This window comes from Schistocerca cancellata, chromosome 7 (genome assembly GCF_023864275.1).
Source record: "Schistocerca cancellata isolate TAMUIC-IGC-003103 chromosome 7, iqSchCanc2.1, whole genome shotgun sequence".
Classification (NCBI taxonomy): domain Eukaryota; kingdom Metazoa; phylum Arthropoda; class Insecta; order Orthoptera; family Acrididae; genus Schistocerca; species Schistocerca cancellata.
In genome coordinates this window covers 344240126-344816841 of record NC_064632.1, presented here as the reverse complement: position 1 = coordinate 344816841, position 576716 = coordinate 344240126, and the positions used below count along the sequence as shown (strand labels likewise).

General features: G+C 41.6%; 4 protein-coding genes and 1 long non-coding RNA gene across 5 annotated transcripts; 2 read left to right on the top strand and 3 right to left on the bottom strand.

The window, feature by feature from the left end:
- The first annotated feature begins 17022 nt into the window (after positions 1-17022).
- On the top strand, positions 17023-74928 carry LOC126092763 (odorant receptor Or2-like). The gene is made up of 6 exons (XM_049908490.1): positions 17023-17358; positions 28975-29423; positions 36760-36859; positions 53895-53999; positions 65479-65640; positions 74866-74928. Exons 1-6 carry the CDS (start codon positions 17023-17025, stop codon positions 74926-74928), a joined length of 1215 nt encoding a protein of 404 aa, XP_049764447.1.
- A 55487-nt stretch (positions 74929-130415) lies between these two features.
- Positions 130416-156679, top strand: LOC126092762 (odorant receptor Or2-like). The gene is made up of 6 exons (XM_049908489.1): positions 130416-130763; positions 137864-138354; positions 142633-142732; positions 143433-143537; positions 149698-149859; positions 156623-156679. The coding sequence occupies exons 1-6, from the start codon at positions 130416-130418 to the stop codon at positions 156677-156679; spliced, it is 1263 nt and encodes a 420-aa protein (XP_049764446.1).
- Positions 156680-182389: 25710 nt separating this feature from the next.
- LOC126092465 (uncharacterized) lies at positions 182390-198722 on the bottom strand. The gene is made up of 2 exons (XR_007521338.1): positions 198573-198722; positions 182390-184281 (listed from the first exon to the last, which is right to left on the bottom strand). It is a non-coding gene; the product is annotated as an uncharacterized LOC126092465 (long non-coding RNA).
- Positions 198723-211623: 12901 nt separating this feature from the next.
- On the bottom strand, positions 211624-256755 carry LOC126092761 (probable cytochrome P450 9f2). Its single transcript, XM_049908488.1, has 7 exons — positions 256661-256755; positions 253920-254108; positions 252379-252512; positions 241699-241906; positions 233671-233813; positions 221454-221666; positions 211624-211634 (listed from the first exon to the last, which is right to left on the bottom strand). Exons 1-7 carry the CDS (start codon positions 256753-256755, stop codon positions 211624-211626), a joined length of 993 nt encoding a protein of 330 aa, XP_049764445.1.
- A 66711-nt stretch (positions 256756-323466) lies between these two features.
- On the bottom strand, positions 323467-576396 carry LOC126091918 (xanthine dehydrogenase). Its single transcript, XM_049907235.1, has 28 exons — positions 576268-576396; positions 442059-442116; positions 438578-438674; positions 433141-433376; positions 415267-415544; positions 412527-412668; positions 412174-412341; positions 398988-399064; positions 393038-393131; positions 392422-392534; positions 377592-377776; positions 371273-371386; positions 370980-371118; positions 370823-370898; positions 367204-367424; positions 363618-363740; positions 362371-362595; positions 356879-357012; positions 344828-345002; positions 343524-343715; positions 343220-343365; positions 338201-338378; positions 329534-329662; positions 325583-325710; positions 325363-325477; positions 324470-324724; positions 324026-324193; positions 323467-323784 (listed from the first exon to the last, which is right to left on the bottom strand). The coding sequence occupies exons 1-28, from the start codon at positions 576313-576315 to the stop codon at positions 323734-323736; spliced, it is 4065 nt and encodes a 1354-aa protein (XP_049763192.1). The 5' UTR covers positions 576316-576396; the 3' UTR covers positions 323467-323733.
- Positions 576397-576716: the final 320 nt, after the last annotated feature.

The window sequence follows — 576716 nt, the reverse complement described above, 5'->3', positions numbered from 1 at the left end:
TGCAAGCCGTTACCACCAAGAGTATTAACAAAATGATGTCATGGTATGTTAGAACAATAACGTCACTAATAGAACACCTTCAGAAGTTAGACACTAAAAGAATATACACTACTGGCCATTAAATTGGCTACACCAAGAAGAAATGCAGATGATAAACGGGTATTCATTCGACAAATATGTTATACTAGAACTGACATGTGATTACATTTTCACGCAATTTGGGTGCATAGTTCCTGAGAAATCAGTACCCAGAACAACCACCTCTGGCCGTAATAACGGCCTTGATACGTCTGGGCATTGAGTCAAACAGAGCTTGGATGGCGTGTACAGGTAAAGCTGCCAATGCAGCTTCAACACGATACCACAGTTCATCACGAGTAGTGACTGGTGTATTGTGACGAACCAGTTGCTCGGCCACCATTGACCAGACGTTTTCAATTGGTCAGAGATTTGGAGAATGTACTGGCTAGGGCAGCAGTCGAACATTTTCTGTATCCAAAAAGGACCGTACAGGACCTGCAACATGCGGTCGTGCATTAACCTGCTGAAATGTAGGTTTTCGCAGGGATCGAATGAAGGTTAGAGCCACGGGTCGTAACACATCTGAAATGTAACGTCCACTGTTCAAAGTGCCGCCAATCCGAACAAGAGGTGACCGAGGCGTGTAACCAGTGGCACCCCCTTCCATCACGCCAGGTGATACGCCAGTATGGCGATGACGAATACATGCTTCCAATGTGCGTTCACCGCGATGTCGCCAAACACGGATGCGACCATCATGAGGCTGTAAACAGAACCTGTATTCATCCGAAAAAATGACGTTTTGCCATTCGTGCACCCAGGTTTGTCGTTGAGTACACCATCGAAGGCGCTCCTGTCTGTGATGTGGTGTCAAGGGTAATCGCAGCCATGGTCTCCGAGCTGCAAACGTCGTCGAACTGTTCGTGCAGATGGTTGTTGTCTTGCAAACGTCCCCATCTGTTGACTCAGGGATCGAGACGTGGCTGCACGATACGTTACAGCCATGCGGACAAGATGCCTTTCATCTCGACTGCTAGTAATACGAGGCCGTTGGGATCCAGCACGGCGTTCCGTATTACCCTCCTGAACCCACCGATGCCATATTCTGCTAACAGACATTGGATCTCGACCAACGCGAGCAGCAGTGTCGCGATACGATAAACCGCAATCGCGATAGGCTACAATCCGACCTTTATCAAAGTCGGAAACGTGATGGTACGCATTTCTCCTCCTTATACGAGGCATCACAACAACGTTTCACCAGGCAATGCCGGTCAACTGCTGTTTGTGTATGAGAAATCGGTTGGAAACTTTCATTATGTCAGCACGTTGTAGGTGGTGCCACCGGCGCCAACCTTGTTTGAATGCTCTGAAAAGCTAATCACTTGCATCACACAGCATCTTCTTCCTGTCGGTTAAATTTCGCGTCTGTAGCACGTCGTCTTCGTGGTGTAGCAATTTTAATGGCCAGTCGTGTATAATGCTTGTAAACAGTAAGCAACATAGCCACTAGTGGACAGGAGAGGAAGAATAAATTTCATTAAAAACAAACTAAAAAATTGCTATTTTGTATTGCATGTATTCGTCTCGTCGCAGCTCTCCAGATAGGGTAGTCACAAACAACTGCTGCTAGCACCGGCCGAGGGGAAGCATCGGCAGACACCTCCCAAAGAGAACCAAAGGTCCAGAGGCAGCTTGAACTAACTCACTGATCGCGGAAGTATGTGAGACGGGTAACGATCGAGGTAGCAGGTTCAACTCTGGCAGCAATAAGGCTAACGCAGAGGATGCGATAACTATCGAATCCTTGAGCAGATGTGGAAGCTGTCTGCATTACCAGCTCTAATTGCTAAACATGTTTTCAGAAATTAATCGTTATTAATATTCTACATCTAGAAAAGTTCTTCTGTACAGTAAACTTTTTTTATATACTGGAAAGAAACTCATCCAGCTGACAGGTTCAGTGTCGCACTCTTCAAACGCACCTACCAGTAGCTGTAAGAGAAGAGTCCCAGTTTACTTAGCTGCACAAGTCACAAGTCGAGCTTCATTTTTCGCTCGCCAGCGGACCTATGCTGGCGTACAGATAAATTACGAACAAATAAACAGTGCAAGTGATCTTGTCTTGTAGGCTGGAGAAGCTTTGATGCTTATATTCATTAATTTCTAGGTGTTTTATTTCGTTGAAATTCGTTGAAATAACATACATCGATCTCCACAGAAATGTAATTTTATGGTAACCAACTGTTTGGTGAATGGCTTTGTTAGCTACACTGCAGTGATGGTAGTATAGTTGAATTGCCAGTTTTTATTTTATAGTGGCGTGATTCTGCTAGTTGCGTGATTCTGTCGGAATTAAATGTTATATGCCTTTCAGAACGTCTGCCTACTAATGGATTTGCCATTATTGTGTTCCAGTATAGGTGTCTTTGCGTGTAATCTGGTAAGGAGGTTTCTTCCGAATGTTTGCGATTATTAGGAATCTTCTCTAGTTACATACTATGCGGTTTTTAAGTCTCAAGATATCGTTGCTAACATCCTAATGTAACCTATATTCTATACTGTTATATTCCCTTACAGTCTTTAGCATTCTCAGTGAGTGTGGAGGTGGATATTCTGGAAACCCTTTGACGCTCATATACATTAACATTTTGGTGTTTATTTCGTTAATCAACTATCCACTTCCTCACATCCAAAAGATTTGCGTACAGATCGCTGTAAATAGGAAACTTAGCAGAAGTTTTAGTACGCTAGGGAACAAAAAAATAAATATTCTCGAACATAATCTGTTATTAAATTTTGCATATACATTTAAACACAGAAAATAACTTTCTCTATTTTTTGTGTATTTTCAATTACATCCAACTTAATTTTTAATTTACAATTAAGATCAACATTAGAATCATCCAATTCATTCTCCACCCCGTAATTTGACAAATACAAAGAAACTATGTTCTCCAATTCTAATGTGTATCTATGTTTTTGGCTGCAAAATATCTCCTATATGACTTTAACAGCTAGTTCCATTCCTTCTTGCAATTTTCCTAGCCGAGGACATTTGCGGATTTTAATTTTACCTCTTATTTCCTGCCTAAAGTATTGTTAAAGCATTGCAAATCTACCGGGGTTTACACTGATAGCTTTCCCATATAACACTCATATGGAATTTCCGAAGAGAACTTTTCTGAACAAGTGCCCATGAAATGTTCTTATTCCACGACTTCCTTACTTTAAAAACGACTCCTGTGTTACAAGATGCACAGTGTCCAATGTGCCACATTAACGTACATTTCTTAAAGATGTAAAGTGGATGGTCTGTTTCAAAACTCTTTCGTTATAAACAATTCTCAGCGAGTATGGAGATGGAACGCTGGAAACGCTCTGACGTCCACATGCGTTAGTATCTTGGTGTTTATTCCGTTATCCAACTACCAACTTCCCCAGTTATTCGAAAGATATACAATGGATTATCGTAAATAGGAAATGTTTTATGATTTTTCGCAAACTAATAATATTCATGTACACGCAAAAATCTCTCTCTTGACGTTTTTTATGTAATTTTGGTAACATCCAACTTAATTTTGAATGTTCTCACATAACCAGAGAAATTAATTTCTACCAAAAACCCTCAAAGAGAATACAAATATGACTACTTTTCTAAATGTATTTAAAAATTAATGTAATATGATCTCTGACATATGGTGTAGACAGTCCCCAACACATCGAAACATACTACTTGGAAGTGGAAATCATACTGAGTAGGTATCATGTAGCTGATAAATAATTCAAGTTTAAGCTTTTACGGCTCTTGCCTTTTCCATCGACTTATTGCCAGTAGTATAATGGGACAGCAACACATACTGTTACGTGTTTCTATCGGATAGGCAACTTGTAATGACGAGTGAACTCTCATGATACTCATCTTCACGTTACTCGTACTTTCTCACCATTACAGCAATATCATCTTACGTCTTCAGGGCAGGTCACCATTATTTCTGCTGCACTAGTATACAGATATTGCCTTACAATTACTCCCAGCCGCAGGAGCGCAGACAGGAGTGCAAGGCTGTGTAACAGAAGGTGCTGGTTTCGATTCCACGTCAATCAGTCTTATTGTCTGTATCTGTCAGTTCTCTGTCTTGCTGAGATATCAGTTTTCGATTGCAGTTCACGAGATGGAAAGTAATGACATCCGATATTCTTTCTCCACACATCATTTAGCCCGAAGGCCAATTTTTTTTATACAGATTGTCGATATTAGATTTCATAACGTCTTCCCATCAGTCAACCGCGCACGAAAGAAACTTTTCGATTAACTTGCAACCGCTAACGAGCGCCGAACAACTGTGCCCATGCTATTTGGAGTATGTTAAAATTTGATTTCCAGTATCCTCTAATTCCGTCACATCCGAATCATGAACATATCTGGGAGGAAGTAATGAGTAATATAGTGCCCATAGTGCACTCATTCCGATTTTTTCAACAATAAGCTCTTCCACTATACACAATGCCTCTATTCCAGCAGTCGTTACTACTGACGAAATTTTGACATGGTAAAGTGAAGCTTAAATCGCAGCTATATTGCATCCTTGCGCAACAAAGTAGAACATACTGCAAATTCAAGTATTTTCGACGACTGTGACACTACACACAGGTATTATTGTCTAACTAATGTTCTGATGACAGCTTAACAGCTTAAAATAGCGTATCACTATGTAACCTACCATTCACCCATACATCTTCCCATCCATGCTTGGAATGTATTTAGCACTGCAATATAATCAGTGATCAGAATGCGTACCACCAGCATATATAAAATTGTCCATACCAGTAGCAGGAAACTCTGGGGAGGTCGAGCTGCTGCTAGTGCATAACCGCAAGTAAACAAGTTACATAATATTGTTTGAAATGTCAGCTCAGCAAGAATCTGACCCCAGTAAGTTGGTTGACAAATAGCTTAACTGATGTCCGTGTCGCCTACCACTATACACTAAAGCAAATGGTCATTAGGAACCACTCTCTCTCCATCCACATCCTATACTGCTACGTATAGAAGCCATAGTTATCCTTCAGTGGTTCTACTTTATAAACTGAAAGAAGCCTACAGATGAACTAGATCGTCCTCCAAGACGAACGAACTTTGGATATACAGTATATCTGAATGTACACTCCTGGAAATGGAAAAAAGAACACATTGACACCGGTGTGTCAGACCCACCATACTTGCTCCGGACACTGCGAGAGGGCTGTACAAGCAATGATCACACGCACGGCACAGCGGACACACCAGGAACCGCGGTGTTGGCCGTCGAATGGCGCTAGCTGCGCAGCATTTGTGCACCGCCGCCGTCAGTGTCAGCCAGTTTGCCGTGGCATACGGAGCTCCATCGCAGTCTTTAACACTGGTAGCATGCCACGACAGCGTGGACGTGAACCGTATGTGCAGTTGACGGACTTTGAGCGAGGGCGTATAGTGGGCATGCGGGAGGCCGGGTGGACGTACCGCCGAATTGCTCAACACGTGGGGCGTGAGGTCTCCACAGTACATCGATGTTGTCGCCAGTGGTCGGCGGAAGGTGCACGTGCCCGTCGACCTGGGACCGGACCGGAGCGACGCACGGATGCACGCCAAGACCGTGGGATCCTACGCAGTGCCGTAGGGGACCGCACCGCCACTTCCCAGCAAATTAGGGACACTGTTGCTCCTGGGGTATCGGCGAGGACCATTCGCAACCGTCTCCATGAAGCTGGGCTACGGTCCCGCACACCGTTAGGCCGTCTTCCGCTCACGCTCCAACATCGTGCAGCCCGTCTCCAGTGGTGTCGCGACAGGCGTGAATGGAGGGACGAATGGAGACGTGTCGTCTTCAGCGATGAGAGTCGCTTCTGCCTTGGTGCCAATGATGGTCGTATGCGTGTTTGGCGCCGTGCAGGTGAGCGCCACAATCAGGACTGCATACGACCGAGGCACACAGGGCCAACACCCGGCATCATGGTGTGGGGAGCGATCTCCTACACTGGCCGTACACCACTGGTGATCGTCGAGGGGACACTGAATAATGCACGGTACATCCAAACCGTCATCGAACCCATCGTTCTACCATTCCTAGACCGGCAAGGGAACTTGCTGTTCCAACAGGACAATGCACGTCCGCATGTATCCCGTGCCACCCAACGTGCTCTAGAAGGTGTAAGTCAACTACCCTGGCCAGCAAGATCTCCGGATCTGTCCCCCATTGAGCATGTTTGGGACTGGATGAAGCGTCGTCTCACGCGGTCTGCACGTCCAGCACGAACGCTGGTCCAACTGAGGCGCCAGGTGGAAATGGCATGGCAAGCCGTTCCACAGGACTACATCCAGCATCTCTACGATCGCCTCCATGGGAGAATAGCAGCCTGCATTGCTGCGAAAGGTGGATATACACTGTACTAGTGCCGACATTGTGCATGCTCTGTTGCCTGTGTCTATGTGCCTGTGGTTCTGTCAGTGTGATCATGTGATGTATCTGACCCCAGGAATGTGTCAATAAAGTTTCCCCTTCCTGGGACAATGAATTCACGGTGTTCTTATTTCAATTTCCAGGAGTGTATTATGGAGAGAAATGTCCTGGACTGACAAAATATATTTCTCCAGCTAGTATTACTGTGTGTGATGATACTGCCTCCTGCCATCAACCGATGTTCCACAAAAAAACTATGGTCTTCTTCTACGTTATATGCATCACACACTGATTTTGAAACAATTTATTCGTGATGAATAGTCAGTCCTACTGCAGATCAATGAAATCGGATTCGTAATATGCAATACGACTGTCAAAATCGCTGACTGACAATACCTCTCACCGTTACCAAACGTTCTCTTATATCTGTTATACACGTCCTGAATTTGAGATACAATTTCCTTACTGTGAGCAGCCAGTACAGTAGTAGCTCAGAAGTCTATGTGAACGACAGTTCCCAGTGCACTGAGAAACAAGACGATATCCTTGACAATCTTACCCCTGCTGACATCTCCATATGTTTCAACGCTCCACTAAAGACATTGTGGGGCTGAATCTCCATTGAACGCGAACAGCAGTGTTTATTGTCAATTGACACATGCAACATTGAGACATGTGTGAATAAAATAGCAATGTGTCCTCTAACACCACCCATTTCGGCAATATCCTCGGTACCACACACGCACGTTTCTTAAGCACGTTAAAAATGTACCTGTCAGAAACTTCGGCACCAATCCAACCGCGACGCTCCTCTAGTGCCTGAGTGTTAGGCAACCCCTTCGATTGCCTTAGGTGCAGTTTGCCTACCTTCAAGCTCTAGAGCAGCCTCGCAGCTTAATTGTTGTCCAAGGTCCTGATAGATACCGCACAATAACCCTGGGTTCGGTGTGGGGTGGCGGTGGGAGGTGGGTGGACTGCTGTAGCCTGTTGTGGGGTTGTGAACCACTGAGGCCTACGGCGGGACGAAGCCTCTCCGTCGTTTCAAAGTGCCCGGTTTAATTCACACGCACCTTACAGACTGAATGTGCAATAGATTTCGCAGATCACGACAGGCACACATTTTGAACAAAACTCTGTGCGTTTCTAAGTTTATTTGTCGATAGTTATTACTATGTTTGTGCTAATAACGAAAATTAATTAAAAATAGTAAGTAGTCAAATAACCTGAAATTCACTAAAACTATATGCAAAAACACATTGTTTTTTTAAATTATGTTACCACTAAAATGTCATATAAATTAAATAATATGACCACTGATGAATGAAATGTAGATTAAAAGTTATGTTTGAGCGGGAGTCGAACCGTGGCGTTATACACGTTTGTCTTACGTAGCGCCAAGGGCTAACTCCAGCAACTACGCACATACACATAAGCTACATAACACACGCGTAAAACTTCTCTTGCTAGTTTCTCGGAACTGCCAGAGTAGTGCACTTTACTACTTCCACATTATGCAGTTTTAATGGCCTGCTGAAGGAGTGCTAAGTCTGAAGTAAATATGTGATCCCTAGGTCGTGACCTCCCCTTGTAAGTGGCATGCCAACAGCTACTTACGCACCTGGTTTTTCTGGCAGATATACTCTCCTAGCCTACTTGATTATTAACTATAGTAACCATAGTCGCCATGATGACATCATGGTCACCAAACTCTGTCTCTTTACTGGTTCAAAATGGCTCTGAGCACTATGGGCCTCAACTTCTGAGGTCATTAGTCCCATAGAACTTAGAACTAGTTAAACCTAACTAACCTAAGGACATCACACACATCCATGCCCGAGGCAGGATTCAAACCTGTGACCGTAGCGGTCTCGCGGTTCCAGACTGGAGCGCCTAGAACCGCTCGACCACTTCGGCCGGCGCCGTCGATACGGGCGAGCCTGTTTGTAGCTACGAAGTCTCGTATTTCCACTGCATGTGGGCTGTCCAACCAGCAGCTCAAGACAGTTTCCGGAAATATGATCAAATATACTTCGTGCGACTGTCCGTCTGCACCCCATAGACGCGACGGACAACACTCGCATGATTAAAGTTGCATCCAACTAATATTACATGTTCTGGGTATCTCCACACTACTGACTGTAGACTTTCTTTGAATCAGGTGGCCAGTAGAAACGTCTAATAATTAATTTAATTTCGCCTATATCTGTAAAAGCGACCAGATAACTTCAATGTAACACTCAAATTCGACCTCAATAGAGACAATATTTTTGTCAGCTGCAGTGAACACTTCCCCTCCCAGGGGCGATTCTAGAAGTCGGTCAAGGGCGGGGAGCTAATGGTTTAACAAAAAGAGAGTTGGGGTCCTCCACCGACAAATTGGTAAAATTTGGTATTGCTTAAAGTAGTTTTTGGTAACTGTTCAGGAAAAAACGTGTCTACAGAATGTGTGTGCCCGGGAAAATAATACGATTTGACCCCCCAGATGTCCGGCGATTTCGAAGTGTTTGTCTGTGGTCAGCAATTTAAGTGTTGGTAGGCACATCCGGCATATTTATCTTTCTTGATTATTGTAAGTGCACTCGTACATTAATATACATCCAGTGTATATTAATAAATAATAAGACGCCCATCTTAAGTTAAATGATATTTATTGATTTACATAGTAAGGTATTTGCCGCTCTTATTCTTTTGTTAAAATGTGTTTGAAATACATTGCACCCCATATAACTATATAATTATAAAGAAATGATTGAATCTGTTGAAGTAATATATTCGCTGATTTCTCAAGTCATTTTATCCAGTGTAATATGATACTCCATTGGGAGTAGACCGGCAGTACACCCGTGGATATTTTGATTATCAAATACGCCGAGAGAAACTCAAGAATCACAGCATAAATATTACTTAACTTGGTTCTGGATGCTATTTACAATTGACAATCTGAAGTTCCTTTGGTAATGGTACGTTAATCTTATTCTCACATATATCTCTGATACGTGACAAAAGTGTCTATACAATTATCTTCATGGCTATATACTGGAATATGGTAATCTTATTAGGTGCAGACTGAAACTTGACTATAGACTGGTACAGACAAATGTAGAACTCGTACAGACTGGTACAGACTAATGTAGATTGGTACAGACTGGTGCAGACGAATGCAGACTCACTAATCGGAGGTCTGTACACTCGTTATAATACGTCGCGCGTTCATGTATCACTGCGCAAGTGTGATCCATGAGGAGAAACGTTTCTACGTTAGCAGCAATCTCATTGGCTGCTTCAGTTGGGAGGAGCACACCACAGAACTGCAGAAACGCCTTAACAAATCTGTATTTGCAATTCGAGTGTTAGCAGACATAGGCGACATAAAAATGAAAAAGCTTGCATACTTTGCCTACTTTCATTCCCTAATGTCATATGGTATAATATTTTCGGGTAACTCTTCAAGTCAAACAAAAGTTTTCAAAGTCCAAAAGCGTGTAATATGTATTATCTGTGGAGTAAATTTTAATTTTGTTTGTGAAACAGCTGTCACTGCTACTTAAACTGTGAATTACACTCATCAATATTTTCCTCTCAAACTGTTGAATAATTTCAAATGCGTTTTTAATGGAGGTAAATTAAACACCAATGTCACAAAAAGTAGTCAGCCGGCATTCAGTTTTCTGATTTAAAAAGATGGTGGTGGTGGTTAGTGTTTAACGTCCCGTCGACAACGAGGTCATTAGAGACGGAGCGCAAGCTCCGGTGAGGGAAGGATTGGGAAGGAAAGCGGCCGTGCTCTTTCAAAGGAACCATCCCGGAAAACCTAAATCAGGATGGCCGGAGAGGGGATTGAACCGCCGTCCTCCCGAATGCGAGTCCAGTGTGCTAACCACTGCACCACCTCGCTCGGTGATTTAAAAAGAAAAAGAAATAATGTCTCATAGTGTTGGACTGTGAAACGGACGAGCTGAGTTCAGAAGTCCAGCGTGCCATTTATTTATTTTTTATTTTTGTAATATTATGAACCGTCCGTCAGGTTATTTTTATAAGAAACTGACCGACAGAAGGTGATTGGAGCAGGAACGACCGTTGGTTGGTCGTTCCGTCGGTCGTCTCATTGGGCGACGTGTATTTGGTCTTTTGACCGTTTCTGGGCCTCGTCAGTTGGTCATCTTGCCAGACGTGGGTCGGTTCTCTCGTTGGGCAGAGATGTTGGGTGGCTAATGGGCAAGTGTTCCCTCTGCATGGTTGGGTCCGAGCCAGTGTGCCTGGGTCGCCGTGTCTCCAAGTTCCGGACGTGCAGTTGAGTCGGGATGGAGCTGCAGTGAAGTCCGGACAGCCAATACTCGCCCGACCGCTGCAGACGCACATGCACTGTCCGACGGAAGGAGGCTTGAGCGGGGACGACCTTGGTTGGTCGTTCGGTCGGTCCTCTCATTGGACGACGTGTATTTGGTCGCCGACGGCTTATGGGTTCTGTGTGTGTCTGCACTTGTGATTCGTCCTTGTTGTTCCACAGTGATTGCTTTTAGGATTGTTCGAGTTCTTGTGGAAGTGTTTCCATGCAACTATGTCTAGCTTGTGTGATTTCGACTGAGCAGTTATATTAATGCTGCCTGCGCACTGGAGTTGTCAGTCGGTTGGTTGGAACAGAGTCCGGCACGGCGTGTAGTTCGGCAGCCTTTGGTGTTGTTCATATTTTTGAGTGGTTATTGCGCCTTGGCTGTATTTTGACGCCAATACTTGAAGACTTAAGGCTGCTGGTATCTTCGTCCTCGCTGGCATTTGCCGTTGTCGTGCCCCTGGTCGGGCGGAAGAGAATTGATTAGGTGGTTGGTCGGTCTTTCAGCCATCCCTGGGTCGGGTTGGCATCCGATTATTTAATCTCACATTTGGCTGCCTGTCTCACCTAACTTTTCGATAGAGTTACTTCCTCATGCCGACCCTTGGAACACTTCTGAGCACCAGTGTTATGTTGGTTTTAGATTGTTATTTTCTTTTAGTCTGAAGTACTGTGCAAGACCATCAGCCGTCTATTAGCTTAGTTTGTTTTAATTTTAAAATAAGGCCTTCAGACGACTTAAGCTAAGTTTTCAATATTTATTTGTTTAAAACTATTTTAAAAAAGAGGTTTGCTCCATTTGAAATCTTTGTTATATAGGCCTTAAGCCTTTATTTGTTCAATTTACAGTATGTGGCCTTCAGCCGAGCTTTTACGTTAAATCTTTTTAAGATAAGGCCTTCAGCCGTCTTAAATTAAAACTTTGAAAATTCTTGTTTGTAATAATTTTGTTTAAAAAGAAAGAGGAATTTTGTTCTATTGAAAAGGCCTTAAGCCTTGAGTTGTTCTATGTTCAGTATGTGGCCTTTACCCGAGCTTTTACGTGAAACATTTTTAATTTAGGTCTTCAGCCAAGTGTATTCGTTAAAGCAATTTTAATAACTTGTGTTTGGGCTATCAGCCGTATTGTTTTGAGTCCTTTTAAGGGCGTGTGTGATTAAGTGTTTTTAGGATAATAAAGTTTGTATATTTTGTGCAACTGACAGTAACTCATTTTGGCCCCTTTCCACAACCATAACCTGATCTGCTCTGTCCTGCGTAACCAGATTTCACATACTTTTTGCAGGTCTGCTTAGAAGAGGAGCCAAAGTATTTAGCTGATAGTACCGCAATGATCTGTGACACATACGAAGAGACCAAGAGAGTCCTCACAGCACGCCATGACGATAAAAACAGAATTATACTCACCTGAATTATTTAGAAGCTATTTAAACCCATACTCTCTGCGAGTCCATAACCGCTTCTTCCTACATTTAACGACCGTAACCGCCGGATCCAAGCTTTGCGCGCACTCAGCGAAGACGTAAATGCAATGGTCGTGTACCAGCACCAAAAATTCTCAGAACTTTTCCTAATTATATCTGCCGACGCTGGCTTATTCGTGTCAAGCAAACCGGTCTTTCAGAAGTCAACGTACTTCAGTTGATGGAATTTATAGGAACGGAAATAGACACAGCACTTGTTTCACAGAAGATCCGCTGTGACTGTAAAACGTTAACTTCCACTCCCACGGCTGCAGCCCTTCACGTACTCCCTAATCAGAAAAAACATTAGCCAAGGCAATAAAAATTACGTTCCATTTTGCATCTTTAGCAAAGAAAATGGCCATTGGCTCCAAGAATGTAACAAAATTACTGACGTCACCGAACGAAAACAGACACTGGAAGCAGTAAAATACATTTTTTATGTCCAAAAAGAGTACATAAAACGTCAGATTGTGTGAAGGAGGGTACAGCATTTTCTGGTGACTGTAAAAAGCCGCATAACAAATCGATATGCGTCGAAAATACGACGTGTAGGACCCGAGCAGCACAAAGCAACGTCACTTCTGTTAGTAAAATAGACGCAACTACGCCTACCTTCGCATTCTCGCAAACAGCCCAAGTGCTCTACTGACGCAACAATTTCAGAATTCTGGTACTTTGATGGAACTTCTTGTTTATTTTGAAGGTTAATAAAATTTTTAAAAATTGTAAAAATTGTTTATTGCGGGTTACTTCAACTTTAAATCATGTCCAACAACACAGAGCTGATAATAAAGTTTAAAATATTAATCAGTGTCGTCAAATTGAGAAAAAAAGTCGTATTATTTACAGTTTTCCACGGAACACTTATTTACTTCCGGCAGAACACCAATGTTTCGGGGCACACAATTAGAGAAACTCTGTGCTAGACAACGGAAGCTAAGCAGTGTTTGTAGCAGTCTCATTAACAGAAGATCTGAAACTACTTGCCTTTGATCAATGATAGTTACGTAGTGCTTGCACGTCCGATACTCTTACTATCTCTTCACGACAGGGTAACCTTGTCAATTTCCAAATCAGAGGAGTGTGGACTAATTCTATGACTTACATCTGCGCCTATGAATGTGACCGCTGCTTCACGCCATAGGCCAGAGTAAAACATGATATTAAGAATATGGCACCTGTTCACGCACTGAAGGTATCTGATCCACAGGCAGATTGTCAAGAAGATATGCCCATCGAGATTCTAACTGGTAGTAATCAATGCTGGAAGATTGTCACCGATCGTCTACCGATATGCGTTTCTAAAACCACTGTTCTGTTTCGCAGCATATTCGGTTTGATCCTCAGGGGGAGCAGACCTGCAGTCTGTGGGAATTCAACTGTTTTTAAGTGTGTACTTCAGGCTCACATGCACGCAGACGCTGAATTATTACCAATCTGGAATCTAGAGACAATTGATGAAACTGCGCTCTTGATACAGTAAAGACCAATAAAAATTCTCTCACTCTTCAAGAATCCCAAGCAACTTCCTTGTGCTTCATCATCGAAGAATCTTTCGTCGACCTAAAGAACAAAATATTATTCTACATTCTACTGACTGACTCAACACAGAGAGCAGATATCGCAATTTATGTAAAAGACTTCTTAGCAATGATTCCTTAAGGGACACTTACAGCCGTCTTACGTTGGACTACATTACAAAGAAGCATGTATAGCTCCCTTCCCCTAGAAAACCATTTAACACTATTTTTACCTTACGAGTCAGGCAGTTCAGAAGGTGAAACTTGGTAAAATAGAGCATGTTCTCACGATATCAACGCACCCTCTCTCAACAATACCTTGGAGGCGGTACTAAATCTTCTTCTAGAAATACTCCATTGTTATGGTTCCGAATGCATCCAGTGGCTATTATTAGCGGTATCACGCGAAAATTCCTGCAACTTGCCTTACACGAGGACGACAGAAACTTGACAAGATTTCTTTGACCCAACGTTTTTCGAGCTAGTCAAGGAAACTACCATACCACGAACGAAGTAACGACTTCGTTTCACTAGACTTCCATACTGCCTTACAAACAGTCCTTTCTTACTCTCGGAAACGTTGAAAGAAGACGCTCGTAGACATGAGACTGCATTTCCTGTCGCCTCACAGGTACTAGCCAACAATATTAATGGCCGGCCAAAGTGACCGAGCGGTTCTAGGCGCTACAGTCTGGAACCGTGCGATAGCTACGGTCGCAGGTTCGAATCCTGCCTCGGGCATGGATGTGTGTGATGTCCCTAGGTTAGTTAGGTTTAAGTAGTTCTAAGTTCTAGGGGACTGATGACCTCAGAAGTTAAGTCCCATAGTAATCAGAGCCATTTGAACCACTTTGAACAATGTTAATGAGTTCGTATTTGGAGCAGATGACGACAGTGAAGCTGTCGATGTATTACCAGCTAACGACCCTCATGACACTATCGAACTTTCAATTAGCGAAAGGGTCACTACTTCAGATCAATTTCAAAGAGATGGAGGACGGAAGGGCGAGAGATTACTACAGATACTCAAGATTTAGGCGTACGTGTATTGGAACACGGCAACTGACAGCTTCTACATTACGTATGATGTCACACAGAATAATTACCTAACGAACCTACCACCGAAAGGAAACTATTACAGATTGTAGCTAAATTTTGCGACCGGCTAGGACTATTCTCTGCTGTGTCAATCATAGCAAAACTATTATTCCAAGAAATGTGGTGTAGGGAAACTGACTGGAATGAACTGCAAATCTACGATCTCGTAACACGATGTACTACTTGAGTGCCCACTTCACCTTCACTGTCTTGCGTTCGTATCCTGCGATGGATATCAACTACTAAAAATCGCGATGTTCAGATTCACGTATTTTCTGATGCTTCGGGATCTACATCCTCAGGGTTTTACACGGAAACACAATGATTCGTTTAGCCTGTAGCAAGAACAGATTTGCCCTGTCAAAAAGATAACGCTGTCACGTCTCGAATTTCTAGGTACATTTATGGGAGAACTATTATTATGATATTTCTGTACAGCTGCATGGTACGATATTACTCACGCAGTGTTGTGGACAGACGCTACAGTGACCTTAGACTCGATATACAGTGCTGATAATCGGTGAAAGACCTTCATCTGTAACAGAGCGACAGAAATTCAAACATACTACTTTTCTACATAGTTTCCATTTAAATTAAGGCACTTATCGTGGCGATGGACGAGCTTGGAAATTCCTTCGTCGTAAAATTCGGCCGCCTGCGCCTTCAACCACGTAATGACTGTCTTTTGGGACAGAAAAGGTGTGATTTTTGTGGATTTCCTGGAAAGAGGCACTACAATAAACTCTCAAAGGTATTGTCAAACTCTGCACAACCTCAGAAGAGCAATACAAAACAAGAGCAGGGGAAAGTTGGGCTCAAAGATCTTGCTGATTCACGACAACGCCCGGGCCCACACGGCAAATGCCACTCGTGAAGTTCTCGAATCTTTTAAGTGGGAGTTGTTTCCTCATTCGCCGTACAGTCGCGACCTGGCACCGAGCGACTTCCACTTATTCCCAGCAACGAAGAAGTGGTTGGCTATGCAGCGTTTTGATGACGACGCACAGCTTCAAGAAGTAACCACGTGCTTGAAGGCGCAGGCGGCCGAATTTTATCATGCAAGATCATGATGACTCCAAGAGAACAAAACAATTGAAGCACCCCCTCCCACACCTGCAGATCGAATGAGACCATCCAAGCCTCTCAATGTCACTTGCAGATCCTCTACGTCAACATAGGCGTGAGTACAGTCATGGCCTATATAACACCATTCACATGCGCAACAAGAGGCTCAGTACAGGTTAAACGCTGTTCCATTATGAATAACGTCACATTTTTTATGCTTCTAAAGAGATTTGCTAGTAGAAGTGGATTGTCGTACCATCTACACAAACAACGCGAAAGCCTTTCAAGTCGCCAACACACAATTATCGGAACCATGGAATTTACGAAGTTGCAGTATACTCAAAGTCTAATCTTCTGGAGATGACATAGAACTGCTCACTCTGGTAGACTTTCTGGTCGGTGAAGGACTATTAAATGTGTCAACTGTACCAGAACCTACCACCACACACAATCTTGTGTTCCAGTCGCGTATGGTTCGCGGAAAAAACGACTGCCGGAAAGCCTCCGTGCACGCTCTAATCCCTCTAATTTTACATTCGTGAGCTCCTCGGGAGGTATAAGTATGGGGAAGCAATATATTCGATACCTCACCCAGAAACGCACCCTGTCGAAACCTGGACAGCAAGCTACACCGCGATGCAGAGCGCCTCTCTTGCAGAGTCTGCCACTTGAGTTTGCTAAACATCTCCGTAGCGCTATCACGCTTACCAAATAACGCTGTGACGAAACGCGCCGCTCTTCTTTGGATCTTCTCTATCTCCTCTGTCAACCCGACCAGGTACGGATCCCACACATGATCATTCCACTTCAAATCGTTCCGCACGCATACTCCCAGATATTTGCAGAAGTAACTGCTACTAGTGTTTGTTCCGCTATCATATAATCATACAATAAAGGATCCTTCTTGGAATGGGAGGGAACGTTACGGTGGGAAGCATCGGAATGATGAAAGAAATTAAAACTTTTTGACCATCCTTGTACGTTAAGGTAGTCTAACAAAGAATTTGGAAAATCACAAAAATTTACAAGCGAATGATGCTTGTAGAACTCTCGTTCTGTATGCGTAGTGCACCCTGGATTCCATGGCAGCAGCTCCTCCAGCGAGCGCGTCGGTGGCGGCGGTAGAAGCGGCCAGCGACCTGGGCTACCTGCTGAAGCCGCTCCACTGGGCGGCCATTATGAGGCACCCGCGCAGCCCCGGTGGCTCCGATCTCCTCTTCCGACTGTGCACACTCGTCTTCGCGACCGTCTGCTTCACCTTCTTCTGCTCTCAGATTGTCGTGATGTGCCGCGAGGGCACCGCGGACCTGGACGTCTTCACGCTGGCGCTCAGTGTGGCTGACACCACCGCCATCTGGCTCGTCCGCCTGCTACACATCGCTGTGCGCGAGCGCGACTTCCAAAGGCTCGCTCTTCAGGTCAGTATCGGAACAATGTATGGGCAAGACCAGTCATTCTCAAAAACATTTGGTACTGGACACGTGTTTGGCATAAGTTATTGTACTGCAAACCGTATTTAGGATTTTCATGGTTTCCATATGTTGCTACGTTGACTGTACAGAAAAAATGCAGCAATATAATGGAGAGGAGAAAAAGTGATCCTTCACAGGTTGACAGTATATCTAACGTTATTTCTGTAACTAAAAATCAAGCAAATTTAGAAATAACTTGGTAGCAAAATGTTCAAATGTGTGTGAAATCTTGTGGGGCTTAATTGCCAAGGTCATCAGCCCCTAAGCTTACACACTACTTAACCTAAATTATCCTAATGACAAACACACACACACATGCCCGAGGGAGGATTCTAACCTCCGCCGGGACCAGCCGCGCAGTCCATGACTGCAGCGGCCCAGACCGCTCGGCTAATCCCGCGCGGCGAACTTGGTAGCAGGAGCCCATTTATCAGTCTTACGCTGCATCCCCTTTGGCCTGGATGGATGCACTTTTCGGTTGGGAAGGTTGCCATAAAGATGTACGCTCTCCTGAGGCAAGTTCACCCACAACTATTGCTACTTGTCGTTCATATCCTAGATATTGGCACAGGGACATCTAAGCTGATCCCGTAGATTTTCTATCGGGAGCTTTTCCGTTTATCGACCTGGCGGCAGTATCACCTCAACATCACACAAACAATTCACAGAGTCACGTGCCAAGTGCCGGACGAGCATTTTCCTGCTTGACAACGGCACCACGATACTCTTGCATGAGAGATAAGACATACTACACCTACAGACCAACAAAGCATGGTATTTGACAGAAAGAACACATAGAAAATGTTGTGGGGAAGGCTAACCAAAGGCTGCGTTTTATTGGCAGGACACTTAGAAAATGTAACAGACATACTAAGGAGACTGCCCACACTACGCTTGTCCGTCCTCTTTTAGAATACTGCTGTTCTGTGCGGGATCCTTACCAGGTAGGACTGACGGAGTACATCAAAAAAGTTCAAAGAAAAGCAGCACGTTTTGTATTATCGCAAAATATGGGAGAGAGTCACAGAAATGATACAGCATTTGGACTGGAAATCATTAAAAGAAAGGCGTTTTTCCTTGCGACGGAATCTTCTCACGGAATTCCAATCACCAACTTTCTCCTCCGAATGCGAAAATATTTCGTTAACACCGACCTACATAAGGCGGAACGATCACCACGATAAAATAAGAGAAATCAGAGCTCGTACGGAAAGATATAGGTGTTCATTCTTTCCGTGCGCTATACGACATTGGAATAATACAGAATTGTGAAGATGGTTCGATGAACCCTCAACCAGGCACTTAAATGTGATTTGCAGATATCCATGTAAATGTAGATATAGATGTAGAAGCATCTTGCAGTATTATTAGCGCCAAAACTGGGTCATTGCGAACATTGTGGTGTAAACTCGCGGACATTTGTTGAAACGCTCAAGAAAATGATAATAGGTCGATACGACGTAATGGTTAGTCTGAACATGGTGTCACTTTTTGCGAGAGAACCACTAGAAGAGGCGCTGCATCTTTTGGACCAGCGGTTTCCGGCAAGACGTTTTGCCAGCAGCAGAAAAAGTTATAACGGGAGTAGAATTCGTTATAAATAGGAAGGTAGGGCAGAGAGGATGTTACTGTGAACAGTTCAGTGATAGGGTTATTCTTATCAGAATCGACAGCAAACCAACACCAACAACGATAGTTCAGGTATACATGCCGACGTCGCAAGCTGAAAACGAAGAGATAGAGAAAATATATGAGGATATTGAAAGGGTAATACAATACGCAAAGGGAGATGAAAATCTAATAGTCATGGGGGGACTGGAAAACAGCTTTGTAGGAAGGATCGGAAGAAAAGGTTACAGGATTATACGCTTGGGACAACGAATGACAGAGGAGAAAGACTAATTGAGTTCCGTAATAAATTTCAGCCAGTAATAGCGAATACTCTGTTCAAGAATGACGAGAGGCGAAGGTGTACTTGGAAAAGGCCGGATGATACCCGGTAAGATTTCAGTTAGATTACATCATGGTCAGATTCCGAAATCAGATTCTGGATTGTAAGGCGTACCCAGGAGCAAATATAGGCTCAGATAACAATATAGTAATGATGAATAGTAGGCTAAAGTTTAAGACATTAGTCAGGAAGAATCAATACGCGAAGAAGTGGGATACGGAAGTACTAAAGAATGACGAGATATGCTTGAAGTTCTCTAAGGCTGCAGATACAGCAATAAAGCATAGTCCAGCAGGCAGTACATTTGAAGAGGAATGGACATATTTTAAAAAAAAAGCAGTAACAGAAGCTGGAAAGAAAAACATAGGTACAAAGAAGGTAACTGCAAAGAAACCATAGGTAACAGAAGAAAAACCTCAGCTGATCCATGAAGAAAGGAAGAACAAAACTGTTGAGGGAAATTCAGGAATACAGAAATACAAGTCGCTGAGGGATGTAATAAATAACAAGTGCAGGGAAGCTAAGACGAAATGGCTGGATGAAGAATGTGAAAAAGTCCAAAACGAAATGACAGTTAGAAGGACGACTAAGCATACAGGAAAGTCAAAACAACCCTCAGTGAAATTAAAAGCAAGGGTGGCAACATTAACAGTGCAGCCGCAATTCCATTGTTAAATGCAGAGTATAGAGTGGATAGGTGGAAAGAGTACATTGAAGGGCTTTATGAAGGGGAAGATTTGTCTGATGTGATAGAAGAAGAAACAGGATTTTGTAGAGATAGGGGATCCAGTATTAAAATTTAAGAGTGGTTTGACGACTTAAGATCAAATAAGGAAGAAGGGATAGATAACATTCCATCATAATTTCTAAAATCATTGGGGGATGCGACAACAAAACGGCTATTCACGTTGGTATGTAGAATTCATGAGTCTGGCAATATACTGTCTCACTTTTGGAAAAATATCGTCCATAGAATTCCGAAGACTACTAGAGCTGACAGGTGCGAGAATTAACCCCCAATCAACTTAACAGCTCAAGCATCAAAGTCACATACAAAAATAATCACAGAAGAATGGAAAAGAAAACTGAATATGTGTTACATGACGAACAGTTTGGCTTTAGGAAAGGTAAAGGCACCAGGGAGGTGCGGCGGCGCGGTTCTTTCCGTCCCTTTACGACGGACCTGCACCTACCTGTGAACATTGTCTCAGAAGATCATCAGTAAGAAAGCCGAGTGAAACTTACTGTACTTCGACGTGAACCAGGCTTCAATTTACGTCACTAATCTACGTTTCGGCAGAAAGTTTTCACACAAATGAAAGGTTGGAAATTTTGTCCTCAATTAATATATTCTGAAACGTAGGTGAACAAGTATCACTGCCAAGCCCTTGATAATCTTAACACAGTCACTCATAATCCCTTTCACTCACGTTAGCAAGTTTATGGTGTTGCATTTCCCGAAAACGTAATAGCTACAAAAATACTGATTGTTTTTGATTGATAATGCTCGCCAAATATTAAGTCTGTCGGTACCAAATGCAGTCACAGTTCTTAGCCACCGACCTGCTCAATACGCCACAGTCACTCATAATCCCTTTCACTCACGTTAGCAAGTTTATGGTGTTGCATTTCCCGAAAACGTAATAGCTACAAAAATACTGATTGTTTTTGATTGATAATGCTCGCCAAATATTAAGTCTGTCGGTACCAAATGCAGTCACAGTTCTTAGCCACCGACCTGCTCAATACGCCACAGTCACTCATAATCCCTTTCACTCACGTTAGCAAGTTTATGGTGTTGCATTTCCCGAAAACGTAATAGCTACAAAAATACTGATTGTTTTTGATTGATAATGCTCGCCAAATATTAAGTCTGTCGGTACCAAATGCAGTCACAGTTCTTAGCCACCGACCTGCTCAATACGCCACAGTCACTCATAATCCCTTTCACTCACGTTAGCAAGTTTATGGTGTTGCATTTCCCGAAAACGTAATAGCTACAAAAATACTGATTGTTTTTGATTGATAATGCTCGTCAAATATTAAGTCTGTCGGTACCAAATGCAGTCACAGTTCTTAGCCACCGACCTGCTCAATACGCCACGCGGAATATATGTCTTTTCTCGTCACAAAATTCACTTAAAAGTTCCAAAATTTCTACACACCTATCGGAATTATTATGCCGTCACTTTACAACACTTTTGATGTATGAAACACTGCTAGATCCGGCAACTTCTCATTTCCATCGGAACTACTTCTACACACGTCCGAACTATTTCATGTCTAGGCTCCCACTCTTCCCTAGAATACTCTGTCTTCTCTACCAGCAGAGAAAGGCGCGTGAAGAATATTGCTTTACCATTGGTCAGTTTACTCAACAGCCAATAGCAAACAAACATTCTCCCGCATCAATCCGCGCTTTTCATCAATAACCAATCGCAAAATAGTAAATCTAAAGACTGCACGTTTTACTGACGTAATTATCTAATATACTGAAGTCTTGTTTACGCATAAAGTTATTTAATATTGTTGTTTATGCCTGAATTAACTTTCCCTTTACCATAAACTTGCTTTACAAATCTATTCTACAAAAATCCCCTTTGTCCACATCCATACTTCTTTGAAATATTCCCACACTAAATCCCACTACATAACTCGTTAAACAATTATCTTCATATTAACCTTAAACCACACTCACGCATCGTTCATACTGCTAACACACATTTATAACATTTTACATACACGAAAAGACATAATAACACTTTATGAAAATACTAGAACAGTTTATGAAAAACATTCTATTACTTTAGTGCACTCTAATGGGCACAACGAAACTAAATCAGTCCCATATCCAATACTGTCCTCTATCGGCTGATACATAAACTACGTGCGCTTCCAATCTCGCGTCACCACCTGTCACTACCCAGCTCTGAGACACATCTCCCACTTAACCACCTCCAAGGCAAGATCGGTATACGGCGCTACGCCTCAGAGGCAATACTGACGTTGCTGCTGGTAATGGAAACAAAACTAAAGAAAAATCAAGACACGTTCATAGGATTTGTTGACCTACAAAAAGCGTTCGACGTTGTAAAATGGTGCAAGATGTTCGAAATTCTGAGGAAAATAGAGGTAAGCTATAGGGAGAGACGGGTAATGTACAACATGTACAAGAACCAAGAAGGAATAATAAGAGTGGACGACCAAGAACGAAATGCTCGGATTAAAAAGGATGTAAGATAGGGATGTAGTCTTTCGCCCCTACTGTTTAACATCGAAGAAGCAATTAAGGAAATAAAATAAAGGTTCAGGAGTGGAATTAAAATTCAAGGTGAATGGGTATCAATGATACGATTCGCTGACGACATGGCTATCCCTAGTGAAAGTGAAGAAGAAATACATGATCTGATGAATGGAATGGACAGTCTAATGAGTACAAAATATAGACTGAGAGTAAATCTAAGAAAGACGAAAGCATGAGAAGTAGCAGAAATGAAATCAGCGAAAAACTTAACTTTAGGATTGATGGTCACGAAGTAAATGAAGTTAAAGAATTCTGCTACCTAGCCAGCAAAATAACCAATGACGGACGGAGCAAAGAGGAGAGAGAGGTCTACTAGTATCAGACATAGTTCTTGATTTGAGGAAGAAATTTCTGCGTTATATGTTTGGAGCACAGCACTGTATGGCAGTGAAACATGGACTGTGAGAAAACCGGAACAGAAGAGAATCGAGGCATTTGAGATGTGGTGCTACAGACGGATGTTGAAAATTAGGTGGACTGATAGGGTAAGGAATGAGGAGGTTCTGCGCAGAATCGGAGAGGAAAGGAATATGTGGAAAAAACTGAAAACTAGAAGGGACAGGATGATAGCACATCTGTTAAGACATCAGGGACTGGCTTCCATGGTACTAGAGGGAGCTGTAGAGGGTAAAAACTGTAGAGGAGAACAGAGATTGGAATAAATTCAGGAGATACTTGAGGACGCAGGTTACAAGTGCTATTCTGAGATGAAGACGTTGGCACAGGAGAGAAAGTCGTGGCGGGTCGCATCAAACCAGTCAGAAGACTGATGACTCAAAAAAAAGAAAAGGTGGGCGAGCTGATTGCACAAACAATGGGGCTAAGAGGAATGCGATACTATTTTCAAAAGACTCTGGTACCATTCTTCCTACAAAATATTGTCCACTTCAGGTAACGGTGAGACCGGTAGTTAACGATCATGCACTCTTCTCTCCAAAGTAGACTCCAAAGGTCCAATAATACTGAGATGTGGGACTGTGGTGGCATGGGGACATGCAACAACTCACCTTGTGCACACAAAACCAGTCCTGGATGAACCGAACTGTATGAAGAGGGGCGCTATAGTCTTGGAACACAGTATCACCATTCGGGAACAAACACTGTAGCACACGGTGGGACTGTGGTGGCATGTGGACATGCAGCAACTCATCTTGTGCACACAAAACCAGTCCTGTATGAACCGAACTGTATGAAGAGGGGCGCTATAGTCTTGGAACACAGTATCACCATTCGGGAACAAACACTGTAGCACACGGTGGACTTAACCAGCCAATAAGATCACACAACTCTCGCAGTAATGCGACCTTGCACATTAACCGTGCTACTCGTAGAATACAACGATATGGCTGCCCAGAACATCACCGAACTCTCGCCATTTTTCACTCTTGAGCTGTAAGCTCTGACAGAAGTAGGAAACAGTCTGGAATAAAACTCATCCGACAAAATTACTTTCTTCCGTGTCTCTATAGTGCAGGTTTCATGGTTTGGGCACCACGTTTTCATGTTACGGGCATTTTCCTTATTGCTGTGTGTTTCTGGAATTCCATTTCGCCATGCAATTCCCTCCTAATGGAACTGTCTTCGTGTTGTTTTGGTGCTGACAGCGTTAGCAAGTGCGACATTCAGTTCTGCAGTCGTTTTTGTAGCTGTTATTCTCTTATGTTTCGTCACCATCCTCTTCAATGACCGCCTGTCAAGATCTCTCGACACACACCCTTCATCCGCACAGCGACGTAGCGGATGATGTTTCTTCGCTTGCTCTGTATGTGGTACAAATCTTCGATAAATGTCTCTTGAGACAGCAAACACTTCGGCTACGTTGATTACGGAATTACTCACCATACGAGCGCCAACAATTTGCCCACGTTTGAATTCACTTAACACCGACACAATGTATTCACAATTACACAACACATTATTCCGGTCATGACTGACACTTGCAACGTATTGAGGACATTGGAAAGGTGATGTTCGTGGTCAAATACAATAGAGCAACCTGCAGGCTTGGATATCATCTGTATATATGTTCAAACACACATTTCTCGTTGTATTTCTATATTTTTGTCCACTTCCTGTATTTCCAGTATCTTACTTACTTGGTAAATAGGTATATGCAACATTTATTTTCAGAATGGTTCAAATGGCTCTGAGCACTATGGGACTTAACATCTGAGGTCATCAGTCCCCTAGACTTAGACTACTGAAACCTAACGAACCTAAGGACATCACACACATCCATGCTCGAGGCAGGAGTCGAACCTGCGACCGTAGCAGCAGCGCGGTTCCGGATTGAAGCACCTAGAACCGTTCGGCCACAACGGCCGGCCAACATTTATTGCGATACTTCTCTGCTTATAGTAAAGTAATGTATACACTCAGTTTTTTACTTTGTTTTTAGACTGAACACTATAAACTTTGATCAAAAATAGTGGGTACATGGGAAAGAAGTGTTCAAATGACATGAAAAATTAAACGGTAAGTATGGAATATCAAAACGGCCGCTCTGTCTCTAGCAACGAATATGTCAGCAATAGTTACTGCATATACTTCACACCACATTAACAGTACGTTACATTAAATAGAGAGAGTTTCATAGAATTACAGCAACATGTTCTCAGTATACACTGATCGAAAAAAAATTGCGATGTCAAAAAAAAAAAAATTGCGTAAAATAATGAAATTTCCGGAATACATTTGTATAGGAACCGTATTTAGGTGATTAACATTGCAAGATCACAGGTAAATATAAGCGCGAGATAAGCCATTGCAAATGTGGAATGCTGGTACGTTAATACCGGTATAACCGCCAGAATGTTGAATGCAAACGTGCATGCGTTGTGGTAACATAATACAGGGACAGTTAATGTTGATTGTGGGTGACACTGAAATTGTCGTCCGATGATGTCCCATATGTACCCGACTGGAGACAGACCTGACAATCTACCTGACCAAGGCAACAACTCGACACTCTGTAGAGCATGTTGGGTCACAACATCGACATATCATCTAGCGTTATCCTCTTGGAAACACCCACTGGAATGCTGCTCATGAGTGGTAACACCAGACTGACGCACAAATTTGCAGTCAGGGTGCGTGGGAAAAGCACGAGAGCGTTCCTGCTGCCATACAAAATCACACTCAGACCATAACTTCAGGTGTAGGTCCAGTGTGTCCAGGCTACAAACAGGCTGGTTGCAGGCGCCTCGTTCTAACCAACACACGGCACTCACTGGCAACGAGACAGAATCCATTTTCATCACCCTGCCCTATGAGTGCTCGCCTGACAGCACTAAAGTCGTAAATGGCGGTGGTCTGGGTAGGTGAAATGCACTAATCGGCGTCTGTCCTGGAAGTAACCGACCAGTAACAGTTCGGTGTTAGTATAGTGACCAAATTACTGCTGCAGAAGCAGTACGATACGTCAGAGCCATACGCTGAACACGATGGTGTTGCCTCTCGGTAGTGCCAGATGGCCGCCCGGAGCCCGTTCTTCTCGCAACCGTACATTCCTGTCACCATCGCTGCCAGCGATCATGGCTACATTCCTGCTAACTGTTTTTGCAACATCGCAGAAGGAACATCAGGCTTCTAGTAGTACACGACCTCGTTCAAACTCAGTAATTTGTTGATAATGGCGTTTTTGTCGTCCTAAAGGCATTCTTACCTAACATCAGTTCAACAGGTCCAGTCTCAAAGGTAACTAACGTTCACGACCGTTACATCGTGTATTTAAAACAACCTTGATTTTCATAGCGCCACACGTATGCGACTGGCACGAAATTTGAATAGACATTATCTTTCAGATATAGAGACACACCTATCAACCTTCGTTTACGTCGCACATCTCCTTGGTTTTGCGATTTTATTTTCCACCATTGTATATCAGAAGTGGGCACTAACTTTATCTAAGTGAACTGAAAAGGTAAGTAATTAATTCGAAGACAGACGCATTGTTTGGAAACTAACGCTTTACATCAATGAAGAAACATTTTTATTTCCCTAATGAAGAAACTTATTTTTATTCTACAACACCAATGAACATCATTTCATTATACAACAAGAAGTACGAAGTCACTTTTGTGATGTGCCTTTTAGTGTGCTCAGTTTTGCTGTCGGCTGTTTGTAATTAGGCTGATAACTGGTGAGCATAGTTCGTGAAAGTTTATTTAAATGTTCATAATTTAGTTCACATCCTTAACTTGAGAGTTGAGTACACTGATCCACACAAATAAATGTACCAAAAAACTGAGATCAGTCTCGTGACATATTGTTTTGTTACTGTTTTTCTTCTGGAGACCTCTTTCAAAATTCAGTGGTTGAAAAACCTCTTCCTTTCAGTCATTTTAGTCCCTCGTCCTGCCGAGGTTCCAATAATTCCAAGACTACAGTTGCTGAATCCTTTATAACTAAAATGAGTCAGACATCCCCACATCAACACTAAACTGATTCTCCATGACTGCAAATAAAGGATTTGAAGTGACAATGTATTTTGGTATCTGAGCTGATGTAATTGATAATTTGTAGAACTACTTGAGTATGAGAATAATGAAAATATTTAAATGCTGAATGATGTTTGTGGAAAATACAGTGGACAGGTGTGAAATCATATTGTGCATGTCGGCATCTGAAAGCCTCACAAGCACATTTTTTTATTACCTGCATTACACAGTGCACAGTTGGCAGCAATACTGGCGATATACCCGTTCGGCAAAAAACAACTTTATTACAGTACAATCCACGCATTATTTAACTTTACAATCTGGAGAAATACCATGCGGTACAATCAGGTATAAGTACACTTACACCAGGTCATTGGATACATACTGTTTCTTACAAGCAAGGATCTGGGTCTAAAATAAAAACAAGTTGTGCAATAATCTTCTTTATAAACTCTTTGCCTGTTTAAGGAACTGGATATAAATGGGGAGAAACTAACTTTATGGCACAACATGACTACGAGAAGAGATGTGTTGATAGGTCACATCTTCAAGCACGAAGAAACCCGTCGATTTAGTAATGGAAGGAAGTGAGTAGCGTAAAAACTCTAGAGGGAGACTAAGATCTGAATAGAGTAAGCTGTTAATGTAAGATGCTGTACGTACGTAGACATGGAGAGGCTATAGCACAGACTAGCGTGGGCAGCTTCGTCGAATCATTCTTCCTGTACTACAACACTGTGTAAGGTTTCTTCGCTTTTGCCATATTAAAAACCAGTTGCCGAATCAGTTTTCTTTGTAATCTTCCACATTATTCTGATCACTAAGTCTTTCTACCAGTGACGTAAATTTAGTTTTCCTTATATGGGAGCCAATAGGAAAGTGGAACTATTCTTATTAATATCTTGATGGAATACCAAATTACCGGGCTTGAAGTGTAATTCTGTCTCCTGACACAAAAGGCACATGTGTACATCGCGTCTCTCTTCTGAAGCGGAATGCTCTCCCCACTCTGCATTAGTTTATCCCGTTATTCGTATTTGTGCTTACAGACTGTTTACAAATATTATGTCGGCAGCAGTAATTACACTTTCAAATAACCATTGTTATTGCATGACAAACAACAAGTATATTACTATGAGAGTGAAACTTCCAGGCAGATTAAAACTGTGTGCCAGACCAAGACTCGAACTCGGGACCTTTGGCTTTCGCGGGCAAGTGCTCTAGCAACTGAACTACCCAAGCACGACTCACGACCCACCCTCACAGCTTTAATTCCGCCAGTACCTCGTCTCCTACCTTCCAAACTTCACAGAAGCTCTCCTGCATACCTTGCAGAACTAGCACTCCTGGAAGAAATGATATTGCGGAGACATGGCTTAGCCACAGCCTAGGGGATGTTTCCAGAATGAGATTTTCACTCTGCAGCGGAATGCAGAGCCCGCGAAAGGCAAAGGTCCCGAGTTCGAGTCTCGGTCTGGCACACAGTTTTAATCTGCCAGGAAGTTTCATATCAGCGCACACTCCGCTGCAGAGTGAAAATCTCATTATGGAAACTATGAGAGTGACTGATTAACTGAGTGCTAACAGCTGCATACAGCTTTATCAATACGAGAACCATGGACATAGTATTGCTAAGTGGAGAAGAGTGTCATTAGACTGAGGCAAGAGCCGCATTTTACTGAGGCAGGAGCCGCATTCGACTGAAGCTCGTGACCTACCTTGTGGTCATTTCTGTTAACCCTGGTCTCTATACCGTTCTTGTTGTGTTTCAAAAAAACTGCCATCAGTTTCGGCTAAATAGCCTTACAGTAATTAGTGTACAGAAGCTCTGGCAGGCAGTGGTTGACGCCGTACGTTGGCGCCGGCAGGTGGGCCAGGACTTCGCAGAGTTCCTGAGTGCGGACGACGTGCCGGTGCTGCTGGCGCGGGGCCGCACGGTGCGCCGCTTCACGCTGACCTACATCTCGCTCGGAGTGGCCTTCTCAGCTTGCTGGCTGGTCTCCCCCGTCAGCCCCGACGGTCTGCCCTTCATCCTGGCTCTGCCCTACGACGTGTCGACGACCTTGGGCTACACCGTCACGTGGGTCTACTGCACGGTGGACACCGTGCACGTCGTGGTGATGACCATGGTGTTCGATTCCTTCAACATCAGCCTCATCGCTCAGCTACGTATGCAACTTTCGCTGCTCAACAGGAAAATTGTCAGTCTCGGCAAAGAGAACTCCTCACGACCCTTGGACTCACTACAAAGTACTGACTACCGGGACGTTTATTACCAACTAGAGAAGTGCGTCCTACACCATCAAGCAATACTCAGGTAAGTCTATAAGCAAGTTGCATGCATGTTTTGATCGTTTATTCGTGTGTGTACTGGCTGATTCAAAATTCCTATCACAGGCTTTTAGGGCCTGTAGAAGGGATTTAGGAGGTGAAGTTTTCATAAGGAAGCCATGTCCGGATGTACCGTATGGATGTAAAATCACTTTGAGAACCGGATCATTTTCAAATCTCCCGATTCACGGTAATCACGGAGTAGAGGCATTGAGCTCTGATCTGTGTGTTGGTGGAGTACGTGGCAAGAGCTATGTCTCGAATGCTTGTCCTCGACTTCTCTTCTACTTGACAAAGTACGTCCTCTTCAAAGTCGAGAGTGCAGCATGTTCGTGGAGGACCACAACCAAACCTCCTAGTATCGAGAGTGTCAGTATCTAGTCGGACGAAGGTGTTATGTGGAGTACTAACTACAACTGCCACCGACGACGGAGCCCTTTTCTCAGCTTGTGGGCATACCGTGAAGTGGAAGATTTGAAAGTCATCCCATCTTCAAACTTATTTTATATCCAAAACGGGCAGTTCCCGACATGGGTTCCTTATCAAAACTTCAGCTACTGAGTCCCCTCTACAACCCCTAGAAGCTTGTAATAGGATCTTTCAATCAGTCCCTACATGGGAAAAGACGTGATGTATTGAACATCTGCATATAGTAACAAATAATCAGTGTTAAATTTCGACGAAGTGTGCCCTTTTTCTCATATTGTTACGCGATACTCGTACTTTGCTCTTTGCTGTAAGCTCATTACAAAGAAAAGATGCAGTCAAGGACGCATATTGCTTCTTGTGATAAGCTCATTGAGAAGAAAAGATGCAATCAAAGAAATAAAGAAAAAGTGTTCACATTATTCAAGACCAAAATTACACCTTAAGCATGACGATCGAAAACTAGCTACGCGTATCAGGGTGTCGTATGTGACAGGAGACGGAAAAAGAATATCAGTTTACGTCTAGAAATGTGTGTTCAATGCACAGTGGTTCATTTATTTCAGACCTTTGCGCTATATACCACAATAACATTAGTGTTCGCAACTTCAGATGTTCAAAGCGTCTCCACAAGGAACGTCACCCAACGGCGCTATAGAGTCGAACATGACGTGGCTGACGCCTGTCGCTGGACAACAAACGTTGAATGTAACGCTACAGGCCAGCAAGCAGTGTGGTGACAGGCAGCGGTGCGGCGTTAGGCGCCATCGAACGTCGTGTCAGGCTGACAGGCTCCCTGCGGAAAGGTCTGCTTGCGGTTCACTGTTTGCTGCCGAAGTTTTGGCCAAGCTGCCGAAGCTGGGCCCCATAACATTGAAGCTCAATATCTTGTCGAGTGACGTTTCTGGACAGGTCTTTCTATCCTCAATTTCTCACCCAAGACATTTGTTTGTTGGCATTGTTATGTTAAATCCTATGTGTGTGTGCGTGTGTGTATGTGTGTGTGTGTGTGTGTGTGTGTGTGTGTGTGTGTGTGTGTGATTCTAGTGGGGGATTTGTATGCATTAACGAGCCAAAGATGACATAGTATTCTTTTATGCTTGAAAGTTACACGATGTTCATATTAAGATAGTGATAGGGTCCTTTGCTTTCAAAATTTGTATCTTGATTTTTATGTAAAAAGGAAAGTGAGACATGTTGCTGTGTTTTAAAGCAACATGTAGCACTACAACAGATAGGGTAGAGCTGAAGAAAGAAGTTGGAATATATCCTACAAAAAACTGGGGGCTATTACTGTTGCCCTAAGACAAAGAGGTTAGCACAGGAGAAGAATTCGCGGCGAACATCATCGGAGCAGTCCATACGGACTCGCAAATTACAGACCAATGTCCTTAAAGTTGATATGCTGCAGAATTCTTGAGCACGTTCTGCGTTTGACTATAATAAATTTGCTTGCGAGAGAAAAGCTTCTGTACACAATTAACACCTATTTAGAAACCAACCCTCGTGTGTAAGTAAGCTAACCCTTTCCTCGCACGATACTTTGCGAAATATGGATGAAGGCAACAGGAAAATTCCAAATTCATGGATTTCCGGAAAGCGTTTAATACTTTCAACTCTGCGGAGCGTTAACGAAGGACCGAGCACACGTAATAGGCTCTCAGATACGTGAGTGCCTCGAAAACTTTTTTAGTAATAGAAACGACTACGTGGTCCTGAAGAGCGAGTGTTCATCACAGACAAGGGTATCATTATAATTCTCCCAGGAAAGTGTGTTCTCTACACACATAAACGATCTGACAGATAGGGGGAACAGAAATCTGCGACTGTGAAACTTCCCCTTGTATGTAAAGAATGACAGTGCTGCTGCCGGCCTTTGTGGCCGAGCGGTTCTAGGAGCTTCAGTCCGGAACTGCGCTGCTGCTACGGTCGCAGGTTCGACTCCCTCCTCGGGCATGTATGTGCGTGATGTCCTTAGGTTAGTTAGGTTTCAGTAGTTCTACGTCTAGGGGACTGATGACCTCAGATTTTAAGTCCCATAGTGCTCAGAGCCAATGACAGTGCTGGAAAAACTCTTATGTTATTTGATTTTCAAACAGCTGAGCAAATCTGAACGTACTCATACATTTCTCTCTTTACTTGTTCTCATCATCACAAAACTGTCACATAATATTTTTAGCGCAACGCAATCTGACTTTCAATAATCCCAAAAAAAGAATGGCCCTGACTAACAATAATCTATTCCTTTCATGAATCACTTACCTCACAAAAATCTTCGTTATTCGAACTACTGCAATACAGCGGGTGCCAATACTACCAGCAAAATAAAAAATTCTAACTACTGAAGGCACTATCTACTGATAGGCATAGTTAGCAAATGAAAGATTTCGATAGAGAACAAACAACGTATTTACTTTAATAGTGTTCAAAAGTCATTATATATATATATATATATATATATATATATATATATATATATATATATATATATATATATATACTTCGATAGAGAACAAACAACGTATTTACCTTAATAGTGTTCAAAAGTAATTACATTAACCTCTCAAAACTCTGGCATCTCTCTCCCCACCTCCACCACTGCTGGCGGCTTACCTCCAACTGCCCAAAGCTACCCGCTGTTAAAACCTGTTATCTTAAAATTCAGTATTAGTTTTGTACTGCCTGACACAGTCAAATCGATTAAATGTCCATCAGAACAATCATGTTTTTACTATTTTTTTTTGTGTATTTCACCTTTCAACCAAAATTTAAAGGGACTCGATCTGGAGAAATTGGTAGCGAAAAAGTGATCATTTTTCTGGTGATCCATCTTCCGGCAAAAAGTAAACACAAGAGACATATTGATCGTTCTGATTACGAGTAGTGTTGCCCATGTAAAAGCCCTCCGAAACGACCACAGAAGAGCTACAATCGGTGTTGTCAACGGAATCTGAAAGTCTAATGAAGTCGGAAGAGGGATTTGTGAAAATCATCTTTCGATTGAATCATTTGCCTTTCCTTTAGAACTGCTGCGAGTATTTGTTAGCATAAATTCTAAGGGCTATATTTTTACAACCAATAAAAATTGGACACATTTTGTACGGAATATTTGAATTCGTCTCACTCCCTAAACTATTTGCTGTTCCTCATTAAACACCTTACATATCTAGGAGTTGTTCTTCGAGGAAAATTTAATGTGCGAATTTATAATTCTTGCAAAGCACGCTGTTTCTTCTATCTGATGATGTACCAGTGATAGCGTGACAGGCTAGTTGATGATAAATGATGAATTGCTATGTCTCTTAGGTATTATCGTATGCTAATATCGTAAAATGACCCCTAAAAGGCGGTTACGGTAATGTGATACTGCTGCATCGTCAGCGTGTTCAATTTACTTAAACTACCTTCACTTTTATTTCTAATTCAGAGCCTCAGTCGAAAAATACTTGTACTACTTCGTACAGTCTTTGATTCTTAAGCTAATTATTATACCGACAGAGCTGACTATTGCTATGGACGAAATTTGTCTCCTTTTGTGTTCTTATTTTGGTTCTAAACATGACAGCTGATGCCAACTCATCATATTAGTGTTGATTACCGATCTAAGTTCATCGATAAATTTATACGTTATATTAACGTACGAGAATCTGACCTCACGGTGTCACACAATTCTGCACACCTATGTTGCACCAAAAATAGTCGGCAAGCATCACCAAATTTGAGAAAATAATGAGCAGCGATTATATTTCTCTCTGTCCTTAGAAGATTAATTTAAAACTGTCGACGATGGAGCGCTCCAGTCCATTCTCAAAACATCTCCCTTAATCCCTGGAACGTTGCCCACTCTGTTGGTAAGGCTGTGAATTATATAACGGGCTCACTGAATCACGTGTATCCGATATACCTCAATGGTTCCATTCACTTGAAGCTATGCCTCGTGATCTTTGAGAAGCTAATTCCGGTGATTAGTTCGGTATCCTATACACCAAGCACATAAGTAAATGCTTATAAAATCTACCACAACTGTATTCCTTTTAAATGAATATCTTCAGGTGACTTGCGGTTAAAAACGAGACATATCAGGCTTTAGCTAAAACATGCGCATAATACACTGAAGAGCAAAAGCAACTGCTACACCTGCCTTATAACGCGTGCGGTACCCGCGAGCACGCAGAAGTGCCGCGACACGACGTGGCATGGACTTGAATAACGTCTGAAGTAGTGCTGGAGGGAATTGACACCACGAATTCTGCTGGGCTGTCCATAAATCCGTAAGAGTACGAGGGCGTAGAGATTTCTGAACAGTATTTTGAAAGACATTCCAGATATGCTCAATAATGTTCATGACTGGGAAGTTTGGTGGCCAGTGGAAGTGTTTAAACTTAGAAGAGTGTTCCTGGAGCCACTGCTGGAATTGCCCAAGTCCTTCAGAATGCACAATGGACATGAATGAATGCAGGTGATCAGACAGGATGCTTACGTACCTGTCACCTGTTGGAGTCACATCTAGACGTACCTGAGGTCCCATATCACTCCAACTGCTCGTGCTCCATACCATTACAGAGCCTCCACCAGCTTGAACAGCCCCTGCTGACATGCAGGATCCATGGATTCATGAGGTTGTCTCCCGACCCGTACACGTCCATCCGCTCGATACAATCTGAAGCGAGACTTGTTCGACCAGACAACATGTTTCCAGTTATCAACAGTCCATTGTCGGTGTTGACGGGTTCAGGTGAAGCGTAAAGCTTTGTGTCGTGCAGTCATCAAGAGTACACGAGTAGATCTTCGACTCCGAAAGCCGATATCGATTATGTTTCGTTGAATGGTTCGCAGTCTGACAGTTGTTGATGGCCCAGCACTGAAATCTGCAGCAATTTGCGGAAGGGTTGCATTTCTGTCACACTGAACGATTCTCTTCAGTCTTCGTTGGTCCCGTTCTTGCAGGATCTTTTTCCGGCCGCAGTGATGTCGGAGGTATGATGTTTTATCGGATTCCTGATATTCTCGGTAAACTCGTGAAATGGTCGTACCGCTACCTCGGAGGTGCTGTATCTCATCGTTCGTGCGCCGACTATAACACCACGTTCAAACTCACTCAAATCTTGACAACTAGACATTGTAACAGCAGTAACCGATCTAACAACTGCGACAGACACTTGTCTTATATAGGCGTTGCCGACCGCAGTGTTGTATTCTGCCTGCTTTCATATCTCCGTATTCGAACACGACTGACTATACCAGTTTCTTTGGCGCTTCAGTGTATATGACATGTAACTCACGTCTGAAATTCACCAACAGTCTTTGTAACTAATTCCTCATATAATCGCAGAAATGCCTAAAGGGCATAAATAACTCTGAAAGGCACATTCTGGACACGACGAGGACACAATCACTTCACCGACTGCCTGGCACAAGGAAAACCAACAGTACGTTCAGGGAAAATAGCAACGTGCTGCGTCATACTGTACTCTGAAGATCATCTAAAGATGTTCATTTAGAATAAAACCTGTTACGATACAGTAAATGAACCTGAAATACAATTTTGGTGGCTTTTATTAACATTTCCGCTATTCATTTGTGAAAGCACAAAATGATCAAGATTATTAAGTTCAGGAATTGGTTCAAAAAATTGTTCAAATTGCTCTGAGCACTATGGGACTTAACTTCTGAGGTCATCAGTCCCCTAGAACTTAGAACTACTTAAACCTAACCAACCTAAGGATATCACACACATCCAAGCCCGAGGCAGGATTCGAACCTGCGACCGTAGCGGTCGCGCGGTTCCAGACTGCAGCGCCTAGAACCGCTCGGCCACTCCGGCCGGCTAAGTTCAGGAATTCTCGACTTTTCAGAGATGAGTCGGAATAACTAAATCATTTACAAATAGCCGACACAACAAACTAAGTCTGACATTTAAAGGGGAACAGGAACAGTAACATAGGTGTCGCGAACCATTCTTTATCTTTTCCCAGTGGTGGAGCAGAACTCTCTGAACCTCATAACTGACTATAGTACGATCCACGAACGATGGCGTTTCCCGCATGTCGAGGCACGGACAGGAATGGCATTGGTGACGATTCCAAGCGACAGTTGCAATACACACGTGCGCCTGCTTTCCGCGTGATGAAAGGACGTATCCTGCAAATTATGTCTCTCGATTGCTTATGCAGAATTTATCACTTATCAACGCCGTCAGCAATGGCAACTCGTAAAAAATGAAATATAAAATCACTAAACAGCTCGTTACGATCACTTAGAATGCTCACATTAGCTACATCATTCAGAGCAGAGCGCTCAGAACACTAGTGTACGCTGTTTGGCTGTCGGAGCACGCGTGCAGTAGGTGTGCATAACAAACCTAAACTCGACCGCCATCGTTCGTGTCTCCAACTATAGCATTCCTAGTTGTTGTACTTCAGGGATACATCGCGTTGAGCATGGTGGGAAATGTGCTTACACTAAATGCCACAGACCGTCTCCCTAGATGAAACGTAGACTTGTAGAAGACGCCTCGCAGTCCTTCTGCGACAAGAAGGTGGAATATCTTTTACAGATAGGGAGAAAGCATATATGACTTCATCTGTAATGATCTTCCCAGCGCAAAATTCTTTTGTCTCTGTAGAAAAAAAAAATGTGCTTGGATTAATTTGTATTTTGATAGTCTCTATCACAGAGCGAACATCTCTTGGGATCATTAAACAGTCGCAAATACAGTCACCGCAGAAAGAACCACTGAGCACCTGTAACAGTCAGATTTGATTCATGTCTGTTAACTGTAAGTCGAAAAATAACATTTGGCGTATTACAACTACATTTTTCTCTCATTTTCGCACTCTACAAGACTACTCGGTTGACATCTTACAGCGTGTCTCTTGGCTGCCGTGCGTTGACAGGAACGCGGACTTGCTGGAGAGGTGCCTAAGCGGAATGTTGCTGGGGCAGAGCATCTCCATCGGCTCCGTCGCCTGCTTCCAGATGTTCCAGGTCGCCCTGGTGAGTGACTGAATTCAGCCACCTCTGTGGCTTAAAGTTTCGGCGCTTACGCAAGAAATCACTGTTTTCTGGCATCTACAAATATAAATAAAAAATGAGAGCAATTCTTGATTACTGTTTTAAAGGGATTACAAAACTATGTAAAAATCACTTACGAAACGTTTGGTGAAAAGTAATGTCCATAGTATGTAATGAGACTATCCCATGCACTGAAAACATGCATTTAAAAACTTACACATCCAAATAATTCTTACAAGATCATAAAACAGTTTAAAGGGAATATATACCACTCAAAAACTTTTTGCACCGTTTCTGAAACAGAGGATTTCCCCTCCCCCCATTCTCCCTACTTCTGCCCCTTCCCCTCTCCCACACCTTCCCTCATACTCAGAATGATACTTTCACTCCCCCACTCCTTGGGCAGTCCTAGTGCAGACAAACGAGCTCCTTCTCCATCCACGATCCCCCTGGACAATTTTGTCACAGACAAAGATTTACCGCAGACCGCTACATCTAAATCTACATCTACATGGATACTCTGCAAATCACGTTTAAGTGGCTGGCAGAGGGTTCATTGAACCATCGTCAAAATTCTCTACTATTCCAATCTCGTTATCTGCAGATGGTGTGAGACATCACTAGGTGTTGATATCTGCATGCTCTGCATGAGCCATGAGGGTTTCCCTGCTTCACCGATCCACAAGCATCCACTGGCATTGGGCTGCCACTCTGTGTTATTTATAGGTCTTCTCCAGCATTACCAGAAGCAGTCGCTATAGATGTGCATTGATGATGTCTGCGGAGTAGATGAGGTATCACACATAACCGCATCTTGAAAATGTTTTCGATACAGTCAATATGACTCCAATTCGCAGCACCATCCAAGGACAATGCCTCAAATGGCAAGCCACTTGTCATTACAGACACTGTTCTGATGCCCAAGGCTCAATGCTAGTGGGAAGAGCCATGCCGCTAAGCTTCATAAAGCAAAACGGCAAACCAGCATCTCAAAGGCACTCAATCACAGCCTGACTTGTAGATGACCCACTTGCCAACGATAGCTATTAGGTGTTCAGCTGTATGTGGACACCAACGACCACATGGTAGGCTCTACCTGCCTGTAATGATGGAGTGTGAATTGACAAATAATAGTCAGAGTGAGCAGGTTAGGGCACCTCCTTGGAACAGACACACCTGGACCACAGACCTCACTGCAAGACCCATTCGGCGACTGTCTGAGTAGATGGGTCAGTATGTGTATGGGGACCTTAAGGCTATAGCTACCTCAGCCACTGGAAGTCTAGGATCCGTAGAGTACTTCAGGGGTTCATAGCTTTAGTCTTCATACGTTTCCAGTTGCTTGAGCTTGTAGTGAGCGAAGAAAGTGGTTCCAGTAGATTTTTCATTATTGTGTTTTCTTATTTTGTCTCTAAAAGTGAAGGCTTTAGACTGTTCACATTACAAAGCAGAAATCTGAATGTCCAGCGAAAGTAAAGTTGACTCAGACCATAGACGAAACGTGTTGCGTCAAATTTAGATCAACTCACAATGGTCACATACCACACTTAAGTCACTCTGGGCTGATTCAAACAGAAAGGAAATTATAGCTGCAGTATTACTTACAAAAAAACCTCGAAAATTCAGTTTTCTGATCCATGGCAGTGAGAGTATAACGTGAGAATATAACGCATATCTGACACCCAGCATTTAGAAGTTGTCAGAGTTCAGAAGTCTGCGTTTTAAAAAAAGGTGAAGTGAAATTGGTACATAATATTAAGGCAGAGGCTCAGTTTACATTTGATACACTTTTAGGCTGTACATTGGTGTGTTCAAAATGTTTTATATCTAGAGACAGACATCACAGATACAGTGACGGATTTAGCATTAAACTGCATTATGTGTTTTGCACAATTATTTACATGAGAAGTCATCACCAATTTTTAGAAACATTTAAAAGATTTAGCACAGAATGTTTTTCATTTTAACTGTAAGAATCCAAGCTCCAGGAAGAAGCTTGATTGAGCGTTATCATAGAAGTTAGGGAAAATGCTACACTAAGTGATACAATTTGAATGCTGAAGTGGTCTCAAAAAAGTCAGCAATATCGCTAACAGAGCATTGAGCCATGTAATAAACTAGAACCGATCACGAAATAAACGAAAAATATCGAAGTATCGATGAACTGAGAGTGGTTTATAGGCGACGCAAGATGGTGTCAGTTGCAAGGACGTTAAAATATAGATATGGCAGTGTGGGCAAGAACATCAATGTGGTTTTATGTAAGAACTTAAGATATGCATTGCTCTGTAGTGAGATTCGTAATGCTCCGTAGTGCATCGACAATGGAAGAAATAAATAAACACAATGCCTAATAATGCATGAATATACAACGAAGTTGAGTGAAAGGAAACAATATAATCGATTTTTACGAAAATCAGATTTTACATCGAATATTTGTTTTATTTTCCATTTTACAATAATCAAAGTCCATGTTATTAACAACTAGTGAACGCACCAATGCTTCGAAATTCCTAAATATGTATTGCACTTGTATATACCTTTTACACTCACTTGTCTCTGTCCATCTCCTCCTCCCCTTTTATTTCGCCACCTCCCCCCAGTCCCCCTCGACTCTGTCCATACACTATTTCCTCTCTCTCACCCCATCTCCTCTTTTCCACTCTTTCTGACCATTTCCTCCTTCTTCCTCTCTATGTCCATTTTCCCACCCTCTCTCTCTCTCTCTCTCTCTCCCTCCATCTCTCTCTCTCTCTCTCTCTCTCTCTCTCTCTCTCTGTTCCCTCTTCTCCCTTCTCTCTGTGAGCCTTGTTTATGCTTATTGGAAAACTAACATTGATTGGGAACTGAAGTCACATACAATGAATAGAGCCATTTTCTCCCCTTTGATCTCCATTTCATCTGATACCGCTCTGTTAGTGCATAATGATTTCACATCGAAATTTACAAGAATGTCACTTGAGGGTATCTTCACTATGCGTAAAATTTCTAAAAATTATTTCGAGTCTTTGACAAAAGCATTTGTTTTCCCAACTAGATGGGTCAGTTTTACAAATAAATGGTTTGCTAAAAAGTAAATTGTGGAGTTAATTCCACTCAATATCAGTCTCGGCGGACACCCTTCTTTGTATATCTTTGATAGCTCATACATTCTGAATGAGAGAGGTATTTAAGGCATTAGATACGTAATAACAGAACTATCCATTCTGAAATCTGGTAAGAGATATCTGACTTTACGAGCGACTCTGTTCGCAGGATAGCTTTTTAAGTTGCAGTACACAGCATCAGGTACTAGTTCTTCCATCTTCTTGTGGTATTCCGTAGCGTCCATAATAACTATAGTACTACCCTTATATGGTTTCGTTACCACACTGTTTTCGTCTGTGTTGAGGTCATTACGAGCTTTCCTTTCCTGTGCCGATATGTTGCTTTTGGGTGGTTTCTATTTTTCGTAGAATTCTCGGCATATCCTGTCTTACTTCTTTGGCCTGTACCTTCAGAAGAGAAAACAATGATGCTTCGACAGCGCTGATAGTTTCTTCAACGGGAAATGTCTTCGGTGTAGTTCCGAAATTCAAACATTTGCCCAGACCTGACATGGCTGCTTAGATTAGATTAGATTACATTTACTTTCATTCCAATTGACCCGTAGTGAGGAGGTCCTCCAGGATGTAGAACATGTCAGAAAAACAATAATACATGACAAATATTTACAACTGAAACAAATAAGATAATGTACCTTCCTCAGGTCCCAAGTGGAATGATCGTCGTTTTTTTAATGAACAGTGTATGAAAGAATTATTTTACAAACACTGATGCACTGAATTTAAAATTTAAAAAAAATTATTTATAAGGTAATAAACATGTAATAGAACTACTACAATACTTATTTACAATGAACACATTACTGCACTGAAATGGTGCAGAAGTTAGGTTGTACTTACGCACTTATTTACAATGAACACACTAATGCACTGAAATGGTGCAGAAATACACACACACAAATCAGTTGGTTCTACTGAGAAAGTCATCAATGGAGTAGAAGGAGTTGGCCACCAACAACTCCTTTAGGCTTCTCTTAAACTGAATTTCATTGGCAGTTAAGCTTTTTATGGCTGCTGGCAAGTTATTGAAACTGTGTGTTCCTGAATAATGCACACCTTTCTGTACAAGAGTGAGTGATTCTAAATCCTTGAGAAGATTATTCTTATTTTTACTATAGATTCCATGAATTGAGCTGTTGGTTTGAAAAAGTGATATATTTTAATGACAAATTTCATTAAGGAATAAATATATTGGGAAACAATAGTTAGAATCCCTAGTTCCCTAAACAGGCTTCCGCAGGATGTTCTTGAGTTCACACCATAAATTACTGCACGTTTTTGTGCCCAGAAAACTTTAGCTTGGGTTCATGAATTACCCCAAAAAATAATCCCATATGACATTATGGAATGAAAGTAAGCATAGTATGCCAACTTTCTCATTTTTATATCCCCTATGTCTGACACAATTCGCAGTGTAAATAGAGATTTTTTAAGACACTTCAGCAGTTCTGTGGTGTTGCTCCTTCCAGTTGAATTTATTATCAAGCTGTAATCCCAAGAATATAACACTGTCCACTTGTTCTATCTGCTTGTCATGGTATGTTAGGCATATAGTCATGGGACACCCCTTAAAAGTTCTGAACTGCATGTAGTGTGTCTTTTCAAAGTTTAGTGACAAAGAATTGGCTAGGAACCAGCGATTAATGTCCACAAATATTTTATTAGCTGATAGTTGTAAGACTACACTTGATTTGCTATTTATTACAATGTTTGTATCATTGGCCAACAAAATGAGCTAGACATCTGGTAATGTTACTGATGAAAGGTCATTGTTATACACAAGAAAATGTAAGGGCCCTAAAATGGAACCCCATATATAATTAGTTCCCAGTTGTATGATGCCTGATAGCTTAATACACGTCTCTTTCGTAATAACACCCTTTGTTTCCTGCCAGAGATATAAGATTTGAACCATTTTGCAGCATTTCCTGTTACACCATAATATTCTAATTTACTTAAAAGATATTGTGATTTACATAGTCAAATGCCTTTGACAGATCACAAAATAAATCCAGTTGCCTGCAATTTTTTGTCTAATGAATTAAGCACATTTTCACTATAAGTGTAGATAGCCTTCTCAATATCAGAACCCTTTAGAAATCCGAACTGCGTCTTTGACAGTCAGTTATTTGAGATAATATGATTATAAAGCCATTTGTTCATTACTTTTTCCAACATTTTTAGGAAAGCTGGCAAAAGTCAAAATGGATGGAAATTTCATGCTATCTCTTTATCTCCCTTCTTAAACAGTGGCTTAACTTCAGTATATTTTAACCATTCAGGAAATATTCCACTGAGAAACGACTGTTGACACAGATAGCTTAATATGTTAATTAACTCAGAATCACATTCCTTAATTAACTTTTTTGATATTTCATCATACCAACTAGATGTTTTTGATTTTAAAGATTTTATGATGGACATTATTCCTGCTGTGCTAGTGATGGTCAAATTCATATTATGGAAGTTACTTGAAATGTCTGGTCTGAGGTATTCTGTAGCAGCATCTACAGAACCTGACAACCCCATCTTTTCAGTAACAGTTATAAAATGTTTGTTAAAAAGTTCTGCAGCGCTATACACATCTGTCACCAATGTATCATATACTCTTAATGCTATCTGTCCCTCTTCATGTCTTCTTCTACTGCTCTCCTCCTTCACTGTATCCCATATTGTCTTTATTTTGTTATCTGATATGACTATCTTTTCCTTGTAATATATTTTCTTTGATGTTTGTATTACAGTCTTTAATATTTTGCAGTATTTCTCGTAACGTGCTATAGCATCAACATCAGAACTGTTTTGGATTGACAGATACAGTTTTCCTTCTGTTTTTCAAGATACCCCTATTCCTTGAGTAATCCATGGCTTCTTTGTAGACTTTGTTGTAATCTTGATTAGTTTTGGGGGAAAATAGTGTTCAAATAGGGTAAGCACTTTATTAGTCATCCATGGCTTCTTTGTAGACTTTGTTGTAACCTTGATTAGTTTTGGGGGAAAATAGTGTTCAAATAAGGTAAGCACTTCCAGAATGAGAAGTTAGGTAAGCACTTTATTAGTAAAAGTGTTATATTCTTCATTCATGCCATGATCACTGTAAATATTAGTCCAGTGAATGTCTCTGATGAGTGTCCTAAATAATCAATTTTTGGATTATTGATTACCCTCTTGAGCTAAGATTTAACAGATTTTATATCCTGTTCAGTATTAACGTTTAACAGAAGGAACTGCATGTCATGTCTGAGAGGCCAATGACTATTGGTTTTGTAATATAATTTTGTTCATTGGACTTTTCTATGAAGATATTATCAATGGCTGTTTGTGAGCAATTGGCTACCCTAGTGGAGAACTTTACAGTTGTAATTAAGTTGAATGATGCAGCATTTATTATTTTCATACCAGTGGTCAAAACCTCTGTCAGAAATCCATTAACGTCAGTTTTCTGAATATAACGTGAGAAAATATGATTTTGATTAATTCAGCTGTTATTTTATGCACTGTTTCATATTAACAATTAATGTAATTCCCCTGATTATATAGACTATTACTAGCTATCTCTGTACTTGTAATGTTAAAAAAATTTTCAATGTGAACATTCATGGTAACGAGAAATTACATATTCAGTTCACATATGCTTTAAGAGTTCCTAATAAAATACTGTTTCAGATTGTGTTTCAACATCGTTAAATAACTTTTCACCAGAATATAAAACCCCCCAAAGAGGGATAAGTAATCTGTTTTTACTTTTATTATTGTGGATGTGAAATAATTTTACTATTTTAAATTGAGGATTGTCCATAAAACAATGTTTATTGGCATTGAATAACACATGTGTGGGGAACTTAGACTTTTACCTATTTTCCTACATAATCTCCATTGAGATCAATGCATTTGTGCGTGCACTGTACCATCTTCTGTACGCCTGCATTGTAGAACTCTCCCGCTGCGCCAGAAAGGTAGCTTAAACTTCTTTTTTGAACCCCTCTCTGGTTATGAAATACACCCCATCCAGTAGTTTCTTCAATTCAGGGAAAGACAGAAGCCATTTGGGGCTATGCCTGGCCTGTATGATGGCTTTGTGACAATACAGATTTGTTGATGAGATTGGTTGTGACATGGGCGATGTGCAGACTATCGTTTTCCTTATGGAAACGCACTCCCCTCATGACCGTGTCTCTCCTCTTGATTTGGACCGCGCAGTGATCATTCTCCAACGTTTCGTAGTACCAGTCTACACTTATCGTTGTAACGGCAGGCAGGAATTTGCACAACAATAACATCTTCCAATGCCAAAACATGCTCGCCATTATATTGCTGGCAGACAGTGTTTGTTAAAACTTCCGTGTCTTCAATGATGCTGGATCTTTCCACTGACAGGATTCTTGTTTCGTTTCCGGTGCTGTGTAGTGGATCCAGATCTCGCCTCCAGTGGCAATAGAGTCCAAGAATATTTTTCCATCAGTTGTGTTGACTTAAGGAAATTCGCGGGCCGCTTCCACACGCTTCTGTAAGTATCCTCGGGACTCACTTTGCAGAAACCTTGGCATACCATAAATTATCTGTCAAAATTTCGTCAATGCTGGTCTTGCTGAGTATAGGTACCATCTGGCAGAGCTCCCGAACCGTTACCCTTCGATCTTCCAGCATTGCTATTTCCACTTTCGCAATCGTTTCGTCCAAAGCTGAAAGCTGTCCAGAACGAACGCCGTTCGTTAATGGACGTTTGCACGTCCATCTTTGAATTCTCTACATCATTTGCGCACATGTTGTACGCTCATACACGTTTCTCCATAGACTTCGCACAGTTGGGAATGAATGTCTACTGGCGCAGTCTTTTTTGCTCACAAAAAACTAATTACAGAGCGTAATTCACTCCTGACATGAGATGCAAGTGGTGGCTCCCTCTGTAACGGCTGCCAACCCAAGACCGAGCGGGAAATGGGAGAGGGAGAACCAAGCTACACGCCAGTGCTGCTGGATCTCCCGTAACAGCGTTGCTCGCGGTGCAGGTTCTTGGGAACCTTATTTTACGGGCAACTCTCGTATTTTCATGGTTATAAGTCTAGTTACTACCTCAGAGTATATTATGTATTACTATGCTGACGATTGGAATGGTAATACCGTAAAATAAGTAATACCGTAAAATAACATGCAACAAACGTCAAATTAGCTTGAAGAGCCTCTATCCTTGGCATGCAGATGATTAACATGCCAACAGAAATGCCCAAAGTAGGTAGCAGTAACCACATCTACAATATTTGTATGAGAACATTACATTACATTAATACTTGTTCCATAGAGCGTGGATACAACATTTCGTAATGATGTAGAATGTTTCAGTTTAACCTAAGTTTTCGTTACACTTCTTTTTACAGTTACTTCTTCATATATAAAAATTCATCTATTGAGTAGATGGAGTTGTCATTCAGAAATCCTTTTAATTGGTTTTTAAATGTTGGGCGGGTATCAGTCAGACTTCTCTGCTATTTGGGGAATGACAAAGATTTTTGTGGTAACATGATTCATCCCTTTCTGTACCAAAGTCAGATTTAACCCACAATAGCAAAGATCATCCTTTCTCCTAGTGTTGTGGCTTTGCACTTCACTGTTATTTTTGAACTGGGATGGGCTGTTAATAACAAATTTCACTAGTGAATATAGGTATTACGATGGTACTGTAAATATCCCGAATTCTTTAAACAGATGTCTGCAAGATAATCTTGGTTGGTCTCCAGCTATTATTCTGAATACGCGCTTTTGTGCAGTGAATACTTTTTCTCTTAATGATGAATTATCCCAAAACATGATGCCATATGAAAGCAGTGAATGAAAATAGGCATATTAGGATAATTTACTGATCACCAAAATTTGCAATAACTCTAATATCATAAGTAGCTGAACCTTACCGTTTCAGCAGATCATCAATGTGTTTCTCCCAATTCAATTTCTCATCAGTGACATACCCCGATATTTTGAATATTCTGCCTTAACAACAGACTTCTGTTCAAGTTCTATATTTATCAGTGGTGTTATGCCATTTATTGAACAGAATTGTACATACTGTGTTTTCTCAAAATTTAGTGAGACCATTTGCAGAGAAACACTTAATAGTTTTCTAAAAGATATTATTTACAATTTCCTCACCTAATTCTTGTTTGTTGGATGTCATTACTACACTTGTATCGTCAGCAAAAAGAACTACATTTCCATTGTCATGAATATAGAGTGGCAAGTCATTAACATATATTAAGGACAGTAACCTCCCCCCCCCCCCCAATGAAACATGGACCTTGCCGTTGGTGCGGAGGCTTGTGTGCCTCAACAATGCAGATAGCCGTACCATAGGTGCAACCACAACGAAGGGGTATCTGTTGAGAGGCCACACAAACGTGTGGTTCCTCAAGAGGGGCAGCAGCCTTTTCAGTAGTTGCAGGGGCAACAGTCTGGATGATTGACTGATCTGGCCTTGTAACACTAACAAAAATGGCCTTGCTGTTCTGATACTGCGAACGGCTGAAAGCAAGGGGAAACTACAGCCGTAATTATTCCCGAGGGCATGCAGCTTTACTGTATCATTAAATGATGATGGCGTCCTCTTCGGTAAAATATTCCGGAGGTAAACTAGTCCCCCATTCAGATCTCTGGGCAGGGACTACTCAACAGGACCTTGTTATCAGGAGAAAGAAAACTGGCGTTCTACGGATCGGAGCGTGGAATGTCAGATCCCTTAATCGGCCAGGTAGGTTAGAAAATTTAAAAAGGGCAATGGATAGGTTCAAGTTAGATAGCAGGAGGAACAAGACTTTTGGTCAGGTGAATACAGGGCTATAAATACAAAATCAAATAGGGGTAATGCAGGAGTTGGTTAAATAATGAATAAAAAAAATAGGAGTACGGGTAAGCTACTACAAACAGCATAGTGAACGCATTCTTGTGGTCAAGATAGACACGAAGTCCACGCCTACTACAGTAGTACAAGTTTATATGCCAACTAGCTCCGCAGATGATGAAGAAATTGATGAAATGTATGATGAGATAAAAGAAATTATTCTGGTAGTGAAGGGAGACGAGAATTTAATAGTCATGGATGACTGGAATTCGATAGTAGGAAAAGGAAGAGAAGGAAATCTGGTAGGTGAATATGGAATGGGAGTAAGAAATGAAAGAGGAAGCCGCCTGGTAGAATTTTGCTCAGAGCATAACTTACTCATAGCTAACACTTGGTTTAAGAATCTTGAAAGAAGGTTGTATACATGGAAGAAGCCTGTAGATACTGACAGGTTTCAGACAGATTATATACTGCTAAGACAGAAATTTAGGAACCAGGTTTTAAATTGTAAGACAGTTCCAGGGGCAGATGTGGACTCTGACCACAATCTATTGGTTATGAACTGTAGATTGAAACTCAAGAAACTGCAAAAAGGTGGGAATTTAAGGAGATGGGACCTGGATAAATTGAACGAACCAGAGGTTGTACAGAATTTCAGGGAGAGCGTAAAGGAACAGTTCACAGGAATGGGGGAAAGAAATACGGTAGAAGAAGAATGGGTAGCTTTGAGGGATGAAATAGTGAAGGCAGCAGAGAATCAAATAGGTAAAAAGACGAGGGCTAGTAGAAACCCTTGGGTAAATGTTGAAATATTGAATTTAATTGATGAAAGGTGAAAATATAAAAATGCAGTAAATGAAGCAGGCAAAAAGGAATACAAACGTCTCAAAAATGATATCGACAGGAAATGCAAAATGGCTAAGCAGGGATGGCTAGAGAACAGATGTAAGGATGTAGTGGCTTATCTCACTAGGGGTAAGATAGATACTGCCTACAGGAAAATTAAAGAGACCTTTGGAGAAAGGAGAACCACTTGCATGAATATCAAGAGCTTTGATGGAAACCCAGTTCTAAGCAAATAAGGGAAAGCAGAAAGGTGCAAGGAGTATATAGAGGGTCTATACAAGGGCGATGTACTTGAGGACAATATTATGGAAATGGAAGAGGATGTAGATGAAGATGAAATGAGAGATATGATATTGCGTGAAGAGTTTGACAGAGCACTGAAAGACCTGAGTCTAAACAAGGCCCCCGGAGTAGACAACATTCCATTAGAACTACTGACAGCCTTGGGAGAGCAAGTCCTCACAAAATTCTACCATCTGGCGAGCAAGATGTATGAGACAGGCGAAATACCCTCAGACTTCAAGAAAAATATAATAATTCCAATCCCAAAGAAAGCAGGTGTTAACAGATGTGAAAATTACCGAACTATCAGTTTAATAAGTCACAGCTGCAAAATACTAACGCAAATCCTTTAGACACGAATGGAAAAAATGATAGAAGCCGACCTCGGGGAAGATCAGTTTGGATTCCGTAGAAATACTGGAACACGTGAGGCAATACTGACCCTACGACTTATCTTAGAAGAAAGATTAAGGAAAGGCAAACCTACGTTTCTAGACTTTGTAGACTTAGACAAAGCTTTGGATTATGTTAATTGGAATACTCTCTTTCAAATTCTGAAGGTGGCAGGGGTAAAATACAGAGAGCGAAAGGCTATTTACAATTTGTACAGAAAGCAGATGCCAGTTATAATTGTCGAGGGACATGAAAGGGAAGCAGTGGTTGGGAAGGGAGTGAGACAGGGTTGTAGCCTATCCCCGATGTTATTCAATCTGTATATTGAGCAAGCAATAAACGAAACAAAAGAAAAGTTCGGAGTAGGTATTAAAATCCAAGGGTGAAGAAATAAAAACATTGAGGTTCGCCGATGACGTTGTAATTCTGTCAGAGACAGCAAAGGACTTGGAAGAGCAGTTGGACGGAATGGACAGTGTCTTGAAAGGAGGGTATAAGATGAACATCAACAAAAGCAATACGAGGATAATGGAATGTAGTCGAATTAAGTCAGGTGAAGCTGAGGGAATTGGATTAGGAAATGAGACACTTAAGGTAGTAAAGGAGTTTTGCTATTTGGGGTGCAAAATAACTGATGATGGTCGAAGTAGAGAGGATATAAAATGTAGACTGGCAATGGCAAGGAAAGCGTTTCTGAAGAAGAAAAATTTGTTAACATCGAGTATAGATTTAAATTTCAGGAAGTCGTTTCTGAAAGTATTCGTATGGCGTGTAGCCATGTATGGAAGTGAAACGTGGACGATAAATAGCTTAGACAAGAAGAGAATATAAGCTTTCGAATTGTGGTGCTACAGGAGAATGCTGAAGATTAGATGGATAGATCACATAACTAATGAGGAGGTATTGAATAGAACTGGGGAGAAGAGGAGTTTGTGGCACAACCTGACTAGAAGAAGGGATCGGTTGGTAGGACATGTTCTGAGACATCGAGGGATCACCAATTTAGTATTGGAGGGCCACGTGGAGGGTAAAAATCGTAGAGGAAGACCAAGAGATGAGTACACTGAGCAGATTCAGAGGTATGTAGGCTGCAGTAGGTACTGGGAGATGATTAGGCTTGCGCGGGATAGAGCAGCGTGGAGAGCTGCATCAGGCCAGTCTGAGGACTGAAGACCACAACAACAAGGACAATAAGGGAGCCAAGACTCTCACGCTTTGGCACACCATTCTTGATACTTCCCCAGTTAGAGGACTCTGCTCTTTGCAGACTGTCTGTACTGTCAATTTCAGCTTCGTGCATTCTTCCACTTAAATAAGACTTAAACCATTTTTGCACTGTCCCACTCATACCACAATACTTAAGCTTATCTAGAAGAATTTCATGATTCACACAGTCAAAAGCTTTTGAGAGATCACAAAATATCACAATGGGTGACGTTTGGTTATTCAGAGGGTTTAATATTTGATCACTGAAAGCATATATAGCATTTTCTGTTGAAAAGCCTTTCTGAAAAGCAGACTGACATTTTGTTAGTGCTTCAATATTAAGAATGTCTGAAGATATCTTCAATTCATTACTTTTTTAAGACTTTTGGATAAATCTGTCAGAAGTGAGAGTGGGCAGTAGTCATTAGCATCAGGCCTATCCCCTTTTCTATGCAGTGGTTTAACAATGGCATATTTTCGTCTATCTGGAAAAATGGCCTGTTTCAGTAATTTATTACATACATGACTGAGAATACTACTTATCTGTTGGGAAAAAGCTTTTAGTACTCTGTTAGAAATGTCATCAATACCATGTGAACTTTTACTTTTGAGTGAATTTATTATTTTCCTAATTTCAGTAGGCGAGGTTGGCTGAATGTCAGTTTTATCAAATTGCATTGGTATTGCCCCTTCCATATACAGCCTTGCATTTTGTAATGAGTAGCTGGATCCTATTTTCTCTAAAACACTAAAAATTGTTATTAAAAATATTTTCTACGTCTGACTTTTTGTTGTGTTTGATATAAATACAGTTTTCCTGTGCTCAGTTGTCCTGTTTCCCTTTAACAATATTCGAAACGTTTTAATTTTATTATCACCGGTACTAAGAGATAATGCAGAAACTTCTGGACTTTTTAACAACTTTTCTTTATCCAGTGCAGTAGTTTTTATAATGTTTGACTGTTTCTGAATCACTACTCCTTCTGTCTAAAGATACATTTCCCTTTTCTGTTTATAAGATATTTTTACTCCTTTAGTAATCCATGGTTTTTTAGATGGTTTCTTAGAATTAAGTTTCACTGTTTTTTTAGGGAAACTGTTTTCAAACATAATCACAAAGGTGTCATGAAATAAGTTAAATTTTAAATTAGCGTCAGTTTCCCTGTACACCTTATTCCAGTCTAACTGTTGCAAGCTTTCCCTATAATTTGCAACTTTTAAATCATTAACTGAATGCAATATATTGGAGGACTGTTTCATATTGCTGTATGGAGCTATGTCATATACTGAACCTAGCTGTGCATTATGATCAAGCAGACCATTCTTAACAGAAGAAGTTTTTATTTGATTAAATTTATCTTGGTCTATAAAAACATTATCTATCAGTGTTCTCCTTTCCTGTACCACCTGAATAGAAAACTCAATAACTAATATCAAATTGAAAGAACCAATTAATACTTCAAGATCAGGCTTTCTTTTGGACTCTTTGAGAAAATTTACATTGAAATCCTCACAAACAATTATTTGCTTCCCTTTGTCTGCCAGATAGCAGAACAAAGAATACGTTTTTCAAAAATAGCTGAAAATTTCCCAGTGGGGATCTGTACACAGCTAAAATTATAAAAGTACCGTTATTTAGTTTAATTTCATATGCACATGCTTCTATAAGTTGCTATTTTTTAGTTTCTAAATTTTTAATGTTATGATGAATTTTTAACATACATGGCAACTCCTCTCTCCATAGTGTCTCTATTTTCATGTGCTGGAAGCTTCTATCCACTTACATTTACCTTTTCCGTATCTCCAAGTATATGATGTTCAGACAGGCGTAGTACATCTATTCCACCATCAATTTCTAAATCTTCTAAACAAACAAGAAGCTCGTCTACTTCGTTTTTTAATCCCCTGATATTCTGATGCGATATACCAATATTATTTTTCGCTGATCTTTTCTGATAATCTTGTCACATACTAACATTATTTTTCACTGTGTTTTAATGAGAATCTTGTGACATTCTAACATTATTTTTCACTGTGTTTTTATGACAATCTTGTGACGTTTTAACATCTCTAGTACCTGCCTGCCTGAGCTTCTCATTAAGCTGAATTTCAGTCAGTGTTGAATCATTGGACACTGATCTTAGCCTATAAAAGAGGTACTCCCATGAGTTGCAGTACCCCCCTTAAAGATTTTGCTACCATCCCAACCAATTTACCCTTGCCTTTCTTACTGAGATGCGGGCCATACCTTGTGTAGTACTACCTACCAATAACATCAACAGGAAGCAAACCTACATCTGACCAAGTAGCCGCCTGGAACAGCTGATCTAGCTCCATATGGACCCGCCAGGCCGATCATACCGTATAAAAGCAAGAACCAAGCCAACATTTGTATTGTTCGTTGCAGATGTTATTTTTAACTGGTCACACTCAATAATGTAGCGTTGATTCCTGTCAGTACTGTTTCCTTCTCCACCCACTATCATAACATGACTCTGCCCTTTTAAACCCTTACACAATGATCCTACACCGTCTGTCACTTGGCTAAGCCGGCCGTGGTGGCCAAGCGGTTAAAGGCGCTCCAGTCTGGAACAGCGCGACCGCTACGGACGCAGGTTCGAATCCTGCCTCGGGCATGGATGTGTGTGATGTCCTTAGGTTAGTTAGGTTTAAGTAGTTCTAAGTTCTAGGGGACTGATGACCTTAGAAGTTAAGTCCCATAGTGCTCAGAGCCATTTGAACCATTTCACTTGGCTAAGACATTCAATGGACTTTAAAAAGAGCATTCATTGGTTTTAACTTTCTGAAATCCCATCTGAGTGTTTGTTATTTGTGAGAACATCGTGTAATGCCGTCTGTAAGAAAGGGAAACGTCTCCCAGTATGTGTCGGAGTCAGACAGCAGCACGACTGTGTGCTATTGAGTCTACAGTTTATTGAATCGCGAGTTTTCCGCTCACGTTGGTTGGGATGCTACTACTCTCTTGACAATGTGGAGAGGATGGGTTGAGAGAACCAAGCTCAATGCCATGTAGGATTTGAGGTGCTTCGCACCGTAAGGGCCCAAAGGACAGACATGACTATGCAGGATCGTCTCACCACGTGATGGACCTTGAGTCAGGAATTGGATATTTGCGATGCAAAACAAATATCCACACGGATAGTTTGGCAACATCTGCAGAACTATTGACTGTTGCTCTGGTGACCATTATTGCAGATTCCACCGATGCATAAGGGGAGAGTAGCACGTCGGCACTGTTTTGTTGAACGGCAACACTGTGTATTACAGTGGTTTTACATCATCTTTTCAGTAGAGTCCCATTTCTGTAGCGAACATGACGATGAACACATCCACGAATGGAGGCTGTCAGGAGAAAGAACATTGCCAGTTTAGTAATCGTCATATAAGCATAAAATACGATTTGATGTTATGGGATTCCGTTATGGATGGAATACGATTCGTATGTCGGTAACTGGGACAGCAGCAGCTACTTTTCGGACATATTAAGCGCAATGGCTGTGCCTTATATCTGAAGAGTCAGTACCTTTCAACAAGATAATGCAATAAGGCATGTTGTCTGAGCTGCTGTGAGGTTAGTCCAGCCCAACATTCGGTCCTCATCAACCACTGTGACTGATGGGCTCTGACGTAGAACGGAAGCGGCATCTGCCATCCGTAGCTCAGTTGGTTGCAATACATAACCGGGTTGGAGTCATGGCTGCTATCAGACCTAGCAGCTCAGTGTACTAAATTTCGCACACCTTATACAGACCAAAGTGTCTTATATATTCAATCTTCTTTCATCCTCCTTGTTATGTACGCACATTAAGTGAATTTTCCTTATTTCCTGTCGTTTCTGGTGTCGCAGTTTCAATGACCAGCAGTAAATATTTGTAGATGAGAGTTGTAAAAGGAAGGTTTTTTTTTTTTTTCAAACGTAATTATGTAGTTGCCGGCCGAGGTGGCCGAGCGGTTCTAGGCGCTACAGTCTGGAACCGCGCGACCGGTACGGTCGCAGGTTCGAATCCTGCCTCGGGCATGGATGTGGGTGATGTCCTTAGGTTAGTTCGGTTTAAGTAGTTCTAAGTTCTAGGGGACTGATGACCTCAGAAGTTAAGTCCCATCGTGCTCAGAGCCATTTGAACCATTTTTTTTTAATTATGTAGTTACCGGTGTGATTGGATTATCGTATGTCGTAACTGGGTGTTAGAATATCTAATAAAAGAAATCTTCAGTGGCTTATTGTTAATGTATAACTTGATTCGCTCTACATCTCTACAGGCCCTCACACAGATGAACTCTCATTTTCTGTTTATATCAGTTTTTTATCTGAGTTCTAACATCATTTCATTTACAGAGTGCGGATGGACTGCAACAGATTGGAAAATTCGGCTTCTACTTGTTCGCCATGCTTGCGGAGCTCTTCATTTACTGCTGGTTTGGGGACGACCTCATTACAGAAGTGAGTCGCCCATTTTTCTGTAGCTTAAATGCAATACCACGCAGTTTTACTTCGCAAGAAGTGTGTTTCAGTGAATATTTTGTTTGGTACTGAGAAATGCAGAACTGCTTGCAATAAAATGATAGCATCACAGTTTTACTTGGAAGGTTAAAGTTGTTTTAATTTTTCAGAAATGAAATTACAAGTTAGAAAATATCTGCTCATACGATTAAATGAGACAGGGACCAATTTTAAGACTCCACAACTGCAAATATCACAGGATTTTCTTTATCGTTTCCATGTATTTGGTGAAAATTGATTTGAATAATTTGTCTAACAGCCAACATCCAATTAACTGTTTTAAGATGTTATGAAGGTAAAAATCTGAGTTATAAATGCCATATGTGCTGTCTCATTGTTGCTGTTGTTGGCCTGTTGATACTTCTAGGGAGAGCTTCTGCTAATCTGGTTGTTAAATGTCTCAAGCAGCAATGCAGTGACGACTTTACAGAATATATACCCTTCGACTTTTTGGTTGCTTACCTATAGTTATTCAATCTGTATATTGAGCAAGCAGTAAAGGAAACAAAAGAAAAATTCAGAGTAGGTATTAAAATCCATGGAGAAGAAATAAAAACTTTGAGGTTCGCCGATGACATTGTAATTCTGTCAGAGACAGCAAAGGACTTGGAAGAGCAGTTGAATGGAATGGACAGTGTCTTGAAAGGAGGATATAAGATGAACATCAACAAAAGCAAAACGAGGATAATGGAATGTAGTCGAATTAAGTCGGGCGATGCTGATGGAATTAGATTAGGAAATGAGACACTTAAAGTAGTAAAGGAGTTTTGCTATTTTGGGAGCAAAATAACTGACGATGGTCGAAGTAGAGAGGATATAAAATGTAGACTGGCAATGGCAAGGAAAGCGTTTCTGAAGAAGAGAAATTTGTTAACATCGAGTATAGATTTAAGTGTCAGGAAGTCATTTCTGAAAGTATTTGTATGGAGTGTAGCCATGTATGGAAGTGAAACATGGACGATAAATAGTTTGGACAAGAAGAGAATAGAAGCTTTCGAAATGTGGTGCTACAGAAGAATGCTGAAGATAAGGTGGGTAGATCACGTAACTAATGAGGAGGTATTGAATAGGATTGGGGAGAAGAGAAGTTTGTGGCACAACTTGACTAGAAGAAGGGATCGGTTGGTAGGACATGTTCTGAGGCATCAAGGGATCACCAATTTAGTATTGGAGGGCAGCGTGGAGGGTAAAAATTGTAGAGGGAGACCAAGAGATGAATACACTAAGCAGATTCAGAAGGATGTAGGTTGCAGTAGGTACTGGGAGATGAAGAAGCTTGCACAGGATAGAGTAGCATGGAGAGCTGCATCAAACCAGTCTCAGGACTGAAGACCACAACAACAACCTATAGTGGCAGGAGCAAACACATAAAATCTTCATGTCAGTCCTCTCTCTTAAGCCATGCACATCCACGTCTCGTGGCCTCTCCAACCTCCCCCCCCCCCCCCCCCGTTCAACTCTCCACAAATGATAAACCAACTTTTTCGCATATTATTCGATCCGAGTTACATGCAGTTTCCTCTATCAGGCAGTTTAATGGGTATTATCGGCAAAAGATTATTTATACATTTACACGATGATACAGTGAGCAATATAGTGGAGAGGGGAACATTTTCGTGAGGGCAGGGCTGATCAGCAGCTGTCTGCGCAAGAGGAGGCTACTTGAACTTGGTTAAGCAGTAAATTTTTGTTTTAGAAGAAAATGAAATTGCAGCCAATGTGTTTTAGAGGTAATGGGCTGGAACTGTGACCTATATGTAATGATAATATGATATATTGAAACTGTAACCTATGTGTTGTCTTTATATAAATATAAACTATAATTGTAGCCTTGATGTGATGGAGCTATTATGGTGATGAAAAAGTAATTGTGACACACTGTTTAAATGGCTTGGAAACTCTATGATTAGTGTATTTCCAAGATAGGGATGTCGCTTAAGAAACAGTTGAAAAATGTGGCTGGAAGTACAAAATAATTTTTTGTTGGCTTAGAAACTCCCTAACTGCCCAGTTGCCAAGAAAGTGGCATATCTTAGGATAGGGAAGCTACGGAGAGAGGGGAAAGGCAAGGGGTAGGGTGGGGGAGAGGAGGGGGAGAGGAAGGTGGTGTGAAGTTGTCCTGCATTAGCCCCTTCTCTTATACATAGGCAACCCACCGGTCAAACATCAAATTTCAAAGTAGGTATTGCATTCTTACTACCTACCTTTCTTAGTAGTCGCAATAACTAAATGATTCATTATCAGAACATAATGCGATTTATATAGTGTGGTACTGAATTGTTGTAATAGTGTATGAGAAATGGAAAAGAAAACAGAGGATCTGTTACATGATGATCAGTTTGGTTGCAAGAGCCAGTTCTGACGTTGTGCTTGATAATTGAAGCAAGGCTGACAAGAAAATCAGGTCACATGCATAGGATTTGTCGACATGGGCATAATGTTCGAAAATTTAAAATAGGGCAAGATGTTCGAAATTCTGAGAAGAGGAGTAAGCTGCAAGGAAAGACCGGTCGTATACGATATGCAGGGTACAAGAACCAAGACGGAGTTACAAGATCGGAATACCAAAAACGAACTGCTCGGATTAAAAAGTGAGTAAGACATGGATGTAAGGACGGAGCCCGGATTTTGTTAAAGTGAGGGTCCTATTTGTTAAAGAGGCTCATATTTTTATTTATATTGAAAACACATTTTTATTTTTTCTTTGGTAAGTATAATATATTATATTCTTATGTATGAGAAATACCCAGATGAACAGTCATTTGGCAATATGATAACTTCATTCTATTGCCAAATGAATTAAAACTCTAATGTAATGTATTGCCTCTTTGCTAACAAAAAGCAGCTCAGTTTATTTACATACAGTTCACTGTAGCAGAACAGAAGAATCTTAATGCTGGACTGAATAACTTATAATGTTAAAGGGTTCGAACCTCTTTTGACAAAAGCTAGCTTACTCCTACTACAATCTTGTATTTAACTTTCCAACCTGTCTGAAAACAAGTCAGAATTCTTCAGCGCATCAAGACATCCCAGTCTAAAATTAAGTATTATGTCATTAAAACTCCTCAGTTTTCTTAAGTGACCAATAATATCTTATTAAATTATTATCTTAACAGTCAACTTGTGGCGTAAGACCCTTAACATCCGGCCGGGGTGGGCGAGCGGTTCTGGGCCTTACACTCTGGAACCGCGCTACCGCTACGATCGCAGGCTCGAATCCTGCCTCGGGCATGGATGTGCGTGATGTCCTTAGGTTAGTTAGGTTTAAGTAGTTCTAAGTTCTAGGGGACTGATGACCTCAGCAGTTAAGTCCCATAGTGCTCAGAGCCATTTGAACCTTAACATTGCTACGATATACATTTTGTCACGCACAGTCCTTCCTATTTTATAATTCTTCTTATATCTACATCTACATCATACTCCGAAAGCCACCTAATGGTGTGTGGCCGGGGGTACTTTCGGTGCCACTATCTGATACCTCCAACCCTGTTCCACTCACGTATAGTGCGTGGGAAGAATGATTGTCGGTAAGCCTCTGTGTTGACTCTAATTTCCTCGTGGTCAATACGCGAGATGTAAGCCGGGGGTGGGGTGGGGTGGGGGGGGGGAAGTAACATGTTGTCTGACTCCTCCTGAAAAGTGCTGCCCCGAAATTTCAACGATAAAATTCTTCGTGATGTACAACGCCTCTCTTGTAACGTCAGCCAGTGGAGTTTCTTTAGCATCTTCGTAACGCTCTCTCGCCAGCTAAACGATCCCGTGACGAAACGCGCCGCTCTTCGTTGGATCTTCTCTATCTCATCTATCAGTCCTACCTGATAGGGATCCCAGGTAAATGAACAATACTCAAGAATCGGGCGAACAAGCGCCTTATAAGCCACTTCTTTCGTGGATGAGTTATACTTCCATAAGGTTCTTCCGATGAATCTGAGTCTGGTGTCTGCTTTTCCCACTATCTGTTTCATATGGTCATTCCACTTAAGTGTCGCTCTGGATAGTTACACCTAGATATTTTACGGCAGACGCTGTCTCCAGCTATTTGTCATCAATAGTGTAGCTGTACTGTAGTGTATTTCTTTTCCTATGTATGCGCAATATGTTACATTTATTTACGTTCAGAGTCTGCACCATTCATCAATCCTCTGCCGGTCGTTCTGCAAATTCTTACTATCTTCTAGCATTGCTACTTTGGTATAAACAACTGCATCATCTCTGAATAGCCTTAAAGAGCATGCGATGTTTTCTACTGTATCGTATATATACACTCCTGGAAATGGAAAAAAGAACACATTGACACTGGTGTGTCAGACCCACCATACTTGCTCCGGACACTGCGAGAGGGCTGTACAAGCGATGATCACACGCACGGCACAGCGGACACACCAGGAACCGCGGTGTTGGCCGTCGAATGGCGCTAGCTGCGCAGCATTTGTGCACCGCCGCCGTCAGTGTCAGCCAGTTTGCCGTGGCATGCGGAGCTCCATCGCAGTCTTTAACACTGGTAGCATGCCGCGACAGCGTGGACGTGAACCGTATGTGCAGTTGACGGACTTTGAGCGAGGGCGTATAGTGGGCATGCGGGAGGCCGGTTGGACGTACCGCCGAATTGCTCAACACGTGGGGCGTGAGGTCTCCACAGTACATCGATGTTGTCGCCAGTGGTCGGCGGAAGGTGCCCGTGCCCGTCGACCTGGGACCGGACCGCAGCGACGCAAGGATGCACGCCAAGACCGTAGGATCCTACGCAGTGCCGTAGGGGACCGCACCGCCACTTCCCAGCAAATTAGGGACACTGTTGCTCCTGGGGTATCGGCGAGGACCATTCGCAACCGTCTCCATGAAGCTGGGCTACGGTCCCGCACACCGTTAGGCCGTCTTCCGCTCACGCCCCAACATCGTGCAGCCCGCCTCCAGCGGTGTCGCGACAGGCGTGAATGGAGGGACGAATGGAGACGTGTCGTCTTCAGCGATGAGAGTCGCTTCTGCCTTGGTGCCAATGATGGTCGTATGCGTGTTTGGCGCCGTGCAGGTGAGCGCCACAATCAGGACTGCATACGACCGAGGCACACAGGGCCAACACCCGGCATCATGGTGTGGGGAGCGATCTCCTACACTGGCCGTACACCACTGGTGATCGTCGAGGGGACACTGAATAGTGCACGGTACATCCAAACCGTCATCGAACCCATCGTTCTACCATTCCTAGACCGGCAAGGGAACTTGCTGTTCCAACAGGACAATGCACGTCCGCATGTATCCCGTGCCACCCAACGTGCTCTAGAAGGTGTAAGTCAACTACCCTGGCCAGCAAGATCTCCGGATCTGTCCCCCATTGAGCATGTTTGGGACTGGATGAAACGTCGTCTCACGCGGTCTGCACGTCCAGCACGAACGCTGGTCCAACTGAGGCGCCAGGTGGAAATGGCATGGCAAGCCGTTCCACAGGACTACATCCAGCATCTCTACGATCGTCTCCATGGGAGAATAGCAGCCTGCATTGCTGCGAAAGGTGGATATACACTGTACTAGTGCCGACATTGTGCATGCTCTGTTGCCTGTGTCTATGTGCCTGTGGTTCTGTCAGTGTGATCATGTGATGTATCTGACCCCAGGAATGTGTCAATGAAGTTTCCCCTTCCTGGGACAATGAATTCACGGTGTTCGTATTTCAATTTCCAGGAGTGTATATTGTAAGCAGCAACGGTTCTATCACACTTCCTTGTTCTACTGTGGGTATTACCTTTACATCTGTCGATTTAGTTCCGTTAAGAGCGACATTTTGAGTTCTACCTACTAGAAAGTCTTAAATCTAATCGCAGGTCTGCTCCGATACTCCGTAAACCAGTATTTTGTTCATTAAACGGCAATGCAGGACGGCGTCAAATGCCTTACTGAGATCCAGGAACACGGCATCAACCAGAGCGCCGCTGTCCACTGCGCTGTGGATCTCATGGAGGAAGAGAGCGAGCTGAGTTTCGCAGGATCTCTGCTTGCGGAATCAGTGTTGATTTTTATAGAGGAGATGGTCATTTTCCAAGAACGTCATAATTCTTGAGCATAAAACATGTTCCATAGTTCTACAACAGATTGACGTCAACGATGTAGGTCTATAATTGTGTGGATTGTCTTACGGCGTTCCTTAAAAACGGGAATTACCTGCGCTTTTTCCCGTCATTAGGTACCTTTCGTTGCTCAAGCGATCTACCATAAATTACTGCTAGAAGGGGAGCAAGTTCTTTCGCATAATCCTTGTAGAATCTTATAGGTATCTCATCTGGTCCTGAAGTCTTTCCACTACTAAGCGATTGCAGATGCTTTTCAGTTGCGCCATCGGTTATCTCAATATCTGCCATTTCGACGTTCGCACGACGATTGAAATGAGGGACAGTGTTACGATCTTCCGCGATGAAACAACTTCGAAAGACCGGATTCAATATTTCGGGATTATCTGTGTTATCTTCCGTTTCGGTGCCGCTGTGGCATGAATAGATGAGTTTGACCCACTTACTGATTTTGCATACGACCAAAATCTCTTAGGGTTTTTACAAAGGTCAGTTGACAACGCCTTACTTTCAAAGTGATTGAACTCTTCCTTATTGCTCTCCTTACGTTCATTTTCGCTTCGTTCAGCGTTTGTTTCACAGCTAGGTTTTTAGTTCTCTTCAATCTAAGATGAAGTGCTCTTCATTTACTTAGCGCTTTTCTGATACGGCTATTAAACCATGATTGATCTTTCCCATCCCTTAAAACCTTACTCGAAACATACTTGCCTAGAGAATATTGAACGATGCCTTTGAATTTTTTCCACTTGTTCCCCACATCTTCGTCCCCATCACCGAATATTTGATGCTGACTGCTGAAACATTCTGAAAGTTGTATACTGTCACCCTTGCTGAGCAAATATATCTTCCTAACTTTCTAAACATTCCTTGCAGGTCCGGTCGTCATAAATGCTGTCACAGCCTTATGATCACTGATACCTTCCTATACGTTAACTGATTCGATAAGTTCAGGTCTGTTTGTTGCCAGGAGATCTAAGACGTTACCCTCACGAGTTGGTTCTGTAACTATCTGCTAAAGGTAATTTTCGGACAAGACATGCAGAGCATTGCCTCACGATTCCCTGTCTCTGGCACCAGTTTTGATGGCATAACACGCCCAACAGCTGGCAAGTTGAAGTCACCCCCTATTACAACGGCATTATGATGAAGATTAGTAATGATAGTCTTCAAGTTCTGTCTGAAGCACTCTACAGCTATAGATCCTGACCCAGGTGGTCTATAAAAGCATCCGATCACCATTGTTGACCGTTCTTTGATACTCAATTTCACCCAGATTAATTCTCATTCTGAATCCGTGATTACCTCGCTAGACTTTATCGAATTTTTACTGCAACAAACACGCCGCCACAACTGGCGACTAACCTATCCTTACGATAAACATTCCAGTCTGAACGTAGGATTTCGTTGTCATTGACGTCTGGCTTCAACCAGCTTTCTGTTCCCAATGCTATCTTACCTTCAGTAAGCGATACTAATTCTGGGACCTTTCCTTGGATGCTCGTGTTGTTCACTAAAATCATATTAATCTTTTCTGTCTCTGATCTGCGAGAACCAAGATTATCTGAGGTCGCTGTGGCTGATTTAACAGGCAAATCGTCTTTGCTCCCAAGGGAGGGGTTCTCTAACCTAAAAAAGCCCCATGTGCACGCCAAACGTACTCCGATACCCTAGCAGCCGTTTCTGCTTGTAGTGCACGCCTGACCTATTAGGGGGAACCCTATAATTCTGCACCAGATAACATAGGTCGAGAAATTCGCTCCGATACCGTCGCAGAGCCGTCTGAGCCTCTGGTTTAGACCTACCACTGTGCCCCAAACCAGAGGATCGCGATCAACCCTGGGTAGATGCTACAAATGGACAGCTTAGCCTTCACCCCATGTTCGTTGCTAGTTGCCTTCACCAAATCAGCCAGTCGCCGAAAGGAGGCGAGGATGGCCTCAGAACCCAGGCGGCAGGCGTCATTCGTGCCGGCATGTGCCACTACATGCAGCCGGTTGCACCCAGTGGCTCGATAGCCATCTGCAAGGCCACCTCCACATCACGGATGTGACCTCCCGGCAAACATACCGAATTCACACTGAGAGCCTTTCCCGCCTTGCCTGCTATCTCCCTGAGGGGCTCCATCACCCGCCTAGCATTGAAGCTCCCAATGACTCGCAGATCCATCCTTTGCACTTGGCCGGACTGGGCAGGAAAATCGACCTCTGGCCCAACAGGAGAGGCATCCCGTGCTGGCTCGGAGTCATCATCAACACTGGGAAGCACTTCGTGCCTGTTGCTAAGACATAGGGAGCCAGCCGCACGGCCTGCTCAAAAAATGGTTCAAATGGCTCTGAGCACTATGGGACTTAACTGCTATGGTCATCAGTCCCCTAGAACTTAGAACGACTTAAACCTAACTAACCTAAGGACATCACACACATCCATGCCCGAGGCAGGATTCGAACCTGCGACCGTAGCGGTCGCGCGGTACCAGACTGTAGCGCCTAGAACCGCTCGGCCACAACGGCCGGCCGGCCTGCTCCCTCTTTCGCCTTCCGCCCAGTGACACGTGAACCCACCACTGTCTGCCACACACTCTGGAGTGAGGACGGACCGGTCAGATGTTGCGTATCGCAAGCCGCAGCGACGTCCAGGTCACCAGGGGATTCCAGTGGCACCAAAAGTGTTGCAGGTCTCGTCACTGACACCACCACGTCACCGCAACTTCGAGCATTAGCTAGAAGCTTGTCGACGGTAGTCAACGCAGCTTCCAGCTGTTTATGGACAGCAGCCAACTCTCCTTGTGTCCGCTCACAAAAAGCACAGTCCCTAGCCACATCGTAATACTTATAAAGTCTAAAATGGTGCTACTGAGCTTGAAAATATACCAAAGAATACCAGAGAAGAATAAAGTAACACTAAAAGTTGGTGTGCAGATTGTTCACTGTACTCTGAGACCGCAAGCTATTAAACAGAAATAAATTTCTCTACACGGAAAATTTACACATAGAAGCCATCCTACACAAGGATATTCACAAGAATGACGCAAAAATAAACACTACGATTAATTTTCTAACCACTAGTCTACACAGCAAAATACACACGTGCAGTTCACTTCTTTGCAGAAGCATGTGAACAAAATGCAAAGACTAAATTAATTTACAATTTATCACACAAGTGCTGCTGCTGCTCTGCTGCGCGTCCTCTCGGCTCGGCGGCTGCCGCTACACTGACATACTGCCGCGACATGAAAGTTACATTTAATAATGGTCTTGTTTGGTCGCACTTGATCGCTGTAGTTCAAGTCTCCACATTCTCAACGATACGTCGGTAACATACAAATGCCACAGCAATTCCTTGTCCACACGTCGGTGCTTACACACTCGCATCGGGATCGCGTTACGTTGCATATATGCCGCAGCAATGTCCTCAAATGGAAACTTTTTGATTGTCCCTTGTAGTATGTCCTGTTCAAGCCTCTTCGTCTCTGCATAACTGTTGCAACATACATCCACTTGCATATGCTTTCTCTACGCAAACTTGGTCCGCTTTTTAATATTTTTGCCCCCACACTCGTTTCCATTCCTGGATTTACTGTTCTTTGGTGCCTCACGATATGTCCTATTAAGCAGTCCCTTCTTTTAGTCAAGTTGTGCATAAATTTAGTTTTTCCCCAGTTCGATTCAGTGTCTCCTCATTACATATCCGATCTATCCACCTAACTATCAACATTCTTCTGTAGCACCCCCTTTCAAAAGCTTCTATTCTCTACTTCTCTGCATTACTTATAGTCAACGCTTTACTTCTTTACGAAGCTACACTCCAGACAAATACATTCAGAAAGTTTACTCACTTCTAGCATGCTGCACGGAGCGCTGGACTGTAGTGCGCAAACAGTATCTTGCACTTAGCCACTCATACAAACATTGAGGCCAGTGTACAAAAACTATGGTAGGACTTATGTGGATGGCTTGATAATGTACAACCGAAACTGGTCGTCGTTTATATAAAACAGTATTCTGTACTACTTTGACGTTGAACCGATAGACGTTAACAAATTTCTCTTTTAGAGAAATGCTTTCCTCTCTATAACGATTCTGCATTTCATATCCTCTCTGGACCATCATCAGTTATTTTGCTGCCCAAATAGCAAACCTGAGAGACTACTTTTAGTGTCTCACTGCAGTACAAATACAAAGAAAAATGGGGCTAGAAAGTAAAACAAAATGTAATTCCGCTGAAACCAACCATGGAAGGTCATGGATCCCGAATGTCAAATTACTCAGAAAATGTTCATAACAAATATCAGGAACTTTGTTGGTGAAGTTCGGTCCATTCTGTATCATTCTAATTCATCAGATACCACCCTCTTCACAGAACAGAAAGTTTTCCAAAGCTATTACTGATACATATCAGTGAATGGATACATGAGAAAAAAGTATTGCTTCCAATTTCCTTTCTTCATTTTTCTTTAAAAGCTTATGTCAAAGTTTGAAGTTTGCAGGGAACAATCTACCAACGGAGTCTCTGGACTGTCCTCAGAGAGTAAGCAAATACCTTTATGTGCCGCTATTCCTTTTCAAAGCGGTAGACTGAAGTCCTGAGACGTAGGCATGTTCAGATGACGCTCTTGGTAGACTGTCGTCAAGAAACCCCACAATTTCGGTTACTGGCACTGACAAAGGAACTTTAATGCGTTGGGGGGAGCGGGGGGGGTATATCAAAGTGGAATAACTGCAAAGTGAATGTTTCATTTTTGGATGCTTGTATTACCTGGAAACTGAAATTTCCCGCCTCCTCATTTAAATATAATTTGTATCGACGAGTAGAGTTAGAACAGTAGAGGGTTCCTGACTGAACTTTATGATGAGCCAATAGCAATTTACTATCAGGTAAGTGATATGTTGCGACACCTACAGTTTGAGTGCGGGCAATAATCGTATAATGGTGGATGTGATAATGTTCAGAATGCAATTTTCCCAATGTGATTCTGACCGTGAAACGGAGGACATACCAGTGCGTTATTTGTTTGTTTGTAATTGGAGCCGGCCGCTGTGGCAGAGAGGTTCTAGGCGCTTCAGTCCAGAACCGCGCTGCTGTTACAGTCGCAGCTTCGAATCCTGCCTCGAGCATGGATGTGAGTGACATCCTTAGGTTAGTTAGGTTTAAGTAGTTGTAAGTCTAGGGGACTGATGACCTCAGGTGTTAAGTCCCATAGTGCTTAGAACCATATGAACCAATTGTAATTGGAGACACATTACGCCCTATGTAGGTTCTTTCAGAGATATCGTGATTCATGATGTTTTCATGCGTGGTGCTGTCATGTATACAACAGTCGTCATTAGTTCAGTGGATCTGGTGGACTGTTGCAGAGCGAGAACCTGGCCCTGGCGGCGTACGATGCGGTCACGTCACTGCAGGGATGCCCCGTGTCCATCAAGAAGTCTCTGCTACTGTTGATGCACCGCGCGCAGAGACCTCTGCGTATCACTGCAGGAGGGTTCTTCCCCCTCTCCAGGGAGTCCTTCGTGGCGGTGAGGAGGCTCTTTCTGCATTTCTGGAACCTTGTGTGACTCATGCTGGTCATAGCTGCACTGATCATGGCGTACGAGTTTGAGAGACATTTTATAAAGAGGACAAGCAATTATAAATGGGTTGTGAGTAAGGAAGTTAGAGAGAAGCATATAAAGAAAATAAATATCATAGTTCACTATCGAATGCTAGGAACTCATATAAATGACCAAGCACTGAAAAAGAAAAAAAGACACAATGATAAAAAAACAAGTAATAATACATTTCGACCTATGAGAAGTAGAAAACTCTGCGAAACGTCTTCCACATCCTGGGGTAACGGCATACTACGGTTGGAACAAATGTAAATTTGAAACGAGGAAAAGATAGATGGTGTTCTTGAACTGCCAAACTGTTAAGAAACGTCCCTTAGGGCTCTTCTGATGATCATCAATGGACCGCAGCACTGGAATTGTTAGTGCTTTATCGATGGCCTTTAGGATGCGAGAGCTTATTATGATCATCTTTTGTGCAGTATAGATCCAATTAAGTCTGTTAGTAAAATCAAAGGTGAGCTGTTAAAGAAATTCCTACCCGAAATCGACGATGAGGTCTTAGCATTACGTGGGTGTGTTTTGAACCAGCACCACTCGCCACAAACACACAGAACACAAGGCTTAGAAAACAGAGAACACAAACTGGAAGACAATTAGGTGTAGCTACTAGCGATAGAGAGAGGTTATCAACAAGTCATTAACTGATGAGCAAATATCAGGTTGTGACAACATACCAGTAGTTGCATTTTAGAGGCAAACGTCTGAAGAAATTTCTTCTGAACTGCTCAATCTCGAACAAGTAAAACCTGACTTAAAAATTTGCTGTTGGTGAAAGTAGAAAACAGCCACTGCTTCGTTTTAGGGTCAAATTTTCTGGGATCAGTCAGCACACAGTGCGCTGAAGTTACCCTTTAATAAGGAAAATATAGTGCCCCATGTGCAGCATTCCAAAACAGAGCAATCTTGCGGAGCTTCTCAAAAACGCTAAAATTATATTTTAGATTGTAATTGCCATGGTATAGAAGAGAGTGATTTCAGCTGTGACAAGGATTCATCACTATAGTACAAAGTACTACATTTGTTGTGGGTAATATCGCACTGTTACCAGGTAGAGATTTTGACCTAAATTTCTCAGTGATGCCCAGTGCACAGGTAGCTGATAGAATAAATGAGAGCCACAAGAGGCATCTCCCATATCCCTCAGTGAATCTCCTCTGAGCTGCAAAAAAGATAAGAGTACATCTGAGACGTAAAATTGGGAAGTTATGGTTATATAGAAATAGACGGCGCGATATCTAGTACCTTAGAAGCTGAGAATAAGAATTTATGCATAGATTGTCCACAATCAAGAGAAGCCTACAGAACGATCGTGTGATAAACCTATTCTTACTTGAAATGACAATCAAGCAACTGTCATCAGTGACATTCTGCTGAAATTATTCAAAGTAGTAGAAATGACGATCAGTTCAGTAAATGCGTTGGTGCAGAAAAACTGTACGACTTATAAACATACTAAATAAATTAGATTTCCTATACAGGTGGTTCATTTTTGATGTGGGAACACCTCTGACGTAACTGAGTTTCAAGTCGTCGAAGCACTGTAATGACGTCACAATCCAAATCAAGGCTTTAGACAGAAGTTTAGTTCAGACCATCTAATCATCTTGATTTAAGAAGCCATTACGATAATACTGAGAATGCAGAAAAGCTATGACACGCTCAACTCCAAAGATAATGTAAGGTACCTTCAAGAGAAATACCACCAGCAGCTTATGTACCTCTAACGAAGGTTTTGCATGAAACCTGTAACTTACAAAATCCCATAGAAGGTGGAGTGTTTAATAACAGAATTATACTTGGTTATTAGCACAGACGTGAATCTGTTTCACTTATATTGGCCCACTAATGCCATCAACATCGCTTCTATGCACAAAGGTAAACTTTCATTAGAATGGAAGCTCAAGGGCACATGAGGGTATATTGAGTGAGCATAACACGCATTCCATCGATTACTTTCATTGCCTTTTCTAAATACTCCTCGTTGGAATAGCTTAAATTAAGAGAAGGGACGAAGTTAGAATCTATTCGAGGTATTAACAAGAGATGATGGGTCGATGAGTACAAATGATGGCCATTTATTGTTTCTTCAGATAATTCTACCATTATCAATAGAACACAAGTAAGAAGAATAATTTTAACTAATGGTCTCATTAGTAAAACAAGGCTATGAACGTAAGGGTATTATATAGGGACTACTATGTATGTAGTCTGCTTTATGTGCATTGTGGATAGGGGGAGGGGCGGAGGTACATTACAAGGACAACGGAAACCATTCACTCTAACTCTCGAAAACTGACATTTTAGGATTCAGTGATAGATTTACTAGGAATCTAGTAATGTCCAACTATTATAATCAAACCCACCGGAGGGAAAGCACGGGGAGTACAGACATGTTATCGGTTAGATATGGATATGATGAAAAAAATCTTGCATTCTATACATACAATATGGGGATAAAATTGTTACGGATGTCGGTAGTCGATAGGTCCGTAATTTTATGTGTGGCAATGTGAAGCATAGGATTCTTCAAAGGATACAAAATGTAGGACACGTGGCCGATTCTACTAGCCACAACTATGTTCACCATTGAGAGGAAATCCCTTAGCTCGGATATAATATTCCCAAAGAGACGGGCACGAAATAATTAAATCCTATCGCTGAAGACTAGGATACTTTCATTTATTCCGACTCAGGAAGAGCTTTGACTGATTTAAATGCCACGTAACGTGGATATCGACTGCGGGAGAAGACCAAATCGCGAATGAACACAATAAAATCACGTGAATTTCGAAAGAAAGGACTTTAAAAGTTTGATGAATGAACACTTATTTATTCCACACATGTTATAAAAGTAGTTGTATGTATGCATCTATGTCCACATCTCCCCTTAAACCACTGGATCGATTTCAACCAAACTTGGCACACGAATCGCTTACCGTCTGGAAAAACCACGGCAGGGCTAAGAACAACATACCTCTCCAAGGGGGTAGGAGTGAGAAAGGAACTTAGCTCACGACGCGCCAATAGCGAGGTTATATTCATACAGACTTTAAGAATGAGAGCACTTAGCGACTTAAAACAAACTTTACACATAATTTCAGGCCTTTGTAAGACTTCTTCTTGCTCACAAATCACCACAAAATGATAGAAGGAAAACGTTTATCGCTTAGCACAAAAGCATGTCGTACGACACACAGTCCAGGAGATATGACGTCATACTGAGACGCGTGCAGAACTACCGCATCATATATGACGTTTTAATTCACTACTTGTTTACTACTAACTCTGTCTGCAACACATTTCGCAGACGGTATCCGCATATATCACTGGATGTACTAGGATACTTACGTCATTGTACCACAAATAGTTGAGAAGGCATGACGTCATAAGCAATGAGCGCCATGAAAATGAAACTGCGGCTTGAAATTCCCTAAAGATGAAAGTGGAATGTGTGTATAAATATGTGTGAAACATGTTCATTATGTTTGGATGTGCTTATGCGGGCAAACCCACAGGGAAGAAGCTCCTCTTAAAACATCTGGCTCGACTTCATCAAAACTTGGTACACATATTGCTTACTATCTGTAAAGAAATGCTTGGGGTTGCGGTCGGGGGGGGGGGGGGGGGGGGGGTAACGATCAACCTAATATTGACGTGGGTGTGATAGCTTGAAGAAAGAAAGGGGGGACGGCGAGACGGACAGACAGAGAGGTGGAATGAGGAGATGGACATAAATAAGGGGCAGAAGGAGGTGCGTAGAGAGAGGCGGAGGAGCAAATGGGCTAAATCAGTAGCGTATTAAACGAAAATCTAATGGGAACTGTGCTGCCACCTAACACGTACCTCACTTTGAATAGCTTCCATTTTATATTTTTTGTCAGTGGCGTGATACTACACGTTTTCGAGTTTGTCATTCGATCTAATAGTTACCGTTTAGTGAAATATTCGTGTTGACTCTCTAAAAGGTCGTTCAGCGAATTATGTGACTCGGTATTGTCATTTGCGATTCCTAATATCTGTCGCTTAGCATTTCCAAGCATGCTTTTAATACCTGAATCACACCGAATATCCCTCTCTCATTGTTACAAAAAGCCTCTAGGGGAAAGAATGAGAGGGGGAATGCCTTCATTTATTATTCGATTATACCTTTAGACCCATTTACCATCCTCTAAACCTTCCTGAGTGATTGGATGGATGAATCAGTCTATTTTTAAAGTTTGGTGTGTAACTAGAAAATCAACACCAGCACGCATGCGTCATGCCAGTAGAGATGGGCAAAACTGTTCTTTTCAGAGATTGGATCAGAACTGTTCACTCCCTGAAATGAATTAGCTCTTTTTCATGACTCACCACGCATTTACAGTAGAAAATAAATGGAAGGCACATTGCCCTTTAAACTTGGTTTATTCCAGTACTATACCTGTATTTTGATCTTGAACACAGATAATGAGTAAGAATTTTGTATTGTTTATTGAAATTTCCACGATATGACAAAGTTTTTGATTACTGATTTATTTTGCACTATCGTGGTTTTTTGGGTGATCGGAAAATTTCGTAACTTGAGATTTACATTAACAATATATTTGGCTATAATGTATTAAAATTTCATTAACCTCATACAAATACATCGCAAGCCATATATTTTTAAAGTGAACGTTTCCTTCCGAAGACGCCTAAAATCGCAAAATATAAATTTGACTGTAAAACGAAAGTGCTGCATATAGCCTTACGCAGAATAAAACAAGTAAAATATTGGTGTATCACATTTTGCGATACATTTATCGGTTCGCTCGTAATTAAAGCGTAAATTCGAGTGTCCATAATAAAAATCCTATAGTAAGAGGAGTCATCAGGAACCTAATCTAATCAGTTTAAACAAATAAAAATAAAATAAAAACAATTGATGTATACATAACATAATAATGTAATATACATAGCGGTATTACTACGAAGAACAATATCCAGTAGGGACGAACTCCGATGCAGAGCGCTGAGTCGAGTAGGTCGAGCCGCGAGCTGTATTACTGCGTGAGCTGAGACCGCAGCGACCAGAGTGACACCTGAGTCGCTTTGCTCAACGCTCTGGCTAGAGTCGAGACGGTGGGGTGAGCGTTGAACGGGCGAGTTCCGAGGGTGGGGGGGAGCGGTGAACTCACCCGCTCCGAGACAAATCGTCCGTTCCCTTGCGAGCAGGTTGTTGCAAGTAGTTCCTATGTTATCCGCTAGGTGGCTCTCTGTCCTGTTGCTCGCATCAGCTGCCCAGAGGGCAGGACGTGCGACTGAAACGATCGCCGACAGAGTGCGACACTGCACGCGGCAGACGACGCACAGAGACAGCACGGCATATGTGAAACACAAAATCCAATGGAGCACTGCACAATGCAGGCAGCCAAGGTAGAAGCAGGGCAGAGGCCGGCGCTGGCTGTGTTGTGTGGCGTGCACTGTGCTCTGACCAGCAGAGGCGCTGCTGATATGCTCCGTCTCTCTCTCTCTCTCTCTCTCTCTCTCTCTCTCTGCCGTGGGAAACGTTTGGAGCTACCGTTCTTTTTTTCTGAATCACTGATTGTTCACTCCTTTGAAAGACTGAACTCTATCAATTAGTTCAAGAGCGGATCCCCCATCTCTACATGCCAGCATTACATTATTCCTGTAGTTGTGAGGCTAACGTAAAACGCACTTTCAGTGAAATTTTTCTTCTGTGTCTGTTTTATTTCTCCTTCGATCGCAAACATGGTGAAACAGACTGCCCAAAACTATCAGCAGGTATCCTGACAGTGATGGCCACCACAGACAAAAGGATAACACTTTACGCCAGTTCTCTTCGTTGTACTGAGGGGAACATATGTCAGGTATTTCATGATAGTTTGTCTACGTACTTTGTGGTCGACAGTTCTAGAAATGAAAAGTACTGAATATTTGCCATAACTCAGGGAGTGGGCACTTCTGCATATTTTTCCACAAATACACTCCGCAACCAAGTCAAGGACTGTGCGTGACAAAATGTATATCGAACCGATGTTAAGGGTCTTACGCCACAATTTGAAAACCTTCATGTTCTTCCAACATCTCTTCTCTCATTCTGTTGGTATGTGCACCAGGTACACGATATATGCAGTAAAACTGTTGTACAATTTACCTCAAAACCAGGTCACTAATTTCACCCACTTCATCAATTTTGTATATACAACGAGTTTATTTTTGGCGCAAAATCATTCTGTGCATGGCTCCAATTTACTTCACACACATTGCAATCAAAACTATGCAACTCGCACGGATGTGTGACGGCTGTAATAAGGATGCGACAATTTTTTTTTTTTGCTGTTTGGAGTCTTTAATAAATTAATTTGGTTTGTTATACTAAACGGAGATATAAATATAATAAAAACTGAACATGAGCTTACAAGTAAAGGAATGTTTTCCGTGTTTTCACAGAATTTCTTTTCAATAACTGTTAGCTTTATGATGGTGAGTCCCAGGCCACAATAAAATATGAGATGATATACAACGAAAATTGTACAGTCGAAAGTTCATTGACTGAAGATGAGTGAAAAGTAATGATTGTAATACATGAAAATACTGGCGAGATACATTTATTACATAAAAATGATATTAGTTTGAAACGTCCTAAGTACAAACCATACAGTCACTTCACATGTTGTCACTGAGAAATTCCCTCGGGACTTGGTTGGGTCCTATGTGCTGTGATACGGTATACCTCCGTATGGGTCAAAGGTCTATTGCAAATCGCACGAGAGTGAAAGCTGTTATCTGAAAGCGGCGGCAACTACAAGTAATGGGCAGAACAAAGTGCGCGTTGTCTTTGTAATTTTACAGGATGGTCAGAAACAATCTGAAAACCTTGTTAGGGTGTTGCAGGGTAGGTTCGCTGAGAAATAATTGTTTCGAAAAAAGTTCAATACGTAGTGCCGTTTCCGAGTTAATTAGCATTGCAGTTAGCCAATCAGGGCGTTGCAGGCGTAAATTCAAGTTGCCCGCCAGATACAATAATTACTTCGGTTGTTCTCATAGAGTTGATGATAGCGCAAGAGACCGCTCAGACTCTGGCTCTAGTTAGGTCCTTACGACCGTCCCATATCCAACTTTTGTATCGCTGTCTTGTCCAGTTTTAGAAAACCAAGCGAAGAACGCGTTTGACAACACTGCTCTTGTAGACTGCTTGAATTTTCGCGCTCGACGGCCTGGTTGGCTAATTTTGATGCAAATTAACTAGGAAGCAACTATATCTCAGCAAAACTCACACTGCAACATTCTTACAAGCTTTTCAGGTTGTTACTGACCACCCTGTCTGTGGCTTGTAAAAAGACAGAGGCAGGAAAATAGGATTTAACGTTTCATAGTATTCGTTTAAGAGGAAAAAGCTCGGATAAGGCATGGAGAAAGGAGGAAACTGGCCAGCTCATTCTTGGAGGAACTATCCGACTTTCTCCTTAATCGATTTCGCGAAAGTGGTTGTGAAAGTAAATCAAGATGGCTGAAAGTGAGTTTCAAATCCATTCCTTCTTCGAGCAGATTGAGAGTGCTAACCACTGCGTCATCTTTAATGGTGAATGGTTTGGTGCATTACACTGTGTTCTATCCGAGCCTTATCGTGTTGAGCGAGCTCATAGTAAAGCACAGACGGTCCAGATACATGTGCGTTACCATTCATTGTGACTTCGACCAAAACTGCGACGTTGAACGATCATCGTCTTCTGACAAATGCGTTACACTTGGTGGGTGCTGACTGCTCTGAAGAGAAGTAACAGTCGTGGCGCAAGACACGAATACGGGTTAAAGAACATTATTAAGAACTATGTCCCGCCTATTGCAATATGCAGTGGAACATCATAAACCGCGGTGGCTTTAGTATAATTACTGTGTTTCAATAAAAGTTCCATTTCTGTTAGTCTCACTGCAATTACTATAACTTCTGTGCTACACTGAGCAGTTCTTTCTATGTATGATCCAAGTTTCATCGAGCTATGTTACTTCGCTGTCACACATCAATTGGGTTCCTTTCGTCTTTAAGTTTTGCACATCTGTGTATTTCACTGTAACATTTCAGGGTACTTACACTGTACTGTCACAAATATTTGGCCGAATTTAACGTGTGTTGTTAAATGAACCACATGGCTTGAGCCTTCAGGTGCATAAGTCGGGTAACCTACTGGAAATGGACGGTTTTCAAATGAAAATTATTTTAGAGAAAATCTTTTATTCATTCAAAATCAAGGTAAACATCTTCAGTTTGGATTAAATGGCACTTATGAAAAATCTTGTCCTCCAAGCGGTGATCATTCTCTCGAACACAATTTTCAACTCTCTACTAGAAGTCAAAGGCGGTAGCCGTTCAGGCAGACCCCTTTAATGGCAGATTTCAAATCTATTAAGCTCTCAGGTTTGTTAATACAGACCCACTATTTTAGATAGCCCTAGGAGAGAAAATCCGAGTGGACGAGTCTGGCGAACTGATGGCCACGGCACAATGCTGAAATGAGAAATGAGACCTCCAGGGAAAAGTCCCTCACATCTGCCATAGCTTCGTTCTCAATGCGCGATGCCTCACCATCCTATTGAAAATAAATTCTTCTTTGCGCTTATCCGTCGTCTCCTCGTTCTGACAGAAGGAGTGTGTTTGGCATTTATACACACATCAGAAGTTAATTGTCACTATCAATCATGCCGTTCTTCTCAAAAGTCCGTTTCCTGTTGTTGCAAGGAAAAATTTAAGTCACAGTAGTTATTTCTATGTCCTTCTCGAGAAACTGTTATGTAATTTAAAATAATCTGATACAGTACATTATTATTCCACGCTTTTCACAATTGATCACTGAATTTAGTGTCATGTTACATGATCCTGTGAAGGTCAATAGAAAATAAAGCAAGATCAAACAATAAAGAACCTGCTTTTTCATTATATCAAAATTCTCTTACTGATATTACAAACAAAGACTAGGGATCAAACATCGTATTAAACAACTGAATTTTTCTTTCTTAGAATCTTCATACAGAAGTGATACTGATTGTACTAATGCAGATAAAAGATACTAAAAAGACATTACGTAAGAATTATTAAGAAACATATAACTAATTCTGGAAATTGCCTCTAATTATTCCTTTATTTCTTCGCAGGTCGTCAATGTATCATATTCATTCTTCGCCATTCTTCGGAATTTCAAGGATGAACAAGATTAGCCTAAATTTATCTCAATGCGCTGATGTGTTATAAAACTACGTCATGAATAACATTGATTAGTATTATGTCGTGAAGATCTGTATCCTTTCTCCTGAAATAAAATGTAATGTAAGAAAATCCTATATGTCCATATCGTGTCAAGTGAACAGCTCATTGACGGTATGAAATTAAAGCTACAAAAGATTGGGAACCTGCCCAAGCCACATTTCCAAAAGGAAGTGGCGGAACTACATATCAGTTCTACATATTGCACTACAATCCTCCCTGAATGTGTACAATATACCATTGAAAATGACATACGCAAAGGTTTCAGCGCAAATAGTATTAGTTACAACATTTCGTATAATATGTCTGCCACGTAGATGTCCTTGTAAGTCATCTCTGTTACCGCTAGAATAATTGCAGTGAGGTGTGACTATATTTTTCCCTCAGTTTAGGTTCCTTGCCACCAATTTTCGGACAGCATTGATGCCATCCTCCATCTCATCCCGTACTGCGTAGTTCAAATCAAAGATCATTGCATATCCATTGTCTTTCATCATCGCTTTCGCGCACCAGGAGTAAAGAGTGCGTCTCTCTTCTCATGAATGGTACTTGGCGTGAGGCGCGCTGTAGTGGAATTCGTTCAATGTTTCTAACCTCTCGTGAGAATAATGTACAGAAAACACAAAATCATGTAATACTTGTACTAAAAATTATCGTAGAGGAATTAGGAAGGTACAACACTCAAGACTTTCCTCTTATTCTCATGGGCATACAGTAACTTAGTATTGTCTTTGGTTTTGTTGCATGCTTCAGGTTGTGAGAGTTTTACTTAAATAACTTTCTTGGACAAAATTATCAAGCTATAATAAAAGGATCGTATATTTAAGGCTGTCTTACGTATTTCACTCTGAAAGCACATAAATTTTCATTAAACATCATATATGCTCAAAAGAATATAGGCAGAGAAACCATACATGGATCTGACAGAACAAGTATAACCATAAAAATAGCTATAAAGTCTTTTAACATAAAAGATATAGTTTTAAATCACGTTTTCATTTGTATTCGAACTGCCGGAAGACTTAGAGAACATTATAAAAACAATGACATTTCGTCAGTGGTTCAAATGGTTCAAATGGCTCTGAGCACTGTGGGACTTAACATCTGTGGTCATCAGTCCCCTAGAACTTAGAACTACTTAAACCTAACTAACCTAAGGACACCACACACATCCATTCCCGAGGCAGGATTCGAACCTGCGACCGTAGTAGTCGCGCGGTTCCGGACTGAGCGCCTGAACCGCTAGACCACCGCGGCCGGCTTTCCTCAGTGACCATGAATTCGGTGCTGATACTACATGCAATGCCACATAAGATCTTGCTATCGAGAAGGGGCTACAGTACATGTAGTACACTCCTTACTTTAATACCATGTCCCTTCAAAGGTAGACAGGAAAAAACAGCAGTCATTTTGAATTTGCAGATAAAAGAGAAATAGTTTACAACTACCAATATACGAATAGAAACCAACGTTTCTCTAAAATATGAAATTTAACACAAAAATAAACATCATTATTACGAGTAAATCTCAGCAAACTGTAAAATATATGAACAAGACTATTATTGTAGTCTAATGGTAAGAAATTGAAGAAATGTATGATGAGATAAAAGAAATTATTCAGGTAGTGAAGGGAGACGAAAATTTAATAGTCATGGGGTGACTGGAATTCGATAGTAGGAAAAGGGAGAGAAGGAAACATAGTAGGTGAATATGGATCGGGGGTAAGAAATAAAAGAGGAAGCCGCCTGGTAGGGTTTTGCACAGAGCATAACTTAATCATAGCTAACACTTGGTTCAAGAGTCATAAAAGAAGGTTGTATACATGGAAGAATCCTGGAGATACTGAAAGGTATCAGACAGATTCTGTAATGGTAAGACAGAGAATTAGGAAACAGGTTTTAAATTGTAAGACATTTCCAGGGGCAGATGTGGATTCTGACCACAATCTATTGGTTATGAACTGTAGATTAAAACTGAAGAAACTGCAAGAAGGTGGGAATTTAAGGAGATGGGACCTGGATAAACTGACCAAACCAGAGGTTGTACAGCGTTTCAGGGAGAGCATAAGGGAGCAATTGACAGGAATGGGGGAAAGAAATACAGTAGAAGAAGAATGGGTAGTTCTGAGGGATGAAGTAGTGAAGGCAGCAGCGGATCAAGTAGGTAAAAAGACGAGAGCTAGTAGAAACCCTTGGCTAACAGAAGAAATATTGAATTTAATTGATGAATGGAGAAAATATAAAAATGCAGTAAATGAAGCAGGCAAAAAGGAATACAAACGTCTCAAAAATGAGATCGACAGGTAGTGCAAAATGGCTAAGCAGGCATGGCTAGAGGACAAGTGTAAGGATGTAGAGGCTTATCTCACTAGGGGTAAGATAGCTACTGCCTACAGGAAAATTAAAGAGACCTTTGGAGAAAAGAGAGCCACTTGTATGAATATCAAGAGCTTTGATGGAAACCCAGTTCTAAGCAAAGAGGGGAAAGCAGAAAGGTGGAAGGAGTATACAGAGGGTCTATACAAGGGCGATGTACTTGAGGACAATATTATGGAAGTGGAAGAGGATGTAGATGAAGCTGAAATGGGAGATACAATACTGCGTGAAGAGTTTGACAGAACACTGAAAGACATGAGTCGAAATAAGACCCCGGGAGTAGACAAAATTCCATTAGAACTACTGACGGCCTTGGGAGAGCCAGTACTGACAAAACTCTACCATCTGGTGAGTAAGATGTATGAGACAGGCAAAATACCCTCAGACTTCAAGAAGAATATAATAATTCCAATCCCAAAGAAAGCAGGTGTTGACAGATGTGAAAATTACCGAACTATCAGTTTAATAAGTCACAGCTGCAAAATATTAACACGAATTATTTACAGACGAATGGAAAAACTGGTAGAAGCCGACCTCAGGGAAGATCAGTTTGGATTCCGTAAAAATACTGGAACACGTGAGGCAATACTGACCCTACGACTTATCTTAGAAGAAAGATTAAGGAAAGGCAAACCTACGTTTCTAGCATTTGTAGACTTAGAGAAAGCTTTTGACAATGTTGACTGGAATACTCTCTTTCAAATTCTAAAGGTGGCAGGGGTAAAATACAGGGAGCGAAAGACTATTTACAATTTGTACAGAAACCAGATGGCAGTTATAAGAGTCGAGGGGCACGAAAGGGAAGCAGTGGTTGGGAAGGGAGTGAGACAGGGTTGTAGCCTCTCCCCGATGTTATTCAATCTGTATACTGAGCAAGCAGTAAAGGAAACAAAAGAAAAATTTGGAGTAGGTATTAAAATCCAGGGAGAAGAAATAAAAACTTTGACGTTAGCCGATGACATTTTAATTCTGTCAGAGACAACAAAGGACATGAAAGAGCAGCTGAATGGAATGGACAGTGTCTTGAAAGGAGGATATAAGATGAACATCAACAAAAGCAAAACGAGGATAATGGAATGTAGCCGAATTAAATCGGGTGATGCTGAGGGAATTAGATTAGGAAATGAGACACTTAAAGTAGTAAGGGAGTTTTGCTATTTGGGTAGCAAAATGACTGATGATGGTAGAAGTATAGAGGATATAAAATGGAGACTGGCAATGGCAAGGAAAGCATTTCTCAAGAAGAGAAATTTGTTAACATCGAGTATAGATTTAAGTGTCAGGAAGTCGTTTCTGAAAGTATTTGTATGGAGTGTAGCCATGTATGGAAGTGAAACATGGACAATAAATAGTTTAGACAAGAAGAGAATAGAAGCTTTCGAAATGTGGTGCTACAGAAGATGTTGAAGATTAGGTGGGTAGATCACGTAACTAATGCGGAGGTATTGAATAGAATCGGGGAGAAGAGGAGTTTGTGGCACAACTTGACTATAAGAAGGGATCGGTTGGTAGAATATATTCTGAGGCATCAAGGGATCACCAATTTAGTATTGGAGGGCAGCGTGGAGGGTAAGAATCGTAGAGGGAGACCAAGAGATGAATACACAAAGCAGATTCAGAAGGATGTAGGTTACAGTAGGTACTGGGAGATGAAGGAGCTTGCACAGGATAGAGTAGCATGGAGAGCTGCATCAAACCAGTCTCAGGACTGAAGACGACAACAACAACGACAACAATGGTAAGAATGCCACAGCATTAAACCAAAATGTCAGGAACATTTTACGTAAACGAAAGAAAAAAATATGTTAATACATGTATTACACATCACATCAAAGGAAATTTATTTTGAGATAATTGTTTGGTTCTTGGTGGTACATCTAGTGGGTTGGTGCATAACGTCATAGCATTTTTCCGTATGGTTAATAAACGCAACATATATGTGCTGTGTCTATTTAATACTTAATCTTTACCTTATGGAAACAGTCATATAATCAGAAGATTGTGTCGTCATTTGATTTCAATAAATTTGTGAATTTGCACAACTTCTTAGATTTTGCTTTGTCTTGCAGCCTGTTACTGTATTGTATTTTGTGTTCTGTTATCAGTTGCTACATGCTCTTTATACCATTAATAATTAAAAAAGAAAAAGACATGAGGTGAAACACATTTGTAGAAAAGTGTTGATATGATATAAATTAAAAATAAAGAAATCTTTCACAGTTATTACGAAAACAAGAAATGGAAAACGGCTAAAATATTCAGCACCTGAATGCACTCAGCAATATAAAATAAGGACTTACAGCAAGAAGAGTAGCCAAAAAGTTAACATGTTCATTCTAATGTAGTGTCAACCTAGGCATAGGGTTCATAAAAGTCCTGTTGCAGTGTGGGTTATTTGGAGTACGTATGCGAAAAAGTACACAAAGCACTATACATACGTCAGACTTAATTTTCGGTTTCAGATTAACTAAGAATTTTTAAGTTTGAATCGCGGCATGCACTAAAATCTTCACATAAAGCAATGTATAATGTATCTCATCTTCAATAGGCAGCATCTTGTAACATTCTTTCATATATCGAACTATTGTTCCACAGCAAACCATTCATTACCAACTCATGTCATTGCAGACGTACATGTATTCTCAGTTTAAACCCAAAAACAACACAGACTGACTGATACTTACACCAATGTCCATACATCTCAATCAGTTCTAACTGTGCGTCTATTATAACAACACTGATCTTTGTGCAAATTACCTTGTCTCACATACACTGTGATATAAAACCTGGCCGCAGGCTAACCACCGCATGAAATAAGTCCGAGTCGTTCGCTTAAATGCCCAATAAAACTGACCGATCCTCAGAATTCTAAGTCCATACATCTGCACTAAATGGGAACTTGTAGGATGCGGAAGTGTCTGGAGGAAGTGTCGTCTTCAAATTGGATGGCTGCAGTGCTGTATCTACTCGTAGCCTAGTGTCGCGTAATGCGGAAACAAACTCGCGAATTTGAGTCCATTCCTTCTTTAATTTCGAAACCGTATTTCGGATGTCTGCTAAAGATATCAGCCTGATGGAATCTCAAAGATAATTTGCTTCAGTTTACAACCCACAAGTAAGAGCAAGACCTTCCTCAAACATTTTCGTGAAAGCGCTCACGCCTACATCAAAATCAGAATACTACATGCACGAGAATTGTTCAAAATGTTCAAATGTGTGTGAAATCTTATGGGACTTAACTGCTAAGGTCATCAGTCCCTAAGCTTACACATTACTTAACCTAAATTATCCTAAGGACAAACACACACATCCATGCCCGAGGGAGGACTCTAACCTCCGCCGGGACCAGCCACACAGTCTAAGACTACAGCGCCCCAGACCGCTCGACTAATCCCGCACGGCACACGAGAACTGACTCCGAGACACGAACAATTATACTGCTGAAAGATGACATCGCCGTCAGGGAAGACATCAAGCATGAAGGGATGCAGGTGGTTCCGAGCTAACAGCGTGTCTTCAATTACTACCACATGACCCACGCAAACGTCTCCCATAGCATAATACTGCTCCCACCAGCCCGCGCCCGTGGCGCGCTGCACCTTTCGAACCACCGTTCACGTCGATGACGACCATGGATCTAGTGTAGAAGAAATGTGTTACACCCGAAGAGTCGACACGTTTCCATTGATCGATAGGTGATAGTCACGTGCCCAAGGCAATCACAATTGACGATATCGTTGGGTCTACGTGTGAACAGAAGGGGTTAGGTGGATTTGGGGGAAGAGACCAAACAGCGAGGCCATCGGTCTCATGGGGGTGGGGAAGGGTGGGGAAGGAAGTCGGCCGTGCCCTTTCAAAGGAACCATCCCAGCATTTGCCCGAAGCGATTTAGGGAAATCACGGAAAACCTAAATCAGGATGGCCGGATGCGGGATTCAACCGTCGTCCTCCCGAATGCGAGTCCAGTGTGAACAGCAGGGGTTGGCCTGCTGCGGAGCTCCGTGTTCAATAATGTACGATGAACGGTGTGCTCCGAAACACTTGTGCGTGCACCAGCGTTGTGGAATTTCAGCAGAGATGCCACAAATCACCATCTATCCTACTTTACAGAACTATCCTACTCTTCACAGAACGAGTCTTGGACTCCAACATTTAGCGCTTAATGGTAGTTTCACTGTCCTTCTACCTCTTTCCATAGGTGCTGACGAGAGTTCAGGTGAACATTCGACCAGCTTCGCCGTTTTCGAGATACTCGTCCAAGGGGTTAGAGTAAAATTAATCTGTCCTTTGTCAAAGTCTCTTATCACAATGGATTTTCCCATTTTCAGCCCATATCTTCCACTTACATACTTTTGTTACCATGTCACGTGGCCGCAACGCCACCAGGTGGCATCCAGCATCGCGGTGGGCAATGGTAATAATATTTTGGCTTATTAGTGTATGAAAATGGATGTACACTACTGGCCATTAAAATTGCTACACCAAGAAGAAATGCAAATGATAAATGGGTATTCATTGGACTAATATATGATACTAGAAGTGACATGTGATTACATTATCACACAGTTTGGATGCATAGATCCTGAGAAATCAGTACCCAGAACAACCACCTCGGGCCGTAATAACGGCCTTGACACACCAGGGCATTGAGTCAGAGTTTGGATGGCGTGTACAGGTACAGTTGCCCATGCAGCTTCAACACCTTACCACGATTCATGAAGAGTAGTGACTGGCGTATTGTGACGAGCCAGTTGCTCGGCCACCATTGACCAGACGTTTTCAATTGTGAGAGATCTGGAGAATGTGCTGTCGAAGACAGCAGTGGAACATTTTCTGTATCCAGAAAGGCCCGTACAGGACCTGCATCATGCGGTCGTGCATTACCCTGTTCAAATGCAGGGTTTCGCAGGGAACGAATGAAGGGTAGAACCACGGGTCGTAACACATCTGAAATGTAACGTCCACTGTTCAAAGCGCCGTGAATGCGAACAAGAGGTGACCGAGACGTGTAACCAATGGAACCCCATACCATCACGCCGGGTGACACGCCAGTATGGAGATAAAAATACACGCTTCCAATGTGCGTTCACCGCGATGTCACCAAACACGGATGCGACCATCTTGATGCTGTAAACAGAACCTGGATTCATCCGAAAAAATGACGTTTTGCCAGTTCGTCGTTGAGTACACCATCGCAAACGCTCCTGCCTGTGATGCAGCGTCAAGGGCAACCGCAGCCATGGTCTCCGAGCTGATAGTCCATGCTGCCGCAAACGTCGTCGAGCTGTTCGTACAGATGGTTGTTGTCTTGCAAACGTCCCCACCTGTTGACTCAGGGATCGAGACGTGGCTGCACGATCCGTTCCAGCCATGCGGATAAGATGCCTGTCATCTCGACTGCTAGTGATACGAGGCCGTTGGGATCCAGCACGGCGTTCCGTATTACCCTCCTGAACCCAGCGATTCCATATTCTGCTAACAGTCCTTGGATCTCGACCAACGCGACCAGCAATGTCGCGATACGATAAACCGTAATCGCGATACGTTACAATCTGACCTTTATCGAAGTCGGAAACGTGATGGTACGCATGTCTCCTCCTTACACGAGGCACCACAACAACGTTTCACAAGACAACGCCGGTGAACTGCTGTTTGTGTATGAGAAATCGGTTGGAAACTTTCCTCACGTCAGCAAGTTGTAGGTGAATGCTCTGAAAAGCTAATCATTTGCATATCACAGCATCTTCGTCCAGTCGGTTAAATTTCGCGTCTGTAGCGCGTCATCTTCGTGGTGTAGCAATTTTAATGGCCATTAGTGTAGTATATGTGTATGTATGTATGTATGTTTCACATCTCCTCCTAAACCAATCGACCGATTTCAACCATCTTGGTACACATATCACTTACTGTCTGTAAAGAATCGCTATGGTGTAAGAAACATCCACCTATCAGAGGGGAAGGGGTAGGGGTGGAAAGGCAGTGTAGCACACGACGCACGAATGACACACTTCAGTCATCCACTACTTGAGAATGAGAGCACTTGGAGACCTGCAACAAACCTTACACACAACTTCAAACCTTTACGAAACTTCTCGCTGACGACCCCAAAAAACAATAAGAGGAAGGACGTTTAACGCTTACTATATTTTCGCTGTTCATGCAGTAGAACTACCGCACAAATCATGACGTTTTAATTTATTACTTCTTTACTACTAACGGTATTACCGACACATTTTTCAGTCAGTAATCACGTACACCATTGACTGTACCAGTGAAATTATATCATTATGCGGCACATGGTTCGTGAGATGTGACGTCATAAACACTGAGATGCGTGGAAAACTGTCGCATCATGCATGACATTTACATTTATTTCTTCGTTGCCACTAACTGTATTCGCAACACTTTACGCAAACAGTGTGTACATCTGCCTCTGAATGTACTTACACAAATGTACCATTGTTCGACACATAATTCAGGAGGTACAACGTCATAAACATTGAACTGCGTGAAAATTAAACTGCAAGGCGAAATTCGCTATAGGCGCAGATGAAATATATGTACAAATACGTGTGAAATATATTAAATGAATGTGAAATGTGTTTGACATGTGCATACGTGGACAATTCCAAGGGTAAAAACTTCAGCCTAAACCCCTGGGACGAATTTAACGAAATTTGGTACACACATTAGTTGCGATCTCGAAAGAAATGCTGTGGAGGGTAAGAACCACCAGTGTCCTACTGGGGTGAGCGCGATAGTGTGGAGAGAGAAGGGAGGAGGTGAACACAGATAGTGGGAGGCAGACAGCAAGAGCAGGGAGAGGTGTCCCTGTGGTCTAGGGGTCGCTTCTTTAGTAATCAACATCAGTTCTGAATGAAAATTATCGGCAGTGGCGGCCAAAAACTTCCGGCATAAGAAGTCACCCTCATTGAGCTAAAAGCCTTGTCAAAGACGGCAAGAGTGCGGAGGAGCAGACGGAGGTTAAGGGCACTCTCTCGCCCTTGGGGTGGGAAACTGCCCCTAAAGGCGGAGAAATGAGCAATGATCAATTACATGCGTATGATTTTGTTCTACAGTATTTTCATTGTGTTAACCAGTTTTCCGCTTACATAGCATCTTCAGACATTTATTAATTGTTGTCGCTAAAGAAGTTACACTGCCTGTAAACGATACTGGAAAAGAAGCTACACATGTGGACTGAAACCGAAACGTACAGTAAATAACATATTTGATAGTGTGGTGGTAATGCAACGTAAAAAGTAAAAAGTTGAACAGTAAATAAATATAAATGGAACAAAAAGGAAAAAAACTTCAACACAAAACTGCAACAGCAAGCAACGAAAGTTTGATGCTGTTGTTCTCATCAGAATCGACAGGAAATTAACACCGACAACGATAGTTCAGCTATACATGCGGACATCGCAAGCAGAAGATGAAGAGATACAGAAAGTATGTGAGGAAATTGAACGGGTAATTCATTACGTAAAGAGGGACGAAAATGCAGTAGTCATAGGGGATTGGAATGCAATAGTAGGGAATGATTAGAAGAAAGTGTTACAGGAAAATATGGGCTTGATACTAGGAATGAGAGAGGAGAAAGACTAATTGATTTCTGCAATAAATTTCAGCCAGTAATAGCGAATACTCTGTCCAAGAATCACAAGTGGGGGAGGTATACTTGGAAAAGGCTGGGAGATATGGGAAGATTTCAGTTACATTACGCAGGCAGAGATTCCGAAATCGAATATTGGATTGTATGATGCAGTGACGAAAGTTTAAGAGACTAGTAAGAAAGAATCGGAGTGCAAAGAAGTGGGATACGGAAGCACTGAGGAATGAAGATCTGGTACCGCGCGCCGCAGAATTTGAACCCATTGCCAGACGTCATGGACGTCGAAGACCCCTAGAGGTCTCTGCACCATCGCGCCGTAAGCTGTGGCGGCGCGCGCCTCCTGGCCCGCATTTAGTGTGAGGGCGCCACAGTGGAACACGTGGTTCCAGCGGCCAGTAGCGGCGCCCCCGATAGAGTATTTAAGCGCCTGCCTCTCGCTCAGCCAGATCCCCCCTCCCCCTCCAGCACATCTCTTGCAATATGACGATGACGCCGAATTCCTCGCCCTCGCCCCTACCCTCCAACGGTCCCAACGCCTTCTCCAGAATCACCTTGAACTTTTTGCCACGTGGTTTAACCAGTGGCTCCTCAAAATCAATTCTTCCAAGACCCAGGCAATCATCATAGGTCGTACCACTCGCTCCTTCCGGCTCCTGGATTTCTCCCTTACCGTCTGCGCCCGTCCTGTCCGCCTCTCCCCCACCCTCACCTACCTAGGCCTCACCATTGACCGTCACCTCATCTGGATCGCTCATCTTCGCTCCATCCAATCCAAAGCCCACAACTTCCTCCGACTCCACAAACTCCCCTCTGGCCGGACATGGGGGTTGCCATCCTCCACACCTACAAATCCTCAATCCGTCCCATCTTCTGTTATGCCAGTCCTGCCTAGATATCTGCCCCCCCCCCCAAATTCTATAAGTCCCTCCAGATCCTTGAGCGTCATGCACTCCGCCTGGCCTTCCGTATATGCCACCCGTCCCCCACGCGGATCCTCTATGACCTCATTCCTTTCCCCCATCTGCTCCTATTCCTCGAACATATCTGCATTACACCTCCCACTGCCTTGATCCCCCTCACCTACTGGTTGCTCCTCTCCTCTCCTCTCCCATCCCCGCCCCCTGCCACGTCTTCACTGTTGGGCCCCCCCAACCCTCCATCTCTACACCCTTCATCTTCTTTCGCAAGGTGGCTTCCATCAACTCCCTCCATTTATCCCTCCCCTATCAACTCTGATCCTCACCCCCCCTCCTTTCCTCCATCCTTTTCCTGGGCTCCCTCTCCCCCCCTTCCATCCTCTTTTTTCCCCACCTACCCTCTCTCTGCCATCCTTCTTTCCCCCGAGTCCTTTTGCATTTCCCTCCTCTGCCTTTTCCCATTCCCTCCCGCGTCTGCCCTGCCCCTCCGCCCCCCTTATGAGTCCTCTCCCTCCTTTGGTTTCCCCCCCTTTCGTTTTACCTCTCCTCCCTGCTTGTTTTCCCCCTCACCTGTCCAGGTCCACCCCCCCCCCCACCTGCCCTAGGCTATGGTGAGTCCTCTTTGTGCCGACATTTTAGTGCAGTGTTTACAGCGGTGTTCAGTGTTGTGTGTCTTTTCCGAAGTGTTGCGACCGGCCATCATACTGTCGCTGGGTGTGATTTTATATCTCTTGCGAACAGAAACCAGAGTGTCGCCTTGTTTTTTAATTGTCTGTCTACTATGTTACCGCCGGCGGAGTGGCCGTGCGGTTCTAGGCGCTACAGTCTGGAGCCGAGCGACCGCTACGGTCGCAGGTTCGAATCCTGCCTCGGGCATAGATGTGTGTGATGTCCTTAGGTTAGTTAGGTTTAATTAGTTCTAAGTTCAAGGCGAATAATGACCTCAGAAATTAAGTCGCATAGTGCTCAGAGCCATTTGAACCATTTACTATGTTACCTGTCTGCTTCCTGTGTATTTTATTCGCTTTGCCCACCCTTTGCTTTATGTTTTAACTTCCCAAAATTTTCCGCCGTTTTACAATTTAAGTTCCCGTTTTATCGCCTGCTTTATTGCTTCTTAACTTCTTCTTACGTTTTAAAAAGTCTGTAGGCTGCAGAGCAGCGTAATAAGCTGCTGCCAGCCCGCCTCCTTCGGAGGAAATCGAAATTCAATAATAAAAAAAAAAAAAGCTCAACCAGCGAGTCTAATCGTTGCGTGAGTCTCGACACGTCGCCTCTACAACAGACAGCGTGTTTATCGTTCTTTGTTTTCATTACTAGTGGACGCTTTGGATTCGTTTGGTTGTCTCTGTCACTCCGTTGTTTCTTGCGCGTTGTCGTTGTAAGGTCTCTCTCCATCGTCCGTCGTTGTTTCGTGTCCGTTCCTTCCGTTAGTTTGTTTGTTTGCGGGCCGCCCTCCGTTTGGTCCCGCCGCGTTTTCTCGACCACCCCGCGACCGTTCCGGGCGCGGTCACAACACAACAGAAGAGATACGCTTGAAGTTATCTGAGGCTACAGATACTGCAATAAGGAATATCTCAGTAGGCAGTTCAGTTGAACTAAAATGGACATCTCTGAAAAGGGAGATCACAGAAGTTGGAAAGAAAAACTTACGTCCAAAGAAGGTAACTGCAAAGAAACAACGGGTATCTGAAGAAATACTTCAACTGATCGAAGAAAGAAAGAATAACAAAAATAAGTCCTAAGTGCAGATAGGCTAAGGCAAAATGTGAAAAACTTGAAATAGAAATGATTGTCGGAAGACGGGCTCAGCATCTAGAAAAGTCAAAACAACCTTCAGTGAAATTAAAAGCAAGGTTGGGGACCTTAAGAGTGCAATGGGAATTCCACTTTAAAATTCTGAGGAGAGAGCAGATAGGTGGAAAGAGTGTATTGAAGGCCTCTGTGAGTGTGAAGATTTGTCTGATGGGACAGAAGAAGAAACAGGAGTCGATATAGAAGAGACTGGGGATCCAGTGTTAGTATCAGAATTTAAAAGAGTATTGGAAGTCTTAAGACCGAATAAGACAGAAGGGATGGATACCATTCCATCCGAATTTCTAATGTTATGGATGGAAGTGGCAGCAATACAACTATTCACATAGATGTGTAGAATTTACGAGTCTGGCAATTTACCATCTTCTTTTCGGGAAAACATCATCCACACAATTCCAAAGACTGCAAGACCCGACAAATACGAGAATTATCGCACAATCAGCTTAATAGCTCGTGAATCTAAATTGCTGACAATAATAACATACAGAAGAATAGAAAAGAAAACTGAGTATGTGTTAGATGACGACCAGTTTGGCTTTAGAAAAGCTAAAGGCACCAGATAGAAAATTTGACGTTGCCACTGAAACGGAAGTAAGGCTAAAGAAAAATCAAGTCACGTTCATAGGATTTGTCGACCTGAGGAAATAGTTCGATAATGTGAGGTGATTCAAGATATTCGAAATTCCGAGAAAAATGGTGGTAAGCTCCAGAGAAAGACGGGTAATATACAGTATGTACAAGAGCAAAGAGGCAATAAGAGTGGAAGACCAAGAACGAAGGGTCCGGAATAAGAAGGGTGGAAGACAGGGGTGTAGTATTTCGGTGGTGGTGGTTAGTGTTTAACGTCCCGTCGACAACGAGGTCATTAGAGACGGAGCGCAAGCTCGGGTTAGGGAAGGATTGGGAAGGAAATCGGCCGTGCCCTTTCAAAGGAACATCCCGCCATTTGCCTGAATCGATTTAGGGAAATCACGGAAAACCTAAATCAGGATGGACGGAGACGGGATTGAACCGTCGTCCTCCCGAATGTGAGTCCAGTGTAGTATTTCGCCCCTTTTGTTCAATCTATACATAGAAGAAGCAATTACGGAAATAAAAGAAAGGTTCAAAAGCAGAATTAAAATTCAAGGTGAAAGGATATCAATGATAAGACTAGCTGATGGCATTGCTGTCCTCACTGAAAGTGAAGAAGAACTACTCGATATGCTGAATAGAATGAACAGTCTAACGAGTACAGAACATAGATTGAGAGTAAACTGAAGAAAGAGGAAAACAACGAGAAGTGGCAGAAATGAGAACAGCAAGAAACTTAACATCAGGATTGGTAATCATGAAATATATGAAGTCAAGGAATTCTGTAACCTAGGCAACAAAATAACCTATGACAGTCGTAGCAAGGAGGATCAGAAGCAGAATAGCACTGGCAAAAATGGCATTCCTGGCCAAGAGAAGCCTACTAGGATCAAACATAGGCCTGAATTTGATGAAGAAATGTCTGAGAATGCAAGTTTATAGCACAGCATTGTATGGTAGTGAAACATGCATTTTGGGAAAACCGAACCAGAAGAGAATCGAAGCGTTTGAGATGTGGTGCTACAGAAGAAAGTTGAAAATTAGGTGAGACTGATAAGGTATGGAATCAGGTTCTTTTGAGAATCGCTGAGGAATGGAATATATGGAAAACACTGACAAGAAGAAGGGACAGGATGGTAGGAGACCTGTGTAGACATCACAGAATAACTTCCCCCGTACTAGCGAAGCCTGTAGAGGGTAAAAACTGTAGAGGAAGACAGAGATTGGAATACAGCCAACAAATAATTGAGGTTGCAAGTGCTGCTCCGAGATGAAGAGGTTGGCACAGGAGAGGAATTTGTGATGGGCCCCATCGAACCAGTCAAAAGACTGATGACTCAAAAAATGGGGGAAAAGTGGAGGAGGGGATAGGCAGAGGGGGAGGAGGAAGTAGACAGGGAGATGGTAGAGGAGGAGATGGACAAAGAAAGGAAAGTGATGGAGATGTATACAGACAGAGGGAGAAAGAGATCAGCAGAGAGAAGAGGAGAAGACGAATAGAGAGAGGAGGGAGGAGGAGACAGGCAGAGAGAGGATGGATGAGGAGATGGACAGAGAAAGGAAGGAGGTGAAAATGAACAAGGAGAGGGGGATTAGGAGATGACCAGAGAGTGGGGAGGAGGAGTTGGACAGAGGCGGAAGAGAAGAAGGACAAATGGAGGGTAAGGAGGAAGTGGAATTAGAGGGAGAGAAGCAGATGGGTAGAAAGGGAAGAAGCAGATGGACAGAGCGAGGGAGCAGCAGCAGATGTACAGAGAAAGGGGCAGGAGGAGATGGACAGAGAGCGGGGCGGAGCAGGTGGACATGGACGCGACGTGGAGGGGTTGGGCATTGAGAAGGTGAAGAACGAGACAGGCACAGATGGGGGAAAGGAGGACATGAACTAACAGAAGACTGTAATAAATACGTATCAGGGCAAAGCCGGGAACTCATCTGGTGTTGTTATAAAAAAAGACGTTTCTTTCATTATTCGAAAAAAGTAAATTTCGTTCGCTGCTCAATATTAGGATGTAAAATTTTTTGCTCCGCATTTCTTACACTAATTCACAATAAGGTCCACTTCTCTCATCGGCGTCATATGGAAATCTCGCAAATGACATTACGCCACCACTATTCCAACAACGTCACATTTAATTTACCTGTCAGTGCTTTGCGTTTGTCGACACGCATTTTCGATCGGGGAGCGGGAAGCGAGGGACAACCTTTGTTCTCATTATTTGTATATCATATTCCATCAACCACTCATTAATGCAATTCTGTTTCTCGAACACTTTCACGTTCACATGCGACACAGGTGAAATAACTGCGCTGGCGCTGTCTCCAATGGCAGACCAGCAAAGCCCGTACTGTGATAATGGTGATTTTTTACCAACCATTTCGCAGCAGCTAGAGCCGCCTGATAGTACAGTGTGAAACGTCCCCTTTGAACAATTTATACAAGACTGTGCTTAAACTGACACACAATATTTTTAGCGCAACGCAATCTGACTATCAAAGATCCCTGCAAAAGAATGGCCCTGAGTAACATTAAACTATACCTTTCACAAATAACTTACCTCACAAAAATCTTCATTACTCGAACTACTGCAATACAGCGAGCGCCACTACTGCCAGCTAAATAAAAGATTCAAACTACGGAAGTCACTAACTACTGATAGGGATAGTTAGCAAATGAAAGATTTTAATAGAGAACAAACACTGTATTTACCTTAATAATCATAATATATATAGCAGTTCAATTTCAAAACTTCCGCCATCTCTCTCCCCACATCCACCACTGCTGGCGGCTCACCTCCATGTAAGTAGGCTGTTTATGTTTTCTTTATGTAAGGAGGCTGTTTATGTTTTCTTATTGGCAACGTTACGTAGCGCTCTATATGAAAATCACTGGCTGTGCTGTGTGCAGTCTGTGGCTAGTTTGCATTGTTGTCTGCCATTGTATTGTTGGGCAGGTGGATGTTAACAGCGCATAGCGTTGGGCAGTTGGAGGTGAGCCGCCAGCAGTGGTGGATGTGGGGAGAGAGATGGCGGAAGTTTTGAAATTGAACTGCTATATATATTATGATTATTAAGGTAAATACAGTGTTTGTTCTCTATTAAAATCTTTCATTTGCTAACTATCCCTATCAGTAGTTAGTGACTTCCGTAGTTTGAATCTTTTATTTAGCTGGCAGTAGTGGCGCTCGCTGTATTGCAGTAGTTCGAGTAATGAAGATTTTTGTGTGGTAAGTTATTTGTGAAAGGTATAGTTCAATGTTAATCAGGGCTATTCTTTTGCAGAGATCTTTGATAGTCAGATTGCGTTGCGCTAAAAATATTGTGTGTCAGTTTAAGCACAGTCTTGTATAAATTGTTCAAAGGGGACATTTCAAGTGTTGTCCACTGTAGACTGAAATGACCAGAAGCAACCAAGCTACTTCGAGCACCGCCCAGCATCAGAAAAGTATGTTCCTTTGGAACAAATCGATTGTTTGTGGCGTGAAATCCTTAGCAATCAAACAAGACGTCGTACATGGTTCTGAAAAAGATAAGAAAACACAGCAATCGGCAACCTCTCAAACAAAATCAGATTCTCTTCCTCAGAATGAGAGAAATATTTTTCCCCCATAACCTGGAGTAATATGTCTGCCTCCAGCGCTCTTACCCTTGAAATCACTCATAATTAGTTCACAGTCGAGTAGTATCTTATCAGCATACTCCTCGGGAATCAATGAGATTATTTGAAAAAAATATATAATATAGAACAGTATTACGCAAACTCTCTTCAGAAGAATAAGTGTTTTCCCCTCCTTACTTGCACGCTATAATACTCAGCAAAATACTGATCAGTAGTGACTGCCAAGGCTACTTATGAACTCCAAAGTTCCAAGATGGCAGCCCTCCAACTACGTGATCAAGACGTCGAGAAGATTGCGAGACTTCCTGTTCATACGCAAAGCATTTAAGTTCTGATATACAGGTACCTTTATAGTGATGCTGATGGTATGTGCTAAGGGTCTTGTTAGTTAGAGTTGAGAAATTTTAAGCAAAGTTGACGACACCTTTGATTTTTGAGCTTTTGCAACGCGTTGTAGTTATACTTTATTGAATAATTTTACAAAGACCTTATTATTTCTGAAGGAGACAGTAAATTGCCGAAACTATCAAAGTAGCATACAATATCACCCTTCTTCTTGTAAGACACCCATTGTGAACCTGGTTCATTTTCCGTCTATCGGTTGACTATCACCTTTTCATATCTTTTAAGTGTTTTGGGTGACGAATCTGTCATAGAAACGCCTTGAAACTGTAGTATTTCCAGTTTTTAGCGTAATGTTCTAAGTCTGTATTAGTGAGGGCCCCTGTCGGAAGACTGTTTCAGGAATTTTTTCCGTCGAATACATACAAAGTCCACTCTTCCTATATTCTCCTAATTACAAGCCCTTCCCTTCACGAAGTGCTGCTACTCCCGTTGTATGATTGTGACTTTCCATATCCGCCAGTTGTTGGGCAGCCACCTTTGTGCAATAATTGCCTTAACAGTGCCTGCTGCTTCACCAGCTAATCCACCAGGAGCTGATAATGCAGAAAATTGATCTACTGAAAGTGCGAAAACTTGATCAGAATAAGATTTGTTCAACGATTAATAATATTATTGGGACGAAGTAAATAAACCTGTCCCCAGTTCTATGAAGGAGAAAAGGGTCGTTGAAAGTATTAACTGTAAGCTTTCTGAAGGTGACGCCATAATAACCAGGGTGGAAAAAGGGGGAACTATTGTGATCGTTGCAAAAGATGTCTATATTGCTAAAAGTCTAAAATTCTTTGAAGGTGACAATATTAAGAAAACAGATAAGGATGCAACGTCCGAAGCTCAGAAGAAATTGCTTAATCAGTCAAAAACCTGCAGTAAGATAGCATCACAAAGGTAGGTACAAGGGCTAAAAGTTATGAATACCCTGGCACCAACACTTAGGGCACGAACAAGGGTACATGAAAAAGGCTATCCGATACGCCCGGTGGTGGATGGTAGGAGCAGTCCTTTCTGTGAAGTAGCTGAAAAATATTTTACGTCTCTTAAAAATCATTATAAATTCTACAACCAATTTTCTATTAAAATAGTTTCGAACTTATCAAGAAAATTAGCCATGCACCAGTAACTGATGAAATGAAATTTGTTTCTCTGTGTATCGTCAACTTATTCACAAACATACCCGTTGAAAAAGCTGTGCAGGTAATTCAGCGTCATTTAATGGAACAAAACAAACTTTCTAAGAGAGAAATAGGTGGATTCATTTGACCACTTACTATAACTTCAAAATTTAACTACTTTAAATGTAATGGAGACACTTATTCAGAAAAGGGACAGCCTAAGTATGGGGAGGTCTATATCTGGAATGCTCTCTGATGCATTTATTAATTATCTACAAAACAGGTTCTTTACTCAAAATCCATCATGGGGCAACAAAATTGTATATTACCTTAGGTATGTAGACGATACGCTGCTGTTAATAAAGGGTAACGATGATGTCATCGACACTATAGTACCCATTTAATAACTTTCATCAAATGATTAAATTTACTTGTGAGGTTGGGACAAATAGATCTATTGCTTTTCTAGATCTGTCAGTTCGTAATGAAAATAGTAGGCACATATTTTGTATCTTTCGTAAAGAAACTTGTACCGACGGTACTCTGGACTTTACATCAAACCACTCAATTCAACAAAGAAGGCATTTTTCAATTATGCTGTCAGTCGGGTGTTCAAAATTCCGTTGTCAAAAGACGATGATGAAATGGCAATAATAAATAACTATCCACCTGACGTTGTATATTATATATAAAAACATAGGCAATAAAAACAAAAATAAGATGACCTCTTACAATAATATGGCTTCTAAAGAAAGTACTATGTTTGCTAGTTTACCTCACTAAGGAAAAATGAGTACAAGGATTGCAACTGTCTTTAGAAAGTAGAATGTGACAATGTCTTTTGGAACCAGAAATAACCTAGGATGTATTTTGCAACATACTGTAAGTACAAAGAATCGGTTTCATGCTTCTGGAGTTTATAAAATTGATTTCCAGGACTGTGGGGCCTGTTACGTTGGTCAAACGGGAAGGAGGCTGGAAATTAGGTTTGGCAACACGTCGTGTTGGACAAAGAAGATTCCACGGGGAAATGGTTGCTCATTTACTTACAATGAAACATAACCTGCTGTCTTTGACAACTAATGTGAGAATGCTGTGTAAGTGTGAGGAGGGCAGGTCCCTCGACCTCCTAGAAGAGCTAGAGATCTTTTTCCATCACAAAAATGTTAGCTGCAACCTGCTACATTATCGAATCATTATGAAAAATATGAAATTTGGAAACTTTTTGAAAACTGCTTGGTAGGAAGCAGTGAAGAATATGGCCCAGAACTTTTTCCATGTTACACTCGTTTAGATACATGTACATTGTTAACAACAGCAATTCAGTATATTGGTTTTATTTTACTTATAATTAATACCTGTTTGAAGTGGCACAGAGATTAGTACTGTCTACGTCCATAACGGAACGGCAAGTCACACCAACTATCCTGCTGACATTTGGTGCCATCTATTAACTATTTAGTAAATAAGAGGAACCACATACATCGACACGAAGATTAAGTAAAGAGAGTAATAGGACAAAAGATAATTTTTTTTAAATCAAATCAGTTCTAATAGTCACAGAGTACAACATATACCTGCTAGTGGTTTGTAAATATATTTTAAAATAATTTTTACCAATCCGACGTTACCTAGGTATTTTAAAGAATAACAAAAGAATTGGGTCACAAGAACTGAATGTAGAATTTTTTTACATATTCTATGTTTACTGCTAAATGTGGTAGTAAGTCAGAGAGAAACGTAAGTAATTTTAATTGTATTTTATTATGTGCTATTCTTATGCAAATTTCAAGTGTTTTGTTCGAATAAATATTACGTATTTCATATATATATATATATATATATATGAGTTCTCGGCAAAGCCTGCCTTCATTATACAGCGGTCTTGACTGAACTGTGAAAGAAGCCCAAACAACAGGGGACTGACGTACTATGACAGTTATTGAAACTATAAAATAGTGGTATATAATTTAATGTACAAGCAATATAGGTTATGCCACGAGTTGAAATTTTTTATACTATAGCCTAACTATGAACTTCTCGTGCTTTTTAGCATTGATAATGGTTGGGCACCAGCCGAAATCTAGATTTCCTTTAATAAAGCCTGAAAGGGAAGGACGACTGATTGTTGTGCTCCATAACTTTGAAAGATGGAAAATACTCCTCCTGTTTACGGGAATGGGTATTATACGCTCTCTGCAAAGAGATTTTCCTTTTGGAGCAGTTTGTGAATCAGTTTCACGAGCTGTTTTTGAGTCTGTTATGAGATTACTGTCTGGTTCCAGACACTTTACTTGGGACTGGTTTAAATATTCTGATCCTTTCATTCTCTGCATTCTTCTTTTGGTTCTCTTTTTCTATGGAGCATCATGATGAAATAGACACATTTTATCCACGCCAAACATATAACGAAATTCCGAAACAATTACAATGCTAATGTAATTATTCTTTTCACATCAAACGAATGTAAGCTGAAGGATGTATTCAGCCATCATATTAAGCCAAATATGACTTTTAATACATTCTTCAGATGTATAAATTATCATGGAGTAAAAATGCAAATTATTTCCTGGTTGATTTAAATAATGTGTGATACAGCATTTAATTTCGATAACTACATTTGTAATTGAGATCACTCGCTACATGTGCACAGTGGTACAATTTAGATGTTCGCTTGTGATTGCTTCAGTTGTGATTGAGCACTGCAGTTGGCAATACGTGGAATGGTCTGAGGTCAACTTTGAAAATGAAGTAAGGATGCTATGTTATTAATACGATACCGATATCAGGGAATAGTTAGCAACAGGTCAGTTTCATGAAGTAATCAGACCAAAAAGATTGTACTGAATACCATACAGGCAGTGGTAGGAATTATATCAACTGATGTAATTGACACAGGTGCTGTGGTAACCATTACAACTAATTTCTACATCAAAATACATGAGGTTACAAAGTTAGGTGCGTATAATGTACAGAAATGTAGAATCCTGGGCGCTATCGGCGTTAAATCGTGAAAGGTTAGGATCCAAGCACAGGTTGAAGTAAGATTAGAAAATAGAAAAATAAAATTCCGATTCTTAATTACAAATGGACAGATACTCGAGTGTATTTTGGACCTAGATGTATTATGCAAGAAGGACACAATAATCGACTTCTCTATGACTAAATGGTATTTGATTGTAGACAGCCAAAGAATCACAACAGATCTGCTGAAGAGAAGAGTAAACCATATCGAGTACTGCCAAGGGCTAAAATTAGAGTTAGTTAAAACCAAGATAGCAACCACGTATAGCATATTGACCAGAGTAATCAAATTGAAGATAGTGAGAACCAGATAGTGGTCAAAGTAATGGAGCCTTGAGTCATCACAACGAATGGAGTTTAAAAAATTATTATTAAAGCATGTGCACATATTTAGTAACAAAACTGGTATCATAAACACGTATCAGTACCATACGGAAGTCTGTATCCATGAGATATAGTGCTACAATACCTATTAAATCCCATGGTCTGAGAAATCAGAAGATAATAAGGAAATAAAACAGATGTTTGACTTGTATATCATAGAACCTTCTATTTCGTCCTATTGCAGTACACTGTTAACTATTACGGAACCTGGTGGAGATGTTCCTTTGGTTTTGGATGTTAGGGTAATCAACGAGGTATATCAGTCTTGTGTGAACTCGTCCAGAGAATCTGGAAAAACGATTAAGAAAATTTCTTTGGGTTAAATTCTTTACTAGTCTCCATTCACAAAGTTCTTACTGCCAAGTAAAACCTACTCAAGAATTTAGGAAGAACACTGCCTTTATTTCCAGTGGAAGAAGCTGACAGTTGTATGTACTGCTATTTATCTTAAAAGTTCAGGAGTATTTACTCCACCACAGATACTGTCTAGTACATGAACTGCTTGACCAATTTGGCTGTACTCATGTTATGATGATATACTAATAGGCACACACTTGGCAAGAACACATACTACTGTTAGAAAAAAAACACTACACAAATTCTCTGAGATAGAAGTGACAGAAAATTTGCAAAAGTCTAAATTCGACAGAGAGAAGTTTATGTTTCTTGGTCAGATTATCATCTCTACTGGAATAACAACTGACTGATAAGATTAATGCCATCAAAAAGTCTTGGCATTCTTGGGTTTCTGTTGATTTTTCCGTTGATTTCTACCCAACCAGCTTTTAAACAGTTCAAACTTGCTAAGGCTTTTGAGGAAAATGCACTATAGATTTGGACAATGATTGTGATAATGATTTTGTTACAGTAAGAGAGGCTCCAGTAAGTTCTGACATTCTGCACCATCCAGATATGAGTAAAGATTTCTGTTTAGTTACAGACACAACATTTTCTGGATTAGGAGGTTGGCTACTTGCCATACATGGGGAAGAGGGAAAATGAGAAATTCGAGTCATAAATTTTGCTATATGGAGAGGAGGGGTATTTTTTTAAATCTTCCAGTAACCCTCAAGTGGGCGTGACACTGCATAAAGTGTGCCAACCACAAATAAATTTGCTTTGCACAATTCCATTGTTGTTTCACAATTGCGAGCCCATACCTATTCTTTCACTGTTGCTACAGCTAACACATTTATAAACTGTGTCATACGTCCAAATAAGCAGAAATGATATAAAACAATCAGCTACCTGTATGAGAAAACATTTATGATCCATGCAAGAAAATGACCCAGTTACATGCTAGCAGCACAATCCCACACTGAGGCCATTGCCTACGAGATAATTAGTAATCATATAACTGGTTGCTGGTTGGCTGGGATCTGATGCAGTTGGCTGTTTAATGCTTCTACTGGGTTACTACTAAGGTAACACCTGTCCCTGGCTATAGAGTGATGTAATGAAACTTTATTTCCTTAATATTTAATTAACCAGTGCTGTAGCTCACATTATGTGAGTTAATTTTATAGTTGTTTAAATAAACTAGGATTAAACTGTAATTTTGATCATACATATTTACCTTGGTAACATAAAGACAACCATTCTCTAAATGTGTACGAAGTGCACTGAGTCCCCACTTGTGTTATGAAAAACAATGCTCCTGTTCGAGGGTTAACAGAGTTGCACTATTAGTGCCAACTTGAATTTTTTCAGTTGGAGACAAAAGTACTGCTCTGGATGATTGGTTGGAACAGGGAAAGAAGGCGATTCAAATTTTCCACTTATACTCTTGGACTACTTCCACCATATTGGTTTCATAGTACTGCACTACGTGACTGGCTGGACATAAGGAGTGGGAAGGGCGTCATGCGTGACATCACTGATAAATATGATTTAAACATGATGACGTCATTTTTCAAGGTCACCGGGAAACCAGGGCAGGACAAAAGTGGTGAGAATGCCAATACTGTAAGTAGGCTGTTTAGGTTTTTATGTTGGTAACGCCACGTAGCGCTCTGTATGAAAATCACTGACTGTGCTGTGTGCAGTCTGCGGCTGATTTGCATTGTTGGAATATTCGCTATTGTAGTGTTGGTCAGTTGATTGTGAACAGCACGTAGCGTTGCACAGTTGGAGGTGAGTCGCCAGCAGTGGTGGATGTGGGAAGAGAAATGGCAAAATTTTGACAGCAGATGATCTGGACGTGTGTACGTCAGAAAAACGAAATTTGTAAGACTGGATGTCATGAACTGATATATATATTATGACTTTTGAACACTATTAAGGTAAATACATTGTTTGCTCTCTATCAAAATCTTTAATTTGCTGCCGGCCGAAGTGGCTGTGCGGTTAAAGGCGCTGCAGTCTGGAACCGCAAGACCGCTACGGTCGCAGGTTCGAATCCTGCCTCGGGCATGGATGTTTGTGATGTCCTTAGGTTAGTTAGGTTTAACTAGTTCTAAGTTCTAGGGGACTAATGACCTCAGCAGTTGAGTCCCATAGTGCTCAGAGCCATTTTTTTTTAATTTGCTAACTATGCCTATCAGTAGTTAGTGCCTACAGTACGCGGAATCTTTTATTTAGCTGGCATTATTGGCGTTCGTTTTATTGCAGTAGTTTGAGTAACGAAGATTTTTGTGAGGTAAGTGATTCATGAAAGGTATAGATTATTGTTATTAGTCATGGCCATTTTTTGTAGTGATTATTGAAAGTCAGATTGCGTTACGGTAAAAATATTGTGTGTCAGTTTAGTGATGATCAGAATAAGTAAAGAGAGAAATTTCTGAGTATGTTCAGTTTTGCTCAGCTGTTTGAAAATCAAGTATGTAAGAGGTTTACCAGCACAGTAATTCAGAAATTTTTCTAAGGGATGTTCCAATACGTATAGCACTTTTGTGATAAGTGCTACATCTGACTGAACAGTCTTGCTTATTGTTCGAATGTGGCTATACAAAACAAACATTATTATTAGTGTCTTTCAACAGCGTGGTATTTACTTGATTAATTAGTCACATATCTTACTAAGCCTAAGCTAGATACTTAGAGATCATAGTGTATGGTCTGGATCATATTTTATTTGTTTACTCCCCTATCAAGGTGAAGTCGACAAGATACCATCACTAAAATCTAGGACGGCGTCCACCGACCTTAACATAATTCATTATTGTAAATAGTGTGGATCAGGTGGTGAATGCCACCTAAAGTTTTTGAATTTATTTCATATACAACGAAACTCCCCCCCCCCCCATGAACCATGGACCTTGCCGTTGGTGGGGAAACTTGCATGCCTCAGCGATACAGATAGCCGTACCGTAAGTGCAACCACAACGGAGGGGTATCTGTTGAGAGGCCAGACAAACGTGTGGTTCCTGAAGAGGGGCAGCAGCCTTTTCAGTAGTTGTAGGGGCAACAGTCTGGATGATTGACTGATCTGGCCTTGTAACACTAACCAAAATGGCCTTGCTGTGCTGGTACTGCGAACGACTGAAAGCAAGGGGAAACTACGGCCGTAATTTTTTCCCGATGGCATGCAGCTTTACTGTATGGTTAAATGATGATTCCGGAGATAAAATAGTCCCCCATTCGGATCTCCGGGCGGGGACTACTCAGGAGGATGTCGTTATCAGGAGAAAGAAAACTGGCATTCTATGGATCGGAGCATGGAATGTCAGATCCCTTAATCGGGCAGGTAGGTTAGAAAATTTAAAAAGGGTACGGATAGATTAAAGTTAGACATAGTGGAAATTAGTGAAGTTCGGTGGAAGGAGGAACAAGACTTCTGGTCAGGTGACTACAGGGTTATAAACACAAAATCAAAGAGGGGTAATGCAGGAGTAGGTTTAATAATGAATAGGGAAATAGGAATGCGGGTAAGCTACTACAAACAGCATAGTGATCGCATTATTGTGGGCAAGATAGATACGAAGCCCACGCCTACTACAGTAGTACAAGTTTATACGCCAACTAGCTCTGCAGATGACGAAGAAATTGAAGAAATGAATGATGAAACAAAAGAAATTATTCAGATTGTGAAGGGAGACGAAAATTGAGTAGTCATGGGTGACTGGAATTCGGCACTAGGAAAAGGGACAGAAGGGAATGTAGTAGGTGAATATGGATTGGGGGTAAGAAATAAAAGAGGAAGCCGCCTGGTAGAATTTTGCACAGAGCACAATTTAATCATAGCTAACACTTGGTTCAAGAATCATGAAAAGAAGGTTGTATACATGGAAGAAGCCTGGAGATACTGACAGGTTTCAGAATGTTTATATAGTGGTAAGACAGAGATTTAGGAACCAGGTTTTAAATTGTAAGACAATTCCAGGGGCAGATGTGGATTCTGACCACAATCTATTGGTTATGAACTGTAGATTAAAACTGAAGAAACTGCAAAAAGGTGAGAATTTAAGGAGACGGGACCTGGATAAATTGACTAAACCAGAGGTTGTACTGAGTTTCAGGGAGAGCAAAAGGGAACAATTGACAGGAATGGGGAATAGAAATACAGTAGAAGAAGAATGGGTACCTTTGAGGGATGAAGTAGTGAAGACAACAGAGGATCAAGTAGGTAAAAAGACGAGGGCTATTAGAAATCCTTGGGTGACAGAAGAAATACTGGATTTAATTGATGAAAGGAGAAAATATAAAAATGCAGTAAATCAAGCAGGCAAAAAGGAATACAAACGTCTCAAAAATGAGATTGACAGGAAGTGCAAAATGGCTAAGCAGGGATGGCTAGAGGACAAATGTAAGGATATAGAGGCTTATCTCACTAGGGGTAAGATAGATACAGCCTACAGAAAAATTAAAGAGACCTTCAGAGAAAAGAGAACCACTCGTATGAATATCAAAAGCTCAGATGGAAACCCAGTTCTAAGCAAAGAAGGGAAAGCAGAAAGGTGCAAGGAGTATATAGAGGGTCTATACAAAAGCGATGTACTTGAGGACAATTTTATGGAAATGGAAGAGGATGTAGACGAAGATGAAATGGGAGATACAATACTGCGTGAAGAGTTTGACAGAGCACTGAAAGACATGAGTCGAAATAAGGCCCCGGGAGTAGACAACATTCCATTAGAACTACTGACAGCCTTGGGAATGCCAGTCCTTACAAAACTCTGGTGAGCAAGATGTATGAAACAGGCGAAATACCCTCAGGCTTCGAGAAGAATATAATAAATCCAATCCCAAAGAAAACAGGTGTTGACAAATGTGAAAATTACCGAACTATCAGTTTTATAAGTCACGGCTGCAAAGTACTAACGCGGATTCTTTACAGACGAATGGAAAAACTGGTAGAGGCCGACCTTGGGGAAAATCAGTTTGGATTCCATAGAAATGTTGGGACACGTGAGGCAATACTGACCCTACGACTTATCTTAGAAGCTAGATTAAGAAAAGGCAAACCTACGTTTCTCGCATTTGTAGACTTAGAGAAAGCTTTCGACAATGTTGACTGGAATACGCTCTTTCAAATTCTGAAGGTGGCAGGGGTAAAATACAGGAAGCGAAAGGCTATTTACAATTTGTACAGAAACCAGATGGCCGTTATAAGAGTGGAGGTGCATGAAAGGGAAGCATTGGTTGGGAAGAGAGTGAGACAGGGTTGTAGTCTCTCCCCGATGTTATTCAATCTGTATACTGAGCAAGCAGTGAAGAAAACAAAAGAAAAATTCGGAGTAGGTATTAAAATCCATGGAGAAGAAATAAAAACTTTGAGGTTCGCCGATGACATTGTAATTCTGTCAGAGACAGCAAATGACTTGGAAGAGCAATTGAATGGAATGGGTAGTGTCTTGAAAGGAGGGTATAAGATGAACACCAACAAAAGCAAAACAAGGATAATGGAATGTAGTCAAATTAAGTCAGGTGATGCTGAGGGAATTAGATTAGGAAAGGAGACACTTAAAGTAGTAAAGGAATTTTGCTATTTGGGGAGCAAAATAACTGATGATGGTCGAAGTAGAGAGGATATAAAATGTAGACTGGCAATGGCAAGGAAAGCGTTTCTGAAGAACAGAAATTTGTTAACATTGAGTATAGATTTAAGTGTCAGGAAGTCATTTTTGAAAGTATTTGTATGGAGTGCAGCCATGTATGGAAGTGAAGCATGGACGATGAATAGTTTGGACAAGAAGAGAATAGCAGCTTTTGAAATGTGATGCTACAGAAGAATGCTGAAGATTAGATGGGTAGATCACATAACTAATGAAGAAGTATTGAATAGGATTGGGGAGAAGAGAAGTTTGTGGCACAACTTGACTAGAAGAAGGGATCAGTTGGTAGGACATGTGTCAAGGCATCAAGGGATCACCAATTTGGTATTGGAGGGCAGCGTGGAGGGTAAAAATCGTAGAGGGAGACCAAGAGATGAATACAGTAAGCAGATTCAGGAGGATGTAGGTTTCAGTAGGTACTGGGAGATGAAGAAGCTCGCACAGGATAGAGTAGGATGGAGAGCTACATCAAACCAGTCTCAGGACTGAAGACCACGACAACAACAATAAGAACAACAACAACAACGAAACTGAGGTCTTTGGAAACCAGCACAGTGTTTCATTCTTAGATAAAACTCATATGCATCAAAAAGGATTAGTAGAAGTACAGGCATTCTGGTGAATATAGCATCCAACAAATTTTAATTTTGTCCATGAGAAGTGAATATACTGTTATGTTCTAAATAATTTGTGTCAGAACAAATAAGTATATTCTATGGAGTTTGTTAAATCATAATAGTCTTCACAAAAACATAATTCATACCCATGGTATGAAAGAAAAGAAAATCTCTTCATTCATAGAAGACATGAGTTCAGTTTTACAAGAATCATGCACTTTCGTTAACGTATTGGAAAGAGAAACACATGTTGCTACATATGTTAGAATTGTTTGAGAAGTTTGCTCATTTTGGACTCTTGCTGTCAGTGTACGATCTTCTGTGTTGAGATGACATGAATTGGACCCGAGGTAGGAAGGAAGGACTAGATGATCCATTGTAGAAGAGTAGGGATCCAGTCAGTCAGACTGGTGGTCATGGGCTTCATGATAGGTTGATTTCAAGGAGATGCCTTGCATCTTGTCCAAGAGTATTAAATGAAACATTTGGACGTTTATATCAATAGCAAATTACGTAATACATTAGATTGTTCTGAAATAGACAGAAAATTCACACGAGAACACATACAAGTTGTTAATCATTCGAATATATTAAACAGGTCTGTGGTTCCATTAGGGACCTGTTTTTCTTTTCTTTTAGGTTTGTGGATCTGTTCTCTGTCCATCGACTAATATATCTTCTATCCTGATTTAATTATTGTCCACTATTCACGACATGTAGCTTAATAAATGTGATTGCCCACTACACACACTGGTTAAGTGTCATTGTAGGGTTAAGTCTAAAAATTGGTTCTGTACAGTATGAGTCAATAACGACTGCATGCTCAGTGTTCCATTCTGACAATTAGTACAGCGCAGACAGCACTGTCTGTTACAGTGAGCCTAGCCACCGTGGCTGTTTACTGTTCGCTTATAGTGGACAAGCACGCACTAGCTTATGTAAAAGAGTTTATCTAATTTTCTGGAGTTGAAGTCTCTGACTGGATCATGGAAGTGAACATATTTTATTACAAACTTGAAAAATGTGAGTGACAAATCGCAGCTTATTCACTTTGTAGTAGACTTGTCATCCATGTCATCATTTGCTAGTATCACTTAGTGGAGCGTCTTTAACTGTTCATTTTGGTAAAATTTAACACAAACAAGTTCTTAGCAGCAAACTCTAACATTTCTCATATTAGGTGAACACGCATTTTACTGTTGTCCTCATGGGTCGTAATTTCTCAAGATGCAGAGTATAGCCTGAAATAATTATATTGTACGCATGCATTTCATAGGAAACAAGAACTTCAATACACACTAAAGATGTACATTTATAAGAGTGTGACATTTTGCGTTGAAATTTCCAGATATATGCCATCACAAGTTTATTATACTAACTGAAGGTATAGGACTTCATTGTTGATTTTCACAGGTGTAAGTGTGTGTGTGTACCAAACTTACAGTAGGTCAGAGTACCAGAAGTAGACTCCAAATAACAAAAATTTCCTTGCTATGGACTAGTGTCAGTAGCACAACAGGTTGTTCAAAGCCCATAAAGCTGCCAATATTATGATCCCTACTCTATGAACACCAACATACATAAGCCTGGAAACTGTTCTTAGACTATAGACTTAAATTACCGTATATATAGACATATATACTGGCATGGAAAACAGTGAAGTGTTTACTTATCCTTCATAGCCCTTGTACATTCTCTTTTTTATTAGCTCTGATCATCATGAAGCTAGAATTCTCCTTTTTACTGCATGCCACTGTTTACTCATGGGGTACAGCTATTATATCATCTACACTATAAATACTCAGTCTCTTGGCTTTAGTGCACTGACATTTGAGTAAATGTCAACACTATCTCAGTTTAAAAAAAAGGCTGATTCTTAAAACAATTTGGAAATTTACATAGTAAGACGTGTTTAGTCACTACTAAGAACTAACTACAATACATTAACAATGATGGCTCAATAATCTTCCAGGCTAACATTTTACATATTTCTTGGGTAACAGTATCTTGCTTGGATCACAGGAGGGAGTAAAATGTACGACAATAAGTACTGTGAGAAATTACCTCAAGTGGTATTCGTAACCTTATATGATGCTTGGTTGTTCTGCTCATTCATCTACTATTTCAACTTGTTGCTGTGAACTAAGTTACTTGGATTCTGAGACTTTTTCCCTAATACGATCTTCACTAGAGTTCATATTCATGCAAGGAGATTGTTGACTGCTGATATGCAGCACTTTTGTTTTAATAAATTTGATATTCACATCTTGACTGTGCTTACCATGTTTGGCTTTTGTTTACAATAAATATACAGTAACAGTCTTTCCATCAATAGATAGGCAGCATTTTCCATTAGAGAGATGTAATATTGCCACCCATTCTCGTAATAATTCAATGAGAAGAACGCAATTCATCGTTAAACCTTCTATAGTTAAATACATTCATTTCCTAGGTTTATGGGCATCCATGATTGCACCTTGAGATTGCATGACTTACTATCAGCTGCACAGAAAATATCACAATTCTGAATTGGCAAGGTAAGCACTTTTGTAGTTTCACTAATTCTGTTGAATTTGACAGCAGAAACCACACAGGTAGTGTATAGTACAATCATGGCTGGAATGTTTTTCAATGCAGCATTAATAGCAGCCTGAACTCGATTTTCATGTTGTTCGTTAAACATATTAAGATCAGTACACACCTTGCCTTCTCAAGTTTGAGAAGGCAAGATGTGTACTGATCCATTCATCTGACAACACTCGATAGTTGCTGTTGCCCATAGAACTGTTTTCCCCTGCATAAATCCTCTAATGACTGGCATTTTTTCTAAATCTGTTCATGTCTTAGGGGAAACTGCTTTTATGGGTTTTATACAAATGACCAGGTATGTGGTCTTTTTATCATGTGAAAAGATTTGGAAATGCCTATTTTTGAGTAAAATTTCCTCCAACAGGACATATTACAAAGGGTTGGGGTTTTGGCTACCACAATCTACTTCGACTCTATGTAGCCTATAAAGCTGACTCCGCATATTGTAAATATCACCTGCACTTGTACCAAGGTGTCTCATGCACTATTTCTTTAACAATCGACAACTCCCTCCTCATATCATTTGTTTGTACAGCGACAGTGTTACGCTACTGAGGAGATCACTACCTAATGTAGTTTTAATTTGACACAATTCAGATAGAATTAGTTCCCCTGAAACATATCGCCCTGATGAGGTTCCAGAACTAACAACTTTTAACTAAGAGTCCATTTCTTAATTAATCTCTACATCTCTCTCAGATATCCATTCCGTAAATTCATAGGTAATGTTCTGGCTCTTGTTCTTTTAATTTTACGTCTTGTTTCGAGTTAACTGTCAACATATTTTTTAGGTTAGATTCTCCCGATCGTATTAAACGCGTTTCGGCTGTTAACTTTTTTGTAACATCAGGAATGCCATTCAGTTTCGTACTGAAAAGCGCCTAAGGAGACTCAAAGCTGTCCTGTTTGGACTGAGCGTCATCCACTTGTGTTGATAGAAAATTGGAATTTGTCTTCATCATTGCTTCTCTTCTTTTGTACAGTTCTACTAACGGTTCTACAGTGTTGCTATTTTGGGAATTATTTCCTTATTTTCAGTTTGTGATTTCATTTCGCTACCTGAAGAATCTACATTATCAGTTGTGCAACCACCAACTTTGCTGCCATCGACATTTGATTCATGATCACTGTTTCTTACAGATCCCACATTTATAATTTTTCCAATTTTTATCAATCCGCAGACGACTGAATTGGTTTAATAAATTTTGAAATACATTTTAAACAGCACTATACAAATAATATGCTGTAAAAACGTGATATTCTCTAAAAACGTGAATTTTCAACAAGAAATTATCAACATGCAAAACCAGGACAGTAGCACTATTCTATATTGCCTGCACTGTGCACAAAATCAAACATCTTGTTGATACTAAATTCACAAATAACGTAACTAATCAACAAATTTGCGTCATGGATTTGAGATAAATTATGGGCTGTGAACCATCTACCTCACTGAAAAAAAATATAACAAATTTACAAACCCTTTTTGAATTTTTAAAAGGTTCCTTTAATATAATTTGTTTATTTACTCGTTTATTCCTCATAGTGTTGTCGCATTATACAGTATACGTACATGGACACGAAAATGAATAATACGATTTATAATTATGTGGTAAAAAATTTGTATATATAGACAATTCAACAAATTTACATTTGCCCTGATAAATGGTCGCCACTTGAAGTGGATTCTTACATATTATTTGATTATGTTTAATGTTCCTGTGTATCATAAGGCTTAAACAAAAGCATCCACTATAAAGGTGGTAAAAAAGAGGAAAATGTAGTTTCTGTCATTTGCAATTGAAATCGTTGTAAATATTGATTATTTTTACCATAAATAAAATAAGGTTCATTCGATTTACAAACTTGAATGAAAATTAAATTCAGGCCACCATAGCCACTCAGTAGAACGAAAAGCAGTCCAAAATTGTAAATTTTACTTATTCACTTGATGAGTAGTTTCTGGCCGCGATCCATTTTCAAATCTTCGTAACATAGTCGAAAATGACATTACCAAAGATGTGAAAACCATATCAATAACGTGCAACGAAGAGTTACAGCGCGTACAGGTAACACATGCATCTTCGTAAATGTCATTTTCGACTATATTACCATTATTTTAAAATGGGTCTCGGTCCGAAACTAGTCATCAAGTGAATAAAAAAAAGTAAAATTTGTAACTATGGACAGTTACTCCAGCATGGTGAATGTTCGTCAACATGGCCAATGTTGGTTAATGGTGTCCTTGGTGAGAAATGACTGTGCACATAGTTAATGTTCATACAAAGTAGATCATTTTGTAAAAAGTTAGTCAGACTTCGAATTCAGGTGAAGGTTCGACTTTCCAAGAATAAAATAACTAACGATAAAGTTGTTCTGATACTCGACCATTATGACGCCAAGCAAGTTGCTTCCAACTTAATGTAAATGGGCAGAAATCACTTGGATTATGTTATTGAAACAGGAGAACTAAGAGATTGATCATTATACAAAATAAAACCAAGTTTAAAACATAATTGTCCAACTATTATTGGCCAAAATGATACAATAAATACTCCTACATCTGTCATGCTACTGTTACAAAGCGAAGAAGGAAAAAATTCTGTTTCACACTCTTCATAGCTAAAATACACTCCTGGAAATGGAAAAAAGAACACATTGACACCGGTGTGTCAGACCCACCATACTTGCTCCGGATACTGCGAGAGGGCTGTACAAGCAATGATCACACGCACGGCACAGCGGACACACCAGGAACCACGGTGTTGGCCGTCGAATGGCGCTAGCTGCGCAGCATTTGTGCACCGCCGCCGTCAGTGTCAGCCAGTTTGCCGTGGCATACGGAGCTCCATCGCAGTCTTTAACACTGGTAGCATGCCGCGACAGCGTGGACGTGAACCGTGAACCGTATGTGCAGTTGACGGACTTTGAGCGAGGGCGTATAGTGGGCATGCGGGAGGCCGGGTGGACGTACCGCCGAATTGCTCAACACGTGGGGCGTGAGGTCTCCACAGTACATCGATGTTGTCGCCAGTGGTCGGCGGAAGGTGCACGTGCCCGTCGACCTGGGACCGGACTGCAGCGACGCACGGATGCACGCCAAGACCGTAGGATCCTACGCAGTGCCGTAGGGGACCGCACCGCCACTTCCCAGCAAATTAGGGACACTGTTCCTCCTGGGGTATCGGAGAGGACCATTCGCAACCGTCTCCATGAAGCTGGGCTACGGTCCCGCACACCGTTAGGCCGTCTTCTGCTCATGCCCCAACATCGTGCAGCCCGCCTCCAGTGGTGTCGCGACAGGCGTGAATGGAGGGACGAATGGAGACGTGTCGTCTTCAGCGATGAGAGTCGCTTCTGCCTTGGTGCCAATGATGGTCGTATGCGTGTTTGGCGCCGTGCAGGTGAGCGCCACAATCAGGACTGCATACGACCGAGGCACACAGGGCCAACACCCGGCATCATGGTGTGGGGAGCGATCTCCTACACTGGCCGTACACCACTGGCGATCGTCGAGGGGACACTGAATAGTGCACGGTACATCCAAACCGTCATCGAACCCATCGTTCTACCATTCCTAGACCGGCAAGGGAACTTGCTGTTCCAACAGGACAATGCACGTCCGCATGTATCCCGTGCCACCCAACTTGCTCTAGAAGGTGTAAGTCAACTACCCTGGCCAGCAAGATCTCCGGATCTGTCCCCCATTGAGCATGTTTGGGACTGGATGAAGCGTCGTCTCACGCGGTCTGCACGTCCAGCACGAACGCTGGTCCAACTGAGGCGCCAGGTGGAAATGGCATGGCAAGCCGTTCCACAGGACTACATCCAGCATCTCTACGATCGTCTCCATGGGAGAATAGCAGCCTGCATTGCTGCGAAAGGTGGATATACACTGTACTAGTGCCGACATTGTGCATGCTCTGTTGCCTGTGTCTATGTGCCTGTGGTTCTGTCAGTGTGATCATGTGATGTATCTGACCCCAGGAATGTGTCAATAAAGTTTCCCCTTCCTGGGACAATGAATTCACGGTGTTCTTATTTCAATTTCCTGGAGTGTAGTTTCAACTTCGTAAAACGAAGATTAGCACCACATAGGGGGTTTACCAATGTCAATGTTCTGAAGACTTTTCTTTTTAATCAAATATCAATTATCTGAAGATGTTTCCTGTTAATAAGCATAATTAAAAGAAATAGATTTTTTACTATCCATGCAGTGTAGTTGGCATTATTCTACAAACATTTATATTGAAATAACATTAGGAACTATTACATAAGAGTCATAAGCATGAATATTACTTGATTTTATTATCATTATCTAGTCCCTTAACAACATTTAGTCAGACAGAAGAGTGGCCTTTGTCATTATATCAAAATATATGTTATAAATGTCTGCCTTTAATCCAACCCTAAAGTAGTACTAAAGAACCTAAGTGGTACTAACAGGTTGCACTAGTATTCTGTATGTTGCATCCTTTACAGATGAACTGCATTGCAAGTACAGATGAGTTAACAGGTAAATGGGGAAATGTTTGATAAATCTCATCCTCATGTGCACTTTATGCTGTATGTTAGCTAGCATATGTGATTTTGCAATGCAGCATGCTCAGTTACTAAGCTGAGTTAAGAGACTCAAAGGTACTGGGTGTCAGCCAGACAAGATATGTCTGAAAAAGCAAAAGGCTTAGTCAGAGAGTTTGCACTTACTGATGTCTGCCTCCCTGCCTTGTGACACTTGACTTGCATCATAGAACAATTTAGATATTGGAAAATAATTACTTTGATATTCTGTTGTACCTGACACCAGTATATGGTACAGATAGAACTTTGCAAGTACCAAACCGCTCTTTGCAAGTTCCAAACCGCTGCTTCATGTAATGTTTTGAATAAATACTTTGGAGCTTGGTGAAAAAAATTAAGAGCATTTGGAAACATTAGAGCAAGGTCAAAAATACTGCAAGTCACACCTTTTATGTAGTTTTTCGGATAAATATCTTTAAACACATAGCAAAAATAATAGAATTTGGATTCTTTTGAGCACACTGTAAAATACTTTTAGATGCTGCAAGTTACACACTTAATGCAATTTTTTTGATAAATAATTTTAAATATGAAGCAAAATAAATTTAAAACATTTGGTTAATTTTTAGCACTCTGTAAAGTACTTTGAAATACTGAAATTTACATCCTTTACATAATTGAAATACTGCAAGTTACATCCTTTAGGTAATTTCTGTGTGTAAACTCTTTTGAATATCTCACAGAACGATTAGAGCATTCAGATACTTTTGAGCACCCTTTAAAGTACTTAAAATTGTGCAAGTTACAACCATTTAGATAGTTTTTTGGGTAAATCCTTATGAAGATGCCACAAAAAACTCAAACCACTTGGATTCTTTTAAGCACTCTGTAACGTATTTTGAAATACTGCGAATTGCATCCTTTCTCGTAATTTTTTGTGTAAGGGCCGTTGACAAGGCGTAAAAATATCATAGTTTTTGGGTACTTTTGAGGACATACTTTGAAATATTCTGAAAATTATTTCCTTCATGCTATTTTTTGGATAAATACTACCGTGCTGCCATTGGCAGTAGAGGGTCAGAGGTTTACGAGGATATGGTCATGATTATGTAATTTATTCGTGGTCAAGGTCAAGAACAAACAGTGAAGGTCATTGCTCCTGCCCATGCATGTTGGCAACCCAAAGATCAGATTTGTCCAAGAATTCTTATTACCATTCTACTACTATTACAGCTTCACATTTCTTAATATATAATAGAATCTGGAGTATGTGATGCCGAAAATGAAATCCAGCATTTCCTTCCTCATAGTAAATTTATTTATCTCTTATTTATTCAACTGATTTGAGGTATAGGCTATCTGCCGTCCCATGCTATTAGATTAGATTAGATTATATAAGATTTACTTTCATTCCAATTGATCCGTAGTGAGGAGGTCCTACAGGATGTGGAACATGTCAGAAAAACAACAATACATGACAAATATTTACAACTAAAACAAATAAGCTTATGTACCATTCCACAGGTCCCAAGTGGAATGATCGTCATTTTTTTAATGAACACTAAGAGTCATTTTACAAATACTAATGCACTGAATTTAAAATAAAAAAATTTTTATTTATTTATAAGGTAATAAACATGTAATACAACTACTGTAATACTTATTTACAATGAACACATTACTGCACTGAAATGGTGCAGAAGTTAGATTATACTTACACACACACACACATACACATTTTCAATGAACACATTACTGCACTGAAATTGTGCAGAAGTTATGTTGTACTTATATACAAATCAGTTGGTTTTACTAAAAAATTCATCAATGGAGTAGAAGGAGTTGGCCACCAATAAATCCTTTAGGCTTCTCTCAAACTTTACAAAGGCTTTTTATGGCTGCTGGCAAGTTATTGAAAATGTGTGTTCCTGAATAATGCACACCTTTTAGTACAAGACTAAGTGACTTTAAATCCTTGTGAAGATTATTCTTATTTCTAGTATTGATTCCATGAATTGAGCTGTTGGTTTGAAAAAGTGATATATTTTTAATGACAAATTTCATTAAGGAATAAATATATTGGAAAGCAGTAGTTAGTATCCCTAGTTCCCTAAACAGACTTCTGCAGGATGTTCTTGAGTTCACACCACATATAATTCTTACTGCACGTTTTTGTGCCCAGAAAACTTTAGCTTGGCTTGATGATTTACCCCAAAAAATAATCCCATATGACATTATGAAATGAAAGTAAGCATAGTATGCCAACATTTTCATTTTTACATCCCCTATGTCTGACAAAATTCGCATTGCAAACTGAGATTTGTTAAGACGCTTCAGCAGTTCTATGGTGTGGTCCTCCCAGTTGAATTTATTATCAAGCTGTAATCCCAAGAATTTAACACTGTCCACTTCTTCTATCTTCTTGTCATCATATGTTAGACATATACTCTTGGGTCACCCCTTAGAAGTTCTGAACTGCATCTAGTGTGTTTTTTCAAAGTTTAGTGACAAAGAATTGGCTAGGAACCAGTGATTAATGTCCACAAATATTTTTTGGCTGATCTTTCTAAGACTACACTTGATTTGCTATTTATTGCAATGTTTGTATCATCGGCAAACAAAACAAACTTGGCATCTGGTAATGTTACTGATGAAAGGTCATTGATATACACAAGAAAAAGTAAGAGCCCCAAAATGGAACCTTGTGGGACCCCATATGTAATTAGTTCCCAGTTGTATGATGTCTGATAGCTTGATACATGTCTCTTTCCTAATAACACCCTTTGTTTCCTGCCACAGATATAAGATTTGAACCATTTTGCAGCATTTCCTGTTACACTATAATATTCTAGTTTACTTAAAAGGATATTGTGATTTACACAGTCAAATGCCTTTGACAGATCACAAAATATACCAGTTGCCTGCAATTTTTTGTCTAATGAATTAATCACATTTTCACTGTAAGTGTAGATAGCCTTCTCAATATCAGAACCTTTTAGAAATCCAAACTGTGACTTTGACAGTATGTTATTTGAGATAAGATGGTTATAAAGACGACTGTACATTACTTTTTCGGAAATTTTTGAGAATGCTGGCAACAGTGAAATTGGACAGAAATTTGATGCTATTTCTTTATCTCCCTTCTTAAACAGTGGCTTAAGTTCAGCACATTTCAGCCATTCAGGAAATATTCCACTGATAAACGACTGGTTACACAGATAGCTTAATATGTTACTTAGCTCAGAATCACATTCTTTAATTAACTTTGTTGATATGTCATCATACCCACTAGATGTTTCTGATTTTAAAGATTTTATGATGGACATTATTTCTGTTGGGGTAGTGAGGGTCAAATTCATATTATGGAAGTTACTTGAAATGTCTGGTCTAAGGTAATCCATAGCAGCATCTACCGAACCTGACAACCCCAACTTTTCAGTAACAGTTATAAAATGTTTGTTAAAAAGTTCTGCAGCACTATACACATCTGTCACCAATGTATCATTTACTCTTAATGCTATTTGTTCCTCTTCATGTCTGGTTCTACCGGTCTCCTCCTTCACTATATCCCATATTGTCTTTATTTTGCTATCTGATATGACTATCTTTTCCTTGTAATATATTTGTTTTGACATCCATATTACAGTCTTTAATATTTTACAGTATTTCTTATAATGTGCTATAGCATCAACATTGGAAATGTTTCGGATTGACAGATACAGTTTTCTTTTTGTTTTACAAGATACCCCTATTCCTCGAGTAATCCATGGCTTCTTTGTAGACTTTGCTCTAACCTTGGTAAGTTTTGGGGGAAAGCAGTGTTCGAATAAGGTAAGCACTTTATTAGCAAAAATGTCATATTTTTCATTCATGCCATGAGCACTATAAACATCAGTCCAGTGAATGTCTCTGAGGAGTGTCCTAAAATAATCAATTTTTGGCTTACTGATTACCCTCTTGAGCTCAGATTTAACAGATTTTATATCCTGTTCAGTATTAACATTTAACAGAAGGAACTGCATGTCATGGTCTGAGAGGCCATTGACTATTGGTTTTGTAATATAATTTTGTTCATTGGACTTTTCTATAAAGATATTATCAATGGCTGTTTGTGAGCAAGTGGCTATCCTAGTGGGGAGCTTTACTGTGGGAATTAAGTTGAATGATAGTGTTACTAACTCAAATAAGTTCTTATTGGGAGAGTCTTTAAGGAAATCTACATTGAAATCACCAGCAACCACTATTTCTTTGTTTTTGGTTGTTAAATGGGCTAGTACAGCTTCAAGGTGGTTTACAAACAGATTAAAGTTACCTGCAGGTGCTCGATATACACTTAATATTATGAAGGATTTTTTGTGAAAATCTAATTCTGTTGTACATGCTTCCATATGCTGTTCTAGGCAAAATTTATGAATGTCTATGTTCTTAAATTTATGACAGTTCCTGATGAATGTGGCAACTCTTCCTTTCTCCATTTCTGATCTACAAAAGTGAGATGCTAACCTACACCCTGTAACACTTAAAAGTTCTATACCAGTGGTCACATGATGTTCAGAGAGGCAGATTATGTCAGCTGGGTTTGAAGACTCTAATTCATCTATGCAGATAATTAATTCATTAATTTTATTTCTCAGTCCTCGAATATTCTGATGCAATAAAGATAGCTGACATTTCACATTGACTGAGTTAAAATTGGGTGGAGTTAAAATATCTGCTGACAGTTGAAAATTCTTAACCAATGGCTGTTTATGCTGATGTAATAAGCTGGAATTATGTTTTTTGATTTCTTTCTCAAACTGAAGGTTTGTCTCAGTTCTAACCTCACTTAAAATTTGCTTTCTTTCTGTCCTCCCTACCCTAAAAAAGGGTCTTTTCTGAATCCTATAACCACTGGTATTTTACCACTCATGACAGTGCCTCCCCCCTTTAACTTTCCTGCTATTTCCCCAGCCAATTTACCCTTCCCCTTCCTGTTGAGGTGAAGGCCATGCCTAGTATAATCCCACCTACTGAGAGAATCAACATGAACCACACCAATGTGTGACCCCACAGCTGACATGAGCAGCCGTTCCAGCTCCAAATTAACTCTCTTGACAGAAGAGTTCAAATGAGGTCGGTCATGGCGCCCAAGAACAGATACAAACTCAACACTAGTATGCTTCGATGCTGATGCAATCTTCGCTAGGTCACACTCTATACTGTACCCAGGATCTCTGTCAATACTGTTACCTGCCCCACCCACTATAACAACAGTGTCTTCCTTAGTGAAATCTTTGCAAAGTGATCCTATATCCTCTGTCACCTGCTCCAGACCAGCACTAGGTTTAAAAAAATTGGTGACCTGGTATTCTGCTCCTAGTTCATCCTGCTAAAGTTGGCCAACACCTCTTCCATGGGAACTACCTAACAACAACACTTTCTTTCTCTTTACTGATTTCCCTACATTCTTACTTTTCAATTTGATGCTGAAAGTTTGTTGTGCCCTGTCTACACCTGCAACTGCTTGAGGCTCACCAGCTTCTAACTGAAGCAACAGGTCAAATCTATTTTCCACATTCACCATAAAGCTGTCAGACAAAGTTCTAGGCCTGTTCCTCCTGTTGCCTGTTGCCACTTCCCACCTCTCTTTACCCTTCTCCCTCCTTAACCTGTCAAGATCTCCCCTGGCCTTGTCTAACTCAGCCTGAAGGGCGGCAATTTTCCCCTCCTGTTCTAGTATCTTCCTATCTCTACTACAAATCCTACAAAACCACTGGTGAGTCTCATTTACTTCCCCTATTCCCACACCACTACAGTCACCCACATGGAAAAAACTACAGCTCCCATCACACCAAAGCCCCGACCTAACAATTCTACGGTAAGTCAGGCACTTTTCACTCATGATAAACGTAATAGTTTATTAAGAATAAGTCAGTTAAATTACAGATAAACACGAAAATATGGTTCACAAATATGGCCTATACGCAACTGTGTGTAAACAAAAACAAAAGTGCAAAGTTTCTGAAACAACAACTTAAACTTTACGCTACTTTCCGGAAATGCTAGTTAAATAATGAAGAGGTACGCTAAGTTAAATTGCTGGAGATAGCAAGGAACAACTAAACGAAATTCTATAGATTTGCTGCAGCAGAACGTAAACAGAAAATACGACTGTACGGTCTTTTCGCGTTTTCTGCTATATTACGTAAAGAAAAATGAAACCTTTAGTGGTACACTTAAACGGCACACTAATACACTTATTTACCACGTAATCAGTACTAATGTATATGTTTTATAATCTAAAATGACTTATCTTTACGAGAACACCAAAACTCGCGCTTGTCGCCTGGCTGCAGGGCTGCTATATACCTCATGACTTAACACACATCCAAGGGCATGATTACTGGCATCACGAGGTAATATGAACTATTTCTTATAATACACTCCTGGAAATGGAAAAAAGAACACATTGACACCGGTGTGTCAGACCCACCATACTTGCTCCGGACACTGCGAGAGGGCTGTACAAGCAATGATCACACGCACGGCACAGCGGACACACCAGGAACCGCGGTGTTGGCCGTCGAATGGCGCTAGCTGCGCAGCATTTGTGCACCGCCGCCGTCTGTGTCAGCCAGTTTGCCGTGGCATACGGAGCTCCATCGCAGTCTTTAACACTGGTAGCATGCCGCGACAGCGTGGACGTGAACCGTATGTTAAGTTGACGGACTTTGAGCGAGGGCGTATAGTGGGCATGCGGGAGGCCGGGTGGACGTACCGCCGAATTGCTCAACATGTGGGGCGTGAGGTCTCCACAGTACATCGATGTTGTCGCCAGTGGTCGGCGGAAGGTGCACGTGCCCGTCGACCTGGGACTGGACCGCAGCGACGCACGGATGCACGCCAAGACCGTAGGATCCTACGCAGTGCCGTAGGGGACCGCACTGCCACTTCCCAGCAAATTAGGGACACTGTTGCTCCTGGGGTATCGGCGAGGACCATTCGCAACCGTCTCCATGAAGCTGGGCTACGGTCCCGCACACCGTTAGGCCGTCTTCCGCTCACGCCCCAACATCCTGCAGCCCGCCTCCAGTGGTGTTGCGACAGGCGTGAATGGAGGGACGAATGGAGACGTGTCGTCTTCAGCGATGAGAGTCGCTTCTGCCTTGGTGCCAATGATGGTCGTATGCGTGTTTGGCGCCGTGCAGGTGAGCGCCACAATCAGGACTGCATACGACCGAGGCACACAGGGCCAACACCCGGCATCATGGTGTGGGGAGCGATCTCCTACACTGGCCGTACACCACTGGTGATCGTCGAGGGGACACTGAATAGTGTACGGTACATCCAAACCGTCATCGAACCCATCGTTCTACCATTCCTAGACCGGCAAGGGAACTTGCTGTTCCAACAGGACAATGCACGTCCGCATGTATCCCGTGCCACCCAACGTGCTCTAGAAGGTGTAAGTCAACTACCCTGGCCAGCAAGATCTCCGGATCTGTCCCCCATTGAGCATGTTTGGGACTGGATGAAGCGTCGTCTCACGCGGTCTGCACGTCCAGCACGAACGCTGGTCCAACTGAGGCGCCAGGTGGAAATGGCATGGCAAGCCGTTCCACAGGACTACATCCAGCATCTCTACGATCGTCTCCATGGGAGAATAGCAGCCTGCATTGCTGCGAAAGGTGGATATACACTGTACTAGTGCCGACATTGTGCATGCTCTGTTGCCTGTGTCTATGTGCCTGTGGTTCTGTCAGTGTGATCATGTGATGTATCTGACCCCAGGAATGTGTCAATAAAGTTTCCCCTTCCTGGGACAATGAATTCACGGTGTTCTTATTTCAATTTCCAGGAGTGTATGAGAAAGGGAGCACTGGAATCAGTTGTCAATAATTGTTTCAATTTTTTCGAACATTTCTTCATACTCTGATGTCCGAAGGAATTTTAATGGTGGTGGTAGCAATGATGGTAGTAAGTTCCTGTGGGACCAAACTGCTGAGGTCATCGGTACCTAGGGTTACACACTATTGAATCTAACTTGAACTAACTTACGCTAAGGACAACACACACGCCACACAGGCCTGTGCCCAGGGAAGACTCGAGCCTCTGACGGGGGGAGCCACGCGAACCGTGGCAAGGCGCCCAGGACCGCACGGCTACCCCGCGCGACAGGAATTTTATACTTTTTTGAGTATGTGAGTGGCTTGACTCTGTTATTTCCATAAATTTCCAGATAAACTTTCCACAGTAATTTGTTAACCATAAAAAATGACTGTAATTCTCTCGCTCCTTATGAAGTATTAGAAAATCTTGTACTGGGTTCACTAACATAGGATCAGTCTGTACTTTGTGACAAGTGATCACATGTCCAAAGTATTGCACGACTTGTAACATGAAGTGACATGTCTCTATATTTGGCATCAGGTGTGCTACGTGTAACCTCTTCAATACTTCCCTTACCGTGGGACATGCTCCTCCATATCCTTCATGAAAACAGTTATATAGTCCAAACTTTTCATAAACTGCCTTGGTTTTAATCTTCACAAAACTCAAGCCAACAAGCTCTGAAATACAGGTGGCGCATTTTTTAACCCAGATGATATACGACAACACTAACAGTGTCATGAAGGGGCTGTACATGCATTTCTTGGCGGATCCTCCAGTGCTGTTTCTACCTGATGGGTAGCCACTCTGCAAATCCATGATAGACGAAAGGTTTACATTACCCAAAATTGTTTAAGGTTTCTTTATATTTGGAATTGGATACACATCTGTAATTATACAACTCTTATTATAGCTGTAGTCACAGCAAAATCAATAAGCTCTGGTAACAACCACACTTTTTTGGTACATTTAACTCTGGTGGCTCCAAGCACTAATTCCGTGCAAAATTATTGGCTAATGAACTACTACGTCACTGGTTGTATGCGACGAGCCAGACGATTTGGACTATGGTGCGCAGTTGACTTATTCCTAGTTGGGATTCTGTGTTCCCTTCCACGGTCGCTAGCAGGACCAATGAGCTTTCAACAGGCCCCCAAACTCTGATAAGAACTAGCTCATCGCTAATTTTTCTGTTTCATCTAAATCTTCCACTTTCTCCCACAATGCTATTTTACTGATGGTCTGGTTATGCTCAGGGTACGTTTACACTGCCATCTCGCTACTCGCTGCTTGCAGGCATGGCACGGTGATGATGACTCAGTCCCACCGAGTCTTAATGGCCCATTTAACCTGCAACATCACTGCTCGTTCTGCTGCTCACTACAAATCTCTCCAGGCGATGATTTCAAGCTGCTTCGTGTTTTGCACTGCTACCATCACCGCAGGGCCTGGAACTTGAGCTGTGATTGGCTGCTTCAAGGTGACTCCAGCAGTGCCGTATTTGACTGCTGTCCATTGCGCGTGCTTTCTCAGAACCTATATGCAGGGAGTTTTGTCTGTTGTGAGATGCGGAGACAATATAATAAACGGAAATTTTAAGCAGACACTTATTCTTATTTTTGCTATCAGGATAAAACATACAGTTCCATTTAGTCTTGGTTTCATTATGTTAATTTCCTAAAACAAATCCTACTCGAAAGAATTATGCACAGTTCTTTGAAACTAGAGATACGGCCGATCTAAATCATATTATCATTTACACCCTGTGGTACTACACTTTCCCACAGCTACAAAAGAGTATTACTCAGACTTAGACATAGAAACAATGAATGTAATTACATTTCTGCCACCTGCGTTTTTCATCTCCAACTAGAAAGAAATTAGGTATAATTACAGTCCATCCATAGCCAAGTATCATATTAGATTAATTTATTCTTCTAGTTCCATATACGAAATGCACATTCTACTAATTGTTGTATGTGGACAACAAACAATTTTTTGCCATTTATGACGTAAATTGGGTCCTATTGTAAAACAATAGCAGATGATTGTCCAGAATAGTAGGACGTCGCCGAGGTAAAACGTCGTATACATTTTGAGTTTTCTAGACATGTATCGTTAACATAACACGCGGGATCGGCTCTAGACTTGCAATGATCGCCTGTAATTCGTTTTTTTTTTCTATCGTGTAGTGTTTCACACTACTCTAATCCAAGCGGACTTCGTATGACTCAGATTGAGCACTGATGCCACTCAACAATTACCATTTACTTGTGAACGGAGACAGATACCGGTGTCACTACTATTTCAAAAACTTTATTGTACATTTATCAACATTTCACTCGCAAAGAATGAGTTACCAGCTATCAAACTTTTTCTCTACAAGATCAGTAAATCAAGTGCACATGGTTGGCAAATAGCGTCATTTCACCATGGTTGTTACGAAATACGAAAATGTAAACGGTTTATTAAGAAGCTAAAATGCTACACTAGATGAGCACCAAGATCAGATTTTTCAACCACATACTTTTTTTCAAAATCCATTGAGAAACTAGGCTTTTACTTTTTTCCACAAGGAAAATAAAGCTTCAAGGAACACTAGGTTCATAAAACGACGTGACGTAGTATTATATACCCCTATAGTTCTTACAATGTGAAACCAGGTAAACAAGATTAAACATGTCTTTAAGACGTAACTTACATCTTAAAGAGATGTCTTAATCTTGTTTATCTGCTTTGGACTGCCTTAACAGATATGACATAATAATGGTCTAACAACTTTCAGCATTGTACTTGAGAATGGCATAAGAGACGAAATCTAGATAGTACGAAAGATAAATGTAATAATACACACGCAAAAGACTGTTTACTCTTTTAAACGGTATTCATTGGCTGTGGCTCAACGTCATCGAAAACACTGTCGATTGTTTCTAGGTCTACTTTCCTGTGTTGTTCCTGCACGATTGTAGACTGATACCCTTTCAGCAGTTTCCCCGAAACCCTCTACCCTAAAAAATCTCCCGGTCTGCTTCAGACTGGCCTCACACCCGTGTCGCCGCTTGCTGTGTCTAGTGGATTCCTAACATATTAAGTGGAACCCGGAAACCCACCACCCTATGGCGCAATTCAAAGGAATCTGCATGCTACGCTGTCGCAGAACCTTCTCAGCCTCTGATTCAGATCCTACACTCGGACTCGGCCCTGTACCAAAAGACCATAGTCGGTTCTGTGGACGATGCTACAGATGGCGAACTCCGCCTTCATCTCACAATCAAGACTGACAGTCTTTACTACTTCAGCTAGCCACCCGAAACCGTAGAGAATCTCTTCCAGTCCAAAGCGACACACACTGTTATTTCGACATGAACCACCACCTGCAGCTGCACCATGCGCTCTTCATGGCATCCGGAAGCACCCTTCCACATCCGGAGTGACTCCTCCCAGTACTGACACAGATTGCTTCCCCTCCTTGGCAGTCATCTCCCTGGGGTCCCATTATGCGCCTAAGGTTGGAGCTACCTACTAGCAGTAAATCCACCCTCAGTGAATGCCCAGACGTTGCGAGCCGAGAGCTTCCCTCTGGAACAGGGTGAGCGACTTCATCTGGCTGAGGGACTTTGTCAACAACAGACAGCGCCCAAAACCTGTTCATCAGACGAATCGGCGTGGCCCTCTGATAGGCCCCTGGGAAACTTTTTCGCCGCTTGCATTTTCTTGGAGCGACCTCCCACTCGACCCCGAGAGATGGGTCAACTTAAGCGCGGCAATACCTGGAGCGGCCACAGTAGTGGACCAATAGCGGGACACGTCGGACGTACTGGGCATCCCCTGGTTTCCCACGTCTGTCCCCCCACAGTGAGGTCCATTGGCAACAACCTCAAGCGGCTTGATCAAAGTCAACACTGACTGGAGCTGTGCGTGAAGCGATACCAACCTAGCTCGCATCTGAACACAGCAATCACAGTCCCCATCCATGAAAAAGACCCCAGAACTATACACTACACCGTTATAAGAATGGAAGACTGTCAAATGTTCTTTATTCCAGTCTTTGATCACAATATGAATTCTTTAGACGATGACCGGTTTCAGTCCGTAATGACCATCCTCAGATCTTTTTTATACCATGTCCTAAAGTGAGTAAGAAAAAATTAAGAAACTAAACTAGTACAAACACAGATTACTGAAAATAAGTCGCTCCTGTATGAGCTTCTTAAATATAAATCGCAAATGAACAGTGTACTCGCCAATATCTGCATCAGGAACTTCAAGTGCTCGCTCACGGAAGGTCTGACCGACGCATTAAAATTATACAGAGATGTGCTCTTTCTGTACTGCGGCTGAAGAACATGATTCAGAATTTCGATTAATTAGTAATTTAGGAATTGCTGCTGGGAATGGCCGACTACGAATTGGACCGCAAATTGTTGAAGAAGTTACTCTTGTCATGGCTGAGAATGCTGGACGGAATGTGCGATCTTCAAGCAGTGCACGAGCTGTGTGTCCACCGTTCGAATAGTGCTACGAACAACTGTGAAATGGTATTTCTAGTGCAGTTCTAGGCTGTCGTAGATGCAAGTGGTCCTCACATTGAGCAACGTTTGTAACCCGAAGGGTAAACATGATAGGCAAGTAACAGATGTTACACACTCGTGGGTGAATTAATAAATGTTTCCTTCCGTTGTTTATTCGTTATTTCTCTTCCTCGTGAGCCTCTAAACGTTTCCAGAAAGTTTCACTGTCCTACGATCACTCATTTGTCATAAGAGCCCTCTCAAAAAACGAATGCGCAATTGTAACCACACTGTGTATCCATAGAAAGTCTTAAAAAGTTTCAGGTTTTTATAATCAGCTTTAGCACTGCAATAAATAAAATAAAGTCGTTTCACTGCACTGCACTTAAAATAAGTAAAGTAATGCCGTATCGGACTCTTGGCTGGGAAACCCCGAGTGGTAGCTTCAGACGCCGAGTTTCTGACGACGAGCACAATGGTCCCTTTAAGTGAGAAAGTTGTGTTTTCTGTGTGGTTCTCGAGTATAGGTGACTGTAATGTATGCTTATATAGTAAGGTGTTATGTTTGTGTTGTTGATGATGATGAGAGGAGGAAGAGGGTGGAAGCCTGAATCGGCACATAGCCTACTGCTCTCGGTTAGCACTAATTGGGCGTCCGAACTTAAAGGATCAGCATCAATAGTGTCATATTCTCTCACTTCATGAGACACTCCATAGAGTTTTCAAATGTAATGCAAGACATTGGAGCCAAGTATAGTGAAACAGGGGAGATTTACGCCATCACTTCTCCTGTTCTTGCCAGATAAATACTGGCAGTGAAAATTGAATCCACTACCAGTGTTCGAACCAGTTTATTTTTGAATCGAGTGCCACTGTGTGCGTTAGCAATTTCGGCTATGGAGGGGAGGGATTCCACTTAATTAAATGTGTATCTTTGACTTATTCCTACATACCAGAGACCACTCTCCGTGGGATCCATGGAACACAACTAACGTAACGTAATCTTATGTAATGTGATGCACCACGTCCTACTGTCGTACTAGTCTTGTTTTGATGAACCCAAAGCAACACGATATGCCAGACCATCTTTGTATGACTAGAGTCTTATCCACACCTACACACATACTCCACAATCCACTGTACGACGCGTGGCAAGGGGGGGGGGGGGGGGGGGGGGGTATCCTGTACCACTATGTCATTTCCTTCAGTGTTCCACTCGCAGACAGAGCGAGGAAAAAAACCACTGTCAATATGCCTCCATACGAGCCCTAATTTCTCGTCTCTTATCTTCGTGGACCTTAAGCGAAATGTATGTTGGCGGCAGTAGAATCGTTCTGCAATCAGTTTCAAATGCCCCCCTCAGGGATTCCCATTTGAGTTTCCGGATCATCTCTTAATACCCGCGTGTCGTTCGAACGTACCGGTAACAAATGTAACAAATCTAGCAGCAGCCTTATGAACCGTTTCGATGTTTTCCTCTAATCCGATCTGGTGCAGATCCCAAACATTCTAGCAGTGCTCAAGAATAGATCAAACTAGCCTCCTAAATGCAGTCTTCTTTGCAAATGAGTTACAGTTATTTAAAAATCTCCCAATAAACCGAAGTCGACCAATGCGATTACAAGCTTTTTCAGTGTATTCCAGTGGTGAACTCTTCTCGGGTGATCAGCCGAGTGGTGGCGTCGTCTCGTCGCAACTTCTCGATGAGTTTCGTACTCATCACCGTCACTTGAGGATGGGGGGTACGAAATTCATCGAAACGTTGCGACAAGACGACGCCAATACTCGGCTGATCACCCGAAGTCGAGCATTCGCCTTCCCTGCTACACTTCCCTCATGTTCTTCCAGTTAATATAGCTTTACAACGTTATGCCCTGATGTTTAAAAGGCTTGACTGTGTAAAGCAGGACACTACTAATGTTGTATACCAACATTACAGGTTAGTTTTTCCCATTCGTCCGCATTAACGTAAATTTTTCTGCATTTAGCGCTTGATGCCACACAAATCAGAAATTTTGTCTAAGTCACCTTCTGTGCTTCTTTAGTCACTCAACTTGGACACCTTGCCGCACATCATAGCACCATCAGCAAACAGCCGCAGAGTGCTGTCCAACCTCTCTGCCGGATCACTTATGTATATAGGCAGTAACAACGACGCTAACACACTACGCTGCTGCACTCCTGACGATACACTTGTCTCTGTTGAATACTTACCGTCGAGGACAAAATTCGGAGTTCTAAACAAATGTTCGAGCCATTCACATATCTGGGAACCTCTTCCACATGCTCGTAGCTTCGTTAGCAGTCTGCTGTGGGGCACTATGTCAATTGCCTTCCGGAAATCAATAAAATCGAATTTGTCTGTTGCCCTTCATCCATAGTTAGCATGATGTCATACGAGAACAGGGCAAGCTGAGTTTCACACGAGACCTTTTTCATTCGTGGACATAAACTTTTCAGTTTCTGAGAAATTTATTGTAGTATTATAACTGAGAATATGCTCTAGAATTCTGCAGCAGCGGAGTCAACAAGTCAAATTATATTAAAACACGATTTTACTCAGCATTGCGTAGAAGAAAAGGAAAAACGATACGCAGAGGACAAAAATTTATTTCGTACGTTGAGTGTTTGGTAAATGAGAGTGCACATATTACCTTTCGCCAGGTTTCGCATGCCGCTAAGTGACGCAAACAGCAGTCGCAGACACAACCTGGCCGGGGCAATCATCGAATGTAATGCTAACCTTCTTAACACATCCTACGTCCTCAGTTATTGACAGTAAAGCGTTGTTCGCTTGATGTTACACCGGTACGAATGAGAAGGAAACGTATATCTTCACACAACAGTGTTGCGTCCGAGTTCATTGGCATAACGTTGTTACTCACGGTTCAAGCTATCATCTCTGACAAGTGGTTGCTACTGGCATCATTACTACCGTATACTAATGAAGAAATATGAGGTCGTCACCATTCATAGTCAAGTATCGAATTTATGTGACGCAACACTTTCCTATACAAAATCCTGTGGTCAATAATCACTTTCAAACACCATATAAAAAGTGTGCTCAACATAAAATCTCGATTGACAGTCACTATATTCTTTTTCCTTGATTTCCGGAAAGCAGTATTCGAAGTTTTTCTTCTGCTCGTTTGGCCTCACCTCTTCTTTTGCTAGGTTCTTATTGCGACGTTATCTAGCAGTCATCTCACGTAACTATGAAACCAAGATTTTTGACTGAATACGCATTCTGGAACAATCTCGACTAGATCACGGAAGCCAATATCTTACACAGCCGGTGCGTGACGAACTGCCCTCCTACATGTCCACTTCTCTTTCTTCAGAGCTTGTAACCAGGGTAGAAGAGCGATATTAAAAGTGGTTGCTTAAAAAAAGTCTTCAAATCTCGGATAAGTAAATTTGTCGAGTAACTATACCATTAGCGGACACTGTGTGTTATGGAGGTTTTAAATGATAAAAATGCTGATTACTGTCTTCGCCGACCAGGTCTATAATGAAAAGAGGCGGTAACTATGAATGAATCTTTTGTAGATAGAATAATTACTACCCATAAATTATGAAAAGACTGCGAGGCGTGGTTTTTTGATGCTCGGAGCACGTTACGGAACGTGCTTCGTAATTCTGGAACAATTAAGGCTTCAAAGCATTACGACAGGTGCAACATTTAATAACAGGCGCTTAAATGATGTAGGAAATGTAAGGAACCGCACGCAATGAGAATTCAAAATAAATGCTCACGATTGCAACTGGTAAAGCATTCATATCCTTACGAAAATCCTCGAGGATACCAGTTGTTCCAGCGTCGGTGGCTAGGTGAGATGTTCCTGCTTTCAGAGGATATAGGACAATGAGTACGCAAAAAGTCTCATAATAAATCGATGTGGTCATTTAGAAACAAAAGCATTGTGTGTAATGTATGAAGGCAACGTTTTTCTACTCAGACTACAGTACTTCTTTTTATTAAGTCGTTTTTGTGACCCGTCATACACATAATCAATTTCAGCTTAAAGTGTTTTCATCTTCTAGTGTCAATATGAGCCTCATAAATCGTCAGCAAAATTAATTGCAACTTAGCATAACCATTACTCATCAAGCTTGACGTCCATTTTGACACCATTATATGCAAGCATTAGAAAATGGCTGGATGCACCGAAACTACGTAGGATATATTGTTATATTACTCCTTTTTTTTATATAGTAGCTCAATGGGCTCCTATACCTTTGCTGCCAGCACAGCTTCACCTGAAATTCTAGCCAAAGACCAAGTAAAGTGGTGGATGTTCTTTGTATCAGGCGTTCAGACGTTCTCAGTACTTTCACGAAGGCAGAGGCCATTGTACAGGTTCATATTAATGTGTAAATATTATCTTGGAAAATTAGACTCGCCTACATTATTGCCATGATGTTTACCACATTTCAGTAAATCACAGTCAATTCAGCTTTCAGTGCAGCAACACCCGAATTACCGTATCTACCTCTCGAAAATAATAAAGGGTTGGTATTAAGTTAAAAGCAAAAGGAAGCAGGAACGAGAGCCAAAACGAAGAGGGGAGGGATAAGTATGACACGATCAAAAAGAAACCTTGATAGATGTTGCAGTCTGAGAGAAAAAATGTTACCTTCTTTCGACAAATTTCTGGCTGTATTCAAAAATGGTTCAAATGGTTCTGAGCACTATGCGACGTAACTTCTGAGGTCATCAGTCGCCTAGGACTTAGAACTAATTAAACCTAACTAACCTAAGGACATCACACACATCCATGCCCGAGGCAAGATTCGAACCTGCGACCGTAGCGGTCGCTCGGCTCCAGACTGCAGCGCCCAGAACCGCACGGCCACTTCGGCCGGCTCTGGCTGTATTGTCCCGCATTTATATGATTTCTAATGCCTTTAATGTTGAGGTGCCATCGTCGAACAACAGATTACTTTGTGGAAAAAAGTATATTCGGTTGTTAAAAACTGCCAAAACACCTACGCATTGTCTTCGTACGGTTTGCAATATTGCCCCACAACAGTAATGCTTAAGCAATTCATTTCAATTATTTCAGTGCACAGCTATTACTTCGTGGTCAAAACTTCCTGTGATGCCAAAAATTTTCAGACAAGTTAATTTTAAAAACATTTATTGAATACTGTTTTGTACCCCAAAGAGCCTGACGCAACGTGAAACGTCGCAGATTTATGTCTCCAGAGAGAGTTGACAGACTTATGCAGTAATTTCTGCACTTGGAAAAGCCTTCAGTTAATGTTCTCACCCAGTCTCGCATAAGGTGATTGGAGATGTTAAAGGTGAAAGGTTAAAGGTCAAAGCATCAGGCACGTAACGGCATTCAAATGTGAAATCAATCTGTTGCTTTCGTGGGGGTGACGATACATGCAAACATGGAGTATTTTCGAACAAGTGACAGTTTTACAGCCGAAAGAATTTGGTTCAAACTGACTTATGCAGTGGACGACGATGCTCACGCGTACATACGCAATTTACGATCGCTGCTCCCCTATGCTTGTGCATTCCCCTTTGATGTATCCCTCACACCCTGATGGTCTGCTTCATGCTGAGGTCTGCTTAGCAGGATATCTGATTAAGGGAAAGTATGTACTGCGATTACCCAAAACAAAACAAATGCTAATGATTTCCAGCAATTCCTAAGCATTGCTGGGTTCGCTAGTTATTGATAAACGCGAAAGTTGCTTATGAATAATAGAAACATGTTTTAAAAAGATCTTCGAATCCATATTTAATATATTTTTGTTCTCCATGTTCTGATTTTTCGGATTTCTTTTTTTTTTGAGAAAATTGCGTTTTCTAACGGTATATGATGACTCTGTATTCTTTTTCCTATTTTTAATGCAAGATCACTCTGTTCCACATTACAAGTGAATAATTTTCGAATAATACCTGAATTAAACATTGATAATTTTAATTTTGCTATAAACACTGTCTATTTGTAACAGGAAGTGGTATAACTACGTAGAACAAATGTGTTCCATAGGCTACATCGCTTTATATCTCCTCACTTAATTTCTAGACGATTCACCGCTTCTCATTTGTATGGGAAACTAGTAAGACGTTAGTTGCATCCGTAAACAAAGCGACCGATATGAGGTGACGCCCGATAGGTATGCAACACACCTGACGTACAGGTAACGTGAGCCGACATCAATTGACCAAGGCTACTAGGAAAACTACCGTTGTTGTTGTTGTGGTCTTCAGTCCTGAGACTGGTTTGATGCAGCTCTCCATGCTACTCTATCCTGTGCAAGCTTCTTCATCTCCCAGTACCTACTGCAACCTACATCCTTCTGAATCTGCTTAGTGTACTCATCTCTTGGTCTCCACCTACGATTTTTACCCTCCACGCTGCCCTCCAATACTAAATTGGTGATCCCTTGATGCCTCAGAACATGTCCTACCAACCAATCCCTTCTTCTGGTCAAATTGTGCCACAAACTTCTCTTCTCCCCAATCCTGTTCAATACTTCCTCATTAGTTATGTGATCTACCCATCTAATCTTCAGCATTCTTCTGTAGCACCACATTTCAAAAGCTTCTATTCTCTTCTTGTCCCAACTATTTAGCGTCCATGTTTCACTTCCATACATGGCTACACTCCATACAAATACTTTCAGAAATGACTTCCTGACACTTAAATCTATACTCGATGTTAACAAATTTCTCTTCTTCAGAAACGCTTTCCTTGCCATTGCCAGTCTACATTTTATTTCCTCTCTACTCCGACCATCATCAGTTATTTTGCTCCCCAAATAGCAAAACTCCTTTACTGCTTTAAGTGTCTCATTTCCTAATCTAATTCCCTCAGCATCACCCGAGATAATTCGACTACATTCCATTATCCTTGTTTTGCTTTTGTTGATGTTCATCTTATATCCTCCCTTCAAGACACCATCCATTCCGTTCAACTGCTCTTCCAAGTCCTTTGCTGTCTCTGACAGTATCACAATGTCATCGGTGAACCTCAAAGTTTTTACTTCTTCTCCATGGATTTTAATACCTACTCGGAATTTTTCTTTTGTTTCCTTTACTGCTTGCTCAATATACAGATTGAATAACATTGGGGAGAGACTACAACCCTGTCTCACTCCCTTCCCAACCACTGCTTCCCTTTCATGTCCCTCGACTCTTATAACTGTCATCTGGTTTCTGTACAAATTGCAAATACCCTTTCGCTCCCTGTATTTTAGCCCTGTCACCTTTAGAATTTGAAAGAGAGTATTCCAGTGAACATTGTCAAAAGCTTTCTCTAAGTCTACAAATGCTAGAAAAGTAGGTTTGCCTTTCCTTAATCTTTCTTCTAAGATAAGTCGTAAGGTCAGTATTGCCTCACGTGTTCCAGTATTTCTACGGAATCCAAACTGATCTCCCCCGAGGTCGGCTTCTACTAGTTTTTCCATTCGTCTGTAATCTGTCCTTACTTACGATACTCTATGTTAGCCTACGGTAGTTCTACAACTGTAGCTGCAACGAATGCATGCAGCGTGTGTGCACGCGCGGCCGCATGGAGTCCGCAGGGACAGCTTCAGAGGGCAGCGGCGGCGACCTGGAGTACCTGCTGCGGCTGCTTCACTGGGCGGGCACGCTGCGCCACCCGCGAGCCGGCCTGTGGTCCAGCCGCGCCTTCTACGCCCGCAAAGCCTTAGTGATGGCTGCTGTGGTGCTGTTCCTCAGCTCCCACGCTGCGGTCATCGTGCTGGAAGGCACGGCAGACCTGGACCGCTTCACCCGCGCGCTCTGCTTCTTCAACACTTCCTTCATCTGGCTGCTCCGCCTCACACACGTCGCTGTGCGAGAGCGACGCTTCCACGCTATGGTGCTACAGGTCTGTTCGACAAACACCTCCGCCAGCGCTAGGCATCCCGTTATCAGTAATCTCACTTTGTTGTATTTCTATTTTATTTCACCCTTGTAGCCAATGAAGTTAGAACTAAAATAAGTTATGTTATATTCACATCCTACGTTGGTGTACAATGATAACCATTGTCTGCTTTATAATGACATGAACAAAAAATTAGTCACCATCACAAGACATCACGCTAATACCGTGTAGTTCTGAGACTAATCAAACCTTGCTAGTGACCTCAGTGTGGCAAGGAGAGCTTATAAGTTTCTTCACTTCAGATATTTTTTTTACATCAGTTAATTATTTACATGTTCCATAGACCATTTGAACTATTATTTTATCTAAATGATGTGGAACGAGTAAGTTTACAGGATATGAATACATGATTACTATTAGCATTAATGGACACTTTACTACTTTAGTCCAACTATGTTTAAAAACACGGTTTTTTCCTTTTTATTGGTTACCAGTTTTTAAGTAGAAATTCGTCAGTGGAATAGAAGGTGATGTCCAGGAGAGAACCACTGAAAGCTTTAATAATGGCTAATACAGTAATATTCCCTTTATTCTTGTATGTATGGGCATACTCGTTCTTCTCAAATTGTGATGGACGAGTTTCATTAGCGAACAAATGTTCTGTCACGGCACAGTTAAAATGCCTAGCTCCTTGAAGAGGTACCTACATGACATCAATGGGTGAACACCATATATTATTCTTACTGCTCGCTTTTGTACAATCAGTACTTTCTTTCTAAGTGATGAATTACCCAGAAAATTATTGCATAAGACATTATTGAGAGGAAATTGCAAAATATATCAGAAAGTTGATTCGTTTGTTTCTAGTATCGATAGTTATACAAAGAGCAAAAATAGCTGAACTTAATTTTCTGAGAAGCTCAGTAAAATTCTTCAAGTTTTCATCAATATGTACATCCAAAAATTGGAGCATGGTATTCTATTTAATGATTCCTGCTCATGTGCTTCATCAATTATTGGTGTGACTGTATTTGTTGTAATTTTTCTTCAAAATTTATTTGAGTTCATTTTCTGAGAATCGCTTTATGATTCTTAATAAAATATTATTTATCTTCTTCTCCCTTCCTTTCTCTCTAATAGGATTCATTATAACACTAGTATTATCTGCAAAAAATACCAATTCTGTTGTTGAATGTTAAGTGTAAGGTCATTGACATATATAAAGAACAGGAGTGGACCCAAAATTGAACCCTGTGGGACTCCCATTGTGATTCTTACCAGTCACTAAAATTTTGTACATTTCCAACATCGTTTAAATTATTCAGCACAATCTTTTGTGTTATGTTTGTTATGATTCAAACTAGTTGTGTGTAGAGCCATCAGTTGCATAAAATTTGAGTTTTTCCAAGAGAGTAACATGATTTACACAATCAAATGCCTTGAAATGATGACAAAAATAGCAACTGGCGATATTTTATTACTTAAGGCTTGTACTGTTTGGTGGGTGAATGTATAAATAGCATTCTCAGTTGAGCAGGAGAGATGACCATAATGCCCAGTGTGTGCATAACAGCCATTTGAATCTGTGAGTCCTTACAGTGCTGTGCTCATACAGATACTGCATGAAACGGTCTGTCGAATTCCCATCGGTTATGCATAGTCATTTGAAGGAGCCATGATATCTATTTGTCTCGCAGTTACGTTTTGTATGGTTTGGAAACCTTTGATCTAAAGTAACTTCTCACTTCATGTAATTATTATAATTTGCATAACTGAAATTATAAGGATGCAAGGATTCAGGAGAGGTAAGCGATTAATCACACACTCAGCAGAAAAGTTTTACAATTTATTTTGTTCAAACAATTTAGATAAATCTGGACAGAAACAATGTCAGTACCAGTCGTAACATTGCCTACATTTTATTGCAGATCAACAGCAACAGCTATCATCAGTGCATTACAGATAGTCATGTAGACTCAGCATATTTATAACAGCACATATTACATTATAAGTTTCACATATACAAGCATCAGTCAAAGTGCTGTCGGTTTGACTGATATGTGTTTTACATACCAAAGCTATATTCTGTTAGCTGGAATCTAGATCTGCAATAAAATATAGATGATATTACGACCATGCCGACCCTCATTCTAGCCTACTGAGAATGAAAGAACTTAGTGGCTTGCAACAAACTTTATACATAATTTCAATCCTTAACAGAACCTTTTCTTGTTGAGAACTCCAACATGATGCTAAAAGGAAAAATTTTATAGCTTACTACATTTTTGCTGCTCATTTCCGTATCAGGCATGATGACTTATCTCTGTACTGTATTTGTGACACATTTTCCAGACAGTTTTTGCATGTACTACTGAAGGTACTTGCAAAATTATATCACTGTATGAAGCATACTTCAGCATTTATAACATAAACGCTGAAATGTGTGGGAAACTGCCGCACAATGCACGTTTTCTAAATTTATTATTGCTAAAACGCTGAGCTAATTTCAATTAAATTCGGTAATGAGGTAGCTCGAACACTGAGGGAGAACAAAGGCTACGTTAGGAAGTGTGTAGTAGATGGAACTTACTGAGTTGAAGAATATCATATAAATTACAGAAAAATATTTACTTTTTGAAAGAGCTATTTGCTGTTTGACATTTGAACTTAATCACATTTGTGAAAATGCTTTTCTTGGTTGATATGTGTTATGTGGTATGATTCAAACTAATGAGCACAGTATTTATACAATCTTCAATATGTTTAATTCATATTTCCCTATTATTTGTTGCACAACATTCAAGTTGCATGATGTATAGCTACTTTGTGCACTATCTAGTATTTGAGAACGAGAGCAGTTAGTGACTTGCAACGATCTTTACACATAATTTCAAACTTTCAAGAAGCTTTTTCTCACTTACAACTCATATCAAATAATGAAAGGGAAAAAATTCATCGCTTACTGCATTATCGTTGTTCATACAGTAAAACTGTCGCATCAATCATCACGTCATTACCTCAAAATTTATTACTTCTTTGCTACTAACTCTACTAACAACACATTTAGCAAACAATATGCATATATGCCTCTGAATTCACCAACAAAATGATATCTTTGAGAGAGGGAGAGGAGGGGATGGACATAGGAGTAGCACAAGGAGATTGACAGAGTGTGGAGGATGGAGAAGATGGACAGAGAGAAGTCGAAGAAGAAATGGATAGAGAGGAGTAGTGGAATTGAGCAGAGAGAGGGGGGGTGGAGGAACAGACTACTAGAACTGAAATAAATACCTACCTGGGTAAAACTGGGTACTCAGCTTCGTCGCATACTTAGAAAATGCAACGAACAGAAGTCACTAAGTATAAGTTTATCCAGAAAGTTCTCGGAGTACAGAGACGACATTACAGGTAGGGTAGTGGCTTGGGCGTTGGCCAGCATTGTTACGGGGACTCACGAGGTAGCGCGTGAGCTCAACTGCCGAAACCGCGAGGGGCGCCAAGGTGTTAGTGGGGACCATATATGGTCACATTACAAGGCCCCAAAGGGCGGTGGCCGGAAGCGCGAACATGGAAGAAACGACGCAGTCTGCCTCACAGATAAAAGGTGGGGGCAGAGTAGGCCGCAGGAGAGTTCATTATAAGCAGCAGTCCAAGAGTGACGTGTGCGTAGGTCAGGCCCAGGGACTGGACTTCGCTCTGGCTCTGCTCGCGGTCATACTAAACTGCGTATCTCCCTCCATGGGATTTTGCATACTAGGAGTAGTGCACTTTCACGCAGGTGAGCAATTAAAGATTTTAGCTATTCAAATCTTGTCTTTGTTTGATTATTTCTTTCAGACTTCCATTTAGGCATTTACATGTTAGCTGACTGGAAGGACCTTCTCCAGTCTCCAGCGTGATTGTGCTGCTAGACCAATGGATGCTACAGCTTGTTGTTAAATATTACTGCTTCCTATAATTTTCCAACTATTTTTCTAATCCCATAATACCCATATATATCATGTAAGTAGTCAGTTAATGTATCAATATGCTGTTTTGGAAAATAAAACTTCCAAATCCGAATATATAATGATTTTCTCCTAACTACAACCTCTTGTGAATTATGTAACACTGTTTTATTTTTGGAAAATCATCAGTCTTCTAATACTTGTTTAATTTGTCCTAACTGACATTCTCATTCTATTCCCAAGAGTATCCACAAATATTCCTAATGAGTCATTCACCTTTCACTTCCTCTAAATAAAAGAATCTTACCTGAACCTGCTTGCACCCTATTTATCCCCTCCCCTATATCGAACAGACATTTTGGTTAAAGCATCTGCTGTTTTGTGGTCTTTACCTCTTATGTATCTTATCTCAGTATCAAATCATATAAAAACAAAGCCCACCTATCCAGTCTTGGATATTTCAGTCTACATTGTTGCAAGAAACTGAAAGCTTTATGAACAGAGTACACTATTGTTTTATGTCCCAACGAATACCACTCAGATTTTTGAAATTCATATACTATTGCCAGTGCTTCTAAGTATTATATATAATACTGTTCCTCATGTTCATTCAAATCTCTACTGGCAAAGGAAATTGTTTAATTAATTAATCCTTGGTCTGTTTCTACTAACTGAAACACACCAATCCCAGATCACAAAAACTTGAATCTGTACTCATGGAAAATTGATAAAGTGAAGTAGGGATGTTACAGTAAATTTCTGTTAATTATTTCACTTCTCAGTTTTGGAAGGTGTCATTACGTTCTTTATTCCAATTCCACATGATGCTTTTCTTCAACAAATTACTCAAACTCGGGTTGTAAACAGATTGATCAGTAACAAAATTCATAAAAATCCAATTAGTCCAAACATTGCCTCCAACTGTTTTTACTTTTAGGAACAAGTTATCACAAGGAGTGAGCAACAAGAACTTTAAACACTCTGCTCATTGAAAATCAGCATCCTTCCCTAAACTTGTAATTCTTCAGCACTCAACAACATTACAAGAAGATGGTTGGTTGATGTCACACGGTGGCTGACTGTACCTATCGTAAAACACACGTTCACTTCCTTGAGGTGGCCCAAAAATTGAGAGTGACTGTTTGCTTTGGGTGCTTTTTCGAACTTTGGCCGCAAGGAAAGCAGTTTACAGACGAAGTTCATACAACTTCTTCAAGGCCAATGTAACTGATTCCTTTGAAGCAGTTGTGGTAGGACCGCTCTGGGATGTTAAATTTACAGGGATTTTCAGCACTTAATACCATCTCCACCTGGCAGATATGTCCCTCGTGTGAAAGTTTTCAAGTTCCTACAAAGACTGTTCTAATGGCTATCACCATGTTGATGATAAGCAGTAACTTTCTAATACAATTAGGTTTCAACCTAAAAAATCAAGGAAAATATCATTCTATCTACACTACTGGATATTAAAATTGCTACACCACGAACATGACGTGCTAAAGACGCGAAATTTAACCCAAAGGAAGAAGATGCTGTGATATGCAAATGATTAGCTTTTCAGAACATTCACACAAGGTTAGCGCCGGTGGCGAGACCTACAACGAGCTGACATAAAGAAAGTTTCCAACCGATTTCTCATACACAAACAGCAGTTGACCGGCGTTGCCTGGTGAAACGTTGTTGTGATGCCTCGTGTAAGGAGGAGAAATGCGTACCATCACGTTTCCCACTTTGATAAAGGTCGGATTATAGCCTATCGCGATTGCGGTTTATCGTATTGCAACATTGCTGCTCGCGTTGGTTGAGATCCATGGCTGTTAGCAGAATATGGAATCGGTGGGTTCAGGAGGGTAATACGGAACGCCGTGCTGGATCCCAACGGCCTCGTATCACTAGCAGTCGAGATGCCAGGCATCTTATCCGCATGGCTGGAACGGATCGTGCAGCCACGTCTCGATCCCTTAGTCAACAGATGGGGACGTTTGCAAGACAACAACCATCTGCACTAACAGTTCGACGACGTTTGCAGCAGGATGGACTATCAGCTCGGAGACCACGGCTGCGGTTACCCTTGACGCTGCATCACAGTCAGGAGCGCCTCTGATGATGTACTCAGCGACGAACCTGGGTGCACGACTGGCAAAACGTAATTTTTACGGATGAATCCAGGTTCTGTTTACAGCATCATAATGGTCGCATCCGTGTCTGGTGACATCGCGGTAAAAGCACATTTGAAGCCTGTATTCGTCATCGCCATACTGGTGTACCACCCGGCGTGATGGTATGGGGTGCCCATTGGTTACATGTCTCGGTCACCTCTTGTTCGCATTGACGGCATTTTGAACAGTGAACGTTACACTTCAGATGTGTTACGACCCGTGGCTATGCCCTTCATTCGATCCCTACGAAACCCTACATTTCAGTAGGATAAAGCACGACCGCATGTTGCAGGTCCTGTACGGGCCTTTCTGGATACAGAAAATGTTCGACTGCTGCCCTGGCCAGCAAATTCTCCAGATCCCTCACGAACTGAAAACGTCTGGTCAATGGTGGCCGAACAACTGGCTCGTCACAATACGCCAGTCACTACTGGTATCGCTTTGAAGCTGCATGGGCAGCTGAACCTGTACACGCCATCCAAGCTCTGTTTGACTCAATGCCCAGGCGTATCAAGGCCGTTGTTGCGGCCAGAGGTGGTTGTTCTGGGTTCAGATTTCTCAGGATCTATGCAACCAATTTGCGTGAAAATGTAATCACATGTCAGTTCTAGTATAATATATTTGTCCAATGAATACCCGTTTATCATCTGCATTTCTTTTTGGTATAGCAATTTTAATGGCCAGTTGTGTATGTATCACTATTATCTGTTTATCATTTCTCAGCCGGCTTCACACCATACATTAAAATGATATGCAAATTTGTGCATTCATGAATTACAGATGTTTCTGAGTTAAATCTTTAACTTTGTGTGCTGCAGTTCCTTGAGTGTGTTACTTGACTTTTTATTGACAGCTCTTGAGGGTGTGGCATTACAATTCATTAAACTCTCTTTTTTTCAGCTTTCGGATAGTAAACGCAGTTGCAACAGAATGGTTTTAGTGATGAATCCCCCGCACAGTACTGACTCTAAATTTTTCTCATGTTCTCCGTGGACAGATGGGCAGCGACTTTGTAGAGTTCGTGACACGACGCGATGCTGCGTTGCTGAGCATGCGCGGTCGCTCGCTGCGGCGATTCGTGCTCGCCTACCTGTCGTTTGGCGCGGTGGCCGGCATCGGCTGGGACGTGTTCCCGCTGGTGCGCTACGGCGTGTGCAGCGAGGGGCTGCCCTTCTACATGGCGCTGCCCTACAGCGTCGACCAGCCACTTGCCTTCGCCGCCACGTGGCTCTTCTGCTTCTGCATAACAATGCACGTTGCCGTAATCACCATGGTATTCGACTCCTACAACGTCAGCCTCATGGCCCAGCTGCGCCAGCAGCTGAGTGTGCTGTCCGGCAACATCCGTACTCTGGCAGACGAGGGAGGTCGCGAGTTGTTGCCTGTCGCGTACTCCAGTCAGACCATGAAGTCGCCAACACATGTCAAAAGCAATCATTTACGTCATCGTCTGCGGAGCATCATTCGCCACCACCAAGCTATCATCAGGTAAGAACACAAGTTTGAATGGTGCAGTAGTAAAATAATGGATTTCTAGTAGTGTTAAATCTAGAGTATGCCTCCGGAATTGTGATCTGGAATAACGCAACCAAAATCCTAAAAACGTTAAAGAAGAGCAGAGACAGGAAAGCACAACAGCCACAGTGTCTGGCTCAATTCTGCAAACAACCAGCTGGTTATACACTACTGGCCATTAAAATTGCTACAGCACGAAGATGACGTGCGACAGACGCGAAATTTAACCGACAGGAAGAAGATGCTGTGATATGCAAATGATTAGCTTTTCAGAGCATTCATACAAGGTTGGTGTTCAATCCCGCGTCCAGCCATCCTGATTTAGGTTTTCCGTGATTTCCCTAAATCGCTCTAGGCAAATGCCGGGATGGTTCCTTTGAAAGGGCACGGCCGACTTCCTTCCCCGTCCTTCCCTAATGCGATGAGACTGATGACCTCGCTGTTTGGTCTCTTCCCCCACACAACTCAACCCCACAAGGTTGGCGCCGGTGGCGACACCTACAACGTGCCGATATGAGGAAAGTTTCCAACCGATTTCTCATACAAAAACAGCAGTTGACCGGCGTTGCCTGGTGAAACATTGATGTGATACCTCGTGTAAGGAGTAGAAATGTTTCCGACTTTGATAAAGGTCAGAGTGTAGCCTGACGCGATTGTGGTTTATCGTATCGCGACATTGCTGCTCGCGTTGGTCGAGATACTACGACTGCTAGCAGAATATGGAATCGGTGGGTTCAGGAGGGTAATACGGAACGCCGTGCTGGATCCCAACGGCCTCGTATCACTAGCAGTCGAGATGACAGGCATCTTATCCACATGGCTGTAACGGATCGTGCAGCCACGTCTCGATTCCTGTGTCAACGGATGAGGACGTTTGCAAGACAACAATCATCTGCACGAACAGTTCGACAACGTTTGCAGCAGCATGGACTATCAGCTCGGAGACCATGGCTGCGGTTACCCTTGACGCTGCATCACAGACAGGATCGCCTGCGATGGTGTACTCAACGACGAACCTGGGTGGACGAATGGCAAAACGTCATTTTTTCGGATGAATCCAGGTTCTGTTTACAGCATCGTGATGGTCGCATCCGCGTTTGGCGACATTGCGGTGAACGCACATTGGGAGCGTGTATTCGTCATCGCTATACTGGCGTATCACCCGGCGTGATGGTATGAGGTGCCATACACGTTTCGGTCACCTCTTGTTCGCATTGACGGCACTTTCAACAGTGGACGTTACATTTCAGATGTGTTACGACCCGTGGCTCTACCCTTCATTCGATCCCTGCGAAACCCTACATTTCAGCAGGATAATGTACGACCGCATGTTGCAGGTCCTGCACGGGCCTTTCTGGACACAGAAAATGTTTGACTGCTGCCCTTGCCAGCACATACTCCAGATATCTCACCAATTGAAAACGTCTGGTCAATGGTGGCCGAGCAACTGGCTCGTCACAAAACGCCAGTTACTACTCTTGATGAACTGTGGTATCGTGTTGAATCTGCATGGGCAGCTGTACCTGAACACGCAATCCAAGCCCTGTTTCACTCAATGCCCAGGCGTATCAAGGCCGTTATTGCGGACAGAGGTGGTTGTTCTGGGTACTGATTTCTCAGGATCTATGCGCCAAAATTGGGTGAAAATGTAACCACATGTCATTTCTAGTATAATATACACTCCTGGAAATGGAAAAAAGAACACATTGACACCGGTGTGTCAGACCCACCATACTTGCTCCGGACACTGCGAGAGGGCTGTACAAGCAATGATCACACGCACGGCACAGCGGACACACCAGGAACCGCGGTGTTGGCCGTCGAATGGCGCTAGCTGCGCAGCATTTGTGCACCGCCGCCGTCATTGTCAGCCAGTTTGCCGTGGCATACGGAGCTCCATCGCAGTCTTTAACACTGGTAGCATGCCGCGACAGCGTGGACGTGAACCGTATGTGCAGTTGACGGACTTTGAGCGAGGGCGTATAGTGGGCATGCGGGAGGCCGGGTGGACGTACCGCCGAATTGCTCAACACGTGGGGCGTGAGGTCTCCACAGTACATCGATGTTGTCGCCAGTGGTCGGCGGAAGGTGCACGTGCCCGTCGACCTGGGACCGGACCGCAGCGACGCACGGATGCACGCCAAGACCGTAGGATCCTACGCAGTGCCGTAGGGGACCGCACCGCCACTTCCCAGCAAATTAGGGACACTGTTGCTCCTGGGGTATCGGCGAAGACCATTCGCAACCGTCTCCATGAAGCTGGGCTACGGTCCCGTACACCGTTAGGCCATCTTCCGCTCACGGCCCAACATCGTGCAGCCCGCCTCCAGTGGTGTCGCGACAGGCGTGAATGGAGGACGAATGGAGACGTGTCGTCTTCAGCGATGAGAGTCGCTTCTGCCTTGTTGCCAATGATGGTCGTATGCGTGTTTGGCGCCGTGCAGGTGAGCGCCACAATCAGGACTGCATACGACCGAGGCACACAGGGCCAACACCCGGCATCATGGTGTGTGGAGCGATCTCCTACACTGGCCGTACACCACTGGTGATCGTCGAGGGGACACTGAATAGTGCACGGTACATCCAAACCGTCATCGAACCCATTCCTAGACCGGCAAGGGAACTTGCTGTTCCAACAGGACAATGCACGTCCGCATGTATCCCGTGCCACCCAACGTGCTCTAGAAGGTGTAAGTCAACTACCCTGGCCAGCAAGATCTCCGGATCTGTCCCCCATTGAGCATGTTTGGGACTGGATGAAGCGTCGTCTCACGCGGTCTGCACGTCCAGCACGAACGCTGGTCCAACTGAGGCGCCAGGTGGAAATGGCATGGCAAGCCGTTCCACAGGACTACAGCCAGCATCTCTACGATCGTCTCCATGGGAGAATAGCAGCCTGCATTGCTGCGAAAGGTGGATATACAGTGTACTAGTGCCGACATTGTGCATGCTCTGTTGCCTGTGTCTATGTGCCTGTGGTTCTGTCAGTGTGATCATGTGATGTATCTGACCCCAGGAATGTGTCAATAAAGTTTCCCCTTCCTGGGACAATGAATTCACGGTGTTCTTATTTCAATTTCCAGGAGTGTATTTGTCCCATGAATACCCGTTTGTCATCTGTATTTCTTCTTGGTGTAGCAATTTTAATGGCCAGTAGTGTATTTCTTTCCATACACACAATAGTATCCTCCTATTGTTCGAAATCAAACAATACAGTCAAATAGGTAATTGGTAGTTATGCTAATGCATTAACGTGCAACCAGTTTACACCGAAAAATATTAGATCCAATTTTGACCACCAGGTGCAAATCTGGCTGTGTTAATGCTAGAAAAGACACGTATAAATATATCCACATGCGGTCGTGCATTATCCTGCTGAAATGTAGGGTTTTGCGCGGATCGAATGAAGGGTAGAGCCATGGGCGTAACACATCTGCAAAGTAACGTCCACTGTTCAAAGTGCCGTCAATGCGAACAAGACATGACCGAGACGTGTAACCAATGGCACGCCATACCATCACGCCGGGTGATACGCCAGTATGGCGATGACGAATACACGCTTCCAATGTGCGTTCACCGCGATGTCGCCAAACACGGATGCGACCATCATCATGCAGTAAACATAACATGGATTCATCCGAAAAAATGACGTTTTGCCATTCGTGCACCCTGGTTCGTCGTCGAGTACACCATCGCACGCGCTCCTGTCTGTGATTCGTCGTTAAGGGTAACCGCAGCCATGGTCTCCGACCTGGTAGTCCATGCTGCTGCAAACGTCGTCGAACTGTTCGTGCAGATGATTGTTGTCTTGCAAACGTCCTCATCCGTTGACACAGGAATGGAGACGTGGCTGCACGATCCGTTACAGCCATGCGTGATGGTACGCATTTCTCCTCCTTACACGAGACATCACAACAACGTTTCACCAGGCAACGCCGGTCAACTGCTGTTTTTGTATGAGAAATCGGTAAGAAACTTTCCTCATGTCAGCACGTTGTAGGTGTCGCCACCGGCGCCAACCTTATGTGAATGCTCTGAAAAGCTAATCACTTGCATATCACAGCATCTTCTTCCTGTCGGTTAAATTTTGCGTCAGTAGCACGTCATCTTCGTGGTGTACCAATTTTAATAGCTAGTAGTGTATTTTCTTGCAATTGCGTTTTCTTCCTCTTTATGTTTTGTAATGTTGTTGTGGGCCTGCCATCTTTTTTTGATTTCTTAATGCACCCTCCTCTTCTTCTGTGTTTCCAGGAACGTTGAGTCGCTGGAGGAGTGCTTGGGAAGCATGCTGTTAGGGCAAAGCCTGTCCATCGGGGCCTCCATCTGCTTCCAGCTGTTCCAGGTTGCCACGGTGAGTCTCTTAAACGCCGCTACCATTTCCGTTGTCCTCAGCGACACATTCGAATTCTTTCGACTAATCTGGAGAATAAAATAACTTTCCAAACCCCTTTACACGCTAAATGATTATGGATCACTCTTAAATAAACATCGCCGTCTGTTTAACAAGAACGATGACATTTCCAATAAGTCTGTGCATTTCACTTATACAGATTTTCCTTCAATCGTTTCGACTTAGCAAAAGACACCCCATTGACACAGAGACTTCTTTTAGCTGCTAATCTTCAAAAAGCAAGCAGAGTTTTCCACATCATTCGCTGTAGAAACGGGTCTTTTAGAACCAGGCCAGCTGAGTGCCTTCATTTTGCAAATTCCAGACTAATTCCTTTGAATATTACTTTTATGTGATGTCCTGTACTTTTTCTGCCAATAAACAGTCACTGCTCACATCACAATTGTAAATCGAAATTTTGAATTCGGAGCCTAAAATCAGAGTGGACTTCAGAAAAGCGACAGCGCATATGAGGGACCTGGGGCGAACAGATTGGATGAAGAACGTGATAGAGCAACTCGCTGCTAGTTGAAAACGCGCATTCCTTGATTATAAACCCGTGAGGTCTGAACTGAGACAACATGAAATGCCGAGGAAAATAAGCCAGGTGTACTAAGAAACCTACTTTAACACTGCGCTGTGGGCCTGTTTTCCTTTTCAGAGTGCTGAGAGCCTGGCAGAGGCCGGCAAGTTCGGCTGCTACCTGTCCGTCATGCTGGCTCAGCTCTTCGTCTACTGCTGGTTCGGAGACGACCTCATCACAGAGGTGAGCTGCTACTGGACAGCCACGGTTAAACTGGCAACATGGGAAGAGAATAACAAAGAGAATATTACACGTGCCGGGATAGATCACGTAACTAGAGACTGACTGAACTGGAAACAGGGCAGGCCAGTGTGGCTGTGCGGTTCTAGGCGCTTCAGTCTGAAACCGCGAAACCGCTACGGTCGCAGGTTCGAATCCTGCCTCGGGCATGGTTGTGTGTGATGTCCTTAGGTTAGTTAGGTTTAAGTAGTTCTAAGTTCTAGGGGACTGATGACCTCAGGTGTTAAGTCCCATGGTGCTCAGAGCCGTTGGAACCATTTGAACTGGAAACAGGTGCCTAGTACGGTTTAAGCGTGTGAAAAGAAAAGCGTTTTAAAACGCTCGGGAGGAAAGGGGGTAGATATGCCGTACTAATATAAGCTAGCCTTTAGCACTGGTAACTGTACAACACTCCCTTGACACAGGAACGGAACTGGGTATTTAACGACCGTGTGCCTAAACCCACGTACCTGATCATTCCCGCGGCAGTTAATCTGCTGCTCTCTGCACTGCCTGCTACGATGTGTCCTGTAATAACTGTTGTCTAGCTGGAAGAGGAGCCACTCACACCAACAGTACCAAGTTGATCTGATAGAATCCACTGTATTCTGTTAAACACTAGCACAGGGTGGGGCTGCACTGTTCACAACTAACATTATTCCACAATGGACGTGATCAGTGTTTGTGCTCCAAGTACGTGTCCTTTGCGACGTATACGTTTGTTGTCTAAATTACGGCATCCAATGCAAAGACACGTTGCACTGAACACAAAATAATCACTGTCCAACGGATGTTTTATTAGTTGACGACTGGCACAGTTCTTCCAACAGTACGAATTCATTCAACAGCTTATAACAGGAGCGTGCGCGTTTCCGAATCGCGACGCGGATGCTCCATAAAATTTCGGGTAATTTCCAAGAATGATTGCCTATCAAAGTCGCAGGGTCCAAATGATACGTATCGATCGGGCGATTGTAAATCGATCGTGTGACTCTGGTGGCGGGTGTTATGATCAATTATTTGTGATCGTAATTTTTATCTGTTTTCCGTCGTTCCTTTAGTTGCTCTAAATTACATACCTCCGCGAGTTAGTTGTGAGATGCTTGGGAAACCAAATAATGAGTGGGATGTCTGGTGTTCCTGACGTTTCTTCGGCGGATTCTCATACATGGAAAAATCTGATTCCGTGCTTATACAGCACAAAAAATTGTTTGACTTTTTGTCGCAAATATGGAGTACTACCAGACGAGGAAGGGAGGGACTGTGTAGACTGTGGTGGTGCGAAGTGTGTAAAGCTTCATAAGAGGACCTTCAATCCTGAAATACCGTTACAGTTTCATTGAGGACAGTATCAGGAAGAATACGTGGTTCGATTCTTCCAAATTATCCGTCCACACCAGCGCAATTCTTCTATCTTGCTGGATTCGAGACTACACCTTGCAAGCAACAGCATCGGAAACTGACTTCTCTGCTAATACCGTGTGTGACAATTTCGGGTTTTGCAGACAAGTGTGTTATGTGGTACTGACAAATGACAGTGTACCAATTGATGGACCGAATAAAGTTGTGGGAGTGAACGAATCTCATATAGCTAGAAGGAAGAACCAGAGAGGACGACATTCAAAGAGTGAAATCGATCATATTTGGGTATTCGTTGGAATAGAAAGAGAGTCCCGGAAGTGTTTCATTTTGAGAGTATTGTCCAGAGACAAGGTCACTTTAGTGGGTCTGATAAAGCACTTCATACTGCCTGATACTAAAGTCATTACAGACGTATTTCAGTCCTACGAGACACTGAAAGCTGAAGGATTCGACCACGAGTTCGTCAACCACTCTGTAGAGTTCGTGTCTTCGCATGACCACAGTGTGCACACGCAGAACATCGAGCGGCTATGGAAATCTGTGAAATATTCCATTAAAAGAGAAGGGAGTCCAGGACAAAGAGACGAACTGTACTTGTTTCAGTACCTCTATTTCCACAACTTCCGTTTTCAGGGAAAAGTTAACGCATGGACACACTTCCAATATTCTTGCGTGATATTGCCAGAGTTTACCCATATTATGGCAAAAAGGGAATTTCCCTGTAGCGTACACATCACATGAACTTTCACATGACGACAACACCGATGACGAGTAAGGTAAGTCGTCTCCTTTGTAATTACAAGTATTTTTGTAACGTTCTTCTTTTATTGTTGCTGTAGTGACCACCGTAAACATACTCATAACACCCGCCACCAGAGTCGCATCAGCGACTTACAGTTACACGTTCGATATATATCGTATGGACCCCGCGACTTCGATAGGCAATTATTGTTGGAAATTGCCAAATTTCGGGTACTATATACAAACGAGAAGGTACCTGCGCTCGTGATATTCGGCCAGTCAAAACGATATATGTTTCTTTCACTTAGAACTTGCAGTTAGGATCATACCAGCCCACACTATTTTTCCGTAACCGTCGCGACGCGGTTGATTGTTGTTCTCCCGACACGACACACTAAACCTAGAAACATCGTCTTTTGGATAACCATTGATACTGCGTCGTGAACACCGAAATTAAACGCAAAACTTGTGCGGCAAACATGTTCAATTACTTAACCATAACTTGCAAGATATGGGCTGCAGCCACGGCATCGACACGACACTCCGCCCACGCTCCACGAAAGCTACGCCACGACGCTGCTCTCGGCAGAGAGGCGACTATCGATAGTCAACGATACAGTTCTATGCTTACAACGTTAGCCAGCCCGCTCCATAACGGACAACCACCGCTGGCAGAGAATTCGGAGCAAGGTCCAAGGGAAGCATATCTCTCGAAGACGTACAACGGGCTTTTAATAGGATGCCATTGAGATCATCCGCGGGTCACACCAGCACGCTCATGTCCGTGCAGTGTTCTTCGCTCCATTTGATACAATTCGGATGCGATGGTTTGGTGCATTAACTGTAGGATGCTGTAGCTGAACTCAAGGACACACATAGACTGAAAGGATGGTTCTCCATCATTCAACAGAAAGAGATGATGGAACACATATCAATGTTCACATTTCATCGCCCACAATTTTAGGTAATTCTTAATTTAAATGTTTCTCCTTGTGGCTATCACACGTGGTAAGGAATTGTTAAAAAAAAGAACATGTTTTGTACGAAACATTGACAGTGTTGCCTAAACGACAACCTTCGTTTCTTTACGAATATTGAGGACATCAGTTCTCCAATATAAATGAAAAGTTTGATTTGAAAAATAACATTTCATTTACTAACATTTATTGAGTTTGTAAGTAAAACACTTTTTAACAATGGCTACCTCGAACTATGCTCATATTAGTAGTGAAGATCAGTTAGCTTTCACACTAAAGTTTGACACTGCGGCATTGATTTCCCAATTGTATTACCACCTTTTAAAAGTTCGCAGCTCCCTTAATAACTGTTCGAGAAATAATATAGCTCGCCAATGGATGCTACTAGCTAAGTAGCGCATCCTCCGCGAAGAAATCGATTAATAATTCCGATTGCCCTACCATTCGGCTGAAAATTCCAAGACTCAATATTTTATCAATTTTTGCAAACTACCCATGTTTCTTATTGCGAATCGACTGCATACGACCGTCCCACGCTGAATCTGAACCTCGATTACTCTCGCTTAGATCAGTAGAGCGTTAAACGAAACAGCGAGGTAGCGCCTCCTGATATTCAAGGCGTGCTTAGCTTCGAATGTTCTAAAGAAATAGCGATAAGTAAGGCGTAAAATTTGATTACGTAATACCACTATCGACAGCAGTACCCCTTACACAGTTTAATAATGAAGGTTATAAAGGACCACTCTAATTGAATATCGTCGGCTATGCTTTTGGGGAACAACAATACAAAGGGAAGAAAGGGGAGATATACCAAAGGTAATGCTCACAGATCAAGTAACCAATCTAATTAAAAGAAGTGACAGCTGTTTAATGGTTTGGACAAGCTGCTCAGCATGAGGACTACCAAGAAATATAATAACGTGCTAAACGTCAAAACTGGGATACACCATATCCGCCGAGGAAAGAAGATGCCACAAACGATGGAAACAATAAATATATAGAAAGTTGAGTGGCACCAGAGAGAAAAAAAGTGGAAAAATGTGAAGAGAGCAAACGACTGAAGACGAAACTGAAGTCATTAGGCACATAACAATTGGCACAGACAATTGTGAAAAAAAGAGTGATGTTTTTATTGTGAAGATCTGTGAGATTGCCGTTGAGGCTGTTTAGTGCCATCTGTCGTTTTAGAATGCCTGTTCTTTCAGGTCCCAACAGCCTTCTGTAGCGTGTAGAAGTGACTGAGGTCAGAATGCTTCGTAGATAACATTGTTTCAGTGTCTGCAGATCATACTGTTGAAGGGCACTAAAAAAACCTAAGTCAGATGGATGCCACAGAAAGCTTCGTTCATTTGGCTGTCTGTAGAACGTAGAGTGCGCGGCGATGTTGTGCTTGCCACCAGCACCCAAAGAACTGTAAACATCGGTTTTTGCGCCGGCCGTTGTGGCCGAGCGGTTCTAGGCGTTTCAGTCTGGAACCGCGCGATCGCTACGGTTGCAGGTTCGAATCCTGCCTCGGGCATGGATGTGTGTGATGTCCTTAGGTTAGTTAGGTTTAAGTAGTTCTAAGTTCTAGGGGACTGATGACCTGAGATGTTAAATCCCATAGTCCTCAGAGCCATTTGAACCATCTCAACCTTTTTAAACATCGGTTTTATGAAACGGACCTGTGAGCCAAGAGTTTGCGTTGTGTGTGTGTGTGTGTGTGTGTGTGTTGTGTGTTACTCAGATCTGTAAAAAGTTCTACGAGTCCTCTTCACAAATGAATCCTGATTACCTCCAAGCAGTGACTGTCTCTGACTGCTGGGCAAGATAAGAACGACGACATTGTCCATGAAATGTTAACAAATGTGGGCGATACGAAAGTGTGATCGAATTGTGAACAAAAACCATGTTATAAAGCGAGCTCCCTTATTTATGCTTACTGCGTGGAGTAGTTCATCATTATTCGTAATTGTAATGTAGTTGGCTTTCCGAGTGGCACCCACGCATAGAGTGAACACGACGCGACACTTCAAAAATTCTCATCGCTATCAGAAGAGAGCAGCCGATTACATGGCTACGTAGCTGGAGCTATACAGGGACCGACTATCACACTCAGTGTGTCGATTCGGGAATAACTGCTATTTCCAGAGTCAACTGTGGTTGTTAACTGTGTGTGCATGACAGACGTCAATCACCACGTCGATCCACACAACAAAAATACCTAATCATCCGTATTATCTGAGTTCGTTAGCTACTACCTCACATCTCTCTTAAGCTTCTCACTCTTAAGCATCTCATACCTCAACTCTTGCCTCGTAAACTCACAGTACATAAGCACATTTCCATTGGTCGCTGCAAAGATCTAGGAAGATCAAGAGATATCTTAAGTGGAATGTACCACGACACATGCGTAATCTAACATCGTTTCTTGCAGAGGCGTAACACAGAAGCCTGCTTGCTGATTACGTGTACACACTTGTTTCAGTACAGCATTACGCTGTAGATCTGTACGTTTAGCCTATCTGCGTCGTCGTCAAGAGAGATGTGCTCACCTAGGATCCTCTTCCAAGCAGGTTCCGAGAGTTATGAGAAATTGTGCTGTCGAGCAGTGTCATTTCTCTCAGACCAGTATTTCTCATATTTCAATGTGGCCTAAAAAGCTTTTTTATAGCCATATCTTTCTAAATCATAATTCAGTAGTGTGGCCGTGATATAATATCGGAAAGCAATCTACGAAAGAAAGTTACAGAAGTGTAAGAACGAGAACTCTTCAACTTCAGCCACAGTTTTTGTTAATGCCAGGATTCCGATAGCCGATTAGAAGTCACAGGCTTGATGCTAGATGCTTTTGTGTTGAGTAATTTTATGTGTCACAGATGTTATCATTTCCTTACGCTGTTCCTATAGACATAATCCACTTCCGTCGAGTAATTCAGACTGAAAGTTAAATACAGTAGTGCAAATAAATCACTTTTCATTTTCAAACATGCATAAAACTAAAATTATGACGCTTCGCTATGAATTTTTTCACGTTATAGAAAATGTTCGCTATGCTTTCGCAGAGCGAGAAAGTCAGCGCGGCGGTCTACTCAACAGTGACGTCACTCGAGGGGTGCCCCGTGTCTCTGAAGCGGTCACTCCTGCTAATGATGACGCGTGCGCAGCGCCCACTCCATATTACGGCTGGCGGCTTCTTCGATCTGTCCAGGGAATCCTTTGTTAATGTAAGAAAGACTTTCTCTAACTCTCTCTCTCTCGCTCTTTCTCCCTCCCTCTCTCTCTCTCTCTCTCTCTCTCTCTCTCTCTCTCTCATTACATAAAGTCAAGTATGATTCTGGAGACACAGCCTTCTTCAGTAACACAGGAAATGTATTAGCAATTGCAAATATGAACTGCCATCAGCTGTATATTGTATTATAATGACGACAATGAAAGTTCGTGCCGCACCAACACTCGAACCCGGATTTAGAGGAGGAGGAAGAGATTAGTGTTTAACGTCCCGTGTACAAGGAGGTCATTAGAGACGGAGCACAAGCTCGGATTAGGGAAGGATGGGGGAGGAAATCGACCGTGCCCTTTCAAAGGAACCATCCCGGCATTTGCCTGAAATCATTTAGGGAAATCACAGGAATCCTAAATCAGCATGGCCGGAGATGGATTTGAGCTGTCGTCCTCCCGAATGCGAGTCCAGTGTGCTACCCACTGCGCCACCTCGCTCTGATCGTAACCGGATTTCCTGCTTTACGCAAGCGGTCACCTTAACATCTTCGGTTGTCTGTGCCCGAATCATTGTCAGATCCAAACTTCTCTATATCGCCGTCCATGTGTCACAACCTGCACTCACGCATTGCGTATATTTCCCCCAGGAAGGACAATTTATTGGGAGTCGAGGACCTAGTATTGCCAAAGAAATACCCGTCCGGAGGAACAGTGCACCGCACTTCTTCATAACACAGGCGCTGCTACGTGGTGTGATTGGAAAGTTTTAAGAATGGATTCGCTACTGCTTACTGGTTTGGCGGGCAATACACGGAGGGTGGGGAGTGAACCATTGCCTTGCCCTTGAACCCCCTCTGACAGGAAACTGCGTTTCCTTTATTCACTTCGTTGTGGCAACTGGTTGAGTGTTGGTCTGTTAGGGCTTGTTGCCGGATTCTGTCTGCGTGAAAATGGACGTAAAAACGGAGCAACGAGTTTGTGTGAAATTTTGTTTTAAAACCGGGAAATCAGTTTCTGAGACTTACAAACTATTACAAACAGCTTTCGGAGATAATTGTATGAGCCAGTCATATGTTTCTGTCTGGTTCAACAGATTTAAAAATGGCTGCGAATCATTTGAAGATGAACCACAGTCCTGCCGTCCTTACATCTCAAAAAACGAATTAAAATGTGAAAGTTCGCTACGTAGTGCGCTCTGATCGCAGACTTACAATTAGGGAGATGGCTGATGAACTTAATTTAAGTTTCTATGCAGTTCAGTCAATTTTAACTGAAGATAAGAACATGCGTCGAGTCCGCAAAATTCATTCCAAAAGTGTTGTCAAGTGACCAGGGACAATACCGACTTGAAGTGTGCCAAGAACTGATTAATCGGACTAAAAATGATCCAGATTTGTTAAATATGGTAATTACAAGTGACGAATCGTGGGTAATGGATAAGAACCTGAAACCAAAGTGCAGTCTTCGCAGTGGAAGACTCCAGGTTCACCACGACCGAAAAAAGCACGCAAAGTCGGTCGAAGGTGAAGACAATGTTGGTGATTTTTTTCGATTCTACCGGTATTGTGCATCATGAATTTACCCCTAGAGGACAGACACTTAACCAGGAATACTACAAATGTGTTCTTGAGCGTTTGTGCGAAAAGGTGCGGAAGAAAAGGCCTGCACTGTGGAAAGACAGGAGTTGGGTGCTACACCATGACAATGCTCCGGCTCATCGCGCCTTCTCCATCGTTGAATTTTTGACCAAATTCAAAATTCTTGTCCTTGCACTACCGCCATATTCCCCTGATTTGGCCCCTGCGGCCTTCTACCTGTTTTCTAAAGCGATTTGATTCGATTGAAGACATCCAGGCAAATAAGGAGAGCGTCCTTAACACACTACAGGAAAAAAATTTCCAGAAATGTTTCCAAAAGTGGAAACACCATTGGAGCCGGTGTGTTTAGTCAGAAAGGGACTATTTTGAAGGAGATGCGTCAAAGTAGCATGTAAGTACCACCACTGTACAATTACAAGCCCATTCTTAGAACTTTCCAGTCACACCTCGTATTCCGTATCATTCTTTAGTAAGACAATGAGCTACGCTGCTGGGTGAAATCTTTTCGCCTCTTTTTTTCAGCCTCGTTTTCTGAAGTTCGACCTGTTTGATCTGCAGAAGTAAAGAAAATTACTCATAGGCTGTTTGATAAGTTTTTCAGTGGGAAACGTTTTCCCAGCCAAAACGTGAACCGATGCTTAAATAGGCTTGCGAAGTTGATTGATTAGTTGGGAGGAATAATCTCTCATGAAAAGATATGTCCTCTTGAACTCTTCTTACGACACAGAGCTGCGTTTTCTGTGATGATACGGTTTTGGCTAATCGCCTATGGGGATTTCAAAGGCAATGAAAATTTTTAAGAGATTAAAAAATTATAAAGCAGTCGAAAGATTATCTCTAAAATATCTCTTAAACATAATGTCAAACGAAAAAGAAGTGAATCAGAAACATTAAAACACTATAGCAATTTATGCGAATGCCACATATTCCAGACGGTTGGAACAGTGACCAACACAATCAGAACAAATTATTTTCTTCACTCTACAGTCACACTTTTATTTTGTTTACTGTTTCGGTTCCAAATACCATCAGCACACCATACTCTGGCACGTAGTCGTAAAGCTTACTCAAGTAGGTGAATAGGCGATGGTTAATGTTCGAGCCAGTCAGTCCGAAATTAAGTGAAATAACGAACTTAAACCCTTTGTGAGGTGGTCAGACAGATCACGTTTTAAAATCTGCTTCGCTTTTACCTCATCACTGGGTATGAAACGGCATGTAAAATACCTGGCGTTGGGAAGCAACTGAAAAGTTGAAAACAAACAGGTCACCAGGTCCGGACGAAATTCGAATGAGGTTTTACAGATAGTACTCTTCGATATTTTTTCTTTCGCCACTAGCCATTACTTAGTATTAATTTATCGCGAATCTCACGCTCAGCGCAAAGTCCCAAGTGACCGGAAAATAGAGCACGTGACTCCCGTACATAAGAAGGGCAAAAGGACGAACCTGGTAAATTACACACCAATATCCTTAACGCCGGTTTGCTGCAGAAATTCTTGACCATGTTCTTAGTTCGAATATAATAAACTGCCTTGAGACAATAAAGCTTCTGTCCACAAACCAGCACGGATTCAAAAAGCATCCCTCGTACGAAACTCAGCTCCTGTGAACCATGGATGGAGAGCAATAGGCAGATTCCATATTCTTATATCTGCGGATAGCGTTTGACACAATGCCCTACTGCAGACTGTTAAAGAAGATTCTAACATGGGGAATAGGTTGTCAGATATGTGACTGGCTCGAAGACTTCTTAATAAAACCCAGTACGTTGGTCTAGAGTGCCAGACATCATCAGAGACAAGGGTATCGTGTGGAGTGCCGCAATGTAGTGTGACAGGACCTCTCTTATTTTCTGTATACATCAACGATCTGACGGTCATGGTGAGTAGAAATCTGCGACTGTATGGTGATGGTATTGTACAGTCGGCCAGAATCCTGAAAGCTTGGTCAAAATTTCAAACTCTGCTCCAATAAGGGGTAATAGGGTGTATGGCCTTTCTGATAACGATTTTAAAAACAATATAGAAAAAATCAAAATGACGGATCCAATATAATGAAAAAATCTGTAAAGAGTTAATGAAATGGACAAAGAATGTTTTCTGTGAACATTTATAACTTTAATGGTAAACGTTATTACAAAGCAGTCTTTATTACTGTCTTTGTTACAAAAACATATATTACGAGTAGTAACAAAAATTGAAAGTTTTGTACGTCTTCTTAATCTTATTCCTCTTGTGCTTCTTCCGTTTCAACTGCATTTCCTTCTTCATCTTCTTCCTCACCGACATTTGTATCTTCTTTATCATCCTCAGCTACGACTCCTCGTAATCGTCTGCAGCAGGTACAAAGAGGGCAACAGCTTCTGACGAATATGTTTGCACTTTCCTCGGAGATGGTTTCTGCAAAGAAGAAATGTAGGGAGCAGTTTCTGCCAGTAGTCTCCGGAAAATATTCTTCATATTTTTCAAGTGAGAAGACTTTCGGGCAAAGCTTAGTTGTTATTCTCTTATTAACTTGTTTGTTGATTTCTGCGCAATATCCAAAAGCCGGACGGTTGGTAAAATTAAGGAAATTACGTTTGTATTTTTTAATAGCTTATCGGCAATTTTATAGAGAAAAAACTGTATGATTATGTGCGTATATCTGTTTGACTCATGTTTTAGTAAACTTTTCAGTTCTATTTTCTCGTTGTAAGTAAAGGCATTTGTACCTGTCGCTTAAAAAATTGTTCAAAGCCCGAGGAGCTGGATTTTAAGAGTGATACGTGAAGATAATAGTTGGGGTACTTAAGGAGGGGGTGAGGTAGAAGGCGAAATGTCGTGGAACCGAAAACTTAGCTTCTTTTTCGCTCGCGTTTTACAACTTCTTTATTTGTATTCCTGTAAGAAGTCAATTAACAGAAACCAGTTGTTAATTAATTATTAAATAATGAAATTAATGTTCATGATTATGTACATGCCTTCTGGAATAGTGTCCATTTGAAAAAAATTGGTATGATTTCACTGAACAAAAATATTTCATCCGAACCACGCAGTGCTCTTCCAGATCGCCTAGCACGGCGCGCGGCTCACAAGTGGACGTCGCGTTGGGCCTGAAATTCAGCATTCGAGAGAAACAGCTGGAAGCTTCTAATAACGGAGTTCAATAGTCCCAGGCTTACTCAAGCCAAGCCATTAAACGAAACTTCTTAACTCCGAAATTTTATTTTGTATTTATCGCCAATTCTTCAGGATTCTGGCCTACTGTGCGCTGTAGTGTACGGGAAAGTGACATCGTTGAGTGTGAGGAATGGCATCTTGAGCAAAATGTAAAGCACCTAACCTTAATGCAGATGAGTGGAAAAAACAAACACGTAATATTCCAATCCAGTATTAGTGGTGTGCTCCTTGACACAGTCACGTAGGTTAAATATCAAGACATAATTCTGTAAAGCGATATGTAATGGAAAGAGTACCTAAGGTCGGTAATAAGATCATGTACAAAGGAGACGGTGTATAGAACACTTGCGCGGCCCATTCTTGAGCACTGCTCGAGTGTTTGAGATACCCACCATGTTGGATTAAAGGAAGACATCAGCACAGTTCAGAGGCGAGTTGCTAGATCTGTTACCGGTAGGTTCGATCAACACCCGAGTATTACGGAAATACTTCGTGAGCCCAAACACGCATAATTGGTGGTAAGACGACTTTCCTTTCGCGAAACGCTGATGAGGAAATTTAGAGAACTGAGATTTGCAGTTGACTGCAGAACTATTCTATTGCCGTGAAAGTAGATACCGGGTGAGGTCCGCGAAGACGAGAGAAGAGAAATTCCTACTCGATGAAAGCATATAGACGGTCGTGTAGCCTTCGCTCCATTTGCAAGTGGAACACGAAAGGAAATCGCTAGTAGTGGTACAAGGTATCATCAGCCATGCACCATATGTTTGTTAGTATGTAGATGCAGATGTGGAGGTAGATTTCATCTGAGACCGACTCCTTTCTCCAGAATAAAATGCACTCTGTTAAAATGTTGCGTGCTAAGAGGCGGCGCACACCACAAGTGTCACAGAACTAGCCAGAGCAAAAGTATACGTACCGAGATATTTACTTACTACCTCAGCTCCAAACACTCTAGTAGTGATTTAGAAGGCTCACGAAAGCCAGTCATCTGTTTCCACAACGAATATTCGTTTCTGTACAAACTACTACTAAGGCTCTGACCACCTAACTCCCTGTAATCCATTTCCAGCACCTATTTCGATTCTTTTTTTCTTTTTTTCCTTCTTTTTACTTTGGCTTCTCCAGCGTATGGATTATACTGAATACACCTCCTCCTCCCTCTCTCTGCATCCGCCTCTCCCTCCTTGTGTCTGTCTACCTCATCCTCCCACCTCTCTGTGTTCCTCCCCACTCACTTCAGCTCGTCTTCCCTCTCTTCTTCCCATTTCTCCCACCCCCTGGTTCTGACGATTTCTTCCTCCCCTTTTCTCTGCCCATATCATCCCCTCCCTCTGTCTTTTCATCTCTACCTCCCCCTCTTCCTTTTCCACCTGCCCATTACCCCTCTACACCTTCTACCACGCACATGTTCTCCTCCCGCCCTCTCTCTGTCCATTTCTTTCTGCACCTCACTCTGTCCATCACCTCCTCTATCCATCTCAACAGTCGCCAGCCATTTAATTGGCATGTGGAGCCCCTGCAATACAGTTCAATAAAGCAAGCCGATACTACTCCAACACTCATTCAGAGCAACCTACATGTTGGGGACCAGAAAACAGAGTCTTGCCCCTGACATGCATGGTGTCATGCAAAGCAGGTTGACTTGACAGGCAAGTACTGTTCCCACAGAACATTCCTGTCATGTGGAGCAGCCTCGATGTCAGGGGCTTGGAAAAACACGTTATTTCCTATATCTGCTCGAAATGAAGCTAGGCTGTTACAAGCGCCACAAATTTGATACTCGTGAGGCCTCATGTTTCTGTGCAAAATTTGGCTGAAATCAACCCAGAGATTTGGGAGGAGATCTGTGTCATACACACACACACACACACACACACACTGCTTTATATGTAATATGTATAACAGATTGAAAAATACTGAACCCCAAGAAGAAATGTGGTTGCATTTGATTATGATTAAAAATGTGCAAGTAAATGAATAACTGATTAATTTCTCTCTTTTTGCAGGTTTTAAATGTGTCTTACTCATTTTTTGCCATTCTTCGGAATTTCAAGGAAGAATAGAAGTGGATGACTTCTTGGTGCTGCATGTCTACCACTGCACTACATTCCAGAGTACGATTGCACTAGGAATGAGTCATTAATGTCTCCATGGCAAGATATAGTAAAATTTCGACAATTTTAAGATAAAATGTCTGACCTATGCCTATGTGTTCTAAAAAAATAATTTACGAACAAGGAAAGAGCATATGCAGTACTGTGGCTGTGAAAGAATAGCTAATTAAAAGCAGGATCAGAGATGTATCTATACAGGTATACTATGTCCCATACTGTTTCTCCAACTGGCAATGTCCAGAAGTGTTCTCCGAAAATACAAATCATTTAAAACCTGGATAGCACCATTTTAGTATCTTTTCATGAAATCTATCATCATAGCCTCCACAAAAAAACAGTAGTAAAGCAGGGTATCAATCAGGCAACCCTCCCATGGATCCTTGTTATCCTCTGGATGATTAAATTTTATATTTCATGGGGGGGGGGGGGAGGGGGGAGGGGGGGTATGTTCTTAACGATATGATATCCATCATAATTTGACTTACTCATGTTCAACAATGTTCAAATCCCAAAGTTGCACTCATAGTGTTGACAAGTGTAGTAACTGAGCACCACGATTATTTTAATAAAATATTGCCCTTAATTACCAATTCTCTGTAATCGGTGTTAAAAATTTTTCAATGGTTTTTGCTTTTTTGCGCATATTTTATGTAAAGGACAAAACTAAAGGAAGATCATTATTTAAGATTTGAAACTCACTAACTTCTTTACTGGGAACCAGGCCTTACATGGAATGAAGGAGAAACAAATGGGAGACGTGGAATCTACGACCATAAAGGCGTCACACATAAATATAACTATCGTAATCATTATTACTGTATTCGGATGAGATGTTTCATTCTCTGAAGATACCCCACAAAAAGAAGATCTGACAAAATTATTGTTGTAAAAGTGTGGGACAGATAGTTCACCATTCTATGTAACACATGTTGAGAAAGACCAAGTCTGATTGCATCCATAAAAAGCAAATAAGGAACTTTGATGAAACAGAATGTTAACTTGGAGACTTCTGTAAAGGCTTGCTATATTTTTATTTTGACTGTGCTTGGTTACAGTGGCCTTGTAATTTTCTTTTGCGCTTTATTGTATACACAGTTGTTTGTGGTAGTTTTTTAATTCATAAGTAAATGAAAAACTGTGTAATTATTTTGTCTCACTTCATATCCTTGCATGAACCGAGCGAGGTGGCGCAGTCGTTAGACACTGGACTCGCATTCGGGAGGACGACGGTTCAATCACGCGTCCGGCCATCCTGATTTAGGTTTTCCGTGATTTCCCTAAATCGCTCCAGGCAAATGCCGGGATGGTTCCTTTAAAAAGGGCACGGCCGACTTCCTTTCTCTTCCTTCCCTAATTCGATGAGACCGATGACCTCGCTGTCTGGTCTCCTTCCCCAAACAACGCAACGCAACCCCCTTGCATGAAATCTTACTTAGAATTCTCGGGAGGAATACGAACATATCAGTTCTTATACAAAAGTGCGTTACATAATTTTTTCTGTCATGTTCCACATTCTCAATGTTCTCCTCTGTATGGATCTGGAAAATAAACAGCGAATCTAATCCTGATCTAATCTTACTCAGGATCTAAAACAAACATATCTTGAGGTTCCCAGTCCGAAGCAACCTTCCAATTTGACGGTATTTCGGCGGTTTTCGTGTTGAATTCGCTTCTCATTTTACTTAAATAGCTCCTCATGAGGCCTCCTGAGGCTTAGGGATCGCTTTAGCAACTTTTCTCCGCAAAAAAATCCTAGGTGACTCAAGGCAATGAAACCTGAGGGACATGCACATTGGTAGTCAACAACACTAACCACTAGACTGCGAAAGCGTAACAAATTCTTAGATTATCAGTCAGGATAAAAGATCACAGATAATTTGATTCAGTTGGTAACTGTAATTTTCAAACAGCGAAACACTTTCTTCACTGTAGTTTGGCTCAGGCTCTAAATTTACGTTGCAGCTATGGAGTCTTCACTGCACATTGCCTTCGAGATACGCAGTCAGAATCTGCTTTCGCGGTCTACCTAAGGCATTTTTTTCCTAGCTCATCGACTATAGAAACTCAATTCCAGAATGAGATTTTCACTCTGCAGCGGAGTGTGCGCCGTTATGAAACTTCCTGGCAGATTAAAACTGTGTGATGGACCGAGACTAAAAACTCAGGGCATTTGCCTTTCGCGAGCAAGCGCCGTACCATCTGAGCTACCCAAGCACGAGTCACGACCCGTCGCCACAGCTTCGCAGAAGAGCTTCTGTGAAGTATGGAAGGTAGGAGACGAGGTTCTGGCAGAATTGAAGCTGTGGAGACGGGTCGTGAGTCGTGCTTGCGTAGCTCAGATGGTAGAGCTCTTGCCCGCGAAAGGCAAAGGCCCCTAGTTCGAGTCTCGGTCCGGCACACAGTTTTAATCTGCCAGGAAATTTCAGAAACTCAATTGTTTGCAACTTCCCCCATGAACCATATACATCACGGAGGAATTATTCGAATAGGAGGGAAAACGGTAGATGTGATGGACATGTATAGACAAACAAATGATCACAATTTCAGAAAAAATTGATTGTGTATTCAAGAGAAGGAAGTTCACAAGTTGAGCAGGACAGTAATGAGCTGGTTCACCTCTGGCCATTACGCAAGCAGATATTCGTCTTGGCACTGATTGATACAGTTCTTGGATGTCCTCCTGAAGGATATCGCAACGAATTCTGTCCATGTGGCGCGTTAGATTGTCAAAATCTCGAGCTGGTTGGAAGGCCCTGGCTATAATGCTCTACACTTTCTCAGTTGGGGAGAGATCCAGCTAGCTTGCTGACCAAGGTAGGGTTTGGCAAGCACAAAGACGAACAGTAGCAGCTCTCGCTGTGTACGCACTGACGCTATGTTGCTGAAATGTAAGCGCAGAAGGGCTTGCCATGACAGACAACAAACCAGGGTGTTGACTGTCGTAGACGTGCCGCAGTGCCGTGTGGGTGCCGCGGATCACAACCAAACGGGTCCTGCCATGAAATGAAATGCACCGCAGACCACCTGTTCTGGTTGTCGGTCTCTATAGTGGACGACAGTCAAGTTGATATGCAACCACTGTCCAGATCGTCTTCAGACACGTCTTCGCTAGTCATCGAATCTCAGTTCGGAGAGGGACTCGTCACTTAATACAGTTTTACTCCAGTTAATGAGGTTCCAAGTCGAATATATCGTATACCAGTGCAAACGAGCTTTTTGGTGTACAGAGCTCAATGGCAGTCGGCTTAAGGGGAGCCGTGAGCTAAGCCCCCTTTCTATGAGCCGCCTATTAATGGTCTTTGTGGTCACTGAAGCACCAGTTTGCGGGCTTTCAAATAATAAATGTGATGTGTTGTATGGCCCTCAACTACGTACCCTCTGACTCAGAGTTGAAATATTAAAAGTTCTGGCTGGTTTCGTTGTCTAGGGGCTGGGATACGTAGTTCCCGCATTGCAAACCAAATACTGCTGAGTCTACAGTATACAATATGAATATACACGTGAGTCGAATGGTCGAAGTTTCCTATCACTGGGCATCTGCGAATTTAGAATGTAAAATAGTAATTTATAAATGAAAGACTGCAATTAAATTAAATCTGCAGGTACTATTTTTAACGACATTAAATGATGAGTAGCCGGCCGCGGTGGTCTAGCGGTTCTGGCGCTACAGTCCGGAACCGCGGGACTGCTACGGTCGCAGGTTCGAATCCTGCCTCGGGCATGGGTGTGTGTGATGTCCTTAGGTTAGTTAGGTTTAAGTAGTTCTAAGTTCTAGAGGACTTATGACCTAAGATGTTGAGTCCCATAGCGCTCAGAGCCATTTGAATCATTTGAAATTATGAGTAAGATAGCAGAAGTACCTTTAAGAATGCCGTTTATTACTGCAAAGACTTACTGGAGTCGATGGTCCAGCAATTAAATAAAAGTTGAATAACAGGGAAACAATAGATTCCTACATCACGTAATTAGTTATGAACAAGACCATACCTCGCGAGATATTCACTTCTAAACGCATACTACGTCTTCAGTGCAGAAGCCACGGAAATCACACAAGAGCACAAGTCGGCACGAAATATTTCTATCTCTCGTGACCACGCGCAAACTTCTCCCCTCACCCAGTAGTTCCTGCCACAGACCGTCGCTGCTTCCCCTCTCGCACTTCCACTGTGTTGTCCAGCACCCTCTCTGCCCTGTGCTGTACTCCCCCACTTCCATCCAGTCTCCGCATCAAAGAGCGCCGTGATTGGCTAGAGCGCTCCCGCCATTCCTTCAAGCCAACGCACACTCACAAACATAATGAAACGCATTCGAAATACTGGATTTACATTCAAATAACTTGAAATTAAATAAATATTCCTACGGCTGGACCACAAACACGCTCTAACACAAATTATTAAATACATAAACAAGTAAGTCAACAAATATCAAAGGAACAGAACAGAAGTAAGCCAGTAGCCTAATTTCTCGGTGCTTTCTAAAACACAGTAAATAATTCAAAAATGGTTAAAATGGCTCTGAGCACTATGGGACTTAACATCTTAGGTCATTAGTCCCCTAGAACTTAGAACTACTTAAACCTAACTAACCTAAGGACATCACACACATCGATGCCCGAGGCAGGATTCGAACCTGCGACCGTAGCAGTCCCGCGGTTCCGGACTACAGCGCCTAGAACCGCACGGCCACCGAGGCTGGCCAGTAAATAATTTACCAATTTCTTCGTGAATAATTTATATCGGATATAAACAAAGACATAGATGAATAAATATATTTATAAGCGTGCTGCCACCGTCTTTTCGTGCAACTGTGGAGTACTTATGGCCTGACGCGATTAATAGTAATCGGCCACTTTGACCTCCAATAACTCATGTACTATTCAAGTTACATGCTTGTAATTAATACCAATTTAGGTTTACACTGCTAGGTTTCTGAAGACATGTCGATCGACAAAATCTGATGAAGCGTTTAAATTTTGGAAATTCGTTGCTGGATGCTACTTGTATAATTTATCGTCAGATACTAAACTTTAAACTAATAAAGATATTGAAAATCTGATTACACCATCAGAATCTTTGTGCAAATAATGGTAATGTATATATTTCTTTTTGAGGTATCATGATTCATCTGGCTACTATTAATTTCTGCATGAGCTGTGTAATGTCTGCCAGTATGGTTTCACGAAGTCCGCCATTTTGGCACTCTGCGGCATACAAATCCCCTTCATCGACACAAAGCCCATTCTGCGACACAAAGCCCATTCTGCGACACAGCGTTAACGTGGAATTCCCAGCCACATGGCCGGGTCGGCCTGGACCACATGCTCTTGCTCCGGCTAACGAACGGCAGCACGCGGTCGCTGACGAGCCCCGGCTTGTCGAGCAGCTCGTGTCGCCACGCCAACTCCGAACTTAGAATGTTTTCAGGGCGCCACAACTCGCCCGTTACCTCCCAAATTGACGTCGAATCGGTGATAGTGATGAATGTGGGGTTCTGAGTGCCTCTCTCACAGTTCCTCGGACCTCTCGTTCTTTCGTCTCTCTAGGTCGACCATTTACTTCTTGACGCTGTGTTCGACCATAGTCCGCCTATTCCTGCCAACATCGATGAACAGTGGCATCGCTCGTATTCAAATTTCGAGCGGTTCGCCGATTATTCCAATCGGCTTCATTGAGCCCAACTACACATCCTCTTTCAAATGCTGACATCAGTATATCTTATTCACGCTCCTGTCTGAGAGACATAGTTTCTGTCTATATACAGGGCTATTACAAATGATTGAAGCGATTTCATAAATTCACTATAGCTCCATTCATTGACATATGGTCACGACACACTACAGATACATAGAAAAACTCATAAAGTTTTGTTCGGCTGAAGCCGCACTTCAGGTTTCTGCCGCCAGAGCGCTCGAGAGCGCAGTGAGACAAAATCGCGACAGGAGCCGAGAAAGCGTATGTCGTGCTTGAAATGCACTCACATCAGTCAGTCATAACAGTGCAACGACACTTCAGGACGAAGTTCAACAAAGATCTACCAACTGCTAACTCCATTCGGCGATGGTATGCGCAGTTTAAAGCTTCTGGATGCCTCTGTAAGGGGAAATCAACGGGTCGGCCTGCAGTGAGCGAAGAAACGGTTGAACGCGTGCGGGCAAGTTTCACGCGTAGCCCGCGGAAGTCGACGAATAAAGCAAGCAGGGAGCTAAACGTACCACAGCCGACGGTTTGGAAAATCTTACGGAAAAGGCTAAAGCAGAAGCCTTACCGTTTACAATTGCTACAAGCCCTGACACCCGATGACAAAGTCAAACGCTTATAATTTTCGGCGCGGTTGCAACAGCTCATGGAAGAGGATGCGTTCAGCGCGAAACTTGTTTTCAGTGATGAAGCAACATTTTTTCTTAATGGTGAAGTGAACAGACACAATGTGCGAATCTGAGCGGTAGAGAATACTCACGCATTCGTGCAGCAAATTCGCAATTCACCAAAAGTTAACGTGTTTTGTGCAATCTCACGGTTTAAAGTTTACGGCCCCTTTTTCTTCTGCGAAAAGAACGTTACAGGACACGTGTATCTGGACATGCTGGAAAATTGGCTCATGCCACAACTGGAGACCGACAGCGCCGACTTCATCTTTCAACAGGATGGTGCTCCACCGCACTTCCATCATGATGTTCGGCATTTCTTAAACAGGAGATTGGAAAACCGATGGATCGGTCGTGGTGGAGATCATGATCAGCAATTCATGCCATGGCCTCCACACTCTCCCGACTTAACCCCATGCGATTTCTTTCTGTGGGGTTATGTGAAAGATTCAATGTTTAAACCACTTCTACCAAGAAACGTGCCAGAACTGCGAGCTCGCATCAACGATGCTTTCGAACTCATTGATGGGGACATGCTGCGCCGAGTGTGGGAGGAACTTGATTATCGGCTTGATGTCCGCCGAATCACTAAAGGGGCACATATCGAACATTTGTGAACGCGTAAAAAAACTTTTTGAGTTTTTGTATGTGTGTGCAAAGCATTGTGAAAATATCTCAAATAATAAAGTTATTGTAGAGCTGTGAAATCGCTTCAATCACTTGTAATAACCCTGTAACAGAGGTTGAAAATACATCTTCAGTTGTAAATTACTTTATTTTCACTCGACCGGTTTCGGACTGTTATAAGCCCATCTTCAAGTGTCGTAGTTGTGCTGTGGTCCCCGAGCGCCGCGTGTACCAGGCGCGGTGTGGGGCCTATGGGCGCTCATAGGCAGATTCTGACTGTGTATCTCGAAGGTAGACAACATAGCTGCAACGTAAATTTAGAGCCTGAGCCAAACTACAGTGACGAAAGTGTTCGGCTGTATAAAAATTACAGTTAACAACCGAATCAGTTTATCTGCGATGGACACTCATAGACAGCACACCGCGCCTGGTACACACGGCGCTCGGGGACCACAGCACAGCTACGACACCTGAGGATAGGCTTATAACAGTCCGAAACCGGTCGTGTGAAAATAAAGTAATTTACAACTGAAGAGGTATTTTCAACCTCTGCTATAATGTTCAGTTGCGGATGTTCTGCCAAAAGGATTGTTTCTGTCTGAGTACAAAGAATGAAATTCGTATTGACTTTATGGCCTGGTGTCTAAATCTCCCTGCTTAGTACCCCTGCGAGCTTCGCCGGCCGGAATGGCCACACCAGAGGAGAAAGAATTTGTAACGTGCAGCTATCACCTTTACACTGTCACGGAAGTGGGAATTCAAAGTATCAATCACTTTTTCGTAGCCGGCCGAGGTGGCCGAGCGGTTCTAGGCGCTAAAGTCTGGAACCGCGCGACCGCTACAGTCGCAGGTTCGAATCCTGCCTCGCGCATGGATGTGTGTGATGTCCTTAGGTTAGTTAGGATTAAGTAGTTCTAAGTTCTAGGAGACTGATGACCTCAGAAGTTAAGTCCCATAGTGCTCAGAGCCATTTTGAACCTGCCAGCTTCCTGGAGAAATTTCACAGCAGCGTCACACATTCATCCTCCACCTGCCACGGTTTACATTTTCATCACGTTCCTTCAGTACCTGTATGAATATCAATTTGTTATCAGTTGCATAACTCCTTCACATTGCGTTGTTTCTTTGTCTTAGAGTGATATCACACTGTATTCTTCGTGTGACAGAACTGGTGTGGAGGTGACCTGTGCGATTCCACTGTGATATTACTCGCTGATGTGACTCATCAGAATCACTGGGACAGGGCGAATAGGGAGTCCATGAATACCACTTTTAGATTTCAACAACTAGGATTTTACTAGACATTTAACAGTGTCTTCCTCACCTCTAATGTAACAGATGTTTATTTATTGTTAGAAACAGTGGCAGTAACTCTTAAGATTCACATCTTCGTAATGGTGCAAGCGTGTGGCGCCCTCCCACGTCGTCACCCTCGGGCTCGGCGACGTTTGAAGCAGCAAGGCGTCGACACTTGCGAAAAAAAAGGCCACACCTCAAAAGCTCACGTGAGCGTTAAGGTGAGTTTAATTCTGCTCATGTTCACTCATTTGACTCTACGACAGAGACATGATCGACTTTTGAGTGTCCACGCTTTCCACAGTCCGCAGTATATCTTAACAAACAAATAGATCTATCACTTTTTAACGAAGAGAATCACATAGAGGTAAGATTTAGGCGACATCTTTCGTGTCTGCAACAGCAGAGCAGGGCGCATCGCTTCGTTCGTGATTTGTTTTACGTGCTTCTAACGAGAAGCGACTTATTTTGATTGACTTGTATGCTTTTTGATTTAAATTCGTAAATGCATTGCCTGTTTACTTGGCAAGGTTACGCATTTTAATAACGGTCTAATGTACAGCTCCACTGTCTTTAGTATGGAAAGGGACTGTAATTGTTGTTTTCGGTTGTGAGCTGAGTTGGCGACCCTTGGCTTCTTCCAGGAAGTTCCGGCTTCGTTCAAGCAGCTTGAAGCCAGTGGGCGTCACTGTGTGTTGTGGGGGCGGCAGGGGGGGGGGGAGGTGGGGCGTGACGGGGCGATCCGAGGGACGTCAATCACATCCCACGGATCCCCCAATCGGTCCACTGCTGTGGCCGCCCCAGTTGCCGCCCGCGTTATGGTTCCTCATTACCCGTGGTCGACTGGGAGATCGTTTCAACGTGTATCAGACAGCGAAAAACTTTCCGTAGGGCCGATCGAAAGGCCTTCCCAGTTCGTCTGACAAACAGCTTTCAGGCGCCATCTGAGGCTGATAAAGATCCTGAGCTGAATGCAGTCACTTGCCCTGTTTCAGACCTGCAGGTCCTGCAAAATCTGGACATCCACACACTGGTAGTTGAGGGCTCCGAGGTTAGAAACGTAATGGGACCCCTTAAAGATATGACTACCGAGTGGAAGAAGTTCAGCGTGCACACTGTGTGCATACCACGGGAGGAAGGGCGGGCGGGTGGGGAGAGACATACCAGATGTGGAACGGATGTTTACCGACCCATGAAAAGCACTGGCTGGTGGCTCGTGTCGGTACTAATGATGTGTGTAGCTTTGGATCTGACGATTCTGTGGTTTTGTGCGGCTATCTGAAGTGCTAAAGACTTCCGCCCTTGCTTCATCATCAATGGGACTGATTATGGACGTTTGGTACAGAGTCGAGAGTTCAGCCAGAATCTGATGCTCAGACGGTTCTGCGATCGTGTAGGATGCAGACCCCTCGACTTGCGCCACAAGGAGGTGGGGTTTCGGATTCTACTTAATAGGTCAGGGGTCCATTACACACAGAAAGCGGGTACACGGGTATCCAGGGCTGTGTGGGGTGTAGTGATCGGTCTTTTATGTAGGAGGGTTTCGGGAAAGTACAGAAAAGACTTCAATCTTAATGAATGCATGCCAAACATAGGACAAGGATAGACCTAGCAACAATAGATATTGTAGTTCTAAATTATCGTAGCTGTGTTGGGAGACAACTAGAGCTCAAAGCGCCAACAGAAAGCACACTAGCTCAATTCGTTATAGTTATGAAAGCTGGCTAAATCTGTATTCGATGTTAACAAATTTCTCTTAACTACGCCTCCCTTGCCATTGTGAGTACGCATTTTATGTCTTCTCTAATACGGGCGTCATCAATCATTTTACTACCCAAATAGCAAAATTTACCTGCTATTTTTAGTGTCTCGTTTCCTAATCTAATTCCCTCAATATCGCCTGACAATTTGACTACATTCCATTATCCTTGTTTTGATTTTATTCATGCTCATATTATATCCTCCTTTCAAGAAACCGTTCATTCCATTCAACTGTTCTTCCAAGTCCTTTGCTGTCTCTGACAGATTGCAACATCTGGGATAGGTTACAATCCTGTCTCATTTCCTTCTCAACCAGTTCGTCCCTTTCATGCTTTTGAACTCTTATAACTACCGCCTAGTTTCTGTTCAAGTTGTAAGTAACCTTCCGCAACCTGTATTTTACACTTAATGAGCGTATGCCAATCGACATTATCAGCTTTATCTAGTGTACAAATGCTATAAACGTAGCTTTCCTTAACTTACGTTCTAAGAGAAGTCTTAGGTTCAGTATTGCTTCTCGTTTTCCTATATTTCTCCGGATTCCAAACTGATCTTCACTGAGCCGGCTACTGTGTTTCTTCCAACCTTCTGTAAGTAGTTATGTCAGTATTTCCTAACCATGATTTATTAAACATATAGTTCGGTAGTATTCACACCTGTCAACACTTGCCTTCTTTGGAATTGTAATAATTGCATTCTTCCTGAAGTCTGAGGGTATTTCATGTCACCTCTTACGCACCAGGTGGAATAGTTCTGCGAGGCTCGCTCTCCCAAAAATATCAATGGTTCTGACGTTATGGCGTCTACTCCAGGGTCTTTGTTTCGAATTAGGTTTTAGTCCTCTGTCAAATTCTTCTCGCAGTATCATATCTCCCATTTCACATTCATCTGCATCCTCTTCCCTTTCAGGTACACTTTCCTTGTGCAGCTCCTCTATATACTGCTTCCATCTTTGACCTTTCCCTTCTTTACTTGGAACGCGTTTTCCATTCTGAGTTCCTAATATTCATACAGCTACTTCTATTTTCTTCCAAGGCCTCTCTGAATTTCTTACAGGTGGTATCTGTCTTCCCTCTAGTTGTATACGTTTCTAATACAGATACGTCTCTTTTCTTCAAAGGCTTCTTTAAATTTCTTTCTTGTCCTCTTGTCATTTCTGCTTGGCTATTGTGCACTTTCTATCTGTCTTATATTTAGACCTGTGTAATCCCTTTGGCCTGCTACATTTGCTGCATTTCTGTTTTCTCTCTTTTGATCAATTAAGTTCAATATATCTGTGATATCCAAGGATTTCTACTAGTCCTTGTCTTTTTGCCTACTTCAGCCTCTCATGTCTTCACTATTTCGTCTCTCATTGTTACCCATTCGTCATCTACGGCGTTCCTTTCCCTTGCTATCGTCAATCATTGCCTAACAATCCCTAATTATTCCAACTCATCCGGGTCCCATTTCCTTAATTTCCTCCCTTTTTGCAATTACCTCAGTTTTAAACTACCGTTCATAACACGTCAGTTGTAGTAATAGCCCATGTGTGCCACTGGAAATATCTTAAAGTATAAAATCTGGTTCCGAAATCTCTATCTTACCATTACATAACCAATCTGAAATCTTAACAGTGTCTTCAGGTCTCTTCCACGTATACAACCTTTTTTCACGATTCTTAAAACCAACCTTCTTACACGATTCTTAAATCAAGTGCTACCGATTGCTAAGTTACGCTCTGTGCAAAATTCTACCATGCTACTTCCTCTTTCATTTCTCCCCCCCCCCCCCCAACCCATATTCTTCTATTTTTCCTTATCTTCCCTTTTCTACTGTCGAATTCCAGTCCCCCAACGCAATTACATTTTCTTCGCCCTTAATTATCAGCCTAGCTACTGTTGTGGATGTTGGGTTCGCATCTGTTTCGGCTAAGATGAGGCGTTCATTACAATGTTCATAGTAGCTTACCCGCATTCTTTTTTTCTTCTTCATTATTAGGCCTACTTCTGTATTACTCCTATTTTATTTTGGAATTATAACCCTCTACTCATCTGACCACAAGTCATGTCCCTCCTGCCACCGAATAGAGGAATAGATTTACTAAATGGGGAGTTAAAATTTATGCATAAATTCTTAATCAGGCTGCAATCTACACTCCTGGAAATAGAAAAAAGAACACATTGACACCGGTGTGTCAGACCCACCATACTTGCTCCGGACACTGCGAGAGGGCTGTACAAGCAATGATCACACGCACGGCACAGCGGACACACCAGGAACCGCGGTGTTGGCCGTCGAATGGCGCTAGCTGCGCAGCATTTGTGCACCGCCGCCGTCAGTGTCAGCCAGTTTGCCGTGGCATACGGAGCTCCATCGCAGTCTTTAACACTGGTAGCATGCTGCGACAGCGTGGACGTGAACCGTATGTGCAGTTGACGGACTTTGAGCGAGGGCGTATAGTGGGCATGCGGGAGGCCGGGTGGACGTACCGCCGAATTGCTCAACACGTGGGGCGTGAGGTCTCCACAGTACATCGATGTTGTCGCCAGTGGTCGGCGGAAGGTGCACGTGCCCGTCGACCTGGGACCGGACCGCAGCGACGCACGGATGCACGCCAAGACCGTAGGATCCTACGCAGTGCCGTAGGGGACCGCACCGCCACTTCCCAGCAAATTAGGGACACTGTTGCTTCTGGGGTATCGGCGAGGACCATTCGCAACCGTCTCCATGAAGCTGGGCTACGGTCCCGCACACCGTTAGGCCGTCTTCCGCTCACGCCCCAACATCGTGCAGCCCGCCTCCAGTGGTATCGCGACAGGCGTGAATGGAGGGACGAATGGAGACGTGTCGTCTTCAGCGATGAGAGTCGCTTCTGCCTTGGTGCCAATGATGGTCGTATGCGTGTTTGGCGCCGTGCAGGTGAGCGCCACAATCAGGACTGCATACGACCGAGGCACACAGGGCCAACACCCGGCATCATGGTGTGGGGAGCGATCTCCTACACTGGCCGTACACCACTGGTGATCGTCGAGGGGACACTGAATAGTGCACGGTACATCCAAACCGTCATCGAACCCATCGTTCTGCCATTCCTAGACCGGCAAGGGAACTTGCTGTTCCAACAGGACAATGCACGTCCGCATGTATCCCGTGCCACCCAACGTGCTCTAGAAGGTGTAAGTCAACTACCCTGGCCAGCAAGATCTCCGGATCTGTCCCCCATTGAGCATGTTTGGGACTGGATGAAGCGTCGTCTCACTCGGTCTGCACGTCCAGCACGAACGCTGGTCCAACTGAGGCGCCAGGTGGAAATGGCATGGCAAGCCATTCCACAGGACTACATCCAGCATCTCTACGATCGTCTCCATGGGAGAATAGCAGCATGCATTGCTGCGAAAGGTGGATATACACTGTACTAGTGCCGACATTGTGCATGCTCTGTTGCCTGTGTCTATGTGCCTGTGGTTCTGTCAGTGTGATCATGTGATGTATCTGACCCCAGGAATGTGTCAATAAAGTTTCCCCTTCCTGGGACAATTAATTCACGGTGTTCTTATTTCAATTTCCAGGAGTGTACTTCCGACGCAACAGTTCCAGAAAATCAGGCCGCAGGAAGGGACCTTCGCGTAATAATAATGTATTTGTAATAAGACAAATTATTAAAAAACGTTCTGATTTTGGCTTGGAAACACCTTAGCATTTATTGATTACGATAAATCCCCTATTAAGGTAAAAAGAACCTTTTTATGGAAAACATTAGAAATAAAAGGTCTTCCTAAACATCTTAATTCCACAAACACTCTATACGTAAATACGAAAATAGTTTTAAGTTCAAGTTCGAAAATTTCGGAAGAAATTTTAACAAACCAAGGCGACCGACGAGGGTGTACTGTACCATCCGCTTCGTTTAGTTTATATATTGACGGCCTAGTTATCAAGCTAAAGCTAAAATACAGCTAGGAATTAATTAGGATCATGCATATAACGAACTTTATTACATGTTGATGACAAGGCAGCTTTACAAGAAACAGAAAATAATTTACAAAGCGCAGTACATAGACTGAGTCAAAACGCAATATATTACAATTTAACGACATCTGCGAATAAAGTAAATATAATGGCTTTCAGAGGGAAGAATCCAGTCAGACAGAAAATAATAATAAATGAGAAAATTGTAGAAAAATTTTCCCCTTTAACTCCTAGGATGTGATGTTAGTGTCGACTACGAGAAAGATAATGAGAGGACGATTAATAAACTTCAAGCTATCTGCGAAACTGTTGCAAGAACTTTGGAAATACAGACAAGAAAGGAAACACAGATGAAATTCTATAAACTTATCGCTGTACCTACTCTTGTATGTGATTCCAAATCATGGACAATAACAAAAAAGAAAACAACACGTCTACAGGTAACGAGATACTCACGGGTATTAAATATGGAATGAAACAAGGAGAGCATATTTTAAAACATTTTCAATTAATAACAAGAAGGAAGAGAATTGAATGAAATGGAAGAATCATGTTGGTGGAATAATAGAAAATAGGTTACCAAAAAAAGAAAACAATGAATTATCGGCCTACTGGAAAGAGAGAACTGGGAAGACTCGCAATAGATGGATTGATGATAGAGGCCGGAACAAGTGACTGCAACACATAATTCTTGTAAGTAGATGATGATGACCGGTCCTTGAAGATGAGAATTAACACTTACGAGGCAGCCAATCAGGTGATTTTAGAGGACGGGGTAATGTATCAGGAGATGGGAGAGAGTTGGATGAGCTACAGAAAGTGGTAGTTACAGTGAGTAGAGGCTGGAAAGGCGTCGCAGCAGCAGTGAATGAGTACAGGTTTGGGCAAGCGTCACCCGCAAGACACACATAAACGTAAGACACTGATCCAGGTCAGCAGCACTAGATGAGTGCGGTTGAGTGGAAAATACTGAAGCATTCTATTGCATGGTTGCACGTAGTAACAGAGTAATGAATGATAGCTGACTGCAGAGAAGCGAGCTACTAAATGCGTTTCCAGTGCTGGATTGAGGCATCTTACCACAGGAGTGCATGTACTGAGAAAGAACTGAACAGCAGACTGTTCTGTAGGCCACTGGATAGCGGCGCACTTCCTTTTAAAAAAAGTTTCTTTCACTGAAGTAATTTTCATTGCGAAAACAGCCTACGAGGTGACAGTGATATGTCTGTGCGAAAAGGGGCGTTACTCCAGGTAAACAGTATCAGGGACTCATACGTATAAATGTTACAACTACAGTAACAACCACAAATGGCGATGCTGATACAACGATTTATTCATTAATACCTTAAGTGATCATTGTACAAAGAGTCCTTCTCTGCGCCAGTGAGCCGGCCGCTGTGGTGGAGCGGTTCTAGGCGCTTCAGTCCGGAACCACGCGGCTGCTACGGTCGCAGGTTCGAATCCTGCCTCGGGCATGGATGTGTGTGATGTCCTTAGGTAATTAAGTAGTTCTAATTCTAGGGGAATGATGACCTCAGTCCCATAGTGCTTAGAGCCATCTGAACCATTTTTTGCGCCAGTGAAGCTTTCTGAGACAGTTCAAGTTGGTGAATACAACTATATTATTCCCGAAGTAGACACTGCTCCGTAGCGAAGTCTTACTTTGTCGCTAGGCTGCTGTTTTCACGTCGAACTTGTTGTTGGCAAACTTGGCGATTCCTTCGGCGAAAATGATCGATGCTCCTCGGCAGGTGAGCTGCGATGGAACCGCTGACTTTGATGGAACTGGATCTGCCGGTTAAACCGCTGAATACGGCTTACACACTGGTTTGCGCAGTGATATGAAACCGTACACTGTTTGTTGCAATTGACTGCTGGCGTGCTACATAGCTTCTGTTATCTTAGCGACTTCTGTTATAAGCTGCTCGAAATGCTGGCTGTCTCTTTCCGCCTGGTAAGTAGGCTGCCCGTGCAACCTGCGTTGCATGAGGGAAGCCTCGTCTGTAGTGGATTTACGGCCAAGCGACTCGCTTTCGCACCATATCATTTGGGAAGGGAAACTGGTCAATTTTCAAAAAAGAATCCATATCCGAAAGATCACGACTTGGACACTGGAGAGCGCAGAAGTCTTAGATGTGTGTGCGATCCACGTTTCATCAATAACCCAACAAGACTAGCACATCGCGCTGTCTGTATTACAAACTGGCTTCGAACTGCGTACCTCCTACGTCAATGCAGAGTCTACATCGGTGGTGCTGAGCTTCACGCACGAGCCAACACGTGCGGTTTTCTTTGAAATGTTTCAATCGCTCCGTGGTCTCGAGCAATTAGGTCCTCCACTGACGTTACAGGTGTGCCATACGTATACACTCCATACTACCTCACAGAAAATAGTCGAGAGCGTTCAGATCTGGCGACCGTGCTGGCCACGGAACTGGTCTACCTCTGCCAGTCCATTGACTGGGACATGCGACTATGAAGTGATACCGCACATAGACATCAAAGTGTGCTGTAACTCTGTCGTGTAGCACCCACATGTCCACTCGAATATATAGTGGCACTACATCCAGTACATCAGGCAAAATAACTCTAATAAAAGCGAAGTACATCGGCCCTTTTAGTCTGTTTAGCAGTAGATATGGCCCAATGATATGGTCACCAATTTTCCCCGCCCAGATGTTAATACCAACCCTGTATTGGTGATCTTGGATTACTTGCACACGCGGATTTTCGTCCGGTGAAACATGCACATTGTGCAAGTTTAATATGCCGTCCCTAATAAACGTGTATTCATCGGTGAATAGCATGTATCTCGGAAATTGCGGCTGAAGTATGCACTGTTGTAAATACCACTGTAAAAACTGTAACGGTCGTGGGCAGTCCCGTAACGCCTGGACTTTCTGCAGGCGATATGGTTAGAGCAGCGTTCATGGACAACACACCACAAGTCACTTTTACCAGCGTACAGTGCCTATGCCACCTGCCGACTGCTGATGGTTGGGTCCCTTTAGGACATTTTCAGCACCTCATCCTACGAGCCGAGTGTAGACGATCCACATCACGTACCAGAGGACAAACAGTCGATTGGGGGTAGGATCGCAAGTACTCAGCGCAAAGTGTTACTCTTTTACTGTACAATTAACAAGCCTCAGGCAGAAAATACTTACGTGCAACTCTCTGGATTCTCGGAGGTGTCTCTTCATGGCCGCAAACGTGGAAAGATGTGGGGTACATCTGTTTGGAAAAAGTTCCGCATGCAATCTTGCAGCAGATCTTCCACTGCAGTCTGCTTTGATGTATGCAAACACTCTGTCGGTCATTTTCGCATCTGTTTACTGGTACATGCCACACTGCTGTCAACAACGTAACTGCAGTAGCAGCTACACAAGATCCGTAGTAATATGCGCGCAAGAGCCATGTGAAGGAGTGTAGAGCATTCACAGGAATGTTGTTAAGCTCAGTTCGTCCATCCACAGTGCACAGATGGCTACAGGGTCACCACCGTTCGTTATCAGACCTCGATCCTCTCCCGCTCCAAAGCTATGGGTATCTGGATATGGGTTCCTTCTTGAAAACCTATCAGTTTGCCTTCCCACAAAACATACTAAGCGTTGTTAGTGTTTTTTTGGGACATCCTGTATATGTATATTGTTAAGTCATTAAGTAGTATGTCTGTTCAAGTGTTCCATTCCCCGTAGTTAGTCTAAATGAGCGTTTTATTCTGTCGAAAATCGTGCAATGTATAGTTTTCTTGCAGTTCACTTATCAAGTGAAAGAGCTGAAAATCTTCACTGTTGAAGTAGTCAGAGAGCTGGACCCAGCATATGCAAACAAATGTGCTGTTGTGTACGGTATTTGTATCATGTAACAAGCTTATGTGAGCAATATGTATATGGATATGGCCTCTGGGCAAGGCGCAGTGTGTTTCTTAATATTTTAGCGGTGACAAGCGCTTCTAGTGTGCTGAGTTTTATCCACTTGACATCTTGTGCATGAGCTTCAGTGTAAAATGAACATGTTTTACTACCAAAAAAATGTTTAATGCCTGAAGATGACAGCCAATCTAAATGCGACAGTGGGATAGTGATCAACGTCACTGGTTGGATGTATACGCTGGAACTCCATGATCTCTTCCCGTTGATCGTGGACTTTTAACGCGTGTGAAGAACTCTAGAGACCTCTGTGCACCCATGTGAGGCCAAAGTGAATCAGGCTGTCTACAAATACCGTGACATACAAGCCGTCGAAGTGGTGTAATACGGAAAGGCTTTCATATGGCTTTACGCTTCGAGTCCTTTTTAACGCTTGACGCGTAGTAGAAGAAGCTAATCAACGAGTGAACTACTTACTTGTTGTCTTAATTGTATTCATTGCTCATTATGCGTCTTGGAGAGTATATTCGATCTTCAAGAGTACGTTAGACTAGTTTGAAATTCATTACTCGCTTCATCACCAGATGTGGAATAATGAGACCCTATAGACAAATTTTATCATAATTTGCACGAGAAACATTTCTTCTTCCATATTCAGTGCCAAATTGACACCTCATGGCGGTTTGTATAAAGATATGATCAATGAATATCATGAAGATGAAGATCAATATTTGAACGGCAATGTAATTAATAAAAGCCTCGACTAGTAGCAGTGAGATACATTAGAATTCAACACTGCTGAAAATTGTTTGCTTTAAGATTCACTTAGTTTATTTCAAAGCATCATTCTCCTCTTACACGCACACCTTTTTTTTTGTAATCTTAATATTTCGGAAGTTCTTTGTAATCGGAACTGTCATATTTCAGAATGTTCCAATCTCAAAATGCAATCCTACCAAAATACCAGTGTTACTATTTTGTAGCCCTAGCTTTTCTGTTTCCAAACATGAATGCCTTTACCAAAATAACATGTCACTTTACTAAATATCCAAATTATATAACGTAATTTTCCAATCTGTTCTTATCACGGCGTCTCCAGTTCGATTCCCATTAGAGTTGAGGATTTTCTCTGCCCAGGGACTGCGTGTTTGTGTTGTCCTCATCATTTCATCATCATCATCATTCGTGACAGTGGCTAGATTGGATTGTGTAAAAATTGGACTGTGTAAACTTTGGGACTTTGTACGGCCGCTGATGACTACGCCGTAGAGCGCCCCACAAACCAAACATGATCAGCATCATCACCAGCCAGTTCTTGGTGGGCTTTGAAAATCCCTGTTTAAGTTAAGACCTCTGCTTCACAAAACAGTATCCATAAATTTTGTCGATTTCTGAATCTACAGCTAATAATTAATCGACATAATTTCAATGCCTAACGTATTTGTGTGTGTTTTACATTAGCGGAGTTTCATGGCAGTATCTGAAATGTGAGAGTCCAATGTTTTCCCATTTTGTTATTTTTAAGCTACGCGCGTCGTTATATAGACGTCGCACCCAAATTCCAATCAGTCGATGATTAGTTAACCAGCACTGTTGCTATGTATGTTGTTAGGCTGTCTATAGTGAGTATCTAACATGTAATGTTCATTAGTCAGCCCATTCGTAAACAAAGTCAGTATGCTTTGTTATAATTCTACTTCTAAATACGTACAACCACTTATAATCCATGCAGCTCACCGACCTGTGTTACGAAATTGATATTAATAAATACAAGCAAGATGACATCGAAACCAAATTTAGCGTCATGAAATGGGAAGAGAATGAAAAAGTAAGCGCTAAAGTGTTAAGTACATTTATTCAATAACTGTTCACCACATCAAATAAGCTCAAGAGGAATATTAAAAAACGATATTCCACGAGACTTATGAGGCATCAAAAAGTCGCTAACGCTAAAATCTGCGCGTGAAAAATCACAAAACACAATCGTTGACCTGTCCCGAAGCTCTGCGCACACTTTTTGCAGACTAACGGCATGCAAAACTCAGAAAAACATAGGAGCACTATGGAGAAAATGAGATTCATAACAGAAACGACTGATTAAGGTAAAAGAAAGCACAGGAAAAAGTTAGTCGAGACGAACGCAGAGCTCACGACGTCATGGAGTGGGCAGAAGAAGATTTTAAATATATTTAATACGCTGTAGATGTGTGAGGACAATGCTCAAGAATATACAGTACTGTCATCAAAATCAGCAAGGATGCATTTATATCGACAGTGTACGGAAGTATGTTGTCAGTGATGAGTACTTTAATATTTGAAAGACATGTTGGTAATCATATCTGGAAGTGTGCGAAATTGAGGCTATATGTCTTTACCACATCGAATGGTTACTGACATGGAATTTCAAGTACGAATGCCCTGATGTTGCAAGAGGAATTCAGCCTCAGGGCCGAAGTATTCGCCCCGAAGCAGTAAGCTTCCACTATTCCAAATTCGGACAAAAGCACTATAATGCACCAAGACTATATGGCAATGGATCGCCCACGTCACTGAGAGTGTAGTGAAAGGCCTCAAAGTTTTGCCATAATGTAAATTTTGTTTGGTTATTTTTTTAAAAAAATACGCAAACTAGTGCCTTTGTTGTGGCTGAATTATTTATTATTGGCTTCCGTGTCACCTTTAGCGTATCTCAGTATGGTAATAGAATTTCATGATTCAAGTATTATATACTGGATCCGACAGAATTGTCAGATGGTTACCTCAACGTTAAGCCAGATTCGTGTTGACCACTGCAGGCAAGTGAAGTCTTAATTACATGTAATGGTCATACATTAACGGCAAAATTCAAGTAATGTGAATGTAAATGACAATAACCATCGGAAGTAGAATATCTGTACTGTGATTACCAATAATAAAAGATTCAATTTAGTAATTATTGTCATTCATGAAACATATTGTCAAGAGTGTTAATTATTTAGATTGTAATGTTGAACCTCAAAGTAATTGCACTGAAAAGGTAATTTGAAATAGGAAGCTGAACATTGTGAATTTCCATGAGACACAATGAATAGTAGTAAGTTGGTATAAGCAACATTTTGATTGTGTTGTACTGCTGGCCTTAGTGGCCTATGTGGTGCCATATTGTCTTTCGGCAAGGTCTAATAACGAAGTCTAAGGAAGAAAAATTATCACAAAATCAGAAAGATTTGCCAAGGATTTTTCGAGCTACAGAAAACGATAGTAAATATTGCAGGATCTCTATCGGCGAGGATTCTGTTTCAAATAGCACCTGAGGACTGATAGGCTTATAAAAATGACACGCTGATGAAGGGCGACCCATAGAGAGAGAAAATGGTTAACCCTCCTCCACTTGAGGCGAGAGTGGATGTTGTAGAAGAAAACACATCGACAGCAAGGCCGAAGGCCTGGAACTAGATGTAAAGTTGCAAAAAACATTAACATTGTCATAGCTGCATTTAATTTGGTAGTTCAATGACGGATACCTTGGCCATACGTATCGTTAAATATCAAACAGTGCAATAATCACGACGTGGAACACAGCGGATAAGGCGCCGCCCGCAATGCGCGCCGCACCTCATTAGATGGTTCCAGCGGCAGTTACTGAGGCTACATCTATGATGACCCCTACATCTCCCGATCCGACCCGATCCAGTCCGATGCAGACCAATTAGGTGACCCAATGTCGTTCCACGCCGTCCATTGTGAGTGCTTTTATTGTATCCGTATTTCCCCCGATCCGATTTAGAATGGTTATCTGCCCTGTGGTCGTTTTTGTGTTGGTTCCTGCTGGAGAAGAGCGTTCTCCTTAATCAGATACATAGAAGAAGGCGTGGGTGCAACAGTTTAATGAATATCTGGAGGAGAGTTTTGTGGAATCTGCAAGCATTTACAAAATTGCCGAGATAAATTCAAGGGCTTTCATCGTATGACTATAGAAAGTTTGACCACATTTTTGAAGGCAAATTATTCTGACTGAGGAGAAATCGTGTATGGGTTTCCCCACAGTTCAGTCTTAGGTCCACTATTGTTCCACACCTGTGCAAACGATCTTCTGTTTAATATACAAGAAGTAGATTTACCACTGTAATCAGCCAAGGCACACATCCAGAAACAGAAGTGATGGTAAGCAACGTTTTTAAAAGTATAACTGCCTGGTTTTCTGCGAATCGTCTCACTCTCTATTTTAAAAAGAAACAACATATTCAGTTCTGCACATCTAGGCTTATTATATCAACACATGGTGAAGAAATAGCAAATAGGAGGAAACTTGAAAATTCTTAGGATTCCGTATTAATGAGAATTGAAAATGGAAAAGGCACATTTTCGAGATCCTAAAACAATTTAGTTCAGCCACGTTTGTATTTAGAATCATCGCATATCTTTGGGAGACACAAATCAGGAAGTTGACATATTTTGCGTATTTTCATTCAGCAACATCATACAGAACAACATTCATTGGTCGAAAACGTGCTGTAAGAATAATATGTAGTGCTCACCCACGATCATCTTGTAGACATCTGTTTAAGGAGTGGGGCATTCTGACTACTGCTTCACAATACGTTTACTCCCTCATGAAGTTTGCTGTAAATAAACCACTGTAGTTCAAAAGGAGCAATGATGTATATAATTACAATACCAGAAGTAAAACGGCATTCATTACTACATTTCTGAAGGCTGTCTGTAGCACAAAAATGGTACACAATGCTGTAGTTCAAATCTTTGTTAACTAACCCAGTGGTATAAAATGTCTTTCAAACAGCAAAGCAAAAATTGAAAACAAACTGAAAAAGTTTCTCCTTGATATCGTTTTCTATTTCGTAGAATAATTTTTGTTATTGTAATGTATAAAAGGTGTTGGATAGCAATTGATAACTCACATCTGTATATATATATATATATATATATATATATATATATATATATATATATATATATATATATATATATATATTCAGCATGTAGCCATACTTGCAAATTAATTTGCAATTTGAATGTAAAATTACTTGTTCCACATCATAATGATTTATCATGCAAATAATCCATGAAATATTACACTAACTAACTAATTAACAAATAATATGACTGATTAGGGCAGGTTTAAGACTCAAGCAACACAAGTGGCTGCTTGAGGCGCCAAACGGAAAGGTGCGCCAAAGGAGTCCAAGTGCAAAAGTTTTATATAGAGGGAAAAACAATTAGACGCGAAAGCTGACATGGGTGAAAGTATACGACAATACTCGCAGAAACAAAAAAGGTTCGAGTAAACGAACCGTTTTGCAAGTTCATTGAGAATGTGTTGCTACAAGCTGCTACTGTGAAATAATGTTCTAATAGTACAAACGTATTAGAAATTTAACTTTTCGCTCTAATTGGCTGCAAGTTTCGCTCTAGTGCTAACTTAACAATAAATACAATACTACTTCAGCGTGTTACTTGACACAATTTACTGTTAAAAAAAGGAATTCCACATGTCGTACTCACATTTGGAAGCAATACTGGACTCGTCTCTATTGTGAGCTGAAAAATCTTTAAAACATACCCAGATCGAATCATAACTCTTAACAGCATTCTACAATTCGCAGTTCCAGTTCCACAGCTATATCAGTGGGAGTTCTGTACACTTCACTTTTGAGAAAACCCATACAGAAAAATCCAAAAGATTGAGGTCAGATGACCTTGGAAGCCAAAGGACAAGCTTTGTTTGACATATCCGTCTCGGACTGTGGTTGCATGTTAGATGCCATCTTATAACAGCAACAAAATATGCCTGTGCCCCATCACGCATGTACCACATTCTCTAATGTTGCACAGGGCAAGGCGGGCAAATAGATGAATTTTGAGACCAGTTAGACAGCTACTGAATCAGAAAGTTTACGATTCAGATACAATTCTGCTAACTAGGACAACATCTTACACAGAAATTAATGACACTCATAAACACACATTTATAATCTGTTATATAGAGTATAAATACATACATACATATATATGATGTATACTCATATGTCTGGTACCTCCTCGCAAACCAGTGGATCAATTTCAACCAAATGTAGCACAGAAACAGCAGGAGTCACAAGTATTAGCGCTATGGGCTTATAATCTCTGGTTCCAATGGGGGTGGAGATATGAGTAAAAGCTTTTTCTCCAGCGCCTGGGGTATAGGCTGCCCTGCAAGACAAGCGTGTTGTGTGGGAACAATATTGGCCTGCTAAATCAACATGGTTTGCATGTGGCAAGAAATGCTTTTCCAGGCCCCAACATGTATGCTGCTCTACATTACAGGAGTGTTGTGTTGGCCTGATATACTGACTTGCTTTTCTTGGCGTCCTATGTCTCAGGAGCAAATAAATGATTTTCAAGCACCTGGCATGTAGCCATACCTGCATGACAAGCGTGTTGTGTGAGTATTGTCCACCAGCTTTATTGTGATAAGCATAGCTGGAGACCAGTAGAGTTGGACAGAGGAGGGGATGGACAGAGTGAGGGGAGAAGGAAATCGGCAGAGCGAGAGAGAGGAGGAGGAAGAGATGAATGATGCATGTAGAAGGCATAGAAGGGCAGTAGGCAGATGGTAAGAGGAGTAGAAGGGCAGTGGGCATGTGGAAAGGAAGGCAGAGATGGAAAGGAATGGGCAGAAGTATATGGATGGAGGGAGGGGAGGAAGATATGGTCAGTGAGAGGAGATGGAGGAAATAGACAGAGGGGAGGAGGATATGAAGAAACAGAGAGAATGGGGAGACGGAGATAGATAGAGGTGGTAAGATCAGTTAGACAGACGAAGGAAGGACGAGGCACTCACAGAGAGGGGAGGAGAAGATGTGTTCTAGATATGTCAAACCTACACACAGGCAAAATCATTGGGAAAAGGTTAGTTATGTCCTAAATAACTTCTTACAGACCTGTGTTTATTGGAAGGTATTCGTTTCTCTTATCATATACTTTCACAGTGTCAGATGTCACTATTAACTGTGATCCATCTTATATGTATCAGGACAACAATAATTGTTTTTGAAGATATCAGATATTACCATCAGTGAAAATGAATTGTTATTTCTCTTAATATTTAAGAGTGGTATAAGATTTAGAAATTGATTTCTGTTACAGAGGAATGCCTATGCAGCTCTTACTTTAAAAGAAATAACAATTCACTCTACAGTAACTAGGCTATATTTTCACTCTAATATTGGTGTTATTAATAAAGGACTGTTAATAAGCAACTATGTATGAGCTAGAATAGTCTCTGCCATCGTTTTGTGCTGTTGGGCTCTGATATCAGAGAGGAAACAAACATGTCTGGTCGATAAACTCGTCGGTCTGACACTACACGTCATCAGACGTTGTTGGATAAGGTTTCCACTTCCTGTGTAAGCAGTTACATTTTAGTCTGGGTGTCTTTTTCTTCCTTCTGACATCAACGATCTTCGATCGACTTTGGATCGGACTGACAGAAATATGGCTCCAATGTAGATGTGTTCTCTTAAGTCTTGGAAGTTGACGAGCACAGCTCTAAACGTACATTTCAACACAGCGGTACTTAGCAGCCTCTTCTGTGATACAATGAATCCTTTTGCACTATGTGGCAGATACAGCGCCTCCCTTCTTCCTTTTAATTACTGTTTCCATTGTCACTTAGCCTTAAAAGTACCCAGCATGAAACAGTACCAATGAGTTGAGGACCAAGATAGAAGTGATGTTATGGGTAATATTCATACATACATATGTGATATAAATTTTGACCAAAAGAAAATATTACACTAACATCAGATATTAAAACAAAATTACTCTTATTCATTAGTAACAGAGTTACATTATTCTGCAACTGTTGATTTGGATCACACTCAGTCACGACTAAAATAAACACTTACTTTCACAATAAATTCAGAGTGTTTCACTCGTTTTGTCCACTTGCACACAGGGTATTTAAAAAGATGGAACATATTCCAACATAATGTAGTATTGATCGAAACTAGAAGAAAATTTCCATAATGATAGGTCAAGAAACCAATACCTGTTGGGATATGGACCAGTCTGTCGTCTCACTCCCAACTGTCTGACACATCCTTCAGCATTTACTTGCAGCGAATCATGCACTTTTTCAAATACTCATGGCTTCGTTTGGACTGCGTCATATTCATTGATCACATGCTCCTGAATCACACACGCGTTGTTGAAGGGTTGAGCGTACTACAATGCCTTTAAATGTGCCTGTAGTCAGAAATCCAGTCCAGTGGATGGAGAGGCCTTGGCATAGAACCTCTTTGACCATTCAGTGACCCATGAAAAATTGGTGTGACCTAATGTCGCAAACTGTAGTAAATAGGGAGATGCCCCATCGTTTACAAGTGATGGCATTGTAATTTACTACAATACGCACATGTGGTAAGTGCCAATCCTCGTCACTCACAGAGGTGAGGCCATCAGAATCACTTCAATATCAATCTATGGAAAGGAATTGTTGATGACAGATTCATAGGGCCACACGTGTTATCGAAGAGATCAACAGGTGCACCACCGATATTACCTGCGCTATTGGAGAGTAGAAAGACGAAAATTGTGGATTATGGACGATGGGGCGCCACTCCATTTTGTACAGATCGTTTGACAGTACATCACAGCAACGTTTGATGGGCAGCAGGCTGGTCAAAGAGGTCCGATAGAGTGGCCTCCCTCTTCACTAGATCTGAGTCCGCTGGATTTCTGGCTATGGAGACATTTAAAGACACTTGTGTATGCACAATCGATCAGCAGTGTGTATACATTATAGGAGCCTGTGATGCAATCTGAATGGAGCTAGGTGTTTTTGAAATAGTACATGATTCAATGTGATTGACTGCTGAAGGATGTGTCAGGACACATGGTTGCCAGATGGCTACAGCATCTACTTCTATGTAACGGACAGGTGGGAGTGGGAGATGTCCTGGCCCATATCGCAACAGGTGTTGGTTTCTGGGCATATGATTATGGAAACTTTTCTTTTTAGTTCTGATTATAGCACTTCCTGTAATAATATGTGACACTTTTCTTTTCAAGCACTTTGTACATGGTAACTTTCTCTTTCTTCAGACAATCTCTATAAGCTATAGGCAAGGTTAGGAACATGTATCATACTTTTATGACTGAATAAGAAGCCAAGAATCAGCTTTGTGTGGTGCTGTAGACCATTCACGAATAATACAGCATGAGCTAGTTAACATGGTGAGATACGTTGTGACAACTTTTCAAGTCCAGGTGCAGCAGCAGACGAAAGCGTTAATGAGTCTCACCACAATGAACTGGAACAACGACATCTAATCACTTGCTGCGGCTAGGGAGAGTACCGAGAGGCAATCTGCATGCAGTTAGAAGTGCGTCACGATCTAGATATCCACCACAGTCCAACTGCAAAACAAGCTGCCATCACTTCTCGTGATTGGGCAGTATCTCGGCATCCATAAGCAGGAGGTGGTGTAAGGTGCCGACACGGAGCTGCAGTACAGCAAATAGTAGTCACGTGTCGTGCCTGGGCAGGATGGTGACGCGAAGCCCGTGGGCAGCAGTGAGTGTGTGGTGGTGGGGGCTGAGCGCTACCGGCAGCACTGACTGTGGGCATGGCCGCAGCTCGAACCGACGCACCACACCCGCCACCGCAACTTTCACCAGCGACAGCGCGAACCGCATCCCTGCAACACACATACAGGTACACTGCCTTATTTGGAGAACACAGGAAGTTACCTTAGGCTATTAGAGCAATTTAAATGGGAACGTCACATCCTCTACACGCAGAAGAAATACCAGGTGATCAAAAAGTCAGCATAAATTTTAAAACTGAATAAATCACCGAATAATGTAGATAGAGAGGTAATAATTGACACACGTGCTTGGAATGACATGGGGTTTTATTAGAACCGAAAAAAAAATACAAAAGTTCAAAAAATGTCCGACAGATGGCGCTTCATCTGATCAGAATAGCAATAATTGGCATAAAAAAGTAAGACAAAGCAAAGATGATGTTCTTTACAGAAAATTCTCAATATGTCCACCATCATTCCTCAACAATAGCTGTAGTTGAGGAATAATGTTGTGAACAGCAGTGTAAAGCATGTCCGGAGTTATGGTGAGGCATTGGCGTCGGATGTTGTCTTTCAGCATCCCTAGAGCTGTTGGTCGATCACGATACACTTGCGACTCCAGGTAACCCCAAAGCCAATAATCGCACGGACTGAGGTCTGGGGACCTGGGAGGCCGAGAATGACGAAAGTGGCGGCTGAGCACGCGATCATCACCAAACGACGCGCGCAAGAGATCTTTCACGCATCTAGCAATATGGGGTGGAGCGCCATCCTGCATAAACATCGTACGTTCCAGCATGTGTTTATCAGCCAGGCTGCGATTCTGTAACATATCGGCGTACCTCTCACCCGTCACGGTAGCAGTTACAAAACCAGAATCAAGCATTTCCTCGAAGAAAAAAGGCCCGATAACGGTAAATGTGGTAAATCCAACCCATACCGTGACTTTCTCGTCGTGCAATGGTGTTTCCACGACAGTTCTAGGATTTTCGGTAGCCCAAATTCTGCAGTTGTGGGCGTTGACAGACCCTCGGAGCGTGAAATTAGCTTCGTCGGTCCACAACACATTACTCAACCAACCGTCATCTTCCGCCATCTTTTGTAACGCCCACACCGCAAATCCCCTCTGCTTGACTAAATCGCCAGGTAACAGTTCATGACGCCAATGGATTTTGTATGGATAGCATTGGAGGGTATGCCTAAGTGCCAACCAAACAGTAGTGTATGGAATGCCGGTGCGACGTGCGACTGCACGTGCGCTGACTTCCCCGTGCATAGACGAACCCGCTACAGTGTCCATTTCTTCCTGAACTGTCTCAGCAGCATGACGCCTTGTGCTCGGTCGGCCACTACGGGGTCTGTCGTCTAAACAACCCGTGGCTTCGAACTTCGAAATCATTCTCGCCATAGCTGCATTTGTCAACGGACCTTTACCCGTTCGAATCCTCTTCCTATGGCGATAGGATCGTAACGCTGAACTAGCACACTCCCCATTCTGATAATACAGCTTCACTAAAAACGCCTTTTCAGGTAACGTCAACATGCTGCGACTGCTGGTGCATTTGATTCTCTCTCTCTCATTACAGCTCCTTTTATACACGATTGTCATGCGCAGTCCCTGACGTTTTGCTGTCCAGCACTCGGACATTTTGTGAACTTTGTTTTTTTCGGTTCTAATAAAACCCCATGTCATTCCAAGCATGCGTGTCAATTGTTACATCTCTATCTACATTATTCCGTGGTTTATTAAGTTTTCAAATTTATACTGACTTTTTGATAACTCGGTACAATAGCTGTTCCTTGGGTGCCTAATGTATCCACTACTGTCCTTGCTCTATGTTAATGATCCATTGTTTTGCCTGAAACAGAGACAAAAATAGTCCTTCTTTTCCACATAATACAACTGGTCTCTATAAACGAGTTTGTTGTGAGGAAAACGTGTAACAGAAGACTTGTACTGCCAGAACTATAACGTTTTTTATTTGGTTAGTGTAACAACAACAGATGGCAAACGGAACATAAACACTTCTTGGGCGTACAATATCTATAAAAACTTGTCCTGGAAAATTAGATGTGTTTAAAACGGGGTAGTGATGCGTAAAACATGACTTCAAGCTAGTGTAGGTCAGCCTTCCTACTTAATACCGTCCCCCGCCTCCAAGTTCGTGAACGCCACGAACCTGATCAACCCAGTAGAAGGTTGGGAACCCAACTCCAGTGGGAAACAGGATCAGAGAAGAACAGGGCTTCGGCTATGAACTGACAGCCCGTACCCAGGAAGTGGTCTTATTATGAAAGCTCAAGAAAAAGCAGCTGGACCGACCCTAAGGCAAAGACATGGCACAGCAACAAGGGACATAACAATTTGGTCATGGGATTTACAGACATTACATAGAATTTGAGCCCTTGGAAGTCTGATTGGTATAGTTAAACCATACAAGCTGGATACCATGGCCTCGCAAGAGGTAAGATGGAATAGACAGGGTAACTTCCAAAAACAACAGTGTACTATGTACTGCAGCGGGCACAATAGAGAACACATATTTTGAGCGAGATCTATAGTCAATCAAAGCACTGAACAACTAGTAATAGGATTGAAAGCATTGTCCAATTATAGTATATATGTGAAGAAAGGGAGAACTCTTTAACTGTAGTCTCCTAAATGCGCGTGCCCATACTGGAGAGAAGACAGCAGAAGAGGAACTAGAGCAAGCTTAATGACAGTATCCAAAAAATGATATAAAAATGATAATATAAGATATTAATGATGAGCAGGGGCAGGGGCAGGTCTTCTCCTCTACCACTGGTAAATAAAGCCTCCATAAAGAGATTGATAACAATGGACTCTACCCGATAAATTTTGCTGCTTCACTTAACGTGACATCTTCTACGACGTGTTTCCCACATACGAATATAAATGTAATGACCTACGTGTCACCAACAATAATACTAGGAACCAAATTCATCGTATATTAGTGGGTGTCAGGAATGGCTCTGATGTACTAGATTGCCATAGTTTCAGAGGTTCTAATATGAATTCTGATCATTACCTCCTCACAGAAAAATTACAGGGAAGATTTCGAACGCACATAAAGTTAAAGGAGAAAGACAAAATAAGTTTAACATCTTAGAACTTAAAGACCCATGGAAGGCTGAACACCTAGCTATTAATTTGGAAAATAGATTCACGGGAATCATACAGAACTATTCTCATAATGTAAATGAGCAACGGAATAAAATCAGAAATGAAATACAGGCTGTTGCAGAGGAATTGATTGGTATGGAACAAGAGACCATAATAAATGAATGGTATGGTGAATAAGAGTGTGAGGAGGCAAAAGAACGTAGAATGAAGCATATAAAAAGATGCAGGCTAGAAGAACAAGAATTATGGTGAATGACTATAGAGAAAAAGGCGCGCAGAAAAGCGGATTCTGAAAGCAAAGAAGAAAAGCTTTTTCGGAAGACAGTTGCAGGACACTGAATCACTGAATAACGCTAATGAAAGCAGGAAATTCTACAGGCTGGCCAATAATCTTAGAAAGGAATTTCAACTAAAACAGTATAATGTAGAGGAAAGGATGGTAAACTAATAGCATCACAGGAAGAAATACTTCAAGAGTTATTATACACAGAAAATGCTGAAGCAAGGAAACTAACTGAAAACCAAAAAGTGGCAGAAGAGGAAAATGGGATGCCCTCGATGCAAGAGATTCGGTTAGCTGTAAAGAAACTAGACAACAATATGTCACCTGGCAATGACAACCTGCCAGCTGAGCTTATTAAGTGTGGTGGAGAACATCTAGTTCGATCCATGTGCGCCCTCGGCTCGATTATATGGAAGCAAAAAGTCATCCCACATGATTGGAATACTGGATTAAATTTTTGCTAACATAAGAAAGGGGCATCCTGAAACGCACAATCTATAGGAGAGTTACATTATTGAACACGGAATGTAAAATATTCTTTCCCTGCTTTGAACCCGTGTAAAAACTTTTGCAGAAAACGCAGCTGGGAGATATTGCCTTAGATCTGGCAAATCAACTATTGGCCAAATATTCACCCTGAGGGAGATATCAGAAAAAACAAAGGAATACAATATAAAAAACATCATACATTTGTTGATTTTAAAGCAGCGTGTGACACCACAAAAAGGTATAATGTTATTTAAGCCGTAAACGAGTTGGCCATACCACAACATCCAATACGCTTTGTAAGCATTGCTATGAAGAAAGTAGTACGTAAAGTACGGATACAAGGAAACTTAACATCAGGTTTTGAAACTGACTGTGGTCTGAGGCAAGGGGATGCACTCTCATGTATGCCTTTTATCGTAGCAATAGCCGAGATAATAAAGACAGCTCAAATCAACATAACGGGCACAATATACGATAGGATGGTGCACTTTCTGGCCTATGCAGATGATGTCAATATTGTTGCAAGACCAGTACTAGCTGCCAAAGAAACACATAGGGCTCTGGTGACAACAGCAATAGATATAGGACTGGAAGTTGAACATCAATAAAACCAAATACATGCGAATAATAGGACCAGAACTAAATACAGTGTCACAAATTGACCAGGCATAAATACAATCTGTTAGTGAATTTGTCTCTGTGGAAACTGTGGTAACATCACAGAATGTTGTTAGTATGTAAATAAAGTGTTCATCCACCTAGTTATTAAATGCTGTTATGGGCTGGCCCCACAACTTAAGTACAGAAATCTGCCCAGAAAAACAAATTGTCAGCTGCATAAAACCTTAATACGTCCAGTGTTAACATATGGGTCAAAAACACGGACACTGACACAACAGTATGAAGAGCTAACAGAATGTTTTGAACGAAAGGTGTCACGCAAAGTATATGGAGAGACTAATAAAGATGGAGCATGCAGTAGAAGATATAATGTCGAACTGTACAGATTATATAAAGAGCTTGAAATAACGAAGTTTATTAAAATAAACCGCCTGAAGTGGGTCTATCACGTTTTTCGCATGGAACATGAGAACCCAATAAAAATAGCACAGCTGCAAAACCCAGTCGCACGAGAAAGCAGGGAAGACCAAGACTTCCATACTTGGATGACATACAAGAAGATTTAGAAATTATTTATGTCAGAGGGTGATACCCAAGACACTGGACAGGGACGAATAGAATGATGTACTAGAGCCGGCCAAGACCCATCAAGGGTTGTAAAGCCCGGAAGAAGAAAGTAAACAATACAAGAGATCTGCTAAACGTTTGTATTCAACTGAAGAGAAATTCCAACTTTGCAAGACGGCATTTCTTTCTTTTTTTAGATCTGTTATTGTCCAGACATGTTCCAACACTTTACGTGCTCTCTTCATAGGAATTTATTTACGTTTATTTTCTTTCTGAAAAATTTTTATAACATGTAAATCTCTTGCGTAGGTTATATGAGCTTTTCGACTAACAGCTACTTACAAAGACGTGATAATTAGGCGACCAGTATTTTTCGTTAGTTTATATTTAAAGTTAATGAAACATATCACGGAATTGAGACATAATATGTTGTACACTTACACTATGCTGAAAGATTTACGTCTATGATACTAACTCGAAAACAGTATGGTTATATATTTGATCTCACACTTTATATGACCTTATTAGTTGTGTGTGCTGGTAGTTTTCTCTCTACCATTCATTCTACAGCTTGTCGTCTGAAAACGACGAAGCGTTTTCTACATTGTTTTCTGTTTATCGTCCATTTCCGACTGAGAATCGCTGTAAGTCACGTTACTTAGCGTGTTACTTGAGGTTGTCATTATTTCATTGTTTATGAGGAGTTGCAACAGTTTTTTTTACTGTTGTTTTTTTCTGTTACACAGGGATTTCATATAATTTATCAGCAAAGAAGAAAGTTTCTACCGCCTTTTCACGTCGTGTTATAGCTATGTGATGATCATTTGTTTCGTTTACTGTTAGCGTGAAAAAGGATGTTTGTTTCGACATTATTGTTTACCAAGTGTTGACCTTCCGTATGTATCTTCATGATGAGTATTTTGTGCACACTAACATCTTCCAAGATGACAACACCCTTGTTTATAGGGCTGCAAGCACACATTCCTGATTCGACGAACACTCGTGGCTGAGCACCAACGTCGGTCACAAGGCAAGACATGAAAGGTCCTGTGATCACGGTTAAAAGTAAAACATGTTTAAAATGTCTCTGCAGTGCACTAACATTAATTGCAAGTCAACTAACTGTCGTCAGCCAACCGTACATTTGACCACAGTTAACGCTGCATACTGCAATGGAAGACGCCCTAGAGAAGCAAAGATGTTAGAAATTTGAATTTGTATGCTGCCACTTACGTACATAAGTTTTCTAGACAACTGCAAGTGAAAGTGACGTCATTGTCACATGTTCTCTCTTTCATCAACAAGCAGAAGTGTTCTGATACCTTGTTATTAGTCCCGTTCGTGAAATGGGTAATAAATGACGAATACCAAATTTTTCGAAGTAGAAGATGAGTATACGCCTCGAGTTGGTCAGTGCGAATGCATCAGTTCTTGAAAACAAATAAAACTGATAGATGCAGTATAGCACAAGAAATATACAGTGTCTCGTTTTGGTCATTAGGTTCTTCGTTTTTTACCTTTCGGTTCGAATTACTACATAATTAAATATAAAAGTCATCAAATATACGCTAATTAACACATTTCATTGTAATTTTTATGCAAAAATGGACGTCTCCTTATTTCTAACTACATATTGCATACAAAAATTCCGTTTCCAGTTCAAACAAAAATGGGTAATTAGCGATCTTTTACAAAATTTTATTAATCAAGATTGTATAATTAATAAATTAAAAATTAAATTTTTCTATCCTTTTTTATTTTAGGCTTCAGGTAAATGCTTTGTTCAAAAACTTGAAACCAACTGGAATCAGATCCCCCCCCCCCTCCTCATGCAGCAAGCACACCACCACAGATTCACACAGCTTACCAGCTTACTGAAAATATCGGCTACCTTATTTTAGCATCTTAAACATGGTTGGAAAACTTAGCAGCTGATTTTCTAGGGTATTTTTGGGTATTGCATCGAACTGGTTTGGGAGAGATATACTCGTATTTGAGTTTTGAGCTTTATGTACCATAAATTTAAAAAAATACGAAACTCTGATTGACATGTGGTTCCTCTATTAGAGAAAATAGTCAATGTGGGCATCTGTGGAGGCACAATTTAATTCTACTCCAGGAAGGTTGATTCGTAAATTAATAAACTTTTTGGGTACATCTTATGGACAGGGTACAGTACGCAATGCCTTGAGTCTGTCTCAATGCACTGTTACGTGTTGCCATCTTAATACCATACGCCTATAAAAACATGCTCATCTCGCGAAAATTGGGTATGAGTCAGGGTCAAATTTAACCATCGTCAACTCCCTCGTTTAACTTTCCTTGAAGTCGATACACCGGAGGTTTGCACTGAACTAGGTTAAATGCCAACTTAAACACGGTTAATTTTTAATTGAGGTTAGTGCACTCAGCTGTCAGGCTTGGCTGGTTCATTAAATTACCTGGCACTATTTGCAGCAGCAGGTGAAATGTAGCAATGAAAAATCTCGAAACGTGGTAGCTCTATAGCTTTTATCGTTCTTTTTCGATATTTATTTGATTTTAGCCTTTCAGCTGAAGAAACTTATGAACTCTCTTTTCTTCATCGAATTTACGTCTTTATGAAGGCTAGAAGACATCAGGGAATAATTTCCATGGTACTAGCAGAAGCTTAATATCTCCCAAATTTTACTGGCAATTTTCCTCGGGAAAGCCTACAAAAAATTTACTGAAACAATAGCTAATAAATTTATCCACACAAGTCAGACAATAGAAAGCTAGTAAATCAATCGGTGATCACCGCAGGCCAGGTATAAGAAGTTGTACCTCATTGTGGAGGCTTAGAATCTTGCATAGACAGTGTGCTGCATGTCTTACAGAAGATTAATAAAATAAAGAGCGAAAGCATTCCAGCTACCTCGTGGATCTGGCTTTTATTATTAGCTCCACAATATTCCAATGTATTATTATGTCATTTCACACAAAAACTCTATACATCTTCTAAGTAATTCCGCATTCACTGTTCGAAATAATACACTCCTGGAAATGGAAAAAAGAACACATTGACACCGGTGTGTCAGAACCACCATAATTGCTCCGGACACTGCGAGAGGGCTGTACAAGCAATGATCACACGCACGGCACAGCGGACACACCAGGAACCGCGGTGTTGGCCGTCGAATGGCGCGAGCTGCGCAGCATTTGTGCACCGCCGCCGTCAGTGTCAGCCAGTTTGCCGTGGCATACGGAGCTCCATCGCAGTCTTTAACACTGGTAGCATGCCGCGACAGCGTGGACGTGAACCGTATGTGCAGTTGACGGACTTTGAGCGAGGGCGTATAGTGGGCATGCGGGAGGCCGGGTGGACGTACCGCCGAATTGCTCAACACGTGGGGCGTGAGGTCTCCACAGTACATCGATGTTGTCGCCAGTGGTCGGCGGAAGGTGCACGTGCCCGTCGACCTGGGACCGGACCGCAGCGACGCACGGATGCACGCCAAGACCGTAGGATCCTACGCAGTGCCGTAGGGGACCGTACCGCCACTTCCCAGCAAATTAGGGACACTGTTGCTCCTGGGGTATCGGCGAGGACCATTCGCAACCGTCTCCATGAAGCTGGGCTACGGTCCCGCACACCGTTAGGCCGTCTTCCGCACACGCCCCAACATCGTGCAGCCCGCCTCCAGTGGTGTCGCGACAGGCGTGAATGGAGGGTGGAATGGAGACGTGTCGTCTTCAGCGATGAGAGTCGCTTCTGCCTTGGTGCCAATGATGGTCGTATGCGTGTTTGGCGCCGTGCAGGTGAGCGCCACAATCAGGACTGCATACGACCGAGGCACACAGGGCCAACACCCGGCATCATGGTGTGGGGAGCGATCTCCTACACTGGCCGTACACCACTGGTGATCGTCGAGGGGACACTGAATAGTGCACGGTACATCCAAACCGTCATCGAACCCATCGTTCTACCATTCCTAGACCGGCAAGGGAACTTGCTGTTCCAACAGGACAATGCACGTCCGCATGTATCCCGTGCCACCCAACGTGCTCTAGAAGGTGTAAGTCAACTACCCTGGCCAGCAAGATCTCCGGATCTGTCCCCCGTTGAGCATGTTTGGGACTGGATGAAGCGTCGTCTCACTCGGTCTGCACGTCCAGCACGAACGCTGGTCCAACTGAGGCGCCAGGTGGAAATGGCATGGCAAGCCGTTCCACAGGACTACATCCAGCATCTCTACGATCGTCTCCATGGGAGAATAGCAGCCTGCATTGCTGCGAAAGGTGGATATACACTGTACTAGTGCCGACATTGTGCATGCTCTGTTGCCTGTGTCTATGTGCCTGTGGTTCTGTCAGTGTGATCATGTGATGTATCTGACCCCAGGAATGTGTCAATAAAGTTTCCCCTTCCTGGGACAATGAATTCACGGTGTTCTTATTTCAATTTCCAGGAGTGTAGCTGCTAGAATTATTCTTCCATATACAGTCCTTTTATGATAACATAAACAGTCTCTTTTTCTACACCAAGCAATAAAAGCTAGTGCATGGAGTGCATAACACAATTGCATCACATTCACTTAGTGTCTTTGGTTTGTACAGTACAATACTTCGAGTGCCATGAACTGTAGACGTTTTCGTTTCTCATACTTAACTCCAATATTCCATTAATTCAAAAGTGTGAAGAATGAGAGGAATTTGTTGCAATTCATATCAAACAAGTCATAAAATAAGAAAAAAATACGGTGCCAGCGTTGTTAACACAATATTACCGTGTTATACGATGAGGTAACACATTTTTTGTCAGGTGTATTTTTTTCGTGTTTTCTATATACAGGGTGTTCCAAAACGAATGGCCTGATTTCAAAACTCCGTATTTATTGATAGAAACATACTACAAACATGGGATGCATTGTAAAATACTCACAAAATCTTTGTTTTAGTTATGCTGTTATACACTGAACCGCCAACGAAACTGGTATAGACAAGTGTATTCAAATACAAAGGTATGTAACCAGGCAGAATACGGCACTGCTGTCGGCCACTCCTATGTAAACCAGCAACTGTCTGGTGCAGTTGTTACATTGATTGCTGCTGCTACAATGGCAGGTTATCAAGATTTAAGGGAGTTTCAACGTGGTGTTATAGTCGGCGCACGAACGATGGAACACAGCATCTCCGAGGTAGCGATGAAGTGGATATTTTCCCGCACGACCATTTCACGAGTGCACCGTGAATATCAGGAATCCAATAATACATTAACTCTCCGACATCAGTGTGGCCGGGAAAAGATCCTGCAATAACGGGACGAAAGACGACTGAAGAGTCATTCAACGTGACAGAAGTGCAACCCTTCCGCAAATTGCTGCAGATTTCAGTGCTGAGCCATCAACAAATGTCAGCTTGGGAACCATTCAACGAAACATCATCGATATCGGCTTTCGGAGCCGAAGGGCAGCTAGTGTACCCTTAATGACTGCACGACACAAAGCTTTACATCTCGTCTGGGGCCGTCAACACCGACATTGGACTGTTGATCACTAGAAACATGTTGCCTGATCGGACGAGTCTCGTTTCGAATTGTATAGAATGGATGGACGTGTACTGGTATGGAGATAACCTCATGAATCCATGGACCCTGCATGTCAGCACGGGACTGTTCAAGCTGGTGTAAGGTCTGTAATGGTGTGGGGCGTGTGCAGTTGGAGTGATATGGGACCCCTGATTGGTCTAGATACGACTCTGATAGGTGACACGGACGTAAGTATCCTGTCTGATCACCTGAATCCGTTCATGTCCATTGTACATTCCGACGAAATTGGGCAATTCCAGCAAGACAATGAGACACCCCACACGTCCAGAAATCCTACAGACTGGCTCCAAAAACACTCCTGTGTGTTTCAACACTTCCGCTGGCCACCACACTCCCCAGACACAAACATTATTGAGCGTATCTGGGATGTCTTGCAACGTGCTATTCAGAAGAGATCTCCCCCGGCCCCTCCCTTGTACTCTTATGGACTTATGGAGAGCCTTGGAGCATTCATGGTGTCAGTTCCCTCCAGCAGTACTTCAGACATTAATCGAGTCCATGCCACGTCCTGTTGTGGCACTTCTGCATGCTCGCCCTACACGATATTAGGCAGGTGTACAAGTTTCTTTGGCCCTTCAGTGTAAATGGTCTATGTGTCCAACAGCTTCAGCACGAACAACGTCTAGACGATAGCTAAATTCGCCATAAATTTTGCACATTGTATTTACTTTTTACAGAAGTTATGGTACCTGCACAAGAAACAATCGCAGGGGATAATTTCTGGCGATCTTGGAGGCCATGAATGCAGGGCAGTGTCTCGGGGTCACATGCACCCTGTCCAGCATTGAGGCAAAGTTTCATTGAGAAGCTGAGGTACGTTGTTGTGCCAGTGTGGTGGAGCTCCACCCTGTTGGAAAATAAAGTCACTGGATTCCTCCTGAGGTAGTGGAAAAGCCCATTCTTTTACCCAAATCCTTTCCACCATGTCATCAGAAGTGTGAGGCCTACCTGGACCTTACTGTTGCACGAACATCCTGTCTCTTCAAATTGTCCATACCAATGACGAATGTTTTTTGGGTGCAGGCGGATCAGTGTCAAAATCCCATGAAAAGCACGCTGTACCGAAATCACTGGCTCACTCTTTGCAAACTGCAGCAGACAAAACGCCTTGTGTTGAACAGACGCCATCTTACTTCTGACTGACTGTAAGTTGAGATGACGCACTGACTGTCATCTAACGGCAAATTCCTGAAACTCTCGATCACGCACGAAACAACACATATTTACTTGCCGGCACGGCTCAGGTTTCGTAATTATTACCGTCCAGTACAAGGTTATTCTTTTTGAACACGCTGTATTGGCTGAATATTATCACAAGCAGTACAAACTGTATGTTATTGTTATTTCTGCGGTTTTTCTTGATATTGTGGAAACTAGTATAATATGCGGAAGAGGCAGCTGAGCCGTGGTAAAAATTGCTGTTTTGAAGAGCGCGCCGCAACGCGTAGTGTGAAGCAGTCGCCCTCGCGTTTCTGGCGGTGACGCCGATGTGACAATCGCATCTTTGGTGTCTCCCTCTGGTGGGAAAGGGGAAAGGTTGCCTTTTCACGTGCATTTAAGGGCCGCTATGAGCTCGCCTGTAGTCAGTTGGTCAGCCGGGTCATTGTTGGGCAGTCAGTGTCTGTCTGTCGTCCGGAGTGCTAGTACGAGGGCTATCCACAAAGTACATTACGTTTTGGAATTAAAAATAAATAAAGTATTGGAATTTTTTTTAATTATATACAGATGAAAGCCACACTTAAATACTACTTTTCTACATAGTTGCCATTTAAATTAAGGCACTTATCGTAGCGATGGACGAGCTTGGAAATTCCTTCGTCGTAAAATTCGGCCGCCTGCGCGTTCAACCACGTGGTTACCTCTTCTTGAAGCTGTGCGTCGTCATCAAAACGCTGCATAGCCAACCACTTCTTCATTGCTGGGAATAAGTGGAAGCCGCTCGGTGCCAGGTCGGGACTGTACGGCGGATGAGGAAACAACTCCCACTTAAAAGATTCGAGAACTTCACGAGTGGCATTTGCCGTGTGGGCCCGGGCGTTGTCGTGAATCATCAAGATCTTTGAACCCAACTTTCCCCTGCGCTTGTTTTGTATTGCTCTTCTGAGGTTGTGCAGAGTTTGGCAATACCTTTGAGAGTTTATTGTAGTACGTCTTTCCAGGAAATCCACAAAAATCACACATTTTCTGTCCCGAAAGACAGTCGCCACGTGGTTGAAGGCGCAAGCGGCCGAATTTTACGACGAAGGAATTTCCAAGCTCGTCCATCGCTACGATAAGTGTCTTAATTTAAATGGCAACTATGTAGAAAAGTAGTATTTAAGTGGGGCTTTCATCTGTATATAATAAAAAAAATTTCCAATACTTTATATAGTTTTAATTCCAAAACGTAATGTACTTTGTGGATAGCCCTCGTATGTGTTAGGCCGCCAGTCTGGTCGAGTTTGTTCAGGCAATGGTCATTGGCGGTTGGATCGATCGTTTGGTCGGTCGCGCACTGGGACACAAGATAACTTGTCCGTCTTGAGCGTCGGCGCATGTGAGGTTGCCACGTCAGTCCAGTGGCCCGCGCCGTATAGCGAGGGGTAGTGGCTTCGCGGCCGACACGGAGATCAAGAGGAGTCAACCCACAACATCAGTCTCGCCGGGGGCGAGGTGCGACGCCGTGAGACGGGAGATCGGCGCGCCTTCCTGCGTCCGTTGAAGCGGCTGGCAGGGGACGGTTCGGGAGAGCGTTTTGGGGGTGCTGCGCCAGGTCTTCGCCAGACATCGCACTTTATTAGAAGTTAAGTGATTCGTGATATGTTGTTTCATTTACTTGTTAAATTCTACTTGTTTTCTTGGTCAGTCTCTCGTCCCCAGCTTGCTCGTCTGTCTCCCGTCCGCATTTCTTAGGCAGTTAGTGTCCGTCTGTCTGTCTGTCGGTCTGCCATACGTTAATAGCTGCCTCTGTCATGTTTGTCGGATGCAGTGTTAATGAATTTATTCCTTGAAGTGTAAAGACCGAATTCCTGAAGTATGTTTTTATCTTACCTATCATCTTGAGAGGCGGTATATGTGTAATGTAGAGCATGTTTGTATATTTTATGTAAGACTGCATTTCATGGGTTTTTATGTAATTGGTCATTTTAGCATATAATTTGTCACCCTTTCACCGTAAGAGTTTTCTTTTAGAAACAAGTTGCACTTTCGGTGGCAAGTAATTTTTTTTTAATGTGAGTGTCTTGTACCATTTCCATTCCTTCTATGGGGTGCATAGTTTATGTGTTTGTGTGAGTTGCTAACATTTTTAGTTTAAAGTAATCTGGTGTGATGCAGATTTGCACCAGTGTACTCTTTCAGAGGTTGCTGTGAGCGGTCGTGACTACGGCCCGTGGTAAAAGGGAGCGCCAAGGTTCTCAGCCCGAAAGCTCATACTGTCAAAAATAAAATTGTTATTTCTGCCTCTGAATAAATTGTAACTTGATATTTAGAGGGTCCTGTCTGATTATAAATTTTAAATCTGTTTTTTTTTTACGTTTTTAGGAATAAAATTTCCATTTGTTGAAAGAAATTTGTTTTCATCAGTCACCCACTGGCAACTACTTCCATGCTCACATAGTGTGATTAAGTGTGTTAATGTTCTTGATGAATCGCTAGTAAGTAAAGTAAATTCTTTAAGAAAAGATTTTGAAGGTAAATTCAGGGTTCAGCAGCCCGCGGGTAGCAGCCGCAGCGGCGATCAGTCTTACCCAGACAGACGCGCGGTCCCTCGCCGAACGGCAGGTAGGCGAACCTGTGTCGGGCGGCGACGGCGGGTTCGGCGAAGCGGCACGGGTCGAAGAGCTCGGGGTCCGGGTAGAGGGCGGGGTCGCGGTGCAGCGCCAGGACGGGCACCACGACGGGGGTGTCCGCCTCCAGGGGCCGGCCGCACAGCGTGGCGCCGGCGGCGCTCAGCCGCGTCAGCGCGGGCACCGGCGGGTGCTTGCGCAGGCTCTCTGCGGCACAAACAGTCTGCTGCTGAACGCCGCAACATACTTTTCTCACATCACCCCATAGCTCAGCAAAATTAGCTCCAAAAAAAGAGGGTTGCCTTCCAAAACTTAGTGGAAATCTAGAAACTGTTCTAATCACTTAGATAGGCCACTACAACTAAACTCTGTCTGAGCGGGTCCAACGGTACCGACCGGCCTCCGTGTCACCCTCGGCCCACTTCACGGGGATATGGAGGGGGCATGTCATCTGTACACCACTCTCCCGGCTGCATGTCATTTTACGAAACCGGAGCCGCCACTTCTCCATCAAGTAGCTCCTCAGTTTGCCTCACAAGGGCTGAGTGCACCCCACTTGCCAACAGCGCTCAGCAGATCGTATGGTCACCCAGCCAAGTGCTAGCCCAGCCCCACGCCGCTTAACTTTGGTGATATGACAGGAACCGGTGTTACCACTGCAGCAAAGCCATTGGTTAGGTAGACCACTGATAGGAATAAACTCAGTTCACCCTACTTTCTGAGTGAACCTTCAACCTCGATGAAAAGATAACCACCAAAATTTCAGCCTTTTTTTTCACAGTCATCTGAAGCTAATCGCTTAACCGAAAAAGTCAGGGTTATCAGAACTGTAGAGCTTTAAATTCTAAGTCGACTGAGTACCAAAATATTGATTAAATTATCCACAGAAAAGGCATTTTTCACACTTTGCGAAAAATATTCTTTTCCTCGCTATAAAACAAAAAACATCTGAAAATTGACCAATTTTACGCAAAATTTTATAGGAGAAAACCTGCAGGGCATCAAACTATGTTTCCAAAAGGTCAAAGAAAGTGACAAAAACGTATCTGGTAAGTAAAATCGCCATTATTCAATGTAAATTTGCACAGAAACCCGTCATAATCCAGATTTTTACTTATCTGTGTGTCCACTCCTGCATCATGCAGCATCTGGTCATGCGCTCAATGTTTATGACATGTCCGAAAGAACAGATACCATCGGTGGCCATGCAGCTCTCTAGAATGAAATGATAATTAAATCAAGACCCTTAGCTGCTGACAGGCATTGATATACATCAATGGGGACATTTGAAAATGTGTGCCCTGACCAGGACTCAAACCCGGGATCTCTTGCTTACATGACAGACACGCTATCCATCTGAGCCACCGAGGGCACGGAGGATGGTGCGACTGCAGGGACTTATCCCTTGCATGCTCCCCTTGAGATTGTCTGCGCGAGTAATGACTGTAAATCGGCAGTGGCACTACGAATGTAGTGTGTGGACATTAAGTTGGGAATGTGGGTCGCACGGGGAGTGTGCGAGGGATAAGTCCCTGCAGTCGCACTATCCTCTGTACCCTCGGTGGCTCAGATGGATAGAGCATCAGCCACGGGGTTCGAGTCCCGGTTGGGGTTCACATTTTCAACTGTCCCCGTTAATGTATATCAACTCCTGTTGGCAGCTTAGGGTCTTGATTTAATCATCATTTCATATATCCTGATCTATGAGTCGTTCAATGATATAATTTTGTAGATACGTTCAGTGGCACATGTAGATGCTGAACGACATGCTTCATACGGTGCTTTAACTGCAAGAAAAGCAGTAAGAGATAAACAAATTTCCTTTCATCATTTTGTGGAGTTGGTCAGCGACAAAAAATTTTGAAAAAGTTTGAAATAATGTGTAAAGTTTATTGCAAGACGCTAAGTGCTCTCTTTCACAAATACTGGAAAAATAAAGTCTGGGAATTCACGCGTCGCAGGCTACGCTTCTTTTTCACACCCATCCTCACCATTTTGCTAGGTAGGTGGTTCTCACTCCCACAGCGAAAGTCGCCTGACATTGAGGTACTTGTGTACCAAGTCTGATGTATGGATTACATGGCTAACGACCAACATCAACTTATCACTTTCATACCAATAATGATGGAAGCTGAAGAAATGAATTAGGAAATGAATTAAAATTTGTGCCATTGCCAACATTTGGATCCAGGTCTCGTTGTTTACTAGGCAGGTATGTTAGCCATTACGCCAACACAGCACTCTAGCCAACGCAGTTGCATGGACTACCCTAGTTAGCTTTACTCTCTCTACATAAATTGTACATATTTTGCGTGTTAGCACTATACAAAGATCCGAACTACATACGAAAGTCTTTAGTGTCCTCCATGGCTGCACCAACAGTACGTCCTTTTCTTGTGTTAACACCAGTCTTAATAAGCAAACACAACTGCTGAAACACTCATGAGCGTACCTTTTTTGTTTGATTGCTGAAGACTTCTGCATTTTAATCTATGCTGACTTTACATTTTTTCCACACACAAAGCAAGAATGAATAAAGAGGTATTGATAAAAGCAGAATAGGAAAGTACTTTAAAAGAAAAAATTGAAAACAGACGCAATAGTCTGATCGGACACTTGTTAAATGACTCATGTTGGTGTAGTCCTCTAATAAAAGTGAAATGAAGACAACAATGGGGATGGTCAAGAGCAGAATTTTTATTTGACATCGGGAGACGCCTCCTACATCGGCAAATAGAGAGACTATTCCTGTGTTTTCCATTATACCACTCCACTGATCATAGGGTTAAAATGGAGAAGAAGGAGGCAGGTTTACCACAAATTATGGAAGCAGTTGACTAATACATCTCACCTTTGAGAAAATATTTTGGAACTTCGCAGTCTTGCTGACTTTACTTACGAGAGTAATTCCTCTTTTTAGCTGCATGATCTCGAGAACATACCTATCAGATTACGGTGCATACTCTCCAGCAGTTTGAGGTGCACGTTTTCTTGCTGTGTGACCTAATTATACAACTATCAGCTGTTTGCACAACTATATTTCTGAAAGTTTTAATGGTCATCCAACCTCAAGTTGACTTGCCAGACAATGAATCACGATTCGACCCTGCTGATTACAGCCCAGTAGCAATTCGATTGCACTCATAAAAGTTTCTAGATCCGACCACTCGGTTACAGATATACAACATGAATAGTCCATAATTTAATTCCACATGGCTTCTTACAACATCCAGTTTAAGCGAGGAATTTTGAGATAATAGTTCAAAGACATGACTTTGAAAGTCACAACTGACGATCAGCTACAGACCTTGTCCAGGAAAACCTGCCTTCTTTCCTTGCTCGGTGTTTGTAGATACGTAAAATAAGCTGCATGGTGGGCATTTCAGACTAGACGAGACTATCCGTAGTTTTAAAATTTAAATTACAGACGGATCCCACGCACCAGGGTAAATGAACTAACAAACGCAATCGAAGAGAGACTCTATGTCAGAAAGACAGCCACCGCCATACTAATTCTGTGATTTTTAACTGAAAAGCTGAATACATCCGACCTGCTGTGCCCAAAGCGTTCAACAACTGTTTAGATTTCAATACTGGTAGTTTCGCGAACTACAAGTGACCCACTGCTGTACATTGTCGTTATCTAAACAAAGTCTTTTCAGTATTCAAGACGCATCGTTTCCAATATTCTTTAATGAAAACACACTTACCGTCAACCAATCTCCTACCTTCGGGTTCCTGTCACCGCGTCCTTGTTGAATACCGCTCTATCACAAGACAACAGACGAAACCAAATCCTGGTCTAGTTCACGGAAAGCATCCTTCTCTCTTCACCGTACCAGCCGCCAGACATAACATAGCCTCTTCTTCTCGAAGATGTTTTCCACACACATCTTTCTTCACATTTTGTACTCACACTTTTTGTGTCCACCAAGTTTTAAACGATCTTCCGTAATAGAAAGATTCAATCGTTTTGAAGTTCGTGTGCATTCAGAGTTTATACCTCACATCTTCAGATTTTTTTAAAAAGAATGATTGCTTATCCACTATGATGTTCTTGTCTTCTTTGTTTCGGCCATATTGTACTGTGTTGACTCACAACTAGACGAATGCTGTCACATGCTTTCCAATATATGTACCGATTATGATGGACATTTGTTTATAATTCTCCTTCTTGCTTTGTTTATCTTTACCCCATATCTGCGGTAAGCATCCTTCCAATCCAAATAATACTTTATTTTTTTCATCTTCCTGTTACTCGTCTCAAATCTGCCAATTCACTCGTATGACAGTTTTGAACATGGCTGTTACTCAGCAACTGCATACTAGTTTCAACATAGGATTGCCGGCCGCGGTGGTCTAGTTGTTCTAGACGCGCAGTCCGGAACCGCGGGACTGCTACGGTCGCAGGTTCGAATCCTGCCTCGGTCATGGATGTGTGTGATGTCCTTAGGTTAGTTAGGTTTAAGTAGTTCTAAGTTATAGGGGACTGATGACCACAGCAGTTAAGTCCCATAGTGCTCAGAGCCATTTGAACCATTTTCAACATAGTATTATATAGCTATCCGGTTGCACGTAACTGGTAGGTACATTGCCCTAGCTTCGACACCTACTGGGCATTGCTGCTCTTCTGACCATTGGTTTTTGGCAATGTAATTTTACGGTTTAGCAAAATTTCGTTATGATGAAGACACTCGTGGTAGGTGTCGAAACCTAGGTCAATGTACCTACCAGTTTCGTGCACTCGGTTGGTTGTATAATCCTGTGTTGTTACTCGTATGACTGAAAAGTTTTCCCTCTCATTCTCACCGCTGTTGCGAATCCTTCTTCATTTCTTTCAACTTTCTTCGATTTGCCAGCTGTATATCAGTAGTAATCAACTTCTATCCTGCCACAGAGCCTTTTTAACAACAGACAGTGTCGCCTGAGTTTAAGACTTTACAATTTTCATTTGATTTTTGTAAATATTGTAAATTGCCGGTGTACGTCACCATTGTCTTCACAAATCTGAAAATCGCATTCGATTTATGTAATGTTTAGAGATCCCTTGGAAATAACTTGTTTCAGACCTTAATTAGTGTTGTCAGTGCTTACAAGGGAACCTCCCCCATTGCACTCCCCTCATATTTAGTGGTAAAATGGCCCAGTGGATATCCCGTCAAAAACTGAACACAGATCAAGCGTGAAAACAGACAGAAGGTGTACCGAACTGTGAAAAAAGGAGCAAAATAGAAACAGTGAACGGTCCAAGTTCAATATGTGGAACATCGAGCAAATTGCAAGAACCACTGCGTCGTGCTCATAGCGTTGGACTGCAAAGAGAGAGATCCGTTTTCAAATATTACACAAAATTATGAACTCGCCGTCCGGTCATTGACGTATCTGTTCTCCTCCTGTAGTCTTGGCAATTATCGTACTATACATTGGTTCTAGAATATGACTCATGTTGTAAGAATATATTACCGTCGTAAGAAAATGTGATGAATAATGAGAGCAGGCGAGGTGCAGCACAGACCTCTCACAGAACTGAAAACAACAAATAAATGCGTCTGAACTATGTTGCAAAGAAAGAACTCAAGGACCAAAACTTCCAAACCTGAACGCAAGATATCTGGGTCGAACAAAAAGGTACGTACGTCTGGAGATCCCGTCCTTATACCTCGCTGTTGCAAAAGGACGTTACGCCACGACACGGACTCAAATCTGAATGCAGTGAACAGACATGTCAATGACCGCACGGACTGTTCATAGTTTTGTGTAAAAAAAAAAAAAAAGGGGGTACGAGAGAGATTTGAATACGGACGTCCCACTTGGATTCCAGCACCGCGTCAACATAATCACAGCGCAATGGCTATTCACATTCGCTTTATGTAGCACATCTTGAGCTTGGATCGTTTACTGTTTCTATTTTGCTTCTTTCTCCGCAGTTCAGTACACCTTCTTCCAGTTTTCATGCTTTAACTCCGTTCATTTTTGACGGGCTATCCACTAGGCCATCTTACCACTAAATCTGAGAGGGGTGCGACAGGGAGTTTCCCTTGTTAGGAATGAAATTGACTAGAGCAAGTATTGCAAAATGAAGGTTATGACTGATAATTTACAAAATACAGGGTTATTACAAATGATTGAAGCGATTTCACAGCTCTACAATAACTTTATTATTTGAGATATTTTCAAAATGCTTTGCACACACATACAAAAACTCAAAAAGTTTTTTTAGGCATTCACAAATGTTCTATATGCGCCCCTTTAGTGATTCGGCAGACATCAAGCCGATAATCAAGTTCCTCCAACACTCGGCGCAGCATGTCCCCATCAATGAGTTCGAAAGCATCGTTGATGCGAGCTCGCAGTGCTGGCACGTTTCTTGGTAGAGGAGATTTAAACACTGAATCTTTCACATAACCCCACAGAAAGAAATCGCATGGGGTTAAGTCGGGAGAGTGTGGAGGCCATGACATGAATTGCTGATCATGATCTCCACCACGACCGATCCATCGGTTTTCCAATCTCCCGTTTAAGAAATGCCGAACATCATGACGGAAGTGCGGTGGAGCACCATCCTGTTGAAAGATGAAGTCGGTGCTGTCGGTCTCCAGTTGTGGCATGAGCCAATTTTCCGCGGGCTACGCGTGAAACTTGCCCGCACGCGTTCAACCGTTTCTTCGCTCACTGCAGGCCGACCCGTTGATTTCCCCTTACAGAGGAATCCAGAAGCTTTAAACTGCGCATACCATCGCCGAATGGAGTTAGCAGTTGGTGGATCTTTGTTGAACTTCGTCCTGAAGTGTCGTTGCACTGTTATGACTGACTGATGTGAGTGCATTTCAAGCACGACATACGCTTTCTCGGCTCCTGTCGCCATTTTATGTCACTGCGCTCTCGAGCGCTCTGACGGCAGAAACCTGAAGTGCGGCTTCAGCCGAACAAAACTTTATGAGTTTTTCTACGTATCTGTAGTGTGTCGTGACCATATGTCAATGAATGGAGCTACAGTGAATTTATGAAATCGCTTCAATCATTTGTAATAGCCCTGTACTTGTTAGTCCTTGTCTACATCGACATGACTGTACATTTAAGAGCCTGGCAGAGGCTGCATCGAGCCATTCTCATATTATTTTTCTACCGTTCCACTCTCGAACAGCTCACGGGAAGAACGAACAACTAAATCTTTTCGTGCGAGCTCTGACTTCTGATATTTTATTACGATGATCATATCTTCCACAGTAGTTGGATGTTAACCAAATATTTTCGCATTCGGAGGAAAAAGTTGATGATTTTTATTTAAAAATCTTTAGGAGTTCCACATAAAAAATTCGATGGCATTACTTTTCAGCATGCCCTCCTATATAAGGGACAGCAGAGTGTGTCAAACACTCCTCAAAGAACGCCAGATATCACTTACCGCGTATGTTTCACTAAATGACTTTCTCATCAGTTAGTACGAAGTGTGACTTTTCTGATAGTAAATCACGAATCCAGTTGCACAAGTGAGACGATACACCGCAGGCGCGCAATTTCATTAGAAGCCGCGAGGAACAGTATCAAAAACTTCATGAAATCTAGAAATATGGAATAAATTTGAGATCCCATGCCGATAGCACTCATTACATTATGAGAACAAGGAGCTAAATGTGTTGCACAAGCACGATATTTTCTGTACGTGCGAATAGATCGTTTTCTTCGAGAAAATTCAAAATTTTCGAACACAGTATATGTTTCAAAATCCTATTGCAAATCGACATCAGTGATATGGGTCTGTTATTCAGCGGATCCTATTTCTTTTCTTGTCCGCCCCCGGTAGCTGAGTGGTGTCCGCAGCTCGTGGTCGTGCGGTAGCGTTCTCGCTTCCCGCGCCCGGGTTCCCGGATTCGATTCCCGGCGGGTCAAGGATTTTCTCTGCCTCGTGATGACTGGGTGTTGTGTGATGTCCTTAGGTTAGTTAGGTTTAAGTAGTTGTAAGTTCTAGGGGACTGATGACCATAGATGTTAAGTCCCATAGTGCTCAGAGCCATTTTAACCATTGCCGGCACGGTAGCTCAGCGTGTTCGGTCAAAGAGCGGGTTGGCCTCTGCAATAAAACTGAGTGAAACGATCAAGAAACGAACTTGACCGGATGTCATGTGACGTCCGCAACGAACAAACACAACGATCAACAACGAACAAAATGGAGAAAACAAAAAAAAAACAAAAAAACAAAAAAGTGGTCAGCGCGACAGACTGTCAATCGTAAGGGCCCGGGTTCGATTCCCGGCAGAGTCGGAGATTTTCTCCCGTCATGGACTGGGTGTTGTGTAGTCCTAGTCATCATCTTTTCATCCGCATCGAGGCGCAAGTCGCCGAAGTGGCGTCAAATCGAATGACTTGCACCAGGCAGGCGGTCTACCCGACGGGAGGCCTTGTCACACGACATTATTATTATTTCCTTTCTTGAGTATTCCTGAGACCTGTTCAACTTTACAGTCTTTAGGTACGGATATTTTGCCGAACGAGCAGTTGTTATGGTTACTAAGTATGCAACTATTACATCAGTTTATTCTGAAAGGAGCATAATTGGTATATAGTCTTGCCTTTATTAAGTGATTTGAATTGTTTCGCTGCACCGAGGTTATCTACTTCTAAGTTGCTCATATAGGCAGTTGTTCTTGATTCGAATTCTGGAACTTCTTCTTTGCCTTCTTTGATGAAGGTATTTCGGAAAACAGTATTTAATAACTCCACTTTAGTGATAGTGCCACTGGTAACTTTACCATTGCTATCGCACAGCGAAGATATTGATTGTGTTTTTCCACTAGTGTACTCTAAATACGAAAAAGAATTTGTTTGGATTTTCTGATGGATTTAGAGACAGAGTTTCGTTGTAAAAACTATGACAAGCACGTCGCGTTGAAGCCTGAGTTAAATTTAGGGCTTTTGTAAAATTTCGCCATCCTTGAGGATTTTTCGTTCTTTTAAATTTGGCACACTTTTTTCGTTGCTTCTGCAACAGATTTCTAGCCTGCGTTGTGTACCATGGATGATCAGCTCCGTCTGTTATTAATTCATTTGGTATGATTCTCTCAATTTCTGTTGATACCATTCTTTGAATTCAAGTCAAGTCTGGTCTATACTCACATACTTCTGAAGTAATGGAGGCTGTATTTTAGGAAGGCGTCGAGCGAATTTTTATCTGCTTTTATTAGGAGATTTGTTTTGCATTTATTTTTGGTGGGTTTGAATGTCTCGCAACGAAACCTATTAGTGATTAATCCCTGTAACCATCATGATGCTCCCTATTTGCTTAAGATTATTTGTCGCTAAGAAATCAAACATGGTTTCTCTAACATTCACAGCTCGAATAGCTCCTGAGCTAAATACCCAAAATAATTTCCGGAGAAAGCATTTAGCACATTTTCGAACAATGTTTTTACGCATACCATAGGAAATTTTTCAAGGTTGTGTTTACTTCACCACAAAACAGAACAAACAGGTGATAGTAAAGGAGAAACAATGTAAACAATACACAACGCAAAATAACTGCAACATGTAAAACGGTAGCCAAAAATGTTCTTAGTTTTTCTCCAACTTAACGGATTTGCACACACATTCCGACAACTGGTTAATATGCTCAGTATGGGGTGTGACCATCTCTGCCAGCAAAACAGACATGACAACGACAGGGTATGCTGTGAATGATGTCATCAATCTCATGTTGAAGCAGTAACGTCCATTCTTCCAGCAGAACTGCTAGCAAGTTTTGGAGAGTGGTTGCTGGAAGCTGACGTGATCTAACCCGTCTCAAATGGTTCAAATGGCTCTGAGCGCTATGGGACTTAACTTCTGAGGTCATCAGTTCCCTAGAACCTAGAACTACTTAAACCTAACTAACCTAAGGACATCACACACATCCATGCCCGAGGCAGGATTCGAACCTGCAACCGTAGCGGTCGCTCGGTTTCAGACTGTAGCGCCTAGAACCGCTCGGCCACCCCAGCCGGCTTAACCCGCCTCCCTAGTGCATCCAAGACATGCTCCATGACATTCAAATCGAGAGAGCGAGCAGGCTACGCCATGCATACAGTATTTTCCAAGAAAATATCAACCAGGCATGCTCTATGAGGTCGAGCATTGCCGTCCATCATTACGGAGTCTGGACCCTCAGCACGTCGCAACAACCGCACATGACGTCCCAAGATCTTGTCACAATACCTGACAGCAGTTAAACCTTGCCGATTCACCCGCACAATTTCGTGGAGACATGTTGAGTGGTCAACATAATCGCGGTAAAGACCGCTAGATATCCTCCTCGATATCGGTCTCTTTCCACAACGTTTGGGTGCAGAGATCGCATTCCACGTTCCCTATAGATGTGAATGCGTCGAGAATCACTCTCCAGACGTAACCGGGACTCATCTGCGAAAAGCACACTGGCCCACTGTTCGACTGTCCACGTGGCATATTGACGGCTCCATTTTAGACGTTCCCATATGTGAAGAGGGACTCATCTGTGAAAAGCACATGGGCCCACTGTTCGACTGTCCAGGTGGCATGTTGACGACTCCATGTGAAGAGGGACTCATCTGTCAAAAGCACCCGGGCCCACTGTTCGACTGTCCAGGTGGCATGTTGACGACTCCATTTTAGACGTTCCCATATGTGAAGAGGGACTCATCTGTGAAAAGAACCCGGGCCCACAGTTCGACTGTCCAGGTGGGATGTTGACGACTCCATTTTAGACGTTCCCATATGTGAAGAGGGACTCATCTGTGAAAAGCACATGGGCCCACTGTTCGACTGTCCAGGTGGCATGCTGACGACTCCATTTTAGACGTTCCCATATGTGAAGAGGGACTCATCTGTGAAAAGCACATGGGCCCACTGTTCGACTGTCCAGGTGGCATGTTGACGACTCCGTTTTAGACGTTCCCATATGTGAAGAGACATCAGAGGTGCTCGTACAGCAGGTCACCTACAATGAATTCCACTCTGCCACAGCCTTCTGTGCACCGTTTGCTTCGATACAACACGTCCAGTGGATGCTGCGAGTTCAGCTGCCAGTTGCTATGCAGTATTAAGGCGGTACCCCGGGTCTTTGCAGCCACATAACGGCCTTCTCTTTCTAATGCCACACATGGTCGACCCTGCCATAGTCTTCAGGATACAGTTTTGGTCTCTGTAAGCTGTCACCACATCCGAGAAACAACAGAAAGGTTCACATTAAGCCATCGAGCCGCATCAGTTTGCTACTGTCCTGCTTCCATTCTTCCTACGTCCTCCACCACAGAGAGTCTGGTAGGCGTCTTCCCTGTGCCATACTGCACCATACTGCTGTGTACACAGCAATTGTGAATGTGAGTCTACCCGGAAACGATTCCCCGTTTGGTAGGTGCCCTGAGGTCATCGTCGGCGTGGTTTTCCGTTACCCGGAATGCCATCTTCCGTGCAGAACACGGTCGTGCGGATATTTGTTGATAGTTTGTATAATTACGTCGTGAATTAGTCACAGGACGGGGAAACAGCTGATTGTTGCTTTAATTTTGGACACCAGTGTATAGCTATATGAGTGGGGTATATAACTGAAATGAGACTCAAGTCTTCTTTGCACTGTTCAGCAACTGTGTCATTTAAGTCCACAGATCGATAAAAGGATCCAGTTATTAATTTATGCGGATTTTCGAGTACAACCTCTACCCATTGTAACTCAGAGGAAGTATCTACTTCAGTATTTCACCACAAGATAAACTACTTCTAACAGCAACAAATATTTTACCACAAACTGTATTTAATCTATCCTTTCTGAACACTGTTAGGTCTTTGTAAAAGTTTCAGCTAAACTTGTCTCCGGCCTTAGTCTGCTTCCAATACTTATAATGGTTTGAGCTTCATTGCTTTCTATTAGCGCATGGAGCTCTAGCTCTTTCCCAACACAATAACGATATTTTACAGCTATAATACCTAAGGTTCCTAGGTTTTGCATTGTCCTGTGTTTGACCTGCACCCATTGAGATAGAAGCCGTTTTTGTTCTATACCCAGACCGTCTAACCTAAAAAGCAACCCAGTCCTCTCCACACAGTGCCTGTTACCTGTATAGCTGCCTCCTCTGTGTGGTGGGTCCCTGACCTATTAAGCAGAACCCGATACAATATCCTACAATACACCTCAAGTCGCAGAATAGCCTGTGCCTCTGATTCAGACTGTCCACTCAGCTCTGTACCAAACGTCTATCAAACGTTTGCACCCACAAGCAACACTGGCAGTCTTCGGTACTTCAGACAGTTGCTAGAAACCAGAGAGAATCTCTTCCAGTCCATAGCGACGCGCACCATTAGTACCAAAGTGAGCCATCATCAGCAGTCGGTTACACTCTGTCACTTCGTGGCATCCGAAAATATTCATTTCCCATCGAGGATGACTCACCAATCCCCTGCCGGTATGCACACACTGTGCACAATGGGCTTCTTTCCCTCCTTGACAGCCATGCACCTAAGGGGCCCCACTACACCCCTAAAATTGGGTCTCTCGACTATAGTAATTCAACTCCCTATGAATATCCAGGTCTTGCAGCGTGAGAGGCTTCCCTGAAACGCTACAAACAACTGAATGTTGGTCATAATCTTTATTAGCCACAGATAGCGACTGAAACCTGTTTGTCAGACAAACTTGGGAAGCCTTTTTGTCAGCCATCTGAAAAGTCTTTCACTGCCTGCCACAACTGAAGACAATCTCCCTCTCGAGCACATGTGTGTGTGTGTGTGTGTTGGGTGGGAGGGGGAGGGGGAGAGGGGGATGAGGGCTCACCCTCAATGTGTGCAATGACTGGGGATCCTGCAGCAGTGGACCGACTGGGAGACATGTGGGACATGCTGGCTAACCATTGGATCCTCACGTCTGGACCCCCACAGTGATGCCATCGGCAACAACTTCAAGCCAAGTGAAGGGTTATCAACTCAGCTTGCACGTGCACACAACAGTCACTCATGGCTAACAGTTGGTCACTCGGAAATGTAAAATTTAGTAGTCATGACTATCAATTTAAGCCTGCACTTCAAACATAGAAGATGGAATAACACAGTTATCTCACTGAGAACACTAGTATTAAAAAGTCTTTCTCAGATCGATTATGCAAATGCCCATTGTTCTAACAAACACTATCCATTCTACACATATTGGAGCTGACTGCACATATTACCACGTCAACACCTTATGGAGTAAGAAGGGAACTCGAATCGGACATACAAATTCCAAATTGATTCTTCAATTGCGCCTCAAAAAATACACAGAACAGAAATCAAATGCTTCACAGACTGGCAGTGAGCAGAACTGCTCCTCGTATATGTTGTTTAGTGCGAAGTTTTAGCCTTAGGAAGGGTGCCTAGCCACAGAAACGAAAGTCAGACGTATTGAAGGTGCTGGGGACAGCAGCTGAGAGAACTAGATCTCGTATTTATTTACTGCCACAGCCGGCGGCATCATATGCGCGCAGCAGACAGTGATCACACCGCAGGGGCGGAGACATGCCCTCACCGCCATGTAAAGTGACTTGGGGTGATCCAGAGGTCTCTCGAAAGTGATAAAGCTGCATGTACCACGACAACGAGACAGAGTCGTATTCAGTCTACATGCTTACAACCTAAGGGCCAACTGGCCTCTTGTTGACGATCTACACTGTGAGCTTGGACTATGTCTGGTGCTCTCTGGCTGACTTTCTCATAGCAGAGGAATGGACAATGACTTTATTCACGGACCTACTGTAGTTGACAAATTCCGTTTTTTGCTTAGTCACAGACAACGAGAAGTTCGTGTTACGCGCCAAATTCTCGGCCTGTACAGATATTTTAGCTAGTCTTTTGTTCAAATAAAGGGAACAGAAGCACCGTTCCAATAGAAACCGTAGCCAACAAGTACACTATTCGATAAAGGGTATCCAAACACCTATTGCCGGGCATTAATTTAGGGTGTATCCACCGTGTGCCTTCATGATGGCTCGAACTCTGCTTGGGCCACTTTCAGTTAGATGTCCGAGGTGTAGGACTGGTAGCCCATTCTTCCTAAAGAGCGAAACCAGAGAAGATAGTGATGTTGTGGTCTGGAGTGAAGCAACGTTCTAATTAATACCAAAGGTATTCCATTGGGTTCAGATCAGGACTCTGGACAGACCAATCTATTTCAGGCACGCTATTGTCTATAAATCATTACCCCACACATGCTGCTTTATGACAGAGTGCAATGTCACGCTGATACAGTTATCGTTTTCTCCAAGCTGTTCCTCTACTGTACACAGTACAGAACGCTGTAAAATGTGTTCATATCTTTCCACATTGTGTTAGCTGGACTGCTGATGGCACTTTGCCACTCACAGGTGTTTCATTCTGCTGATTTCATTCGCTTCTTTACAACAATCCTCCGCGATGCTCGACAACCCTTGTCTGTTGTTACATGAGGCCTGCCTGGCTTCAGTTTAGCTACGACTGTTCCTGAGATTTTCACCTTCACATCCACATCACCAACAGTCGACTTGGGCAGCTTTAGAGGGATTGAAACGTCCCTGGTGGATTTGTTACCAAGGTGACATCCAATGAGTAGCCCACATTCAAAGTAACTGAGCTCTCCTGACGGACATGTTCTGGTGTTACCTCTTCTCTACTGGCAGCACAGCACTCCTCGTCTCCTTGTACACTGGAGGGTCTGCCTCTCGTGACATCTAGTGGTCAATTGCACATTGCTAATATTTGAGAACATTTCTCATGAAGAAACAGTGTTCTGGGTAAAAATACTGTACAGGACAGCCGGATTGGAAGGCGGTGGGCGGGAATAAACCATTAGGACAGTTTTAGGTAAAAGGCCATCTATTGGCAGTAAATGCATTGAAATAGGTCACATTGTCAGGCCTAGGGAGGCGAGGGTGAGACAGAGCGTAGTCAGGGGTGAAATGTGGTTCGCATAGCTAAGGAAATGTGGTGTCTGCCTTTCGAACAAGTCCGACTGGCGTAGCAGCAAGTGAAAAAACAAAGTCCACAGGTCCACAGCACCGAGAAGGGCAGGAGATGTTGACTGCTACAGGGCGCGCGATCAAGAGAGATCCCTGATGGAGGGCGGCAGAGTACGTCCAGCATGGCCACGCGGCTTCCTCAGCCCTGATTAGTCAGAAGCTGATAAACCCGCGGGAGCGGCATAGAAATTTCCAGAGCACGGCCTGCTCAATGTCGCAAAGACGGCATTACCTTTTCAGCACACGAGGGAGGCGTGTGATCGAGATTGCCTACCCCTGTACTGACTTGCTGTTGCTGGACCATGGGATGGGAAAATTACAAGCAGCCGAACCTGCCGGCTAATGTTGTTGTTGTTCTGGTCTTCAGTCCTGAGACTGGTTTGATGCAGCTCTCCATGCTACTCTATCCTGTGCAAGCTTCTTCATCTCCCAGTATCTACTGCAACCTACATCCTTCTGAATCTGCTTAGTGTATTCATCTCTTGGTCTCCCTCTACGATTTTTACCCTCCACACTGCCCTCCAATGCTAAATTTGTGATCCCTTGATGCCTCAAAACATGTCCTACCAACCGATCCCTTCTTCTAGTCAAGTTGTGCCACAAACTTCTCTTCTCCCCAATCCTATTCAATACCTCCTCATTAGTTACGTGATCTACCCACCTTATCTTCAGCATTCTTCTGTAGCACCACATTTCGAAAGCTTCTATTCTCTTCTTGTCCAAACTAGTTATCGTCCATGTTTCACTTCCATACATGGCTACACTCCATACAAATACTTTCAGAAACGACTTCCTGACACCTAAATCTATGCTCGATGTTAACAAATTCCTCTTCTTGAGAAACGCTTTCCTTGCCATTGCCAGTCTACATTTTATATCCTCTCTACTTCGACCATCATCGGTTATTTTACTCCCTAAATAGCAAAACTCCTTTACTACTTTAAGTGTCTCATTTCCTAATCTAATTCCCTCAGCATCAACCGACTTAATTTGACTACATTCCATTATCCTCGTTTTGCTTTTGTTGCTGTTCATCTTATATCCTCCTTTCAAGACACTCTCCATTCCGTTCAACTGCTCTTCCAAGTCCTTTGCTGTCTCTGACAGAATTACAATGTCATCGGCGAACCTCAAAGTTTTTACTTCTTCTCCATGAATTTTAATACCTACTCCGAATTTTTCTTTTGTTTCCTTTACTGCTTGCTCAATATACAGATTGAATAACATCGGGGAGAGGCTACAACACTGTCTTACTCCTTTCCCAACCACTGCTTCCCTTTCATGCCCCTCGACTCTTGTAACTGCCACCTGGTTTCTGTACAAACTGTAAATAGCCTTTCGCTCCCTGTATTTTACCCCTGCCACCTTCAGAATTTGAAAGAGGGTATTCCAGTTAACATTGTCAAAAGCTTTCTCTAAGTCTACAAATGCTAGAAACGTAGGTTTGCCTTTTCTTAATCTTTCTTCTAAGATAAGTCGTAAGGTCAGTATTGCCTCACGTGTTCTAACATTTCTACGGAATCCAAACTGATCTTCCCCGAGGTCGGCTTCTACCAGTTTTTCCATTCGTCTGTAAAGAATTCGCGTAAGTATTTTGCAGCTGTGACTTATTAAACTGATAGTTCGGTAATTTTCACATCTGTCAACACCTGCTTTCTTTGGGATTGGAATTATTATATTCTTCTTGAAGTCTGAGGGTATTTCGCCTGTGTCATACATCGTGCTCACCAGATGGTAGAGTTTTTTCATGACTGGCTCTCCCGAGGCCATCAGTAGTTCAAATGGAATGTTGTCTACTCCCGGGGCCTTGTTTCGACTCAGGTCTTTCAGTGCTCTGTCAAACTCTTCACGCAGTATCTTATCTCCCATTTCGTCTTCATCTACATCCTCTTCCATTTCCATAGTATTGTCCTCAAGTACATCGCCCTTGTATAAACCCTCTATATACTCCTTCCACCTTTCTGCCTTCCCTTCTTTGCTTAGAACTGGGTTGCCATCTGAGCTCTTGATATTCATACAAGTGGTTCTCTTTTCTCCAAAGGTCTCTTTAATTTTCCTGTAGGCAGTATCTATCTTACCCCTAGTGAGACAAGCCTCTACATCCTTGCATTTGTCCTCTAGCCATCCCTGCTTAGCCATTTTGCACTTCCTGTCGATATCATTTTTGAGACGTTTGTATTCCGTTTTGCCTGCTTCATTTACTGCATTTTTATATTTTCTCCTTTCATCAATTAAATTCAATATTTTTTTCTGTTACCCAAGGATTTCTATTAGCCCTCGTCTTTTTACCTACTTGATCCTCTGCTGCCTTCACTACTTCATCCCTCAGAGCTACCCATTCTTCTTCTACTGTATTTCTTTCCCCCATTCCTGTCAATTGTTCCCTTATGCTCTCCCTGAAACTCTCTACAACCTCTGGTTCTTTCAGTTTATCCAGGTCCCATCTCCTTAAATTCCCACCTTTTTGCAGTTTCTTCAGTTTCAATCTGCAGTTCATAACCAATAGATTGTGGTCAGAATCCACATCTGCCCCAGGAAATGTCTTACAATTTAAAACCTGGTTCCTAAATCTCTGTCTTACCATTATATAATCTATCTGATACCTTTTAGTATCTCCAGGATTCTTCCAGGTATACAACCTTCTTTTATGATTCTTGAACCAAGTGTTGGCTATGATTAAGTTATGCTCTGTGCAAAATTCTACAAGGTGGCTTCCTCTTTCATTCCTTCCCCCCAATCCATATTCACCTACTATGTTTCCTTCTCTCCCTTTTCCTACTGACGAATTCCAGTCAGCCATGACTATTAAATTTTCGTCTCCCTTCACTACCTGAATAATTTCTTTTATCTCGTCATACATTTCATCTATTTCTTCATCGTCTGCAGAGGTAGTTGGCATATAAACTTGTACTACTGTAGTAGGCATGGGCTTTGTGTCTATCTTGGCCATCATAATGCGTTCACTATGCTGTTTGTAGTAGCTAACCCGCACTCCTATTTTTTTATTCATTATTAAACCTACTCCTGCATTACCCCTATTTGATTTTGTATTTATAACCCTGTAATCACCTGACCAAAAGTCTTGTTCCTCCTGCCACCGAACTTCACTAATTCCCACTATATCTAACTTTAACCTATCCATTTCCCTTTTTAAATTTTCTAACATACCTGCCCGATTAAGGGATCTGACATTCCACGCTCCGATCCGTAGAACGCCAGTTTTCTTTCTCCTGATAACGACGTCCTCCTGAGTAGTCCCCGTCCGGAGATCCGAATGGGGGACTATTTTACCTCCGGAATATTTTACCCAAGAGGACGCCATCATCATTTAATCATACAGTAGAGCTGCATGTCCTCGGGAAAAATTACGGCCGTAGTTTCCCCTTGCTTTCAGCCGTTCGCAGTACCAGCACAGCAAGGCCGTTTTGGTTAATGTTACAAGGCCAGATCAGTCAATCATCCAGACTGTTGCCCCTGCAACTACTGAAAAGGCTGCTGCCCCTCTTCAGGAACCACATGTTTGTCTGGCCTCTCAACAGATACCCCTCCGTTGTGGTTGCACCTACGGTACGGCCATCTGTATCGCTGAGGCACGCAAGCCTCCCCACCAACGGCAAGGTCCATGGTTCATGGGGGGGTACCGGCTAATGCTGGACTGTAATGAGAGAATAAAATAAACAAAAAAAATGGCTCTGAGCACTATGGGACTTTACTTCTGAGGTCATCAGTCCCCTAGAACTTAGAACTACTTCAACCTAACTAACCTAAGGACATCACACACATCCATTCCTGAGGCAGGATTCGAACCTGCGACCGTAGCGGTCGCGTGGTTCCAGACTGTAGCGCCTAGAACCGCTGGGCCACTCCTGCCGGCAATAAAATAAACCCTTTGAAATAAATTAACGATAGAATCCCCTACTGTCTGGCTCAACCTTACAGTACTTTAAAAATGGACACAAACAGTCTCGGCTGCAAAACCATTTGTTTCCATGGTAACCGGTTTCGATCAGTTTTTGACAACCCTTAGTCCCTCATACTGAAATATGAATATAGAATCGATTTAGAGGGATGTCTGATAATAGTAGTAACATATAAAATACAGTATATACAACGAATATTAAAAGAAGAAATTATACCCATGATGGTAGGCGGTGGCGGTGAATGGAGCGGGTATTGTTAACTCCACAAACGTCACCTGGCAAGGAGAGCAACGCAGTTGTTGGTTAAATACACGATGCTCTGCCCACTGCACACCGAATTACATCAACGAGAGCCAATTAGGTACAGATCACATAAACAGTTATTACAATAAGGTATATACAGAATAGTTACACGAAAGCGAATAACAAATGAACAAATACGCGCATTTCATTATATAAAGTAATTGCGACAAACAGCATTTCATCAGTGTGAGAACACCCGCCGTCCGGAGTGGCCGTGCGGTTCTAGGCGCTACAGTCTGGAGCCGATCGACCGCTACGGTCGCAGGTTCGAATCCTGCCTCGGGCATGGATGTGTGTAATGTCCTTAAGTTAGTTCGGTTTAATTAGTTCTAAGTTCTAGGCGTCTGATGACATTAGAAGTTAAGACGCATAGTGCTCAGAGCCATTTTTTGAGAACACCGATAACCATCTGTGGGCATTTGTCGCAAACTTGTAGATTGTATGCCAGCAAGGACAGTGGTTAAAAAATGGTTCAAATGGTTCTGAGCACTATGGGACTACTCCCCTTGAACTTAGAACTACTTAAACCTAACTAACCTAAGGACATCACACACATCTATGCCCAAGGCAGGATTCGAATCTGCGACCGTAGCGGACGCGGTTCCAGATTGTAGCGCCTAGAACCGCTCGGTCACCCCGGCCGGCGACAGTGGTTAAGCAACACCAATGGTTGCCATGGAGACGGCATTGTCGTATCGATATGCGCTATCCAGATGAAGACCATTTTAGAGCTGCAACAGCTACTGGATGTTAAATACGTACTGGCATGCATGTCGACATGTAGAAATGCATGCCAGGTACTGCAGATTGCTGCTAGATGGTAGTGCCAGTCAAAATATTGTTTGAGTGACGCCGTTATTCGCAATGGAAATGGCGTGGAGGTATCGATGTTCACTTTTCAACGGAACACGATTTCAAAGTTGTGATAGCGACTATCTGTTACAAAACACTGGTAAGCAAGTAAGATGACTGTCGTCATATGTGTCAGATCCCCCAGATGAGATCGCCCAAGTAACCAACAAGATAAAAAGTAAAGTAGTATACATAATATCTCGAGCGTGTAAAAATAAGTTATATCAAAAGAACTACGGCAAAAAAATCTCATTGACTCATCGAGGTAGTCAAAACCACAAAACAATGAGCATAAGAAGTTGAAGTATGAAAAAACTGTGAACATATTTGTTTACAGTCATAAATATTCCACGAAATTCCATAATATAGGCGTACATACTGTCAGACGTACGGAAATATAGATTACATCACTATCATTTAATACGTCATAGACAACTCTAAGTAGTCATAAACGTAAAATGAACGCACAAGCAGTCAGAAAGTAAAAACGATACTGGGAATATAGTTAATTACAGTCACATATGTCCATTAAATAGCAATAAGTGTCAAGTTAAAATTATTATTTGGAGAAATAAAAGGGGAATTAAAACGAACGGAAGTAAAATAGCGTTCTTTAACTAGCCTAGAGCAAAATCGTCATATTACATCAAAGGAGGTACTGCACAGTAATTGTTATACAATTGACTGGGCCTTTTAAGGTAATCATGAATAAAAAATAAAAAAATAAGCAGCCAATAGTTTAAAATAAAATGAGCAAAGTTTTATACAGTCAAGAAAACATTCCATAAAATATAAAATAAAGAATAAAAGAGAAACAAAAGAGCAGAAACATTTTATAGTAACTCATCAAAAAGACCACAGAAATATTTTTCATGTGAAGTGTAATTGCCTGTTGAGTATGGACGACAGTTTATTTTTGTAGTGAACACAAATTTCTGTTTCTTCTAATGTGTTAAGTACACTTTGTGATCAAAACTATCCGAACACCCCCAAATACATACGTTTTTCGTATTAGGTACATCGTGCTACCACCTACTGCCAGGTACTCCATATAAGCGACCTCAGTAGTTCAAATGGTTCAAATGGCTCTGAGCACTATGGGACTTAACATCTATTGTCATCAGTCCCCTAGAACTTAGAACTACTTAAACCTTACTAACCTGAGGACATCACACAACACCCAGTGACCTCAGTAGTCATTAGACATCATGAGAGAGCAGAATGGGGCGCTCCGCACAACTCAGGGACTTCGAACGTGGTCAGGTGATTGGGTGTCACTTGTGCCATACGCCTGTACGCAAGATTTCCACACTCCTAAACATCTCTAGGTCCACTGTTTCCGATGTGATAGTGAAGTGGAGACGTTATGGGACACGTACAGCACAAAACTGTACAGGCCGACCTCGTGTGTTGACTGACACAGACCGTCGACAGTTGAAGATGGTCGTAATGTGTAATAGGCAGACATCTATCCAGACCATCACACAGGAATTCCAAACTGCATCAGGACCCACTGCAAGTACTATGACAGTTAGGCGGGAGGTGGAATTTCTTGGTCGAGCAGCTGATCATGAATCACACATCACTCCAGTAAATTCCAACGATACCTCGCTTGGTGCAATGAACGTAAACATCGAACAATTGAACAGTGGAAAAACGTTGTGTGGAGTGACGAATCACAGTACACAATGTGGCGATCCAATGGTAGGGTGTGGGTATGGCGAATGCCCGGTGAACATCATCTGCCAGTGTGTGTATTGCCTAAAATTCGGAGGCAGTGGTGTTATGGTGTGGTCATGTTTTTCATGGAGGAGGCTTGCACCCCTTGTTGTTTTGTGTGGCACTATCACAGCACAGGCCTAAATGGTTCAAAAGGCTCTGAGCACTATGGGACTTTACAGCTGAGGTCATCAGTCCCCTAGAACTTAGAACTACTTAAACCTAACTAACCTAAGGACATCACACACATCCATGCCCGAGGCAGGATCCGAACCTGCGACCGTAGCGGTCACGCGTTTCCAGACTGTAGCGCTTAGAACTGCTCGGTCACACCGGCCGGCCAGCACAGGCCTACATTGATGCTTTAAGCACCTTCTTGCTTCACTCTATTGAAGAATAATTTCCGGATGGCGACTACATCTTCTACATGTACATGTACATCTACACCTACATTTATACTCCGCAACCCATCTAACGGTGTGTGACGGAGGGCACTTCACGCGCCACTGTCATTACCTCCCTTTTCTGTTCCAGTCGTGTATGGTTCGCGGGAAGAACGACTGCCGGAAAGCCTCCGTGCACACTCGAATCTCTCTAATTTTACATTCGTGATCTCCTCGGGAGGTATAAGTAGGGGGAAGTAATATATTCGATACCTCATCCAGAAACGCACCCTTCCAACACGATTGACCACCTGTTCATAATGCACGGCCTGTGATAGAGTGGTTACACGGCAATTACATTCCTGTAACGGACTGGCCTGCACTGATTCCTGACCTGAATCCTATAGACCACCTTTGGGATGTTTTCGAACACCGACTTCGTGCCAGGCATCACCTACCGACATCGATAACTCTCCTCAGTGCAGCACTCCATGAAGAATGGGCTCCAATTTCCGAAGAAACCTTCCTGCACCTGATTGAACGTATGCTTGCGAGAGTGGAAGCTGTCATGAAGACTAAGGGTGAGCTAACACCATATTAAATTCCAGAATTACCGGTGGAGGGTGCCGCGAACTCGTAAGTCATTTTCAGCCAGGTGGCAGCTGGCAACAGGAACAGTACTGAAGCGATCCTCACCAGAGACGACGCGGTCGAGTAGCTCCATCTCCTGCAGCTTCTCGTACGTGAGCTCCGCCCCAGTGGCTGCCACCACCTCCTCCCGCAGCTGCTCCTGCACGTCCGCGTTGTGCGCCAGCTCGAACAGCGTGAAGGCGAGGGCAGTCGCGCACGGGTCGCACCCCTCCGTGAAGAACATCGTCCCGTGCGCTGCGATGTCTTCTAAGTTGTAACCTGCAAGCCCCACCCGGGATTAAATGGGTAATTGTTTCTGAATATTAGTTCAGGTGTCTACTGGTTGTGTACGTCGTGCCAAAGACACCGACATGGAGCTCTGTACACTTAATGCTACTATTATTTTACACCATAGTGAGGGATGGAACAAGAGGAAGCTTGGTGACATCTGTGACTTTGTAACTGATTTACTTCGTTGAGTAGCGATGTTCTACATCTACATTTATACTCCGCAAGCCACCAAACGGTGTGTGGCGGAGAGCACTTTACGTGCCACTGTCATTACCTCCCTTTCCTGTTCCAGTCGCGTATGGTTCGCGGGAAGAACGACTACTGGAAAGCCTCCGTGCGCGCTCGAATCTCTCTAATTTTACATTCGTGATCTCCTCGGGAGTTATAAGTAGGGGAAAGCAATATATTCGATACCTCATCCAGAAACGTACCCTCTCGAAACCTGGACACCAAGCTACACCGCGATGCAGAGCGCCTCTGTTGCAGAATCTGCCACTTGAGTTTGCTAAACATCTCCGTAACGCTATCACGCTTACCAAATAACCCGCGCCGCTCTTCTTTGGATCTTCTCTATCTCCTCCGTCAACCCGACCTGATACGGATCCCACACTGATGAGCAATACTCAAGTATAGGTCAAACGAGTGTTTTGTAAGCCACCTCCTTTGTTGATGAACTACATTTTCTAAGGACTCTCCCAGTGAATCTCAACCTGGTACCCGCCTTACCAACAATTAATTTTATATGATCATTCCACTTCAAATCGTTCCGCAGGCATACTCCCAGATATTTTACAGAAGTAACTGCTACCTGTGTTTCTTCCGCTATCATGTAATCATACAATAAAGGATCCTTCTTTTTATGTATTCGCAATACATTACATTTGTTATGTTAAGGGTCAGTTGCCACTCCCTGCACCAAGTGCCTATCCGCTGCAGATCTTCCTGCATTTCGCTCCAATTTTCTAATGCTGCAACTTCTCTGCGTACTACAGTGTCATCCGCAAAAAGCCGCATGGAATTTCCGACACTATCTGCTAGGTCATTTATATATATTGTGAAAAGCAATGGTCCCAAACCACTCCGCTGTGGCACGCCAGAGGCTACTTTAACGTCTGTAGGCGTCTCTCCATTGAGAACAACATGCTGTGTTCTGTTTGCTAAAAACTCTTCAATCCAGCCACACAGCTGGTCTGATATTCCGTAGGCTCTTACTTTGTTTATCAGGCGACAGTGCGGAACTGTATCGAACGCCTTCCAGTGGCGGTTGTTGTGTAAGAGCTCAAGACCGCATGAACAGTCTGTGGCAGTGATATTTTTCATGTCTGGTGCAAAGTGAGATCAAAAGTGCGCGAGAGTTTTTTTTGGTCATGTGTTGTTTTTTATCTTTGCCGTAAGACTATAGGATCTCCTAGTTTTTGTTACTTCTCTGTTGTTTTTAGTTTTCTTCTCAGTGTGAGTTTTCACGAATAAATAGTACTCCGTTAACTCATTATACCGGACGGCTATGCAATTATTTGTTGTAGGCAAGTCGCCTACATAATTGGTGACCCCGACGTGATCACGAGAAGTTCACCTTGGTGATAAGTAATTTGGACCATCAGACCTCGGTTTTGGTATCTGACATTTTAGTGAACCCGCCTACTGAAGGAGCATACTGTAGACTGAAAGAAGAATTAATTTCTCGGTGTGTGAAGTCAGTCGACATCAGAGTCAAACAAGTATTGTACCAAGAGAAACGGGGAGATAGGACCCCGTCAGAATACTGGCGTCATTTACGCAGCCTGGTAGATAGATCGACAGTCTCTGATAGACTGTTACTCCACGTATGGCAACAACAGCTACCAATGCAAGTAAGAACTACACTAGCTATATACGACGAAAGATCAGTTGACAAGCTGCTGCTCGCTGCAGACAGAATCTACGAGACGCACGAGCCTACTGCAACAGTCGCAATGACGTCGACAGATGCCACGTACGGTAACTACCATTACCAGCAAGACCAAACTGACGATATAACAGTAAACTGTGCCGCGGTCGCACCGCGACAAACAACAAAAAGTTCAAACGAAATTAGAGATTTAAAAACTGCAATAGATGATTTGCGAGCGCAACTACGCACGCTACAACGACCACAAATTATCTTTAAGCGCAAGAGAGACCGGGCTGGGCGTGAAACACGAAGTCAACAAGAGGACGAGTGTAAGGTGTGTTTGTACCATATACGTTTTGGGAGAAATGCTGCAAGATGTACATCACCATGCGCCTATTCAGACAACCAAGGTATGTACAGAAACAGTGCAGTGTTTTCATGTCAGCGACAACAGTCGTCAATACATATGCCTCCTGCTTCGAAAAAATTGTATGTATCAGACGTACTTACGGGTACAAGGTTTTTGGTGGATACCGGGTCAGACATTAGTTCGCTTCCTGTCAGCCATGCGCCACACAACGAAAAAGACATACAGCCACGTTTGAAGGCAGTGAATAACTCGGTGATTACCACGTACGGATGTAAAGTGTGCAAGATTGATGTGGGTTTTTCCAAACAGTTTACCTGGTCTTTTGTGATAGCTGGTATATCAGAACCTATTTTGGGCGCTGATTTTCTGGCACATTTCGAGTTGGCGGTCGACTTACAAGGAAAACGTTTGTTAAATCTGACGGACAACAGTGCAATATCAAGCACTAAAGGGCATACAACTTGTGAGAAGCTACAGGCGATTGGCAACTCTGTAGTCGAAGAGCTACATGACGAAGAGAAGATTCGGAGATGTTCTGACGGACAGACAAAAGAAGTTAAACATAGTACGGTTCACTATATTCGTACCACGCCAGGACAACCGGTTTCACAACGAGCACGTAGAATCGCACCAGAGAGAGTGACAGAAACAAAGGCGATATTCGAGGAAATGTTACAGGCGGGAATAATTCGCCGGTCAGACAGTCCGTGGTCTTCACCCCTACACTTAGTACGTAAGAAAGATGGATCATGGAGACCGTGTGGGTATTACCGAGCATTAAACTCAAGAACCATTCCAGATAGATACCCAGTACCTAATATACAGGTCTTCACATGTGCTTTGGCCGGCGCGAAAATTTTTAGCGTCCTCGATTGCAAGAAACCATACAACCAGATACCGGTGGCTCCAAGAGATGTTCAGAAGACAGCAGTGATTACACCATTTGGATTATTCGAGTTTTTATTTATGCCTTTTGGCTTTAAGAACGCAGCACAGACTTTGCAGCGATTTATCGACGAGGTGATAAAGGGATTAACATTTTGCTTTGCTTATCTTGATAACATTTTGGTTTTCTCTCCGGATAGTCAAACACATGAACAGCATCTGTGTCAACTTCGCAAGCGTCTATCTCACTACGGAGTCGTTTTAAACGAAAATAAATGCGTCATGCACAAGAACCAAGTCACTTTCCTCGGCCATACTGTGTCATCAGAAGGTATACTGCCTCTGCCACAGAAGATCGCGGCGATACAGGCCCTTCCGAAACCGACAAACTACCAAGAGCTACGACGATACATGGGATTAATAAATTTTTATAGACGTCACCTACCAGCAACGGCTGCGGTGCAAGCACCACTCACTGATGCACTCAAGGGACACGACGCCAAAGGTCGACGAATTGTTAAGTGGACACAAGAAATGGACAAAGCATTTAATGATCTTCAAGCAAGCCTCAGCAAAGCAGTGTTGCTCGCTCACCCAGTTCACTACGCACAATTAGCTATTGTTGTAGACGCGAGCCAGTCAGCAATAGGGGCGGCGCTGCACCAGCGTGTAGAACGGCAATGGCAACCACTACGGTTTTTCTCTAAAAAGTTACAGACTGCACAACGGAAGTGGAGCGCGTATGACAGAGAATTGTTCGCGATCTACGAAGCAATTCGATACTTCCGCCCACAAATAGAGGCTAGACCAGTGACTGTGTTTACAGACCACAAACCCATAACATCGGCTTTTAAAAACACCAGTGATAAATGCTCACCAAGACAGTTCCGTTATATTGAGTTCATAAGTCAGTTCACGACAGATATACGCCATTTAAGAGGCGCAGAAAATTTAGTGGCTGACTATTTTTCACGTATTTGCGGGATTTCAGAAATTATAGACTATGATAAACTTGCAATGGAACAGACCAAGGATGCAGAGCTACGACAGCTGTTAAACGACCCGTCTACAGGTCTGAAGTTCGAGCAAATTCTGGTGCCTAACTCCAAGCGGAAGCTGTGGTGCGACTTTTCTCAGGGCAGACCAAGACCATTCATTTCAGAAATATTGCGCAAGACGACATTCGACAGTGTCCACACACTATCGCACCCAGGAGCCAACGCTACAATAAAGCTGCTGACAGACCGCTATGTGTGGCCTTCTATGAAAAGAGACGCGCGCCTTTGGGTACGTTCCTGCATTCCTTGTCAACAGAGTAAAGTAGGACGACATGTGCGTGCTGATATTGGAGATTTTAAAGGTACCTCTTCTAGATTCGCACCCGTTCACATAGCCATGGTTGGACCTCTCCCACAGTCAGAGGGTTACAGATATTTGTTTACGGCCATAGATAGGTGCACAAGATGGGCAGAAGCAACTCCAATAGTCGATATTTCAGCCGAAACTACTGCTAAGACGTTTCTGTGTACGTGGGTTGCCCTTTTTGGATGCCCCCTTCATGTCACAACTGACCAAGGACGTCAGTTCGAATCTACGTTGTTCCTCGAGCTATCCAAAATGTGCGGTTCCCAACGCCACCACACGACTGCCTATCACCCTGCCAGTAATGGTATGGTCGAACGATGGCACAGAACACTCAAAGCAGCATTGATGTGTCATCAAGAGAGATGGACGGAAGCATTACCATTAGTGTTGTTAGGCCTGCGGACAGCTCACAAACCCGATATTGGTGCATCAGTTGCCGAGATGGTTTACGGCGAGCCGCTACGGATTCCTGCAGATTATTTAGTACCAACCTTACTACCCGGATCAGAGGGCCTCACACACTGGGTGCAGCAGCTAAAACGTCACTGCACAAATATACGTTGCCCGCCACCTTCTCGCCATGGTAACCGTAAGGTGTTTGTACACAAAGACTTGTACAATTGCTCTCACGTAATGTTGCGAACAGACTCAGTCAAATCGCCTTTACAACCACCATATACAGGCCCATTTCAGGTGCTGAGTAGAAATAAGCATACCGTGGACATAATGTACAATGGTGTTCCGACAAAGGTATCGATTGAACGTGTCAAGCCAGCATGGGTTTTACCCTCTCCGACCTCTGACGCCACGCCTGTGCATCAACACATGATGGACGCAGAGCATACCCAAACACCGCTCAGTACATCGTCCGAGACAGGTGAATCACCACCGCAAACAACAACGTCACCGCCCCCGAGACACCCGACGCACACCAGAGCTGGACGTCGAATAAAATTCAAGTATCAAGATATCCCTGGGGCTCCGCACTTTAAGGGGGGGCTGTGTGGCAGTGATATTTTTCATGTCTGGTGCAAAGTGAGATCAAAAGTGCGCGAGAGTTTTTTTTGGTCATGTGTTGTTTTTTATCTTTGCCGTAAGACTATAGGATCTCCTAGTTTTTGTTACTTCTCTGTTGCTTTTAGTTTTCTTCTCAGTGTGAGTTTTCACGAATAAATAGTACTCCGTTAACTCATTATACTGGACGGCTATGCAGTTATTTGTTGTAGGCAAGTCGCCTACAAGTCTAACTTTTGACACTTTTCGCATTTAATGATTATTTTTCTTTGAATGCTGTTAAACGTAATGTAGATGTAGTAATCTGAAATACACAGCACTAAATCTGCCACACTATGCTCCTGTAGACCCAGTAAAACTTGACATCAGGGGCACGAGTACACCTTCAGTTGTGCACGTTTTAAGGGGTTTTGCACTTGCACTTCTGGCGTGATGTAACTGCCTTACGGGCCAAATACTACTCAATTACAAGTTTACATTAGTGCCATGAGGTGGTAGCACACTGCAGCAGACTTTTATCCCCCTTTGCCCGACATACGATGTGCAACAATAAAGTAATGAGACTCATTTTCTTTGGAAGATGTGGCAACCCTGCAGACTTGCGTATGCACAATATCTTTGGCCTTAGTCTCTAAGATGCTTCTAGTCCAAGCAGCACGTTGATGCAACTGCTCAGTCATGAGTTGTGCTGTAATAAGTTAAGATATGTTTGTGTCTCTCGTCACGGAAAACGAACCGCATAATATTGCGCAACGGTATGCCATTTCTTTTTGTGTTAAATTGGGTGAAAACGCGACGACAACTTACGGTAAGCTTCAGAAGGCTTTTGGAGAGGAGGTTATGTCAAGAGCTAAAGTTTTTCATTGGCATAAAATGTTTAGTGAAGGCAGAACGAATGTTGAAGATGAAGACTGCAGTGGACGGCCATCAACCTCACAGGCGGATGTCAAATTGGCCAGAGTGTGTGAACTCGTACGATTTGTTCGAAGATTATACATGAAAATGATTGCAGAAGAACTGAACATTAATCGAGAAACAGTTTGTCTAATAATAACTGAAGATCTTGGTATGAGAAAGATTTGTGCAAAAATGGTCCCCAAGCATCTCACACCACAACAACGAGAAACACGGAAAAATGTGGCTGCCGATACGTTAGAGCAAACGGAAATCAATCCAGAATTGTTGAGCCGCGTTATCACTGGTGATGAAAGTTGGTTTTCTCAGTACAATCCAAGGACAAAACGCCAAAGTTCGCAATGGTGCTCAAATTGATCACCCAGACCAAAAAAAGCTCGCATGTCAAAGTCAAAAGTGAAATTTATGCTTGTATGCTTCTTTGATTCCAAGGGAATTGTTCATAAAGAGTAGGTGCCTCCTGGACAAACATTTAACCAATATTACTACAAAGAAATTTTAGGAAGACCTCGTAAAAGAGTTCTTTGTGCCCATGCCAACATTGCTGAGAATTGGATTTTGCATCACGATAATGGGCCATCCCACACTGCTTTGTCAGTACAGCTATTTTTAACCTCAAATCAAATTTCAGTACGGCCACAGCCACCTTATTCACCAGATATCGCTCCGTGCGACATTTTTCTATTTCCAAGAGTCAAAACAGCGGTCACGGGACACTATTTTCAAACAACACAAGATGTCCAAGAAGCTGCGACGAGGGTCTTGGAAGATATTACAGAAGATGAGTTCCAGAAATGTTACCATCAATCGCAGAAGCGCTGGAAAAAGTGTGTGCAATCGGAAGGGAACTACTTTGAGGGAGACAACACTAAACTTGACTAAAACCGTAAGCAACATTTTTTTCGCATCGGTCTCATTACTTTATTGTCGCACCTCGTAAATCCCGGTAGACAGCAGCACATTCCTCAGATATGCCAATTCACTCTCTATATAGTAAAATTAGATCAGACATCAATATACGTTGTAGTTATACTGACAGAAAACCTATTTTCTGGGATTCTGAACGAGATACAGAAAATTAAGTTATGTATTTTGCCATATAGTAAACCATTTTATGTGCTGAGATTAAACCACATCATCGCCGATTGTGAGACAGTAGGATTTATTCATGTTTCTGACATCTGTTGATCTTATGGTGAGTCATGCTTATCTGTACTGTAGACTCGCATTATACATATGTATGAACATTCGTGCAAAACTCTCATTGGTTTCTCCGATGTTCACTTAAATGTGGGGTCGAAGGCGGTGTGCTTTTGGACCTTGTGGCTCTCAGCGCCTCATTCGTAGTCAATGCCATGTTGGTAGACAGTACCGTACTACTTGAATTTAATCATTTCCGCATACGGCTGTTTGGGTTGGTTGTTTACTGTGGAGGAATCGGCTTTCCCGTGCAGTATCAACATGAACTCTGTTGAATCCGTTTTAAGTGCTAACAGAATAGGAAATTACCAGGAATAATTAGCCGCGAAGGAACTAGGGCCTCCCAGACCAGATCCGTTGTCTGAGAAAATGACGAAATCAAATAAGCATGACAACAAAGCGAAAAGTTGACAATGAAGTGTATAATAAGCATAAGTTGTCTTGTGGGTGCAACGCAAAACTGTCTGATTTTCACCCCAGACGTTAATTCCGTTAATTCGTTAACTAATGCACGTATTAGGAACCTCGAACATTTTTCTAAAAACATAAAAAAAACACAAAAACTCCCACTTACACAAAAATGCGAGACAGAGAGTAATGAAAGCTTAAATATTATTTCGTTCTTGCCATCAACTGTACTTAATTACGTACAAGATAACAAAATTCTACAGAAACAATTTTTTCAGACAAGTTATGCATATTATCCTTACTATTATTATTATTATTGTTACTGACAGCGGCTGAAATCGTAGAAATAGAGGATCTAGAATTAGTCACAGATTAAAGTTAAAAGCATAAATAACATTCCTCCATAACGTTTAAAATCTTTGGTGAAAGTATCCACCATACAACTATTTATGTCGGTTGGTACAATTTGTGAGTCTGTGTCCCAGAGATAGCAGGAGCAGCTAAGTACAGGAACATCACACAATCTGTTTAACAGCTCGTGCATCGAAGCTGCTGAGAAGAATAATGTACAGAAAGATGTGTACAGGGGGATGTGTTAGATGGTGATCTCTTGGTTTTATGAAAGGTAAAGGCAGCAGAGAAGCAGTTCTGATGTTGCACAATAGTAAGTAGGTTGAAAGCACAGACACAGTTTGGTTGAGGTCAATCATGTACACAGACAGCTTGTTAGTGGTCATACACAGTATGTTGCATAGTGATTGCAACCAAGTTGGTAGATCACGTGGCTGCTTTCACAGGTGACCCTGCCCTTGATGGAGTAGAAAATGCTTGTGTCAGGGCTGGTAATTGGAGGGTGTATGGAACAAGACTTACATCTAGATCTATTCCAACAGTATTAGCCATGGTACAAGGGGTTGGGAGCAGAAGGGCAACAGGGATAGACAAGGATATTGCACAGGTTGGATGTGCTGTGGAAAGGATATTTCTCATTCCATGCCATGACAACAGGTAGTCTAAGTGCTTGTGGAGAATGTGATTCAGTTGTTCCAGTCTTGGGTAGTAATTGGTGATTAAGGCGGCACTCCTTTGAGGCTGCTCAGTTGATATATGATAGTTGATAGGTGACTGGAAAGACAAGATGCAGGAAATCTGTTGCTAGACAAGGTGAGGAGAGTGAGGAATGCCCAGTGAGACTGGGCATATTTGGAGAAGTACTGATTGTCACTACAGATGCAACAACATTGTGTGTTTAGGCTGTACTGAAGGGATTGTTGGTGTGGAATGGGTGGTAGCTGTCAAAGTAGAGGTTAGATTAGATTAGATTAGATTTACTTTCATTCCAATTGATCCGTAGTGAGGAGGTCCTCCTGGATGTGGAACATGTCAGACACTGTTAGATAGGCTTGACATGAATGGGAGTACTAATGTAGTCATCCCTGAGGTAGGGTCAACATCAAAGAAGGTGGCTTGTTGGGCTGAGGACAATCAGGTGATACAAATTGGGAGATGGAGCTGAAATTCTGGATGTGGATAGGATGTTCTCACCCTCAATCCACATGCTGAAGATGTCATTAATGAATTTGGAGGAGTTTGGGATTCTGGATGGCTAGGAAGGATTCATCTAGATGGCCCATAAATAGGTTGTCACAGGATGGTGTGGTGTGGATGCCCATTGCTGTACCACAGAGTTTTTGTAGGTGAAGTCTTCAAATGAAAAATAATATTTTGGGTAAGGTTATAGTTGGTCATGGTGACCAGAAAGGAGGTTATATGCTTAGAGTCAGTCAAGTATTGGAAAATGTTATGTTCAGTAGCAACAGTGCCATGGACGTTAGGGATGTTGGTGCAGAGGGCAATGGCATTGATAATGAAGTGCAGTGGCTAGGGGTAAATGACCAGGAACTGTGAAGAATTGGTAGAGGATGTAGGCAGGTCATTGTCCTCTTAATTGCCTCTATCCTCTTCCCTGCTTCTACTTCAGCCTACACACACCTTCTGTCTTACATTATTGTAGGATAGTCAGGTACCAGTGAGTAAGCAAGCAGTTCTTTTATAAACATTCTGCTGTGATTAAAAATGCTGGTTACAGCTTACTGCTTTAGTATTAGCTACTTATACAAAATTAGTTGCCAATATGATCGAATAACTTCTGGAATGAAAATTATAGCTCCAAAAACTGTTATTAAACCATAGGAGAGTTAAGTAATAAGCAACATCTCAAGTACATGACTTAGTGAACCTGGTCAGTTTTTGCATTGACTGAAATTAATGCATGCTCTTTAACATCAAGTGTTCATCTCTGTCTTCTTTTTCTAGACTGATTGACTCTTTGTGTGAATTGATAGCATGAAAACCACTAGTAAGTATACTTTCTGACAGGAGAGTGTAAATATTTCTAGGATCCCTTCCAATGTCATACACAGCATTAGGAATATGTTGTTGTTGTTGTCGTGGTCTTCAGTCCTGAGACTGGTCTGATGCAGCTCTCCATGTTACTCTATCCTGTGCAAGCCTCTTCATCTCCCAGTACCTACTGCAGCCTACATCCTTCTGAATCTGCTTAGTGTATTCATTTCTTGGTCTCCCTCTACAATTTTTACCCTCCACACTGCCCTCCAATACTAAATTGATGATCCCTTGATGCCTCAGAACATGTCCTACCAACTGATCCCTTCTTCTTGTCAAGTTGTGCCACAAACTCCTCTTCTACCCAATTCTATTCAATACCTCCTCATTAGTTATGTGGTCTACCCATCTAATCTTCACCACATTTCGAAAGCTTCTATTCTCTTCTTGTCTAAACTATTTAGCGTCCATGTTTCACTTCCATACATGGCTACACTCAATACAAATACTTCCAGAAACGACTTCCTGACACTTAAATCAATACTCGATATTAACAAATTTCTCTTCTTCAGAAATGCTTTCCTTGCCTTTGCCAGTCTACATTTTATATTCTCTCTACTTTGACCATCATCAGTTATTTTGCTCCCCAAATAGCAAAACTCCTTTACTACTTTAAGTGTCTCATTTCCTAATCTAATTCCCTCAGTGTCACCCGACTTAATTTGACTACATTCCATTATCCTCGTTTTGGTTTTGTTGATGTTTTGTCAAAAGCTTTCTCTAAGTCTACAAATGCTAGAAACATAGGTTTGCCTTTCCTTAATCTTTCTTCTAAAATAAGTCATAGGGTCAGTATTGCCTCACATGTTCCAACATTTCTACGGAATCCAAACTGATCTTCCCCGAGGTCGGCTTCTATCAGTTGTTCCATTCGTCTGTAAAGAATTCGCTTTAGTATTTTGCAGTTGTGACTTATTAAACTGATAGTTTGGTAATTTTCACATCTGTCAACACCTGCTTTCTTTGGGATTGGAATTATTATATTCTTCTTGAAGTCTGAGGGAATTTTGCCTGTCTCATACATCTTGCTCACCAGATGGTAGAGTTTTGTCAGGACTGGCTCTCCCAAGGCTGTCAGTAGTTATAATGGAATGTTGTCTACTCCTGGGGCCTTGTTTCGACTTAGGTCTTTCAGTGCTCTGTCAAACTCTTCAAGCAGTATCATACCTCCTATTTCATCTTCATCTACCTCCTCTTCCATTTCCCTAATATTGTCCTCAAGAACATCGCCCCTGTATAGACCCTGTATATACTCCTTCCACCTTTCTGCTTTCCCTTCTTTGCTTAGAACTGGGTTTCCATCTGAGCTCTTGATATTCATACAAGTGGTTCTCTTTCCTCCAAAGATCATTAGGAATATACAGGTAGCAAATTAATAAAACAGTCTAAGAGCTGACTTTTAGACAGAAAAAAAAACTATTCAACAGTTCTGAAAATACTAGAAGCAGAAACAATTCTAAATTGGATCATTCATTTTCATAGAAGCATAGAAGTACACAAGAACATCAGCATTCATGAAGAAAAAAATTCTAAAAGAGGACAATGAAACACTAACAGACCTGTGTTCTCATCTGAGTCTGTTTTATGTATCTGCATCATCATTTGCATGAAATCCATCCTCTTGAAATTGTTCTCATCCCGATAGGAAACAACATGTTTCACTGCTCTATAAAAGAAGTCTGACACTTCAGCATCAACTATCCTGTGGGCAAAATCATTGATAAAATTGCAGGAGTCGAAGTTCAATGATAAATATGTCAAAACATTAAGGAAATTGTTTCTGCGCTGAATTTATTATTATTATTATTATATACATCTGTGAATGTTGCACATATATCACCAGAGGTGTAGGTGAATTTAATAAATAGTTCAAACAATGGAAAAGCCAGGTTGGCATGTCAATAATAAAAAGGAAAGGATAGATTGCTACTCACTGTAAAGATGACACATTGACTTGCAGACAGGCACAATGAAAGGACGGTTACACATTTAGCTTTTGACCAAAGCCTTCTTCATTAAAGAAAACACACACACACCTTCATTCACACTAACAAGCATGCCTCACACACACATGACCACCATGGCAGCCATGTATGCATGAAGTGTCCTTGCTTGTGTGAATGAATGTCTGTGTGTTTTCTTTACTGAAGAAGGTTTTGGTCGAAAATTAAATGTGTAACAGTCCTATCATTGAGCCTGTCTGCAACTCAATGTGTCATCTTTACAGTGAGTAGCAATCTATCCTTTCCCTTATTGTGAAAAGAATAGCTGCCACTCACCATATAGCGGAGATGCTGAGTCACAGATAGGCACAACAAGAAGACTGTTACAAATATAGCTTTCAGCCAATAAGACCTTTGTCAAAATTAGATGACAGATACACACATACACACTCATGCAAATGCTATTCACACACACAGAACTGCAGTCTCAGGCAACTGAGGCCACACTCAGTTGCCTCAGTTGCCTGAGACTGCAGTCATGTGTGTATGAATAGCATTTGCATGAGTGTGTATGTGTGTGATTGTCATCTAATTTTGACAGTGGCCTTACTGCCCAATAGCTACATTTGTGACAGTCTTTTTGTTGGGCCTATCTGTGACTCAGCATCTCTGCTATATGGTGAGTGGCAACTTTTATTTTCACAATATTGTTACATTCCATCCTGGTTTTTCCATTGTTTGATATTCTTTCCCTTTTATTGTTAATAAATAATTCAGTGTGTTCAACTTATGGAAACAGTCTCTGTAAACATGAAAAAGTGTTTAATGTTTTGTTATTTTGTTACTGCACATTTATCACAGATACAGTGTGTTTTTCATTTTGAAATGAAAACGTTTGAAATGAAAAATGGCTACAGTAAGTGGCCTCATTAGCAGTAATGTCATAAAAAATCAAACACAGAGGTTTCACCTTAATTCTAAACATGACCAACAGTGGCTCAAGGGCTGCCACTGCTGTTACTGTATCATGTAGAGGGGAGAAATCATAAACTATGGTATGTCTCCACTGTGCACAGTGTTGTTGCATTCATGCTCAGCACTATGATTATAAAACAAATAACAAAGTTAGCCATCATTGGCTGGAATGTGGTAAAGGAATTGGACAAATGGCTATGTGAGCTTCTACAGTATTCCAAGATTACTTTAGGAAATAGCGCTCTTCATACATCCTACAATAAGTTTATTCAGTGCGATAAATTTGGAGGAGTTTGCAGGTCAGATAATGCCTATTCCATTAAATGTGGAAAAGTCCAAGGTATTAAACAAGAAAGTAAAATTACTAGGTTACAGGGAGGGTGGGCTTCATCTTACATGAACTACAGTGAAGCTGATGAAGTGTAAAATGCTTGCACTGTGCAATTGACTGTTCCATATGTGTACCAGCCAGGGTTGATTATTACTTACACTAAATAATTCCAGGGATATCTTTGCTGGATATGGCATGCCAGATTGTCAGTTTTGAGGAATGGTGTGGTCACACTTGATAAATTGAGTTTCAACTGTGAACCACATGCTGCCTTCATCAAATCCATCACTACCAGTCATGGTATTTTCCTTGTTGCACAGCACAAATGGATATGGCATGGACATTCAAAACTTTACAGATACCACAAGGTGTGAGGTGTTCTGCAAATGTGTATATAATGTATAATGAACTCTTTTAATTGAGTCTGACTTTCCATTTTTTTAAATAGACATTGTTGGATCATATTGAACTGCCACACCAACAGATGACAATTTCCACCTGTTGATATTTTTGGCTTATCTGGCTTTGTCTAAATCTTTACATCATTCTAGTGTTGCTCAGTCACTCACTACCACACTTTATCTCTGAAATTTTTGTCAGTCACATGGATCAAATTTATTACTCGATGGGCTGCTTTAATCATGCCATTGTAAGCACTACACAGGGATGTTATTGCTTCATCATTTCCACTTCTACAAAACCAGTCTTTCCATTTCCAGAAACTGCACTTAGAAGTATTTGTTAATCTTGTCAATATAACTGTGCTTGGTAGAATTTATCTATTTTAATATATCAATAAACTGAAGGGTTCAGCATAGGAAAGTGCTAACCCTCAATTAACTTATGACAGATCTGATCACCTCATCTGTAGTATACTTGAATGCACCACATGCTGATAAGAAGTAATTCCACATGTACTGATAGATAGAACTGTCTTCTGCATAAAACTGTTTTATCTTATTGCATTTTAATTTTTTTCTTTGTATTTATTCCAACACATAACATGCAACAACTCAAAATCCACTCCTGTGGATTAGTATTTTCCTTCAACAACCCGTTCAGTTATCAGTTTCCTTGCAGATTGATATGGAAATTAATTTTTTTATACTTATGTGGTAATTTATTTTGTATATTAATAGATATATACAGTGTGTAAATATATGTATAGACAAACGAGAAATGGAACATCTACTTACCAGTCACTAAAGGAGGAACAACTGGTGTAGAGCTGAAATACATAAACATATAGAAAAGTACTTTCAGCTGTATGATAAATATGTATGTCTCTCAGCCCTGCAATTGCTGTTCTTACCTTGGCTCCACTTCTAATATTGTTAGTATTCTTTTTCCACTTCCATATTGAATAGAAAAAGTACCACCATATGACTCTAGCAGTGTAAGCAACAAAAATTTCAATTCAGTAATGTAACGCATGAAAATATCTATCCACAGTTTTTTTTTTCTTTTTTTAAAAAAAGGAAGTAGAGTACATCTACACTCCTGGAAATGGAAAAAAGAACACATTGACACTGGTGTGTCAGACCCACCATACTTGCTCCGGACACTGCGAGAGGGCTGTACAAGCAATGATCACACGCACGGCACAGCGGACACACCAGGAACCACGGTGTTGGCCGTCGAATGGCGCTACCTGCACAGCATTTGTGCACCACCGCCGTCAGTGTCAGCCAGTTTGCCGTGGCATACGGAGCTCCATCGCAGTCTTTAACACTGGTAGCATGCCGCGACAGCGTGGACGTGAACCGTATGTGCAGTTGACGGACTTTGAGCGAGGGCGTATAGTGGGCATGCGGGAGGCCGGGTGGACGTACCGCCGAATTGCTCAACACGTGGGGCGTGAGGTCTCCACAGTACATCGATGTTGTCGCCAGTGGTCGGCGGAAGGTGCACGTGCCCGTCGACCTGGGACCGGACCACAGCGACGCACGGATGCACGCCAAGACCGTAGGATCCTACGCAGTGCCGTAGGGGACCGCACCGCCACTTCCCAGCAAATTAGGGACACTGTTGCTCCTGGGGTATCGGCGAGGACCATTCACAACCGTCTCCATAAAGCTGGGCTACGGTCCCGCACACCGTTAGGCCGTCTTCCGCTCACGCCCCAACATCGTGCAGCCCGCCTCCAGTGGTGTCGCGACAGGCATGAATGGAGGGACGAATGGAGATGTGTCGTCTTCAGCGATGAGAGTCGCTTCTGCCTTGGTGCCAATGATGGTCGTATGCATGACTGGCGCCGTGCAGGTGAGCGCCACAATCAGGACTGCATACGACCGAGGCACACAGGGCCAACACCTGGCATCATGGTGTGGGGAGCGATCTCCTACACTGGCCGTACACCACTGGTGATCGTCGAGGGGACACTGAATAGTGCACGGTACATCCAAACCGTCATCGAACCCATCGTTCTACCATTCCTAGACCGGCAAGGGAACTTGCTGTTCCAACAGGACAATGCACGTCCGCATGTATCCCGTGCCACCCAACGTGCTCTAGAAGGTGTAAGTCAACTACCCTGGCCAGCAAGATCTCCGGATCTGTCCCCCATTGAGCATGTTTGGGACTGGATGAAGCGTCGTCGCACGCGGTCTGCACGTCCAGCACGAACGCTGGTCCAACTGAGGCGCCAGGTGGAAATGGCATGGCAAGCCGTTCCACAGGACTACATCTAGCATCTCTACGATCGTCTCCATGGGAGAATAGCAGCCTGCATTGCTGCGAAAGGTGGATATACACTGTACTAGTGCCGACATTGTGCATGCTCTGTTGCCTGTGTCTATGTGCCTGTGGTTCTGTCAGTGTGATCATGTGATGTATCTGACCCCAGGAATGTGTCAATAAAGTTTCCCCTTCCTGGGACAATGAATTCACGGTGTTCTTATTTCAATTTCCAGGAGTGTATTTTCCAACTTCTGATGGCAGACACATATTCCAGGTGGATGGAGAATCAATTACAAAACTGAGTGTAGAGAGACATTTTCTATTTATGGTGTTGAGAGGAACTGGTACTGAATGGATTACTGTTATGGATAATAAGAGATGAAATATAGAAGATTCCATGGAAAGAGTAGAGGAACAACTGCTAATCTTCAGTATTGCACTGAGTGCAATGTTGCATACTGTGTTCCGAGTCTGCTTTTAATGGATATTCTTCATTAACAATTATAGAGGTGAATGGCAATCACATTCACAAAAAGTGCAGCAAATTAACTCTGATGTGAAACTTCCTGGCAGATTAGAACTGTGTGGTAGACCGAGACTTGAACTCGGGAGCTTTGCCTTTCGCGGGCAAGTGTTCTACCAACTGAGTTACCCAAGCATGACTCACGGTCTGTTCTCACAGCTTTAATTCTGCTAAAGTACCTCATCTGCTACCTTCCAAACTTCACAGAAGCTCTCCTGTGAACCATGCAGAACTGCTAAGCCATGTTTCCGCAATATCCTTTCTTCCAGGAGTGCCACCTAACATCCCCAGTGCCTATGGACTTGCCGCTATTGAACTTCACTTTTCACAACATCCCAGCAACTACAGACCTACAACCTCTTTTCTTATCACCATGATCAACTATATCATCACCCACAATTCCTCCTCCTTTGAGGGAATCCCTTAAATTTTTGATACAGCAATGGGAATTTGCATGTCACCATCCTATGCCTAACCATCCAGAAACCCAAACCAATCACCTAGTTCACAATTATTAATGACATTTTCATGATCTGAACTGAGGATCAAAACATGGTATCCCCATTCCTCCAGATCCTCAACATCTTCTCCTCCATTCACTTCACCTGGACCTCTTCAGCCCAACAAGCAACCTTTCTCGATATTGACCTCCACCTCAGGTATGGCAACACCAGTATCTCTGTCCACATCAAACCTAGTAGCCACCATTAATACCTCTACTTCAACAGCTGTCACCCTTCCCACACCAAGAAGTCCCTTCCATGCAACTTAGCCACCCATGGTTGTCACATCTGTAGTGACAAGCCATCTCTCTCCAAAAATGGTGAATTTATTCTCCACACCTTGTCCGGAAACAGATCTCTTGTACCTTGTCCCTCCAGTCACTTATCACCGCCACACAGGCACTGCACATCCCCAAAGGAGCACCACTCCTGTGACTCTGTGGCACTACCAACTGGAGCCACAGAATCACATTCTTCACCAGGGTTTCAACTACCTCTTGTCATTCCCTCAAATGAGAAAAATCCTATCCACTGTTATCCCCACATCTTCCACAGCGGAATTCTAGTGCCCATCCGACTTACACAATATCCTTGTCTTTCTCTGTTCCACCTCTGCTCCCAAACCATTGAAAATTTCATAATCATGTGGACAAACACATACCAATGGCACAGCTAATCATCAATTACACACACAAAGTTGAGCTATTATGATGATACATAATACCTCAACCGACACCTTTCCACGTTGCTCACATTCCCACAACAAACCTAGACACAAGACCTGTTCTAGACATCCACCCACTACCACCTGCTCCAGTCCTGTCACAGGCCTCTCTTACCCCATCAAAGGCATGGCCACCTATGCAAACAACCATGCAATCTACAGTTTAGCTGCAAGTAGGATACTGCATTCTACATGGGCACTGCAACTGACAATGTGAGTGGTCGCCACCAAGCTGTGGCCAGGAGATAGCTGGACCAACCAATTGCTGAGCATGCCACACAACGCAATTTGCTTGATTTCAATGGCTATTTCTTCACAGCCTTTGACATCTGTATCCTTCTCACCAACTCTAGCCTTTCTGAAATACACAAGTGGATGCTCTTTCGGCAATATATTTCTTTGCCATATATCCCTTGGCCTCAACCTTCACCAATACCAATCCACCATCTGGCTATCCCATTCCCTGCTCCCATTCATGCCTTCTACCCTGCCAGCACACCTCACTATCCCTTTCACCTTTCACATTTCTGTCCTCTTCCCTCTACTCACCCCCCACCCCCACCCCCCAGAGTAAAGTGCACAGTGTCCTGGTGTTGCATCCACCAGTCCACTGTCTGGTAACGACCATGTTCTGTTCATTCCCAGAGGCATCACTGACACCTTCCCTAACCCCTAACCTGCACCTCTCCTCCTCCTTGCCCCATACCTTTTCTGTACTACCACTAACCTCCCCAGCACAGATTGTTGCTCTCCTCAGACACAGCCAGATTTCAGCTTCAATGCTTGGAGATGACAGTAGTCATTTGTGTGCAAGTTGAGCTTGTGGGAATGTCTGTGGGTTTTGTTGTCTACATTGGCTATTTGAATAATATTTGCAGTCTATTTCACTGTACTTGCTTGTGACTCAGTGGCTCCTCTATGTGATCAGCAACATTTATCCTTTCATTTTGTTGCTAAAATCTTTTAAAAAAGCTTATACATGAAGTTTAATTGTCAACTGTACAACATATTCTTTACATTGGGAAAGGTAGGTTTAGTAGCAGTAAGATCATGGTAATGAGAATATGAGAGTGTCTATAAATATGATATTCACTGTGAGGAACAAGGAATCAGTTGGACCTTATAGAAGACAATGAAAAAAGTATACCATAGGTATCACATCACTGGTCCTGGTTTATAACGACATAGATGATTTTGATGGGAGCATAATAACCACTGACACAAAACATTTTGAACACACGGACAGTCATTATGTACTTCTGTTCATTCCCAGAGGCATCACTGACACCTTCCCCCACCCCTAACCTGCACCTTAGGATAAGGCTTCTAAGTAAATATGTCTATTGATCATGGAAATCCTTCAATCTAGTCATTACTGCAATTCATAATCATACTGTTGTAAACATTATCTACAGGGGTGACTATCAAGCTCTTTCCAGGTTGCAAATTTCAAAATGTAGTATGGGCAAATTATTAGTGCCTCTGAAAATTTCTTAAGCAAAGTAAGGTTAGACATGTCTGGTCATTAGGAATTATTGGTCAGGTACTACAAGCTGGATAAAATTAGTTCCTGCTGTGACCCAGCCTACACTCACTGTCTCCATCCTCCCTCTCATCCTCTGTACTCCCTCTCATTCTCTGCCAATCTGCCATTGGTTATCATCCTCCTGACTCCAAGCCATAGTCTGTTATATGTCCCTTACACAACCCTCTATCCTTTTGATGTTCTGTCTTCTTCAGTCTAAACAGCCAGTAATGTTAGGAACAACATTAATGCTGAAATAATAAATGGTGTGTGTGTGTGTGTGTGTGTGTGTGTGTGTGTGTGGGTGGGTGGGTGGGTGGGTGGGTGTGTGTGTGTATTTTATACTGAGTTCCAGTTCCCTCAGCAAGATCTTATTTCACTCACCTGAATCCGAGAATTTCAGCAAGCTTTGGTGCTTTAACAACTACAAAATGTTTTAGGTCTTTCCATAAATTTGGCACTACTATGTTTTGAGCCATATTCCAAAAATCAGCCTCCGGGTCTCTGAAAGCATTTCCTTTAAGACCAAAGACACTTGATGCAATGATATCTGTTGCAAACTGAAGTGAAAACTGCTTAATATCCACACCATCTAGAGGGAAAACCAATGACAATGATTAAAAAGCTTGAACTACCTCTTAATAAAAAATATATTAGCGGTAATTACTTTTATTCCATCATTATGCTGAATTTTCAAATAAATTTAACTGTCAATGTAGTGCTCTGTGGAACACAAATTTTAGAATAAGTTTTTAATCTACACTAAGCTTTTCATGTACACTACAAGAATCTGCTTCATCATTAAGTAAATCTGGCTGATAGAATTTCTCGCCAGAGATGATACAACAGTTTAACACAAATAAATATATATAAGAATTTCTTTCTCATGTTTTACATGTAGGACTCTGCGTAATTAATACAGATACCTCTCTCTCAATCTGGGGCCTGTGCACCTGCCCTGCCTTCACAATCATTAATTCATTCATCATTTTCTATAGATCCCATCAAGAAGAAGAACCTTCAGGAATATGGAATGAGTCAAGATATACATTAACATGAAACAAATACATCATAGAAACTTAACCTCTATATTGTACTATCACTATACTATTTAATACTGTTCGAACTTATGGCATCAAAATTTAATCAAGTAAATTAGTAATAAAACTGCTACTTTTAAAAGAAACTGCTGTCTCAGCCTTTTTGCATAGTTGCTGTTTATCTGTTATTAGTAAGTTAACATTTACTTAATTGCAATAATATTTTTCAAAGAAAATATTTTTACCTTTATGTACAATGAGCCCTATTTATAGTTCATTATTACCTGTCATACAACTTTATAATGAATATTGATATTTGCCATGTAGATAACAGATATTTTAAATACCTGAGTCTGGATATGCAGACAATTTGTAGAAAGTGTGTCTAATGAGGTATTCTTTTGAATTGGTTTGTAATCCCAATTTTTTGCTTTATATTAGGTGGGAATATCTTACCACCAGAGTACATAACTCCATTCTGAACCCACAACAGGGAAGCAAGTTTTGGTATCTGGCAGTGATTTGGATTCCCCACCCAGCTTTGGCATCAATATACAGGAAAGGCCAGAGACACTGTGGCTTCATACCACAAACACAGCTAGCCTCTGTAGAGGTTCCCACTGCCACCTCAAGCATGTAATGTAACAGTGTCTATCAACATCACTGCCCCACGCATATATGGCTGTTCTCACTTTTCTCTGAAGCCTTCATTATATGCTGTTGAGAGTAGAGTGACTGACCTTGGCTGTGTTTATGTTTTTCAGTTCAGATCACTCCTTGGACTGTTTGCAAATGCTTATGACAATTTTTCCTACTATCCGGACTTTGCTTCTGGCCGGCCGTTCACTTCATTAATGGTGCCATCATTGCCCAGATGAACCACCTGTTTGTTTCAGCTGTCTGTGCATCACCACCAGTGTGAGTGATCATAATCTGTGTTCAACCCATATTGTATAAGGTAGCTGGTCTGCACATTTTGCAACTTTATGTAAACACAGGGCTCTAAAACATACAAAAGATGAACAACACAAAGTGGATCAAATAATAAACATTTATTAAGTTTATTTAAAGTAATACTCAGCTTCGAGCATTAATAGATGCATGACTGGACATGCTGACTTGCCTAACACAGTGAAGATAGCCATCTAATCTATAAATATTTAGTTGAACTGCCATTTTTGAGAGTACTGTGTTCTGTCTCTGACAAATAACTTCACTAGGCACTTGGTGTTGAACAGTCTGTTGAACACTCATAAACAGTGGTTTGTTGCTTGGTGGTGAACGAAGAATCATCAGCTGATGTAGACTAGAAATGTATAACAGTAGCCACTCAGACGTGAACTTGGTGTGAACTGAGTCAGATGTGAACTGCAACTGATCTTGATGTGTAAATTCTATGAGAGTCACCATGTTTTGGTTTTGCTTACACACTACAATCGGCAGAATAATCTTGGATTTTGACAAGGAAAACCATTTCAGATATCAGTGTCCACTGGGGCAGCTGATATCACTCGCAGCAGATGCTTGCTATATACAATTTATATCCAGACCCAGATGTCAGAATGAAGACATAGCTCCACGTGCTGCTTTGACAGTCTTGTAACAGAGGCAGAAATTGGTCATTTATTGTGAGTGTTATCTAGGTGGCAACAGATTGGAACTCAGCGTGGTGCCACAGCAGGAGTGCATGACAGTAGTGCCCTCTGGTCTATATTGCTGTGTACCAGTGACGAAGTACAAAGCAATTTACTTTGGTTGCACTATCCCAGAAGATAATTATAGAAGAGAACACAGCATAAAAATGTGCAAAATAAGCCAACACTTGACTTTAAGTCAATGCAGTGGCACAGTGGAGCATGCTTCTAAGGGTATAGCACATTGAAATAAGCCTTCAGATTAGTTTATCAATGTCTTGACTCCATTTTAACTTCTTATCCAGTTGAACATCCAGAGACACAAGCGCTACATTCATTGTGTGATCATTAATGTTTACGTCCGGTGCTAAAAGGTCATCATTACTTGTTGGAAATTGTATAATATGATATATTAAGAGATTAAGGCTTAAACATTAAACCATTTGTAGGCCTGTTCAGCTATCATCTGAGATGTGTCTTCTAAGGTTGAGTTTGAATCCTTGATTAGTATGTTTGTGTTCTCAGAAAACACTACAGTTTTTGAACTGCTCTTCATTCAAAGATCAGTTCTACATGTTAGAAACAAGTGTTGGTCCAGTACTAATCTCTCTGGCACACTACACATTGTGTATGCCATTCTGAGGTTATTTTTGTACTTGTGACACAGTCTAACAATGGAATCTATAAGTAGGAATATCAACAATGTAGGAGGGGATAGGTTGCTACTTACCATAAAGAAAATATGTCAGTTGCAGATAGGCACAACTAAACGGCCCTTACGCATAAGTGTTTGGCCACAGTCTTCATCAGAAAAAGAGAAGCATACACCACTCATTCACACAAGCAAGCACGCAGAATGCACAGATGACCACCAACTCCTGCAGCTTGGAGCAGAATACAGCTATCACATAGAATAGAAGCAGCAATCTGGAGGGGTGGAGAATAGGAAGGGATGGTAGCACAGGGGGAAGGGAAGAGTGGAACACTCTCTGGTGGAGTGTGCAGGGGCTAGAATACCAACATGCACAGTATCAGAAGATTGTGTGACAGAAAGGTGGGAGGAATGGAGCAAAAAGGAGAGGAACAGGGAAAGGTGGGAAGATGCAATGGCAGTGGGTGGCAAACAAATAGGATTGCAAATGAGAATGTGGAGGTGATAGGGCAGAGAGTGTTGGAAACTGTTGTGTGGAGGGTGTGGGTAGAGTATGCTACCGCAGTTTGAGGCTGGGATAGTTACAGGAGCAGAGAATATGTTGTAAGGATAACTCCCATGTGCACAGTTCAGAAAAGCTGGTGGTGAAGGGCAGGATCCAAATTACTCAGGTAATGAAATAGCCACTGAAATGAAGTGTGTTACTTTCATCAGTATGTTGTGCCACAGTATGGCCTGCTTTGCTCTTAGCCACAGTTTGGTGGTGGCCGTTCATTCTAATGGTTGATAGTCACACCAATACAGAAAGCTATGCATTAATTGCAGCAGAGCTGGTAAATAACAAGGCTGCTTTCACAGGTGGCCCAGCCACTGATAAAGCAGGATAAACCTGTGACAGAACTGGAACAGGAAGTGCCGGGTGGGGAGACTGGGCAGATTTCGCATTTGGGTCTTTCACGGGGAAATGATCCCTGTGGCAAGGTGTTGGGATTGTGAGTGGTATAGGGATCGACTAGGATGTTGTGGAGGTCGTGTGGATGACACAACACCACTTTAGAAGGGGTGGAAAAGATCTTGGGTAGGATGTCCCTCATTCCAGGGCACAATGATACATTCCAGTCTGGGGTGGTATTGGGTGACAAGGGGGCACTTATTTGTGGCTGGTTCTTGAGGGCAGTGAGAGAATTTGGGGTGTGAGGGAAAATGACACAGGAGATCTTTTGTGAACCAGGTTTGAGGAAACATGCCTGTCTGTGAAGGCATTGGTGAAGCCCTCAGCATAATGGGCCAGGGAGTTCTGGTCACTGCAGATGTACCATCCCCAGGTGGACAGGCTGTTTGGCAGGAATTTTGTCATGTGAAAGGGATGACAGATGTTGAACTGAAGGTTCTGCTGGTGGTCGATGGGTTTAATGTAGACAGACGTGTGGATGGAGCCACTGGAGAGAAGGAGATGGCATGCTGGGTTGAGGAAGACCAAATGAAGAGGATGGGAGAGAAGTTGTTGAGGCTGTGAAGGAATGAAGATAGTTTGTTTTGATCCTGAGTCCAGTTTATGAAGATATTGTCAATGAAACTGAACCAGATATGAGATTTGGCTAGGAAAATCTCCTCTAGATGGACACCACCTCCATAAGTTACTCAACCAGCTGACATCTTACTTTCACCTTGGGGTACTAGTATCCAATCCCCACCCTAAACACAGTGTTCCTCCTCATCCACCCCTCATAGTGCCTAAAGCCTGCCTAGCTGACCTTTCCAACTCACCACATTCCCCAACACTGCACCAAATCCAGAGCCAAAACCTTCCTGTAACGCTGTTGTTAATCTTTCCATCAAAACCCTTAGCTCCACAGAAGTTTCAATCCTGTCCAAAGACCTCACCTTTTCCCCTCACATCTAAAATCCTCCCACCACCCTGAAGAACCAGTCACAAAGGAGTGCTCCTTCTTCACCCAGTGCCACCATGGACTGAAACAACTGAACTGCATCCTTCACTAGGACTTTGATTACCTATCATTATGCCTGGAAATGAGGGACATTCCACCTGAGATCTTGCCACTCCTCTGACAGTGGTGTTCCGTTGCCCTCCACAATATCCTAGTCCATCCCTTTGGCACTCCCAATCCCAACCCCTCACCATAGGGATTGTATCCCTGTGATAATCTCAGGTGCAAGACCTGCCTTATCCCCCCACTCAGCACTTCCTAATCCAGTCCTGTCACAAGTTTGTCCTAATCCATCATCATACCTGTGAAAGCAGCCTTCTCATTTACCAGCTCTGCTGCAATCATTTCATAGCTTTCTATATTGGTATGACTACCAACAAGCAGCCCACTAGGATGAACAGCCACTGCAAAAATGTGGCCATGAGCAGAAGCAGACCACTGTGTGACACAACATGGAGATTAATGAAACATGCTTGACTTCAATAGCTGCTTCACTACCTGAGCCATCTGTATCTTGCCCTCCACCACCAGCTTTCCTGAACTGCACAGATGGGAGTTATCCTTACTAGACATTCTCTCTTCCTGTAATTATCCCCCCCTTAAATTAACATACTATCCCCACACCTGCCACCCAACAGCTTCCACCTGCTCCTCTGTCCTATCACCTCCTTCACCCAACCATCCCTCCATGCTGTTCCCCTTTTCCCTTCATTTTCCCCAACTTCCTGTCCTACAACCTCCTGACAGTGCACCTGTTGGCATTCCAGTCCCTGCACGCTCTGCCAGTCAGTGCTCCTCCCTTCTACCATCTGTACATTGCTATCCCTCCCCATTCCCCACCCCTTACTGATTGTTGCTTCCATCCCACATGATAGCAGCATTCTTGCACGAGCTGCTGGAGTTGGTGGTCATGTGTGTGTTATGTGTGCTTGCTTATGTGGATGAATGGTGTGTATTTCTCTTTTTCTGATGAAATCTGTGGGCAAAAGCTTATGTGTAAGTGTCTTTTAATTGTGCCTGTCTGCAACTTAACATATCATCTTCATGGTAAGTAGCAATATATTTTTTTCTACATTATTGTTACATTGTCATACATCCTCTGCTTGCTGTTATGGAGTTAATATTCCATCTATACAATTGGGATGCTGTTAGTGCCATAAGACTTCAATTTTCTACATAGAATTTTATGATCTTCACAGTTAAAGTTTTCCCCAACCTATTCCTCATTCCTCCCTGAGGAAGGAACTAAATGCTCTGAAACTATGGTAGTTTCTGTTCTGCATTTATATGTCTCTATTAGCAGCACTTAAAATTTTGTCTCCTGATGGTGAATATTAACCAGTTATTCTTTCTTCTTGTAATTTTTCATGCATAACACCAAGTAACAGATGTAGAATTTGACAGATTTTAGACTGAATTTAGAATTAAAAGTATATTCTGAACTTTAAAATCTGCTTCAACAGTGTAAATAAATGAATATAATTATCTATTTCATGGCAATCTGATTTTGTCAATCATTTCATAGATTTTTTGGGACAATATCAAGTAATCTGAAACTTCAATATCCCCAGGCCTTGTGTAGTTCAGTGGCTCCAAAGAAAACTAAAAAAAATCTGCTGATTATGTTTACTTGACTCGGTGTTCTGTCTAACAGAATGAATATTTGGATCATATAGTTCTTTTATGCCAACCTGCTGGCCTTTTATAGTAATGTTATCAGACTCCTCTTTTACATTAAGCAATTGTTTGATATACTCCTGTCAGCTAAGTAGCATTTTTGTTGTCACTATAAGAATCTTCACATTTTCATTTCATTGTCTAACAATTTCATGCTTTTCTTCAGGGAAATTACTTTCAGTTTTTGTGTTTATACCCTCAGTTATATGACAACATTAATTTACTGACTTTCTTGTTTGGTTTGTTTTAAGTATCTTGTCATCTTTCACATATTTGTTTCTTTGGGTGTCTGGTTGAATTTTACCTCACTAGCTTATACCACTGATTTCCCATCTTAACATTTACTTTCATCTACCTAATTGTTTCATCAACAAGCCGGCCTTTTCTACTCTGGTTTTTGTCATATCTTCAATGGCTTCTTGAACCTGAATTATTTCCTTCTTTGGTCATAGTTTTGTATGCACTGAGATTACTAACCAAAGACATTAAGTACTGAGCCATTAGGGCAATGACAATAAGAAGGAATAAAGGAAGGGTTATGAAAGTTACAGGATGGTGAGAAACACATTTTGTTCAGTTCATCTGGTGAAATCATCCACTTTGAGATAGTGCCAGCAAGTACATTATGATCAATGAAGCTCCTAGTTACATGTGAATTTCATTTTCTGCACCCATGCACAAAATGCTAAGTTAAGTCCTTGCCACATCAAAAAGTAAGGTTAATAGTACTTGAATAATGATGCTTCATGTATTATTTTATTTTAAGAGATTCATTAAGTTGTCTTCCTTCAGTTTTATCACATTTGCACAACTTATCCTTTTGTGTTTCGTATAAAAAGTAAATTGTCATTGCTTTTTCATGCCATTCTCACTGAAGCCTCTCTTTCTACATTGTTTGCTTGATGTACTATTTTTAGTTTTATTTTATTCATCCATTATATTTTATTTGTTCGTGTCATTCTTTTATATTTTCTTCTTCCTCTTGCAGGATTTTTTTTTCAGCTGAATAATACCTTTTATTAATAGATATGTGAAATAAGAAATTCAATTTTGATATTTCTTTGTTGCTATTAGTCCTGCTGTGGTAATGCTGATGAAAGAAATAATGACTTTACTGTAACTTCCACATCTGTGATACAAGGCCTTGCTCTCTGTATATATTTATTCATTCAGTCAGTTCCAAACAGAGTTATGTGAACTCATATGTAAGTCCACATCTACATGGATACTCTGAAAATCACACTTAAGTGTCTGGCAGTCTATCAAATAAAAAAATTGAAGACATGCCATAGTATTATCTCCCTAAACAACTTATTTGTTTACCGGTACATCATATTAGAAATTGAAAATTCCTGCTAATAGATAATGATGCCCAATGTAAATTAACTCTTTCCTTACAGTGAATAGAACGCTTTTTCTTAGAAAGTTATCAGTGTAGTCATGTAAGTGTTTGTCAAGCATCTGAAGAGAACAGAATAGCAAATACAAGTACTATGAAGAAATACTACAAATTTCAATGTAACAGCTTTTTTTTATCAGCTGTGTGAGAGGTTTCATTCAGGATTTTTTATGTTTGTGTGGAGCATAGCAAACTTATGTTAGTAATGTAACATTCAGAAAATGTTCGTGAATTCCAGTTAGTTCTAGTGAAAGATGACTACTTCAAATCACTCAGTAGCCCCAAAGGCTCTCCTTTATCATGCCATGCAGAGAACATGAAGTATGATGAAGTGTATAATTAAACAAAAAAGAGGGTTTACATCCAATGTCGCTGGAAACTTATACAACAGTAAACAAGTGAAGAAAGCATATGTGTGTGTGTGTGTGTGTGTGTGTGTGTGTGTGTGTGTGTGTGTGTGTGTGTGTGTGTGTGTGTGTGTGTGTTTGAGTGTTTTCACTCTGATAAAGTAAATTTGGGAAGTAAGTTACAGTGTTCACAAATTTGTTTATGTGCTTATTTAATGCCTAATTCTCAAATGATAACAATAATGAAATGTACTGCAGTACTTAATGGAATAAAAGTAAAACAAAAGTCATCTATTATACTAGCAACCAGACTGCAACTATTTAGTATTTGATGTATGTAATACACTGAGGTGACAAAAATAATGAGATGCCACCTAATATTCTTGAAGTAGTGCATCAACTCGGCATGGCCTCGACAAGTCGTTGGAAGTCTCCTGCAGTAATATTGTGCCATGCTGCCTCTATAGCTGTCCATAATTGTGAAAATGTTGCCAGTGCAAGATTTTGTGCACAAACTGGCATCTCAATTATGTCCCATAAACGTTTGATGGGATTCATGTTGGGCGGTATGGGTGGCCAAACCATTCACTCATATTGTCTAGCATGTTGTTCAAACCATCTGTGAACACTTATGGCCTAGCGATAAGGTGCATTGTCATCAATTAAAATTTCATCATTTTTTGGGAACATGACATCCATGAATGGCTGAAAATCATCTCCACATAGCAGAACATCCAGAGGACCCAGCCCATTCCATGTAAACACAGCCCACATCATTATGGAACCACCACCAGCTTGTGCAGTGTCTTGTTGATTACTTGGGTCCATTGCTTCACAGGGTCCATGCCACACTGAACACTAGCATCTACTCTTACCAACAGAAATAGGGAGTCACCTGATTACGCCATGGTTTCCCAGTCATCTAGGGTCCAGTCAATGTGGTCACAAGCCCAGGTTAGGTGATGCAGGTAATGTGTTCTTAGCAAGGGCAGTCATGATGGTCACCTGCTCCCATAGCTCATTAATGCCAAATTTCACCACACTGTCCTAATGTATATGGTTGTCAAATGTTCCACATTGACTTCTGCAGTTATTTCATGTAGTGTTGCTTGTCTGTTAGCTCTGCCAACTCCACGCAAACATAACTGCTCTTGGTTGTTACAGAAGGCCGTCAGCCACTGCATTGTCCATTGTTAGAGATTATGCCTGAAATGTGGATTCTTGGCATACTTTTGACATTGTGGGTAGCAAACTATTGAATTCTCTAATAATTTTCAAAATGGCTTGTCCCAAGCATCTAGCTCCAACTACCATTATGCATTCAAAGTCTGTTAATTCCTGGCATGCAGCCATAAACACATTAGTGTCGGAAGTTCCATGCGGCTTTTCGCGGATGATGCTGTAGTATACAGAGAAGTTGCAGCATTAGAAAATTGTAGCGAAATGCAGGAAGATCTGCAGCGGATAGGCACTTGGTGCAGGGAGTGGCAACTGACCCTTAACATAGACAAATGTAATGTATTGAGAATACATAGAAAGAAGGATCCTTTATTGTATGATTATATGATAGTGGAACAAACACTGGTAGCAGTTACTTCTGTAAAATATCTGGGAGTATGCGTGCGGAACGATTTGAAGTGGAATGATCATATAAAATTAATTGTTGGTAAGGCGGGTACAAGGTTGAGATTCATTGGGAGAGTCCTTAGAAAATGTAGTCCATCAACAAAGGAGGTGGCTTACAAAACACTCGTTCGACCTATACTTGAGTATTGCTCATCAGTGTGGGATCTGCACCAGATTGGGTTGACGGAGGAGATAGAGAAGATCCAAAGAAGAGCGGCGCGTTTCGTCACAGGGTTATTTGGTAACCGTGATAGCGTTACGGAGATGTTTAACAAATTCAAGTGGCAGACTCTGCAAGAGAGGCGCTCTGCATCGCGGTGTAGCTTGGTGTCCAGGTTTCGAGAGGGTGCGTTTCTGGATGAGGTATCGAATATATTGCTTCCCCCTACTTATACCTCCCAAGGAGATCACGAATGTAAAATTAGAGAGATTAGAGCGTGCACAGACGCTTTCAGACAGTCGTTCTTCCCGCGAACCATATGCGACTGGAACAGGAAAGGGAGGTAATGACAGTGGCACATAAAGTGCCCTCCGCCACACACCGTTGGGTGGCTTGCGGAGTATAAATGTAGATGTAGAGTAGATGGAAACCTTTTCACATGAATTACCTGAGTAAAAATGACAGTTCTGCCAATGCACTGCCCTTTTCAAACTTTTGTATGTGATACTGTCACTGTATGTACATATGCATATTGATACCCCATTACTTTTTGTCACCTCAGTGTATATGTATAACAAACCTTGACTCCTGGCTTCTGGCAATTTTTCTAAGTATACCAAGGCCTCCTTGGTAACTTCCATCATCAAAGGGAATATTGGTCGAATTTTTGCTACTGTCATTGCTGGAGTCAAGAGATTTCTTGTGACTTTCCATCTGCAAAGATAGAGAAGTGCTGATTTTAATATCCACAAAAATTGAGACTTTGCATTTAAAGTACATTAGCAGAAACATTCTTGCTTAGTTTATGTGTATCCAAAACTTACAGTACATATATGATTTGTAATTATATGTTGGGGTTATTTTTATGTGCAAGTAAGCCAGATGAGGACTCTGTTGCAAGAACAATGCTGTACATTAAGTAGAATCTCAGTCACAAATCTCTGAAAGCTCAAATTCCAGAATGAGTCAGGAAAAGTATTACCTCCTCCAACATACCAGTATATCCCAAGTAATGACCATAGTAGTAAAATAAGAGAAATTCAGAATCTTGCATAGGTGTGTCAACAGCCTTTCTTCCCATGTAGCATCATCATATTGAATGGGAAGAGGGGACAAATTATTTTGGTATCCTATGTACACTATACAACACATCATACAGTGGCTTGCAGTGCATAGCTAGATGTAGGTCCATATTTTAAATTACACTTTTGAGATATTTCAGAGCTACAAAATATTTATCACAGGATAGTATTTATCTACAATTGCAACAAAAGAAGGTGTGTTTACAATGCCTGTTACTATTCATTATGCAGCTAACAAGGGTCTTTAGCTTTTGAATATTAATAAAAAATAAAATTTATGGGGAAGGCTAATAAAAAATGTTCTTATTTTTTTTGAATCATGGCATTATCTTTGTGGAGGATAGCAACAATCCAGGAACTGTTGAAAAGTTTCTAGTTTCAGATTTTGATACAGTTTTCCAATAAACAATTAACTGTTTCAGATGGTCATTTGAGAGTGTTTGTACTTACTCTACATGATTGCTGATTTATTATGTCACTATCATAGACTTTCTTTTAACTTTTTAGGGATTCTCAGTTTCTTGTTTTATGTCACACAGGGCCTTATTCAGAACCTTTGTACCTGAATAAAGACCCTCTCTCCAAGACCTAGATAGTTTTAATCCAATCTTCAAGCCATTTCCTGCCACCAGTCCCACACCAAAAGTTTTATAAAGCTCATTATTTGATTCTGTAGGTCTCCCTTCAGTTCATTTTATAGCTCTTTGTATAAAAATCTCAATGTTTTATAATTAGTTTTCTTGGACCTACATGATAAATAAGTAAAATAAATCCATCCTGCAATCTACTCTTCCCTCTCCCATCTCGTCACATGCAGGATTATGTGCAGTATGCCAAGTCCCTGCCTGCTTTGTAGTCAGCTTCCACCTGATGCCATATTCATATTTATGTGCATCCTCCATATCATATCATTACTCATGTGTTTCCCTCACTTTTTTCATGTTCACCACAACCACTACACAAGTACACAAATCTGACAACACTGTTATTGAAACACTGAAGCAAGAGAGATATAAGAGCACATGATATCATGGCATACCTTTCCTCTTGCTGTGCAGATGGACTTTTTCCAACTACTGGGTCAACTTCTTCACTCACTTGGAATTCATTGTCACTAAAATTGTGGAATTCCTTAACCAGAACTGTCTTTATTAGCTCCAGATCTCGCAATAAAATTGCTGGTTGGTGACACTTGTAAAAACCACCATATGGATGGTCTTCCAGCTTCCTGTAAAAACCGTTGTGTTCAACATAAAAATTGAGCTGATATTTTATGTTCAAATATAGTTTCTTCACAAGAAATTGTTCCATTTTTACTTTTAATGACAGTATTAAAAAGTAGCTTGGTGAATCACATCAATAGAAAAAAAAACAATATTATATTGATGTAGCAGGTATTTTCTTTCCACATAAAAAAGTTTCTGTTCCTTGATAATGTAACTTCTAGAAATTAGTATCTATTAATTTCTGCAATACTTTTATATTATGGTACTTCAGTTTTTCTTCTCCTACTTACATGTACAAATCTTGATACACAGAGCTAAGGGCTTTCTTTCTTGTGATATAATCACCAATATTACCAAAGAATAATACTGGTTTCACAAAAGGCACATCTTGTAGTTGCCAGTGCCTGTATTTCCACATCATATAAGCATAGAGTACACTTACTGTTGCCACTAAAAATAGTAAGCAATCCAATCTCCATAGTGGAAATATTTCCAAAAGAGATGTCATAGCCCACGCAGGCACTGAAATTGTTTTATGGAAGAAATTAGTACACAAGGACAGAGTGGCTTACCTATTGTAATGAAATTCAAAGTATAAATGAATTTGATAATGGGTTCTTTAATAATAAAACAACAATGGAAACAAGTACTTTTTTGTAGATTAATATTATAATGCAAATCCCTAGATCATAACACACAGTGAAATGAGTAAAGGCAAGCATGCACCACACAATGGATGCACTGGATAGTCTATAGCCTCATTAACTAGAAGTGAATAAACAGTTGGTAAGTTACATTTCGCCACTGCTACTAACTTACTGCAACGTTGAATGTTTTGTTAACATGACTCTTCACTGCATAATATCTCTGCAGTAAGCTATTTACAAAATAGTTAATATACTATTGTTAACATCAAAAACACCCTAAAATAGAGTCATTGTTGTAATTCAGTTGTGATGGTATACATATTTATATGCAACATTAAATACTGATACAATATGGAAAATGTGGCAGGGGTTTATGTAATTCCATCTATTTTATTCTTAACTATATGAAAAAGGTATCAGTGTCTGTATAAACTAAAATAACTGCTCTGACTTAGAGGTGTGCATGTGAGGAAAGAAATTTCTGAACTTACACAATAAAAATGTATCATGTGTATTAGTGGTTATTATGTTTGATCAAAACATTGTGTGTGTGTGTGTGTGTGTGTGTGTGTGTGTGTGTGTGTGTGTGTGTGTGAGTAAGGGGGTGAGAGGGGGAGAGAGAGAGAGAGAGAGAGTGTGTGTGTGTTTCAGTATCACATCACTGCAGTATATATATTCTACTTTTGAACGTGTTCCTTTTGCAGCATTCTACAAAGTCTGCAGCAGTCATGAAACCCTATGTTGAATAGGCACGACTATTTCCTTATTCACTGTTCAGACATGACAGAGCTATTTTCTTTATGAACTGCAGTAGAATAAATCATTCTGGAGAAGAACTACATTTATAAATTTAAAACAATGAAGGCTATAAATTCATCCAAGATTTTTCCTCATCCATATTGTTTCTATTACATTATATTTTACGTTATAAAAGTTTCAATATCAGTTTGCCACTTTTTGTTGTTGGAGCTAGAACTGTTCTTCGTTAACACAACATTTGTAGTATTCATCAGTATCCAAATCAGACAGGATACTATGATATGTTACAGTATGTCATTGAACAAATGGATGTAATTCCTTATTCACTTTTTATACATGACGAAATTATTCTTTATGCTCTGCAGTACAATAAACTATTCACCACACACAAAAAACGAAGCACCTTGTGTCAAGATTAGTCTATTGCACTGACGTGAATAAAAAACACAGTGATATACTGAGAGACATCAGGTTATCATGTCCACTGTAGGCTCTGCAGAACACCAGAAATGTGACGTTAGAGAAGAACTGTTCTAATACCAACAGGAAAAAGTTGCAAATTGGTATTGAAATTTTTACTGTCTAAAATATGGTGTCATAGAAACGAGATGTGTGAGAAAAGATTTTGACGAATTTATAGATTTGATCATTTTTATTAAAAAAAGATATTCAATTGATGGCACGTAAAAAAGTGTCAAAATATTCGCACTTATTTGTCGTTGCTGCCACAGCACTACAAGGTTCACAACGATCTGCACGATGGTTACGTAATCGATTTAAGTAAAATGTCATCTGCGGTTGAAAGGTAAAAAGCAATATTCCCAGGAAAGATCGTTACTGTGCGTCGTAGAGTTGTGATCGGTATCCGGAGTTATCCCATCGCGCGGCGCGGCGGAACGTCGCCCGCAGAGCTGGACTTCTCGCCCGCTTACCTGCCGGCGCGCTGCGGCGGATCGCGCGGTGTGAGTGTCGGCGGCGAGTGGCGGCCAACGGCGGACGGATTGCCGTCGGAAGCGAGGTCCCAGGGTCAGGCTGGGCTCCGGATCGCTGCCAATTGTTCCCAATTATTGTTAGGGACGGTGGCGGAATTACGGCGATATGTGCCAGCCATGACCCGGTCGCTCCCGCCGGCTGTCTCCCTGGCTCGCCTCGCGGGCACGCAGCCGCACCGCACGCCCGGGCCCCGCTTCCGGAGCCTGTAATTGGCGCGCAGCGGGCGGTTAATAGCAGCGTCGCCACCCATTGACTCGCACTCACAACCGACTTTTTTTTTCACTTTCTCCTTAAACGTCACCTCTGTCGTTATTGAGGTATCGGGTGTGATTCTGTAGTTTTTCTGAGGCAGGTGCATAAGTTCGTATCGGTTTTGTTTCGCGTGTTGGCAGTCCTAGCGAAACAGTTTGTCTATCGATTGTCAGTTTTTATTTGTAGTTCACCGCTGCTAGTTATGTTTACTTGAGCGCTGAAAGACCTGAGTCGAAACAAGGCCCCGGGAGTAGACAACATTCCATTAGAACTACTGACGACAATGGAAGAGCCAGTCATGACAAAACTCTGGCATCTGGTGAGCAAAATGTATGAGACAGGCGAAATACTCTCAGACTTCAAGAAGAATATAATAATTCCAATCCCAAAGAAAGCAGGTGTTGACAGATGTGAAAATTACCGAACTATCAGTTTAATAAGTCACAGCTGCAATATACTAATGCGAATTCTTTATAGACGAATGGAAAAACTGGTAGAAGCTGACCTCGGGGAAGATCAGTTTGGATTCCGTAGAAATACTGGAACACGTGAGGCAATACTGGCCCTACAATTTATCTTAGAAGCTAGATGAAGGAAGAGCAAACCTACGTTTCTAGCATTTGTAGACTTAGAGAAAGCTTTTGACAATGTCGACTGGAATACTCTCTTTCAAATTCTAAAGGTGGCAGGGGTAAAATACAGGGAGCGGAAGGCTATTTCCAATTTGTACAGAAACCAGATGGCAGTTCTAAGAGTCGAGGGACATGAAAGGGAAGCAGTGGTTGGGAAGGGAGTGAGACAGGTTTGTAGCCTCTCCCCGATGTTATTCAATCTGTATATTGAGCAAGCAGTAAAGGAAACAAAAGAAAAATTCGGAGTAGGCATTAAAATCCATGGAGAAGAAATAAAAACTTTGAGGTTCGCCGATGACATTGTAATTCTGTCAGAGACAGCAAAGGACTTGGAAGAGCAGTTGAACGGAATGGACAGTGTCATGAAAGGAGAGTATAAGATGAACATCAACAAAAGCAAAACGAGGATAATGGAATGTAGTCGAATTAAGTCGGGGGATGCTGAGGGAATTAGATTAGGAAATGAGACACTTAAAGTAGTAAAGGAGTTTTGCTATTTGGGGAGCAAAATAACTGATGATGGTCGAAGTAGAGAGGATATCAAATGTAGACTGGCAATGGCAAGGAAAGCGTGGCTGAAGAAGAGAAATTTGTTAACATCGAGTACAGATTTAAGTGTCAGGTAGTCGTTTCTGGAAGTATTTGTATGGAGCATAGCCACGTATGGAAGTGAAACATGGGGGATAAATAGTTTGGACAAGAAGAGAATAGAAGGTTTTGAAATGTGGTGCTACAGAAGAATGCTGAAGATTAGATGGGTAGGACGCGTGACTAATGAGGAGGTATTGAATAGGATTGGGGAGAAGAGGAGTTATGTGGCACAACTTGACTAGAAGAAGGGATCGGTTGGTAGGACACGTTCTGAGGCATCAAGGGATCACCAATTTAGTATTAGAGGGCAGCGTGGAGGGTAAAAATCATAGAGGGAGACCAAGAGATGAATACACTAAGCAGATTCAGAAGGATGTAGGCTGCAGTACGTACTGGGAGATGAAGAAGCTTGCACAGTATAGAGTAGCATGGAGAGCTGCATCAAACCAGTCTCAGGACTGAAGACCACAACAGCAACATTCCGGGTGAAACAGTTTGTTTATCGATACTCAGTTTTTATTTGTGTTTCACCGCTGCTAGTTATGTGTACATTTTGTCGTTTGTCTTTTGGAGATACTGACAAGGGAACCTCCCCATCGCACCCCCCTCATATTTAGTTATAAGTTGGTACAGTGGATAGGCCTTGAAAAACTGAACACAGATCAATCGGGAAAACAGGAAGAAGTTGTGTGGAACTATTAAAAAAATAAGCAAATTATACAAACTGAGTAGTGCATGCACAAGACAGGCAACCTCAAGGATAAGGTGAGCTGAGGAGCGCCGTGGTCCCGTGGTTAGCGAGAGCAGCTGGGGAACGAGAGGTCCTTGGTTCAAGTGTTCGCTCGAGTGTTAAGTTTAATTTTTTATTTCCAGACGATTATTATCTGTCCGTCCGATGCGAGGTAACAGCGCCGTAGAATGGGGACGCTACACCTAAACAAACATCGAAACACACGACATCATTTTTTTTTTAATAATCTCATTTTGTTCGCTTTTGTTCGTTGCATCTGCTCGGGGCGGACGTCGCATGACATCCGTGTAAGTTCGTTATTAATCGGTTAACTCAGTTTTTTAATACAGAGGGCAATTAAACCCTCTGAGCGAACACCCTGAGCTACCTTGCCGGCTTTTTTTTCATTTTGTTCTATATTGTTCGTTGAATTCGTTCGGGGCGGACGTCCGATGGCACCCGTTCAGGTTCTTTGTTGATCTGTTCGCTCAGTTTATTATTATTATTATTATTATTATTATTATTATTATTACAGAGGGTAGCTAACCCTCTTGCGGAGCACGCTGAGCTACCGTGCCGGCTACGTCAGTCGATTACAGCGCACGGAAGAGAGAGTATTCCTGCTAACGAGGTTCCCTGGCTGGCAGTTGACTGTTCCCTACTTTGGATTAGAGTGCATTAAATACGTGAAATGTATTCCGTGGGCAATATGAATCTAGCAAATATAGCTCGCGACTTCAATAACAAGGTCAATGAATATTTTCCCAACTGTAAGGAATCGGAAAGTTCCTTAAGGGATCGAACGATTGTCGAACATTTGTATGATTATTTCCTACATTTGTTGATAAACAGTACGTGTGGTGATGACGATGCCTTGCTGATTGCTGCGGGGCTGTATGTACCAGATGATGAGATTGTTGACGATCCGTACGAAGTACACGAAGAGGAAATACTGCGACTTCAATCTGATGGTATTTCTTTGGGTTACATGAAGGAAATGCTCCAATACAGGCTACTGTCCAAACCAATTAAAAGACGCAAATATAGATTATGGAGTGAAGTAACAAATAAATTTAAGAAATTTAAAGGGATGGAGGAAAAAGAAGTCGTGGAACGAGGTGGAACCCGAAGACAGAAGTTCAGTGAACTAGAAAACCATGTATACCGACAATTTATTAAAGCCAGAAATGAATTAAGTGCAGTGCATTATACAGACCTACAGATTTGGGGATTGCATTACGCTAAACAAATCGACCTGGTCTTCAAGGCTTCATCTCATTGGCTTGTCACGTTCAAAAGAAAATACAAAATTACGAGCAGGAAGATTACGAAACATGTAAGCAAGAACTACGCGAATAAACTGGAAGAACTTTTAGAGTATTCCAAGACGTTTGTTACAGAAACTAACGTCAGCATTCCAACAGTATGAAGACGCATATATTATCAACACTGATCAGTCCGGTTTTAACTATGAAATGAAATCGACCCGCACGTTATCGTTAGTTGGAGAAGGCGACACGGAATGTACTGCAAACCAGCTGCATGCCACTTCACATAGTTATACCAGACAATATGCTCTGAACAAAGCACGATTTCTTTTACCTACATTTTATTTATGTTTGCAGGAAAAAAATGGTGTATTTGGACCGCAAGTTCAGCAATAGGTGAATACGGTACTTGCGCAAACGCCGAATGTCACTGTGAATTGTAGTGCGTCAGGAAAAATGGAGAAAAGACTAATGAAAGACTGATGAACGTGTGATTGCTCCTTACGCGGACAAAGATTTTGCCTTACTCCTTGACAGCTATACAGGACAGAAGGATCAGGCATTGTACAATTTTGGTGTGGGAGTAGACGTGATTACCATTCCTCCAGGTTGTACACATCTTGTGCAACCGTTAGATGTGTTTGGTTTTCGGCAAGTGAAATACTTTGTGAAAAGATTCTATGGTTTTGCGATGCTGCACAGGTACACAGAGCAGTATTGTTTACGTGATCGTGAGTCAATTATCAAAGTTCAGCAACTCACATAATCAACTTCGCTCTCCAGAATTCCAGGACATGTTCAGATTTGCTTGGACGTATGCAGGATTTGACGGTCTACACACGGAAAAATTTGAAAACGTTAAAAGCATATGTTTTGACAGAGCACAGGGAAAATTGTGCGACTGTGAAACTGTTGCATTCATTTGTTGCAGTTTATGTGACAAACTCTTATTTTTCCATCACTTTTTTGGGAGTGATTATCACATCCACAAGAAAGCCTAAATCGGGCAAGGTAGAAGAATCTTTTTACCCATTCGTCAAGTGTACAAGTTAGGTGGGTAGACAACATATTCCTGTCATGTGACGCACATGCCGTCACCAGTGTCGTATAGAATATATCAGACGTGTTTTCCTGCGGAGGAATCGGTTGACCTATGACCTTGCGATCAAATGTTTTCGGTTCCCATTGGAGAGGCAAGTCCTTTCGTCTACTAATCGCACGGTTTTGCGGTTCGGTTGCAAAACACAGACACTAAACTTATTACAGTGAACAGAGACGTCAATGAACGAACGGACAGATCATAACTTTGCGAAAATAAAGAAACTAAACTTTTCACTCGAGGGAAAACTTGAACCAAGGACCTCTCGCTCCGCAGCTGCTCACGCTAACCACGGGACCACGGCGCTAGTGAGTTCACATTGTCCTTGATGTTACATATCTAGCGCATGGACTACTAAAAAATGGTTCAAATGGCTCTGAGCACTATGGGACTTAACTACTGAGGTCATCAGTCCCCTAGAACTTAGAACTACTTAAACCTAACTAACCTAAGGACATCACACACATCCATGCCCGAGGCAGGATTCGAACCTGCGACCGTAGCGGTCACGCGGTTCCAAACTGACGCGCTTAGAACCGCACGGCCACACCGGTCGGCCATGGACTACTCAATTTGAAAATTTTGCTTATTTTTTTTCATAGTTCCACACAACTTCTTCCTGTTTTCTCGATTGATCTGTGTTCAGTTTTTCAAGGCCTTTCCACTACGCCAACTTATAACTAAATCTGAGGGGGTTCCCTTGTGAGTGGAACTGTGGACGCTAGAAAATGAAGTGTCGAGTGGAGAAATCGGAACATTTCTGGCATATTCTTCTGTTTGAATTTAGTAGAGGGGTGACAGCAGCGGAGGCAACCAGAAACATTTGCGGCGTGTATGGAGATAACTCCATTGAGCAGGGCACGGCAAGAAAATGATTTTGTCGTTTTACGGAGATCTTTTTGACATTAGTGACTCTCCACGTTCAGGAAGACCTTTAGGGTTTGATGAAGATCGTTTAAACTCATTAATTCACAATGATCGACGTCGGTGTTCTCGACAAATGGCAAATATGATGAATTGTGATCATTCCACCATCGTACGACATTTGCATGCAATCGGTAAGGTTCAAAAATCGGGTGTATGGGTACCGCATGCCCTAAACCAAAATCACAAAAAGCAGCGCTTGGCCATATAAGCGTCTCTGCTTCCTCATCAGCAATTAGCTCGTAAATAACACCTACCATTCTTATCCCGTATCGTTACTGGTGGCGAGAAATGATGTCTTTATGCTAACATAAGGAAAAGAAAGGAATGATTGACCTCAGGCAAAGCAGCAACTACCGGTACGAAGGCCTGCGCGCATCCACAAAGGATAATGTTATGCATTTGGTGCAACAGCAACGCTGTGGGCAACTACGAATTGGTTCCTTGATGCTAACAATTATTGTCAACAACTGAGACGCCTTGTAGAGGCAGTTCAAGAACAATCATCAGGAAGACTGCGTGAGGTGATAGTCATCCATGGAGGAGGAGGAGGAGATTAGTGTTTAACGTCCCGTCGACAACGAGGTCATTAGAGACGGAGCGCAAGCTCGGGTTACGGAAGGAAGTGGAAGGAAATCGGCCGTGCCCTTTCAAAGGAACCATCCTGGCATTTGCCTGAAACGATTTAGGGAAATCACGGAAAACCTAAATCAGATAAAGCCCACTCGCATTCTGCTAGACTGACTACAAACACTATGCAGGAGTTGGACTGGTTTCAGTTGGATGTATAAAAACATTAGATGTAATTTGCCCCTCATAAATTATTGGTAGTGTGTAAATTACTAATTAGAAGTTAAAGAAATTGGGCTATAATAAGTTCTGCGAAAATATCGAGAAGTTCGGCCTGAAACAAAGGCTATATACAGGGTGTAAATTTTAAGTTGACCAAACCAGTATAACTCGAAAAATAAGCTTCACACGAAAAAATGTGTAGAATCCAAAGTTGATTATTTTCGAGGGGGACATCTTCTTGTACTAAAATTAGCCCGTCACCCCAGCTCCCTGGGGGTTGGTGCAGGCGGCAACTTTAAAATTTCAAATGGGAACCCCCATTTTTTATTGGAGTATCAGATTCTACATAAAAAACTACGTACATTTTGTCTTAAACATTTGTTTTGATTCTTGGTAATTGGTGCTGTAATTCAAGAAAATCCATGTTCTCATTTTTCCTCAGTTAGTCTTTTACTTTGTTTACTTTATTAGTAAATGAGTTCACTCGTTAATAAGTGTGATGTTTGGTTACTTAGTTAGATAGTCAGATGATTTGTTTCATAATTAAAAGTTGTGTGGGCTCATTACCACGAAACAAACAAAACGTATCCGAAACTGCGGAAGAAATTAATATTTGAGTCAACATTTGTAAAACTCTAATTCCTCTTTCTCAAACCCCACCCTATGGCGAGAGAGGGAGAGTTTTGGTTTTAGCGATTCAAAATTTACGAAGCAAATAAGTATTTTTTATTTATCCGTAACTATTTTCCGCGAAAAAATGAGAACATGGATTTTCTTGAATTACAGCGCCAACTACCAAGAATCAAAACAAATGTTTAAGAAAAAATGTACGTAGTTTTTATGTGAAATCTGATTCGGAAATAAAAAAATGGGAGTTCCCATTTGAAATTTTAAAAATGGCTGGTTCAAATGGCTCTGAGCACTATGGGACTTAACACCTAAGGTCATCAGTCCCCTAGAACTTAGAAATACTTAAACCTAACTAACCTAAGGACATCACACACATCCATGCCCGAGGCAGGATTCGAACCTGCGACCGTAGTGGTCACGCGGTTCCAGACTGAAGCACCTAGAACCGCTCGGCCACACAGGCCGGCCTGAAATTTTAAAGTTGCCTCCCGCCCCACCCCCAGAGGGCTGGGATGGCGGACTAATTTTAGCACCAGCAGATGCCCCCCTCGAAAATAATCAGCTTTGGATGCTACACATGATTTCGTGTGAAGATTATTTTTCGAGTTATTCTGGTTTGTCAACTTAAAGGTTACACCCTGTATATCTCTTCTAATAGTCAACTGGCGCATTTTACTGGTTTTTAAACAGATATTTGCAATTTCGTTGCTGGAACTGGCAGCTCGAGCCAGCTCAGACAAATACGGTACTGCTCATCACGTCTTTCGTAGCTGGAAACTGTGTCGCTGGAAACGGTCGCTTTGTTTCCTGTTACAAAACAAAATTATTTTTAAAGCGGAATTTTACGTGCCCGTTCGACAGAGTTGACCCAAATTAGTCTAGCGTAGTATTCATCTTATCGATATGTCGATATGTTTTAATAGGGACAGTAAAAGAGGAAGGCAGCAGCATCGACAGCACAGCGCTGGTCCGCGTTGACATCTGCCTCCATGCAGCAGTGCCATTGATTAGCTGCTGGAGTACCGGTTATTCTTCATGTTTTACTGTCCCTGTTATACATGTCAATAAAGCGAGTCTATATCTACATCTGTACTCTGCAAACCACCATGAGGGGCATGGCAGAGGGTACGTTCCATTGTACCGGTTATTAGGGTTTCTTCCCGATCCATTCACGTATGGACCATTGTACCGGTTATTAGGGTTTCTTCCCGATCCATTCACGTATGGAGCGCGGGAAGAATGATTGTTTGAATGCCTCTGTGCGTGGAGTAATTATATAGAGTGTTTATAAATGAATATCGGGGTTTTAACGCTTTATAATATGTATTACATTAAACTCACAGTTATAAAAGAGATGTCAAATAAAAGAGCAACTCAAACAGTTGTGTTTGGGACCAGTGCGCATGTTCAGCGCGCAATGTTAACGCCGCAATCCTCTAGACCAGGCATCTCCAAACGTTTTAGTCTGCGGGCCACATTGATTCCTCCACGAAGTCATAAGGGCCAAGGTCTACCTAGTGGGATTAAAGAACACTAGCACTCCATGATCACCGTAATGTAAGGCTAAAGGAAAGATGAAATCGCAAAAGTATAAGATTGTGGGAATAGCTAGCACTGAAACGACCAACGATTTTTATTTAATTACATAATTTTGATTTGTGTACGTACCTGACCGAATTTCTGTCATATTTTATTCTGGCGAATTTCACCGACAAAAAAGTATGTCACTGCACATTCTTCACGAAAGCGTCCAGCAAAGTTAACGAAATCTCAAAATCATTGTTAGCAACACTATTACTACAAGACGTAACAGAGATAGAGTATGTCAACGCATTGTTATCTCAAGCAGCGCAACAATAAGTTTAGTTATGTAGTCTTGTAGGGAGTAGCAGAGCCAGAGCATATATTTGATAGTTCTGTTGCGTGATTGTGTCTATGTTGCGAATGTCTCACGAGTTTTTTAGTGTTTTATGCGCTGTACTAGTAGGTGTGGGACAATTCAGAGTTTGAATTCGAAGAGACAAGGAAAATCTGAAAATCGAAATACGTAAAGAAAGTGAAACCTCGCTTAAGAAGCATCTTCCATAGTGATTGATTACTAAGGCTAGTAGCCGAAGTGGCGTCCATTTGAAAGACTTGCACCAGACTCGTGAGTAGAATAAAATGCAAAGAATTTTTTTACTTAAAATGTTTTCGCCAAACTAGTCTGTTTACCGTTTTTTTTAACCATCGTACAGAGAATGGTCTGTCTGTTTGTTGTGGATTGCCACAAGTTTAACCATGACCTTCCGTTTTGTAAAGACAGAGCTTCGACAATGTCGCGGTGTATTGGTCACGATAGGCCTCGAAACTCAATTGTTGGCAGTATAGGCACCACCTCAAAAATTTGGCGGGCCGGATACCAGGGATGTCCAGCCAGCTAACGCGGTCCTGTTTGGCCCGCGGGCCGTAGTTTGGAGACCCCCTGCTCTAGACACTGTACCCAAGCGATGGATCGGCCTCAAGGGGCTCAATGACAGAGCTTGCTTTGCATGGCCTCCACGTTCACCCGACCTAACGCCATGGGATTTTTTCCTTTGGGGCTTCGTCAAGGGTCTTGTGTACGTGCCTCCGCTACCAGCAGACCTCCCTGAATTAAGAAACCGGATTGAAGCAGCTGTTGCTACAATCACTGAAGACACACTTATCAACGTTTCGGAAGAACTCGGCTACAGACTTGATGTGTGCCGTCTGAAAAATGGTGCTCACATTGAACATTTATAAGGTAAAACTGTTTTGAGTTGCTCTTTCATTTGACATATCATTCACAACTGTAAGTTTAATATAATAAATATTATAAAGCGTTAAGATCCCGATATTCATTTATAAAAATCCTGTACTAATCTTATTGTTCCGATACCGATCCCTATGTGAGTGACAAGAAGGGGGTTGAAGTAAATTTCTAAATTCATCACTAATGCCGCACTACACAAATTTGGAACCGCTCTGTCGAATGGGCATGTAAAACTCCGCTTTCAAACCATTTTGCTTGTGACGAAAAAAAAAAAAGAAACTTTCCGTCAGCACTGGGAGTCATATGAAAGGTGTGATGAGCGGCATTTCTTTCGCCGACTCCAGCTACAGATTGGGAAATCAAGACTGCAAACATTCTACAAAACATCGGACAAAATGCGCCTGACGACTCTTGGGAGGGACACTCAGTGTACGGGACGTTTAACTTGAGACAGCTAGATATCTGAAAACGACACAAAATGATGATTAGTGAAGGGGACATTTGTCTGTGCTGCAACTGGAAACCTCCAACCACCTCTCCTGTCTGGACAGAGTCAAATATGTATTTTCAAGTGAAAACCCCCCATTTTTTTGCTTATTCGGATTCTTCACTAAAATTACCTAAGGTTTATTCAAACCATTGTTTTCAAATCATGGTAGATGATGCTGTAATCCACAAATATAAATTCTGCATCGACGCATTTGATTCTACATTTCATTTACGATATAAATGTAAATCTTTGTGTTCTAAGGTTGATATTTATGTTCGAAATTTACTTTTGCGTTGCATACTTGTACAGTAAAATACGGTTAGCCGTTTCACTGTCTGGTTAGGCACTACATTTAGCGTGATCCAGGAACAAAGACGTAGGTGTAATAGTTTTCTGTTCCCCTCGGGATGTTTGATATTGGCGAGTCCCCTGGCCTCTCACCAACGGGGTGCTTGATAACGATGAGTCCCCTTGGCTCCTGCCACTGGGGTACTTGATTTCGGTGCGTATCCCCGGAAGGTGCGCCTATCACTATCTCCTGATGGACATTTTATCTTATTAGAATGGTTGTGGTTTGTTTTCCGCCGGTAGCCACGTAGTGACCAGCGAGAGAGTAACGTTGGTCGGATGGAAATACACACCTAAATCATCTTGATAGTGAGGTTCGAGGTCGGTCACCGAAATCAAGCACTCCGATGGTTTCGGGACTCTCAACAATGTAGAGAACAGAAAACTATGTCATCATATAGGTACCTTATTTGCCATAAATATCAATGTCTAGCCATATTATTTGTATTGTAAAGTTAAATTTGCAACGCTCAAGTAACGTTTTAACATAAATATCAATCGTTAGAACACAAAAGTTTACATTTACATCTTAAATGAAACAGACAATCAAATGCATCGTTTGTTAACTGCAGAAACGGGCACACTTGATATTTGTCGATTACAGGGCCATCTGCCACGAGTGGGAAACAATTATGAGTAAAACGCACATATTGTTTTGCCGTAGAATCCAAATATACAATAAAAATATGATGGGGTGGGGGGTGGGGGTGAGGGTGTCCCATTTGAAAATACTAAGATTGCTGCAGATTCCCTTGATGCGACAGCATTATGGCAGATCACCTGCATCACTTCAAAAAATGGTTCCAATGGCTCTGAGCACTATGGGAGTTAACTTCTGAGGTCATCAGCCCCCTAGAACTTAGAACTACTTACACCTAACTAAACTAAGGACATCACACACATCCATGCCCGAGGCAGGATTCGAACCTGCGACCGTAGCAGTAGCGCGGTTCTGGACTGAAGCGCATAGAACCGCTTGGCCACCTCGGCCGGCGCATCACTTCATGTTTGATGTCTTCCCCAACGGGGATGGCATCTTCAAGCAGGAAGGCAACAATCGTGCACATCAGTGAACTCACATTGATACCTTGGTAACTAAATTCGCTTGCTCTGAACCCGATGGAACACATCTGTGAATGGGCACAGTCCACAGCTTGCATGGGACCTTCGACTGCTAGCACAAATCTCTTGGAAGTCCAGACAGAAGACACTCATAGCATAATCTTGCCCTTACCCGCCTGCGTTCTCGCGTCCCGGTCCGTCATTCAGGCGAATGGTTGATCGGAACCTGCAGACGCTGAAAGCAGCAAGGTGTCGACGTATTTGGGAAATAGGCCAAAGCTCAGATGTTCACGTGAAGCGTAAGGTGGCTTAATGATGACACATTGGAACCAAATTTCAACACAATTCTGCTCAGTACCACAGTGGACATATCACAAGAAGGGAAGATTATCCCACCCCTCTCACTCATATTTCTCCACTTCTGTTGTCACTCCTGCCGTCGTGGCTAGAACCACGATGCCCAGCGTTGAAATCACGCAGTTTTCTTATGGTTGGTGGAGGAAAACATTTGAGATACACTTCCGCTGAGCATCGAAACGAAAATACCCCAGAGTGTGACATAAAGGACGCAAATGAAACCATTCCTTCTCTATGGGAGTTGATTCCCACAAATTCTTCACTCGGAAACGACGGTTCACAGTGAAATGAGCAATAAGACAACGTTCTTCACAACCTTTCACACTGCTTGCAACCCCTAGACGACTCATCCCTTCTCTAAGGACATCGTGGTGTTGCAACCCTACTGAATGTGATCGCACCGCTTTGGAATGCAAATCGGGACTATTCAAAACCATTTCGCTTCCTCCTGTCTCCTGTGTCGTGATCACGGGAGATGTGACATTGACATATGTGTGAATAAAATGGCAAGGAGTCCCTCTGAGACCCTCCCAGTTCTACAACACCCTCAGTGCCACCTTTGCTGAAGAGTAAAAATGTACTGTACAGAGACAGACGGTCACTTGCTTACTAGGCGCCGGTGTGTCAAGCAACCATTTTAAAACCTATGAGCTCCGAGCTGAGTGGCGCTATGATGCTGAAGTAGCCCCTGCAGTCTGCATATGAAATCGAGCGGATGTCTAAAGGAATTCACGTCAGGCCGGTGCGTAGCAATCAGTGTGCGGCTGTCTCTGTACAGGTACATTTTTAAGCACTCGACAAAGGTCGCAGGTGGCATCGAGAATGTTGCCAAACTGAGCATCTCACAGGGACGCTTTGCCATTTTATTCATGCATGTGTCAAAGTCACAACACCCCCCCCCCCCCCCCCGACCTCTCTGTGATCACAATACAGGAGGACGCAAAACAGGACGGCACATCCTTTGGTGCTTCTCCACGTGTGTGGAGATACCAAATTTCAGACATTACCTCTCACCACGGACAAAATGCAATGGTCAACGATCTTCATGTAATGGCCGAGAACAGCGGCGTTTGCTTGGCTTGTCAGTAGGCCTACTTGGTTCAAATGGCTCTGAGCGCTATGGGACTTAACTTCTGAGGTCATCAGTCCCCTAGAACGTAGAACTACTTAAACCTAACTAAACTAAGGACATCACACACATCCATGCCCGAGGCAGGATTCGAACCTGTGACCGTAGCGGTCGCGCGGTTTCAGACTGTAGCGTCTAGAACCGCTCAGCCACTCCGGTCGGCTGTCAGTAATAACAGACAAGCAACACTGCGTGAAATAACCACAGAAACCAATGTGGGCTGCGCAGAGTAGCCGCGAGGATAGAAGCGCCATGTCATGGATTGCGCGACCCCTCCCGCTGGAGGTTCGAGTCCTCCCTCAGGCATGGATGTTTGTGTTGTTCTTAGGATAAGTTAGTTTAAGTAGTGTGTAAGTCTAGGAATCGATGACCTCAGCAGTTTGGGCCCTTAGGAATTCACACACATTTGAACATTTTTTGAAATCAATGTGGGAAGCATGACGAAAGCATCCGTTTCGACAGTGCAGCGAAATTTAGTGTGAATGAGCTATGGCAGCAGACGACCGACGCGAATGCTTTTGCTACCAGCACGATATCGCATGCAGCCCTCTCCTGGGCTCGTGACCATATCGGCTGGACGCTTGACGACTGGAAAGCCATGGCCTGGTGAGATGAGCTCGCTATAAGAGCTGACGGTAGGGTTCGTGTGTGGTGTAACCCCCACCCCCCACCCCCCAACTTATCAACAAGGCATAGATCAAGCTAGTGTAGATCCGTAATGGTGTGGGCTGTGTTTACAATGGATGTACTGGGTCCTCTGATCCAACTGAACCGACCATTGACTGTAAATTGTTGTGTTTGGTCACTTCGACAACATTTGCAGCCACTGAGGGACTTCCCAAACAACGATGGAATTTTTATGGATATCAATGTGCCATGTCACCATGCCACAATTGTTCGCGATTGATTTGAAGAAAATTTTGAACAGTTGGAGGGAATGATCTGGCCATCCAGATACCCCGACATGTATCCCATCGAACACTTTTGGAACGTAATCGTGAGGTCAGTTCATGCACAAAATCCTGCACCGGCAACACTTTCCCAGTGTCCTTTGCTGCTTCGGACCACGTTCTCATTTCCTCGAACGTTTTAGAACGGTCCCTAGTGGTTCCAGCGCTTGCCAGAACAAAAGTTGCGGTCACAATACTCTGCACAGGGGTGTAACCACGCTCAGCGGGGTTGCTGAACCACGATGTCCGTACAGAAGAGTTGTAGGGTCCGGGAGCGTGTCAGTACACTCAGAGGTTGTAAACAACGTCATCCTGTCGCTCGTCATCCTGAGAACCGTCGTTTTCGGCCACGAAATGTTTTCAGCCTGAAGGAAAGGGGATGTTTCATTGACTCCTTTTAAGCGGTCCGCTGGGGCCTTTTCTAGGGGATTCTAAGCGGTGTTGTCTCTTAAATGTGTTCCTCGGCCACCATTAGGAGAAAATCGCGTGATTGCAACGCCAGGAGTCGCGGTTATTATCTCCATTGCAAGGAGCCTAAAAGAGGAGTGAAATGTGGATCAGAGGGGGTGTAACGACCTTCCCATCGTATGACACGTCCACAGTCGCATTGGGCAGAGCTGTGGTGAAACGTAGTGCCAGTGTGATATCATTAACACGCTCACACTTCCCATGAGCATCTGAGGTCTGGCCTTTCTATCGCTTGTGTCAACACCTTGGTGTCTGAAGGTCGCCTATCACGATAGTGACATCGCAGGGCGCCACGCTTTTGCACCGTTACAGGGGAAACTTCAAAATTCTGCGTCGCAATGGGAGACAATTATGGGGTTACGAAAAAGTGACCCTTTGATTGTCTTGTGTAGCGCATTTGACTTGCTGACACTGAACAAGTCCGACCTCTCCGAGAACATATATAAACTTGAGTCGATGATTAGGACGCGTTTTTAGCGTCTGACCATGGTGCAGCTGTAGCGAATGTTGTCACTTAGGTGAGAATGGTTGCAAAGTAAGAAGAAAAGTCTTCATATTAAAGTAAATGTCCTTTCTCGAACATGAGATAAAATCATATCATTCTAGCAGGAAAATGTAAAGGAACTGTTACTCGAGATAAGGGTATAGTAGATCAAATTATAGAAAGTATTATTTTACAGTTATCAGAATAATGTTGTAAGTGTCACACACCCGATTTGTTACAAACAATATTACAATGCGAACATTCTTAAGAATCTTCACCTTATGCATATCAGATGGATTACAAATATTCAAACCCGAAAATGACAGCAAGAACCCAAATCTTGATAAAACTGAAACTAAAACCTTCCAATAGTACTTCACAAAGGAAAACTTAAGAATTTTGTCACCATTCAGTTGCCATGTCGCTGCAAGATGAGTGGCGTAGTAAACAGTACTAGTAATGTTCCAAAACAGCGTTAAATGCACTAAACCATTTGCGTCTAAACTCTAATGCAATCTAAGGGTCAGGTCCACCTTTGTCAGTAGTCCACTACGGATTCCTTGAGCAGAAAACTGTTCTCAGTGACTGGAAAAAAGTGCAAACCACTGTTACCAATTAAAAAGACAACATAACTGTTCCACTGAAATACCTCCCTGTATCCTTTAACTTGAATATTCAGCAGAAATATTTTACAGTAAAACATAATGAACTAGCGGGATGCAAAATATTCTTCTGACATGGATTCGCTGAAACATCGATCATGCAGGACCCACTTCCCGCTTTTCAAACACAGTATTCTAAGTGCCATAGGTGGAGGTAATTGATTGGATTTGGTGTTTCTAGACAAGCCAAAACAATTTTTTCAGTGCCACTCGAAGCCTAGTAGCGATAATGCGTTGTATAGTATATACAGATTTGTGACTAGATTGAAAAATCTTGACTGATATAATGCACCACTTTGACATGGACGAAAAGTCATCTGCATATATAGAAGTAATAAGTACAACAAGGTGATCAAATGTTTTGCAACGATTGCGTGGCGGCGGACGACTGTTGTTTAAAATTTGAAAAACAAAATGTGGCCCGTGATGTACTGTACGTCTTTCACGTTAACGACCTGTTTATGGAATTGAGCAGAATCTTATTGTGCTCTGCTAAGGAATCAAGCAGCTTATTTATTTGGCTAAATAGAACCTGTTTCAAACAAAGCAAATAAAACGCTGCTTTTACAAAGAAAAACTGAAGAAATACTTCTTCCCATTTTCTGTTAAACTTGTTTAATCCTTACGACTTCGTAATCTCGTTCTTGGTTTGCGTTCCGCCAGACCCACTTCCGACCATGGCTGTCAATGATAGTTGAACGTATACGATGTGGCAGGGATTCCTCAAGGCACAAATCATTTCCTCAAGGCTCTATTATGGGAGAAACTTATGACAGCCAGCTTCGAAGAACGTCGGCGTACATTGCGGAAAGAGTGTCAGAGGTCAAACGGGAGAGGCATGAGCGACCCATCCCACGCCGTTTCGATGTGTGAGACTGCTGTATTTCTCATTCCGGTCGCTCTTCAGACCATTTCAGTTTTAAGGGACGTTTTCCATACAAATAAGTTTCCTCTGCTGTTATTTATCTATGGCGCTGTTAAAATGAATGGTTCAGTTAAGTGAGGGAAGTCCGAGGAATTCGCCATTTTTTGCAGTGTTCTATTTTGTTATATGAATGCTTTCGAATATTGTTTTTTTTTTCCATTTTTGGTTCATGTACTATGCAGGTTTGTTGCATTTCGTCTTACTTGTTACATAAACACAAGTATCAGGTACACACACAGCATGCTAGAGAATTTATTAAATTAAAGTCCTATCGACCACGCAGTAAAACCCTTTACAGCTTTGTCCACTCTTTAGTGGAAACATCCGTTTCTTGGCACTTGTCTTTTATAAATTTCTCCTGTCTGTTTACTGACAGGAAGTTAAAGAGATGACGCAACCTTTCTTTCTTTGATTGAAATATTTCATATTAAGAGCCAAGATTCCATTAATTTTTATTTTTAAAGACGGCTTCGACAGTTGAAACTATCAAACTTTGATCTGTGAAAAAAATTTGTTTTCATTTGTATTCCATTGTGAGTTTATCACTCATGCCATGTCGTCATTACGGCGGAGAATATATAGCACATTACACATAGGTATGACAAAAATAAAACCATATACACATGAAAAGCACCTTGCGCAATGGGCATGCTCACACACACAGCACTCCACTGATGCTTGTTAGACCTTAAAATGCACGCTATACAGTAAAAATGAAAATTTGTAGAATTGTGAACCTGTATGAACACGCACACTGCACAAGGTGCTTTCAATATGTTAATGGTTTTACTTTTGACAAACTTGAGTGTAATTGGTTGTATATTCTCCACCAGTATGAGGACATTACATGGGCGATAAACTCATAACGGAACACGATTCACGAGAATTTTTTCAAGATAAGCTTCTACTATCGAAACCGGTCGTCAATAATGAATATTAATTAATGCGATCGTGGCTATAGAAAGGGTTTTTCAACTTTCTTTCTTTATCATACACTAGAATAAAAATTCATAAACCAAAAATCAGTTATTTAGTTTCTAATAATAACATGATTAGTAACTGAAGAATATTGCTATACTGTTATTAAAATGGAATAGCATTATGGTTAATTAACAACTTTATACAGTTTATTAAGAATTGGCATATTGTCTAATGGAAAATCCGACCTTATAAAAGTTTCCTAATACAGGAAAATTAAAGAGGCATTTAGAGAAAAGAAAACCGCTTGTATGAATATCAGGAGCTCAGATGGAAACCCAGTTCTAAGCAAAGAAGGGAAAGCAGGAAGATGGCAGGAGTATATAGAGGGTCTATACAAGGGAAATGTACTTGAGGACAATATTATGGAAATGGAAGAGGATGTAGATGAAGATGAAATGGGAGATATTATACTGCGTGAAGAGTTTGACAGAGCACTGAAAGACCTGAGTCGAAACAAGGCCCCGGGAGTAGACAACATTCCATTAGAACTACTGACAGCCTTGGGAGAGCCAGTCCTGACAAAACTCTACCATCTGGTGAGCAAGATGCATGAGAAAGGCGAAATACCCTCAGACTTCAAGAAGAATATAACAATTCCAATCCCATAGAAAGCAGGTGCTGACAGATGTGAAAATTACTGAACAATCAGTTTAATAAGTCACGGATGCAAAATACTAACGCGAATTATTTACAGACGAATGGAAAAACTGGTAGAAGCCGACCTCGGGGAAGATCAGTTTGGATTCCGTAGAAATATTGGAACACGTGAGGCAATACTGGCCCTACAATTTATCTTAGAAGCTAAATGAAGGAAAAGCAAACCTACGTTTCTAGCATTTGTAGACTTAGAGAAAGCTTTTGACAATGTTGACTGGAATACTCTCTTTCAAATTCTGAAGGTGGCAAGGATAAAATACAGGGAGCGAAAAGCTATTTACAATTTGTACAGAAACCAGATGGCAGTTATAAGAGTCGAGGGGCATCAAAGGAAAGCAATGGTTGGGAAGGGACTGAGACAGGGTTGTAGCCTACCCCAATGTTATTCAATCTGTATATTGAGCAAGCAGTGAAGGAAACAAAAGAAAAATTCGGAGTAGGTATTAAAATCGATGGAGAAGAAATAAGAACTTTGAGGTTCGCCGATGACATTGTAATTCTGTCAGAGACAGCAAAGGACTTGGAAGAGCAGTTGAACGGAATGGACAGTGTCATGAAAGGAGGGTATAAGATGAACATCAACAAAAGCAAAACGAGGATAATGGAATGTAGTCGAATTAAGTCGGGGGATGTTGAGGGAATTAGATTAGGAAATGAGACACTTAAAGTAGTAAAGGAGTTTTGCTATTTGGGGAGCAAAATAACTGATGATGGTCGAAGTAGAGAGGATATAAAATGTAGACTGGCAATGGCAAGGAAAGCGTTGCTGAAGAAGAGAAATTTGTTAACATCGAGTATAGATGTAAGTGTCAGGAAGTCATTTCTGGAAGTATTTGTATGGAGCATAGCCACCTATGGAAGTGAAACATGGGGGATAAATAGTTTGGTCAAGAAGAGAATAGAATCTTTCGAAATGTGGTGCTACAGAAGAATGCTGAAGATTAGATGGATAGATCAAATAACTAATGAGGAGGTATTGGATAGGATTGGGGAGAAGAGAAGTTTGTGGCACAACTTGACAAGAAGAAGGGATCGGTTGGTAGGACATGTTCTGAGGCATCAAGGGATCACCAATTTAGTATTGGAGGGCAGTGTGGAGGGTAAAAATCGTAGAGGGAGACCAAGAGATGAATACACTAAGCAGATTCAGAAGAATGTATCCTGCAGTACGTACTGGGAGATGAAGAAGCTTGCACAGGATAGAGTAGCATGGAGAGCTGCATCAAACCAGTCTCAGGACTGAAGACCACAACAAACAACAAATAAATTATTACGACCAGCAATCATAATTGCTACGATATTTGCATTAGCTTATTCGGAAATTCATTGTCGTCTTCAGAAAGCAAACAATATGCGTAGGAAGCAGGACCCTCGCCCTGTATGTACTTCAGAGAGCGAGTCGCGACTGTAACATTCTGCAAGTCTCACGCTGAGAATTTACGGTGATCGCTAGTAGCAGCACCGGCATCTTAAGGACAACCCGTGGTCTGAATTTAGTCAAAACATTGCATTTACCTGTCCCACATCCACCAGTGTATTGGCAGACCCATTCGTTTCTCAATCTAACAGTCAGGCAAACAGTCGCGATATTCGTTTCGTTAAAAACTCGCGTGTTATTTCAGAACGTCGGTTGCGTCTATAGGGCACGTTCTTAAATCTTGCAAGTAGCTGTGGAAACCAGCAGGTTTACTCGGTATAAACCGTATAGTGGTGATTTGTAATATTAACTTAATATTGTCAGATACATGCGTTTCATGTTTGTATGTTATTCTAATAAATTAATGTCTTCATTTAAAACTTGTTTCTGTTGACACCTTCAGTTAATCTCATTTTCAATATTATACAGTTCCCCACTCTAGGATCCACAGCTACGGGTTTAATATTTCATCGTGTTAGTTAATTTGTTTGTGCACAGTAATTCAGCCTCGGTCTTAACGATGCGTCCGTCTCCTAACTAATTTTTTGAGTCAGTTTAACAATTTGAAACACATAAGGCGTATTGCAATTGGTCATCATTTTGTCAGAGAAATGTGTGCATAGTGCTGATGGGATCTCTCCATTTTTGTCACAGACAAAATTGTTACGGCTAGGAAGCTTAGAGCTCTACACATTATTATGTACGAGGGCTGATTAAAAAAAAAAAGATTGAGATTGAAATTTTTCGTAGGTGTTTGTTACTCCATTTCAATTTTTACATAACCTTTTTCAGCGTTTCTGTCAGTCCTTGAACACGTGGTGCAGGCCATTCTTTGTCACGTCCTTGAGAATTGGATCACAGCTTCAGAGTTTCCAAATCGAATGCCCCGAAGCTTTGCCTTTAGTGATAGGAACAAAAATCACAGGGTGCAAGACTAGGGCTATAAGGTGGATGCGGTACGCAGGTAATGTTGAATCGACCAAAACTGCACGATTTGATTAGCAACATGAGGCCACACTTTGCCATGCTGACGTGGCCATCCAGTCACGTTCTGGTCGTTTTCTTGCTACATGCCTCCGCAGTTTAATCAGTATTGACGTGTAGTACACTGCTGTAACAGTAGCGTGAGGGGGAACTGCATGCTGGTAAATCATTGCAAGACTGTCAGAAAATGTGATCAGCATTACCTTCCTGCAGATGGAACAACCGTCGCATTTTTTGGTGTTGGGGAACCTGTCGATCTTCATACTATGCTGGCTCGTTTTCCTTCAGAATCGCAATGATGCACCAATGATTCGTCATCGGTGATAATCGATTCCAGAATCGCATCCTCTCCATCAGCAAAGAGACGCAGCATCTCACAACTTGTCTCCATGCACGCAGCTTTTGTTCAGGAGTCAACAGACGTGGCACCCAACAGGCACGAACAAGCGTCATATGGAGACAATCATGCATAATCGTAAAGACACTAACATAGGAAATTCTCAGCACTTCACTGACCTTACAGTTACCAGTACTCATGGCTAATCACAGCACCTGTGTTAGTGTGGACTTCAATCATAGCAGAAACTAAAACACCAGGCCTATCTTGCTTGACCCAGGCAAGTCGGTCTTCTTTGAAGTCCTTGAACCACCTAAACTTTATTGCAAGAAGTAGTTCACCTTCACTGTATGCTGCGGCAGCTTTTCGTACGTTTCAGTGGCTGTATGAATTTTATTATGCCGTACTGCTCCTCTCCCATCACCTTCATTGTTTGGTAAGCAAAACGCAAAGACCTCTACAAAATAGAGCATTACAACCAACCTGCCAATGCAAGGTGCTACCGCCTATTGAGATGACACATAAAAATCTGCTCTTTTTGAATATTCATGGTACAGAGAGAAAACCATCACGGAAGCTATAGAAACATATCAGTCTCAGTCTTTGTTGATCAGCCCTCATAGGTTTGGTAAAGTAATACATGATGTGAAAAATATTATGTAAATATCTCTTCTCTGAAGAGTAATTTCCGATTATCTGTTGAAAGTTGCTTGTCACATATGTCAGCTCTCAGCTTTTATTATTGTCCCCCTTGACTGGCTAACATATTTTGTGTCCAGTAGTCGATTTCTGATGTGAAGGCAGTCTGTCCTCAGTCAAGGTGGGTAGTCTGATCGATGTTCTTTGGCGAGTAGTGTCTCACCCAACAGGAGATCAGCATGGCATCGGCTAGTATGACGTGGTCTGCGTTCGAATGAGGAGAAAATAGTCTTTATTTAATCTGGTCGGAATAAAGGAGCTGTAGTGTGTTAGTAAAAAGAAAGGCTCACTTATGATTGCTGCTTTGGACTGTATGTGCAAGCTTTGTGCTGGCACGCTTGTAGAGAAATCTGATGTGAAAACTTGCAATGAGATTTCCTTCCTGTATCTTTTCTTATGAGCTGTGAGATGTAGTGAGATAACACATTGCACAGCTCAGCTTTGGGTAACGAATTTACATCTGCCCACTTGCTCTCTCGTGTACCAATCCAAAATGGCGCACTTGCATTCCCCACTGCCACTTCAACCCACCAAGAGATGAGTGTACTGTATATAAGATACAGCAGTCCATTCGTCTAGCTAGCTCATTTCAGAATGCTGCTGTCCACAACTAGTTTCTAAATGACCACCACCGGATTGTAACATCTTAATGTCAGTATAGCATCTGAATGTACTTCGAAGCTGGCCGGTGTAGCTGAGCGGTTCTACGCGCTTCAGTCTGGAACCGCGCGACCGCTACAGTCGCAGGTTCGAATCCTGCCTTCGGCATGGATGTGTGTGCTGTCCTTAGGTTAGTTAGGTTTAAGTAGTTCTAAGTTCTAGGGGACTGATGACCTCAGATGTTAAGTCCCATAGTGCTCAGAGCCATTTGAACCATTTCTTTTTGTACTTTGAAGCTACAGTAGACGTAGAGAATACCCAGTGGAACATGACGGTGCATTTCACTGAGAAGAAGCGTTATAACCTGTGCAGCAAGCTGAAATACAGTGCTGATTGGATAACAACCACCTGTAAGACATCGATGTCTCCATCAGCAGCAGCAGCAGCAGTGCATTCATCATCAAAATGTATGGGATGATACAGTGAAGTTAACATCTCAAGATCTTCACAGGACATATATTTAAAGTGACGAAGTGTCACGAACCTGTGCGTGATGCAGTATAGGCAACTATGGACAGATTCAGTCTGTGGTGAGAAGATGTCACAGCATTGTTCAATGATATTGTTGAATATGGGTTGGGACATAGACTTCATGAGGAGGAAAAGTTAGACAAGTGTATAAGTGCATGTATAAATGTTATACCTATGTCGGCTAGTATTACTTATATAAAAAGAAATTCCTTAGAACTGGAGTTTACAGATGGCATCCCTGCATCTATTAGTGGTTCAGTTGATTGAATGCAATACATACTGAATTTAAAGCACATAAAAACAATTGTTTGAAAAATATTGTAGAATGATAATTAGGGTTGATGTAGAAAAAAAAGAATAGCATTGTTTTAACAACAGCGATTTATTTTATGTGGTTAACAAGGTACAAAAATATATATTAACAATGTATAAAAATTGTACCGAAGTATGTATAGTAATAAATACGAGTTTTACAAGCTGCAATATATTTTGTTCCTTGACACATATTTCCCTGCTAATCTTAATAGTTCAGTCTTTGGAGAGAGAGTCTTAGCAATTAATACATTTACAGTGTCAGAGAGAGAGAGACTTTTATAGTCCAGTCGTAGCTATGTGAAGAGACTCAGCACATTTTACATGAGATGAAACGTAATATTTCAACGACTGCAGTGTCTGAGAGAGATCTTTACAGTTCCTGCTTGTTCAGTTGTTGATGGACTTAGCAGTTCATTATTAAAACATACAAAATGTATATGGTCATTACAGGGCATGGCTATCTATTTTTATTATGAATCTATCTGAATCAGTTACCATCAGTTGAGTGGATTTTAATGGAGGTGACTTTGTTTTGTTGAAGAATCTGTCACATTATATGAGCTGTAACCCCCACACACATTTATACCCTTTTATGGGCTCGTTTTCTCTCTACAAGTTGGTAGTGATTCTAAGAGAAATGCGATTACTGTACAATTATCAGCTTCAAGTCTCATTTTTGCTCATCCAGTTTACTGCATTAGTAAGTGCTCATTCACCGAAGTAATTTCGTCCACCATACGTAAAATTCTGCAAGAATACGCAGGAGAAGAGTGAAGACAGCGTTTATATCATGGAGAGGTAAGGTCTTGCTAAAAAATTACAGCATGTGGTATAAAGACTCCTATTATTACTAGGCTAATTACTATTTAGCTCTACAGGGCCTTTATACTGAAATGGTTCTCCACACCACCTAGTATTGACTTCTATGTGTGTGAGTAACTGTTTGTTCACTGTTGTGGGTAAATACATACAGCGTACACAGGGCGGTGTGTGAAACTGATAGCGATTACACTCTTCCGCTGTTGTAGAAATCTGCTCCAGATGCTGCAGATACCGTGTTGAGCTGAAAGTGGTAACCAAAGTACGGAGAAATATTCTTCGGGGCTCTGTTGCATAGCAATCAGATTGCTTTCAGTTCTGAGAAATGTCCAGTTACTATTGTGGATTTGAATGATCCATGAAGTGACTTCTTTTCCGAAGAAAACATCGAACTATTTCACTAGAACTGAACGCTCCCGTCGGAACTGTTCTCAGCTGTGGGATATTAGTAGATCACAATAGCAGTATATCGCTGGGTGTATAATAAGACGTACCTTCTTGAAATGAACAATATTTTTATTGTTCTATTAACTGATTTCCTTCCATATGCACTTATATTTTACAATATGAATCACAAACTCGCAATGGCGTCGATTTTTACATCACAAGAATGGCTCTCCTCTCCACAAAATACTCTTAACAAGAACAAAACAAAAAAAACTATATCCTAAGAATAATTATGTGAGCGCTGACCGCCACAGAGTAATAAACAATATCTTTGTCTCTCTCTCGCACTGTCACAGCAAGTTACGCTGCATGATACATCATAGTGGGTGTGAACCATACAAGATGTCTGTGGAAGGCTACCTATCGAGTAGCAATTCTGAGTCGTGCATAAAATGGAGAGATTCTGTCAGTGCTATATACACATTTGTCTAGCTACTTGCTTGCCACTTATTGTGAGAAATCAGGATGAACAAATCTCCTTCTCTTGTTAATAGAATATCTGCAATGTAACACTAAGTTCAGATCTCAGAAACATATGCCCAGTGTGCGATTGTCTGTGCCAAGAAGTTAGCTTTCATAGCATCAGCCAGTGAAATACTATGAGGTGCTGAACTCACTTTTGCATCCATGCGTCACTATGACCTGCTGTGGTCAACACAGAGGTCTACTCTGAGTGTCTGTTCCTTGGAGGCTGTTCTGCAGATATTACCACTTGTTTAAATAAATAAAAAGATTCCTATGCTCCTACAAACACACAGGATGGTAGTTGTCTAAACACTAGAATCGTTTAAATTTCAGAACGGTCTTGTACATGCAAGAAGTATAATTATGCAGACTCCAGAACATTTTGTATTTGAGTGACACTGAAAGACGCTGGTGAATCAGAAACTGAATTTCTTAACTACCTATGATGTCACAAGCTACTCCCTCCTTATCAGTGACATCATCATGATCGTGTATCAAGCCATGTCTCCTTTCAATGGTATCATCATGTCCCCACTCCCCTTATCCCTTCCCATCTCCCATTTACCACTCCTCCAAACATACCACAGTATTTTAGTGGCCATTAAACTGAAACTAGTATATTAAAAAATATGCTTGGCTTGCACATTCGCACTTCTAATGAAACCTATAGGTTGAGCAGCATTTGGTGTTGACCAAAGTTCGATTACAAGCGCAAAGGACCTTCAAATTAAATATTTCCACACCTAAATTCTCTTTATTATTTATTAAAGCATACACAGCTTGCTGACTGGCACAGTGGAAACAGGTAGGATAGTAGATGAGTGAAGTTCGATCTTTGTATCAAACATTGAATTCATCAGTGAAACACTCACTAAACCCACTAGGCAAACAGGTGATTAAGATTGTGGAAAGGGCCAAATAAGTTGTTGGCCAGGTTCACTCAAAATTGTAATTTAATAACACCTTTAAACCAAAACGGCACGAGTTTCAAAAAGGCAATTACTTCATGGCTGAAGACCTCCAAACAAGAAATCTTCAGCAACAAGGTAAATCTCAAGTGGTAAAAAACATGCAGTTAAAATTTCAAATAAAGTAATTAACATATACATACACAGCAAGGCTGAAGAGCCTCAAGGGAAGGCTAAATAGACAAACATAAACAAGATGCAATACAAACGGCTGAAGGCCCACAATAAAATTTTCAAGACTTTAAAATAAATTATCATGATCTTTCAAAGTAGCTGAAGGCCCACAATTGATTTTCCAAAATTCATAAAGTACATAACATCCAGTAAAAGCAAGAATTTTTTAAACCATTGACAATTATAAACAGACAATTAAACACCAGTGAGAAGGACAATACAGAAAACAGTACTCAGAAGTCTCCAAGGAGGTCAGTCTGCCATTGTTCACTTAACTACCTACATTTGAACCCAACTACATTTGATCCATCAGAACCCAACCAGGGGACAGCCACAGACCGACCGACAAAACGACTTGCTTGTCACCGATCAGTACATGAGAACCCAAACACAAAAAGTTACGAACGTTATTATCCACAATGAAATTGTATTAGCTGTAAAAACCACACACCATGTTGGACAGCAACAACAGGTGAGGAAAGGACGGTGCCTGAAATTACATTAGTGGCCATGGCAGGTAACTGAAACACTAACGGCCACAAGGCAGAAAATTCTGCTGGTGCACTTGAATTGTAGTCAACCAATATAGTTAATCGCACTGCATGGCGGCTAAATTTCAGCAATAGAAACACTCAGTGTTGCTCACAGGAAAACCTTCCCATCAGCAAACCACCGAAACGAACCACACAACATGAATGGACGTGGCTTGGGTATTTGATACCACTACTCAACTTTGACATCCTGGGTCGGTGAACCACGAAGCTCGTAGCAATCGGACAGCTCCACACACGCTCCGACACTGCGCAGGGACCGCCAGTCGACTGCACCGTGCGGAGATAACTTACCTGGTCCGCAGCAACTGACCAACTCACTGCAGACCCCCTAGCCGGAAACTATATGCACAAAACCAAAGATGGCACACAGTGCAAATATCGATACACATCACTGCTGCCACACGTAGAAGGAAGAAGAACCATGACATAACCGCAGCAAGGGCGGTAAACCAAACACAGATAGACAGCGAAGTTCACGAAAATGCATCGTTGGAAGTGAGCATGTCTCAATCAGAATACATAAAAATTGATTCTGTAAATCACAAACTGGCACTAATGCTGATGTAACTTAACAGCTTAAAGTGCACTTTCTGACAAGAACAGTACATATTCAAAAACACACAAATCGAATTCTGTATGGTTCCTAACATTGTCAGTTTCTTTTCAGCAGCAGCTGTCCCACACTGTATAAAGTAAAAAAGATGTCGCATGTTACATTCTGACCTCTCAAATCAGAGGTGAGATCATCAACTACTCTCGCTACCTGATATTTTTTTCTGATGCTGCTCCGCTCTCCCTTCCGATATAAATTTGGACTTTGACTACATATGAAAATTTCCTGTCACACAGAGTCCTTACTTCGATCCCATATTTTGCCGGTTTGCTAAGGATGCACTGTTTGAATGGCTAGCGGCCTCTGAATGCTACTAACTGCTCATTGATGGTCACGTTTTCTCCTTGGGTTATACAATTTAGGAAGGACTTCTAACAGCTTCTGTCAAATACTACGATTTGCGGCAAGTTTATCGGTAGGCCGACTTTTCATCTCTTTTGGATTTCTTATCAAGTCGCAATACATGCAATATTTTACAGAATGTTTCAAGGGACGTGATTGCTAGAAATACATTTCGCAGAGTGTCCTTATGCCACGAACATATTGTAGAACTCCCATCTGATCGAAACACAACCGCAAGGAATAAGAATCCTAAGTACACTTGTATTGCTTGTCCAGTGTTGACCGTAAACTTGTTGCCCTTCGGTATTTGATATCTCTATCATTTTATTCTGAAGAGCTCTACAAAATATTAGTTCAAATGAACTTTTAATATCACTTAGTCAGGTGTACTCCTGATGACTTTGAAGTAAGTAGATGGCCGTGTTGTGCCGCCATTCTGCGGTCCTGTTTTTAGAAACAAAAGTCTGTACGCTATTTTGAACAGGCAGTGGACTTTCGTCACTCTTATCTTAGCACTCGCTTTCAGATGCGTTGCTGACATGATATTCAAACTCGGAAAGTGATCCTTCGTCTGTTGGGGCACTTACTAATTCTCCCCACTCAGCGTCAGTCAGTCATGTAATCGCCATGATGTAATTCAGACTGATCGCAAAGGAGAGAGAATTCAACAACACAATTCAAACGGAGCAGATCTATGGGTAATTCGAAAAGTTGACAAGTCCTAATGACAAGTCCATTGTTGTAACGCAGAGCCTTTGCTGATTTGTTGAATGTTGAGAGTAACTATGAATAATGAAAGTCAATACCACTGTAAAATATAACAAACAACCAGAAAGTATTTGACGTTAGAGTAATCATATTAATGTGGGGTCACTATGAGCCAAACTCTACATACACTCCTGGAAACTGAAATAAGAACACCGTGAATTCATTGTCCCAGGAAGGGGAAACTTTATTGACACATTCCTGGGGTCAGATACATCACATGATCACACTGACAGAACCACAGGCACATAGACACAGGCAACAGAGCATGCACAATGTCGGCACTAGTACAGTGTATATCCACCTTTCGCAGCAATGCAGGCTGCTATTCTCCCATGGAGACGATCGTAGAGATGCTGGATGTAGTCCTGTGGAACGGCTTGCCATGCCATTTCCACCTGGCGCCTCAGTTGGACCAGCGTTCGTGCTGGACGTGCAGACTGCGTGAGACGACGCTTCATCCAGTCCCAAACATGCTCAATGGGGGACAGATCCGGAGATCTTGCTGGCCAGGGTAGTTGACTTACACCTTCTAGAGCACGTTGGGTGGCACGGGATACATGCGGACGTGCATTGTCCTGTTGGAACAGCAAGTTCCCTTGCCGGTCTAGGAATGGTAGAACGATGGGTTCGATGACGGTTTGGATGTACCGTGCACTATTCAGTGCCCCCTCGACGATCACCAGTGGTGTACGGCCAGTGTAGGAGATCGCTCCCCACACCATGATGCCGGGTGTTGCCCCTGTGTGCCTCGGTCGTATGCAGTCCTGATTGTGGCGCTCACCTGCACGGCGCCAAACACGCATACGACCATCATTGGCACCAAGGCAGAAGCGACTCTCATCGCTGAAGACGACACGTCTCCATTCGTCCCTCCATTCACGCCTGTCGCGACACCACTGGAGGCGGGCTGCACGATGTTGGGGCGTGAGCGGAAGACGGCCTAACGGTGTGCGGGACCGTAGCCCAGCTTCATGGAGACGGTTGCGAATGGTCCTCGCCGATACCCCAGGAGCAACAGTGTCCCTAATTTGCTGGGAAGTGGCGGTGCGGTCCCCTACGGCACTGCGTAGGATCCTACGGTCTTGGCGTGCATCCGTGCGTCGCTGCGGTCCGGTCCCAGGTCGACGGGCACGTGCACCTTCCGCCGACCACTGGCGACAACATCGATGTACTGTGGAGACCTCACGCCCCACGTGTTGAGCAATTCGGCGGTACGTCCACCCGGCCTCCCGCATGCCCACTATACGCCCTCGCTCAAAGTCCGTCAACTGCACATACGGTTCACGTCCACGCTGTCGCGGCATGCTACCAGTGTTAAAGACTGCGATGGAGCTCCGTATGCCACGGCAAACCGGCTGACACTGACGGCGGCGGTGCACAAATGCTGCGCAGCTAGCGCCATTCGACGGCCAACACCGCGGATCCTGGTGTGTCCGCTGTGCCGTGCGTGTGATCATTGCTTGTACAGCCCTCTCGCAGTGTCCGGAGCAAGTATGGTGGGTCTGACACACCGGTGTCAATGTGTTCTTTTTCCCATTTCCAGGAGTGTATGTAGGCCATAACTGTTAACGTTTATAACCAAATGACTCAAAAATTTTAAAACTTTTTAAACAAGTACTGCCCTTGCATTTTCAGAGAAAGTCACCAAATTTCATAAAGTTATATTGACATTTAAATAATAAGAAACGAAATTTGTAGCCATATCAAGTCATATAGGTCCGAACAGAAAGCAGGATTAAAGAAAACTGAAGGAAATAAGATCGACAGTATCGATCATATATCCTTGGAATGGAAAAGAAAGGCGTGAAATACGTATCTATAAAATTCACAGTCTGGTGATTCCATGCAACTAGCAGTTCAAGCAAATAATTTTCAGAGCCAACTTCAATCATATCCGCTAGACGATTCTTGGTACACTACAGATGCATTTCTTGATGAGTGGTGCTAACATTGCTATTTAGGTATTTCTTTTAGCGATCTTAATTCTGGAAATTAAGTTTGTTTATCCTAATAAAATCACAAATGAAAAGACATTTTATGCCAACTGATCTAGCCTCCCTACCCTAACATCTCAGATTTTTTTTTAAATTTGGTGCGTTGATTTCTACACTTAGCAAAAGCCATTCCACAATTTTTTAGCTCTTCGTATACAGTGCCAATACCTGAGGTATTGCCCTCATTGAAATGAGGGTGGTCGGAACATTATGTGCGCTATTTTTACGGAAAATGAATGAAAGACGTATTAGTGTCAGTAGCGTTGAGAAACAGCTGCAATCGTTAAAACTGAACAAATCTCCAGGCCCCGGTGGAATCCCTGTCAGATTCTTTGCTGAATTCGCAGCTGAGTTGGCCCCTCTTCTGACTACAATCCATCCTAGATCCCTTCCTGACGTCGATTTGTTGTGGAATCTTAGAACATTTCTGAGCTCAAACATAATGAGATATCTTGGACAAAATGATCTCCTCAGTGCCAACCGCTTGATTTTCGGAAACATCACTCATGTGAAACCCAACTCGCACTTTTCTCACATGACATGCTGAAAGCTTTTGATCAAGGCAACCAGGCAGATGCAGCGTTTCTTGATTCCCGAAAAGCATTTGACTCAGTACTGTACCTATGCCTATAGTCAAAAAATATGGGGTACCAATTGAAATTTGTGACTGGATTGAGGACTTTTTGGTAGGGAGGATACGCATGTGATCATGGATGGAGAGTCATCGTCAGATGCAGAAGTAACTTTGGGTGTGCCCCAAGGAAGTGGGTTGGGACGGTTTGTTATTCATGTTGTATATTAATGACCTTGCAGACAATATACGAGTAAATAGCAAAATCACACTTTTTGCAGATGATGCAATTATCTATAATGAAGTACTCCCTGAGAGAAGCTGCATAAATATTGAGTCAGATCTTGATACGATCTAAACATGGTGCAGAGGTTGGCAACTTAGTCTAAATGTTCAGAAATGTAAAACTGTGCACTTCAGAAAACAAAAAAACCTAGTATCCTGCGACCATAACATCAATGAGTCACTGTTGGAATTGGCCAACTCATACAAATGTCTGGGTGTAGGGATATGATGGACTGATCACATAGGTTCAGTCGTGGGTAAAGCAGGTGGTAGACTTCGTTTTATTGGTAGAATACTGGGGAAGTGCAAGCAGTCTACAAAAGAGATTGCTTAGAAATCACTAGTGTGACCCATCTTAGAAAACTGCTCAAGTGTGTGGGATCTGCACCAGATAGAACTAACAGGGTACAACCCAAGATCGACGATATTTCCGAACCGGGGCAAAACCTTGATAGTGGCGTCCCCCCCCCCCTCCCCCTTCCCTTAAGCTTTTGACATAGAATGTCAAAAATTTTAAAAAATCGATTTTTAAAAAATGTGTTCATTTTGTAGTGAACGTCTTTCTGAAGAGTTTGAGATATAATACATGTATGTTCGAGGAAATGTAAGGCATGGTATTTGGTCTTAAGTGCGCCAAAAGTGCAGTGCCACGCCTCTTCACACAGCAGTCTTTTATCGCATGTCACTGTATTTCGCTTTGTGGAATTCAAACGTATATATTTTCTAATGGAAACCATCCAACTTATATTCAGGACAGTGGAAATTAAAATGTGCTGTGGTGCCACTCCTGCTCCCAGTCGGCTGATTTGACTTCTACCGCCCTTTAAAAAAACTCCTAATTAATATTGGGTGGGATTAATTGTTACCAGAAGAATAAGAACTCTTCAGACAATTTGCACCATTTATTGCCTATTGGCTAATAACTTTCTCTTTTGTGTGACATAAAATTAAATATAGGAAACATAAAATCAGTAAATACAAGATAGGAGCGAGACAGTACACATTTCTTCAGTCCTTAGGTCCAAACATTTTTTGCTCTCTAATCATGCTGCTACTGCGAACGGCTGAAAGCAAGGGGAAACTACAGCCGTAATTTTTCCCGAGGACATGCAGCTCTACGATAACTAGTTTGGACAAGAAGAGAATAGAAGCTTTCGAAATGTGGTGCTACAGAAGAATGCTGAAGATAAGGTGGGTAGATCACGTAACTAATGAGGAGGTATTGGATAGGATTGGGGAGAAGAGAAGTTTGTGGCACAACTTGACTAGAAGAAAGGATCGGTTGGTAGGACATGTTTTGAGGCATCAAGGGATCACAAATTTAGCATTGGAGGGCAGTGTGGAGGGTAAAAATCGTAGAGGGAGACCAAGAGATGAATACACTAAGCAGATTCAGAAGGATGTAGGTTGCAGTAGATACTGGGAGATGAAGAAGCTTGCACAGGATAGAGTAGCATGGAGAGCTGCATCAAACCAGTCTCAGGACTGAAGACCACAACAACAACAACAATCATGCTGCAGCTTTACATGGCGTTCTTTCCTTTCTGTGAAAAAATTTCTTACCTCATCAATGTTCATCAGCATGAAAAATCAAAATGCCATTGTCTAATACTGAAAAAGCTGTTAATACGGATAGTATCCAAGACTGGTATGGTTTCCCGATTTGATTACGTCTATATTGTCATCTTCTGCTAGATAAAACGAAATAAGGCCTTTGTAATATTGCAACAATTGTAATACACGCCAAATAAGCACGACTGTTTTGGCACATAATAAATGTACCTCATTTACACAAATAAAACACCAGAATATAACTCACGAAATACCAGTATCAAATACCTATTAGGCCTACTACAATCAAAAAGTTTTATGTTAGGAAATAGTTTCACATTTCATTCATACGCTCCAGTTTCTCAAGCTTGGGATCGAAAAGTTGTAGTACCGGTACGAAATTTTTATATAAATTTGGAATCGTCATGTTCTTCCATATAATTTGTGAGATGTGTCTGTTTCTTCTTCTCCTTCCTCGTTCTAACAAGCAATCTTGTCATCACTAATTCTGTAGCTATTCCTGCCATTGTCAAAACTTACTCCCCTGTTAACTTCACTAACCTTGGCAGAATCACAGGTTGGGTTATTCCGCGTTTATTATCCGGTTAGGAGTTTTCAGCGCTGTTCCGAGAATAGAACTTAAAGCGGCAAACTGGTAACTGTACAACTGATCTTTATAAGTGTAACGACCTGGCATTTTTTTTTTTTTTTTTTTTTTTTTTTTTAGATGCGACAGGGACCTGGCAGAGATGTCATGTACACTATGCATTCATTCAAAAATCACCTTACGATTCGTTCAGAAATCAACTTACAATGTGTTGAAAAACCTACTGGTTTCAAATCAAATGAATAATCTATAGGCCAAAGTTCGCTGGATGTTAGGTGCTTTGTGAAACAAGGCTTTTTCCTTCAAGAATATGAATTTGACGCCCTCTGAAATTGCCGCCTGGGGCCGAAAGACCCATGAAGACAGACGTAAACTATCCCAAGTTTACTAACGAAATTGCAAGAACCAGCTTCAAATTATTACTCTAGAGATATACTACAACCCCTACGTATCGTTCATACAGGGATCGTGAGGATAAGATTAGAATAATTATTGCACGCATAGAGACATTCAAACAATCATTATTTCCGCGCTCTTTACGTTAATGGAACAGGAAGAAATCCTGATAACTTGTACAATGGGTCATACCCTCTGCCATGCATCTCATGGTGGTTTGCAGAGTTAGACGTAGATGTAGAAGATTATATCCCGGTGATATCAGTTACATGACCGGTTGTACAATGGGTTTGCAGCTGGTTAAGCTATATTCTCGGAATAACGCGAGAAATGCGTTGTCCGAACACGGAAAAACGCCTAACCGGAGAATAAACTCTTTATAACTTAACAGGTGAATTATGGCAAGTTAGCAAGCTTAACCAGGGAATAAGTTTTCAAGGTGGCAGGAATAGTGACAGTTGCAGACAACGATGACGAGATTTTGGCGGAACTGTTCATGAGAATGAGAAATGAAAAGAGAGACGACGCCGATTCCGATTTCATATACGGATTTTGCTTATCAAAGGAAGCCATACGTTGTCTTTTCAATATTGTAGCTGAGAAACTGGAGCACATGACGAAAAAGTGAGATTATTTCTCTGTTTTCTTTAATAATACTGTTTATTTGTAGTAATATGCATTCGATTTCAGTACTTCTTGAATTCCGTCGTGTGCTTTATGTATATCAGAAACATTAAAATGGCGACTCGTATAAAAATAGTATTTTTTTCTGGCGTATGTTGCAATTGCTGCAGTAGTCGAAAGGACTGTTTCGTTTTACTAGGCCCAATGCAACTTACCCCATGGTTAGCCTATTTCTCGGTTAGGTGTCCCTGGATTTATCCATAGATTGTACAGGGGGGTCGCATCAGGTCAAATATTTTCCAAAAGTCGGTCATTAAATTTTACTAAGCGAAAGGGTTAGGACGGCTTCCTTTTCTAAGCATGTGAAATACTTCATTATTAACCAAGGTACCAAGTCCTAGGCAGCATAATTACTTAGTTTCGGAGATATTTTAAGGTAATGGTACAAGTACCAAAACATTTCACAACCAATTATACTCATACACTCCTGGAAATTGAAATAAGAACACCGTGAATTCATTGTCCCAGGAAGGGGAAACTTTATTGACACATTCCTGGGGTCAGATACATCACATGATCACACTGACAGAACCACAGACACATAGACACAGGCAACAGAGCATGCACAATGTCGGCACTAGTACAGTGTATATCCACCTTTCGCAGCAATGCAGGCTGCTATTCTCCCATGGAGACGATCGTAGAGATGCTGGATGTAGTCCTGTGGAACGGCTTGCCATGCCATTTCCACCTGGCGCCTCAGTTGGACCAGCGTTCGTGCTGGACGTGCAGACCGCGTGAGACGACGCTTCATCCAGTCCCAAACATGCTCAATGGGGGACAGATCCGGAGATGTTGCTGGCCAGGGTAGTTGACTTACACCTTCTAGAGCACGTTGGGTGGCACGGGATACATGCGGACGTGCATTGTCCTGTTGGAACAGCAAGTTCCCTTGCCGGTCTAGGAATGGTAGAACGATGGGTTCGATGACGGTTTGGATGTACCGTGCACTATTCAGTGTCCCCTCGACGATCACCAGTGGTGTACGGCCAGTGTAGGAGATCGCTCCCCACACCATGATGCCGGGTGTTGGCCCTGTGTGCCTCAGTCGTATGCAGTCCTGATTGTGGCGCTCACCTGCACGGCGCCAAACACGCATACGACCATCATTGGCACCAAGGCAGAAGCGACTCTCATCGTTGAAGACGACACGTCTCCATTCGTCCCTCCACTCACGCCTGTCGCGACACCACTGGAGGCGGGCTGCACGATGTTGGGGCGTGAGCGGAAGACGGCCTAACGGTGTGCGGGACCGTAGCCCAGCTTCATGGAGACGGTTGCGAATGGTCCTCGCCGATACCCCAGGAGCAACAGTGTCCCTAATTTGCTGGGAAGTGGCGGTGCGGTCCCCTACGGCACTGCGTAGGATCCTACGGTTTTGGCGTGCATCCGTGCGTCGCTGCGGTCCGGTCCCAGGTCGACGGGCACGTGCACCTTCCGCCGACCACTGGCGACAACATCGATGTACTGTGGAGACCTCACGCCCCACGTGTTGAGGAATTCGGCGGTACGTCCACCCGGCCTCCCGCATGCCCACTATACGCCCTCGCTCAAAGTCCGTCAACTGCAAATACGGTTCACGTCCACGCTGTCGCGGCATGCTACCAGTGTTAAAGACTGCGATGGAGCTCCGTATGCCACGGCAAACTGGCTGACACTGACGGCGGCGGTGCACAAATGCTGCGCAGCTAGCGCCATTCGACGGCCAACACCGCGGTTCCTGGTGTGTCCGCTGTGCCGTGCGTGTGATCATTGCTTGTACAGCCCTCTCGCAGTGTCCGGAGCAAATATGGTGGGTCTGACACACCGGTGTCAATGTGTTCTTTTTTCCATTTCCAGGAGTGTTTTACACTGATCAGCCAGAATATTATGATCACCTACCCACTATCGACATAAACCTATCCAGGTGATAGCCATGTCACCTGGTGCGGAATGACTGCTAGTCAGAAACATACATATGGTGCATGTAGTATCAGTGAGTATGCTGCCCATGTGTAGAATGGGGAAGGTGCACAATCTATATGAGTTTGACCGAGAGCAGACTGGGGTGGTCCAAAGACTCGGCACAATCATTTTGGAACCTGCACAACTTGTCAGGTCTTCAAGGAGTGCTGAGGTGAATGTCTTCAACACGTGGTGAAACCATGTCAAGACGTCATGGCGTTGGCGACAACCCCTCATTACAGATGTCAGATGTCTTAGGCTAGGCATATTTAAAACAGGAGACGAACTATGCTGGCACTAACATTAGACTTTGATGCCGGGCAGAGTACAGTGAACAGGACACTCCTAACAATGGACCTCTGCAGCCGATGACCCACGCATGTGTCAATGTTAATATCACAACATCGGCAACTATGACTGAATTGAGCACATGGCCATTAACACTGAATGTTGGTGCAGTGGCAGAGCATTGCAAGGTCTGATGAGTCCCAATACCTTCTTTATAATGCCTATGAGAGGATGTGAAATCGCCATGTTCCAGGAGAACAAATCTTTGACACCTGTACTCTGGAACAGAGACAAGCTACTGGCGGTTCTAATATGCTCTGGGGCACATTCATGTGGGCATTTGTGGATTCAGTGGAGCTCATGCAAGGCACCATGATGACGAAGGAGTATTGGTCATTCGTTGCAGACCACAATTACCCATTCATTGTGATCGTGTTTCCCGACAGCAGTGGCATTTTTCAACAAGATAATGCAATGTGCGTCGAGGCCAGGAGTGTGATGCAGTAGTTTGAGGACCACAATGGTGAACTCCAACTGATGTGCAGGCCCTCCAACTCTTCAGATCTGAACCTAGCCGAAATTTTCTGGCATGTGGTTAAATGAAGCGCCATAGCTCATGGACAAGCTCCCAGAATGTATGGGAATTAGGTAACCTGTGTGTGCAGATGTGATGCCAACAACCTCCAGCGACCTACCAAGGCCTCACTGCTTCCATGATAAGATACGTTGCCACTGTTATCCATGTCAAAGATGGACATACTGGCAGATCATATTATGAAGAGGATAGTTGCTACTCACCATATAGCAGACATGCTGAGTCACAGATAGAAACAACTAAAAGACTGTCAGCAAGCAAGCTTTCGGCCAAAAAGGCCTTCATCAAAAATAGTCAAAATACACACACACGCTCACGCAAATGCAACTCACACACACATGGCCACAGTCTCTGGCTGCTGAGGTCAGATGGTAAAGTGCTGCTTGTGGGAGCATACAGGAATGAGGTGGCAAGAAGGTAGAGAAGCTAGGTACAGTCAGGAATTTAGACAGAGTGCAAGGGGACAGGGGGGGGGGGGTTGTGGAGAAAAAGAGAGAAATAAAAAGACTGTGGGTGTATTGGTGGAACAGAGGGCTCACCTTTTGCCACACTCCTGCATTCAGTCATGCAGGACTTGTTAAAGACCTTCTCTCCTTCTCCTGGTCCCTACAGTGCAATTACTGTTTCGTCACCATGCCTACCAATCAGACTCAACCAAATACCAATGTTGAACCCTGCCTGACTCAGTTCACTCCTTCTTTAAACCATGATCCACTCACACTGCCTCCAAATCACCTCCTGTTAACGTTCCAGAATTTCTTAACATCAAACCATAAAAAGCTTAACAACCAATGAAATTCAGTTTGAGAGAAGCCTAAAGGATTTATTGGTGGCCAACACCATCTAATCCATTGAAGAATTTCTCAGTATAACCAACTGATTATATGAAGGGCTTATTTCATAGTAGTACAAGTTCATTTTTGTTCATTTTGAGATACAGAGTCCTAAAATTAAATGAGTGCTGAAAAATCTGCAATTGAGATACCAGAAATATTCAAGTATATGGCTTGTTGCTAGAGATGAACCTTTCTTTCTATTTGTTTGGATCATTAATTTCAGCAACATTATAGGCAGAAAAGTGAAGGTAATGGAGCCGTACCACTATTGAAATAAAATAAATTGAACATTGTAAATAAACCTATTAATTCTTTTATTGCAAATAATTTTATTACAGTTTTAATGTACACCTTCTTATTAAATTCACATGTTTATTGAACTACACAGTCACATATGTTTCAGGTCAATTGGTTTCTGTAAAACTAAGGATTACATTCTTCTTCTTCATGTTCCAGACCTCTGTCTTCTGTTTGCTGAGCAGGGAAATAACTATATTTGATAGCTGGAACATAAGGGAGCAAATCAAGCATATATCCTGCTTTTTCTTTTTCAGCACTTTTCTGATGTGTGGGTAAAGTTGTGAAACTGCAATAATGCCATATGCATGTGGTCTCCCTCTACCACATTTAGGATGTGGAACTCAATGTCATCATTCAGTGTTTCCTTGTAGAGCATTTTGTACGGTTTTTGCCTCTCAAAATGCATCAATTTTAGTTTCAGCCAATGACATTGAAAATACTCCTCATTTTGCTTCCTTCTTACCACTTCCTTCTTACTATCCTTCTTACCACTTTCAGTGCTAACAAGTCAGATGCTTCATTTCTGTGCATACAAAATTATTTTACTCTGCCAGTTTTCCTAATTGTTTCAAAAATATTATCTGAGGAAAACAGAAACTCTTTTTTATTTAATTGTTTCTCTATCTGGGTACAATCCCTGTCATTTGACAGGTATGAGTGACCTAGGAGCAGATATGTTCCCCCACAATTTCTTTGTTCTGAGATATACATTTATCTTTCTACAAATCATCCATTTTGGCCACACACAGCTCAGGACTTAGAAACCTTTTGCGGGGATTATCATGCCTGATGTTAAAATTTTATTATGTGCCAATGCCTAAGACATCACATCTCCTGAACTATGTGTGATATAATTTTGCAGGTATATTCAATGGTATGTGATGATACAGTCTGCAGGGTGTGTTATGGGTGGAGTCAGTGCATCTGATGCTGCAGTTTACTGCATGAACAGCAAAAATGAAGTAAGCAATAAACTTTTTTCCTGTCATTTTGTGATGCTGCCAGTGAGGAAGCTAGCTGTTGAGGGTACAGGTCTTTCACAAAACCTTTGAAATATTAACCAATATATCTGTTCCCTTACATCTGTCACCCCTGTAATTGAATAAGCATGGGGATCTGTAACTAACTTATTGAAATTGCAAGAAAATAATTAGTGTATCAACGATATGATTTCAACAACTGGATCTCTTAGGAGAAACTTGTACAAACTTTTAACATAACAGTAGAGTAACTTCCACAAAATAGTGACTCATAACAGAATCAAGGTCTTTAAATATTGACATAAACTCAAGTCCATGTCCCCTGAGAGATAAAATGTAACCAATTTTGCCATTTGTGTATTAGTACTTTTTAACTTAATGGTAATGGTCCAGACTATAATGCTTCCAGTGAGTCACATGTTCATCACTTACTCTCTCTCTTTATCTTTTTGAACAACTACAGTACTATATGAGTTTTTAAGTGTTCAGGTAAATTGAACCCTGTATTTTGGGTTCCAGTTAACTTGCAATTACCAGTCCCTAGTAAACTGTATAAATCCACACTTGAAGTTAAAATTCTGCAACAAATAAAAACCATTCACCCCATAAATGAACTTTACCACTAAATGCAGGAGAGGTATGGTAACCTAACCTTCCATCTTTGCTGCTGTTGTCTTAACCCAATTGTTAAAATGCTGATGAAAGATTGAGCACTCCAGTACAAACATGATACATATAGTGGGTACAAACATGATTCTTATAGCAGATGGCCATATACAAGTCCCAAAAATTATCTCCCAAAATGTCCAGTTTCAATCAGAAAGAGGAAATCTCTATCATGAGGGACAACCTTGTATGCCTCACACCAAACAAATGAAATTTGAATTCAAAACACAATCACCATTCACTGAGCACTGATAGAGCACATGTTTCTCCAGAACAAAGTCTGACCATATAACTTCTAGGTTTCCCTCCCTGTTAAAATCCCACTGACTTAACAATATTCCTTAAACAAAATTATTAGCTCAGCTAATAGGATGCCTCCCCTCAGTGAGGTCTCCTAGGTCCACAGACTTGAGATTCCACACTACCACCTCACCTGCTACCATCCACCATGAATACTCAAGGTTCATCGTTACTACCTAAACCACATTTAAGTTAACTCAACAGCCACTAATATCTCTTTACTTCTACCTTGATGTGGAGGTTTTTTTATACACTTTAAATTTTGACATAATATGTTTACTCAGAACTCATTCATTATGAAAGACCATACGTCCTCTGCACTGTTCATCCACTTCAATTTCTCTGGTACATTATTGATTAAAATTGTTGTTTTTGGGTCTGGCATCTTCATAACCACAAAAGGTCCTTCATACAAGTGATGGAACTTGCTTGTTAACTTTTCATTCCTTGTGGTTCTTAACTAGGATTAGATCTCCTACCCTATATTGTATCAGGATACCCTTTTCCCCTTCTCTTCTTCTTCTTTTCCCCTTCTTTGATTAATGACTCTATCATATTAGCCTCTGGTACCAGTAGGGTATTTACATTTTCCATGAGCCATTCAATGCATTTTAGTAATAGTGCCACTTGTGTTGGTCTTCCTATTACTTCTACTGAGGAACCTTGGCTGATGAATGGGGTAATGTATTTATCACTTTTTCAAAATCTGCCACTGTTTCTATCCATTTAAAATGCTTGTTTGCACAATAGGTCTGACACAATCTACCTAATTCACAGTTAACCCTTTTATCTGGGTCGGTCTGCAGGTGGTATTTGGACATTCGCACGAGCCAAGTGCTCTTTAAACTGATTCACAGTCAATTGTGTGCCATTATAAGAAAGCAGTCTCAATATTATACTCTTGGTCATAGCTGCTTCTATGAATACAATCTAACTAACTTAGACCAGCACTCTAAACCTATTAAGATGTATGCCTTACCCCCATCCCCCCACCCCCCACCTCTAAGCGGTCGACCATAAAGGTTGATGGCTATTAGATCCCATAAAGCTCTTGGTATTATCAAGTACAATCTGGTGTATATATTCAAAATTTGTGATTTTACTGTCTGGCAGATGTCACTCAATCTCAGTATCCTTTTAACCTTCTGGACATATTTTTGAAATAATAAAATTTCCTCATATGCAGTTTTAAACATGGCTGTTATTCAGCAACCGTATACTAGTTTCATCACAGTATTATAAAGTCAACTGGTTGCAAATAACTGTTTGGTACATTGACATAACTTTTGACACCTACTAAGGGCATCTTCAACAGAATGAAATCTTGATAAATCATAAAATTACATTGCAAAAAAAGCAATAGTCTGATTTTAGAGCAGCTATACTCAGGTCAAAAATAAAATAAAACATTCCAGCTTTTCCCATGTGTGTCTAGCTACGAACATGCAATATGCAATTTTTTTTTTTTCCTGAAACGTGCATACCCAAACTGTAGGTATCACATTAATAGATTGATACTTTTTTAGAAATGCATAGTTGCATAATAACCATTTGTTTATTCAGGAACTTTTATGAAATAAAATTCCTTTGTGAATTTTCCATTGGATGTTATTTCCCTGTGGATTTTGCTGCAGTTGTATGTATATTTTTAATATATTGTCTTAGTATTGCTCAGTCTCTAAAATTTAACAAAGCAATCTAATGTCTGTTTCATATCTATTTACTTTTAGGAAATATATCGCAAAAGTATCTTTATCCTTAACATCCTCATTTGAAGGTAACCCAATTGGTAGTCGAGATAAGCTAGGTTTTCATTTCCTTTCACATAGCCTATTGAAAATTTAAATTCCTGTAGGACCATGGCCAACTACTATTGTTTCACGGCCAGCTAATAAATATTTAAATTTTTAAATCCCCACACAGTAGCTAGTATATTTTTTCCATGATTTCATAATTACTTTCATGTTATGTTAGCTTTTGACTTGTAATGTTATGAAGCAATGTTCTTTTCTCTGGCATGTATGTTTCTATTGATATAAATGACCTCTCAAACCATAGTCTGACATGCTTGTTGCCAAATGGAAAGGTAGGTCAAGGTCTGGGTGTACTAACAATGGTATTGGCGCCATATGGTTTTTAAGTTTCAAGAATTATGCACTACAGTCTAATGTCCATTTTCTTGTTTTGAATAGGACCATCGTATACGTTGCATTTGATACATTACTAGATAAAAATTTCCTGTAAAATCCTATTGTTGTAAGGAATGACTTGAGTTGCTTCTTATTTGTCAGTTTGGGGCAATGAGTTATTGCCTCTAAATGATGTGAATCTCATCTAAACCCTTCCATACTCACTATATGACCCAAAAGCTTGTTTTTGCTCCTACCAAACAGTAATTTTGAAAGTTTTATCTTTATTCCTTGTGACTGAAATTTGTTGAAAAGTGTATCTGACATCTGACGATGTAAAATCCAGTTTTCAGATATGGCTACCATATTGTTAACACCTTCCAGGGGATGTGGGTGGTGCACACAGCGCCCCAACCTATTGCCACCTTTCTTCTTTCCCGGGCTGTGTTCCCTTCACATATCCACTCATTCCCATCCTAACTCCCCAACCCCTTCCTGCCACACCCCTGCCTCTATCGATTCTGCTATTTGCTTTTGCTATTCATGTCATGTTTACACTCTCCCTTTTTTTCCACTTTTTCTGGTTGCCTTCAGGGTTTGACCTCCCTTCCTAAACTGTTTCTGCAGTGTGAGCCACTTGGAGAAGAACTCCCTCCCTAGTGCCTTCTGCATGGGTTCCTCTCTGCCCCTTCTCCTCCCTTCCATCCCCACTGTAGACCCCGCCCTCCCTGCTAGGGCACCAGCATTGTAGCCAGTCTGTATGGGGGGCTGTTATGTACCCATCTGGATGAGCCTCCTAATAACACAGGCATCACACTTCTGATACCTGAGCTGTCACCACTTCATGTAAGCCTAGTCCTGGTTGCTCATCTTTTTGGGACATCAGACTTCCAGCAATGACTGCCCTTGCTGCACCTGGCTGGCACCCACAGGATACGCCCCTGATCAGAGCATCAGAGCAGATGGTACTAGTTGGACACTCTGCACTCAAAGCATGCTAAGCTCCTCACTTCTGGCCATCTCAATAGGTGGGAGTGGTTCCCTGTCTCTCCGTACTCCTGCTTTTGCTTCCTCGACCTTCCCTTCCCTGGTGTCCCCTGGAAGGAGGGCCAAGCCTGACCTGTTTCTCATTTGGCAAAACCCTTTCCCTGTTTCTTGGTTTGTTCCATGTCAACTTGGGAAATTTTTTCCACTGCCAGACCACTCTCTTTTGTTGAACGCATAGAAGATAAGTTTGATGAAATAGATTCACTCAGTAATGTAGTGGTTAATAAAAAAAGAAAAGAGAGAAGAAAAGAAAAAGAAAAAAGGTTGAAAATGTGCGAAGAAATCGTAAGTGAAAATGTTTTTTTTTTTTTTAATCGTTAATGACCGTGAAAAAAGGGAAAGAAAGAAAGAAATGCAGATCGGACTTCGTATTACAGAAAAGCTATAGTTGGGGTGGTCCTTGTGGCGTTTTTGAGCAAAAGTTAAACCAATTTCCACTACAAAAATTATTGAAAAGGAACAGAGAATAACAAAATGTACCTGACAGGGGGAAGTGGTGTAGATAAGAGTTGATCCTTTACCGGGTTAACTTGTCTTCTTTCGTGCGGCGTCCAGGTCTTCAAAAATCTCCTTCATTTCGGCGTGAAAAGTCTGCTCCGAAATCTTGCAATCGTCAAGGAATCACTAATTTATTCCAATTAAAATCATCTTGATACTGTATGCAATTTAATTTATTTTGCTACTTCCATCCTCCGAATTTCTTAACAACTTCCACAATATGTCTACACATTAAAATCAAATCAAGACTAGCTAATAAGTTTTTTTTTAACATCTTCATCAGATCACGTCTGCCTTAAGCTCCGGCTATCAAGAGACAATTAAGAAACGAATAGGAAACAAAAAAAAGCTACAATATTAGTAGTTTCTCTGCCATCGAGCGCTCATACCGCTGCGACGGGATATTTTTTATCTGAGGGAACGAGTGTAGCGCGGCGAAATTCAAAGTCCCGCTACATCGCCCCCTCGACTGTCACGCTAAAACATTTAGCGTGGCAGGCTAGCAAACCTAAAAGTCAATATATGCATATTTTCATTGGAAAGGCCACGTGCATTCATAGGGGATAATCTTTCCCAACACTTACTTTCTAAACCTATATACTAAATACAATTATTACAGTTTGGATCCTTTGTACACAATTAATATATATATTTACATACAGTTTGTTTGAAAAAGCTGCTCGCCAGCGCAGTTAATGTTGTGTGCTCCCAGCGTTGGTTTCTCAATGCATCTCTGGCAGCACCTAGTCTTTGCGCACGCGCAGTAGCATCACTGAATTTCGCGTGCGGCAGTTTCAAAATCGCTGTGTTTTGACAGTCTTGAACAGTATTCACTTTCACATAGTGTTCATTACAAGTTGTTATTCCAGCATAAATGGCGTGTTAAGTCCGATGACACCATAAGATTGAGCGTGTGCGTGATCTGAAGCAACGTCCATGTCTTCTTTTACGACACAACACTCAAGGTCCTTGTGCGTTTTCATGACTATTGTTCCCGGGGCATATATGGTCGATGTAGTTTTTTAGCCTTCACATCGCCTACGACAGGTGCTGAGTTTATTGTCTCCAAAGCATCTGAAGGCCGGCCAGGAACAACGGCGTCGATGTTCGCAAAGGTAGGTGTTTCACCACATTGTTTACACTTGCCAACAAACGTTCATTTGCAGTGTGAAAATCCTCATTATCGTCGAAGTAAATTGCAGTTTATATCGATTTACAAACAGTTATTTGGTTTATGCACTATAAGTTTCACAAACAACACAAAATTCGTCGTTTATAACGTTCACTGTTTAACACAGTTTGCAACACTTTTTTGCCATATTTCCATTTTAACAAAGTTCACTTTGTCCAAGCATGTTTACATCGTTAATCATGAAAGCTTACATTTCGTGGTCACATTTCAAAATATGTTGACAATATGCAAAGTTTGGAATTTATACATATACAAATACATATAAATTTAGAAGAATAGGTCCCATTGGCTTTCTTTTATTGGGGTATTAATTTTTTTATTCAGGTTTGGGCGTACCAAGGGATATAAGACTTAAAGTTTAAAGCATCAATATTCAGTTTTCTTCATGTCTTTTTATTAATACCTGAAAGTTTACTGACACACAATATATTCTTACATTCCATAAACAAACAATACCCAGCTGCAGTAGGTGGTAGGATAATGGAGAAAGAAAGAAAGACTGGAAGAAACTATTCACTACCTAAAAACTGCCAAATCCTACTGCTAATACGTAAAAGTACACAATACGTTATAATGTTTGCATCACCTTCAAGGGGTGTGTGAAAGGAGGTGCTTACAATTTACCAAATCATGGGTAAATGTAAGTGTCCTTACGTCAAGTCTGTGTAGTGTAACATCATGACAGATTCTCTGTTTGTGTTGTGATTGTTCATATGACTTAGTGTATTATACCTTAACAAATCCTTGCATGCGTGAATCGCATATCTGCTCAGTACTTCCTCAGTATCTCCACTTCTTGTGGATATCATCTATACAAATGGAAAATGTATCTCAGAGATTGTCTCTCTCATAATGTGTATTATATGATAACATATCAAATTTCCTCTCAAGAGTTCAACCATGAACTTTCTTCTACTTTAGTGAAGGTTAAACAACATGTATGTGGTATATATAATTATTTCTATATATAAATCATAAATAAAGAACATATTATTATAATTGACAGTAAAATGTCTCTTTCTCACTGTCCGTTGCTCGACGTCGGCTGCACGGATGGTCACTGCTCCTTTGCACTTACCCTGCATAGCCTGAAAAGTCAGAAGTCTTCAACGTAGATGTAATTTTGTCATCTGTTCGCTTAAGTGGAGGTGTTGTACGAATCGCAAAACGGCCTTAATAACTCTATCTTTTGCTTCCATAGGGTTTTCTGTCTTGTGTAAAAAAAATTTTTTATACAAATGTATCCACATGAGGGCTGTGTAAAAGCTATACTTCAACTTAAGTTCCTTAAAATATCATTCTTCTGTCTGAACACGAACTATAAATGTTTTCTTCCACACAGTGGCTTAACAAAACTTAACAAAAGGTTACCAAGTTACACTTCTGCCATAAATTAAAGCTAATGTGTTTCCAAGCTACATTCTTATCACACTTATTTCCACAGCTGTAATCATCATTATGTTCACTCTGCTTTTCTTGCATTCGTTCATTTTCAAGGGCACAGAAAATAGATTCACATTTAGTGTCTTGTACTCACGTGTTCTAACTCATCACAAATGTTTTCTTTCAAACTGAAATTCTTATATAATCTTAAAGATGTAGACTGTTTACTCACTTCTCTATGTAGCACAATATTACTAAAACATACTCACTCGTTCCTTACTCACATATTCATCATAATATATATATCCTTATACATTAAACATATTCCTCATCAAACATTAATATATCACATACGTGGGGCCATTTGGCACTTCCATTCTCATAAAACTCCAATAATATTTTCCTCAAATAATCTCTTGTCTCCATCAACTACTTCACAGTAACTTACCTTCTTATATTAACCTAAATATTAACTCATTCATACTGATCATTCATTCTTACATCCTCATTCATTCTGCTACATACATATGTCATTACTGATCTCAATAGCTATTATTTCCTCTCATTGTAGTGCCTTGAAACAACGAAGTAGTTGTTGATTCACCTTATAATTTACAATTAACAACCAATGTAACCTGCGTAGGTCTTATTCCTATATGAATATTTTTTCTCATTCAGTAAGTGTACTCACCTGGGTTTACCTTCTCTTCATAATTATGTGTACAAGTGTAACTTCAGTATATAATTTCCATAAATGAATGTTTGTGTTCTTAGGCTGTATAACTTAATGTTCGTGTATTCAATACAAATATTTATGATCTCGTTTTCACAGCAACTTGCTTATGTTCAACTTAGTTATCATTATATTATGTTGTTTTAGTGCACAAAGGGTTTCAAATGTCTGTGGGGATGCAGCCCCCTCGGCTTGTGAGATAACGGGTATTCTAGGGAGTAACAACCTGGGTGAGGTATGCTTGCTATTCTGAAAGGACCTGAATATAATAGCTGCCATTTTCTGTTCAGTTGTTTTAATTTTGTAGACTTGGGATGTGAGCGCAAAAGAACAAGGTCATCAACCCGATAGGTTTGGTTAATTCCTGTTCTGCTGTCGTTTTGTCATCATACCTGAGGAAACAAACCGTCTCAGCCGTTGCGCTCTTACAACACCTCACGACCTAAGCAGGAGCGCTTAGCTCGGTCGTGGACTGTTTTCCGTCGTCTGCTGTGTTTGGCCGGGTTCATTGATCAGCTCCACTATGTTTACATTCCGGCCGGTTGGCGCCCACGCGTCAGCTGATGGCGCGCCGCAATTGTTATTGCTACTTCGTGGCGGGGAGTGCATAACTGTACTGGGGAACGGGGCGGATTCCGTGGAGGGTTATGATTTGTCAGGCGTGAATTTTGTGTGTTCCACATATTCTGTCGGTGATTGTTGGGATTGTTGTTGTTTTGGTGGTAATTATGTCTGTTATATGTCATGTTCTTGTCAAAGTAGCCCGGGTTGAACCGGTTATTCTCACGTCTCCTATTGCTGTTGTTGTTGTACTGTCTGTGATTTTCATTTTGCATGTAGTTACCATTTGGATATGGGTGATAATTATTGTTGTTATTATTATTCCACGAATTTCTGCGGTTGTTCCTACCGTCATACACGTTTCCATTTGAATATGTTTCGCGCGCAGGCATCGTATCGTACTGTGTCGCGGCGCGGACGGATGGTTCCACCAACCACCGTCACTACGGTTCCTTTGGGGTGGGTGCTGATTTTGGTTACTAATATGAGTAAAATTTGAATGGCGTGAATCGCCTCTGTAAACTACGTCCATTTGATCTAAGAAATTTAAGAAAGTCTTAACGTCATTCTCCGGTCTGTCTCGGTATGGAAAGGGTAAGTGGCTCTTTAAAGTGTCAATTATCGCTGGCAAGTCGGCTGGTTTGGTCCAGTACAGTGTCTTGTCTAGGTACCTCTCAAAGTATTGTCTTAATGTCTCTTTTTTAGGGTCATAGGCCTCGGGGTTGCACACTTCTCTCCTTAGACTCTGTTGCTCATTCTCGGACCAGAATTCGTCCAAGAAGGCTTGTTCGAACTTTTCAAACGTAAGGCACCGCTGTTTCATAGCGGCACCCCACTTAGCTGCTCGTCCTCTCATGAGATTAGTGACGTATCTGATTTTATCGACTTCTGACCAATTACGTGGAAAAACACCGTCAAATGATCTAATAAACACAATAGGGTGAACTTTGTGCTTGTCCTCACTGGAAAATGTCTGGAAATGCCCATGTCTTACAAACGTGTCATCGGCCATGCCGGTTGGCATAACTGTATTGACGTAGTTTGTGTCACTTGCTATTCTAGGTGTCGTACCGTAATATTGCTCGTTTGGTGGAAAAGAAAGCTCCACATTGTAATTTTGATTTGAAATAGGTGATTTCACAATAGGTGTTCTGTCTGTGTCATTAGCCATGATTTTAGCTGTTTTGTCGTTTCCTAGCGATGCGTTTGCACCAATCGCCAAACACGGCACAACATTGTCTCGTAATTTTGTCACTTCTTCTTCTGTGTGTTTTGTCTCGTCTTTAACATGTGTCTTTGTTTTTGAAAGTATGTCCTGTGTAATTGTTTCAAGTTTTTTGTCCACATAGTCGTCACACAATTTACATTCATGTACGATTCTTTCGGTCATGTTGGTGTCGTTGTTTAGTGACGCGAGGTCCGCTCGGTCTTCTAATTTTTCTATCTTTTCTTTGAGGTGGGTTTGTTCAAGAACTACCATTGTGAGTTGTTGGGTAATATTTCCCACTTCTTCAGTCAGCTTTTCTTGGGTGGAGCTAGCTGAAGTGTGGGCCTGAGCTAACTCTTCCACACGGGTGTTCACTTCCTGCTGCACATTAACAATTTGAGTTAACTGATTCTCACATCGGGCGATATTGTTTTTTGTTTCATGTGTGAATGTAACCAAAGTTTCTTCCTGTTTAGTGACTCGGTCGGACAATGTCTCAAATCGCTGGCTGAGCTGTTGAGTGGTGTTATTTAATTATGTCATCTGTTTTGTCGTTCGTTCAAAATTTTCGGTCATAGTACGGTTTAATATGTCAAATTTTTCGTCGCTTTTATCTAGCCTTTGTTTAAAGTCCTGACCAAGTGCGTCCAGTTTTGCGTCAATTTTCTGACTAACGTCTCGTTTCATGTCTGCAAATAACTCTAATAGTCGGTCCAGTTTGTCAGTTTCCTGCGTCCGATTTGTGTCACATTGCTGAATTTGTCTCATATTCGGTTCTGACATTGATGTTAACAATGGCGCTGACGGTCTAGTCTCGCGTCCATTCCACATTTCGTCACTTAGAGTCGCCATCTGTGTATTATCACAAATGCTGCGAGTTTGAGGCAAAATCATTGCATTGATCTGTGAACTCGTCCATAGAGGGAAACGCGGACTATCTTGTTGGTTGAAAGATGAATCTACTTCACTTAACTCATCTGCCGAAACTATCTCTACCTTACCGCGTTCCATTATAATAGGATGTATAATCGTAAGTCAAAAAGGGAATAATATAAGTCTGATTAATAAAGATTTGACTCAAATTTAGGGTGAAATATTTTCTCGTCAGTGTAAATGATTGCTCTATTGCAAACAATGGTTGAGAAAGATGCAGCAACGCGGACAAAATTTTTCGTAACAAATGACTGACTGGCGGTCAAATTCACGATCTTCATATGCTACAACAATACTATAATTACCACAAACTACAATAGAGATAGGTAATTTTGGAAAAATCTAGAAGAAAACTACCGGATGCGTGGAAAGGGAAAAATGGATTCTGCAGTTGGCTATTGAATGCTTGAATGAAACATAATTGTGTGATTCTCCATTAAATTTTCTGTCCTGCAGCGGCTGGTCAAACACTTCTGCGTAAATCGTATTCGTCAAAATATGGATTTTCTTAATACATCTCCATCGGATAATCACCAAAAGGTCTTAAAATAACAGTTTTGCATCAATATATGCCATGTAAAGAAAACAGATTGAATTAGTTACAAAAATTCTTTACAATATTGTTGTATAATCATTTGATTAGGTACAATAAAGTTGGTCTCTTCGTTACCCTTTAAATTTCAGGATTTTTGGTTATTCTCTGTTGGGAAAAAATTCAAATTAAAGTTTCAAATTTGCTCAAAAACGACACATCCGAAAATTGGGTCCTGTCACAGTCACCAGTTGTAGTGGTTAATAAAAAAAGAAAAAAAGAGAGAGAAGAAAAGAAAAAGAAGAAAAAGGTTGAAAATGTGGGAAGAAATAGTGAATAAAAAGGGGGTTTTAAAATCGTAAATGACCGTGAAAAAAGGGAAAGAAAGAAAGAAATGCAGATCGGACTTCGTATTACAGAAAATCTATAGTTGGGGTGGTCCTTGTGGCGTTTTTGAGCAAAAGTTAAACCAATTTCCACTACAAAAATTATTGAAAAGAAACAGAGAATAACAAAATGTACCTGACAGGGGGAAGTGGCGTAGATAAGAGTTCATCCTTTACCAGGTTAACTTGTCTTCTTTCGTGCGGCGTCCAGGTCTTCAAAAATCTCCTTCATTTCGGCGTGAAAAGTCTGCTCCGGTCCAGGAATCACTAATTTATACCAATTAAAATCATCTTGATACTGTATGCAATTTAATTTACTTTGCTACTTCCATCCTCCGAATTTCTTAACAACTTCCACAATATGTCTACACATTAAAATCAAATCAAGACTAGCTAATAAGTTTTTTTAACGTCTTCATCAGATCACGTCTGCCTTAAGCTCCGGCTATCAAGAGACAATTAAGAAACGAATAGGAAACAAAAAAAAGCTACAATATTAGTAGTTTCTCTGCCATCGAGCGCTCATACCGCTGCGACGGGATATTTTTTATCTGAGGGAACGAGTGTAGCGCGGCGAAATTCGAAGTCCCGCTACAGTAAGACACGATCTGGTTCCCTATTGATTAAAATGTCTTCTGCCAGTCATTCAGGATTTCTTTGTGCTTGTGAGCACTTAGAAGACATCACAGTGAGCCTCACTCTTCACCAGTACTTAAATATGACCCAGGACATTATATTCCATTGGATCTCCTCCTCCAGTCTGATGAGGAACTAAGAACTAATCTGGCACAGCATGGCATTCATCTTATCTGGTGAGCCCAGAGAGGTTCTAAGGACAGTCAAATTGATACCAACGCTTTCATTCTGGCTTTTGAGAGGGATACCCTCCCAAATGGTTCAAATGGCTCTAAGCACTATGGGACTTAACATCGGAGGTCATCAGTCCCCTAGACATAGAACTACTTAAACCTAATTCACCTAAGGACATCACACACATCCATGCCCGAGGCAGGATTCGAACCTGCTATCATAGCAGCAGCGCCATTCTGGATTGAAGCACCTAGAACTTTCAGCCACAGCAGCAAACGATACCCTCCCACAAAAAGTCAAGGTTAAGGTTTACCATTGTGACATGAAGCACTATATCCCACCTCTTATAAGCTCCATTTTGGTCACATGTCTTCCCAATGTGATGCATCTCGTATTTGTGGCACCTGTGGTGAATCCTGGTACCCGACCACCCAAGTGCATGAACTATTCTGGCTCACACTCTCCATGCACACCATATTGACCAATCCACAAAAAGGAAAGGAACATTCAGGAATTCAAAACTCTTGAGCTGCAGAAATCCAACCATCACTCCCAGTATTTCTAACATCAACCTTCGTTCTGTTATGTCCTTTCCTCCTCCTCTTCTTCTCCTTCCTCTTTATCTCTGTCTCTCCACTTCCCTATCCTCCTCCCAGGTGATTCCTATTCCCTCCCCTCATGGAACCTTCTCCTCACCCAGAGAAGAAACCCTTTTCTCCTGCACTTCCTGGAGACGGGGCTTCCTCCTGGAGCTCCCTCTCTATTGCACCCAGGAAAAGGAGCCTATTACTTTCAGCCAGATGTGGGACCCACACTCCGTGGGCCTTGAGGCCTCTCATTGTCTCTCATATCTGGAGGTTGCTGCAACTTGCTCTCTTCCCGATCACTTCTGCTCCCACCTCCAAAGGAGAAAAAAAAGATGCATAAGTCACAGGTCAAGATACTTCTGAAATCTACATCTACATCTACATCCATACTCCGCAAGCCACCTGACGGTGTGTGGCGGAGGGTACCTTGAGTACCTCTATCGGTTCTCCCTTCTATTCCAGTCTCGTATTGTTCGTGTAAAGAAGGATTGTCGGTATGCCTCTGTGTGGGCTCTAATCTCTCTGATTTTATCCTCATGGTCTCTTCGCGAGATATACGTAGGAGGGAGCAATATACTGCTTGACTCTTCGGTGAAGGTATGTTCTCGAAACTTTGACAAAAGCCCTACATCCCAGTAGGTGCCCCTACCTCTTTCCCAATCAGGGTCCAATCTTACATTGATGCATGTCACTCCATCTTTACCAGTGACAGACACTGACTCAGCATAATAATTGATTCTGGCCCATTCAACATCCACCCAGCTTCTTGTACCACTCTCCTCCAATGGAACTGTAATGGTTACTACTGTCTCCTTCTGGAGCTGAAGTCAATTCCTTCCTTCTACTTTGTAGCTTGCATTGTATAGCAGGAATCTGACTTCATGCATACTCATTTGCCAACTCTTCATGGTTTTCAAGCCTTTTGCTGGAACCAGGTCAGCTCTTTGCAATCCTCTGGTGGTGTCAGTACATTACTGCATAGAAGTCATTAGTTTCTAGATTCTTCTTCAAACTGCACTGGAAGCAGTGGTAGTTCATTTAGGCTCTGTGGTAACAATTGGTGGTGTCAGTACATTACTGCACAGACATCATTAGTTTCTGGGTTCTTCTTCAAACTGCACTGGAAGTTGTGGTAGTTCAAATCCATTTAGGCTCTGAGGTAACAATATACAATCTTCATTTCCATCTGACTAGCCTCTTACACTTCCTGCTCTCCTTGCCCTCCTATGACAGTTCTCTCCACCCTTCCTTCTCCTTGGAGATTTTAATGCCCATAATCCTCTGCTGGGTGGTACTGTGATCATTGAAGACATGCTGGCAGAGCTAGATCTCTGTCTCCTCAACACTGAACTCCCACACACTTTAGTGTGGCACATGGCACTTTCTCAGCCATTGATCTCTCCATTTGTAGCCTGTATTCCTCCCCTCTCTTCAATGGGGAGATCATGACGATCTGTGTAATAGTGATCATTTTCTGATTGTCTTATCTTTTATTCAGCATCACTCACCTGGATGCCCTTCCAGGTGTACCTTTACTAATGTGGACTGGAATGCCTTTTCCTTGGCTGCCATCACAACCACTCCATCACATGACAGCATTGATTAATCCACACAGAGTTTGACTGACGCCATCCTTTCAGCAGCTGCATCAGCAATTCCCTCTTAATCAGAGTCTCCCTGATGGCTGACTGTCTCTTGGTGGAGCCCTGAAATTGCTGCAGCTATTAAAGACAGCCATCATGCCCTACAACACTACAGATTAGATTAGATTAGATTAATACTAGTTCCATGGATCATGAATACGATATTTCGTAATGATGTGGAACGAGTCGAATTTTCCAATACATGACATAATTAGGTTAATTTAACAACATACTTAAGTTAATATAACAACTTTATTTTTTTTGTGTTTTTTTATTTTTATTTATTTATTTTTTTTATTTTTTATTATTTTTTAATAATTTTTTTTCTTAATTTATATCTAAAAATTCCTCTATGGAGTAGAAGGAGTTGTCATTCAGAAATTCTTTTAATTTCTTCTTAAATACTTGTTGGTTATCTGTCAGACTTTTGATACTATTTGGTAAGTGACCAAAGACTTTAGTGCCAGTATAATTCACCCCTTTCTGTGCCAAAGTTAGATTTAATCTTGAATAGTGAAGATCGTCCTTTCTCCTAGTATTGTAGTTATGCACACTGCTATTACTTTTGAATTGGGTTTGGTTGTTGATAACAAATTTCATAAGAGAGTATATATACTGAGAAGCTACTGTGAATATCCCTAGATCCTTAAATAAATGTCTGCAGGATGATCTTGGGTGGACTCCAGCTATTATTCTGATTACACGCTTTTGTGCAATAAATACTTTATTCCTCAGTGATGAATTACCCCAAAAAAAGATGATGCCATATGAAAGCAATGAGTGAAAATAGGCGTAGTAAGCTAATTTACTAAGATGTTTTTCACCAAAATTTGCAATGACCCTTATTGCATAAGTAGCTGAACTCAAACGTTTCAGCAGATCATCAATGTGTTTCTTCCAATTTAATCTCTCATCAATGGACATACCTAAAAATTTGGAATATTCTACCTTAGCTATATGCTTCTGATTAAGGTCTATATTTATTAATGGCGTCATACCATTCACTGTACGGAACTGTATGTACTGTGTCTTATCAAAATTCAGTGAGAGTCCGTTTACAAGGAACCACTTAGTAATTTTCTGAAAGACAGTATTGACAATTTCATCAGATAATTCTTGTTTCTCAGGTGTGATTACTATACTTGTATCATCAGCAAAGAGAACTAACTTTGCCTCTTCATGAATATAGAATGGCAAGTCATTAATATATAATAAGAACAACAAAGGACCCAAGACTGACCCTTGTGGAACCCCATTCTTGATAGTTCCCCAGTTTGAGGAATGTGCTGATCTTTGCATGTTACGAGAACCACTTATTTCAACTTTCTGCACTCTTCCAGTTAGGTACGAATTAAACCATTTGTGCACTGTCCCACTCATGCCACAATACTTGAGCTTGTCTAGCAGAATTTCATGATTTACACAATCAAAAGCCTTTGAGAGATGACAAAAAATCCCAATGGGTGGTTTTCGGTTATTCAGATCATTCAAAATTTGACTGGTGAAAGCATATATGGCATTTTCTGTTGAAAAACCTTTCTGGAAACCAAACTGACATTTTGTTAGTACTTCATTTTTACAGATATGTGAAGCTACTCTTGAATACATTACTTTCTCAAAAATTTTGGATAAAGCTGTTAGAAGGGAGATTGGGCGGTAATTGTTGACATCAGATCTATCCCCCTTTTTATGCAAAGGTATAACAATAGCATATTTCAGTCTATCAGGGAAAATGCCCTGTTCCAGAGAGCTATTACATAGGTGGCTGAGAATCTTACTTATCTGTTGAGAACAAGCTTTTAGTATTTTGCTGGAAATGCCATCAATTCCATGTGAGTTTTTGCTTTTAAGCAAGTTTATTATTTTCTTAATTTCAGAGGGAGAAGTGGGTGAGATTTCAATTGTATCAAATTGCATAGGTATGGCCTCTTCCATTAACAGCCTAGCATCTTCTAATGAACACCTGGATCCTACTATATCCACAACATTTAGAAAATGATTATTAAAAATATTTTCAACTTCTGACTTTTTGTTCGTAAAGCTTTCATTCAATTTGATGGTAATGCTGTCTTCCTCTGCTCTTGGTTGACCTGTTTCTCTTTTAATAATATTCCAAATTGTTTTAATTTTATTATCAGAGTTGCTGATTTCAGACATGATACACATACTCCTGGATTTTTTAATAACTTTTCTTAATATAACACAGTAGTTTTTATAATTTTTGATAGTTTCTGGGTCACTACTCTTTCTTGCTGTCAGATACATTTCCCTTTTCCGGTTACAAGATATTTTTATACCCTTAGTAAGCCATGGTTTGTTACAAGGTTTCTTACGAGTATATTTAACTATTTTCTTGGGGAAGCAGTTTTCAAATGCATTTACAAAAATGTCATGAAATAAATTATATTTTAAATTGGCATCAGGTTCACGGTACACCTCATCCCAGTCTAACTGCTGTAGGCTTTCCCTGAAATTTGCAATTGTTAAATCGTTGACTGAACGTACTACTTTGGAGGACTGTTTAGTATTGCTGAATGGAGCTATGTCATATATTGTAACCAGTTGTGCACCATGATCAGAAAGACCATTCTCAACAGGCTGAGCATTTATCTGGTTAAACTTATCTTGGTCTACAAAGAAGTTATCTATCAGTGAGCTGCTATCCTTTACCACCCGAGTAGGAAAATCAATAACGGGTGTCAAATTGAAAGAACCGAGTAATACTTCAAGGTCATTTTTCCTATTACCTTCTTTCAGAGAATCTACATTGAAGTCCCCACAAATAATAATTTGCTTCCCCCTGTCTGACAGATAGCACAACAAGGAGTCCAAATTTTTCAGAAATAGATGAAAATTTCCTGATGGGGACCTATATACAGTTACAATTATAAATGTGCCTTTATTTAATTTAAGCTCACAGGCACATGCTTCTATATGTTTCTCTACACAAAACTTTTTTGTTTCTATACTTTTTGCACAGTGATAACTTTTGACATATATGGCAACTCCTCCTTTCTCCATATTTTCTCTCATTACATGTGCAGAGAGCTTATAACCACTTACATTTACCTTATCCATATCAGTAACAATGTGATGCTCAGACAGGCATAGTATATCTATTTCATTCTCAGCTTCTAAATCTTCTAAACAAACCAGAAGCTCATCTACTTTATTCTTTAAACTCCCAATATTTTGATGAAATATACTTACATTATTTTTAATTATACTTTTATGAGAACCTTTCCTTATTCTAACATTTGCAGTACTCTCCTGTCTGAGTTTCTCATTGTGCTTAGGCCTAGTTCCTATACCAGTGGTCACATGGTGTTCAGAGAGGCAGATTATGTCAACTGGGTTGGGTGACTTTAATTCATCAATGCAATTACCTAGGACTGAGATACAACTTGGTGGAGATAAAATTTCTGGTGATTGGTGAAAATTTATAATTGGTAGCTGTGATTGGTGATCTAATGTGCTGGAATTGTGCTACAAATAGCATCTGTCTCTTGACCACAATATGGCCTTCAAATGGCTTTGTGCTCAGGTCCGTTATCTAATTAAAGGCCAGAAACGAATCTGTTGGGAGCAATCTTTCACAGTCATAGTGCCACATACTCCCTCTTCACAGCTATGGTCAAAGATCAGGCACATTTTTGGCTGATTTTTCCCTGAAAGATGTTTTCCTCACCAGCCTGAACTTAATAGCTGAGCATTTTGCCCAGCCCTCAGCATCTGTCCACTATCCACCTGCATTCCATCTTCTCAAACACCACATATAATGCCTTCCTTTATCTTTCATTCCCCATCACCTGGAGCCTTGCAGAATGAGATTTTCACTCTGCAGCGGAGTGTGCGCTGATATGAAACTTCCTGGCAGATTAAAACTGTGTGCCCGACCGAGACTCGAACTCGGGACCTTTGCCTTTTGCGGGCAAAGGTCCCGAGTTTGAGTCTCGGTCGGGCACACAGTTTTAATCTGCCAGGAAGTTTCATATCAGCGCACACTCCGCTGCAGAGTGAAAATCTCATTCTGGAAATATCCCCCAGGCTGCGGCTAAGCCATGTCTCCGCTATATCCTTTCTTTCAGGAGTGCTAGTTCTGCAAAGTTCGCAGGAGAGCTTCTGTAAAGTTTGGAAGGTAGGAGACGAAATACTGGCAGAAGTAAAGCTGTGAGTACCGGGCGTGAGTCGTGCTTCGGTAGCTCAGATGGTAGAGCCCTTGCCCGCGATAGGCAAAGGTCCCGAGTTCGAGTCTCGGTCGGACACACAGTTTTAATCTGCCAGGAAGTTTCACCTGGAGCCTTATAGAGCACCATTTAGCGAGTGGGACTTTACCAGTGCCCTTGTCATCTGTCCCAAGATAGCTTGTGATCTGGACTGGGTGCACACCCAAGTGCTTCAACACTTATAAATGGCTAGCCAACATCATGTACTTGTCCTTTTCAACCTTCTCTGGAGCAAGGGGGAATTCCTTTCTGAATGGCGAGAAATTGTCATTATTCCAGTTTTTAAATTGGTTAAACCACCTCTGCATATGGACATTTATCATTCTGTCAGTTTAACCAAAGCCTTCTGCAAGTTTCTTAAACATATGGTGAGTTGAAGACTGTACTGGATCCTTAAATCCCAGGACCTTTTGGCTTCAACACAGAGCAGTTTTCACCAAGGCCACTCTGCTGCAGATAATTTTGTCCACCTGGAGTCTGCTGTCCAAATGCCTTTTTCCCAGCATCAACACCTTATTGCAGTATTCTTTAATCTGCATAAAGCTTATGATTTCATGTTTGCTCCACCACATCTGTGTCACATACAGGAATGGGGCCATTATGGCCTGCTCCCAACTTTTATCCAGAACTTTCTTTCATATCGCACTTTTCATGTGCAGGTCAGCACTTCCCGTAGCACCACCCACATGAAGGAGAATAGGGTACCGCAGGGCTCTGATTTGAGTGTCCCTCTCTTTTTAGTGGCAATCAATAGTCTAGTGGGAACTGTGGTGTCCCCCTCTTTGTATGTTGATTGTTTTAGCTTATATTTTTGTTTGTCCACGATGGACTGTTGAAAGCAGACCACAGAGAGCAATACGCAGAGTGCAATCTTGGGCTGTCACTCATGGGTTCCAATTTTGGGCTGCCAAGACCTTTATCATGCATTTCTGCCATCACCGTACAATCCATCACTGTCCAGATCTGTGCCTGTAAGGCCTGCCCCACAGTATGGTGAAATCTCATTTTTTTTTGCGACTGGTCTTTGATGCATGGTTGACATGGTGTCCCCATCCTTGTCAACTAAAGCAGACATATTGGTTGCAACTCAGCACTCTTCAGTGACTCAGCACTACCAACTGTGAGGGGGGAGGGGGGCAGGCCATTCTACTCTGTTACGGCTCTAAAAAGCATTGTTCCAGTCCTGTTTAGATTACAGTAGTCTTGCATACAGCTTGGCGGCACCTACAACAGTACAGATACCGCACCCCATAAACCATTGTGGAGTACAGCTGACAGCTGGCACATTTCAGTCTAGCCCTGTGATCAGCCTCCTAGCAAAGGCGGGGATCCCACCACTGTGTGTTCTGCACCAACAACAGTTGATCATTTATGCATTACACATCTGCTACTCCCCAGAGCATGTGAATTACCATCTCCTCTTTCCAGATCAGAGACCTACCTCCCCCAATGGTGGCCCAGGTCTGGGGCTCCAATCATCACCCACATCTGGTCCCTTTTCTCAGAACTCCAGTTTTCCCCTCTACCACCTCTTCTCCAAGCCTGCTCACATACACCTCCAAGGTTCATGCCCCATGCACAGCTCTGTCTTGACCTATCACAAGATCTGAAAGATTCAGCGCCACCTGAGGCCCTTCATTGCCAATTCTTCTCAACTCTTGGCACATTTCAGGATTTGAAAGTAGTCTATACTGATGGTTCAATGGTCGTAGGTCACATTGGCTTTGCTTACATCCAAGTGGGATGTAATTAACTTTGCTCTTTGCTGGAAGGCTGCACTGTTTTCATTGTGGAGATGGTAGCCATCTCTCATGCTATTGAGCATACCTGATCCTGCACTGGCGAGTCCTTCCTTATCTGTAACAACTGCTTGAGTGGTTTACAAGCTCTTGACCAGTGTTACCTTCTATCCAGGTTTTCCTTTTTGCCCTCAAACAATGTGGATCCTTGGTGGTCTTTGTCTGGACTCCAGGTCATGTTGGGATACTGGTGAATGAACTCGCTGACAGGCTGACCAAATTGGCTACCAGCAAGTTACCTCTTGAGATTGGTATTCCAGCATCAGACATTTGAGTGGTATTATGCTGCCAAGTTCTAAGGAGTTGGAATACAGAAGTGCGTTTCTCTTATCAAACTACAGGTGATAAAGGAGACCAAAAATTTGTGGAGGTCCTCCACGCAGGAATTTCGTAAGGACTAAATTGTACTTTGCCAACTCCACATCTGCCATACTTGGCTCATTCACGGTCATCTCCTCCATCATGAGGACCCGCCCGACTGTTGTTGTGGTGCCCTTTTGACAGTGGTCCACATTTTGATGGACTATCCTCTCTTGCCACCCTACTATGGACTCTCTATCTTCCTGATCAGTTACCCCTGCCATTAGCAAACATAGCCTCAGGGACTGACTTGGTTTTATGGTTTATTTGTGAAGGGGGCTTTTACCACACTTTCTAAGGTAGGATCCCTCAGCCTTGTCAGCCCATTTAGGGGTTGGCAGGATGCATTTTTGCCTCCTCCGCCGTGACTGGGCAATGGATACCCTGGCTTGGTGGTCTGCCCCAGCCTTGACCTAACCATTCTTTTGCATTTCTTCCCTTTCTCATGTGCTCTGACTGACTTGGTGTTCTTCCTCTGTTTTCCTGTGCTGCTCTCACCCTGTCCATGTCACTAGTCTTTACTCTGTATTATTGGGTTGGATGCCTCTGTTAAGTGGCAGGGGTTACGTTGCCCATCACAGCTTTTGCCTTTGAGGGCATCTGGCTGCTCCCTGGACAGATCACCTCACCTGTCTTCCTTCTTTTCCCCCTTTAATTCTTTCTTGTTCCTTTATCTAGGCTTTGTTGAGCTTCAGTAGACCTTTGGGTTTTCTTTCCTCACGTTTTGTGCACTACACTTTCTTTGGCATGTAGTTTTGTTGCCTTGCCTGCTCCAGGTAAGAGGGACTAATAACCTCTTAGTTTGGCTCCTTTAATCCTTAAATCAACCAACTAAACTGTATTGCCAACATACATTAAAAGCTAAAAAATGTAATTACTTGGCCTAAAGCTTTAATGAACACTGAAACAGAAACATTTATATCAGGTGGTAACACTATGAAGTGGTATTATCTACTCTCAAACAGTAAGGCTGTGTATTTTCTTGAGTCAGTGTGTTATGGTAACTGTCAATAACCAACTGTCAAGTTCACTGTACTGATATATTTTGTCCTTGTAAGCTTCATCAATAAGTCCTCAATGATGGGGGTCTGTCCCTTTTTGGTTCAATTATCTTATTAACAGTCCTTACTTCAAGTACTAACTGCACTAATCCATCAAGTTTTTTAACAACTACCAACAAACTGTTATAACAGCATTTAGAAGTTTCTTAATTTTCCATGCAATAATCCTGTTTATTTTCTGTCTTAGTGACTCTAATGTTGCTGCTGGTATTGGGCAAGATTTCACAAAAAATGGTTTGTGAGGTTGTACCTTTAAACAACACACAAAATCTTTAATGAGTCCTGATCTCATGAAGAAAATGTTTACTTAGTAAGGCTGTCATATATGCTTTCTCTTTGATGCCATGTCCTGAGGATTTGCCTCTCCTCTTACCTGTTTATTATAATCATATATATGGCCTTTGCCATAATTATCTAAAGTCATTTCTGATGTTTTATTTTAGATTCATGTGATGTAGCTGTTTCAAAAGTGAGTACCAATAATTCTGCATGTTACCTTTAAGTGAATGTTATAAACCCTTCCCTGTAATCTAATACAACTCCTTCCCCAGGCAACCAGTCCATACTTAGAATTATAGGGATGTTTGATTCTAAAATAAGTGACATGGTGTATTCAAATGTATATTTATGAAGAATAAATCTCGCTGATAGTTCTGATTGTATTGGTTTGCCTTTGTTTCCTGTGAATTCTATGTTCTTGACTTCCTCACATACTCAAAATGCTGGAAAATACTGCAGCATGTTATTCTATTCCAGAAAGTTCTGGTCTATTATGCACATGTCACTACTTGAATCTAAAATATATTTACTGGTTCATTTTCTATTGTCCTTTTAGTTTTGGTTGAATATGTTCTCTAATTTGTTGTTCAGTTTCCTGTTTAGGGTACAGGTGTTTCACAAAACCTCTGAAATATTAATCATCATATCTGTACCTTTATAATACACACCTTGTCATCATCCTGATTGCCTTTTCCCTGCACTCTCAAGTTTTGTCATTCTTCCATTGCAGAAGGTATTGAATAGAATTGGGGAGAAGAGGAGTTTGTGGCACAAGTTGACTAGAAGAAGGGATTGGTTGGTAGGACGTGTTCTGAGGCATCAAGGGATCACCAATTTAGTAGTGGAGAGCAGCGTTGAGGGTAAAAATGCACTAAGCAGATTCAGAAAGATGTAGGTTGTAGTAGGGACTGGGAGATGGAGAAGCTTGCACAGGATAGTGTAGCATGGAGAGCTGCATCAAACCAGTCTCAGGACTGAAGACCACAACAACAACAACCATTGCAGGCATTGGGGTATGGTATGCAATGAAGTTCTCAAAAGGCAACACACTTCCTGAAAACGACTGAACAAGGATGTGGAAGCTATGGCATACAACTGCTCTGCTTGCAACTGACATCAGGTTGCTTCAGCCCAGGCTTTTTCCTCCTGACCCACCCCCATCACTCCAGGGACCACATTGATTTGGACTTAGGCTCATTTCTCAGCTCTGAATGGCTCATCCAAGCTGCACACTATCCATATCTATTCTATTGTCCAGATTCTCGCCATCAAAGGACTTCCCCAAATGTCCATATACGACAGTGTGCCCTGATTCACAGTGATGGCTTTTGACCAGTTTTGCACCTCAAATGACATCAAATATGAATAAAGAATAATTTTTTACTTGCGTTCACCTAATTTTAGTTTCACTGGGGAGATCTCTTTCCTCACAGAAGTTGCAATGAATGTGCAAATTGCTGACTTGTTTCTTATGCCTCGTAGGTTCAAATGGCTTTGAGCACTATGGGACTTAACTGCTGTGGTCATCAGTCCCCTAGAACTTAGAACTACTGAAACCTAACTAACCTAAGGACATCACACACATCCATGCCCGAGGCAGGATTCGAACCTGCGACCGTAGCAGTCCTGCGGTTCCGGACTGCGCGCCTAGAACCACTAGACCACCGCGGCCGGCTGCCTCTTAGGGAGTCTCAAATTTCTTTTTTGTTTTACTTGTTCTTGATAGTTATAAGGAAGTTTGAAACATTATAAAATGATTGTACAGAACCCAGATAACATTAACTTGTCTCATATGTATTATTCATCAGAACTTTACATGATCAAATTGCTTGGCATGAACTATTTCAATTTAACATTGCAGGTAAGTAAGCAACACAGGCTATTACAAGCCTAGCAAGCATTTACAAATGGAATCATAAATAAGATATTGTCTGTAATAAAATCTCACATATTTACTCATAGATGTAGACTGACATTATATTATGATTATCAAACAGACCTACCAACTGACTAATATTGTGACTGTGCTAGTTGAAGATGACTGATTTACTAGCTCACCTGTTAACTAAGTGATGCAGACTAACTGCTGCTATGTTCATGACACCTATTTATAGATGCACTTATTACAGAAATTACAACATATTAAAACATAAAGTTACTACATTTAGAATATTAACATAAGACAGAAAAACTGAAAGACACAATAGGCAGATAAGTAAATTTGTTTAACCAAATGCTGTATTTTTTAAGCTGGTACAAATGGCAGGTATTATTTTACAAGAGGGAAATTTTAATGTATGTTGGGATTTTGAAGCCCACCAAGGATGTGCCAGAATGTTATAATTTCTTATTAGCATTCTTTGTTACCTAACATTCTACTTTTAAAAAAGATATACACATTTTTTGAATCATAAAATTTGGGGATACAAAACTGAAAAGGTAGATTTTTGACAGGATTGCATTTTAAAACTGGAACATTATAGAGAATGAAAATTTTGAATACAAATAGCTTTTGAAGTATATGGTTTTCAGAAAAATAGGAGACTGAGGGCTTTGAAATAAGCTATGTCAATTGAAAATTAAACAGTTTTTAGCAGGATTGAATTTTGATGCCTTATAGCTATTGTAAATTCAGAATATTTCTTCAAATAAAACATTTGTATATAAATAAGGCTATTTATGCCAAAATCAGCATTAGTCTGAAAATTATACTTCGCTGCGCAGTGCCGATGGTACTGTTACCGACGATTGTGCTGCTAAAGCGGAGTTATTGAACGCAGTTTTCCGAAATTCCTTCACCAGGGAAGACAAATGGAATATTCCAGAATTTGAAACATGAACAGCTGCTAGCATGAGTTTCTTAGAAGTAGATACCTTAGGGGTTGTGAAGCAACTCAAATCGCTTGATACGGGCAAGTCTTCAGGTCCAGATTGTATACCGATTAGGTTCCTTTCAGATTACGCTGATACAGTAGCTCCCTACTTAGCAATCATATACAACTGCTCGCTTACCGATAGATCTGTACCTACAGATTGGAAAATTGCACAGGTCGCACCAGTGTTTAAGAAGGGTAGTAGGAGTAATCCATCGAACTACAGACCTATATCATTGACGTCGGTTTGCGGTAGGGTTTTGGAGCATATACTGTACTCAAACATAATGAATCACCTCGAGGGGAACAATCTATTGATACATAATCAGCATGGTTTCAGGAAACATCGTTCTTGTGCGACGCAGCTGGCTCTTTATTCGCACGAAGTAATGGCCTCTGTCAACGGGGGATCTCAGGTTGATTCCGTGTTTCTGGATTTCCGGAAGGCTTTTGACACCGTTCCTCACAAGCGACTTCTAATCAAGCTGCGGGCCTATGGGGTATCATCTCAGTTGTGCGACTGGATTCGTGATTTCCTGTCAGGAAGGTCGTAGTTAGTAGTAATAGATGGCAAATCATCGAGTAAAACTGAATTGATATCAGGTGTTCCCCAGGGAAGCGTCCTGGGACCTCTGCTGTTCCTGATCTATATAAATGACGTGGGTGACAATCTGAGCAGTTCTGTTAGGTTGTTCACAGATGATGCTGTAATTTACTGTCTAGTAAGGTCAGCCGAAGACCAGTATCAGTTGCAAAGCGATTTAGAAAAGATTGCTGTATGGTGTGGCGGGTGGCAGTTGACGCTAAATAAAAATAAGTGTGAGGTGATCCACATGAGTTCCAAAAGAAATCCATTGGAATTCGATTACTCGATAAATAGTACAATTCTCAAGGCTGTCAATTCAACTAAGTACCTGGGTGTAAAAATTACGAACAACTTCAGTTGGAAAGACCACATAGATAATATTGTGGGGAAGGCGAGCCAAAGGTTGCGTTTCATTGGCAGGACACTTAGAAGGTGCAACAAGTCCACTAAAGAGACGGCTTACACTACACTCGTTCATCCTCTGTTAGAATATTGCTGCGCGGTGTGGGATCCTTACCAGGTGGCATTGACCGAGGACATCGAAAGGGTGCAAAAAAGGGCAGCTCGTTTTGTATTATCACGTAATAGGGGAGAGAGTGTGGCAGATATGATACGCGAGTTGGGATGGAAGTCATTAAAGCAAAGACGTTTTTAGTCGCGGCGAGATCTATTTATGAAATTTCAGTCACCAACTTTCTCTTCCGAATGCGAAACTATTTTGTTGAGCCCAACCTACATAGGTAGGAATGATCATCAAAATAAAATAAGAGAAATCAGAGCTTGAACAGAAAGGTTTAGGTGTTCATTTTTCCCACGCACTGTTCGGGAGTGGAGTGGTGGGGAGATAGTATGATTGTGGTTCAATGAATCCTCTGCCAAGCACTTAAATGTGAATTGCAGAGTAATCATGTAGATGTAGATGTAGAAATAACAGAGTTTATTCAAATACTGCATGAATAAGAATTTAGCAATTTGAAATATTTATGATATATGCCTTATGTTTATGATATGGAGCTTTTCCACCTTGCTATGTCTCAGAGGATAAGATATGGATCAAAAAGAAAAGTCAATATAAGTAATTCTTTTAGTACAGATAGAATATGGAACAGTACATGCTGAAAAAAATCACTGCAAGGCAACTGACGACTCTATTGTTATCCACTCCCCAAACACACAAAGAAAAGAAACTTATGAGTGTATGCATTGTGTATTGTGTATTGAACTGGGGACCTAGAAATGATTGTTGACTCCGTCCCACCGTAGCCATCAGTGGTTCACAACCCCACAACAGGCCGCAGCAGTCCACCCATCCCACCACCGCTCCATGCCGAACCCTGCGGTTCAGCCCCCAGTGGACCCCCCAGGAATGTCTCATGTCAGATGAGTGTAACCCCAAATGTTTGTGTGGTAGAGTAATTATGGTGTACCTGTATGTGGAGCAGAGTTTGCACAGCAATCACTGACATAGTGTAACTGAGGCGGAATAAAGGGAACCAGCCCACATTCACTGAGGAAGATGGAAAACTGACTTAAAACAATCCACAGGCCAACTGGCATACCCGATCTTGACACTAATCCACCGGGTGGATTCGTGCTGGGGACCAGCACGCCTTCCCGCTTGGGAAGCAGCGCGTTAGACCGCACGGCTAGCTGAATGGCCTGTGTAAGCATACATGCATGTGATTTATTTTGCTCATAAATCCTGAGGTTGGTTTGATTCAGTTGCCAAGTCTTGTCACTTGCAAGCTATCCCCTAAATTTCTAGCAATGCAGTTACGGTTATTCCCTTCCATCATCTCTTAACTACCAGTACTGTTTGCAACAAAGACTTCAGCTAAATCCACAGTTTTCAAGTTGATGCTATTTAATTAGGAATCCATTTGAAAACAAGCAACAAATCAATTATGAAGAATAGATTTTTATTTCAATTCAAAATTGTGCAAAATACATCACAGTCTCCATCAGCATTCATACAGACATTCCAAACACTAATTACTTAAAAATATTCCATGAGCATTCATTAAAATAATAAATATGGAAGCTATTTGATGACATTTGTCAATTTTCTTAAAACAGATATCACAGGTTATTTAAGAACATTTGTGTGTTCTTTAATATCTATTCTTTTTTCAGTATCCAGTCTCATGCAGATCTGGAACATCATTATGATTACAACACCACATTCCATGGAGTGTATGTTCCTTTGTCAGGTTCCTGGAACTATAAAATAAGTTACTTTAGCTAATAAGCACACAACTTTGCTCATTTGAGTTACAAAATTGTTTTCTGCATGGACTTTCACAATTTAAATACAAAGTAATAACAAAGAAAGGTGCATAATTCTGCTCAAAACTGCTTTTGCTCATAAGAACTAAAGCTGTGAAACATAATTTACTGAGATTTGTAAATTAAAAAAATAAACTTTGAGTGATACCTTTAAAGGCATTAACATAATACAAACCTTGTTCACTATTTTATCACCACAAGCCATGCGAATGCGTGCAGCTGTGGCTGGCGCATCTAACTGGAACCACTTATCCAGTCCATTGTCAGCGCGAGCAGCTTGGATAGCTGCTCTTATGGCAAAAAATACTGAAGAAGCCAAGAATAGAGGAGGCTCTCCTACTGCCTGAAATGTTCAAACAGAATTGTGTAACAGTCTTGTTTATGAGTCAGTTTTATATAATGTACCCAAAATCTAAAATACTGTGGATGCATTGGACACAATCCCAGCTGTGCTCTTTTTAAGAAATTATTCTCATGCATAAAATCATGTTTTGTTTTGTCTTTACTGTTTTTTTGAAATGTTACAGATTTCAGGTGTAAACTTTTATTGAAACCAGTAATTTTAATACTTCAGTAAAGGCTGCCACTTCAAAGCATATAAGAATGCTGAAATGTGTACCTTTGAGGAGTAAACAGCCCCTGGGTTTGGTGCATCCTTGAGTAATGACACATTGAAAACTGTTGGTATATCAGCAAAACCAGGTAGCTTGTATGCTCCAGGTCCTCGAGAATACATTGTGCCTGTTGGAGACACTACCACTTCTTCTAGCACAAACAGACCATAACCTTGCACAAAACCTCCTTCAATTTGTCCAATGTCTATGGCTGGATTGAGACTGGAACCTAGATCCATCACAATATCTGTCCTGAGAACCTGCACAGGAAAAAGAGGAAACAGAATTTTGAATTTTTTGCTTGAGCACATGCAAATTTTGCCCTTTATGTTTAATATACTATTTACATTTCTCCTAATGCAGGGATATTAGAGAAATCTATAGTAAATTCTGTTTTTCTAATTGTGTACTTCGGCTTTATTTCTATTATGAATAATGGCTAATATATATTTTTTTCTTCTGCCTCAAATATTGCTGCATTTCATAGTGGTAGTTTAATTACTTTACCCATAATTTTATAATTTAAAGATGTTTGGGCAACATCAGAGCAAATGTCAAACTAGATAATGTCTTACATTTAGGTAACTCAGCAGTTCATTGTTACCTTAGACAGCTTTAAATAATGAACAATAAAAAGATGAGAGAGAGAGAAAGACACATGTAACAGTTAGCTACGTTAAACAGTATATGAGAGATTCATTCTGGTCTCTGTACCTATTCAACTATGCTACAATTTTATTCAGTTATTACAGTGGGCATTAACAAGACTACTTAAAAATAATGCCATTATTACTTTCTGTTCATATTAGCACCAACTAATTTCTCTTACTCTATGCTGCAATCTTTCACTTTAATTTTTATTTCCTATCTGAGAATGTATTACTTTACTGTATCTCACCTTGTGATCTCCTGTTAGACAATCAATTTCCACTTCTGAACAGGCAGCACCAAAGGAGAAATAATTGAATGGGTTTCCAGTATTTTTGCTGAAGTCGTAGGTGATATCTGGAGTTCTTGCAAGAAAGAAGGAAAAAAGTATTAGTCAATATTTTTTATTTATTGCATTGACTTTGATTATGAACATGGAGCCAATGAATATTATCAGTATATCATCTTACTTGTAGAATCCAGTAGCAGAAAGGCTTACTCTTTCTTGATAAGCTTTTTGAATCCAATCTTCCCATGTTCCTTTAGGATTTTCATCTATTATTGGTTTCAAGCGATCCTTTATTTTCTGGCATGCGTCCTGCAGAGAAATAAATGAAAATGGTGTATCTTAACAATAATAACAAGAAGAAGAACAATAACAGTCTATCATATGATTAACTGATAGCAATTAAACTGACAAATAACAATAACAACAACAGGGTTTTTTTTTTTTTTTCCTGCCTCGGGCATGGGTGTGTGTGATGTCCTTAGGTTAGTTAGGTTTAAGTAGTTCTAAGTTCTAGGGGACTTATGACCTAAGATGTCGAGTCCCATAGTGCTCAGAGCCATTTCAACAACAGTTTTTAATTGTAAATAATTTGACTGCCAAACAAAATGCACTTGGCTGTAAACTCTTCTGAATTATACTGTATTTACTTTCTCGGCCCCTATGTGTTCCAGAGGAGAAGAAAAACTGTGCTGATGCTCAAAGTTTCTCCCATGAAACATTAGATGCTCTGCTTGAGACTCAATAAAAAACATTATTCTATGGCACTTACAATATTTAATGGAATAATTAGGTCCTTTGAGTAGCTTAGGGTTTATTATTCTTTTGTACTACAAGCTTGTTTCAGCATAATTGCCATTTTATAGTACAACCTGCAACTGTATAATGATTGCAGGTTGTAGTATAAAATGGCAGTAATTCATAATTATAGATTTTGTCAATCGGATGGTAATTTACACATAATATGTACAAAGGTACACTTGCATCAAGTTGTTCTTGCACATGTACATACTGCATCTGTGTCTGGTCACTATTTTGTTGCTGTCTTATATTATGAACAACTGTCTATTTTGCAAAGGATTTGACAGTTGGTTCAATTTTGACAGCTTATTAAGTTCATTCAGGTTTACTTACAGTAAGTTGTTATAACAGGAACTAACTATTCATTAAAATGTCACACTATGACCTATGTTACACTTTAGTCCCTACAGTGCCAAAAGCATTCACAATACATGAACATCATTTTATGTAATGGATGCACAAAAGCATGGCTTTAATGCATTTATTTTGGTGACATTCTGTTGTGAGCTAGTTAAGTAGCTTCCAGAGAAGACTTTTTGCGGAATCTGATGTCACTTAATGCCAGTGAAAAACTGGCATTTCATATTAAGGACAGTCAGGTTAGGAACAATGTCCATCACCTGTACTACACAGCTTCATACACTGGAAATGTCACCATTAAAATGATCCAAGTTATAGGTTTTGCAAACTGCACCACGCAAGTAATGAGCATCCCTTAGTGGCTCGCCATCACAGTTTCTTTATCTTAAATGTCTTTGTGACTAATGCCCTTTTGGCATATTTATTATTTTATAAATGACATATAAGTACTGCCAGTCTTTTACAATGATTCCATACTTATACCCTATCAAACATTTTTAGTCATAATTCTGTTTCCATGTTATAGAATATAGACCATTCTTTGATTTAAATTCTGAGGAAGACACTCCTAGCAGTGTTGAAGCCAGGTTAATTTGTTAAAAATAGTGACTGAGGGCTGTTTTTCTTTCAATTGTAACCATTGGAAACATTGCATAATAGTAAAGACAATATTAACAGGCACCATCTGACAAAACAGAATCTCTTGACGGGATTCACTGACAATGCTGCTGGTAGTTTGTGGGAACACTGTTTGTCCTACGCTTCTAGTGTTGATGCCTGGTATTTTGCACTTGTTCTAAACATTCTTATCCTTGATGGTACACCTACAACTGTATTCCAAAAGACCTCAAAGAGCATGTTTAGGGAGGTCCACGGTGTATCAATATCATTTTTCTTGCCTCCCATTCCTTTTGTGGATATTGCCCAGGAAGGTACGTATCCAAATTTCTCTAGTTTTTTCTCTTGTGTTCATTATGCAAAATATACAGTAGTTGAAGGAAGTTAAATATTTTTTTTTCCAATCACATTGGGGTGTGAGCTCTCAGAGGTGTAAGAATAAAGCACTGCCGGTCGTAGTGGCCGTGCGGTTCTAGGCGCTACAGTCTAGAACCGAGTGACCGCTACGGTCACAGGTTTGAATCCTGCCTCGGGCATGGATGTGTGTGATGTCCTTAGGTTAGTTAGGTTTAATTAGGTCTAAATTCTAGGTGACTGATGACCTCATAAGTTAAGTCGCATAGTGCTCAGAGCCATTTGAATCAATAAAGTACTTCGTAAAGCACAACATTTTTGCTGTAGCATCCCACTTTGGATTTTGTTGAGTATTTCTGTGACTGGTTAAATGAAGGTTTTCTAAACAACCTACTTCATGAGTGAATTAAATTTCCAAACATTTTGTCCAGTATTTCCATATCTGGTGTCTGTCTTCCACACAGCTAGGTATGTATGGTAATTCTTAGATCACTCTTGATATATACTTCTAGAACTTGAAAAACTCCAGTGATTGATCACCGAGCATGCAATCAAATTATAGAAAATGAGCATCTACACACGACTTTGGGTAGAACTAAAATTTTAAGACATGCTCTATCTGATTTCCACAACACTTCACAGCCACTCTGCTGCAATGCTCACCTAACCCTCGAGCAGGCGCACCAATATATAAAGTGCACCAGTCACAAATAACATTGCTTTATATGATTTCATTATTGTTTTACAGTTGCAAGCCAGTTCCTATTCCTTTATTATTGCTTCAGCTAACACAGTAATAAGTTGTGTCATCATACCTCCAAGTGAGCAGCAACAATATAAAATAAACAGCATGCCAGGTGAGAAAAAATTTATGATCTTTGCTAGAAAATGATACAGATTCTAAGCTAGCAGTATTGTCCCACAATGAGGCTATTATGTACACGATAATTAGTAGTCAAATAAATAGTTGACAGGGATATGATGCAACTGTGTTGTTTAATGCTTCAAGTGGGTCATTACTGTGGGGTAACACTTGTATGCAGCAACAGAGAGATACAATGAAAGTTTTGTTCTATCGTTGTTTAGTTAAACAGTGACTTAGGTCATATAATGTTAGTTTATTTATCATTGGTTAGTGAAACTAAGATTAAACTGCATTTTTGTTCATGAATGTTTACCTTGGTAACATAAAGGCAGCTATTCTTTACATGTGTGCAAAGTGTGCCACGTGCCCACTTGTGGTATGAAAAATGGTGTGCCTGCTCAGGGGTTAACTAGTCTTTCCAGAAAGAAGTATATCATAGAGCAGTAGGTTAGATACAGTCTAGGTGTTACTTCCAGAATAAATCTTTCACTTATAAGTGGAGTATGTACAGTTACGGAGTCTCCAAGCTGATTAAAACTGTGTGGTAGACTGGGGCTTGAAGGATCCTTACTTTTCACAAGCAAAGTTCTTTATTATTTAACTATCTAGGCACAACTTTTCAACCTCTCCTCACAGCTTCAGTTCATCATGACCTCTATTCTGCTTTCCAAGCTTGACAGTAGCTCTCTAGCATACAACCTGCACTCCTTGAAGGAAGGATATAACAGAAAAATGGCTTAGTATAGTCTAAGAGTTGTTTCTAGAATTAATTGCAATAGATTTGGTACTGTTTTGAAACTTTGGTAACATCATTGACCACAGAAAAACAAGATTTCAGGTTTCTGATTGGCACATAGGAATGTTTCCAGCTGTCACTGGTAAGAAAAGCACACACAAATGTATTATTTTATGCTGGATTATTATTTACTTTTAAATAATTTGATGATGTGTAATTCAAACATTGCAATTTTTTCTCAGTTAATATACCTTGTGGTTCCTAAGTCTTGGAATTCAAACTGATTTGTAATAAACACATATTTCCATAGTACTTATTGTCAGCTGTTCTATCCCTTCCTCAGTTTTATATCATAAAACTCCTTGTTGCTGTTGTTTGCTTATAAAATGTAATAAACTTACCAACACTGCCATGCCATTCAGGTCTGAGCTTGCACTAGCAGCTGTAGCTGAGGTATTTGGCACTTTGTCTGTTGATGTTTCAGAAATGTGAATATATTTATCAGGAATCCCAAGAACTCTGCTTGCCACCTGCAGCAGACAAATTGATAAGAACATCAGAAAAACATAAACTTTTTAGAGAAAACTTTCAAAGATATTAACTGTTTTTACAAACTCATATGGTACGTATCATAAAAGTGAATGTATGCAAGTTCCACATATCCCTCTAAGCCACAGCATTGATTTCAATGAAACTTGGTACTTATATCACTTACTGTCTGGAAAGAACAGTTTAGGGTAAGAATCACCTCCTTCCCAAAGTGGTGTGTGTGGGGGTGGAAAGGAAGGAGCTCATGACGCACAAGTAGCTAAACTATATTTATTCAGTATTTGAGAATGAAACCACTTAGTTACTTATAACAGACTTCACACATAATGTTAAACCTTTAAATGACACTTTATTGCTGACTGACATTCCCTCCACCAGCAAATGTGCTTGCACATGCACATGCGCAAGCGCCACATGCACACACACACACACACACACACACAACTGGCACAATTTACAAGTCAGTTGTCCATTCCATTACATACTTGGTGTTTAACTATGCGAGTACTGAAAATTTGTTTTGGTTAGATGCTTTTGCTACTTTTGGTTTTTCTGTTGCAGATGCTGTGCATCTAGTGTCAGATCAAGTGTCTTATCACAAATTACATTCTTTGTGTTCTGAGTTCTCAGATTTGTTTGCCCCAGTGTTAGGTTGTGCAAACAATTTTACTGCACCCATCATCTTCAAACCTTATGCCTACCCTTGCTTTTTCCAGGCACAGCCAGCGCCAGTAGCTTTAAACGACCAGGTTAAGGCAGAGCTAGGTTGCTTAATGTCATTGGAATTGAATAGCCCAATTTCCTCAAGTGAATAGGCTATGTCGTTGGTGATCATATCATAAAGAAGCCATCCAGTCAGCTTTAGCTCTATGGTTAATGCACAAGCAGTCATACACACTTACTCCAATCTTGTCTGGAGGAATTACTCACAAACAAAGTTGGCTGTGGATCAATTTTTTTTAAAGTTGTCTTGCCCAAAGCCTGCCTTTGGATGAGACATCAAAACAGCTGCTTGTGATTTATATGCCTTTCAGCCTCTATCAGTATCAATAGCTAATGTTTGGGGTTGCAAGTGTGCCTGCCATCTGTCAATGTTTTTTTAGAATAGGTTACAGTGGTTGCCCCTCATTGTGTTAACTATCTTTATATCATCATGACAGGTGCTACCATGGAAGAATATCTATGTAACTTTGTCTCTTTGTTTATTATTCTACAGGCTGATCCTGAAATACAATCTCACCAAGTTTCACTTTTTTCAGCCTTTCATTGTTTATGTGGGTCATGAAATTTTCTGGCAGGGTGTGTGCACTGCGAAACAACATGTCACTGCCATTACAGCTATGCCCTGTCTTCTAATCTGAAAACAGCAGGCATTCCTTGGCAAGGGATGTACTATCACAAGTTTATACCCAGAGCAACTACCATCACACACCCCTTGCATCTGATGCTTCAGAAAAGTGCCTCTTTTGTTTGGTCTGTAGCGTGTGAGCATGCTTTTGTGCAACACATTCTGCACAGTGGCTTGTCACATTTCAACCCAGCAAGCATTTGTCCTGGCCACCCACAGACATGTCCCAGTATTAAATGGGGTCTGTACTGGCCCATTGCCATTCAGATGGCTCCAAAGAGCCTATTGCCTTTATTCTGAAAATACTCAGCTCAGCAACATTATTCTCAGGTGGTAAAAGAAGCTTTTGCTATTGTCTATGCCTTAAAAAATTTCATTTGTTCATGTATGGTACAAATTTCATTTAATTACCTAACATAGGTCCCTGGTTTCCCCTTTTTAACCCACCTGTGTCCTTACAAGACAAAGCTACTCATTGCCTTCAGTGTTGGACTCTATTCTTGTCCCCATACAATTATGAGATCAAATTTTGTCCCATCTCACAACATGCAAATGCGGATGCTCTGTCCCAACTCCCCACAGACACTGAGCCCTTTTTTGGCCAGGAGGAAATACTTAAGAAACTTCCTGGCAGATTAAAACTGTGTGCCCGACCGAGACTCGAACTCAGGACCTTTGCCTTTCGCGGGCAAGTGCTCTACCATCTGAGCTACCGAAGCACGACTCACGCCCGGTACTCACAGCTTTACTTCTTCCAGTACCTCGTCTCCTACATTCCAAACTTTACAGAAGCTCTCCTGCGAACCTTGCAGAACTAGCACTCCTGAAAGAAAGGATATTGCGGAGACATGGCTTAGCCACAGCCTGGGGGATGTTTCCAGAATGAGATTTTCACTCTGCAGCGGAGTGTGCGCTGATATGAAACTTCCTGGCAGATTAAAACTGTGTGCCCGACCGAGACTCGAACTCGGGACCTTTGCCTTTCGCGGGCAAGTGCTCTACCATCTGAGCTACCGAAGCACGACTCACGCCCGGTACTCATTCTGGAAACATCCCCCAGGCTGTGGCTAAGCCATGTCTCCGCAATATCCTTTCTTTCAGGAGTGCTAGTTCTGCAAGGTTCGCAGGAGAGCTTCTGTAAAGTTTGGAATGTAGGAGATGAGGTACTGGCAGAAGTAAAGCTGTGAGTATCGGGCATGAGTCGTGCTTCGGTAGCTCAGATGGTAGAGCACTTGCCCGCGAAAGGCAAAGGTCCCGAGTTCGAGTCTCGGTCGGGCACACAGTTTTAATCTGCCAGGAAGTTTCATATCAGCGCACACTCTGCTGCAGAGTGAAAATCTCATTCAGGAAATACTTAGTTTTCAACAGGAAATGGAGGTGAGGCACACAGTGGATGGCTTCACCATCACCTGTTTCTGTATTGCCTCTGCTGTGGCAACTGATACGGTGCACAGGCAGGTCATACGCATGATACAACGTGGGTGGCCCTACCGTCTGCCAGGCTGGGCATCAGACCTGCTTTAGAATTTTTATGTGTTGTGGAATTGTGTTTCCCTCTTGGATAGTGTTATTCTCCTGTCAATGGAATGGTGTACTCCCCGCAATGTGGTTCCAGTGGTTCTGCAGCAGGAGTTCTCCGTCCTCGGTTTACTGCATGGAGGTCAATGGGGCCTCTCTCACAAAACTTTTGGTGTGTCACCATGTGTGTTGACTGGGCATCAATTGAGAGATGAAGCACCTTATTGTGGTCTGCCACAAGTGTTTGGGTCAGCAGGCGGTGGCACGTACTGTTTTTTCCCCATGACCTTCCCATAAATAGCCTTGGGGATGAGTTCACATTGATTTCGCTGATCCTTTCTTAGGTACTTTCTGATTATTGGCAACTGACGCATTTTCTCATTTTCCTTATGTTGTTCATTGTCTGTCTGTGACAGCAGATGTGACTTTCAGGGCCATGTTGAAGACATTCTCCATAGAAGGCTTGCCTTGCACCCTGGTTTTGGACAATGGTCCTCAGTTCTGGGTGCAGTTTTTCAAGGACTTTCGTATATACACTGGCATTTTCCACATCATGGTGCCTCCCTTCCATCTGCAGTCAAACAGCAAGGCAGAAAACCTTTCCAAACATTTAAGATGCACACATACATAGAAGATTTTATGTTGTATAAAACTTTGTTTAATAAATTCCACTGCTTCCACTATTTTTTTTTTCCTCGAACATACTGTAAGCAGATTATCATTGTTTTAAAATATGTTATACTATACCATATTACATTAACGAGTGCTCATTATACCCTATTTGTAATGAAGTGAAACTCAAAACAGGTAACTGCTACATCCAGCAAACAAATATTTGTTGTTATCTATTGATCCACCTGGAGATGTGGGTGTAGTAAGCCCTCAGCATGCACTGTGGGAGTAAATAAACCTGGCTGACACAGACAATTGTTTTAATTTATCTTTTATTATATATTCATGCATCAGAATGAACAGATTTCACAGTGATCTCTGAACCAGAAACTGAATCCGTAAACATCAAATATGAAGGAAACACATCAAAGATCCCAGTCAAGTCTGCAATGTTTTTAAACAATGGAAAATCCAGGATGGGATGTAACAATACCAGAGAAGGAAAGTTGCTACCCACCATATAGCAATGATGCTGAATCATGATAGGCACAATAAAAAGATTCACACACACATAGCTTTTGGCCATTAAGGCCTTTGTCAGCAGTAGATACACACACACACACACACACACACACACACACACACACATACACACACACGCAAATGCAACTTGCACACACGTCTGCAGCCTCAGAGAGCTGAAACTACACTGGCAGTCTGTTGGCAAGCAGGGTGCACTCAGCCCTTATGAGGCAAACTGAGGAACTACTTGACTGAGAAGTAGCAGCTCTGGTTGGAAATTATCATACGGCCAGGAGAGCAGTGTGATGACCACATGTCCCTCCATATCTGCATCCAGTGACGACTTTGGGATGAGGATGACATGGTGGCTGGTTGGTACCATTGGGCCTTCACAGTCTGTTCAGAAGGAGTTAAGTTTTTTTTAGTACTCTAAAGGTAATTTGGAATTTTTTGTCTCCAGTACCAGTATCAGAACTGCACAAGAAGGAAATTGTTCTATGCTCTGTGCTCACCAACCTCGCTGTATCCTGCTACTAGTAAGTGTGAGTGTGCTGAGTGTGGGACACTGTGTGTATGCGCTTGAATTGGCTGCCAACTGTATCAATGTGGGCCAGCTGCTGGAGGTGTGCACATGGCACGGTCTCTGCCAAGCCATCTGCTGGCGACTCGTCCATGTATATGTGTGGGGCAGCACTTACTGATGCTCTATATTATTCTAGTTTGTATCATGCACGTCAGTTGTTCTGCATCTTGTGGAGTCCTGAGAGGCTAGTTCCATATTATTCAGAGCTTATGAATAAAGTAATATTTGTGTGACGTGGATCGAGTTTGTGTATTGCCTGGTGACTACAACCCTCATGACCTTATACCTCAGCCATATAATCTTCTGTCATTTACATCACCCCTTCCTTCACCATCTCCCTATCCCCACACTCTCTTTATTTTGTTTCAGCATTATTTATGTGCAAATTGTTCTTTCACTTTTCCATTCTTCAGTATTCATTTTCGACTCTACTGTCATCAGACAATAAATCACAGATTACTGGCATATTGCAATGAAACAGATGTGAACAAAAAGTATAATACATTTCTGAATGAATTTATGTCTATCTTTGAAGCCGAACTCCCCAAAAAAAAAAAAATAATAATAATAATTAGAAACATTCATCTAAGCACCACTGTCAATAAGTCATGGATCACTGCAGGAATAAAAACATCCTGCAGAACAAAGAGGATGCTATATGATTCCCTCAGAACTTGTAATGATCCAAAGAAATGTCAGCACTACAAATTTTAATGTGCCGTCCTAAAGAAGGTAATAAATAATTCAAAAAATATATGCATTAAGACTGAAATTGATAGGTCTGACAACAAAATAAAAACAATTTGGAATGTAATAAAGTGGGAAACTGGTAAAAAAATGGGGAACAGGACACCCATTGAAATCAAACAAGGTACTAGTATTGTAAAGAAACCTGAAATGGTTGCAGAAATCTTCAACAAGCACTTTTTGGCAGCAGCAGAGAAGATAGGCAGTAAAGGTTCTGTGGATGAATCATTGGCTCTTCTACAGAAAGCTATCAGTAATAGACCCCTACAATTATCCTTACCTCATGTTACAGTAAAAAAGTTTGAAAGACTTATTACCTCATTAAAAAATAAAAAGTCTGTTGGTGTGGACAATATTTCCCGTAAAATAGTGAAATATTGTTATAAATATATAATTCCAGTCTTATGCAACATATTCAATACATCCCTGTAAGAAGGAATAATCCCCAACTGGCTAAAACTAGCTGTAGTGATATCACTCTTTAAAAAAGGTGAGCTACGGTCACAGGTTTGAATCCTGCCTCAGACATGGATGTGTGTGATGTCGTTAGGTTAGTTAGTCTTAAGTAGTTCTAAGTTCTAGGGGACTGATGACCTCATCAGTTAAGTCCCATAGTGCTCAGAGCCATTTGAAAAAATGGTGAGAAAAACAATGTTACTATCGCCCAAAGTCCCTCTTAACAATCTTTTCAAAAATTCTTGAAAAACGCATGCACAGGCTGATTGTCAATCATCTTACCTTCCACAATATCCTAAACAAGAGTCAGTTTGGATTTCATGCTGGTCTTTCTACAGAACAAGCAGTATTCCGTTTCACCAACCAAGTTCTGGAAGCCATGAACAAAAAAAATGTTTCCAGTAGGTTTTTTTGTGACCTCTCAAAAGCCTTTGACTGTGTAAACCATCTAATCCTTTTGATAAAGGCAGAATATTATGGTTTCTGTACCTAAAGTACTTAAAGCAGACTGTAATGCTGAATGGCTCATCCAGAGAACCTGCCTCATCTGAGTGGGGCTCAATAAGTTGTGGTGTGCTACAAGGCTCTGTTTTGAGTCCATTGCTATTTCTCATCTTCATTAATGATCTCTCACTTTGTATCAGAACAAACAGTAAATTTACTCTTTTTGCAGATGACACTACAACTCTAGACAACAATCTTGAACAAACTATGAATAAAGTTTTCAGTGATATTGGAAATTGGTTTTCTTCAAATGGTCTCTTACTCAATACTGATAAAACCCTTTATATGAGATTCCATGCTCCACAAAGAAATCTGGAAGAAATTAATATTAAGTGCAGAGATCAAGAAGTACAAAAATCTGAGGTTATAAAATTCATGGGTGCTTATATAGGCACCAAATGTAACTGGTCAGCACACATTCTTCATCTTCATAAAACACTTAGCTCAGAAATATCTACACTATGGGTTATTGCTTCAGTGGCTGAAGTAGACACTATTAAGGCTTCGTACGTTGGCTATTTTCATTCATTAATGTCATATGCTATTATATTCTGGGGGAACTAATCTCTCGCAAAGAAAATTTTCACTGCACAAAAAAAAGCCATTAGAATAATGAGTGGTGTCCATCACAAGCACTCTTGCAGGCACTTGTTTCAAAAGAGGGGTTTCCTTACCACCTCCTCACAATATATCTTTTCCTTGTTGACCTTTGTCTGTAAAAATCCTTCTATCTACAAAGATAACAGCCAATTTCGTGACTATAAAATAAGAACCAGTAACAGTCTGCACATTGAACTGAAAAGCCTCACTATGGTTCAGAAAGGAGCTTATTACTCCAGAATTAAGCTGTTTAATGCTCTCCCACCACACATCAAATGCCTTCACAAAAGATTGCCAGCAGTCAAACAAACTCTCAAGGAGTACCTGAGAGGGAAATCTTTTTATACAGTTGATGAATATGTGAAAGAAAATTTTAATAATCACTTAATTTGTAAGTGTTGTAAACTTAGTATAATAATTTTATTTTGAGTACTATCATAGGCATATGACAATTATTTATTGGTATTCCTGTATTTCCTTTGGAATATTTAGTTTATCTTGACTCCTGTATATATTACACATCCTTAACATGTGAAACAAAAATGTTCTGTTAACTGAATGTGCTGTTGTTTAGCTGATATCTTATTTACATTGCATCTTTTATTTATGTAAGATATATTTCACCTGTGTACAATCTGACACATTCCATATCATAAATATATTACTCTTCCTTAACATGTAAAACACAATTTTCTGTTAATTGATTGTGCTGTTGTTTAGTTGATTTTTATTTATATTGTGTTTTTTAATGTATTTATACAAGTTATATTTGAACTATGTAGAATCTGACACATTCCATATCCTTGCAATTCACTCGCTACCAGGATCTATGGAACATGAAATGAAATAAATAAATAAATAAAAATAAATTGCATGATTTATCCAAGCCATCTGACATAAAGCACAGTATCCTTCAAAGTAAATTAGAATATTACAGTGTAACAGAAAATACTGCACGATAGTTTAAATCATATCTCTCCAACAGGAAACAAGGCATTCATTAGGAAATAGCCCTCTGAGCTTTGAAGGAACACATTGCACCTCCAGCTTTGTAAGAGGTGTCTCACCACCATACCACCATATGTATAAAATGTGATGACATGTACATATAAGAGGTTGACAGTGATAAACTTTTGGTATTACTACTTGATAATAAATTCAGTAGGGAGTGGCACATCACAGAATTGCTGAAATGCCTAAAGAAATCTTTACTTCCAATGCAGATATTGTCAGACACATATGATACAAAAACGGCTAGCATACTTCACTTACTGTCATGCAATAATGTCATCTGAGATCTTTTCTGGTGTAGCTCATAAAACCAAGCTAAACGTTTTCAATTTCACAAGTGTGTGTTAAGAACTATTTATAGTGTGAGCTCAAGAATGTCCTGCAGAGGCTTGTTCAAGAATCAGGTGATACTAACTACTGCTTCTCAGTATATTTATTCCCCAAATTTGTTGTAAATACTTCTTTTCCAAACCAACAGCTCAGTTTGTGGAATCAGTATTAGAAATAAGAATAATCTTCACAATGATTGAATTCATTTACTTTGACCCAGTTAGGTGTCTTCTGGAATGTAAATCTTCAATAATTTGCCAGCTGTGTGTCTCTTCATGCATCACTGACCTGAATCATCTTGGTATGCAATCCTTGCCCCATCTCTGTTCCTCCATGTGTAAGTAATACAGAGCCATCTGTGTACACAATTACAAAGGCACCGGCTTGATTGAGAACTCTGATAGTGAATGATATTCCAAACATTGTAGGAACCACAGCAAGGCCTCTCTTTTTCCATCTGTTTTGCCTGAAACATAAAAGAAAATTTTTAGAGCAAATGTAACAGAAGAATGGAAATGAGTGTACAGCATTGTGGGCTGGGAGTCCCCCATTCAGGGAAGTTTGGCTGCCGAGGGCAAATACTTATTGCATTTGATGTCACATTGGGCGACTTGTGCATCAGAGATGGGGATGAAATGATAATGAGGACAACACCACACTCACTCCCTGAGTGGAGAAAATCTCCTGCCCCAGCCGGGAATCAAACCTGGGCCCCGTGGCGTGGCATTCCGCCATGCTGACCACTCAGCTAACAGGGGTGGACGTAACAGAAAATAGTTTCATATGATATATGCAGTATCTCTGATAAATTTTGTAAAGACTTTTTGAAAGTTTAAATTAATGAAATATATAAAATTAATTTTTCTCCTAAACATCTTATTCACACAGTAACAAAGTTTACAACTGCGTAGTTTGCAGTGAGAGTCTCTGTAATTAAATGAAGCCAACAACTGATATCAGACACTGACATACTTATTTTTCAGTTGCAATGTAATTTTGATGAGTCCTTTACTAGCATAATATTTCACAGTTGTAAATTGTTGTGCTGTACTACACTCAACAAAAATGTATGCCCCTGACTGTGTTCCGTATCCAACAGACTCCCCTCAGTGAGTGAGGCTTTTAGAATTTCTTTCATATAATGTAATATACTGTTTTGCATAACAATGTATATCAACACACAGGTAGCTTCAGAAAATAGATTATGAGGTATAGATTTGAAGTTACTTTTTGTAATTACACACACTTGATGCAATTAAAAATGCTAGCTGCATTACAAAATTACATAACATCAATCGTTGAAACAAAATCTGCAGCTAGCTAATGGAAAAAGACTATAAAAACCCTTCCTTGAAGTGCACACATCACACCTATGCAGTCTATCCACCAAACTTGTCTTACAAACCAGCTTTTAACAATATGAATAAAAACCAAGAAGATTTCACTCAGTGCTAGTGACCCTTTGCATCTGCAGCTAGCTAATGAAAAAGACTATAAAAACCCTTCCTTGAAGTGCACACATCACACCTATGCAGTCTATCCACCAAACTTGTCTTACAAACCAGCTTTTAACAATATGAATAAAAACCAAGAAGATTTCACTCAGTGCTAGTGACCCTTTGCATTTACTCATGAGCTACATTGAAAAAAAATTGTAACAGAAGAAATTTTATTAAAATACAATACTGTGTTAAAACACCATGCAGTAGCATTGTACAATGCATTTGAATCATTAAAACAACAGATGTGCAGCTCATCAATTAAAAAGAACTAAGATTTTTTAATTAGTCAAATTGTGTCCACACAATCTATCCACCGTTGGGGAGCATGTAAGCCAGTTCAATTATGTGCAACAAAATGTAAAAACAACTGGACTTAAACAGCATATTAAGTGACCCATGTGTTGTCATAGTTAGTACATATGTACATCGTACTAGGTTTTGACTGTTGTCTTCGCATGACGCTGCGCTCAATTGCACAATGTACAGACTATATACATATTGAAATTTCACTCATTGTTGGTTAGGCACAGTTTGCAACTTATATCAGACAATTTCATGGCCTCAATTTCAATTACTCATATGTATCTGTGGCTCAAATGGTTAGATGATACGTAGGGCATTAATACTGACTATGTCAAGTTTATTATTTCCTCTGCTATCATCCTCCACCATTCTGTCCATTCTTCACTCCAGTTTCTTCTCTCCTCAACCACTGTCTTATCTGCCTCTTTCCTCTTCTTTTTATACTCTGCTCTTGCTAATTTGGTCCTTTCTTGGAATCACAGTCTGAAGGCCCTGTTCTTCCCTCCTATTACCTCATTGACTCTTTCATTCCACTATGGTGTCTTCTTCCACCATTTTCTGCCACTTGTCCTTCTGCATACAGCTAGTGCAGCTTCTACTACAGCACTTTTAAATTGTGTTCCTCTTCTCCTGTTTTTGGTTCATCCTTTGGTTTTTGTTTATGGACTAGCTGATGCTAACACACATGAAGCTCAACAGTTGTATGAGGAATGGTACCCAGCAAGATGCCACCCACACCTGCAAACAGTTACAGCAATTCACTGGCTACTTGGCAAAATAGGATCATTAGCGTGATATCATGGTGATGCTGGAAGACCTCGAACATGATGGGATGCTGCACTTGAAGAGACTGTTCTCAAGCACCTCGAGGAAGCCCCTACAACAAGTACTCGCACACAACATGGGGGTCACTCATCTGCTGGTCTGGCAGGTTTTGAGGTATGATGGTCAGCACCCATTTAGTTTCCACCCTGTCCAAGACCTAAAATCTGTGATGGACTATGAACACAGGCTAGGGTTTTGCAGTGGGTTCTGTGACATGTTGCACAATATCCCCACTTCCCTGCCATTGTGTTGTTCACTGATGAGTGCACCTTCCATTGGGATGGCCTTTACAACATTTGAAACATTCATTACTGGGAAAGGGGAATCCTCACATCACATACATTCATGGACACCACGAACAATTTTCACTCAATATTTGGGCAGGCATTGTGGGTGACCATCTAATTGGGCCAGTCCGTCTACATCCTCAACTTATCAGGACAAATTACCTTCACTTTCTGCAAGAAACTCTACCCAGCCTGCGGGAGGATGTTTCCCTGGACATACAGCTCCGCATGTGGTTGCAGCATGTTGGGGTGCCCGCACATAACAGTCATGCTGTGCACTGATATTTAAATGAACTCTTCAACAGCAGGATAATTGGCAGAGGTGCTTGTAGGACATGGCCCCTGCGATCACCAGTCCTCACACCACTGGAATTTTTATTGTGGGGATTCTTCAAGGTTATAGTTCATCCACCCGGACGTGAACCACCAAGAAATGAAGAGGAATTAATGGATCATATTCAACATGCTGCCAATCACATCAGGGCAATGCCAGGAATCTTTGAAAGAGTTTCAGAAAACACTGTTTGACATTACCAGGCTTATGTCGCATCAGAGGGTTGCCAGTTCAACCACCTGCTTTTAGTAAACAATGTCCTAGATACAAAAAAGGCCCTTTTCAGGGCCAACACAATTTGTAAAAGACTGTCTGTATGCTAACAGCTGTTGACGAGTTTGTTCCCAGTAAGTCTTATCATGAAACTACAATGGATGTGTTGGGACACTGGTGGATTTGCCCCCAAAGTGGAAGGCTGGCACGCTACCACCGAGCATGCAGGCCACCTTGGATACATCAAGATCTCCAGCAGGCAAAGCATTTGCGGTCATGCATTGTCAAGAGCATTCAGTAACAGGGCAATCCCATAGGCAACTGGAGCATGTGGTGCCTAGTTTCTGTAGTTTCAAAATTGTGCATTGTCAACCTGCACAACATTAGTAATTTTGGTTCCTATTGGCATCAGCTATCAAGGGCTAAAATTTCATGACACAATTTTTCTCCACCCTGTGTATATATTGTGTATATATTTGAAAATTGCTGCTCCTGTCTCCCTACAAATGTCAAGCATCCACATTTTCCTTACAGTCTATGAGGCAAATGAAAAAGGACTTGTTCCACCTAATTGCGATTTATTGTGCTAAATGATCCATGGAACAAGAAGCCAACCAATTAACCAAATGGAAAGATTACAGTGCCTATTGGTAAGAACCAAACAGAGCATCCTTGGGCCACTCAAAATGTTACCCAGCTGCAGATTTTTATTTCACATGTGTACTCTTTCTAAAAGATTGCTTTTATTTTGGTTATTGTTTTGTTTTTATTTCAATATGATATATTTTTCCCCATAAGACTTATTCATTCATTCATTCACTGTTCCCCTTCAATCTGAGCATATAGTTCCACAGATCTGTAGGTGGTGCAAAACATTTTTTTGAACAAATTACTTTCTTCACTGTAAGTTAACATGTGGATGCATCAATACAATCACAGTTGTAAATGGCAGAAAAGTAATGGAACCCAGAAGTTGCTTGCATGGAATATTGTTTGTTTGGTTTAGTGTAGACCATTTTATGATATGGGCATTGGGTACATAAAATACATTTAAATTATGTAAACAATTTGACAATATTTATGCAAACAGAATGACCAAATCACAACTATTTTTTGCACCTTGCTGTATCTAAATGCATCCTTATCCATTTTAAATCCCAGATTTGGTCATATAATGACATTATGAAAAGGATAATTGCTACTCACCATTCTGAGTTGCAGGTAGGCATAAGAAAAAGACTGCCGCAATATAAGGTTTTAGCCAACAAGGCCTTTGTCAAAAATAGACAATAGACACACACACACACACACACACACACACACACACACACACACACACACACACACACACACACACACACGACTGCAGTCTGTGACAGCTAAAGTGTATGTGTCTGTTGTCTATTTCTGACAAAGGCATTGTTGGCCAAAAGCTTATTTCATGACAGTTTTTTTGCATCTCCACTATATAGTGAGTAGCAACCACCATTTTCATAATATTGTTATATACCATTACGGATTTTCCATTGTTAGGTTTGGTCATATGTGATTTGTTTCTTTACCTAATGTGAGAGAAACTATCTGTGTGTATGATATTGTGCCCCAGAAAATATCCTGTGAACCAGTTACGATGCCTTGCCAAAGAGGTGCATAGAAGCTTCACCAAGTACTTTGGGGGAAGATGTGAAGGCAATTTTTTTAAAAGCAGTCTCTAACATTTTTTCTAAGCTTTCAGAGGGACCCTCTTATCACTCACAGAGATTCACAGAAAGCTGTACAAGTAAGCCATATTTTTCATTTTGAACTTATTATAACTATTTCAATAAACTAATATTAAATATACCTATTAAACATCTCCACCTGTCTCTTCCTATTTGCATAATCAGCTCTCTGTATACACTCATCCCAACATCTCCTTATGGTGCAGTTCTCAATTTTCATAGAGAAGTGTGTTCGTTCTCCTTCATTATACAAATTCATGGCACATACCTGAAATGTTAAAACTGCTCAGTTATTTTCTTAATTTATACCTCAAAATAAATTGCCACATTAAATTTTCTCACATACAAGAAGTTTGAAATAAATATCATCAAAGTGAAAGATGACAACATTAACATTTTAATTTTAATTCTGGTCTTCATTTTTACCTCAAGAGGATCCTTCTTCAGAAAGTGTGCCACATGTCTAATCATAGTTTCTCCAAAAAACATTGCTTGTGGTCCTCCAAAGCCACGGAACGCTGTATTGGATGGAAGATTTGTCCTACAAACTGTGCCAGAGACACGGAGATTTGGTATCTTATAGGAATTTTCTATATGTAGCATAGCTCTTTCCATTACCTGAAACAGGGCAAATTAATGCTTCATATTTTTTCACAGTGCTGGACATCTGACATATACAAAGAAAAAACCAGAACATAGACCAATTGTTTTTTGTTGCAAATGTGTTTAATTTCCTCATGAGTAGTATGACTCCTATATATAAACGAAATGAGATGTCAAAATTCTTGCTGATGTTTTCCTCCTGTCACTTTTACATTAAATTTACTTCAAGTTCCAACAGAGACCACCCATGAGGCAATTGACAGGTATATATAAATTTTAGAGTTCCATTGCAATATTATGATTTTGCTCTCATTAAAAATGCACTTGGGAGCATTTTAATTCATCTTGTCTGCGAGTCTTCTACTTCATCATAATTCACAGATCCAGAGTGCTGAAAGTAGGCCCACTTGCTAATGCTGATTTTTTTCCTAGTAACTGATAAATGACAAATTTTAACTCAATTGTTAAAGAGGTAGTTTTGTTCCACGTGGAGGGATTACCACTTGTTTTCCATACAATTGATAAAATTAATGAATTTCAGGCAAAAATTGTACAATAATGGTTAAAATACCTACAAACTTTAAGAGTACGATTATTTGATTTTAGTAAGTGGAGATGGCAACTTAGATAAAATTTTTCTAATAAATAGATAAAACTGTCTGCAAAATTACAGCAAATAAATCTGGACATTCCTGTTGGAACATAGGTAGTGGTGATGACATAGTGATACAGATACAGCAAAAAAGGTTTCTTAAAGAACAAAAGTGAAAAAAGTAATAACTGTAAATAAGTGGCAAAGTTGCAAAAACAACAACAGGTTACTCTAGTAATAGATATACGAGGAACGACCATATAAGATTTAAAGTTCAGACCAGTTTATAAGTGTTAAGAACAGTTTAAAATTTAAGAAAAAAATGTGAATATCAAAAATAAAAAGTCATATAGAACCTTATAGTAATGTAGTAGTACGACTACAAGGAATGTATTACAAGTGATCATAAAAGCAATTTATGAGACTTCAGAACAGCATGTTTAAGTACTTAATTTGCAGATAAAAGCTCTTATCATTGTTACTTGTGATTAAAGTAAGTCAAGTATTTATATGCTATTGACTCGCTATTACTTACAGGTCCTGATAAATCTATTGTGCAGCCTGCATTGCTGAATAGCTGTACATCAAGAGCTATTATTTTCCCTTCCTTTGTAAAACCAGCTTTGTATTTTGCATAGAAAGGATGTCTCTGCCCTGAAGTAATCATGTCTTCATCTCGATCCAGCATGCATCTCACTGGTCTGTTTAATCTGTACAGATAACAATACAGTATTTTAGTTCATCTGTCATTAATCTACCATTTATTTTAATTTATTCTTTTGTCACTATAATATTTCAAGAATAATGTTAAGAAAATATCTTCATAAGAAGGGGAGGTGGTGGAGGGGGGCAGGTGGAGGGGGGGGGGGGGAGTTGGACTAGGAATGGCATGATACTTGTGAGACACAATGCCTGCAAAATTTAAACGGGGACACAATCATGGTAAGCAGTGGCGTGCTTAATCCATTCCACAACACATATTTTAGAAGTATCATCAAGTCGATAGAGTAATTTTCATTTACAGATTCAGAATTTTAGGATTACTGACTACTGTAAATTTTGTGTGTTGGGAGGGGGGGGGGGGCAGAGGGAGGGGGGGGGGGCAAGCTGCATGCACATAATTGGCACTTCCATACATTTAGATGGGTATGTCAAATTTGTGTGCTTCTAAGGACATAAGCCCAAAATCTGAGTCATAGTGTTCAATTTCTCATGTGTGTGTGTCTATGCACTAGTCAATCCTTTCCTAAATTTTTTTGAGAACACATGCAGTTGTTAATAATTAAATTAGACACAGTTGTCTGTTAGGCACTAAGCTCTCCCATCACAACACTGAATGTAATAGATCAGCATGTCATGAGAGTGGGAGAGGGGATCCATATCTACAGATTCATGATACATGCATGTTCCACAACCCACTGTACATTGCTTGGCAGAGGGTACCTTGTACCACTATTAGTAATTTCCTTTTCTGTTCTACCTTAAATGGATTGAGGGAAGAAAATCAGCCTCCATACAAGCCCCAATCCCTCTTATCTAATCTTCATAGCCTTAACATGAAATGTACAGTGACAGTAGATGAGTTGTTCTGTTGTCAGCTACAGGCGCCAGTTCTCTAAATTCTCTCAATATTATTTCACAAAAAGAACATTTGAGATTCATGAAGCATCTCTGTAATATCTGCATGTTGATCAAACTTGCCAGCAACAAATCTAGCTGCATGGCTCTGAATTGCCTCAATATCTTCCTTTAATTCAATCTGGTGGATATCAAAAACACTCAAACAGTACTCAAGAATGAGTCGCACTAGAGTTCGACATGCAGTCTTCAGATGAGGTACATTTTCTGAAAATTCTCCCAGTAAACCAAAGTCAACCACTGGCCTTCCCTACTGTCGTCCATATGAGCTAGTTTCAACTTCATATCACTTTGCAGTGTTATGCCTATATATTTAATCACCTCGACTGAACTCAAGCAGCACAACACTAATCCTGGATTTGAACATTACATGATTGTTTCTCCTACAAATCTGCATTAATTTGTATTTTTGTGCATTTAGAGCAAGCTCCAATCATCACACAAACTAGAAATTCTTTCTGAGTCATCTTGCATCTTCCCACAATCACTACTTTCTCTTATTCTGCAGCATCATCAGCAAAGAGTTGCAGACTACTACACACCCTATCTGTCAGACTGTTTAGAGCGCTCCTATCACGCTTCCCAGGAGCACTCCTGATGATACCCTTGTGTCTGATAAACACTTGCCACTGAGAACAACATACTGTGTCCTAGTACTTAAATGGTCTTCCCACCACTCACGTGTAGAGGAAGCAACTAGAATGTCTAAGGACACTATGAAAACTGACCATTACAAAATGTACTGTAAGACACTAAAGAAGGTAATACAAAAATCAAAAGCATTGTATTATGATCACGAAATTGATAACTCTCATAACAAAATTAAGACTATCTGAAACATTGTTAAAAGGGAGCCAGGGAAAACCATAAGAACTTCTGAAGAACTCAAACTTAAACACGAAGATAATCTAGTACATCATCCTGATAACATAGCCAATATTTTCAACAACCACTTCTTGTCAGTTTCAGAACAAATAGGTTGCAACGGCTCTGTTAATGAAGTTTTGAGTCATATGCAAAAGACTATACCCAAACAACAAGGTTGTTGTTGTTGTTGTGGTTTTCAGTCCTGAGACTGGTTTGATGCAGCTTCTATTCTCTTCGTGTCCAAACTATTTATCGTCCGTGTTTCACTTCCATACATGGCTACACTCCATACAAATACTTTCAGAAACGACTTCCTGACATTTAAATCTATACTCGATGTTAACAAATTTCTCTTCTTCAGTAACGCTTTCCTTGCCATTGCCAGTCTACATTTTATATCCTATCTACTTCGACCATCATCAGTTATTTTGCTCCCCAAATAGCGAAACTCCTTTACTACCTTAAGTGTCTCATTTCCTAATCTAATACCCTCAGCATCCCCCGACTTAATTCGACTACATTCCATTATCCTCATTTTTCTTTTGTTGATGTTCATCTTATACCCTCCTTTCAAGGTACTATCCATTCCGTTCAACTGCTCTTCCAAGTCCTTTGCTGTCTCTGACAGAATTATAATGTCATCAGCGAACCTCAAAGTTTTTATTTCTTCTCCATGGATTTTAATACCTACTCCGAATTTTTCTTTTGTTTTCTTCTCTGATTGCTCAATATACAGATTGAATAACATTGGAGAGAGGCTACAACCCTGTCTCATTCCCTTCCCAACCACTGCTTCCCTTTCATGCCCCTCAACTCTTATAACTGCCATTTGGTTTCTGTACAAATTGTAAATAGCCTTTCGCTCCCTGTATTTTACCCCTGCCACGTTCACAATTTAAAAGAGAGTGTTCCAGTCAACATTGTCAAAAGCTTTCTCTACGTCTACAAATACTAGAAACGTAGGTTTGCCTTTCCTTAATCTTTCTTCTAAGATAAGTCGTAGGGTCAGTATTGCCTCACGTGTTCCAATATTTCTACGGAATCCAAACTGATCTTCCCCAAGGTCGGCTTCTACTAGTTTTTCCATTCATCTGTAAAGGATTCGCGTTAGTATTTTGCAGCTGTGACTTATTAAACTGATAGCTCAGTAATTTTCACATCTGTCAACACCTGCTTTCTATGGGATTTGAATTATTATATTCTTCTTGAAGTCTGAGGGTATTTCGCTTGTCTCATACATCTTGCTCACCAGATGGTAGAGTTTTGTCAGGACTGGCTCTCCCAAGGCTGTCAGTAGTTCTAATGGAATGTTATCTACTCCTGGGGCCTTGTTTCGACTGAGGTCTTTCAGTGCTCTGTCAAACTCATCACGCAGTATCGTATCTCCCATTTCATCTTCATCTACATCCTCTTCCATTTCCATAATATTGTCCTCAAGTACATCACCCTTGTATAGGCCCTCTATATACTCCTTCCACCTTTCTGCTTTCCCTTCTTTGCTTAGAACTGGGTTTTCATCTGAGCTCTTGATATTCATACAAGTGGTTCTCTTTTCTCCAAAGGTCTCTTTAATTTTCCTGTAGGCAGAATCTATCTTACCCCTAGTGAGATAAGCCTCTAGATCCTCACATTTGTCCTCTAGCCATGTCTGCTAAGCCATTTTGCACTTCCTGTCGATCTCCTTTTTTAGACGTTTGTATTCCTTTTTGCCTGCTTCATTTGCTGAATTTTTATATTTTCTCCTTTCATCAATTAAATTCAATATTTCTTCTGTTACCCAAGGATTTCTACTATGCCTCGTCTTTTTACCTACGTGATCCTATGCTGCCTTCACTACTTCATCCCTCAATGCTACCCATTCATCTTCTACTGTATTTCTTACCCCCATTCCTGTCAATTGTTCCCTTATGCTCTCCCTGAAACTCTGTACAACCTCTGGTTTAGTCAGTTTATCCAGGTCCCATCTCCTTAAATTCCCCCCTTTTTGCAGTTTCTTCAGTTTTAATCTACAGTTCATAACCAATAGATTGTGGTCAGAGTCCACGTCTGCCCCTGGAAATGTCTTACAATTTAAAACCTGGTTCCTAAATCTCTGTCTTACCATTATATAATACATCTGAAACCTGTCGGTATCTCCAGGCTTCTTCCATGTATAAAACCTTCTTTTATGATTCTTGAACCAAGTGTTAGCTATGATTAAGTTGTGCTCTGTGCAAAATTCTACCAGACGGCTTCCTCTTTTATTTCTTACTCCCATTCCATATTCACCTACTATGTTTCCTTCTTTCCCTTTTCCTACTACCGAATTCCAGTCACCCATGACTATTAAATTTTCGTCTCCCTTCACTATCTGAATAATTTCTTTTATTTCATCATACATTTCTTCAATTTCTTCATCATCAGCAGAGCTAGTTGGCATATAAACTTGCACTACTGTAGTAGGTGTCGGCTTCGTGTCTATCTTGGCCACAATAATGCATTCACTATGCTGTTTGTAGTAGCTTACCCACATTCCTATGTTTTTATTCATTATTAAACCTACTCCTGGATTACCCCTATTTGACTTTGTAATTATAACCCTGTATTTGCCTGACATACAGGTAAAATTGACATTAGACCTGTCACAGCATCTGAAATTAAAAGACTAATCATCTCCCTCAAGAATTCCGCTGGGGTAGATAATATCTCTAATAATTTACTAAAACAGTGCTGTGCTGACATTAGTGATGTACTTAGCCAAATTTTGAATGCATCCTTACAACAAGGAACTGTGCCTGACAGACTCAAATATGCAGTTGTAAAACCCCATTTCAGGAAAGGTGACAAAACCAAAGTCACAGTTACAGGTCAGATACTGGAAAAGCTTATGTACATGAGAATTTTGAAACATCTAAATAAATATAACATTCTCAGCAAAAGTCAATTTGGATTCCGGAAGGGACGGTCAACTGAACAAGCAATTTGTGCTTTCACAAATAAAGTTCTGAAATCAATTAATGACAAAATGGTAACAATTGGATTATTTTGTGACTTGTCAAAGGCATTTGAATCTGTGAACCACCAAATTCTATTACAGAAAGCAGACCTATTAGAAATAAGTGGCTTAGCAAATAAGTGTTTAGAATCATATCTCAAAGATAGGAACCAGAAAGTAGTAGTAGATAGTACCGATGAGATCCATAGTGGCCTGGTTTCATCTGAATGGAGAACCATTAAATGTGGAGTGCCCCAATGATCCATTCTTGGTCCTCCACTACTCCTCATATTTATAAATGACTTACTTCAATGTACAATGTTACAGTGCTTTTTTACCATTTTTGCAGATGAAACCAACATTGTGATTGATGGCCATACATGTGAAGATCTTCAAGGATCTGTTAAGAATATTCTTACTGATTTAGTGAAATAGTTTAGCTTCAATGGACTCTCATTGAACTTTAATAAGACTAATTATATTTAGTTGACTGTAACTGCTAAAACAGAAGAGGAATTAACTGTGAAATGTGAAACAGAGTCAATAGAAAGAGCTGAATCAACAAAGTTTTAGGTGTTTTAATTGACTCCATAGTAAACTGGTCTCATTATATAATAAATCTTCAGAAGAGACAGCTCATCAATTTTTGCCTTCCCGCGTTCTCTCCGAGAACAGAAACTTACACACAATGAAAGTAGCATACTATGGATATTTCCCTTCTCTTATACCATATGGTATTATGTTTTGGGGAAACCAAACACTAGCAAGGAAAATACCCTTGGCCCAGAAACATGTTATAAGAATAATGAGCGGCGTAGACTCCATATGTAGGTGTAGAAACCTTTTCCAGAAACTAAAAATTCTTACTGTCATGTCCCCATACATATTTTCTCTTATGGGGTTCATCATCAAAACTACTGACTTTCGTAAAAGAAATAGTGAATACCATGGATATGATACCAGGAGAAAGCATGATTTCCACAATGAATGTAAAAATCTGACCATGATGCAAAAGGGTGTGCAGTTCTCTGGTGCAAAAGTTTTTAATGCTCTCCCTCCAGATATTAAAAACAAATTTGACAACCATTCCTCCTTTAGGGAGCATCTGAAGCAATTTCTACTGGAAAGGTCATTTTACAGTTTGGAAGAGTATTTTTGCCACAATAAAAAAACCACCTAGGCCTGTGGACCAGATATGTTTGAGCAATGATGTAGGTACCATACCCATGTAACATTCATAGTCATGTTCACTGGTTTTTAATTTGTTTTCACTTTGTATGTGTAATGTTTGGTGTAATATGTCACTCTTACCACATATGTGTATAGCAAACATGTAGTATTACTTTTGTCTGATTGACTGCTTTACTACTATCTTTGTATTGATTGTTTACTGACACACACTATATCCTTGTGAGTTTATCACAGTTGGATTGATGGAGTAAGAAATAAATAGATACAATAAATAAATAAAAATGTCAAATGCTTGGAATGTAAGAATATGGAATCTGCATACTGGTTCAAAGGATATCATCTGAGGAAAGGCAAGATGAGTTTGGCATGAGTGATGCTTTCTAAACCAACTCTGATTTGTGGGCAGAAGCTTTTCTATCTCAAGAGAATTTATTATATTCTAACACAGAATATGTTTGAGAATTCTGCAGCAAACTGATGTTAAAGATATGATGATCTGCAGTATCAGCACATTTTATCAAGACTAGCTCATAAGTATTTTAAAGTATATGATATACCAACTCTCAGGTTATTTAGGCAGTAGGCTTTCCCTATACCACCACATCAAAAGTGTATCAAGCGTACATCAATTCAGTGAAATGTGTTAGTGGCAGGAGTAGCTGTCAACTCTTGTAGATTGTAACAGCAGATAAAAGGACACTAGTGTGTCACACTGCAGTTAAAGGCTGGAAAACAGTAACCACAAGTGTGCATCTATACCGTCCAAAGCCATATCCTCCCTATCAGGTACAGAAGTCATTCCGAGCACATGCACTTCCAATCAAACCATGTACAAAACACAGAGATTAGTATGACCCCCAGAAACATCGACATTGGATGTTTGAAGTGTGGAAGAAGGTTGCAAGAACTGATGAATCACAGAACACATTGCTGCATGCCAGTATAACGAAATGAGTATCTTCAAATATGCTTGAGACAATGAACCATCTTGGCAACAGGGCAGTTTAAGCAAATGGAGCACGTATTCTCATGTAGGTGATGTTTAAATGGGACAAAATGTTTATTAATGTCTGCCATGAATGAAGAATAAAAGAACCTACACTTTCATCATGTGCATTATTATGTTTGCCCATAATTTCAACACAAAAATGTATTCCCCACTGCTCCCGAATTGCAACAAAATGGTTTGAAGAATACTTGACAAATATGAGGAGTGACATTGCAAATCATCTCACCTTAGTCAAATTGAGCATATCAGGGCTACCATCAACCATGATGCTTGCACCTTCGACCCCAGCTCTGAGCAATCTTGGGCAGCAGTCAAATGATCATATGGATCAGGGATGCATCACAGTGCCTTTTAAAAATGGATTATGAACCACAATAAAATATCTATTTCAATGGTTACTGGTTTTGGTCAGTATGTGACTATCCTCATAACCTTATATCATGATGGCATGATGGTAGGCAGCAACAGTGAACAGAACAGGTGTTATGACTCCATGAATGTCAATTTCTCTCAAGATGCTCTATTCACCACCCCACCTACCATCATTGTATAAAGGTCTGAGAATGGTCATGTACTGGCCAAAATTGGTTAACTACTGAAATGAATGTTTTATTGCAGCTGAGACTGTTTGTAAACCATTTTTAAAGTACTTTCAGCAAGACCACTGTTTCTTCATGAGAATTGTTCTCAACAATTAACATTGCCTTTCCCTATCTCATGGAGTTCATGCCATAATGTATTGCCACCAACACCAGAGAAATTAAATGCTAGACATTGTTAAGTAGATGTCTATTTCAATTACTATTGAGTAGATGAGAAATGTATTGTAATTTCCTGTGTTAAATGTGTTAAAAAAAACTATGTTATTACTCCACAGCCCAGCATATAGTTTGTAGCAGAAGATAAGTGGTGTACTAGAAACATTACCCCCCCCCTCCCCCAACTGCTCTGTTTGGGGTAGGTATGGTGAAAATATAATAGCTAGTACAGGCAAATCTCTCTTATTTTTACCTCATGATCATCATGTGGCATGAGTTGGAGGAAGTAACAAGTTCCTTGACTCATATTACACTACAGGGCCTCATAATTTAGGTAGCACAGCTCTCTGTAATACACTGTGTCTTTCTCATAGCACTCTCCCATTTATATGATGCTCACATCTTAGTTAAACAAATCTATGATGAAGTATGCAACTCTACTTTGAACCACATCTCTCGTTTCTATTAAGGCAACATGGTACAGGTCTCAAATGAAAGAACTGATTTTAATAGAGTTTGTAAGTAACCTCCTTTGAGCATTAATTACACTTCCTTAGCTTTCTGCTGATAAATCCTAGTCTGACATCTGCCTTACTTATTGATACATTTATGTGATCAGTCAACATTACATCACTCCAGCTAGATAATCAAAAATTCTTTATTGTTTAGACTGATTCCAGTCACAGATAATAATTGACTGTATACTCATATATTTCATCATTTACACATATAGAATTATATTTATTTATATTAAGGATAAGCTGCCAGTCTTTGCACCAAGTGCAGATGATCCATCTTCAAGTCTCCCTGCACTTTGTAACAATTTTCTAACAATGTGACCTAACCATGTGTGTGTCTATATTACCTGCAAAGACTTACAGAATGCTAAAAAATTGTCTGCTCTGGTATTTATAAATACTCCTTCAATCCATTTCCTGTTCCAGTATTCGATAAGGACATACTGAGTCTGACCTCTAGCCAGAGACAGTGGTCATGTGTGTGTGAGTTGCATTTGAGTGAATATGTGTGTGTTTTCTACTTCAGAAGAAGGCCATTTGGCCAAAAGTTTAGTTTTTTAGCCATCTTGCTGTTGCACTTGTCTGTGACTTTACATCTGCACTATATGGTGAGTAGCAATCTATTATTTTCATAAAATTGTCATAAGGTTGTATTTGGTTTACTAGGTGATGGTGTAGAATTCTAAAAGTAAAGAAACCTGGCAACAGTTGAACAATGGAGAGTAGGAAGAAGCCAATACCAGATTTATTGCACTGCAGGTTTGTAAAATCTAAATTATATGCACTGACATCATTTCATGTCTTTGCAACTTCACTGATTTTATTTCCATTGACCCATTTGTTTCATTTCAGTACATTTAATTCATTTTGTAAACAATGATTTTCCACCTACTCCTTCTCCCAGTGGTGTTATTTATGCACAACCTGTGGAAGAACCTTCAGTAGTAGTGTTTCGAATTCCAAGCTGGTATCATCAACAGTAACAAAAATTTGAGCCAGACCTGGAAATCTGGGTCTGAGTTCTATCTGGCAAATCATTCATTTGTCACTACATTTTCGTTACAGCTTTCTACTTCTCCCATTCAAGTGTAAGCTGGGCACTGCATTCAAATGAGATTTCAATTCAGTCAGCAGAAGCCCGCTCCACTCAGTGTTCATGTAGCTCAAGCAGTGTTAACACAGGACTGGTTGTGGCACTGTTAAGACCATCACAAAATTTACATTTGTATGTGTAGTTGCTACTTCTATTTCTTCCAGGTCATCCCTAATGTGATAATTACTGTCCTTAGCCAGGCTGTTATCCTCTATGCAAAATCTTTGGACAAATTCCATATGTCGTCTATTACCTGGCTAGGGCTAGCACTTGGCTTCACAATAATGTGCTCAGCAGATCATAGTTTGGATTTCAGAAGAGTTAGTCTATTGATAAAGTCATTTACATGTTCATTCATTAAATTTTACAAGCGTTAAATAATAAAATAGTGCTGCTTGGCATTTTCTCTAACCTTGAGGAATTTGGCTGGGAAATCAAAAGTGTTCTGCTAGATAAATTGAAGTTTTATGGGATTGGTGATCTAGCCAGCCAATGGTTAATGTCATATCTAACCAAAATAATGCAGACATACAGAAACAGAAGGAATGGTAAACAATGTTCTTAAAGGTACCACTGACTGGTTTCCCGCAAATGGTTCCATTATCAATTTTAAAGACAAAACATGTTCAGTTCTGCATATCTAGGGATTATACCAATGACAAGTGTAGCACATTGTGAAAAATAATAAAGAGGGTGAAAACTTCAAAAAATTTAAAAGACCATATTGATAAGAAATTAAATTGGAAAAATAACATTTTGTAACTCCTAAGTCAACTTACTTCAGCCACATTTGCACTTAGAATCATTGCAAACCTTGGGCAGAGACAAATGAGTAAGTTGACATTTTTTGCATATTCTCATTCCAAGTCATATAAAATAATGTTCTGGGGTAACTCATCTTCCAGTAAAAAGGTCTTCATAGTGCTGAAAGAATAATATGTGATGCTCATCCATGATCATCTTGTAGACATCTGTTTAATGAGTTGGGATTCTGACAACCACTTCACAGTACATTTATTCCCCTGTGAAGTTTGTTGTAAATAACCCACTGCAGTTCAAAAGGAATAATAATGTATATAATTATGATACCAGAAGAAAAAAATGGCGTTTATTACTCCACATTAATTTGTCTTCAGCATAATAAGGAGTGCACAATGCTGCACCAAAAATCTCTGTTCACTTCCCCTGGAGATATAAAATGCATAACAGAGAGCAAAGTAAAATTTGAAAACAAATTGAAAAAGTTTCTGCTTGACAACGCTTTCTGTTCCCTAGAAGGATTTTTGTTACTGTAATGTGTAAAAGGTGATGGGTAGGAATTACTATCTCACATCTGTATGGTATTAAAAAAGAATACCACTTTATATATGTTTAGCATGTAGACATATTTACAAATTAATTTGTGACATGAATGTCACATGACTCATTCCTCATCAATATGATTTATCATGCAAAATGATCCATGGAACATGAGTCTAACTAATTAACTTTCTTGGAGGAAAGAATTTGTTTTTATAAGTCCTTGAATTTAGTCAAGAAGTTACATAAAATAATGAACAATGAATATAGAACAAAAATTAATTAGTCATTAGATTTAGTTTGTAAAACACATGTGAAAATCTACAATGTAATTGGAAGAGAAATACAAAAGAAGGACAGCTATAAAAATATTAAAATGTATTTGTGCTCATTATTGAAAGTAGCTTAATAATCAAGGAATCTTTTGTGCACATGTTTACAAATTCTTATTCCAAAATATTGGCAGCTTTATATTATACCCAACTACCCCCCCCCCCCCCCCCCAAAAAAAAAAAAAAAAAAAAAAAAAAAAAAAAAAAAAAAAAAGGTTAAGGTTCATAGCAGAGGATACTTTCTGTTGTACCAAATATTGGTGTTTCTTCACATTTCATTTGCATATCCTCTATGTACAGTGTCATTAGCCAAATCTTATCTTTGCTACCCTTATGGGAGTGATGCATAGGGAGTTGTTGTATTCCTTGGTTCCTCACTTATTAGTGTTTACTGAAACTTTGTTAGTTGACAATATCCTTGAAGAAGCTGCTAGTGTAAGTTTTTTAGCATAATCATTACTCCCAAGAGTCAAACAAACCTGTGGAATTTTGTGCTGTCCTTCCCTGTATACCTTCAGTGTCTCCTGTTAGTTGGGTCTAGTATGAGCCCCACACACTTAGACAGTAGTTTAAGATGGGTTGCACAAATGTTTTGTAACCAACAGCAACCCACCTTTGTGGACAGACTACCTTTCCCTCAGGGAAGGAAATCACAAACACAAACTTACGAAACAGTACAAATTTTCACCAAAATCATTCCCTATCAAAGATTAAAATGAATTTCATTATATTTAGAGGACCTAAATCACAGTATTTATATTGAAGTTGCTTGATAACACATTAATGAAAAAGTGCCACCGCCAACTAGCTTTTGAATTTAAAAAATCAGAGACAAAACACCTAAAATCCAGCACATAGCTAGTATCTCAGTCATAATAGCAAAGAAGTAGAACTCTTTAATACTTACTTGTAAGCTGCAAATGCAACTGGGAGAGCTACAAGTGATGACCGGGATTCTTTTCCTCCAAAGCCTCCACCAATCCTTTTGACACGGCACACTACACGGTTAAATGGTATGCCAAGCATCTCAGCAACCAGTTTCTAAAATTATGTAAGAGAATATTTGCCATTAACACTATGTGACATAAAGTGTTTCATGTTTCCTTACACTGGATAAATCATGAATAGCATAGAACAGGACAAAAAATACAAACAAAAAATTGCTTATCTACCACTTCCTTCATCGGAAGCTGGAAATAGATACAAAGTAGTAAGATACAAAATAAAGATATCAAGTGCTCCAAACAGGAAACGGTGACCAGTACTCCAGTTCGTGCAAGAGAAAATTGTTACACATGTCTTTCATTTGTTTTTGGTACTACATGTCCTCTCTTTTTTGAAAGTTTGTCTAGGCTGTTTTTCCAGTAGCTCTCTTCCAGTGCTACAATAGTTTTTCAAAGTTTGGCACCAATGTGCAATAGCATCACTGAAGTAGATAGATTGAACAGTCGTGTGATGGGAAAAGGCTTGTCTATGGTGAGGAGAGAGGAGTTAGTTACTTCTGGACAGTCAGATGAGATCGTTCTCTCTCTCTCTCTCTCTCTCTCTCTCTCTCTCTCTCTACTATGGTGGCTGAGTAGTGGTGTATGAGTTGCTGTGTTAGTGTTCTTAAAATTAAGTTGCCCAAAGGGTACAGTCATTGTCTGAAGCATGGATTGTTGCCACTTCTTTCTGAAGCACATATCCAAAATTTATTAAAGGGTCTCGGATACTCATATGGAATCAACATGCATGCTGTGGAAGCAATTAAGGTTTATTTTTGGGAAGAATGGGATGAAAACTAACATTAAATGTGCTGATTTTTGATTAAGTTAAGCACCAAGGGTAGCTGCATTTCAATAACACATTGCTGAAAGTTGATGCTGTGGTCAATTTAGGAGAATGTACTCCAGTTGATTGTAAAAATAAACTTGCAAATCACACTCTGGTGTCTATGTTTGTTCCTCTGCTTAGGGACATCATCTCTCAGATATTGATTCAGGAAATTATCCATCTCGAGACAGTGAGTACAAGAATTATTGCATTCATTTCTGATGGCAGTCAACCAAATAAAAAGGTCCAACAATGTCTAGGAATTAGTGACATACTTTGAGACACTGTTGATGTAATAAAATGTGTAAGAAATAATTTTTGTGATAAAGCTGAGGTGTTTTTCAATGATGAGATCATCAACTACAACTTTTATAGAATAGCTTATGAACAAGATAATTCCCCGGAATTCACTAGATTAAAAGTTTGTCAGAAGTTAACTTCGACCTACCTGGATACAATATCATTTCAATAAATGAACGCAGGATTAGCTCTGCAGTTATTCAGTAACTCAGTAGCCAATGGAATTAAATGCTTCAGGGAAATGAAAGTGGCAGGATTTGAAGGTGGTGAATGAATTGAATCATTCACTAGATGTATGAACAACATAGTGTCTCAAGAGTAACCATTGAAAGTACCTTAGGAATATATGAATACTTTTAGAAAAGGGATTTCAGCTATGAACTGACAACAAAATTTCATCAGGATCCACTTGAACATCATTTCAGTATCAAAAGGTCCCTGAATTTCAATGGTTATCTGTCAGTAATACACTTTCTGAGCTTGCACATGTTACAGCATGTTTACATCCCTGTTAAACTTTCATTGTCTTCTGGTGGAAACTGTGAACATAAATTTGAATTTTCTTTGACCTCATATATAAGTCAGATGTGGATGTTAGCTAGAGATTTACAGCAAATGCTGTGTGAAGACATAGTTCAAAATGCTGTGTGTTCCACGTAACTTCACAGAGGCTCAACCTGATGCAGGACTTTTGCCAGAGTGTCTTGAAAGCTCCTCAGAAAAAACATGTTTAGTTTAACATCTGGCAGGTTACATGGTGCATCAAGCAAGAACAATCAAAATACCTAATGCGTTTGTGCCTTCCAAATGGGAATTCATCTGACATACCATTCTGTTTATTGGTGTCTATCAGATATTACAGTTCTTCTGGAGGAAAGACATTGCTCATACACTCATCAAAAGGCATCTTCAATGTCCTTATCCAGATGAAAAATATCATCACAGTGAAACTTCATGAAGACAGTTTGTGGGGCAACACTTTTTATGAATATTTAAAAATGTTTGGATCACATTAGTGTTGAAATACAGAAATGTGAATGCTGCAAAGATCATGTAATGGACATAATTCCTACGCTGATTCTTCACTGTATGAAATTCCAGTTTTTTGTGAGTATTAACCAAATTTGGAAGGAGCTGAAGCCTTTAAAAACATACAAGGTTAGCTGGAAACTGTATAAACTACTGACAACTGATGTCCATCAAGGTAAGTTAATTATATCCACATAATGTTCATTACCTGACATAAATTTCATGAATGAATCAGTTCATGTGTGGTTCCAGTGATCTAGGGGCATCACTACACTTTCTCTTCTACTGGCTATGCTTTCATTTAACTATTTTGAAGACTCCACAGTGGGTGGATAATTGTGGGTCTTTAAAACTAGACTGACAATCTGATGTAATTCATTTAGAAGGGGATAGAAGGTGAAGTTAAAATCAGTACGTAGTTGTAAGATCTGTGCTTCGTCCATACTCACACAAAACACCGATGTGGGGTGGTTGGAGCCTACACCAACTGATCATCATTTTCAAAAATTATTCATTGATTTTGTGGGACCTTTGCCAATATCTAAAAAGAGACACCAATACATAATAATCCATATTGATGTATTCACCGGTTTCACTTGGCACTACCCCACCAAAACAGCAACAACAAGCTGCCACCCATAATTAAAAAACAGTTTTTAGCATTTCTCTGCCACAGAAATACATTGTAAGTGATAATGCAACATGTTTTACTTAGATGGATTTTAAAATTTTTGCACAGACATGGGCAATAGGCACAGAACCACAACTCCTTACTATCCCAAATGTTCATATGCGGAAAGGGTGAACTAGAATTTGAGCACACCACTGACAGCCTAATATAGTAAGGATCAGGAAAACTGGGATTGTATACTCTCCTGGTTGATGATTGCATTTAACATGACAAAACATGAGAGCCGTAAGTCTACTCCTGTGCAGTTACTGCTGAGCTTTAGGATTCTCACCCCCTGTGAGAAACCTCTTGTCTATTAGTGACCTATTGCAAGAGAAAAATCAGTTCACAGCACATGGCTGTTTAGTTGAAAAGGGCAAAAGGGATGTTCGAGACCCACTACTACAACTGGGGCAATGGACAAACCCATACCAGATAGGTGATCAGGTTTTTGTAAGGAAATTTCAATATCTAGTAAAAACGTTGATGAAGTTACAAATAGGTATTGCTCAGATTTGGCAAGCACGTTGAGTTTCATAAATTTATAACACCAGTGATGGCAGTTGTGTTGTACCTGAAAATGGTCAGCTCACCTCTCAGGTTAAGCCAAGTTCCAGCCAGTATGCTTAATTTTGATCAAAGGTCATTCATTGGCAACTGAGGATGGGAGTATGTGCAAAGGCTTGATGCCATTGCGCAATAGCATCACTGAAGCAGAGAGGTCCATCAATCATGTGATGGAAAAAGGCATGTATCTGGTGAGGAGAGAAGAGTCAGTTACCTAGGGTAGTCAGTAGTGGCATACGAGTTGCCTATGTTCAAAAATGTTGGTGAAAGGACAGAGTGATAATTCTTCATTCAGAAAATGCATTATAGCTACACAGTCAGATAGTATGGAGGACATTCTTGACTGTGATGGCCAGGCAGTCATGTTCCATAAGTGACTGTGACATGAAGGGCAAGTTCTCGTTGTGGAAGGAATATGACAGTCACACATAATGGTGGAAGTGTTAGGCATGTTTGCCATTGAGTAGAACCTAGACAGCATTCATCAAACATATAATATGTATTTATGTGGCACAGAAATGCTAAAATAGAACCTAGACAGCATTCATCAAACATATAATATGTATTTATGTGGCACAGAAATGCTAAAAACTGTTTTTTAATTACGGGTGGCATATAAGCCAATGTTCCATAAGTGACTGTGACATGGAATGCAAGTTCTCCTTGTGGAAGGAATGTGACAGTCACACATAATGTTGGAAGTGTTAGGCATGTTTCCCATTGAACAGAACCTAGACAGCGTCCATCAAACATATAATCAGTGTTCAGCATTGAGTAACCAGTGTGGCTCACACCAGAGAGATGCATTTCATAAGTGGACTCAATGTGACTCTGTATTTCCATGGTACATTACACATTTTAAGTATTGGTGGCATTTAATATGTGTATGTAGGGTCAACTGGTCTGTGGATTCTCCCTGGGTGGATACTGCCTTGTTAGACTGCAATTATGATCTTTAAATGTTATTGTTTCATTGCTGTTCTGGTTCTGTTCTTGCAATGGAAGTAGTTAGTGGGCTATGATACTTGTAGAAGTAAGAAAAAAATTTTGTGTAGTAAGGGACATATCTTGTTGGTGGATACATAAGCGTAACATATACCAACTGGTTCAGCTGCCAAATCAAAGTCTGAAGTTATTTTCAGCAAAAGCAGTGGATTTGATACTGACATGGTTTAAGTCTTTATGTAAGGTGTTTTAAAATTTTGTAATTTTTAAATTTCCCGTGAAGGGTTGCTATTTAATTAAGAGGTTTAATTTAAATATTGTTGGTCAACATAATAATCTTGATCATAAATTGTACATGGCTAAGTTGACTTGTTTTGTTAGAAAGGTAATCTTGACTGCTCTTTATAAAGGTATTTTTGCTTAATGGATTAGATTAAAGTTCAACTAACTTTTTTAAAATCTCTATTTCAGTGAACTGATTTTAGTAAAAGCTACTGTTAATGTTTCATGGTATATGAAAAATAGTAAATTCTCGAAGCGTTGTTGTACTCCAAGGAAAGAGCAGAAATTTTTATAGTTTTTTAAAAATAAATTGTTGGAACCTTGGTTGTGTGTGTGTGCATGTCACTGCCAATAGAGTTTGTTCCCAGTACCTGCACGTGTAAATTAGTGCACACTCTATAACGCTGCATTATATTTTCCTGTGGTTTCTGTTGTGTCTGTGTGTATGTAATCAACAAGTTTTGTATGTATCTGGTACAAAGTAAATGCTTTTTTGCATGTTGATGCTTGCATATGTTGTAGTTTTTCTGGAAAGTAAGGAAGCTTCTGTTTTCATAAAATGTTTGCCTTTTGTTCTTATTTGATGTGGTTATTTTGAGTGATTTTCAAAGTAATGATTAATGAAATTTAATTGGAAAAGTGTTTAACTAGTAATGGCACACAAAAACATTGACACCAGACAGAAACATTGATTTTGTTTACAATTTTCTTAATTTCTCTTTATAATTCATAGATCATATATAACTATGATATTAAAAGCCACAAACCTTGTGCAACTTGGCCATGCCACATACCTGAATTTCAGTTGGATGCTGGCAGCTAGTAAATATCTCCATTTCACTGTCTTCACCTTTAGGTCTGGCAAGAGTAACATGTGTTTCCAGATAAAAATGCTCTTGAGCTCCTGTTCTGGCTTCTCCTGACACCACATGATCTGCAGCAGCCATCGCAGCATCCACATCTCCATCAGTAATGGATACAGGGAATCCAGGAAAAAATGATTTCTCTCTTATTGCATCCTGAAAGGTTTCCAACAAAAGCTGCATCAGTAAATCTACCACTAATATTATGTTACTAAAAACTCTTTCTCACACATGGTACTGGTTACACATAGAGATCATTTTCTCCATACTATCTATGACCCTTGCAGTTATCATGGAGTAATCAAACCCTCAACTTTTGAATAAAATCTTGAATACAGAGGCTCTATGAAATTGACATACTAATATATAATTCTGAATAGACTTTCGTGGTGCACCCAAAAGAAAACTGTTTGAGTAAGTAGGTAAGCTCCTATAAATCATTTGATAAGTCTACTGAACAGTGAGTCCAGTGGTGTTTGTTGACACTTAAACTGTATGACTGTTGAGGGAGTGTGGTCTTTAGAAACACTTCAGTATAAAAGATTGTCAAACGTTCACTAAAATATCTGCATACATATGGTTTGTTAGTATGTTTAACTCAACACTATACAGAGTCTAAAATTCTACGATAAAATTTAATTGTGTGGTAATGGCCCTGATGGGGCATATTGATCATTGCAGTTACATGGACTGTACATAATACTTCCACCCTCCACTTCTTCCCTTCACAGTTCACTTATCATTTCCAATAACGGCGAGCACTCAAGATAAATGAGGTAAGCTATGAATGGAAAAATTTAAGTTTTCCTTTCTCCTATAAGTGTTCAGTATTTTCTTTGTTACTACTCTATCCAGAATGCATGTGACTGGTATTGGCAATATGAGTGCACTTCTTCATTAGTTATACATTATGTAGACATTATAACTCTGTGCTCAGCTTGTCACCCACCCAACCATCAATCCTGTTCCAATGATAACTACTTGATGAATGACAGAAATCTGATTCACAGAATTAACAAGGTTTTCTTTTCATTTGTTTGTGAGTATGTGGGTGTGTGCATGGATACGGGTGGAAAGAAGGTGGGTATCACACATATGCATGCATGCTTGTGCAATGCTACATGGTTTACGTTACATGTAATATTATAAGGCTATATAAATGAGTTAGTTTTACTTACATCTATAGTGACAACGACTGGCTTCAGATCTTCATATTCAACCTTGACCAGTTTTGCTGCTCGCTGAGCTGTCAGTTGATCATCTGCAACAATGGCTCCTATTGTCTGCCCTTGACAAATAACCTGAAACAATTACATCTTTTCGGTTTGATAAAACGTCTGCTAAATCTATTTTTAACTTAAAAAATTAACAGTTAAGCCAATATTGCTGTGATACAAATGACTACTTTTTTTATTAAATTAAGTGATGCATTTAATACATAGTTTTTATGCCTGTTACTACACTGAATTAGTGAATACTGTATAAAATTACATTCCAGTATGAGAGATTGCAGTTCTTGTATTTGTCACAGTGTTTTATGCATACTGCTTTATTTCAGGTATTACATGATGATAGTCATGGATAAAAGAAAAACTTGATGGTGTGGGTCTGTGTACCATCATTAATAACTGGCATATTGGCTACAAATATTTCATTCTCTCTCTCTCTCTCTCTCTCTCTCTCTGACAAAAGAAACATGTGGAAGCCGGAAGCCTGATTAATTCAAAATTTCTTGTTTGCACACACCTAGCTCAATCATTCATGTAGTTTCAGTTATTTTTACTGTAATAATTATTACTTAAATAGATTTAAAAAATGCAATTGAAAAAATAATTAGATTAAAAGTAATACTTAAAAGATAGTGAGTAATTATGATCATTCAAAATGAAATTTCTATTCTGCATTGGATGTGCTACACAGCTCTATGGGAGATATTACACATTCCTGTGAGATCATTTATGTAGGTTAAGAACAAAAATGGACCCAGTACAGATTCTTGTGAGACTCCACATTATCTTCCCTTATCCTGTGGTTAGTTTCATGTCTGTGATGCAGTCTATCAATGAAAACTTCTATAATAAGATAAGACTCCATGATGCAAGAGGGATGCCATTAATGCCATAACACTTTAGTTTGCCAATAAGTATTTTGTTGTCCATACAATCAAAGGTTTTGGCAAGTTCACAAAATGCAAAAAAAGGAGAATTTTCCTTGTTAGCTCTGTTAAGATTTCATTCGAGAGATCTAGTACTGTTTGTTTGTGGAGAGTCCCATGTGAAAGCCATGGTGAGAGACAATTTCCTCAGTTAAATGAGTCAGTATCCTGTCATAGACAATTTACTCAAACATTTTTTTAAAGGAAGCTTCCTGGAAGTTTCAAGCCTGAACGGCAAAAGTTGCAGGTTCAAGTTGGTCGGGCACATATTTTTAATCTGCCTGGTAGTTATAAATCTGCCCACACTCTGCTGCAGAATGAAAATTCATTCTGGATACAATCTGACAGGCTCTGACTGAGCCATGTTTCCACAATATCCGTCCCCCCATAAGTGCTAGTCCCACAAGATATGAAGGAGAACTTCTATGAAGATTGCATGATAGGAGATGTGGTGCTGGCAGAAGTAAAATTGTGAAGGTGGGTTGTGAATCATGCTCGGACAGTTCCACTGGTGGAGTACTTGCTCATTAAAGGCAAAGGTCCCTGGATTGAGCCCCAGTGCAGCACACAGTTTTAATGTGCCAAGAAGTTTCCAATCAGTGCACACACTGCTGCAGAGTGAAAATTCATTCTGGAAACTTTTTAAAAGACTGGAGGGAATGAAATAGATCTGTAATTATAGTTGGTTTGTTTATCTCCAGATGTATAGAGATTTAGTGACTGATTACTAAGATTGCTAGTAATTGCAGAAATATATTATTATTTCCATGTCAACTAAAACTTATAGTAGCTTTGTTGAACTGAATTTTTGTGATATATTTCTTCACTGTAATAAATTATCTCCTAGATACAGATATGATAAATAGCTACAGCAGTAAACACACTAAAATTAAACTTTTATAACTATGAAATTGTTGGTAGCAGTGGCTAAACTATTAATTTTGCTAATACAAGCAGCAATTCAACAATAAGATGTTCCTTAAATACAGCAATTGTCTCAGAAGAGCAGAAGTTGGGGAAGGATGAGAGCATGTAGAGATTATAAGATGGCAAATGAAAGAGTGCCTCATTTTAAATTTGGAGTCAAGAAGGTATATCTGAAATGTGAAAATGTTATCTTTCAACAGTATTCTGGTTTTCATTCCAGAGGAACTAATAAGGTCACAGAGAACAAGTCAAGTGACAATGAAATATGATTATAGAGAAGCAAAGCTAAAGAACCACTGAGCAATAGGAATGAATCAGGAGGAAACTAATAAATAAATGAATATAAAATTATACACTGTCCAGTCATATTAATGTGACTATCTGTCAAGAGCCTGAATAATCACCTTTTGACCGTGAGATGTGCACGACAAAAGTCAGTCAGGTTCTGGAAGGTATCAATGGTGATATGGAAACATGCCAACTCCAGTGCTGTGGCCAGCTATGTTACATTTATCAGCTGAGTGTCCATTGTGTGAACAGCTCAATTCTCGATTAGGTTTAAATCTGGGAAATCTGGCGGCCAGGGGCGTACAATAAACTTATCTTGGTGCTCTTCAAACTAAGCATATACACTACAAACTGTGTGATATGTTGCATTGTCCTGCTGGTAGATGCCATTGTACAGAAGGAAACAAACTGCATATTGGGGTGGATATGGTCCCCAAGGATAGATGTATGCTTATGTTGATTCACTGTGCCTTCTGCAAACCATAATGTTTCCTCCTCCACCATGGACCCTTTGCTTCCAGACATTTCACACTGTACACTCCAATGGCCATCTGTCCACTGGAACATAAAACATGGTTCATCTGAAAAAGCCACCTGTTGCCACTCAGTGGATACCCAGTTTTGGTATTGGCATGCAAATTCCAACCTTCATCGCCAATGAGAAGCAGTTTGCATGGCTGCATGAACCAGGCACCTGCTGCAGAGACCCACATGCAGTAACATTTGCTAAATGGCATTGAGTAGACACTGATATTAGGCACTTGGTTCATCTGAGTGGTCCGTTCACCCCTGTCATCTATGGCCCATGGTACACCACAGTTGCCTCAGTGCTGGTTTTGGATAGCAGCATTTTTCCATGCATGGTACACTTTAGCCATGACATCATGTGAAGTTTTACAAACTCAGCCATTTTGGAAATGCTTCCACCATTGGCTTGAAAGCCAATGATCATGCTCTTTTGGATGTCACATAAATTGCTCCATTGCCGCATTATGACAATGACAGCACTGTTTCTCTCTCCACTTCAAATGCTGCCACCTGCCATATGGGAGTGGTTATTGCTTATTGTGGCCGAACATAGTTAGTGGTCACATCAATGTGACTGGACCATATATGTTGGAGGAAACGAAAAAAAGTTTTTGGAATGGAGAGTCATGACAGAACACTGAAGGGAAGTGTTGCAACAGAAGAAACTAGTCTATTTTATGTTTGGATAATCATTTATTTGGCAAGTGAACAGTTTCCAGCCATGGCTGAGTGAGGCTGTCCAACTCTTACCCATCCCCTGCTTCAATAGGAATAACCATTTTTCATATCTCTTAATAATGTGGGACCACCATTATTATTATATTTGTAAATACAGATAAGCTAAATGTAGGTAGCAGAAACTATACCTTTCCTGCTGCAAATATATTTTCATCATGCACTTGAGGACCCCACATGTTATGGTGAGACGGCAGATCTTTGGCTGAGAAAAATGCATGAACTCCTTTAATTTCAAGAGCTTTACTTTCATCGATGGAAACTATTCGTGCATGAGGTCTAGTACTTAATACGAGTGCCAAGTACAGCTCTCCTTCAAGATGTGGCATATCATCACAATATACAGCCTCACCTGCAAAGTATTAAAATTATGCTTCAGCACATCTAAAGATTTTAAATGAGTTACTTATTCCTTACTGATGTAAACCTCAAAAACTTACAAATAAATAACACTTGGAAAATACTGCTTAATGAACTTGGTGTATGGATTATTGTACTGGCACTTAGTGGTAGTTCATACAATATTTAATAAAAATGTTTGAAAAAAAAAACAAGTCAGTAATAACTGTAATAGAATAGGAGCATTCACCTAAAAGAAAACATGATCTGCTGAATGACAGACACAAAAACTCAGAAAAACAGCTAAACTAACCTCAAGAATATTTAAAAATTTATTATTCAGAAGGGGAACAACAGTGGAGACAAAATGTAAAACATACGGACATCAAGAGACACAATTTATCCGATTCCTGTCCCGTATAGTGTGCCTTCTCAATCAGTTTGAAGTAGCACTTCCTTCCTTCGTGCATGTACATCTCATCAATCTCTTTTTCTTTACTGTAATCCATTTTCTCGTGACAAAATGATTTTTAAGCATCCATTTAGATGTTTCACACTTTAGCACAATCTATTAAGAATAACAGTTCAAACAAAAGCATAACCTTCACCAAAGGAATTTGAAGAAATTCTATGTCAACTTCAGACTAGTAACAACTCAAATGTGGGGACACAATTTATGGTTTTAAATATCCTTGTTGTAGAGATATAAAGAAAGAGAACAGAAGGGGTGATGGGAAGTTGAAAAACATTGGGGAAAGTGAAATAAGTCTTGTGTAAGCTGATTCCTAGGAACACACCAGGGGCAGAATACAAAAGACATGCTGCTTATAAAGAAATGTATTGAGACAGACTCAGTGTATTGCTTAAAGGGAACACAGTGACAACTGTGTAATGAAATTCTCTTATTATATTTCTTGGTCTTGGTTCACAGAAATGGTATCATATCTGGTTGCAACCTCCTAGTAAGTCATCATTAGGTCTCTGTTTGAAAAGAAAGAAAAAGTGGATATTCAAATACTATGAAACTGTATTGCAAATCAAACTAACATTTATATGCACTTGAATCAATTACATAGTAAATTGTCAACTGAATCAGCCAAGAGAGGTACTCACAATGCAACCATATCCGTAGCTTGCTTGGTGGTACTGAAGGTTGCAGTTAACTGTGTACGTTGGCGACTTTTAAAACACAAGTATAAGATTAAAAATATTCACAATATAAAAACAATTTTGAGAGAAAGCCTTCTCAAAGTTAAAACTAGTGATGCAGAAGTTAACTTCTTCAGGTGGGCATCATCTATCCTGTTTCTATTGTATATCTAGCTAATCTACACAAGTAGTCATGTAATTCTTTTCTAATTTTCACTTTGAGAACATTTTCTCTCACAATCAGTTTTACGTAGCGAATACGTTTAATCTCATATTTGTGGGTTATGAGTTACCAACTTTATAGTGCTACATGGTTATCTGTAGATTTCAGTTGCAACAATCATAATGTGGATATGTTCTCACTGTGAGTCTCTTTTAGCATTCTGCCCCAAAAGTTATGGATGGCATTGAAATAAGAAACTAACCATGTGCAAGACTTGCTTACAAAAACTGATTGTAAAGGGCCTGCATAATATGTACAAAATTTTTGAGATTTTATTTGTTCAAGAGATGACTGAGGAACACAAATAGCTATGCAGAAAATAATGACAGTCCAGAAGTAATTGTAGATTAGGTCTATAAAGAGGGGAGGAAAGGTGGTAGGAACATTGGATTTCGGAAGAAATTATTAAAGCTGCCGAAAATGTTATACAAAAGGAACATGTAAAATTATATACTGAATGTCTGCAAACAAAGGCTATTCGATAAAACTAGATCAATGCTGTAATTATTGTACTTCACAAAAAATGGGACAGAGAAGACATGCAAAATACAGACTCCTCTGCGTAAAGCACAAGTTATTCATTAAAATTATCCATAATCTTTAACCAGGCAAATGAATATGCTGGCTTTAGAAATTGATGCAGCACCCCAAATCATTTGCAACTGTCAAAGAAATTTATGGAGTGCCACTTTTATAAGGGTTCTGACTCAGTTTCAACCAAGTCTATAGTAGCAGTCCATAAGGAACAAGGTGTTGGTTCAATAAATGTTAGTATATTGGAGAATTTACATGTCACTGTTTCAGTTCCCATTAGACTTCATCAGGATACTGACAAAATGCAAAATTGAAAAGAGTTTTCATATCACCAAAACTGTTCTCAACAGTCATAGAGGACGTTTTTAGACCCTTAAAGGGGCAAAACTATGGAAGATGTGTAGTAATGGAACATATCTGGGAAAAAATGTCAATTTGCTGTTGGCACTGGATTGTCTCTCTTTACAGCAGGCAAACTCCAACAAATGGAAGAGCTCAATATAGTAAGTTAGAAAGTTGGTCACAAAACCAGTTGTAATAAAATTAAAATAGTGTGTAACAAACATGTTGAAAAGAAAATACTGTACTACAAATTAACAGTAAAGACATAGAATTGACTTTAGTATTTGGGACAGTCAAGGACGACAGAAGGGAAGAAATGGGCTTGACTGCTTTTAACAAACTGCGTAGGTGTTTCAGAACTAACCTTCTAAGTCCATCAAAAAGAGAGTTTACAGTTAGTGTATATTAACAGCTTTGTTAATGGCAATAGGCCTTTTAATTTGAAGGGTGGGGGCAGGGGAACCATTTAAAAACTGATGGTTGTACAGCAAACAATGGACAATACATGTAGGGAATTATTAGAAGAAAGACAAAAACAAACAAGAAGTCAAGGAACAGACCAGGCTTACTAAACAATTTTATGACCATAATAAAAGTGAAATGGGTATGGGTTGGGCATTATATACAAATAGTTAACTGTATAGGGATAGACAGATCAAGGAAATACTCTCTGGATTCCAAAAATAATAAAAGATCCATGATGATGTAATGGAAAATGGGTAGATCACTTTTGAAAACATGCAAGAGCATCATGAATAGCTACAGCTAAATATGTAATGCATGAAAATATCAAGCAGCATATGTTGAATCGCAGATGATTGTTATCTTCTTAATTTTCTATGTTATTTATTAACAGATTACTAGGAGCTATTAATGCATTTTATTATCTTCTGTATAGCCATCTTCCTGCAAATAAACTACATAGTAACAATTGTTGAGGCACATTTTTGTTCCATTTGAATTGAAAAATTGGAGCAATAAAAAGAGCCAATATAAAGATCACATCATCTGCCCTAAATAGGTAAAATAAGGTGAATATCACCTCTCTGTTCTGTGCAAATCTGTACAGAGTGCAAAATGATCAGCTTTGCCCCTCAATAACTTTTCATGCAGAAATTTATATCTCTTGACAATTTAAATTGATCTTCAAATAATTATCTCACCAGTAGCCTGTTTAAAGGCAGATTTATGTGGAAGGGGCCTTCCAACAGCATCTGATGCGCTCTGATCCGGTGGTACCTGAAAATGTTGAATCCAAGCAATTACTTTTTTTAGAATAGTTTTTTATTTGGCAAAATATCTATATCTGCTTGAACTTACCACTTGAAAATATTGTGAACTTCTTGGGATTTCCATTTCAAGTCCCATTATTCCACTTTTATAATTTTCTGGAACAGGTTGCGTGCAATTTTTTTTAGCAAGTTCATTGCGAATTGCCAGATATGCTTTGAAGAACAGGCTAAAATAAGAAAGCAGTGGGATAAATTTGTCACAAAACATGATGAAGGTATTGTAGTAAGACAAATCCTCAGCAAAAGCTAATTATTATTTCATTCCATTCTTGTTACAGTGTCACTGTTTTTCAAATCATTTCAAGAACATTTCTTCCTTACCTTAATGTTAAGGATCTACGATACTGGATCATTCCTCCAGGAGCATTTGGTGACAAAGGAAGATCATTTATTAGCATTTCATAAGCATCTTCCAACATTTCATCATTCCATTCTCTGAAAAGAAAATAAACATACCTTAATTATTTGTTAGATCCCTATACGAGGTCAATATGACATGCAAATCCTAACTATAGTACAAAGTATGTAATGAGTAAAGACAAACATAAATGCACATCATTGGTTGACCTGTAGATCTGGAAGAAGATAGTACTTTCTGCATATGCATGTAACCTGTGTATTATGAAGATAAATTCAAATTCAAGAGCTGAGTTACAATGTTCATCATTGAGTACATTAACTCCCAAATAAAGAAGAAACCATCAGGACGACCAAGAAGTGTGCATTCTCCAGCGAACATTGATGTTGTACGTGAGTCTGTCTTATGGAGCACCAATGATTGGAATGTCACGGGAGAGTGTTCGCAGAATTCTTCATCTTGATTTAAAATTTCATCCATACAAACCACAGATGGTGCAACAATTGAAGGACAATGATTACTGGTTATGATTAGGATTCTGTCAACAAATGATAACAAAAATAAAGAATGACGATGAATTTCTAAACAAATTGTGGATGTCAGGTGAGGCACATTTTCATCTCACAGGTAATCTGTATAAACAGAACTACCATTACTGAGTAAACACAAATCCTAATGACATCCATGAGCTCCATTTACATGCTAGTAAAGTGACAGTATGGTGTGGTGTTTTATCACATGGGATTATCGGACTGTATTTTTTCACAAACTAACAGGGAAACACAATAACTGTCAATGTTGATTGTTATGTGGAGATGTTATGAACTTGTGTTACACTTGCATTGAACAACTTTCCAAATGTTCAAAAAGCCTGGTTTCAACAGGATGGAGCAACATCACACACTGCATGGCAATCAGTGGCATAAGATGAGAATTGTTTGGCAACTGTGTGATCTCATGATTCGGTATCATTCCCTGGCTCCCAAGATTGGCAGATTTATCTGTTTGTGATTTTTTCTTATGGGGCTACCTCAAGAGCAAAGTCTTCATGACTCAACCAAGAACCCTGGATGAGTTAAAACAGAAAATTTGGGATGCAATTCATAGTATTTCAGCTGAGATGTTGCAGCAGTCAATCAGGAATCTCAACAGCAGATTTCAGATTTCACTAACGTACTCATGCAGGAGGACGCCACCTAAAGGATGTAATTTTCAAAATATGATAAATGCCATCACTGTTTTGTAAATGACAAAGTTGTAAGGTTTCAATTACTATGAATGCAACTTCTTTCCTTCATCGTTTCTAGTTTCATTGGACTGTGGAAATGTTCCCGTTTTTCTGTGTCATCCTGTATTATTCTTGTTACCTCGCATGTATGAAGAATAATAACTTTTTACAACATCAACGTTTAAACAATATCTTTTGCCTACAAGTGTAATTCCTCATTATTTATTTCAGTTTGATAGTCTCTTCTATGAACCACTAATGCAGAGATCATGTCAAGGTGGGAAAAGTGGCCGAGGTGTTCATCCCAGCAAGAGTGAGTTAGTTTCAAAAAACAGGAAAAACACAACAGATAAAACTGACTTCTAGATCTTTTTATATGCAAAGCCATCAATTGACATTCTATCCCTCTGTGAAAATTTTGAGTTAATTATGTTATTTACTTATAACCATCTCTGTTCTATGTGGCCTAATACAAAGGCTCAACTGAAAATGGCCAGCTGCAGCCACTTCGCATAATTTCAGATACTAGGGCATCAAGGTGCTTAGACAATATGACCATAAATCAGAATAATCATAGAAACCTGTTGTGATGGCACTGGCCACACTACCCACTTAGATACAGAAAATTGGTCACCATTGAAGCCTACAGAAAAATGTATATAGTTCCAATATATTATTTTCTTTTTCATTTAAAAGTATTTGGGGTGTTACCTTATAATACACAGAGTCAAGTGTGTAAGTGGTAGGGTTCCATCCTCCTCCCCTCCCACCCAACCCTCTCCCACCCCACACCCTGCCTCCATCTCTACTCAGTACCACCAACAACTCCCATAAAATGGTGGAACAGCACTTATCAAATAGACTGCGCAACACAGGCGCAAGGACATGATTATGGATGAAATATGGCATCTCAACTGTCAAGTTCTCAATGCAGCTCTTAAACCTATTAGGACAACATTGACATCACTTGGAGCTATCTGTTGACATCACAGCTATGCATATAAATGTATAAGTGAGCTGCTGTGGATTGGATAGCTTTCACCACTTAATTGAAATTGGATTTTAGGACAATTAACATTTTTTTAATAAGGGGCATACCTTTTGAGAAGACCTTTTGTTGAGATAGTATGTCTCCCTTTCTGGAATGAAGCAGCTGGCAGCTAGACAGAATAGTGTCCACAATAAAGATCTTATTTGAATCCTTAAACAATATTTGAAATTTAAGAAACTAAAATCAAAAACAGGTATATATTTCCAGAATGAAGGTGAGAGTGGGCTGATGTGAAACCTGCTGATAGATCAAAATTGTATGCTAGACCAGGTTTGAATCTGGGACCTTTGTCTTCTGAGAGCAAGTGCTGCACCAACTGAGCTGGTCCAGTGTGATATTTATCATGTGTTTAAATAAATCCCCCTCATGAAAAGAGGGCTTTGCCAAGGTGGCAGCCTCCATGCCTCAATGATAAAGGTAGTCATACTGCAGATGCAACAACAACAGAGTTATTTGTTGAGAGACAAGACAAACTTATGGAGGGGCAGCAGCTTTTTTTTTAGAAACTGCAGGAGTAATAGTCTGGATGATTGATTGGTACAGTCTTGTTACAGTAGCCAACAGGGCCTTACTCTGCTGGTACAGCAAATAGCTGAAAGCAAGGGCCAACTAGAGTCGTCGTCTTTCAGGAGGACATACAGTGCCACCGTACGGTTAAATAATGATGGCATCCTCTTGCACAAAATACTCCAGAAGTAAAATAGTGCCCATTTGGATCTCTGGATAGAGGGTATTCAGGACAGTACCATCACCAGGAAAAACAAGACTGGCATTCTACAAATTTGAACATGATACATTAGATTCTTTAATCTGTGAAGTGTGAAGTGTGGTGGCAGCAAGGACAAACTTCAGCTCAAGTGAGTACAGGATTACAAATACTAAATGAAATAAGGGTAATGCCAGAGTAGGTATATAATAAATAAGAAAACAGGAATGCAGGTAAGCTACTATGAACAGTACAGTGGACATATTATCATAACCAAGATAGACATGAAGCCAACATCCATCACAGGAGAACGAGTTGCCAACTACCTCCTTAGACGATGAATATATTGAAAGAATGTACAATGAAATATATAAAATTATTCAGGTAATTAAGAGAGACAAAAATTTAATTGTGATGGAGGCCTGAATTTGATAGTAGAAAATGAAAGAGAAGGAAAAGTAGTTGGAGAACATGGAGTGGTTCAATTTTGCACAGAGCATAATTTAATCAACACCAACATATTGTTGAAAAATCATGTAAGAAGGAGACATAAGTGGAAGAGACAGACTTCAGATAGTTGCAGATTGATTATATAATTGTAAGAAGGATGTTTCAGAATTAGATTTTAAACCCTAAGACATTTCCAGCAGCAGATGTGGATTCTGACCATAATTTATTGGTTATGAGCTGCAGATTAAAACTGAAGAAATTGCAAAAATGTGGGAAATGAAGGAGATGGGATGAGGATTAGGAAATAATGGAGGTGAAATGTGGTTACATTGAAAGAACCATAGATTACTGAGAGTTTTAGAGGGAGTATTAGTCAGGGGGACAGGGAGAGATAATACAATAGAAGATGAATGGGTGGCTTTGGGAGAAATAGTGTGGGCAGGAGAGTATCACATAGTTAAAAAGACAAAACCTAGTAGCAATACTTGGATGACATAGGAGATATTAAATTTAATTGATGAAATGAGAAAATATAAAGTGAAGCAGGTCAAAGGGAATAAAGACATGTAACAAATCAGATTGACAGAAAGTACAAAAGGGCTAAATTGCAATGGCTATAGGACAAATGCAAGGCTGAAGTAGCATACATAAATAGAGGAAAGCTAGATGCTGCCTGTAGGAAAATTTAAGAGAACATTGAGAAAAGAGAATCACCATTATGTTCATCAATAGTACAGATGGCAAGACTGTAATAGGCCTAGAAATCTTTTCAGGGGAAGTGAACTTGAGGACAGTATTGTAGAAAGAGAATAGAATGTAGATGAAGATGGGATGGGAGATATGATTCTCTGAGAAGAATCTGACAGAGCACCGAAAAATTCTAGAGGGAGACCAAGAGATGAATACAATAAGAAGGTTCAAATGGAAGTTGGTTGCAGGTGTTATAGCAGAGCTGCATTAAAGGCCATAATAACAACAATATAGATTGAATAGGTAATGCATGTCAAACTAATGTGCCGCAGTTTTAACTTTGCCTGTAAAGCTTATGAATTCACAAAATATAATTTAATATTGACATAAATGTGGGGCTGTTGCCTTTAAACACCCTTCAGTGAGTTCCTGCTTTTAAATTTGATTTCCCAACCTGGAGTTTCCATTGTTTGATTTTGTGGTTATTTCAGATGGATTTTCAGAGGTTCCTTTTGCTCAATAAATTTCAAGTGAGCACATATCCCTCTCCAAGATATAATTATTTTCCACAATCTGAAGTCATGTTTTTGTAAAAAGGAATTGAGTAAATAAAGAAATACTGCCAAAAAAGGAAAAAAATAGGATTTTGTCTATGAAGGCTCAGTCCAGGATGATGGCAGGATGTGGGGATATTTTGGAGGTGAATTTCTCATCTTTGGAGTCGAGAAAAACTAGTAATGTGAGTGAGGATCCAAATAGCCCATGTGGTATAGCATGCACTCAGGTCCCCTGAATTATTTAGTAGAGTATGCTCAATAAAACAAGTACTGGGTGCCCCCAAGGTGAACTTTTCTTTTATGCCCATTCATGTGCTCAGCCAGTTTAGTGATAGTCATTCTTATACAAAAAGCAATGCAGCACACACATCTCTGTTGGTAAACAACATATATTTCTTTGCCTTTGGTACAGGTTTTGCTAGTGGTGGGGGGCTGAAGTAAATGGTAGTGGGTGGATTGGGCAGGTTTTATAGTGGGAACTTTGAGCCTTGGGATAGAGATCATTGACTGAGAAACCATACCAGTGGTGTTGAACAGCCACATCTACATCAAAAAATTCAATTTTAAAGGGAAGTGAGAGAACATTATTATTATCTTGTTATCGAACAAATGTAAAATTACCATCATTATAATACATCTTTTTAATAAAATATTAGATGAAAAAGATTGGAAAATAAACTTCAAGCCATGCTTTAAATAAAAATTTATATATGAGGTTGCTGTATGATCAAACTAACATATGAGGTTGCAGTTCAACACCATTGATATGGTTTTAAGTGTTTCATTGCCAAAGACAATAAGATATTACTATATCAGTGGTGGTTTCAAAAGTCTTGAAATAGTACAGCTTCACAGAAGAAGAAATTATTTGTTAAACGAGTAAGGATCAGAATGTAAATATAGTGCAGAAGCACAACTTTGATTGCAAAATTTCTGAAAAAAAGAAAAATTTAATCAAACACTGAATGCCTCAAATTTTGCTTGTTAGTATTATGTAGGAGTAATATTGAATTGAATATTAATTCCTTTGCAGACAACAAAATTTATTAATTTCATTGCAGACAATGAAATTGTTCTATTGCCACCTTAAAATTCCTCTGCACCACTTTCCTTCTTATTCAAATTTTTATCAGAAAGCACTTAACCATTATACCCAACACAAGGTAATATGTTGGGCAGCACAAGAAATAAAATCCTTTCTCTCAAAAATGCTAGTGCTGAAGTACCATAAGGGGGCTTACTAGCTGATTTCAGTACTAGGCGAGAGATTGTTGCGTAATACTCCTAGCAAAAGTAGGAGATTTTGTTCCAAGTTTTAAGCTGTGTTAAAGGTTCAACACAGTAACTTTTAGTTCACAATGTTAATTTAAAGCAATATTTGGTACTACAAAATACTCTATGTTAATGGTGCTACAATCAAAGTACTTTTTTTTGTTTCCACTGATAAAAGTTTAAAAATTACACAGTCCTTCCATGTAGGTCCTAACATAAGTATAGTTATTTGTTTTTCAAAGACAGTCTGTTTCAGTGAATCTGGAAATTACTGTTCAGGTCTCCATACTCAGTAAAATTTGTATGACTATGTGTAGAGTGCACATACCGTCCAATAAGTTGTTGTTGTGTCTTCACAGCCATTACTGTTGTTGGGGCCATGCCACCATATGCCATTTGTAAGGATTTAATTTTTGAAGAGCCATGTTCAAATAAAACACTGAATGCAGAGTTAACAATGGCGATGTCATCATCTCTTCGTCTAGCCTGTTTATAGGCTAGAAAATACTGATCCTGTGAAGAAAATATTCTTATGACAACATCATAATACATAGTCAAGTGTCCAATCATTATTTAAATTTTACCTTTTCGGAAGTTACATACACACAATACAAAAAAATTAAAAGGCTTTGTATGATGCATAGATAGTGTGATGAGTCATCTACTTATAAATATTGAGCCATGCTGCATCCATACCCATCCATAATTGCAAAAGTATTACTGTGCAGGATTTTGCGCATGAACTGATCAGGATTACGTCATGCAAATAATCGATGGGATTTGTGTAGGATGATCTGGATTGCCAAAACATTCACTCAAATTGTCCAGAATATTGTTCAAAGCAATTGCAAAAGAACTGCAGCTCAGTGACATGGCGCATTCTCATCCGTAAAAATTCCATTGTTGTTTGGAAACCTGAAGTCCATGAATGGCCTCAGATGATCTCAAAGTAGCTGAACATAACCATTTCCAGTCAATGATCAGTTCAGTTGTATCAGAGAACTCAGTCTATTCCTTGTGAACACAACACACACCATTATTGAGCCACCACCAGCTTGCACAGTGCTTAATTGGCAACTCAGGTCCATGGCTTCATGAGGTCTGCACCACACTCGAACCGTACCATCAGCTCTTACCAACTGAAATCAGGACTCATCTGACCAGGTTGTGGTTCTCCAGTCATCTAGTGTCCTTCCAATATGGTCCAAGGCACAGCACTGTCATGCTGTTAGTAAAGGCACTCGCATCAGTTGTCTGCTGCTATAGCCTTTTAATGCCAAATTTTGCCACACTTTCCTAACAGATACACTATGTGATCAAAAGTATCCAGACACCTGATTGAAAATCACATAAATTCATGGCACCCTCGATCGGTAATGCTGGAATTCAATATGGTATTGGCCCACCCTTAGCATTGATGACTGCTTCCACTCTCATAGGTATATGTTCAATCAGGTGCTGTAAGGTTTCTTGGGGAATGGCAGCCCATTCTTCACGGAGTGCTGCACTGTGGAGAGGTATCAATGTCAGCGGGTGAGGGCTGGCACGAAGTTAGCATTCCACAACATCCCCAAGGTGTTCTACAGGATTCAGGTCAGGACACTGTGCAGTCCAGTCCATTAAAGAGATGTTATTGTCATTTAATCAATCCACCACAGTCCATGCATTATGAACAGGTTCTCGATTGTATTGAAAGATGCAACCGCCATCCCAGAATTGCTCTTCAACAGTGGGAAGCAAGAAGGTGCTTAAAACGTCAATGTAGGCCTCTGCTGTGATAATCCCACACAAAACAACAAGGGGTGCAAGCTCCTTCCATGAAAAACACGGCCACACCATAACACCACCTTCTCTGAATTTTACTCTTGGCACAACACATGCTGGCAGATGACATTCACTGGGCATTCGCCATACCCACACCCTGCCATCAGATCGCCATATTGTGTAGCGTGATTCATCAATCCACACAACATTTTTCAACTGCTCATTCGTCCAATGTTAACACTCCTTACACCAAGAAAGGCATTTACTGGCATGATGTATGGCTCATGAGCAGCCACTCGACCATGAAATCCAAATTTTCTCATCTCCCGCCTAACTGTCATAGTACTTGCAGTGGATCCCGATGGAGTTTGGAATTCCTGTATGATGGTCTGGATATATGTCTGCCTATTGCACATTACAACCCTCTTCAACTGTTGATGTTTTCTGTCAGTCGACACACGAGGTCGGCCTGTATGCTTTTGTGCTGTACATGTCCCTTCACGTCTCCACTTCACTTTTACATTGGAAACAATGGACCTAGGGATGTTTAGGAGTATGGAAATCTTGCGTACAGACATATGGCACAAGTGACACCCAATCACCTGACCACATTGGAAGCCCTTGAGTTCTGCAGAGCGCCCCATTCTGATCTCTCATGATGTCTAATGACTACTGAGGTCACTGATATGGAGTACCTGGCAGTAAGTGGCAGCACAATGCACCTAATATGAAAAATGTATGTTTTTGGGGAAGTCAGCATACTTTTGATCACATAGGATATGTTCATCATATGTCCACATTGATTTCTGCAGTTATTTTATACAGTGTTGCTAGTCTGTTAGCACTGACAACTCTACATAAATGCCGCTGCTCTCGGTCGTTACGTGAAGATCATCGGTCACTGCATTCTCCATGGTGAGAGGTGATTCCTGAAATCTGATACTGACACTGGGGATCTCAGAATACTGAATTGCCTCACAATTTCCAAAATGGAATGTCCTATGTGTCTAGCTCCAATAACCATTCTGTGTTCAAAGTCTGTTAATTCCCATTGTGCGGCCACAATCATATCAGAAACTTTTTCACATAAATCACCTGAGTACAGATGACACCTCTGACAATGCACTGGTCATTTATACCTTATGTATGTGATACTACTGCCATCTGTATATGAAGACATGTGCAAAAACAGGCTACCCATAGTATATAGAAATGGAGAAAAATGAGGTTATGTAAATGAGGCTGCAAAAAGTATTTCAAACTATTATATTCTTATTTTTCTAATCAAAATCTATACAGTATGGACCAGTTATTGTTTCTGATTTGTCACATCCTTTATATTGGAAAGAAACAAGAAAAATAATAATTAATAAAGAAGAACAATAATATATGAAGATTTGTTTTTACATCACTTAACATCCACAGCCACAAATTACCATTAACTGTAGTAAAAAGTACTGTAAAAGGGAAAACTGGTGATAACACACTATGTATGGCTCAAGTAGACTGAGCCAATGGCCACTATCATGGTCTGATAACACAAAACAATGTATCTGTTGATGAAAGTAATGAACATATCAGAATTATATATTTTTGAATATTCTGCATCCATTTGTAGATTTTCACAGGCAGTATTAGCCTGTTTAACATGGAAGTTCAATTTTGCTTCTAGTTCTTTCTCTTTCTGACAATTTTTCTCATATGAAATTTGCATCTTAAGGTGATAACAAATATGACAGGTGCCACAACTTGGTTTTGCAAAGGAAATATTGAAAAACTGATGAAATATTTTACAATATATGCCAAGGGTAAGAGGTTCCTTGTTGCTATCTTTGCACTTATCTTGATAAAGACTGTAGATCTTTCTAATGTTTAGATCTGCACACAGATACATCACATTGGGATTCTTTTTCCTAGAGTAGTGATTTGACTGCATAGAAAAACTGTTTACTCATACATGAGCCCACGCAAATTCCTGGTCCTCCTTGCTGCCTTTATTTGAGCACCCCACTTATCCATCTTAAATAATATATTTAGCCTTCAATGTCATGTTACACAAATCTATTATTGTGAACATACATCTTGTGTTTTGTTGCCTAAAGAAACACAGAAACTAACTTCAGGAGTTCCAGACATTTTCTTTTGTTTATTCACATGGGATAGGCATCCATTGCTTAGACCAAAGATTGCTAGACAAGCTTTCATACAAATCTGATCATTTGCTTCACTTGCAGTGACCTTATAAATGTTGGTTGTCTGCCATCTACTCCTCTCTGGATCATCAGTATACCTCTGCTTGACAGGTTCAGATTCACACATCCAAATACATAAGAATTTTAAATATCTTTGTTACTTAGATTTTGTGAATGTGATTTTGCCTTTTTCACTACATTTTTATAATTAATGTACCTTTACCACTGTTTTGCTTCTTCTTATCATCTTCTTTGAACAAATTCAGTGGATTACGCTTCCTCTTTCAATAATTTCCACTGATTTTTCACACTTTCATCAACGTTTCAAATTTCTACATACTTCATGTTCACTATTGGTATTCTGTACTGAACATGCCAACTGAACACTTCAGATACTCTAAACTAGGTTCATAAAGTGATTAATATTGCATATTACATAAGAATTATATTTCATGTTTACACTTCTATTAAATCCAATGTAATCTACCTCAGCCTCCGAACCTTTTCAAATTACAGTTAATTATCTGTTGTCTGTTTATCATATGGTGCAGTATCCTATCCTGCTACTCATTTTCTTTCTGTTGGAGGGAAGCCAGAGTGTAGTAGAACGTTAGCCTGTTTTTGACATTACAGAAATCATATCTACCAAATGCAAGAAATTCTCTGCATTTTATAACATCCTAATACGATATTTAGGGGAGAGACCAATGTCATTTTGACTGTTTCTGTACCTAGTAACAGATGGCAGCACTTATCTTTAAATTTTTATATTTGAGGGTTTGCCTAACTTTCCACACGTCTTCATATGTGCATATCACTACCCTGTGACCTTCGTCACCTGAGTGCATATATATTCATTTGTGTCCAGCATCTCCTACCCCACTGGATCAATTTCAACCAAATTTGGTGCACATGCTGCTTGCTACATGCGAATCAACACTGGTGGCATTAGAACCTCCTAACTCCCACAGGAGTAGATACAGGTGAAAAGGTGTTTAGTAGTGCTGATATATAAAGTGCCCAGCATGGCAGGCATGTTGTAGAGGAGATGGAAAGAGAGAGGGGGTGGAGGAGATAGACAGAGAGGGGGCAGAGGTGGACAGAGAGAGGTGGAACAGAAGATGGACATATAAGGAGGGATGAGACAATGGATAGGGAGAGAGGGTGGAGGAGATCGATAAGAAAGACGGGAGGAGATGGACAGAGGAAAGGAGGGAAGAAGATTGACAGAGACGGGGATGGATAGAGAGGGAGGAGGAGGAAGTAGATAGAGAGAGGGTAATGCTGAGATGGACATAGAGATGGAGGAGTAGGTGATGGACAGAGGGGAGAGGTGATGGACTAATAGAAGTTTGTAGTAAATAAATACCTGGACAATGCCGGGTTTGTCAGCTAGTATATTACAAAAGTGGATGTAAGCATGTACTACATCTCCTCCTAAACTACCACAATGTTTTCAAACAAACATCCAACATGTATCACTTATCATCTGGAAATAAGCACTATGGAATTAGGACTATGCATCTCCCACTGGTGTGGGGCTGGGCATGAAGACAGGATGACACATGAGATAGACAGAGCAAGGGGGAGGATGAGATGGACAACAAGAGAGGGAAGAAAGAGAGGGGTGGAGGAGATTAACACCAAGAGGGGAAGGGGAAGATGGATAGCGAGAGGGAGAGTAGAAGGCTGGCAAAGTGTGTAGGACGACACGAACAGAGATATGCAGTAGGTGGAGATGGACAGATAGAGGAGGGAGGAGAAGATGGACAGAGAGGGGGAGGAGTCCATGAACAGATGGAGGGGGAGGAGAAGATGGACAGAGAGGGGGAGGAGTCCATGAACAGATGGAGGGGGAGGAAGGGGAGATGTAGGAGGTAGCTGAAAGATGGAAATGGGTAATGGAAGAGGAAGAGAATGTGTGAAGGCAGGTGGAAGAGGGAGAAGGTGTGAGGTGGAAGAGTGAGAGGTTGTGAGACTGGTGAAAGACGGAGGAGGTGTGTGGAAACAGATGTAAGTGGGACACCTTGCGATGAAGCTAGTGTAAGACAGAAGACTTCAATAGAAGTAGGAAGGAAGAGTCGAGTTGAAATTTAAATCTTTCCTAACTGTTTTGATGAGACTGTGTCAAAAAATTTAGTATGTACAATGATTCATTTGTCACTTTGTTTCAGGACCAAAGATCAAGCCCACAGCTGTCTACCACAGATAAATTTAACATCCTTCCTGGAGTAATATGGTGTAAAACAGCAGAGATTCAGACATTTATGTGTGCAATACATGTGACGTAGGAGTTCACAGTCAAAACTGCGGGTAAATAGCTAGTGATTATAAAAGTGATGTATGTATGATCCATATTTCCTACTAAACTATTAGACTTATTTCAACCAAACTTGGTTCACACACCATTTACTCTCTGAAAAGAAGCACTGTGTGGTAAGACCTACTTAACTCCTACAGGGGTGGGGGTGGGGACATAAAAGTGGTGCCATAGAAGCATAACCCTCAGGAACTATTTCAACCAATTTTTGTATACACGTGGCTCATTATTTGTATAAAAATATTGTGAGGATAGTATGTCCCTACCACTCCTAGGAGTAGGGGTAAGAGCCACGATATGAAAAAAAATATTATGTAACGACCCATATTAGTACTGAATCAATAGGTTTCAGGGTCACCATAGTCATTGATGACAGTCCTGTTGAAATTTGACACTTATGGACTGGAAAGGGGGGGAGGGGTCATAGGCAGTAATGTATCAGCATACCTACATCTACATACGTCCTATTATACCGGTTATTAGGGTTTCTTCCAATTCTGTTCACATATGGAGTCCGGGAAGAATGAGTGTTTGAATGCCTCTGTGCGTGCAATGATTATTGTAATCTTATCCTCATGATGCCTACGTGATTGATACATAGGCAGTTGATGTATATTCCTAGAGTAATCATCTAAAGCCAGTTCTCAAAACTTTGTTAATAGACTTTCTCAGGATATTTTACATCTGTCTTCAGCAGTAATCCACTTTAGTTTCTTCAATATCTCTGTGACACCCTCCCTTGGATTAAACAAACCTGTGACTGGTCATGCTGCCCATCTCTTCATACATTAAATATCCCCTGTTAGTCCTATCTGGTTCACTTGAGAAATATTCTAAAACTCGTCACATGAGTGATTTGTATGCAATTCCCTTTGTAGACTGACTGCACTTCCCTGGTATTTGATCAATAAACTGAAGTCTATCACCTACTTTACCCATAACTGAACCTACGTGATCATTCCATTTCATATACATACAAGGTGTAACACCCAGGTATCTGTATGAGCTGGTCAATTCCAGCACTGACTCATTGATATTATAGTCACAAGATACTATGTTTTTTTGTTTTGTGAAGTGCAAAGTGTTACATTTCTGAACATTCAGAGCAATTTGTCAATCTCTGCACCATGTTATCAAGATCTGACTGAATATTTACACAGTTTCCCTCAGATAGTACTTCATTACAAATAACTGCATCACCTGCAAAAAGCCAGATTTTACTATTAATATTGACTGCAAGATCATTACTATACAACATGAACAGCAAGGTCCCAACATGCTTCCCTGAGGCACACCCAAAGTTACTCCTACATCTGACAAAGACTCTCCAGCCAAGATAACATGCTGTCTCCTCCCTGCCATAAAGTCCACAATCCAGTCTCAAATTTCACGTGATACCCCATATGATCATATTTTTGACAATAAACACAGGTGCAGTACTGAGTTAATTGCTTTTCGGGAATCAAGACACACTGCATCTATCTGGTAGCCTTGATCCAAAGCAAGAAAAAGTGAGAAAAGTGTGAGTTCGGAATCACATGATCAATGTTTTCAAATTCCATGCTGTTTGACATTGAGGAGATCATTCTGTTCAAGATACCTCATTATATCTGAGCTCATATGTTCTAAGATTCTACAACAAATTGATGTCAAGGATACTGAATGGTAGTTGTGTGGATCACTTCTACTACCCTTCTTGTAAATGGCTGTGACCTGTGCAACTGAGTATGGCTTTTTGTTCAAGAGATCTATGATAGATTATAGTTATAAGAGGGGCTAAATCATCTGCAAATTCAGTATAGAATCTGACAGGGATTCCATCAGTGCTTGAAGCTTTGTTCAGTTTTAACGATTTCGGCCATTTCTCAACACCATACTTATACTTATTTCATTCGTCTTTACAGTGGTACGAGGATTAAATTGGAGTGATTCTTCTCTTTTTTTCTTTGTAAAGGAACGTTTGAAAACATAGATAAGCATTTCAGTTTTTGCTTTGCTACTCTCAATTTCATTTCCAATCTCATTTGCTATGGACCAGACACTGACTTTGGTTCCACTAACAGCCTTTGCATATGCCTAGAATTTCTTTTGGTTCTGTGAAAGATTACTAGACAATATTCTGCTGCAGTAATCATTAGAAGCATCATTCATTCCTCTCTTGACAGACATTCAGCATCTCTCTATCTACAGCCCTATGCTTTGTTTTATACCTGTTATGGAGTAATCTCCATTTCTTTAGAAGTTACTTTACAGTGACAGGATACCATGGAGGTTCCATCCCATTATGAACTGTTCTACCATGTACACACATCTATCCAGTGCATAGTAAACTATACTTTTAGACTTGAGCCAGAGTTCCTCTAATGTTCCAGCCCAGAGCTGAAATTTTCGAGTTCCTCGTTGAGATATGACACTACTGATTTTTTTACCCAGTCAACTGGAGATAGACATCTTTTTGCTTGTTTTGGCTGTTCTTTGAAGTTTGGTGAACATTGTTGCTACAGCCACATCATGGTCACTGGTACCAGTTTCGATATGGACATCCTCAAAGTGGTCATGTCTATTTGTTGCCATTAGATCCAACGTATTTCCATCATGAGTGAGGTTTCTAACTATCTGTTCTAAGTAACTTTCAGAGAATTTCACATGATGGCTTATCATGCCCACCACTAACAAAACTGTAATTTTCACAATTGATTGTTGGATGATTAAAGTCTCCACTGATGATTACAGTATTATTGGGGTATGTACATACTAGCAAATTAAGGTTTTCTGTAAAATTTTTGGTTACGTCAGGAGATGAGTCAGGTGGGTGATAGAAGGATCCGATTATCATTTTATCCCCCCCTCTGGTACTGAGTCTTGCACAAACAATCTCACATGCAGCTTTAATTTCTGTCTCAGTGGATTTGAGTTTATTGTCTACTGCAACAAATACACCACCTCCACTTCTCATTTGTCTGTCCTTTTGATATACACTTACGTTTTCCCCAAAAATATCACTGTCATTAATGCCAGGTTTGAACCAGCTTCCTGGACCTAGTATTATGTGAGCTGCACTGCTTTCCTTGAGCACTTCAAACTCTGGCACTTTGTTGTGAATGCTTTGGCAGTTTACCATTAGGATTTTAATATTCTCACCTGTGGGAGGCATTTCTTTTGATCTGACACTGTTACTTCTGGGTTTCCTACAGCTACCATTATCTGGATTGTATGGAGAGTCACCTAATCTAAAAAAGCCTTGTCACTGCACCCCACATGCCGTCAGCTACCTGGGTAGCAGCCTCTGATGTGTAGTGCACACCTGACCTATTTAGGGGGACCCTACAATTCTCAACCCTATGGTGCAAGTCCAGGAAGTCACAGCCTAGCTTGACACAGAATCTTTGAAGTCTTGGGTACAATCCTTCCACACAACTCAGAACCAAAGGGCCACAATCAGTTGAAAGCACTGTTGAAACTCCACGTGCAAGGCTGGTCTTCTCAACCTTCCCTGCCAGTTGCTGGAATGACCCAACAATGGCCTCTGAGCCCAGATGGCAGGCATCATTTGCTCCAGTGTGCACCACAATCTACAGTTGGTTGTGGCCGAGGCCTCAGGTATACACTCTGAGTGCAGCTGGTGTCCTTTCTTGTCCATTGCTGCCATTTCCCTGAGGGGTACCATCATGTGACATACATTTTAACTGCCAATGATTAGTAGACCCCTAACCTGTTGCATTTGTCTCCTCCTCGCACCAGACAAAACAGGTTTCCCCAAAATGGGTGAAATGAGTACAACTGACTCAGTTTCAGTTTCAGTGAAAGACAGCACCTCAAATATGTTGTTCAGGGGGATTGGTACAACATCCTGAGTCCTCCCTGGTCCCCATCCTCTCTGTGCAGGACACCTAGAGCTACTATTGACAAGCCGCTTGCAGTCAGGTGGACATGTAATGACAGTTCCTGTACTTTCTGCAGAGGAGACAGGATCCACAAGAGAGGACAGTTAGTACTTGATGGTACTTGAAGTATGTCTTGTACAGGTATTAAGGGTACATTACTCTCACGAGCTATTCCAATATACCTATTTGCAGCAGCTGCCACTCATTTGACAGTAGTCAGGATGATTTCCAGCTGCTTATGAACATCAACCACCTCATCCCATGTTTGAGAACAGCATTCACAGTGGGGCTGCATTTTGGCTGGTGCTACATATTACAAGACAGTGAGCACTTTAAATTAAGCCTGCTGATTATCTTTTAATCCATTTAGCTAAAAAGTTGCTAATTCCCTATAAGAATTGAAGTAAATACACAAAACAAGATTCCTATTAAGGCAACACGAAAATCTGCTGTAAAGATTACCAGTTTCCTAAATGTTTTTATGTTAATTCTAATTATTAGCAAACTCACAAACAGAGTTAATTTATGTTAAATGTAGATATTATATAGGGCCACTCCTCTTTAATGGAAAACTACATGTTAATTAAAAAATCTGCTACAGTAACTAAATCATAACAACTCATTTGCTACAAATTGCTCATAGATTACACAAAGGACAATGATAACTTGTGAAAATTCTCAAAAATGCACATTTATGTGCATTGGTATACAATGAAATTCAGGGGTGATGTATTCTTCGGCTGAACTGTGAACCACAAATGCTGATTTACTGCAAAATAAATTAAATATCCAAAACATTCACATTGGTAACTTACAAAAATATAATTTTGTAAGCATCTGAAAATTCTCAAACTAATCTACCTCATGTAATTGTACAATCAAATTAGAGAATGATTTTTTTGAGTGAGGATAGGCCAACTGATCTCAAAATTTTTAAAAGAACACAACTTAGTTTAAGCCCACAATGACAATAACAATGCGAGTTTATTGCGGCACACCTCCGTCATGCCTGAAGCAATTTCTAACAAACTGGTACACATATTGATTGCTGTCTGGATAAAATCACTGTGACAGTAATACACAAACACAATTCACAAACACAGGGAGCAATTATAATCAAGTTTGGTATATACATGACTCATTATTTATACAGAAATACTGTGGGAGTAAGATATTCTGACTAGCCCTAGGTTTGAAGGTTGAGATAAGATGGGGTGACATGTAAAAATGTTTGAAAATGACCTGCTTGTATTTCTTTCATGAACTTTGTTGACTTGAAATAATTTAAAAGTATGAAGCACTGTCTTCATGTATCAGCCAGGTTGCAACAATCAGCACTGCAGAAAGGTAATAATTTTGTCAGGGTATGCTGGGCCAAAGATAAAACCATGTGGCTAAATTCATTAGGTATATTTAACATCATAGAATCAGACAGTCATCAGCATGAAATATATGTAACATTTGTGTATGCAGGCAAGAAGCTAGTTATTTCATGAAGATGGTTCTGAAGTTCTTGATGCAGCATTTCTCTCACATTTTGTTTGAAAAACTTGTTTGGAGTGGTGTGTTTCCTTACTGAAACATCTTGGGTTTTTATGTTTTCACAATGTGAACATTTTTAGACATTTTATTATAATAATGATAAGTAGCTTTCATTATCAAAATCAACAGTAAGCACGTTTTGATCAGAAATGGGAGCATGTCAGAAAAGTCCAAACTGTCCTCAGAACATGACTGATTGGAGTTCTTGTGTTATTCTCCATGACTCATATGAAAAGAAGACCTTTTGAAGTTCGAACAGTCATGTCAGAGACAAAAGTCCAGCCAGATCTAATGTTGCATCACTAAACAACATGCTGTTGTCATTCATAATAGCGGTGGTGGTGATGTTGTTGTTGCTGGTGCCATGAACATGACTATTTCTATTCTAACAAGAGGAATAAATGTTTCACAATCAATGAAACTGTCAACTGACTGTGTCAGCAGTCTTCTGATACACTGAATGATTTTGAAAACCTGATGAATAATAAATAATCCATAACTGTCATTGGATGGAGAGAAACGTATTTCCTTCATTTACAGCAGTTATCCAAAAAAATTTAATTAATTAGAATACTTCTAACCATGCATGCTTGCTGATCTAGCCTTTCAATAATTTCTGTGCTGCTAACAGTTTCAACAACAGTCAAAAACAGAGCAGATTACATAACCTAAACAAGAAAGGAACTGATGTGCTGATGGTAAAGGAATGATCATTCACAGGAGTTGACTGACCAGTTAAGTACTCAGGAAGACTGCTAGTCCTGTGCACCTGCCTTTTTCAAGCATCCAGCACTGTTATAAAGACTGTACTGTTAGCTTTCCAAATTCCATATGTCAATTAGTATGTTAATATACACTCCTGGAAATGGAAAAAAGAACACATTGACACCGGTGTGTCAGACCCACCATACTTGCTCCGGACACTACGAGAGGGCTGTACAAGCAATGATCACACGCACGGCACAGCGGACACACCAGGAACCGCGGTGTTGGCCGTCGAATGGCGCTAGCTGCACAGCATTTGTGCACCGCCGCCGTCAGTGTCAGCCAGTTTGCTGTGGCATACGGAGCTCCATCGCAGTCTTTAACACTGGTAGCATGCCGCGACAGCGTGGACGTGAACCGTATGTGCAGTTGACGGACTTTGAGCGAGGGCGTATAGTGGGCATGTGGGAGGCCGGGTGGACGTACCGCCGAATTGCTCAACACGTGGGGCGTGAGGTCTCCACAGTACATCGATGTTGTCGCCAGTGGTCGGCGGAAGGTGCACGTGCCCGTCGACCTGGGACCGGACCACAGCGACGCACGGATGCACGCCAAGACCGTAGGATCCTACGCAGTGCCGTAGGGGACCGCACCGCCACTTCCCAGCAAATTAGGGACACTGTTGCTCCTGGGGTATCGGCGAGGACCATTCGCAACCATCTCCATGAAGCTGGGCTACGGTCCCACACACCATTAGGCCGTCTTCTGCTCACGCCCCAACATCGTGCAGCCCGCCTCCAGTGGTGTCGCGACAGGCGTGAATGGAGGGACGAATGGAGACGTGTCGTCTTCAGCGATGAGAGTCGCTTCTGCCTTGGTGCCAATGATGGTCGTATGCGTGTTTGGCGCCGTGCAGGTGAGCGCCACAATCAGGACTGCATACGACTGAGGCACACAGGGCCAACACCCGGCATCATGGTGTGGGGAGCGATCTCCTACACTGGCCGTACACCACTGGTGATCGTCGAGGGGACACTGAATAGTGCACGGTACATCCAAACCGTCATCGAACCCATCGTTCTACCATTCCTAGACCGGCAAGGGAACTTGCTGTTCCAACAGGACAATGCACGTCCGCATGTATCCCGTGCCACCCAACGTGCTCTAGAAGGTGTAAGTCAACTACCCTGGCCAGCAAGATCTCCGGATCTGTCCCCCATTGAGCATGTTTGGGACTGGATGAAGCGTCGTCTCACGCGGTCTGCACGTCCAGCACGAACGCTGGTCCAACTGAGGCACCAGGTGGAAATGGCATGGCAAGCCGTTCCACAGGACTACATCCAGCATCTCTACGATCGTCTCCATGGGAGAATAGCAGCCTGCATTGCTGCGAAAGGTGGATATACACTGTACTAGTGCCGACATTGTGCATGCTCTGTTGCCTGTGTCTATGTGCCTGTGGTTCTGTCAGTGTGATCATGTGATGTATCTGACCCCAGGAATGTGTCAATAAAGTTTCCCCTTCCTGGGACAATGAATTCATGGTGTTCTTATTTCAATTTCCAGGAGTGTATGATTGTTTGTTGTGCTACAACTATCAGCCATTTGAGCCTCTGAGGGTCTTGAGAACGGAGAGGTATTCACTTTCAGTTCTGAAGAAACACTGGGAGCATTCATCAAATGATTAACAACTATACAGCTCAAGTCAGTTTCAAACTGTTCATAGCATGTTGTATGGTATTTTGAACATCTCTGAGTTGAGGGAAGCTTGAGTATCTGTGGCAAGAATTGTCTCAGCAGTGTCACATGCAAGCACCTATTTGAAACTGTTGTGATTAGTGATTAAACGTCAATTTTCTTGCATGCTAGAGACAAAATGTTGATTACCTGAGTGGACGCAAAGTCATTTCCAAGGAAATAAAGGAGAAAATAAAGTTAGACATGGCTGTTTATTACAAGGATTATCATTCACTATGAATTAACCCCAAAAGTTCTATCCCAGATAGTTAAATTTTGACTAAAGAACTTTACACAAATGTATCCACCGTTTATGAGACAGGCTCTGATAGAAATGTACATGAACAAATTGGATTTTCATGTATTACAATTCCCTTGCACACCATGAGTTACTGAGCAAAATTTACCTTGCCAAGGGTAATATCACTACACTGGAACATCTTCCACATTTGCTCAGCCTTGCACTCACTCAAATTACATTAATATAGCAACAAAAAATGACTCTGAAGGTACTGTTTCATAGATTGTGGAGAAATAATGGAATATGTGGCACAGTAGCTGAAAGAACTTCCTGATAACTGATTCCAACAATATTTCAGACAACTGGACAATGTCACAAAAGTATGACTGCTGGGAAGGATTTTGAAATAATTGTAGTTTAAAATGGTGTAAGAACAACCAATAACTTACAAGTAAAAGAGGCCACTCCCTGAATAGCAGAAGCATTGAGTTGTCAACAGGTACACACAAAAAAGAAATAATACTTGCTAGCTTTCAGAATAAATCCTTCATTGGGCTAGATGAAACACACACACACACACACACACACACACACACACACACACACACACCATTGAGCTGGCAGGACACACAGCTATGTGACTGGCCAGCACAATGTGGAGGCACAGGTAGCTCAACAAAGGATTTATTCTGAAAACTAGCAAGTTTATTAAACTGATTATGAAAACTTTTTAATTCTACTTCACATTTATAGTTATGTTTCAAATGTATTACCTCACTTGTATATGGTATTTTTATGCTGACCAAAACTTCATCCTGTTGAATGACATTTCTTCTGTATCCAGTGAAGAACTTTTCATCCATTTTTATAAATCTCTGTCCTCGCTCTAGAACAAAAAGAAATCTTAAGTGCATCAGAAAACAACTAAAGAGTAAAAATAGTTTCTATGGAACATAAAATATTCATTACAGGCAATTTTCTCCCCTTCCTCAAAATGCTAGATGGTAATCCTCAAAAAGTCATTATTCATAGACTACCATGATGTCACAGTTAAGGATATTTCTTATTGTTCCACAGTACTGATACTTCTCAACCATGTAATGGCAATTCCATCATATACAGTTCTGTTATTGAACTACAGAACATTTACACTGTTATCTCAATGTCTATCCAATTCAGACACTCTTGTTGTAATAATAGACATACACACACACACACACACACACACACACACACACAGAGAGAGAGAGAGAGAGAGAGAGAGAGAGAGAGAAAAAGAAATATTTTCACTATTTAAAGTGTACCATTCTCTTTTCCTAGTAATAGAGTGAAACTGTTTCTATTATATTTTTAGTGCTAATCAGTTGCTAATGCATTTGAAATAGCTACCTGCACTTTGAACTTGAAGTTCACATCCTGCTGCCATAAATATTGGATTCAAGTCTGATATTGGTGAACCAGTCATTATATTACCACCAACTGCCTGGAAAAAAAAGATAGCAGTTGGAAGATGTGTGCAAAACAATGAATTGATATTTTCATCTTGTAGTGAACTATACACATAGTATAACATTTTTATTTGTCATTAGTAAAGTCTTGTTGAACCTGACACCTTATAATATCATTACAAATCAAATTTAGGACACACATACATTAACAGAATATGTACACAGTGCTTAATAAAAACACAGATAACACTTAGCATGTTGTACAAGACTGCAAACTGATCATTTTTCAAAATTGAATGCCTGTCCAGAAATGCATAGTCTGGACACTATGGAATGTTGAAGTCTGAGAACAGTGATTTCACACATTATGTCTAATAACTTCACTGGGTGTAGAACACATTAGCTGTCAGTCTAATTTACACATATGGGCTGCATCAATAGTATTCCTCTGGAAGCACTGCATCATACCATAGTCTTATGCACCAGTACACAAGTAATAAACTGACTAATACACTGCCTGAAAATGGAAAAGTTGACGGCAATGGTAGAGCTGCTGGAAGAGTGTATGAAGATAGGTTTTCCAACAGAAATACTACACATTATTGAACATTTCAAACACTTAAGAGACATTATGGGAGACTGGAAAGTTACAAGTAAGTACCCCATATTGAACTTTGTATTTTTCCAAAATTGCCATACGTGCATATAGCAAATAATATTTTCTGTTTGTTACATTTTCTTGTTATATACAGTAAAACCCCATTTTTATGTTCCTGCTTCTTACATTTTCTGACATTTTACATTCATTTTTATCAGTCGCAACAGAAGTCTTGCTCACTCAGTACAGTGTTTTCTATCATTAATGATTCTGTGTTTCAGCATTCCCTGCATTTTGAGTTTCCTTTGAAGTTATCACAACCTTTAACATTGACTTTCATACAGATTTCTGAAAAAGTGCATCATATTCCTGCTCAGTGTCAGGCTTGGAACAAAGGAAAAAACACAGACTATATGCAAAGTTATTGATTGTGTAGCATAGTGTTAGCACGGTAAGCAAGATTTTCATTGTTGGCATGTGGGATTGTGGCCACCTGTATTATTGGTTTGCAGTGTTTGGAAGGGTGGGAAAGTATGCTGAGTCACTGCTTTAATAATTATCAAGATCTGACAATAGAGACTCCAGAAGCAACCTTCTTTCTGCTCACTGTGTTGTATTACGACAGCTTTAATTTAATTTCACAGCCATTTACACCAATAACCACCACTTTTGAAGATGGTCATTTCTATAATGGGCTTTTACAAATCATTGTTACTTGCACTCTAATCCATACTAGGCACACAGTCTTAGGTTGGTAAAATCTGATGACAGATGTAAACATTCCTCCTAAGATGCTCTCTAACATGACAACTCCTGCCCTCTTTCTCACCCAGCACATCCCTGAATCAAGTGACGTCATTGTCGGTAACAAGCTGTAGATTCTGTGCTTATTTTTCTCTGTTTGCGAAGGCAGCCAACTTTAGTGTTTTAACCAACATTGTATATCAAATTTTATTTACCATAATTTTATGATGATTATCAATAAAAAGTCTGACATTAGAACATGAATATCTTTTTAATGTAGTTACATAAAGGACACTAACTTCTGTGTTTTATTTACAGCAGTGGACATGACCGTACACATTTTCTGTGTGTCAGTACTCAGCCACTGCCTTTGTGACTGATGCTTTGTACACTGTGGAGAAACGAGTAGAGCTAATGCTGTTAGAAAGAAACAAAAACATTATTTCAGATTTTAAATGGTTTTAATTTCATTTTCTGAACAATATAAAGAGAATGATGGTAAGAGTAATCTACTCATTTTGGCTTTTTGAGTTTCTTATGCTTTCCTGTATTTTACACATTTTTGAGTCAGACTGCCGAAAAGTGTAAAAAGGGGGCTTTATTGTAATTTTAATGTGTGGTGTGTTCTGAGTATTGCTTAGTTCAGAATGTTGCCTTTGAAGGAGATGTACTGGTGAAATTTGAAAAGAATTTGTCCACCAGTACTGCCAAGTAGCAAAAGCATTTGAATGTCTAATGAGTGAAGAGCTTTCAATGAATAAGACCTACATCCATACCATTTGTGAAGTCCATGCAACATTACTGAAGGCTACCCTGTCAAGCAGTTTACCCAAGGTATTCAAAGCTTTGCATATTTCAATTGTAATTAACAACTTTCACACTACCTATCGGTGAATCCAAATTCACTGGAGATGATACTGTAACCTTGCACAGCACTGATATTTGGGAAAATAATAATCCATTTGTGCAAGTGTTTACAGATAAACAACACAGGATCAACGTGATCATGTGGGTTGGGGTAATCAGTTGGGCCATATCAAATGTCAAACAGAATACCAGGACCTATCTCCCTCATTTCTCCCAGAGATCTTCTTTTCACCCTACAGGATAATGTGCCACAATGAGTTTATCACGTAATATAACTGCAAAATAACAGTACTCCACATACCCACATCACTGGGTTGGCAGAGGAGGACTGTCCCATGGTCATTGCAGTCAACAGATCTTTCACCTCTTGACTATGTCATGACTATTTTCTCTGGAGTACTATGAAAACCATGATCTATGCTTCTGTAATACACTGAAGTGCCAAAGAAACTGGCATAGGAACACATATTCAAATACAGAGATATGTAAACAGGCAGAATATGGCACTGCGGTCGGCAACACCTATATAAGACGACAAGTTCTGGCGCAGTTGTTAGATCAGTTACTGCTACTACAAGTGAGTTTGAACATGGTGTTATAGACAACACAGAAGTGATGGGACAGTACATCTCCAAGGTAACGACAAAGTGGGGATTTTTCTGTAGGACCATTTTATGAGTGTGCCATGAATATCACGAATCCAGTAAAACATCAAATCTCCAATATTGCTATGGCTAGAAAAAGATTCTGCAAGAACGGGACCAATGACAACTGAGGAGAATCATTCAACATGACAGAAGTGCAACACTTTTGCAAATTGCTGCAGGTTTAAATGCTGGGCCATCAACACGTGTCAGCATGTGAACCATTCAATAAAATATCATCAATATGGGCTTTCGGAGCCAAAAGTTCACTCATGTACCCTTGATGACTGACTGCACAACACAAATATTTACACCTCGCCTGCACCCAGACACAGACATTGGACTGTAGATGACTGGAAACAAGTTGCCTGGTCAGACGAGTCTCATTTTAAATTGTATCAAGTGGGTGGATGTGTACAGGTATGGAGACCTCTTGAATCCATGGACCATGGGTGTCAGCAGGGGTCTGTTCAAGCTGGTGGAGGCTCTGTAATAGTGTGGGACATGTACAGTTGGACTGGTATGGGACCCCTGACAAGTCTAGATAGGACTCTGACAAGTGACACGTATGTAAGCATCCTGTCTGATGAAATGAAATGTCATGTGGCGAGGGCCTCCCAGTGGGTAGACCTTATCGACTGGTGCAAGTCTTTTGAGGTGATGCCACTTCGGCAACTTGCGTGTTGATGAGGATGAAATGATGATGATGAAGACAACACAAACACCCAGTCCCTGACCAGAGAAAATCTCCAACCCAGCCGGGAATCGAACCCAGGCTTCCTGGTATGACAAGCTGGCATGCTATTGAGGTGGACATCCTGTCTGATCATCTGCATCCATTCATGCCCATTGTGCATTCTGACAGACTTGGGCAATTCCAGCAAGACAATGCAACACACCACACATCCAGAATTGCTACAAAGTGACTCGAGGAACACTCTTTTGGGTTTAAACACTTTTGCTGGCCACCAAACTCCCCAGAAATGAACATTATTGAGCATATCTGGGCTGCCCCTCCATGTGCTGTTCAGAAGAGATCTCCACCTCTCATACTATTACAGATTTATGGACAGCCCTGCAGGATTCATGATGTCAGTTCCCTCCAGCACTACTTCAGACATTAATCAAGTCCATGCCATGTCATGTTGTGGCATTTCTTTATTAGGCAGGTGTACCAGTTTCTTTGGCTCTTCAGTGTATAAGAGGTGGACCTTTTTGCATAATCCATGCTGCAATAAAATACTGAATGCACAGCCACATCTAATTCATCTTCAGTCTCTACACTGCCAATTTATACTCTGCAATAGAGTTGGAATAGAAATTTTTGACTAACTGCAATGCCCAACAACACACAGATCATAAATTTGAGGACATGAGTTCTATCTTGAAAAATCAGTCTGCCAATCCTGCTCAACATATTAATTATTCTACAGGTGTAGTCAGTGTGTCCTCTTTCTGCAATAGCTAATGAGTTGCAAACTAACTAGAATACCAAACACAATCTAAAGAAGCTTCGCCATCACTACTCTCAAACTCTTACACCTCACAGAGCCAAAAGCTATGCATTCTGTGCAGGGGTTCCTCTTTAGAAATGTTTGTTTCTATCCTGCACAACTAATACACATGATTTGTGATTTTGTGATACATCCTGCATACTTCTGATAGGCACAACAAATACGAGGGCAGTTCAATAAGTAATGCAACACATTTTTTTTCTCGGCCAATTTTGGTTGAAAAAACCGGAAATTTCTTGTGGAATATTTTCAAACATTCCCACTTCGTCTCGTATAGTTTCATTGACTTCCGACAGGTGGCAGCGCTGTACGGAGCTGTTAAAATGGCGTCTGTAACGGATGTGTGTTGCAAACAACGGGCAGTGATCGAGTTTCTTTTGGCGGAAAACCAGGGCATCTCAGATATTCATAGGCGCTTGCAGAATGTCTACGGTGATCTGGCAGTGGACAAAAGCACGGTGAGTCGTTGGGCAAAGCGTGTGTCATCATCGCCGCAAGGTCAAGCAAGACTGTCTGATATCCCGCATGCGGGCCGGCCGTGCACAGCTGTGACTCCTGCAATGGCGGAGCGTGCGAACACACTCGTTCGAGATGATCGACGGATCACCATCAAACAACTCAGTGCTCAACTTGAAATCTCTGTTGGTAGTGCTGTCACAATTGTTCACCAGTTGGGATATTCAAAGGTTTGTTCCCGCTGGGTCCCTCATTGTCTAACCGAACACCATAAAGAGCAAAGGAGAACCATCTGTGCAGAATTGCTTACTCGTCATGTGGCTGAGGGTGACAATTTCTTGTCAAAGATTGTTACAGGCGATGAAACATGTGTTCATCACTTCGAACCTGAAACAAAACAGCAATCAATGGAGTGGCGCCACACCCACTCCCCTACCAAGAAAAAGTTTAAAGCCATACCCTCAGCCGGTAAAGTCATGGTTACAGTCTTCTGGGACGCTGAAGGGGTTATTCTGTTCAATGTCCTTCCCCATGGTCAAACGATCAACTCTGAAGTGTATTGTGCTACTCTTCAGAAATTGAAGAAACGACTTCAGCGTGTTCGTAGGCACAAAAATCTGAACGAACTTCTCCTTCTTCATGACAACGCAAGACCTCACACAAGCCTTCGCACCCGAGAGGAGCTCACAAAACTTCAGTGGACTGTTCTTCCTCATGCACCCTACAGCCCCGATCTCGCACCGTCGGATTTCCATATGTTTGGCCCAATGAAGGACGCAATCCGTGGGAGGCACTACGCGGATGATGAAGAAGTTATTGATGCAGTACAACGTTGGCTCCGACATCGACCAGTGGAATGGTACCGTGCAGGTATACAGGCCCTCATTTCAAGGTGGCACAAGGCCGTAGCATTGAATGGAGATTACGTTGAAAAATAGTGTTGTGTAGCTAAAAGATTGGGGAATAACCTGGTGTATTTCAATGCTGAATAAAACAACCCCTGTTTCAGAAAAAAAATGTGTTGCATTACTTATTGAACTGCCCTCGTAATATTGTCTGGATACTTACAGCAACATTTCTGATCTGCTTTCCAGCAAACCAATGCAGCATTTCAGTTATGGCCACGAACACTCTTGTTTTATAACCTGAGAAAGGATTGAAAAATGGAAAGAGGGTTAATCACAACTGTTTTCTCAGTTTTCATTTGCACACTAAACAACCCTACAAAACACACACAAGACATCATAGCTTAAGACTAATTACTGTAGCATCATAACAAAACAATTGCCACTCACTAAACAGTTGACAGTATTAGCACAAAAAAATGAGATGCCCACAAAATAATGATAAAGACATACACAACACCAGTAAGTTTTTAAAAATAGTTATCATATGGTGCTGAAACATGTGCAACACAACATTAATGTTCACTGTCTAATGCTGTAAGAATTAGTACGTCTGAAAATCATGATACAACAGAATAAAGTCCAGTTTGTGTGAAGCATAAACCTTAGTAAACAAAAGTATGTATCAGGACAAGGGTTATAACAATTCTGAATTTCAAAATATGAACACTTCATCAGTTCTGATTTTCTGACACTTATCTAATTGTATGGATAATAACGTCCTGTAAGATAATTTTTTTGGTATTAATGAATAAACATTTGACTGGCCTGCTGTTCATTTGAGGAAAAATAATAATAACACATGCTTAAAAGTATGATAAGCCACTCAACAATCTACTGAGGAAAGCCAATTCACTACTAGGGATGAAAATGTGGATAATGTTCTGCGACGTTCACTTGTGAGTTATAAGCTCTTGTTGTTGATTGTTGATGAACCCTCAATTTGTTTGAAACAGAAGATGGTATTCATTATTTTTGCCGATGGAGGCCATTATTTTTAGACACAATTAAGAAGCAATGACAAAAAATCATTCATAATGAATTTCTGAAAAATATCTGTAATTCTCAAATGAAACTGCACTACACTTCAAAAACTGACAATATGAGCAATTTAGTTCTTACAAAATATTTCATTATCAGTAAATGTTACACACTAACAAGAAAAAATTAACACAAATTACTGTTCAAAATTTTTGGTTGTAGATTATGATGATCAACACGAAAAATTATATTTTATTTCTTCAAAAATGACTAGGTTACTCAAATTGTAAAGAGTACAGCAATCAGTTCCACATAATGTTTATTGCATGCCCAGAGTTTGGTCACTGTATGACCATCTTCAGTGCTAAAGGACATATAAGGAATCAGTTACTATAATGTAACATTCATGCCTTATTAAATGTACAGTCAGGGCTTTGATTACCTATCATCATGCCCTCAAATGAGGGTCATCCTAGCCAAGATCTTTCCCACCCATCCTGAAGTTTTGTTCTGTCACTCACCCAACCTACACAACATCCTACTTCATCCCTATGCCACTGCCAATCCCAACCCCTTGCCAGAGGGATCATATCCCTGTGGAAGACCGAGGTGCAGGACCTGTCCAATCCACTCACTGGCCTTCCTACTACAATCCTGTTACAGGCTTATCCTACTCCGTCAGATGCCAGGCCACCTGTGACAGCAGCCATATCATATACCAGCTCTGCTACAGTCATTGCATGACTTTATATTGTTGTGACTACCAACCACCTGTCCACTAGGATGAACTGCCAAACTGTGGCCAGGAGCGAAGCAGACAACCCTCTGGCACAATATGCAGTGGAACATAACACACTTGATTTCAGTGACTGCTGCACTACCTGAGCCATCTGGATACTCCCCTCCACCACCAGCTTTTCTGAACTGCGCAGATGGGAGTTATCCTTACAACACATTCTCCGCTCGTGAAATTATCCTGGCCTCAACTTAAGGTAACCTGTTCTCCCCACACCTACCATCCAACAGTTTCCAGCCCCTCTGTCCTATCACTTTCCTCCTATTGCTGTCCACCACTGTCTTTGTGTGCTGCCCTCTACCAACACACCCACCCACCTTTCCCCTTACCCATTCCTCTCTTTTTCACTGCCCCTTCACTCCTCCTCCTCCCAACCTTCCTGCCCAACAGCTTCCTGACACTGTGCCTGGTAGCAGTCTTGTCCCTGCACACTCCACCAGTCAGTGCTCTTCTCTCCCCACCTCCTCACCCCCACCCATACCCTGCTATTCCTTCCCTTTCCCTGCCCCCTCCAGATTGCTGCTTCCATTCTATATGATAGTTGCATTCCTGTCTGAGATTCTGGACATGGTGGTCATGTGTGCGTGAGGTGTGCTTACTTTCATGAAGGAATATGTGCATGTGTGTGTTTTTCGTTTTCTGAAGAAGACTTTGGCCAAAAGCAAATGTGTAACAGTCTTTTCATTGTGTCTGTCTGCAACTCAACATGTTATCTTTACAGTGAGTAGCAATGTATCTTTTCCTTACATTGTTGATATTCCAAACTGGAGATCCATTGTTTAAATGAACAGCTGCATAAGCTATGAAAGAGAGTTAATCATAGAATACGCACCAGCAAATTTAAGCTAAAAGCATTAAAACCACTTATTTATGCATAACTTGTCTATTAATGTCAAAGGTTGAGTTCAGACAGAGGTCGCTGTTTACAGTTACAACACAGCTGACTTCAGAGGACATTATGTCACTCTACAGTGCCCTGTTGACATGCGTGATGCACTGATAACATGTATTAACTTTATTTTACAGTTCACATGTTTTTATCATTTCATTTATTATTTCATATTTTTTGAAAAGTTATTTATGAAAACAAACATGTATTAACTTTATTTTACAGTTCACATGTTTTTATCATTTCATTTATTATTTCATATTTTTTGAAAAGTTATTTATGAAAACAAAGAAGGTGGCTGTAACTAAAAACAGTGACCGACATTTTACACTTATTGGTTAAAAACAGTCTTGGTTGCAATTTTAGTTTTTTTATTTTTCAACAACGCATTTCACCTTCTTTAGGCATCTTCAGGTTATCTTTTCTAGATGGACGCAAGAGGCACCAAGATCTGCATAACGTGTTCCCGTTCACAGGAGCAAGTAACAGTAAGATAGGGGCTCAGGTAGTAAGCATAATTATGCTTACTACCTGAGCCCCTCCCATCTCCCTCCTGTCGTACCCTCAACTATACCACTCCCCAAACTCCAAAAATCCAACAACACAGGTCTCCCTATTTGTCATTCCATTGTGGCTGGTAACAACATTCCCATAGTATCAAATTCTGCCTCTGTTGACCAACATCTCCAAATCATTGTCCATAACCTTCCATCCTATGTCCAAGACACTGCTCACTTCCATCATTGTCTTTCCACAGTTCCTGTCCCATTACCACCAGACTCCTTCAGAGGCACAGTGGATGCGATGTCCTTGTATACCTTGCAGCCATGGAGCACTACCTTTCCAATTGTCCCCCCATATGAGATCCACCAGCTCCTTCCTAATTCTCCTGGCTAGCCACATCCTGACACAATTATTTCACTTTTAAAGGCCAAATATATAAAACAAATACTTGGTGCTGCCACAGGTATGGCACCACCCTACACCTATATACTTATGGGCCTCCTGGAGGAGCCCTTCCAATCCAGCCAAAAACTCTTTGTCTAGCTCACATTTATTTGTGACATTTTCATGATGTTTCCTCCATAACCTCAAGTACTTTCTTCCAAATCAGCTTAGCCTGGTTCTTCTCAACTCAATGACCTTCCTAGATGTCGATCTCCATCTCTTGGATAGCTCCTTAAATATGTCTGTTCATATCAATCCCACCAACCACCAACAGCATTTCCACATTGACAGCTGTCACCTCTTCCACACTGACAAGTTTCTTCCTTACAGTCTCACCACTTGCAGATGCCACATCGGGAGTGGAAAGCAGGAATTGTCAAAATATACTAATAACCATAACAGAGCCTTTATTAACGGACAATATCCTATCAAGCTCATCCATAAGCAAATCTCCCATGCCATCTCCTCCTCAACACCAGTAAACCTGCTAACCAGCAACTGATCAGAACTCCTCTGATCACTCGGTATCACCCTGGCCTTGAAAAGCTCAATCACATCCTTCCTCAGGGTTTATAGTACTTCTTGTCATGCCCCAAGAGGAGGTACATCATACCCACAATCCTACCTTCACAACCCAAGGTAGTGTTCTGCTGATCTCTCCACCTACATGTTTTCCTTGTCCATCCCCAACCAAACCTGCTGCAGTTCTGCACCCAATGGGCCATTCCCTTGAGGAAGACTCAGATGCAAAACTTGTCCCATGCGTCACCTACCACCTCCTACCAAAGTGCAGTCACAAATGTTTCTTAACTTATAACAGGCAGAGGTATGCATCAAAGCAGCCATGTTATATATTAGCTATGCTGCAATTACTGTGCAGCATTCTACGTGGGCATAATGGGTAACCAACTGTCTACTCACATGAACTATCACTGCTAAACTGTAGCAAATTGCAAACTTGATCATCTAGTTGCCCAACGTGCTGCTCTCCTCAACACAAATGACTTAAACAGCTGTTTCACAATGCATGCTATTTATTAGACACACCCTTCTGGAAAAAGTTCCTCTGAACTACACGTGAGGGAATTATCTCTCCAGCATATTCTGTATTTTCGCAGTCCCCCTTGCCTAAACCTCTGCTAACCTGTTTTCTACAGCTGTACTATATCTTTTCTATTCAGTCAATGTACACACCACTCTTTCCCCATCCAGGCTGTGTACAGCCTTCCCACACCACTCATCCTCCCCATTCCCCTAGTGGTCATTCCGACTCTCTCTCTCTCTCTCTCTCTCTCTCTCTCTCTCTCTCTCAGTCACTTACTCACCCCCCCCCCCCCTCCCCCTGTGTGCTGACTGAGACTTGAACTTGGGATCTTTGCCTTTTGCGGGCAAGTGCTCTACTGACTGATCTACCCAAGCATGACTCACAACCTGTCCTCACTGTTCTAATTCTGCCAGTACCTTGCCTCCTACCTTCCAAACTTCACAGAAGCTGTCCTGTGCAGGAAGTTTGGACTGTAGGAGACAAGGTACTGGCAGAATTAGAGCTGTGAAGATGGTTTGTGAGCTGTGCTTGGGTAGCTCAGTAGGTAGAGCACTTGCTAGCAAAAGGCTACGGTCCCAGGTTCAAGTCTTGGTCTAGCACACAGTTTTAATCTGCCAGGAAGTTTCATACAAGTGCACACTTTGCTGCAGAGTGAAAATTTCATTTTGGAAATACCCCCTGGTTGTGGATAAGCCATGTCTCTACAATATCCTTTCTTCCAGGAGTGCTAGTTCTACAAGGTTCATAGGAGAGCTTATGCAAAGTGTGAAAGGTAGGAGGCGAGGCGCTGGCAAAATTAGAGCTGCAAGGATGGGTTGTAAGCCGTACTTGGGTAGCTCAGTCAGTAGAGCACTTGCCCACAAAAGGCAAAGGTCCTGCATTCGAATCTCAGTCTGGCACACAGTTTTAATCTGCCAGTAAGTTTCATAACAGAGCACACTCCACTGCATAGTGAAACTTTCATTCTGGATTCAGTCTCCTATTTTGTATGGGCCTCACAAATTTGTGAAGTATTCTAATAAGGAGTGCATAAGTGGTTGTAAGCAGTGTCCTTTGTAGATTGACTGCATTTTCCTAATATCCTGCCAAAGAATTATTGCTTGCCACCTGCCTTAGCTAATATTGCACCTATGAGATTACTCCATCTCATACCCCAACAAACTGTTACACCTGGGTCTTCGTACGAGCTGACTAATTCCAGCTGTGACTCAACTGTCCGCCCCCGTTAGCTGAGTGGTCAGCATGGCGCAGTGCCACGTTAAGGGATCTGGGTTTGATTTCCGGCTGGGGTAGGAGATTTTCTCTGCTCAAGGACTGGGTGTTGTCCTCATCATCATTTCATCCCCATGTCTGACGAACAAGTCAACCAATGTGGCATTGAATGTAATAAGTACTTGCCCTCAGCAGCTGAACTTCCCCTAGTGGGGAACTCCTGGCCCACAATGCCAAACACTCATTTCCATTTTTTTGTGACTCAACTATACTGTAGTCATTGGATACTACTTTCCTATATATTGTGAAGTGCACACTTTACATTTCTGAATATTCAAAACAAGTTGCCAATCTTTGGACCACTTTGGTATCTTATCAACAGCTGACTGTGTATTTGTTTACTGTGGCAAACAGGCATCCATCTACTCCTTACTGTGCGATTATTGGCAGATCCAATTCCATCTTATTGTCTTGATGATTTGTTATCCAATGACGTCAAGACTGCATGGCAATTTTGCTCTCCCAACTTCACTGCATTTGGTGGTCCCTGACACAGCACCTGACCCAGTGACCAGTGCCGTTGTGACTCCATGACTACTCTGCCACTGCCCTCAGTGCACTGCTTGGACCAACCACCTCCAACGACCACCACCTTTGTCACTGCATCTTGTTTTTGGTGGCGCAGCCATGGACCCCAGTGATGCCGTCTTTATACCAACTGCTTCCCGATGCCAACCCTGCTGCTCCACCAGAGTCTGCCACCATCAGACTGCATCATTGCTGCCTCTTCTTTTGCATGTAGCCTGTCATATTTGTCTGGTTCTACACTGCTTAGAGATGATCTGCTACCTGTTCCTGATTTGTGCACATGGCCCAGGCCCTTCTTATTCTATGCACATACTTTTTGTTCCTTTCAGTGCCTTTCAATGCCTTCTAAGTGCTTCTGCACAAGAATATTTTATCCCACTGCTTCCACATCACAAATTTCCCTCCCTGGTGCTTTTGCACTGCACTTTTCTCTCCAAGTGGTTCCAAATATCATTTACTCCAGGTGCTCATACACCACACTTTTCTGTCCCATATGCTTCTGCACTGCTCTTTTCCCTCTGATGTGGTGCAGCATGTCATGATTTTATCCTGTATGCCTGGGCATGGCAACAGTCATCCCTCATGATTTCGAATCCTTTTCATATGTTTTCTTCCATTTCCTTTTTCACATTGCTATGCCCTCTGTGTCAGGTTGTCACTTATGTGATATGGTTTCCTTACAGACTGGTTTTTGGCACCTCACACCTTTGCACCCTAGAGGTGCATTCCTGTCTGCTGAGTCACAGCTGCCACACATCCTGACCACTGCTGCCACAAGTGCAGGGGCCTGCCTGCCATAAAGTACCTGGCTCATCACATGCCATGTGGATGGTGGGTGCCAGTTGCCACCTGCGGACTTCACCCAGGACTCCCAATTTCTTGCCCCCAATGATGGGAGGGGGGGAGGGGGAGGGGCAGGGGAGAACAGGGTAGATGAGGAATGCTATGACACCATAGACATCTGGCACTGACAGAACCATGCACAACTTATTCACTGTATGGGTTGCAGCGAGTTCAGCCCCTACAGTGCAGATGACATGAAACTTTGTAGCTCTGGAATTCCACAGCCAGAGCAGCAGAGGATGTCAACAGCATTCCAGCCAGGTCATGAGGTGGTGTACATTTTGATGGTAGAATTCATTGGCAAACTGCACCTCAAGCATCCACCTTGATATGTGCCTAAAACAGGCTCACACATATCGGTTTACAAGGTGGCTATTTAGCACATCTTGCACAAGGGCTCCAGAGAGCAGTTCCATTGCAGCCAGCAACCTGAAGAGCTCCACCAAACCATGGCAAGGACGCGGCCATCAACGTTTTTGAACAGCGTACCATCTCCACAGTTAGGGCTCTTAAGTGATCAGCGACAGTCTCATTGAGACTTGGTACAATTATACTGTTGTTCTTCTAACCAATGAGATAGTTTCAGATTCTTCTTGACTGGAGCTTGGATTTGGACTTTGGCTTTAAACCTGACATCAGAAATTTATCTTTCCTTTTAAACCTAGAGTTATTAGGACTTCAAGACTGCTCATTAAAGATGTATGACTACAGAAATTTAATTCATTGTTTTTAATGTAAAGCTCTTAATACTTAAACATTGTGTTCATTGAAGTGCTTGTATCTCTTTCACGTACCGTGGAACTTATTGATTTACATTGTGATTCTGGAAGTCTAATTGGCTCCATTAATTATAAACCATCATTTATTTTGTTTCACTTCATGAAGGGGGATTAGCATCCATTTTGTTTCACTTACTGGGAATCACCCTTTGTTTTGTTTCACTGTGAAGAATATTTCTGTGCAAATTGTGTTCAATAAACTTTTGTTTGTTCCCTATACCTGGGCTGCTTGCTTGTGCCTGCCAGTGACAGACCCATCACAGAATACAGTATGTCCCAACCATGATTTTTCCCTACTTCTGTTCAGTTCCAATAATCTTCTTTCTTTTCCTTTTTCCTTCATTACTTCTCCATTCTAAGTCTGTCAGTCCACTTCACATTAAGCGTTCTTCTTCATACCCACATTTCAAAACTTTCTAATTATCATTCTTCTTTCTTTTTGAAAATCCACTATTCACTGCTGCACAACACTACACTCCAGACATAATAGTAGTAAGCAATCATTAATCTGAAGATTGTTTTGAACACTGCAGTGCTCTGCTAGGCATGGTCCTGTTGGACATGGTATGCCATTGCCTTCCTCTGTCCTTTGAGAGCTGACTTACCCAGTCAGTTATAGGGAACCAAAAGTTAAACATAGATTCTGAACCTCAGTATGACTTGGCATTTTTCACATCAACAAACATTCCGAGAGGTGAAAGAAGTGATAAGCAACTGATAAAAATTGCAGGACTGACCAGAGTTCAAACCTGAGACCTATGAATTTGTAGTCTGGCACTTTGTTGTACAGCCATTAAGATACACACTCCAGACAAAACATTTAGCAGATTTTTTCCTCAGCTCCATTTGAATTCTTACAGATGTTAGTAACTACCTCATATTTTCAAATGCTCACTTTCCCATAGATATCCTCCTCCTCGTTTCTTCTGCAAGCTTCCATTCTGTGTCATTAAACTTCCCACGTACAAAAAGTGTTTTACTTATTCTATCGTCTTTCCACAAAAGAATATGTCAACCGGAGCTTCCTTTTTGCTTATTCTCATCATGTTTGTCTTTCCTATATCGATCTTCAGTCCATACTCCTTGTCTCTTCTTGAAACACTCTTAAATATCTGTTGTAGCTCCTCTTCCAATTCCACCAGCACTGCTTGATCTATAGCCTTTAGTCTTTCTCCTCCAATTACAATGCCTCTTGTGTCCTCTATGACCTTATCTATCAGTTGTTCTTCATTATGTTGAATATATTTGGTGACAGTGAGCATCCTCGAGACACATCCTTTCCAATGTTCATCTCTTCCCTCTCCTCATTCCCTGCTCTATCCATCACTTTTAGCTTTGTGTACATCTCCTTTATCAACTTTGTAACTTTCCAGCCTAAACCAACATCTCTTACAATTTTCAGCACTATACTCCAGATAACTAAATCAAATGCCTTCTCCCAGTCAATAAAACACCTCCTTATTTATTTCTAACATTCTTTCTGCAATCGTCCTCAGAGAATCTGTAGCATCATCTCTTGTTCCTTGGCACTTTCTGAACTCAAACTGGTCTTTCCCCACATTTTTTCTCAGTTTTCTTCTCAGTTCTCCTTAGTATGATTCCTATTACAGCCTTTGTAACATGACTGATAAAACAAATTAAGTAATAGCCTTTGCACTCTTTTACGTCACACTTTTTAGGTAAAGGTAGTAGAACGATCTTAAGTAGATCTTGAGGCCAAATTCCTATGTCATAAATCCTGCTTACTACCTCAGCCAAACTGGCTACTGACTTTGGACGTAAGACTTTCAATGTCTAAGCCCAATGCTTCTTTTTCCTTGAGCTTCTGAATTGGCTTCTCCAATTCTCATTTCAGTATCTTAGGACATCAGTCTTCTTCATTGCACTCCCCTTCATCTTCCAAAAATGGTCTAGTGTTATCAGCCTGGGCACAAACTGTTCCGTATAACCCATCCAAACTTTCTTGTCCTCTTCTAAGCATACTGTCTTCTTCTCATATTTATTTAACATTTATTGTTTGCATATTTTCCTTACTTTTTTCCTTGTTAAAGATTTCACCATTTGTGCATCCTAATTTTCCTTTCTTTTCCAATCCTTCTATTTCCTCACATTGTTTCCTCATTCAGTCTTCTCTAGTCTGTTCAGTAGGTCCTTAGTACATTATTCAGTTTTCTGTACTGTCTACTGCCTTCTTCTGAATTGTTGTTTTCCATTTCCCATGTTAATCCATTTCATCTGACATGCTTCTTGTTATCCACTCTTTCATATTTTGTATTATTTTTGCTTTTCCAAATTCTAGCTCTAATCCTTCTAACATCTGTATTTTCGATGGTATTCCATTCTTCAGTGATTTCTCCCATTTTCCTCTCATGCTTAAATTTGTCATGTTAAACAATCAGGATTCTGCCAGTTATTCATATCTTTCTTGCTCAATATTTCAACTGTGTGACTCACAGGCTCCTTTTCATGCTGTCCGATACTGATTCCAGTGTGAGATGAGTCCAGAATTTATGCATATGTTGTGCCAGGCACTTCGTCTAGAGTCTGCGTCGCATCGCACTGCATCGGACACACTGTTCATGTTACGCGTCAACCAATGATGTGACTGTAGTGCTTTCTTCAGGCTGTGGCTGTTCCAAATGCTCTGAATGTACTTTGTGGTTATTATCCATTGTCAGTCTTGCTGTATGAAGTTCTGAATAACGTCCAAGTCGTTCTAGAAATTTTATCTTTCAACTGTCATCATTTAAGCCCTCCTGTGATCTAGGATGTTCTGTTACCATGGCATGCCGTATCATGCATTCTGTCTGAGGTCCATGCCCACCAGGAGCAGTTGCAGCATTATTTTCAGACCACTGGTGTTCAAATTGCCACTCAAGACTCGGTAGAACATCCTCAGGTATTGGGTCTCTTTGTTACATGTACTGATCTGTTTTCCCTAACTCCATCTTCATACTTGTGGTGTCCCCTGGGGTCTTGATGTTGCCTCTGTTGCATCTTCAGAAGATTGAGTGCCGAGTGCCAGGCAGAGCTCAGCTGGAAACTGGTGTCACAGTTAATGAGATTCTCCATGACCTTAATCTCAGCAGATACTTTGATGATATTGTCCCTGTATCTCAATGTTGTGTTAGAATCTTGGCAATATTATAGCTCATAGAATGACTAAGTTCTAAGCAATGCTCAGCATTCACTGACTTGGTTGGCTGTTTCAGTCTGGTGGCCTTTGGTGTTGTTTGCATTTTATTCAACATCCAACTGATGTATTCCATACTTAATTTTCATGGTATGTCATAAACATTCAGTTTCTGTACACCCAGGTCATCCTTCACACTACCTAGCACAGCCATATCTTGGTGGGTGGATGGAACATGCTCTTCTTACATTTAAGGAGAATTATGCTACCAAAATCAGCAGAATCCTCCTCACACATACCATCAAGAGCACATTTCACCCACCCACCAAGATTAAGGCTCTGATAGGAGTGTGAAGGATGACCTGGGTGTACAGAAACTGGGCATTTACCACATACCATGTGAATTTAGTATGGAGTACATCAGCCAGACGACTGGGACCATTGATATCTGGTGCAAAGAACACTAAAAGCACACCAAACTGAGACAGGCAACCAAGTCAGTGATCGCTGAGCACCATTTAGTCATTCTATGAACTTTAATGAGACCAATAGTCTAATACAAACATTGAGTTGCTGGGAGTCTGTCATTAAAGAATCTTTTGAGATTAAGATCACAGAGAATCTCATTAACCATGTCACTTTTTTTTTCCATCTGGGTTCTGCCTGGAAACTGGCACTCAATCTTCTGAAGGCACAAAGGAGGCAAAATCAAGAGCCCAGGGGACACAAGTATGAAGACGGAATTAGAGAAAACATCACAGTACACACATGGAATGGTGTCTCAGACAACACAGCCAATACCTGAGGACATTCTTCCAAGTCTCAAGCAGTACTCTGAACATCAGTGGCCTGAAAATAACACTGCAGCTGCTCCCGGTGGGCACAGGCATTGGTCAAAATGGATGACATTCCATGCCACAGAAACAGAACGTTCTAGATCACAGGAGATAAATGACGACAATCGGAAGATAAAACTTCTAGCATGACTTGGATGTCATTCAGAGCTTCACACAGCAAGAATGACAATGGATAATAACCACAAAGTATGTGCACAGTGTTAGGAACGGCTGTGGCTAGCAGAAAACACTACAGTTGCTGCTGTTGGTAGGCACATACCCTGGATAGAGCACCTGATGTGCCGCAGACTAAGTGCCTAGCACAACATACGCATAATGCCGGACTCATTCCACACTGGAATCAGTATCAGACAGCACCTGAAGTAGACTGTGAGTTACACAGTTGAAATATTGTGCAAGAAAGATGTGAATAACCAGCACAAACCTGATTGTTTAACATGACAATGCATTGCTGGGAAACCCTGAAGAATTACATTCTTAAAATTATTTTCGATAAAATTTTTAATATTAATATGCAATATGAAAAAGTCCTCCCTGCCAAGATATCTGGAATCCATTCTTAAATTCTGTTTGATACCCGATAAGTTGATTAATTTTGGTACTGTGTCAAGTCAAATGCTTGTCAGAAGTCAAAAAAATACTACATCTAACTGTTTTATTGATCCACAGCTTTTGGGATATCATGCTAGTAAAGCTCAAGTTGGGTTTCACATAACTGATTTTTTTGGAATCCAACCTGACTGACATGTATGAGGTCATTATGTTTCAGTGTCAAGACACTCACGCATGACACCAGAACTGAACTTGAGGATAGCAGAGAAAATGCATAAATTCTGAACTCCATTTTCAGATGTTACTTTACAAAGGAATAAAGAAGTACTGGCCTAGTTTAATTCTCAAACTTCTGAAAAGATAAGTAAAATAGGTATCAGTCTTAGCAGTGTTGATAAGCAGCTGAAGTCAATAATACTGAACAAGGCCCCTATTAACTTGTTCCAAATCATAGAGTGTTTTTGCAAATTTGATCCACAAAGTATGCAACAAATTGAACTAAACAGAATGGCTAACTGACCAGTTCCAGAAACAGCTACTTGAACATATTATGAAATGCCCCGATAATTTTTCCTGCCATGTGTAGTCCGTTTTTGTTGCACTCTATGTAACAGCCCCTCTAATTTTTGTTTGCTTCACATTATCAATACTAACATAGCTATAACTGTATACCCAACTAATAAAAGCAATCAACACATGCAAGTGTACAAGTTAGTGTTGTCTAACCTGGCTTGGTTTTTATTTGGTTCCTGAGGGCTTCTTCCATCTCATTCAGTGTAACAGAGGCTCCCAATCGAAGACCTTCTACTTCTTCGCTAATGGCTGTGAGCTCACTGATTTGTATAGGTTGAATAAGAACAGGATAAGAGCAGTTTTTAAACTTCACTTCAACACCTGTGAACCGAAAAAAAGAAAAGAGGCAATAATAATCACATTCTTGGGTTTTACATGTCACTAACAGCTTACCATGAGCAGTCTAGTCTATGTGAAAGAGGTAAGTATTGACCATTGCATCCATCATTGCACTCATACTGTAAGAGCTTTGTTATTTATAGATGTAACAGTAAGCCATTACTCACCAACTTCTGTATTTCCAACAATAATCCTTGCTGTTGGGAATTTAGCTTTCAGCTCCAATAGTGTCTGAAGAGCAGTTGGCCGATACCATGTTGTTCTTTCCCCCCTGAACACAATATTCTGCTTCTGCAGTTCTGTATTTACCTGTAATGGCAAGTCATAACTATTTTAGGACCAAACTGAATCTCATTTGCAGTGCTGTCAACAACATTTTGATATTTGTAAATAATTTAGGAATAAAGGAGACCACTCACTGAATAGCAGAAGTATTGAGTCATAGAAAGGCCCACACAAAAGAGAAAGAAAACTTGCTAGCTTTTGGACTAAATCGTATCTTGAGTACAGATACACAAAAACTCACGCAAACTCAGACAAGCCTGAGCCTCTTCCGAGTGATCTCCTTTACTCCTAAATTATCTACATTCTGTAATAACTTTCCGACTACATTTTGATATTTTGTATATTAAATGGAATTACAAAATTGAAAACTGCCTCTCAACAAGACGGTGATAAAGACAGATGTCTGCGTTGATGCGAAAAATGCTACCCGCACCATGTGTGCAAGACCCTTATAAGCAACCACAAGTTCCATATCCGCATCCACAGAAATTTGAAGGTATTCATGACAAAAATCTCATCAGTCTTGTCAGTAAACTCGTTTTACCTTGCAAAGTTGTGTATGGGAATGGGTTTCTCGAGGTGGCACAGTTCCTCACTGATGGTACGGCCATATACGGTGCAGTGAGTATCATACAGCAATATTTCTCCAGAGCACTCACTGCAGCAGCTTGGAGATGATCTGGTGTGGTTGCTATGAATATAAGGTTGGCAATCATGTAAGGCATGGTAGACAGATCACAAGGGTCCATTGCACTGGCTCATTTGTTTATAGCAAGCAACAATGCTCCCCAGTGTGCCTGCCCATTTGATTGTTCACAACAACAATTCTCCATGATCTGGAACAGTCTGTTCTAGAATAATGTTACTGTTATGCATGTTACAAATTGAAGTAGGCACTTAATAGTTCATCATTATTTAGTTACATAATATTTCAGAAATCTGTTTCTGAAGTTAAATGTTCTTGTTGCAAATAGTAAACATACTAAAAATGTTTTGAGAGAAGCATTATTAAATGGTGTAAGAAAGATTATTAGATTTTTCCAACTTCTGTTGACAACAAAGTCAATTAAATTGCCTTTATTTGTTTCAGGTCAAATTGCTAGAACTTTGAACCACTGCTATTTACCTGGCTCAAAAAAGTCTTAGTTTTCCATCCCATTGTCTGTCCACATATCCTTTCAATGATTTCTGCAAGCTGTTCTTAAGGCCAGATCTTTTTAATAAAGTTGTGACAGCTCAACAAGAATTTATTAACTGCTGTACATCACTTTTCTTATTATTCATATCTCCTCAAGTCATATGCTCTAGCACAATATTGAGGATGTGCACTTTATCAGTTCATGTTTAGTATTTTGTACAGTTTTTTTTTTTTTTTTTCCCAATCTCACTCTCAAAATCTGTGGTGCAGAACACTCGATCCTCAAGTTTTCCCTCTTCATAGATAATATAATGTGCAGTCACTTCCACGGAGTTTATTTAACAATACAAGTCATTCCTTAGACTGACTATTAGTGGCTCACCTTCATATAACATTCCTCAACTCTCTAGAAACAGCTGCAGACAGACAATCAGCACTTTCCTTTCAATTTGTCAGGATCTCGTAGTTGGATGAAACAGCAATTCCTTGCCATTCACTTTCACCATGTTTTCCCTCAGAACAATAAGAAACTGTGCCAACTTGGGAAATCCATTTCCACACACAACTTTGAAAGGCAAAATATCTTTGCTGGCAAGACTGATGACTTTTTAATTGAAGCTACTTTCAAATTTGGTGGGAGTTCTGGAACTTTCATGTTTTTCTTAAAGTATTATCACTAAAGTTTACTCCAACGCATTTATTATGTGGTCACTCAGTCATTAAAGAGCATTAAATGAAGACAGCAGAATCTCGGCAACTCACACCTCTCAGATAGGAAGTGGCCAGGGCTGTCTTCCTGAACATGCTTCACAGACTGCATGAAAGATAAGGTCCTGGCAATGCATATGCACTAGGTGCTGGTCCCTTGGGTGCAGCTTAAGTGGACACAGCCAGATGGTATGGATGAAACAAATTTCTGCTTTACACGGGCCCAAAGACTTCAAGATTTCAGTTAACATTACAACAGATGTGTGATGCACCGTCACACAATCTTGTTCACTGACCACAGGTGACATACTTTGATGAAGTCTTATAATAAAGTTGATACTGTCCTTTAATTTTTAACTACAAAGGAATTATTGTTGCAGATATTTGCAAATAACCCATGAATACCTGCGATAGCACACACTATACACAAGGTAACAATTACTGCAGTTGTCTGCACCTGCTTCGACCTCAAGCTATAGACATATTTCATTAACACTTGAGAGGCTCAGCATTGTTTGTCTTAATGAATGTTTTGGTGCAACTCAGTTTGGAGTTTTTAATTCATGAGAAATAAATATGTGGAGAGCTACAATGATAACCCAGGCTGAGATCACTTCTCAGCTTTATGACACATAAATAAAAGCATGACCAGCAAGAATAATTTGTGTTTGCAAGAATAATTCACACAATTTTTTAAATGTACAACAGTATAAACTAAACAAATTTCCAGATATGTCTCTAAATTAAATTCATTTAAAACATAACAAACTAATCACCTTCAGTTCTGGAGGAAAAATGGGTTCCTGTGATGGATCATATGGCACGAACTCACTTTTTGAGAACAGTACCTCCTCATCTTCTGTACTGCAACCGTTAACTCCATTTTCCATACCCTTGAACTTACAACATTTATCTCCCATGCTGCAAGTTCCATTTGAGACACCATTTGTCAGTCCATTGCTTATTCCATTGATATGTCCCTGCTCCCAGCTTTCAGTGAATGAGCGGAAACCCTCAATAATTGGACGATATCCAGTGCAGCGGCAAAGATTTCCTTTAAAGAAAAAAATGTTCTGATTGAACAATCACCTTTCAGTAAATCTCCAGCCTCCAATTAACTTCTTTCATACTATTAACAGTGTGTACAATTGATTTAGCAGTGCAAGTTTACGAGCCCACAGCTCGCGGTCTAGTGGCTAGAATTGCTGCCTCTGGATCGCAGTGTCCCAGGTTCAATTCCTGGCCGAGTCAAGAATTTTCTCAGCTCGGGAACTGGATGTTTGTGTTGTCCTCATCACTTCATCATCATTCATGAAAGTGGCAAGACTGGACAGAGAAAAGATTGGGACTATGATGAGCACTGCTAACCATGCATTTGAGAGCCCCACAAACCATCCTCAAGTTTAGGAAGCATTCTTACATTAGTAAAGGGTTAAATTAGTCATACATATTAAAATATTTTAATATTTCATCTGTATGCTACTAATTAAGGTATGTTAACATGAGTTACTATATTTCCTTTGCACTGTAATAGCCCAACTGAGCCAAGTATCATGAGATGATATTTTCAAAAGCAGAAACAAAAAATCTAAGTATTGGGTACTTTGATCTTGTGTTCCTGTTTTCAGTTTCTTTTTTTACAATCTTAAAATGTATATCACAGAAATACTGCACCTTCTTTCACATACATTTCTTAATAAATTGTTAGTTCTCTCTGATTTCTTTGCCAAAGATGTTTACAGTCAACTGTGAATTAAATACATCATCATAGCCAAAAACAATTTCTCAGTTACGAAGTGTGATCAAAAAGTAATTTTTTAATTTCATGGGCTTTATATGTTTGCATTTTCAGGTGTTTTAAATATTAATTTTATTGTTGACAGTCGAAAATGTTATATGTGTTTCCAAGTGCTCTTGAATTTTGCTTTTGAAAAAGATGGATCAAAGAATTTGCATAAAATATGAAAGAAAGTGTGCAACACTACATTGAAAACATTGACTGTGGCCTCTGGAGAATGCACTATGAGTAAGACAAGAGTTAGCAAGTGGTATACACATTTCACCCATCTGAAACAGTGTTGAGAAAATGTTGAAGATGGTGAGTGTTCTGGTTGCCATAGCACATCAATTACTGATGACATTGTGGAAGAAATAAAGAAAATGGAACTGGAAAATCACCGAATCACCATCAGAGAGGTTGCTGGTGATTTCAGCATATCTTTGCCTCTTGCTAAGCAACTTTTTGGATATTTTGGGTGTGAAACATGTGGTGGCAAAGTTTGTTCCAAGATTGTTGAATTTCAACCATAAACGTCAGATAGGCATCACTCAGGGATTCCTGAATGATATCAACAACAATCCAGAATTGCTAAAGAAGGTTATAGCAGGTCACAAAATATGAGTATAGGGCTATGATGTTGAAACCAAGGTCCGGTCCAATGAAAACTGCCTGTAGAGGCAAGACAGAAAAAAATTTGACAAGTTTAATTACATGTGAAGGTTATTCTTACTGTTTTCTTTGATTACAATGGGATAGTGTATCATGAATTCCTGCCTTATGGTCTTACAGTTAACAAGGGATACTACCTCCAAGTTACTTGTCATTTGCGTGAAGCAATATGAAGAAACTGATGAGAATCATGGTAGAACAACTTGTGGAAATTGCGTCACCATAACGCTCTTGCTCACAGCTTAATGTTTGTTCATGATTTTTTTGGAAAAAGCAAATCCTTAATGTTCCCTAAACTGCCATATTCACTGGACATCCCCCCTGCAAGCACTTTTTATTCCTGAAGCTGAAGAGAATAGTGAAGGGATGTCATTTTGCCACCATTGATGAGATAAAAATAGAATCAGTCAAGGACCTAAACATCATAACAAAAAGTGAGTACCAGAAGTGCCTCCAAGATTGGATGGGTTGTTTGGGGAAGGAGACCAGACAGCGAGGTCATTGGTCCATCAGATTAGGGAAGGATGGGGAATGAAGTTGGCCATGCCCTTTCAGAGGAGTGATTTAGGGAAATCACGGAAAACCTAAATCAGGATGGCCGGACACGGGATTGAACCGTCGTCCTCCCGAATGTGAGTCCAGTGTCTAACCACTACGCCACCTCACTTGGTCCCAAGATTGGAAAAAGCAGTGGTACAAGTTTATTATATCTGAGGGGGAATACTTTGAAGAGGACAAAGTTTATGGTGATGAATAAATAAATATTAATTAAGAAAAACAAAAATTCTCGTTGTTTTTTGACCACACTCACATTTCTCTGTGAGTTTAAAGATACGTAAATAACACAACTGTGGTGTGCATACTGTAAGACCTTCGGTACACACACCATCAGATTATTTGACTTGTCGCTCTAACGAAGTAGGCGAGTGTCAGCAATATGTCTCGTGGTCTTATCGTGGCATGTTTATCTTCTGCCGTTAGGTCAGACGATAGAAATGCCACTTGCACGCAGAGTAGCAGATTGACGGTGACCAACTTTAAACAGAACTTGATTAATTTTCACACACATTTATTAAAATAATAAAAAGCATAGACATAACGTAACTTGATTCTGGGTGCTGTTTACAAATTGACAATCTGAAGTTCCTTTGGTCTTGGTATGTTAATCTTATTCTGACATATCTCTGATACTTGACAAAGTGTCTATACATTTATCTTCATGGCTATGTACAGGAATATGGTAATCTTATTAGGTGCAGACTGAAACTTGACTATAGACTGGTACAGACTAATGCAGACTGACTAATCGGAGGTCTGTACACTCGTTATAATACCTCGTGTGTTCATGTATCACTGCGTGAGTGTGATCCGCAAGGAGAAATGGTTCTACGTTAGCAGCAATCTCATTGGCTGCGTTACATATTAATACGCGGATCGGCGGAAGCAGAATTTGGTCCATCTCTAAGGCAGCGCTATCTCGTAGTGTGGAGATGGACGAGTGCTGCGCCTGCGCTGGTTGTGCTTAGCAGGGTGCGCTCTAGTGGGAAAGTTGTGTACACGCTGACTACGCGGAACTATGTACACAACAACAACAACAATAGAAGCAGTCTGTAATAGAGTGTGACCTATGAGAATGAATACATGTTTGTCAAATGTTTTTGCCAAAAACACTCTGTTGCATCCTTCTTTACAGGAGAAGCTCAGACAGATGGTATTGTCACTTGGAAACAACTGCAGAAAACATGCTCTTCAGGTAAATTGCCTATATAAAAAGATGCCCCTCCCCCATTGCATCTCTGGTGAGTAAAATGCTATTAGTGTGGTGACAACTGATGACATACAGACAAAGTCTTGACATTATGTACCTATTCAAACAATGTATAAATGTAACAATGCCCTGCACTCACTGTTCTCTTTCAGGTAATATATTGATCACTGTATTCTGCTGATTTTTACAATTGCGTGTATACTGGAATGTTTCTCCCTGATGGATTACTGTTGTGTGACATACAGAAAGTCATTCAGAAGTGTTTATTTCAGAACACACTAAAAAGTGAAGTTACATTCTAGAATCAAGCCTCAAGTTGGACCTATACTAATTCCCACTATATCCTTCCTCTCTCGTGTACTCACTCAGAAGAATGTGTGAGAGTTTCTGTGGAATTTGTACAAACAAAGGAAAAATATTGGCAGATTGAAACTTTCAGTGAGACAATAATGCATGCTCAGGTATCTCATTTACTTGAACACTGCCTACGGAACAGGAAGATCTTCACCTACTTCTGGTCAAGTTCACCATTTTAATTTGCCAATGATTCATTTCAATGTACACTCAACACACAATGGCAGTATTATTGCTTAGAGAGAATATTTAAAAGAGTCTGAAAGCAAGTTGCACCAGGGTTTGGCCCTGAGTACGCTCTCATCATCAACCAGTAATGTTTCTTGGATCTCTGTGACATCATTAGTAGGCCACTAACATTAGCTCCAAAAAGAGGGTTGCTTTCCAGATATTAGTGGAATTCTAAAAAAAAAAAAAAAAAAAAAATGGATTTTTGTCTCTTTTTTTCTTCGAAATTCTCCAAAACTAAGCACCTGTTCATAATAAGTCAAGGTTATCAGAAACACTGAGTATTAAATTCTGCACGAATTGAGTACCAAACCTTTGCTATTTGATTAAATTTTTCTATAGGAAAGCTACATCATAAAATGGTAACGTTTTACACTTCTTGAAAAACACTTGTTTCATCATTTGGCAATTTGTTACAAAATTTTGTAAGAGAAAAGATGTAAAGTATCTAATTGTGTTTTTAAAATGTCAAAGAAAGTGACAAGAAACCTAGGTGATAAATGAAAAATGCCATTATTTTAATTATGTGCAAATCATATGGTTTACGACCACCATCAGCTTTCTACTTTCCATTCAGTGAAGTTTTCAATACCCACTTTTTTATTTTATTATTGCTATTAATCCCCAGCCAATGCATTATTGAGATAATGGTTCTGAAACAAGGAAAAGCAGCAAAATGCTATTACATAAAGGACGGGAAAAAAATTTACAAGAGTATTAGTGAAAAATATGAAAAGTTTATTATTGATGTATTAGGAATAAAGAAACTTAATTCAGTTAACAATAAATTGAGTTAAATGTTGTTATATAAAAGTGAGTTAGAGTTACACAATGAAAGACATGATTTAATTTGAAATGAAACTTGCTCAACAAAAATATGAATTTCTCATAACTAAGAAATGGTTTACAGTTCGAAGGTCAGAAAAATTTTGGGCAGGAATTTGGTCTGACATGACAACTGAACAAACTTTAATATGTAAAATGAAGAGTAGAGTTGATTTAACACTTAGTAGAGGATTAGCAGATAGCACTCTGGCCAGATGGATTGCTTCGATGCCTACAGCAGTTAACGTAATTGACCAATTTCAGCATTTAGTGGTGTTTCATTTGTAACTACTGAGCAACATGCAAGAATACAAAGAAATGAAGAGTGAAGCAGATGCCAAAAAGTTGTATGACTGGTTTTCTTTGTCACATGGTGCTTTTCGTGTTCATGAGCATGTAATGTCTACATCTACATCCATACTCTGCAAACCACCATGAGGTACATGGCAGACGGTACACCCCATTGCACCAGTTATTAGGGTTTCTTCCTGTTACATTCACATATCAAGTGTGGGAAGAATGATTGTTTGAATGCCTCTATGCATGCAGTAATTATTCTAATCTCATCCTCACTATCCCTATGTGAGCAATATGTAGGAAGTTGTAGTATATTCCTGGAGTCATTATTTAAAGCCAGTTCTTGAAACTTTGTTAATAGACTTTCCCAGGATAGTTTACATATATCTTCAAGAGTCTTCCAGTTCAGTTCCTTCAGTATTTCTGTGACACTCTCCCACTGATTAAACAAACCTGTGATTATTTTCTCTGCCCTTCTCTATATACGTTCAGTATCGCCTGTTAGTCCTATCTGGTATGTATGCAATCTCCTTTGAAGGCTGATTGCACTTCCCTTGTGTTCCACCAGTAAACCAAAGTCTACCACCTGCTTTATCCATGACGGTACCTATGTGATCATTCCATTTCACATCATACAAAGTGCTACACCCAGGTATTTGTATGAGCTGACCGATTCCAACAGTGACTCATGGATATTATAGCCATAGGATATTACATTTTTTCATTTCATAAGTGCAAAATTTTACATTTCTGAATGTTTAGGGCAAGTTGCCAACCTCTGCACCATGTTGAAATCTTATCAAGAATTGATGAATATTTATGCAGCTACTTTCAGATAGTACTTCATTATAGATAGCTGCAAAATCTGCGAAAAGCCTGATTTTATTATTAATATTGTTTGAAAGGTCATTAATATACAACATGAACAGCAAGGGTCCCAACACATTTCCCTGTGGTATTAGCATGTCCATTAGCTTTGGGGTTGTAGGTGATGAAAAGATCAGTTGCCACAAAGCTGATGAGGTCAGTAATTTAAGCATTTCATAGAGTATCCCCCCCCCCTCCCCCCCCCCCCCCCCCATGAACCTTGCCGTTGCTGGGGAGGCTTGCGTGCCTCAACGATACAGATAGCCGTACCGTAGGTGCCACCACAACGGAGGGGTATCTGTTGAGAGGCCAGACAAACGTGTGGTTCCTGAAGAGGGGCAGCAGCCTTTTCAGTAGTTGCAGGGGCAACTGTCTGGATGATTGACTGATCTGGCCTTGTAACACTAACCAAAATGGCCTTGCTGTTCTGGTACTGTGAACGGCTGAAAGCAAGGGGAAACTACAGCCATAATTTTTCCCGAGGGCATGCAGCTTTACTGTATGGTTAAATGATGATGGCGTCCTCTTGGGTAAAATATTCCGGCGGTAAAATAGTCCCCCATTCAGATCACCGGGCGGGGACTACTGAAGAGGATGATGTTATCAGGAGAAAGAAACCTGGCGTTCTACGGATCAGAGCGTGGAATGTCAGATCCCTTAATCGGGCAGGTAGGTTAGAAAATTTAAAAAGGGAAATGGATAGGTTAAAGTTAGATATAGTGGGAATTAGTGAAGTTCAGTGGCAGGAGGAACAAGACTTCTGGTCAGGTGAATACAGGATTATAAATACAAAATCAAATAGGGGTAATGCAGGAGTAAGTTTAATAATGAATAAAAAAATAGGTGTACGGGTAAGCTACTACAAACAGCATACTGAACACGTTATTGTGGCCAAGATAGACATGAAGCCCACGCCTACTACAGTAGTACAAGTTTATATGCCAACTAGCTCAGCAGATGACAAAGAAATTGATGAAATGTATGATGAGATAAAACAAATTATTCAGGTAGTGAAGGGAGATGAAAATTTAATAGTCATGGGTGACTGGAATTCGTCAGTAGGAAAAGGAAGAGAAGGAAACATAGTAGGTGAATATGGATTGGGGCTAAGAAATGAAAGAGGAAGCCACCTGGTAGAATTTTGCGCAGAACATAACTTAATCATAGCTAATACTTGGTTTAAGAATCATGAAGAAGGTTGTATACATGGAAGAACCCTGGAGATACTAAAAGGTTTCAGATAGATTATATAATGGTAAGACAGAGATTTAGGAACCAGGTTTTAAATTGTAAGACATTTCCAGGGGCAGATGTAGACTCTGACCACAATCTATTGGTTATGAACTGTAGATTAAAACTGAAGAAACTGCAAAAAGGTGTGAATTTGAGAAGATGGGATCTGGATAAACTGAAAGAACCAGAGGTTGTAGAGAGCTTCAGGGAGAGTATTAGGGAACGGTTGACAAGAATGGGGGAAAGAAATAGAGTAGAAAAAGAATGGGTAGCTTTGAGGGATGAAATAGTGAAGGGAGCAGAGGATCAAATAGGTAAAAAGACGAGGGCTAGTAGAAACCCTTGGGTAACAGAAGAAATATTGAATTTAATTGATGAAAGGAGAAAATATAAAAATGCAGTGAATGAAACAGGCAAAAAGAAATACAAACGACTCAAAAATGAGATCGACAGGAAGTGCAAAATGGCTATAGGACAAATGTAAGGATGTAGAGGCTTATCTCACTAGGGGCAAGATAGATACTGCCTACAGGAAAATTACAGAGACCTTTGGAGAAATGAGAGCCACTTGTATGAATAACAAGAGCTCAGATGGAAACCCAGTTCTAAGCAAAGAAGGGAAAGCAGAAAGGTGGAAGGAGTATATAGAGGGTCTATACAAGGGCGATGTATTTGAGGACAATATTATAGAAATGGAAGAGGATGTAGATAAAGATGAAATGGGAGATACGATACTGCGTGAAGAGTTTGACAGAGCACTGAAAGACCTGAGTCGAAACAAGGTCCCGGGAGTAGACAACATTCCATTAGAGCTACTGACGGCCTTGGGAGAGCCAGTCCTGACAAAACTCTACCATCTGGTGAGCAAGATGTATGAGACAAGCGAAATACCCTCAGACTTCAAGAAGAATATAATAATTCCAATCCCAAAGAAAGCAGGTGTTGACAGATGTGAAAATTACCGAACTATCAGTTTAATAAGCCACGGCTGCAAAATACTAATGCGAATTCTTTACAGACGAATGGAAAAACTGATGGAAGCCGACCTCGGGGAAGATCAGTTTGGATTCCGTAGAAATGTTGGAACACGTGAGGCAATACTGACCCTACGACTTATCTTAAAAGAAAGATTAAGGAAAAGCAAACCTACGTTTCTAGCATTTGTAGACTTAGAGAAAGCTTTTGACAATGTTGATTGGAATACTCTCTTTCAAATTCTGAAGGTGGCAGGGGTAAAATACAGAGAGCGAAAGGCTATTCACAGTTTGTACAGAAAGCAGATGACAGTTATAAGAGTTGAGGGGCATGAAAGGGAAGCAGTGGCTGGGAAGGGAGTGAGACAGGGTTGTAGCCTGTCCGCAATGTTATTCAATCTGTATATTGAGCAAGCAATAAAGGAAACAAAAGAAAAGTTTGGAGTAGGTATTAAAATCCATGGAGAAGAAATAAAAACTTTGAGGTTCACCGATGACATTGTAATTCTGTCAGAGACAGCAAAGGACTTGGATGAGCAGTTGAACGGAATGGACAGTGTCTTGAAAGGACTGTATAAGATGCAAAAGTAAAAGCAAAACGAGGATAATGGAATGTAGTCGAATTAAGTCGGGTGATGCTGAGGGAATTAGATTAGGAAATGAGACACTTAAAGTAGTAAAGGAGTTATGCTATTTGGGGAGCAAAATAACTGATTATGGTCGAAGTAGAGAGGATATAAAACGTAGACTGGCAATGGCAAGGAAAGCGTTTCTTAAGAAGAGAAATTTGTTAACATCGAGTATTGATTTAAGTGTCAGGAAGTCGTTTCTCAAAGTATTTGTATGGAGTGTAGCCATGTATGGAAGTGAAACGTGGACAATAAATAGCTTAGACAAGAAGAGAATAGAAGCTTTTGAAATGTGGTGCTACAGAAGAATGCTGAAGATTATATGGGTTGATCACATAACTAATGAGAAGGTACTGAATAGAATTGGGGAGAAGAGGAGCTTGTGGCACAACTTGACTAGAAGATCGGTTGGTAGGACATGTTCTGAGACATCGAGGGATCACCAATTTAGTACTGTAGGGCAGTGTGGATGGTACAAATCGTAGAGGGAGACCAAGAGATGAATACACTAAGCAGATTCAGAAGGATGTAGGTTGCAGTAGGTACTGGGAGATGAAGAAGCTTGCACGGGATAGAGTAGCATGGAGAGCTGCGTCAAACCAGTCTCAGGACTGAAGACCACAACAACAACAACATAGAGTATTTGTGGCAACTCTGACAGCATGAAATTTTAGACAATAAATTGAGTTCCACCTCTAAAGTGTATGATATCTAAAATCACAATGCATGACAAGGTCAGTCCTATCAGTGCTGAAACAATTTTTCATGCCATAGTGTTCTACAAAACTTAAAGAGCTTCAGCATGTTTTTGAGTACCAGCTGGCCCCATATTCTCTATGTTTGACAATGTTGGTATGTGGTAAACATAAAAAGCTGTGTTTTACAAGTTGTTTAATGCTTTAAGTGACCCAACTGTCTTTGAAAACGCAGAGTTCACTGGAGGATTTCTATTGCATGGAGTGTCATGGTAGGCAAAATAACTATTTTCTCACATAATTACAAACTGTGTAGATTACATTAAGTGTTGATATGGCAGAAAGGTCACCATTGTGTTTGAAGTATACCCTGATGTTACAACTAACAGGACCACAAATTAGCTGAGCAGCTGTGCAGAGTCACCAAAGGAACTGCACCAACTATAACATTCAATGAAACAATGTCAGCATCTTTGGTAAAAAATTTGTTTCTGTCAAACAAACAAAATAAACAACACCTCTGTTCTTTACTGACTGCACAACTTGAGGGTGAGCACTTCAGTAATAAGTGAGCAGCTGAGGATGCTGATACGCTAATTGTGGCTACTGCTTTTGACATTGCTCAGCACTCTAACTGTATCGTTGTCACTGGGGAGGGCACAAACCTTTATGTGATTCTGACTACTTCAGTTCCATTGCCCCCAACATCTTTTTGCTGAACTAGGCTAAAACAAACAATGTGACATAGTCTACAGCCCCTAAATTTTAAGTTGTCTCAAGTACTGAAAGACAAAATTCTGTTCTTACATGCCTTCAGTGGCTGTGACACAACTTTTTCATTTTGCAGCAAAGGAAAATTGAAATTCCTCAAGGCACAGGAAACAAAAAACAACCTGCAGAAACCAGCAGAGATATTCAGCAACTCAAATGCTACTACTGATGAGATTTGTGAGGTTGGACAGAAGTTGATAGCAGCCCAGTACTGTGAAGGTGAAACAAGGCATTAATTGGGTTTCACTATCAAGTCTTTGAAAAATATGTATCAAAGACTTCATTCAACCTCACCTGTTTGCCTCCTACAGAAGCAGCTGCTCAACAAAATTGCCTGAGGACATATTTGCAGGTGCAAACTTGGAAAAACAACCTACTAGATCCTTTGCAATGGGGCTGGCAGGCTTCACAATTTTTGTTTTATTGTATTACTTAACACAGTTTTATATAATCATATGTAACTCAATTTATATCAATTGAATTTAGTTTCTTTATTCCTAATAAAACAATAACAAACCTGTTGTATTTCATTGCCCTAATGCCCATGCACAAAATGTTTTGCCCTTTGTATATTATTGTTTGCTAATTTCATAGTTTTCAGAACTGTTATCTTAATAATGTTTTGATTAGGGATTACATACCAGTAACAAAAATAAAAAAGTGAAAACTGAAAACTTCATTGAATGGAAAGTAGAAAGCAGACATTGGTCATTAACCGTATGGTTTACATATAGTTGAAATAATTGTGGTATTTACTTGCCATCTAGGTTTCTTGTCACTTTCTTTGATTTTCTGAAGACACAGTTTGATGTTCTACAAGTTTTCTTCTATAAATTTCACTTAATAACTTCACTTAATTTATTTATTTATTATTTATTTATTTAAGGCAAATGCCAGGGTAGTTCCTATGAAAGGGCAGTAGCCAATTTCCTTCGCCCAATTCTCAGATGCTGCATGCCTTATAGCAATGAAACAAGTGTTTTTCAAAAAGTGTGAAAAATTAATTTTTTATGACATAGCTTTTCTACAGGAAACTGTATGAAAATAGCAAAGTTTTGGTACTCAGTTGAGACAGAATTTAATGCCCACATTTTGGGTAACCTCTGTTTTTTTAATTAACGTTCAGTTTCACAAGTATCTGGGGGAAAATACAGAAGAAAGAGGCCTACTTGAGTGAGTAAAACAGTTTCAAAAATTCTACAAATTTTTGGAAGGCAGAATTCTAATTTCCTTGGCCTATAGAGGATTCAGTCTATTATTGGAATATCACAGCAACAAAGAGCAGAACAGTTCTTTTTTCAAAAAGAAAATCAACGGCTATCATAGCCCAAAATTTCCTGTCAGCAACACTGAAATCTACCAATTACAATATTTCCCTTGTTTATAATGTACACACCACCAACATGTAAAACTAGCACAGGCTGAATGGAGAAAAGGTCCTTACACAAGGAAGAAACCTGCCATCAATTGTAACAATTTGCGATAATACTGGTAAGTGTGCACTATGAGACCAAAAGTCTTCAGACAACCATTCCTAGTGTTTTAAAGGTTTCAGAAATGTCAGTGTCCTTTTCCTATTATTACTACATTTAGTCTCTGATTCTGAGAAACTACCGAGTGAGATAGCTCAATGACTAACTCACTGGTCTTGCATTCAGGAGGACAATGGTTTGAATTCTCATTTGGCCCTCTTGTTTTAGGTTTTCTGTGATGTCCCTAAATCACTTAATTTATTTATTTTTTATTTATTTATTTAAGGCAAATGCCAGGGTAGTTCCTATGAAAGGGCAGTAGCTAATTTCCTTTGCCATCTTGCCTTAATCAGAGCTTGTGCTCCACCTCTAATGAATCAATGTCAGTGGCACATTAGACACTAATCTTGTTTCCTTTCTTTTTTTTCCTGAGAAACTGAAGCTGCAATTTAATTCCTTTTTTTTCATGCATCTTTGTGGATAATTGTCACCAGGTTTAGAAAAGGAAGGAGCTCATTTCAAAAGTGTTTGATCACGGTTTTAGGAGTACATGGGTGTAAATGCTGCAGATACAACAAATGTTATTGATCAGAAACAAATTCTGAATGATCATAATACAAACTGCCTCAAACATAAACTAGCCCAGGAGGAATGGAACAGTGATTATAAGGTAAAAGGCTCAAAAAATAAATGGGATGAATTCCATGAAACAATTTTGAGACATTGTAATCATTGTTGCCGAGTTAAAGACATTAAAAGGACTGTAATACATAAAAAGAATCCAAAGCTGAAATTACCCTGTAGTCTGATAAAACTCTAGCAGAATGTTCATGACCTCTTCTTAGTTTATAAATTAAAAAAGGATATCATTCTCATATAAAAGTATTGCAAAGCCACGAAAATGTTTGAGACTGGGCTTTAAAATTTCAAGAAAAAGGTTCATAGTAATTCAATCATTAAATCTAGCAATGTGAGCAATGCATCTTCAAAGCTAATTAATCAATACCAGAAAGTACCATCAAACATGAATACAGAAGAAATAAGCGTGCTGCATGAGGGAAAATTAATAGAAGGTCCAAGAACAATCGGTGACATTTTTAGTAAATATTTCATCATTCCATGTGGCATCCCAGCTCAAACTGTTGACCACAACAATCAGATATAAATTTGCTCACCCCAAGGTATAAGCTTTGAATTCAGAACTTTAAGTGAACATGAATTAAGTCAAATAATCAACACATTAGAGACCAAGAACTTAGCTGCCTGGAATGAGATATCTGGTGCCCTAGCTAAAAAGTGTCACAAAGAATTAGTTAAATCTATTACCTACCTCATTAATTGCTGTATTGGGGAAAAGTCCTACCCAGATTCATTAAAAGTGTGCTTAATTAAACCGGTATATAAGACAAAATGCAAAAAAATAGGTTGAAAACTTTAGGCCAATCCATTAATCCCAATATTTATTAAAATCTTTAGATACGTTTTGCTTTCACAACTCAGGGCCTAATACACAAAACTAATCTATTCACTGAAACACAACAATCTCTGTATTTTTACATATTGTATATAGTGTACTAGATGAAGGGTATTTGGCAACAAGGACATTCCTTGATCTTACTAAAGCATTTGATTCAGTTAAACATTACCTACTAATAATAAAACTTAAGGCCTATAGCTTAAGAGATTCAGCAATACTACTAATAAACAACTACCTGTTTAACTGGAAGAAGTGCACAAAGCGCTAACCTATCAAGTTAATGACCAAGTTGTAATTTCCCAGTCTTCTAGTGAGACAATGAAACAAAGAGTCTCCCAGTGGTCAATTCTTAGCCCTTTCTCTTCTTAGTCTATGTCAATAATGTCACTCAGCCACAAAACTCCAAAATAGTAAGTTATGCAGAGGACACATCTCTCTCTCTCTCTCTCTCTCTCTCTCTCTCTCTCTCTCTCTCTCTCTCTCTCTCTCTCTCTCTTTTTTTTCTTTTTTTTTTTTTCTTTTGCAGGAATGCCTGTAAACTTGCATCTTCCTAAACAGATGGAGTAATAAATATATTTAAGTAATTTCATGAACAATATCTAAATGTAAATGTTAACAAGTCTCAGTTATTATCATTTAAGATTGTTAACTCTAGCTATAACTCTATAAATAATATATGTGGAATTGAAGTAATGGGCAATAAAAGCTTCAAATTCTTAGGCCTACACTGAGATGAAAACTTGTGATAGTCAAATCATATTAACTTTGTATGCAGGAAGATTAGTAGTGGATTATATCTACTCAGTCACCTAGCAAAAATAGTTGCAAGTAGTACTATCAAAACTGTTTACTATGGAACAATATATCCTTTGCTAAATTGTAGTATTGAGTCTGCCTCGATAGCTGAGTGATCAGTGAGGCCAAATGTTGGGCAAAGGGCCCGGGTTCAATTCCCAACTGGGTCAGAGATTTTATCTGCTCAGGGACTGGTTGTTATGTTGCCTCCATCATCATATCATCCTCATTGACTAAAAAGACTTGCGCCAGGCAACCGGTCTACCCAACAGGAGGCCCTAGGCACATGACATTTCATTTCATTTGTGGTATTGAATTATGGGGCTGTGCTGCAGATACACACATCAATAGATTAATGTTGCTGCAGAAGAAGGTAATTAAAATAAAGGATGGTTTAGATCATCATGATTCCTGTAGCGAGGTTTTTGTGCAACATAAGTACCCTACATTATAGTCCTTGTATTTGTATAAGGTAATTTAAGTTTTTGTATGTCATCAAAAAGATTCTAGAAAATGCAATGAAATACATGACCACAATCATAGAAATAAAAATAACTACTTTAGACAAAGTATTAATCTACAAATAACACACCACAGTCCATACATCAGTGCTCAAATCTTGTTTAACAAATTTCCAAAAGACTTATGTGTGCATGATGGAAATATCTTCAAAAAGAAGCTTAAACTATTCCTGACAAAGAAATGTTTACACTCATTTTCTGAATTTTCAGTTGAAAATATGTGATCTTACAGTTTTTATTAAAAATAAGACATATTTTAATAGTATACCTACTTTTGTGGCTTGACTCTCTCTTTTGTGTGCTTGTATTGCAGTTTCTTAAATTATATCACTGATCTGTTTTGTTTGTATTTTACAATAAATTCTCAAAATGACAGAAAACAATATTAACATTTGCAAAAGTCGTCTTTGTTAACTCTATGCAGAAAGAGAAATTAATTAATTAATAAAAGAAAACAGTTCAGCAAAATATACACTTGATTTTCTTTGAGCCTTGAACCATTGTGCTTGCTTCCCAGATTGAATAATTATCATGATATAAAAATGTCACTGCAAATATGCAACTGCCTCGGAAGTTTTCATATACACTTACAGACAACCCTCTTATTAATAACCAAAATGAATAGTCTAATCACTAACCAAGTAAAACAGGTCCAGATGACCCAACAAAGTCACAGAATTTCACTGTAGCCATAACACTCAGGTAAATACTGCAATAATAGTTTTACCAAGTTAGCTTACTCCCAGTCTGGCTGAGTGGCACCTCATGCACCAGGACTCATTATTCCATTAAAAATTACATCCCACTACTTGAAAAACTAATGAAATTATGATTGTACCACTCTGAACAGTGTCATGCAGTCTTTCTTGTGATTGTAACTTTTGTGCAATAGCACAGTTCCAATGACTTTTGTATCTGACCAATCTGTACACCAACATATTACTCATGAAGCATTCAAGATAGATGTATCTACAACTAAAATTAAGAAAATACACTGTAGTTATTAATCTCTGGGTGTAAATTTTTCAATACGTTATATTCCCAGACATTTCATATCTCACTAAAAGTTTTTAAAAGTAAAACACAAAAATAGCTAAATAAAAAGCCTTTCAGCACACTTGAAGAATTAGAAAACTGTTCAAAAGACAATCTAAATTAATAAATGAGTGGTAAAACTAATTACATCCTCATTCAAGGCATGACGTATCTTTTATTGCAGAGTATTCTTTTACATATAGACACTTGTTATTTGGCCACGCATAAATTAGTAAATAATGTGCACTGATATGGAATGTCAATCTCCATTGCAAAAGATGTTCTTAAATTATTCATGGCAACATTAATTACATGTAAATGCTTCATGATGGATGGACAAATAAATAAAACAAAAAATAGCTGCTACAGAAATTGTCTCAAATAGTTCAAAACAATGTTTGATGATTAAGCATACTCGTAAGTCATGGGTTCTTATTGGTTAATTTCCTAGACCTGCTAGAGTGGTGATTGGGCTTATTGCCTCCAATAACATCTCCAAATAATAAACCTAAAATCTCTTTGCTCATGCAGCACATATCAGAATGGCTGCCTTGAAAATGGACCCACATCTAATTCCATTAATTTGTTTGAATTACAAATCCAAAACAAATGTACAGATGGAAAGTGTTCTTGTAGAGTAAAAAACTGGATGGAAACAAACTTCTCTTTATATTAATAATCACTACATCACTGATAGTCTTTGTTTCTCATGGTGTTCAAAATGGCTATTGTAAAATGTAGCACATTTTTAACAGCAGTTCAAAATATGCCCCATACATGTACAGTCCCTTCACTGAAAATATACGTAATTCATTTACATATTTTTAAATATGATTTAAAAGAGATTGCTGTTGCCATTCTCTCTCACAGGCACAATAACATTACTCTTCATCAGTACATAAATCAATTATAATAAGGAAAGTTGTGCCAGAACATAAGTAATTTAGGAACAAAGGAGACAACACACCAAACTGCAGAAATGTTGAGTTGTTGAAAGGCACACAAAAAGAAACTGAAAAACTTGCTAGCTTTCAGATGTAATCCTTTGACGAGCTAGAGTACACACACACACACACACACACACACACACACACACACACACACACTGGTGTGCCTACATTGTGCCAGCATTGTGTGTCCAGCTAGCACAATATAGGTCCACAGGTGTTGTTGCCAATGGCAGACTGGAAATGGTCAACAGCTGTAAAGTTTTATAACTGTTTGCAAGTACCAACCATTAACTATGGCAAACTATTAGAATATCACCCACATCACTTTTATCGAAAGAACCTGACATGCATACCAAGGAGTAAACTTACATGGTAAAGTTTTCTCTAACACCCACAGTCTGACCAGAGAGAGTGCTCATATGTGTGTAAGTTGTGCTTGTGTGAATGTGTGTGTGTCTTCTGCTTTGGAAGGAGACCTTGTGGCTGAAAGCTTAAATGTGTAGCAGTCTTCTGGTTGTGCCTGCCTGTGACTCAATGTTTCCTCTGTATGGTAGCAGCAATCTAGCCTTTTCATAATATTGTTGTTATTCCATCCTGGACTTTCCATTGTTAGAGAACCAGCAAGTTATTTATGTGGTATTCTTTGTCATTAGATTGACAGCATTCTTTGTCAAGGAACTATCAGATACAGTTTTAAAGAAACTGATCTTTCATGTGCTAAACATTCCTGCCACATATGTGCTTACAATAGCAATTATGATTTGATTATTAAAGGAATTGGTGAGAATGCTGAAATGTGATTATAATGTAAATGGGAGAAAAAGTCCCACAGAGCTGCTTCAAGAAAACTGTGAAGTCAGATGCTTGCGAACCAGAATATGCTTTCAGAATTTTCTGCATTCACCATACAAGCATACAGGTTGGTCTCCATTATCCATCTAAAACATATTGTTCTGGGGAAAAGAATTAGTCATTACTAATTACTTAACATGACTTGTAGAAACATGACACTATGTTCTTCCCCATTTTCGTGTGTATTAAGTTAGTGGATGTCAGGCTAACAATAACGACATAGCAAGCGGTTATATTTATGGTGGTTTGTGCAAGAAATTAAATCTGTTAACTTAAGAAGATGGAAACTAATCAGATACTTTACTGACATTGTATTTCTCTTGACTCCAACTATTACGATTAATGCTGTATACAAAATGTTGAAATACATAAAATCTTGTAACAGTATTATGTGTCTTAAATAATAAAGAAATTTTTAAAAGTATTGAAAGAAAAGAGTTTGTGTCACTAAACCATACCTTGGAATGCTACTTCAAGGTCGTCCATTGTGGGACAACTTTTGTTCCGAAGCAATGTGTACATTGACATAACGATTCCTGGAGTACAGAAGCCACACTGTGAACCATGTGCTTTTGCAATCCTTTCTTGCACTGGGTGTAAACGAGTCTTTGTGCTTCCAATTCCTTCCACTGTTGTGACTGCTAGACCATGCATTGCACACACTGGTGCTAGGCAGGCATTTGCTGCTAAATGACTTATTCATAGTCAAGGAATTATCTGTGAATAAAGCTATGGGAATAAAATGTGTTTTGACATACAATGATTCTATATGCAGGAATTCTTTTTACTCTGTCTACAGCAGCATTCTACCACCTCTTCTATGAAATATCCAGATAGCACTCCTGCTCCCAGTTACTTGATACTTGGGATGATCCAGGTGAAACATTTAACTCTTTTATTACCACACAACGTACCTATCAAGCCCTTGACCAACATCCCATATAAGACAGGGCCACTTGCAAAAGTGGCCATATCATACACCTATACCACATATGCTGCAACTACTGCACAACTTTCTATACTAGAATGAACACATCCCAACTGTCCATATGACTGAATGGCCACTGTCAAACTGTGACCAAGGATAAGATTGACAGCCACTTACAAATCACACAGATTAGCTGGTCAACTCCTTCTGGATCTCCTTTCTTCCTGATTTTTCATTTTTAATGTAACATATTTTAATGTATTCTTCAGTTTCAGAGATATACACTGATCAGCCAGAACATTATGACCACCAACCTACTATTGATATATACCTGTCCAGGTGATAGCAGCATCACCAGTGAGGAATGAGTGCTAGTCAGACACACGCACAGTGCACATAGTATCAATGAGTGTGCTGTCTTTGTGTAGAACAGGGAAGGCATGCAATATATCTGTGTTTGACCAATGGCAGAATGTGATAGGCTGGAGGCTCACCATGAGCATTTCAGAAACTGCATGACTTTTCAGGTATTTGAGAAGAATTGTAGTGAGTCTCTTCAACACATGGTGTAACCATGTACAGATGTCATGTGATTGGGCAGCCACCCCTTGATGCAGATGTTGGGCTTTGTAGGCTGGGCTGATTGGTAAAACAGGACAGGTGGTGAACCATGGCAGAACTGACATCAGACTTTAATGCTAGGCAGAGTAAGAGTGTGTCTGAATACACATTGCATTGAACACTCCTAAAAATGGGCCTCTGCAGCCAATGATTCATGGATGTGCCAATGTTAAAACCATGATGTCAGCAACTACTACTGAAATAGGCACATGACCATCAGCACTGGCCATTGGTGCAGTGGCAGAGTGTTACATGGTTTGATGGGTCCCAATACCTTCTTCATCATGCTGATTGGAGGGTGCAAATTTGTCATCTTCCAGAGAAACAGCTGCTTGACTCCTGTACTGTGGAATGGCGACAAGCTAGCAGCGACTCCATTATGCTCTAGGGAATGTTCACATGGGGATCCACAGGTCCAGTGGAGCTCATGCAAGGCACCATTACAGCCGAGGAGTATTTACACTAGTTGCAGACCACGTACTCCCTTTCATGATGATCATGTTTCCCGATGGCAGTGGCATTTTTCAGCTGGATAATGCACCATCTCACAAGGCCAGGAGTGTGATGGAATGGTTTGAGGAACACAGTGGTGAGTTTCAACTGATGTGCTGGCTCCCCAGCTTGCCAGATCTGAACTTGATCAAAAACATCTGGGATGTGATTGAATATCAGAGCTCATCGCCCCCTCTCCAGAATTTACGGGACTTAGGTGACATACGTGAGCAGATGCAGTGCCAGCTCCCTCCAGCGGCCTACCAAGGCCTCACTGCTTTCATTCCACGCTGTATCACCACTGTTATCTGAGCCAAAGGTGGACATACCAGCTATTAGGTAAGTAGTCATAATTTTCTGGCTGATCAGTGTGTATTGTTTCATCAGCATACCTTAAGTTTTTTTATTATTTGATTTCTGATTCTAATACCAGTTTCATACTGTTAGGCCTACAGAGTTCATTTTTTATCCACCAACTAAGTTAAGGAGAAATCTAGATTTAATAGAGCATTGTTGACTCCCCTCCTATTCCAAAATTTTCTGTGTATCATTGTTACAGTTTACTACAGCTTCTTCACTTTTATATACACTCCTGGAAATTGAAATAAGAACACCGTGAATTCATTGTCCCAGGAAGGGGAAACTTTATTGACACATTCCTGGGGTCAGATACATCACATGATCACACTGACAGAACCACAGGCACATAGACACAGGCAACAGAGCATGCACAATGTCGGCACTAGTACAGTGTATATCCACCTTTCGCAGCAATGCAGGCTGCTATTCTCCCATGGAGACGATCGTAGAGATGCTGGATGTAGTCCTGTGGAACGGCTTGCCATGCCATTTCCACCTGGCGCCTCAGTTGGACCAGCGTTCGTGCTGGACGTGCAGACCGCGTGAGACGACGCTTCATCCAGTCCCAAACATGCTCAATGGGGGACAGATCCGGAGATCTTGCTGGCCAGGGTAGTTGACTTACACCTTCTAGAGCACGTTGGGTGGCACGGGATACATGCGGACGTGCATTGTCCTGTTGGAACAGCAAGTTCCCTTGCCGGTCTAGGAATGGTAGAACGATGGGTTCGATGACGGTTTGGATGTACCGTGCACTATTCAGTGTCCCCTCGACGATCACCAGTGGTGTACGGCCAGTGTAGGAGACCGCTCCCCACACCATGATGCCGGGTGTTGGCCCTGTGTGCCTCGGTCGTATGCAGTCCTGATTGTGGCGCTCACCTGCACGGCGCCAAACACGCATACGACCATCATTGGCACCAAGGCAGAAGCGACTCTCATCGCTGAAGACGACACGTCTCCATTCGTCCCTCCATTCACGCCTGTCGCGACACCACTGGAGGCGGGCTGCACGATGTTGGGGCGTGAGCGGAAGACGGCCTAACGGTGTGTGGGACCGTAGCCCAGCTTCATGGAGACAGTTGCGAATGGTCCTCGCCGATACCCCAGGAGCAACAGTGTCCCTAATTTGCTGGGAAGTGGCGGTGCGGTCCCCTACGGCACTGCGTAGGATCCTACGGTCTTGGCGTGCATCCGTGCGTCGCTGCGGTCCGGTCCCAGGTCGACGGGCACGTGCGCCTTCCGCCGACCACTGGCAACAACATCGATGTACTGTGAAGACCTCACGCCCCACGTGTTGAGCAATTCGGCGGTACGTCCACCCAGCCTCCTGCATGCCCACTATACGCCCTCACTCAAAGTCCGTCAACTGCACATACGGTTCACGTCCACGCTGTCGCGGCATGCTACCAGTGTTAAAGACTGCGATGGAGCTCCATATGCCATGGCAAACTGGCTGACACTGACGGCGGCGGTGCACAAATGCTGCGCAGCTAGCGCCATTCGACGGCCAACACCGCGGTTCCTGGTGTGTCCGCTGTGCCATGCGTGTGATCATTGCTTGTACAGCCCTCTCGTAGTGTCCGGAGCAAGTATGGTGGGTCTGACACACCGGTGTCAATGTGTTCTTTTTTCCATTTCCAGGAGTGTAGTTTTCTCATTAACTGCATCAGGTGCTCTCATATCCCCATAATTTCTAGTATTTCCAGCAAGTTTTAGTATTTTATACAGTCAAATGTTTTGATGCAGTCCATGAAGCGTACATTCAGATCCTACAGATAATCTCTGTTCTTTTTTTCCTTTAACAAACTAATTGTAGCAATTTCATTTCTGGTGCCTCTTGCCTTCCGAAAACCTGATAATTCCCTTGTGGCTCTCTATTCATGTACACTTACCAAATGAATATTTAATGTTCCACTTCATTCAAATGGTACTTTGTAAGCGGACTTCTCCAGTCTTCCTAAATGTATGAGCAGGGCATTTCTTTAAAGTAGCAGCACTTCTGCAAATCATAAAAAACTTCAGCAGGGTTATGAGTTTTAAATGAGGACCACTCTATAACATATTCTCCCCACCCACCATTGCCCTAGGATTGCTTTTCCTATTTTTCCAACACTTTTTGATAACCTATTCTCCTTTTGAAGTCATTTGCTTGCACTGTGATTCTTTCCCTATTAATACTTTTGCTGTAAGATGTTAGACTTATCTATCATTACATAAATCAGCCCTGTTACTGGCAAAATCTGTTCCATGAAAGGAATCATCACCATTAAACTTTTCATATACCAACTTGAGTGCAGCCTTGAGCCCAGCCTTTTATAAACACACAAAACTATGATAAAGTTGTCTATAATAATGAATATACATGAAGCGTATATAGTGACAACACACAGTAGCCCACTGCAGAACACATTGTGCAACATGATACTCATGACTTTTTGCTGTTTTACCACTTATGTTATCTACATTATCTCTCCTCGCGTCAGTTCCTCAGAATTTTACAGATGGACTCTTGCTACAAATATTCTTGGTCTTACCTGGCATACATTTGTCATAATTTTCTAGGCTTGTTCTTTTTTCTTCTTTTGTTGTCTCTGTTCAGGGTCTTCACATTTTTTTCATCCTCTGTACCATTTATCATGTATTTAATTTCTCCTTGTTTTTGGAATATTTACAAGGTTTTTCCACTCATCACTGACTTTCCTACTGTCTTTTTCACCAGTTTTCAGATATTTTCTGCTAATAAGTGTACCCTGACCCACCCTGGGTCCTGAATGACTTTACTTTTTGCTTAAATCCTTCCATTCTCTTGTTCTCCTTTACTTTCTTCTGCCAGAAGAAGGACTCCACAGTTTTAAAACTAGCAGTTTTACTTGTTTCTACATGTTAGCAGATGGCTGCCAATTCCTAAGTGGATTACTTCTAGTTGTCTTACAAATACCTTACATACTGAATCATATGTCCTTTCACATGAAATAATCATGCATAATCCCACAGCAGAGATTTAATTGTACTGTGTTGGTTGAATGCTCTATATTTATGATATTTGCTTTAATTCCATGATGCAAACTTATGATGCACTATGTGTGTTATGAATTTGTTGCAGATCAATATACTACATGCTTATTATTTCCTACTGATATTTTGCATGCAACGTGAGGCTACCATCTACCCTAGGTGTAATTTACTCTCAAATCTTTGTGGATCACCACTAGAAAGACTGCACTACAAACAGTTGTAGCACTCAGTGGCACAGAATTGTACTGAATGACAACAGTTACCACATTTGAAATTGCTCTTTAGATTTAGAAAAAACAACCAAAAAATTGTTCAAACAAATTTCGGGCTTGCAGCCGGTCATCGTTCAATGCCCGAAATTTGTTTGAACAGTCAATTCGCCGGGAAAATTTTAAAATTCACAACCAAAAAATTATTCAGAGTGCCTCGTATCATGTCAGCTTCGTTCCTGTTATGTTGGCACTGTAAAAGGATACGATACTTTGTTGAGTTTATGATCATACTTCGAAATCATGACAGTGCATGCTCCACAGCCACCTTCGGCACAACCAAGCTTTGTGCCACATAGCCGAACTGTTGAAGAGTTAAGGAAAACAGAAGGAAAATATAAACTGACATAGAAGTGCATTTTACAGCTAAGATATTTGAGATTACTCTTTTCTTGCAAAAAAACAGTACAATTGTAGCACAAAGAAGTGACACTATAAAACAACATGATTTAATGAGTCTTATTGACATGACATACTGTTCTGTAAGTCATTCCTTACAAATGGCCCTTGTTTAAGCCATCTGAAAGGAAAATGAGCTCCAAATCCCTCTCGTCCCTGGGTTAATTTCCAATTTAATGTTTAATTTTTCCCATTTCTGACAGTATTTTTGTTTCTTGTGACAGACAGAGGAATTTATTTGAGTCTAACAAATGTCTGTGTTCACGAAAATCAGGACCAATTATTTTGTGTGATTTATTTGTACTTAATTGGTGTTCATTAAAAGAGGCACACATGCAACGGATACCTATCACAAAGTAGTAGGAATTGTATGTCTGGTAACTGCTAAACTAAGTGAATCAATGGCTGTAGACTTTCCCAGTTTGTACCACTGATGAAAGGTCCTGTGTTTCCAGCTGGGAGTTATGCTACAATGAAGCTTTGACAAGTTTTGAGCATGATGAGTATGACACTCCTCAAAACATCACAGTTTCTCAACATCACCACCTAGCTGAAAACCTAAGAGCTTTTCATTGCTGTGAATCAATAGTTTTGAGCTTTTTGAGTAAGAAATTGTGCTTTGTAAACTCCATCTCTTCCCCCTCCACAGAACTAAAATTACTTGCACAGCTCCCCCCATCCCTTGTTTGGATACTGTGTGTGTTCTTGATGACTATCATTTATCACTCATGAACATCTTCAGATTTGTGAAATTCACTCAAAAAGTTTCTTAATCGATATATTTACACCAGATAATATGAAGATGACAACAGAAAGTTTTCAATATTTACCTACCATTTCATATGTTTGCTATGCTTTCACCTCTTCAAACTGCCTGTAGTATTACAGAAGAAGAAGAAAACATGGAAGAAGAATATATAATAGCATATACCCATACAACATGGACACCACTGCTTCATATTATTGAGGACACTCAACAGAGGCAAGATTCAAAGTATATAAATGTGGCTCATACTGTGGCAATGCCTAGGACCTATCCAGCCAGCAACTAAAAAATATATTCAAGGGAAGCAGACACATAATTGTCAGGGTCAGCCTTCGCACAGAGAAACACAATATGACCATGGACCACACATTCACCAGACAGCATCCCAGGTGCTGATAGAGGGTACTGGCCCCACGGACCTATTCTCCTCCGTGGGCCATGTGAATGGGTGTAGTGCTTACACCAGTGCTAAAGCCACCACAGTGATGACGCCATGTTTCGTGTCAGTGATCAGCTAGTGGACTTGTCAGATTTCTTTTTTTCCTTCTACCTCAGGCAGTCATATAACTGCAAGGGCCAATCCTTCCCACAGACAGACACAAAATGACCATGGTCCACATTGTCACCAGACAGTATCCCAGGTGCCAAAGAGGGCATTGTTCCCATGGACCAAATCTCCTTCGTGGGCCATGTGACTATATGTAATGTTTAGGGTATCCTGGTGCTTGGGCTATACAAGGTGTTACAAAAAGGTACAGCCAAACTTTCAGGAAACATTCCTCACACACAAAGAAAGAAAATATGTTATGTGGACATGTGTGCGGAAACGCTTACTTTCCATGTTAGAGCTCATTTTACTACTTCTCTTCAAATCACATTAATCATGGAATGGAAACACACAGCAACAGAACGTACCATCATGACTTCAAACACTTTGTTACAGGAAATGTTCAAAATGTCCTCCGTTAGCAAGGATACATGCATCCACCCTCCATCACATGGAATCCCTGATGCGCTGATGCAGCCCTGGAGAATGGCATATTGTATCACAGCCGTCCACAATACGAGCATGAAGAGTCTCTACATTTGGTACCGGGGTTGCGTACACAAGAGCTTTCAAATGCCCCCATAAATGAAAGTCAAGAGGGTTGAGGTCAGGAGAGCGTGGAGGCTATGGAATTGGTCCGCCTCTACCAATCCATTGGTCACTGAATCTGTTGTTGAGAAGCGTATGAACACTTCGACCGAAATGTGCAGGAGCTCCATCGTGCATGAACCACATGTTGTGTCATACTTGTAGAGGCACATGTTCTAGCAACACAGGTAGAGTATCCCGTATGAAATCATGATAACGTGCTCCATTGAGCGTAGGTGGAAGAACATGGGGCCCAATCAAGACATCACCAACAATGCCTGCCCAAACGTTCACTGAAAATCTGTGTTGATGACGTGATTTCACAATTGCGTGCGGATTCTCGTCAGCCCACACATATTGATTGTGAAAATTTACAATTTGATCACGTTGGAATGAAGCCTCATCCGTAAAGAGAACATTTGCACTGAAATGAGGATTGACACATTGTTGGATGAACCATTCGCAGAAGTGTACCCGTGGAGGCCAATCAGCTGCTGAGCTGCTGATAGTGCCTGCACACGCTGTACATGGTATGGAAATAACTGGTTCTCCTGTAGCACCCTCCATACAGTGACGTGGTCAACGTTACCTTGTACAGCAGCAACTTCTCTGACACTGACATTAGGGATATCGCCAATTTCATGAAGAATTGCCTCATCCATTGCAGGTATCCTCGTCATTCTAGGTCTTCCCCAGTCACAAGTCATAGGCTGGAATGTTCCGTGCTCCCTAAGACACCGATCAATTGCTTCGAACGTCTTCCTGTTGGGACACCATCGTTCTGGAAATCTGTCTCGATACACACGTACCGCGCCACGGCTATTGCCCCGTGCTAATCCATACATCAAATGGGCATCTGCCAACTCCGCATTTGTAAACATTGCACTGGCTGTAAAACCACGTTCGTGATGAACACTAACCTGTTGATGCTACGTGATTGTAACTTTTGTGCAATAGCACAGTGCCAATGACTTTTGTATCTGACCAATCTGTACACCAACATACTGATGTGCTTGATGCTATTACTGTAGAGCAATGAGTCGCATGTCAACACAAGCACCGAAGTCAACATTTACTTCCTTTAATTGGGCCAACTGGTGGTGAATCGAGGAAGTACGGTACATACTGACGAAACTAAAATGAACTATAATATGGAAATTAAGCGTTTCCGGACACATGTCCACATAATATCTTTTCTTTATTTGTGTGTGAGGAATGTTTCCTGAGAGTTTGACCGTACCTTCTTGTAACACCCTGTATTTAGACTGGTGCTTAAGCCACTCCAAGTGGACTTCCTGGACCAGGCACCAAATGCAGTCACATTTCATTAATCAGAAACTCACTTTGGAGCCACTACAGTGATGACACCAAGTTGCACAAAAGGATACGTTTGTTACGCAGGTAATACAGCAGCGTCCATTCCGGGTCCACATTTGCATCAACCACCTGCAAAAAATATTAACATGAATATTTTCAGTACTTAAGACTCTACAAATTACATAAGCCATACTGAATCTAAAATCAAAGAAAGTGTTAAGACAAAGTACACAGAAAGCCATGTAATTAAAAAACCATAATTGCAACAAATGTGTAAGGAGATGCAGAGTAAAATAAATCAATAATCATTCCAGACCTTTGTGAACAGAAGCATATGTTGGATAATGAATATCATATGGCTTGAAAATTATTATTATTGTTTACATGAACAGAGTATAAGAAGCTGCCAGGTTAGCCGAGGGCGCTAATGTGCTGCTTCCTGAACTTGAGTAGGTGCGCTGGCCTTGGATCGAATCCACCCGGAGGATTGACGATGAGGACCGGTGTGCTGGCCAGCCCGTATGAGGTTTTTAGGTGGTGAATACACTGGGCTGGTGCCCATGCCCCACCTCAGTTACACAACTCACAGACATTTGAAAATGTTTGTACTATTTCATGGCTTACACTAGATGCAGACAGCTGGGGTACACTAATTCCATCCCGGAGGGGTCAGTGGTTGGCGACAGGAAGGGCATCCAGCCATCCTCTGCCACTAACATCACCAAATCCATAGTAACAAGGCCGACCCCATGTTGACATGGGACAAAAGCCCAAAGAAAATAATGATGATGATGATGACACGAACAGGATATAGGAGTGTAGGCTCACAGGGAGCCAGAGCATTTAATATTGTCTGAACTGGATTTATTGAAATATTGTTTGAATTGGAATTATTGGAGATATTTGAAAAGTTGCTTTTGAGGACAAATATTTAGTACCCCTATCTACTATGGGTATTGAGAGAGCAGTGGCGCCGTGCAAGCACTTAGCAGTAAGGTCGCCACAACCACCCTTAAATTGCAAGATTAGCATGTCACATGGGTTATGCCACTATCTTAGATATAAGCCAGCCAGCAAAGAGAGTCAGCATTTGTTCCATGCTGCATAGAGTGTTTAGTCTATCATTATTTTGTTACACCTACAACAACCTTGCTTTGTTTCTGGATTGTCTGGCTTTTGTCAGTGGTATGTTTTCAGTGTGCAGCTGACTAAAACTCTTGCTCTGTTCATGGTTTACATTTTTTTATCAGGAATGGACAGAAAATGACATACTCACACAAGGGAGATGATGTAATTGAATCAGGAAAAGGTTCATCTTCCTTCATTGGAAAAAAAAATTGATTCAACTGGTAGGGTGTAATTCACTTACACAGACACATTTAAATAACTGTTTCAAATGTAGAATAGTTTTTGTCATAATTTGTGTATGTACTATAGTCTGTGTGTTACAGACATTACATTACCATGAGTTTTTAAATGAAATGTTCCATGGACTTTTAAAAACAAATGCTGATCTTAATAGTGTGCATACATTTCATTCATGTAACACAACACTGAAGCATCTGTAAATTTGTAGCTGTAATTCTATATTACATGGTCAATTATGTAGGCACACTTAAATAAGTGCTTCAAACGTAGATTTGTTTTTATCATAATGTGCATATGTACTAACCTGTGTATCTTACAAAATGTAATTTGCCTCAAGTGATAAAGGAGTGAGTGCCTAATTGATGAAAATCTTTCTGTAGTTATGAGTGGCATTATGATCACTTATTTTCTGGAGGATGAGGGATTCATCTTTTCTGTTATTTTTCAAACTAACTCAAAAAGATTCATGCCTTATGGTATAATAAATTTTGCAAGTGACTGATTAAAATGCAGCACAGTTTCTTAACGAGAAGGATTATCTTTTATGCGGACTATGCCACAGACATACAAATATGCAACTATCAAGGACAAAGTTCTCAAACTGCCCTAAAATCATATCCACATTATTCCAATACTTATCACAATGGAAACAGTAATAGCTCATTACTTGTTGAGATTGTAGCATAAAGAATAAAATGAAATGAATCCCAGATTAACTTGCTTGGCTATTTAAACAAAGACTTAGAGATCGCCATGAGAGATATGCCTTAGTCCTGGGAAGCAGCCAAGTTACATCATCTCTGCTGGAGAGCTCTGTTATCTTCAAACCAGGGGTCAAGCTTAAAGTCAGCTGCTAGTCACTATTAGCACAAAAAAGTCCCCGACTTTCTACTTGTGTGCACTAAGAAAGAGGGTCATGCATACTGTTGCTAAGTATCTCATTAGAAAGGTTTTTGCATCTGAATTATTTAAAGACTTATCTGAAGTGTGAGTTGTTTGAATTGTTTGGGAAGTTGCTCCAAACAACAAATTATGAGTAAGTTTAAAAAGGAAAACATTCCTTAATGTTGTGCAAAATTATATTTATTTTGATCACAAACTGGCTTTCAGCTTCTCATGCCATCTTCAAGCATAGATAAACATTATGCATGACTTACACAGATATTATTTGTACAGAAGATATAAAAATGACAGAGTGTTTAATAGGTAATCATTATGTTTTTGTTACATAGAAATAATTACATTAACTAAAAAGTTGGTTTTATGTGGAGATACATTTAATAATTTATGAGAAATAAGATGAATTTACAGTTTGAATCTAGTATTTGTAACAAAAACTTAATTTAACAAAGGGGAAAAAGGAAATTAAGTCTGATCATTTAATTCTAGGCCGGTGTTCTGCGTCACGTGTTTGTGGATTTTCTGTAGGGTCATCTTTTTACTTATCTTGACAGAATGTAAAACTTCACATTCTGCATCATATGAAAGGTTTTTCGTTTAAATATGAACAGAAGAGAATTTGGATATTAAGAAAGTAAGTTTCAACTTCTACTGATCATCTTTTGGCAGAAAACCATTCGTATGATGTAGAATGTGAAGTCTTATAAGGCAAATAATAATAAAAGTAATACAAGGATAATGGAAAGCAGTCCAATTAAATCAGGTGATGCAGATATTATTAGATTAGGAAATGAGACATTAAAGGTAGTCAATGAGTTTAATTTTTTGTGAAGCAAAATAATTGATGATGGCTGTAGAAGAGATGATGTAAAATGCAGACTGTCAACAGCAAAGAAAAGCATGTCTGAAAAAGAGCAATCTGAATCTATATGTAAGTGTTAAGAAGTATTTTCTGAAGATATTTTAATGGAGTGTAGCCTTGTATGGAAGTGAAACATGGATGATAACTGGTTCAGAATGGTTCAGACAAGAAGAGAGTAGAAGATTTTGAAATGTTGGTGCTACAAAAGAACTACAGAAGAAATCAGATGGTTGTATTTTGAACTATTGAGGCAGTACTGAGCTGAATTGTGGAAAAATGAATTTTAAAATACAGCTTGATGAAAAGCAGTGTTTAATAGGGCTCATCCTGAGGCATCAAGGAATCATCAGTTTGGTAACAGAAGGTAGAGAGAGGGAGAGAGAGAGGGGGAGGGAGGGAGAGAGAGGGGGGAGGGAGGGAGAGAGAGGGGGGAGGGAGGGAGAGAGCGCGAGAGAGTCAGTCTGTCAGTGTGCCCACATGCACTCAGAACCATGGTGCAACTTGAAATTTTCACTGACAGAAATTACTGTCAGTGAAGAAGAACCAGTATGTACAGAATAAATCCTTGAATCAACTGACAATTACACCGTAGACCTAGAATTTTATTTATCCACAATAACAGATATAAATGAAATGGTGTAATTGTAAGTAGGTAGTAGTCAATTTCTAATAAATTGAAAGACCATTAAATTTGGTGTTCACAAAGAATCTAGTGTAATGGTAAAAATTATATGCTCCACAACTGCCAATCACAGAACTCCTTTGGCTCAGTTATTATATCTGAGACAGCTGTGGGGTGCCTAAGCTGTGGGATGCCTAAGATCTGGAAGATGAAGTTCTCACTGACGTCACAATGACATGTCCTATCTTGTTGAAAAATGTTAACAAGCAACAAGAGCACCATCTTGAATGCACATGAAGTGCATAAAGAATATGAATCTGGAAAAATATTCCGTACATTAAAAATGCCAGGCCTCATCTACCCAACCCCGCTCTTCACCAAACATGATATTTTTTGCGACTCCAAGCTTTCTGTAGTGTTCTGCGGTCGGCAGGAAAAAGAACCAACAGTCAATTTGAACACACTTTATTATAATTAAAGAAAAAATGCCTTCTTGGCATACACTAAGTTGTAAATGCAAGAGCAACAAGAAAACCCACAACTCTTGTGGTGACAAACCAAATAAGGAAACAAGACAATGGAAGAAAAATACTGACCAAAATCTACTCTATACAATACAAAATAAAATGTGCTACTATAACACTACAGCGAGTGAATACAATGTTAGGGCCAACATAAGTATTGGCCAGAGCTGTTCCTAGTGGTTGGTAAACACAGCCAGTTTGACAATCTAGACATGCATGCTTACAAAGCCAGGTCGGTGGAATGCTACATCAGTCATATGAGTTCCGACTGGTGGAACACTGTCACATGTTGTCTGGTGAAGTAGTTCCATGTTTATTTGGAAAGTCTGTTATTGTTTCTGGTTGCTGGCGATGTTTTTCTCCATGCTCCTAAAAAGGGATCAGCAACTCATTTTGCATGTCGGTTCTGCAGGCCCTCTAACAGTAAGGGGCCATTATGACACTTTTCTGTGGATATGATGCTAACCACAAAGAGAAAATCAAGATTTTTTCAGTAACACACACATCACAACATTGGTCTAGTATGGTCTTTTAGTGAGTGACGTCTAGCCACACTTTTATTAAACATAGTATACAGTGCACCCGCAGGAGAGTTACTCTGTGATATTCGGCAGAGGACATTTAAGTATGGTGCCATCTATCTGTAAATCATTGCACATGCGTGATTTCTGGGCCTGGATATTCTCTGAGCGCATGTTCTATATACTGGGGTGTCAACATCTGAATACTGTCAGTCGTACCTAGCCACCAGCAAGATTCAACCACCTGAAGATGTCAGACAGTTGCTCCAGGGAAACATTGTGGAATTTGTACAATATCATCCGGCGGCAAACCCATGAAGACTATTTACATGATATTTGTTCTTAATATTTACTATTTTAGAATAAGTTACAATGAAATCAAAAGATAAAATAATAAAATTAGTTATGAACAATGCAGGAAAAGATAGTTTGCTACTTACTGTAAAGATAATGTGCTAAGCTGCAGACAGCGCACAATTAAGAGACCCTTATATATGAGCTTACAGCCGTAGCCTTTATTGGAGAAAGATAAACATACACCATTCATCCACACAAGCAAGCACACCTTATGCACACATGACTGCCCTCTCCAGCAACTCTAGATTCTGGTTCGAGCTGCCAGAGTTGGTGTTCATGTGTGTGTGAGGTGTGCTTGCTTGTGTGAATGAACAGTGTGTGTTTCTCTTTTTCCAACAAAGGCTGTGGCTGAAAGCTTATGTGTAAGCGTCTTAATTTTGCCTATCTGCAACATATCATGTTATCTCTACAGTAAGTAGCAATCTAAAATTTTCCAACATTGTTTATATTCCTACCCAGAGTTTCCATTGCTTAAAATTTATTATGGTAATACAAATACCTGGATGTAACACTTAGTATGGATGATATGGAATGACCACACAGGCTGAGTCATGGATAAAGCAGATAGCAGATTTCAATTTATTGATAGAGTACTGGTGAACTGCAAGTCTACAAAGGAGATTGCTTGCAAATCACTCACGTAACCCATTCTACAATATTGCGCAAGTTTGTGGAACCCATACCAAATAGAACTAACAGATGTTAATGAACTTCCTGCGCAAGGTTCTAGAGTAGAATAGCTCATTATCACTGATAATAACCTGGGACATTTTGTGCACATAATTTGGTTTTCATGCCAAACATGGCATTTGAAATTTGTTAACCTTGATAGTGGAGTACATCTTGACAGGGTGAGGCTACAGGAGCAAAGTTTAGGTCAAATATTACTAGAGATTGAGATAGCATTCTGCCAAGTCTGTCATAATGGATTAATAAACAAATTCCTTCACTATGTCATCCAAGGACATTTTATTGTGCTGTGCCATCACTAAAGGCTAGCAGCTCTCAGCCCTCAGAAGCACTTAGAAATGGGAGTACGAGAGGGACCAGTCCTTAGTCAGTATTCCGTTACTTGTAAATATAAATCCTCCTGGTGACATGATCCAATGTACTGAATTGTAATCAATGACTGAGCTTTCCCTTATGCAGACTTTATTAATAACATTGATAAAATCTTGTCTGAAATTTACAGATTATGGAGACATATAATAAAGATTTGGACAAATTGTATCTGCTATACACTTTCCTTGAGGGACATGGGTTGAATTTATACATAAAAGTTCTCATATACAAGATGATGTACTCCACGCTGTAATCGAGGCATCATAAGAGATAGTAGAGTTGATGAACCTCAAAAGTTCAAATCATCCTGAACAAAATACTACACACAATTATAGGATGATCTAAGTTCTTGCTGCACATGCTCTTTCCTTACGCTGTGCGCCCTACATTAGTAAAATTATAAAAGTGTGTTCACAAATATTCTTTGATGAAATGAAAACTTTGTCCCATCAACTCATAAAAACCTTTGTTTAAACCTACAGAAACCCACTATTTCCAAAACATTTAGTTTCGAATCCAATTCCTATTATCATTCACTGACATAAAACATTTGAAGCAGCTCCTCCTGAGTGGAGTGAGGTCATCTCCTTTTTTAAAGGATCAAGGTTAAGCTTACATCTGCATCCAACAGACAGAGTGCTATCGACAGCACTATATGCCCCCAATCAATCAAATACTATGGGAAGGGGTCAAATTTTATTCAGTACCTATGAAGTGGCTTCTCCCGAGTTAAAGGTAGCTCGCTGCATGAGCACGGTTTATCCATATTGGCCAAGAGGGTGAAATCTATGCTCATAAATGCTGTTTACCTGATAATATTTAAAAAGATAAAACTGTGTGGACTGTCACACACTAAATTAGCTGGTGATATTATATTTAAGAAATGATGACGTATGGAATCTACTTTCCAAGTACTAAGTCCACTTACTAAATTATGCTTAGTCACTATTTTATAGAACATAACCTTTATTTGTGTTGTAACCAAAACCAACCGCGGGAACGCCTTGGGCTGCGGGATCGGAGCCGGCGGTGGAGCACGCACCACCGGGTAAACACAAGGACAAGTCAGACGACAGACCAATGACAACAACCGACAATGACCGACTATGACCGATACAACAAGGAAGAGATAAACAATGGGGGCTTATAGAAACCACAACACCAAACACCAACAGTAAATCCACTCGGAACCAGAGCCAGGCAAATGTCAACAATGAGCAACGACCAGAATGCAGTACCGCTGAGATAGAGACGCAATCCAGAGCAAGTACCAGAATGACTGGACTAGGGCAGAGTGAGTCCCTATATACGAAACCGGAGGGAGCGGCTATTGGCTGCGGTCTGCACGTGGTGTAGCGGTGGCGCCCTTGCTGCGTGAGAGCCGCTGTGCGGAAGAGCCGCCGCAGACGCGGAGCCCTCTATGGACTGGCCACGTCCATTTGTTCCAGCGCGTGTTCGACTTCCACGGCGGGAGGTACTAGAATTTGTATACTTATTCAGACATGATTTCACATTATTGTTTATACTAGACATTATTGCAAACATTTGAACCTTCATTAATATTTAGTATCCTCATACATTTTGCAACAACTGCCTTTTATCTGCATGTTGCTGCCTTGACACACAATCCAGTCACACTAATGTGAGCACTGCTTCTGTTCAACATCAACATACAGTAATCACCACAGGTGACAACATTAGCAGTGGAGGGTATATAAAACATGTCTGGAGGACACTGACAACAGTATAGTCATAGCCGTAATGCAAACAATGGAGCAATTTATCTGACATCCAAAAGGGCATGGTCAGTGGATTTTGGGCCATGGGTGGAAGCATTTCCAAAACGGCCAAGTTTCTAATCTGTTCGCTTACCACCAAGGTTTGTTGTAACTGTACATGGCAAAATGGTGCTATCCAAAATTAGCGCCAAGACAACAGTGGTGCACCATGAGCCATAGATGACAGGAGTGAACAACAGTTGCAGAGATGTTTACAGATGAATAGATGTACAGCTGATGGGCATCTGACTGCCCAGATGAACCAAGGGGCTACCAACAGTGTCCCCTCAAAGACAGTTGCTGCAAATGGGCCTCTGCAGCAGGTGCCTCACACACGCATCCTTGCTGACTGCTGTTCATTGGCAACAAAGGCTGGAATCTGCATGCCAGCACCGCAACTGGTTGTCCACTGAGAGGCGACAGGTGGCTGTTTCAGATGAATCACGTTTTATGCCCCATCAGACTGAAAGCAAACTCCCTTCAACAATTGTCAGAATGTTTCAGGCTGGAGTAGGGAGCATTATGGTCTGGGGAATATTTTCATGGCATTCTCTGGGTGATCTCATCATTCTGAAAGGTACAATGGTCCAACCCTAGTATGCGTCTATTCTTGGGGACTATTTCCACCCTTACAACTACTTTGTTTTTCCTTAGCACGAAGGCATATACTAGCATGACAATGCCACGTGTCACACAGCTCGCAGTGTATGTGCGGTGTACAAATTGCGACAGAATGTGTTTACTGCACTCTCCTGACCACTGAACTCTCCGGATTTGAACCCAATTGAGAATCTGTGGACAATGTCAATCAGGCTGTTTGCACCATGGATCCTTAACCGAGAAATCTAGTGCTGCTGGCCATGGAACTGGAGTCGGCATGGCTCCAAATCCCTGTCAGTCCCTTCCAGAACCTCACTGTCCAATTATCAGATAGTAACTCCATCGAAGACAGTTCAAGTGGCCACTATCAGTACTAGACCTAACTGTAACATCAATAGGGATGAAATCAATGAAGATGAAGTGATACTAGTGCGAACCATTAAGATACACTCAACTTGCAATGTAATGAATATTTTGTGATGAACCCCATCAAGTTATTCACTTCACTTCGCTGTTTTTGACTGACTTTGTAATGGTAATATCATCGGAGGCACCAATATAGCGTTTCTTGAGAATACATGAACAAAGTAGAAAATCTTTCATGGTCTTTCAAAAGGCACTTACGCGTAGGAAACCATGAAAAACCTAAACCCATATGGCCATAGGAGATTTGGATGCTGTGTCCCCAGAATGTGGTTCTCTGAGCACTATGGGACTTAACATCTTAGGTCATCAGTCCCCTATAGCTTAGAACTACTTAAACCTAACTAACCTAAGGACATCGCACACATCCATGCCCAAGGCAGGATTCGAATCTGCGACCGTAGCAGTCCTGCAGTTCTGGACTGTAGCGCCTAGAACCGCCCCAGAATGTGAATCAAATGTTGTAAGTGCTTCACAACCTCAGTCGATGGGGGAGTACAAGGCTGAATACTGGATTTAGATAACCTGGAGTAACCGGTTGCAAGCTTCAGCCACTCTCCAAGAAACATATGTACTAAGGTCAACCTGACAGTGTTGCAAAAAAACTGAGATTTTACTTTCTTTGTTTTCTTCTTTCTGAGTCTTCTTCTGATAGTCCGCTGGCCATAGAAAGGATGAGACTCTTTCTACTCCACTCAATGTGCTCTCAGTTTTATTTCTTTGCACTATGATACAGAGCGTAAGTTACCATCGGCGCTTGAAAGGTTTGAGAAGGACGCAAAAAATGGTGATTTTCTGAGGGAAGGAGCTGTGATATTGCCATTTATTTCGCACGATCCGTTGTGTGCGTTAGTGTTCATGTAGTTTCTTACCGAAGAATATTTGTAGTGCTTTACGGTTTTTGGTGGTATTTGAGGAACGGAAGACGCCACATTTTTCATCAGATCGTAGAGATTTCCCTGTACTCCAACTGAGTTTGCTGTATGAATATGAGGAACGATCCATTCGTCTCAAGTGACGTAAGAAAACCACAGAAAAACTAAAACGTGAACGGCTGGGCTGGTATTTGATCGCTGTCCTTCACGGATATAAATCGCGTATATGGAGCTTAAGAGATACCTACAGAATTCCATTCACAAAGTTAGAGTGGCCATGCAACTCCAAGGCCGAAAAACATGCGATCTGGCGTTGATTACGCAACAAGACCAGTTCTCTACTTTCTTCCAGAAGAGACAAGGTAGTAACAAACGCCAGCAGAGGAATGCACAATGGGTATGAATGACAGGGGAGTTACCGTGTACTCGATGTTCGGATAAAAGCCTCTAGAGAGACTGCTGTATTCGTCCATGAGGAACGCCACGGAACATTACATAAGCGTCACCTCGTTCTTGCATTTTACTATCCTATTTTTAATTTCATCAGCTATGTGGGAAAAATTAACTTTTTGTGCTACGAGATGCTATTCTTTTCTAAGTGCATCTAACACCGTAGTTTTGCTGGGCCGGACGTGTTCATTCACGTATCATTACTGTATTGCTTCTGTTAACTTCCAACTGTTTCAGAGAAAAATCGCCATCTTTGTGTCACACCGCATGAATTGCTTCAAATTAACTGCTTTCTGACCCGTCATTTTATTATTTTTTTTTTTACAAATAGGAATATATTCATTTCGTTCCGATAAATAGGGGATTCTTATATGTTGTGTAGAATCTGTCATTAGGCGTTAATATTCACTTTTTAGACGGTTGTGTTATTGTCTAGCAAAAGTCTAAATAAACTTTTTATTCAATCATTGTAGCTGAAACTATATGCCAAACCAAGCCCCGGAACCTGCCTTTCACTGACTGTTCTCTTCAGTTTAACCATCCACGGACGCTTTATAGACCTACTAAACGTTTCCTGGTGGCTCCACTTTATTCCACCCTTGGAAGAAGTTTAACGCCCCATACATACCGGCACAGCCCTGAAGATGCTGGCTCAATTGCTAAAAGATATGGAAGGAAATTGATTGTGGGATTGTTGAAGGAACCATCTCAGCATTCGTCTGAACTGATTTAGGTAAACCTAACTCAGGACGCCCGGACGGGAACAGGCCTTTGTTTCTCCCAGTATGTGTCATTATTAGTTTCCCTGTCTCAGTTCTTAGAAGTAGCCAATGCTATGTTGAAATACTGAGTCAGGTTGTGAGGCTACGTGGAGTGGCTGAAGGGTAGAGCACTGACAAACAAAAAAGAATACTGTTTAACGCATTAGACCATTACTTAAAATAATTCGCACCACCTGGGTCACTTCCCTCTTCTCGTGTATTATAAGAACGCTATCTAGATAATATTCAACATCAAAAATCGGTATAATCCTAAACGGACATACTGCATTTTGTTGATAATTTAAAATAGTGCTACAAAATACGAAAGTCTGTATTCATAATCCAACTTCTCATCATCTAGTTCAAGTGCCTGAAGCGGGTCAGTTCTAGTTATTGGTTTGGCTGCCCTTGATGTAGAAGCGAGTGAAAAATCATTGATGAATAGGCGGGAAAAATGGAAGCTAGTCCAGAAGACCTGTATTTAGGAAGCTTAATCCTTGGAGACTGGTTGTGCAGAGGGGACATGATAACATTCGAGCGAGTTTTGCCTTTTCTGGTGGTTTTGTTAGATCATGTCTGAGAAATTCATATACAAGTGCACATGTATCTCTTTGGTTCCAACTGTTTCGTGGCATCGTGTAGCTAGTTTTCTTTCTGTTCAACAGGGAGTAGCGAAGAGTGGGATTTCACTTTTATCCCTTTGTCACTAAGATTTTACATGGTTTACCATGCTCTGGATGCACTTACCGCATTTTTCTGGGAACTGTCACTACGCCTTTGCTTCGGACGCTCTCAGCAACAAATCTATAACCTATCCTCGCATATAGAGGCTTTTTGGAGGAATGGTGAGGAGGCAGTGGCGAGCTGAGCCTTGAGTTCGTCTATCACAGCGAAAGCACAGCCCACTAAAGGCACTGGTTCTAGTTTGAGTTCCGTTATGGCGCAAATTGAGCGCTTACATCACTGCTCCCCCGATTAAAGGCGCTTTTTTTTTGTATTTTTACAAGTGATTCAGTACCTATATAAATAAAATTTATAATACGAGGGGGTATCCAAATAAAAAACCGTAATAGCCTTGCCGTTGGCGGAGCCTGTGTAGTACGCATTTCCGCCACTAGGAGTATACAGCGCAATTCATTGCCTGTTCACTGCCGCCTGTGTTGTCGACCTGTTCATCTGCAATGATAGTTTTTGTTAGTACTGTTTTGTTCTTGTTCCGTTTTTTATACTGACAAGTTTAAGTGAAAACGGGCAAATGTGAAATTTTGTTTTTACTCGGTAAAATTGCTGCTGAACCTGTTTAATTTTGAAAACAGCTTATCAAGATTACGCTATAGGAAATACTCAAGTGTACGAGTGGTGTGCTCAATTTAAAAATGGCGGCATGTCGATTGATGACAAACTTCGTTCCTGGACACCCATAAACTGCCCGAATGGGAGAAAAAATTGGAGACCTTGTGCTCCGAGACTGTCGGCAGACAATTAATCGACCGTTGCCTTACTCGCTTGATCTAACTCCATGCGACGTTTCTTACTTCCACAGATGAAAACTGGTATGAAAGGACACCAATCTGACAACATTGAAGAAGTCAAGAAAAAAACGAGGAAGGAGCTGTCACCCATTTCTAAATGTGCTACAAAAAATGCTTCGAACAGTGCAAGAGTATTTTGAAGGGTATAAGGTGGTTTTGCAAATAATTTGAAAATATATACCTTTTAAAAAATAATTCTGGTTTTTTGGGTACCCCCTCCCCCTCGTATGTTCTCTGCAAATGACAATACATTAACCAACATTGATAAATCTAGTCGTAACCAGTGTGTCATAAAAAACAGAGACAGATATCGAAATCACTGCCAAAATTACATTACGGTAAATTAGGAAAACTTATGCTAAAATCAGTTTTGAATCCAGTGTTTTATGAACAGATGAAAAATTATCTGTCTTAGAACAGTTCAGTAAAAAGTAATTCCGATTCTGAAACAGAAATGAGAAAAGAAATGTTTATATTAATGTCTGTATTAAAATTATCCAAAGTAAGATATGTGTTACGCAAACAGAGTGTTAATTCTAAATTTCTTCCAGCATGGACGAAGTGCTATATATAGGCAGTAATTTTAAGGAAGCTCCAAAATTGGAGGAAAAAAAAGAGTTCACTAGATCATCTCAAGAACAATGAAATTATGTTATCTCATAGAATGGTGCGTACGAGATGCATTCAAGTTCTAAGGCCTCTGATTTTTTTTTCTCTGGACTGGAAAGAGATAGAAACACGTTCATTATCAATACGTCCCAGAGATGGCAGCACCATACGGCAGATATAATTTTACCACCAGCGGCGAGAATGAGAACTGTTTTAAATACTTAAAATGGCGACGTTTTCCTTACTTGAACAGCGTGCAATCATTCGTTTTCTGAATTTGCGTAGTGTGAAACCAATTGCAATTCATCGACAGTTGAAGGAGACATGTGGTGATGGAGTTATGGATGTGTCGAAAGTGCGATCGTGGGTGTGACAGTTTAATGAAGGCAGAACATTGTGTGACAACAAACCGAAACAACCTTGGGCTCGCACAAGCCGGTCTGACGACATGATCGAGAAAGTGGAGAGAATTGTTTTGGGGGATCGCCGAATGACTGTTGAACAGATCGCCTCCAGAGTTGGCATTTCTGTGGGTTCTGTGCACACAATCCTGCATGACGACCTGAAAATGCGAAAAGTGTCATCCAGGTGGGTGCCACGAATGCTGACGGACGACCACATGGCTCCCCGTGTGGCATGTTGCCAAGCAATGTTGATGCGCAACTACAGCATGAATGGGACTTTCTTTTCGTCGGTTGTGACAATGGATGAGACGTGGATGCCATTTTTCAATCCAGAAACATAGCGCCAGTCAGCTCAATGGAAGCACACAGATTCACTGCCACCAAAAAAATTTCGGGTAACCGCCAGTGCTGAAAAAATGATGGTGTCCATGTTCTGGGACAGCGAGAGCGTAATCCTTACCCATTGCATTCCAAAGGGCACTACGGTAACAGGTGCATCCTACGAAAATGTTTTGAAGAACAAATTCCTTCCTGCACTGCAACAAAAACGTCCGGGAAGGGCTGCGCGTGTGCTGTTTCACCAAGACAACGCACCCGCACATCGAGCAAACGTTACGCAACAGTTTCTTCGTGATAACAACTTTGAAGTGATTCCTCATGCTCCCTACTCACCTGACCTGGCTCCTGGTGACTTTTGGCTTTTTCCAACAATGAAAGACACTCTCCGTGGCCGCACATTCACCAGCCGTGCTGTTATTGCCTCAGCGATTTTCCAGTCGTCAAAGCAGACTCCTAAAGAAGCCTTCGCCGCTGCCATGGAATCATGGCGTCAGCGTTGTGAAAAATGTGTACGTCTGCAGGGCGATTACGTCGAGAAGTAACGCCAGTTTCATCGATTTCGGGTGAGTAGTCAATTAGAAAAAAAATCGGAGGCTTTAGAACTTTAATGCACCTCGTATATCGGGATTCAAGCACTTTTCCAATTTAAAAGGCTTCCCGCGAATTGTGATACACAGAAATCTAATTTCGCTAATGAAGTCACATCAAAAGCGAGGGACATCTTTTTCGAAGGAAAAAAATACTCAATTTATGGGATGCGACCGAAACAAAAAGAAATTAAATAAAGAGAAGCAGTTACCACGGTGACGGAACGGTGGGGTCCTTGGAAAAGAATTTCAGCCGTCTACGCGTCTCGGAGGCCAACAGCGGTTACGAAACAAGCTGGATGGTGCGGATAACGCGACAGCAGCAATGACGCACTCTGATCCAGAGATAATTGTTGCTCCATTAATGGGCCGGGTCTGTGCTCTGCCTCCCTCCTCCCCCCCCCCCCCCCCCCCGCCCAAAAAAAATCCTCGTTGTGAGACTATGTAAGTCGCGAAGTCAGATTATAGCGTCAGCTGTTATAGGTCCTGACCTTTACTGTCCCTCGGGGACGATAAACAACACGAACAACAAACATTGAGAAAGAACGATCTAGAAGAGCACATAGTACACTAAACTAATATCATCTGTGTCTGTAATCGACATCGAAAATTATTCCAGAAAAGAACGATGGATCCTCTAGACATATACAAGGGTCATCCAGATAGTGAAGAACGATTATGTGCGTCCAGCTCCGATCCAGATATGTAGCAGGACACAAGACAAGATCGAACGCAAAATACAGAAAAGAATTAGCGTTGACTCTAACTGAAAGGAAAAAAAAAAACAGAAAATAAGTATGGAAATGGAAAGAGCACATCAGTAGGTTGGAGGATGAAAGACTACCAAGAATACTACATCAATACAAACCAAAAGGGCAAAGATTCATACGGAACTCCAAAACCACGTGGACGGACAGACTGAACTCTATAGACAGGTGTAAAAGGCAAAGTCTAATAGATGCAGAATTTGATGATGGTAATTCAAATTAAAATATTAAGTTTGATCCTATTATTTGCATGTCTAGCTATTTCGTCGTTGTTGGTGATAGTCTTAATCAGAAAAGCGCCAGTTTCGGTCTGTTGTTGATAAAAAATACAAAATGGCTATTGACAACAAACATATGATGGAATTTATGATTACACGAAGTAGAATGTTAGTAAATAAGTTTCTAATGGCATTTAGGTTTATAATGGCACGATAATGTAGATATTTGATATCCACCTCGCTAGAAGGAAAAGCTATGCTAGAAGGTGTACACATTCTCTACGTTCAGAAGAACGGAGAATGACGAAATGAAGGACTATTTTTTGCAGAGATCTACCTAAAAGCTGTTGCCTGTTCTCCGATCTGTACATATGGGTCAGATCATCTACATCTACATTTATACTCCGCAAGCCACCCAACGGTGTGTGGTGGAAGGCACTTTACGTGCCACTGGTATTACCTCCCTTTCCTGTTCCAGTCGCGTATGGTTCGCGGGAAGAACGACTGCCGGAAAGCCTCCGTGCGCGCTCGAATCTCTCTAATTTTACATTTGTGATCTCCTCGGGAGGTATAAGTTGGGGGAAGCAATATATTCGATACCTCATCCAGAAACGCACCCTCTCGAAACCTGGACAGCAAGCTACATCGCGATGCAGAGCGCCTCTCTTGCAGAGTCTGCCACTTGAGTTTGCTAAACATCTCCGTAACGCTATCACGCTTACCAAATAACCCTGTGACGAAACGCGCCGCTCTTCTTTGGATCTTCTGTATCTCCTCTGTCAACCGGACCTGGTATGGATCCCACACTGATGAGCAATAGTGAAGCATAGGTCGGATGAGTGCTTTGTAAGCCACCTCCTTTGTTGATGGACTACATTTTCTTAAGGACTCTCCCAATGAATCTCAACCTGGCACCCGCCTTACCAACAATTCTATGTATTCGCAATACATTACATTTGTCTATGTTAAGGGTCAGTTGCAGTTATAGAAGTGAATAGCGTGGCCGCGCGTGAAGGTTTTTATTTGTTGTAACAGATGAAAAAACGGAAGACACAGACTGTGCCCGTTATAACAAGATTACTATTCCTCTCCAGATGTAGCACTTAAGCCGCAGGTTGGCACAAGGTGGGCTGCTCTATAACAAGGATATCTTTCACCCTCGCATTATAAGACGTGTAAATTCTTAGAATTCAGATGAGGGCGCAGACACAACATGGATGTGAAGAACTGTACGCTGGCATTTCTCCTTTCTCTATCAACAGAATTTTGGAAATCTACAGGAAATGAACCGCCAATATCGAAATCAGCGCTAATGTCAATTTACCACCTTTTAAAAGAGGTGTGACATTACAGCCTTTATCACTGCGATTTTTAACATGTAAAAGTTTTTTTTTTCTGTATTCGCGTCAGTATGTGCGGACTTTTAACATATACCAATGAATGTTGTAACCAGATATCTTTGCCGCGCTCCTGAAAAGCGCAGAATATCGCGATAGCTATGAACTGTTATACGCTGCTATCGATCAGTAAAAAAACGATGCACCTATGTTTCAAAATAACAATTGCCAATTTTTTACTTCTGCAGGGAGCCGCGCCGCTCTCTAGCTGTTCTGTGAATGTGTTGCGAGTCGGACACAAAAGTATTGTGCTCCATACTGATATAATCATTTTATTGTAAATTTAAGAGTTTAAGTGATTAAAAATATATGTAGCCACAAACAAGCGAGAATGTGTATCATGAAAATTCGCTCCACCGCCACAATGGGTGGCCATGTTAATGTAAGTTTCCGATTCATAATATAATCCTTGAAGCCTTGAAGTTTATTTAATTTCAAAGAAAATCTCTCAACCTTATTTTCATTAATTATACTTGTGATAATCTTTTCTGTTTAAAAGATTTATGCAGCTTATGATCCAGCGTGTGTTCTGTCGGAACAGGAGGCTGTCGTGACGACATCGTTATAGTATTTATTCCAAGTTCTTTCAGTTCCGTTTATATGTTCGTACAAATCCAATTGCTCAGAGCCATTTGAACCATTTGGTCCCTTAGGTTTCTTTCATGTAACTTCTGTCTGTTTTCTCCGCGCGATCTTCCTCCGAAAAAAAAAATTTCTGTTCATTTTTTAGTAATTTTCGATATCGCGAATGAGAAAAGACAGCCGCCTCCTGCTCCGAACGGAACACCACGACTTTCCTAACGTCGGAGAGTACCGCACGAATTTTCCGCTAAAAGGTAATAGAATTTCTTAAAGCTGGATCAATTACACATGTTGCTGCTGTTCTCCGACAAATCTGGTGTGATTAATAGTAATTTATTCTGACAGGACAAAAAAGAGCCAATTTTATTTTTACGAAAGCAACAAAGCTTTCAATTAAATTACTAAAAAAAAATCATACCAGAGAGGCGATTGTAGTAACAGATAGGGCGCGCTCTACCTCAGCGCTAAAAGTTTAGTTGTATCGCGAGCTACTTTTACGATGCGGAAGAATCGATCTGCTCCTACTTTTTTGAAATGTGTCCCAGGTGTAACAACACAGATTTTAACCGAAAAAACAGCGTGTCATTAGACAGTACAGTGGAAAGAATAGGGATGAGAATGAAACGAGATCCAATTCGCTCTTTGGTGCGCGACTTCTCCGATTCCGAGTTACATCAGTCTTTGAACCTACAATTTGCGCCGTGAAGATTGCGGCGCCCCAGTTGGAAGGACTAACCGTAAAAAACAAGTGTCTCGAAAATAATAGCTCCCGAAATATGTCAGCAACCTTGACGGAACAGTATCAAAACCGGTTGAAGAAGAAAATGGTCCGTGCTTCACAACGTACAAAGAAAAACCCGTGCAACAGAACAGACGTCATGCAGATGACACGGAATAACATGTAAACAAGCAGTCTGCGTACTTTTAATTTTCGAAAGAAATTTCCGTCATTTGACAGTAAATTCATTTATTCCACACAATCATTATTTCCGCTTTATAGCCATTCTCAAGTGCAAGATGAACTGTCACAAAATTAACCTGCCTGACATTTTGTGACAGTTCAACTTTCACCTGCGTTTGATTGTAAAGATTAAATCATGATTGTGTGAAATAAATGGTAATTTTCAGTCAAATGAGGGAAATTTGTTTCAAAAAGTTCTATGAGATCGTGGCTCCCACGAAGAAAAAGCCATGTTTACTTGTACTACGTTCAGCTAATACGTATATGAAGTTAGAAACCCTAAAAACCTAATTGAGTTCAACAATAATTACTTTTGTATATGCCAACACAAGGTGTCACGCTCTGTTACTCATCACATGAGTTACTGTACATCAAACACGCACTAGTACTTTTACGAGAGTGCTTTTTTGCCACAAGCATTCAAGAGCTATAGGTCCGTAGCAGTAAATATTTTCAAAGATTTCCTGGACGTATGATTAGATGACAATTTTATCTGAAATTAAAATTACGGCTTGGGTCACTGAACACGTGTACAGTACGTTCGGCGATCTGCACAGTGGATATACAACCTAACGATCAGATAGCATGTGCCATCCGGTTCCTGGCAAGCTCAAAAGAACTCCCAGACTACGTGACATGTATACACCTCTCTATGGACCAATAAATGATTTCAGGAAATTATGCAAAGTAGTATGTTCGTGACAGAAGCCAAAGTCTATTAAAAAAACAAGTGTAAGGTTGGATATGAAAGAAGATATCAATTAATTTGATAGCAAAATCTTATATAATAAGTCTGCTTTCATTTCTTGAAATATTAAAAAAAAATTCCTTAAGTTCAGACCCTATGTGAAGAAGTCAATGGATGAAAGTCACTCATCTAGTCGTTCATGGATCATACTGGCACCGAAATAGATGATAACGAAGTAAAGACTGAGAAAAAAATTGGGCTTCACCGAAAAAGACACAACAAAGGCTGCGGAATTTAAAAGAAATTAAAGTCGCTCGATAGGAAATGACACAGTCTTTCAAGTTTTTAAGGCGAATAAGAAGTTAGAAATGACCAAATGTGTGTGAATTCCTAAGAAACCAAACTGCTTGGGTCATCGGTCCCTCGACTTACACACTACTTTAACTTATGCTAAGAACAACACACACACCCATACCGAGGGAGGACTCGAACCTCCGGTGGGAGGGGCCACGCAATCCGTGACACGACGCCTCAAACCGCGCTGCCACTCCGCGCGGCATTAAGGTAGAAACACAGGTCTGCAGAAATATAGGTGACGTTAGTTTGTTTTAGAAATATGGAAGACGAACTACGATCGCGCATGGAGAATGTTTGGTGATAGAGCAAGTACTGTATACAAATTAACATGGATTCCGCAAGCAACGATAGTGTGACACCTAACTGGACCCTTCGACCATTATATTTATGGTCGAAGACTGGACCCGTCGAAGACTGGACCTTGTCGTTAACGAATCTCTGAAGACTGTAGATACGTCAGTTTTAATCATCTCTGAAGACTGTAGAAACGTCAGTTTTAAGCGTGTTCTTTGATCTTCCGAAAGCCGTCGATGCTGTTCTCCACTACCACATTGTATAGAAAATATATCAGATAATACACCTGAAGTCAATGAATATTTCTTAGTAGATAAAACTTAACAGTCTGCAACCAGTAAATAATTCCTGTAGCAAGCAATGAAAGCGAGACACTGACCTTCGGTAATCAAACCAAGAGTTGCCTGTTGGAGATAAATGTGTTGGGAATAACGAAGGAGGACGAAGATAAATAAATAGGTAAGAAAAATAATACGTGTTCGTGTTGCTGCAATCACTGTTATGATATCAGAATGTAGGTTGGGCGGTCAGACAGCGCCATATTAGTGACAGGTAGGTGGACAATATGGAGAGACAGATAATACGGACTTGGCTGTGGAAATCTGAAGACTGTATATAATATGTGGAGGAGTCTGGAACATATATTTATCTAGCAGCGGAAAAAAAGCGTAAACTGTATGTCGCTTCAGTTATAATCATGAAAAGAAATCTCTGAAAGTGCGTTTTGTGTTCATCATATGTCAATCTTAATATCGATCTGTGACAGATAAACTAGCATTACGAAAAATATTGCCGGCCGAGCGGTTCTAGGCGCTTCAGTCTGGAACCGCGCGACCGCTGCGGTCTCAGGTTCGAATCCTGCCTCGGGCATGGATGTGTGTGATGTTAGTTAGGTTTAATTAGTTCTATGTCTGGGGGACTGATGACCTCAGATGTTAAATCCCATAGTGCTTGGAGCCATTTGAATTTGAATTTTGAACTTTCTCATAAGCAGTAAAATGAATGTTAGCCTTTGTAACATCACTTTTAGTTGCTGAACTTCGTTTTCAGAGTTCCACAATAATCGTAGCATTCGAAACGACATTGTTGTTCCTCGCTCAACACTGAACGTTTTACTTTTTCTCAGTGCGTTACGACACTTTTCTTTAACTCATCCCGCACCGTTGTGTTTCACCTGGATTAAATGGCATTTTCCTTTTCCATGATCCACTATTTTCATATACAGGGTGAACCACACAAAGTACCGGTTAATCATATCACGTCGAGTTGCTTGTGAAGTGCCCATGACCACCACTTCCAGCATCTCTTATAAACAGGTAACTACATGTCTTTAACATTACTATTATCTATTCTTTTTTAGTTAGTTCATTGTAACTTGAATCTCGGGCATGTGGCGTACCGGTTTTGTGTGGGACTCGCTGTATGTTTCTAACTGTAAACGTAAAATGGCACCTTTATTTCTGGAACGTCACTTCCATCACATCGGATCTTTTTGTCTATAGGACCTATCTGAAAAACTTATAAAAATGAAAAAGACAGATTATCTTATAACGTCTCGTCTGCTGACGACGTCATTCGAGACGTTGTACACGCTCAGACTGTACAGTGATGGAGAAAGAAATTGGCTGTGCCCTTTTTAAAGGATTCAAATTGGTATTCACTTTAATCAATTTAGGAAAATAACGGAAAAACTACGCCTGGAGGTCTAGACGGATAGCAGAAGATCGCTCTTCACGAATGCATGTTCTGTATATTCTTAATCAGTGCTCCTTTTTCATCCGGAAAGGATTAAGACATTCAAATCAGAAAATGGACGTTTTCCATGGATTGCAAAGGACATCATTTCCTACTGCAGTAACTCAAAACTAAATTAGTAAGTTTTAATGCTTCCTTCACTGACTACAAGAATTCTCTCCAAATTACCTATAAAAATCATGAATTAAAATTTTTTAGTATGATCTTTAATTGTAATTTTGGACCCTTACATTGCCAACGATTAATGTAATTTTCGTTTACATTTGTATGCGACGCAAGGTGTAACGGATGCCTGTGCAAACATTATCATCACTGTTGTTGATAGTGATGAGCCAAATACTAAAAAGGAAATTCTGATAACAATTTAACTATGAACAGAGCAGAAGAAGAAGATACAAAAGTACTTCTTGTAAACAAAGCCGAAAATACTGATGCATCTGTTGAACAGTTAGAAACAGCCTACAGCAAATTACGTTCACATCAAAATCAGGCTTATGTAACACACAGTTCGATACTCAGAGCTTTGGCTAATAACGACAAGCATTTTTACACAAAATATCGACAGGTCGGTTCAAAATAACGAAGATTACAGACAATATCACGGGAGTACTGAAATTTGCATACGTTTAAAAGGAATAAGAGTGTTATTAAAAATTCTCATTGGTCACGATGACGCTTGTTTTCGGTGAATGACTGTATCAATACCTAGGCACAAATAGTTTAAGGTCAAGGCGTACGTAAAACCGGTTTAAGACGGCTACATTACTCTACCGTAATTGCAGGGTGGAGGAGGTAATGGCGCAATAGAACAGAACAAGATCAGCGTTGATATGCCTACGACTATTCATTTATTTTGTGTAATTTGTATCAGGGACGTGGCGATCACTCAGGATTGTGAGTGGGAAACTTCCAGAATAAGCACATGCGGTTTGCTGCTGCGTCGGTATCCGCTTTGCTGTCAAGGTGCGGAACATTCCGAAGTCGAAGCGTGTTCTCACATTACATTAGCTGCATTCCATATATCCCAATGGAGAGAGGTCAACAGATTGTGAAAATAGGTCGGAGATGTTCATATTTCATTTTAATTCAATAGAATCAAATTGCTTATCACTACGAAAGATCTATTACACCTAATATTAATTATAAAAATAAAACATTAATCTTAGGTGTTTCTATGACGATACTGTCAATGAAAAGATTTTTAATTGATCTTTAACTCCATCAAAATTACCTACGGGCCAGTAAATATTTGTTGAAGATGTATCAAACTTCGAATCTAGCTCTTTTCTGTACTGTAGTTAACACTCTGAAGTCTACGTAGATGGTGTTTTTGGTTCTTTGCGCTGCTGTGTCTACTCATCTATAACGTTTTAACTTTCGTACTTTTGAAACGATGAAGATTTGTGAAGATAGCTGCTGCTTTGAGAGGAGATATGTTGCACAGCTTTCTCTCCAAGATTTAATTTATAAACATATTCGCCTTCTTAAAGTAACTTTGTGTCTTTTGCAGTGCAGGACATCATCATGATCATCAAGCGTCGAAGTAGCAGCGGGATCGTTCACTTTCCGTGCGCAAAACACCTGCACTTCGGTATAGCACACATTCTCCATATCCTTCGCTCGTGGACATCAGAATATTGTACCAGGTACCCACACACGGGATCACACCTCCCATTTTGAGTGTCCCCGAATGAATGGCCAATATTCATGGATATGATAGCAACGCTCATTCGAAGCAAAAATTCTCTTATCGACATATGCCCTATTCCGAATGGTTTCCGAGATAGAACACATGTAGTGTACATTTGTTTGTCCGCGAATGTTTCTTACCCACCCAACCTCTTTGATGTTTTATTTTAGGCCTTCCTACTTCTTTGCTTTCAGCATCTTTGCTCGGGATTTCTTTTTGCCATTAAACTAGTCCGTTGAACGCGCAGCTGTTCATGTGTTACGAGTGAAGTAATGCGAACAACTGAGATTGTATCAGAGAGGAGCATCCGTTACCTGTGTTTGTAAGGTGCTGGCTAAAATGCCACACATCTGCACTAATCAAGAATATGCAGATATTGTGTATGTTTACGGCTTCTCCGAGGGCAGTGCATCTGCGCTGTCGAAGAATATCGTCGGCGCTTTCCGACACTTCGAATTCCTGATCGCAGAGTGTTTACCAGAGTTTTCAGAATATTACGTGAAACATATTCTTTCAAGTTCTCATTTTTCTTCCGAACATGTAGTTCAACAACGTGTGCAGGAACAGCAACACACAGTTGGAACTAGTATAGGGTAGTTCTACTATCAGCACAAGGCGACTTTCTGTATCTCACGATCACGTGTATGGTGAACATAAGGCCTACATGCGGAAAACTCGTACCCGTTTCACATTCAGCGTCTCTGCAATATTCACACTGTCAACAATGCCACACGAATTTTCTCACTAGTTAAATGGCATTAGTTATTTGCATTCATTAGTACTATTCGCTGATGAAGTCACGTGTGAGGGAACATCTCAGCCGCATTAACCCTAATCGCTGGACTGCTCGAAGTATGCAGTACAATTAACTGGCCACCAAGATCGCCAGATCTTAACGCCATTAGATTTATATTATGGGGTTGGACGAAGACTGAAATGTGCAAACGAAAGGTAAATAAACGAAATGAACTGCTTGGTCGCATCATGGACGCTGCTGCCCTCATCAAGGAACATGCAGAGGCACTCAGACAAGCAGACATGTTCTCCCACGAGTGCACAAATGCATTGAAGTTAAGGGTGTGATTTTATTGTGAGCTATACAGCAGCTATAATGTGACATGTACCGTAATACTTGGGGGTGAACGTGTTAAAATACGTATTTTTCAATTGATACTTTGTAAAACGCATGTTGTAATGTTTACTAACTGTTGTACATGTGCAAACCTGATAATATATTTAATAATACAGAAAATAAATAACAGTGTACATTAGATGTGTTCTACCTCTGAAACCATTCATTCAATGTAGAACATAACGTTATATAAAAGTTTCAAATGATCGTTCCTGCCATATACCTGAATATTGAATATTCCTCTTTGGACACCCTCTAAATTACGAGGCCGCGATTCGCGAGATAGAAGCTAATTCCCTATAACATCGCAAATATTCGAAACTGTTGATTCAGGGCTCAGAAAACCACATATAATTCTAACATATCCTTCAAATTACTCCGGCGTGATTCCTAGCTGCCCTTAGAGATTGTGTGACTGGTGGAAAAGATACCAGCCTTTAAGTCGCCGGCTGTGGAACTGGCGCTACTAATATTCCCACGGTATATGTAAAGGTTTTTTTTAAATTACCGCTACAAGTCACAAACTTTGTCAACTATAGTATTACTTATTTATTTGAAACTTCCTGGCCGATTATTGATTTAGCGACATGTTTCGAGGGTTAAACCTCATCTTCAGGCTAAATGGCATTACAGAAACAACTTTACAATAAGGTCATACCGATATTACATAGTATTTTCGTAAATGCTGTGGTAATCGTTGTTCTTCTGGCGTGGCAGTCTCGTTGTGATGTGTTGCGGTGTATCCATTTCCGTGGCTCTCTTGGTCACTGTTTACAAATTGTCACTAGCATAGCAGTAACTTGGAAAGACGATGTAATGCCATTTATCCTGAAGATGAGGTTTAACCCTCGAAACATGTCAATAAATAAATACGTAATACACTAGTTGACAATGTTTGTGACTGGTAGCGGTAATTTATAAAAACCTTTACATATTTCTTGAAACAGTCACGGTCGAAAAATAGTCAAAATGGCTTCAAATTTCCACGGTAACTTCTTTAACAAAGGTCCGAGAATAGAGGAAGGTCTAGTCGACATCTACAGCTAAAAGTCATATCACATGTACAAGACTGGATACGAAAATTTGTCGTGGCCTGTTCAAAGGAGACATCTTATCATTCGTCTGATGGTATTTGACAAAATCACGGCAAAGCAAAACCAGGATGGACATGGATTTGAACCCTGCCCATACCGGATAAGAGTCCAGTGTCTTAATTACTGCGCTAATTCGCTTGGTGTAAATACTAGAACAACGACATTCTATCATGATATGATGCAAGACGAGAGCTGTGCTTTAGATTTCACTATATGCTGCAGAATTTCTCTACCCGTTTTAGAGTTAACATTTATGAACAGATGCGTTCTTTGTAAACTTCTCTGACACAGGTGGCACATCACAAGATGTCACTTGCACCACACCGTCTCGTGAATATGTGTTATTCATAATGGCGGTTCACTCTTTCTTGATCTACGACAACGGGGCCTACATATGCTCGTGGAAATATCCACTGCGCCAATAAATGAGATGGAAGGCTGGAAAAATACACAAAATACCAATGAACACCAGTTCTGATAACAATAATAACAACTACTTCAGTCGATTAACGCGACCGCCAGAAAGAGGGCAATTCAGAGGAGCGGAATCGTGTTGTTTACGTGGTGACCTTCTTGCGTTATAACCCGTGGAACCAGTTCGTATAACCTTATTCGATCATCTTTCTCTCTTTCTTAATTTAATGAACTACACAATTCGCGCATCACCATAGTCAAAAACAAAAACCATAATTATTTACTTATGAACAGATGTTTCTTTTCTCTCGGAGGAAATATGAAGCTTTCCAAAAGAAGAAAACTGGCGACCCCCTTTGTTACGTAATAACGAGTGGTTTATATAACGTCAGACCCGAATATTAAGCGTCACAGGGGAGTGCCACCACAAGCATGAAGTTCTACACTTTTTCTCTGTTATTGGCACTTATCTTCGCAATTTTGCCTAAGATGGACTACTAAGGTTTCCACAAAAAATATTTCGACAGGCATTTACAATTCAGAATGTATCCCCTGCTCCTGTTCTGGTGATCTCCAATACAATCAACCATTTTTTCCTTCGTTTTTTATTACGCAGGTAATTGGTAAGGTATATTTCTTTAGTGCCTCTCACCTTGAGATTAGCACCAGCGCAAGAGTATTCTTTAATTAATTTTCCATGATAACAAGAGCAAGTATTGGACCCAATAGTATAAAGAAGCACCAGAAGTGGTATGGGGCCACGTTTGGATTCCAGACAATACACGCCAATCCTAGGTATCTATGCGTATAAATCGCGAATTGTGATCAACGTGATTTGATAACAATCTTCTCTTTAATAGGTCATGGAGAAATATGTCAGCCCCTTAATCGTTTATCCAACACAGACCGTAGTCATACCATGTAGGCTTTGCCGGTCGGTGTTGTCTTCAGTTGAAACTTCCACATTGTGGTTTCGAACTTCAGTTTCTTATCAGTGACGGAGGGACGAACCGAAAAGGTAGTGCAGTGAGTGAATAAAAACAAACAGTGAAGTGTGAGCAGTCAAAGTGATACAGTGACTGAATATAAATCTAAAATGAAGTGTGTAAATTCTACGTAGCGCATTTTTTAATAAAATGTTGGTTTGATTTGCGTTTTAGACAATGAAAATGGATGTATTTGAACCAAACTTAGTACACATATGCCTTAACGTCAGGTGGCAATCACTGTAGGGGTAAGAGGGTAAGACCCACCTACGTATGAAAGGAGAGGGAGGTGGGGGGGGGGGGGGGTGAAAAAGAAGCGCAGCCCGTGACACGTGAATTCGGCCAGTATTTGAGAATGAGAGCACTTATCGACTCACATAGTTTCAAACCTTTAGAAAAAAATTTCTCGCTGACAAACCCTACAAAATTATGAAAGGAAAAATGTTCATCACTTACTGGATTTCGGCTGTTCATGCAGTAAAAGTGCCGCATGAGCCATGGCGTTAAAATATATTAATTCTTTACCAGTAACTGTAAGCACGATACATTTTACAGACAGTATATACATATACCACTGAATGTAAGTGCAAAATTATATCATTATAATACACGTAGTTTAGGAGATGTCATAAACAATGAGATCCCCGAGAAATTGCTGCATCATGCATGACGCTTAAATTTATTACTTCTTTGTTACTAACATTTTTCGCAATAAATTTTGCAGACAGTATCCACATATGCCACTGAATGTTCCTGTAAAATTATATCATTGCACAACACAGGAGGTACGACATCATAAACATTACGCACAAGGCCAGATTCCCGGGCAGCGGCGGGTTTCTCCGCTAGTTTCTCGTAGTTTAGCGTCCTTCCGAGCATCATTAAGTTGTTTACGACACTTGGCTGTCTGCCGAGTTGTTAAGCTTTTCTCCGCTAAAGCCCTTACTTTGGTGCGGTTAACTACGCTTCTCGATACTAACCAGAATCCGATTTGCACTGCGACAACACAGTAGACGCAGGATTCCTCATATGGCCAGGAATGACGTTACGAGCCTAAGAGGCATCAGCCAAGCATGCAGGGGCGCATTTGATGGGGCACAAACGATATTATCGAAAGGATACACTGACGTGACAAAAGTCATGGGACACCTCCCAAAATTGTGACGACCTCCTTTTGCAAAAAATGGTTCAAATGGCTCTGAGCACTATGGGACTTAACTTCTGAGATCATCAGTCCCCTAGAACGCAGAACTACTTAAACCTAACTAACCTAAGGACATCACACGCATCCATGCCCGAGGCAGCGTTCGAACCTGCGACCGTAGCGGTCGCGCGGTTCCAGACTGTAGTGCCTAGAACCGCTCGGCCACCCCGGCCGGCTCTCCTTTTGCCCGACGTAGTGTAACAACACGACGTAGTGTGGACTCAACAAGTCACTCGAAGTCCAACAAGTCACTCGAAGTCCCCTACAGAAATACTGTCCCTACAGCCATCCATAATTGGGAAAGTGTTGCCAGCGCAGTTATGTCATGTTGCGTATATCATTTTCACGATTATTTTATCGATATGATGTGGAACAAGTCAGATTACAAGATACATACACACACATGAATAGTGCTAATATTAATATTACTGAAAGTTTTAGTTATACACATTCAACTACATTTAGAGGTACATTTTTTTTTTACCAGTTGTGAAACAGAAACTCGTCCATGGAATAGAAGGAGTTGTCCAAAAGAAATGATTTTAGGCTAGATTTAAAAACTTGATATGCTACCTGCCAGACACTTTAAGTTGTTGGGCAAATGATCAAAGATTTTTGTTGCTGAAAAATGTACTCCTTTTTGAGCAACTGACAGCTTCAATAACGGATAGGAAAGGTCATTTTTCCCTCTAGTGTTGTACATATGAACATCACTGTTCTTCGCGAATTGAGATGGATTATTTATAACGAATTTCATTAGCGAATGTATGTGCTCTGATGGTGCAGTTAAAATACCTAACTCCTAAAAAGGTGCCTACATGACGTCCTTGGGCGAACACCACTAATTATTCTCACTGCCCTCTTTTGTGCAATCAATACTTTAAGTGGTGAGTTACCCCAGAAAACTATTCCATAAGACATTATTGAGTGGAAATATGGAAAGTACGTCGGGAGGCTGATCTTGTTATTACCAAGACTAGCAATTATACGAAAAGCGAAAGAAGCTGAATTGTTTGAGGAGCTTAGAAATATGCTTCTTCCAATTCAAGTTGTCATCAATGTGAACACCCAAAAATTTGGAGAAATCTACCCTGTTAACTGAGCCCTGTTCATCTTCTACATCAATTGTAGGTATTGCCGCGCGGGATTAGCCGAGCTGTCTATGCGCTGCCGTCATGGACTGTGCGGCTGGTCCCGTCGGAGGTTCGAGTCCTCCCTCGGGCATGGGTGTGTGTGTTTGTCCTTAGGATAATTTAGGTTAAGTGGTGTGTAAGCTTAGGGACTGATGACCTTAGCAGTTAAGTCCCATAAGATTTCATACACATTTGAAAAATTGTCGGTATGACTCTATTCAGTGTACTGGACTGGATATACTGAGTTTTTTTTTCAAAATTAAGGGAGAGTCCATTTTCTTAGAACCACTTAATAATTCTTTGAAAGACATCCTTAACATCATCTTCAGCTGCTTTTTCTGGAATTGTATTTATTATAAAACTCGTGTCATCTGCAAAAAGTACTAGTTCCGCTTGCTGAACGTTAAGTGAGAGGTCATTCACATGTATAAGGAACAGCGGAGGACACAAATTTGAACCCTGTGGGACTCCCTTTGTGATAATTCCCCAACATTACTTGTGCTACTCAGCACAACTTTTTATTTTCTGTTCGTTAAGTATGATTCAAACCAGCTGTGTGTACAGCCTGCAATTCTATAAAACCTGAGTTTTTCTAAGAGTGTGACATGATCCACACAGTCAAATGCCTTGGAGAGGTCACAAAAAATAACAACTGGCTATAATTTGTTCTTTAGGGCTTGTACTATTTTAGGGGTAAATGTGTAGATAGCATTCTCAGTCGAGTAACCCTACCGGAATCCGAACTGTGACATGGTGAGTAAATTATTTTCACTTAAATTTGAGACTACTCTTGAATACATAACTTGCTCGAATATTTTAGAAAATGAAGTCAGCAGTGAGACTGGTCTATAATTACTGAAGTCACTCTTTTCCCCTTTCTTATGAAGAGGTTTGACAATTGCGTATTTCAATCTGTTTGGAAAAGTTCCCTGTACCAGTGAAGCATTACATACACTACTGGCCATTAAAATTTCTACACCAAGAAGAAATGCAGATGATAAACGGGTATTCATTGGACAAATATATTATACTAGAACTGACATGTGATTACATTTTCACGCAATTTGGATGCATAGATCCTGAGAAATCAGTACCCAGAACAACCACCTCTGGCCGTAATAGCGGCCTTGATACGCCTGGGCATTGAGTCAAACAGAGGTTGGATGGCGCGTACAGGTACAGCTGCCCATGCAGCTTCAACAGGATACCACAGTTCATCAAGAGTAGTGACTGGCGTATTGTGACGAGCCAGTTGCTCGGCCACCTTGACCAGACGTTTTCAATTGGTGAGAGATCTGGAGAATGTGCTGACCAGAGCAGCAGTCGAACATTTTCTGTATCCAGAAAGGCCCGTACAGGACGTGCAACATGCGGTCGTGCATTATCCTGCTGAAATGTAGGGTTTCGCAGGGATCGAATGGAGGGTAGAGCCACGGGTCGTAACAGGAGGAGGAGGAGGAGGAGATTAGTGTTTAACGTCCCGTCGACAACGAGGTCATTAGAGACGGAGCGCAAGCTCGGGTGAGAGAAGGATGGGGAAGGAAATCGGCCGTGCCCTTTCAAAGGAACCATCCCGGCATTTGCCTGAAGCGATTTAGGGAAATCACGGAAAACCTAAATCAGGATGGCCGGAGACGGGATTGAACCGTCGTCCTCCCAAATGCGAGTCCAGTGTGCTAACCACTGCGCCACCTCGCTCGGTGGGTCGTAATACATCTGAAATGTAACGTCCACTGTTCGAAGTGCCGTCAATACGAACAAGAGGTGACCGAGATGTGTAACCAATGGCACCCGATACCATCACTCCGGGTGATACGCCAGTATGGCGATGACGAATACACGCTTCCAATGTGCGTCCACCGCGATGACGCCAAACACGGATTTATCAGAAAAAATTACGTTTTACCATCGTGCACACAGGTTCGTCGTTGAGTACACCATCTCAGGCGCTCCTGTCTGTGATGCAGCGTCAAGGGTAATCGCAGCCATGGTCTCCGAGCTGATAGTCTATGCTGCATGCAAACGTCGTCGAACTGTTCGTGCAGATGGTTGTTGTCTTGCAAACGTCCCCATCTGTTGAATCAGGGATCGAGACGTGCCTGCACGATCTGTTACAGCCATGCGGATAAGATGCCTGTCATCTCGACTGCTAGTGATACGAGGCCGTTGGGATCCAGCGCGGCGTTCCGTATTACCCTCCTGAACCCACCGATTGCATATTCTGCTAACAGTCATTGGATCTCGAACAACGCGAGCAGCAATGTCGCGATACGATAAACCGCAATCCGACCTTTATCAAAGTAGGAAACGTGATGGAACGCATTTCTCCTCCTTACACGAGGCATCACAACAACGTTTCACCAGGCAACGCCGGTCAACTGCTGCTTGTGTATGAGAAATCAGTTGCAAACTTTCCTCATGTCAGCACGTTGTAGGTGTAGCCACCTGCGCCAACCTTGTGTGAATGCTCTTAAAAGCTAATCATTTGCATATCACAGCATCTTCTTCCTGTCGGTTAAATTTCGCGTCTGTAGCACGTCATCTTCGTGGTGTAGGAATTTTAATGGCCAGTAGTGTATATAGCTAAGAACTCCTCTTATTAAATTAGAACAACACTTCAAAATTCTGTTAAGAGATTCCATCAACATTTATAATTCCCTTAATTTCAGTGGGGGAGTGTGACATGGCACATTGCCATGCATATAAATTCCAAACGTTGTTTGGGAACATGAAGTCCATGAATAGCCTCGAATGGTCTCCAAGCAGCCGGACACAAACTTTGCCAGTCAATGATCGGTTCAGTTGGACCAGAGGACCCAGTCCATTCCATATAAACAGAGCCCACGCCATTATGGAGTCAGCACCAGCTTGCACAGTGACTTGCTGATACCTTGTTGACAACTTGGGCCCATGGCTTCGTGAGGTTGGCGCCACTCGAACCCTACCATCAGCTCTTATTTCCTAAAATCGGGACTCACATGGTCAGGTCACGAGCAAAGGTGAGGCGACATCGTGTTGTTAGCAAACAACACTCGTGTCGGTAGTCTGCTACCAGCGCCCATTAACGCCAAATTTCGCCGCTCTGTCCGATAGGATATTTCGTCGTACAACCCACAATGATTTCTGTGGTTATTTTACGCAGTGTTGCTTGTCTGTTAGCATTGACAACGCTACTTTCGGTCGTGACAGGTAATGTCTGAAATGTGGAATTGTCGGCACACTCTTGACACTGTGGATCCCAGAATACTGGATTCCTCAACGATTTCCGAAATGGAATGTCACATGCGTCTAGTTCCAACTACGTCTGCCCCCGGTAGCTGAGTGGCCAGCGCGACAGAATGTCAATCCTAAGGGCCCGGGTTCGATTCCCAGCTGGGTCGGAGATTTTCTCCGCTCAGGGACTGGGTGTTGTGTTGTCCTAATCATCATCATTTTATCCCCATCGACGCGCAATTCGCCGAAGTGGTATCAAATCGAAAGACTTGCACCAGGCGAACGGTCTACCCGACGGGAGGCCCTCGTCACAGGACATTATTATATAGTTCCAACTACCATTCCGCGTTCAAAGTTTAATTCCCGCCGCGTGGCCTCTTCGCACGAATCACCTAAGTACAAATGTTAGCCCCGCCCATGCACTGCCCTTTTATACCTTGTGTATGCTATACTATCGCCGCCGGCCGAAGTGGCCGTGCGGTTAAAGGCGCTGCAGTCTGGAACCGCAAGACCGCTACGGTCGCAGGTTCGAATCCTGCCTCGGGCATGGATGTTTGTGATGTCCTTAGGTTAGTTAGGTTTAACTAGTTCTAAGTTCTAGGGGACTAATGACCTCAGCAGTTGAGTCCCATAGTGCTCAGAGCCAGCCTATACTATCGCCAACTGTATACGTGCATATCGTTATCCCAGTGCAATACTTTTCTATGATCATACATGTTTAACCTGTTTGCAACAACTAGGTGCGGTCAGCTAAAGAATGAAGTCTATTATGTTGCAGTGCAACTTCGGTGCGTAGTTAACTACAAGAAGAACTACATAAATACGATGAGGCTATAAGATAAGAGTTTCATTACCTTTTAACTTGTTTACTTGAATGGCAATTACGCTGTAGAAATATGGTGTGCACATAGCGTCTGTGTTGTAATAGCTGCTGCTATATCTGAACGAACATCAGAGACATCGTCGTGCTGTTATGCATTTCTGAAGAGCGGACCATGAATCAAATGTTACAAGATCTCTTGGCACACAACAGGAAAAACGAAAAGAAAAAGAGAAACACTTACGACATGTTTCTTTCCGATGTCCCCTTTCACTACCACAGAGCAGCTGTTGAACAGAAGTCAGCAGTCACTTGTGCACCAGTAGGTACGAGGGTCACTCCAAAAGAAATTTTTCTTAAAATCCGTCTTTTATTCTACATGTCTGAAAGTTTAACAGTGTGTAGATACAATCTTTAGGAGCAATATTTTTATTTCTTCACATAATTTCCATCCCTCTCAATTGCCTTACGCCATCTTGGAACCAGCGCCTGTATACCCGCACGGTAAAATACTGGACCAACCTGTTGGAGCCACTGTTTGGCAGCGTGCACAAGGGAGTCATCATCTTCAAACCTTGTTCCACGAAAAGAGTCTTTCAGTTTCCCAAAGAGATGATAGTCACATGGAGCCAGGTCAGGACTGTAAGGCGGGTGTTTCCGTGTTGTCCATCCGAGTTTTGTGATCGCTTCCACGGTTTTTTGACTGACATGTGGCCGTGCATTGTCGTGCAATAGCAAAACATCCTGCTATTGCCGATGTGGTCGAACACGACTCAATCGAGCTTGAAGTTTCTTCAGTGTCGTCACATATGCATCAGAATTTATGGTGGTTCCACTTGGCATGATGTCCACAAGCAAGAGTCCTTCAGAATCGAAAAACACCGTAGCCATAACTTTTTCAGCAGAAGGTGTGGTTTTGAATTTTTTTCTTGGGTGAATTTGCATGATGCCACTCCATTGATTTCCTCTTTGTCTCTGGTAAAAAATGATGGAGCCATGTTTCATTACCTGTCACAGTTCTTCCAAGAAATTCATCTCCACAATTCTTGTTCCAAAAGTTCGCTGCATATCGTTTTTCTTGTTACTTTGTGAGCCACTGTCAACATCTTGGGAACCCACCTGGCACAAACCTTTTTTAACGCTAACACTTTCAGTATTCTGCAAACTTTTCCTTCCCCTATCCCAACGTAGCGTGATAATTCGTTCACTGTGATGCTTCTGTCAGCAGTCACCAATTTGTTAACTCTCAGCCCATTGTCTCGAGTGTGTGCAGTACAAGGCCTGCCGCTGCGAGGACAGTCCTCAATATTGCCATGCCCGCTTACATCACGCAACCTGCTTGTCCACTGACTAACTTTACTGAAATCAACAGCAGCATCACCATACACCTTTTTCAACCTCTTGTGGATGTTTCCCACTGTCTCGTTTTCACAGCACAGGAATTCTATGACAGCACGTTGCTTCTGACGAACGTCAAGTGTAGCAGCCATCTTGAAGACATGCTGTGACGGCGCTACTCACGGGAAAAGGTTGAACTAAGTTTGAAAACAAACAAGAAGGATGTATCTACACACTGTAAAACTTTCACACATGCAGAATGAAAACTGTATTTTTTACAAAAATAGTGTGCTTTTCTTTTGGAGTGACCCTCGTATTTCGTGTATACGTGCAGTTATTCGTTGTCAAAGCAGCTTGTTCCGTTCAGTAAATGCTTGGCTTTTGCTTTGGTAAAAATAGAACGAACTAAGTAACGTACAGCCAGTCTTTACGGCTAAGAAACAGGCAAATATCTGTACTTTCAAATACTTTACAAATTTCAGTTTTGACACACAATATTGTCTTCACCAAGCGACCAAATGATTTCCTTCGTGGCAATCAACAAAGATTCCGAAAACGTTCATCCTCAGGCTCTCAACTCCCATTATGTTGTTGTTATTGCCTTCACAATGAAGACTCGTGTGATGCAGCCGTCCATGCTACTCCATCATAGGCAAGTCTCTTCATTCCTAATAACTACTGCAACCTGCATCCATTTAGGCCTGCTTGCCGTAATCATTCCTTGTTTCCTCATTTTTACCCGCCACACCCCTACCCCAATCCCCTTTACCAAAGTGACGATTCCTTAATTCATTCCCATTCGGTCCCATATTTTACTCAGGTGGCTCGTGTGAAACGCTGCCTGCCCTTTCTGCAAACCATGAATGAAGAGCAACAGGCGTATTCCATACTTTTAGATTTCCGTAAAGCCCCGACACAGTGCCCACTGCAGACTGCAAACGAAGGTCCGAGTATATGCGAGTGGTTTGAAGACCTCTTAAGTAATACAGGGTATCCCAAAAAGAACGACCAATTTTAAATAGAATTATTTATTAGGAAGAAGGGCTTAACACCAACAAATTGCATACTAAATTACTCAGAAAAGATAGATGTTTATAAAAATCCATCATAAATGGTGAATATGTCCTCCATTGGCTGCACGGACGACATCTAGCCGATAGCCGAATTCATCCCAAACTGAGCGTAGGGTGTCTTCTGTCACTGAAGCTACAGAAGCTGATATTCTGGTTTTTAGTTCATCAATATCACTAGGTAAGGGAGGAACGTTTAGCAAGAAATCGAATATGAAACGCACCCTGAGCTGCGATCACTGACTGACTAAATTCAGTAACACAATACGCCTTCTGTTACGCGGACGCCATATTGAGCGAGACTGGCTGCACGCTCCAGGTCAGCGCTCGTAGCGACATCTAGCGAATTTTTTCTGGAACTCTAGACCATGCTGATTACATTTAGCGCTGTTTCAGTTACCTAGTGACATTTGTCTCAATATTATTACAAGTTGAAATCGGGTAATTCTTTTTGGGACAAAAAATGGTTCAAATGGCTCTGAGCACTATGGGACTCAACTGCTGTGGTCATTAGTCCCCTAGAACTTAGAACTACTTAAACCTAACTAACCTAAGGACATCACACACACCCATGCCCGAGGCTGGATTCGAACCTGCGACCGTATAAATTTTTTTTATTTTTTTTTATTTTTTTTTTATTTATTTATTTTTTTTTTTTTTTGGGACACCCTGTATATCCCAGCACATTATCCTCGACGGCGAACGTTCCGAAACAAGAGTATCGTCAGGACTGTCCCAAGTAAGTGTGATAGGACAGCTCTGGTTCTATATACACATAAATAATCTGACGGATGGCATGAGCAGCCTTCAGCAACTGTTTGTTGATGGCGCTATCGTATATGGGAAAGTATCGCCATTGAATGACTGTAGAAGGACACAGGATGTCTTAGACAGAATTTCTGTTTTATAGACGAATGACAGGTCATTCTAAATGTAGAAAAATTTAAATTAATACAAATGAGTAGGAAAAATAATCCTATAATGTTAGAATACAGTGTCAAAGGTGAGCTGGTTGACAGTCACGTCTATTAAACATCTAGGCATAAGGTTGCAACGGGATATAAAGTGGAACGAGTACGGGAGAACGATAGTAGGGAAGGTGAATGGTCGGCTTCGGTGTATTGGCAGACTTTTGGGAAAGTGTAGCTCATGCACAAAGGAGACCGCGTGTAGAATGCTCGTGTGGCCCATTCTTGAATAGTGTTCGAGTGTTTGCGATTCCCACCAATTCGGATTAAACGAAGACAGTGAAGCAATTCAGAAGCGTGCTTCTAGATTTGTTGCCGGTAGGTCCGATCAACACAAGAGAGTCACGGAGATGCTTCTTGAAATGGAAAGTCCTGGGGGGAGAGGGGGGGATGAGTGGGGGGGGGGGGGAGGACAGGAGGAACACGACCTTGTTTTTGCAAAACACTGTTGAGAAAATTTAGAACACAGGCATTTGCAGCTGAGCGCATAACGATTCTACTGTGGCCAATGTTCATTCGCCTATAGACCGCGAAGACAAGATACGAGACGTTAGGGCTTGTACGGAGCCAAATACAGGGTAGTCTATTGATCGTGACCCGGCCAAATATCTCACGAAATAAGCGTCAAACGAAAAAACTACAAAGAACGAAACTTGTCTAGCTTGAAGGGGGAAACCAGATGGCGCTACGGTTGGCCCGCTAGATGGCGCTGCCATAGGTCAAACGGATATCAACTGCGTTCTTTTAAATAGGAACCCCCAATTTTTATTACATATTCGTGCAGTACGCAAGGAAATATGAATGTTTTAGTAGGACCACTTTTTTCGCTTTGTGATAGATGGCGCTGTAATAGTCACAAACAGCAAAATGCTGCGTTACTATATCTTCATAAAGAAATTTTCAAACACTGAGAACTTCGACTATTGTATCTTAAAAATAAAGTTGTAATAATTCCGTTTCTCTAAGTAAAGTCTTTTGTCGAATTTCTCTAGTTTTCGTTGGATTTTTCAAAATTTACCATTGCATGTGATGCTGTAGAAGGCTGAATAGTAAAAATACTGATTTCACTCAAAACTCGAAAACCATTCTAGTTTAAAACAGTCAGCAGAGCGTTGGTTAAAGAGTGTGCGCGCGCGATAAATATCTGGTTACTTGGAGCTAAGCCTGTATCGCTTTTCCGCTAGCGGAGTTCGACCTTGAGAGTAAAAACTTTCTCCGTCACGAAAGATCCACTAATCTCCTCAGAGAGACACCTTGCTGTCCTTTTATCAGTAGTTCTATGAAGATTAAAGCCTTCATTATCAGTAACACCGATAAAACGACTTCACGGCTTGTTTTCATTTGTAGGATGCAACGTAAGATATAAACAGAGGCAAGCTATGTAGCGAAATGTTATCGTCTTTTTCACGACGTTATTGCAAGTGAGTCTCTCCAGTTCTACCGCTGTCGCTGCATCTTCCGATAAAAACTTCACATTATGTGCACCACGCCGTAATTGGTTCAAATGGCTCTGAGCACTATGGGAGTTAACATCTGTGGTCATCAGTCCCCTAGAACTTAGAACTACTTAAACCTAACTAACCTAAGGACATCACACAATCCATGCCCGAGGCATCCAAGAAAAGCATTTTTATCACTTTAGCACCAGCATACAAACGATGGAGGAAAGAATGTATGCTGGTGCTTAAGTCATAAAAACAATTTTCTTGGATTATGTGGTAAGCTTACACTGTTCATCTTTTCTGCTACACCGCACATATTTTCCGCGTTTGACTTACGAAATTCATAACCTAACACCAAACTTTTTCATGGCTGGAATATACATTTCACCTCATTCAAGGTAAAAAATGAAGCATGTGTTAAGACAAGTTACACCTGATGGTCGACCCACAGGGTCCGAAACGCATCATGTACTTAATGAAACACGAAAATTTGTGAACTGAAGTCGTTTGTTAATTCATGCTTCCAATATCCTACATTACTACGTTTTGTTGATCCCCTGTACTGAGCTGCACTGTGGGAAGAAAAGTATTTTAGACATAATACAAGAATAGCGTAATACACTCAGAGATAACACCTTCCTCACATAACGCTTAAAGAGCGTCCATAGTTGCGACACACAGCCGAGAAACAGTTATCGGTCATTCTTCGAAGCTGGTGGATTCCTGAGATTATCACGTAGTAGGATGCCCCCAATGAAGTAATCGATTTCCACGAAGTCAATAAGGAAAGATATCGCAATTTCGATCTCCTGAGACGGCAGAGCGTTGAATAGGGCTGTTCCGAGATATCAACAATATATGCTGGCGGAGGATTTGCACCGTGATTGCGGGTGTATATGTTATTTCTGTCAGAGACAGCAAAGGACTTGGAAGAGCAGTTGAACGGAATGGACAGTGTCTTGAAAGGAGGATATAAGACGAACATCAACAAAAGCAAAACGAGGATAATGGAATGTAGTCTAATTAAGTCGGGTGATGCTGAGGGAATTAGATTAGGAAATGAGACACTTAAAGTAGTAAAGGAGTTTTGCTATTTGGGGAGCAAAATAACTGACGATGGTCGAAGTAGAGAGGATAAAAAATGTAGACTGGCAACGGCAAGGAAAGCGTTTCTGAAGAAGAGAAATTTGTTAACATCGAGTATAGATTTAAGCGTCAGGAAGTCGTTTCTGAAAGTATTTGTATGGAATGTAGCCATGTATGGAAGTGAAACATGGACTATAAATAGTATGGACAAGACGAGAATAGAAGCTTCCGAAATGTGGTGCTACAGAAGAATGCTGAAGATTGAGTAGATCGCATTACTAATGAGGAGATATTGAATAGAATTGGGGAGAAGAGGAGTTTGTGGCACAACTTGACAAGAAGAAGGGACCGGTTGGTAGGACATGGGCATCAAGGGATCACAAATTTAGCATTGGAGGGCAGCGTGGAGGGTAAAAATCGTAGAGGGAGACCAAGAGATGAATACACTAAGCAGATTCAGAAGGATGTAGGTTGCAGTAGATACTGGGAGATGAAGAAGCTTGCACAGGATAGAGTAGCATGGAGAGCTGCATCAAACCAGTCTCAGGACTGAAGACCACAACAACAACAACAACAACAACAACAACATGTTATTTCGATGACCGATTAGCTGGGCTACATACAGTAGTGACAAATACTTGACAGTGTCTCTCGTGGACCACACCAAATGATCGTGGAAAAGTAAAACAAGTCACGGTATGCACCAACGTGTTCCAATGCGCAGGGCTTATAGAAAGAGAGATGCAGAGTATTAGGGGCTCTCACAAGAATATTCGTGAATCAAATTGCACTACAAGGTATTGTGGTATAGAGTTAGGATAAAATCACTGTCGTTTATTTGTTGCTAGCAATCAAAGATTGGTTCGACAATGAGAACTGTCTATATAAATCTGACTTAGTAGTGATGTGGTTCAACAACAAAAAAATGTTACTGTTTACCGTCTTGTCTCAGAGTCTTCATTTGAACCATGCCGTTTACGAGGCCTTATAGGGTGTGGGTTTTGATCTAGGTAACAAGACACATCGGTACCTGTCCTCATTGTATTTTTGCATGAAAAAACGTCTCGTTCTCCAGAAACCATTTCGCCACGTCTGTATCAGTCCAAACGGCAATAAATGACAAAGCCCCTTATACATACTTAAAACAGTTGATAAGGGAACAACAGTTTCCAGATCAGCACTAAACAGAAACTCCACGTTGTATTACTTAGATAATTATCCACTAAAGACTTATGACTGAAGTTCTCGAAGATATGACTTCTGTATTTTAGTTGTAGTGAAATATTGGAGGACTCGTGTAGAAATAGCACACGAACACACAAGAAAACATGTTTTATCTTTATACTTGCCTGGTCATTGGTTTAACCCGCAGGTTGTGACGCATTTTCACGAATGTCCTTTGAACATACTAAAATATTGTGATATAAACTTTCTTTTTTCCCCCTCGGTACAGTGTGCCAATGACATGTGTCTATCGATTACGCAGGGACTCTCAACGTATGCATTTGCAATATAGCGTTTTTTGTTGTGATTTATTACGTAAAAAAGTGAAAACTAAAAGTGAAGCCCGGTGCAGGTGTAGTACCTACTTCTTTCGAATAGCATCATAAGTTCCGACGAGCTTAATGTCCCCATTCGGCGGAAGAATCATCGTCAATAGAGTCACAACCGTCATTCCTTGAGAAACAGAGGGGGAATCTGCAAGTTAACGCAGAACATTGCACACAAACTGGTGATAAGGAACAGTACGTCACCAGCGCTGCTTCCCTTTCCAGATGACGAAAATATGTGACACCTCCATGATCTAACCTACCTCATGATCGAGTAGATTGCACTACCGTCCGTTAGTGATATGTATGACAGAGGTTGAGGAATCTCAAAAGCACTTCAAAAGTTAACATGAGAGTCTTGCTGTCACATGAAAACTAAGTAACAGGACAGATATTTATGACTTCGTTGTTGTGTGAGTGTAAATCAGTACTGTTAGCCAGAATTCTGGATCTCATTAGTAGCAAAGTCATAAAAGTAGAGTGAGGCACGAATATCATTTTTGGTCCGACTGTAATGCGAGCTATAGTTGGAATGTGAGCAGCTTCTGTTTCAATGGTGTATTCTGTCCGAAGATATGAGTTCTCCATTAATAATGCCAGGAGAAGCTAGTATTTTAATGGGACATGGGTGCAGTTAAAGGCTGTGATAACTGAGTTATAATGATTAGCCATCACGGCAAAAATACTCAGACTAAATCTCTGGAGAACTTACTTCTGAGCGAGGTTCGTTACAAAAGTAAAAGTTTTTAAGATTTTAATTAAAGAGTTGTTAAGATATCACGCTCTGGACGGTTAATAAATGCACGACATGCAGAACATTCATACAGTCAATAGAGAATTATTTTTACAGCTGATACCCTCGTCGTTGTCAACAAACTACACAAATCTGTCAAATCCAAATTACGTAATTTGTCACTCACGCAGATAATTTAAAAACTGAGGGATGATAATTTACGAATAAAGTAACACATAGGGAAGTGCATTCGACACTGCACACAAACGATTCTTTTCTTCTACAATGAGCCTGATTAATCTCCTCGACAATAACAACCACCCACAGCCGTTAAATATTGTTCAGTGAAATCCTGTCGTCAGAAAGTTGTGTTTCGGAGAAACCCGATGGCAGAGTTGGGAGACTTCAAGGAAGAGTAACATAGCTGGTTCAAAAATGGCTCTGAGCACTATGGGACTTAACATCTATGGTCATCAGTCCCCTAGAACTTAGAACTACGTAAACCTAACTAACATAAGGACATCACACACATCCATGCCCGAGGCAGGATTCGAACCTGCGACCGTAGCAGTCGCGCGGCTCCGGACTGAGCGCCTAGAACCGCTAGACCACCGCGGCCGGCGGTAACATAGCTCACACAAAAAGAACCTTTTCGCAGTTTCCTCATGCTCGGTTCTTCACATAATCTGCAGTTTGGCGACACTCCTAGATAACTTCCCAGAAAACAAAAGAGGACGAGATAACGACGTAGCAACGACCCTGAAGACGTCACACTGCGACACAAATAAGTCTTGCATTTACTCGGATCACGTGGAATTAAAACGATGGGCATTCTCTAGAAAGATGTAACTTCCAAATATCTTGAGTTCCATCTGACGTTAGAATTTGAAAATGGTCTGTCGCGGCAAAATACTTTCAAGTTGGACCGCCGTAAACTGGTCCAGATTACAGCTTTCACTAGCTGTCTAGTTTCTCTAGCATGACGTCGTTCTTAAGTCGTCCTACATTTCAACAAAGAATGAATTTGAGCGCATATAGTCCGCAGCTCGTGGTCGTGCGGTAGCGTTCTCGCTTCCCGCGCCAGGGTTCCCGGGTTCGATTACCGGCGGGGTCAGGGATTTTCTCTGCCTCGTGATGACTGGATGTTGTGTGATGTCCTTAGGTTAGTTAGGTTTAAGTAGTTCTAAGTTCTAGGGGACTGATGACCATAGATGTTAAGTCCCATAGTGCTGAGAGCCACTTTTTTTTTTGAGCGCATACGTGAGCCATCCAAAAATATTACAACAGCATCGGAATACACGGTACTTACGCAGAATACTGCATCATCCAGTGTATGCATGAATATGTCTCAATAAGAGACACCGACATGCAGGCAATATCAATCATTAGTAACTAGAAAATAATGACACTTGAAAAACACAAATTCGTTACAAGAGGTTTCTATTCACCTGATTTATTTTTCTCCAACTTATTCATGGTCTGTATGTATATTCTCAGCACTAAGGCTTTGGATATAACGTATGCCATGCAAGTGTGATACATTCCGGTGCTGTTGAAATATTTTATATATCCTTCGCACATGCGTTCACACTCTTTTTCAAATGTAGGTCGACTTCAGAATGGCATCCAGCGCCATTAAACGCTAATCTGCCTTTCTCTTTTCATTAATTTCGGGTAACTTTATTGTGCATCTTGGCTAATGGGGGTCAATCACCTTTTATAAATTGTTCAAAATATCAGACAATGATTCGATCAACTGATAGAAGGTAAAAAAGTTGGTTTGCGCGTCCCCCTCGATCCAAAACACTTTTATTTTCTTCCCCACACTAGTTTCAGCGTAAATATTGCCATCATCAATGGGCTTTTCTTTATTCTAGCACATACAAAACTAGCATCGTTACGAACACTACAAAACGTTCCTATACATGTACTACCTGGTTCCAGATACTGTATTGTATGCGTAGTTTTATAAACCTTTTTTACTTTTAAGTCACAGCAGGGTTTCTGCGTTTGTTGCCGTTTGTTTGACATATTTTCTGCGTTTGCTGCCGTTTTTTGGGCGTACAGCATACCATCTGCAACTGTATGAGCAGCCGTTATTAACAAATATAAAAATGTGAACTTATATACATCAGTGTAGTATTATTAGGAGTTGCAGTAGTGTTATGAATACAGTTTTGGTGGACGCTATGTTGTTACGCAATATGTCATATGCTCACATTTGTAAGTCGGCTTGCTGTTGCTTTAAAAACAGAGAAACACAACTTTTACACCTTCGGCGTAGTTGAAAACATTACGCCATGTTGTTGTCGTCATGTGTAGCGAGATGAATCGCTTATCGTATATCCCGCGACACACGCGAACAACAAGACGGCGTAATTTTCTTGAACTACGCCCAAGCTGTAAAGGTTTGTGTTTCTTTGTGTTTTAAAGCAACTGAAAGCAGAACAACTAACGTGAATGTATGGCAGATTACGTTATGTTTTGAAATGTTTGTAATGATAGTAGGAAAATTGCGTCTACTCAAGCTCTTTTTTAAATGGAACGGTGTAGCATCACAAGCAATGATCGAGAATTGTGATAAAGAGAAATATAGTAATATAATACTTTTTGGTGTTTACACTGAAACCTTTTTCTAAGTGTTAACGCCAAATGCGCTAATATGAATGGTAACCCAACCAGCCCTGCATAGTTTCACATTCATTTACATCTAAGCACCGCAAAGTAGGATAATCAAGGTATAAACTAAGGAGTGACACACCTTTCTTGACCGTCTGGTATGTATGCCAGTGCCCGGCACTAGATCGCTACAAAGTGTCTGCTGGGAAACAGCATGTCACGCCGTTAACGGTGATTCGTCTGCCAGATTGGACATTTAAGTTCGGCGGCCTTCTTCGTTTCTTTACCAATCGAGGTGGTGCATTGGTTAGTACACTGGAATCGTACATGGCAGGGCATCTGTTCAGATCCTCGACTACCGATCCAGATATACATTTTCCGTGGTTCGCCTAAGTCGCTTAAGGCAAATATTGCGATGGTTCCTTTCCACACTCCAAGCTCCGTGGTCCGACTGTAACAACCTCGCCGGTGACGCGGGCGTTAAACCCTAATCTTTCTTCCATTCTTCCTTGACGCTTTCCTCATGGATAAGTATGCTGCCATACGTTTCCATCCGTTCTTTTTCTTACATTTTTCGTAGTCATCGGCAAAAGAAGGCTGCACTAAACAGCTATACACTGATGTGACAAAAGTGATGGGATACCTCCTAAAATCGTGTCGGACCTCCGTTTGCCTGACGCAGTGCGACAAATCAATGTTGTATGGACTCAACTGGTCGTTCGAAGTCCCTTGCAGATATACTGAGCCATGCTGCCTCCATAGCTGTCCATAATTGCAAAACTGTTACCTGTGCAGGATTTTGTACACGACCTGACGCAAATGTTCGACGGGAACCACGTCGAGCGATCTGAGTGACCAATTCATTCACTCGAATTGGCCAGAATGTTTTTCAAACCAATCGCGAACAATTACGACTTGCTGACAGGGTGCACTGTCATCCATAAAAATTCCATCGTCGTTTGGGATCAACATCCGTTGACCTTGTCCATTCCATGTAAACATAGACCACATCTCTTTTGAGCCACCAACAGCTTGCCCACTGCCTTGTTATCATATGGGGCTCCATGGCTTCGTGGATTCTCGTCGCACTTGAACCCTACCATCAGCTCTTACCAACTGAACTCGGGACACATCTGACCAGCACACGGTTTTCCCGTCGTGTAGGGTCCAACCGATATGGTCACGAGCCCAGGAGTGGCGCTGCGGGCGATGTCCTGCTAAAGCAAAGGCACTCCCGTAGGTCGTATACTGCCGTAGCCCATTAACGCCGAATTTCACCGCACTGTCCCAACAGATACATTCGTCATAAGTCCCACCGTGATTTCAGTGATTATTTCACGCTGTGTCGCTTGTCTGTTAGCGCTGACAACTCCACGAAATCACGGCTGCTCTTGGTCGTTAAGTGAAGGCCGTCGGTCACTGCGTTACCCGTGGTGAGGAGTAATGCTAGATATTTGGTGTTCTCGGCACACTCTCAACACTGCGAATCTCGAAATACTGAAACGCATCACTCATTGTTCTCACGAAGGCAGTGATTACACAAACTCTCCCAAGAGAACAAATAAAAAAACCAGAAGCTTGATTAGAGTTTTATTTAACGTAAACGATGATGTCAGCAGTGGAGATCTAAGAGAGCAGTATGGTACGTTGCACATTTTCTGACGGTAAGAGCAGAAGGATTAAGTAGTCATACTGAGTAGTGACGACTTTATATAAGGTACTGTGTCCCACAAACGGAAGAAGGGAGCACAAATACTGGCAGCACAGAAAACACCCAATGGTTGGTTGTCAGCGATAAACGACAACAGTACTTTGTCACACATATAGCATGTTTAAAACTGTGTAGGAAAACTAGAAGACACGTTCCTATAATGATATGTCCGGAAAGCAATACCTGTTGAAAGGTGGGACAATCCGCCTTCTCATTCGCATCTGTTATGTAAAAGTAGACACTATAGGCAGCGCCACAGGTAGGTACCACACATCAAGACACATGCTACAGCCCATCTTCGTACTGAACCACGCTGTCTTCCAAATACACCTGGCTCCACACGTCTGCATATTGTCGGTGCGCCAGGCAAATACCAATGTCTTTAAGTGTTCCTGTTGCCAGAAATCCAAAGGATTCAGGACCGGTGAACGGTGAGTCCATGCTATTGGACCTCCTAGAGCAGTCCATTGCCCGCGAAGCGTTGCGGTGAGGTACTGTCGCATGATGAGTGGAAATTGGGGCAGCGCCCCGCGGTGGATAACCAGTTGCCGTTGTCTCTGTGCGAAGGTACCGTTCTCCAACAGCTCTGGTAATTCGTCGAGCACAAACGGGTGATACACAGCACCTGTTAATACGTTTGGTAAAGCCCATGAGTCTGCCACCGACAACTCCTGCCTGTACGTTGATACTGAAGTGATCCCGACGCCTCACCTTCATGATCGCGCGAAAATTTGTGTCTGGCCACAGGTTCGTATTGTGATAATTTACTATGCCAACTCTTGTGAATTCTGCCTCATCTGTAAAATGTAGACTGTGAACTGTGGGTCTTCAACAATCCATATCTCAACAGATATTGATTTCCAGACAGTACAGGAACTTTTCTTCTAGTTTTAACCAATGATACCTCCTGTAAGAATATGTGACCTTTTTGAAACATTCTACACTGCTGGAAATGGAAAAAAGAACACATTGACACCGGTGTGTCAGACCCACCATACTTGCTCCGGACACTGCGAGAGGGCTGTACAAGCAATGATCACACGCACGGCACAGCGGACACACCAGGAACCGCGGTGTTGGCCGTCGAATGGCGCTAGCTGCGCAGCATTTGTGCACCGCCGCCGTCAGTGTCAGCCAGTTTGCCGTGGCATATGGAGCTCCATCGCAGTCTTTAACACTGGTAGCATGCCGCGACAGCGTGGACGTGAACCGTATGTGCAGTTGACGGACTTTGAGCGAGGGCGTATAGTGGGCATGCGGGAGGCCGGGTGGACATACCGCCGAATTGCTCAACACGTGGGGCGTGAGGTCTCCACAGTACATTGATGTTGTCGCCAGTGGTCGGCGGAAGGTGCACGTGCCCGTCGACCTGGGACCGGACCGCAGCGACGCACGGATGCACGCCAAGACCGTAGGATCCTACGCAGTGCCGTAGGGGACCGCACCGTCACTTCCCAGCAAATTAGGGACACTGTTGCTCCTGGGGTATCGGCGAGGACCATTCGCAACCATCTCCATGAAGCTGGGCTACGGTCCCGCACACCGTTAGGCCGTCTTCCGCTCACGCCCCAACATCGTGCAGCCCGCCTCCAGTGGTGTCGCGACAGGCGTGAATGGAGGGACGAGTGGAGACGTGTCGTCTTCAGCGATGAGAGTCGCTTCTGCCTTGGTGCCAATGATGGTCGTATGCGTGTTTGGCGCCGTGCAGGTGAGCGCCACAATCAGGACTGCATACGACCGAGGCACACAGGGCCAACACCCGGCATCATGGTGTGGGGAGCGATCTCCTACACTGGCCGTACACCACTGGTGATCGTCGAGGGAACACTGAATACTGCACGGTACATCCAAACTGTCATCGAACCCATCGTTCTACCATTCCTAGACCGGCAAGGGAACTTGCTGTTCCAACAGGACAATGCACGTCCGCATGTATCCCGTGCCACCCAACGTGCTCTAGAAGGTGTAAGTCAACTACCCTGGCCAGCAAGATCTCCGGATCTGTCCCCCATTGAGCATGTTTGGGACTGGATGAAGCGTCGTCTCACGCGGTCTGCACGTCCAGCATGAACGCTGGTCCAACTGAGGCGCCAGGTGGAAATGGCATGGCAAGCCGTTCCGCAGGACTACATCCAGCATCTCTACGATCGTCTCCATGGGAGAATAGCAGCCTGCATTGCTGCGAAAGGTGGATATACACTGTACTAGTGCCGACATTGTGCATGCTCTGTTGCCTGTGCCTATGTGCCTGTGGTTCTGTCAGTGTGATCATGTGATGTATCTGACCCCAGGAATGTGTCAATAAAGTTTCCCCTTCCTGGGACAATGAATTCACGGTGTTCTTATTTCAATTTCCAGGAGTGTATATACGCTACTGGCCATTAAAATTGCTACACCAAGAAGAAATGCAGATGATAAACGGGTATTCATTGGACAAAAATATATTATACTAGAACTGACATGTGATTACATTTTCACGCAAAGGGGGTGCATAGATCCTGAGAAATCAGTACCCAGAGCAACCACCTCTGGCCGTAATAACGGCCTTGATACGCCTGGGCATTGAGTCAAACAGAGCTTGGATGGCGTGTATAGGTGCAGCTGCCCATGCAGCTTCAACACGACACCACAGTTCCTCAAGATTAGTGACTGGTGTATTGTGACGAACCAGTTGCTCAGCCACCACTGACCAGACATTTTCAATTGGTGAGAGATCTGGAGAATGTGCTGGCCCGGGCAGCAGTAGAACATTTTCTGTATCCAGAATGGCCCGTACAGGACCTGCAATATGCGGTCGTGCATTATCCTGCTGAAATATAGGGTTTCGCAGGGATCGAATGAAGGGTAGAGCCACGGGTCGTAACACATCTGAAATGTAACGTTCACTGTTCAAAGTGCCGTCAATGCGAACAAGAGGTGACCGAGACGTGTAACCAATGGCACCCGATACCATCACTCCGGGTGATACGCCAGTATGGCGATGACGAATACACGCTTCCAATGTGCGTCCACCGCGATGACGCCAAACACGGATGCGGCCATCATGATGAAACAGAACCTGGATTCATCCGGAAAAATGACGTTTTGCCATTCGTGCACCCAGTACGTCGATGAGTACACCATCGCAGGCGCTCCTGTCTGTGATGCAGCGTTAAGGGTAACCGCAGCCATTGTCTCCGAGCTGATAGCCCATGCTGCAGCAAACGTCGTCGAACTGTTCGTGCAGATGGTTGTTGTCTTGCAAACGTCCCCATCTGTTGACTCAGGGATCGAGACGTGCCTGCACGATCTGTTACAGCCATGCGGATAAGATGCATGTCATCTCGACTGCTAGTGATACGAGGCCGTTGCGATCCAGCACGGCGTTCCGTATTACCTTCCTGAACCTACCAATTCCACATTCTGCTAACAGTCATTGGATCTCGAAAACGCGAGCAGCAATGTCGCGATACGATAAACCACAATCGCGGTAGGCTACAATCTGACCTTTATCAAAGTCGGAAACGTGATGGTACGCGTTTCTCCTCCTTACACGAGGCATCACAACAACGTTTCACCAGGCAACGCCGGTCAACTGCTGTTTGTGTATGAGAAATAGGTTGTAAGCTTTCCTCATGTCAGCACGTTGTAGGTGTAGCCACATGCGCCAACCTTGTGTGAATGCTCTGAAAAGCTAATCATTTGCATATCACAGCATCTTCTTCCTGTCGGTTAAATTTCGCGTCTGTAGCACGTCATCTTTTTGGTGTAGCAATTTTAATGGCCAGTAATGTAAGTCTCAGTTCCTCTGCTTTTCATCAAGGAGACAAGTGTTGGTTTGGTCAGATGAAAACAGAACTTGTACGGTATACGGAGGCCGGATTTACAGATGGTAGCGCCCTAGGCCAGAGACTTTTCGGCCTGCACCCGCCCCTTCCCACCATTTTTTCTCTGTGTTTTTAAATGATGTTAAAATTTCAACGTGACTGTTAATTATACTACTAGCAATCGCAGCGGTTCTAATTTGCATTTTCACGCTTGGAAAAACATTTGCCAAGTATTTTAGTTTGGAAGGCATCTTCCTTTTCTTCATTCAGTACTTGGTTGCCTATTTTGTGCTCCACTTAGTTTCTTCAAGCCGCTCATAGTGTTGGACAACAGCTTTTTCAACAGAAAAATAACAGTTAACTTGAGCAATGATGACAACTGACAACCATACAATACCAACTTGTTCGGGCTGTTCAAGGCAGTCAGAGATTTTACGACCAAATACGAGGTGAGCGGGTTGTTGGGCAGGAGGAGTCCCGATTGGGAATATTTGGGAGGAGATTTCCAGTTGCGGTATTTGCCTTGCAAACAAAAGAGAAACGAATCGGTGCTGAACATCTGCACAGCAGTTACCACCAGCGGCACTGAAAATCACCCTACAACTGATAACAACGAAGCAAAATGTAAGCTAGCTACAGTATTGCTAGATAGCCTTTCATGTTTTCAAATTACATTCAGTTCTCTCTTTGGCGTGTGAGCATGCCTACAGAAAATAAAAGTGCCGATCTCAGTTCTTCGTCGTCCTCTATCCTCCGGCGCCTGTGCCTAAATATGGCCCTGAATACAGAAGTAGCTACGTGACATGAACGCCAGCGTGGCGACACCCACAACGCCCTAAGAAGAGGCGAATTAGCAAAGAGACTGTTAAAACACACTCTAAGAGATAAAAAAGAGCGCACCGCGATGGAATTATCCGAATGTGACGGGAATCGGTAGACGCGATGTTCGCGTGCAGACAAATAAATGCTTAAAATTTCAGAAAAATTCAGTGATTTATTCAAGAGAAAAAGCTTGCAAACTGAGCAAGACTTCGATCGTCACCGGGGCTCTGCTCGAAGTGGAACTCATCACTGAAGACTATTCCACTTCAGTCAAAGAGATTCCAGGCCAAAGACGTGACTGGAGCCGCACCGGACAGCGGTGGAATACCAACCCGACCGTCGCCCGCTATTGGCCCGACAGTCAGGAGTGATATATACTTAATGGATGTGTGGCTCAGATGGATAGAGCGTCTGCCATGTAAGCAGGAAATCCCGGGTTCGAGTCCCGGTCGGGGCACACATTTTCACTTGTCCCCGTTGATATACATCAATGCCCGTCAGCAGCTGAAGGTTGTTGTTGTTGTGGTCTTCAGTCCTGAGACTGGTTTGATGCAGCTCTCCATGCTACTCTATCCTGTGCAAGCTTCTTCATCTCCCAGTACCTACTGCAACCTACATCCTTCTGAATCTGCTTAATGTATTCATCTCTTGGTCTCCCCCTACGATTTTTACCCTCCACGCTGCCCTCCAATACTAAATTGGTGATCCCTTGATGCCTCAGAACATGTCCTACTAACCGATCCCTTCTTCTGGTCTCTTCTCCCCAATCCTATTCAATACTTCCTCATTAGTTATGTGATCTACCCATCTAATCTTCAGCATTCTTCTGTAGCACCACATTTCGAAAGCTTCTATTCTCTTCTTGTCCAAACTATTTACCGTCCATGTTTCACTTCCATACATGGCTACACTCCATACAAATACTTTCAGAAATGACTTCCTGACACTTAAATCTATACTCGATGTTAACAAATTTCTCTTCCTCAGAAACGCTTTCCTTGCCATTGCCAGTCTACATTTTATATCCTCTCTACTTCGACCATCATCAGTTATTTTGCTCCCCAAATAGCAAAACTCCTTTACTACTTTAAGTGTCTCATTTCCTAATCTAATTCCCTCAGCATCACCCGACTTAATTCGACTACATTCCATTATCCTCGTTTTGCTTTTGTTGATGTTCATCTTATATCCTCCTTTCAAGACACTGTCCATTCCGTTCAACTGCACTTCCAGGTCCTTTGCTGTCTCTGACAGAATTACAATGTCACCGGCAAACCTCAAGGTTTTTATTTCTTCTCCATGGATTTTAATACCTACTCCGAATTTCTCTTTTGTTTCCTTTACTGCTTGCTCGATATACAGATTGAATAACATCGGGGAGAGGCTACAACCCTGTCTTACTCCCTTCCCAACCACTGCTTCCCTTTCATGTCCCTCGACTCTTATAACTGCCATCTGGTTTCTGTACAAATTGTAAATAGCCTTTAGCTCCCTGTATTTTACCCCTGCCACCTTTAGAATTTGAAGAAGGTATTAAATTAATTCTAATCAGGAGTGATGGTCTGATGTGCCATTTCTTTTCATAGCAATAGCACTTTGGCTGCCATTCGCGGCGCCCTTACAGCACAGCTGTACTTCGACGATATTCTACGCCCTGTTTTGTTGCCCTTTATGGCAAGACAACCTGGACTTACACTTCAGCAAGATAATGCCCGCCCACATGGTGAGAGTTTCTACTGCTTGTTTTCGTGCTTGCCAAACCGTGCCTTGGCCACCAAGGTCACCGGATCTCTCCCCAACTGAGAACGTCTGAAGCGTTATGAGCGGAGCCCTCTAACCATCTCGGGATTTTGACTATCTAAAGCGCCAATTGGACAGAATTTAGCACGATATCCCTCAAGAGAACATCCAATAACTCTGTCAAAAAAATGGTTCAAATGGCTCTGAGCACTATGGGACTTAACTTCTCAGGTCATCAGTCCCCTAGAACTTAGAACTAGTTAAACCTAACTAACCTAAGGACATCACACACATCCATACCTGAGACAGGATTCGAACCTGCGACCGTAGCGGTCGCGCGGTTCCAGACTGTAGCGCCTAGAACCGCTCGGCCACTCCGGCCGGCAACTCTGTCAATGGTGAAGCTCTTTTATCTTTTATAAATCATCCAATTTTTTGTAATTGTAATCATTTGTTCGTCTGTACACGTACGTCACATACCTATTTCCGTCCTATTCGGATAATTCCTTCGTGGTGCATCGCCCCCTCCCCTCCTTTTTTTTATTTTTTTTGTCTCAGTATTTCTGACACAGGCTCGTTGAGAGAATAATCGACATCCTGCCGTCAGCGCACTTATGTAGCTGTCGTGTGCAGTCTCATTTCTTTTTTTATTTTTTTTTATTTATCAGCATTTAGTGACGCCCACTGACGTGGAATACATATCGCGAGTAGACCCAATTCCTCTCGGAATAAAAACTAACGCAGCTTCCTCTCCATGCACTGAGACTTGTGTATCTAAATATTACAGCAATAACAAACAGCGGCGCCGTGACGTAACTACGGCCCCCAGTGGAGTGTGCAGAGGTCATCGGGATATTTCCACAGCAGAGGGCAGGTCGGGGCCTAGCATGTTTATCAGACACAGCGCCACGGCAGAGACGCCAAGTTTACTCTGTCAGTAGTAGCACAGTGCACTAAGCTATCGTACGCATTTGGAAACACATCTGATTTTGCAATCGAAATTTAAGTTACATCCAAACGAGGCCTCTTTCTATGTGCACAATCGCAGACGCGCAGGAATCTACATCTACATCTACATGGATACTATGCAAATCTCTTTAAGTATCTGGCAGAGGGTTCATCGAATCACCTTCACAATTCTCTATTATTCCAATCTCGTAGAGCGCGCGGAAAGAATGAACATCTATATCTTTCCGTACGAGCTCTGATTTCCCTATTTTATCGTGGTGATCGTTTCTCCCTATGTAGGTCGGCGTCACAAAATACTTTCGCATTCGGAGGAGAAAGTTGGTGATAGAATCTCGTGAGAAATTTCCGTCGCAGCGAAAAACGCCTTTCTTTTAATGATGTCCAGCCCAAATCCTGTACCATTTCAGTGACACTCTCTCCCATATTTGGCGATAATACAAAACGTGCTGTCCTTCTTTGAACTTTTTCGATGTACTCCGTCAATCCTATCTGGTAAGGATCCCACACCGCGCAGCAGTATTCTAATAGAGGACGGACAAGCGTAGTGTAGGCAGTCTCCTTAGTAGATCTGTTACATTTTTGTCGTGCCATAAAATGCAGTCTTTGGTTAGCCTTCCCCACAACATTTTCTGTGTGTTTCTTCCAATTTAAGTTGTTCGTAATTGTAATTCCTAGGCATTTAGTTGAATTTATGAACTTTAGATTTGACTGATTTATCATGTAACCGAAGTTTAACAGATTCCTTTTAGCACTCATGTGGATGACCTCAAACTTTTCGTTATTTAGGGTCAACTGCCAATTTTCGCACCATTCAGCTATCTGTAAACTACCTAAGACGGCTGCTCAGATTGTCTCCCAAATCGTATATTTAGATAAGGAACAGCAAAGGGCCTATAACACTACCTTGGGGAACGCCGGAAGTCACTTCTGTTTTACTCGATGACTTTCCGTCAATTACTACGAACTCTGACCTCTTTGAGAGGAAATCACAAATCCAGTCACATAATTGAGACGATATTCCATAAGCACAAAATTTCACTACAAGCCGCTTGTGTGGAACAGTATCGAAAGCCTTCGGGAAATCCGGAATCAATCTGAAATCCCTAGTCAATAGCACTCAACACTTCATGAGAATAAAGAGCTAGTTGTGTTTCACAAGATTGATGTTTTCTAAATCCATGTTGACTGTGTGTCAATAGACCGCTTTCTTCGAGGTAATTCATAATGTTCGAACACAATATATGTTCTAAAATCCTGCTGCACGTCGACGTTAACGATATGGGCCTGTAATTTAGTTGATTACTCCTACTACCTTTCTTGAATATTGGTGTGACCTGTGCAACATCCCAGTCTTTGGGTACGGATCTTCCGTCTAGCGAACGGTTGTATATGGTTGTTAACTATGGAGCTAATGCATCAGCATACTCTGAAAGGAACCTAATTGGTACACATTCTGGACCACAAGACTTGCTTTTATTAAGTGATTTAAGCTGCTTCATTACTCCGAGTATATTTACTTCTACGTTACTCTTGTTGGCACCTGTTCTTGATTTGAGTTCTGAAATATTTACTTCGTCTTCTTTTGTGAAGGTATTTCGGAAGGCTGTGTCTAGTAACTCTGCTTTGGCAGTACTGTCATCGATATTATCTCCATTGCTATCGCGCAGAGAAGGCATTGATTGTTTCTTGCTGCTAACATACTTCACATACGACCAGAATCTCTTTGGATTTTCTGCGAGGTTTGGAGACAAAGTTTCGTTGTGAAAACTGTTACAAGCATCTCGCATTGAAATCCGCGTTAAATTTCGAGCTTCTGTAAAAGATCGCCAATCTTGGGGATTTTGCGTCTGTTTAAATTTGGCATTGTTGTTAAATTTGTTTCGTTGTTTCTGTAACAGTTTTCTAACCCGTTTTGTGTACCAAGGAGGATCAGTTCCGTCTTTTGTTAATTTGTTTGGTACAAATCTCTCAATTGCTCCCGATACTATTTCTTTGAATTCAAGCCACATCGGTCTATACTTATATTAATTTGGAAGGAGTAGAGAGTGTCACTCAGGAAGGCGTCAAGTGAATTTTTATCTTCTTTTTTGAATAGGTATATTTTTCGTTTATTTTTGGCGGATTTGGGGGTTACAATATTCAATCTCGCTGCTACGACAACCCTGTGCTCACTAATCCCTGTATCCGTTCTGATGTTCGCTATTCACCCAGAATTTTGCTGCTAAGAGGTCACAATCGTTTACTATTCGCGTGGGCTCGTGAACTAACTGCTCGAAAAAATTTTCAGATAATGCGTTTAGCACAATTTCGGATGATGTTTTATGCGTACCTCCGGAATTCGACATGTATTTTCGCCAGCATATCGAGAGAAATTAAAGTCACCACGAACTATAATCGTATGAGTCGGGTACGTGTTTGAAATCAAACTCAAGTTTTCTTTGAACCTTTCAGCAACTGTATCATCTGAACTGGGAGGTCGGTAAAAGGATCCAATTATTATTTTATTCCTGGTTGCCAACAATGACCTCTGACCATACTAATTTACAGGAACTATCTACTTCAATTTCACGACAAGATAAACTACTTCTAACAGCAACAAACACGCCACCACCAACCGTGTTTAGCCTATCCTTTCGGAACACCGTTAGGTTCTTCGCAAACATTTCGGCTGAGCTTATATCAGGCTTTAGCCTGCTTTCAGTGCCTATAACGATTTGGGCATCAGTGCTTTCTATTAGCGCTTGGAGCTCTGGTACTTTCCCAACACAGCTATGACAATTTACAACTGTTATACCGATGGTTCCTGTATCTAAGTTCTTCCTGTGTTCGGCTTGCACCCTTTGTAACTGAAGCCCTTCTTGTGTTTTCCCGAGACCCTCTAACCTAAAAAACCGCCCAGTCCACGCCACACAGCCCCTACTAGCCGTATAGCCGCCTCCTGCGTGTAGTGGACAGCTGACCTATTCAGCGGAACCCGAAACCCAACCACTCTTTGGCACAAATCGAGGAATCTGCGGCCTACACGGTTGCAGAACCGTCTAAGCCTCTGATTCAGACCCTCCACTCGGCTCTGTACCAGAGGTCCGCAATCGGTCCTGTCGACTATGCTGCAAATGGTCACCTCTGCTTTCATCTTGCAACCAAGACTGGCAGCCTTTACCCCTTCTGTTAGCCGCTCGAAACCAGAGACAATCTCATCCGATCCAAAGTGACACACATCATTGGAACCGACGTGAGCAGCCACCTGCAGTTGGCTGCATCCTGTGCTCTTCATGGCATCCGGGTGGATCCGTCCCACGTCTGGAATGACTCCACTCGGTATGCACACGGAGTACACATTGGTTTTCTTTCCCTTCTTGGCGGTCATATCCCCAAGGGGCCCCACAACGCGCCTAACGCTGGAGCTCCCATCTATCAATAACCCCGCCCTCTGTGAATGTCCGGATCTTGCAGGCTGAGACGTTTCCTGTAAAACAGGACAGGCGACGGCATCTGGCTCAGCGACATCGTCAGCCACAGACAGCACCTGGAACCTGTTTGCCAGACAAACCGGGGAGGCCTCGCGTGCAGCCGCCTGGGAAGTCTTTCGCCGCCTGCTGCGCCCCGGGGCGACCTCCCACTCGACCACAGGTGAGGGGCAGCCTCAGTGCGAGCAGTAACTGGGCTGGCCACCGGTGAGGCCGATCGGAGGAGTCGGACGTGCAGGACGTCCGTTGGTCCCCACGGCCGGCCCACAACAATCGCGCCCATCCACTGCAGCCTCAAGCTGTGTGACCGAGGCCATCACAGACTGGAGCTGAGATGGCTCGCATCCGCACACAACATTCGCAGTTCCTGTCCATACTAAGACCGTGGAAAACTAAACTATGCAGATAAACGGACTATCGGCACGTGCTGCGCAACTCTACTGCAGACACTGACGAAAACGCAGGTATTGCGTCTAATAAATTAGATTAACACGCAGAGTTTCAAAAACCTAACTGCTGAAGCACTCAGGTGAAACTAAATAATTCGCCCCTGATTAGGAACTTGTAATGTGACGAAATCGGTTTACTTTGCGACGCTGAAAGAGCATGCACAAAAACTAGTGGAAAGAACGCGCATATGAAATCGCGACCTCGTGTCCACACATTGCTCATTGCACAAGCAGCCTGCTATGCCTCTCCTAGTTTACTTCGAAATTTGTGCTGCGTATCTTGTGAGTAAATGGCGACAGAAAAGGAAATACAAATGCGATTATGGACAAAAATATATCCAAATAACAGAAGTACGAGAAACGCAAAGTGACAGGGACGTTTTGATTGCATATTTCAGGAGGTCACAGCGAGATTTTAGATCTTCTACTTAGCAAACTGCAGCTGGCATGCCTTAAGAGCTATCAGCACTTGTTCATCTTTGCTAGTGTGAAACTCATCTCTTCTGCTGAACAGGTGCTCATAGCTCGTATGGTATGCATATAAGGGCCCATGTTTCTTAGACAACTTTTTCTTCTTTTGATCCATACTACCTCCTTCCAAAATATGGAAAGCAAAGAGCTTGCAGTAGAAGACGTTCACTGTCAGAGGCATCAGTACGATTTTCGTTTATAGTCGCCACTTTCCACTCGGTCGTTTCCGGACCGGGGGCCCTTACAAGTTAGTGCATTTACCCTTATCAATCATTGCTGAAAGTCTGTAACATCATCACACTACATGTTTCAAACGAAAAGAACATACTAATTTCAGAGAATACATAGGAAAACTTCAGTTTCTTTCATTTTTCCATTCTAAATATTCTGCGTCAATAACATTCGCATTTCCTCGACAAATCTTCTTTTAAACGAAGTTATGTCTTATTTTAAAATTAACGAGCCATTCCTCACTTGAGGCGAACCCTTCAGTGCCCATACTAAAAGCGAATGACGTAGGCTTTTTCAAAGCGAATAACACGTGACAGGTATAGTCTGTCCTGTACAAGAGACGGAAACTCACTCTCGCCGGCTCTGCTCCCTAGTCTCCTTATGATACTTTTCAGCAATATTATCCTTCTGATTCAGGACTGAGGCAACGTGAATGACGGGGTCCAGAAACCTTTCATTACAACCTTTTTTTTTTCACTCCACATTTCACACGCTCAAAAATCCACTTCTTTTCTGAGATAGTCGAACACTTATTTCTTTAAAGCCATTTTCCTAACAGATTTATGGACTTCGGTAAGTCATGCATTGTCGAGAAAACAAAGGAGTGTTCCCCGAGTCGAACGACGAAACAATTAACTGAACGACTGACCAGACAATTCGAATTACTGAGTGTTAGTCAGCCGCTGACTTCGAATTATAGATATTTTGCAGTGCGGTCCGTCATCACAGTCACTTCGATTTATTGAATGTACCAAATACTTAAGATTTTTCGATTTATCGAGGCTTTTTTCAAGCGACTTGACAAGTTCCATTTGGCGAGATAAGCAATTTATCAACGTTTAAATTAGCAACAGTCGAATGTAATACGCGAATTAACGTTTACTGAAATTTTACTTCAGCAATAAGCACTAACAGTTAGCAAGCAGAGTGAGTTTTGAGCTATTATATCATCAAGGCCAGAAACATTCGTCATCACATTTTGCCTACCCGTCTCAGCTGAATTCCATTAGCTTCTTTCACATTGTAAGGAAAAACCTGTGTGCATTCGACTCGAAAATTAAATATCACCCTGTGTTTTGTGTTCCTTTGCAATAAGAAAAATGTTAGCCCTCCGATGTGGCTACGCTGTAATCAAACACATGCCAGGATTATTAGATAGTGTATGCGAGTGGTGTCTCGACTGCAGCTCGGACTGTGGTTAGGTGGGCTGGCTAGATAAGCTTTTTCGCCTGTTACGCTCTACACAAATACTCTGGTGTGAAGAAGTTACGGGCGAAAGTAGCACGCATGATGTGTCACTGGAAAGTAACATAGCTCGTCGAAACTTGGACCGTACCCGGAAAGAACTACTACAGTACAGGGTTAACCTACATGATTAATCGAGTTTCAAAGCACTGATTATTAACAAGTATACGAAGTGATATTGGATATATGAAAAGACAGATACACTCACCAAGTGTCTGGTACATTCTACAGATGTTAAATGTATGTGCCCTTGGTTACCCGGCACAGATACACGCCGTAATCTATATCCATCTATGCCTCCAGTACCATGTTCCCGTCAATGTCCATCACAACAACAGTAATGCGTTCCAGCAACTCTTGCACGATTGTTGGCATTTAGGGGTATATAAACGTTGTCCATAACATAATCTTATAAGAAGAAATCACAAGACGTGAAATCTGGCGTTCTGTGGGGCCATGGAAACAGAGGAACATCACCTAAACCAGCGCGCCCTATTGAGAAATTTGGAAGTTCTCTGTCAAGAAAGACGCAGACAATTATTGTGCTCCAGTGAGGTGGTGTCCGTCCCCTTGAAAAGATGGAAGTCGAGTATTTAGCAGTCAGTTGTGGCCACAACTGCAACATATCAGGATACACAGAACCTGCCACCATCTGGTCGATGAAGAAAATGGGGCCATATTCCGGTTTCTTGATTATGGCAATGTTCGCTTTTGGCGAATCCCTTTCCAACACCACGTAAACATGCAGAAATTCAGTACCCCACACTTTCATACTGTAACGATTCACGTTTTCCCGTAGAAGGGAAGTCGCCTCATCATTGAATATTAATGTCCTCGCAAAGTTATCATCATTTTCCACGGCTTGCTGCATTCAGAAACAAAACTCCAATAACGGGCCATAATCACTGGAGCCACGTGTTGTACCAGTTGCAAACGGTAGGGTTTGAAACGCAAACGTACAAAACTCGTCTCCTGCATTGCATCCATCTTGTTGAGTGACGTCAAAGGCCGGACATCCTGCGTGCACCGCGAGCCACAAGGCGGTTTTTTTGGACTTGGTGAGTGTGTCTATCTTTTCATGTATCACCGGTCTTTGCACGCCGTGTTCTTGTCAATAAATAGTGCTTTGAAAGCCGACGAATCATTTAGACTAACCCTGTAGGGTACAGAAAGTAACTTAAAGAAATACGCAATGACACGAACATGAATGGCACTTTTATTCTAAGATAATAATTACACAGAAGTCATCGCGTTTCCTGGACATCACAAAAAGTGGTTGGAGCCGTGCACGGCTCGTGTTCATGCCATTTATTGTTTGTCATCTTCTATTACCGTACTGCCGCCTCGTTTTCTTATTCCATTAACTGGCGTCACTAACTTCCTGCCTCACTTAGCCGTGAGCGGCAGCAGCAGCGTGTATCGATAAGTGCACTGTCGTACCATCTCCTGGAGCGACCGATAGTATTTCCGGGTCGTCGTGTGTCTGGCAGTCAGTTGGAGGCGGACCAGCAGTGCAGTCGGGACGCAGCAGCAGTGAAGTCGGGGACGGAGCGCCAGTGCTCGCCGACCACTGGCCACACACATGAATTGTCCGACGGAGGGAGATAGGAGCGGGACGACCGTTGGTTGGTCGTTCGGTTGGTCGGAGTGTGAGGCTGTTCCCATTGCTACGTGGTTCGTGGCTCACCGATTCCGGACGCGAAAGTTGAGTCTTTACTTAATCTACCAGCCAGACCCAACTGTTGACATTGTGTCGTTTGAATTTCGTTGTGGGCTGTTGAGGCATTCCCGCGAGCAACAACGTGTGTTTTCAAGTTAGCGCAATTCTAGCCGCCCTCCTGCGGAGTTTAACTTAACTTCATTATTTTGAATTGCACTGCACCAGCGGAATCTTCTGTCTTGTTGCCGTTAACGTTCTGGTTACCAGCCTGGCCGTTGACGTAAATTCAGGCAGTGTATTTCCCTTGTCGTGTTGTGGCTGTCCAGCACAGTGTGTAGTTTGACAGCCGAGTGTGTAATTCGTTGTGGGCGCCGATACCTTCTGCGTTGTCGCATTGAACTCCCTGTTGTGTGCTGGTCGGGTGGAGCGGAAGTTATCCTGTCGCTTGGTCCGTTCACTGTCTGTCGGTTGAGTTGCCGTCGGATTGAGAATTGTTGGGCCGACTGCCTGTCTCACCTAAGCGAGTGTTTGAATTCCAGGCGGACCCTTGGAAACTTCTGAGCGCCATTTGATGTGCTGCCTTTTCTTATTTGTCCTTGTTTTTTATGTATGGCTTCTAGCCGATTTTAAATTAAAGTTGTTTTGCCCTTAAGGCGTGAGATTGTTTGGGCCTTCAGCCTAATTTAGAGAAATGTTTTAAGATGAGGCCTTCTGGCTTTTAAAATTCAAATTCTTGTTTTTGAGTCTTAAGTGATTGGCCTTCAACCGGTTTAAAATTAAAGTTGTTTTGCCCTTGAGGCGTGAGATTGAATGGCGCATTTAGCAGGGAATTAAGTTCGAAAATTAATGTTTGGCTTGCTCTGTTTTTAATGTTTCTTTACTCTTGTAAAGTTTACCAAATGAATAAAGTAGTATGTTCGAGTGCAATGACAGCCACTCATTTTGGTCCCTTTCCACAAATTAAACTACCTGTCCTGTCCTGCGGGTATAGCAGGGGATCTCATGGTTGTTAATAGGCAATGTATTCTCTGCAACAATCTCCCATGCTGGCTACAAGGGTGTTAAGGAGTTCTTGGGTTACGGCGTTTCACCGTGGTTGTCAACTACTACGTAGTCGTTGGTACCTGTGACCGCGCTGCAGTACGTCTCCCCAAAGCATTCCATACGTGCTCGATGGGATTTAAGCCGATTCGCCGAATATCCTCTCGCTCCAAGAACTCTTTCAACTGAGCTGTTCGATGCGGTCGCGCATTCTAAGATGGATTAGAATACACCCCAGAAAAGATGCACATCAGGACGGACTACAGTGTCACATAGCACTGACCAGTGAGTCCACTGTTTTCAAGTCAGTACGCTCACGCAACATTCTGCTTTCCCACACCATAACTCCTGGACCACCAAAACGGTCATGTTCGACAATGTTCCTGCATGCATTACGTGTTCCCACGTCTCACGATATGAGGGTACGTCCGGAGTCACTACTCAGACTGAATCTGCTCCCATCCGAGAGGAGCACGCGACCCCACTTCTCGTCGGTCCTGTCCCTAAGCTCTCGGCACCACCGGAAACGGTGCCGCCGTGTACAGTTATCACAAGAACACAACGTACTGGGCAGAGAGACCTCCCCCACGGAGTCACCATACCATTGTGGAATATGATATTGCGTTCCTTGCAAAGTTATTAAATTCGTTGCAATTGCACCTGCTGTTAGAAGTGGGTCTCTTCTAGTCTGGTGCACAAAGTAGAGGTCGTCTGCTGCTGCAATCGACAGTGGTCGATCACCTCTTCTCCTTCAGGCAGCAGTGCCTGTTGTTCGGGATACTTCCTATGCAAATGAAACAATGCTGTGAGCAATAACAAACTCATGGGCTAGACTCGTCCGTCTTACTTCGAGGGCGTGTGGAATGCGTTGGGAATAGGTATTGCAGCACGTCCTTGCACACCAATGACCATCCAGCAGCTGGCAATAGCACTAGTGAAGGAATTCAATGCCCTACCACAAGAAACCTTTATCAATCTTGTGTCCAGCATGAGATCACATTACAGAGCATGCGTTGCCGCCATGATGATCTCATACCCTTTAATAAAATGATTGTTTTGAATAAAAGTGTCATTTCTATTCGTTTCATTGCATACGAAGAGCGGTCGAAAAGTTTCTAGCCAGAGATAGTTATCGTAATGTCTCGCACAAACACCACCACCTACTTTTATGGTGACCCATTGTGGGTATGCAAATCAAATTCCCCGGCTCCAGCTTTGTTAGTTTTGCCGTTAGGATTCATTGTATACCGTAGTCTAAGCAAAATGACGAATATCGAGAGAATGAAGAACCGTGCTAGAATGAGATTTTCACTCTGCAGCGGAGTGTGCGCTCATATGAAACTTCCTGGCAGATTAAAAGTGTATGCCGGACCGAGACTCGAACTCGGGACCTTTGCCTTTCGCGGACAAGTGTTCTACCATCTGAACCCCGTCCTCACAGTTGTACTTCCACCAGTAACTCGTCTCCTACTTTCCAAACTTCATGGTAGAGAACTTGCCCGCGAAAGGTAAAGGTCCCGAGTTCGCGTCTCGGTCCGGCACACAGTTTTAATCTGCCAGGAAGTTTCAAGAACCGTGCTGTCATTGAATATGTTCATTTGAATGAAGCCCAAGGAAGTTGCGGAGGACACGCGGAATACACTTAAGGACAGTGCCCCGTCTTATGCAACAGTGAAAAACTGGGTATCCATCTACAGACGTAAAACAACGAGTGTGGGAGATGTGCCAGGGAGCGGAAGGCCTGTCACAGTTGCCACTGATGAAACACTGACTGCAATTCTCGATACGATTTTTCAGGATCGGCGAACAACGTTGCAGCACATTGAAACCGCATTTGCAATCTCCCATGGGCGTGAGCATTACATTGTTGTGGATATTTTGGGAATGCGGAATGTTTCATCTCGGTGAGTCGTGACAGACTTTAATGCAGATGAGAGACGGGTGCGTGTGCAGTGTTGTGAAGAAATTGCCCGTCAATTTGAAGCCGATGAAGACGGCTTTCTTGCAAGGTATATGACAATGGACGACACGAGGGTTCACCATATTGATTCTAAAACAAAACAATAGTCACAAGAATGGAAACATCTTTCATCCCCTAACCCCCCCCCCCAAAAAAAAAAAAAATTCCGGGTGCAAAAATCAGCTGTTAAGCGATGGTATCGTTCTTCTGCGATGCAGAAGGGGTAATTATGGTGGATTACTTGAAAAAGGCAACTATCGATGCTTCATACCACTACACCCTCCTGCGTCGTTTGAGAGAAGAGATAAATTTAAAAAAATAAAAAAGGCGCGGAAAATTGGTGCAATGAGTTCCTTTGCATCAGGACAACAAACCGGCGCCCAGAGCCCTGGCAACATTCGAAACTCGGCGTGACTGCGGGTTCTAATTCTTGCGTCATCCGTCATATTCTCCAGATTTGGCTCCAATCGACTTTTCCAATCCTAAAAAGGAGACCTCAAAGGGCGACGATTTGGCATTGATGATGCAGCGATTGATGCTGTGAACGGTTGGTTGGATTCGAAATCGAAGACCTTTTATTTGAATGGTTTGCAGAAGTTATCTGGGAGTGCCCGCAAGTTTATTAGTGTACATGGATGTCATATTGAAAATAATTGAAAATTCTTTATTTGTTACGCTAGAAACTTTTCGACCCCCACGTATTTCTTCCCATTACGTCACTGTAGCAGTTCTTTCTATTTGTGCTCCAAGTTTCATCTTAAGTTTTTCACATCACTGTATATCGTGAAAAATAATGGTTCTGAACCCTTCATTAGGGTATGCCCGAAGTTACTTTTCAATACAGTCACATAGCTGGGCTGATGTTCCGTACGATCGCATTTGTTTATTAGGTGACAGTATGGCACTGCATCGAACGCCTTCTGGACATCAAGGAACATGGATCAAACTGGGTGTCCATGTCTATTGTTTTCTGGTCGCGTGGACGAAGAGACTGAGTTTCACACCATCGTTATTTGCGGAATTGATTGGTTGGTTTGTTGGTTGATATGGGGGAGAGGACCAAACAAGCGAGGTCATCGGTCCCATCGGTTGGCGGTCGTGCCTTTCCAAAGGAACCATCCCGGAGTTTTCCTGAAGCGATTTAGGGAAATCGCAGAAAACCTAAATCAGGATGGCCAGAGTTTGAGCCGTCGTCTTCCCGAATCCGAGTCCAGCATGCTAACCACTGCACCAACTCGCCCGGTTGTTTGCGGGATTCATGTCGCTTCCTACAGAGGGGCTTTTCGGTTTTCCGGAAGGTCATAATAGTCGATCGTACGTGTTCCAACATTCTGCAACATACTGACGGCAGTAGCAATAGTTATGAGCGTCTACTCAACGACCCTTCTTGAAAACGGGAGTGATCTGAGCTTTCATTTTTTTTTTCAGTCACTAGGAGCCTACGGTTCTGTCATAACCTACACTCACTTTGATATCTACAGAGGCAAGTGAAAGTTCAGCGTGAGAGACTCACCTGGAACAGAAAAGTACAAGACACTCTGTATATCTGAATGTAGGACCCTGAAAACACAGCCTCGCTTCACTTCGGTTCCGTACAGTGACTAAAGCGGCCGACTGTGTTCGTTTATTTACGCTTTCTTGACGTTGTTGACTATCCGTACTTTACTGTTCAAATCGTGGATGAATGACGACTTGTGGAGCAAAATGCTACAGGGAATTGTGCTTTACGTAACGGAGGTCCAGCGAAAAACTCTCGCCGTGGCGGAGGGGGGAGGGCGGCGGGGGGAAGAAAGGACGCTGGACAGGTCTGTGGGAGCGAAGTAGTGGTGCGTCTACCTGGAGTGGATGACCTCGGCTTACGTAACGCACAATCCAGGTGCTCGCCGGAGCGACTTTGAACTGGCTGGATTCTGTGGCCCTGTCACGTTCAAGTCGCTACGTTTCCATACCGGCGGACTGTGGACCGAGCCTTGAGACGAACAAGAAACTAAGCCGTTAACAATTTGGAGCCGGCTGCGGTAGCCGGGCGGTTCTAGGCGTTTCAGTCCGGAACCGCGGGACTGCTACGGTTGCAAGTTCGAATCCTGCCTCGGGCATGGATGTGTGTGATGTCCTTAGGTTAGTCAGGTTTAAGTAATTCTAAGTTCTAGGGGACTGATGACCTCAGATGTTAAGTCCCTTAGTGCTCAGAGCCATTTGAACAATTTGGACGTTGAAAGGCAAGCATAACATTTTGTTTGAGTGAGATAGCCTTGATACGACATAGCCTGTTTCATATTGGGTTGTTGCATAAGTTCGTAGCGTTTTTTTCCATAAGTTAAATAAACACAACAGATACACAAACAGAGAGTTTAGTCACCAATAACTTCTTCTCCTTCACTATTTACAACAGTCTGCCAACGCTAGGGCAGTAGAAATCATGTGCTTTTGAGACGCAGAACTCGTCGAGCCATGTTCGGAGGGCATTTTCATCCGGAAAGGAAGTTCCATGAAGGTTATTGGATAGAGAGCGGAAAAGTGAAAATGTGAGGGCGCAAGATCAGCTGAGTAAGGTGGGTGGGAAATGCGGGCGGACTTTGTCGTTGAGTGACATCACTAAACGCAGTCTTCCTGGTGGCCGTTCTTGGATAGCGTCTAAAAGACATCTCAGTTGCTGACAATGAATGTCAGCAGTGATGGTTACACCTCGAGGAAGCAATTCGTAGCACACCACACCGTCCCTGTTCAGCAGATGTGTAACATTATCCTTTATGGATGAGCGCAGGTCTTTGTATGGGGAGGTGCTGATATGTGTGGGATCAACCATTCTTTTCTGTTCCTAATGTTAGCAAAAACACCATTTCTCTCGCCAATAACGATATAAGATACAAATGGTAGATGTTGTTCACGAGCAAATAAATGACGAGCAGGCACATATGCACATATGGCCACCTGTGACTTTTATGATTTTGGCTTACAGCATGTTTGAACCTTCCCATTGGATGCAAATGTCGCACGATGGTGGAATGATCACAGTTCATCATATCTGCCAGTTCTCGGGTACACTGACGTGGATCACTGTGGATCAATGCGTTTAAACGATCTTCATCAAACCCGAAAATTCTTCCTGAACGTCTAGTCACGAGTGTCAAAACGAGCCTCCTTAAAACGAGAAAATCATTTTCTCTTGCCGTGCTCTGTATAATGGCATTATTCCCATACAGGGCGCAAATGTTTCTGGCTGCCTCGGCTGCTGTTACCTCTCCATTGAACCTAAACCGGAGCAAACGTCGGAATGATCCAATTTCTTCACTTGGCACTCCATTTTCTAGCGTGCACAGCTACACTCACTATCTCCAAATGACAATATGTAAACTCATATAACAACATTGAAGTACAAATAAAAAGGAGAATCAATAAATACATCCATAGCAACCGGATACCAACACGCAAAATAAAAACGCTACGAACGTTGCCAACAACCTAATATTTTTTATGGACAGCAAATTGTCGTACAGACCATTTCACTGACGTTAAGGGAAAACAGTGCACCACTTACCACTACCATTATTGACTAATTGGAATCAGTTTACAATACAATTCCTCTTCTTTCGTTGTTCTGTCGTATTCCTTCAATATTCTTACAACTTCTCCTAACGCCGTCTTACATCCGTATTTCTCTGTATGTATTATTTTTTTCTTCGCTGTTCTTCAGAACTTGGTAACTGCAAAGTGTATCCAGGATTCCGTTCTGGAGGGAGGGAGGGGGGCGAGGGCGGAGGTAACGATTAGTTATCGTCCCGCTTTATTCACCCACTCTCACCCCGCCTCACCAAATATAGCTTGCCATTACTCCCTTTTCCATTTCGAGAGTGTCATCAATGCCTAGGCATTTAGTAATAATAACAACAAGTGTATATAAAATATCTGAATATAATAATACAAATTTGTTTACGTTAGTGCTTAGTACATCGCTGTAGCATAACATTCACGAAATTTCAAATCAGAGAAATGCATAATTTGAAAGGCATTTGCCTACAAAATTGACAAGTACATTCGTCATGCAACTGATTTAAGAGCTATAAATAGCAACAAACTCGATGTATTTTGACTATAATTTACCCGATATAAGATCATTGTGTGCTCTCAACATTATCGTCTATCACTTAAGGTGCCTTTAAACCTATGTGTCTGCTGCCAAAACTTGTGGCTGTGTTTGCCTCACACGCAAGAAGTGACGTGCGTGTGGGCGCATGCCTCTTCCGGGGCATGTGCGCAGGCGTGATCCATTCACTCCTAGGCATATCCACACATGCTGTTCCTATGATCGAATTGTCCGCTTTGTTGGCAGCAACTGTAGACGTGGCGGGTATGTTTTGAGTCAAATGCGAAATCGTAGTAAGAAGCCCAAGCAGTGGAATAATGAATACCTGTTGCCTGATGCATGTGTCAGCGTGGTGGAAGATATGAAGACGACAAAGAGTGTGTGTTCCTGACTTCGAAGTCGCAATTGTTGGGCCATTAATAGCGAAGAAAAGTACAAAAGATAGAAACGTTACATCGGTGGCGACGAAGTCAACTCTGTCACTTCGAATTCTTGTTACCGGGGTCGATCACTCCAGTTTGATGTTCCAGTTCAAAGTAGCTGTTCCTTCTATATCTAACACCATATCAGAAGTTTTCCTAGCTTTGGTGAAATCCATAGAAACTCATGTTAAGATAGGTTGATGACCACTGAACGTTTCTTTCTCTGGTAAATACAATACTTATTTTACGCTTAACGTTTAGAGTCAATAGACCAAGAATGTGTGACGATGTATTTATTTACAAGACTGCAGAGGTATAGGGAAAGGAGGCGCTCTATCGATGACACATTTCCGTTTACGAAGGGTCTTCAGAAAGTAAATTACACATTCTCAATGCAGGCCAAGCAACTCTTATTAAATGCTGCACTACACTTCAAAGTGACGCAGATACGTCACACCTATTTTTTCAAAATAGTCAAGTCTCTGTAAACAATCGTTCGTACGAGCCATCGTACAGTTCGTCGACGACAGAAATTCAGTCATTAGTCATGGAGACATTCTAGAACCGCTGTGTGAACGTCTTAGTGCTGAAAAATCTCTTCATTCCTCTCCCCCACCCCCGCCCCTCTACCTGCTCCCCCAGATGTTCTTTCAGGTTGCAGAAAAGTCGAAAATCGTATGGTGCAAGATCTGGACTTCCCGAACAGCAACGCACACGTCCTTGTGGCCTTGATGAAAGTGTTGACAAAATTTCACTGCTAGCCTCAATATCACATTTGGTCCTTATCCCGCGAGGCTTTCACGGTAAATCTCTGTACAATTTAGCCGTTTATCCCACAAGAATAGTACTGATTAGCGTTCATAGATCTTTTGTGAGCGTTTTCAGTACCCGCGCCATTTCAGCTGCCCTCTGTAGTAAAAAACTGAGTAAATGGATCAACGACGAACTTGGACGGTTGTCATGGGACGTCCTCACCGAACAAATGCAACGAATAAAATGTTGTTGTTGTTGTTGTGGTCTTCAGTCCTGAGACTGGTTTGATGCATCTCTCATTGCTACTCTATCCTGTGCAAGCTTCTTCATCTCCCAGTACTTACTGCAACCTACATCCTTCTGAATCTGCTTAGTGTATTCATCTCTTGGTCTCCCTCTACGATTTTTACCCTCCACGCTGCCCTCCAATGCTAAATTTGTGATCCCTTGATGCCCATGTCCTACCAACCGGTTCCTTCTTCTTGTCAAGTTGTGCCACAAACTCCTCTTCTCCCCAATTCTATTCAATACCTCCTCATTAGTAATGTGATCTACTCAATCTTCAGCATTCTTCTGTAGCACCACATTTCGAAAGCTTCTATTCTCGTCTTGTCCATACTATTTATCGTCCATGTTTCACTTCCATACATGGCTACACTCTATACAAATACTTTAAGAAACGACTTCCTGACACTTAAATCTATACTCGATGTTAACAAATTTCTCTTCTTCAGAAACGCTTTCCTTGCCATTGCCAGTCTACATTTTATATCCTCTCTACTTCGACCATCATCTGTTATTTTGCTCCCCAAATAGCAAAACTCCTTTACTACTTTAAGTGTCTCATTTCCTAATCCAATTCCCTCAGCATCACCCGACTTAATTAGACTACATTCCATTATCCTCGTTTTGCTTTTGTTGATGTTCGTCTTATATCCTCCTTTCAAGACACTGTCCATTCCGTTCAACTGCTCTTCCAAGTCCTTTGCTGTCTCTGACAGAATTACAATGTCATCGGCGAACCTCAAAGTTTTTATTTCTTCTCCATGAATTTTAATACCTACTCCGAATTTTTCTTTTGTTTCCTTTACTGCTTGTAAGGTTAGAAAAATGCAGCGGGCCCGGGTTAGATTCCGGGCCGGGTTGGAGACTTTCCCCGCTTGTGTACGGGGTGTTGGGTTGTCCTCATCACCGACACGCAAGTCGCCCAAAGTGACATCGACTGAAATAAGACTTGCACTCGGTGGCCGAACGTCCCCGGATGGGGCCTCCCGGTCAACAACGCCACACGATCATTCCATTTTTTCTTTTTTTTCACTCGCACAGTCTGAAGCAAGTGTTACCGTGGTGTGCCACAGCAGAAATGTGTCTGCAGGTCACCCTGTACATGTATTCCCTTAACGCTCACCCTTGTTCCGTAATGATGTTAGCATGGGTGGACGTGTATAACTAACTTTCTGAAGTCGCTACGTACAGATATATCAGTCAAATCCTGTCAGCGTTAACAGTGAAGCAGTTATTTCAATTACACGCGCAATTTCAGTATTCTTTTATTTGCTCTCGTCAACGCAAATTATTCATGAATCCTCATAAAGGAACCAGGACGGATTCGACGCAGCGAGGGCCCCAGAATCACTCTCCTTCAACATGTTTTCGTCGGAAGTACGAACGCAATCTTTTGATTTTGTTCAAGCTTACCTCTGTTGTTCCCAGATCGTCCTCACTTGTGAGGTATTGTAGACAGTCATTTTGTTTTACTCGGTCTCTACAATAGGCGGAATTAACCAACCACGATTAAGGCTTGGCTCTGAGCACTATGGGACTTATCTTCTAAGGGCATCAGTCCCCTAGAACTTAGAACTACTTAAACCTAACTAAACTAAGGACATCACACACATCCATGCCCGAGGCAGGATTCGAATCTGCGACCGTAGCGGTCACGCGGTTCCAGACTGTATCGCCTAGAACTGCACGGCCACCACGACCGGCCACGATTAAGGAATTGCGCTATAATACTCTTCATATTCCCTGTGGTTCTCGTTAGATCACTTGGCCAAAGTGCTAATGTAAAGGAAAATTTGAACGCGAGCGAAAAACTGGATGTCTTAACAGTGAGAAATAGTAAAGCAAAACACAAAAGGATAAAACTGTGGACAGGTGTAGAACTATTACAAGTCTATCCCCGTCTGGGGCGGCAAGACTCCAGCGGTATTTTCCGGTATTTGTTTGGTTTCGGTTATAACATGTATTTTTTATTTTTTACTTATAACCGAGCAAAAAACAGAAATATCAATTAGTCATAGCAGAAATACTAAAATTTTTAATTTTTAAATAAACCTTTTTTTTAAAAAAGGAGTAATTTTTATTCATAAAATATGCTCTGACTTGAAATAATAAGTTATTATAGAAAGTGAAATAAGTGTTCAGAGCTATTTCAATAACAGTGCCGACAGAAACGAGCAACAAAGAGATGTCATATGAACTGGTACAGCATTGCTCAGAGAATAATGTCCCTGTTACCGTGTGTCGTGGCTTAAGGTACGGGCAGTGTGCAAGACATGCCTCCACCTGGACTATATGGTAGTCTCTTCATTCACATTAAGTTTCTACATAATATGCATTTATCTGCTTGTAGCCCTTGAAATCGCACAAATTAACACGAGAAACAGAGCTCTTCACCTTCAGTTTTCATCCTTTAGCAATGACTATTCGTAGTGCCCAAATAGTGGTATGATCCCCGATTGCAAAAAAATTACAATCAATAGGAGAAAACTCGTGAGTTTTTGTAGTATTCAACCACTTATCACTTTTCGAGAAAATCAGCGGACGGTGGACGGACTAAGTTTACATTCATTTGCGTATTTAATTTAATATTTTCATTCTATGTATCTTGAAACTGAGAAAATCACAATTTTTCATTCTTTGTTCGATTTCTATGTTCATTGCGCGAAATAAGAGAAATTAGAAACCTAAAATCGCAAATTCAGAAACCGGTTATTCTGGGCAGTTTTAACAGTCAGGCATGGAAAAAAATTATATGTCCGAGAAGCGGTTGTTTCAGCGATAATCGCCATTCCTAGTTTCTATTGTGTAGGGGCTGTACATACTAGACTGGCAATCCTTCCAATAGCAAACGTGTAGCAGCTGCCTACCCTGAAGGGGTTACGTCAGCAGGCGCCAGAGCTTGAATAACGCAGGCTGCCTAGGCCAGCAGCTGGCAGAGGGAACGCCACCAGAGGTCGCTGGCCTCACGGACCTGTTTGCTCCCGCGGGCCACGATCACAAATAGTTCCTCTGGAACCTCTCCGAGTCCTGGGTAAAAGTCGCTCCGAGGCAACTATCGTCGAGCTGTGTGCCAGGCGCTGACGGCGCCCGCGATTCTTCAAGAGTCTCTTTCGGAACCTCCGTTGCGTATGACGCGTGCCGCACCAGCCACCGCCGACTGAGGGAGTCACCAGTGTCTGCCTTCACCGTCACCAGGACCTGATCACGCACTGGAGACGACCAGGAACTTGGTATCGACTGTCGAACTACCGGGCGATCAAAAAGTCAGTATAAATTTGAAAACGGAATAAATCACGGAATAATGTAGATAGAGAGGTACAAATTGATATACACGCTTGGAATGCCATGGGGTTTTATTAGAACCAAAAAAATACAAACGTTCAAAAAAAATCCGACAGATGGCGCTTCATCTGATCAGAATAGCAACAATTAGCATAACAAAAATGGCTCTGAGCACTATGGGACTAAACATCTTAGGTCATAAGTCCCCTAGAACTTAGAACTACTTAAACCTAACTAACCTAAGGACATCACACACACCCATGCCCGAGGCAGGATTCGAACCTGCGACCGCAGCAGTCCCGCGGTTCCGGACTGCAGCGCCAGAACCGCACGGCCACCGCGGCCGGCAATTAGCATAACAAAGTAAGACAAAGCAAAGATGATGTTCTTTACAGGAAATGCTCAATATGTCCATCATCATTCCTCAACAATAGCTGTAGTCGAGGAATAATGTTGTGAACAGCACTGTGAAGCATGTCCGGAGTTATGGTGACGCATTGGCGTAGGATGTTGTCTTTCCGCATCCCTAGAGATGTCGGTCGATCACGATACACTTGCGACTTCAGGTAACCCCAAAGCCAATAATCGCACGGACTGAGGTCAGGGGACCTGACGAAAGTGGCGGCTGAGCACACGATCATCACCAAACGACGCGCGCAAGAGATCTTTCACGCGTGTAGCAATATGGGGGGGAGCGCCATCCTGCATAAACATCGTACGTTCCAACAGGTGTTTGGCAGCCAGGCTGGGGATGATGCGATTCTGTAACACGATTGTCATGCGCAGTCACTGACGTTTTGCTGTCCAGCGCCATCTGTCAGACATTTTGTGAACTTTGTTTTTTCTTTTTTTTTTTTTGTTCTCATAAAACCCTATGTCATTCCAAAAATGTGTGTCAATTTTTACCTCTCTATCTACATTATTCCGTGGTTTGTCAATACTGACTTTTTGATCATCCGGTCTATTGCGTTATTTTACTTCCGAGTGAATATTAACTTTGAGGATTTATGATTACAGCCTTCACGCTAAGTTCGGATTTGTGTAAATTCAGTGCTACTCACGAACTTTCACGAACTATTCTAGTTATTAACATTTCTCGAATGGAGCAGTATTTTGGGTTATGTATTTTCTATTGAAACTGTTCTACATTGTCTGTCCGGACTGTGTGCTCACTACGCCTCGACCGGCGCAAGACTTTGCAGTTTCCACCTAAAGTTTGGGAAAGTTTCTGTTTTTTTTTCTTTCTTTTCTTAGCTAAGTGTCTTTTACCCTCCATCTTCTACGGTTTACCAGCTGTATCTGAGGACTTACGAACTTTTTGTGTCATGAAAAGAAAGTTTATTTCTTCGTAATGCAAATTTGCATACGAATATCCTGACTTACTCTTCTTCTGAAGTGAAAATTGCACAACGAAGAACAAAACACAATGGCAGCAGATGGTCGAACCGACAGTCCGTCTTTAGAGTTTAAATCCTGTCATTACTTGGTTGCAAGATGGACAAATAATAAATCCTGTCATTACTTGGTTGCAAGATGGACAAATAAAAGAAGCGTTGGACGCTGTAGGAAAATAATAATCAAAAAGTTTTTCTGTGGATAGCAAAATAATCGTCGTCATTTTTTTTCTGTTTTCCGTCGTTCCTTAGTTGCCTCAAAATTCATTGACGTATGTCCATTATATGCAACTAATTGAAGGCAGAAGTAAAGCTGTGAGGACAGGGCGTGAGTCGTGCTTGGGTAGCTCAGTTGGGAGAGCACTTGCCCGCGAAAGGCAAAGGTCCCGAGTTCGAGTCTCGGTCCGGTACACCGTTTCAATCTGCCAGGAAGTTTCATATCAGCGCACACTCCGCTGCAGAGTGAGAATCTCATTCTGGAATTGAAGGCCGTTTGTTTATTGCCATACGCGTTTCGCTTCTTTTATTTGTGAAGCACCTTCAGTGGCGATTTCCAGCGCTGTTAGCTCATGTGTGTGCTTCTGGAAATGTGTTCATTGGTCTTCATGCTCTAGTTGGCCCATTTCCGGCGTTCTTTCACCCACATTTGTTTCAACACCTCACTTACATCACTTGCACTTTATATTTCGTGTTCAACATGTGTGTGTTTACTGTGCGCAGTGTTGCCAACTCAACACACACTACACACCATGACCATACACATGTTGAAGACAAAATGTAAAGTGTAAGTGATCCAAGCGATGTGTTGAAACAAATGTGGGTGAAAGAACGCCAGAAATTGGACAACTGGATCATGGAGACTAAGAACACATCTTCAGAACCACACACATGGTCTTGCAATGCTAGAAATCGCCACTGAATATGCTTCACAAATGAAAGTAGCGAAACGCTTATGGCAATAAATAAATTGCCTTCAATAAGCTGCATAGACGAAACACACGTCCTTGAAAATAATCGTCCTCTAGTTGGCAACTAGGATGGTCAAACTGAGAATGGTTGCTTTTACCTGTTTAGAGTGTTTTTCAGCTCAAACTGAGGCCGCCAATCCATCCACATAGGCTAGCTCTAGGCTAGCACAGTAAAGTATTCTATGTGGTAAACTGTAGCGTCACGAGACTTCACTTGTCCACGGCGAATTAAATGCCGCGCCAAGACGATGGGTACGCTGTGGCAGTGAAATGTGTCGCTGATTTGGTCGTAAGGCGGCGCTGATAGAGCTCGCCTTTAGGAGTGCGCTCAGGAAGACAGGGAGTTTTGTAGCCTGAGGGCACTGGGGTGGAAAGTCAGCTGCGCACTTGCAAGAAGCTATGGTTCGATAGACATAACGAGATGTTGACAGCCTGTAAGACGCTGATCTCTTGAAACTTGGGAGTACTGCACTGTCCGGATATCTTATATGGTCGGTATCCCATATATACTAAAATGCGAAAGTTTGTGTGTGAGTATGTTTGTTACTCCTTCATACCAAAATGGCTGCTGGACGGATTTGGAAGAAATCTGGAATGGTGTAAGCTTATACCATGAATGAACACACAGGCTACGTTTAAAAGTGTGCAGTGCAATATATTCATTGATTTGAAGAACATAACTTTCGTTTGACAACACTTCCCACAAACGTGACATCAAACGCAATATCGTCGACCGCATGATCGGCTGTGACTTAGTGACTAGGAAGAATATGACTTTTTAATGCTCCTAGTTTCATTTGCAGCATTTAAAACTGTCCTCTTAGGTTCCTCCCTAACCACACGCTCGGAAGTCGCTCACTATTTAGTTCGTCTATCGTTCTCAAAGAAGATGGGATGTAAATAACACCGCTTATTGGAGAACGTATATGTATTATATTCGTAAGAAAGTCCCAGGACCTCTTGACAACGCTATTATGAACAAAGAAATATTGGCATGTGGCAGGATGCGAACCCACAACTTACGTCTCATGTAACCACAAGAGTTACCCCTTACGCTACCACTTAACCATGTAATATTTGTCTCCTGTGTTAGTTATCATATTCTCTCTTGAAGGTTTATGTCGTTGATGTGTTAATAAGTGACATTTAATGATAATGGTACCGGGCTTGTGATGAATTTTCGATGCACCGTTACTTTGAAACGACATACCGAAAATATAAAACAAGCGTGTTTCAAGCCTAATTTGTACATTACTGCCAGAGCACATTACGTGGAGGCATAAATCATTATGTGACATTTTATAGTAATTATTGTAATAAATCATTCCAAGAATAACGTGTTTTTGTAAATACCCGGCAATATTGTGACATACGCGTATCTAACGCTAAGTAATGTCGATAGGCAGTGTAAAATGAACGTTGTCCGAGAAATGAAATATTCTAAAATCTATTTACTCTTTGACTTTTGAATTGCATCGTATTTGTAAAAATGCTTTTAATGTTTAATATGTCCTACATAATGTGATTCAACGTAATTAATGTAATGGTATACAATTCTCAAAGTCTTTAATACACACTTCCATACAAGCCCGTTGTACTTTAGCTGCTGAGTGTCAGACATATCTTACAGCTTCTGGGACGCTTGAAGACTCACAATAAAGGTGTAATTTAAATGCTGTACGACAGAGAGACGTCTTGCCTTATTTGCAGAACGTGATACGCTTTTAGTGAGGCTAGATTTGATTACGATATGCGAACGTATCCGCAGGCAAGAGGCACACGGTGAGCCTAGATGACGCTGTTGCACGTGCAAATATTATAAAAATTGCGCCACTCGGCCAACCTGAATCCATGTGACTTTTGGCTCTGGGGATATCCAAAAGAACGAGTTTACCAGGAACAAATTCGCTCTCTACCTGATCTGAAGGCCAGTATACAGGGACACGTTGCTCAAATTCCACCGAAACTGCTCTGAGAAACTGTTTATCACGTAGTTTTACGGATACAGCGTCTCGTCGAAGTCTCCAGTCTTCATACTGAACTAAACATATAACCGGCGGTTAATAATAAAATCAACGTTATGCCTTTCTTACTTGTCTGACATTTTCTGCCCGCGTCCCGTTCCTAGTCCATTACTTAGGGAGCACTTTCTTGCATTCACAGCGCCAGATTTGCACCTGGTGGCCAGTTCCACATTAACGCATTTGAATATATGCCGATTCGCTGCCATACTACAACTATATCCTAAACTGGACCTCTGTAAGTAGCTGCACTTTAGTTATAACCACCAACCACATGAAATTTTTGTCAAGTTAAATATGTTCAAGCACAATGTTCATTGATGGATCAACCCGACCCTACCACTTTCCTGTAGCACAACGTACAAACATGGCTTTCTTGCAATTTCAAGGCTCTTAGTTTTCGAGCTACTTAGCTGAGAAATTATTTAAAATTTAAAAAAACCATTATACAAAAATCTTTTACTGCCCAGTCCGCAATTTACATTAGACAATTGAAAGATGATGATACAACCATCTTCAGATCGCGCAAATAGTAACTGCAGTTGAATACGCATCGAAGAGTATAAATAGTGAACAGCATGTAAAAACAAGCATTCGTAAAAAAAAAAAAAAAAATAGTCTAAGAGGACGACGCCAGTTGCATCATCCATTATAGGCATTTGTAAAACAGGTAATACAGAGGGCATGCTCTATGCAAATGCAACAAGAATTAAAACTTCCCACACCTTGTATGACACGAGAGTAATCTGTCTTGTTGACAGTGATAAAATAAGACCAGCAAAGCCAGACTGGCAAGACGAGAAATTCGCTGGATCCACAGCTGCCTTTGATTGTGTTGTTTTACCTTTACCCTTAGACATACACTGCGCAAGCCAATGTCAGTTTGCCACTGTTAGTGCTGATCTACTCCAATCATTTACGGAACGAGAGAAAAATGACTGCCGCCGCCTGATCTGTCTTATTCTCAGGACCACTGCACGAAATACAATCCGGAGGCAGCACATTAGTCGCACATACTAGCTCAACCGTCTACTGTCTAATTTTTCTCATCAGGGTTAACGTAAGCTGTCTTATAGCGATTCCCATATGTGTTTTCTCAGAAACCCAGTTACACATTCGAATAGGCTGTTACGACCCGTTAAAATCGTAGTAGCGCTCCTCTGAAGAAAAGTAGATTAGAAAATTTGAGTTTAACTGCCTGTCGACGACGAGGTTATTAGAAGCCGAGCACGAGCTCGGGTTGTGAAACGATAGGGGAGGAAACTGGACGGGACTTTTGCAAAGGATCATCCCGGTATTACCGTTTAGCGATCTGAGGAAACAACGGGACTCCTAAATTTAAATGACTGTAAGGATATTTGAATCCAAGTCCTTCATATATCACTGTGTTACATCGCTCAATACGCGTTACTTAATTCGTTCGGTATTTTCCGTGAAACCAGCTTGCCACTGGAGCAATAATCTAGAATAGGTCACACTAGAGAAAAAATATCTGTCATTTATTATTTTTTCCAGACAACTTTTGGTTTAATTTTATCCATTGTTCTGGGGAGGGTATCCTTTTAATCTGGAGTACAGAGATTTTTTTTCAGATATTGAGGGTTAATCATCCATTTTCTGATGTATATAGGATGTAACAAAAATGTACGGCACAAATTTAAGGACACATTCCTCACACATAGAAGAAGAAATTATGTTATATGAACATGGGTTTAGAAACACTTTGTTAACAGCACGCACCAGCATACCATACGCAGATCTTCCTCACAGGAGACGTTCAATACGCCCTCCATGGACACTGATACATGCACCGCCATAGTGAATCTTGGATGTGCTGATGTATCGCTGGACCACTGCGTGTGGTTTTGCAACCTTCCATCAAAAAAAATTTTTTTAAATTATCGAGCATAGATTTAAGTGTCAGGAAGTCATTTCTGAAAGTATTTGTATGGAGTGCAGCCATGTATGGGAGTGAAACATGGACGATAAATAGTTTGGACAAGAAGAGAATAGAAGCTTTCGAAATGTGGTGCTACAGAAGAATGTTGAAGATTAGATGGGTAGATCACATAACTAATGAGTAGGTATTGAATAGGATTGAGGAGAAGTTTGTGACACAACTTGACTAGAAGAAGGTATCGGCTGGTAGGACATGTTCTGAGGCATCACGGAATCACCAATTTAGTATTGGAGGGAAGCGTGGAGGGTAAAAATCGTAGAGGGAGACCAAGAGATGAATACACTAATCAGATTCAAAAGGATGTAGGTTGCAGTAGGTACTGGGAGATGAAGAAGCTTGCACAGGATAGAGTAGCATGGAGAGCTGCATCAAACCAGTCTAAGGACTGAAGACCACAACAACAACAAAAGTCCAGTGGATTTAGGTCCGGAGAGCGTGGAGGCCAGGCAATTGGTCTATCTCTACCTATACATACGTCACCGAATCTGTTATTTAGAAGCCGATGAATATTAACACTAAAATGAAGAAGTGCTCCATCGTGCATGAAGTACATGTTTTGCTGCGAGTATCAGACTCAAATACCCCATATTCCCTAAGACGACGATCAATAGCTTCAAACTTTTTACTGTTTGAGCACTTCGTTCTGGTAATCTCCCCCGGTACAACCGTTGAGCGAGAGCGCCATTGCCAACAGCTAATCCGTACATCAAATGGGCATCTGTCATCTCTGCATCTGTGTACACTGCCATTGCACGATCCAAGTATGTGATTAACTCAACGCAGTAATCTGCGAGCTTGCAACCGTCGTACTGATCGCTGGAACAGTTGATGTTAGCTGTAAACAAGCAAAGACGTACGTCGCATGGCAGCGGGGACATGCAAAATGATAAAGTTTTCTACCCTTATTTTCTGTGTGGAGTACCGTTAGGCTGTTGTGGTTGTCGCTTAGTCTGTGTCTGTTCAGATACTTACTGTTAGCTATTTATCAAAGTGGTTGAGTCGGAAAGCATCAGTGTGTTCTTTGTAACGTGTATGGATATTGTATCCTGATTTGCCTTGTACAATGTAGGGCAACTCTTACACTGTACCTTATACATTTCATTGTGCTCTGTTATTGAAGTTTTTACGTTTACTGTGTGTTGCAAGTGATATCCAAGTTGTCGTTTGTGGAAAAACATAGTTTTATTTTGGTTTTTCTAAATAAGTTACTTAATTTGTGCGATGCTGTGCCTAAATATAGAATGCATGTGAAGATTTGTGTTGTGCGTCAGTTGTTTTTCTTGTAGCGCTTCAATTACAGCTTGTATTTTATTGGATACTTTGACAATTGATTTTAATGAATACCTATTATTTATTGCAACTGCCTTGATGGTATCTATTTCTTACGTTAATGTTTAGCTGCTGTGGAAATTGATGTCTTTTCTGATCCTAAAACATCTATTTTGTCAACTGGTTTTCACATAGTCTGTAACGACGAGACATGTGTTCGTTACTTGTCACATTCTACTGCATTTTGTCGGTATTTGACTCACTCTTTCCTGTTCTTGTGTGTTTCCCACTCTTAATGAGTTGCAGAAAGCGAGTTGTAACACGTAAACAAAGCGTTTCCAAACCCATGTTTATATAACATAATTTCTTCGTCCACGTGCGAGGAATGTGTCCTGTAACTTGAGCCGTACATTTTTGTTACAGCCTGTATGAAATTTCTGCGGACGCCTATAACTGTCAATGTTCTCTTCAACCACGATGCGTTTTGAGACTTGGGAGCTCATCTTCAGGTGCTTGATCAGTCTTCATAATTTTTCGACTTTAGGTTAATATTGGTTCTGTTAAGAATACGTGGGTAATATTACAAGGTGACACAATGTGACTACAATTTTTAAAAAACTAAGACAACACTAAAAAAATTACTTACTGTTTCAACTAGTGATCAAATGCTTTTTGCACAGTATGAGAAGATATTTTTACAAACATATCCACACTTTTCGTCCTGCAGCACTTTGACAAACACAAAAAATCAAATAAAGATGCTTAACAGTTGTTTTTTCTAACACAATACAAAAGATGTTACATTATTATTTATACACAGGTATCATTTGAAAACAAATTATTTGTGTAGGTATCAGATATGACCTTATGTTATAAAACGGTTCAACTATCAAATATTTGTTTCTCTAGGAAATAATACACTTTTAAAACTGCTGGAAAAGCTGTGGCTGTTAAACTCTGTTCTTAATTTAACTGGTTCTCGGAAAAATTTTCGGTGTGTAACATTATTTTTACTTGTTCTAGCAGATCAAGTTTTCTACCATTATTTTCTGTGTGGAGTACCGTTAGGCTGTTGTGGTTGTCGCTTAGTCTGTGTCTGTTCAGATACTTACTGTTAGCTATTTATCAAAGTGGTTGAGTCGGAAAGCATCAGTGTGTTCTTTGTAACGTGTATGGATATTGTATCCTGATTTGCCTTGTACAATGTAGGGCAACTCTTACACTGTACTTTATGCATTTCATTGTGCTCTGTTATTGAAGTGTTTATGTTTACTGTGTGTTGCAAGTGATATCCAAGTTGTCGTTTGTGGAAAAACATAGTTTTATTTTGGTTTTTCTAAATAAGTTACTTAATTTGTGCGATGCTGTGCCTAAATATAGAATGCATGTGAAGATTTGTGTTGTGCGTCAGTTGTTTTTCTTGTAGCGCTTCAATTACAGCTTGTATTTTATTGGATACTTTGACAATTGATTTTACTGAATACCTATTATTTATTGCAACTGCCTTGATGGTATCTATTTCTTGCGTTAATGTTTAGCTGCTGTGGAAATTGATGTCGTTTCTGATCCTAAAACATCTATTTTGTCACATAGTCTGTAACGACGAGACATGTGTTCGTTAATTGTTACATTCTACTGCATTTTGTCGGTATTTGACTCACTCTTTCCTTTACAACGTTTGTTTTTTAAGCATGCACGTACACAAACATGAAAACGCTATGGTCTAAAGCGCTGTAATTATTGTGCTCAAGTTGATTGTTTTTGGAGATGTTGTTATAAAACTCTTATTTTAGCCCTGTGATCCTCCGTTTTATTCTCGACCACACCGTTTAACTCACGATCACAGACGCTGACCACCATGAGTTGTCTTACGAGATGGATTCCACCTCCTGTTGCTGGTTCGAAAAGAGATAAGACCTTCAGCAAACACAAACAACTGAACCTCCCCCCATCATTAAACGCGGTACGGTAAATAAAATAAAAATGACTGGACAAGTAGGGAACTGGATGCGCTGTCAATAACTAACAAAAATAAATATACAATTAAATTTTATTGGAAAAACATATTCTCCAAAAGGTGGAGGGAGGGATTTCGAAGGCAATTCTACATTACACACCTTCATCAAAAGGTCTGTAGAAAGATTGATGGCAAACCGCTCGTCACATCTTAAATTTCGGAAGGCAGATGAAATAGGAAGGAACTCAGTTTTCAAGAAATAATTCGTTAAGTCCAGATCGCCAGAAATTACTATAAACATTCATATTACCAGTTTCGGCATATTAACTGCCATCTTCAAATGTACCAATAATGTAATTATTTCATCTGAAGATGGTGTTAATCTGCCGAAGCTGGTAATGCGAGTGTTTATACTAATTTATGACGATCCTGACATCATAATCATTGCCTGAACATTGAAAGGTTCCATATTTCCATTTGACAATACATCAATTCTTAAAGAACTTGGTTTTGTTCTTCAGCGTACTTACATACAATACAGAGATGAATGAATTCTTCAACGCACTAATAAAACTCGAAATGTTACGCAGACAGGCGAAGGTTCTGCGTCAACAAAGCTTGATAGTACCGCGAAGAAATTATCATTTATATCGTATGCAAGTAATGCAGGTTTGAATAACTTATTGCAATTAAAGACCAATATCGGCCCAGATTATTATTTTATAATGTTGGTGTAATGCGCAGTAAAACACTTGTATACTTGTATGCCGTGTAATAGGGAACAGGCATTTGACAGAAAAACAGATTCCATTCAGATCCATAGTTCTGTGGTACTGATGGCCATAACATCTGACAACGGAGACAATTGATGATGCAGTCATTTCACTGTCTAAAGCAGCATACATGGGTAGCACAATCGTCTCTTCCCCTCTTTATCAATGACATCTTTATTTATTCCTCCGCCTGTGTCAAGTTCTGACTAGTAAGCACAGAATGCTTTGTGTAACGCGATAAAAATGCTGACGTGGTTCTACCGTTTGTCGAATTACCGGAACGACAAAGCAGTCCATCAACTTTAATTCAGCTGCGCGCACTGCTTGTCCCGTCTGCGCAGCAAGCATCACGCACCCTTCTCCTATTACCGTGGCAATGACTTGTGGAGGCCGTAACTGTTAAGTCACATCACTCTGCTTGCGACATCTCTTTTAAGAGGGACAGTTAATCTGTTAGGGGATGACGAGATTGTTTACTCGCTATGAGCTACCAGATAGTTCGAAACGCCACGGTTTCTCTCCATTTTATAACGTGATTTATATATTTATATGAAAAAGCTGGACACTTACGAGTACAGTAAATGTGTTGCTCCAATTACAAAAGATGTACCTGTGTAAAAAACAGAACTTCTGGCTCATTCTCCATTTGCGTGCTTTTTAGTGCATTGTATACGACTTTCACAATGCAAAATACAAATAAAGAAAAGAGCTAATTAAAAAAACGTTTCTGGATTTCTAAATAACTCCAGTACTATTTATGAAAATCCCACATTGCTGACCTCTCACTAGCCGTAAACAAGATGGTACGTACAGAAAGATATTTCAAACCGCAGCGGAATGTACGCGATTGTGAAACTGCCTGACAGGTTAAAGGTGTCCGCTGTATGGAGACTTGAATCCCGAAGTGTGTCTTCCATGGGCAGTGCTCGTATCGATTGATGGAGAAAGATACGTCGAGATATGTCTCGATAGTTCAGAGGGAACGATGGCTGTAAACGAAAGAAAAAGGTTCGGTTTCAACTCAGCTGAACGCGCAGTTTTAGCCCCTCACTCCCCCCCCCCTCCCCTTCCCCCCGAAGATGAATTTTTCGGTTCTGGTTTCCTAATGAGGCGTTAGTGTCGAAGCGTGCTCTAGGAGTAGCCTCTTTACCTAGTAAAAAGCGTGCTGGGACCTGGTTTCGAACGCAGCCACAGTTTAAATTTTGAACACAAATTATGAGCAATGGCGTCTGAAGGCTCCCGGTGTAAGGAGTAACTCCTGTTCGCCAACGTCCTCGTCAGTGAGAGCAGAGGAGTGGACAGAGGTTCAGGGCACCCTCTTGGCTTGGACATGGGAAACTGCTCCTAAAAGAGGACAGAACCGGCAAAGATCACTGGCACAAAGGGCAGAAGGCAATGGAAACCACTGAATCAAAGATTCACAATGTGTATCCAGAGGAAATGAGGCCTGTAATTGAAAAAGTGTCATGGTGAGCTTCCCATAGGCAACAGCTTCCGGATCAGTCCCCCTTTCGGATCTCCTGCAGGGAGGGGAGGTGCCAATCAGAAAAAGATTGAATAACCAATGGAAAGATGTCACCCTTCGTGTCGGAGTGCGGAATGTCAGAGGTCTAAATGTGGTGGGAAGTTAGAAACTCTGAAACGCGAAATGCAAATGCTCAGTCTAGATATACCGGGTTCAGTGAAGTGAAATGGAAACAAGACAAGGTTTTCAGGCGAGAGAAGTATAAGGTCATGCCAACAAAAGCAGCTAATGGTGGAACGGGACTAGGGTTCGACATGAATAGGATGGAAGGACAGGGAATGTAAACAATTCAGTGACAGGATTCTTCTTATCAGAACCGACAGCAAACCGGTGTCGACAACAATAGTTCAGGTATACATGTCGATATCATAAGCAGAAGATGAAAAGATGGTGAAAGTGTGTGAGGACACTGAACGGGTAAAGCAGCAAGCAAAGGGAGACAAAAATCTAATAATGATTGGGGACTGGAACGCTGTGCTAGGGAAAGAAATAGAATAAAGAATTACATGAGAAAATGGGCTCGGTAATAGGAATGAGAGAGAAAAAAGAATAATAGAGTTCTCTTTGACCTACAAATATTCTTTTTTAGATTATTGTATATGTATAATTCTATTTAGGTATGTTTCTGTGTATTTACATACTGTGTAAGAGAAGGAATAGCGACGGAGATTTATTTATTTATTTTGGGAGGAGAAACCATGATGAGTGGACATAACTACGTATATACAGTAGTGTGATGAAGTGTGGGTTAGAGGAGAAGGTGAGGAGCGAGAGGTGAAATGAAACTGTGATTGTGGTGGGAGGGGGGAGGGGGGGTTGTGGGAGAGTGGGAGGGGGTCAAGGATGAAAAATGGTCTTTTCTTTTTCATGTGATTTCATCCATTATTCTAATAGAGTCTAGTTTCCAATATTTATCTGGTCATTGAGCAACTGTTTATTTTATACTTTTACACAGTATTTAAATACACAGAAACATACTTAAATAGAACTACACAGATACAATAACCTAATTTAAAAAAGAATATTTGTAGGTCAAAGACAAAGTAGTGGAAAGGTCATGTTGGCAACACTACAAAAAGCAAACATCAACACATACTTTAAGTACGAAAACGAACAGAATACAGTGGTGTGCATAAAAGTGTGTTACGAGAAATGCATAGTGCTGCAGAACATCTAAAAAGTAAACGAAAATTATCAGTGTCTAACAGAGAAAAACAACGATGTGCTAGCAGACGGCATTTCCCGATGTAAGCGAGAAAGCAGCCGAAAAATCAGCGTAAGTACAAACCGACCTATTCTTAACGAACTGTTGTTCGATCTAAAAAGCAAATCAAAATGTAAATAAGCTTAATTACAGACCACTGAAGATCCTTCACCTCAATAAAGCGAAACGCGTCTGGCGAAAAAATCACGCATTTTTGTAGTTGCAATGACGGATCAAAAATACCCTCATGAATGACAAAGAACAAAGGTTAGGATTAAAAAGAATGTAAGATAGGGATGCGCTCTTTCTCCCCTAATATACAAGCCACACATCGAAGAAGGAATGATGAAAAGGAAAGAAAATTCAGGTCTGAAATTAAAAATTAAGGTGAAAAGATATAAATGGTAAGATCCACTGATAACATTGGCTATCCTCAGTGAAAGTGAAGGGCACTTAGAGGACATGCTGAATGGAATGAATTAGTCTAATGAGCAGATAATATGGATTAAGGGTAAGTCGAAGAAAGATGACAGTAATGAGTAGTAGCAGAAATGAGAGAGTCGAAAAGCTTAACGTCGAAACTGGCGATCAAGAAATACGTGAAATGGAGGAATTCTGCTACCTTGGAAGCAAAATAACATATGACTGATGAATCAAGGAGGACATGAAAAGAAAACGTCACAGGCAAAAAGGACATTACTGACCAAGAGAAGTCTGCCACTATCAAACATCGTCTTGATCTGAGAAAGAAACTTCTCAGAAGACACGTTTGGAGCACAGCATTGTAAATTGTGTGGATGCGGATCATCGACCGCAAGGAAATCAGAAAAGAAGAGAACCGAAGCGTTTGAATACTCCTGTTATAGATGGACGCTGAAAATTAGATGGACTGAAAAGATCAAGAATGTGGAGGTTCCAAGCAGGATCGCTGTGGAAAGGAACATAAGGAGAACACTGACAAGAAGGTGGGACGGTATGATAGGACATGTGTTGAGACAACAGTGAAAAGCTCTCCATGGTTCCAGAGGGCTGCTGTATACGATAAAAAACTGTAAGGGAGACAGAGATTGAAATATGTGCAACAAATAATTGAAGACGTTGAGCGCAATTGCTGCTCTGAGATGAAGAGTTTGACACAGGAGACGAATTAATGGTGGGTCGCATAAAACCAGTCAGAAGGCTGATGATACCCCCAAACAAGTAACTTACTTTTATCTTTAGTTGAAAAACACGTAGTATTTTACTACCAAAGTCGACGAGTTTTGCTATGGGCAGCAAAATAACTGACAATGCACGCAGTAGAGAGGATACCAAGTGCAAACTGACCGACAGCAAGAAAAGCAAACCTGAAAAAGAGAAATTTCCAGAATGAGATTTTCACTCTGCAGCGGAGTGTGCGCTGATATGAAACTTCCTGGCAGATTAAAACTGCGTGCCGAATCGAGACTCGAACTCGGGACCTTTGCTTTCACGGGCAAGTCCTCTACCAACAGAGCTACCCAAGCAAGACTCACGCTCCGTCCTCACAGCCTTACTTCTGCCAGTACCTCGTCTCCTACCTTCCAAACTTTACAGAAACTCTCCTGCAAGGTTCGTAGAAGTAACGCTGTGAGGACGGGGCGTGACGTGCTTGGGTAGCTCAGTTGGTAGAGCACTTGCCCGCAAATCGCAAAGGTCCCGAGTTCGAGTCTAGGTCCGGAACGCAGTTTTAATCTGCCAGGAAGTTTCAAGAGAAATTTGTTAACACTGAATATTAATTTTAAGCGTTAGGTTTTTTTTAATACAGCCTTATACGGAAATGAACCGTGGACGATTAACAGTTAAGAGAAGAAAAAATAGAACCTTCTGAAATATGGTGCTGCAGAAGAAAACTGAAGATTAGATGAGTAGATCGAGTAACAATGTGGATGTACTAAATCGAATTATGCCAAAAAAGTTTATGGCACAACTAGACCAAAAGGAGGAATCGGTTAATAGGGCACATCCTAAGGCATTAAGCGTTGGTCCACCTCTGGCTTTACGCAATAAGTTATTCGACTTGTCATTGATTGACAGAGTTACTGAATGTCCTCCTGAGGGATATCGTGCCAAATTCTGTCCAATTGGCGCTTTAGATCGTCAAAATCCTGAGCTGGTTGGAGAGCCCTGCCCATAATACTGGAAACTCTCAGTTGGGGAGAGATCCGGTGACCTCCCTGACCAAGGCAGGGTTTCGCAAGCACTAAGAAAAGCTGTAGAAACTCTCGCTGGGTGCGTGCGGGCATTATCTTGCTGAAATGTAAGCCCATGATGGCTTATCATAAAGGGCAACAAAACAGGGCGCCTCCTGCTATAAAAAGAAATTGCGGCTTTGACCATCACCCCTGATTGTCGAGCCGTATGGCGAATGGCAATCAGGTTGCTGTTCCACCGCTGTCAAGGGCGTCTCCAGACACTTTTTTGTCTGGAATCTGGCTGAAATAAAATTGTTTTCAGTGACTGATCCCACTTAGGACTGAGCCCCGATAACCAGCGAAGACGTGTCTGGGACGTCCCAGGCAGCCATACTGCCCTACAAACATGAGTGATGGTCTGGAGTGCCACTTATTTTCTTAGCAAGACCCCTTTGGTTGTCACCCACGGCATCCTTACAGCACAGCGATACTTCGACGATATTCTACGGCCCGTTTTGTCGCTCTCCAGTGCAAGTAATCCTGGGCTTACATTTCAACAGCCAGTCAGGAAACGTGAACAGCGTCAATTGGACAGAATTTGTCACTGTACCCCTCAGGACATGCAACAACTCTGTCAATCAATGTCAAGCCACATAAATGCTTGCCTAAGGGCCAGAAGTGGACCTATGCGTTTTGAATTGCTCTTGAATAAATCATCCAATTTTTTCCTGAAATTGTAATCATTCCTTTGTCTGTATATTTACATCACATCTACCGGATAATACCTTCGTGGTGCCTCTTTTTTCTTGTCTTACAGTGTATACCCTCACTATTAGTGGTAGCACCTGCTGTCTGTGAGTGGCTATTAGTGGTTGGGAAGGGAGTGAGACAGGGTTGTAGCCTCTCCCGATGTTATTCAATCTGTATATTGAACAAGCAGTAAAGGAAACAAAAGAAAAATTCGAAGTAGGTATTAAAATCCATGGAGAAGAAATAAAAACTCTGAGGTTCGCCGATGACATTGTAATTCTGTCAGAGACAGCAAAGGACTTGGAAGAGCAGTTGAACGGAATGGACAGTGTCATGAAAGGAGGGTATAAGATGAACATCAACAAAAGCAAAACGAGGATCATAGAATGTAGTCGAATTAAATCGGGTGATGCTGAGAGAATTAGATTAGGAAATGAGACACTTAAGTAGTAAAGGAGTTTTGCTATTTGGGGAGCAAAATAACTGATGATGGTCGAAGTAGAGAGGATATAAAATGAAGACTGGCAATGGCAAGGAAAGCGTTTCTCAAGAAGAGAAATTTAACATCGAGTATAGATTTAATTGTCAGGACGTCGTTTCTGAAAGTATTTGTATGGAGTGTAGCCATGTATGGAAGTGAAAAATGGACGATAAACAGTTTGGACAAGAAGAGAATAGAAGTTTTCTAAGTGTGATGCTACAGAAGAATGCTGAAGATTAGATGGGTAGATCACATAACTAATGAGGAGGTATTGAACAGAATTGGGGATAAGAGGAGTTTGTGGCACAACTTGACAAGAAGAAGGGACCGGTTGGTAGGACATGTTCTGAGGCATCAAGGTATCACAAATTTAGCATTGGAGGGTAGCGTGGAGGGTAAAAATCGTAGAGGGAGACCAAGAGATGAATACACTAAGCAGATTCAGAAGGATGTAAGTTGCAGTAAGTACTGGGAGATGAAGAAGCTTGCACAGGATAGAGTAGCATGGAGAGCTGCATCAAACCAGTCTCAGGACTGAAGACCACAACAACAACAACAACACAAAGTCCAATAAACCATTCACTGTGTTCTGCCTTTAAATACACCGTGTAGAACAAAACATCTACGCCGGCCGCGGTGGTCTAGCGGTTCTGGCGCTGCAGTCCGGAACCGCGGGACTGCTACGGTCGCAGGTTCGAATCCTGCCTCGGGCATGGGCGTGTGTGATGTCCTTAGGTTAGTTAGGTGTAAGTAGTTCTAAGTTCTAGGGGACTTATGACCTAAGATGTTGAGTCCCATAGTGCTCAGAGCCAAGACATCTACAACCACTGTGCACCCATATTTTTCATAGTTTAGTACCGATCTATCGCTATTTCGGCTAACGTCAGCCCTAACACTGCACAGACTCTACATAGTGGGCAGTAACCTGCCAAGGACAAAATGCCAGCTGGTCAGCCCGACGTCTAACAGCTTGGACGCCTCGAGGAATCGGCCTTCGCCCGCTCAGGGATGGCTAGAATTCCAAAACAGGCCTACTCAAACGTGCTGTTCCGCACATTGCTACACGTACAGCACGTGCTGCGTCTGTGTCCAGGACGGTACCAGCTCTCCTCTAGTCCCATTCTTTATGCACTGATCATGTCTCTATAAGCACTCCAGTGCTGTAAGGAACTTCTTCCATTAGTTGGGCACGGGCCGTGTTTCGGATAAAATACGCCTTTATTACACCCCTGTCCTGCAGGAAGATTCCTCACTGTAGCTGGTGATAGGGGCTGGAGGGTGGAACGGATATCTGTTGAGGTGCTCCTTTCTCTTCCATGAATGGACCTGTAGTAGTTTTGCTTCTCAGTTAAATAAATATAAACTGACACTACTGACGGGAAAACGCCTTAGTTCAAAACAGAGTATGTCCATGTTTACTAAGGGAGCAGATTTAACAACTGGATGTGGCTTCGTCTTGGCTTTTGGTATTGCAAAAGCAAAGAAAACTTATAGAAAGGCGGAGCTCAGAAAGAGGGATATTGCACAATTTGTTTCTATTTTAGTCCTAGATGTTAAGAAACCGCAAAAAAAAGAACTTAAACAAATATTCGCCACTAGACATAAAACAGACGGCAGTTTCTGTTATCAGCAGCCATGTTGCAAGGAGACTGCATAAAAAATGTGAGTGTTCAGGAATAACTATGGCTTTGGATGAGTATACAGGGTGGTCGATTGATAGTGACCGGGCCAAACATCTCACGAAATAAGCATCAAACGAAAAAGACTACAAAGAACGAAACTCGTCTAGCTTGAAGGGGGAAACCAGATGGCGCTATGGTTGGCCCGCTAGATGGCGCTGCCATAGGTCAAACGGATATCAACTGCGTTTTTTTAAAATAGGAACCCCCATTTTTTTACATATTCGTGTAGTACGTAAAGAAATATCAATGTTTTAGTTGGACCACTTTTTTCGCATTGTGATAGATGGCACTGTAATAGTCACAAACGTATAAATACGTGGTATCACGTAACATTCGGCCAGTGCGGACGGTATTTGCTTCGTGATACATTACCCGTGTTAAAATGGACCGTTTACCAAATGCGGAAAAGGTCGATATCGTGTTGATGTATGGCTATTATGATCAAAATGCCAAACGGGCGTGTGATATGTATGCTGCTCGGTATCCTGGACGACATCATCCAAATGTCCGGACCGTTCGCCGGATAGTTTCGTTATTTAAGGAAACTGGAAGCGTTCAGCCACATGTGAAACGTCAACGACGACCTACAACAAATGATGATGCCCAAGTAGGTGTTTTAGCTGCTGTCGCGGCTAATCCGCACATCAGAAGCAGACAAATTGCGCGAGAATCGGGAATCTCAAAAACGTCGGTGTTGAGAATGCTACGTCAACATCGATTGCACCCGTTCCATATTTTTATGCATCAGGAATTGCATGGCGACGACTTTGAACGTCGTGTACAGTTCTGCCACTGGGCACAAAATAAATTGCGGGACGATGGCAGATTTTTTGCACGCGTTCTATTTAGCGACGAAGCGTCATTCACCAACAGCGGTAACGTAAACCGGCATACTATGCACTATTGGGCAACGGAAAATCGACGATGGCTGCGACAAGTGGAACATCAGCGACCTTGGGGGGGGGGGGGGGGGGGGGGGGGGTGTTAATGATGGTGCGACATTATGGGAGGAAGGATAATTGGTCCCCATTTTATCGATGGCAATCTAAATGGTGCAATGTATGCTGATTTCCTACGTAACGTTCTACCGATATTACCACAAGATGTTTCACTGCATGACAGAATGGCGATGTATTTCCAACATGATGGATGTCCGGCACATAGGTCGCGTGCGGTTGAAGCGGTATTGAATAGCATATTTCATGACAGGTGGATTGGTCGTCGAAGCACCATACCATGGCCCGCATGTTCACCGGATCTGACGTCCCCGACAACGCCTGACAACATGCGTCAGTGCATTGTCAATGCATGTGCGAACATTACGGAAGGCGAACTACTCGCTGTTGAGAGGAATGTCGTTACACGTATTGCCAAATGCATTGAGGTTGACGGACATCATTTTGAGCATTTATTGCATTAATGTGGTATTTTCAGGCAATCACGCTGTAACAGCATGCGTTCTCAGAAATGATAAGTTCACAAAGGTACATGTAAAAAACGTACCTACGTTCTGTATTTTAATTTAAAAAACCTACCTGTTACCAACTGTTCGTCTAAAATTGTGAGCCATATGTTTGTGTCTATTACAGCGCCATCGTACTACACGAATATGTAATAAAAATGGGGGTTCCTGTTTAAAAATGCAGTTGATATCCGTTTGACTTATGGCAGCGCCATCTAGCGGGCCAACCATAGCGCCATCTGGTTTCCCCCTCAAGCTAGACAAGTTTCGTTCTTTGTAGTTTTTTTTTTTTTCGTTTGACGCTTATTTCGTGAGATATTTGCCCCAGTCACGACAATGGACCACCCTGTACACATATCAAAGATCAATCGCAGCTTGCCATAATTGTAAGATACGTATCAAATGACGTTGAGGTGAGAGATGAGCTCTTAGACCTGTTTGTATTGGACGATGCTTATAGAGCAGGTGACATTAAGGAAGCCGTTTCCCCCCATCCGTCCTGTTGTCTCCCCACTAAACCTTTCCCTACCTCCCTTCTCCCCCCCCCCCAAGTCCTTTTGTATTCCCCTCCTCTGCCTACCCCACTCCCTGTCGCGTCTGCCCCCCACCCCTCTTATGGGTCCTCATCCTCCATCAGCTCCTTTCCCGGTTGCCCCCTTCGCTTTTACTCTCCTTTCCCCCGTTTTTTGTTTTCCCATCATCTGTCCAGTTTCCCCCCACCTGCTCTCGGCTGTGGTATGTCACATTTGCCAACTTTTTAGTGCAGTGTTCCACTGACTATTCAGTGTTGTTCGTCTTTCTCGTGTTACGAACAGAAACCATGCTGTCGCTAGGTGTGAATTTTATGTCTTTTGCGAACAGAATCCAGACAGTCGCCGTGTTTTTTAATTGTCTGTCTATTGTTTTACCTGTCTGCTTCGTATGTATTTTATTAGCATCATCATCGCTCTGTTCTTTGTTTTAAGTTCCACGATTTCTTTTCGCCACGTTACTCTTTAAGTCTCCGATTTTATCGCCTGTTTTTTATTACTTACTCTCTTCATCTTTCTCACAAAGTCTGTAGGCTGAAGAGCGGCATACTAAGCTGCTGCCAGCCCGCCCCCTTCGGGGGGAATTGAAATTCAATAAAGAAAAAAAAAAAAAAAAAAGGAAGCCGTGGATGTTGCTTAAATGAAAAATTTAGTGCCTATGGGTTAGTACGTCAGTATTGGTACCGAAGATGCACTGCTTATGGCAGGTAACGAACATGGGTTTGTGGGACTTTTAATTGTTTACACATCATATCCTAATTTGAAACCTGTCCAATGTATTAGCTACAGAGAACATTCACTGCAAAAATACACTCCTGGAAATGGAAAAAAGAACACATTGACACCGGTGTGTCAGACCCACCATACTTGCTCCGGGCACTGCGAGAGGGCTGTACAAGCAATGATCACACGCACGGCACAGCGGACACACCAGGAACCGCGGTGTTGGCCGTCGAATGGCGCTAGCTGCGCAGCATTTGTGCACCGCCGCCGTCCGTGTTAGCCAGTTTGCCGTGGCATACGGAGCTCCATCGCAGTCTTTAACACTGGTAGCATGCCGCGACAGCGTGGACGTGACCCGTATGTGCAGTTGAAGGACTTTGAGCGAGGGTGTATAGTGGGCATGCGGGAGGCCGGGTGGACGTACTGCCGAATTGCTCAACACGTGGGGCGTGAGGTCTCCACAGTACATCGATGTTGTCGCCAGTGGTCGGCGGAAGGTGCACGAGCCCGTCGACCTGGGACCGGACCGCAGCGACGCACGGATGCACGCCAAGACTGTAGGATCCTACGCAGTGCTGTAGGGGACCGCACCGCCAGTTCCCAGCAAATTAGGGACACTGTTGCTCCTGGGGTATCGGCGAGGACCATTCGCAACCGTCTCCATGAAGCTGGGCTCCGGTCCCGCACACCGTTAGGCCGTCTTCCGCTCACGCCCCAACATCGTGCAGCTCGCCTCCAGTGGTGTCGCGACAGGTGTGAATGGAGGGACGAATGGAGACGTGTCGTCTTCAGCGATGAGAGTCGCTTCTGTCTTGGTGCCAATGATGGTCGTATGCGTGTTTGGCGCCGTGCAGGTGAGCGCCACAATCAGGACTGCATACGACCGAGGCACACAGGGCCAACACCCGGCATCATGGTGTGGGGAGCGATCTCCTACACTGGCCGTACACCACTGGTGATCGTCGAGGGGACACTGAATAGTGCACGGTACATCCAAACCGTCATCGAACCCATCGTTCTACCATTCCTAGACCGGCAAGGGAACTTGCTGTTCCAACAGGACAATGCACGTCCGCATGTATCCCGTGCCACCCAACGTGCTCTAGAAGGTGTAAGTCAACTACCCTGCCCAGCAAGATCTGCGGATCTGTCCCCCATTGAGCATGTTTGGGACTGGATGAAGCGTCGTCTCACGCGGTCTGCACGTCCAGCACGAACGCTGGTCCAACTGAGGCGCCAGATGGAAATGGCATGGCAAGCCGTTCCACAGGACTACATCCAGCATCTCTACGATCGTCTCCATGGGAGAATAGCAGCCTGCATTGCTGCGAAAGGTGGATATACACTGTACTAGTGCCGACATTGTGCATGCTCTGTTGCCTGTGTCTATGTGCCTGTGGTTCTGTCAGTGTGATCATGTGATGTATCTGACCCCAGGAATGTGTCAATAAAGTTTCCCCTTCCTGAGACAATGAATTCACGGTGTTCTTATTTCAGTTTCCAGGAGTGTATCTTCAATATCCACATGCTATTCACGCAGTTCTAAAAACTGTGAAATGCTATCAAACAGTTCAAATCCTTGACGGCGAGACTGAACGATGACTAGCTTCCTGATGTGCCGCCGGTGAGTCACTGTAGGTGGAACTGGCATGTCTTGAATGGAGTTCCTACTTTGTATGATGAGTGGCAGCTTGCTCTAAATCTGCGAAAATGTAAATTAATGCTAGTGAATAGGAAGAACATTCCTGTAATCTTCGAATATGATATTAGTGATGTGCTGCTGACACAGTCATATCGATAAAAATATCTGGACGGAGCGTTGCAAAGCGACATGAAATTGAAGGAGCACGTAAGGTCAGTTGTAGGAAACGCGAATGGTCGGTTTGTTCACCTATAAAGGCGACCGCGACCCGTTCTTGACTACTACTCTAGTGTTAGCGATCCCCACCAACCTAGATCAAAGAAAGATAGCGAAGCCAAACAGGAGAGTGCTGCTACATTTATTACCGTTAGGTCGATCAACATGCGAGTATTAAGGAAATGCTCCACGAACTCGAATGAGAATCACTGGAGGGAAGAAGACGTTCTTTTCGCGACACACTATTCAAGAAGATCAGAGAACCGGTGTTTGCAACAGACTGCAGAATGGTCCTACAGCCTCCAATGTATATCTCGCGAAGGCGAGATAAATCAGAGCTCGTACAGAAGCATTTATACAGTCTTGTTTCCCTCGATCCATTTGCGAGTGGAGCAGGAAAGACGAATTAGCAAAGCTAACACAACGGTGTCTGTCGTAATTGTATCGGTGCGTGAGAAACAGTGTGGCTCCGGCGACAAAGTCATACATTCTACAGCGACTGTATCAACAAACTGATCTCTCGTTGGGAGAAAAGTGTTCGTCGTCAGAGTGACTATGTTTAAAAATAAATATATACATATGAAGAATAAATATGCAGCATGTTAGTGAGGCTAGTTTTATTTAGAGAGTTTTGATAGTTTTCAGATAACAAATTCGTAGGCATTACTTTTCAGCACGCCTTCGTATTAGTCATTAAACAATGCGCTCTCTTCGAATTCGTTCCGCAAGTTTGCGATTCGCAAGAGTAAGGTTAGTGGCAAACCCTTTCAGAGATGGAATGGACGTAGGTGTGGAAGTAAATCGTGCGGAAATTATTTAACGAATCATTCCAGTATGCCCCTCAAGTGACCTGAGACAATGGAAAACATAAACCAGGGAGGCTAGGTGTGGATAGATCATAACGTCTCACGGATCCGTGCCTCGTGTCTAATTACTGCGTCACTTCGCTAGCTGCTTTCTCTGGTCTCTTAGCCAGATCGAGGATAATGACGCGTACTAAGCGGGATCATAAAGTGAGGAAGGAAGAAGTGAGGACCAAAGAGCGGCGAAGAGTTGGCACCACCAAATTACCATGTTGGTAGTCTGGCCACAGCCGAAAAATCGGGTGCTCACAGAGCGACGTGTATCGTGTTGTCAGCGTCATTGTTTAAGAAGTTCCATTGCTTTACGTGTAACACTGCCAACACAGAACACGTGTAACACTGCCAACACAGAAAATGGACCTGACCTTTCAAATGCGGTGCTTCAGTTTAAGACTGCCTGGGAGTAGGGGCGGGGACGACCTAAATTAAGGATTAGCAAAAGCAAAGAGAAACATGGCAGTTAGTAGTGGATACAAAACGACAACAGAAACACTGCGTTACGTCTGAGACTAGCGCTGCCTTATTTTTCAAGCGTAATTACACAGTTTGGTATTTTATATTCCCTTGGTGTTAGAAGAATTATAGACACCAGAGCATTTAATGGAAGGAGGCAACGTGCTGTAAACAACGAAAAGTCAAGTGTAAGGAAGTTGCTGGTGAATCTTCCGGGTTGTCTGGTCGTCAGCATTTTCGTTCGTAACGTTTCGTCCAGAGTAGCGTTGCACACCTTCAGAGGCGCTCCGGGTTCCTTTGAGTTGCCGACTCAGCACCTCTTTAGTTGTCCAACGCAGCTCTGGACGAAACGTCACGAACGAAACAGTTTCGTGGACCCAAAAGACTCACCAGCGACTAAGACAACGGTTGTGAAAGATTTCAGTGTGTGGTAGGTGTTACGTCTCTACACAATCTAAGCGTCACATGCGACGAAAACAGTTTACAACCTTAAAGTACCACCTAGCAACTTTTAATATAATGCAAGACACTCGTTTACGCGTCGTTTAGGCATCGTACCTATTTATTTTGTAGAGTTAAGTTAAATTAACCCAAAGACAAAAAAGACAAAAAAGGCACGTCACGAAGGCATTATCAGAATGGGACGAAAGTCGGTAGATGTGACATACATGTACAGACAAATTATTATAATTTCAGAAAAACTGAATGATTTATTCAAGAGAAAGAGCTTCACAAACTGAGTACGCCAATAACGCGTTTGTCCCTCACTGGCTCTTTTGCAAACACTTATGCGGCTTGACATTCATCGACACAGTTGTTAGGTGTCCTCCTGAGGGATATAGTACCAAATTCTGCCCAATCGGTGTGTTAGATCGCCAAAATTCCGAGCTGGTTGGAGGACCCTGTTCATAATCCTCCAAACGTTCTCAATTGGTGAGAGTTCCGCCGACCTTGCTGACAAAGGCAGGGTTTGGCAAGCACGAAGACAAGCTGTAGAAACTCTTGCCATATGCGGAAGGGCATTATCTTGCTGAAATGTAAGCCCAAGATGGCTTGCCAAGAAGGGCAACAAAACGAGGTGTGGAATGTCGTCGACGCACCGCTGTGCTGTAAGGACGCCGTGGATGACAACCAAAGGGGTCGTACTATGAAAAGAAATGGCGCCCCACACTACCATTTGTGGTTGTTGGGCCGTATGGTGGGCTTAGTTCGAAGCGAGACTCATCATTCTACTCTAGTCAATGAGATTTTGAGGCCGAAGACGTGCCTGCAGATCCCCCGGACAGCGGTGGGCACACTTGTGCACAGCGGTACTTCGCCTTGTTTTGTTTCCCTTTATGGCAAGCCATCCTGAGCTTACATTTCATCAAGATAATTCTCGCCCGCACACAGCAAGAGTTCCTGCTGCTTTTCTTCGTGCTTGCCAAATCCTACCTTCGCCAGCAAGGTCACCAGATTTCTCTCCAGCTGGGAAAATTATTAGCATTAAGGGCACGGGCCTCCACCCAGCTCGGTTTTTTGACTATATATAGCGCTTATTGAACAGAATTTGGCACGACGTCCTTCAGGAGAACATCTAACAAGTCTGTCAATCCATGTCAAGCCGGATAACTGCTTGCATCTATTTGGGGAGCAAAATAACTGATAATGGTCGAAGTAGAGAGGATATAAAATGTAGACTGGGAATGGCGAGGAAAGCGTTTCTGAAGAAGAGAAATTTGTTAACATCGAGTATAGATTTGTTAGGAAGTCGTTTCTGGAAGTATTTGTATGGAAAGTAGCCGTGTATGGAAGTGAAACGTGGACGATAAATAGTTTAGACAAGAAGAGATTAGAATCTTTCCAAATGCGGTGCTACAGAAGAATGCTGAAGATTAGATGGGTAGATCACGTGACTAATGAGGAGGTATTGAATAGAAGTGTAGAGAAAAAAAATGTGTGTCAGAACTTGACTAGAAGAAGGGATCGGTTGGCAGGGCATATTCTGAGGCATCAAGGGAATTGAAGTGACCAGACTGCTAGGGCCATCGGTCTCTTACCAATTTAATACTGGAGGGCAGCGTGGAAAGTAAAAAATCGTAGAGGGAGACCAAGAGAAGAATACACTAAACAGATTCAGAAGGATGTAGGTTGCAGTAGGTACTGGGAGCTGAAGAAGCTTGCACAGGATAGAGTAGCACGGAGAGCTGCATCAAACCAGTCTGTGGACTGAAGACCACAACAACAAACAACAAGAGCCAGAGGTGGACCAACGCATTACTGACTTGCTTCATTTGTGAAGTTCTTTCTCTTGAATAAATCATCCAATTTTTCTGAAGTTGTAATCATTTGTCTGTACATGTACATCACATATACCGATTTCCGTCCCATTGTGGTAATGCCTTCGTGTACGTAGTTTTTTTTGCGTATGGTGTATTTGCATGCTCGATCGCATATAACTGCGATCTCTCGCTTTTTGTGTAACGACTTTGCCGGCCGAAGTGGCCGCGCGGTTCTGGCGCTGCAGTCTGGAACCGTGAGACCGCTACGGTCGCAGGTTCGAATCCTGCCTCGGGCATGGATGTGTGTGATGTCCTTAGGTTAGTTAGGTTTAACTAGTTCTAAGTTCTAGGGGACTAATGACCTCAGCAGTTGAGTCCCATAGTGCTCAGAGCCATTTGAACCATTTGTAACGACTTTGGTATTTCGTTATTTATAAGGCTCTTCACGTAACTGGATAGATAGAAGGTGAAAGATGAAATTTATGTGGTACGTTCTCTACGTGTAGCGGCTACAGTACTTTCACCAAACACCAGGTGCAAAGATATATCCTGTTCTGTTGTTCGAAAAGTTATGTAACCAAATAAAGAAATTTTCTCAAGATTAGATTCCACTGATAAACACGCAGTACGACGGATAGTCATAAATTTTTAACTATACTTAAAAAGAAAAAGAAAAAAACTCCGACAGAACAGTTCTCAGGAGGACCAACAGTACTGACCGAACGCCGTGTCGTCCTCAGCCTATTTGCGTCACTGGATGCGGATATGGAGGGGCATGTGTTCAGCACACCGCTCTCACGGCTGTTATCAGTTGTCGTGACCGGGGACGCTACTTCTCAAACAAGTTGCTGCACAGTTTGCCTCACAAGGGCTGGGTACATCCCAGCTTTCCAATAGCGCTCGGCAGACCGGGTGGTCACCCATTCAAGTGTTAGCCAAGCCCAACAACGCTTAACTTCAGTGTTCTGACGGGAGCCAGTGTTACCACTGCCGCAAGCCCTTGGTGACGTTAAAAAAAAAGTAATTATTTTCTCTTTGTTTGCAGTTACACACTGAAATTCCCGCAGCATAGTACAGTAGCATACCGCTATAGGAGCCAAAAGGAAACGGTCAACCCATTTGTACAGTGGAGACTGGCTGCGTACATATTGTGATTCGATCTCTATGAGGTGGCCCAGTATAACGGTCTTCCGCGTCACATTACACACATCAGTGAGCACATTCGAACATTCAACTACTACCGCAAGACACAAAACACTGAAGATTCGCCTCATAACAGTCACCCGCGGTCGACAAAAACAGCTGGTGCTTACAAATTATGGGTAAGGAGCCTCCCCAAGGAGAACTGCGTGGTGACGTTTTGGAGTCAACTAGGAAGTTTTCAGTAGTGGAAATCGTTATAAAGGCACGGATATTTGTAGGAAAATAACGTTGTCGGCTAGAATAGTTGTGCATAGTGTATATGCGATTGTATGAGATCCAGTATACCGACACACGCTGTCAAACAGTATCAGATATCACGCAGGTAGTGCAGTATATAACAAGATATCAACGATTCAGGTGGCAGAGGGTGGAACTCGTTATAAAGGCAGTCGGCTCTGTGCGGTGTTAGTGTGTGTCTATGTGCCTTTACTGCAGACAGGAAACACACATCTTTAGCGACAGTGAGTGCTATGTATATAAACAAAGATTGTGACACTGTCACGCGGAAAACAGTTGTCATGTGATGAAAGAGCTAAATCGGAGCGTATAAGGAAATGGAACTCTCTAATCGTCAAATCGCCAAGAATGTGAAGTGCAGAGACTGATAATTTCGTTAGATTTGGGGCACGATAACGGAAAATATGGGCAAAGTAGAAAATTATCTGAGGCGTCGAAACGGTTACTTTTACGCAAGGCAAGGGCAACAAACCTTCTTATCAACTTTTTGCTCATTTGCAGTTGCTTGTAACTCCCAGGCGTGTACGATTAATTTTGCCAAATGTCAAACATCTTGTATTCGAGAAACGCGTACAGGAACCCGTTCTAACACCAAATCATTAACAGGCTGGATTGGAGCTTGCTGAAAAACATGCCATCGACTTCAGAATGGGATAAAGTGATGTACAGTGATGAGAAGAAGTTTAATTTAGATGGGCTGGATGGATTTCAGTATTACCAGAACAGAGCAATAGGTAAGAATAAGGAGAAATTTTGGCCGTATAAGTGTTATGATTTGGGCAGCCTTCTGCGCTAAACGTAAATCACGCGTTGCTTGGCTCAGTTCCATAACGAACTCTAACATGTACATTGAGATGCTATAGACAGAACTGATTAGACTGTGTGAGGGCACAGGGGAGAAAAGTCTAATGTTCAAGATAACGCATCCGTGCATGTTTCTGCTACAACTAAACAGTGGTTTGAAGATATCGATATCTTGTCCTGGCTTGCACGTAGACCGGATTTGAACCCCTTGGAAAACCTTTGGAGAAAACTAGCAAGGCGTTTTTACTTCTATGGAACACAATTTGAGGCCATGCGTGAGGTGAAAAGAGAGGTACAAGAAGAGTGGGTGACAATTTCAGTGCAAGAACTACAAAACCTAACAAAATCAATGCCGAAGAGAATTTCTGAGATAATTAGGAAGAACGGAGATTTGACAAGTACTAACAATGCAATAACGCAACAGGGCAGTATGCGAATTTATTAATTTCTATCCAGGAAATGCAAATGCCTTGTTTTGTTACTCGTGATATAAAAGAAACGATGTAAATCCGTCATGACTGTTTATGTCTCACATGAATGAGAAGACACGGTTCCTTTACTTGCCACCTTTAACTACAGACACTACTCATAATTCCATCGAGGACATGTTGTAAATTACCCTCTTGCTCACGTGCCCCATTTTCCTTTGTTTCAGTTACCACAATTTCTCTTGTTGTGTTAAAAATTGTACTTTACTTTGTATAATGACGGCCGCTTCACTTACCTGCTTAATCTCACTAGTTCATCTTATCTGTTTGTAATTTAGGACCTATTAAAGACATGATTATTTTGTTGAGCCACATTTTTGGAACATGTCACTGAAGTTAGTTGTTCAGTTTATTTTCTTCTATGAGTAAGTGTTTTAATTTGTATATGGTCCATTAGTTAATGTGTCATACTTTATCGTAGTTAAATAATTTTACATCGCTTTTACATAGAGATAATGCCTTGTTTTATTACTAAAACTAACATTAACATTTTTCATCTCTGCAAATGGAGATAATCATTAGGTACACTAGTTTAAAATCTTTGACCCAACAAAATTTCACTGCACAACATACTTATCTTTGTACCTGATGATGGCGTAACAGCCGAAGGCCGATTTGTGAAACAAATAATAAATATTGTAGAATATTACAGTACACCGGTGTTGTTTGTGTTTCATACATAATCTACACTCCTGGAAATTGAAATAAGAACACCGTGAATTCATTGTCCCAGGAAGGGGAAACTTTATTGACACATTCCTGGGGTCAGATACATCACATGATCACACTGACAGAACCACAGGCACATAGACACAGGCAACAGAGCATGCACAATGTCGGCACTAGTACAGTGTATATCCACCTTTCGCAGCAATGCAGGCTGCTATTCTCCCATAGAGACGATCGTAGAGATGCTGGATGTAGTCCTGTGGAACGGCTTGCCATGCCATTTCCACCTGGCGCCTCAGTTGGACCAGCGTTCGTGCTGGACGTGCAGACCGCGTGAGACGACGCTTCATCCAGTCCCAAACATGCTCAATGGGGGACAGATCCGGAGATCTTGCTGGCCAGGGTAGATGACTTACACCTTCTAGAGCACGTTGGGTGGCACGGGATACATGCGGACGTGCATTGTCCTGTTGGAACAGCAAGTTCCCTTGCCGGTCTAGGAATGGTAGAACATTGGGTTCGATGACGGTTTGGATGTACCGTGCACTATTCAGTGTCCCCTCGACGATCACCAGTGGTGTACGGCCAGTGTAGGAGATCGCTCCCCACACCATGATGCCGGGTGTTGGCCCTGTGTGCCTCGGTCGTATGCAGTCCTGATTGTGGCGCTCACCTGCACGGCGCCAAACACGCATACGACCATCATTGGCACCAAGGCAGAAGCGACTCTCATCGCTGAAGACGACACGTCTCCATTCGTCCCTCCATTCACGCCTGTCGCGACACCACTGGACGCGGGCTGCACGATGTTGGGGCGTGAGCGGAAGACGGCCTAACGGTGTGCGGGACCGTAGCCCAGCTTCATGGAGACGGTTGCGAATGGTCCTCGCCGATACCCCAGGAGCAACAGTGTCCCTAATTTGCTGGGAAGTGGCGGTGCTGTCCCCTACGGCACTGCGTAGGATCCTACGGTCTTGGCGTGCATCCGTGCGTCGCTGCGGTCCGGTCCCAAGTCGACGGGCACGTGCACTTTCCGCCGACCACTGGCGACAACATCGATGTACTGTGGAGACCTCACGCCCCACGTGTTGAGCAATTCGGCGGTACGTCCACCCGGCCTCCCGCATGCCCACTATACGCCCTCGCTCAAAGTCCGTCAACTGCACATACGGTTCACGTCCACGCTGTCGCGGCATGCTACCAGTGTTAAAGACTGCGATGGAGCTCCGTATGCCACGGCAAACTGGCTGACACTGACGGCGGCGGTGCACAAATGCTGCGCAGCCAGCGCCATTCGACGGCCAACACCGCGGTTCCTGGTGTGTCCGCTGTGCCGTGCGTGTGATCATTGCTTGTACAGCCCTCTCGCAGTGTCCGGAGCAAGTATGGTGGGTCTGACACACCGGTGTCAATGTGTTCTTTTTTCCATTTCCAGGAGTGTATTTATTTTCAACCCATTCAGCTGCTTCACAACCCCAGGGATGTCTATCACTATGTCCTCCATACGGGCATCTGTACGAGGCTCTGTACGAGACTCAAAAGGCGGTATGTTTGTACGATCCTCTTGCGTGAAAGATTTCTCAATTGCTAAATTTAAAATTTCAGCTTTCGTTTTGCTGTCTTCCGTTGCCAGGCCAGACTGATCAGTTAGTGACTGGATGGAAGCCTTCGACCCGCTTACCGATTTTACGTAAGACCAGAATTTCCTTGGGTTTTCAGCAAGATCTTTTGCTAAGGTATGACGGTGGTAGTGGTTGAATGCTTCATGAATCTCTACTAACTTTTGCCTGTCCTTATTCTCCCGATCTTTCTTGTACCGCGAGTGCAACTGCCTTTGCTTCCTGAGCATTCTCCGAATAGCGCTGTTAAACCACGGTGGGTCTTTTCCGTCCGTAACCCACTTTTTCGGCACATACTTGTCCAATGTGTGATTTACAATGTGTTTAAAATTTGCCCACGATTCTTCCACGTCCATCGTACCGAAAGTAAATGAAGTCGATTCATTTACTAAGTGGGTGCTAACAACTGCTTATCTGCTCTTTCTAGTAAGAATACTCTCCTAGACTTCTTGACCGACTTTTTAACTTTCGTAACCATAGTCGTAATGACAACATCATGATCACTAATCCCTGTCTCAACAATGTCACCGTCGATGAGGTCTGGTCTGTTCGTGGCTACCAGATCTAAATGCGCTCGGCTTTCATTTGACTGCCCCTTATAGATGCTCGTCAAACAAAGTACAAAGCCGTCTAGCACTGTGGTGCACTGAAAAGACGGGCAAGGGAACACATGGAGTTGAACCTGAACCAGTGGCGTCGAGTTCTCATCACCGACGAATGCAGGATTTGTTTAACGCCTCCTGATTGGCATAGAAGGTTGTGGATGGTGTGAAGTATCAATGCACATCTCAGACATACAGTCCTAAATGGTGAGGGAGACAGGTCAGTCATGTTTTGAGACGGTGTGACGTAGGAATGTCGGACGCCACTAGCAACTATCGAGGGTAATTTGAGGGCTACGATAAGCACATAATTCTCCAACCTACTACTGAGGATATCACTAATCCCTGTCTCAGATGGACTGTGGGAAAACCGGAACAGAAGAGAATCGAAGCATTTGAGATGTGGTGCTATAGACGAATGTTGAAAATTAGGTGGACTGATAAGGTAAGGAATGAGGTTCTACGCAGAATCGGAGAGGAAAGGAATATGTGGAAAACACTGATAAGGAGAACGGACAGGATGATAGGACATCTGCTAAGACATGAGGGAATGACTTCCATGGTACTAGAGGGAGCTGTAGAGGGCAAAAACTGTAGAGGAAGACAGAGATTGGAATACGTCAAGCAAATAATTGAGGACGTAGGTTGCAAGTGCTACTCTGAGATGAAGAGGTTAGCACAGGAGAGGAATTCGTGGCGGGCAGAAATCTTCTTCATCCATTCGATGATATCAGGAGGGCCGCACTCGACGGCTGGGACAGCCTCGGGCAGTGCAGACGGTTACTGAATGACAGCCAGCAGCAATAATTTCCCAGGAGTGCACCTTCGGACAGACTGCCTTTATTTTAGTTATGGTTTTGTTTTACTATGATTTTTGTGCTTTCAAAGTTCCGTCCTTAAATCGGTAAAAACGGAATCGTTACAGTTCACATTGTCGTCCGCCTGTCTTTCTGTCTGTCCGTCCGTCTGTTAAGACACCTTTTTCTCAGGAACAAATGGAGATATTAAGTTGAAATTTATGTCAAATGCTAAGGTCTGCGGTCCTTTACGCTGTAAAAAAAATTAAGGTTCTAAGTGAATGCGTCGGCCTGTGGTGGCCGAGCGGTTCTAGGCGCTACAGTCTGGAACCGCGCGACCGCTACGGTCGCAGGTTCGAATCCTGCCTCGGGCATGGATGTGTGTGATGTCGTTAAGTTAGTTAGGTTTAAGTAGTTCTAAATTCTAGGTTACTGATTACCTCAGCAGTTAAGTCCCATAGTGCTCAGATTCATTTGAACCATTTAAGTGAATGCAATCAACAGATAGGCAAACTCATTCATCAAAACCTATACGGTGTTGCCCATTGACCTAGACGGACGAAATTTGGCAAAAAGCAAGTTTTCACAGCACAGGTAAAAGAAAAAACTCCAAAAACTGTTCACTTGTAATTATATCACTTTTTTTGTCTGTCTGTCTTTTTGTAAATTCTTGTTGCCAGTTTTGTAAAGCCCTTGTCGCTACTGCTGTGGAGGCCGAGTTGTCACTTTTGTTACGGTAGGCCGAATTTGTGAGTTCGTGAAACGACTTCTGGGCACTACACCGCTAAGACGATTTCTCCCTACCACTATTACACAGCTATGCCCCAGGATCAGATAACAGGATATGAGAACGACTGTTCTACAACACTCCAACAAATTAGTAACTAAGTCACTCAAATGAGTTACAAAGGTTTACTTATCTTTGCGAATTGTCGAATAATGAATTCTACAACACTGCTTGTAATAAAACACAAAAAGACAGCCATCAATGGCTAAGTGAAAATAATCGTAGCTAAACTCCACAGTACACAGCAAATGCAATTTACAACAACTGTCTATACACTCCCAAGAGTTCACTAACCGACGTTCTCTGTCAAGTCAGCCCTGGATGATGATCTATAAGCAAGTGGGCCAGAGCTGCTCTTCTTTCTTCCGAGGTAGGCTTCGGTCCGTTGTCATCCGGTCATTGGCGGATTGTACTTGGCCGGCAATTGTCCGAGGTGAAGTCGATATCTTCATCCTTAGCGCCGCCTGTGGCGCTTGTGGAACTCGCGCAAGTGGCGAGTCTCTATGGCACTGCCACCAACTCGCATCTTTGCGCCTGTGGTGCTTTTGCTCTGGCTGTGCCTTGTTCGGACGACACAGCCTGTCTGTGTGTCTAATCGTCTGTTAAGTTCCCTTTTTTCTCAGGAATGGATAGAGAAGTTGAAATTATGTCAGACTCTAAGATCTACGATGCCTCGGTAGTATAAAAAATTTAAGCTTCCAGGCCAAATAATCAAAAGATAGGGCCATTTATGTCACATATGTTGACACTCGTAAACTCATTCATTAAGACCTATACAGGTACTGTCTACATGCATAATTAAATTTGTACGGAATGTTCAGAGCACAATTCGTACGGTATTTTTTGGTTTCTTAAGACTTATTCTTTCATTCCCTGCTCCCTTTGAATCTAAGCCCACAAGGCTCCACTTATATTTTCAGCAGTATAATTCCTTAAAAATGCGCTAAGCCTTTTTATCGGACATATCTAAATTCGAAACGTATATAAGGCTATTAGAAAATTAATGCCTGTGATAGATAAATACTTTTCACTACATAATTTTTTATTATAAAAAAGAAAGAAATTTTCTTTTTTACTATGCACTTCAATTGAAGATCCAAAGAAATTGGTACACCTGCCTTATAATGTAGGGCCCCTGCGAGCACGCAGAAGTGCCCAGAACGAAGTGACATGGACTCGACTAATGTCTGAAGTACTGTTGGAGGGAATTGACACCGTGAATCCTGCAGGGTTGTCAATAAAGTGTGAGGGAGTGGAGATCTCTTCTGAGCAGCACGTTGCAAGGCATCCCTAATATGCTGAATAGTGTTCATATCTGAGGAGTTTGGTAGCCAGAGCAAATGTTTAAACTCAGAAGAGTGTTCCTGGAACCACTCTGTAGAAATTCTGGATGTGTGGGGTGTCGCAATGTCCTCCTGAGATTGCTCACGTTCGTCGGAATGTACAATGCACGTGAATGGACGCAGGTGATCAGACAGGATGCTTGCGTACGTGCCACCTGACAGAGTCGTATCTAAACTATCGGGTGTCCAATATCACTCAACTGCACGCGCCCCACACCATTACAAAGCCTCTACCAGTTTCAACAGTCCCCTGCTGACATGCAGGGTCCACGGATTCATGAGTTTGGCTCCATACCCGTACACGTCCATCTGCTGGATACCATTTGAAATGAGACTCGTCCGACCAGGCAACATGTTTCAAGTCGTCAACAGTCCACTGTCGGTGTTAACGAGCCCAGGGGAGGCGTAAAGCTTTGTGTCGTGCAGTCATCAAGGGTACATATCGATGATGTTTCGTTGAATGGTTCGCACGCTGACACTTGTTGATGTCCCAGCATTGAAATCTTCAACAATTTGCATAAGGGTTGCACTTCTGTCACGGTGAACGATTGATTCTCTTCGGTCGGCGTTGATACTGTTCTTGCAGGATCTTTTTCCGACCGCAGCGATGCCGGCGATTTGATGTTTTACCGGATCCCTGATATTCACGGTACACTCGTTAAATGGTCGTACGGGATAATCCCCACTTCATCGCTACCTCGTCGGAGATGCTGTGTCCCATCGCTCGTGCGCCGACTATAGCACCACGTTCAAACTCACTTAAATCTTGATAACCTGTCATTGTAATAGCAGTAGCCGATGTAACAACTGCGCCAGACACTTGTCCTATATAGACGTTGTCGCCGCAGAGCCCTGTTCTGCTTGTTTATATGTCTCTATTTGAATACGCACGCCTATACCAGTTTCTTCAGCGCTTCAGTGTATTTGTCACTGACAGACAATTTCAACTTTAAAGTACACTACTGGCCATTAAAATTGCTACATCAAGAAGAAATGCAGATGATAAACGGCTATTCATTGGACAAATATGTTGTACTAGAACTGACATGTGATTACATTTTCACGCAGTTTGGGTGCATAGATCCTGAGAAGTCAGTACCCAGAACAACCACCTCTGGCCGTAATAACGGCCATGATACGCCTGTGCATTGTGTCAAATAGAGCTTGGATGACGTGCCCATGCAGCTTCAACACAGTTCATCAAGAGTAGTGACTGGCGTATTGTGACGAGCCAGTTGCCCGGCTACCATTGACCAGACGTTTTCAATTGGTGAGAGATTGGAGAATGTGCTGGCCAGGGCGGCAGTCGAACATTTACTGTATCCAGAAAGGCCCGTACAGGACCTGCAACATGCGGTCGTGCATTATCCTGCTGAAATGTAGGGTTTCGCAGGGATCGAATGAAGAGTAGAGCCACGGGTCGTAACACATCTGAAATGTAGCGTCCACTGTTCAAAACGCCGTCAATGCGAACAAGAGGTGACCGAGACGTGTAACCAATGGCACCCCATACCATCACGCCGGGTGATACGTCTGCATGGCGATGACGAATACACGCTTCCAATGTGCGAACACCGCGATGTCGCCAAACACGGTGCGACCATCATGATGCTGTAAACAAAACCTGGATCCTCCCGAAAACGACTTTTTGCCATTCGTGCACCCAGGTTCGTCGTTGAGTACACCATCGCAGGCGCTCCTGTCTGTGATGCAGCGTCAAGGTTAACCGCAGCCATGGTCTCCGAGCTGATAGTCCAGGCTGCTGCAAACGTCATCGAACTGTTCGTGCAGATGGTTGTTGTCTAGCAAACGTCCCCATCTGTTGACTCAGGGATCGAGACGTGGCTGCACGACCCGTTACAGCCATGCGATGGATGTGTGTGATGTCCTTAGGTTAATTAGGTTTAAGTAGTCCTAAGTTCTAGGGGACTGATGACCTGAGATGTTAAGTCCCATAGTGCTCAAAGCCATTTGAACCATTTGAACAGCCATGCGGATAAGATGCCTGTCATCTCGACTGCTAATGATACGAGGCCGTTGGGATCCAGTACGGCGTTCCGTATTACCCTCCAGAACCCACCGATTGCATATTCTGCTAACAGTCATTGGATCTCGACCAACGCGAGCAGCAATGTCGCGATACGATAAACCGCAATCGCGTGAGGCTACAATCCGACCTTTATCAAAGTCGGAAACGTGATGGTACGCATTTCTCCTCCTTACACGAGGCATCACAACAACGTTTCACGAGGCAACGCCGGTCAACTGCTGTTTGTGTATGAGAAATCGGTTGGAAACTTTTCTCGTGTCAGCACGTGTATGTGTTGCCACCGGCGCCAACCTTGTGTGAGTGCTCTGAAAAGCTAATCATTTGCATATCACAGCATCTTCTTCCTGTCGGTTAAATTTCGCGTCTGTAGCACGTCATCTTCGTGGTGTAGTAATTTTAATGGCCAGTAGTGTAGTTCCAAAACGGGTGTTAGCAAATACAGTCGTTGTTTCTTGATAACACAAAATTATTGCATAATCTAAAAGCAAAATACGCATGATCCATCAGTTTGCGGGTACCTTGTAGTGGAAGAAGTTAATGACAACGCACAATACAGAAGAGACGTGGTGCAGGTGCCGATAGTCAAATCCAGGTCGCTAGTCAGAGTAGTCAGGTAGGAGAGCTTAAAACAAGAAAAAAAGTTGTTGACAGAGGTAGATACTTGCCAAACGAGTTTCTCAACGAAATAAAAAAAAAAATGATCCGCTACAGAAGCAGACTTGCCCAGCCTCCTAAACGCGCGGCACAGCAGCGAACAACCTGGTTCAAGGCGAAAGCTTGTTTATGTAACACATATCACTGCACACCGGCCAAGGTACAGTTGCAGACAGACCGAGTCCCAATTTTAACAAAATTCAGTAGAGTAATTTCTAATCCGACACATACAGAACGTATAAATGACACCCAAGCGCATCTTTGTACGTTGTGAGTGCCTGTTTCATTACTTCCCATTTGAATTATATAACAGTTCTTCTTCTTTGCCAAATGACTTTTGAGAAATGCTCTACTTATTTAAAAGAATGACAAACATTTTGGTTATTAATTGGTCCGACAAGCGGAAAATGAGCCACCACTTTCATCCTTATACACAGAAGCGCCAAAGGAACTGGTATAGACATGCGTTTTCAAATACGGATATTTGAACAGGCAGAATATGGTGCTGTGGTCGGAAATGGCTATGTGAGACAACAAGCGTCTGGCGCAGTTGTTAGATCGGTTACTGCTACTACAATGGCAGGTTATCAAGATTTGAGTGAGTTTGAACGAGGTGCTATAGTCAGCGCACGAGCGATGGGACATGCCACCGCCGAGGAAGCGATGAAGTGGGGATTGTTCCGTACGACCATTTCACGAGTGTGCCGTGAATATCAGGTATCCAGTAAAGCATCAATTTCCGACATCGCTGCGGCCGGAAAAAGATCCTGCAAGAACAGTACCAACGACGACCGGAGAGAATCGTTCACCGTGACAGAAATGCAACCCTTCTGCAAATTGTGAAGATTTCAATGCTGGACCATCAACAAGTGTCAGCGTGCGAACCATTCAACGAAACATCATCGGTATTGGTTTTCGGAGCCGAAGGCCAACTCGTGTACCGTTGATGACTGCACGACACAAAGCTTTACGCCTCGCCTTGGCCCATCAATACTGACAGTGGACTGTTGATGACTGGAAACGTGTTGCCTGGTCGGACAAGTCTCGTTTCAAATTGTATCGAGCGGCTGGATGAGTACGGGTATGGAGACAACCTCGTGAATCCATGGACCCTGCGTGTCAGCAGGGAACTATTCAAGCTGGTGGAGGCTCTGTAATGGTGAGGGGCATGTGTAGTTGCAGTGATATGTGTCCCTTGATACGTCTTCTGACAGGTGACACGAACTTAAGCATTCTGTCTTATCACTTGCATACATTCATGTCCATTGCAACGGACTTGGGCAATTCCAGCAGGACAATGCGACACCACACACGACAAGAATTGCTACAGAGTGGCTCCAGGAACACACTTCTGAGTTTAAACACTTCCGCTGCCCAACAAACTTCTCAGACATGAACATTATTGAGCATATCTGGGATACCTTGCAACGTGCTGTTCAGAAATCTCCACCCCCTCATACTCTTACGGATTTATAGACAGCCCTGCAGGATTCATGGCGTCAGTTCCCTCCAGCTCTATCTCAAACTTTAGTCAAGTCCATTCAACGTCGTGTTGCGGCACTTCTGCGTACTCGCGGGGCCCTACATATTATTATGCAGGTTTACCAATTTCTTTGGCTCTTCATTGTGTAAGTACTTCGGAAAAGCCTGTTTCCTCAATAATCAAATTATACATCTGCTGCTTTAGAACGATGATAATGGGCAAAGGTGGCGAGAAGTAAAAAAAAACCTCAATAGCGTCATCTAAAGAATTATCAGTTTGCCACATCAGCATTTATTTTTAAGGAAAATTGGGGGCTCTATGAGCAAGACGCATTATACAGCTCAGCACAATTAAATGTCATGTCTAAATGATGGAGAACCCATGACGAATTGAAAGAGGAACGCCAGGAGTCACACGAGAGAAAAAGATGTTCATTTTTTCTAGATGCTGAGGGAAACCCTAAGGTGAACGCTCTTTACCTGACTTTGGTCTGCGAAACATCAGCTATCCCTCTGGTATTCACAAAGTGCTGTACCGACATACGAGGGACTAATTACCCATAAAAGACGCTATGTGACGAAGAGAAATAGTGCGCAAATACTGCAGCAACAAGGCAGCATTTTCCGACAACACAAAATAATCTGATGAAACCAAACGAAGGTTTCGGGAAGGCTGGTATGGAGAATGGCTAATAAAAACAATGAAGTGTGCTAGACCTTGTCACAGTGGGTCATTAAGGCGGTCGGCAATGAACTGGATAGGTGTGTGACGTCACACCTGGAATATTTACTTTATTGATGATTTTATGATTAAACAAATCTGCTACATCAGTGTCGTGTAAACTTGCGCATGCCAACAATTTACATGACCCAGTATGACATTGACCCGAAAAAGGCTGAAATTGACAATTAATGGTTGATATAAAACAACATAAATTACCACTTACACTCATCTGATATAAATTCGATAGGACACCTGTAAACAAGGTTGAAGAGGTGAACGCCAATGAAACAAGGAGTACTTGAAGGAAGAAGTATATAAAGGAAGAGAAACGACCACATGCTCATTCAGTGAATCCAACAAAGATCCCAGGAATCTTAACAAACGATACTTCCTGTGCTGTTGTCTAATACCGTTTATTTTATTTAACGACTGACACAGGAAACTAGATCCTGCTTAATACAGATTTCGAAGATCTTCAGTATTATATGAGAAACTCTCAAAATTAACTTGTAGCTACTTCTCTCTCCCTGCAGGCTAAATTAACGATCGCCAAAGATAAAGTTGTCGATTAATGTATCTTCTCGTGTTTCTTAAGGCAAAAACATTATAAATGTTTATACGTTGTAGATTAAAACATATAATGTTGCAAATTCACACTATTATTTATTTCTCGTTGTTGTGCAATTCAATTCTATCGTGCCATGCGTGTGAGGGGAACGTATTGCATAGAAACATATTTAACAGCTAGGAGCAATCGTGTAATATAATTTCTTCGCCATTCCCACGTCAGCTTATTAGAAAACCGATAGGAACTCTATAGTGATTACATTTGTACTCATTTAAGTAATGTGGACAACAATGACTAAAGGTAAGCCTTCTTCACGTGCAAATGTAGCACCATTTCGTTTTCTGAAACGTATTTCTCCCCTAACAAGCGCGCGGTTCAAATGACAAATGGAAATCATTTGTCCGGGGATAAGGTTTCTCACTGCAATTCCGGGCACGTTTCGTCACCACATGAAAGCGTTTCCACGCGTTCTCATCGAACGCTGGTAGTCTTGTTCGGCAGAGTACATCAGGCTATTAGTGTATTTAGGCACTGGAAACGTGAACTGCGCCAGGAGCGAAAATTTCAGAATATTAGCAAAAACGGACAAGACAGCAGAATAATTTAGTTCATACAAGAAAATAAAACAGATGAAGATGTAGATACTGCCATGATACTGAAGTGAAACAAACTGGTTTTCAGCGGGTTACCGTCTTCCCATTAGCTAATGCTGTTACGTCATCGAAGTCCATCGTCAGCTGCAGCTATAGCGGACTGGGGTTTTGGTACATACACCATTTCTGTTCTTTGGCTTCATGTTTCACTACATCAGGAGTAGGGGTTGAATCTATGCAGCTGCAGTTCCTTCACATCTCCGTCTATACTCTGCTAGCCACCTTATAGCGGGTGGCGGAGGGTACTTTGTACACAACTGCCAATTTTCCCCTTTTCTTGTTTCAGTCTTGAAAGGTGCACGAGAGAACGATTGTAAGTAAGCTTCCGTATGGCGGGAATGTCTCTAATTATACCTTCATTGACTTTACGCAAGATGTACGTAGGAAAAAGCAATATATTCGACGACTTTTACATGAACGAACATTCTCGTTATTTTAACAGTAAACTATATCTTCATACACAACGCCGCTCTTGTAGCACCGCTATCAATCCTCTCTGCTAAAGGTCCCAGTCTGCCGAGCAACGCTCAAGCATCGGACGCAAGAGGAGTGAGTGAATTACATTTATGCGGATTCTTTCAACGTATCTCAGAGTGGCTTGTGCCTTGATTATGATTGTTTTTACGTGATCGTCCCAGTTTCAGTAGCGCCGTATGTATGCCCGCAGATACGATGGTTGTCCAGAAAGTAAGTTCCGATCGGTCGTTAAATGGAAACCACAGTGAAAATCAGAAACACTTTATTTGTAAGAGTTAGCTACACTTTCCAATGCTTCTCTACATAGTCCCCGCTCCGACTTAGACATTTGTCGGAGCGTTATACCACATTTCCAACACCATCGTCATAGAAGGCAGCTGCCTGTGCTTTCCGATAATTCTCTACTCTGCTCTACAGCGCGTAGCCTGCGCCCAAGTGTTGTCTTCGTATCCAGCGTTTCATGTGAACAGACATGATACTCAGGACGAGCCAATTGGGGCTGTGTTGTGGGTGATCGAACACATCCCATCGAAAAGGCTGCAGGAGCGTCTTCACTACCCCTGCAGAGTGCGGCTTAGAATTGCCATGAAGAAGGAAGTGCGTGGCATTTGTGTAAGGTAGGCTGCATTCGTTAAGGCGAAGCCTCTCAGCAGGCACTCCTACTTGGCGGGAGACATCGTTGTTCTAGGCACCTTTACTCGCTCACCGTGCGCTCACAACTGAAAAGAGTGTCTTGATGCGATCAACGCTCATACTAGAGACACTACCCAACACTCTGTGCAAAGCTTCATCCGGTTCTCACTGTGGTGTCCATTTCGCGACCGATCGGAACTTAACTTTCTGGACAACCCTCGTATTTAATGGTTGCGTCTGTTTCCAGTGATTGTTCGGAAATCGTGCAATCAAACAATAACGGCTTTTTCTGCCTATATATGCGCAAAAACGTTGCGTTTACTTACAGTGAGGGTCAGCTGCCAGATCATCCACCAAGCTCTGATCCTCTGCAGACTTTCTTGCGTCTCGCTACAATTTAATAGAGCTTGCGACTTCTCTACGAACAACAGCATCTTCCGCGAACAGCTTCATGGGGCTTTGGACGTTATCCGCTATGCCACATGTGGTGTCACCGCCAGACACCACACTTGCTAGGTGGTAGCTTTTAAATCGGCCGCGGTCCGCTAGTATACGACGGACCCGCGTGTCGCCACTGTCAGTAATTGCAGACCGAGCGCCACCACACGGCAGGTCTAGAGAGAGACGTACTAGCACTCGCCCCAGTTGTACAGCCGACGTTGCTAGCCATGGTTCACTGAGAATTACGCTCACATTTGCCGAGACGATAGTTAGCATAGCCTTCAGCTACATTTGCTACGACCTAGCAAGGCGCCATTACCAGTATAGATATTGAGATTCTATTAATGTATCATCAAGAGCGATGTTCTACAAATGTGGATTAAAGTTAAGTATTCCAGAAGCTACGTACTTTTCTTTATAGCATTCATTACGTATCCTGTTTCAGACCTCCCGCCAGCCAGGGTGAGCTTAGCGTGCATTTCGGCCTCCTCTAACTACAAGGTGTTGGCACTTCTGCCAACACTTCACCACATATACGCTGATGAGCCAAAACACTATGACCACTGCCTACTGCGAGGTTGTAGGCCGCCTGGTGGCGCCAAGGGCACGTGACGTGGCAAGAGACGAAGGGGGAATCATTCTAGCGATATTAAGTGGCGCAAATGCGGAAATCCGCCAACCTCAGCGACTTTGGCAAAAGCCGTATTGTTGTCGTCAGTGCCTGGGAGCGAGCATCTCGGAGACACTGAAGCTGTTGGCGCGCTCCAGTCGTGAGCATCGACGGAAAGCGGTTGAATGTTGAAACCACGATAGGCGTCAAGAAGTTGGACGTCCACACCTTGTCAGAGCACAGGGATCGGAGGACTGTCCGTTCTCTGAGCAGGATAGGCGGTGAGCTGAGGTAGATCTGACGTCAGAGTACAGAGATGGCGCAGGCACAAATGCTTGTCTCCTTTGCGAGTGGAACAAGAAAGGAAATGATTAGTAATGCTACGGGTACTCTCCACCACGCACCGTACGGTGGCTTGCTGAGTAGATGTAGATGAATCTCCTACAAGAGTCTTCTCTCCTTTGCAAATGTACTTGTTTTTCCAATAAATCGATATCGTTCATCTAACCTCTTGGGAATCTGGAATACCAAACAAATACTGTTGTTGATCGTTGCACCCTAAAGAGGCAATAAGTGTTACACACTTATTGCGCATTGCCACTTCTATTTATCGGCATTTAAGTTAAGCTGCTATTTATTATAACTAGCAGTCCTTTGCCCTTAGTCACTGAATGATTAAACTTTCCGATAGACACTTGCGTTTTGGTAAAAAAATATCTCTTTCCAAAAAGTTGCGATAGGTCCTTTATCTCCTCTATGAAAATGAGCGATCGTACCACTGTACCTTAGGATAATTCGTAAGTTACCCTTCTTCCTGATGAACCCTCGTCGTCCAAACTAACGTATCAAGTTCTCCATCGGGCAAACATTCTTAGCGTCTATCATACACTACTGGCCATTAAAATTGCTACACTACGAAGAAATGCAGATGCTAAACGGGTATTCATTGGACAAATATATTTTACTACAACTGACATGTGATTACATTTTCACGCAGTTTGGATGCATAGATCCTGAGAAATCAGTACGCAGAACAACCACCTCTGGCAGTAATAACGGCCTTGGTACGCCTGGACATTGAGTCAAACAGAGCTTGGATGGCGTGTACAGGTACAGCTGCCCATTCAGCTTCAACACGATACCACAGTTCATCAAGAGTAGTGGCTGGCGTATTGTGACGAGCCAGTTGCTCGGCCACCCTTGACCAGACGTTCTCAATTGGTGAGAGATCTGGAGAATGTGCTGGCCAGGGCAGCAGTCGAACATTTTCTGTATCCAGAAAGGCCCATACAGGACCTGCAACATGCGGTCGTGCATTATCCTGCTGAAATGTAGGGTTTCGCAGGGATCAAATGAAGGGAAGAGCCACGGGCCGTAACACATCTGAAATGTAACGCCAACTTTTCAAAGCGCCGTCAAAGCGAACAAGAGGTGACCGAGACGTGTAATCACTGGCATCCCATACCATCACGCCGGGTGATATGCCAGCATGGCGATGACGAATACACGCTTCCAATGTGCGTTCACCGCGATGTCGCCAAACACGGATGAGACCATCATGATGCTGTAAACAGAACCTGGATTCATCTGAAAAATGATGTTTTCCTATTCGTGCACCCACGTTGTCGCTGAGTACACCATTGCAGGCGCTCCTGTCTGTGATACAGCGTCAAGGGTAACCGTAGCCATGGTCTCCGAGCTGATAGTCCATGCTGCTGCAAACGTTCGTGCAGATGGTTGTTGTCTTGCAAACGTCCCCATCTGCTCACTCAGGGATCGAGACGTGGCTGCACGATCCGTTACAGCCATGCGGATAAGATGCCTGTCATCTCGACTGCTAGTGATACGAGGCCTTTGGGACCCAGCACGGCGTTTCGTATTACCCTCCTGAACCCACCGATTCCATATTCTGCTAACAGTCTTTGGATCTCGGCCAACGCGAGCACCAATGACGCGATACAATAAACCATAATCGCGATAGGCTACAATCCGACCTTTATCAAAGTAGGAAACGCGATGGTACGCATTTCTCCTGCTTAAACGAGGCATCACAACAACGTTTCACCGGGCAACACCGGTCAAGTGCTATTTGTGTATGGCAACTCGGTTGGAAACTTTCCTCATGTCAGCACGTTGTAGTTGTCGCCACCTTGTGTGAATGCTCTGAAAAGCTAATCATTTGCATATCACAGCATCTTCTTCCTGTCGGTTAAATTTCACGTCTGTAGCACTTCATCGTCGTGGTGTAGCAATTTTAATGGCCAGTAGTGTATATGTGCGACAAAATATCGTATGCTCGAAAGACTGCGATTTTCACAAGCAGCGTAGGTTTTTGTATATGCCATTCAGTCACTATGTTAAAGGCCATGCCATGACATACATTTTTTCAGTGTTAAAGCATCTACAGATAAGGATGGCGCTAGCAAAATTTGCACCAGTTACCCTAAAAGAACTACTTTAACAGTAGTCGTGTCACATCTAACATTCATACTCAAAGCAGACTCGCATAGGTAAACAGGTATTAAAACGACAGTATTTGTCAGTATAAATGGAAACGTTCTGTTTCTGTGTAAGCTATAGTTCTTTAGTAATAGTCATCGAGCAATACTTGTTCATAATCACTAATACCTTTCTCCTTATTCATAGTTAAGCGCACGGTCACAATACTACAGCAGCTCGTAAGCTATAAAGTGTTACTGAAGTCGATCGAAGTTGCGTCGTTTGCAAAACAGAATGTATTGCTAGTACATACGAGGATGACTTGACAGGTCTAGTAAAAAAGCGAGAAAATGTATGTTTTGTAAACAGTTCACCTCATTTCTCGACAGTCTCCTTTCAGCGATGTACACTTGCCCCAAGGATCCTCCTGGTTTTTCATCCCATCGGAAAAAACAGATTCTGTCAAACTCTACGGAACAGTCGTTGACTGCCACTATCACTTCCTCACTTGATCAACATTTCTTCCCAGAAAGCCAAAGTTTCAAGCCAGGGAACAGGAAGAAGCTTGAGGCTAAGTATGGTGAACAATTGAATGTCCAATTCATGCACTTTCACCAACGTTATCGCTGATGTGTGAGATGATCCATTATCCTAGTGAAAGAACTTTTTTGCGTGCCACCCTTGGTCTTTTTCCAGCCAACGCAGGTTCCAGACGATCCAACAACGAAGCATAATAGGGTCCATATATGGTTCTGCCTTTTTCCAAGTAATCTATGATGATTATTCCTTAGGAATCTCAAAAATCAGTGGCCATCACCCTACCAGCTGAAAAAATTATCTTTGCCTTCTTCGGTGCACTTTCAGCAGCCTTTGCCCATTGTTTTGACTCTGGTGTGCAATGATGGATCATGGATCATCAACAGTCACAAATCGGCGTAAAAAAATTTTCGGTTTGCGATTTAACTTAGACATTGTCTGAAGTGTTATGCTGGATGCGCTTTTGGTCGACTGTGAGCAATCGCGGCACCCACTTCGCATACGACTTCTTCACAGCCAATTCCCCGTGCAGGATATTATGCATTCGCTCAGCTGAGAGGCCTACAATCTTAGCAGTTTTTATTCGGCAGTCTGTCATTACCATATCATGAACTTTGTCAGTGGTTTTGTTCATGGGGACCTTCACTACACGACCGGAGCGCGCTTCGTTTTCGGTGCTTTTCCCATCACGTTTAAATTCATTAATCCAAAAGTGAACGGTCTTCAATGATGGTGCAGAGCAGGCGTTAACTTCGTCCAATTCTGTTTTGATTTGTTCGGCAGTCCAACACATCAAATGAAAATGTTTAAAAACAGCACTGCACACGGTTTTCTCCATTTTAAATAGCAATCGACACTATGACCAATTAAGACGGTTGTCAACAATGAACTGTGCGCTGTACATTTTGGAATTCTTTCCACGATCATTGGAATAACGAAGCTTACCAACCATGAAGGCGCAACATAAAAGTTCCATTCTTTCCTGGAAATTTATCAGACTTATTAGACCACCCTCGTAAACAGTAGGCTGTCAGCTTGAGCAATAGTTTCACCTACTTTGCAGGAATCGAATTAATAACAACTTGGCTGCTTTATCTGTTAACGCTGTGGAGTAAATGAACTCAGCCAGATAAGGAGGCAGCTGAAAATATGCAGTGTAATGTTGTTTGTGAGTTGCGACAGGAAGAAAAAGTATTTTTGCGAAGGCAGCAATCAAGATCGATATCTTCTTCAGTTATCTGTGTCTTTCTCAGACAACGCAGAAATCAAATGCACCAAACTGGTCGAAGTCGGATAAGCAATCGTGTACCAGGAGAATTGGGGCTGTGGCTACCACTTTAGGAAGGAGCAGGGTTCATACCTCATTCCGACAACATAGACTTAGATTTCCCATGGTATCCCAAAATTGGTTACGGTGAACACGGACTCGGGCGAATTTCTTTCTCATCATCCCGGTAATCGAGCTTGTGCTCCTCCTTAGAATACGTAGTCGTCGATGGGACTTCATACCCTAAAGTTACTAGTTTTGTGAAATGATTTGTCTACAATTAAAACGTACCTCATTTGCAGTACTCGACTTCGAGCATCATTCAAAGGTGGGTCAAATGTTTCTCTAATCTGTTTTATTTCTTACTTTCAGGTACATCATTTTACAAAACACTTTACCGTCAATTTTTAATTTATTTTCATGTTTTGTTCAGAAAACATGATCTTACTGTCACCTCATTTACTTTCCTAGCGTCCTCTGTTCTCGAAATATCCTGAATTTCGTTTTTGATTAGAAGGAAACCATTTTGACGTTTATGAATACAAATTTTTATCTCAGTATGACTAGCCCTTGAAGTGATGCACTTTTGACACTTTATTTACATTTTCAATTTTACCACAAATCACTAATTAAGTTTCTATTGCCCGCCCGGATTACTTTCAAGGAATAAAAAATTAGATCTCTCGCTGGTCCAATTTGACACACCTTTCGGACACTTCCCACTCTTCGTCTTGCAATGAAAATTCGTACAAAGACGCGTTCTGTAATTTATAGGAAGCCTTGTTTTCGCTCCGCTCAAACATTTGACTAATAACTGTTGTGACATTCGAACCAGGTACCCCAGATAATGTGTCCGGTATAATCGGTAGTTTTGGATCTCGATGCTCTACAAGCAGAGGTGTCTGCAGAACAAGTGATAGGATTCGGTTCTGCCGGACGTTTGCTAGAACACTAACGATAAGAATTCGCTGAAATACAATTCCACTCTCCATCTTGGCACTATTACGGCCACAGACATATATTTCACACGATCATCTCACTACGGCAATGAACCATTTCCAAGTGCTTCCTCACATGCTTGCAGTTTCACACAGTCACCCTGTATGAGTAGTATACAGTATATGATTGTTATTTAAATACTCGTATACACACCCGAAGGTGACCAATTTTCCATACGCGTCAACGTTATGTTCAATGTGAGTTTTTTGTGCATTAAACCCTCGCTAATACGGCCGTGAGTAGCCTGTCCTCTCAGTAATCTGGCCCACATCCAGCCTCTTGTCGTTCAAGCAGAAATGACGCGCACGACAATGAATTATGTTCCGCAGCAATATTATTAATTAATTACAATGTTAAATCATGCTATACACGCAGGGTGGGGCAAATAAAAGTGGTCCGGAAAACAGAGATTTTTGGCCCTGGTCAGCAAACTTGTGAAGGGGGTCGAATCTGGACCGCTGGAATTGTTGCAGTCTCATCCGAAATATTCTGCTGCAGTTCTTGAAGACTATGAGGGCTGTAGCTACGCACCTTAGGCTTGAGGGCTCCCCACACAAAGTACAGGGTTATTACAAATGATTGAAGCGATTTCACAGCTCTACAATAACTTTATTATTTGAGATATTTTCACAATGCTTTGCACACACATACAAAAACTCAAAAAGTTTTTTTAGGTATTCACAAATGTTCGATATGTGCCCCTTTAGTGATTCGGCAGACATCAAGCCGATAATCAAGTTCCTCCCACACTCGGCGCAGCATGTCCCCATCAATGAGTTCGAAAGCATCGTTGATGCGAGCTCGCAGTTCTGGCACGTTTCTTGGTAGAGGAGGTTTAAACACTGAATCTTTCACATAACCCCACAGAAAGAAATCGCATGGGGTTAAGTCGGGAGAGCGTGGAGGCCACGACATAAATTGCTGATCATGATCTCCACCACGACCGATCCATCGGTTTTCCAATCTCCTGTTTAAGAAATGCCGAACATCATGATGGAAGTGCGGTGGAGCACCATCCTGTTGAAAGATGAAGTCGGCGCTGTCGGTCTCCAGTTGTGGCATGAGCCAATTTTCCATGTTCAGATACACGCATGAAACTTGCCCGCACGCGTTCAACTGTTTCCTCGCTCACTGCAGGCCGACCCGTTGATTTCCCCTTACAGAGGCATCTAGAAGCTTTAAACTGCGCATACCATCGCCGAATGGTGTTAGCAGTTGCTGGATCTTTGTTGAACTTCGTCCGGAAGTGTCGTTGCACTGTTAGGACTGACTGATGTGAGTGCATCTCAAGCACGACATACGCTTTCTCGGCTCCTGTCGCCATTTTGTCTCACTGCGCTCTCGAGCGCTCTGGCGGCAGAAACCTGAAGTACGGCTTCAGCCGAACAAAACTTTATGAGTTTTTCTATATATCTGTAGTGTGTCGTGACCATATGTCAATGAATGGAGCTACAGTGAATTTATGAAATCGCTTCAATCATTTGTAATAGCCCTGTACTCACACTCTGTCAGATCAGGTGACCTGGGTGGCCAGTTACGTCCGCGACCAGACTGACCTCTGCTAGCGCTTAGGCAGGCGCGACGATTGTGTAAATGCGCTCCAAGGTTCGGCTGTCTGTCTGGGCAATTGCTCCATCCTATTGGAAGTCACTGTAGGTCTTTTCGTACTCCGTTAATGCTGCCACAAACGGTTTCAAAATGTTGGCAATGTGACGAGCCGAAGTCAGCATATAATGAAAGCAGATAGGACCAGTAACGCGGTGTGAAGGCACTGCACACCAAAGTCCAACCTCCTGATCATGCAATGGTGTTTCGTGGAAGTTATGTGGATTCTTCGCTGCGAAGAACCTGTGATTCTGTGAGTTGACATAACCACTGAGGTGAAACTAGGCTTCGTCGGACATAAAAAACAGATCTACGTCCACGCCATTCATTATTATCTCAGTCACAAAACTTGAGGCCCTGGGGAGCATTTGCTGGCTTTAGTGCATGAACAACAGACACTTGGTAGTGATGCATATGCAGGCTCAGGTGGAGTTTTCGTCAGCATGATCGACCTGATTTGCCGGTCTCTTGTGACAGGCGTCAGATTGATTTGGTAGGACTCTGAAGCATTTTTTGGTAAACTGCAGCCACATTTTTTGGTGTGCAGGTGCGTTTCGGAATGCCTTTTTCTTTTTTTTTTTTTTCTTGTCTGGCTCACACTATTAAACTTCTTAGGAAACAACTGACAACACCGTTTCATGACTTTGTTGTCACGTTACTTTCCACAACTGACATCTGTGAGTACCATCATCCCCTTGCACTGCTCCACTCACACTGACACAGCCCGCACTGCGCTCTGAACTGGTGTGAATCACGTGGTGGGCGTACATGTGGTGTTCGCGTCGTAGGGTGAGCTTATATCCATACATTCACGTCCAATTGTATCCACTCGCGTCCAGGGCGCCTTTATTTGCCCCCACCCTGTATTCGAAATTGTAGCTTGCTTTACAGTTCAGTATCATAGCTTCTAAAAGGAAACACATTATGGTAGAGCTCAAGCAGAAACTCGAAATTTCAGATAAGTTGAATCGAGGGTTTTCGTAGAAATCCATTACTACTGAGTACAAATGTTCGTCGAGCATCTGTTTATGACACCAAAAAGAAAGACGTTATTCGACAGTATGCGACCCAAATGAAAAGTCAGTTAGGAAAATGGGAGGTTATGCGAAAGAGTGAGAATGAAGAACTAGACTTAGATGTTTATATTAGGTTCATACAATAACGCAGTAAAGGAATTCTATAGTCAGTGGCTCTATAATAACGGAAAAACTAGTTGCCTTCAACAAACAGCTTGGCGGCAGTGACCTGTTTGCAGCAAGTGAGGGTTTGATATAATCTGAAAAAGAAAAACGAAATGGTATGCAGCAGCTGACAGTAACAAGGGATAATCGCTCAGCTATAGAAAAAGACGCAGAAGAGTTTGTAGATATGATACAGAAGATAAATGAGGAACAAGATTTAACCGCTGATGCATTGAACAATGCTGAAGAAGCTGGCCTCTCTTACGAGATGCTTCCTGCAAAAACATTAGCTGCGAAGAACGAGAAGGGAGCTCGAGGATACAAACAACAAAAGAAGCGCGTAACGTTAATGGTGTGTTATAAGTGGGAGTCATAAACTAAAATTTGTGGTGATTGGGAAATCCCAACAACATCCACATTTCTTTCAACACAAAAAACATTCACATTTCTTTCAACACAGCGGCAGAAATACACTGTCAGTGGAATATTGTGCTCAGAAGAAACCATGAATGGACAGAGACGTTTTCTTTCGGTGGTTCCACACAACATTTGTACAAAGTGTGAGAAGAAAAAGCCGTTGAAAGCTATCTTTGTAACCGAGAACGCTCCTAGTCATCCTTCAGAAGTTTCTCTAAAGTCCGATGGTATACAAGTGCTCTTTCTGTTTCCAGTGTGACAGTCAAGATCCAGTTCATGGACGAAGGAATTTTGAGATCGATTAAACGTCATTAGCGACATGCAATTCTTGTCTCCTTGCTGAACGAATGTGAAAACGAGTCTACCGAGCCTGTGTTGGGGTGTGGAGGGCAATTAACTCACATGATGTTGTTTTTCAAACAGCGGAAGCAAGGGATAAGCTAGAGAATGCTACCATAACGAACAACTGGAGAAAAGTGAACCATCCGTCGATGCAGAGTTTAAGGCAGTACTGAGAGTCAGCGATGAGCCAGTGAATTCGAACTCATCAGTAGCTGACACTCTGAACATTGACATGTTCCACAAGCTTCCGGGGAGAGGAGAAATTGATGAAGAAGATGTTGCTGAGTGGCTGAATGAGGAAAACGGTGAGATAGATGAAACTGTAACAGAGGAATAAATAGCCAAAAGCGCGGAGGAAATTAATCATGGAAGCGATGAACATGAGGGCATAGGAGGAGAAATGCAGTGTACAGTGACAGACTAAGCCTGAACTAAGTTTCACACGTAGAAACTACTGTTACATTTGTTCACTGACTTAATAATGTTCATTGTCTGGCTACCTAAGTTCATTTATAGTAGCTTGTCGTACCCACTGCTGGTGCGGAAGCTGCGGAATCCTTCCTGGGGTACATTATGCGACAACCATGCACAAGCAGTACCAATGTCATCTTTGTAAAACAGTTGCGTGATAAAGCATGCCACCGTCCCGTATATCATTGCAACAGCTAAAAATCTGGGACATATTTCAAGTGAATGATACTACCCACTCAAGGACTAACTTTTCTATAAGGAGAAAGTATCTTTGAATTTAATAAAGTATAGTTCCTACGAGTTTAAATTTTAGGCACTCTCAATAATACGGCACTTACGCTAATCTGGCACCCATCTGCTCAAGAAAGCCGGATAAGCGAGACTCTAGAGTATATACATTCATATCGTTGACGGGTATGGAACATTGTTCTAGTTCGAGTCTGTTACACAAGCAGTTATATATTTGAGTGACAGACGTCCATACTATACACACACGCTGGAGGAGTGAGCTCTTCACATATCGCTGAAATCAACCGAAAGTGTGAAATAAATGACTATGACGGTAATACAGCCCAGGTGGAAAAAGTAATTGTCTTCTAATAGCTTTGTGATTGTGTGCATCCGATAAGAAAAAACTTTAGAATTTGTCTTAAAAAAAAAAAAGAAAAAGAAAAAAAACAGAATGAACCTATTTCCAATAAATAATGCAATACATTTTTTTATGAAAGTAGATTGGTTTTATTCAGGATTCCACCATACTATGGGCTACAAAACACTATTTTTCAGTATAATCTCCTATTTACTATCAAAAACAGTCTTGATCACAATTTATTTATTCCAGTGACCGGTTTCGACCGCTACTGTGATCATCTTCAGACCTACAAGTCATATACAAAGCTTTAATTAGAGGGCTACAAAGCTATAAAACGATGAATTACCAATGAGTAAGAACCACCTTCTGGTGGTAAATCAGTACTGGAGAAACCAGTGCACGTCTTACTATATATGGCTCTGAGCACTATGGGACTTAACTTCTGAGGTCATCAGTCCCCTAGAACTTAGCACTACTTAAACCTAACTAATCTAAGGACATCACACACATCCATGCCCGAGGCAGGATTCGAACCTGCGACCGTAGCAGTCGCGCGGTCCCGGACTGAAGCGCCTAGAACCGCTTGGCCACCGCCGCCGGCTTACTACACTCCTGGAAATGGAAAAAAGAACACATTGACACCGGTGTGTCAGACCCACCATACTTGCTCCGGACACTGCGAGAGGGCTGTACAAGCAATGATCACACGCACGGCACAGCGGACACACCAGGAACCGCGGTGTTGGCCGTCGAATGGCGCTAGCTGCGCAGCATTTGTGCACCGCCGCCGTCAGTGTCAGCCAGTTTGCCGTGGCATACGGAGCTCCATCGCAGTCTTTAACACTGGTAGCATGCCGCGACAGCGTGGACGTGAACCGTATGTGCAGTTGACGGACTTTGAGCGAGGGCGTATAGTGGGCATGCGGGAGGCCGGGTGGACGTACCGCCGAATTGCTCAACACGTGGGGCGTGAGGTCTCCACAGTACATCGATGTTGTCGCCAGTGGTCGGCGGAAGGTGCACGTGCCCGTCGACCTGGGACCGGACCGCAGCGACGCACGGATGCACGCCAAGACCGTAGGATCCTACGCAGTGCCGTAGGGGACCGCACCGCCACTTCCCAGCAAATTAGGGACACTGTTGCTCCTGGGGTATCGGCGAGGACCATTCGCAACCGTCTCCATGAAGCTGGGCTACGGTCCCGCACACCGTTAGGCCGTCTTCCGCTCACGCCCCAACATCGTGCAGCCCGCCTCCGGTGGTGTCGCGACAGGCGTGAATGAAGGGACGAATGGAGACGTGTCGTCTTCAGCGATGAGAGTCGCTTCTGCCTTAGTGCCAATGATGGTCGTATGCGTGTTTGGCGCCGTGCAGGTGAGCGCCACAATCGGGACTGCATACGACCGAGGCACACAGGGCCAACACCCGGCATCATGGTGTGGGGAGCGATCTCCTACACTGGCCGTACACCACTGGTGATCGTCGAGGGGACACTGAATAGTGCACGGTACATCCAAACCGTCATCGAACCCATCGTTCTACCATTCCTAGACCGGCAAGGGAACTTGCTGTTCCAACAGGACAATGCATGTCCGCATGTATCCCGTGCCACCCAACGTGCTCTAGAAGGTGTAAGTCAACTACCCTGGCCAGCAAGATCTCCGGATCTGTCCCCCATTGAGCATGTTTGGGACTGGATGAAGCGTCGTCTCACGCGGTCTGCACGTCCAGCACGAACGCTGGTCCAACTGAGGCGCCAGGTGGAAATGGCATGGCAAGCCGTTCCACAGGACTACATCCAGCATCTCTACGATCGTCTCCATGGGAGAATAGCAGCCTGCATTGCTGCGAAAGGTGGATATACACTGTACTAGTGCCGACATTGTGCATGCTCTGTTGCCTGTGTCTATGTGCCTGTGGTTCTGTCAGTGTGATCATGTGATGTATCTGACCCCAGGAATGTGTCAATAAAGTTTCCCCTTCCTGGGACAATGAATTCACGGTGTTCTTATTTCAATTTCCAGGAGTGTATATATACTGGAGGCTCCGCCCACTTCTGACAGAACGATGTTATTGCTAACCAATGGGTTATAAGTCGAATAACAACGTAAAATTTCTTAGTTGAAAGAACATTGACAAGAAAGGAAATAAACACACATAAAACTTAGCTTGTTCAACAGCTATTGTTAATTAAGAAGCGTTAAAAATATTTAAACATGTAGGATAAATGAACTTCGTTTTGACAGTACATGGGTTGCCCTCTCAAGGCCATTTAGTGAACCATTTGAAACCACTGGTTGCCATGGTGAAGTTGGACGCCGTTCCAAAGATGTGGCAGCAGGCTTATTTCCACTGAAGTTGTAAAGTCGATAGGCAAACTAGTGGTTGCGATGGTGAGGATGGACGCCATTCCAAAGATGTGGCAGCAGGCTTCTTTCTAACGAAGTTGTTGCGAAAGTGGAATGGCAAAGACTGCCACGTCAGACGATGTACTATTGAGCAGTAACATGTCTTTATTGAAACGATAGACGCTCTATCAGGGCGCTTTTCAATGAGAAGGCTGCAATAATCGTCAACTGACATGTGTAGTACATACTGTACAGATACGATTTACTGGTGTAATAAGAGACTTCATTTACATAGATTACTCGATACATAATAATTGTTACAGATCAATACTAAGAAGAAAAAAAGACTGTTTTTGATAGTAAATATTTGTAACAACATTGGTCACTGTTCATTCACACAATGTATTCTAAAGTATAATCTCCGTTCAATGTGATGGCCATACGCCACCTTACAGGGGGAGCCTATATGATCGCATGGTACCACTCTACTGCTCGACGTCGGGACCAATGTCTTGCTGCATCAATAACTTCTCCGTCATCCACGTACTGCTTCCCGCAGAGTACATCGTTCATTGCGCCAAACAGAGAAATCGGAAGGTGATCTGGGATGTAGGGTGGATGAGGAGTAACACAGTCCAGTGAAGTTTCGTGAGCTCCTCTCAGGTGTGCACACTTGGGTGAGGCCTTGCATTGTCACGGAGAAAGAGAAATTCGTTCACATTTTTTGTGGCGACGAACACTCTGAAGTCGTTTCTTTAACTTGCTGAGGGTACAGTTGATCGTCGCACCGTGGGGAAGGTTCCTGGTGGGTGGGAACGGGACATGGTGGCCAAGCTTCGGGTTGTGACGCCTGCCCACTTTGCCCCCACCTCTCCCTTTGGGCGCGGGGAAGGTTCCTTTAAAAAGAAAAACCCCTTCTGAGTATCACAAGAAAGTCGCCATGACATTATCGGCTGAGGGTGCGACTTTGAACCTTTTCTTTGGAGGAGGGGTGGTATGGCGCCACACCATGAATTGACGTTTTGTTTCCGTTTCGAAGTGATGAACCCATGTATCATCGCCTGTGACGATGTTCGACCAAAAATTGTCAAGATCAGCCTCGTAACTCTAAGGCCGGACCGTGCATCCGAACGTTGAGCGTTGAGCGTGCCGAGTTTCTGACGTCATACCGTGGAATAGCACGTTCGGGGGTCTTTCCGAACGTGCAGAGCAATAGCTGGCATGTCAGATATTGTGAGCGTGCGTCTGAGAGTTGACCAATGAGATGGCACAACGCCACCTACGTCACACGCACGCCATCTCCCTTCAGTACAGAGTTGTGAGGCGCCATATTGGCATTCATTTCAAGCCTATATGTATATATGCCGTTTCTGAGCACCGGCAAATTAAGAATCACGGGAAAACCCGTTGTTAACTGCATTATTCGTTCCAATAAAATAATGAGAAACATCATATTCGTTGTCAATTAGTAAGATGGCTACGATTAAGGTTTTCAGCATGGGGTAACATAATGTGATTAGAGACACTAGATGTGTAGTTGGTTTAGCGTAATGAGTAGTGACACCCCCCCCCCCCCCAACAAGAATTTTATTGACGGCGGTGGTTCGCTGCCTGACACCCCATTTTTTTTTCTTAAGATACACGTTTTTATTAGGTTCTGACACTTTATTATTAGTTTAATATAAGTATATACTATAATATTTGATGCTATGTAAATATAAGTTCCTTTTTTTGAACGTGACTTTATTCGATTGGCTTAATCTACAGGACAGCTTGCGCTACTTGTATAAAGATATTTTGCTCCTTTTTCTTTTACGCTTCGTAATTCACATGTTGCAAAGATTCTGCTACTGTGTAGGAACAGTTATCAAGTAAGACTGACCTTGTGATTTTACTAAAATGTGGGAATGTTGAAATAATGTTCATCTTATGCGGAGAAGCATTCCAAAGTTGTACCGCACTGTTTGTAATGGAACTTTTATAAGGCTGTGTCCCTATTCATTGGACATGGTACTTTCCTTTTCGTGGACGAAGGAGGAAATGAGCGTTTTAATAGAGCTAACATGGGATTTTTACGCTCGCCCGTTGAGTAATCAATGTGATTTACGAACTAGAAACATCCCTCAACTGCCGCTGGAGTGCGCTGCGATTGCGTTTACCACGTTGTAGCCCACGTACCGTATGCACAAGTCGCATCGCTCCTGAGCGTTCAGCAGCACTTTGAACTTGGCACGCTCAATGTTAACGTTCGACAGCACGATCCGTGTGCCGACGGCTTTAGGCAATTCGCACAGATGGCCGTTCGTTGCTCCTTCGGTTTTCTGTTAGTATGCGAGGAACCCAACTGGTGGACGAGTGTCTCAGCGCTACCAACAGAGGTGTCCAGTTGAGCAGCGAGGTGTCTGATTGTGATCCGTGCAACGTTCCTGCATTACAGTGGTCACAGCTCCGGCACGCGGGAGATAGGACAGGTTTGCGGGACCTTGTTACGATTGTAACAGAAGCCTCGTCCAACGACACACTGTGCATTTGTTAACAGTCAGGTCTCCGTAGACGTTTTGCAAGAGCCTACGTATATCTGCAATGATCTGGTTTTTCGCCAAAAGAAATTCAACGACAGCTCTCTGCTTGTAACGCAACTCCATTACAGACACCATTTTGAAGGCTACGTATAATGCCACAACCAGAAGGGGGAGTATTCCACCACGTACCACAACAAATTCCGCAGTTTTTCAGCTGAAACTGGACGAGAAAAAAAGTGTTGCATTATATGGTGAAGCAAAATTCGCGAACTCGGACTTCGCAGCGCAATTCCCAATACAAAAATGTCTGTCATAAAATTTCGTCCTGCGCACACTTCGGGCAGTGAATGGACGGAAGGGATTGCAACACTGGCAACACTGTAATAACGTGTACAGTAACTACCGATGTCAAGATACAGCAATAATGTAGTGTAGCTGGTGCAAAGGATAGCGTTATGGATCAGCACGCAGGAGGTCGATGGTTCGATTGTGAGTTGCGGCTTATTTATTATTATTATTATTATTTGCTAAAAGTCGTCTGCGTGGTACGGTATCAGGCATCTTAATCACCATACAGTGATTGCAGTGGGTCTTCCGCAATACATTTGCAGCTACATACTACGAACACAGAAGTGGAAATACTATCGTATTCATTGGTCAGCTTTTAAAGAAACCGTTTGTACGTCGTAGACGCGAATTGTTTCGCACCACTGCATCTACTAAATTCCGAACTTGTTGTGTGTGTACCCTTCCCCAATAGTCCCATCGATTAATACTAACCATTATTATTGCCACGTTCTTGACATTACGTTTCGCTAGGGCCGTACGTCACAAGTAGGGCTAACAATGCTCTCTGTAAATATTTTCGATGGGACCGTTGGGGGAGGGCACACAGAAAACAGTTTTGAAATCTAGTAGATGCAGTGGTGCGAAACAATTTGCGTGCACGACGTGCAAAAGACTTCTTTAAAAGCTGATCAATGAAAACGATTGTGCTACTGTGTTAGTAGCATGTAACTGCAAACGTTTTGTAGAAGAGCCACTCTACTCTCTCTATGACGATTAAGTCGCCAGAAACGGTACCACGCAGTCTACGTTTAGCAAATAAAAACAAATATGCCTTCGCCCTGTATCGAACCCTCCATCTTCTGCTTGCAAACCCAAAACGCTATACATTGGACCAACTGCACAACACTACATGATGTGCTAACAGAGGTAGTTATCGTACATGTGATTACAGATTTTCCAGATTGCCAGTCTTTAACGTTCATTTACCCTCGAAAAGTGCCCAGGACGAAATTTTGTGAGAGACATTCTCCTACTGCCAGTTTGCGAGGAATAGCGCTCCGAAGTCTGAGAGAGCGAATTTTTCTTCAACCTGTATATAATATCAGGTCTTCACATTTTGCTTAGTAAGAACACACGGCATCTGCACGATTAGCAGGCTGTATGAACCCCGCCCCCCCCCCCCCCACCACCAAGAAAGAAAAAAAAAAAGTTATAAAAGCGTTCAGGTGATTTCTTGGTTGTCAGTAGCAGCTGTATTGTAAATAATTGGTGCCCATTGCATGTCCGACATTTGCCAAGCATGTACAAAATATGGGACTGTGTAACCACCTCACTGACTGCATCAACGAAACGTTAAACATAAACTCTTTTCTTTCAAAGTCAACTAAAATCTCGCAAATACATTCGAAAGAAAAACATCAACTTCATCGCAGGATATATTAATCGCTAAAAATTTCTGAATTTTTCTAAGTGTTACGTCTCTGTCATTCTTGGAAATTTCTCTTTAAATGTAAATTTCTGACAGTTTGGAATCTGTTACCGTTTCTCGCGAACCAGAATGCGTCATCTGTCTTTGGTTAAATGACATTGGTCGTAACTAGTCTGACTGCCACATATTGCAGATAATAAAGGTATTATGTAGACGGCTAGGAATATAAAAAATGAAAGGTGCAGTCGCACAGTGAGATGTCAATACAGTAAAAGATATAGTTCCATTTGCCCAACAAAGGTGGCAGTAACATTTTTTTTTTCACAATATTTTGATGGGAGTGGATATCGCATCGAAATGTTGCGCATAAAAGTGGAACTACAGAAGTGGTGCTATACAGAAGAATGCTGAAGATTAGGTGGGTAGATCACATAACTAATGAGGAGGTATTGAATAGAATTAGGGAGAAGAGAAATTTGTGGCACGAATTGACTAGAAGAAGGGATCGGTAGGTAGGACATGTTGTGAGGCATCAAGGGACCACCAATTTAGTATTGGTAAAAATCGTAGAGGGAGACCAAGAGATGAATACTCTAAGCAGATTCAGAAGGATGTAGGTTGCAGTAGGTACTGGGAAATGAAGAAGCTTGCACAGGATAGAGTAGCATGGAAAGCTGCATCAAACAAGTCTCTAGACTGAAGACCACCACCACAACAACAACAAAAGTGGAACCATCAACCTGGCTGGACACTCGGAAATAAATTACCATCAGATACAGCTAGTAACACTCAGAAATCACATCAATAAATTAGCTCTCCATTTTTAGATTATTCTCACAAATCAAAGTGAAGAATTGTTGTCCCGATCGAACGAGTACGTTTAGGAACCATTCGGAAGTAACGGAATATTCCCGACAATGTCACTTTGATTTTGTGACGGGCTATGTGGAAGTACTGGAGCAGTTACTGGAACATACCGGATGTTTCTCGCAATTCCTTCTGGATAAACTACAGAAGTAATAATTTAGTCGTTTTCAGTGCAAATGGAAATCAGACATCTGAGTTTGTTTCAAGCAGAAGCTGCTCGCAGAAAATATTGATTCTTATTATTTGGATGCACGCAGTTCAACGAATGCCGAGTTCCACTTCTGCAGCAAATCAACGGGTCTCTGCATGAACCAAAGAATCATTTATTTTGTACGTGAGTTTGTGAGTTTCTAAGAGACTGCTGTTCAGGGTACATCTATTTATTTCAAGCAACACAGCAAGTGTTATTCGCACGTTGGTGTATTTAATTGTGTGAAAAGAAGCAGGTATTTTGCCCCAGCCTGGTACCTGAAAGAAATGGAAGTATGCCATATACTACCAGCTTGAATCGTGTTGTACCGACAGAGGCACTCGATACATTCTGCAGCATTCTGTTATCGAGATACTAAAGGAGAACCTACAATCTACAGGTGGTCTTGCGCTGTATTTGGGGCTCTCTTATAATTAGTGAAGTTGTCCACAGTTGGATAGAGAGAATCCACATCTTTTTTAGTTCCACCAAACATGAGTACAAGTTTGCTTCCTTTCACTTCATGACGCCATATAACTTCATGAACGCGGTACTATTCTTTGCGCTTTTATTTCTCGTTTATTCTCCTGTAGCTTCGACGCTTACTATCAAGCAAACTACTAGAAATTTCGGGAAATATACGCATAATATGACTGTATGAAGCAATCTTTCAGGTTTCCTTATTAGTCCAAACTTTGTAGTAATCACACACTACATAAGATATGAGAAAACTTGAACTGTATATTCTGTTTAATTTCAAATTCGAGAAAACCGTAAGCACGTGTGTGTGTGTGTGTCGCGATTATATCTTCAGTTATTCACGATAGTGTCATATTGTCGCGAAACTACGGCTGTCACGAAATAATAATAATAAACAGAGCAAGCGCTAACGCAGCTATAGACGACAGTGTAGATGTATCACAGAGGTGTCATTAAATTAGATCGCTCTTCTGCTGTTACGTAACTACCGAATGAAATTCAGTTTCTGCAAGAAGCAAACTGTTGTCTGTTGTAGGCGAACGCAGAACACGGTAGTGCAGCTCACATCTGAATCTGGCACAGACTGTTCAGAAGAATCTGTACTAATATTTTTTGACCTTGGTATCACTTCTTTGTGTATATAGTGTTAGAACGACACACTTACACGTTGTGATGACAACAATAGAGCTGCCTACCTTTCTGCCGTTGACGAAGAACACAAGCGTTGACGTCTCGTTATCCATCCTCTCTGCAACACGCCAGGGGCGTAAGTGTCGGTAGAATGTAATGCCTTCCGTGCTTTAGTTGCCGCTACTGAACCATAGTTACGCAGAGAGTCGACAGAGCGCACCACGTACTGGCAGTGTCAGTTGCGATTGGTCTACGCCAGGACAAACCGAACGCCATCTGCGGGTGGCTACAACTAACCATTTATCGGAAGCGAGAGTTACGAGATTTAGGAACATGCGTACTGCGTAGTTTAAGCAGTTCTGCTGAGGCGGACGGAAGAAAATATGCGTTCATGCCCTCGTTATCCGTCGATTTTGCAAGGACAGAAGTGTCGACGTCTCAGGTGCTTAAATAAGGCAAAGATACGTAAATGCTCTCCTTTGGTGATAAAGTTTACTGACACATAAACGACAGC

What these genes read in the sequence shown, in the direction of transcription:
- LOC126092762 (XM_049908489.1), top strand. Translation starts at nt 130,416, where the DNA reads ATGCAGCGTGTGTGCACGCGCGGCCGCATGGAGTCCGCAGGGACAGCT. An exon ending in TCCACGCTATGGTGCTACAG is followed by an intron (nt 130,764 to 137,863) that starts GTCTGTTCGACA and finishes CTCCGTGGACAG; the next exon opens with ATGGGCAGCGACTTTGTAGA. An exon ending in CACCACCAAGCTATCATCAG is followed by an intron (nt 138,355 to 142,632) that starts GTAAGAACACAA and finishes CTGTGTTTCCAG; the next exon opens with GAACGTTGAGTCGCTGGAGG.
- LOC126091918 (XM_049907235.1), bottom strand. Translation starts at nt 576,315, where the DNA reads ATGGATAACGAGACGTCAACGCTTGTGTTCTTCGTCAACGGCAGAAAG. An exon ending in CAGTCGTTGTCACTATAGAT is followed by an intron (nt 362,596 to 363,617) that starts GTAAGTAAAACT and finishes GAAACCTTTCAG; the next exon opens with GATGCAATAAGAGAGAAATC. An exon ending in TGAATGGCATGGCAGTGTTG is followed by an intron (nt 325,711 to 329,533) that starts GTAAGTTTATTA and finishes ATTTCTCTGCAG; the next exon opens with GACGCATGCCAGAAAATAAA.
- LOC126092763 (XM_049908490.1), top strand. Translation starts at nt 17,023, where the DNA reads ATGGCAGCAGCTCCTCCAGCGAGCGCGTCGGTGGCGGCGGTAGAAGCG. An exon ending in TCCAAAGGCTCGCTCTTCAG is followed by an intron (nt 17,359 to 28,974) that starts GTCAGTATCGGA and finishes TGGCGCCGGCAG; the next exon opens with GTGGGCCAGGACTTCGCAGA. An exon ending in CCAGGGAGTCCTTCGTGGCG is followed by an intron (nt 65,641 to 74,865) that starts GTGAGGAGGCTC and finishes ATTTCTTCGCAG; the next exon opens with GTCGTCAATGTATCATATTC.
- LOC126092761 (XM_049908488.1), bottom strand. Translation starts at nt 256,755, where the DNA reads ATGGGTGGCGACGCTGCTATTAACCGCCCGCTGCGCGCCAATTACAGG. An exon ending in GCCAGAAGCCAGGAGTCAAG is followed by an intron (nt 241,907 to 252,378) that starts GTTTGTTATACA and finishes TTTTCCCTCTAG; the next exon opens with ATGGTGTGGATATTAAGCAG. An exon ending in GCTGAAATTCTCGGATTCAG is followed by an intron (nt 233,814 to 241,698) that starts GTGAGTGAAATA and finishes TTTTGCCCACAG; the next exon opens with GATAGTTGATGCTGAAGTGT.